General features: G+C 43.1%; 6 protein-coding genes and 3 long non-coding RNA genes across 11 annotated transcripts; 4 read left to right on the top strand and 5 right to left on the bottom strand.

Annotated features, from left to right (window-relative positions):
- Positions 1-40,639: 40,639 nt before the first annotated feature.
- LOC148541989 (WASH complex subunit 2-like) lies at positions 40,640-119,186 on the bottom strand. 2 transcript variants are annotated; one of them, XM_088475751.1, is made up of 30 exons: positions 118,842-119,186; positions 118,284-118,448; positions 116,682-116,747; positions 113,990-114,163; positions 111,361-111,454; positions 107,948-108,018; positions 100,969-101,016; positions 99,672-99,764; positions 98,760-98,847; positions 98,023-98,085; positions 97,383-97,495; positions 97,187-97,256; positions 97,001-97,060; positions 91,135-91,290; positions 90,417-90,541; positions 89,140-89,232; positions 84,391-84,495; positions 82,332-82,454; positions 74,839-74,993; positions 66,465-66,573; positions 66,009-66,155; positions 60,231-60,401; positions 55,552-55,683; positions 55,178-55,279; positions 48,611-48,694; positions 45,560-45,622; positions 45,050-45,253; positions 42,892-43,488; positions 42,092-42,272; positions 40,640-41,721 (listed from the first exon to the last, which is right to left on the bottom strand). In XM_088475751.1, the coding sequence occupies exons 1-30, from the start codon at positions 118,950-118,952 to the stop codon at positions 41,582-41,584; spliced, it is 3,903 nt and encodes a 1,300-aa protein (XP_088331877.1). In that variant the 5' UTR covers positions 118,953-119,186; the 3' UTR covers positions 40,640-41,581. The 2 variants fall into 2 exon arrangements, with proteins under 2 accessions (XP_088331877.1, XP_088331878.1); XM_088475752.1 differs by lacking the exon at positions 45,560-45,622.
- Positions 119,187-137,272: 18,086 nt separating this feature from the next.
- On the bottom strand, positions 137,273-143,465 carry LOC148541988 (uncharacterized). The gene is made up of 4 exons (XR_015878513.1): positions 143,324-143,465; positions 142,515-142,599; positions 142,071-142,128; positions 137,273-137,392 (listed from the first exon to the last, which is right to left on the bottom strand). It is a non-coding gene; the product is annotated as an uncharacterized LOC148541988 (long non-coding RNA).
- Positions 143,466-146,521: 3,056 nt separating this feature from the next.
- LOC148541987 (uncharacterized) lies at positions 146,522-148,496 on the bottom strand. Its single transcript, XM_088476730.1, has 4 exons — positions 148,374-148,496; positions 147,428-147,511; positions 146,897-146,984; positions 146,522-146,586 (listed from the first exon to the last, which is right to left on the bottom strand). The coding sequence occupies exons 1-4, from the start codon at positions 148,494-148,496 to the stop codon at positions 146,522-146,524; spliced, it is 360 nt and encodes a 119-aa protein (XP_088332856.1).
- Positions 148,497-150,041: 1,545 nt separating this feature from the next.
- On the bottom strand, positions 150,042-152,737 carry LOC148541986 (uncharacterized). Its single transcript, XR_015878512.1, has 3 exons — positions 152,678-152,737; positions 150,859-151,002; positions 150,042-150,103 (listed from the first exon to the last, which is right to left on the bottom strand). It is a non-coding gene; the product is annotated as an uncharacterized LOC148541986 (long non-coding RNA).
- A 30,205-nt stretch (positions 152,738-182,942) lies between these two features.
- LOC148541985 (beta-microseminoprotein A1-like) lies at positions 182,943-223,105 on the top strand. Its single transcript, XM_088476727.1, has 5 exons — positions 182,943-182,957; positions 184,823-184,931; positions 211,117-211,222; positions 222,901-222,975; positions 223,060-223,105. Exons 1-4 carry the CDS (start codon positions 182,955-182,957, stop codon positions 222,950-222,952), a joined length of 270 nt encoding a protein of 89 aa, XP_088332853.1. The 5' UTR covers positions 182,943-182,954; the 3' UTR covers positions 222,953-222,975; positions 223,060-223,105.
- A 55,082-nt stretch (positions 223,106-278,187) lies between these two features.
- Positions 278,188-327,506, top strand: LOC148541984 (beta-microseminoprotein-like). The gene is made up of 4 exons (XM_088475750.1): positions 278,188-278,245; positions 300,447-300,540; positions 312,224-312,329; positions 327,264-327,506. The coding sequence occupies exons 1-4, from the start codon at positions 278,240-278,242 to the stop codon at positions 327,391-327,393; spliced, it is 336 nt and encodes a 111-aa protein (XP_088331876.1). The 5' UTR covers positions 278,188-278,239; the 3' UTR covers positions 327,394-327,506.
- A 14,699-nt stretch (positions 327,507-342,205) lies between these two features.
- Positions 342,206-442,352, top strand: LOC148541982 (beta-microseminoprotein-like). Of its 2 annotated transcripts, none has more exons than XM_088475747.1 (4): positions 342,206-342,229; positions 428,131-428,239; positions 440,765-440,870; positions 442,105-442,352. In XM_088475747.1, the coding sequence occupies exons 1-4, from the start codon at positions 342,224-342,226 to the stop codon at positions 442,232-442,234; spliced, it is 351 nt and encodes a 116-aa protein (XP_088331873.1). In that variant the 5' UTR covers positions 342,206-342,223; the 3' UTR covers positions 442,235-442,352. The 2 variants fall into 2 exon arrangements, with proteins under 2 accessions (XP_088331873.1, XP_088331872.1); XM_088475746.1 differs by lacking the exon at positions 342,206-342,229 and adding an exon at positions 419,653-419,692.
- Positions 342,207-523,539, top strand: LOC148541981 (beta-microseminoprotein-like). The gene is made up of 4 exons (XM_088475748.1): positions 342,207-342,229; positions 488,348-488,459; positions 518,743-518,848; positions 523,311-523,539. The coding sequence occupies exons 1-4, from the start codon at positions 342,224-342,226 to the stop codon at positions 523,438-523,440; spliced, it is 354 nt and encodes a 117-aa protein (XP_088331874.1). The 5' UTR covers positions 342,207-342,223; the 3' UTR covers positions 523,441-523,539.
- LOC148541983 (uncharacterized) lies at positions 407,664-437,937 on the bottom strand. Its single transcript, XR_015878875.1, has 5 exons — positions 437,638-437,937; positions 423,976-424,159; positions 418,341-418,512; positions 413,025-413,197; positions 407,664-407,885 (listed from the first exon to the last, which is right to left on the bottom strand). It is a non-coding gene; the product is annotated as an uncharacterized LOC148541983 (long non-coding RNA).
- Positions 523,540-528,418: the final 4,879 nt, after the last annotated feature.

The following is a 528,418-nucleotide window of genomic DNA, read 5'->3' as shown; positions in this document are numbered from 1 at the left end:
TAATTTGATATGGGCCCTATCTGTCTGTGTGTGTTAGAGAAAGGTGCTCCCTGCCCATCAGCCGCGAAAGCGGGTGCAACGAAAGCCTGTCATGGAGGACCTCTCACTGCGCAGTCATTCCGCGCAGCAGTGAGCACTGTGCGGGCGGGATGGCATCGCGGCGGTCGCCACCGTGCCTCCATTGGTTACGTCCCGGGGCAAAGGCTGAGCCAGCCGGAAGAGCCGGCGCTGCCCGGACCAATAATTATGGGGTTTTACACTGGGCATGGGATCTCCACCTCTTCTCCAGCGGCACACCTGAACACCGCTCGCAGCACACTAGTGTGCCGCGGCACAGCGGTTGAAAACCGCTGGTCTAAGGATAGACTGGCTTCTGAATTAGAGGTCATATTTCTCCCAATTTAATTTATTACGCCTTTTAAATATTTTGGAGTGTTCAAAATATTGTTCTTCATCACTAGTAATGGAAGAAATTTGCTGAACAACTGCTAAAGATGATCTAGCACCAATTTATAGAAACATTTGTGGTTAGACCAAGCCATGAAAAATTGGGGTTAGGTTAGGGGCTCCCAGGGGGGATTTAGGGTTAGGCAGCAGGGAAGGGGGGGTTAGGATTAGGCACTTAGAGGGGGGTTAGGCACCCCTAAGGGAGGGTTAGGGGGCAGAATTAGGTTAGTTCGTACTTACCTTAGGATGATAGGGATTTCCTCCTCTGTCGGGCTGCAGCTGTCAGGATTTGAACCGCCGGCCAGGGGCGGATTGGGATGGAAAACCAGCCCGGAAATTTCTGTCTGCAGCCCTATACTCCCTCCTCATAGGGCTTGATACTGTGATTCTGAGTTGGACGCAGTCACAGTCTTCCTTGCATCTATTGATGCAGTTGCATCTGTGACTTGATGCTAATGCCACTACAATGCCCTTTCCTGGTGAACATCCATGCATCTGAATGTGCAAGGACTGAGACACCCACTGTCAGTGTGCACAGTTACTGCAATCATGCTTTGTGCATCTTTAGACACCAACATCAGTTGCACCAGTGAAATGTGCACCAACTACACTAGGTCCAGATTATCCAAGTATGGCGTCCAATGTGAGCAATTCAGCGTCTCTACATGAAACCACTTTCCGCAACACTACTGTGTCACTCCACTAACACGCACATCAATATATCTACATCTGATTAGCCAATCCTGTGTAACCAAACAGGAGCGGCCAACACATTTCTGATGCACTTTGTGAGTGAGTCCGAATCTGTACTGAACATCTATACAAACACCACTGGGATGTATGCGCGGTACAACTCAGACAACAAACACTACTCCGCAATTCACTAACATGTTTGGACACCGTAGATCACATGACTGTGCATTATTCCTCCACTAACGCAGTTTCCTATATAACAGCACTACTTCGAAAAGTCACAGCACCATCTGTAAACAAATCCAACTGTAAACACTAGCATCACTCTCAGGTGGCGATTCAATTCTGAGCAATATTGAATAGCCCCGGGAAGGCGTTCCCAGAACTATTTAATTGACTGAGCTCTTAAGTCCGACTAGAACCACTTAAGTCGGAAAATGTTGGTTACCGTGCCTTAAGCTGGGTGACTAAAGTGACAGTCCGCGATGCTGCTAGCGCCACGCTAGGTCGGAAAATAGCATCGCAGCCGACACTTTAGAAATCCTCTCAGTGTGCGCGGTCAATTGAATAGCTCAGGGACCTCCTTACCGGGCTATTCAACATCACGCTGGATTGAATCGCCCCCACTGAAACACAACTGACAAAATAACAGCACATCACCACCTCAATAACAGACATACTGTACACATTTCAGAAAAAGTTTATCTATTTTAGTCACTTACACTGTTTGCCAGTTAAAGGGACCTGTGTGGGGAGAGGGGATTGGGGGTGCCGTGGATGGGATGAGGGAAGTGTTTGGAGCTGTGAGGTGAAGGCAGGAATGGGGACCTCTGTGGGGGAGGGGAGGTCTGGGATGCCACAGAGAGGGGTAGGGGAAGTGTTTGGAGCTTCGAATAGAGCAGGAAAGGGGACCTGTGTTGGAGGGGGGGGGGCCTCAGATGGGGGGGGAAGTGTTTGAAGTTGTGAAGAGAACAGTAAGAGGGACCTGTGTGGGAGAGAGGGGGGGGTCGGGGGTGCTGAGTATGGGGTCAGGGAGGTGTTAGGAGCTGTGAAGAGAGCAGCAAGGGGGACCTGTGTGTGGGAGAGGGGGGTTATGGATGGGGTGGGGGAAGTGTTTAGAGCCGCGAAGAGAACAGGAAAGGTGACCTGTGGGGGAGGGTGTTCTGCAGAACGGGTGGGGGAAGTGTTTGGAGCTGTGAAGAGAGCAGTAAGGGGGAACTGTGTGGGAGAGAGGGGGGTCGGGGGTGCTGTGGAGGGGGGTCAGGGAGATGTTTGGAGCTGTCAAGAGAGCAGGAAGGGGGTACTATGTGGGAGAGGGGGGGTCATGGATGGGGTGAGGGAAGTGTTAGGAGCTGTGAGGATGATAAGAACTGCAAGGGGGACCTGTGTGATGGGGGGGAGAGTCGGGGTACCGTGGATGGGGTATGGGAAGTGTTTGGAGCTTTGAAGAGAGCAGGAAAAGGGACCTGTGGGGGATGGGGGGGTTGGGTGTGCTGCAGATGGGTTGGGGGAAGTGTTTGGAGCGGTGAAGAAAGCAGTAAGGAGGACCTCTGTGGGAAGGGGGGGTCGGGTGTTCTGCAGATGGGGTGGGGGAAGTGTTTGGAGCTGTGAAGAGAGCAGCAAGAGGGACCTGTATGTGGGAGAGGGGGGGTTATGGATGGGGTGGGAGAAATGTTTAGAGCTGTGAAGAGAGCAGGAAAGGGGACCTGTGGGGGAGGGTGTGCTGCAGAAGGGGTGGGGGAAGTGTTTGGAGCTGTGAAGAGAGCAGTAAGGGGGAACTGTGTGGGAGGGGGTGCTGTGGTAGGGGTGGGGGAAGTGTTTGGAGCTGTGAAGAAAGCAGTAAGGGGGACCTCTGTGGGAGGGGGGGGTCGGGTGTTCTGCAGATGGGATGGGGGAAGTGTTTGGAGCTGTGTGGAGAGCACTGGAAAGGGGACCTGAGGGGGGGGGGGTCGGATGTGCCACGGATGGGGTGGGGAAAGTGTTTGGAGCTGTGCAAGGTAGGGAGAGAGAAAGGACAGGGTGTTGTTGCACATATTCACTATATTGCTTCCTACCTTCTCTCTTCTGTTCTAGGCTGCGCTGCTGTGCAGGCTGCTTGGATTTGCAGATGCAGATTGCACTGTGAGCAACAGCAGAACCTGAAATGGCCACGGAAAAGCTGGAGGCGGAGCTGTCAGTGGTGCCTGACTGGGCTCCGCAAAGGCTAATGGAATGAGCGGCTGGGCATGTGCAGCAGCTCCCCCGTCAGCCATGTTTCTTTATTTACACTCAAGCTGTAATGCAGCCTGATCAGAGCGCGGCAGCTGGACTGGGAGCTGGGGACCGTCAGCCGTCGGGAGGGGTGTGTAAAGGGTGGCAAAGGGATCAGTCCAGCTGGAAACGGCCCGCCGTCCCGGTGGCCCAATCCGCCCCGTAAATCATACCAATTCCTCTCATAGAAGGAGCTTCTGTTGAGAAATTATATTCACCTGGGTATCTTAAGAGCCAATGTAAAGATTGAACCTTGGTATCCTGGATACATTTTCACAGTAAACTCTGCTACCATGACTAGAAGAGACCTACTGTACACCCAAACAGTATAGACAGTGAGAAGGATGAGGACAGAAAGGCAGAAATAACATTGGCAGGACACCAAGGTCTGCTTCCTACTACAGATGAAGGAAAGAAGGATAAAGCAGATAACTTGCCCAGCACCTGCCAGAGAAAGACAAGCACAGGGGATGAATGAAAAGCCAAGGACACTCATTTTTGACCCTTGGGCAGCAGCTAGAAAGTTTTAGAGAGGCCTCTTCCTGTTCTGAGCAAAAAGGAAATGAGTTGAGCTTTGCAAGCCTCCCAGTGTTACAGGAAAGTGCAGATCACATAGGTCACTAATGGAAACAATGAGCAGAGTCTGCATTTATACAGTACAGGTAGGAGGTGGCATCAGTCCATTTCCTCATTATCAGTCTGGAACACCAGATTCATGAATGATAAGAATCACTGAAATATGAAAAGAAGAACCATGCTCAGAAATATGAAGCATAAAATACAAACACGAAGGGCACAGACAGCATTCCACACACACTACTGTTACCTCTAGTTCTCTCTAGAAAACACACACTGTTAGCGTTCCATGGAGGACAGAGTTTGCAAAACACTGGCCTATAAGAAACCAGACAGTCATTCTATAGGGTTAGGCTGAGGGGAGGAGGGTTCAGGTACTTACCTAGTTGGGTCGGGATGCCGCTGTTGGTATTGTGACCGCCGAACGTATATATAACAATATATAAAAGATTCTCCAACTTTTGACGCCGCCCCTTTAAGTAGCAGAAAAAAAGACCACAAAATAAGTCACCAACTCATATATACATAAATATAAACAAATACGATCTTACAATTCTGCGCTGTGAGTGCTCCTGAAATACTTGAAGTCTCAGATGTTCATCAAGTTAACAGTCCGAACATATAGAAAAAACATTAAAACAGAAAAGACAGATGTAGTAATGCTGTCCAAATTCAATAATTCACACCCTTGGTGCAGATGAATAATAGGGGGTGTGAGGGAAGTCCAAATCCAAGTAGATCTTTATAGTATCCAAGTTCCCATGCAAAGGCACCCCAAAACATAAATGGTGTATCAAAGACTGGTGCTTACATGTATGCTTACTTTAGATAAATGTAGTAAATGCATATAGCGGTTTCTTTATTGGCCAACTTCTCATTTGTCTGGCTGAATGATCTCAGACAGTGATATATGGAACCCAAGAAATCCAAAACAAACGTAAAATCACAAATGATGGCTGTAACCATCTATTTATTAGAATATAAAATGAATGTGAATCACACACATACCCTAAATGGATCCCAAAATAGAACTACTGGGGAAGATGGAGCCCGGGTATATCACAAAGCAGGCAATGTGGATCACATAGGATATGTGGGTTTGGATAAAAAGACACTTTATCAACGCGTTTCAACGCTCTGCGGCGTCTTTTTCAAGATAAGTGTCCAATAAAACACATATATATACAGGGCAGCACAGACGGTGTAATGGTTAGCGTTACTGCCTCACAGCACTGAGGTCATGGGTTCAATTCCCACCACGGCCCTACCTGTGCGGAGTTTGTATATTCTCCCTGTGCTTGCGTGGGTTTCCTCCGGGTACTCCGGTTTCCTCCCACAGTCCAAAAATATACTGGTAGATTAATTGGCTCCCAACACAAATTAGCCCTAGTGTGTATGTGTGTGCGCTTGTGATAGGGAATATAGATTGTAAGCTCCACTGGGGCAGGGACTGATGTGAATGGACAAATATTCTCTGTAAAGCGCTGCGGAATATGTGTGCGCTATATAAATAACTGGTAGTAATAATAGTAAGTAATATATATATATAACAGTCTATATTCTTCTTTTAACATGAGCAAAGTAGATGGAGATTACAGATGGCTCTTTCTGATGTTTACCCCTGTATTAGATTAGACTGCAGTAGATATGTTACACTTTGTACTGCTGGCACATTAAGGGCTCATTCACATATGTGCTGGGAAAATGGATAGACCGATTGAAAATGAATGTGCTCTTTAGTTATTCCTTTTTAACACATTTTCAGCTCACTGTGCTTCCACAAATACACTCTGTTGTACTGCCAGTGTGTGCTAATACATGAGGAAAAGCTTATGCCACATGCCCAAATTTTAAAAGTGTGTTAACATTTTGCAACACTGGAAAGAAACTCATATGTAAACACACTGTGCTTTTGTGAGCATTCTACAGTGTGCTATTGCCTGGTGGTATGTTAACATGCTATATCATAGGATATCAACATACCACCAGGCAATAGCACCCAGTATAATACTCAATTTGCCTAGAGGAGACCGTGTGAGTCAGTGGGTAGAGGGAGACACTAGGGCAGTGTTGGCTAACCTTGACACTCCAGCTGTTGTGGAACTATATATCCCAGCATGCCCTGCCACAGTTTTAGCATGCCCTAATAGCAAAACTGTAGCAGTGCATGCTGGGTTATGTAGTTCCATAACAGCTGGAGTGTCAATGTTAGCCAACACTGCACTAGTGGATATATTTACTAAAGGTCGATTCTAATCGATTAACATCAATGTTGGGTTTCAGGGAATTAATCACACATTTACTAACACTTAAAACCAATGTAAAAAATTGTGTTAGTAAATGCATGATTTGGCTCCTGAAACAACATCAAAATTGATCAATTTAGGTTGATTTTTAATCGATTAAATTCGACCTTTAGTAAATTTACCCTGAGGTCTGCCCCAACGACTTTGAAATATAGGGTCTGATTCACTACCAATCGCAACTGCGATTACGCATGCAATCGGCTGATGGTTGCGCACTGCGCATTGTCGAAGCCGGATAATTGGCTGAGACAAAATCGGTTTAAAGTTAAATCTGCACAACGCCATTTTGCAAATGGCAATGTGATGCCATTTTGTGACTGGCCGCCCAGCGCCATTTTAGTGAATCTCGCCCATTATAAGTACATACGGCGATGCTATTATTTAGCGTTGTGCGATTCCCACGCAATAGAAAGATGTTAAAAGTCCTCATCATATAAATACAGACCGTCACTAAAACATATAACATGATCAACCCTGCAAAACACGTACCATGGTGTACTTCACAAACATGTAGTCGCACAACGCTAACTAGCGTCCTTTTTCAATACCCCACTACTTACACACTGCACACTTACATAAAAAAGTTCCCTAGCATTAAAGTGTAATATTCAAGGTTTATTCAGTATTAGTAATGTTGTGAAATATAAGGTTTAGCACATGGTAAGCAGACTGTGTTTGGTGTTGTTCTGATCCACTGTGTCTTTGCAGATTTCCGGTACCATCGGTGAGAAGATAGCAACATGTGTCTGCAAACTATGGACCATAGAGTGTTAAACATTAAAATGTACTCTGTAATGTAGCCAGCTTAGATTAATTATCCAGCGGGAAACAGGACACAAAGAGCTGTTGGAGGCTAGATTGTGTCCATACGAATTGACCTATGAACTGTACTGTAACAGAAGAACCAGGAAGAAGAAACAATGGAATCATGCCAAACTGTTCTATTGTATTGCCTATCTCTGCTAGAGTATATATGTGGGCTCTCTAAACCTGGATGCCAGTCTGCTTGCTTTGCTGTTGACGGAGGTTTCTACTTTGATGCCGGGATCTGGATCCAGAGCGCTTACATATGTAACGACTGTACCTTGGGTCTGTATAATTTCTTTGCGCTAATTTAGATCACAGCGTGTAACTGTTTTTCTATTGAATAATAACTTTTTGTGCTTTGGAACCACAATCAAAGTCTGAAAGCAATTATTTCTTGTGCGACTCATAACGCTAAATAGCGACAATTTTAGAAGGTATAGGTAGGTAGGAATCGATAGTTGGGAGCGCGCAGTGTGAGTCACGCCACCGGTCACTCGGTAACACTCGGTCAGCGATCTCTCAGCAAAAGGGTGGAGGCGCCATAGCAGGAAAGAATGCATTGTGCCTTCGAAAATCTGCTACCACTTTGTTGCTGAGAGTCCGCTACCCGTTATTATTTTGGCTTAAGGAGCGCTGATTAGAATCCAGGGACAAGGGAGGAAAAAGTTTTCCTTCATTGATAGAATTTTATGTTAAAAAGGGGAAGTCGCACAATAGCGTAAGGGTAATAATACGTTTTGTGTAGTAGTCGCATTATTGTGTATATGACTAGTCGTACAATAGCGTATACGTATTTCCTGTATTGCTGCCACGTGTTTTAAACAAAGCCGTCGAGATTACACGGTGATATTGATAGATAACGTTGTTGTAAGCATCTTGATCAGTGTTGCCATAATCTGGGAAAACGTGTATTTTTCTGCGCAGGAAAAGGGTGTGTAACAGTGAATATTTGTTGGTAGGGGTAACATGTTCCCTAGTTAAGGGTATCGTAGGACCCTTAAGTGCTAGGCGCCAGGTGTCGGCCTAGTGGCACGGTAGTAGATACCGCAGTCTATACACATAAGTAGGTGTAGTTGTTGTCTTTGTTGTAGTTTCGGCTCTCAGTGGGATTGCAGTATTCAGCGATCATTTAGGGTTATTTGAGCACTGTAATTGAACCGCACAGTTGTATAAAATTGTGATTGTGAACTGAGTAGAGGGTGGATGAAATCACTGAAAAGGGTAAGCATTCCAATAACACATGCTAGCAGTTGAAAGGTAGTAAAAAAGGGATTAGGTGCATGGAAGCAGCCTGGTTATTCTTCCATAGGTGTGTGGGCGCATCCTGTTAATATCATCCGCAGGTAAGTGAAAGTATCTTGACGCTCTTTCACCGGTCTAAATCTCTATTGAAAAGCTTAGGGTCCTCCCGAGATGGGAGCCAAGCAAACGGTAGAAATGTTAGATGATGTGCTGCTGTTGGAAGCGCCGATTGGGTTGGCACGGCATATTATGCATACTAGGTACGGTGTTTATGCAAATAGGTACTGTGATGTATGGTTTAAAATTACGAAGAAGAGTTTTAGACCTTTCCCCAGAATTGGTAGCTTTGATAAGGAGGTATTGAACAATGTCCAAGATAGCATCTGTATGGTGCGCTCTTGAATGAAAAAGGTAAAATATAACGAGTGTTTAAAGTTGTGGCAGCATGAGGGGGATGCGTGGCTTAAAGGTGTGAACGCGACGCAAACTAACGTCACGAGCACGTTACAGACGCAGCGCACGCAGCGCTAACCTACGGTGCGTGTGCGCCGCAAAATAGCACACATGTGCAGCAAAGTAATGTTGCTGAAGGTATTGCCAGTGGTTCACGCGCACCACCACCGCTCTGTACGGATGGGGGTGGAGGTACAGTCGTTGTAAAAACCCATAAAAATTTAACAAGTAACTTGTACCCTCTCTTGAGTAATCACAAAGAAAATGTTTATGATGCGGATGATGAACCAGTTATGTCTGCCATTTCCCATGCTGTACACATGTTAGATGCTCCATCACAACAAGCACGAGTGGTGGCCCCATCTTCATCAGTGATAGTACAGGAAGTGTTAACATCCACTGCACCCGTAGAGGAATTTGTTAACCCTATACGTAGCAGTAGTAGACTCAATCCCCAGCCAGGTAACAAGGTCAAAAGTAGCAGTGTGGATGGTATCCATCCCATCCGGACAATAACTGTTCCAAATGGGAATGCAGATGCGAACGGTGTAGTGCCCACAAGGGAGTAGCAATGCATTGTCCTTGGACAAGAGCTGAGATAAATTCCATAATGAATGATTTCCCTGACCCTAAAAAGGAATTAGCGAAATGCCAAAGATTTTTGAAAAATTTGGGTAATGCTCACGAGCCAACCAATAAAGATTGGCGAGTGGTGTTAAGGGTTTGTCTTCCACACAATACTGACGTGAAAAAGTTTATCATGGATTGCGCATTGGATGGAGATGATCCCTTAACAGACGAGGGTAACCAAGGTAACATTACCAGCATATTAACTCAATTGGGTGTATATTTTCCAGCAGTAGTTAACTGGAGTAAAATTTTCACCATAAAACAAAAAGAGTGAATCTGCAGAGGATTACTGTAACCGACCTCTGCAGGCTATCACCCAGTACACTGGGATAGAGGATATTAAAGATAGCACTTATCACAGGGGAATGATCATCATTATACTTATGGATGGTCTAAAAGACAATCTAAAGACCCGAGTTCAGACCTCACTACCTGGCTGGAGAGGAGTTACTGTAGACACACTCATGGAATCCGCTATTGAACATAATAAAAATATCCTCAAAAAGAGAGAGACTCAGAGCGAGAAACTAATGGCTGTTAGTATTCAAGCTCTAGAAGGAATGACTGTAACATCACAGCCACCAGACATACATGCACCTGCACAACTACACGTCCTCACCAATCCTGCACCACCACAAACACAGCCCTACCCCACTTATCACACACAGCCACAAAACCCATACTATCCACAGCCACCATACTACTTTCCCTACCGCTCAACCCTTTCGCCCACCCCACCTACGAAGGTGCTTTAATTGCAACCAAGTGGGACATGTAAGTAGGAACTGTAAGGTGAAGAAGGTAGGACCCCCTAACCAGGGAGTACCTGGATATCCACATAAGGGATATACACAGAGTACAGGATTTTCCAACAGTCACCAGCTCCAATCGTGGCCTTAAATGCTGTATTGGAGAGTGAGAGTCAACGCTAGGGGTCAGGTCATACCTGTAGTCTACAGATAGGTTAACGGGAAGTACTAGGGAAGAACTGGTGATGATGGTTGATGTAGCTGGTACTAAATATCCTTTTCTTGTAGACACAGGGGTGACCAGATCAGTGATAAAATCTCCAGCTAATTTACAGGTGACCAGCGAGACAGTATCAGCAATGGGTGTAACGGGTAAAGTGCAACATTATCCTTTAACCAAATCCACATATGTCACTATCGGGCCATTGCATACCAGGCATTCTATCCTCCTGGCAACAGCGGCTCCTACTAACCTACTGGAAAGGGATTTGTTATATAAGATGGGATGTGTCATATATTGTACCCCTGATGGTATATTTCTAGATATCCCAGAGAGAGTTTTTACAATCTTTTCAACCTGTCAATGGATCTGTTCATATACAATATGTGGACGATTTATTGTTATGTTCTGATTCGTTTATGTCATGTTTAAATGATACCAAACTTTTATTGCTCCATCTCTCGCAAACAGGACACAAGGTTGCTAAGGACAAACTACAGCCATGAGAGTCCAGGGTTAAATACTTGGGACAATGCCTAACCCAGGGGTTATGACATCTGACAAATGACAGAATCCAAGCCATACAGACCATGACACTGCCGCAGAATCAACAGCAAATTTGTACCTTCTTGGGAATGTGTGGATACTGCAGAATGTGGATCCCTGGTTTTTCTACTTTGGCCTTGCCATTACAGGACTTAGGGCCTGATTCAGAGCTGGACGCTCTGACAGAGCGCTCGCTCTGAATCAGGCAGGGCATTTTTTTTTTCAGAACGGCTTCCTGGCCCCTTGCATAGCTGTGGGTGACCAGCGAGCGGCCATGATGATGGTCACGATAGTCAAGAACATCGCGACCATCGGGCTTGCGACGAGACCCTTGTGGTAGGGTCTCGATGCTGCAAGCCCCAGAGAACTTTTGGCTCTAACAGAGCTGAAAACTCTCCCACTGACATCACTTGTGATGTCAGTGGGGCTGGCCCCAGACGGTAGGCGTTCCCATGGGAACACCTCCGTCTGGGCAGCCACGCCCCTGGCCTGCCCGCCAAAGGGGGCATGCTGTCACTCAACATCGACAGCACGCCCCCTTTGGTACGAGACCTGTTGCGACAGAGTGCCCGTCGCTATCCGTGTCTCGCGCATGCGCACGATGGAGCCGGCTCCGTCGTGCGCATGCGCACTGGCCTACCATTGACCCAGTTGCGAGCGCACAGCGCTCGCAACTGGGTCTGAATCAGGCCCTTAGTCTCTTCCTCAAAGCCTGATCATGTCATACAGAGTAATCAGAGCAGAGTCACACAGAGTAATCAGAGCAGGCTTATGAAAAACCTTTTGATTTATATTGTACGGAAGCTGATGGTTGTGCAGCAGGTGTCCTCACACAAAAACATGGTGATGCCAGTAGGCCCGTAGCATACTACAGTGCACAATTGGACACTGTGGCAAGATCACTCCCAACGTGTTTAAGAAGTGTAGCAGCAACTGCTCTATTGGTCAGTAAGAGTGAGGATGTGGATTTAGGCCATGATATGATTTTCTATACTCCCCATGCTGTATCTGCTTTGCTAAACTCTGCCCAGACCAGACATGTCTCCTCAGCTAGGTTCACAAAATGGGAACTGGTCCTAATAGCACCTGCAAACATCACCATCATAAGGTGCAGTACATTAAACCCAGCTACGTATTTACCATATGTGCAACATGATGCACAAAGGGTGGAAAGAGGTGAGTCGCTGGCGAAAGGTGAGTTCTGCAGGTATATTGATGCACATGATTATATGGAATATCTGAATCAAATCTTTACTGCAAGACCTGACATACGGTATACACCTTTAGAAAATTTTACACGGATGGGAGTTGTCATAGACAAACTGACACCGGAGAGTTATGTACAGGTTATGCTGTAGTAAATGATGAGGACATTATAGAAGCCGAACCTTTAGGCCCACCACACTCGGCCCAAGTGGCGGAACTGGTGGCACTAAAGAGAGCGTGTGAATTAGCGGAAGGTAAATCTGCTAATATCTACACGACTCTAGGTACGCCTTTGGGGTAGTACACGATTTCGGCGCTCTATGGCATCTGAGAAAATTTATAACAGCAGCAGGCACACCAATTGCAGATTCCAGACTTATAAAAGGACTACTGACAGCAATCCAATTGCCTAAGACAGTGGCGGTAATTAAGTTTAAAGCCCATACATGTGACGATGATCCGGTGTCACTGGGCAACAACAGGGCAGACGAAGCTGCAAATTGGGCAGCAGGGTTTAAAATGAATGTACCAACTGAACAAAGGATGACTTTTCAAACGATTGACATGCTGAAATTAATTGAGATGCAAAATTTGTGTTCCATCCAGGAAAAGGCAGTCTGGAGGTCCAAGGGATGTGGGCAAGAGTCTTCTGGACTCTGGCGAGATGGACAAGGTAAGCCAGTGGCTCCCAAGGCGTACTACCCAAGCCTTGCTGAGGCAGCGCACGGTCTGACTCACTTGGGAAAGCAAGGTATGTGCAAATTGGTGAGAGCATACTGGTGTGCACCGGAAAAGAGAGCAATGTCCTGTCTGACCTGCTTGAGGAAAAACATTGGGAAAACGATCCCTACCGAACCATCCCACATTCCTCCGACCGACGGACCTTTTCAGGTAATACAAATTGATTTCATCCAATTACCACCCTGCAGGAATCTCAAGTATGTATTAGTGTGCACTGATGTGTTTTCTAATTGGGTTGAGGCATACCCAGCTGCCACTAATACTGCTGCGTTTACTGCCAAGAAAATTGTTCAGGAGTTTGTATGCAGATACGGTATCCCTAAAATTATTGAGAGTGATAGGGGTACTCATTTCACAGGTGATGTTTTCCAAAATATGTATAAACTGATGGGTATTAATACTCAACTTCATACCCCCTACCGACCACAAGCCAGTGCCAAGGTGGAGAGGATGAATGGGACTATTAAAAACAAATTAAGTAAAATCATGTCAGAAACTGGACTGGGTTGGCCAGAAGCACTACCACTTGTCCTTCATAGTATCAGGACAACTCCTAGACCCCCTCTCAATCTGTCCCCCTTTGAAATACTGTTCGGTAGACAACCTCATTTGATTATAAATCCGCAGGAAGAATTGAAAAGTAACAACGAGGTAACTGTAAGGTATCTTATAACAATGAGTAAACAAATAAAACAGCAACAGCAGAAACTGAAATTGTTGTCATATGATATGCCTGAAACAAACTGCCATGATGTTGAACCTGGAGAATTTGTTATGATCAGAAATTTCTTGCGTTCAGGTTGTTTGACTGATCGATGGGAAGGTCCGTATCAGGTGTTCCTGATGAGTACAACTTCATTGAAGGTGGCGGAGAGAGATACCTGGGTCCATTCCACTCACTGTAAGAAGGTCAACCAACCGGTGGAGAAACAAGGCGGAATCGAGACAGATAACGTAGACCTGTCTGTTCCGGGAAGGTTAAAGGTTACAGTGAGATACCTGAGCTAAAGAAATTTGTAGATCCTTGTTTTCAGCAATGGATTGGTCTGCTGTGGTTATCTTTGTGTTTTCTCCCAGAGTCCTCATTATCTTCGGTTGTTTCGGGATCTCTGGTTTCTGTGACGGAGGACAGAGGATGGAGAGGGGAGCTGATGGTGATGGCGATATCAATGAAATGGAGTCAGGAGGAGTGCTAAACCTACTGGGCGAGTATCTGACTAAACCCAGTACAGTAATTGTTAAGAGATCTGCTATTCTGGATACTCGGAGACAGTGTGAAGGTCTATCGTCTGAGGATTATTGTATGTGTGAGTTCTGTGGGTCCGTAGTCAATGACAGATGCATCAACCAGTGCTAACCTAAGTATAACCAGTATTGGGGTGGGTATCCTTTAGAGGATCATACTATGGTGGGCAAAATTCTAAACCAAACCGACTGTTGGGTGTGCTCTCACGTGCCCCAAGGACAGCATAATGTAGAATTAGTGCCATTTCCATTAAATGTCTCTGAAATTTTAGACTCACAAAGAGGGCATGCACTGGATGGAAAATTTCTTAAGACCAAACCACCCCATTTTAAATTCCACCAGTACCAGGCAGATAAAACACTCTTATGTTTAAACATCACCAACTCCAATGAACCAGGAAGTTGGGAGGTGACTGGGAACAACCAGACAATGACTTTTTCACTGAGAGCTGACCATGAGCCTATGAAATATTGACAGTTACGCACAATCAGGTTGGGTGGAAGACACTTCCGGTATAAATATACACTAAGTAACACCAAAGAAATGGTTGGTAGGGTACCAGAAGGGTACTGTGCCAATATATTACAACCAGAAACTTGTATGAGTCAAATGGGAGAACCTGAAATAGGATCACTTGCTTGGGAAATGTGTGTGATGATAATGATGTTTACTATTCCTTATGTTCTCCCAGATAATGTATATCTTATATGTGGAAGGAAAGCGTATAAGTGGCTCTCTCCGAGTTCCGAAGGTTTGTGTTATCTGGGAAGAGTAGTTCCAGATGTTATGACTCTTACACATGGTGAAATGCTTGATATTCATAAAGACACACCATCACCATATCTTCACACACAGTATGAACACAGAGACAAAAGAAATATGATACCTGGTGACATACATAAAGCCACACAGTTAATTAGTGAGACAACTGGCTTTCAAGTTTTGGTAGCATTGGATCCCACCAGGATCGCTCGGGGTACACTAAATTTTAGATATATCCAAGATCTTGCTAAATTAATAGATAATATCACCGAGATGTATGACGACACATTCAGATATACAGGTAGGGAGTTGCAAGCGTACAAGAAAGAACTGGTGCAACACAGATTAGTCTTAAATTATTTAACAGCTGTCACTGGAGGGTATTGCGTAACTTTGGCCACCCAATTTGGAGTAAAGTATTGCAATTACATTACAAATGATACCAGCGATCCCAAGGAGGTGATAGACCGGAAGATGGATGAAATTCTGCAGCTGAATGGGAATTTCAGAAGAACCATAATGCTTCAGTGGCTGAAGTAGAAGAGAAGGTAGAGGAATGGGTTTCATGGTTGAACCCACTGAAATGGTTCTCAGGTCTAGGAGAGTGGGTCCAGGAAATGATTGCGAGTATAGGTAAACTCCTGATCCTTATATTGGTTGTCATCTTAGTAATTGGCATTTGTGTCAGGTGTGTTCCTACTGTGTTGAAATGTGGAAAATGTAAAGATAAGGCAAGCCGAAAGAATGAAATTATGATGGTGGTCAGTGGTAACAATATGAATACTGAGGTAAATGTAGGACTGCATTACAACCCTGAACTAGAAGGTACCATCATATGATGTATAAGATTTAGACAATGCATGAAATGTATTATTAAAATGTTATTTGAAAAAAAACACAAAAAAAACATCTTAAATAATGTAAGTCCCTATCCCCTTCAAAATTTCCTTTATAGGATTGGTGCATCCCCACATCTTTCCCATGATCTCCCAAGGTCCGCGGTGTGCGTATAAGGGTAGTTTTATGTCCCTCTTAGAGACACATTATTGATGGTTTAAGAACCACCTTGTGCCATCCCATAATATAACATTAAATAATATGTCATAATGTAAGCCTAAAATTTTATTTTAAAATCAGAGTATGATAGCGTGTTGTTTGCTATCAAAGGGTGGACTGTCGAAGCCGAATAATTGGCTGAGACAGAATCAGTTTAAAATTAAATCTGCACGACGCCATTTTGCGAATGGCAATGAGACGCCGTTTTGCGACTGGCCGCCCAGCGCCATTTTAGTGACTCTCGCCCATTATAAGTATATACGGCGATGCTAATATTTAGCGTCGTGCGATTCCCACACAATAGAAAGATGTTAAAAGTCCTCATCATATAAATACAGACCATCACTAAAACATATAACATGATCAACCCTGCAAAACACGTACCATGGTGTACTCCACAAACACGTAGTCGCACAACGCTAACTAGCATCTTTTCTCAATACCCCAATACTTACACACTTACATAAAAAAGGTTCCCTAGCATTAAAGTGTAATATTCAAGGTTTATTCAGTATTAGTAATGTTGTGAAATAAATGTTATTTGATATCTAAAGTTTAGTACATGGTAAGCAGACCGTGTTTAGTGTTGTTCTGATCCACTGTGTCTCTGCAGATTTCCGGTACCATCAGTGAGAAGAACGCAACATGTGTCTGCAAACTATGGACCATAGAGTGTTAAACATTAAAATGTACTCTGTAATGTAGCCAGCTTAGATTTATTATGCAGCAGGAAACAGGACACAAAGAGCTGTTGGAGGCTGGATTGTGTCCATACGAATTGACCTATGAACTGTACTGTAACAGAAGAACCAATGGAATCATGCCAAACTGTTCTATTGTATTGCCTATCTCTGCTAGAGTATATATGTGGGCTCTCTAAACCTGGATCCTGGATGCCAGTCTGCTAACTTTGCTGTTGACGGAGGTTTCTACTTTGATGCTGGGATCTGGATCCAGAGCGCTTGTGTATGTAACGACTGTGCCTTGGGTCTCTATAATTTATTTGCGCTAATTGTATTTAGATCACAGCGTGTAACTATCTGTTTTTCTATTGAATAATAACTTTTTGTGCTTTGGAACCACAATCAAAGTCTGAAAGCATTTATTTCATGTGCGACTCATAACGCTAAATAGCGACAATTTTAGAAGGAATCGATATGTAGGAATCGATAGCATGCATCGCAGTGCGTGTGTGCGAACCGTGACTGCGATCACAGTGACTACGCAGACCCATTGCAGAGTGATTGACAGGAAGTGCCGTTTGGGGGGTGGTCGGGGAAACGCACGTGTGCCAGTGCGTTTGAATGCCGTTGCATGTGCATGCATAAATTATCCACTGTGATGCCTTACGCAGCTTGAGGACTCATAGCGTGCGACGAAGTTAGCAATTTCTGAGTAAGGCCAGAGCTTGTACAAGTGTGCGTGAGGCTGCGATGGTACTCGATGTTACCGATGCTTTCGCTAAACATTACGAATGTGTGTTAGGTAAAATGGGCGACCTTATGTTGTGCTGCGGCGGCATAACGATCGCAATGGATTAGCATACTATCACAGTTGAACTGCGTGCGTAATCACTATTGTAATCGCAGTTACGATCTGTGGTAAACGAGGGCCATAATCCCTTGGTGTCAAAGAACCCTCACCCACCCAACCATTGGACCCACACTAGACATTGGACGCTAAGAAGTAGTGGGTAGACTCCATTTAAAATAATGTGCTTCTAATAAAATAACCACATCTCACACAATATAGACTATTTATAAAAATAATTATGCAGGATCTATTTTTTTTTAATGACTGCATGGTAATTAACATCTGTGTGGCACTCTCTGACTTTAATAAGTGTCTGAGTGTAAGGATTTCTCACGCTTCCTATGTAATATTGTGTTTTATATTCAGGAATTTATCTTATGCCTGACACCAGACGAGCGTTTGATATGTAAATGTTAAATAACTTTGAAAACATACGACTGTCATTGCATCGTATTCTTTTTTTGCTTTCTGTATATGGTGGGTTCTAATGTTACCTCAATTAGGAACTGCAGCCAGTCACACAAAATGTTCTATAGAATTCCATTAGCGGACAATATTTGGTTCCTTTGATGACAACATGCATTTTACAGATCTACAGACAGTGATTTGGGCACAAAGAAGGAACAACATGTTTGGATATAGGTTTCTAAAATGACAAATCTTTGTGTGAGGTAATTAAAACCCAACATAACGTTCTGACAAGATGGTACAGGTGCGCAGATATCATACACAAATACATTCCTAGTGTCACCTCTCTGTTGGAGAGATAATATATATAATTTGGAATAAAATACCAGTCTCTCTAATTGTTCCTTTCTGGTCTAAAATAATGAACCCAGACAGTGGGTGGTTCAGTGCCAAATGGCCTTGGGTTCTGGCAGCTTTCACACTCTCGAATGCCGCTCACTACGAACAAATGACAAAATTGCTACTCTAACATATAAACAATACAGCTAGAGTGCTTGTGCCTGTTCGCTGGCGCTCGCACACTTCCACCATCAATAGATGAATGTGGCAGTTAATGGAATGTGTGGCAATGGATAAAAGTTTTCTCTCAATCACAGACAGAGTTCTCAACAACTTGGTTGAGTGGTTAGAATTCATAAAACCGTAAGGCTACACAACAGTAATGCTGGGTACGCACTTAGACAACGGATTAGTCAGCAGTCCGAAGCGCTGTCAAAACGGTCGACTGGTAAGCTATACACACTTTCCAATCGGCTGCTCGATATGTCTGGGCTGGCATTACAACTGGACGGGCATTTAAATGTGTCCGCCCAATTGAGATGTCAGTGTCGGTGAAACATGCAGCAAGTGTACGGGTGTTCAGCAGGTCGTTGTCTGAGCAGGGCATGTCATATACCAAATGAAAGGTATTGGTCCATGGATTAGCAGAAACATATTTGCATTATAATTGGTTGCTTCGTTTCGGAGTTATGTGGGAAAACATCTGCTCGCCATTTACAATGCATCATCATTGTGCTCTGGAAAATGTGACAGTTGGTGAACTCTCCCTTTGCACCTGCTGGGTTGTCTGGAAACTGTGACAGTTATTTGCAGCCACATATATCATCACGTCTTGCAGGGACCTAAAGCACTGACTGCTGTTATTTCATTATTCACTTCTCCACGCTTTGTTTAAACCAAACATACCCAGAGGCCGGCCTCAAGCACGCACTTCAAAAATCTTACAGTCAAGAATATTCTTGTCACAACCAACGTATATACAAGATCAACTGATATGCCACTTGCATTGGACATGACATTCGCCACAGTACTACTCTTTGGGTCCTATGGAAGTGCAATGTATTAACGGTGGTGCTATACACTTCTAGGCAGAGGAGATTAATGGACATTTTTCAGACTGCTATCACGATTTGGTTGTTCCACCATATTTAGCAGAACTCTATGACAAATACTCTCAAATTACAGACTCATTATCTTCATAATATCCTCAGTAACTAATATCGATAATATCCTCCATAACTAATGTAGTTAACCACTGGGTTTACCTAGTGCAACCTTAACAGTGTATGATTTCCATATCCAACTGAAGCACAGGTGTGTTAATTGACAAATAATAGATCTATAGGTGGTACAAATTATTCCTGAGGATACCTAGAAAACACACACTGTTAGCATTCGTCTTCTGATGAAACCGTTAGATCGTGAGAACGGAGAAACGCGTTAAGGGACTCTAATCAGGAATTCCAATACCACTTTACTGCTCCGGATATTGCTGGAGATGTCGCTGATGCAATTAAGGATAACTGTTTTGGAACGTGAGTGGCTTTCTCCCTCCCCCACACTCTGGCTATTAAAGTGTCACTCTTACCAGACTTTCTTACTATTACTTCAAGTGGCTACCTTATTCAACCTAATGGGCAGTGTTACACACTGACCAAAGGAATTGGAGATTATTGTGGGAGGACTGTGTACCCTGTGTACCAGGAATGCAGGATTACCTGCTGGACTCAACTCTTCTCAAGAGCCGCCCTGGGCTTGTTTTGTGCAAGCATTAAGTACCCTGATGGGTCGGCTTGCTGCACCTCCAGTGTCCCCATAATTGGGGTATGCTCCGCAGGTTGCTATGCCATCTTCTTCACAGGGGACTCCCTGACAGCTGGTTGTGGCTCATAATATGCCTTTACAACCTACCCCCTACTAGGTTGTCACCTGAACCTGTCTGGGTTAATACTCTCTCCAACACGGTGCAAAACCTGATGGAGATTTTACAGGGTGAGTTTTTCCTGCGTCCAGCTAGGAAGGAAGTGCTGTCTTCTCAGTCCACTTACTATAATGATGACGTGTCGACTGATGATGGGGAAATTCAGGACTTATCTGATTCAGAGCTCCCTCAAAAAGAGGCAGAGCCCAAGTTTAAAATTTATGTGCACGGCCTCATTTGCGTGGTCCGTGTGGCCATGGATATTGGGGATGAGGATTCCCCGGCAGCCAAATCCAAACATGCTTTCTTTAAAGAAGTTAAAAGTTCAGCGACAGCTTTTCCTCTGTCAGATCAGCTGGTTGAACATTTGAAAGAGGCTTGGAAAACTCCAAGCAGGAGGTTTCAACCGCAGAAACGGTTGGAGGCCACTTATCAGTTTGAGGAGAAGTATTTCTCTAAATGGGAAGCTCCTCCTCAGGTGGATTCTCATATTACGCACCTTGTCAAAAGTGCGACCCTTCCTATGCCGTCCATGTCATCATTAAAAGATGTTATGGACAGAAAGGCGGAGGTGTGCCTAAAGTCGGTGATAGCGGCCCAGGAGCGTCCCCACCCTTAAGGAGACTGCTTTGGGACATCCACAAGGTCTCCTGTGGAGCCCTATGGACCCTGCAGTAGAAAACAAGAGATATGGTAAGACCTTACCTTTGTTATTTCTACGAAGTCCATAGGGATCCACAGGACTGCAGATGGGCTGTGTTCTGGTCACCGGTTTTTCCAACTCCTTCTGTATGTGAGAATGTGATACTTGTGTGTTCCTGAGTTTCTTCCTTCTCTCTCCTCCTCCGGCCATTGACTTTTTACGTAACTGAGGTGCCTTGGCCTGGGGGCGGGGTATAGGAGAGGGGCCCGATGCATCCTGGGAGCACAGACATAACTATTTAAGGTGCCCGACAACTGCGTCATCAACCTATGCCCCAAGGTCTCCTGTGGATCCCTATGGACTTCGTAGAAATAGAGAAACTCTCTATTATTATTTTAGCATTGCGCCTGATTTAGATTTTTAGGATCTGTTTGTTTAGCTGTGTTTTCAATATCTAGCTGAAGCACAGGTGTGTTAATTGACGAACAATAGATATATAGGTGGTACTAATTATTCCTGAGGATACCTAGAAAACGAACACTGTTAACGTTCCATGAGGACAGAGTTTGCCAAACACTGGCCTGTAAGAAACCAGTCAGTCATTCATTCTATCTTCAATTTGGAGGTTAGGTAAAATAATTGAAATTTCATTGACAGTGGACAGATCCTGACGGCAAGTGTTAGGGGGAGGGTTATGCTGCAGGGCGGGGGGGAGGTTAGGGTTAGGCTGCAGAGTGGGGTGAGGGTTAGGCTGCGGGGGGGTTAAGGTTTGCCTGCAGGGAAGGTAAGGGGTTAGGGTACTTACCTAGTTGGGTCGGGATGCCGCTGATGGTATTGTGACTGCTGGCATCCTGTACCCAACCATTTGAGGAGGGTAGGGTACCAAGTTATAGACAGTAATATGTTGCATTACCAAGAGATGCCACCCTCTGACTTGGTATACCCAGCTTTCTTTTCAATATTCTGTGATTTACAGAAATAGTTTTCAATACAGGGAGTAGAGAAACTGTAAAATATAAATAAAATATACAGCTCTAGGCACCTAAACAGCGGGTCTTCAGGATATCCTTAGATGGGCCAATCGGCTAATGGAGATGTCATGTTTTAAAATTTTCAGTGAAAAAATGCATACCTGTCAGTTAAGGTAAAAAAAAAAAAACCCCCACAGAGAATGACCTCACCAAGGCGCCAGCGTGACTCCAAAACTTCTTGCTAATATAGTGTTGAATGTCTGATACTGAAAAATTGGTTGCTGCTGCTAAGTATAAGGAGCTGACCTTATGTGACAAATTCAACGGAAAAGATAAAAACGGAAGAAGCGCTAACCAACAATTAGTATCCCATTTTTAATCAATGTAAAACATATATTTTTACAATTTTTGTTAAATGCAATAAACATAAAAAGAGTTTCAGCCGATTCTAATGGATAAAATTAACATGAGTACTTAACACAATAATTGAGGCACCAATAGACAATGATACATTCTTTCTCCCATTCAAATAATCAATTCTGAGACCAATGAGTGAAGAAAATCTGCCACAATTCTTGGAAATATGGAAGTCCTCCAATGACTAGAGTGATAAAAAAAAAACCCCTTAATATAGAAAAATAGTATGTGTGCGCACAATTGATATTATTTGTAGAAACTTCTCATGAAGGATAATTTTGTGCAGTTTCCTTTTCCTTAATGAGGTCTTGCAGCGCTGTGTTTGTAACAATGCGGTTACAATTAAGAAACAAGACACCTATAATGTTTCAAACTGCTGGCAACAGAACTATTAGTGTGATTTGCTCCTCCTGCAGCTAACTTTCAGGCCGCAGTCTCTGTAATGAACACTGATGTGGATAAGGGTTCTCAGTGTAAAGAGATTCACCTTAACATAAACAGTTCCAAGCCTTCATGACCGGACCAGCACAAAGATGTATATAAAGTAAATCATTTGGCAGCTAATGACAATGTTCAGTGTGTCCTCCGTACGCGGCTGAAATCCACTGCAGTGTGGAAAAAAACATCAATTACGGCTAGGACCTGGCAATGTGTGTGCTGCTTATCGCTACCTTTCACGGGACCTCTGGAGGTCTATAGTGCTGCGGATGATTAGTCCGGTTATACTCCACTGCCGGTAAGTGATATGCACCAAAAGTCACGCTGCCGCAGTCCAGAAGGCTGTTGCCAGTTCAGATGGGAGAGGGCAGTATTGCGGGTTGACGCGTTTCTCAGCCACAGACCAGGGGCTGTTTCCTTATGTTAAGGTGAATCTCTTTACACTGAGAACCCTTATCCAAATCAGGGTTCATTACAGAGACTGCGGCCTGAAAGTTAGCTGCAGGAGGAACAAATCACACTAATAGTTCTGTTACCAGCAGTTTGAAACATTATAGGTGTCTTGTTTCTTAATTGTAACCGCATTGTTACAAACACAGCGCTGCAAGACCTCATTTGTAATTATATGACCCAGAGTGGGTGCTACTATTATGTAGCAATAATTATTTTGGGGTGAGCGTTTGGGAGTTGGGCCCCCGGAGTTGTTCTGGCTGGACCTTTTTCAGGGCATCACCACTTAATTCACATAGATATTTTTTATCACTTTTCTAATTGTTTATTATTTATCTCATTTTAATTCTCTCTCATTTCATTAACACTTAGTGTAGTGTAAAGATAAATCAATATCACCTTTTTTCCCCTTTTCATGTGATGCCCTGGGGATGGTCCTTGGCTGGAATTTTTTGAACGTGAACCCCTTAATGTTAGGGATGCCAGTAGAGAGGAGCCTTGACAATGGCCTTGCGCTTATTTATATATTTGCAAACGTATGTAACTAATACCTCTGAATCTCTATTATCATGTACGATTCAAGTATTTTTTGTTGATTTTGCTGCAGTGTGCTGGAGGGCAAATTCCTTTTTTTCTGTGTTCAAAGCAACAGCTATGCCTAACTTAGTGCTGTGATCAACAGGTGAATATAATTAGGCATGGTTCTTAATGTGCAAAAGTCTATGATAAAAAATAAACTCCAGATTCAATGCAAAGACTTAGTTGACATCAGTCCCCAATTTATAAGGATACCCCTAGGTTTTAATATGTTTCCTTTCTCCTGTTAATACAGGCCAGATGCACATTACCAAATAGGTTTCTTTGATATGGTGGTATTCTGACTGTACGGTCTCCTAGGTACAGTGTAACCTACAGTCAGGTGCATAAATATTGGGACATTGACAGAATTTTCATATTTTGGCCTCTATTCACCACCACAATGGCTTTGAAATGAAACAAACAAGATGTGCTTTAACTGCAGACTTTCAGATTTAATTTGAGGGTAATTACATCCAAATCAGGTGAACGGTGTAGGAATTACAACGGTTTATATATGTGCCTCCCACTTTTTAAGGGGCCAAAAGTAATGGGACAAACTAAACAATCCTAAATCTAACTTTCACTTTTTAATACTTTGTTGCAAATCCTTTGCAGGCAATTACAGCCTGAACTCTGGAACGCATAGACATCACCAGACGCTGGGTTTCATCCCTGGTGATGCTCTGCCAGGCCTCTATTGCAAATGTCTTCAGTTCCTACTTGCTCTTGGGGCATTTTCCCTTCAGTTTTGTCTTCATCAAGTGAAATGCATGCTCAATTGAATTCAGGTCAGGGGATTGACTTGGCCATTGCATAACTTTCCACTTTCTAGTTAAAAAACTCTTTGGTTGCTTTTGCAGTATGCTTCGGATCATTGTCCATCTGCACTGTGAAGCGCCGTCCAATGATTTTCGAAGCATTTGACTGAATATGAGCATATAATATTGCCCGAAACACTTCAGAATTCATTCTGCTGCTTTTGTCAGCAGTCACATCATCAATAAATACAAGGGAACCAGTTCCATTGGCAGCCATACATGCCCACGCCATGACACTACCACCATGCTTCACTGATGAGGTGGTATGTTTTGGATCATGAGCAGTTCCTTTCCTTCTCCATACTCTTCTCTTCCCATCACTCTGGTACAAGTTGATCTTTGTCTCATCTGTCCATAGGATGTTGTTCCAGAACTGTAATGGCTTTTTTAGATGTTGTTTGGCAAACTCTAATCTGGTCTTCCTGTTTTTGAGGCTCACCAATGGTTTAAATCTTGTGGTGAACCCTCTATATTCACTCTTGTGAAGTCTTCTCTTGATTGTTGACTTTGACACATATACACCTACCTCCTGGAGAGTGTTCTTGATTTGGCCAACTGTTGTGAAGGGGTTTTTCTTCACCGGGGAAATGATTCTTCTGTCATCCACCACAGTTGTTTTCCGTGGTCTTCCGGGTCTTTTGGATGTTGCCGAGCTCTCCGATGCGTTCTTTCTTTTTAAGAATGTTCCAAACAGTTGATTTGGCCACACCTAATGTTTTTGCTATCTCTCTGATGGGTTTGTTTTGATTTTTCAGCCTAATGATGGCTTGCTTCACTGATAGTGACAGCTCTTTGGATCTCATATTGAGAGTCGACAACAACTGATTCCAAATGCAAATGTCACACCTAGAATCAACTCCAGACCTTTTACCTACTTAATTGATAATGAAATAACGAGGGAATAGCCCACACCTGTCCATGAAATAGCTTTTGAGTTGATAGTCCCATTACTTTAGGCTCCTGAAAAAGTGGGAGGCACATATAGAAACCGTTGTAATTCCTACACCGTTCACCTGATTTGGATGTAATTACCCTCAACTTAAATCTGAAAGCAGTTAAAGCACATCTTGTTTGTTTCATTTCAAAGCCATTGTGGTGGTGAATAGAGGCCAAAATATGAAAATTCTGTCAATGTCCCAATATTTATGCACCTAACTGTATATCTTGGATAAGAATATTGGTAAAACTGCACAGCAGGACATCCATTGTTCTCTATGATGGGCTACATTAAGTGTATTTGCTGGTAGTACAGTCTGTATGGATAAATGCACTGTATGGTATGGCACCATAACATTTTTCCGGTGGATGTAACTGTATTTGTCAATGTACACTATGGACAATTCTTGTCCTACATGCAATTCTCAATGTTCACATTCTGCATGTAAGGAAACCCATGGATCATCTCCTTTATTCTGTATGCTGGATAATAAGAGTTATGGCATAACATATCTTTGTTAACTTTTTTTCTTTGAGGTTCATAGGGTTCACAGGAATTACCTTGGGGTATGTGGTTGGAGTGATCCAGGCACCAAACAGTTACAAACTTTAGCTCCCAGGATTCACTGAGTCCTCCTTCATATATACCCCACCCCAGGCTACAGGCATTCAGTTTGTTACCAAGCCCAAGGCAGGAGAAGGAAAGAGGAGAAGGAAGGACAATTGTACCACAGAAACACTCTCTCTAAGAAGAGGGAATCATTTAAATACAAAAGAAAAAGATTACCCAATAACACCAGGTGCATTGAGGTGGGTGCCCTGTGGACCTTGAAAAAAATGAGTTAACAAAGGTATGTTATACCATAACTCTTATTTTCTTCTTCGGGGTCCATAGGGTCCACAGGAATTACCTTTTGGATGTCCCAAAGCAGTTCCCTTAAGGGTAGGGATGCTCCTGTTTAGTAGAAAGGAGAATCTGACGCCCAAAGGAAGCATCCTGAGAGGCAAATGTATCAAATGCGTAAAATTTGAGAAAAGTGTGGACGGAAGACCACGTGGCTGCCTTGCACAATTGTTCAGCAGAGGGACCATGACGAATCGCTCTCGACGGTCCCGCAGATCAAGTAGAATGTGCTGTCACTGTGTTTGGAACAGAGAGATCAGCTTGTGTGTAAGCTTGAGAAATAGTCATACGAAGCCACCGAGCCAAATTCTGTTTGTTAGCTGGCCAGCCTCGCTTATGACAGCCATACAACACAAAAAAAAGAGAATCCGATTTCCTAATGGAGTTGGTACGATCCACTTAGATACGTAGGGCGCGTACAACATAACATAGAAGCTTCACCTATAGAGGCCTGAAGACTTGAAGGCTGGAACTACAAATACTTCATTTACATGAAAGCAGGATACAACCTTAAGAAGGTAACCCACCCTGGTACGAAGAACAGCTCTATCCTGGTGAAAAATCAAAACGGGAGAACGACAAAAAAAGCTGCCAAATCAGAGGAGAGGCAGAGGAGATAGCAAGAAGAAAAACAACTGTCTTCGCTGTCAACCACCTAAAGCCTACCGATTTCAGGGGTTCAAATGGGGGAGCCTGTAGAGCCCTGAGAACCAAAGACAACTCCCACGGAGCTACTTGAGGGTCAAAGGGAGGCTGAACCCTCAGAACACCCCGAAAAAATGTCCTAAAATCAGGCAGCGGGTGGCCAGGCGGTGAGACCGAGGTCTAACCCAGCCTGGAGAAAGGTAAGTACTCAGGAGACCCTAAAAACTATAGGGTTATATTTTCTATGTTTACACCATTAAAAATAGAAGGCCAAACTCTGTAATAGATGCTGGCAGAGGAAGACTTTCATGCCGTAAGCATTGTCTGAATCACAGAGCTAGAAAAAAACCTTTGGCTCTTAAGATAGAAGAGAGATGAGGAAGGTCCGGATGCAGGCAGGGACCCTGTGTTAACAGGTCCGGCCTTAGAGCAAGAGGCCATGGAGTGTCTATGGAGAGACTCTGAAGGTCGGTGAACCAATGATGTCTGGACCAAGCAGGGGCTATCAGTATTACTGCGCTGCCCTCCTGCTTGAATTTCTCGATGACCCTTGGGAGGAGGGAGATCGGAGGAAAGAGATACGCTAGCTTGAAGTCCTACTTGACTGCTAGAGCATCCCCAAAATCGGCTGAGGGATCTCTGCTGTGCCGCCCTCCCTGAAAGGTGTGACAACCAGTTACTGCGCCCCATCCGCGGAGGCTGGCATCGGTAGTGAGGAGCACCCAATCTGGAATCCAGAAGGGACGACCCCTGTTCCGATGAGCTGTCTGCAGTCACTATGAGAGGGAGAGCCGAACTTCTGGCGAGATAAGGATTGTTCAAGATCTTACCAGATGATACTGACCGTCCCACCGAGACAGACTCCAACGCTGCAGGGGCCTAGAATGGAACCAGGCATATACCACCATGTTCGAAGGTGGATACCATGGACCCCAAGACCTGCATTGCTCAGTGAACAGAAACTCTTTGATTGCGGAGCCATTTGCGCAACCGCAATTGTAACGCAGCAATCTTATCCCCCTGGTAGAAAGATCCTTTATTCCAAGGAATCCTAGTAGCGCCTCCAGATGTACCATCTGTTGTTTTGAAGAAAGAGAAGACTTTTTCAATTGACTATCCAGCCGTGCTCCTGTAGGCAGACAATGGCCAGCTGGAGATGACATTGTAAAATCTTCGGAGACTGCCAATAACCGGGAGGTCGCCAAGTATGGCAGTATCCCGACTCCTTCTGAGAAGAGTAGCCATTATCTAGGTAAACACCCGAGGGGCTGACAAACAGCAAAACTCAGAAACCCCTGGCAATAGGTACATGCAGATATACATTCTGTATGCCCAGGGCCATGAAATCCCCAGGTTCCATTGCCAGCATAATTGACCGTAGGGTCTACATACGGAACTTGGGCACATGGACAAACCTGTTGAGAGATTTCCGATTCAGAATAGAGCGACGAGACTCACCTAGCTTCTTAATCAAACACCAATGTGAGTAATAACTCCTTTCCTTGTTAACCAAAGGAACCGGGATTATCACCCCTGAATTTAGAAGCTTGAATGGTCTACTAGAGAGCAAAGGCCTAGATAGAATCTGATAGGGGGGGTTGTGTAAACAACTTTCTGGGAAGTAACCCTTTAGGAAGGTGTCACATAAAAATCCCCAGAAGGGAGGGAAATTTCCCACATAAAGCACTCTCCCTGTGGGAAAGGGAAAACAGACACTAGTCTTTTTGGAATCTGGAACAGTTTATCTGGAGTGTTCCATGCTTCCCCCATAAACTCAGTGAGCTGTACAGATTGAGGCAATCCAGCCTAAATCACCTTCTGGTTACTGAACACCAGATTTATTAGGTTTTTAGGAGCCGGTACTTCATCTTCTATAATGAGGATTGAATCAACCGCCCCAGCTAGAGAGGAACATCCACTGAGGAATGACGCTCCTCTTCTTGGAGATAGGCCCAGAGGGAGAAACGTGTGTATATACAGCCTCCTCAGATTAGATCTATATCAGACTCTGAAAGAAAGGTGGATTTAGAGGATGGTGCAGTCCATGTATATGCTTAAATGGCTGACGCCTTATTCACCTGTAACATCTGCAGATAGGTAGATGCTAAAAGCCAGATTCTGAACTGGGTGGACATAACCTTCCATCCAGGAGGGATGTATGAGAAGAGGAAACATAGCAGGCTGTAATCACTGTGGCAGTGTGGGGGCTGATAAGCGGTCCACTAACTGCATCACAACCTGAGACCAGGGGAGCATTCAAGGTGACCCCTGAGCAGGTGCTGGAAAGTTTGACTGTTGTGGTGTAGAACAATCAACATACAGTCCATCCTGTATGAAAACCTGAGAGGCCTACTGCACAGGGTTTACATGAAACCAGTCCAGGGACAACAGTCTCCTAATTCCCTTGTCCTGAGACCTGGGGAATACTTGCAAGTAACTCACAACAATTGTAGGTTTAACAATGCCAAGTGACCCCCCTTCACAGAAAAAAGACGTGAAGCACTCCCTAACCCCTTACACCGGCAATTTGGGGGTTAGGAAGAAACAAAAAGAAAAAACTTTTGCAACAGTAGCAGAAATCACAAAATCTTTGCAAAAGGGCATTAAAATAAATTACCTAAACACATCAGTTTGGTAAGATCTACATGCGTATAACCATATTTGCAAAAGGGTATTAAAATCAACTACCTAAACACATCAGTCTGGTAGAATCTACCTGCCTATAACATATTTGCAAATGGGCACTAAATCGTGGTCATATTGTTAGGATATAAGTGCAATGCTTACAAATATACTTACAAAATAGGCACCGAATCACAAGCAACAAAAGTTGGTAGGATTCCAGTGCTATATACTTCCTAGGAAAAACTTATACTCCGAGAGAGCCCAAATCTCCCCTCAGCCAGCACTCAACTGCAGCTGAATGTCCCTAATTAATTAGGAGAGAGGGGGATGGGCAGCCCAGTCTTCACAAGTATATGTGAAGTACAATTTAACTCCTACACACCTGCAGCTGGGGTTAACTGGAGCACTTCCCTTATAAAGGCAACAATGTAATGTGACCACCTTCACAAATATCTAGTAAATGTGAAGTCCAGTTATAACGGACAGTTTTTTCAGAAAAATAAAGGCAGGATAACACAGCAAAACTCAATGCATTTAAGCTTATATATTTGCAATAGGCTTCTGAAGAAGTCCTTAAAGGACGAAACGCGTTGAGGCCAGCTGACCCAGGCTCTCTGGTGTTTTGGATACATATCTATGAGGACTGGGTACCTTTCTAAAAGATAAGCACAACTTTCTACCTTTTGTATGTTTTATGTGATGTCTCCCTTTACCGTGTAACCCAATAAAACAACCCTATGTTCAAATATACGGACGAGGGATCATCTGTATTTAGCTCTCATATACTGATCATATACGCTCCATAGAGGGATGGAAAGAGGGCACTAGGAATTACGTGGTGGATGACATACTACAGGCTATTAAATTAGCACTATCTGGTACGCAGCCTCTATATATAATTATACTACTACTAATTAAAAAAAAAAAAATACTACACTATACTTTCGCTTTCTTAGGAGCCCGTTTAAGCTCTTTATAAGGTGATCCAGCAGACGACATCCCACTTAACCCTTCCAGTGTGGACCATTTATCCTCTGGATTCACAGAAAAGCCTAAAAGATTTTCTTTTTGGTACGCACAATTATTTTCATGAGCACGAGCTACCACTATTTTAAATACTACACGATTAGGCGCATGTCTTCTTAAACATACATATATATATATATATATATAAAGATCCAGATTTCAACCAACATATAGATGTACAACACCAGTAACAATCTTACCTGTACATAATTCAGGGATACATAATAAAATACATGAATTTATAACTACATTAAAAATTAATGAGTTAGCTTATTTTATGGAGTCATTAAAGAAACAGGGCTATTTCATATCCCTCGTTATGACCATGTGGTACCAGTGTATTGAGTTCATGAATCCAAAACATCTCTCTCTGAAAGAGGCTGAAGTTGGCTTCTTATTCGACCAGCTTCTTATTCATTTCTTATTCACTTCTTATTCATTTCTTATTCAAGCTCCAGCTTCTTATTCAGAAAATGTTACATTAAAACATTTAAATAAAGTTAGATCACTAAACTAACACTATGTAAACAAAGAATTGTGTCCCTTACACAGTTTACAATTATTATTTTCCTGGCACAATAAGGATTTGGGCATGAATAGGGCAATAAAGCGGGCACAGGCACCACATTTTGTCATTTTGAATAAGAAGCTGTAGTTGTACAGGAGTTAACTAGCTTCGGTCATCAAATATTACACTTGAAATCCACAGAGGGTGGTCTGGTACATATGACCCACTTGTCATTTGCCTTGACCAACAAGGATTTTGGCATGAATAGGGCAGTAAAGCGGGCACAGGCACCACATTTTGTCATTTTGAATAAGAAGCTGTAGTTGTGCAGGGGTTAACTAGCTTCGGTCATCAAATGTTACACTTGAAATCCACAGAGGGTGGTCTGGTACATATGACCCACTTGTCATTTGCCTTGACCAACAAGGATTTTGGCATGAATAGGGCAGTAATGTGGGCACAGGCACCAGATTTCTTAAGTTTGAATAATTACCTGTTGTTTTACATGGGTTAAATAGCCTTGGTCAACAAATTTGACAATTGGGGTAAATTAGTAAAAGCCCCAAACCTCTGAGCATGGTCTGGTATTGGAATACAGGAAACAGAATCTGTGTGGGGTTCACCTTTTATTCCGATAACCAGCCCTAGGCTGGTTATAGGGAGAAAGGGGCCAACACTATAGCAGGGAGACACACTTAGGACCTCATTCAGAGGCGCTTGCTCTGAATCAGGGCGGTGGCTTTTTTATTTTATCCCGGCCTCCTGGCCGCTAGCTAAGCTGTGGGTGACCTCCCACAGCTTTTGCGATCGGCCATGTGATGGTCGCGATTATCGCGACCAACGGGCTTGCGATGGGTCCCTTGTGATAGGGTCTCGTCTGCCGCTAGCCCCAGTGAGCTTCCTGCGCAAATAGAGCAGGATGCTCACTACTGACATCACAAGTGATGTCAGTAGGGCCGCCCAGAAATGGCAGGCGTTCCTTTAGGAACGCCTCCGTTTGACCAGCCACCCCCCCCCCACCTACAAAATGGGGCGAGCTGTCGATCAACATCGACAGCCGGCCCCTTTGTAGCGAGCCCCGGAGCGAGTGAATTTCTCACTCGCTACAGGGGCTTGCGCACAAGCGCGGCATGTGCAGTGCCCCATCGACCCGCTTCCCAGCGCATAGCGCTTGCAAGCAGGTCTGAATGAGGTCCTTAGCATGGTGTCCTCCTGCCATCACATTAACCAGCCCCAAACTGTTCAGCACATTTCTGGAATCTCTCGGAAAGCTGGCACACCGGCAGTGGCGTAATAAGGGGGTGCGTGTGAGCAGGCCTGCCAAGAGCCATGGCGGCCCCGTTTAATAGGGGACATGGCCTAATCATGGGAGGTGTGGCCACATCCCCTTCCCGAAAAAAAAAAATCTTTGCAGCACCGCTTCGCTGGGGAGGGGGCGCTCTGAGACCCCTCAGCCCTGCTCAAAGCCAGGGGGGGATGCGATCAGTGTGATCGCTCCCCCCCACAGGCATTGGAGACTGCAGTCTCCCACTGTGCGCTGGGCTGCTGTGAGGGAGGGGGGGGCCGCCCTAGACCCGGGCCCACGCCGGGCCCCTCAGGAAGCCCGGGCCCGGGTAAACTGAAGCCGCCCCCCCCCTCTCGGCGCCCCTGCGTGTGGAGCACCTTGCCCTGGGTACCAACTGACAGACCCGGCAGAGACGGGAGCTGATGGCCAGGGCGATGTCCAGGGCTCAATGGCGTAACTAGGGCAGGGCCACTGCGGCCAATGACACCCCCAGCACTGCAGGCCACGGTACTGGCCCGTCCTAGTTAGCCAGTGTAGTGCCGACCACAGTGAGGAGCTCATTCAGAGTCGGTCACTGCTGGCGGCCGCTCGATCTGCATGTGGGCGTTTTGTTTTTTTTTTATCTCCGGGAGCTCGCAAAGCTGTGGGTGACCACCCACAGCTTGTGCGAGTGGGCTGGAGACAGTCGCAATTATCGCGACCATCGGGCTTGCGACGAGACACTGGGGTAGGGTCTAGCTGCCGCAAGCCCGAGTGGACTTCCTGTTCTAATAGAGCAGGAAGTCCAGTACTGACATCACTAGTGATGTCAGTAACCCCTCCTACAAACGCCAGGCTTTCCTAAGGGAACGCCTGCGTTTGTCCGCTCACCCCCCTACCCGCCCACAAAACGGAGCGAGCTGTCAATCAACATCGACTGCCGCCCCGCCTTGTTGCGAGCCCCGAAGCAACTGACCTCAACGGGGCTCGTGCATACGCCTGCCGGATGCGGCGTATGCGCACACATCGGGCTGTGCGCTCGCGAGCAGCTCTGAATGAGCTCCTGAGAGCGATCAGCATTACACATTTACTCAGGACCGGCGCTAGGCTTCCCTGTGCCCAGCACTGTCCTGTGCTGCACAGCCGCACCCCTTCTCTCCCCGAGCGCTTACCTAATAGCGCCAGGCGAAGGGTGGGAGGTGGGCTTAGGCTAGCCCATAGAGCCGCCAGTGCATTTACAGCAGCCAATGAGAGTCAGACAGACTCTCATTGTCTGCTGCTGCGCCCACTGCAAGAGCCGGGCTGGAGCTCACTAATGAGCTCTGCCTTCCGGCTCCTGTAGTGGGTTATGTAGAGTGCGCCAGCCCGGGAGGACTGCAGTTGTGCGGACGGCGGCGTGAGCAGAAGCAGGAGCAGGGATTCAGGTAAGTGGTATTTTTTTTTCTACTTGTGTGTTTGTCTAATGGGGGCACTGCATCGGGGGGGGGAGGTGACCTCTACTAGGGACTACTACTGAGGGAGGTAACTACTATTGGGGGCACTTTCCCTGGGGATTTGTGATATCTTCTTAGAACGCACAGTTCTTTGCTCTACTGGGGACTACTACTGGGGGCACTACTGGGGCACTGCATCGGGGGACCACTACTTGAGGGCACTGCATGGGGGGGGACCGCTACTGGGGGCACTGAATAGGGAGGATCACTACAGAGGGCACTGTATAAGGGGTACTGGATAGGGGGATCACTACTGGGGGCCTGCATAAGTGGGACCACTACTGCGATCTGCATAAGGGGGACCACTATTGGGGGCACTGTATAAGAGGAACTAATGAGGGGCTGTATAAAGGGGACCACTACTAGGGGTACTCTATAAGGGGCACTACTAAGGGCCTGCATAAGAGGGATCACTACTGGGGACATTGCATACTGGGGGTACTGTATAAGGGGCACTACTGGGGGCCTGCATAAGGGGACCACTACTGGGGGCACTGCATAGGGGGGACTGTATAAGGGGCACTGCATTAAGGTGCATATGGAATGGAAAGGAATGTTCAGAGTGACGAGATAGGGATGTGTGTCATGTTGACATGGCCCATTTTTAAGTGTCCACGACCATTTTTTTGGTGCACGCACATAGCGGGGGGCTCCATTTTTAAATTTGTCCTGGGCTCCATATACCCTAGTTACGCCACTGCCAGTGGTGTGACCAAGTGCTTGATCCCAGCACCTTAGTCCTGCAGTCCGGTGAGATGTATCCCCAGCAGGACACATAAGTGTCCTGTGCTGGGACAGTATGTCTGTTTTCAGTGCTGGTCAAGGACAAGCAGCGGCTGACATGTGGCGCCGGCTGCTAGCTGAGTGCAGGTCATGTACCGCTGGCCATTGAAGAGGGGTGACAATTTGAATTTGAGCCAATCACAGTGGTGACAATTTTGACAATCTGAGCCAATCACGCCGTGCACCGGTAGCCAATAGAAATCGTCCACAGTGAGCCAATCGTTGTAAGCCGTGTCATGGCTGGCTACGCCCGTGGCATCTAACGTCAGATGTCTCTGGGAGGAAGAGTCAGTTTGGCGGAAATGGGTGAAGAGCTCCAGCAGCCGTGGAAGAGTCCAGAAGACACCGGGCTTAAAAGAGAAGATCTTCAGCGGCTGCAGAAGACGCCAGGAGACACCGGGCTCAACAGAGAAGAGCTTCGGCAGCGCCGCTACTGGCCAGAATGGGCCAGCGACAGAAGAATGCGGCTGAGGACTGGAGAGTACTGCAGTAGTTGGGAAGTAAAAGAGCGAATGAAGCTCTTCACTGCAGCCTCTCCCACCGGACAGGTAGACTCTCTTTGAGGCCTTACCATCATTAACCCCTCCCTAGACCACCAGGTTGTTAGGCAGTAGGCACGTAGGGGTCATCGGGCCTTAAGCCTGTGGCACAAATAGGTGGGCATTAGGCCCGTGCTCCTAAGGCTATAATTGACCCTGGGCAATAGGCCCAGGTCACATAAATAAGCGAGGTGCCAACTTCTCATCTTGCCCTGGGCGCCAAACACCATAGTTATGCCCCTGGACCTTGGTCACTGCTACCTTGGTGAAGACTGCTGTGGCAGTGGGAGTTTGCCAGCTCAAGGTGAAGACTACAGGAAGCACTGAGATCGTGGGAGTTGGCCCACCTCGGGTGAAGAACACATAGTAGTTGTGGATGAACTAGGGTTAGTTCAGCCAAAGACTACTGGACTAGTAAATCTAATTGCATTTTATTTTCATTCAGTTGCACGCTATTTTAATTGTCAGGCATTAGGCCCGTGGCCACTGTGGGCGTTAAGCCCTAATCAGCAGTGACGACCTTTGTTAGGCGTACAATAAGCCTGAGCCAGAGAGGGCACTAGTCCCACAAGGTATAAGGGGTATTAGGCCCTATAGGGTTCATTTGGGATCCACATTATTAACCCATTGTTAGGTGGGCAATAGGCAATACATAGTGTCAGTGATCCCCTAGAAGGCAGGCACTAGACCTGAGGCAGCAGAGGATCATTAAGCCCTGTAGTACTGTTGTTCTGATTTGATAAGAATGTATTATGGTTTGTAACCTTGTTACCTCGTCATCTCAGCTACTGCAATCAGACCTCCATTAAAAGGTAGGCTGCAGTAAGGTACCTGTTTGTGATTATTGTAATGCTTTGTAACTGCATTATTCCATTGTCCTGTAACAATTATTACATTTTTGGTGTAGATGCACATTGTTGGGGAGCATAGGGGTAGTATGGTGATATGGAGTGCACTACATCCAGCCTGTATTGCTGTTGGCAGGATGCTGGTGTATGTATGAGTAGTCAGGTTGCTGTGTGTGGTCAGAGGCATCACCCACCTTGGTGTCACCTGGTGCGGACGCTCTGAGTCGTCCTGCGCACCGTAGGCGTGCGCTCCCGGAAGGGGCGTGGCTTTGCATGAAGGGCCGTGACCTCACCCGTGAAGCCCCACACCTTATGTGAGCCGATCCTGCAGCTGCTGGGGCAACCCACAGTCTCTCCCTGCCTCTCTCCGCGTCATGACATCACGGTGACACCATCCAATGGGGTGACACCAAAATAGCAGAGCAGCTCTGCTATTTTGGTGTCACCCCCTTCGGATGGTGTCACCCAGTGCGGCCCGCACACCCCTTGTGACGCCAGTCTGTGTGGTTCACACTAAAGAAATACTGTAAGTCAGTATAGTGAAGCCGTGTAGGTGGCTGTTATTTTGTATTTATGTGCAAGTACCGAGATCCGGACCATTTGAACATTGCCCAAATTAATTATGCCAAAATCCTTGTTGGTCAAGGCAAATGACAAGTGGGTGATATGTACCTGACCACCCTCTGTGGGTTTCAAGTGTAACATTTGATGACCGAAGCTAGTTAACCCCTGCACAACTACAGCTTCTCATTCAAAATGACAAAATGTGGTGCCTGTGCCCGCTTTAATGCCCTATTCATGCCAAAATCCTTGTTGGTCAAGGCAAATGACAAGTGGGTCATATGTACCAGACCACCCTCTGTGGGTTTCAAGTGTAACATTTGATGACCGAAGCTAGTTAACCCCTGCACAACTACAGCTTCTTATTCAAAATGACAAAATGTGGTGCCTGTGCCCGCTTTACTGCCCTATTCATGCCAAAATCCTTGTTGGTCAAGGCAAATGACAAGTGGATCATATGTACCTGACCACCCTCTGTGGGTTTCAAGTGTAACATTTGATGACCGAAGCTAGTTAACCCCTGCACAACTACAGCTTCTTATTCAAAATGAGATAATCTGGTGCCTGTGCCCGCTTTAATGCCCTATTCATGCCAAAATCCTTGTTGGTTAAGGCAAATGACAAGTGGGTCATATGTACCTGACCACCCGCTGTGGGTTTCAAGTGTAACATTTGATGACCGAAGCTAGTTAACCCCTGCACAACTACAGTTTCTTATTCAAAATGACAAAATGTGGTGCCTGTGCCCGCTTTAATGCCCTATTCATGCCAAAATCCTTGTTGGTCAAGGCAAATGAAAAGTGGGTGATATGTACCTGACCACCCTCTGTGGGTTTCAAGTGTAACATTTGATGACCGAAGCTAGTTAACCCCTGCACAACTACAGCTTCTTATTCAAAATGACAAAATGTGGTGCCTGTGCCCGCTTTACTGCCCTATTCATGCCAAAATCCTTGTTGGTCAAGGCAAATGACAAGTGGATCATATGTACCTGACCACCCTCTGTGGGTTTCAAGTGTAACATTTGATGACCGAAGCTAGTTAACCCCTGCACAACTACAGCTTCTTATTCAAAATGAGATAATCTGGTGCCTGTGCCCGCTTTAATGCCCTATTCATGCCAAAATCCTTGTTGGTTAAGGCAAATGACAAGTGGGTCATATGTACCTGACCACCCGCTGTGGGTTTCAAGTGTAACATTTGATGACCGAAGCTAGTTAACCCCTGCACAACTACAGCTTCTTATTCAAAATGACAAAATATGGTGCCTGTGCCCGCTTTAATGCCCTTTTCATGCCCAAATCCTTATTGTGCCAAGAAAATAATAATTGTAAACTGTGTAAGGGACACAATTCTTTGTTTGCATAGTGTTAGTTTAGTGATCTAACTTTATTTAAATATTTTAATGTAACATTTTCTGAATAAGAAGCTGGAAAATTAATAAGAAGTGAATAAGAAGCTGGAGCTTGAATAAGAAGTGAATAAGAAGTGAATAAGAAGTGAATAAGAAATGAATAAGAAGTGAATAAGAAATGAATAAGAAGTGAATAAGAAGTGAATAAGAAGTGAATAAGAAATTAATAAGAAGCTGGCCGAATAAGAAGCCAACTTCAGCCTCGTTCTCTCTGAGCCAATAGTTTAATTAAATCACCTCCTCTTGGGCCCAAGGTTATATGTTCTATCACTTTCTATGGCTTTCAACTTTATTCTTGATATTACGCAGATGTTCTTGGATCCTTAGCTTAAGAAGTCTCTTAGTTTTCCTAATGTATTTTCATTTACATTCGCATTTAATCATATATATCACAGAGATAGTCATACAATTGGTGAATTCTTTCAATTTATATTCCTTAGTCTGGTCAGAATTGGTGAAGGTTCTTCTAATAGGATTCACATACTTGCACACATTATAGTGTCCACATTTGTAGGAACCAACACATTTAGGCATGATTTGTTTCGGTGTGTTTCAATCGGCTAGGAGCCAGGATTTCCTTCAAACACCACTGCAGGTCTATCTGGCAAGATCTCGCTCAAAACTGGGTCCATCTTTAAAATACCTTGAGATATTTTATATATATATATATATATATTTTTTTTTTAATAACATTTTAATGTATTTTTATACAGTTTTATGTGAATTTTTAACATTAATGGTTTTATTATTGATTTGTACTGTAGTCCCCTTCCCCCTACTTTTTTATCCTAGTCTGAAAGATTTGGCGTTGTGTTGGGTCCCCTAGACTCCTGAAAGTACTGTACTCGGGCAAGTGCAATCAATACTAAAAGAATCCTCTTCTTAATTGTTTATATAGGAGATTGAGCTCTAACAAAATGGCGTCTGGAGCTACTATAAGGACTCCAAGAGAATGGAGTCAATTACACGTGGGCTAGCAGGCAGTCCTAAGCTAGTGTAGGGGATCCCTTAGTTGGAGTTGTCTTGATCACCTCTGCCAGCAGCCACGAACCGGAAGTGATGTACACTTCCGGGAAAGGTTGTGGTTACAAATGGTTTTTTTTTTGGAGGGGGGCACCTGAGCGGGCGCACACTTCCGGTTTCGGGTGCCCGTGCACCGTAAGTGATGTTTTTGGCGCAAAAAACGGCCAAATCTTGGCGGACATACAGGTATAAAAAGCCCCCTGTAAATTTATCATGTAAGATCCCTGAGGAAGCCCTGTTAAAGGTAAAACGCGTTGGGTAAGCTACACCAACTTTACAAACCATCCAGACCTACCTTAAAGGGACTTATACGGACTTTAATTAGATGTACCTGGAGGTACTACTACTGGAACTGACCACTGCAACCTATAAGATAAGCTACGTTCTCATGTTTGTTTTTGTGTGGGACATGTATATTTGTGTATATTTAAAACCATATACTTATAAAAACATACCACACTATGGAAGCAAATTTTTCTGCTCCAAAAAGGTTGTAGCTATCTGGTCAGCTATTCCCTGGGTGAAATCTGGCTGAAGGTTAAGTGCTGTGGAAACCAGTCGTGTATGATCTGAGGATTGGTTCCTTATATGCTTAATATACAAGCATATTCATGGTACGTGCATATGAATATATTTGCATCTAATTTAAGTTAACACTAACCACTACACTATATGGTGCTTGTCCTTGTCCCCCTTATATATATATATATCTATCTATATCAACTACGAACAGCACAAGGGCCAAGTAGGATATCGAGCTCTGTATAACCTGGCCACCTAAGGATAGGTATACAGGGAGGCTGACCAAACCTCCTGAGATTCGCAGTCACCAAGAGCACCTGAGAGTGGTCATCAAATATACAGGTAGGCAGTGAGGAGCAACCCAACGCGGGAAAACTCATCTCTGGACCAGCCTCTGAGATCAGGGAGGGGCCGCCGGGGAGAGTCTACCTCCTCTAGGCTGTATGGATCCACCGGGCACACTGGCTATACATGGCAGCTGCCTTTTTCCCCGGCTGCCAGAATTCCATGCCCTGATGGTCTAGTGGGGGCAGCAGTCTACCCTAGTTCCTCTCCACTGCTGGAGGTACGGACTGCCACGTGGCTCCCTGCCGTCAGCGGCCAGTGGGGAACCACCTTACCTGCATCCCCGATGTCTCTGGCTGCAGTCCTGGGCCCAACGCTCACTCCGCTGACGCCCGACAAAATCACCAGTTCTCTCACTGGTGTTGTGGCACCAGTGGGGGTAGAAGGAGCAGAAGCACGGTCGTCCATCCGGACGCCTAGTGCTGCTTACTCATAGGCAAAAAAAATAAAAACTTGCTTGGAACTGCCGAAGCAGTCCTTTGTTCATAAGGTGCACTCCTGCGCACCAAACAAAACACTGAATGCTTGTAGCCAGGGCGGGGTATATATGGAGGAGGACACAGTGCATCCTGGGAGCTAAAGCTTGTAACTGTTTGGTGCCTGGATCACTCCAACCACATAACCCAAAGTAATTCCTGTGAACCCTATGGACTCCGAAGAAGAAATATTTTTTATAGCATTATACAGTATATCTGGCTCGCCACTAAGAGTTGAAAAATGAATACTTCCCTCCCCAGCAAAGAAGTTTGACAGCACTGGTTTAGAACAAAGTTTTATAATGTATATTTGTTAGACATACAGTACAGTTAGAATTTACAATATATGCTCTACAAATTTATTTTAGTATGTTGGAAACATAGATAATGTCAACACTGCCCATGTAATCTTTGATTATGCAAGCAGCTTTGGATATTAATATAACATATTCAAAGATATTGCAAAGGTATCCATATGTTTTTTTTAGGGTTGTAACTTAAAAAAGTTTAAAGTTCTTGCTAATCTCATTCCTTCCATACCAACTGCTGCAGGCCCACCATACTCCCTTATTAGTAGAGTCCCAAGTACTGTACCACAGAGAACCATAGAATATTCTAACTTTTACAAAAGATTATGTATGCTGGTATAATGACAGTATTATCCAGGTTATGTTGACACTTCTGTTTCTAACTTGATCCATAAATGATACATACATAGATACTTCATAGTTTTCTAATCTCCAGAGCAATTTACAAAAAGTAGCATAGAGGATGCAATCACTATTTTCTGCTGTGAGAATACATCAGAAACATGTAAACTGCACTTGATGGTGTAAACTCTAGTGGCCTCACTACCTGCCACAATATCACTATTGTATCTAGCTCTAATGTCAGTGCAACTGAAGCAAACTGAGGAGAGTGCAAAGGGAAGAGGAATGTCTCCAAGAAGAGATGAATCTGTATTGGCCAGCACTGGGGTACCCCGTTTTACAGCACTTATCCTAAAGATATGAGATCAACAGGCTTACCAAGTATGAACGTTTGGCACAGACATATAAGTGCTGTATAAAACTAAAACATTTAAACTTGTCCTCCTTTCTTAACAAATTGTAAGTAAAATATTGACTAGTAAAATGCTTTTTATGTGAAGCAGTAACATGACATTGTGCAAATACCCTCTCTCTCTCGCTCTCTCTCTCTTTCTCTCTCAAGACTGTTGATTTCATTTACCAAAGACATTTAAGGGATCATCAAATGCAGTGGAAACATTGGCATCCGATTTTGTTTCAGATATTGGCTGACTTGACTTCGTTTTTGGTTTCGTCTTCTTTACGTTGGTAACTGATGTTGAAAATATATCATCTGCATGGGGATAAAGGCAGTGAGTCACTTATATAGCAATGAAATCCTTCACAAAGGAAGCAGCCACTACATTAGTTCAGCTTACATGGCAGCGCTTGCTGACAGCTAAGTCATACTATTGAGTGCTCACAGCGTAACATGGGTAAGCTGAGACAGAGCCCACCTAACATACGCTATCCTCAATGGGGCTGTCTCTATAGTGCTTTTATTGGCTGAGCAGAGAACCTTATTCTACAACGAAGATCATACAGGAATTATTCTGTCTCTGTGCTTGGCTGTTAGCTCACAGCAGGATATATAGAACAGTCCCATCCTCAGCATTTTGCGTGGGTATTAATGTAGCATGCATGCTAAGAATGACCATACATACCCATGTCATCATCAAATATGGACTTGGGCTCCACCCTCTTTTTTGACTTTTTCTCCTTAGGTTTGTGTGTGAGATCAGCAAAAATGTCCATATTATCGTCAAACAGATTAGCTTCTGATGCTGCCTTCTTCTCTTTTGGTTTCTTCACTGGTTTGATGGCTTCAGCTGCAAATATGTCATCCTTAAAAGATAAAAAGTATTATTAGTATCACTAGTAACTTATTCCAAACTATTCTGATGCTAGCTGCTTTAGGACCCTTGCCCACTGCTATTGAAATGATTGTAATGATGGCCTGTTTTGCAAAGTATGTGAAAATAAAACCCATTCCATTCTGTCTGTACCCACATGCATTCATTCTTGCCTTCACCTGCGCTTGTATTGTGCACTTATGGATACGGCCTGCTCTATTTCACTGCATTCAAAGCATACTATGGCACCTGTGTACATACCCACAAGTGGTTAAGAGTAGTAGTTACACAAGTTATACATTAAGATGTTAGCTGCCCCCCCCCCTCAAATCTGTATTTATTAGTAGAGCTTTTTACTTAATTTCTACATGTAGTGGTAGATTTACTAAAGCTTCTAAAAATAAAAAAGTAGGTGTTGTCCATAGCCACCATTACTCTATTGCATTCTAGAAAATGCCTCAACATCCCAGCACAGAAACAATGCCTCTGTATATACCATCAAAATAATGGTGGTTGGAATAGTTGCACTGATGAGGGCCCAAACAAAGACAGTAAATATCGTAGATGCCTCTTCTCCAGACACAGGCAAAAATAAAAAATACAACACCTACCTCAAATATATCACTGGTTGTGGGCTTATTATCTTTTGGTGGAACTTGCAGACCATCCACCTTCCTCTGAGGTTTCTGATTCCCAAACAGATCATCTTCAGGTTCATTGTCTATTATAGTGGTGGGCTGGAGTGCCTTTTTGTCTTTGATGGACTTAAAGGGATCATCAGTACCACCATCATCAATCGCCACAGTTGGGGACTTCTTTCCCTGATCCATGACAGACTTTTTGGTAAACTCATTCACAAGAGGCTCTTCTTCCTGTTGTCTGGAGACAACTGGGTTAAGCAATGAAGTTTTAGCAAAGAGATCAGAACCAAATAAGTCATTTACATCAGGTGTCAGAGGATTTACGGCAACTTTGGTGGTTGCTCTGGAATGTACATCGTTCTCTGAAAGGGACAGCTTCATGGTAGGGGTCTTTTCATTTCTATCCGGCCAGTTTAGTTCACCAAATCCGGCTTTGGAGTTTGCATCTGGTGTGGGCAATATTGGCGATGACTCACTAAGGTCTTCAGGCTCTCCAGAGTCTTGAGAGGCGAGTTTCCTGCCCAGTCGTGTAGGAGGTCTTCTTTTGCCACCAACTTTGACACGAGACTAGTGAGTAAAAAAAGATGCAGATTACAAGGCTCAAAATAATGTGGGCAATAACAAAAGCACATAGTGGGAAAGGAAATAAAGGAAACATATAGCATCTATCCAATTCAGTTTATACTCAAACAATAAGTTAAACCTATATTAATAGTTTGGCTATATCTTCTCACCCTGCAAAATGTGAAATCTACAATATTCTCCCATTTGTAGCGAGAATGGAGTTTTTGCTACTTAGCAATTCTGAAGCAGGAAACTAATGACACAAGTACAACAAAAGGTAAAACACAATGATGATGCTATTTGATACTACTGAATGCTGAGATATATGCAAGGTTGAAAAGCTGACACAGAACCTCCAGCTCTGATGTATTAAAAACAGATTGTTTTCCTCGGGTTTGGAATGCAATCCCGGCAGTCAGGATGATGCAGGTCAGAATACAGACAGCGGCATCCCGACAGTCACAATCCCGACATCCATAAGAAAACCAGGTAAGTCAAACCCTTACCCCTACTCCTCCCTCCCTGGTGCCTAACCCTAACACCCCCCTAGTGCCTAAACCTAACCTCCCCCTCCCTGCACCCTATACCTAACCCTCCCCTAATGCCTAACCCCCTTCGGGACATAGGCTGTCGGGATTTCGGCGCCGGCATCCCGGACGCCGGGATGCTGACTACATCTTTTACTCATATACAACTAAAGTAGCAGTAATGTCCAGCAATAGACACCAGTATGTCATCAGTACTACAAGTGCCCAGTAATAGGTCTGTAGCAGCAAAATCCAATATACCAGTAGTAGCATTAGTGGCCTTAATAATCCACCAGTAGTGCTAGTAAAGTTGACCGGTACTATACCTGTGTCACATTAGTAAGTCTCCAGCAGTAGTATTGCCCAGCAATTCCACCACAAGAATGAGTGTCCAATAGGAGTAATAAATACTTTTACACCGGTAGCTGCAGTGTCCAGCAATAAGTCATTAGTAGTGGCGGTGCCTGGCAGCTGTACAGTGGTATACGGCATAAGGGTCAGGAGTGACAAGAGGGTTATGCCTAGGCTTACCATACTATCCCTTTAACCTGGGACACTCAGGAATTACACAGGATAATGGGCTGATTAAAACCAGTAGAAATGTACATTTGGAGTCAGCCAGCCAAAGAACCTGTCAGGAGTGTACCGGTTTACAGGGATAGTATGGTAATCCCGGCTTTGCTATCAGCTTCCAGTTGTTCACAATTCGCAGCAAGAAGTCAATGGTATTACAAATGGAGCAAGACAATTTTGCACTATTATAGGCTCTCTTCCACTCCCAGACATCCCACATTTAAGAAAATGCTACTAATAGGCCACAAGGTTGGTTATGTATCATTGCCCTGTGACTTCAACAATGTCATCTAAAAGATCATTATAGTGTCATTATATACAAGAAAATGCAGACTATCAATTCACTATGTACCAAAACATTCACTACTGCACTTCATATCGATTCATTCTCATTCGATTCATATCGATTCATTGGTTCAGTCCACCAAATAGCTGCATGGACTGTGTTTAGGATCCTGAAATACCTTATTAGCACTGTAAAGTGTATAAACTTGAGCTGTTGTCTCAAAGTTCGCTGCCTCCATGCTTTTGCTGACCGGATCAGGGCTGCAGGAGGATTCTGCAACTGATGGTGCTGGTGAGTCTGTCTCTAAAGCAATAGATCTTGCACCTGACAGCTTGGGAACTGCACCTGGTAACAGTGCTGCTGGGTTAATGAGCAAATCTGCCTGCAATGAAACAGCATCTGCATTAGTTTCTGGTGATAACCTTTGCTGCAGATGGAGTTTTTAGCGTTTGTAGGTCCTGCAGTATTAAAAAACAGTAAAAGGATATCATAGGGAATGCTGTATTGGTAAGAGAATAAGCCACATGCACTGCCCAAGGTCAGTCCAGCCCAGTGTCAGGGATTCACTAGTGAGAGAGAAATTAAACTGCAAAAAATTTAGTTCCCAGAGATGCAGAGGACAAATCTTGGAGCAAGAGCAGAAGGATATAGGAGGCTATAATTATCTAGTAAAGGGTTCTATAGTTACTTGTAGTTTTCCAATCCGAATGGAAGGACTTTTTGTTTTAATTGGTGCCGGAACTGTGGGTTTCTGTTCAACATAAAAGTGGAAGAAAACAGCAGCATCTTTAGTAACATTTTTGTGACCAATTATTTTAACAATGGCACAAGCAAAGAAAATACGTGAATACTGTTCACTTTCTTCATGGTATGGCACTTTATAGTGTACACCATTCTAAAACTCTATAGGACACCAGCCATTTGCCCCCAGAAAAAAAACTAAAATGTTTTGTAGCATGAATTCAAGGTCCTGGAAATATTCCTTATAGATTCTGGTCCCTGGGATCCCTCTGTGATCTTCTACTACTCCCTGTCCTCATTAATCTTCTCTCCACACTTCTTGCCTAGCACCCCATATATTTGTATTAATCACTATCCTTATTCCTCTATCAAACTCAAATACTATTGATAACACTCCATTCTATCCTCCACATTAACTTTTATACAAAAATTATGGGGTCAATTTACTAAGCTCGATTATGTTTTTTGGGGGAGGGACGAGGATTTCCATCAATTTTGCAATTTGGAGATTTACTTAAGGCAAATCAGACGACAAATTGCTAAAAAACAAAACCTTGGACTTAGACAGCAACAGACCATCGGAGCAAACATTGATCACTTTAAATAGATGACAATAGAAACCACGGATTTGCTAACCGTGGGGTTCCTGAACCCGACAGAAGCCACAGAAACATCACTGCTCAATAGTAAAAAAAAATAAATACAAAAAAAAGCCTGCCTGTGAGTGGCGTGTTTGGCAGTAGCGCTGTGTGTCTTCCTGCTATATGGTTAACCCACCCCTAACACTCCACCCTTCCCAACTGGTTCAGCCAGGTGCTCGTGTTTGGAAAACAGGGGGAACCTCATGCCGTTTTTCCCCAACATTTTCCAATAGACCAGGCTTGACCAACCTGTGGCTCTCCAGCTTTTGTGAAACGACAAGTACCAGCATTCTTTACCATCTGATTGGTGGGAGGGTATACTGGGAATTGCAGCTTCACAACAGCTGGAGAACCACAGGTTGGCTAGGCCTGCAATAGATGCTCAAATATGTTGGTTAGTTAATCCTGTATTTTTGGGCAGCAATCCGCCGGCAATGTCCAATGTACTGTAATAGAAGGCACTTACGAATCTTAGTAAATTAACCACTATGTCTTAGTTCTTTGTTTTACCTTCATCATATGAACTTCTTCTACTCCCTGTCTTTTTCAATTATCCCCTACCTATATAAACACACACTTTTCCAGATTGCTTTAATTCAAAAACAGGTATAATCGCTTGACTCTAATTATAAACTGTTGTTTCAACTTTGTTTTGTCCTGTTTGGACATTCCTGGTCTATATAGCTCATGAGTAAGGTATCATTGCATCACAGACACAACTCTCACAGAAGACTCACATTCTTGGGAACTAGGGGTATTACCCCAAATAGAATAAAGGTGGCCATACACGGCACAATATAGGTGCTATATCGTGCCGTGTATGGGCACGATATCATACCTGATATCGTGCTGCGCGCTCCCGCGGGGTCATACATCGCATCTCCAGGTCTTCCTGCAAAACCATCTGACCTGGGATGCGATGTACGATTCCATTCAAATGGTGGAGGGGGGAGCCGGCATATTGTGCTCTTTGCGGAGACTGCACGAATGCCGGCAGTGACAGCATGATCCGTCTGCTGACGGATCGGCAGTCACACTACACGGTGCATCGCACCGTGTATGGCCAGCATTACAGTGTCATAGACACGATCTATAGTGGATTTTTAAACACATTTTATAAGTGTTCCTATGAGCGCTGGAAAGTACTTTTCCTTTTACAGAGTACCTAATAAAGTGACAACTGAGTGTACAGTATATATGCACAATGTTCAGTCGTTTAGAGATAATTCTTGTTTTCGGCCATACCTTTCCTCCATGGCTATCTGTACAGCTCTGGTCACTCAGAAATTATTATTAAGGTACTGTATCTCCGATAGCTGCAGTCACAATTGACAAAGTATGCTTTTATCACACATTGCAGGTAACGGAGCTATTTATGGATCAGATTTAGTGAATTGGAATGTTTTACAAAAAATATGGTGGCGAGCAGTGTAATCAGATCTGTTCAGTCTTCTGTAGCGATTCCACATTGTACCCTTCACTCTCTTCTAGTGCATCTGTTTATTTGTATACAAGATACCATTATCATCATTTGATTGAAGCAGTCAGTAGATGGATTAAATGTAATGATCACATAGGCTACTCAACCTTGCCAATAGAGGATATGTCACAGGCTAATTATGTAAATTCTAAGCTATTTATAGTGCACTTTTATACAATCATCTCCAAACAAAAATAAAAGGGCAGGAGAATCCTTAGTGAGGATATGTTATAATGAATAATGGAAAGTATAACATTTGGTGATTTATAAGTTTTAAAAAAACAAACAAACACGTTTATATCTTGTGATATTTTGTTTTCATTTATCCAAATGATTGAGTCACAAAAAGTTTTGTTATCATCTTGTTAAAATCAGTACATTTATAAGAATGTCAAATAAAAACCTGTTCTTTACAGAGGGGCAATTAGCGAGTACACCTGTTGAAGGGGTAGCACCATAAATTATTCTACCAGTATATCATTTACAGTCTAGCATTAATATTCAATTTGCGGTTTTAAATTAATTTGTTGCCAACAAACTACTTGTGCTATACAGGGAACCACCACTTTACACAAAGCACTATTAACAAGACTATTTAACAAGACTTTTTTTTTTTTAAATAAAAAGTTATGTAGAGATATGAACATCTACCTCTAGGGGGGAATTCAATTAGGTGCGATTATCTCACACCAGCAAGTAAGTTCGGCTATATGTCGCACTTAAGGTACACAGATTTTTGTTTGAGCCCGGCGCAAGTCCAAGTTGCTAGGGGAGTAAGTTGCTGTAACGCCAATGTATAAACGCTGGCAACAGAACTTGCCCCCCCCCCCCTTTGTGTGCGGGGGCGAGTTAATTGAATCCCCCCTAATGTCTTTACCTCTTTTGCAACAGGCAATCTGTCAGATTCTTTAGCGGTTTCCAAACTCTCTTTTTTGATAACTGGTTTCTTTTCTTGCACTTTCTAAAGTAAGAAAACAAAGTCATGTCTGGAAATAAAATTTTCTATGTACCTTTTAAATTGTAAATCCTGCTGAGCAACAACCTTATTTTCTGCACGTAGAAAAGGAAAGTTATGGGAAAACTTACCTTCGTTAACGCTCTTTCTTCGAAGTCCATAGGGTCCACAAGAAGACATTGGGGTGTAGGTGGGACCTGGAAGACCGGACACCAACAGCAAAGCTTTTCAATCCCAGGAAGCTCCGGTCCTTCCCCCTACACCCCGCCCACAGCCTGAGGGTACTTCAGTTTTGTTAACAAGCCCAAGGCAGGAGCAGGACAGGAGAGAAGGAGGACTGGTCCACTGAGGAATCACACTCTCACGCAGAGAATGAAACAAGTGACCAAGAGGAGAAGCCCATAGAAGCCAGGTGCGTCAGGGCGGGTGCCCTGTGGACCCTATGGACTTCGAAGAAAGAGAGTTAACAAAGGTAAGTTTTACCATAATTCTCCTTTTCTTCTTCAGGTCCATAGGGCTCCAGAGGGAGACATTGTGTCCCAAAGCAGTTGTTCAAGGGCGGGAACGCTCCTGAGCTGATAGGAGAACCCTACGCCCGAAGGAAGCATTCTGAGAGGCAAATGTATCAAAGGCAAAAAAAAGCCTAAGAAAGGTGTGTACAGAAGACCAGGTGGCCGCGTTGCATAGTTGTTCAGCTGAGGCGCCATGCCGGGCTGCCCACGAGGGAACCACAGAGCGAGTAGAATGAGCAGAGACTGTAGTCGGCACAGGAAGGCCAGTCTGCGTGTAAGCCTGTGAGATAGTCATGAAAATCCATCTGGCAAGAGTCTGTTTGTTAGCTGGCCACCCCTTCTTATGGAGTCCATATAGGACAAAGAGGGAGTCTGATTTCCTGATGGAAGCAGTACGGTCCACATAGATCTTCAGAGCACGGACCACATCCAAAGAGGCCTCACCTGCCGAAAGGCCTGGTGAATTAAAGGCCAGAACTACAATTTCGTCATTCAGGTGGATGCGAGAAACCACCTTGGGAATTAAGCCTAGGCATGTTCGAAGAACAGCCCTGTCCTGATGAAATATTAAAAGGGGGGAGTGACAGGAAAGTGCCCCTAAATCAGATACCCTACGAGCAATCGCTATAGCCAGAAGAAACAGTCTTCGCAGTGAGCCATTTGACATCCACTGATCCCAGGAGTTCAAATGGAGGTTCCTGATGTGCTTTGAGCACCACTGACAAATCCCTTGGAGCCACAGAAGGTACAAAGGGTGGTTGTATATGTAGAACACCTAGCAGAAAGGTGTGAACATCTGGTATAGGAGCAATTCTGCTCTGAAACCAGATAGACAAAGCAGGGACCTGTACTTTGAGACATGCTAGGCGGAGGCCTAGGTCTAGTCCAGCCTGAAGAAAGGCAAGAATTTGAGAAACTTTAAAGACTTGAGGGTCATAGTTTCTTGGAGCACACCATTGGAAATATGTATCCCATATTCTGTGGTAAATCCTGGCTGAGGCCGGTTTACGTGATCTGAGCATGGTCTGGACCACAGAGCTGGAGAAACCCTTAGCCGTTAGGAGGGATGTCTCAAGAGCCACGCCAGGTCCGGATGTAGACATGGACCCTGAGACAACAGGTCTAAGAGGAACATCTATGGAGAGCCTTTGAAGATCGGAGTTCCAATGACGTCTGGGCCAAGCTGGAGCTATTAACAGGACTGTGCCCCCCACCTGTCTGAACTTCAGAAGCACTTCAGGAAGCAGGGATATTGGAGGGAAGAGATATGCCAACCGGAAGTTCCATTTTAATGACAAGGCATCCATGAAGGCTGCGTCGGGGTCCTTTGTTCTGGCTCCATAAACTGGAAGTTTGTGGTTGTGTCTTGAGGCCATGAAATCCACTTCTGGAAGACCCCATTTGTCCACCAGAAACTGAAAAAGACTTCTGGATGTAGAGACCATTCTCCTGCGTGCACGTCCCAATTGAGAATCCCCGGGATGAATGCTGTGGAGATGGCTGGGAGATTGTGTATGGCCCATGTGAGAATGCAGGACACTTCTGTCATTGCTGACTGACTTTGAGTGCCCCCTTGGTGATTGATGTAGGCCACAGGCATGGCGTTGTCAGACTGTACTTGTACTGGTCTGTTTTTCAGAATGTTCTGAGCCAGAGTGAGAGCTCTGTAGATGGCTCGAAGTTCCAGGATATTGATTGGTAGCACTGCCTCGGCCCTGGAAGGAGTGTTGGCCAGTTACTGCGCCCCACCCTCTGAGGCTTGCGTCTGTGGTGTGGAGAGCCCAGTCCGGGATCCAAAAGGGACAACCCTTGTTCAAACAGGAAGTCTGTAGCCACCAGGCTAGGGACAAGCGAACCTCTGGGGGAAGGCTCATCGCCTGGGATCTGAGCAGATGGGGTAGCCTGTTCTACCTGGAGAGGGTCAGGTGTTGTAGTGGCCTAGAGTGAAAATGGGTGAATTCCACCATGTCGAAGGTGGACACCAATGATCCCAAGGCCTGCATTGCAGAGTGAATTGACACTCGGCGATTGTGGAGCAGTCTACGTAGCCTGTGCTGCAGTGCTGAAATCTTGTCCGTTGTTAGGAAGATTCTCTGAACTCGAGAGTCCAGGAGGGCTCCCAAATGTACCATCCTTTGAGAGGGTGTCAGGGAAGACTTTTTCCAGATGATCAGCCAACCGTGCATTTGTAGAAAGGCAATGGTTACCTGCAGATGGCGGTGAAGATTCTCTGGGGAGCTGGCCAACAGCAAGAGATCGTCCAGGTATGGGAGCAGTCTGATCCCTTGACGACGAAGAGAAGCTGCCATAACTGCCATGATCTTGGTAAAGACCCGAGGGGCCGTTGAGAGGCCAAACGGCAGTGTCTAAAATTGGTAATGTTGCTGCAGTGTAGCAAACCAGAGATATTGTTTATGAGAAGGCGCCATAGGTACATGTAGGTAAGCATCCTGAATGTCTAGGAATACCATAGAATCTCCAGGCTCCATAGCTAGGATAATAGAACAGAGATTTCCATACGAGACCTGGACACCCTGATAAAGACTAGAGACTAGAGATAGAGGATAGGCCGCTGAGACCCACTGGGTTTTTGAACTAAGAAAAAGGGTAGAATAATAGTCCTTGCCCCGTTGTGAGGAGGGGACCCGAATTATTACTCTTGAATTCAGTAAGGACTGAATGGCTTTTTGGAGCAGCAGGACCATGGTTGAGTCCCATCTATGTCCTATGCAAAAGAACTGTTGGGGGGGTTGCCTCAGGAAGAAGAGGGCGTATCTGTGGGAGACCACTTCCCTTACCCAGGCATCTGACGTGGTTTGATGACAAACTTGGGTGAATTGAAGAAGTCGGCCTTCCACCCAGGGAGAGGCCCGCACAGTCAGGCTGTAGGCTTGTCCTCAGGCTTGGCACGTGGACGACTTCTTGTTTGGCCCTAGGCTTGGAGGCCTTGGCTGAGGTCAGTTGTGTAAAGGACTGACCCTTGGCTTTGCCTTGAGGGCGAAAGGACGACGTCCGCGGCTTTGTATTATATGCAGAATGCAGGAACGCCATCTTGTTAGCCGACAAAGTAGTCACAATTTTATCCAATTCTGGAAAAAATAGGATGTCTTCTGCATAAGGCAGAAACTCTAAAGCCCATTTTGATTCGGAATCTGCTTTCCAGGAACGCAGTCAAAAGGAAACGTCGGGCCACTACCGAAGTGGCAGATATCCTATAGGCCAGCAGAACCATATCCATAGCTGCTTCATCTATCTCTAATGTGAGATATATAGGACAGCTGTTCCCTCAAAGCTTCAGGGGGAAAAGTCTCTTCTAGCGCCTCTGCCCAACTCTCAATAGCTTTCGGCACCCAGGCTGTAGCCCTAGCAGGACGAGTAATAGTTCCTGTAAGAGAGTATATAGATTTATGATAAGCTTCTATACATCTATCTGTAGTCAATTTCAAGGAGGCTGCAGTATGAATGGGTAAGGTGGCATTTTTAACCAGACATGTTACATGGGAATCCACTGTTGGGGGAACTTCCCATTTAGTGCAATCAGTAGCTGGAAGCAGGTAAAAGGAACTGAACCATTTTGAAATTTGAAACCTTTACCGAGCATATTCCAAGTTTTACTCATGTGATCAGATAGCTGGTCAGAGTGAGGGAACTCTGGTAAAACAACCTTTTGTCGCTTAAAAAGTGTTTTATCTTAGGAGCAGATTCAACCTCTTCTATTTGTAGAATAGTTTTAACAGCTCTCACAAGAGCAGGTATATTTAGTTTAGAGGGTGGCTCCTCTTTTCCTGAGTGCAGAGTGAGAGAGATCTGCATTTTCTGCCTCTCCAGAGGATATCTCAGAATTAGATAACTGTGTGGATTGAAATATATCAGAATACCATTAGTAGCAGGACTTACAAGACACCAGAGTAGCAGGAGCAGCATCAGGCTGCTTGTTATTCTTTCTTCTGCCAGCCACAATAATAATAGAATACACAGTATGATACAGTGCAATGAACACCTTGCAGTATGTGTAATATGGCACAAAGTAGTGTGCCATGGTATAGAAGAAAAATAAGGGAGAGGTCACATACAAACACAGGAAAAAAAAACATTACATGTCTGCAATGGGCACTAAATTTGACTACACAGACCACCATGGCTGGTAGGATATAGCGCTGTATAACCTGGCCCGTAGGAGAGGTATACAGGGAGACTGGACCCAGCGCTTCCCGGAGACTTGCTTGCCTAAAATGGCTGTGGCGCTTCTTTGAGGGGGCGGAGGGTGAGGGAGAAGCAGCTCAGGGATGCCAAGACCGCAGTGGAAAGGTGCCCTGAGCTGGAGGAGGGGCTGCAGGGAGAGCGCCTTATCCTCTGGCTGACGTTAACCACCGGGTTTCCCTGGCCTTTAAAATATGCCTCTGCGCTAGTAACGTTATGCCCTGGTGGTCTAGTGTAGTGGGCAAAGCCTTGTCTGTCTCCTGAGACCGGACGCAAAACTGCACTAAGATGCGGATCTCCGCAAACTGGATTCCGCCTTACCTGTGCCTTGGATTCCGGGCTGCAGTCCAGGGTCCAGGAAGCCTTCCAGCTAGTCCCCTTCGGAGCCCCGCCGAAGTACCTAGCACAGGCTTGGTGTCACAGAGCCGCAGAGGGGTGATGGGGCGGCAGCACAGACGTCCGGAGGACAATCTGGTGTTGCTCGTCCATTTGTAAAAAAAATAAAAGTAAATAAAAGCATAAAGGTAAATTTGGGCTGCTTAATGCAGCCCACTGTTATAATGGTGGTCCAGCTCCTGCCGGATACAAACGAAACTGAAGTTCCCTCAGGCTGTGGGCGGGATATAGGGGGAAGGATCGGAGCATCCTGGGATTGAAAAGCTTTTCTGTTTGTGTCCAGTCCTCCAGGTCCCACCTACACCCCAATGTCTCCCTGTGGAGACCTATGGACCCTTGAGAAGAAATGTTTTATACTGTATAACTTTATGCTGTAGAGCATTGCTTAACATGTAGCATCGGTATTAAAAACTTACTATTGATCAGTATTTTTTTGTAATTAAATGATGCATTATTAGGTAATGGAATTACTGTAAAAGCGAAAGTAGTATTAAATGATTATTTTTTGTAAATCCTTAACAGGTGGCAAATATTTATGCATACTGCTGCACATTACAGATAGATTTGATGTTACCCATAGTAATCAATCTAGAATTGTTATTTTTCTAGTGCAGTTTATAAATTGAAAGTAAGCATCTGATTTGCTTCTATGGGCAACCATCATTTTCATTTACATCAGCTTTCCGAAAGGTCATCTAGCAGTTCATCAACTAAACAGATCCTAGGAATATTAAAAAAAGAAGATTTTAAAATTCTATCTAACCAAGTTAGAAAAATTATAATAAATCATTAAATCTCAATACAACTTTTCATTGCTCCAAAAAAAAAGTGTAAAGTAAGTCTATAAAGCTCTCAACACTAACAGAAGTATCCTAAACGCAGTATTTCATGTAAATAAAGTATGCCAACCACGTAGCAGAATTGGCAGTAATATAAGCCGTAATATAGACAGTTGGCCGGATACTGTAGCTATGTAATAAATACGGTAGGAAGGTCAGTGTGTAGGTTTATCTCCCATCCGCTGAAAACCAAAAAGCCGTTTACTGCCTGAAAACACCTAAACCTAAAGCAGAAGTCTTATTTTATTAGTAGCTAATGAGTAAGTATTAAACACATGGTTTTACAGAAAAGCTTCATTTACACCAAGATTGTGCAGAGTAATTGACCTTTTTACTACTTTATGTTGGATTCTTTTATTTTTTTTTTTTTTTACAAAAGTATAGTGTCCCAAATACAGAACTTCATTATCAGGGCTGACTTTTCACATCTTACCTACAGAAGGTTAGACTATTGCATATACTAAAGTTTCTCAGTGAATTTATTTTACCCTGGATGTTCCCCAGTATATGAAGTTTACATGTTACTATAGCTATATACATACCGGAGGCTTTTTGGGTTTAGCCGCAGAGAAGAGATCATCGTCCGCATCATCCCCGAACAATCCTAATCCAGCCGATTGCTTAGTATTGCTGGGTATCTCAGACTAAAGCACAGTACAGACAAGTAAACATCAGACTGGGAGCACAGCAGAGAAACAGAAAGATACTGGCAAATGTTACATTCTGCAGCTGGCCATTATGAGACGCATGCAATTGACATTTTGAACAGACAATGCTTAACTCCATTAGTGAAGTATTTGTATAAACATATAAACTTATTAGATAAATCTGACACACTGCACTTTTAAGTTGAATATCCTTTTATTTGTTAATTCATGTAAAATATTTCCAAAGCATTGAGAAGAAAATAACTTACTGATTTTTTACTAGTGCTGGCAAACAGATCTACATCTGGATCGTTATCCTTCTGTAATTCCTGACTGAAGAGAAGTTCCTCATCTTGGAACACACCAGTGCTCTTTCTGTGTGCTGTCTTCTCCAAAGAGTCCTAGCAAGATAACGAAATAAAGTGGTTACTTAATACTAAAGATCTTTCCCACTTTCTTCGGCTTGCAAGACCTCATATTGCCTCATGCTGGTATATTGGCCTGCACTCGGGAACGCTCTTCATTTTCTCATTCATCCAATATGGAGGGACACTGCTCACCATGGGATGTTAAAAAGCCACCCCGAGGGGAGGGTATGTTCAACCAGACAACCAGCATGAAAAACAATCCGTCTGAAACTAACATCCATGGATGCCAACACCGAAAATAAAAATGGTGGTAAATATTTATTTTTTAACAGTTTCTTATATAGCACAACATATTCCATTGCGCTTAACAATTGTAAACATTAATAGAACAAAACTGGGTAATAATAGACAGATATATAGGTAGGAAGGCCCTGCTCACAAGCTTACAATCTATAGGAGGTAAACATATGGACAGAGTACCAGTCTGCCACTGGCACAACTACTCTCAAGAAAAAAACCATGACTTGCAGAAGAAGAAAAAACCAAGGAACACGTGGACAATAGACACCAAAGGACTACCCACATGATGCATAGACAAAATATGAATAATCAAACAACCACAAAGCTCGCACTACCACCAAGAGACATTCACAACCCTGGCAAACAGAGGAACTGGATTGCTGAAAATGCAGCAAGACAAGGCGCTCGACACCACCGTAGAAGAAATACAGTTGGGAACCCTAAAAAACCTCATCAGTGAATTAACAGGAGCAAAAAACCAACCATCAGCCAACACACAGAATGCCTAAGCAAACAGTGTATTTCCCCGACTGAAAAAGCTCCAAAAGGAGGCAACCGATTCGAGAAGCTAGAACCCTCCAAACAGTAGTCAGAACAAACACAGACTACAGTCTCAAAAACAACGAGCCAGAAAGAAATTGGCCGCAAGCAGACCACTGCTAAAACCAATCCAAGGAAACGGAGGAGAACCAGTCATGGGTCAGACGGACTCACCCCAAAGAGAGAAAACTCCAATCCCTAGTAAAGAGCCAACAGGGTGTGCCTTATAAAATCAAGGTTGCAAAGTGGAACAAGTATGCAGAGAAGCTGCAAGATAGACGGCTCTGAGGTGGCCCATTGGAGAAATGGACATCTCAACAGAGATCAACCCTGACACTCCCGAAAGGCCGCCTAGATGCCTCGATGGTAAAGAGGTTCCAGGGCCCTCATGTCAAAACCCATATATCCCCTGGAAACACAAAATGAGCACAGGAGAAGCAAAGCAGGTTCAGTCGCCAAAGAAGCATGTAGCAAAAACTCCTTCACAGTCCTTAGATCCTGACACAAATAAGAGGGCGTGACATGCAGCGGCCTTACAACTGCCAAATCAGATCCACTACGCAGGAGGTAGAGCACAACTGAAGAAGTATTGCGGAACAAGAGCCACCACTGAGGAACTGGATTGCTCAGTACAGAATCCTGACCTCACCCCCCACCCCCAACAAAGGAGGAAAAGTCCCAAACAAAGATTCAGAAATGACAACCTTGGTATATCTGTCTAGACCTGGGGAAAAGAGCTAAGCACCTGTTGCCATGGAACAATGGTCCCCTAAGGACGATAATAGCAAACATTCCAAGTTACAGTTGGAACAATATGGACATGGCTCAAACCAGTCCACAGTAAGACAGGCCACTCTGAAAATCAGCAATTTCCTGTCCAACTCTAGTGCTTCCCCAGTTCCAGAAACTGGATAGGTGCTGTAAACCTTGAGACACCATCCCAGGGGCACTAAGAAAAGCCAGAGGAAGAAACATCGCTGTGACTCAAAGTTCAGCCCTATACAAAGCTACTCCTCCTGCCCCAAGGCAGAGACAGTTGGAGGAGTAGAACCCTCTGACGCAAGGCTGAGACAGGAAAAACACTGACCTGTCAGAAAACAAAGTGGGTTAAACCTCAGGTCATCTGAACCCAGGGGCTTGTAGGTCCTCCGCATACAACAATCTCGATCAAACCCAAATAGACTCAAAGAAAATGAAAAGACGACCCAACTATGCCAGACCTCCCATTGCGGATTCGAAAACCTCAGCTCTTCCAGCAAAGGAGAGAATGTCACAAGTAAAAAAAACGTCCAACAGGCGGAAGAGACTGTCCAAACTTTAGGGCTTCTAAAAGGGATCCCTAAATGTATTTACTTGGAAACTGCAGGGGCAGGATTGCTGGGAAAACTTACTGTTCCCCTTGCGTAAGAGAGGCAATATTGTTAAAGACACCGCTAGGGAAGCGTGGCAAAAAACTCCCCATTCACCTGGATAAGTTATTGTACTGACCATTGCTGCAGCAGGCTGAGAAGGTCCCCCAACGAGTTTGTTGAGATAAAATTGGTCACACCTAATTGTGGCCATCAGGTTCCCTGCAGGTAGTGGAGAATTCACACCTGCATAGAACAAAGGTAAATTCACAATTAGAGAAAGGCCATGGCATCATAAGACTGCATTACCTGTTAAAAACATCTCTCTAATGGACAGAACTCTAATCAAGACGAATGGCTAGAAGGGATATCACAGGCCCTACTACTCAGGTACTTTACAACTTTTGCAAGCGAGCGCACCCAGAATGGAAAAAAAAAGGACTAGTGATCCCATTGTTGTATACCGGTGTGACACAAATAAAGCGTACATTAAAGCCACACCAGACTAAACCGATTCTAAACCCTTTCTGTTTGGAATACTCATGGGGTTTGTAGAAACCTATAATATAAATATGAAGTATAGCACACAAGAGACGGATAACACAAAGATTGTAGGATGGCCGTGCACATTGTTCTCTCATACATAATATATCTAAAATTTGTTATGATCCTCTGTAGAGGACAAGTGAGTACATGGTGACCCATAACAGACAAAGTAGACATCAGACATAGTATCCAGGTAGGCTAACTGGACGAATCTCCCAATGTCAGCTACTTGTTCTAAATAGGACACTGGACAAAGTATGCAGCGGTACCTTGTACTCAGTGAGTCCGTGTGTCGGCAGGCTAAGCCACAGCAGTACAGCCAAGGGGAAAGAAAAGGAGACGCAGTCTGCCGTCTATAACTGCACAGTTACTCCTCCTGAGTTATAAGATGTTACACTTACGCAGGATACCACAGAGATAAGTACAATAGTTAAGTGCACCTGGTCATGTCCTCTATATAGGAATAACACAGTCAGTCTGAATTATACATACATCTACACAGATGCATATAAAACTCATGTAAATTAGAAAGACATACCTACATACACACATAAAGGGGTTTTGGTATGAAAGATAAACAGGAATTAGATAGACAGTCAACGTTTTGTCCCTGTCAACCTGTCTAACATCTGTAATCTAGACATTGTCTATCTAATTACCGTCTATCTATGGACTGGAACCCATCTAAACGTGCTAACACGCTAGAGCCTGACTCTCAAAACTGAGCTCTGTCAGTCTGCATGTTCAAAGGCATCAGCATATAGACTAATTAAAAGTAACAGAAGAAACCAGTGTAACCTGATCCCTGAGAGTTACCACTTTAGCTGTGATTCAGGAGTCAAGTTATATAGAGGACTTGTATGCAGCAGGGAAAGTACTGTAAATGAAAATAATGGTACTGCGAGTATCTGGTGTAAATCCATAAACAGGTTCTGGTATGCAGAGTACACTGCAATAACACAGACAGGGACTGGTATGCATAGTACACTGCAATAACAGACAGGGACTGGCATGCAGAGTACACTGCATTAACACAGACAGGGACTGGCAATGCATGCAGAGTAATAAGATACAGCAGGGAAACCAGCACAATTTATAGTAATACCAAGGTATATTTAGCTACCTGTGGGGGCTCACAATGGATCATCTTCCCCCTCCATTGCAGCTGTTCAGCACAGGTAGGAAAGGATGCTGTCACCCGGCAGGGGTTTCAGGTCATGCAGCTAGCTCCTATCTAGTCTCTCTCTATCCTCCCAGCAAAAATACCACCTTGAACTTCCCTTTAATAGGGAAAGTACTTGGTGTAGACCCTTCCGGGGATGCTTGTCAGCACGTGTACTCGTCCTCTAAGAAGTGCGGAGACACAGGAAACTCCTGGCAAAAGTTGGCGTCAGCCATATTAGGCCTCTGAAAGGGTGACCGAGTTGGCCAGCTGCAGGTCCAGGCTGTCTTCCGAGTGGAGGCCCAAGCAGGTTAACTGGGATAGTGAATGGAGCTCACTCCCTGGCAGGTCCAGCTGTTCTGCAGAGTAGTGGACGGAAACCCCCTTCCTGCACTGCTCAGCTTCCTCCCAAAAAGTTGGACTGTCCGACAAAATCAGGATGGTTGGGAGGTATGCTTAAAATCAGGGGTTGCGTTGTGGGAGGAGCTTCAGTCATAAAGTGATAGTTTAAGTGCCAGATTCTTTTGTGTGCCTTCCAGTAACTCGTGGGGTGTAGTGTCCCCCAGATTGGATGAGAAAAAAACTAAAAAAATTTACATAGCCGATGTAAAATGCTTTCCTTTTATAAACTACCTTTCCACCAGCACACATGCAGACATGACCAATCTCTGTCACGCACTTACCTCTACAGAATCCTTTGGTGTAATTTTAGTTGGAAACTGATCTTCCATATTGTTTTCTTCATCCCCAAAGAGACTCAGAACATTTTTACTCTTGGTCTTTGTGTGTTTAACAGCTAGTGGAGAGGCTGCAAATAGGTCATCAACTGGTTCTTGCAGAGAAACTGGTTTGATCTATTTAGTGAAAGGGAGAAACACAAAATTCTTTAAAATTTTAAAATAGATCAAAGTGCTCAGTGACTTATTAAACCTCAATAGTTCCTGGTACAAAAGGCCTGAACGTACACATTCGACATAAAATAGCTAAGGACTGTACAAGATATGAAGATGACTGGCCATGCTTCCTAATTAGAATACTCTGCTCCTAATTTCTAATATGGGGGTCCCACCCTTTAAGGGGATATTGTACAGTAGATAGAAAAAAGTGGCGCTAAGTACTGTCTCTGCTTGTTCCTTTCTTTCAGTGACCAATCGTACAGGGAAATAGTATTGCTGAAATAACAAAAGATATCTAAAAAGAGTAACTCTCTTAAAAATATACTTTTATTCAAGTAAAACATGAATTGACATACACTGATATAATTCTATCTATGTTAAAAAGTAACCATATATAGCACTATTTGTAAGACACCAAGTTTATACAGAATATGTAACATATATATAAATACACAATGTAGCTAATAAAGAATAAGAGGATTTTTGGGTACTTACCATTGAATCCTTTTCTCTGAATCAGCTGGGGGACACTGGACCATGGGGTTGTAACTGGGACTGCAAGGAGCTGGCACTTAATTAACTCTATAACTTTAACTCTAAGCTCCTCCCCTCTGCAAACCCATGACTCCAGTACAACTTCAAAAGTGCCTGGTAAGGAGAAGCAGTAGCCCAGTGAAACTGTTATGATCAAACATAAAAACAGAACCACTGGGACCAACCGGTGAAAAAAAAACAAAAAAAAACCCCACACAAAACACAACTGAGCGTGAGGGAGGGAACGCAGTATCCCCCAGCATGATTCAGAGAAAAGGATTCAACGGTAAGTACCCAAAAATCCTCTTTTCTCTATCATCGAAGCTGGGGGACCATGGGACGTTCAACAGCCGCCCCCAGGGGAGGGAACGCTCAGGCCGCCTGACCGGAGAACTGTACGCCTAAAGTGGGCGTCACCGGAGGCAAAAACAGAACACTTGTAAAACTGAGCAAAAGTGTGGACAGAGGACCAAGTAGCTGCGCGACAGACCTGTTCGACCGAGGCTCCATGGTGCGCTGCCCCTTGAGGTCGCCACTGCCCTTGTAGAATGAGCCGCCACCCTGGCAGGCATTTGGTATGATTTACCGCCGGCCGCAAATCCAGGCAGCGGCAGCCCGACAGTAGGAGGAAATCCCGGTCGTCCTAAAGGTAAGTATAAACTAACCTAATTCTACCCCCTAACCCTTAGGGGTGCCTAACCCTAACCTCCCCCCCCTGTGCCTAACTCTAATCCCTCCAAGTGCCTAAACCTAACCCCCCCTTCCCCACCGCCTAAACCCAAGTCCCCCGGGGGGGTGCCTAACCCTAACTAACCCCCCCTTCCCCTAACCTCCCGGGAGGGTGCCTAACCCCAAGTCTCCCCGGGAGCCCTAAACTTATCCCTTCCCCCCTGCAGCTGTCAGCGCTCGGCATCCCTTCGATCGGGATGCCAGGTGCTGGTCTCCCGGCGTCGGTAAAATGACAGGCGTCTGGATTTAGACGCCCGTCATTTAACCCTCGACGGGATTAAGTAGTCGGAAAACCAGCGGTCAGCATTGCGTCCACCGGCTTCCCGAACGTATTTCCCTGGCAGATGCCGGTTGCCCTGCATCAGAATAGGCCCGAGAAATGACTGATAGGATCCAACATGCGATGGTATGCTTCGTAGTAGGCCAACCACGTTTCTGAGTGTCGTAGAGAACCAGTAGGGAATCCATACGACGGAGGGCCAAAGTCCTGATCCACAGGGCCCGGACGACGTCCAACAGAGCCAGATCTTCCCGGTCCCGGGAAATCACCGATGGGCCCAACACAGAAAATACAACGTCCTGGTTTAAGTAGAAAGCCGAAACAACCTTCGGTTGGAACGAAGGTACTGTTCGGAGCACTGCCCGATCATCATGAAAAGTAGGAACGGCGGTTTGCAAGACAAAGCTCCCAACTCAGAGACTCGCCGCACTGAGGCAATGGACATAAGGATAACCAACTTCCAGAAAGTCCACCGAGTCCAAAGGCTCAAAAGGAGCCTGCTTCAGGAGCGGAAAGGACCAGGTTCAGATCCCATGGAGCCACCGGCGGCTGAAATGGAGGTTGAACCCGCAACACTCGGGCCAGACGCCGCTGAAAATAAATTGACAGAGCCGAAATCTGAACCTTTAAGGAGTGAAGCCGCAAGCCGGCTTCCAGACTTCCCTGAAGGAAAGCCAAAAACCTTGGCAGTCGAAACGGGGATGTGTGAACCTCGACGTTCACACCACAAGATATAGGTCTTCCAGGCCCTGTGATAGTTGTGTGCCGAAACCGGTTTCCGCGCCCGCAACATAGTACAGACTACAGAAGGGGAAAAACCCTTAGCCTTTAAGAGTTCGGTCTCAAAAGCCAGGCAGTTAAAGCTAACCGAGGAAGGTCCTCGTGCTAAAATGGACCCTGCAGGAGCAGATCCGGCCGCTGCGGAAAACGCCAACCTGGACCCACGGCCAGCTTGAGAACGGTGGCGTACCACGACCTGTGTGGCCAGTTCGGAGCCACAAGGATCACTGGAACGTGTGGCTCCCTGATCCGCCGGAGTATCCGGGGTAACATGGGAATCAGAGGAAAGAGATATGCCAGCCGAAACCGCCACGGAACGGTCATGGCATCCACTGCGAAGGCCAGTGGGTCCCTGGACCTCGCACAAAAATTGGGGCACCTTGCAGTTGTGCCAAGATGCCATCAGGTCCACCTCCAGAAGACCCCACCTCCGCTCAAACAGCTGGAAGACCTCCGGATGCAGAGACCACTCCCCCGGGCAGGAAGGTGATTCTGCTGAGGAAGTCCACCTCCCAATTCTCCATTCTTGGATTAAACACTGCAGAGAGTGCCAGAACAAAGTCCTCTGTCCAAGTGAGAATGAGGGCCACCTCCGCCATTGCTGCCGCACTCTTGGTGCTGCCCTGATGATTCACATACGCCACAGCTGTGACATTGCCCGACTGGATTCGCACCGGTCTGCCAGCCAGGAACAACTGTGCTTCCAACAGAGCCAGATAGATGGCCTGGAGCTTCAGCACATTGATCGGCAGGGCAGTTTCCGATGAAGACGACCCTGAAAATGACTGTTCAACGTCACAGCTTCCCAACCGAAGAGACTTGCGTCTGTGGTCACAATTACCTACAGATGTGTCCTTATACATCTTTGCTGCAGTCACGCTAATAAGCTCTTCACGGCGTGCCAGGTCCCATGAGACTCTGCTAGCGGATTTTCTTGCAGAAAATGTGTCTAAGTAACACACCGGCAGACTGCGCTGATTATTAGAAATGTGACACTTGTATATCTGTGTGCAGCTGAATCTCTGAATCTGTATACGAAGTGCTACAATGTAGCGGCTGCAGCTTTTTTCATTCCAAGTTCCGTTGTGGTTCATATACAGACTCAGTCACACACAGATATACAAGTGTCGCATATCAAATTAATCAGCACTGTCTGCATCACATTGCAACTTAGACATATTTTCGGCACAAAAAGAAATGCTCAACGCTAGCAGAGTAGCACAGGATCTGGCGGCTCACTCACGCTAGGCAAGTCACACTGCGTGGCGTATTGAGGCTAGGAGTATGAGGACACATCTGTATTGTGTTAATCATTTAACACACCTGTGCTCCAGATAGATGATCTGGAAAACATTCACTGTTTGGTTCCATGAGGACCGGGTATGAGAAACACTGCTCTAGGTGAAACACATGTGAATGGTAGTGGTGACTGAGAAGTCAATAGCTCATCAAGGGCTGGCTTCTATTCTATTTTTTATCTTCACTTCTGTACACTGCTATAGTGACAAAAATGTATAGCAATTTCAACTTTTAATTTTGGAAACTGACTGCTTGAGTAGAACAGAAATGGCTTATTAGTAGCTATTTTAGAACAAAATTGTACCCACCTTATAAAAATGACACAAAAGGAAACCTTACCACCACCTAACGTTCACTTGCTGTGATGCTTCCACAGATATGGCTATTTCTGTAATCCAAAAGCCCCAGTCTGGTAGCACAAATACAGCTTGTGAAATAAGATGGCCACAAGCTGTACCTGCTGTAAAGGGGCCTCCCAGCGTTGTGCGCGCAGTGAAGGGGCCTGCTAGCGGAGTGTGTGGGGGCGCCCAGCGGTGTGCGCGCAGTGAAGGGGCCTGCTAGCGGAGTGTGTGGGGGCGCCCAGCGGTGTGCGCGCAGAGAAGGGGTCTGCTAGCGGAGTGTGCCCGCGGTGAAGGGGCCGCCCAGCCGTGTGCCCGCGGTGAAGGGGCCGCCCAGCCGTGTGCCCGCGGTGAAGGGGCCGCCCAGCCGTGTGCCCGCGGTGAAGGGGCCGCCCAGCCGTGTGCCCGCGGTGAAGGGGCCGCCCAGCCGTGTGCCCGCGGTGAAGGGGCCGCCCAGCCGTGTGCCCGCGGTGAAGGGGCCGCCCAGCCGTGTGCCCGCGGTGAAGGGGCCGCCCAGCCGTGTGCCCGCGGTGAAGGGGCCGCCCAGCCGTGTGCCCGCGGTGAAGGGGCCGCCCAGCCGTGTGCGCACAGTGAAGGGGCCGCCCAGCCGTGTGCCCGCGGTGAAGGGGCCGCCCAGCCGTGTGCCCGCGGTGAAGGGGCCGCCCAGCCGTGTGCGCACAGTGAAGGGGCCGCCCAGCCGTGTGCGCACAGTGAAGGAGTCCTTCAAGATGTGCCGAGTAGGAGCACAACTGAACTTGTTTTGCAGTTCAGTAATGAGATTTAATTTAGTGGCGCAAGATTACTGTAATAAGCTAAAAAGAGGGTGGAGAGGGCGCATTTCCACTGGTGTTCACTGCCATGACCGGCCATTGCTAGACAATTCCCATGCATAGTGCACTGTTTAAAATTATATAAACAGATAATATATATACTACTCATCATTTTAATGTACAGCTACACTAGCTTGTACGTAAAAAGGATTTTATAAACATTACCATCCTTCTCACACAGAGTCCTGGAAGCTGCTACAGATGTGTCCTCCTATTTCTAGCCTCAATACGCTACGCAGCGCAAGATGCCTGGCATGAGTGAGCCGCCAGGTCCTGTGCAACTTTGCCAGCATCGGATGTCTCTTTTTACTGCAAATGTATCTTAGTCGCAAATCAATGTGACTAGGACACTTCTATATCTGTGCGCGACTCAGTGTGTAAACGGTACTTGGCGTGGGAAATAGCCGCATCCGCTGAATCACAGCACTTCGTATACAGATTCAGAGACTTGGTCGGACACATATACAAGTGTCACATATCAAATTAATCAGCACAGTCCTGGTGCGTTCTAGATTTTATTTTCCACATTTAACACTGAGGCAGAGGGAGAAGTGTGAACGGGCCAATTACAAGCCTCAGTCACTCAGCCACAACTGACGATTGGTGCTCCCTGACCCCCCCCCTTCTCTACACTTGTTTTCAGCCAGGTCTGTAGGAAAGGAGGGACCCATGGAGACACTGCGGGCTTTGGCTAGGGGAACTCTTTTACATAGGTGGTAATGCAGCTTTAGTTACCAGTATATTTAGGTTTTGCACAGTACTGTTTGTACTTTACCGTATTTTCTTTTTTAGGAACAGCAGGTGGAGATTTATCCTGTGAGGCATGTACTGGTGCTTTACTCTCAGGTTTTGAATTTCCATCATCAAACAAGGACACATTTTCGTTTTCTACTTTAGTAGGAACGGATGTATTTGATGGATTCTATTGCAAGAAAGTAAATAGATTCTATACTAAGATCGGCAATGTTTAAAAATATAATATAATTTCACAACATAGCACCAATCAAAACAATTATAAATTAGTAATACATAACCGGCCACAATACGCCATACTTGCCCTGTAACCACAGTGGGCATAGTGTCAAACCTGATCACTCAGTATGTGATAAGCGATAGACTGTATAAATCAAGTCCAGTTCTATTGCTGAGCCCAATAACATTACACCAATCTAGGCACTTCATTAGCTGAAGGTGTTATATAAAATTCCCATTATCCCCCTGTGACACTTACCAAAGGCTGACCCACTGATGGAGTTGGGGTTACTCCTGACGCAAAGAAAGGTTCTTCACCGTTTACATCTTCCTCAAACAATAGAGAAACTCGATGATGCTTCTTCGGACTGGAAACAGAATATAAAATGTTACTTAAACCATACTTTACCCAGGTGTGGTAAATTTGCATTATTTGAAATGGACAACCAATACCATAATGCTGGATTACATTTTTATTTTCTCCATTTTTAAAATGGACACCCCTTATTAACATTCGCATGCCAATGATTGTTCGCTCCATTGGCAAGATTAGTTCAAATCTATTCGTAGCCTTAATTTCAGAATAAGGACTCAAAAGTTACAGATTTCATGTGGCAAAAAATAGGATTTTTGGTCAATTTACGGTTGAATCCTTTTCTCTCACGCAGGCTGGGAACACTGCGATCCCTCCCTCACATTCAGTAGTGCGAAGGTTTTGGTTATTGACCATCTTTTTCCTACTGGATTGTTTGTTCTAACAGTTTCACGGGGTTCCTGCTACTCCTCTCCGGACTCTTTTAAAGAAGTACTGGAATTTTGGGATTGCAGGGGGGAGGAGTTTAGGATTTAAAGGTACAGTTACATTAAGTGCCAGCTCCAGCCCCAACCTACAATCCCATCGTCCAGTGTTCTCCAGTCTGCTTAAGAGAAAAGGATTCAATGGAAAGTTGCCCAAACATCCTATTTTCTCTTGAAGCAAAGCCGGGGAACACTGGACAATGGGACGTGCAAAAGCCCAGGGCCGGATTAAAGGGGGGGCGACAGGGGCGATCGTCCCTGGGCCCCCACACCTGAAGGGCCCCCACACCTCAAGGGGTTAAAGTGAACCGGAGGAGACTGAACCAGTTCCACCTCCTCCGGCCAACCTAACCCCGGGGCCACAGGGAGGCACCATTTGCCAGACAACCGCTGATTATAACCAGCAGGCGCCCGGCTCACTCCCCGCCGCGGCAGCCGGAGCCGGAGACTGGACTGGAGGGCTCCAGGCTCCGATGCACTATGGGAGAGACGTCAACGTCTCTCCCATGGTGCAGAGCAGCAGCCGAGCATTACTACTGGGGGCATTACTCGGGGAGGGGGAGCATTACTACTGGGGGCATTTATACAGAGGGTACTACTACAGGGGGTATAACTACTGGGGCCACTACCACAGGGGCCATGACTACTGGGGGCACAACTACAGGGGTATTACTACTGAGGGTATTTAGACAGGGGGCATTACTATTGGGCACACACAGGGGGCATGACTACTGGGGGCATTACTATTGGAGGCACAACTACATTGGTATTACTACTGGGGGTATTTATACAGAGGGCATTACTATTTGGGACACTACCACAGGGGGCATTACTACTTGGAGCATAACTACTGGGGGCACTACTAATGGGAGAATTGCATAGGGGGCACTACTATTGGGTGCACTGCATAAAAGGGCACCACTACTGTGGGTACTAACACTACTGAGGTTCCCATTGCGCATACCCCCAATTTATCACATTTAATAAGGGCCCCCACATGTTTGTTGCCCAGGGGCCCCCACAGACCTTAATCCGGCCCTGCAAAAGCCGCTCCCAGGGGAGGGAACGCTCAGGCTGCCTGACTGGAGAACTGTATGCCCAAAGTGGGTGCCGTCAGAGGCAAAAAACCTGAAACCGCGAAACAAAAAATTTTTGCAAAAAAAGTAGCTACCTACAAGGACTGCATGGCAGCCCATCCAAAACATTCCATACTCCTCAGGTACTTAAAAAAAAGCACTGTAATTGTGCGACTGCAGGGGGGAGGAGCTTAGGATTTAAAGTAACAGCTACTTTAAGTGCCAGCTCCAGTCACAACCTACAATCCCCATTGTCCAGTGTTCTCCAGCCTTGCTGCAAGAGAAAATATGAGATATGGTAAGAACTTACCTTGGGGTATAGGTGTGACGTCAGTCATCGGGCACCATAGAGTTAAGCTTTCAGCCTCCCAGGATGCACTAGGGTCCCCCTCCTATATCCCGCCCCCGAGCCAAGGCACCTCAGTTAGTTACCAAGCCATAGGCCGGAGGAGGAGAAGCAAGAGAGAGAAAGAAGATCTGGATACACACAAGAATCACACTCTCACCAGAGGGAGACGGAAAAACCGGTGACCAGAACAAAGCCCATCTGCAGCACAGGTGCGACAGGGCGGGAGTCCTGTGGAACCCTATGGACTTCGTAGAAACAGAGATAACAAAGGTAAGTTCTTACCATATCTCATATTTTCTACTTCAGGGTCCATAGGGTATCCACAGGATACCTTGGGGATGTCCCAAAGCAGTATCCTTTAAGGGTGGGGACGCTCCTGTGCTGAAAGGAGAATCCGCCGCCCGAAGGAAGCATCCTGAGAGGCGAAGGTGTCAAACCTGTAATACCTCACGAAGGTATGGACAGAGGACCACGTAGCAGCCTTGCAGATCTGGACTGCAGAGGCACCACGTCGAGCTGCCCACGAAGGACCCACAGACCTAGTGGAATGAGCCTTCAAAGAAGGAGGAACAGGCAGACTTTCAAGAAGATAAGCTTCAGAAATAGCCATACGGATCCAGGCTGCCAAAGTTTGCTTTGAAGCAGGCCAACCCTTTTTACGGAAGCCATAGAGGACAAACAAGGCGTCCGACTTCCTAAACGAAGAAGTGCAGTCAACATAAGTCCTTAAGGCCCGCACAACATCCAAAGTGGCCTCACCCACTGAAAGACCAGGTGAGTTAAAGGCCGGAACAACAATTTCCTCGTTAACATGAAACTGGGAAACAACTTTGGGAAGAAATTCAGGCCGAGTGCGGAGCACTGCCCTGTTCCCATGAAAAATCAAGAAAGTGGGTCTACAAGAGAGAGCCCCTAAATCAGAAACACGTCTGGCCGAAGCTATGGCCAGAAGGAAAACAGTCTTAGCTGTTAGCCCAATGGTTCAAACGGCGGTCCCTGGAGAGCCCTCAGGACCACAGCCAAATCCCAAGGTGCCACAGGTGGAACAAAGGGCGGCTGAATGCGGAGAACACCTTGCATAAAGGTGCGCACATCCGGGATTGTAGCAATCCTACGGTGAAACCAGACAGACAGGGCCGAAACCTGTACCTTCAAAGAGGCAAGGCGAAGCCCATGATCTAGTCCCACTTGTAGGAAGGCAAGTATCCTAGACAGACGAAACTCCCGCAGTGCATAACCTCTCGGTCGACACCATTGGAAGAACGTATGCCACACGCGATGGTATATCCTCACGGACGACAGTTTCCGAGCTCGCAACATGGTACGCACCACAGAGCTGGAAAACCCCCTGGACCCCAACATGGCTGTCTCAACAGCCACGCCGTCAAAGACAGCCGAGCCAGGTCCGGGTGAAGACAAGGACCCTGCGATAGAAGGTCTGGTCGTAGCGGCAACCGCAGAGGACTGTCCACGGACAGACCCTGAAGGACTGAGAACCAGTGCCGTCTGGGCCACGCGGGAGCTATCAACAGGAGCGTCCCTCCTTCCTGTTTGAATTTCCGAATTACCCGTGGAAGAAGGGAAACCGGAGGAAACAGGTATGCGAACCGGAACGTCCACTGGACGGACAGAGCATCCACCAGAGACGCCTCTTCGTCTCTTGTGCGAGACCCGTACACCGGCAACTTGTTGTTGTGCCGGGACGCCATGAGGTCGATCTCTGGAAGACCCCACCTGTCCACCAGCAGTTGAAAAACGTCCGGGTGCAGGGACCATTCCCCCGGCCGTCCTGGCGACTTAGAAAGTCCGCCTCCCAATTTAGCATTCCCGGGATGAAGACCGCTGATATGGCCGGAAGATTGCGCTCCGCCCATACCAGGATCCGAGACACCTCTACGAGAGCCGCCCGACTTCGGGTTCCTCCTTGCCTGTTTATGTAGGCCACGGTGGTAGCGTTGTCCGACTGGACCTGCACCGGACGACCCTGGAGAACCCGATGTGCCTGCTGGAGAGCATTGAAGACCACACGGAGTTCCAAGATATTTATTGGAAGTGCCGCTTCTGCCGGTGTCCACCTGCCCTGGAACAAGTGTGGACCCGAAACTGCTCCCCAGCCCCGAAGACTGGCGTCCGTAGTCAACAGGACCCAATTTGGTACCCAGAACGGACGTCCCTTGCTGAGATGGGTCGTCTGCAACCACCAGGCAAGGGACAGGCGAACCTCCGGGGTGAGCACTATCGTCTGGGACTTCAGAGACTGAGGCAGCCCGTTCCACTTGGACAGGATCAGGTGCTGCAGAGGTCTGGAGTGAAACTGGGCATATTCCACCATGTCGAACACCGACACCATGGAACCCAGTAACCTCATCGCCGAGTGTAGAGACACCCGGCGGCTATGCAGACAACTGCGCACCCTCGACTGTAAAGCAGAGATCTTTTCCTCCGTCACAAAGATCCTTTGCTGTCCCGAGTCCAATAAGGTTCCGAGGTGCAGAATCCGCCGAGACGGGATTAGAGTGGACTTCTGCCAGTTGATTAACCAGCCGTGCCGTTGCAGCAGCGCAATGGCCAGGTCCAAGTGGCGTAGAAGGAGCTCTGGAGATCCTGCCACTAATAACAGGTCGTCCAAGTACGTCAACACGCGGACTCCCTGCAGCCGCAGAGAAGCCGCCATGACCGCCATCACCTTGGTGAACACACGCGGTGCTGTCGCCAGGCCAAAAGGTAACGCCCGAAACTGAAAATGGTCGCTGCGGATTGCAAACCTGAGGAACTGTTGATGGCGCAAAAGAATAGGGACATGCAGGTAAGCGTCCTGTATGTCCAATGACACCATGTAGTCCCCAGGTTCCAGCGCCAGAATGATGGACCGTAGGGTCTCCATCCGAAACTTCGGCACCCGCAAAGACTTGTTGAGAGCCTTGAGGTTGAGAATCGGACGATACGACCCATTGGGTTTCTGCACAAAAAAAAGATTTGAATAGAAACCCTGGCCCCTCTGGGAGAATGGAACAGGCACTATAACTCCAGCCTGGAGCATAGTGTGCAAGACCTTCCACAGCTCCGTGGCCTTGTTCCGGTCTGATGGTAGACCCGTGGTGAAGAATCGAGCCGGGGGTCTGTGCCGGAACGAGAGGGCGTACCCATGGGAGACCACCTCGAGAACCCAAGTGTCTATCGTGGTGACCGACCAACACCGGGCGAACTGCAGCAGGCGGCCTCCCACTTTGGGATCCCCCAACGGGAGGCCCGGACCGTCAGGCCGCAGGCTTGTCATCAGGCTTAGGGGCCGGACGTCTGATACTCCATGCCTGCTTCCGGGGCTTGGCCGATTTTTTGGGACCAGCCTGTCGGGGAAAAGACTGTGGTTTGGGCCTGCCCTGGGCCCTATAAGACCGAAAGGACGATGGTCCTGAACCAGAAGGAGCCGCGGCCGACAGGAGACATGCCGATTTGGCTGCCGCCAGCGTGGCCACAATCTTGTCCAGATCTGGACCGAAGAGAACTTCTCCGTTAAAGGGCAACGCCTCCAAACCCTTTTTGGAGTCAGCGTCCGCCTTCCAGGATCGCAACCACAAGGTGCGACGAGCAGCCACCGCTGCTGAAGAAATTCGAGACACCAGTGTACTAATGTCTAAGGCCGCCTCGTTGATATAAGTGGCCGAATCACGGAGATTGCCTCCAATGAATCCGCCCAGCGCTCCATCGCTCTGGCAACCCAGCAAATGGCCATAGCCGGCCGCCCTGCCCCCCCCCCCGCAAGGGAATAAGCGGACTTCAGGCAGATCTCCACCTTGCGGTCCGTAGCATCCTTAAGGGAGGACATGGAAGGCATTGGCAATGTGGCACTACGAACAAGACGTGTCACATGAGAATCCACCTGTGAAGGGGATCCCACTTAGCAAAATAATTATCCGCAAACGTATAAGCCACTGCCAGGCGCCTCTGCGGCTGGTATCGCTTGCCAGGCTGTTTCCACGCCTCCTCTAAATGGTCCATTAACTGACCCGAAAGAGGAAAGACTGTGGCGTCACCCTTCACATCCTTAAAAAAGGCATACTTGGAATTAGCAGCTGGGGGAACTTCGTCCTCAATCACCAAGGCTGTGCGGACTGCCCGGATAAGTCCAGGAATATATACCTTGGACCTAGCGTCAGCGTCCTTAGTATGGAGAGGTTCCCGATCGTAAGGATCCAGAATCTCCCCATCATCAGACGTCCTTTCGTCATCCTCATAAGGAGCCGACAGAGACGCCACAGGCCGTTTATGTGGCCGCATCACAGTCTCCCCCTGCAACACATCCGACAAGTGCTGTACAGAACTCGTCAGGGAGTTAACCCACGCCGGCTCCTGAGAAACCGGGAAAGGGGAAATAGGGAGACTGCAGGGTACCACCAATTGTCTTGGGAAACCCTGCATGGGTGACGACACCACTGACTGCTGGGACAAACCCATCTGTGTAAACGCGGGCTGCGGAGCTAACTGGCCCACTAAGGTTGTAAGCGCCTGAGCGAAACAAGCCCAGGGCGGCTCCTGTACCGGTGCTGTAACCGTAATAGGCCGCGCCATCGACAAACACTGCCGGCAGATGCCCTCCGCGCTACCCTCCCCCTCCGCTAAAGGTACTTTACATGTAGCACACTGTAGCCGGAGAGGAAAATCACTTTCAGACATGATGGTACTAAGTATGTGACCCCTCTCACCAATTGTATTTTAAAGAGGTGAGAGACCACCCTGTAGCACCACACCGCAAGGGCTTAGCAGAAAGAACAGGGACAGTAATAAAGCTGACAGTCAGAATAGAAGATACAGGCAGGAGCGCTAGCACAGTCCCATACAATGCAAAGAAAATCAATTCCTGCACTAACCAGCGCTGATCGCTCAACTTTGCAGACACAGGGTCTGGTAGGACACAGCGCTGCATACACAGACCTGACCACAAGCGGAGGAGAGGTATGCGGGGGGACCCAGACCAAGAGGCTTCCTTCCAGGGATCCAGCAGCGTTCACCATGCGTTCAGGAAGATGGCCGCCGAGGAGCAGAGAGGAGGCTGGCCTGGGGGAGGAGCGCTGCCACAGGGCCAGTCGGCAGTGTGCAGAGAGGGCTGTGTGCAGCGGGGAGGCGCCGGCTGTGAGACAGGGAAGGCGCGCTCCCCTGGCATGCATTTAACCCCTGGGACGCCGCAGCGCTACCGCTCTGCTGCGGTCCGCTGTCCCAGGGGGGTAGTGGAAGCGCAGGTTCTTACCTGGCTCCACGCTGCAGCCAGTCCCCAGGGAGCCCCCTGCCTGGGGACTCTGGACCATGTAACAGCGGGGACCCACCGTGGGACCCCGCTGCTTACCTTGCTGTCCCCCTTGAATCCGGCCATGGTCCGGAACATCTGGGGTCACCGCTAGCTGTGACCCCAGATGCTCACCAGCATCCCCGGATCGGTACCGGCGTTCTGGGTGTAGGGAAGACAGCATGGACGTCAGGACTGACTGTCCATGCTGTACAACCAGATGTGCAGCCACAGCTGCATGAAGAAAAGCTTCAGGGGCTCTTCTTAGCCCCCACTCCAACAGGTGCACCCGACTCCGGCCGGGCACCAAACTAAACTGAGGTGCCTTGGCTCGGGGGCGGGGTATAGGAGCGGGACCCTAGTGCATCCTGGGAGGCTGAAAGCTTAACTCTATGGTGCCCGATGACTGACGTCACACCTATACCCCAAGGTATCCTGTGGATACCCTATGGACCCTGAACTGGAAACAGGTGTTTCTAGAAAATGCTGGTGCGCACTGAAACCCTATAGGGTAATGATAAAAAAAAATAACTTCAGTTTTGACTGGGGTTTGGCTTTCACAACACTCAGCAGGCCCCCCTATATACTGCATGTGCCCATCACTGTCTACTGCATGTTTCTGCAGATAATAGGATATTGATGCCCAACACTTTACCAGCCTGAAAAGAGAGAGGAGAGTACAGGCCTGTGTGCCTTGCTCCTGCTGACATGGTCATTTGTCAGACAAGTGGTGTGTTATTCACTGAGGGAGCATGTAGGAACCAGCAAGATGTGCAGGATGTCAAGGGACCTGCTGAGCGATATTATCCCCAAAACAGTAATGATCCTCTACGGCTGCTGTCAGTCAAGTGATCAAAACCACACAAGGGGGCTTATGTAATAGGATGCGACTTGCAGCTGCTGCGAGAACTCTTGCGAGTCTTCCTGTATTTTTAAAGCGCCAATCATTTTAAAGGTAAAACCAGCATGGTGGCTGTAAGTCGCACCCTATTACATAAGCCCCCAAGACTTCACAGGAGAAAGGAAAAAAAACACAACACTTAATAGTTCCATTGATAATTCCATCAAAGTTTGTTGCACATGTTCCTCCTACTGTTTTGATTATGTAGTAAAAGAACTAAAGCTTTACCTGTCTTTTGTAATTGCAAAAAGGTCATCGTCGCCATTTCTAAATAAGCCGGATTTCTTCTCACTCCTTTCCTCCTTGTTGGGCTTAGGCGGAATAGCTGCAACTTTCTTACTTTTCTCAACTGGTTTTATGTTGTTAGAAACATTGATAAGATCCTGCAGGATGGAAAGGACACAAAATAACACTCTGGAATTCGCTTAGGCACTGTGTTGCGTTCCCAGTTGCAGCTGAAGTTTAGATCAATGGCTGGTCTTAAGTTTTTCACCACAAAAAAAGAAAACAGGATTTTGGTACTTACCGATAAATCCCTTTCTCCGATTCCACAGGGGACACTGGAGTTCAAGACAGTGGGGTATAGATGGTGGTAGAGCAGAGCCTGGCACTTTAAATAATTCTGAAGTGTGACTGGCTCCTCCCCCTCTATGCCCCATCAGCCCCAGTTTTAAGAACTGAGCCCGAGAGGAGACGGTAGACAACAGGAAAATGAGGAGAAGGAGAAGACCACAGAACGGAACAATACCGACTGAAGGAGAACAGAGGAACCCACTGCAGGGAACACATGCAGTCACACAACTAGATAAGGACCCAACAAAACGGCAGGAACGCAGCGCTGGGCGGGCGTCCAGTGTCCCCTGTGGAATCAGAGAAAGGGATTTATCGGTAAGTACCAAAATCCTGTTTTCTCCTTCATCCACTAGGGGACACTGGAGTTCAAGACAGTGGGGACGTCCCAAAGCCAACCTCCCGGGTGGGAAGCGCGGAGAACTTGCCGACCTTTCGGCCAACCGAAACAGGGACAGCCCAAGACTGGAGGCATGTCGTAGAGCCAGGAGACAATCAGAGCTCCTTGCTGAACAGTCACAGACATTCCACAACTTACAGCGTAAATTCAATGGAATACGGCTAGAGAGTAGTCGCAGATGAGAAGCATCAGAACACCGTAAGCTCAGCCAAAAACAGACCAAGCAAGACCGCTGGGAGCAGAAAACCCCAACTAGAATCCATAGAATGGCAGTAACATGAGAACAAAACTCGAGAAAACCGTACCAGCGACAACTACAGGAAGCTGCAACAGTCTCAGACAGCAGAATCCCAGCACTGCGGGACATCAATCATAAAGATAAAAGTATAATGATACCAATATACAGAGACAGAGCTGAACCTGTCCACAGACTCCTAACAAAGCAAACAAGGAGGCAAGAGTCACGACCTAACAGTCGCCCTGAACTATTCTCGAGGTCCAACTACTAAAGGGTTGGTAACCAGTGGAAGGTTTAGACCATAGAAGTTGTCAACGAGTGGCGATCCCACTGGGCATGAGGCGGATACGAGAGGATTGAGACTACAATTCCTTCCAGTGGGTCAGACGGCAGTACCACCCCTCCTGTCAAACAGCAGACAACTTCCTACATGATGGTAGAGTGTAATCAGTACCAACTACTGGCCTGAATATAGTATGAAAACACCCAGGATACCCTTAGCAGAAAAAGAGCACGGATGCCACCTCCACCCAGGGAGAGTTACCAATATAGGGAAGTATCCCATCCACAAGGCTAAAGCACTAGGACAACTATGAAGGTACCCTTCAGGTACCGGTCAGTGTGCTGAATTTATCAACATATACTGAACAGGAAACAAACCAGGTAGCCTGTATGGAACATAGAGACTGTCACACTTTAGATGCGCTTCAGTCCATAAACCCAACAGATTCCAGTAGAATAGAGTCACAAATCTCAATGTTAAAACTATGCACCTACACACCAGGAAAGCTCTAAAGTGTACAGCCAACTGAGTTAAAAGAACTGAAGGCTGCTAGGACAGCAGCTAGGGTGCGTAAGAGAGAATAACAGCTATGTCAGGATGCATCTTCCGAGGCATTAGTGGGGTAAGCCCGCTTACCTGTGAGCGACCAGAAGCCCTCTGGACGCTATGTAGAATGTCACTGACCTTATTCATCTCACAGCAACCCACCACGTCAGGTACAGAGAGTAGCCTCAGTGGGCAAAGATCAATGCTCTACAGCACGGACTTCAGTCTGGAGATGCTGCAGAAGAAAATACTGTAGAAACTAGCAAATTGTTAGTGGAGACAAGAAGGCCGTACAACAGGACACTATACCTGAGCCTGTTCCATTAGGGATATGTATCCATATAGAGATTACACATACCCCAAAAACGGTCTGCTAGTGTATCCTTACATTAACACTTATAATGGTGAAGTGTGTATTACGCCCACAATCTGATACAACCCAGGCCAGACCCTGCCTATATCGGCGGGTGGCCCTAGGCCTCATGTAATTTAACTAAATAAGCCATGAGGATGGAATAGATCCTGGATTCTCTATGTACTGATAGGAAATGTACCCAAGGGACCTTCAGATACCCATTTTATTGAGATATGCGACAAGACAATAATATAAAGTACCAGAATCGATACTGGGAAAGGTACCTGTACATAGACATAGAATGCGTTAATTATCCCAAGTAAGAAGAGATATATATATATATATATATATGTAGTGATAACGCCAGTCAGGGCCAAAAACAGATTTCTCCAATTATTAGGAAAATTCATACAAGGAATGGGAATATATCAGTATATATACACATACACACACATAAACATAGCTGCATGAAAAGGCAAACTCTTTGAAAGGAAGAGTTAGTACCGACATAGTAAGCCACTTGTCAAACTCCTGCACCAGGAGATCAGCACGCTACATACATATACATATATATATACACACACACATATATCCCGCACCAGGAGATCAGCATGCTATATCTATACATACACACACTGCATTCCTAGTGTCTTACAAGTTGGTTACTAGAGTGTAGTCATAATTAATAGGTCCCCCAAATGGACGCCGTAGATATAGACTGATGGAAACAGGACTATAACCCGAGGCGGGTGTAAGTACATATCCTTATATACATGTGTGGACATACAGGAAGGCCCCAGGACATGTATAGAGTCCATACTAGAAGCAATGCCGTAGGAGCCTGTGACTATCCTATGTAAGCTGCAGAACATGACTCTAGTCTAGTCTATAGAGCCACCATATAATATGTATGGATATAACAGACAGCTTCTGGTAAACCCTGGCAGCTTTCCAGACGTCGAATAATATGTACCTTAATGATTGTGGAAGTATAGGCATACCTACACATATCCATAATTATATACATATACACACACACACCACCCAATCCCTAGGGAGAGATGGTGTAAGCGGAGTTATAGAACAAACTACCGGATCAGGAGAGTCCAGCCTCTCATCGCAGCATCCTCTTTAAATATGCTAGGCATCAGACATAAAACTGAGAACAACACATCCTACCCCTGCTTTAATGGTAAGGATAAGAAGCAATATATATATATATATAAATACATACATACATAAATCCCCACATGCCTACGCGTACCTACATACAAGATTAGTAGGTGACGATATAATTTGAAAAATATAACATAGGCAATAGTTAGAGCCATGGAAGGAACTGAGCCCCAGGTCTTAACGCAGGGTTTAGTATAAAATACAAGTATATACATACATGTGGCTTACCTCCACGCAGGGAGACTGCTCATGTGCCGCGCGTGGCCGTCATTCTGCTACGGCGTTGGGGCAGGAAATGTTGGCAACGTACTATCCCAGACTGATTGCGATCCTGGGACCCTTCCGTTACCGGTGTACTCGCCTTATCAGGTGTGCCCTTCTGGCTCCAGGTGATGGAAATCAAAAGATGACCTCAGTGATGCGAGACAGCAACGCCAACCACTACAACGGCCATATGTTACTACTTCGTGTTGTGTGTGCTGCCGAAGGGAATAAATAAGATATAAATCCATATAGATGCACAGATGCATACCTTCTAAGGTAAGCACCGAAGGCTGTTGAGATTTAACATATGTGCAGCCACATATATGCATGAGAAGAGTACGGCTCATTCTTAAGGTGAGCCAATGTGAGGCATAAGCCTGGGGATGGGACGCACCCTTGTGCTAACCTTGAGTTAAAGATATGCAATAACCATAATTTCTGGCAGCAGCCAGAACAGTGGCCCCGACTATGCATACTATACACATTTAGGCAGAGTGATCTCTGGCAGCTATAGATGCAAGAAACACACTGCATTATTCTGTTACACATCAAGCATATTTGCCCCAGATGTTCAATGTAATAAGCCTGCCGCACCTGGTATACCCAGGCGGTCTCCCATCCAAGTACTAACCAGGCCTGGCGCTGCTTAGCGTCCAAGATCAGACGAGATTGGGCGTGTGGCCGTAGGCGCTGATAGATATGTGGTGGGCAAAGTGGCATGGACACAACCTCTATATTAGGCTGTGGCATGTTCCTCCCTGTGCGTCATTTTTTTTTATTTTTTATATATATAACATTAAACCAGTACACTGCCCAGTTCCGTAGGGGAACTACCGACGTGCAATATAACAGAGATGAGGCAGAGCCAGAATCTATATAAAGTCTGCAGGTTAAATTACAAACTCCACAGTTGTGCCATTAAACCTAATAAGACCAGGTGCTGTAGGTTTAAGTTAAGAAAAAAACGGGAGAGGCCATATGCAAGCACAGGGAGAACATACAAACTCCAAACAGCTAGGGCCGTACTGGGAATAAAACCCACAACCCTGTTAAGGGTTGCACCCCCCACACAACTCCAGAGTGAGGATGCAGGAGATGCTGGCAATAAGCCCCGGCTCCTTTTAAGGCAGGTGCATATGCTATTTTATAATACTCGCTGGTTGTAATGGCGGCATCTGTGCACGCCAGCATGGACTAGACTCCGCCCCTTATCAATAAGCGGGCGGGGCGCAAACAATGGCTGGTATAGCAGGCATAATGCGAGTGGGGGAGCGGGAATGTAATAGCCCGCGCCGGTGCGTCTTCATACAGGCACCGGCGCCGCAACCAGCAGCAGAGCGCTGTGAATAACAGCCTCGCTCTCCGGCGGCTGTGTGCAGAAGCCAGTGCAAGTGCTTCTACCAGCACCAGGGCGGCAGGGAACAGCCGCGCTGAGCAGCTCCCTAAGCCCCGCCATACGGCCAATTGTAGCCAGCGCCGGTGCAATCTTCATACAAGCACCGGCGCCGCAACCAGCAGCAGAGCGCTGTGAATAACAGCCTCACTCTCCGGCGGCTGTGTGCAGAAGCCAGCGCCAGTGCTCCTACAAGCATCAGCGCGGCAGGGAACAGCCGCGCTGCTGCGCAATGTAGACTCCCTTATGGGAGTAGCGGGACGCGGCAGGCTCCCTCCCCATGGGGATAGAGCAGAGGGAGGATTCGGCTCTCGTGAGAGCAGCAGACAAACAGAGCGCTGTCAGCTCTATTAAGTCAGACAGCGCTCAGTCGTGCAGGGATATCAGGGCTCGCTGCTAGGCAGCAACATTACAGACTGTCTGAACAGTCTCCCTGTACATGTATCCGCGCTCTATGCGCGGTAGCTCCGCCCCTTGTAATAACGCTAGCGGCGTTATAACAGGATTCCAGGAGGGGTTATACTACAGTGTATACCACATGAGCCTGGGAGGGGGCAGAGGGGCCGCAGATTAAACTCTGTTCCCCATAAGGGGAACAGAGCTATACTTACCACTGCTGGCATCAGGGCTGCGGCTAGGCATTCGGAAGCACGGACACAGCCTCTATATTAAGCTGTGGCGTGTCCTCCCTGAGCTACTGCCAGGGTGCCTGGGACTCCGACACGCACTCTTTTTTAGTGGTGGCGGGTCTCCTGATGCCTCCATGTAGCAGGCTGACAGACGCAGTACTCTGTCAGCCTGTCCTCAATGCTTTGTGAAAGCTAGAAATTAAAATAAAGTTGAAATAAAAGAAAAAATACTAAGTGTGGGCTGGAGCTCAGCCCTATGTGACCGGCTCTCTCGGGCACATTCTAAAAACTGGGGCTGATGGGGCATAGAGGGGGAGGAGCCAGTCACACTTCAGAATTATTTAAAGTGCCAGGCTCTGCTCTACCACCGTCTATACCCCACTGTCTTGAACTCCAGTGTCCCCTAGTGGATGAAGGAGAAAAACCCATTAACACAATCTATACACCTCATGTATATACTGTATGTGCGAGTTTGTTTAATGTGGACAATGTCATGATATGCCTTACAGTAGTGACACGAGACAAAGTGTTTTTATTTGAGAATTTGCTTATAAATAGGATATACACACTCACTGTGATAAACTGGGGTAACTTAGCTCGGTAGCTGCTCAGTGGTGCTGTATCTAGGTGCATAATAAGGGTCCACATGCAACTTCCAGGGTAAATGAAACAAATTCTGTTTTACTGTCAGCATATAGAAACAAAATAATAAATGCCAAAGCCCCCATGCAGGGCACTACCTCACTTCTTGGCCCCTCTCTATAATGGTCAGCTAGTCTGCACACATAATAGAGTCTCAGTCTTTATAGTCCTTTCTCTCAGAGGTTGAGACACTGGGCTCCTGGCCTGGCTTGCTTGCCACAACTTCACAAAACACAGTCAGATTTTGTAGTCCTCCCTGTCACCTACAGGTCTGGACACGGCCTCCAGTCATCCCACTAGTCTGGCTTAGCACACGGGCTCTATAGCTGCCACAGTCCCACTTGGACTCTCCACAGGCAGCCTGACTGGCTTCCACAACCCCACCTGGGCTGTATACACATTTGTCTGCCTCAGTCTTTCTTGGACTGACTGCAATGGGCAGCCATTAGGTGTGGTCACACCTCCTTTTTCTAACCTGTGCATGCGGATCCCTCCAGCCCTACACAGAATCCATGGCTCACTATCGCCACCTAGCTTCATCTTGCCAAAACACACAGAAACACACATTTTTAGAGATATAAAAAGAATCAGACACACAACAGACACTAAGCAGAACTTGAGCATTGGTGCTGTGGAATTCACATCAATATAAAAGATCTGTCCTGCTACTTCTTTGCCGGCGTTACGACATGCATTCCGCGGCAAGTCGCAAGTCATGCTTCTTCTAATGGGTGCGAACCATGGAAATGCATGGTGCGAATGATGCCATAGCCTGGAGTACTGCATCGCTGCAATGCCAGCGCACGTTTGCCTCATCGGCGGCAAAGATGTAGCAGGACACCTCTGTACTGATCACAGGATAAAGTACAGGCTGCTATATAAGCAGGCCAGATTCCCCCTCCCCATTGTCCCCTGTAATCTGGCTGCTGTCACTAAGGTTTTGGAAAGCTTACTATATGACCATAGCTACGAGTTAAGAGATAGAGGCTGAAAAAGGCAATTCATTTAGAAGCAATAAACAGAAGACTTAAAGGTCTTTTCCCTAAATATCAATATCAGGCTAAATGTAATCATTTTACAGTGTGCCTCATTTGATAACTGAATTATGTCAGATGTTAGAGATTTTTCTGAATACAAAACATGCTTTGAAGCTGACTCCAATAGATCACCACCTGTTGCCTCTGCATTGGAGACTGCACCCATCTAATACCCCAATAAATATTACCTCCTCGTCACTGCTACATTGGGCTGATTTTTGAGATTTTGCTGCTGCAGGTGTTACAGACTGCTGAACTGATTTTGCAGAAGTAGGCAATGGCTTCTTCTCGGGTACAACGCCAAATAAATCCTAAAAAATAGTAAGTTGGATAATTGCCCTGAATTTTATGCAGGGAAACTTTACCCACATATTGCTTATTTTACAGAAAAGAAAACTAACACGGCTGCTTTGTTTTAAGCATCATTAATATCTTCATTAACTGAAAAAATTGCTAGAATGACTTTCTATTACAATACCAGCTCTAGGCTGGGCTAGCTAGCATTCAGAGAAACATGAAGGTAGGAGTCTCACAACCAAAATAAAACTAGGGGTCAGAAGAAGCTCTATGGCGCATGGTGCCTCCTACCCAATTTTAGCCAGTTCCCGAGCAAGGCAGGCAAGCTGGCATTCTTTTCAGTCAACTTGCTGTAACGAACACCAAAAACAGGTGGCGCTATAAACAAATTCATACCATAACATCAAAAACGTTTAATGAAAAATAAGAATAATGGTATTAACTCCCGGGAGCACAATAAATAAAAAAACACAATAATAATTACATGAGTGGTAAATACAATATTAATCCATATAGCTATATAGAACTTAAAGTATAAAAATAAAACAGAAACAGCTCTGTCCAAGTCAATTGACAATCACTCATTAACTACTGTTAATTGACTTGGACTGAGGTGTTTGTGTGTTTTCATTCTGTATTTAGATACTGTACAACTATATGGATTAATATTGTATGTACCTCAAGTAATTATTAGTGTTTTTTTATATTGTCTCCCGGGAATTGTTATTAATAACATTATTATAATTTTTCAGTAAATGTTTTTCATGTATGATATTGTGGTTTGAGGTTATGTTTATAGCACCACCTGTCTTTTGGTGTTTGTTTACTGTTAGAGGACTGGCATTCCTCTCTAATGCAGATGTTAAACTTATATTACAGCTTTTGTGGACTTTTTACTGAGTGGTGGCAGAATTAATCTTTGTTTGTGAACTTGAAGTTGGGTAGTTATTTTTAGTATAAATGATTTAAAAAAAAACATAAAAAAAAGTTGTAAAAATGACCAACTGCCCACATAACATAACATAACGTAACGTAACATAACATGTTTTACCTCTAATGGTGGGTACACACTGGGCGATATTACTGAGCGACTGCACGATTACGACATCGTAATCGTGCAGTCGCTCAGTAATCGTGCACAAATCGTGCACTTTTATGTCGGAAACGACCAGTGATGCACACTCCCGCTGGTCGTTTCCGACATTGTCCATCGCCTGAACATGCAGAACAACCTGACGACCTCGTCAGGTTGCTGCATGTTGGGGAATGGGGGAGAGAGCCTGGCGCTGAACGATATCGTTAATGATATCGTTCAGGTGGTGTGCTCAATGTCATGAACGACATTGAGCACAGCCTGCCGAGGACACACTACACGATATCACTCAGGGAGCATATTGTCTAGTGTGTACCCACCATAAGACCACGTTTAGCAGCACAAGCTGCTGCGCAGTACTGGCAAATGCACCATTCAAAAAAACTATTCTCCAGGAGGAGACAATAAAACGCAATGGTCACTGCTGTGAAAGGTGACAGGAAAACAACAGGTGGCTACATCTATAGCACCAAACAGTCTAATAAAAAGCAAATATCTAATGGGAAATGAAGTGGGATTGCTTATTCTATGACCACTGGGTTTATATTAAAAATAATTTTGAGTGACAGTGTTTTCTTATCTTAAGGTTAAGTTGCTATCAACTGTACATTGGTCTGGAGTCTCTTGTGATCATGAACAGTAAACCATACAGGAATTAAAACTGTGAATCATTTAAATGGTAAAAAAACAAAAACATTCTTGTTGCTTAACTTCTATAACGCTGCTCTAATGGAGTTGTTAAACGAATTGAGATAGGCAGACGGTAGATGAGGCTTAAGACATTCATAGTGGGGTAATGGAAGTAATAAGAGCAATATTAACAATAATATACACACCTATACAACAAACACACTTACTTCATCTTCATCATCAAATAGAGACAGAGATTTACTGGTCTTGGACGTCGGCAACATTGTTGTTTTAGACTTGCCGACACTTTGACTTGGCAAAAATAAATCTGTCTAAGAGACAAAAAATAATTTTTTTTTTTATATTATATGTAGCAATTACTCTACAGGTCATTGTACATGGGAACCTCACACAACGGCACAATTCTAAACTATATAATGATTAGTCCGACTACCAGTTGATCCACGTGTGTGGTCAAACTGGCCATAGATCATTTAAGTCGTTTTATCTGGAGTTCGGGTATATAGACCAGAGGTAAGCAACCAGATGCTGTGGAAACACACATACCAGCATGCCTTGACATAGTATTAGCATGTCCTAACAGCAACACTGTGGCAGGACATGTTGGGATTTGCAGTCTCACAGTAGCTGGAGTGCCATAGGCTGCCTACCCCTGAAATAGACAGTGGGGTTATGTCACCATTAAGAGCACTGGGACAACAACTGACTCTTCAGCTATTCTATAAGACTCTTAGCATATGCTCAATTTACCCCTAACCCAGAATGGAGAAAAGGAAAAAAAAAAACAGAAAACAAGTATTCATGCGTGGTCTGGATTTTGTCACCTTATAGTTTCATAGAAAAGGATTTAATGGTAAACGCAGAGAATCATCTTTACTCCTTTAGCAGAGTGGAGTAGAAAAGAAGCAAAGAAAAAGGGCCTTCTTCCCATAGATAGTCTGTCACAGAGATGGCTACATCCACATTATATAAATCCAAAAAAGATATTCAGGAATGACCAGATTGGCTCCCCTGGAGGCTTGGACTGGGCTGTCACCACAACACAAAACCTTTGGAAAAAGCCAATTTTGACTCCCAAAATGCACTGTGTGACCTGTTCTATGAGTGGAAGATAGAGATATGGATGTAGCACAGGTGGAACTGTGTGTAAGAGGCTGACTTTACAGAACAGATTGTGATCATCTCTATATACATTCAGTACCAAAGTGCTGTGCATGGGGAGGTCTGAGGGGAGAATTTAAACTTGAACATAAAACTAGGGACAACTCTAGTGTGTTGCTAATTTACCCAAGAAGTTTCAAGGCCTGGATGGTGCACTTGAGATGTTGAAGGGTCAATTACTTGGAAAGTGTTTCATCAGTTTATAATAAACGTAAGAGAGAATCATGATTCCCTGGTAATGTAGAAGCAACACTGTGGAAATCATGATATTGGTGCAAGCCCATGGAGCAAATGTACACATGGTAAAGGTTGCAGTGAAGCTCATGATATTGGAAGTAATTCCCTTTAATGCAAACCAAAGGAATAGTTACGAGACTTCCCGGATGGGTTTAAATTGATATGGGTTTAGTCTCATGGACTGGACTGAAAAGATGCCACCTTGAATGATTACGATAGAAAGAACTTGCTGAGGGCTTTCAAGTGCAGTATATGACAGAAGGAACTCCATATTTGTAGCACTGGAAGATCACAGGTGATTACTGAAAAAGGCCTGGTCTGCGCACTATGAGACAATGGGAACATGTGACAGAAAGAACATATTCAGAGGAATCTCTAAGAATTGTATCCAGAATCCCTGAGTGACTAAGTTGAGAAACCAAGTGTAAGTAGTCAGACTTTGGCCCTGCTCTCATTAAAGTATTTCTGGGTTGTGAAGTAACCCTAGCATCAGAGTGGGACTTTGCAGGTTGGTTCCAAGATTATTATTAATACCATTATTATTATTATTTACCATTACTTAAGGATGAATTTAGATAAAAAAATGTGTTTATAAAGCCGTTGTGTGGAAAGTAGGATTCATTTTAACTTACAGTATGCTTGATGATCCTTTCCAATGCAAGCTCACATAAGAACATCAAAAAAGTGAAGGGAAGACGAGAACTTTTTGGATATGTTGTCTATTGATCAAAACTTGGTGCACTGGAGTCTGGCGGCCAATAGCTGTCGGGCACTAGGACCCGGCATGATCTCAGACATGCACTTTTTGCACATGTGCGGCTCACCTGCCGCGTCTTTCTCTATGCCGCATGGAGGAGCAGGAAGAGAAGCATGCAGGTGGCACCTCTGTTTGTAGGTTGCCTCTGCTACTCAAATTGTTGCCAGAGGATGGGCCTACCATGGACTCTTTGGTGATACTGCACAGATTGCCTAAAGATTCTCAATCTTCTGTGAACAATCTAAGGCTGTCTTAAGCTGGGTACACACTAGACAATATTTTGGATGATTTGACGATTTCCGATTTCAAATCGTCCAGTGTGTATGCACGATTAGCGTTCCCGCTAGGCTGTTTTAGCTGGGTGCCGCGCCTAACCCTATTTCTGAAGGGCAGAAAGCACCCTGCCCTCCAGCGCGGCGCCCCGATGAAACAGCCTGCAGGTTCTATCCTCCACTCGTGGGCCAAAGTGTCCCGCGGGTGGGGAAAACGGCAGAGCAGCGGTGAATGCATCCATTCACAGTGACCGCAGTGCTTGGGGGCTGCCAGACACGTCCATAAGTGCCAGGCACATCCCCAAGAGTGACGAAAAGGGGACGAGCCATAAAGATACGCCCCCTTTTAATTGGCCACACCCCCTTTTCAGCCACGCACGCGCAAAAGTGCCCTTGCTCTAGGTCCGGCTCCCTGCCTGCCGCCAGACCTAGAGTGAACATTACACTATCGCACGCTCCCGTGAGCCGTTTGTTGTGTCTTTTGGTTGGCCATACATGCTGCTCAATCTGAGGATGTCGTTAACGATTTTTACCACATCGTGCTGTGTGTAAGCTCTACCGAACGATAAACGATGTGTGGTTCAGAACTGCCCGATGTTGACGTCAGCTCAGTCCCTCCCCAGACGCTCCCTGTTCCTCCATTTTGTGGCTGGATCGTGTCCTGTGCGAATCGTGAGTGGCAGCAGAGGATGATGATTTTTGTTGTGCAGTCTTGCCCCTAACTGAACTTCTGTCTGGTATGTATAGTGATGTGCATGCCTGGTCCTCTGTAGCAAAGAGCTAAAATGGTCACTGCTTTTTATCACCTCTAGAAAGAGACACACACCATTATTATAACTTTGCTGAAATCTTGAAGATGGTCGTCAGGTGTTTAGAAAGCAAACGATATATCATTAATGATGCACGATATGTCATTCCGACGTTTGTAAGATTGCACAGTGTGTATGCACTATATCGTTTGTCCGGGAGTTCAAGGGAAAATCGTTGACGATATCGCATAAATTTGCACATCGTCTAATGTGTACCCAGCTTTATATCAAGGATGGATTCTGTACATCCCATGCCATCTGGGAGGCATAAAAAAGCGAGCCAAAGATTAAAGCTATAGAACAAATCCTCTTGGGTTCTGACATTTTGCCAGCAGTGTTTCTCAAAGAGCGCAACCCCCCTCCCCCTGTGATAAACAGAGCTTCAACTCGTGTCAGCAACAGTTAAAAGAGAAAAGGCATTAGAAATACAATTCTATGTAGATAGGGTTGATAGCCGAACAGAGGCCCTGATTCAGAGCCGGATGCTCTGACAGCGCCGTCCTTCTCTTTTTTTAGAGCGGCCTCCTGGCCGCTCACATAGCTGTGGGTGACCACCCACAGCTATAGCGAGTGGCCAAAAAGATGGTCGTGATGGTCAAGACCATCGGGCTTGCGACGAGACCCTTGTGGTAGGGTCTCGTTGCTGCAAGCCCAAGAGTGCTTTTGGCTCTGACAGAGCCAAAAGCACTCCCACTGACATCACTTGTGATGTCAGTGGGGCCGGCCTCAGACGGCAGGCATTCCCTGGTAGTGCCCCCAGTATTAATCCCCCCCTGGTACTGCCCCAGTATTAATCCCCCCCTGGTACTGCCCCAGTAGTAATCCCTCACCTGGTACTGCCTCCAGTAGTAATATTCCCCCTCTGGAAGTGCCCCCAGTAGCAATATCCCCCCCTGGTAGTGCCCCCAGTATTAATCCCCCCCTGGTAGTGCCCCCAGTAGTAATCCCCCCCATGGCAGTGCCCCCAGTACTAGCCCCCCCCAGTAGAGAGAGATGTAATAAAAAAAAAAAAAAAAAACACTTACCTGAAACCCCGCTCCTGGTCCCGATGCTGCTACCAGCTCCTCCGGCCGCTTTGCATTATGGGAGAGACGTCGTCATGACAACGTCTCTCCCATTACCCACTGCGGGAGCCGGAAGATGGCTCCCGCAGTGGGAGCAGCAGCAGCCGGTGAGAGTCTGATAGACTCTCATCGGCTGCTGATTACAACAAACACACAGCTGCCGTTGCCGGCGGCTGTGTGTTTTGCAGTGTGTAGAGCGGACCGAACTCAGTCCGGTCAGCGCTACACATGCGGTGCAGCTGTGTCACAGAGACACAGTCTGCACCGCGGCCCGCATGGTACGCTACTCAGCTGTGCACCATGCGGGCATGATTCGAGTATAAGTCGAGGGGGGGCTTTTTCTGCACAAGAAATGTGCTGAAAAACTCGGCTTATACTCGAGTATATACGGTATATATATATATATATATATATATATATATATATATATATATATATATATATATATATTTTTTATTTTATTTTTTACAAAATAAGGCAAAAGTGATCTAACATCTGCATTGAATCAACTGCTACCGTCAACATGTTTTTCAAATCAGAAATAAGGAGTAAAAAAATATTCGACAAAGGGAAGTATTCTTTCACAATGGCAAGTTCGGTGCTGGCCTATAATATGGTCCAGCGCAGAATAGATCAGACCTTTCCATGGACATACCTCCGAATCCTCTTCATCAGAGAAGAGACCTCTAATTTGTTTTTTGGCCGAAGGTTCAGGCAATGTAGCTTTTTCTGTAGGCAATTGTACAGTCTTGAAAAAAAGTACAAATATTATATTTAAGGTTTGTGAAATACAGCACATTAGCACAATAAAAAAAAACAAATATCATACATTCTGTAAAAGGTGTAATAAAGGTATTATGTGCATGCATTCAAATCTCTGTGTGGTGGTTTTCTGATGTGCATTCAGTAAGATTATGCGGATAGATACTCCAGAATAAAAATTGAATAATGCTTATAAAAACTTGTTGCTACAACAGCTTGCCAACTATTCTGATATCTGCAGGACAGTCCCTATCCTAAAGGAATATCCAGGACTTTTGTCCCAACTGTGGGGAATTTAGAGAAGCGTGTCCCATTCTTAGTAGGTGTTCTGAAGAGAGCAGTTAGGGAGGACTGAGCCGCACATCCACTAGACGATAAAGTGGACAATTTGAATGATATCATTATTGTTCATCATCCGTAATATCGTCCAGTGGACATGCCGTCAACAATCAGCGATGCGCGCTCCCGCTGGTCGTTGACGACATCTTTCATCGCCCGTACTTGCAGGGCAACCTGGCGATAGTCAAGTTATGCAAGTACAGGGATGAGGGAGGGTGTCGTTACTGAACGATATCGTGAATGATATCGTTCAGTGTGGGTGCTCAATGTCGTTAATGACATTGAGAACATCACTGCCCGGGAAACACTAGACGATATCGCTCATGGAGCATATTGTCTAGTGGATATGCGGCTTTAGACATACTTCACACTGCAACTGCCATCCTTTCCAGAGCGTTCCTGTAGGGTGGAGTTAGTGGTCAGCTCAATTACCATGCAGGATTAAAGGCGCACAATTGCACTGCAAATTAAAAAGTTACCTTTGTTGCATCTGCATTCCAAACTAGCCTATGTTGTCTCACACAGACTGAACCTCAATAGACATCAGTGACTGTTCACATCTATTTAACAACTACATATGAGGAAACTACATTCATTGCAAATTGTGTTACAGAAAAACATGGCAGCAATATTAATGTGTTTAAAGAGACAAAGGAAGCACTTGCAGGACAGAATAGTATTAAGAATTTGTATTAATTGCCTTTATAAAGCATGCCATAATGCAACCTTATAGTCCTTCTTTAAGAGTGGAATACCTCTAACTAAAGATCTCAGTGCAAAGTGTGCCTTACTTATAATAAAGACAGACAATAAACTCTTGTACACCCGCACCTTTTTATCCAGGGTTGTTGGTTTAGGTGCCTCTGACTCTTTTGATTTTTTAATTGTTGTAGAATTGCGTTCATTAAATAAGTCCTCATCATCAGCAAACAGATCAGAGGCTTCCTTGGCTTTCCCTGAAAGAAGGAAATCACCTGCATAGACTGGTAATAGTACAGGTCATGCATAAACTCTACTGAACAATTGACTAAACCAACACTGACACATTGTAAAACAGAACAAGATAACAATAAGCTTTAACTGAACATAACAAATTTGTGCTGAAGATAGACACTACCTAGAAGTTGCTGTAGATAAGAGATCTACTCATGAAATATACAGTAGGCTATGTAAATGCATTAACAAAACTTGAACTGTCATTAAGTCTCATTTATGACCATACAAAAATTAAGGGCAAATGCTGTTCTGTGACATTGTACACCATTATTTGCCCAAATACACCTGTTTCTATAGGTAAACCCTTGAATTTTTGAGCTAAAAAGGTAGGTCATAGAATTCTACTCAGTTTGACGGGAGAAGCGCAGGTGCAGATTAAGCATGGGCCTGCACCCACTTTGGTAACCACTTGTAAAGAAAAGAACTTGTTTTGCAGGATGATTTTTTTTGTTTTACTAAAATAAAAGGGTAGAGGAGGCACATTTATAGAGTACAGGACCTTCCACCACCCCTAGAAGTTGAGCTATATATCATACAATGCAATGTTGAATACCTGCAGGCTGTGCTGTAGCTGATCCACTAAAGATCTCCTCGTCATCATCAAATAGACCTGTGTTATTTGGAGGCTTTGGAGCTGCATCTGTAGGAGTAGGGAGTTTTCTTTTTTCCTTGTCTGCCAGCACTGAGGAGTTGATCACATCCTCTGCACCTGTACAAAACACAGTACTGATGTAGGCAAATAAATGACTAATTAGAGTAAAGCACAAAAGGGGCATAAGTTTCACCTAAAAAAAAAAAAAGCAGATTTTAACCAATATGTGGAATTCTAGTTACGTTCAAGAGGTGTCGCGGTCTGCAAATCCTACATATATGCCAGCTTTATGACAGAACCACATCACAGACCAATACACTTGAGTTGCAATTATATAATAATTAACTTCCCTTATATGCAACAAATATATTTGCTATTCAACATATTTTTACCTTAGAATCGCCTTTCTAATAGAGCAGAAACAACTCATGTATTGTGTATGTAACAACAAAATTATTTTAAACACATCTACAGAAGCACATTCTGTGCCAGAGCAATGAAAAAAGTGCCAATCAGTGTCGCTAGACAGGGCAATGGTCATTCTCCTGTACTCACACCTAACTCCTGACCACTGCAAATTATTTCTCTTTTCCAGGCATATTGCCTTCTTTCTCCAGGTCTGCGTGTGTACACAATTGGGTAAATCCATCCTCATTGGAGACAAGCGGAATTACAAGATGTCAAAAATCTTAACAGGCGCATATAAGTGTTTACACACTGCTCTAGGCATGCATAATGATTTCACACAATTTCTGCTCTGCTAACCGATTTATTACTTGTTCGGCATGAGCTATACAAGATATTGTGCTGTCATTTTCATTAAATATTACGGCTATCAATATTAGGTTCATTTAATTACAATATTTATAGCATGGGAAACAAAAACCCATAATTCAGTGATAAACAAATACACTTCAGTCTCAATAGGTTTTTAAACTAATAGTAGGGGCAAGTGTATTCAACATGTGCCCTCCACTACACATCCCAGCATACCCATGCCACAGTTTTAACATGCCCTATTAGCAGAAATGTGGCAGGGCATGCTGGAATGTGCAGTACCACAGCATCTGGATGGCCGCATTTGAATACGCCTGTAGTACGGTGCTGCTATACCCCATAATCACTGAAAAACACCTCTTTGCATTATTCTTCTCCTGGTTACTCTTATATTCCTACAGTTCCCACAAATAGGCACAACAAAATTATTATTAGGTAGTTCTCTCAAACATACATTTGAAAGAAATGTGTATACTGCATATAAGATCAGACACTGATATGGTATCAGGACAAAAGTCATGAATTCTAGATTAAAGAAAAAAAAAAAAAGGTAACTTATAAAACCATGCCTCATGGGTACAATGTACAACTTCACATATGCAAGTGGAATCTTGGTGACGTTATTGTCACCTTCCTGCCACAAATGTTCATAACAATTTAAATATCAACTATTACTCCTTTGCTTGTGAAGTGATAGGGTGAAGCCTCATGGATATTAATTAGTTCAGCCCACATAATGGATGCCTTCACTGAAGAAGTCAATCACAATTAATGTAAAGCCCCGTACACACTGGACAATGTTTTTTATGGAGCCATGTTGGATGTGGCGGGCCCGGCAGGGATGCCAGCAACGGTGAACGACGGCTCGGGGGGTGGGGGCGGCATGTCATCGCTAGCGATATCCCCAGATTGGACTGCATGTACAGACGACTGTTGGCATCGTTAACAACCCGCTGGAGCGCGCATCGTTCGTTGATAAGTGCATACACACTGGACGATTTGAACAATATATCGTTCAAAGATAACGTATTCTTCCGTATCGTTCAAATAAATCGGCCAGCGTGTACGGGGCTTCAGCCAATGTATTCAATTCCACGAAGTAACAGTCTAAAAACAATTTCTCATTTTAGGCTAACACATAACTAACACATCATAAATGTCACATATTATATAAAAGTTTCCATTGAAAAAGTATTAATCTAGACCAATTCATCTCAAATTAAATCCTCGAATCTACCAATAACTTAGATATTCACAACCTTTCATCTCTGCAAACATTTAACCCTTAGTAACAGTGCACTCACTAATAACAGAGCACTGTTCAGAAGAACTTTCAGATCTAAGAAAATCCACAGAATGGCTAAGAGAATATGTCACTATACCGAAGCCAAGGCTTGAAGACTAGTGTAAAAAGAGGATTTTTGGGTACTTACAGTTGAATCCTTCTCTCTGATTCAAGCTGGGGGACATTGGACCATGGGGTTGTAGATGGGACTGCAGGAGCTGGCACTTAACTAAACTAAACCTGTAGCTTTAACCCCAAGCTCTTCCCCTCTGTAACCCCATCATGCCAGTACAACTTCAAAAGTGTGAAGTAACCCAGTAAAACTGTAATATCACAAAACAAAACCGCAGGGCCCAAAACGGTCAAAAGCATAACACCACATTACTGAGTGTGAGGGAGGGACCGCAGTGTCCCCCAGCATGAATCATAGAAATTTATTCAACGGTAAGTACCCAAAAATCCTCCTTTCTTCTATGCTGGGGGACACTGAACCATGGGACGTTCAACAGCCACCCCCATGGGAGGGAATGCTCAGGCTGCCTGACCAGAGAACTGTACACCCAGAGTGGGTGTCGCTGGAGGCAAAAACCATGAACTAGTAAAAAAAAACAACAACAACGTGTGGATAGAAGACCAGGTAGCTGTGCGGCAGACCTGTTCAACCGAGGCCCCATGGCGGTTTTGGGGTACAACATTGCGGGAACCCTCGTGCAGCCTTAAGACAGTCCCCTAATGGTAAACTGTGTCAAAAAAAGTTAAAAAATATTCGGGACACCCCAAAAAAATTGTTGTTTAATTTTAGGGGTAAAAAAAAAAAATAAAAAAATAGGGGAACAAATTGCCAAACTATCTAAATTAATTCAGGTCGGGTCCCCATGTATGCGGCAGGTGTTTTCTTCACTGCGGGGACAAGCGGCAGGTGCAATTTTGCAGATTTTTAAAAATTACTTTAGGGACTTTCAAAAATGCTTACCCCCATTTTCATGTACCCCAAATTTGATAGATTTTTTTTTGGGGGGGGGGGAAATTACTATTCCTAAGTGCTATTCTTTACCACTTCTTCATAGCCGCAAAATTGCACCTTGCGTGGCTATTACAAACCCTGACTTCCTTCAGCAGGCAAAAATGGGGGTACCCATAGTGATCCCCCATGTCTGGACATCTTTAGTGGGTCCCAGGCATATTTTCCTGAAAATTCCCGTTTTTTTTCGTAAATGGGGTGAAGGGTCATTTAAAAAAAAAAACAGGGAAAATTTTTCAATTACCTATAGCAGGTGAAAAAAAAAGTGCAGATTTGGGGTTTTGGGGTGCAGGCTTAAAAAAAATAGCCTGCACCTTTGGGAATGCCGCCTTAAGACGAAATGTGCAAAAAAAAAAAATCTGGGTTAAAAAAATAAAAACCACTTCTAAAATAGACATATTGGGGTATATTTACTAAGGTGAGGGTTTTTAGAAGTGGTTTTGTTGCCCATAGCAACCAATCAGATTCTAGTTATTACCTTCTAGAAGGTGCTAGATAAATGTTAAGTAGAATCTGATTGGTTGCTATGGGCAACAAAACCACTTCTAAAAACCCGCACCTTAGTAAATATACCCATAAAATCCACACGGGTTCCCTTATATGCAGCACGTGTTTTTTTCATTGCACAGAGTAGCGGCAGGTGCATTTTTGCAGAATTTTTTAAAAATTAGTTTAGGGACTTAAAAATATGCTAGTACCCATTTTCAAGTACCCCAAATTTGATGGGACCACTTTTAAAAACGAAAAAAAAAAGAAGCTAAGTGCTCTTCTGCATCACTTCTTCAAAGTCGGGAAAAAAACCACCTGCCGCAACTATTTAAAAACCCAACTTTCTTCTTCAGGTAAAAACGGGGGTACCCATAGTGATCCCCCAGGTCTGGACATCTTTAGGGGGGTCCTACAATTATTTCCCAAAAATTCCCATATTTTTTCACTGATCCAAGTTTCGCCTGTTCCCGTTTTCGCCTACTTTGGAAATGAATACAGGGAATAGCGCGCACGCGATACTTTCCGCCTGGAAAACAGGCGAAGGAAACAAACAGAGAACTGTGCTATTGCCATGGAATATAAGTAATGGAGGCTTACATAAAGGTCCACAGAATCCAAAAGGCTCAAAGGGGGAACATTTGGATACAGCGTCCGTATAGCGGGTGCGAAGCCAGATCCCGAGACGGGCGTAGCAGAAACCCTTGAGGCCATCTGAGTGCCATCCTGGACGGCCTCACACACATATTCAGACACCACGAGAAGCTGTTCCGCTAAGTCCAGTAAAGCATCTCTGGACAAGTCACCCTAAAGTCCAGCAACGAGTTTGTCGGCCCATGTCTCCATGCGGGCAGCCACCCACACTGAAGCTAGCAAAGGGCGAATGACGACTCAGGACCCAATAAAAATGGGCTTAAGGCAACCATACAATTTCTTATCCAGCTGATCCTTAAAGTTAGCCGAACCCTGAACCAGGAGAGCAGTGTGTTTAGCTAAACATGCTACTGCCGCATCAACCTTGGAAGGTTGCTCCCAATTGGTGACATGGTTTGGCAGAAGAGAGTAAAGCGACAGAAACATGTGAGGAAGAGAGAATTTCTTATCCGGGGCCTGCCATGCCTCCTCGACGAGATCAGAGAGGTCCGAAGAAGCAGGGAAATAACAATCCTCTAGCGCCTATGCTGGAACGGTCCCACCGCTTGTGTCTAGGTATCCAGATCCAGGCAGTCCATATGCTGCCGTACCGCAATAATCAGGTCTTACACACCTTGACCCAAGGAGGGCTCTAGATCCTCACACACACCGGGTTAACAGTCTCCTTCCCGGATTCCGGATCGTCTACCGGACCCCTGAAAGAAGGAACCATTCCAAATAAGAGGAAACCTTCTCAAATCCCGCTGCTGTGTGGTACAAAGCCACAGTGGGTCAGGCCCTGGCTGGGGGATCACCGCACCCACAGCCAGCAACCCAGTACCCTGTATGGCAGAAACAGGCGTTTCAGCCACTCGAGCTTGTTCCTCCCACTGAAGCGCCATAAGCTTCACCAAGTCGGAGAGGGACAACCCATAGCTTGTGCCCACGCCGGTTCGTCTGGGGCGGACAAAGTGCTTTCCGATGCCTGTGCACAGTGTCCTGGAGTCCAAATGTCTACACGGTAATTTCACATTACACTGGGCACATGTAAAAAAAACAATGCCATAGTAGTACTTTGTCTTGACAGACTTCAGTTTGTCCATCATTGCCTCAATGCGGTCACAGTGGACACAGGCAGACAGTTAAGTAAACAGGTCACTGAGAGCTGCACACCAAACGCTTAGGCAAAAAAATGAGAGCGAGAATACTTAACCTTCCTGGATAGGCCAGTAGCCGCAGAGGAGGAGCTGAAGGAAAACACGCCCCTGTTAACCCTTCAAGCCTGCAGAGATAGAATCCTCCACACCTTGTGCAAGTTGCAGATGCCTGTCTCAGCATCCTACATCCCCCCCTTATCCCCCACCCCCCCCGCTCTGTGCATCCACTCTCCTTTGCCGAAGTGTTACTTCCTCCCCTGAAGTTCCATCTACAACCCCAAGGTACAATGTCCACAGGCATATAAGAAAGAGAAAAAAAACATACCAAATAACTGAGAACTAGGCTAACCTACCTATCAGTGAGAAGTCAGTTTTCACTTTTAAATGTGTATTTACAAAGATTGTTCAAAAAATAATATTTTGTATTTTGTGATCCATACAACACAGAATATGAGGTTACTTCATTACCTAGGAAAAGGGAAACCCCTCCGTACGGTGGCTTCTTTTTCACATCTGATGGCAATGTTTCTGGGAGCATAAGAAGAAACATGTTCGGGTCAGATGTACTGCAGTACACTGATGAAGGTGCCAGGAAATTTTAATGAATGGAACACCACTAGTTTTATGTACATCCATAAGAACAGATATTTGTACCTGGTTTTGGAGCAGAAGCTGGATTTGGGGGTTTGTGTTCCTTGTTATGAACATCAGAGAAAAGGTAACCCTGCGGACAAATTAAATATAAATATAAATATATATATATATATATATATATATATAAGAAATAGGTTTCAAGCACTTGTCAGAAATTATATCCAGTGGGATATCACATGCACACAAATATACCAACCTCCTCATCGTCATCATCAAAAAGTCCCTTTCCGCCACTGAAGAGACCTCCTTTATTGCCAAAGAAATCTTCATCTGTAAGTTTGGGTGGTTTAAAAATATCATCTTCTTCATCTTCAAAAAGAAAAGACGCAAAGTTAAGGTAGAAACACACAAAAGGGTCCAATCAATCAGTAGCAGGGGGGGCAAGTTGCCATTGCAACGGCACCTCCACTCGCCCCCATCGTGGCCCGATCTCACCACGGATTGCAGATTTTTGTATGACTGGAGCTATTGTAAATGTGGCATATAGCCACGCGGACTTGAGGGGCGAATCTAATTGAATCGAGCCAAAAGTGTCTTGACTACTGGAGGCATCTCCTTTGTAACTGAAATAAGGGTTATTAATATTTGCTTTATTATAATAATTTTAAATAAAGTAATCAAATAAGAGTTAGAAAAACTAAGAAACAAAACTAAGGTATAGATCCAGGTACAGAGAAAAGTAAACTAAGGTGGGATGCAAGTACTTATTCCAGATCAGACGCTAGACTTGTGCATACACATTCTCAGATGTACGAACGTTATAGCATATTATCGCATAGTATACATATATTAGAGAGATTATTATGATAGCTATCTTACTACAGAGACAAGCCTACCATCAGAGGGAAGTTTTCTAGCTTCTTTCTTCTCTTTCTTGTTTTTGATTTCTGAAGATATGGCTGAAATGGAAATCAACATTAGAAAATGATCTTTGGTGCAGTGCTAACTAAAACAGGTACAGATGTGTCCACACACCTATCCTCAAATGGGGCTATTCGGCACCCCACAGACCTTGCGCCAAGTGTCCCACCAGAGACTTTCACAAAATGGGACTTATTCACATCACTAATGCGACAAATGTACAATACAGGGATAGCCTGAATACAGACGCTGGCATGTCACATAGATTAGAGTCTGTGTCGCACACGGAAACTAGGTAAAAAGACAGAGATCAGATACCAGCGAGCCATGGCACGAACATGCGGCTGTACCAATTCCTTCTCAACAAAAATAGTAATCCTTAGTGCCTAGTACATGATTACTAATATGTATGTTGTGATGATGCAGAATCCAGGAAAAAGTAGGTAATGCTATGGTGGAAGTCGTGCCAAGCATCTCGCGCCATATGGTGCAAAAACGCTACGTAAATATCTAGCATGGCCGTCATTCTCCTATTATATTTGTATCCATTACAGAACCAATAGAAAGAATGAGGAGGTCTTATTTGCTCCTTCACCTGATGCCATTCAAGCAGCATTTAGTTTTCACCAGTAAATGATTTTTTGACTTACATTATTGAACAAGATCAGAACTGGTAGATGGGAATTAGAATAGGAATTGAACAGATACTTACATGACTGATCGATCTCCTGCCTTTTTGGAACTTCCACCTGTATACGGGCTGCCAATTCATCAGCAAATGATTTTGTCCTGGTCTTTGTCTGAAGGCAATAATCAATAAATATCAATCAGTACTATGTATTTATATTGTGCTCCTGTGTGACTGCAAGGAGATTTCTGGCATCGCCGCCATGCTGCTAATAGGTCAATCTTCTATTACACAGGTTCTCAAACTCGGTCCTCAGGACCCCAAACAGTGCATGTTTTCCAGGTCTCCTTACAGAATCACAAGTGATATAATTAGCTCCACTTTTAAAATGTGTCAGTGAGTATTGAATACACCTGTGCACCAGCTGGGTGACCTGGAAGATGTGAACTGTGTGGGGTCCTGAGGACAGAGTTTGAGAACCACTTTCTATTACATAGCTGCTCTTTCAGGGGAACTTACAGCCCTGCGATAAGCTCCATTATTGGAGAGAATAAATACTACAGCAGTCACTTCTAAGCAGCTAACAATGGGCAGCGGTTGCTATTCTGCAATGCATACTGCCCCACTCCTTGAGCTGTACCGCAATGTATTCTACATTGAAATATAATAAAAATATATAAAAGGACATGAGAGCCAGATTCTGGGGCTGGTCATCCTGCACCCTCAGCATATTGCTATGGTCCCCATTCTGTACCGCAGGGGGCACATATACATGTTAAACATAGACATACTTGTGTGATGTGGGGGATTATCTCAATATACATTAGTAACATATCATCCATACACTCTGATAAAACATTACCCCTACTTGGAACATTTTGTTTATAAGTATTAGTTTAAATACTTGCTTGCAAGCTAGCACTATTATTAATTAAAAAAAAACACACAAGAAACTGAAGATAAAACATTTTGAGAAATGTCACAATCAGATCTTACAGATTTATCATTTTCCTCCTCCTCCTCCTCTTTATCGGAATCACCAAACAGGTCTGAGCCATTATCCTCATCCTCATCACTCAGGGCTGTGTGCTGGTGAAAGGCATAGAACTGATTAAGTATTAGGTTACAGGATACTGCTGGGCTAAGGGGACACGACAAAAAATAGGTACAATGGGACAACGTCAACCCATTACAGGTTCTCAAAGATCCAAAATAAAAAAATGTCCTCCATCCCACAATTCACCCTGGCAAGAGGCCAAGTGCATAAATGATCACACAGAATATGAGGGCACCACTCTCTCCATTTTGTCTATTTTCCTGACTAGTAAAGAGCCGCAGATAGGCAGAGGGATAGAAAGGAGGTCTTTGGTGGATAGACTCTCCTCCATCAACTGTACTTGAATGCAAATACGTTAGAGACAAAGGAGGAGTCTCTCTAGCACCAGCCTTCTTAAATATAGCCACATTTTCCGCACTAATTAATGTTTGTGAGAGAAGAGGATGGCAGAGGGGAACGTGCATTGCCAACATATACCATTTAGCATTCTATTGGGCGATTCAATTCCACACAAGTGCTGGCGAAATAACTTTGGGCAGCTTCACGTGATATATGCCAAGGACTGCAAGCACAGATCAGCCTACCGTAATTGTGCTTACAAGCACAGCGCGAGCTGCCAGTGGCAGCCTGTGAGTAATTGGAACACCGCTTAGGTGTGCGACAAAGCAATACCTCTCCTGGGTATATAGATTTTACTTTGGAACAACCTTAAAAGATATTTTCAATAGATAAAAGCCACTTGTCACCGGACCACGCTAGCATCTAAAATGTAATTTGGTTTACAGTTAACAATGTTCAAATCATTAGACAAAGTGGATATCCATATTAAACAGAAGAGCATGACTATAATATTCCTAATGGTATACACGTAATATTGTGAGAGGATATGTATTTAAGTAAACTAGAAGCTATAAACATTTTTTATATATAAAATACCATTGCTTTTCAATAACAAACAAATTTCTGTGTCAGTCACCAAGACGTAACCAATGTGTGACTGAGTTTGATCATTTAATATTGTAATAACAAGCGAAGGGACACATTCTGACAATGGAGTTCTAGGAGACTCCTCATAAAAGTAGAAAGATACACGGGGCTGCTGGAAAGTTTTGAGATCATGCTTCTAAAGTGTTGTTAAAACAGGGAATTACAAGGGTTTGACATTTTTTTAATAGGAGTTTTTAATGCCAATGTGTGAAAGAACTAAAACAGTAATAAGATTGAGAGGTTTCTCACCAATTTCTTCTCATCCTCTGAATTGTTGCCAAAATCTTCTTCAGAGTCCTGTTGTAGAAAATTATTAACAGTTTATTATAAAACATTTACATAGTATGCACATATTACACAGCACTTTACAATGAATATTTAGTCATTCAAATTCGCTCCATAAGACTATCCCCTAGACTGCACAGATTCAAATGGGCAGTGAAGACCCACCTGTTCATAAAAGGAGATTTTTGTTCTTAACTATAAAAATCCTTTTCTTCGAATCCATAGGGGACACATTCTGAACCATGGTATAGGCTGGTGAGCTGGAGTCTGGGCACCAATGAGTTCTCTTTTACAGCAGCCCAGGGTCCCCCTCCCCTATACCCCATCCCCAGGCAACCAGTTAAGTTAACAAGCCAAAGGCAAGGAGAAAGGTGAAGTAAGGATGGCAAACACACAGTTCAAACAGACACAGAGGCGGAGAAGAGGTGAACCAACAACAGAGCAAATCAACCCGCATGCTATGTGCATCAGGGTGGTCGCCCTGTGTCCCACATGGATTTGAAGAAAAGGATTTTACTGGTAAGATCAAAAATCTCCTTTTCTCTTCTCATGGGGATACAGGCTGAACCATGAGATGTCCCAAAGCAGACCCCCTAAGGGAGGGGACACTCCAGAGCTGTGCTAAGAACCCTTCACCGAAAAACTGCATCAAAGGAAATTAAGACATCAAAGGAATAAAACCATGTGGCAGCTTTACAAAGTTCCCACTGACCGGATGGAATGAGCCCTTACTAAAGGCAGGGGCAGGAAGGTCCGCTGTAAAATAAGCCTGATGGATAGTCAAGCAGAGCTACAGTATCTGGCCAAAGTCTGTTTAGTAGCCGGCCAGCCCAGTTTGTTAAAGTCATACAGAACAAAGAGTCAGATTTACAGAAGTCTCTTGTCCTGTGAACATAAATCCAAGGAGGCCTCTTCCGGCGATGAAGGAAGGGACCACAATCTCCTGATTGATGTAAAATCTGGATACCAAATTGTGGTGGTAGCCCATGAGTGTTCGAAGTACAGCCCGATCCGAGTGAAAAACAAGAAATGGAGAGTGACAAGACAAAGTGCTCAAGTCCGAAACCCTCCAATCCGTTGCTATGGCCAGAAGGAAGACAGTTTTCCACGTAGGACAACGAATGTCCACGGTGTCCAAGGGCTCAAAGGGAGATGACTGAGGAGCCCTAAGAACCAAAGAGTATGTCAAGCAACAGCACAATCTACCACTGGAAGAGAACAGAAAGGGACAGAACCTGTACTTTTCATGAGGAGAGGCGGAGGCTCAAATCCAGTCCAGTCTGTAAAAAAGCCAGGACTTACAACAGGCAGAAGGATCTGGGGTTGAAGTCTTGAGCCGAACACCAGTCCACGTTTGTCCTCCAAACTCTGATAAATTCTGGCCGAGTAAGATTTTCTGGCATGAAGCATGGTACAAAAGATGGACTGTGAGAACCCCTAAGCTCTCAGGACGGATGTCTTAAGAACCACCTGTTAGGTGTTGGTTTTGTTGTGGGCCCGGGGTGGTAATAGGAGCAGACACTGAAGCAGATTTAAATGTAAACGTAGACTTTTTAATGAGTGGCTTAACAGACATGAATGTGGCAAAACAGAAAGTCCTGGTTTAGCACTAAAGTGCACTTGGGAACTGTAGTGATGCAATGGGAAAAAGTCCAGGCAGTGACAACAGAAGGCAGTCCAGTATTCCAGGTTTTGTGAGGCTGAAATGAATTGCAGGCTGGAGAGAAAATGTCCAGGGGAAATGTAAGTGGAGGCAGGGTGCAGGGTACCAGCTGACACAGGTACTCAGGCAAGGGAGAGGCAATAGGAGGAGGCAGTGGAAGTCCAGCAGGGTAAGGAGCAGGTTAGGTGAGCTGGGCAGAGATCCATCAGGCAGGCGAACAAGCTCAGGAACTCTCTTAGCTAGTGCTGAGAAACACGTTGCACTGGTAATGATAGGAAGTTCTGCTCCCTTAAAAACCCAGTGCCGCACTGTGACAGGCTAGAGAGAGCATGTGACACACCAGGATAGGGCAACTAGGTCACATGTCCGGAGGCAAGATGGTGGCGCCTATGCCAGAACGGAAGCACCACCAGGCCTAACCAGACCAAAGTGACAGTATGCCCACACAGGACTACGTGCACCCAATGCACCCCACCAAACACCAGCGCCACCGCCAGACGCCCCTCGCCATAGCATCATCACAGGTATTACCCGTCGTCCCCTATGCCGGGAAACCCTGGTCATGACACCACCCTGTCAAAGCGAGCCGGTACTTGTCCAGCTGGAAGCACTGGCCCTGAGACAGAAGAAGATCTGGTTGGGGAGGAAGATGCAGTGGAACTTTGATGGAGAGACCCAAGCTCTGTGCAGCCAATCCGTAGCCACAAGGATTACTGTACTGCCTTTCAACTTCAATTTGTGCAAGACCCGCAGAATCGAGATTGGCGGGAAGGTCCACCGAACCCTCAGAGTGTCCACCAGAAGAGCTCCCGGATCCCTGGTGCGAGAGCAGTATCTCGGCAGTTAGAGGTAGTGAAGAGACGCCATCATGTCAATGTCTGGTAGACCCCAGCAGATGTTTGGGTGTAGGGACCACTCACCATAGTTAACATATTGAGGGATTGTCACCCTGCACAGTCTGATGACAAGTCACCGCCCCCAAAGACTTGGTTCGGTGGTGAGCACGACGAGACAGAGACAGAGAGACAGAGAGAGAGACAGAGAGAGAGACAGAGAGAGAGACAGAGAGACAGAGAGAGAGAGAGAGAGAGAGAGAGAGAGAGAGAGACAGAGACAGAGACAGAGACAGAGAGAGAGACAGAGAGAGAGAGAGAGATGCAGATAAGACTTATTCCACTGGGTCAGAATCTCCATCTGCAAAGAACAGGAGTGAAGCTGGACATACTCCACCCTGTCAAAGGTGGAGACTAGACAGTCCAGGATCTGCATGCAAAAGTAAATTGGTGGGAAGATATACATGAGTGGGAAGGTCCACCGAACCCTCAGAGTGTCCACCAGAAGAGCTCCCGGATCCCTGGTGCGAGAGCAGTACTCTCGATGGTGATCTAAAAATGAGCAAACCTTGGTCTGTAAGGACCGAAGCTTGTCCAAGATATGGAACACCTGCTGAACCCTGAAAACTCATAAGGCTCCCAAATGTGGTGTCTTCTGAGAGGAGAGTGAAGGTGGATTTTTCGCCAGTTGACGATCCACCTGTGAGACTGAAGGAGGTCCGTGAGATGGAGGGGATCCCCGAGGACATCCGGTGACTGAATCTTTACAAGTAGGTCATCCAGATAAGGCAGGAATGGACTCCTCTGCATTGAAGATGTCCTGCCATGACTTTCCTGAAAACATGAGGAGCCGTGGAAAGTTCAAATAGCAATGTCTGAAACTGGAAGTGTTCCTCCAGTAAAGCAAACCTGAGGAAGCGCTGATGACTGACCCAGACGGGAATATGCAAATAGGCATCCTGGATATCTAAGGGTGCCATGAAGTGCCCAAATTCCAGAGCCAGAATGACGAAGCAAAGCGACTCCATACAGAACTTTGGAACATGACGGTACCTGTTGAGTGACTTCAGGTGGAGGATGGGCCTGAAGAAGATGTCTAGCTTCTGAACCAGGAAAAGGTTGGTATAGAAGCTCGTTCCACTCTAAGACGGGGGAACTGGGATGAGGACCCTGGATGCCAGAAGGGAGCAGATGGACTCCTGCAGTGCTCCTACTTTTCCTGGATCTACTGGAAGTTTTGTAGAAAAGTATTGGGCAGGATGACTCTCCCGAAAGGTTAGGGCATAGCCTTGGGAAACTACACCCATGACCCTGGTGTCAGTCACAGTCACCATCCATTCATTGGAGAAAAACAAAAGCCTGGCCTCCCATACTGTGATTTCCCAGGCGAAGGCCCGCTTAGTCATGTGGCCGGTTTATCAGCTGGCTTCGTGGTAGGGCGTCTGGTAGACCAGGTCTGTTTACCTCTGGACTTTGAGCCCCTGGATAAGACTGTTCCTTGGCTTACCCCTGCAGACAAAAGGAGTGAAAAATAGACATTTGCAACATAGGGGCTGCTGCAGAAGGAAGAAAAGCCATTTTGGACATGGCTACTGTAGCCACAATCTTATCCAATTCAGGATCAAAAAGGACCCGAAAAAGTAAGAGCCTCAAGGAACTTTTCAGAATCTGCATTTTCACGCCAGGTACGAAGCCAGAGAGCTCTCCTGGCTACCACAGCAGAAGCAGACACTTTATAGGTTACGATACTTGTGTCAATAGCAGCCTCCCTAAGATAGGAGCCTGCCTCCCTGATATTCTCCTCTAGAGACAAAAACTCCGCTCTGTGGGTATCAGAACCGAGGTTGTCCTCCAAGGCATCTGCCTAGTGTCCGATGGCCTTAACCCAAGTGGACGCGAGTGCAGGGTGTGCAATAACACCTGCATAAGAATAGCTTCTTATCTAATCGCAACTGGGAGCAGGTAAAAGGCAGCAATGCACTTAGATACCTGGACACGCCTGTTAGGGTGGTCCTCAGGTTGATCAGCAGAAGGGAACTCAGCAGAAAACCTCCTTCTTCTGACGCTTAAATACCTCAACATCCGAGGTACTGCCAGCGGTCTCCCTCACCGGCGGTGGCAGCGGCGGTGTGTGCAGCTCCCTGCAGGGAACCAACTTACCTGTCCATCTTCTACCCCCCTATTGTGTGCTGGAGGTCACTGACCCATTCACCAGTGCTGCGGCCGCTGGTGCTGAAGATCGTCTGAGCAGCAGTGAGGGCGCCTTTGGTGCTGATTCACTGCCTGCTCAAGTACTGTAAATGTAAAATAAAAGATAAAATAAAGAAACTACGAAGAAGCTGCTTAAAAGCAGCCTCTGTAAAAACAGTGCCCTTTTCCATGAGGCACCAAACGGAAACTGGCTCCCTGCGGCTGGAGGCAGGGTATAGGGGAGAAGGATCCTGGGCTGCTGAAAAAGAAACTAACTGCTTGGTGCCTATACCATGGTTCAGCCTGTGTCCCCCATGTATGAGAAAAAAAAAGCATACCGGCCAACCATCTCACCGCGTGGTTAAAACGCATCCTCTTTCTTCCACCTTCTTTCCCACTCTTGCTTCTAGCCCTCAGCTCCCTTGTGTTCTCTATTTGTCTCCCCCTCCCTTTAGAATGTAAGCTCGTATGAGCGGTGTAATGGTTAGCGTTACTGCCTCACAGCACTGAGGTCATGGGTTAAATTCCCACTACGGCCCTAACTGTGTGGAGTTTGTATATTCTCCCTGTGCTTGCGTGGGTTTCCTCCGGGCACTCCGGTTTCCTCCCACACTCCAAAAATATACAGCTAGATTTATTTATTTATTAAAGGTTTCGTATATAACGCAGAAAATTCCGTCGCGCTTTACAATTTGAATCAACATTAACATTACACTGGGTTGTAAAAGACATACATACATACATACATAAAAGACATACATAAGGGTAAGAGGGCTCCCCACAAAATTGACCATAGTGTGTATGTTTGCAAGCATGTGGTAGGGAATATAGATTGTAAGCTCCACTGGGGCAAGGACAGATGGGAATGACCAAATATTCTCTGTAAAGCGCTGCGGAATATGTGTGCGCTATATAAATAACTGGCAATAAATAAATGAGCAGGGCCCTCCTCCTCCCTCACCTTCGTCTACTCCTGCTCACCAAGTAGACTCTTTATTTCCTCTATGGGCTCTCAGCCACTTCTTCATCTATGGTCCTCACCTCCTTCAGTGGTTCTAAACTTGTTAACTGTGCTCAAGCCTATGGGTACAGCATTTTGCTTGCATCTAATATTTACAACCCCCCTCCCCTTCTCCCCCTTATGCACCAGAAGCTATGTGGAGAGATGTAGTACTCTTAATTTTTATACCGTTTTCTGTATTTTACCAGGTTGTTGTCTCCTCTCTATACTGCACTGCGGGCCACTTGTGATACCCTATCTAGTCTAATATTATTAATAAGAGTTATATCAGCAGCCCCTACTCCCATGTATCTTACAATCTATATTCCCTACTACATAGACACAAAGTACACAATAGGGTTATTTTTTGTTAGAAACCAGTGTGCGACAGACGTTGGAGTAAACTGGATTGCCATGGGTAAATCCATGAAAATACAGAGAGAACATACAAACTCAACACAGCCAGAGCCTTGGTCAGGAATTTAACTCCTGACTGCTGAAAGGCAGTAATGCTAACCACTATGTCACTGTGCTGTCCATTTAATTACAAAGACATCTCTAGATAGTTATACATAATAATATAATACAAATAAACACTACATTAAAAAGAAACTTCAAGATTTGATTTTCCCTCTTTCAGAGCTGAGGAATCGCTAGCGAGCTACACACTGAACACTCCCCTATCCTCCTTTTTCAAGGGCCAGGCTCCTTCACCACTGTCTATTCCTCAGCGTAATGCTCCAGTCTCCCCCAGTGGATGAAGGAGAAACATAGAATTACAGTAACTGGTTATTAATAAACAACCATTTACACATTCCAAATAAAAGTGAACTCTTAAATTTGTTACTGCATAAAAGGAGAGAAACAGAAAATTGTGAAAGAAAAGTAAAAAAAAAAAAAAAAAAAAAAAAAGAAATAAAATGTACATGCTTTAAATAAAACTATCAACGGAGTTCTATTTGTATAATGCCGAACCCAATCATATTTATTTTGGAACAGCATATTAAACACAACATTATTATCATGAGCAAAAACACTGAGACATGGCTTAAACGAAAGGAAATACAATAACAATGGCATACAATTCCTGCCTTTCCTGTGATTATTTACTAAACAAAAATTATGTAACTCAACTACAAAAACAAAATCAAGAAAATCTTGAAACAATGCATTTTTATTATAAATCATATTCCTCTGTGTTCTGTTACACAGGAAAGTAAATAGTATAGTTAAACAGAGACCAAAAATCAATTGTACCTCATCATTATCTTTTTCGTCTTCTTCCTGGCTGTCAATCGCACTTCCTCGGTCATTATCTACAGACCCTTCTGTTGGAAACGGAATGTGTACATGAACACCCACAAGTACAACTGCTGCAGAAATGCAAAGCTTACTAGACTGATATGGCAATAACCATAGGACAACTAATGAAAACTAATAGCTTTGTCAAAAAGAAAAAAAAAGAAAACCTATTTTGATTTCAATGTACAGCTCTTTACAAATACTGTTCACTGACACTTTTTGAGGCCACCCCTGAAGTAAGCATCATCAGAAATCACAATATGTACAGTAGCTGCAAAACCATATATTACTGCACAAATATTAGAGATTGATAAATACTGCAGCAATATGACTTGCTATCATCAGGTTATTCACGAGCATTGTCTGATCAAGTCAGATGTCTCACTCTCTGGTAGTACCTGGTATTAAAAAGATCTCATAGGCATTGTGTATTTATTTTATAAAAGGCACAAACGACATCACTATCCAAATAGCCACACGGATGATTTTCCAAAGCTGTGCTCTTTCATCCAAGATATCATCACTAGTTTTTCTAAAAACCTTGGATATTGCTAGTTTTTGAAATTACACCATTCTGGGATTATGGATGTTAATCAATCACCATTGAGGCCCATATTCAATTAGATGCGAAAAGCCGAGATCCGCGAAAAAGAATCGCTGATTGTGACTTTTCACCTGCCGGAAAAGTTTTGCCGTATTCAATTCCATCCACTTTTTGAATACGCGAAAACGTAATGTAATAGACGAAAACGATTCACCTCTGAATATGTGGTGCAAAGAAGCGCAAAATCACTATTTTGGGGTGCAAAGGTGGGGAAACCACTTAGCACCCTTCGGACAGCCCCCCAAAGGATAACTGCGTCCAAAAATTCCAGGGAAAAAGTGAGGAACACCCAAAAAAGCACTTTGAAAAAGGGGGCGAAAAAGTGTAAAGTGGGGGTACAAACTTAAAAACTAGCTAAATAGACTTTTGGGGGTGTCTGCCAGTATGGGTGAGGTGTTTTTTGGACTGCAAGTGCTTGCTACAGGTGTGTTTTTTTTATCTTTACTTTAGCGACTTTAAACCATGCATGCACCCATTTTCGAGTACCCCAAATTGACAGGACTACTTATTTTAACAAAAAAAAACAAAAAACTGCTTAATGCTATTCTTCACCACTTGTGCAAAGACGCTAATTAGAAGAAATTGACAAACCTTAATTACCCCAAAAACCTTTATTAGGGCTATTCGGGGCATGTACATGATCCCCAATGTTAGTGCATCTTTTAGGGGGTGTCAGGCTGATTTTCCCAATTCTAACAGAATTTTTCGCCTGGTTTGCATTCGCTGGGTTGCATTTTCGCATGTTTTGGAATTGATTACGGCGAATAGTGGGGACGCGTACAATAAGTTTCTGCGGCTAAAATGCGCGATATAGGCGAAAATGTAGTTGCGAAGCTAATTGAATATGGGCCTAAGTGTAATGCAAATATAAACTTGTGTTCCAGGCTGATAATTGTAGAAGATAAAGGAATCTACCTGGACTGGTTGAATGTACACAGAGCCTGTTTAACCCGTCAGCATGTCTGCTTAACTGTATAGAAAAGGCCAAAAGCCCCAATGTATAATTGTATTACATCTTCACTACCTTTGTTTGTATGCAACAGCTCCTAATAACTACTACTAAAGGTTATTGCCCTTAGTAGTATAGTAGTCTGTACCTGCTCTATTCACATGACTTATAAATAAGAGCAAACACATTAAACATTCCCAGGCTGTGTTGAGGCCAACGTACTAAGGCAAGGTCGCCACTCAGTAGTCCTAATCCAAAGTAAGCAAAGTTAGATAGATCACACAGACAAAAAGTATATAGGTGCTTGTCAAGAAAAATAAGACAATTTATTACAAGATATAAACGAAATAATATATACACAATAAGAATAAAAAATGAAAAAAAATCTGATGTGAATGGATAAAAAAAACATATACTAAGACCATGTATAGAAATGCATAAGTAAAATAAGAATTTAATAATGTATATAAGATAACACATACTATCTCTAATGGATCACAAATAGGCTGAAAAGACCAATACACGTCGCTATAGATTCCAGAATCAATATTCATTTTTCTATTTTTGAGGAAAATCAACTGATCTCCACCAAACCAATATCCCTATAACTGACGGGGTCCTATGTGTGATTTGGAATTACAAAAATCATTGTGAGAAACGCTCACATTATCAACATCGGCACTAGATTCGTATGCATCTACTACTCATCTGTTTTTTGTCTTTTTTGGGACATTATATTGTCTAAATTAAACATCAATTAAGTTTGTGATACATATCACTTCAGCTGGATATCATATTGTGACAAAAAAATTTTTTTTCCTAATAACAGCACTATGAGTTTGCGGTGCAGTTGAAAATATTGTATGTATTTATCAGCAAAATAGTTTGTATATTTTTCATTTGCTCTATACCACTACATCCATCAGTGGTTGGAATTTCCATATTGGAAACAGCGTGTTTTAGTTTTTTAACACGATTAAGCAATTTGTTACATTGAACTTTTTAAGTTTGATACAATCTACAGTACTAAGCTATTTTGCAATATTGATTTTGGAATCTATAGCGACGTGTATTGGTCTTTTCAGCCTATTTGTGATCCATTAGAGATAGTATGTGTTATCATATATACATTATTAAATTGTGATTTTACTTATGTATTTCTATACATGGTCTTAGCATATGTTTTTTATCCAATCACATCAGATTTTTTAAATTTTTTATTTTTCTTATTGTGTATATATCATTTTGTTTATATCTTGTAATAAATTGTCTTATTTTTCTTGACAAGCGCCTATATACTTTTTGTCTGTATGCTCTATATTCTATGGGAATCTAGCTCTCTTTCCCACTGTATTAAGGCTGCTTTCAAAAAGATAGCAATAACACAGATTACGATTGTCAATTACAACACACCCTCATCACAGGTTAGCACCCTACTTATTAGTGTCTTAGATAGATCATGTCAGAGTGACAAGAAAAGCGATGATGTAGAAGTTACATGCATCACCCAAAAGCAGATAAAGGTGACGGCAAAGCACCCTGGAGGTGGCAGCTACTATTATCCTGCAGCTAGTGGTACCATGTGGGTGTGCAGCTGAAACTTACATGTGTTGGGTGCACAGTTTGACAAAGCAGCGCTAGTAGGAGAGGGCCAACAATGGCCTGTTACTGATGGTAAGTGAAAGCCCAAACAAACAATTTGTTAAACCCCAGCAATGAGAATTACACAACAAGAACAAACATGCAGCATCTGTAATAAAAGTATTATAACGGAATGTACATCTCACAGGTCACTTGTAGCAATAACAAAACTACCTTCACTTGATATGTCCCCAAGGCCCACATCCTCTTGCTGCATGAATAACTGAGAGCCAATTAGATAAGGCAGAGGTCGGTCTATATAAAGATCCTGAAAATAAATAGGTGGTCAATGCATTACTTATATAAAGCCAATGGTTTCAAAAGCACAAGATACTTTATATTCAGATAATGCTGCTCATCTGCCACTAAGGTCTCCAATGTGTTATTGTGACGTTACCACTGTGGTCACAGTACTGTAACAGACAGCTGCTCACAGATCGAGAAGATTTATTAGGGGGAATTAAATTCAACGCGATGTTGAAGACCCGTGGGAGGGAGCTCCCGCAGCTATTCAATACACCACGCTGTTTGGGCGCGCTAAGGATTTCTTCTCGCACCCCCCTGGGGATGCGAGGAGAAATCCGACCAAAGTGCAGTTTTTCTGCTTAGTGCGGCGCTAACAGACGCGCACCCCGCACTTTGTTCAGAGAATGCCGGTTAACTCACCTTAACACCCTTGTTAAGGCACGATAACCGTCATTCTCCAACACCACAGCGCACTGAATTGAATAGCTCCGGGAGCTTGCTCCCAGCGCTATTCAATTCGCATTGAATTGAATCGCCCCCATTGATTCCTAATAGCAAATGCATATTTTGCCAACAAAACAAATAAGTAGAAACAAGGGTGCATACATAACCTAGGGTGCATATGGTACTGGTGCTGTCTCTGCAATCGTTGCAGCTTTGCATATAAACACACAATAGTAGCTTTTTTATTTCTTTAAATGTATACGAGACGTGATGGGACACATTTGCGGCTAATTCTGAACCCCGCCTTTTGGGTATAGGTAGCTGTAAGAACAGCATTGTTTACAGTGCATCTGGAAAGTATTCACAGCGCTTCACTTTTTCCACGTTTTGTTATGTTACAGCCTTATTCCAAAATGGAATAAATTAATTTTTGTCCTCAAAATTCTACACACAATACCCCATAATGACAACGTGTAAGAAGTTTGAGATTTTTGTAAATTTAAAAAAAAAAAAAAAAAAAACACTAAGAAATCACATGTACATAAGTATTCACGCACTTTGCCATGAAGCTCAAAATTTAGCTCAGGTGCATCCTGTTTCCACTGATCATCTTTGAAATGTTCCTACATCTTAATGGAGTCCACCTGTGGTAAATTCAGTTGATTGGACATGATTTTGAAAGGCATACACCTGTCTATATAAGGTCCAACACTTGACAGTGCATGTCAGAGCACAAACCAAGGATGAAGTCCAAGGAATTGCCTGTAGACCTCTGAGACAGGACTGTCTCGAGGCACAAATCTGGGGAAGGGTACAGAAAAATATCTGCTGCTTTGAAGTTCGGAACCACCAGAACTCTTCCTTGAGTTGGCCAGCCGTCTAAAGTGAGCGATCGGGGGAGAAGGGTCCAAGTCAGGGAGGTGACCAAGAACCCAGTGGTCACTCTGACAGAGCTACAGCATTCCTCTGTGGAGAGAGGAGAACCTTCCAGAAGGACAACCATCTCTGCAGCAATCCACCAATCAGGCCTGTATGGTAGAGTGGCCAGACGGAAGCCACTCCTTAATAAAAAGCACATGGCAGCCCACCTGGAGTTTGCCAAAATGCATCTGAAGGACTTTCTGGTCTGATGAGACAAAGATTGAACTCTTTGGCCAGGCTTTTTGTAGGTAGCCAGGCATTTTGTAGGTAGCAAACCAGGCACCGCTTATCACCAGGCCAATACCATCCCTACAGTGAAGCAGGGTGGGAGACTAGTCAGGATAGATGGAAAGATGAATACAGCAATGTACAGAGACAACCTGGATGAAAACCTGCTCAAGAGCGCTCTTGACCTCAGACTGGGGCGACGGTTCATCTTCCAGCAGGACAACGACCCTAAGCACACAGCCAAGATATCAAAGGAGTGGCTTCAGGATAACTCTGTGAATGTCCTTGAGTGGCCCAGTCAGAGCCCAGACTTGAATCCAATTGAACATCTCTGCAGAGATCTGAAAATGGCTGTGCATCGACGCTTCCCATCCAACCTGATGGAGCTTGAGAGGTGCTGCAAGGAGGAATGGGCGAAACTGCACAAAGATAGGTGTGCCAAGCTTGTGGCATCATATTCAAAAAGACTTGAGGCTGTAATTGCTGCCAAAAGTGCATCAACAAAGTATTGAGCAAAGGCTGTGAATACTTATGTACATGTGATTTCTTAGTTGTCTTTTTTTTTTTTTTATTACATTTGCAAAAATCTCTTTACACATGTCATTATGGGGTATTGTGTGTAGAATTTTGAGGACAAAAATGAATTTATTCCATTTTGGAATAAGGCTGTAACATAACAAAAGGTGGAAAAAGTGAAGCGTTGTGAATAATTTCCGAATGCACTGTATGAGTGAGTGCTTTTGCAACAAACCCAAAATTTTATGTAACAGTTTTAAGTGACATCCTACAAAAAAATAGATAGACATATCTATCTCTCATGTGTGTATCATACGTATATATAAATTTTTGTCTTTCTTTCATGATGTGCCCCATTTTAGTGCTATGTGCTTTTATTCCAACCTGTCACAGATTAAGCTGTTTACAGAATTACAACACCCACTAAGCATTAAAGCCTTCCATTTACCTTTGGCTCCAGAATAAGTTCAACTCTTTCATTCACTTCTTCCTCTTCAGAATCGGAGTTTCCTGCCTTGATATCAAGTTGTTCAAATGCAGTTTCCAGTACTTGCAATCCATAATTAACAGCCTCCTGGATCTTTGGAATTAATTCTGCTTCCTTTTGCTCTCTGGTTTTCTCCTTTAAAATGATAAGAATTAATAAATAAATAAATAATAGTTCAAGGTTATCTTAGTGGCAGCACTGGAAATTAACTATATACACAGTATTACAGAACTATATAAATACAGAAATTTTTCTTTCATATCAGACGGGGGATTACTGCCTGATTACAAGAGTGGGGGTCTGCATTACTGTGCCACTTCCCCAGGGCAGAAGGTCATATTCTGTTATCTCTGTTAATGGTCAAACATACACAAATTTTTTATTGTTACAATTTTGATTGTGGTAGCTCTGGAATCGACGAACTATAAAATGTATGGGAAATAGGACAGACAGCATAGTTCCCATTTTAAATCTAAACAGGTCTACTAAGAGTTCATTGTGATGCAATATATGCATGCAAAAACTAAACTAGATTTAATGCAAATTTAAAATGTGTTTCCCTGTGATTAAGCTCTTTGTTTGTCCAAAATAGTAGAGCAATTTCCAGATAGTGCATATGAACAGATGGTGAAAATTACACCCAATGTACAGAACAAGAGATGATATGGTGTACATAAAAATACAGAATGAAGACAGATAATTTCTCCAGTGTCCCCCTAGTAGATGACAAAAGAAATAGCACTGGGTACTTATTCATGCCGCTACTTAAAAGTATATGAACCATACAGTAAATACAACTGCCAGTATAAAACCTAATAGCTACACTCCAAGGCAATATTCCAGTGGATTATACGAGGGTGGTTCAATAAACAAGGTAACAAGAACATTCAATGCGTAAATTTATTCAACTCATACATATACGTATAATCAATAGTATGGCCTTGGTACATATATTTTTTCCACATAGTCCTATTCTTGTCTAAGCATTTGTTCCAATGGTACACCAAGGCATCTATCCCGGCATAGAAGAAATCAGTGTCAAGTACTTTAAGCAAGGACATGACGGCTTGCTGAACTACACTGTAAAAAGTGAAAAGCCTTCCACCCAGGCGCTTCTTCAATGGTTCAAAGAGATGGAAATCACTTGATGCCAGGTCAGAGCTGTAGGGAGGATCTGATCATCTAGTACCTCCCAATGGCAGCGCTGTAAAACTCTAGTTTGGGTGTGGCCTGGAGTTATCGTACAGCAATACGAATTGCCCTCCACAACCGGCTCAATATGTCACAATAGTGGACAGCATTCACAGTATCTCCCTTGGTGAGGAAATCAATAAAACAAAAACTTGTGGTCCCAAAACACAGTTGCCATGACCTTCTTTGCTGATGGAGTTGTTTTGAATTTCTTAAAGGTGGGGACGATGCTTGTTTCCGTGTCATGGATGCTCGCTTTATTTCCGGTATCACATGATGCACCCACGTTTCATCGCCTATAATAGTACACTGCAGGAACTGCACTCCCTCCTCATGGTACACCGTCAAGTACACGAGAGACAATCCCATCCTATTAGTTTTATGAACTTCTGTGAGTTGCATCAGTACCCAGCGTGAACACTTTTTCCTGCACCCCAGTTGCTCATGAACAATGTTGTGCACAGTACCCACTGAGATGTTCAGTTCGTCAGCAAAATCACTAATACCTCTTTCCACCAAAAACCCGGGTCCGACCTGGGTTTTCAGACATGGTTCCAACCCAGGTCAGACCCAGTTTACACAGCACCATCGATCTGGGTTATTCTCAGGTCAGCCCCGTTCACAATGAACTTGGGTCTGCCCTGCTAAACTTGTGAAGTCATAAAAAGTGGGAGGTGACTGCTCCACAACCACCAATCAGCTCATTTTAGGCATGACCTCTGTCGGATAACCCGGGTTGCGCGTTTACACTGCACCATTACCCAGGTCCATCCTGGTAGCTACCTGGGTTCGACCCTGGTAGCTACCTGGGATGGATTGCCGGGTCACTTGACCTGGGTTATTTTTCAGGGACCCTTTTACACTGAGCTGCAACATGGGTAGACCCAGCAATAACCCAGGTTTTTGCTCTGGTGTAAAAGGGGTATAACTCAAATGCATCTGTCCTCCTAAATCAGTCTTTCGATGGGGCCCAAATAGTCATCTGTGGTGGATGTGCTTGGCCGGCAGGATCATTGCTCATCTTTAAGGTCTGTCCTGCTATTATCGAAGGCAGCGGACCAAACCCAAACATGTTTTCATGACATGACGTTATTACTGTACACCTCGGCAAGTTGATGAGTTTCAGCTGCTGATGTGCCTTATAGATGCAGATATCTGATCGCACTACCCACCTCAGTATTTGACCATGTTTCCTCCATCCCCTTCATCTTACAACTGATGCTCGGAGAGTATGGCTGATATGAGGCTCAGTCTAATGGCCGTGAGGGGAAGTGGTGGTCTACCTGCTCTGGCCTAGCAGGAAATTAGAATGAAACAGAGAACATTACACACGTGAGAGGTCTTGTTACGTTACTTACTGAACCACCCTTGTAAATTCTGTTCAGGTGGGACAAGGTTATCTTAATGAACAAGCACTATTTGGGATGGAGTTCTTTAATGACTAATTGAAGATAAAACCAACCTGTTCAGGTTTTTCTCCCGAGTCTGACTTTACCATATGTTCTTCAACTTCTTCATCATATACTCTCTTTAAACAAAATAATGAAAAACACATAATTAAATATTCAGCAAAATTCAAATACCAGCTGTACAGACAAATAAACAGTGATGATTGCACTACTAAATGATGAGCATCCACAGTTCTTTGTACATGTAATTAATATGGTTGGATCACCCCAATCTATACAATTTTAAAAGGGGTGTGTTCCTTCTTCATATGACTGAGTAACTGGTGTGGTTCTCCAGCACTTATTACTATTTTTCTCTAGCTTCCTTTAGCATTCTCTTTTCGACCATGTGTTTATAATATCTAGGCAGAAGTTAAATCTGGTGCATCCAATGCATTCAATTGGGGTTCTGCATGTTGTCCAGTGTTAGAAAGCAGTACAGAGGACTTTGCTTGCAATGTAAACGGTATATTAGTACTCTTATTTATTTTTTTCCTCAGTCTTTGTACTTTTCCTATCTTTGAAATGGTGTTACAAATTCTAAATACAGGATTTGTCTTGCCTTAGAATGCCATTATTTTTGGCTCTAGTCCAGTATGTGCTATAATCCAGTTACTTGTTTTACATGGTACTATTGTACATCCACTTAGATTTTAACTCAATCTGCTAAAAATGTACAAAATACATTTTAGGCAAATCATAGTAAATTTGAATAAAAAATAAAGTTTGAAATAAACCACAAAGGATTTGCAAATTAAAATAGGTGAATATATTCCCGGAAAAAAAATATACAAAATGTAAACTAAACTAGCAAAATAAAATAAAAAAATCCTCCACAATTATGTTTATAATGAATTGGACTATTAGAAACAAAAGTTATCCACTCTGACTAATGTAGAAACCGTTGTTATAACAAAAGGAATTCACTATATGATGATATGTATTAACAATTTGTCACCTACTATTATGAGGTAGTATGGCTAAGTAGGTCCTTACCGTATATTAAACTTTAATACACATTAATATTTTAACCATGGACATGATTTAGCACTGCTGATTGCAGATTCCCAAATTCCGGGAACAGGACCTGTTCTGCGTGATCTCCCACAGGCCCCCTCACGTATGCCTCTGCCTGATTGACAGCCAGATGCGTTTATGGGGCAGGGACGGTCTGCATTCCTGGACACAGGAGCGTGTCATCCCTCATTTGCCGGGATAAGCAAGGACAGGATCTGCGTCCATGGACGCAGATTCCTTGCCTCACATTCCTGCCAGTCTGCGTAAGCTGAGGTTTATTCAGCTGGCTGGCGCCGTCCAACATCAATGGTCGCAACTCTGGGATCGCAGATGCAGCAGGAGGTGTCGCACATTTTCTGCAACATTTACATTTTAGCAAGAATGGAATTGTTCTGTGTGCAGCTTTGCAATTTCATCCTCGGCTGAATCAGGCCCCATGTATAGCGATTTAATAAAAGCACCAACATATCTTTAAAGCTAATATATACAATCTTCACTAGACCTACTAAAACATGTTAAAACTTGCTTTCTGACTAAAGATTGTATTACATTACTAATAATTAATTCACTAGATAAATAAAAAAAAAAAGTATAGTTACATTTTCAATAAACTGGGTATTGGATAACATGAGAAAATCATTGAAGATATTGTGCAGCCGACACTCAGTTGTTTTTGCTTCGCGAACCAGTCCATCCAGTTGTTTTTCGATATCATGGGTCCTTGATATGGTCTGGTGGGAGAACTCTCTGAGAAAATTAAGGAGCTAAAAGAAACAAAAAAATAAAAATGTGGTTATTCAAGTTGACTCTATTGTGTCCCAAAGACTAAAATAAGTAAAATCATTTCACCCTTTTCTATCCTAAAATGTACGTGTCAGGAATAGAGAGCTCACAAGAAGCATACGTCAGCAAATATTAGAAATTCCATAAAGACGTAATTTATTAGATTTACTAACATTTATGTATATAGTGGCAGCATATTCTGTAGCACTTTACAAATGGCATGATAAGGAATTGCCACATAAGGATTAGTTTTCCTGTAATCTACTTCCTCAGTGCGAACCATTTCTGACTTAACCATCCATTTGGTTCATCATCTTTTTATATATACCAGAAAGCAGCACAGCCACAGGCAAACACACAGTCAGCACACTCACCCCAGCATCGGCCCCAAGAGACCAGCTCTGGCTGCTTCTCCTGATCTCCTCCAGGGACCAGGGTCTCTCCCACACTGGCTCCTCTGCCGATGAGCTCACAGGGCCGTTCATGGCTGAGCACCAGGAACACCGCTGTCTATTAGTCGCCCTTGAGCCAGCTAACGCAGCAGACAGGCTGAGCAGGGACAGGTCGGGGCTGAGAACGTTAAACGCCAAGTGGGAAAGCGGATTCAGGGCATCTCCGGTTGCTGTTTTAGATTGACACAGGCGCCATGTTGGAGCTCAGATCAGGTGACACGTCATGTGATGTGAGCGACATGATCCGAGGAAGTCCGTGACCGTCCAGTTAAGCTGAGCACTGTGTACACTGTCATATGCAGCAAGGAGGGGTTATTCTTCTCTTGTTACTGAGAGCTGCCAGCTGAGCAGTGTGTATATAGGAAGATTGTCATATGCAGCAAGGAGGGGTGATTCGTTTCTTATTACTGAGAGCTGCCAGCTGAGCATTATTTTCGCCACCACCCCAGGGTCTTCTCCATACCCCGTGCAGAGTTGCATCCTCCTAGCATTATTCTGAACACCATAGAAAGCTTGTTGCATGCCAAGTACACTGCGCTAATTTAGTAAGCCTGTACAGCACAAGTAATATATGCAAAGTATTGTATACCCATTCTTGATGCTTGTTGTATGGGGGGAGGAGATGGTAACTTGTGTAGTACGGAAACATATACAGAGTGAGGCTCATGTAGTGTTGGACATACAGTCAGTGCATAAATATTGGGACATTGACAGAATTTTCATATTTTGGCCTCTATTCACCACCACAATGGCTTTGAAATGAAACAAACAAGATGTGCTTTAACTGCAGACTTTCAGATTTAATTTGAGGGTAATTACATCCAAATCAGATGAACGGTGTAGGAATTACAACGGTTTCTATATGTGCCTCCCACTTTTTAAGGGGCCAAAAGTATTGGGACAAACTAAACAATCCTAAATCTAACTTTCACTTTTTAATACTTTGTTGCAAATCCTTTGCAGGCAATTACAGCCTGAAGCCTGGAACGCATAGACATCACCAGACGCTGGGTTTCATCCCTGGTGATGCTCTGCCAGGCCTCTACTGCAAATGTCTTCAGTTCCTGCTTGTTCTTGGGGCATTTTCCCTTCAGTTTTGTCTTCATCAAGTGAAATGCATGCTCAACCGGATTCAGGTCAGGGGATTGACTTGGCCATTGCATAACATTCCACTTTTTAGCCTTAACAAACTCTTTGGCTGCTTTTGCAGTATGCTTCGGATCATTGTCCATCTGCACTGTGAAGCGCCGTCCAATGAGTTCTGAAGCATTTGACTGAATGTGAGCATATAATATTGCCCGAAACACTTCAGAATTCACTCTGCTGCTTTTGTCAGCAGTCACATCATCAATAAATACGAGGGAACCAGTTCCATTGGCAGCCATACATGCCCACGCCATGACACTACCACCACCATGCTTCACTGATGAGGTGGTATGTTTTGGATCATGAGCAGTTCCTTTCCTACTCCATATTCTTCTCTTCCCATCACTCTGGTACAATTCAATCTTTGTCTCATCTGTCCATAGGATGTTGTTCCAGAACTGTAAGGGCTTTTTTAGATGTTGTTTGGCAAACTCTAATCTGGTCTTCCTGTTTTTGAGGCTCACCAATGATTTACATCTTGTGATGAACCCTCTATATTCAGTCTTGTGAAGTCTTCTCTTGATTGTTGACTTTGACACATATACACTTACCTCCTGGAGAGTGTTCTTGATGTGGCCAACTGTTGTGAAGGGGTTTTTCTTCACCAGGGAAATAATTCTTCTGTCATCCACCACAGTTGTTTTCCGTGGTCTTCCAGGTCTTTTGGTGTTGCTGAGATCTCCGATGCGTTCTTTCTTTTTAAGAATGTTCCAAACAGTTGATTTGGCCACACCTAATGTTTTTGCTATCCCTCTGATGGGTTTGTTTTGATTTTTCAACCTAATGATGGCTTGCTTCACTGATAGTGACAGCTCTTTGGATCTCATATTGAGAGTCGACAGCAACTGATTCCAAAATGCAAATGTCACACCTAGAATCAACTCCAGACCTTTTACCTGCTTAATTGATAATGAAATTAACGAGGGAATAGCCCACACCTGTCCATGAAATAGCTTTTGAGTTGATAGTCCCATTACTTTTGGCCCCTTAAAAAGTGGGAGGCACATATAGAAACCGTTGTAATTCCTACACCGTTCACCTGATTTGGATGTAATTACCCTCAAATTAAATCAGAAAGTCTGCAGTTAAAGCACATCTTGTTTGTTTCATTTCAAAGCCATTGTGGTGGTGAATAGAGGCCAAAATATGAAAATTCTGTCAATGTCCCAATATTTATGCACCTGACTGTACATCTATTGTGTTGAGTCAGATACACATTTTCATACCGCATCTGCCTACCATAAAAGAGCATTTATCCATTGAAAATGACTGCTGTGTGTATTTATTACCGAGCAATATTTTGAACTTACCACTCGGTATAATTGAAACTCTCCAGGGTACAGTGTCTGCAATGTTTCGCTGATGAGCGCTAGGTCCCAGCTTACCCCCCTTCCTCCAGCACCAGCAAGCGCCCCAACACCCCCCTCCCCCTCTACAGTGCATGGAAACTACTTCCACCCTTCTGCATCAGCCGCCAGTCTCCTCTCCCCCTACCTACCACCTTGTCGAAGTCAAATAATTGAGTATGATCGTTTGCAGTTATTATCTGACGATCTAGTCGTCTGTTGTCTGATAAAGGGTAAATTGGACGCTATTTTGCGTCAGCGCAATCCAATGTGCACAACTGCGAACCCACCACACACACTGATTCACATAATGCACACACATTGACTTGTAGACTTACACATAGACACTCGTATGGTTAACCACATGCGTACACATAGACACCCACGTGCATCCTCACATACATACGAACACTTCCTGCACCAAAGCACAGACGCACATATGCGAACGCATATGTATATAATGGTTCCTATTTACAATAAGTTAATAAAGAGAGTTATTAAAGGTCTTTTTAACAAGTAATTATGATGTAATATGTACTTAAATAAGATCTATGGTTTAGAACATAGTAGACATGTTATGTTTGGTATTATATTAAATCACTGTTCATTTGCAGATCTCTGGTTCTATCGGCAAGGAGATCGCATCATGCGTCCGCAAGTTACGAACTATAGAGAGTTATTGGTTAACATGTTAACATTTTGTATGTACTGTCTGTAGCCAGTTTAACCAGTTCTTCGGTGAGAACCTACACAAAGCAACTGTTGGAGAACTAGGACAAACCCCTGATGACACCATATGAACTAACCAATGACCAGGAGCAAGGACCAATGGCATTATGCCAGCTTGTCTCTATTGTTCTATCTGTGACCTTTAAGGTATATAGGCTAGTGCTCGGGACACCATAAGGGAGTAATTTTCCCTTCTTTTCACAGGCTTCAGGATTGATGACTGAGAACTGGATCCAGAGCGTTAGCATATGTATTGGCTGTACCTTGTATTTTACTTGCTTTTTGCGCTAATTGTTTAGATCACAGCGCGTTATACTTTTTTTGCAAAATATAACTTTTTGTGGTTTGGAACCACAATTGGATTGGAAAGCAATTATTTAAATTTAGCAACTTGCAGCGCTAAATATCAATTAAGGGGCATCCATAACCCGCAGCAGCCAGCGGCCGCCTCCCCCCCGCATTGGCTGGCAGTCTCCTCTCTTTCTTCCTACCACCCACAGCAGCAGTAGCAGCCAGTGCCCCCTCCCACATCAGGCAGCAATCTAATCTCCCCCGGCCAGCGAAGAAAATACACGGTGCATGCGCCAAGTTCAGCAAAAAAAACTCAACAACTTAATTCACCGGCGCTGCTTGTGTAAGTAAAACAGCGCTGCAGAGTTTATTTACACTAGCGCTCGCCGACAACAGCATCATTAATAAATACAAGTTAAAAATCGCAGCAAGCAAAAACGTTAAATATCATTCCACTTAAAACCTGTACATAAATGGAGCCCTTTGGATCCTGTTGTAGTTTTCAGCCTGCAAATTGCAGGATAGTAAATATTGTGGTTTAAATCTTAAACCCTCATCTAATTTATAGTGGTTGTCACACCACACAATAAACTGCAGCCTAGTAAATGAATCCCTTGGTCTACTAAATGCCATTTTCAGTGACTTGACCAGCATGAAGGAGCCTCATGTACAGTATGGGTGGAAAGCTGAGATGTCATTGCTCTGTGTACATCATGACATCACCATGTGTACAGGGGCATAACCGAAACTTTGAGGGCCCCATAGCAACATCTTGAAGGTTCCCCCACCCCAATGCTCCAAAAGAGACATCTCTTTCCACATCAGTTGTTCACTTTATGCCCCATAGTAATAGTGGCATCATGAGATAAGCGGGGGTTGCGGGCCGCACCCGGGTGTCACCCTCGGAGGGGGTGACACCAAAATGCCGGCTTCTCTGCAGTGACAGGAGCCGGGTGTTGCAGAGTGACGTTCTCCTGCAGTACCCGGCTCCTGTCATAGAAGATGAGCCAACAGTGCAGACTGCCCAGTCTCCAGGGCCAGCCCAGCATCTCCGGTGATGCTGGGCTGGCCCCAGAGTAATGTTATCGGGATCCCATGCAAAGCCACGCCCCCTTTGTTTAGGCCACATACCCTCCTGGGTATCCAGAGTGTGCACCTGCTATCACCAGACCTGGTGACGCCTCTGCATAGTAATGTCCAAGTTCATTTTATGCCCCATAGTAGTGCCCTATTTTATTTTATGCCCCATAGTAGTGCCCTATTTTAATTTTTGCCAGATCATTTATTATTAAGATAAAATAGATAATTGAAGCGCTATCTGTATAGTTAAAAAATCCATATATTTATTCACATATACAGTACATATATAAAAACATTGCACCAGACCAAATCTATGATGCCTGAATGACTCACATCTAAATGTAATTTGAACTGCTGAAAAGGTGCTCTAGCTAAAATAAAGTGCTTATTCACTTCCAGTAAATGGCTAGCACAGCATATGCAAAGGAAAATAATGAATCCACATATATTTTTCTGCCCACCAGTTTATTAACTGTATTGATGATGGTTCTAGATGTGTTCAGTGGGCACTTAATTTTCAAGTTAGTTGTTTATGAGAGGTTTTAATATATTGGTGGTTAGATTATTTTATCATTGGCATCCTCAGATACGTAGCGACCTTCTCTTTATACAATGTTGAGAAGTACAATTCAGGTGTATTTTCTTTTAACTATTAAAATAAGTAATTTTTATTTTTATTAATCTGTATTTTTGTTTTTATATTTATTTTCATTTTTATTTGTATATATCTATATATAATTTTATATTTATGTATTTTATAGTTGGTAAGGGGGCATTATGTAGGAAACATCTTTTACGATCATATCAGCTAGTTTATGTAGGTAAACTAGATTATGTAGGAAATATCTTTTACGATCATATCAGCTAGTTCTTTTAATGAGTTTCTAGCTGGTGTTTACACCAGCCTCCCAGTAAGGTAATTGTAATTTAAATTAAATTGAAGGTGTAATAAATGGCAAATAAATGAATAAATGGTTATTAAAATCAAATATAAAAATATTAACCCCTAGTAGTGAAACTGGCTGTCCAGATGGGGATATGTTCTATAGCTATATGGCTATTTAGTATGGGTTGGACACAAACAAAGAACTGTCTGTGGCACTAGAATCCAATTACCTTGGTAACTTATGTAATGAATATACGTAACAGAGTCTATAGCTCTATGCTGAGAGATGGTAATCAAATCACTGTGATAAGGCACAGCTGATCCTGATAAGAGCAAGTCACTATATAAAAGTGAGTGGCACAGGGGTGGAACACTGCTCATATCCTGAGGAAGCCGCTGAATATTTTGGAGGCGGAGAAACGCATTGAGGTCGTGGCGGTGGTCTGCAGTTAGTGTGATCACACTGCATATACCAGTCACCCCTGCCGAATGCCAGCAAATAGCGCTATCGCTCTGGAGGACTATAGAAATGGACTCTATTACACAAGTGCCTGGAAGATCGAGCAACATATGTGAGTACACCACATTGTTGCCAGACTGATTTAATTGATGTGATATCTGCCCTCCTAGTACAAATACTTTGGAGGTTCAAGTATAAGCGCATTATCCTTATTAAACTGGATACAAACATACCATCCAATCTCTTTCAGCTATATTATTGCTGGAACACCGGAAGCTTCATATTGTATTGATTTAACTCTTTGAGTGGATTACCAAAACACCATTCAAGTCCCATCAACTTGATTTAAAGATCCAATGCTGGAAATATCTTAAAAAATCGTTCTTCTTGTGTCACAGTCCAGAGACTGCCATTTTTGTGTTGACATTATTGCTTGCTATGCACATTTGTTGCTACTATATTAGAAATATTCTCTGTGTGGTTAGTGTTGAAAAACAGGCTATTGTTTTTAGATTTCTTTACATTGTTTCTAAATGACATCTGACATCTTTACATTGTTTCTAAATGACATCTGACAATGATCACATTTTGCAATGTGATCAGGGCATGCAGTACCGCCCATGATCGCATTGCAAAATGCGATCATAATGGCCGGATGTATGACAGGCTCCGAAAGGAGCCCGTTCCTGCGATGTGGCCGGAGTGCATTCAGGGCTGCTGCGCATGCACATAGTGTCCCCAGTACATATTATGCCACACAGTGTCCCCAGTTCATGTAATGCCACATTGTTCTACCCCCAGTTTATATTATGCCACATTATTTACTACAGCCCCAGCTCACTCTATAAAGGCAGTAATCAAGGAGAAGCCTATTGTATAACAGTGTTGAGCTCACTGATTAGCTCAGCTGTGTCTGTGAGGGTAAAATGAGAGCATGAGAGATGGATGATATCAGTGTGGAGCATGACTGAGAGGGAGAGATAGCAATCACCACCTATATGAGCTCTGATAAGTTCCTCTTATCAGGTTGGACAATGGGTCAATTGCTTAGAGCGCAATTCCAGGAATTTGTTCGACAACTATATGACCTGTATCCAGGGCCACCTAAAACTCTAGGCCCCATTGCAATGGCACCCCCTGGGTCCACTATAGCTACACCCAGGAGTGCCTATAAAGGAGAGGTGGAAATTGGTTTGGAGGAAATCCTCACCTATGGAAGGAGGACAATGGATTAGGGATCATGTTATCCAGCAATATCTCTCCTCTAAGTACAACATATAATGACATATAAATGCTAGTGACAGATGTGGCAGGATGCGCTAACTCTGCCACCCTGTTTGCGAAGTGAAAGGTGGTTTTACTGAATGCTCTGGGGGTTCCTCTTACCATAAGTAACCGGCTATTATGGACCACTCCTACTTCTGATCAGCAGGCAATTGATACTCACAGGAATGCAGCATATAATAGGCATTGTGCAGGACTTTTGGGAACAGTAGTTTTTATAACTCAGTAGTAATACCTAAAAGAGCTGCTATTAATGAGAAAAAGGTTACACAAAACTTTGTACACACAGATTGGCAGTGTGTAATCGTTCCCCTGTCCCTTTAACTAGTCACGGCTGACTCACTAATCTTGCATGTGTACCAGCCTGGACCTATTCACACAATTTTATTTAGAGTGGCAGAATGTTTTTTTTCCCCTGTGTATGCACTACCAGGGTAAGGGGGACTTAGTGTACCCTCAATCTGCCATTATGCCCCTCTCTGCATGCAGCATAGGAACTTAGGTATGACAGTGTGTAGCCACAGCCCCTCAAGTGGCCAGGCTCTCCCAGTACCTGAGCCCACCCCATGTCCATGGCTGCCGAGAGCTCTTTCGGGCCCCAGTCCTGGGAGGTGTGGCCAAATCCATCGGCCCCTCCCAATAAAAGCTTAGGAAACTATTTTGAGCAGCTCCAAGAGAGGAGGGGGGACATCAGTGTGATCGCCCCCACCAACCACTGGCCGTACCTGTACAGTAACGCAGCTGTGCTGCTATACAGACATGGCTGGTGGTTGTGGGCAGAGCAGTGGGGGCGGTCGCTGACCCAGGCCCCGCCAGGCCCCGCCAACCAGCCTGAGCCCGGGTAAGTAGTACCTACTCCCTCCCGCTCTGCACATTATGATGCTGATTCTGAGTTGGGATCAAATCACACAAAATACAAAGCAACTCTGGGATCACACCTGCGGCCAGCATATCACCAGTTGTAATAAGATAGCGCTAAGACATCATTTAACATTAACAGTGTCATTTCAAACATTATACTGGCAAGAGCAGTTGCCAAACAGGTTTATTCTCTTTTGTCAATCTGGCACCCTACTCTCACTACATAGGCATTGAACAGGCGAAAAGTATAATTAGAAGTATCAGATTGGGCTGGGAAGGAAATGTGGCTGGTTCTGTATGTGCAGCAGAATAAACTTTGGGCAACATGATGCCCCTTAAAGTCTCAAAAATAATTCCTGTTAGACAAGAGTCAATTGGACATGACATTCAGAGGGGCAGGACAGCCTCTAGGACAGCACATGACATTGGGAGTACAAAGCAAAATAGGACTCAATAAACTGGGAATGATGGTGGAAAGTGTCAGAGGCACAATCTACCTAACTCTCTGCATGTAGTTGGGGCGGCAGAAGGTGGGGCCTGGAAAGAGTCCTTTTTAAGAGTTTCAGTGGTTTTCATCTGATATCCAACCTGCTGGAGAAATCAGGTCTCTACTGAGGATAGGCTCTAGGGAGAGACAGGGTACTAGCAGGAGGAGAAGCAACAGTCTGCTGCTGGGATTAGCTGGAGGCACAAATATAAAAGCTATTGCAGCAGACTCACCTTGGCTTCAATATATGTAGGATTATTTGAGTCTTTGAAATTATACATGTTCCTTTGGAGACTTGAAAACTACACGTGTTCCTTTGGATGTTGTATTTGAAGATTTTTTAGAGTCACTGGAGATTCAGTTTCTTCCTGTGGGATTATAGCCTTCCCTTTTTTTGTGTGAATATGAGTGGTTGTCTTTTAAAGTAAAAGAAACCAGCATATTAATTCAGTGTGGAGCAACAGTAACTTTATTGAGATCTGATTGTAATATTACAATATGGTGAAAAGTTCATAATATCATCTAAAGAAATATTGGACATTTAAAATTCAAGCTCTGTGGGACTAACACATTGTGATTTTCTTCTGTTATTACCCAGTTTATTAATGCACTCACGCATTCTTAATTATTAGATTTTCTGTATTTAATGATTTCTAAAAGATCCCCAACCAAGTTTAATTCTGAAACATTCTCTTTGTAAGATTGTGTTACAAATACTGGTTCCCAAATAAGTACCTTCAACTCCTGTACCGTCTTGTTAATACATATGATGTTGTCGTGATCATACCTTGGATACCTCGTTAATTTTAAACGTAGGGAACCTGTGACATTATAAGGTTCAAGTGTGTGAGTTCCACATAGTGAGTGAAATGTTGTTTGATTTGAGTGCAATGAGATAAACATTAACACAACATTCCCTGAATGACATGGTGACTACATACTCAACAATCAACCTTATTGTTCTTTCTATAAGCTCATGATAAGTGTCCAGGGAAGAAGTGTCAGCTTGTATAGAGGTTCTGTCTTGGCACCATTGTATACACCTATTCTCTGAATTTAAACCACAGAATTTACATATACACCTTGGTATTATGAGGCAAACCTCCACACCTTTTCCTTACTGTAATGGCTCTACTTTTCCAATATTTCACCAGATACATCTTATACCCAGTGCCAATATGAGTTCTTATTTACCTGTATTTTGTTACTTTTATATATTTCTTTTTTTAAACCTATTAATTATTTTTATATATGGGCTATTAAGAATTTTTTTTTACCTTGGTCTTTTGACCATCCTCTGATCCTTACTTATACCTGGGGGTATCAGTGGTAAATAAGTGTGCGCATCTTTTATAGCTCTTAATATAATTAATACCGTATCCCTTACAATCATGGATTTCAAGTGGAGTCTTCCACTATGACCCCGGCAGTACCCCTAGTATAACTCTCCACACCGTCCTCGTCAGCCACCATTCCTTGACAGCTCTCATTCACTAGAAAAAATAAAAAATTTAAAAATGCAACAAAAATAACTGCCTCAATTAATGGATACACAGAGACTTGATCACCAATAGCCATCTTTCCTTTTCTTTGTCCACAATCCGCAGAACACTACTAATAATGTCCCCGATTCTGTGAACCTTATCTTGGTCTGAACTGTGGCTCTGATCAGGCCCATCATCAAATAAGTTTATTAGATTTAAATCACAGTCAATGTCTTTATCTGCGTCTTCTCTGGCTTTAACTGACCTCACCACCGGGTCAAAAACCTTCTTGCAGTGAGATGCGTGAATCCAATTGTCCTTTTCAGCCACATCGAGGTTGTTAGCAGAACCTGGAACGGGCCTTGCTATCGATCTATGCGACAACCAGAACATAAGAAATTTCTCACCATTACATGGCTGGACTCCATGACAAGGTCCCTCTGGGAGTCTCTTCATAAGCTTTCCTTGCTTTTCTTGTAAAGTCTTCAGATGCTGTGAGAATTGTATAACATAGTCCGTAGTTAAATCATATGACAAGTCTGTTGCTGGACTTACAATAAGGATAGGCAGTTTTCCAAAAAGTAGCCCATAAGGCACAGATTAAGTGGCTGTTTTGGAGTGGCGTGAATGCTATACAAAACCAGAGGTAAAGGCCCCAGCCAACTCATGGCAGTCCCCACACCTAACTAGCTAACCTTGTACTTAATGTTAATGTTTACACATTCAATTTTGTTTTTTATATACCCATATATTGACACATTGCTTGGAATACCTTCCCTGTAAAATGTGTACCTCTGTCTCCTTTAACAACACATGGGATACTATATCTGGACACAAATTCCTGCACAATTTCTTTGCTGTGACTGATGCTGCACATGATGAAAGATTTCTGTGACAACATCTGGGTCACTTCATCAGGAAACTGGGAAGTACTCACAAACAATAATTGGTCAGATAAATGCAAGGTATCCAGGACACATTGAACCTGTTAATGATAGTCAGTTTTCCGTTTCACCAAACCAATTCCTTCACCATCTTCAAACAACCATTACCATCCAGGTGCTTCACGCGCCCTTCTCCCTATACTCTGCAGCCCTCTTGCAGGCTACAATCAACCTCTCACCTTCAAATCACTAGTTCATACCCTCCATATCACTTACAGGAACTCTCTTCAATCCCATACAAATACAGTACCTTGCAAAAGTATTCACCCCCCCCCCTTGGCTTTTTACCTTTTTTGTTACATTACAACCTGTCATTTATTTTTTTTATCTGAATTTAATGTGATGGATCTGCACAAAATAGCCTAATTTGGAGAAGTGAAATGAGAAAAATACATATAAAAAAGAATCTTTATAAATAAAATTGTGAAAATTGGCATGTGCATATGTAATCACCCCCTTTGCTATGAAGCACCTTAAAGGTTCTGGTGCAACCAATTACCTTCAGAAGTCACATAATTAGCGAAATTAAGTCCACCTGTGTGAAATCTAAGTGTCACATGATCTGTCAGTATAAACACACCTTTTCTGAAATCCCCAGTTGCTGCAACACCACTAAGCAAGAGGCATCACACCATGAAGACCAAGGAGCTCTCCAAACAAGTCAGGGACAAAGTTGTTGAGAAGTACAATTCTGGGTTGGGTTATAAAAAAATATCCAAATCTTTGATGATCCCCCGGAGCACCATCAAATCCATCATCATCAAATGGAAAGAACATCGTACCATAAAAATATGCCAAGAGAGGGCCGCCCACCAAAACTCACAGACCGGGCAAGGAGGGCATTAATCAGAGAGGCAGCACAGAGACCAAAGGTAACTCTGAAGGAGCTGCAGAGTTCCACAGCAGAGACTGGTGTATCTGTGCATGTGACCACAATAAGCCATACACTCCATAGAGCTGGGCTTTATGGAAGGGAATTGGTATGATTTACCGCCGGACCCCTGGCCGGTGGTTCAAATCTCAACAGCGGCAGCCCGACAAGGATGGAAATCCTGATTGTCCCACTAACCTAATTCTACCCCCTAACCTTCCCCTCAAGTGCCTATCCCTAATACCCCCTCTAAGTGCCTAAACCTAACCCCCTCTTCCCTGCCGCCTAAACCTAAATCCCCTGGGGGGGTGCCTAACTTTAACCCTTCCTCCCCCTAGCCTAACCCTAACCTCCCTGGAGCTCTAAATCTAACCCCCTCCCTGCGGCTATCGGCACCCGGCATCACTTCGATCGGGATGCCGGGCTCCCAGCATCGGTAAAATGACAGGCGTCTAGATTTAGATGCCTGTCATTTAACCATCGCCGGGATTAAGCAGTCGGGAAGCTAGCTGTCGGGATTAGGTCCACCGGCTTCCCGACTGCATACCTTATGGAAGAGTGGCCAGAAAAAAGCCATTACTTAGTGATAAAAATAAGAAGACACTATTTGAGTTTGCCAAAAGGCATGTGGCCGACTCCCTAAATATATGGAGGAAGGTGCTCTGGTCAGATGAGACTAAAATTAAACTTTTTGGCCAATAAAGGAAAACACTATGTCTGGCGCAAACCCAACACATCCCATCACCCCAAGAACACCATCCCCACAGTGAAACATGGTGGTGGCAGCATCATGCTGTGGGGATGTTTTTCAGCAGCAGGGACTGAGATACTGATTCGAGTTGAGGGAAAGATGTATAGTGCTAAATACAGGGATAATCTTGAGCAAAACCTGTTTCAGTCTGACTGTGATTTGAGACTGGGATGGAGGTTCACCTTCCAGCAGGACAATGACCCGAAGCATACTGCTAAAGCAACACTCGAGTGGTTTAAGGGGAAACATTTAAATGTGTTGGAATGGCCTAATCAAAGCCCAGATCTCAATCCAATTGAGAATCTGTGGTCAGACTTGAAGATTGCTGTTCACAAGCGGAAACCATCAAACATGAAGGAGCTGGAACAGTTTTGCCTTGAGGAATGGGCAAAAATCCCGGGGGCAAGATGTGGCAAGCTCATAGAGACTTATCCAAAGCGACTTGCAGCTGTAATTGCAGCAAAAGATGGCTCGACAAAGTACTGACTTTAGGGGGGTGAATAGTTATGCATACTGAAGTTTTCTGTTATGTTGTCCTAAATGTTGTTTGATACACAATATAAAAAAAACACAACTTCACAATTGTAGGCATGTTATGTGAATGAAATGATGCACACCCTCAAACAATCCATTTTAATTCCAGGTTGTGAGGCATCAAAACATGAAAAATGCAAAGGGGGTGAATACTTTTGCAAGGCACTGTACTTAGACAATGCTGCCCTTTAAAAAACAAGAGATTAACTCTTTTTTTTCTTTTACCAAGATTGTGACACGTCTGTCAAAATAAAACCCTAAAAATAACTACCCTATTTGTGTTATCTGTTTTTTCATTATCAAACACCTCTCATGTACAATCTGACCTCGTTAACAGATTTGTACCTATACTGTGCTTATCTGCCCTTCGTTATCAGATTTAGCACTTTCACATCAATATTATCTGGTTATCAGATATCTGCAGATTGATTTTACATTATCTAGCCACGTGGACTTCTCTACTTTGGCTATAATATTACCCCTGCAACTTCCACATAAACAGATTCACATCTATCTACACACACCTTTCAGAAAAGACAATAAAGATAATCCCAAAAAACACTTATGTCACCAATGCCTATTCCCTCAACCCCTAAACATGTATCTGACAAATAACAAATCTTAAACAATATATCAAATTCAGGAATAAACACCTCAATTTTACAATATATCATAACACATCAGCATAAACTGATCTATGTTAATCAAACTGCTAACTCTAACACAGCAAAATACACAATTAAAACACATCTACTTTAACCACCTATTCAGGGTTTTTTTTTATTAATAATTTCAGATATTAATATCTCAACAAAAAGAATAATGCAAAGACAATCATTTAACTTGCAAATTTAAAGACTGCCAATATTTTACTCTTTAACATATTTCAGTGCACAGGAAGAAAAAAAAAACCACAGCAGATAACATTTACTTTCCTTATCTACTCGGCACACTGCCCAGACTGAGAAGGAGGGGAGAATCTTCTGCTCCCAGCGCCATTTTGTAACCGGCTGAAAGTCTACACTTATTATCAAACTATTAAAATAATGGGGAAAAAACTTCTAACAAGATTAAATAAATCCAACACACTCATTTAATACAGCACAGTTAACTTACCACCAAATCAGAGACTGAGGGAGGAAAAGGGGAAGAAAAAAACAATACTGCACGTTTAATTAATTTATGGAGTAAAACAACTGCCCGTGCAGACTCTCTCCCTCACTCAACGACCCACAGCAGGCATCAACTGGTGTATCTCACTGCTGGGCTTCCAAAATTGATAACGCGATGTGTTCTAGATTTATTTATAAACCTTACTTGTTATAAGAAGAAATGAAATAATTCACACCAATACAGATTCTAAAATAAATGACAATGCTTTTACTTAAAGACAGCATAATTCTACATGTATTTTTGCCAATGCAGCGTTATAACAAAAAACACTTAGGTTATATTAGCAGCAGTAGGGAATATTTGTGAAATAAATTTGTGACACCCAGTGCAGCATACCAGTCAGCCAATTTCATACATATGTACGGCAACCGCACCCAGCACCCCCAGACCCTCATTGTGTGCTCCCTCTCTCTTTTGTCCTCTGAATCCATCCCCAACTGCCCTCCCCCTCTGTCCCTGGTCAATACTATATACTGTCATCTGTCCATACCCTCAATACATTCAAAATGGCAAATATTAATTAAATTAATATTCATATGTGCTAGACACTAATTGGTTATATATCCTAACCATAGTATAATGTTACCTTCATGTTCTGTTCCCATGTAGCTTCTAGTTCCTGCTACTTGTAGGCCAAGGCTATCTTGATTAGCCCTCTTTATTTATAAAATCTGAGACTGGCTGTCTGCTAGTTTGCCCAAAGATACCTTTGGATAAAATATTAAATAAAATGCAACAGGGACTCATTTATTTACTTTAGAGAGGAAAGGGTAGGCCTTAATCCCCTCCAGGGCTGAGACCATTTGACAAATGCGACCCAGCTGCACCTCACACAACTATACTAATACTGAATATTATCTTAAACATTTTTTATATATTCTACATTGCAATATAGGGAAAAATAAATGAACATAAACATGCATATATTCGTGAATTGCTGAAGGAATATGTACGACCTCATATTCCTGCGTTATCAATAGGAGGCACAGTTTTTGGGTGATGACAAGGGGGTAGTCGGAGAAACACAGGTGTGCCAGTGCGTTTCCACGCCATTGCAGAGGCATGCATAAATTAGCCACTGCGATGCCATACGTAGTGCGAGGTCTCATAGCGCGTGTGGTTTTTAGCAATTCCCGAGTAAGGTCAGGGCTTGTGCAAGTGTGCATGAGACTGTGATAGTACTCGATTGTAAAAATGGTTTAGCTATACTGCAAAACATTACGGATGTGTGTATGGTAAAGTGGGCGTCCTTATGTTGTGCTGAGTTTGCATTGTGATCACAATGGATTAGCTTGCTATCTCAGTTGAACTGCGTGTGTACGCAGTATTGCGATCTGTAGTGAATCAGGCTCACTGTTAGACAGAAGGTGGGGGATAAAATATACCTGGATCTGCAGGGCTATTTTTGGTACAGGCAAACGCATAAGACAAAATCCCATCCTACAATGCGTATGCATATGGTAGTATAACAAAAGAAACACATATTAGCAAAAAGGATGGACGGTTCTGTCCTTCTGATCTCACAAACAACATACATGTTAAATAAATGACAGATAAATAAATTATAATTTTGTAATACTAATGGAAAATTAGGGCTCGGTTAATAGAGCTAGAGCCAAGGAGATGGTTACAAATAAAGGAAGCTGGTGAGTGCGCTTTAATGACACTTTGCATGACACTGAAAGGAACATGCCTGCCTTAAAAACATGACACATGTAATTTTCACGAAAGAATACAATACAGTAATATTCGCTGTGCCAGATGGGTCAAGAATGATCTTTGGGATGTAGGCAACAGAGCACAATTTGTTCAAGTTTCTGTATGTATCTCCTATATCTGCTGCCGCACATGTGTGGTCTGTAGACCATATATGCACAGAAGTCCTGGCACAGGAATGACCGCTGAGTTGGTCACTTCACTCGGAGCCCCTGTACCTACGGGTGCTCTTTAATACACTCGGCCGGTATGATCGCTTACTGCAATGCGATCATCAGCACTAATATTGCGCCCAGATCACACTGAGCTGATCATTGATAAATGGGCACCTTAGACATCTAATGATGAGTTTCTCCAGAGGTCTCCTTTTTTTTTCTTTCTCTTCCGATTGTTAACTTAAGGGAAGTAAAAAGCAAAAACGTTCATAGGGTAATAACATAGCAGTGATTCCCAAACGCCTCCATTACAGTCCAGATTTTAAGGATATACATGCTTGAACCCAGATGGTTTAATCAAATTGACTGCTGTACTAATTAAGTCACCTATAATTAAACATGGATATCCTTAAAACCTGCACTGTAATGGCAGAGTTTGGGAACCTCTGACTTAAGCGGATTTAAGAGTTCACTCTGTGTTCCACACTCACACCCAGTGAGAGGCCTCTCTTAAGTAATAGTGCTGGAAAGAGGTGCATCAGCTCCCATATCTGTTTAGGATAAACATTACAATAGATGCACCTTTAATATAAAAGAAATAGCACCGTATGGTAATGCCCATACATTGGATTCTTGGTTTCAAGCGTATCTCAATTGATTCTTTCACACTTTCCCATATGGGATGTCTGATATAAACATAAACACGTATATAGCGTGATACCAGCTTTAAAAGGCAAAATATATCTTTATTAGATGTACTCACATAAAAACAAATCAGTACAGTATATACATATAACAGTGACAGCCACCTACCAGAGAGAGCATATCATGTCACATAACATGTCACGCCCCACAGGGTATTTAGGGCCTGATTCAGAGTTGTATACTAAGCCGATGTTTTTGCAGTTGAGCGATCAGTAAACCGCGCACGCTTCTGAGTCACACTGCGCATGCATCACAGACCATCACCATAGTCTCCCGCAGCAACTATTTATTTGCAGTGTGACTGACAGTAGCACCCCCTCAATCAACAGTGATTGACAAGCCGGCAGTACCCCCCTTCTGGCGCAGCTGCAGAGCAGCCATGAATTCAAAAGTTGCAGCAGCCGTTGCTCCTGGTAGCCGTGGCTGCTGCTGTGTCCTGATAACTGTGGTCAGCAGTGATCGGGAAGCCGGCATCACCCCCCCCACACCCACGGCGGCTGCAAGGCAACCGTTAACCTCCATGGAAGCAGGATCCGCTGCTGCTGGAACTAAACCGCAGCTACTGCTGTGTCCAGCTGGCGGCACCCCACCTCCTCCTTCTGGCTGTTGCTGTGTCCCGATCACTGTGGCCAGTACCTGACAGTGTGGGGGCAGTGTCCTGGCAGGATGAATTTAATAACTAAAAAAATAATGTCAAATTTAGTGTTGAACAGTCTGCATGATATGTGTCTTGTTGAAACTTTCTCCCACATCTTCCTCCTCATCTTTGTGTGATTTCCCCCAGGTGCCTTGTTTCCTCCCACAGGTTGCGTACGCGATCTCAGCACATGCAATGCCGACATTCAGAATCCTGGTGCTGAAATCCTTTAACCCTAACCCACCTTTCCTGCAGCTTAACCCTAACTCCTCCCTCCCGAAGTCGAACATCAACACTTCCAACCACCGCAGCCTAACCATCTCCCCCGTAGCCTAACCCCAACTCTACCCCCCTAGAGCCTATGCCTTACCCTCCCATTAGTACATAACCCTAAACCTAACCCTGATTTTGACTCCTGTTGAGATTCCTGTGCCGGGATTCTGAGCAGTGGCAATGTGTGCTCCAGGATGTTGCCTAAATTCCCCTCCCACAGTCCAAAACCTACTATACTGTATATTAGTGAGTTTGTGGGATGGGAAATGTAGACCGTATGATCCCCAGGGCTTAAGCACGTCTTGCTGTAAGGGAAAGGAAGCTTGCTGGTGAAGACCTCAAGTTCTAATGGTCTTATTATCTCTCTACTGCTACTGCTCTAACATAAACATTATACGATCTAATAATAATGTTACAAAAGAAATACAATAAAATAAGGATACAATAAAATTCAATTATGAAATGTAATGAATTGAAACCACTAATATCACCAATGATGTTTATTTAATTGGTAAGATGTTATTTGATAAGTGGCCGATGGTGTTATTGGACAATGCAGCAAGGTGACTGCCTCAGCCCAAGCGGATCTTTTCATCACCTTCTATGGGCACATTCCAGATGGATGACAGTACGTGCGCTACAGCGAGCTGTAGTCTTGATCTAAAGAGAGTTCAATTAAAGTTTCAGATCATCAATTCATAGGAAGAATTAAACATTTATGTTTTAACAATAGTGAGAATACTCTAAATATAACAGCAATGACAGGAAAATTTTAACCAGAATACAATTTCCCAAAGACTTCTAATGAAAAGTATGTAATGACAAAGTGTAAGTAATCAGAGTTGTCATGTAAAAAAACTAGTCATTTTTATCCCAATTTTTAATTTGCAATCCAATGGGATTGTGTTATACAGTACATGGAATCCACAGGAAAATATTTTTAATTTGTCATCCAATGGGATCTTCTTAATTTTTAAGGCAAATACATTTTAAATATTTTTATCTACAGGAAAATCTTTTTAATTGGCAGTCACATTGATTTTTTTCTTCTTGTAATGTATAGGAACTCTTCATAATGTGTAATCCGCAAGAAATAAAGAAAAAATGCTATGAGGCGCCATTCCGGTCAATTCATTTTCTATTGATTTCAATAGAGTATCTATGTGTAGCACAGAGCTCCATTGCAAGAAATGGGCCACTGGAATGTCCATTGACAGAAATGGGAAAAATACAGCATAATGTTGGTATAACCAATAGCATATTGTTAGGTTCTGGTTTTGTTGTGGACCCGGGGTGGTAATAGGAGCAGAGACTGGAGCAGGTTTAAAAGTAAACATGGAGTTTTTAATGAGTGGCTTAACAGACATGAATGTGGCAAAACAGAAAGTCCGGGTTTAGCACTAAAGTGCAACTGGAGAACTGTAGTGATGCAATAGGAAAAAGTCCAGGTAGTGGTAACAGAAGGCAGTCCAGTATTCCAGATTTTGTGAGGCTGAAGTGAATTGCAGGCTGAAGTGAATTGCAGGCTGAAGTGAAAATGTTCAGAGGAAATGTAAGTGGAGGCAGGGTAACAGCTGACACAGGTACTCAGGCAAGGGAGAGGCAATAGGAGGAGGCAGGGGATTCCAGCAGTGTATGGAGCAGGTCAGGTAAAGCAGGCTTAGGCAGAGATCCAACAGGCAGGTGGACAAGCTCAGGAACTCTCAGCATGCGCTGAGAAACACGTTGCACTGGCAATGAAAGGAAGCTCTGCACTCCCTTAAATACCCAGTGACAGGCTAGAGAGAGCATGTTACACACCAGGATAGGGCAACTAGGTCACATGTCTGGAGGCAAGATGGCGGTGCCCATGCCAGAATGGAACGGAAGCACCACTAGTCCTAACCAGAGTGACAGTATGCCCACACAGGACTATGCGCAGCCAATGCACCCCACCAGACACCAGTGCCACCGCCAGATATCCCTCGCCATAGCATCCTCACAGGTATTACTCGTCATCCCCTATGCCGGGAAACCCTGGTCGTGACACATATACAGATACAGGGTCAAAGGATATCTACCCAGCGTCTTGTCTTATTGTCCCACCCCACCCCCACTGATGAAACCTGAATAAAGTGTAGTCGATAAATTAATAACCCATCTTTGCAGCTTGTTTAATGCACAGACAATTACACTGGATATCTACTATACACTAGCCATCAGATTATGTGACTGTTTTATACAACACATACCTAATTGAGTATCTGCATTCTATATTAGCCACCAGATTGTGGTCTTCTTAGTATACTAACCACCAGATCGGGGTCTGCTTAGTATACTGGCCTCCAGATTGGGGTCTGCTTAGCATACTGGCCACCAGATTGGGGTCTGCTTAGTATACTAACCACCAGATTGGGGTCTGCTTAGTATACTGGACACCAGTTTGGGGTCTGCTTAGTATACTGGTCACCAGATTGGGGTCTGCTTAGTGTACTGGCCACCAGATTGGGGTCTGCTTAGTATACTGGCCACTAGATTGGGGTCTGCTTAGTATACTGGCCACCAGATTGGGGTCTGCTTAGTATACTGGCCACCAGATTGGGGTCTGCTTAGTATACTGGCCACCAGATTGGATTCCTTATACATGCAGATAATCTCCACCTTGGGATATCTTGTTTGGACACAGGATTTTTTCCCAAATTGAGAATAAGTGAGCTCATCACTTCATCTGGAGGTTCTCCTGAGTATTTGGGACACTGTCCCTAATAGATCTTGCTCTATAAAACTGTCTTTTAAACCCCATGGAGTGGCTAAGTGTGGATATGGTGTATTCATCTACATATTATATAACTATTCCTGTGTGTAATGAAGAATGGTTATTGATATACTAAGATCTAATTATATATGGAAAAATTAAGATCCGCAATATATATGTGACTGAGAACTTTTAAATGAAGGGGTGCTGCATAGTACTGACCAGAATGTACTCTTTTAGTATAGTAGCTAAAAGGACGGAAGGCCCTGCTAAAGAGAGCTTACATTCAACAGGGAACAGATTGAAGTAGTGGCACAAAGGGGTGACATGAAGAGGGTAAGGATTTGGGGAGGAGGTGGGAAGGGTAACTACTCTGATATCCTCAAGGGCAGTATTAATTAAATAGAAATAAAAGAGCATATTTTACTACAAGCATAGCTTCATTCTAAAACATTATAATGAATGACTAGATATATTATTGGAATGTATCAGTTTTTCCAGTTTTATTTGGAGGTTTTCATGCTTATGTTCACATTTCTTAGTTTTATATATGTAGCTTATCTAATGGTCCTGTCCACTACTGGACACAATAAATGTAATCTGACAATTATAATTTCATTTACAACTATAATGGACTATGGACCTCATTCAGAGCCGGACGCTATTTGCGCTCGCTCGTTCAGAAAAATGGGCCGGATATTTAAATAGAGCGCTCGCTCTTTGCGGTCTGTTGACGCCTCTATGTCTGAGCGAGTGAATGAAATATGCGCTCGCTATTTTGTAAAGACGCCGCCTGGCCGTTCGCATCATACGTCATCTCCACTATTTATTAGATTAATCGAGTGCATCGAAAGGCTGAACTGCTCGCAGTGCTTGTGGTTGGATTTTCCTACCACAATCATGCGAACAGTTCAGGCTAAGAGACAACTAAGTGACGTGGCCGATGACGCTGCTATGTTAATTATGCACTCCCAATAAACGCCCGTTTTGACCGTTTGGCACGCCTTTAAGTAAAATGTAATATGATAGTTACTGAAATGCAAAGATTAGTATATGAATGGGATCCATAACTAGATATTATGGCAAAGCTGTAACTAGACATTGTGGTGCCCTGAGCGAAAAGGAGCATCGGTGCCCCCCCATCATATTTTGATATTACTGTTAGTTTGCAACACTGGAGGGGCCATGACAAATGGTACTGTACCAGTCTGGTCCTGGGGCTCTTGGCTGTTAATATTGTTTTCCCCATTTTGTGTATTTAAATGCTGGAAGGTAAGTACATAGGGCCTGATTCAGCTTGGATCGCAGTTGAAAATACGCATGCAATCATCCGATTGATGCGTTCTGTGCATGTGCGAGCTGTACACTGTGATCAGGACTGCAATCGCAGAGGCTACACAGACCCATTGCAGAGTGATTGACAGGAAGTGCCGTTTGTGGGTGGTGATGGGGGGGTCGGGGAAATGCAGGCGTGCCAGTGCATTTGCACGCTGTTTCAGGGGCATGCATAAATTAGTCACTGCGAAGCCATATGCAGCCTGAGGCCTCATAGCATGCGTGGCTATCAGCAATTCCTGAGTAAGGTCAGGGCTTGTGCAAGTGTGTGTATGGGTCCGGTGGTACTCGTTTTTGTACCAATGGTTTTGCTATTGCTGAGTATTATGGTTGTGTGTATGGTAAAGTGGGCATCTTTATGTAGTGCCGAGTTTGCATTGCGATCATGGTGGATTAGCTTGTTATCGCAGTTGAACTGCGTGCATACACAGTATTGCGATCTGTAGTGAATCAGGCCCATAGATGGAAGAACACAATTATTATTCTCTGTAGGACACCATTCCCTGATAGTAGAGGCTGGCAGTGGTGTGCTTACATCAGATTACTGACATGAAATCTGTTGTGTAGATGAAAAATATCCCCATGGTGTAAAGTAATATAGTATAATATATGTGGTTCCAGTGAGTCCCTGAAACTGCTGCATACATAATTTACATTTTTGATATTATCTTTACTATCGTTAAAATGGTTTAACTGTCAGTATGAGGGTACTTTGATATTTGTAACCTATTTACCTGCTGTGACTGTGCACTGGAGTCCAGTGTGTCAAAGTGGCACTCACACTGGGCCCTTCTATGTAGGATACTGGTGCCGGACCTGTCACGCTGCCTGCTGCTGCCACCATCTCCTACACGCCCATGTTCCAACTTCCAGCAAACAGCTTCTCTTGGAACTGTGGGAGCTGAGGAGAGACGTCATGACATCTCTCCTGTCACTGCAGACGGGTCAGGAGGCGGAGCAACCAGAGAGTGACGGACAGGGCTGCAGCTACAGTAATGTAGCCAGGTGCACTGCTACTAATACATAGCAGCGGGCGCCCAGTGGCATATAGAGATTGTGTCGGGCAGCTGGTTCCACCCTCAGGGCATGTTGCACCCTAGTTATGGCCCTGTTATGGTATATGATGAACATTTAAATAGAACTAGCTAAAAATATTTCATAATAATCTATTCTTATCTAGAAATAACACTATTTTTCATTATGTTCAATTTTTATCCATAATTCCCATTGTAACATATTGTTCATGTGTTATCAGCGCAAAGTACTTACGTGCATCTCATAAGAACAATATCCCTGGAACTGAGCCTGTTGTCCTTCCAGTCCGGCCCTATGGAAAATAATACAGAAATAATACAGTTACTATTGTGTCTGGTATATGTTGTGCATCAGTTATTCAATGGATTATAGTTTGTAAGTATAAACCACTACTTGTTCCTATTGTTCCCAGGTCAGTCCCTTCTTTTGCCTAATCTGTATTCCAGTCCTATGCAGTATACACCTCTCCATTACAGCATACCTCAAGGCAGCCTTTTTTATATATATATTGCACAGCTGTAAAGACCAGCATATGTACACACGTCCCAACTGTCCCAGCATGGTAACTTGCGGAGTAACTACAATTTGTATTGATGCGATAAGCTGTGATGCAGATTGTTAGTCCAAAACTATGATAAACAGATCCCTTAAACTTTTAATTACATGGTACAAGAATACCTGGGGGACGAGTCTCAGCTGAACATTGGTTGCTCTGGCGCCTTCAGGGATCTTGTGTGCCAGACTCAAGATTGTGCGCCTTCACCTGCAGGAGGAAAGGTGACAGCAGAGAGTTAGTTACTGGGCACCGGCACACTCAGAGAAAACAGGGAGACAGAAGATTATGGATGGGTAACCTACGTGTCCTCACACAGACATGTAATACCACAGGTGTAGCTTTTATGGCTGATTGAGCCTGTAGTAGATATTTTTAACATATTTTAATTGGTAGCTGAATTTCAGTATTATATTATATATAATTGGAATACATTTGTTGTACTAGTTTTATCTGGAGGTTTTTCATGGCTTTGTTCACATTTCTTAGTATTTTATATTTAGCTTATCTTATTGGCCATGATTCAATTCAGCGCACTGTTAAGTCAGATAATAGCGGTTCTTGCGACTTAACATGGGTGTTTTGTCACGAGAACCGGCATTCTCCGACTAAAGTGCCGGCTGCAAGGCTGTTAGCGCACTTATGTCGGGTTTCTCCTCGCACCCCAGGAGCATGCGAGAAAAAATCCTTTAGTCGGGCCAAACATCAGGCTGAATTGATTAGCTCTGGTAGCTCCCTCCGGGGGCTATTCATCATCACTTTGATTTAAATAGCGGCCATGGACTTGTTCACTACCAATTATTTTTATTTCATTTACAACATATAAGCTGTAAATGTCAGTGTAATAAGCATTACATTGTATGACAAAGAAATATCTAAATACTAGAACAAAAGGAAAAGGTAAGTAAACCACAATGACACTGAAATCACTTACCTCAGGTATTGCCATGTGTTTTCTTGGCCTAGAGACCATGGCCTCATGTACTGCCAGGTGTTTTCTTGGCCTAGGGACCACGGCCTCAGGTACTGCCAGATGTTTTCTTGGCATAGGGACCACAGGGTGCAGTATATGCAGCAAAGCTCTAAAAAAAGAAAACAGACACATTTGCACCTAAAGGACTAGATGAGAATGTAACAATAGCTAAGATTAGTATTATTCTACATATTATGGTGTATTATGATTAACATTTATATAGTTATAGCTAAAAAATACTTCATCACAATCTATTCTTATCTATAAATGACACTAATTTTCATAATTTTACATTTCTATCCATAAATCACATTATTACTTATTGTTCATGTGATATCTGCACAAAGTACTTACTCAGAGCATCTCATAGGACCAGTGTTACTGGAACTGGGGGCTTTGTCCTTATGGGCTGGCTCTATGGAAAATAATATAGAAATAGTACAGTTACTATGTCTGGTATACTGTATGTTATGCATCAGTTAGTCAATGGAATATAGTTTGGAAGCGTAAACCCCAATTTGTTCCTATTGTTCCTGGGTCAGTTGCTTCCTTTGCCTAATCTGTAACTGTAAAGACCAGCATATGTACATACAGTACCTCCTAACCACCCAGCATTATAACTTGTGGTGTAACTACAATCTGTATTGCTACGATAAGTGGTGATGCAGATTGTTAATGCACAACTATGATAAACCGTCTCCTCAATCTTTTCATTCCAAGAAACAAGAATACCTGGAGGACGAGGGTCTTTCAGCTGCACTTTGTCTTCACTTGTTGCCTCAGGGATTTTGTGGGGGGCACAAACACGGTTCCTCTCCACCTGCAGGAGGAAGGGTAAAGAGCAGAAAGTAAGTTATTTGGCACTGGCACACTCAGAGAAAACAGGGAGACAAGATATTATGGATGGGTAACCTACGTGTCCTAATACTGGGGCCTATTCATCAACCGATAAATGGCCCAGTAACCATACGAAAATGCTAGTTTCCATATATTTAGGTTACCGGGCTATTCATCATCAGGGGTCCCAAATGGACCACCTGATATTCAGCAAACTCCAAAAACTGAAAGTTTTAGAGTTTGCTTCTGAGAACAAGTGCCATCTTTCAGTTTACGGAGTTTGCTGAATACCAAGGGGATCCTATCGGACCCCTGATGATGAATGGGCCAGTAACTTAAATATGCGGAGTGTTTCCGCATGGTTACCGGGCCATGTATCATTTGATGAATAGGCCCCTTAAACTTTTAATTACATGGTACAAGAATACCTGGGGGACAAGTCTCAGCTGAACATTGATTTTCCTGGCACCCTCAGGGATCTTGTGGGCCAGACTCAGATGGTGCGCCTTCACCTGCAGGAGGAAGGGTGACAGCAGAGAGTTAGTTACTGGGCACCGGCACACTCAGAGAAAATAGGGAGACAGAAGATTATGGATCGGTAACATACGTGTCCTCACACAGATATGTAATACCACAGGTGTAGCTTTTATGACTGCTTGAGCCTACAGTAGATATTTCTAACAAATTTCTAACATATTTTAATTGGTAGCTGAATTTATAATAGAATTTAAGTATTTAATTCTACAATATTTCAATGGATGACTAGGTATATTATATATAGAGCTGTATTCAATTAGATTCGCCCGGCGATACTTTTTCGCCTCCCGGACTTTCCGCCTACTTCGCCTGTTTTGTAGACGGAAAAGTATTACGTGCGTCCCCGCATATGCCCATATTCAATTTGAAAGTAGGCGAAAACGGCACCCGGTGAAACTGAAACAGGCGAAAAGTGCTGTCAGATTTGGGGAAATCAGCCTGACACCCCCCAAAAGATGCACAGATATGGAGGATCACTATGGGTACCCCCGAATAGCCCTGCTGAAGGTATTTGGGCTTTTTAAATTAGCTCAATAGGTGCCGTTTACGTTTTTGGTTAAGTGGTGAAGAATAGTATTTAGCAATTTTTTTTGGACAAAAAGAAGTATTCCCATCAAATTTGGGGTACTTGAAAATGGGGTGAAGCATATTTAAAAGTTGCTAATTTGAAGTTAAAATTATTGTGAAAAATCCACCTGCTGTATGCACCTGCAATCTTAAAAACACCTGGGGCATACTTGGAGTCTATTTCACTAGTTTTTAACTTTTTTATTTTTGCCCCCTTTTTCAAAGTCATTTTTTGGGGTGTCCTTAAGTGTTTTTTTTTTTAATTTTTTGACACAGTTTACCTTTGGGGGACTGTCTGAAGGCTGGTGCGGGTGACATGGGTGTTTAGTCGCGAGAACCGACATTCTTCGACTAAAGTGCAGGCCGCAAGGCTGTTAGCGCACTTTTGTCGGTTTTCTTCTCGCACCCCAGGAGGGTGTGAGAAGAAATCCTTTAGTGGGGCCAAACATCAGGCTGAATTGAAAAGCTCTGGGAGCTTCCTCCCAGGGCTATTCATCATCACTTTGAATTGAATTGCGGCCATGGAATTGTCCACTACCAATTTTTTTTATTTAATTTACAATTATAATGGACTACATTTTTGTAAGATCATTTGAATTATAATAAACCTAAGTTTCCTTTCTCATATTGTGTATACATTGTGACACTTGTGGAGTAATATAAGATGTAAATGTCAGTGTAATAAGCATTACATTGTATAACAAAGAGATATAAATACTATGACATAAAGGAAAAGGTAAGTAACCATAATAACACTGAAAGCACTTACCTCAGGAATTGCTAGGTGTTTTCTTGGCATAGGGACCATGGCCTCAGGTACTGCCAGGTATTTTTTTGGCATATGGACCAAGGCCTCAGTTATTGCCAGATGTTCTTTTGGCATAGGGACCACGGGCTTAGGTGTTGCCAGGTCTTTTCTTGGCATAGGAACCACGGATGACAATTTAGGCAGCAAAGCACTAAAAAGAGAAAACAGACACATTTACACCTAAAGGACTCCAAGAGAATGTAACAATAGTTATGGTTAGTATAATATAATAATGTACCTATAGCTACATATTATGGTGTATTATGATTAACATTTATATAGTAATAGCTAAAAAAATACTTCTTAACAATCTATTCTTATCTATAAATGACACTAATTTTCATAATTTTACATTTCTATACATAAATCACATTGTTACTTATTGTTCATGTGATGTCTGCACAAAGTACTTACTCGGAGCATCTCATAGGACTAGTGTTACTGGAACTGGGTGCTTTGTCCTTATGGGCTGGCTCTGTGGAAAAGAATATAGAAATAGTACAGTTACTACTATGTCTGGTATATGTTTTGCTTCAGTTAGTCAATGTATTTTAGTTTGGAAGCGTAAACCCCAATTTGTTCATATTGTTCCTGGGGCAGTTGCTTCCTTTGCCTAATTTGTAACTATAAAGACCAGCATATGTACATACCTCCTAACCACCCAGCATGGTAACTTGTCGTGTAACAACAATCTGTATTGCTGTGATAAGTGGTGATGCAGATTTTTAGTGCACTCCTATGATAAACCAACTCCTCAATCTTTTCATTACAAGAAACAAGAATACCTGGAGGACGAGGGTCTTTCACCTGCACTTTGTCTTCACTTGGTGCCTCAGGGATTTTGTGGGGGGCAGATACATGGTTCCTCTCCACCTGTCGGAGGAAGGGTAAACAGCAGAGAGTTAGTTACAGGGCACCGGCACACACAGAGAAAACAGGAAGACAAGAGATTATGGATGGGTAACCTACATGTCCTCACACTGGGGCCTATTCATCAACCAATAAATGGCCCAGTAACTATGCGGAAATGCTAGTTTCTAGATATTTAGGCTATTCATAATCAGGGGTCCCAAATGGACCACCTGATATTCAGCAAACTCCGAAAACTGAAAGTTTTTAGAGTTTGCTTCCGAGAACAAGTGCCATCTTTCAGTTTTCGGAGTTTGCTGAATACCAAGGGGATCCTATTGGGCCCCTGATGATGAATGGCCTGGTAACTTAAATATGCAGAAACTAGCGTTTCCGCATGGTTACCGGGCCATGTATCATTTGACGAATAGGTCCCTTAAACTTTTAATTACATGGTACAAGAATACCTGGGGGACAAGTCTCAGCTGAACATTGATTTTCCTGGCACCCTCAGGGAGCTTGTGGGCCAGACTCAGATGGTGCGCCTTCACCTGCAGGAGGAAGGGTGACAGCAGAGAGTTAGTTACTGGGCACCGGCAGACTCAGAGAAAATAGGGAGACAGAAGATTATGGATCGGTAACCTACGTGTCCTCACTCAGATATGTAATACCACAGGTGTAGCTTTTATGACTGATTGAGCCTGTAGTAGATATTCTAACATATTTTAATTAGCAGTTGAATTTCTAATAGAATTTCAGTATTTAATTATATAATACTACAATAGATTACTAGATATATTATATATAATTGGAATAAATTAGTTGTACTAGTTTTATCTGGAGGTTTTTCATGCCTTTGTTCACTTTTCTTAGTTTTATATATTTAGCTTATCTTATTGGCCGCGATTCAATTCAGCGTGCTGTTAAGTTGGAGAATGACAGTTCTCGCGACTTAACATGGGTGTTTAGTCGCGAGAGCCGGGATTCTCCGACTAAAGTGCCGGCCGCAAGGCTGTTAGCGCACTTTTGTTAGATTTCTCCTCGCACCCCCAGGAGGGTGCGAGAAGAAATCCTTTAGTCATGCCAAACATCAGGCTGAATTGAAAAGCTCTGGCAGCTCTCTCCCGGGGCTATTCATCATCGAATTGAATTGCGGCCGTGGAATTGTCCACTACCAATTATTTTTATTTAATTTACAATTATAATGGACTATGTTTTTGCAATATCATTTGTATCACAAGAAACCTATTTTTTCTTTCTCATATTGTTTATAAATTGTGACACTTGTGGAGTAATACTGTATAAGATGTAAATGTCAGTGTAATAAGCATTACATTGTATGACAAAGAGTTATATAAATACTAGAACATAAAAGAAAAGGTAAGTAACCACAATGACACTGAAAGCACTTACCTCAGGTATTGCCAGGTGTTTACTTGGCATATGGACCACGGCCTCAGGTACCGACAGTTGTTTTCTTGGCATATGGATCAAGGCCTCAGGTACTGCCAGGTGTTTTTTTGGCATAGGGACCATGGCCTCAGGTATTACCAGGTCTTTTCTTGGCATAGGAACCACGGATGACAATTTAGGCAACAAAGCCCTAAAAAGAGAAAACAGACACATTTGCACCTAAAGGACTCCAAGAGAATGTAACAATAGTTATGGTTAGTATAATATAATAATATACCTATAGCTACATACTATGGTGTATTATGATTAACATTTATATAGTAATAGCTAAAAAATACTTCTTAATCTATTCTTATCTATAAATGACACTAATTTTCATAATTTTACATTTCTATTCATAATTCACATTGTTACTTATTGTTCATGTGATATCTGCACAAAATACTTACTCTGAGCTTCTCATAGGACCAATGTTACTGGAACTGGGGGCTTTGTCCTTATGGTCCTTATGGGCTGGCTCTGTGGAAAAGAATACAGAAATAGTACAGTAACTACTATGTCTGGTATATATTTTGATTCAGTTAGTCAATGGATTATAGTTTGGAAGTGTAAACCCCAATTTGTTCCTATTGTTCCTGGGTCAGTTGCTTCCTTTGCCTAATCTGTAACTGTAAAGACCAGCATATGTACACACCACCCAACCACCCAGCATGGTAACTAGTGGTGTAACTACAATTTGTATTGCTGCGATAAGTGGTGATGCAGATTGTTAGTGCACTCCTATGATAAACTGACTTCTTAATCTTTTCATTATAAGATACAAAAATACCTGGAGGACGAGGGTCTTTCAGCTGCACTTTGTCTTCTCTTGTAGCCTTAGGGATTTTGTGGGGGGCATAAACACGGTTCCTCTCCACCTGCAGGATGAAAAGTAAACACCAGAGAGTTATGCTGGGTATACACCGGCCGATCAATTGATCGGCCAATATATCTGCTGGCCATCGGCCGTGTCATTCACAGACATATCGCATTGGCTGTGCTGCAAAGCCGATGGACAGATATATCTGCAGTCATATCTGTCCATTGGCAAGTGTGTACAGACCGCCCGTATACACACAGCGGCAGCCGTGGGGAGGGGGGTGGCCGCGACCTGCCTCCCTGCCAGCTGGACCAGTGGCTGCTGGATAGATGATGGCTGTTCCGTGTGTATGCACGACCATCATCTAAATATATATCTTCAGATCACTCGATCTGCAGATATATCTTTCAGGTGTGTACCCACCTTTAGTTACTGGGCACCGGCACACTCAGAGAAAACAGGGAGACAGGAGATTATGGATGGGTAACCAACGTGTCCTCACAGACATGTAATACCACAGGTGTAGGTTTTATGACTGATTGAGCCTGTAGTAGATATGTTTAACATATTTTAATTGGCAGCTGAATTTTCAATAGAAAGTAAAAGATCACATTCCAACAAATCTTTTAATAAAACTGATTTTGAATGATCATAATGTTTGTTTTATTTAATAATAAATTCCTTGTTCCACCACAGTTATACCCAGTAACATAGATAAATATGCAGATACCCCTTGGGGGCTGCTCACCAGTGTTTTGATGTGCTTGGCCTTGCTCCCGTAGGTGAGTGTGCTGCGAGAGTCTGCATAGGCAGCATCCGCAGGACTGATGTGTGTGATCATCACCATTCTGCTCCTGCCACTCAGTGCGCCCTGTGATAGATAAAGCTCTGGTTATAGGAGAGATCACTGAGGAATCCTTACACAGTGCATTGTGCAGTTTAAAGATCTACTACTATTGTTTTATACTATGTTTGTGAGAAACAAATGATTGCACAAATTACTAATATCATGGTTGATTGCAGCTATTATCTGAGATAAAACAACGTAACATTGTGACACTAGAGTGTGCCCGGAGTCTACTGCGCATGCGTAAATCACCAGGAAAATGGCGTGTCAGCTATTTTCTTGGTGACTTCCTATTGCACATGCGCAAAACAACGGGAAAATGGGTGCTACTCCGTGGGACTTAGGAGTGGTAAGTATAAAAAAAAAGTATAGGTGCGGGGTGTGCTATGCGGGCCCCCCCTAAACCGCACACCCTGTACCCATTATAAATAAGCCCCTGGGTGTATCTATAATGGGTGCAGGGTATATGGTGCACATGTCCAGTGGTTTCAAACCGCACACCCTGCACCCATAACTTATACTTAACACTCTGCCAATGCTGCTCTAATCACCCAATGTAGTCACCGGGAAAATTACATGAGTGCCATATTTCCAAATTTGTGCACATGCCCAGTTGAGAAAGCTCAGTACCAGAGTATAATTAGTGCATGTGCCTGTAAGAGAAGGGGGAGGCCTGCATGGAGACTGTACACGGGGCCCTTCTCTCTTATCACTGTCCCTGACATCAGGTATAGTTGTATTTTCATATGTGTGTAGGAAATCTCATAGCAATAACATACCTTTAGCAGCCAGGTCAATTTGCTGTCCCGATAATTGATATGGCTGCCCGGTCTCTTGCGTAGCGCCATAATGCAGTTCCTTAGGGCCAGAAGGGAGCGGTTTATATAGCCACTTTCTTTGAAGGTTTGGCCAGTGTTCTTAGTCTGATATAGAAACAGAAAAGATGAGAACACATCTGACTTCAATCACAGTGTGGATGTGGTACAAACATGATAAAACTAATTACACAATTTACTCCATTTGTATCCTAAGACAGTGACTCCCATTCACCTCTGTTACAGTTAGTGATATTGACCGAAATGCTTTTCTTACTGCATGTAATTTAACCTAAGCTACTAAAGAAAAAATGTAATTCCATTATTAGTATCATTAATTTGATACTGGTTTATGTTATTAATTTAAAAATGACTTTAATCAAAATGTTATATCATTTGTTATGAGTAAGGTCTCAGTGGGTGGGGGTTACTGAAATAAATGTATGTACCCAAGGGGTGGTGGCTGGTCATAGATTGGGAATCACTGCTCTAAGGGGAGAAAGGCCACGCTTAGGGAGTACTACAAACACAAGATAAAAGAGCTACAGTATAAACATGAAAGGCTCTGTTATAACTCCTTCACTACAAAAAGATGCAAAAATAAATGACAATGTTCATAAGAGCTTTAATCAAAGAAAAGAGCTTACATTACATGTCACCTCAGAATACAGGACAAGGACTACCCTAGGATTACTTAGCTCTCTGATAATTATACGGACAATATGGATTGTCATTTACATTGCACAGTGCAAGAGCAGCTTTGGTCTCGTCATGTGCGAGCATGGTGATAACTAGCTATGGACCACCAGTGACACCCAACGGCCTTTGCTCCTGGCTAGCAAGGTGCCTGGAACCCTGCTGCCAGGATTGCTACTGCAGCACCCACGGAGCATCCTGCGGACACTCCAGATGGGCACCTTGCACAGTATATGCAGCCCATCGGGCGTTCAAAGGACACCCAGCCAGTGCTGCACTTATTGGAGCTGCCAACCACAGCCTCTCTGCATGACATACTTATGTCATACAGTATATGCATCATCATGACATGGTGTGCTCAGGCGGCGGGGGTGGCCCAGGGTGCAATTATGCCCTATTACGGCTCTGTTATTCGAGTGCACCTAGATTTCCATCAAGGTTTAACTCTACCAAGCAAGGTGGTGGCAATTGCAGAGGAGTGGAAGAATATACAAGTGAAGGGGAGAAGTTAGAAGGAGTGATATATGTATGGTGTTGGTGCACCACTGCTCCTCATCGTACAGAACAGAACTGGAACAAAATCTTACACAGTGCACATCTGGTGATTGTTCTCTAGTTTGCAGAGGCGTTCCCTTAGAGCAGATAGTAGGCACACACCCAGGTGTGCTCTGGGTAGACTATCTATGTTCACTGGTGCAACACCAAAGCATTTAGCATAGTACAGCTTTAGTAACCTTCTATATTCCTGAAAATACATTGTATGTTCCTCTTTGTGATTGTGTTGGTTCTCTCTGGTAGCTCTGATTTTTTTCAAAATCATACTGGCAGGTGACTTGGCTGCTGGCCAAAAATTGGATCCCTGTATGTGAGTGTATATGTGCGTGCATGTGTGTGTGTTAGAGTATATATACTGTAAGCTGCACTGGGCCAGGGACTAGTGTAACAGACAAATATTCTCTCTGTAGAGTAGACAGTGATAAAGCATGAACACTGCAGAAGGATACTAAACTCTTACGATATTTACCTCTTTGGCATTGCAGGGGGAAATACAAAGGAATTATAATGATATGTAAAATACAAATGATACCTGGCATGCTCGCTCCGATCCCGCCAGGTCTACCATGTACAGCCGGCCCGTGCACACTCCATCACTGCTAGTCTGCTTTACGGTGACTTGTACAACCGCATCGGAGCGGGATGAGTTCTTATTGGCAGCTGTGGCTGCCTTAGAGCGGCGCTTATTCCCTTTCATCAGTAATGCGATGGCCTGAAAAAGAGAGAGGAATATAGATGCACCAACACTCTTGTGGTTACACAAAACAAAGCATGAAGTTACACTTGCCCATGTGTTATAGCTACAGCAGGGTCACTACACCAGCGATCACATAGTCATGGGCTCCGCTTATTCATTCACACAATAATAGGTTCTTTATAGACAGCAAACCTGTTTGTATTAGTCTGTACTTATATAACTTATTGTCATTTGTATCCCCCTTGTTCATTGCTGCAGAACCCTTGTGGTGCCTCATAAATAAAAGATGATAATATAGACAGGGATGACTAGTGGTGAAGCATGGATGCTGCATAAGGGTAGCACAGACTAATAGTCACCTCTTCAGGACTGCTGGGGAAGAACTCTGCAATCCCTTCTATCTTGGTGTTGCCGTTGGGATCCTCTCTAAGGTTTAAACATCCAGAGGACGGTCTTAGCAGATCCCGAATGGTTTCATTGTAGACCTGAAAATGTAATGAAGGAATAATCACTCTCTGCAAAACAAGGAATAATCACTGTCTGGAGGAGAAGCACGACAAATGTGTAATTCACATTTACTCTATGGAAAGGGCTTGTGCTACTTGTGGTTCTCCAGATGCTGTATATCATGAAGAAAGGTTTTCTGGGGAATGTACACATAGGACAGGGGCTCATCTTAGCTTTCAGTTCTGCACCAGTCCCCATGAATTTTAAGAAAAGCAGAGTAGGGGGTCTCAGTTGCCCCCTCAAACTTTGTTATGGGATCTGGTAATTGCTAGTTATGCCCAATTACATGCTATTACAGGTTATTATATGTAGGGGGATCACTTACAGTTGGCCGCATATGTGCGCGGAATGTACATAAGGAGGACACATAAAAAGCTTATTTCATGCAGTTTTTTGGGCCAGAATCATCTCAAGATGCATCCATCTGAAATACAGCATTTGCTGCAGGTGTAATAAGTGTGTATAGTGCACAATAACACAGAGATGGTGTAGAGATGTGGATTGATAGTGTTATTAGTATATTATTAAGTAGTGTTATCTTATTTTTACACAATAAATAAATGCTTAAGTGGCATGCTCCATATAGTGTACACAGATACAGTGATTGCAGATAAATTTAATTATTTTAAATACTCTCTCCTTCTACCTATTCCCATCTTATCCACTCCTCAATCTCTCCCTCTCATTCTTAAACAACCTACACTTGATCCTAGCACTCTCTCCAACTACCGACTCATCTATCTCCCTTTTTCCCCAAACTCCTTGAGCGTATTGTTTACAACTGCATAACCACCCTCCAAGGTTCTGTTCTTGGACCTTTCCTATTCTCCCTCTATAAATCCTCTTTATGTGAGCTCGTCAGCTCTTTTGGCCTCCAATATGATCTCTATGCTAATGATAGTCAGATCTACCTCTCCTCCCCTGACCTCCCCCCTCTCTCCTCAATCATATCTATAACTGTCTCTCTGCTATCCCTTCCTGGATGTCCCAGCAATTCTTAAACTTAATATGTCTAAAACTGAACTGATCATCTTCCCACCCTCCCTCATAACCTTACTACCTATAATTTAATTATCTATTATGCCATTTCCATCTCAAAAATATCTCCAGGATCAGACCCAATCTCACCCTGGATGCTACTAAGACCCTCATCCACTCACTGGTCATCTCCAGATTGGACTACTGTAACCTTCTTTCTGGCCTCCCTGACTACTGTCTCTCTCCTCTCCAATCTGTCCTCAATGCATCTGCCCAGCTCATCTTCCTCTCCAAATGTACTACATCTGCCTCCCCTCTCCTACAAGCCCTTCCCTTTGAGAACCCAATTCAAGCTCCTCACACTCACTTACAAAGCCATCACCCAATCCTCTCCCAGTTACATCTCTGACCTCAATTCCCTTCACACTCCAGTCTGTCCTCTTTGCTCCACTAATGAATGCTGCTTCTAATGCTGACTGATTACTTCTTCCCATGACTGCCTCCAGGATTTGCACATGTTGCTCCCTACCTCTGGATTTCTCTACCTCTCCCTGTCAGACTCTTCACCTCTCTACAAAACTTCAAACGGGCTCTCAAAACGCACATCTTCATCAAAGCCTTCCATCTCTCATCCTAACACTCTGTCCCATGCTCTCTGTCTATCCCATCTGTCTGCCCCTACCATTTATAATATAAGCTTCCACGAGCAGGGCCCTCTTCCCCAGGTGCTTTTCCTTCCCTTACTATTATTTACAGCACCTAACTCTTGACTTCTGCAACCATGCTACTTATTTCAGTGTTATGACCGCTGTTGTAGCAATATTTATATACAATGTAGTTGTCCAGCATTGTCTTATACTGTAAGTCACTGTTTTCTTGTCTGCTCAATTGTTTATGTACTTTGTTAGGCGCTGTGAAACCCTTGTGGCTCCATAAATATAAAGGATAATAATAATAATAATACAAACAACTGTTGTTACCTCATTCAAAACTGAAGTGAGATGATTGTGTCCTGCAGTAGTCCTAGTGGTATCAATTAAGTGACTCCATATAACATAGCCGGGATTCTAATGAATCTACTACTATCAGCTGATGGGGTAGATACACAATCAGCCAATCAGAGGACAGCGCTGCTAACAGTTATCATCACTCTGTGTAGTTGCATCCGGCCCTCCAGAACTGGCAATAGACACATAACCCAAAATCTGCCTTTGCGCCATGTCTAATTGTGCTACAATTTACTTGGCCTATGTATGCTCGCCTCTGCCTGTGCAGTATGTAAATGCATATCTTATGCAAACCCCCAGAGTTCCATCCACCTCTAAATAAGATACATAGAATATAAACCAAGCACATATTCCTCACATATTTACCTCAGCATAGGACACTGAAACAGAGAATTTATTCTGCTCTCTCTGCACCTCGATGGTCTTATATAGGTCTTTCAGAGTGCGAAATATCACTCCAGGCTCATGGCCATTGCCCATCATAGTAAAGGTCTTCCCAGTGCCTGTGATACATATAAAGGTGTTCAGCATACACTCGCTTACGTTACAAGAAAGAATGGCAGATATGTAATTATACAATGTGTCATGTCAGTAATGAACAGTGACAGACATCATGAGACTAAACCAATATTCATCAGGATGCTGCTCATCAGTTCACTCAGGGATGTCAGCGCTTGTTAGTGAATGGATAGACTGTGCACTATTGTATATTTGTTCTGCCCATAAAATTCTGCCTCCACATTGGGTGATGGGTGCATCTATTCCCTGGTCAGTAAGAGTTAGGAGCAGTGGTAACCACAGCCTAGCACAAGCTGACAATGTAACCGGTAACTGGAAACATCACTTAAGATGCTATATAAAAATCTAATATATGCACATTTGGGAGCTTTTATTAAACACAAAACAACATTGTGACAAAGTTATGTGATTGAATACAATTTTACCTGTACAGCTATAGTGTAATATATTGTTACACTATAGACCAAATCTATAACAATATTTTGGTAAATGAGATTTACCTTCTAACTACCACTCTTGTCACCATTCTCATGCTATTACCATGCCCCAAATAGAAGAGCTATCCTTAAGAACTATGACTTGTGCCCTTATTGGATGTTTTCAGTTCAAATGTTCATCTATTATCCTGTATCTGTCATCACTAGACTGAGGATTCAGTGCTCAGACCCGGATTGTGCCATATACCTAATGCCTCACTTTCTGGAACCACCTGGATAATTGCACACCCCGTGTATATCAGGGTAAGGGGAAAGGGGAAAAAACCACTGCACTAGCACAAATATTATCAAAAATTATTAACACAGAGACCCCATTGATTATGTTACTAATTTTAAGTTTGGGGGTGCTGCCAAGGACAAGAGCAGAAATCTATTACACAAATTCCTCGAAAGGAGAAAGATAGTCCTATATAGGCGCACAAAGAGTAATTCGTATAAAATAAAACATAACCTTTATTGAGATTTCTTAAAAAACCTTGTTATAGTGAAATATCAATAAAATAAAGAATATTAAGATATTGTGAGAACAGTAACTTGAAAATGTGAATAAAATAAGCTGACACTTAAGGGCAACTGCTATCCTATAAATAAAATTTATCGTAATGTATATTGAGTATTAATGACTCTTTTATTGTTAGTGTATATGTTGATGGTTAAAAAAAGAGAGAGAACACATAAATATATAGGAAAACCCAGCCGTGCTGGACCTAAGTAAATTTGAGTATTGGCCTGCTTAGGCTATCTTTGTTCAGCACATCCCGCACTGTATATACACATAAACGTATGATTTATTAAGTCCTTGTTTATTTGGATCATTACTTATTGGTTATGTGTATAATAATAGTTAGTTAGCAGATCGTTCCTTCCTTCCATACAGAAAGGTCTTTCCGTTCTGATCCCAATAAGTTTTATATATCAGCCTACTCAAAATATTAACTTGTGCACATCACAAACTGTGTGTTGCCCTTCATGAATGAAATACCTTGTTCCTATTCATTTTGAAACATTTGTTTCTAATCACGGACACAGTGAATCATACAATAGAAGGACTGGGAGATTTGTTGTCAAATTGACCCGTGTTCACTCAAATATATAAAGATTGTTGAATGTCACAGTATATTATAATATATTATATATTTAAAGTGTCCCTCTCATCTCAGATCACCCCTCCATACGTATTTAAAAAAGAGGACATCTATTTATTATCCGATCCATGATTGGTATATCGGCCCAAGACCAGGATATTAGACTTACTTGGTTTGCTGTTAATGATCTAAATAATAATTAGCAAGAACAGCAACCGTATTAGATGTATCGTCCCTGCAAGTGGCAATTTAATTTCCAATATACCCGAGCGTGCTGTAGCCGCGTCCCGGGTATAGGTTGGTTGCCTGCCTAAGATCTAATTACAGGGCTTAATAAGTCAGCTTATCTTGCTTATTAATGGTTTAAATAGTATGTATTAGTAGTCAACCACATTAGCGGGCAGTATCTTTAATCAAAAGAGTGTGTCGGGCATACAGAGACTTGCTTACTCAAGTAACTTGGTTCATAGTTAATAAATTAAATAGCAAAATGACACAGGACAGCTACCACAATTATCATATTATCCCCATATGTAACAGATTAATTCCCTATGTATTTAAGCGTGCTATAGCCGTATCCCGGGTATAGGTTAGTTATCAGTCCAAAATCATATTATGAGGCTTGGTAATCCAGTTTAACTTGCTGTTGGTAGTTTTGATAATGTATATTGATAGTCGGCCACACTAACAGGCCGCGTCCTATATTAACATATTATCCCCATAAGTAGCAGGTCAAATTTCTGTATACTCGAACATGCCGGACCGATCTCCACACTGACAAGCAGCGTCCTATTTTGGCATATTATCCCCACAGGTAGCAGGTTAAATTCCTGTCTACCCGAGCATGCCGGAGCCGCGTCCTGATTATAGGCTGAAAGTATATTCAGCTAAACATCAACAACATATACACAATTAACAATACATTTAGAAAATTTTAAGGAGCAGCGCCCTCTTGGTCAGCATTCGAAACGCCGATGTACGTTTCACTGACAGGCTTTATCAAGGCTAACCCGAGCTCAATATCCAGCTGGGTTAAGTAGATGTATAGCATCCAATGGCATTGTTCTTTCCAATCACGTGGTATGATCCCTCGTCGGGACACCATCTAATGCAAAACGTATATAGTTTTAAAATGATAGAATAGATAATATTTACTTGATTCAGTTATCATATTTAGCGAGCCAGTTAATACTTTTCAATCAACTTGTAAAATTATACTCATGTCACTATAAAATAGTATCGGTAATCAAATAAAGAGTAGAATAGCTCTTATAGCTATGACAAGGTAATTAAGATACCAATTATGACCTAAATAAATTAAATAAATATATACCCGGCATGACTGAACTAAAATTAATATTGGTAGAGTTGTGTAATATGATTACTATGAATAATAGATAAATGTATACAGTGATGAATGAATCATAGTGAATTTAAAATATATCGATATATAATATAATGTGAATCAGCATATATAAATATGTATAACATATATAAAGATATAATACAGAAATAATTAAAACTAAACATTAGTGAAAACTTACCAAAAAATAATAATATATATTAATAATGTACTAAATTCAATTATTACAATTAAATAGACTCCTTATCTTATTAACTTGTCACCAAAATAACATATGATAACAAAATTTATTGATAATTTATAATTCTATCTATTTACATAATAGTGATCAAAAATTTGTCAATAATAAGTTACTTTGTTGATCTAATATTCATTAAATAAAAGGTGAAAAATCAATTAGTACATAACAAACTCTTTGTGTAAAAGTGATAAATAAAAATTCTTTAAAGTGAATCTACCCTGTAATAAATAAACAAAAAATATTGATAGTGTGAAAAAAACATTAATTAAGTGAATCTTATAATATATGATAAGTATAATATATATAAGGTGATAATGTGAAAAAATATTAATTAAGTGAATCTTTTGATATAAAATAAAAATAATATTTATTGTGATTATGTGTGTATTATTACAATGCAGTGTATCGTGAATTAAATTAATATGTAAAAAAATAAAAAAATAATAAAATAATAAAATATTTGTTATATCTTAGTAGTGCTTCATGTCAGATTATAATTATAAACCATTATTAAATCTTATGGGTATTCATATCTCCAAATAATATATAATATAATAGATAATCATAAATGGCAATCTCATTCCACTCTCTACTGTAGCTAATATAGGATCTTAAAAAACTGGTTCACCAAAATGGGGGGCCCACATAGTACATTGCCTACACATGATGAAGACATTGCCTATAATTATTGAGGATAGGTAAATAATAAAAATTATAGATTGATCTATAATCTATCATTATACAGTCTATAAGGGATACTCCACATTTTAGATATTCACATGGTGGAATTTACAAAGTGTCATAGATTGTACCTAACAATTAATTGAGTTCATAAGAAAGACGAGTAGCTGTTGTTCTCATTCAAACCTTTTGGGGAGATACAATCTATGAGAAAAATCATCTTAGTTTCTGCTCTCAATAACTGTTTATCAATGTCACCACCTCTTATTCCCAATGTTACATGTTGTAATCCAATGGCCTTAAGTCCCAAGGGACAGCCTCCATGATACTTTAAGAAATGACTGGCCACTGATGTCAAAATTTTGAACTTGGCTGTATCTTTTCTAGCATTAATAATGCTATTGACGTGTTCCAATATCCGTACTTTTAATGGTCGAATTGTCTTGCCCACGTATTTTTTGCCACATGGGCACTCAAGTTGATATATCACACCCATGGTGGTACAGCAGATGTAGCTATCAATGGTCCATCTTTTACCAAATTTGTCAAAAAAATATTCATTAGGTGACATGTATTTACATGCCTTACAACATCCACACCGGTATGACCCTTTTCTCCAAATTTTAGTTCGCTTAGAGGTATCAAAATGACTTTTAACTAAAATATCCTTTAAATTCCGAGCTCTTCTCCAGCTGGTTTGTACTTTTTCAGGCAAAACAGCTTTCAGATCTTCATCTGTTTGAAGAATCCCCCAATGTTTCTGTAGAATAGTGTTAATTTGGTGCCAATTTTTATTGAAGGTACCAACATATCTGACTGGTTCCTCTAAATTCAATTTCTTCTTTTTAATAAGTAATGATTCACGTGGGTAAGTCCTGACGTTCTGAACCGCTGATCTTATTTTATTCTTACTGTATCCTCTTTTATTCAATCGTTCACATAATTGGTGTTCTCGTGTTAGAAAAGTATCTCTATTGGAGCAATTTCTCTTAGTTCATAACAGTTCCCCTTTGGGGATTCCTCTAATCGTTGCTGGTAAATGTGAACTAGTGGAATACAGGATACTATTAGTGGCGGTCTCCTTCCTATATATATCTGTTGTTATCCGTCCATCTTCCTCAATAATAATGGTTAGATCCAGAAAATTAATTTTGGTTCTACTCATTTCCCCCACTAGTTTCAGGTTCAGATCATTGTGATTCAAAATCAAGATAAATTCCTTCAGTAGTTCTTGTTCTCCATCCCACAGGACAAGGATGTCGTCTATATATCGTAAATATAACAATATATGTTTGGTGTATTTTTCATGTTCATCATTGAATACTCGTTCTCGTTCCCACCAACCCATATACAGGTTGGCGTAGGTGGGGGCACAGGCTGTTCCCATTGCCGTGCCCCTCACCTGCAGATAGAACTGTTCTTCACAAACAAAATAAATTTTGGTAAGAATAAATTCTAAAAGTAAAATCAGGAAATCATTAAATTCCTTGTGTGTTTCCATATCAAGGAAATATTTGACTGCCATAATGCTCTTTGCATGATCGATACTGGTATAAAGGTTTTGAACGTCATACGTTGCAAGCCATGTACCCTGATCCACAGTTAGATCTTGTAATCTAGTTAGGACATCCATTGTGTCTCTGGTATACGACGGTAATGCTAATACATGATGTCGTAAGTATTGGTCTACAAAAATACTGGCTTTTTCAGATAAACTGCCCATACCAGAGACAATTGGTCTGCCAGGTGGAGTTTTTTCATCCTTGTGTATCTTAGGTAGTAAGTACAATGTCGCGACCTTAGGTTTGTCCATTTTCAGAAAATCAAATTCTTTCTTCTCAATGATTCCTTCATTATACGCTTTGATCACCAATTTGTTATATGATGTTAAATAACTGTTGGTAGGATTAAATATTAATCGCTTATAACAGTTTTGGTCTGCAAGTTGTTTGTGAAGTTCATCTACATACATACATGTAGGCCACAGAACGATGTTTCCCCCCTTGTCCAAGGGTTTGATGACAATATCTGACCAAGTCGAGATTTGCTGTAGGGCAAGTCTTTCACCCATAGTTAAGTTGTCTGTCTGAATCTGTCTTTTATGATTCTGGTGATAATATAAATTATCTAAATCCTTGGAGACTAGATCAAAAAATACTTTCACTGAGGGAGAGATTTTAAAATCCGGAAAAAATTTTGATTTATTCTTGATTTTGGTTGCGTCATATGGGAGTTGTTTAGGGGGTTTAAATTCATCCTCTCCTGATTCCAATTCCTTCAAGATGCTTAGGGCTTGGAGATCTTCATCATCAAATGTAGTAAGGGAAGTAACATTACCAATACCTGGTATACAATCTCGTGACTTCTCTTGATTGCAAAAAAATTTCTTTAAAAGAATTTTCCGTGTGAACAAGTGTAAATCCTTCTCACACTCAAATCTGTCCAATTGATGTTGTGGTGAAAAGGAGAGTCCCTTACTCAATAAGGATATTTGATCTTGAGTTAGAATTTTATCCGTTAGATTAATAATTCTTAATACTTCCTCAGTCATCTTCTGTTCCTCCTCTGTTCCCTTGGTTCTTCTCTCCACCCCCTTACTTCTCTTTTTCTTCTCGCTCCCCTTCCCCCTCCTAATCTTGGGTCTTCTATATAACCATGATCTTTGACCATTGGTAGAGTCTGTCCTAAAAAATCTCTACTCTGGTCTCTTCCACTATTTCGTGCATCCTCACCCTCTGAAGAATCAATTTCTGATGTAGAGTAATTAAAGATATTGGAACTTTTGGTACGTTGCGGATAAACTTTCCATCTATACACTGTATTTTGAGCAAAGTCATTTCTATCCCTCTGAAGTTTCCTTCTTTTTCTCTCTATGATACCTTGTTCAAACTCTTCAATTTCTTTTTTATATTTGATATACGTTTGTTGGAATTTGTCTATTGATTCAAATTTCTTGAGCGTTTCGCCCAATGTAGTTATATCCCTAGTATATTGGTTAAGAAGGATTTCATCATGTTTTATAAGGACCTTGATAAGATCCATTGAACACTGTGTAAGAGTATTTTCCCATTCCTTTTTAAGATCTCCATTTGCCAATTCAAAGGTTGGGAAAATTTTTGGCCTAAGGCCTCTCGGTGTTATATTATTTTTGATATAATTATCAAACATTGACCTATTCCACCAGGTCTTACTTTGTTTCATCAAGATCTGTTTTAGAAGAAAGAGATCATTTGACCAATCTTTACTTGATGGGTCAATTCCTCCAAAATCCCCTCCGAAAACTGAATCTAGGTTATTTGTTAATTTGTCTCGTCTATCTTCCAAATCTTTGGTTAAATTGAACGATGCCATATCACTGCTATAGTACAATCAGGTATAATATATTGTACAGTGTATATTATTAAAGACAAGCTTTAGGCTGTGCCAGTAGAAAGGAAAGCCAAAAAGATTTCGGCATGTCACATAATGTATATCAGGGTAAGGGGAAAGGGGAAAAAACCACTGCACTAGCACAAATATTATCAAAAATTATTAACACAGAGACCCCATTGATAATGTTACTAATTTTAAGTTTGGGGGTGCTGCCAAGGACAAGAGCAGAAATCTATTACACAAATTCCTCGAAAGGAGAAAGATAGTCCTATATAGGCGCACAAAGAGTAATTCGTATAAAATAAAACATAACCTTTATTGAGATTTCTTAAAAAACCTTGTTATAGTGAAATATCAATAAAATAAAGAATATTAAGATATTGTGAGAACAGTAACTTGAAAATGTGAATAAAATAAGCTGACACTTAAGGGCAACTGCTATCCTATAAATAAAATTTATCGTAATGTATATTGAGTATTAATGACTCTTTTATTGTTAGTGTATATGTTGATGGTTAAAAAAAGAGAGAGAACACATAAATATATAGGAAAACCCAGCCGTGCTGGACCTAAGTAAATTTGAGTATTGGCCTGCTTAGGCTATCTTTGTTCAGCACATCCCGCACTGTATATACACATAAACGTATGATTTATTAAGTCCTTGTTTATTTGGATCATTACTTATTGGTTATGTGTATAATAATAGTTAGTTAGCAGATCGTTCCTTCCTTCCATACAGAAAGGTCTTTCCGTTCTGATCCCAATAAGTTTTATATATCAGCCTACTCAAAATATTAACTTGTGCACATCACAAACTGTGTGTTGCCCTTCATGAATGAAATACCTTGTTCCTATTCATTTTGAAACATTTGTTTCTAATCACGGACACAGTGAATCATACAATAGAAGGACTGGGAGATTTGTTGTCAAATTGACCCGTGTTCACTCAAATATATAAAGATTGTTGAATGTCACAGTATATTATAATATATTATATATTTAAAGTGTCCCTCTCATCTCAGATCACCCCTCCATACGTATTTAAAAAAGAGGACATCTATTTATTATCTGATCCATGATTGGTATATCGGCCCAAGACCAGGATATTAGACTTACTTGGTTTGCTGTTAATGATCTAAATAATAATTAGCAAGAACAGCAACCGTATTAGATGTATCGTCCCTGCAAGTGGCAATTTAATTTCCAATATACCCGAGCGTGCTGTAGCTGCGTCCCGGGTATAGGTTGGTTGCCTTCCTAAGATCTAATTACAGGGCTTAATAAGTCAGCTTATCTTGCTTATTAATGGTTTAAATAGTATGTATTAGTAGTCAACCACATTAGCGGGCAGTATCTTTAATCAAAAGAGTGTGTCGGGCATACAGAGACTTGCTTACTCAAGTAACTTGGTTCATAGTTAATAAATTAAATAGCAAAATGACACAGGACAGCTACCACAATTATCATATTATCCCCATATGTAACAGATTAATTCCCTATGTATTTAAGCGTGCTATAGCCGTATCCCGGGTATAGGTTAGTTATCAGTCCAAAATCATAATATGAGGCTTGGTAATCCAGTTTAACTTGCTGTTGGTAGTTTTGATAATGTATATTGATAGTCGGCCACACTAACAGGCCGCGTCCTATATTAACATATTATCCCCCTAAGTAGCAGGTCAAATTTCTGTATACTCGAACATGCCGGACCGATCTCCACACTGACAAGCAGCGTCCTATTTTGGCATATTATCCCCACAGGTAGCAGGTTAAATTCCTGTCTACCCGAGCATGCCGGAGCCGCGTCCTGATTATAGGCTGAAAGTATATTCAGCTAAACATCAACAACATATACACAATTAACAATACATTTTGAAAATTTTAAGGAGCAGCGCCCTCTTGGTCAGCATTCGAAACGCCGACGTACGTTTCACTGACAGGCTTTATCAAGGCTAACCCGAGCTCAATATCCAGCTGGGTTAAGTAGATGTATAGCATCCAATGGCATCGTTCTTTCCAATCACGTGGTATGATCCCTCGTCGGGACACCATCTAATGCAAAACGTATATAGTTTTAAAATGATAGAATAGATAATATTTACTTGATTCAGTTATCATATTTAGCGAGCCAGTTAATACTTTTCAATCAACTTGTAAAATTATACTCATGTCACTATAAAATAGTATCGGTAATCAAATAAACAGTAGAATAGCTCTTATAGCTATGACAAGGTAATTAAGATACCAATTATGACCTAAATAAATTAAATAAATATATACCCGGCATGACTGAACTAAAATTAATATTGGTAGAGTTGTGTAATATGATTACTATGAATAATAGATAAATGTATACAGTGATGAATGAATCATAGTGAATTTAAAATATATCGATATATAATATAATGTGAATCAGCATATATAAATATGTATAACATATATAAAGATATAATACAGAAATAATTAAAACTAAACATTAGTGAAAACTTACCAAAAAATAATAATATATATTAATAATGTACTAAATTCAATTATTACAATTAAATAGACTCCTTATCTTATTAACTTGTCACCAAAATAACATATGATAACAAAATTTATTGATAATTTATAATTCTACCTATTTACATAATAGTGATCAAAAATTTGTCAATAATAAGTTACTTTGTTGATCTAATATTCATTAAATAAAAGGTGAAAAATCAATTAGTACATAACAAACTCTTTGTGTAAAAGTGATAAATAAAAATTCTTTAAAGTGAATCTACCCTGTAATAAATAAACAAAAAATATTGATAGTGTGAAAAAAACATTAATTAAGTGAATCTTATAATATATGATAAGTATAATATATATAAGGTGATAATGTGAAAAAATATTAATTAAGTGAATCTTTTGATATAAAATAAAAATAATATTTATTGTGATTATGTGTGTATTATTACAATGCAGTGTATCGTGAATTAAATTAATATGTAAAAAAATAAAAAAGATCTCCAAGCCCTAAGCATCTTGAAGGAATTGGAATCAGGAGAGGATGAATTTAAACCCCCTAAACAACTCCCATATGACGCAACCAAAATCAAGAATAAATCAAAATTTTTTCCGGATTTTAAAATCTCTCCCTCAGTGAAAGTATTTTTTGATCTAGTCTCCAAGGATTTAGATAATTTATATTATCACCAGAATCATAAAAGACAGATTCAGACAGACAACTTAACTATGGGTGAAAGACTTGCCCTACAGCAAATTTCGACTTGGTCAGATATTGTCATCAAACCCTCGGACAAGGGGGGAAACATTGTTCTGTGGCCTACATGTATGTATGTAGATGAACTTCACAAACAACTTGCAGACCAAAACTGTTATAAGCGATTAATATTTAATCCTACCAACAGTTATTTAACTTCATATAACAAATTGGTGACCAAAGCGTATAATGAAGGAATCATTGAGAAGAAAGAATTCGATTTTCTGAAAATGGACAAACCTAAGGTCGCGACATTGTACTTACTACCTAAGATACACAAGGATGAAAAAACTCCACCTGGCAGACCAATTGTCTCTGGTATGGGCAGTTTATCTGAAAAAGCCAGTATTTTTGTAGACCAATACTTACGACATCATGTATTAGCATTACCGTCGTATACCAGAGACACAATGGATGTCCTAACTAGATTACAAGATCTAACTGTGGATCAGGGTACATGGCTTGCAACGTATGACGTTCAAAACCTTTATACCAGTATCGATCATGCAAAGGGCATTATGGCAGTCAAATATTTCCTTGATATGGAAACACACAAGGAATTTAATGATTTCCTGATTTTACTTTTAGAATTTATTCTTACCAAAAATTATTTTGTTTGTGAAGAACAGTTCTATCTGCAGGTGAGGGGCACGGCAATGGGAACAGCCTGTGCCCCCACCTACGCCAACCTGTATATGGGTTGGTGGGAACGAGAACGAGTATTCAATGATGAACATGAAAAATACACCAAACATATATTGTTATATTTACGATATATAGACGACATCCTTGTCCTGTGGGATGGAGAACAAGAACTACTGAAGGAATTTATCTTGATTTTGAATCACAATGATCTGAACCTGAAACTAGTGGGGGAAATGAGTAGAACCAAAATTAATTTTCTGGATCTAACCATTATTATTGAGGAAGATGGACGGATAACAACAGATATATATAGGAAGGAGACCACCACTAATAGTATCCTGTATTCCACTAGTTCACATTTACCAGCAACGATTAGAGGAATCCCCAAAGGGGAACTGTTACGAACTAAGAGAAATTGCTCCAATAGAGATACTTTTCTAACACGAGAACGCCAATTATGTGAACGATTAAATAAAAGAGGATACAGTAAGAATAAAATAAGATCAGCGGTTCAGAACGTCAGGACTTACCCACGTGAATCATTACTTATTAAAAAGAAGAAATTGAATTTAGAGGAACCAGTCAGATTTGTTGGTACCTTCAATAAAAATTGGCACCAAATTAACACTATTCTACAGAAACATTGGGGGATTCTTCAAACAGATGAAGATCTGAAAGCTGTTTTGCCTGAAAAAGTACAAACCAGCTGGAGAAGAGCTTGGAATTTAAAGGATATTTTAGTTAAAAGTCATTTTGATACCTCTAAGCGAACTAAAATTTGGAGAAAAGGGTCATACCGGTGTGGATGTTGTAAGGCATGTAAATACATGTCACCTAATGAATATTTTTTTGACAAATTTTGTAAAAGATGGACCATTGATAGCTACATCTGCTGTACCACCATGGGTGTGATATATCAACTTGAGTGCCCATGTGGCAAAAAATACGTGGGCAAGACAATTCGACCATTAAAAGTACGGATATTGGAACACGTCAATAGCATTATTAATGCTAGAAAAGATACAGCCAAGTTCAAAATTTTGACATCAGTGGCCAGTCATTTCTTAAAGTATCATGGAGGCTGTCCCTTGGGACTTAAGGCCATTGGATTACAACATGTAACATTGGGAATAAGAGGTGGTGACATTGATAAACAGTTATTGAGAGCAGAAACTAAGATGATTTTTCTCATAGATTGTATCTCCCCAAAAGGTTTGAATGAGAACAACAGCTACTCGTCTTTCTTATGAACTCAATTAATTGTTAGGTACAATCTATGACACTTTGTAAATTCCACCATGTGAATATCTAAAATGTGGAGTATCCCTTATAGACTGTATAATGATAGATTATAGATCAATCTATAATTTTTATTATTTACCTATCCTCAATAATTATAGGCAATGTCTTCATCATGTGTAGGCAATGTACTATGTGGGCCCCCCATTTTGGTGAACCAGTTTTTTAAGATCCTATATTAGCTACAGTAGAGAGTGGAATGAGATTGCCATTTATGATTATCGATTATATTATATATTATTTGGAGATATGAATACCCATAAGATTTAATAATGGTTTATAATTATAATCTGACATGAAGCACTACTAAGATATAACAAATATTTTATTATTTTATTATTTTTTTATTTTTTTACATATTAATTTAATTCACGATACACTGCATTGTAATAATACACACATAATCACAATAAATATTATTTTTATTTTATATCAAAAGATTCACTTAATTAATATTTTTTCACATTATCACCTTATATATATTATACTTATCATATATTATAAGATTCACTTAATTAATGTTTTTTTCACACTATCAATATTTTTTGTTTATTTATTACAGGGTAGATTCACTTTAAAGAATTTTTATTTATCACTTTTACACAAAGAGTTTGTTATGTACTAATTGATTTTTCACCTTTTATTTAATGAATATTAGATCAACAAAGTAACTTATTATTGACAAATTTTTGATCACTATTATGTAAATAGATAGAATTATAAATTATCAATAAATTTTGTTATCATATGTTATTTTGGTGACAAGTTAATAAGATAAGGAGTCTATTTAATTGTAATAATTGAATTTAGTACATTATTAATATATATTATTATTTTTTGGTAAGTTTTCACTAATGTTTAGTTTTAATTATTTCTGTATTATATCTTTATATATGTTATACATATTTATATATGCTGATTCACATTATATTATATATCGATATATTTTAAATTCACTATGATTCATTCATCACTGTATACATTTATCTATTATTCATAGTAATCATATTACACAACTCTACCAATATTAATTTTAGTTCAGTCATGCCGGGTATATATTTATTTAATTTATTTAGGTCATAATTGGTATCTTAATTACCTTGTCATAGCTATAAGAGCTATTCTACTCTTTATTTGATTACCGATACTATTTTATAGTGACATGAGTATAATTTTACAAGTTGATTGAAAAGTATTAACTGGCTCGCTAAATATGATAACTGAATCAAGTAAATATTATCTATTCTATCATTTTAAAACTATATACGTTTTGCATTAGATGGTGTCCCGACGAGGGATCATACCACGTGATTGGAAAGAACGATGCCATTGGATGCTATACATCTACTTAACCCAGCTGGATATTGAGCTCGGGTTAGCCTTGATAAAGCCTGTCAGTGAAACGTACGTCGGCGTTTCGAATGCTGACCAAGAGGGCGCTGCTCCTTAAAATTTTCAAAATGTATTGTTAATTGTGTATATGTTGTTGATGTTTAGCTGAATATACTTTCAGCCTATAATCAGGACGCGGCTCCGGCATGCTCGGGTAGACAGGAATTTAACCTGCTACCTGTGGGGATAATATGCCAAAATAGGACGCTGCTTGTCAGTGTGGAGATCGGTCCGGCATGTTCGAGTATACAGAAATTTGACCTGCTACTTACGGGGATAATATGTTAATATAGGACGCGGCCTGTTAGTGTGGCCGACTATCAATATACATTATCAAAACTACCAACAGCAAGTTAAACTGGATTACCAAGCCTCATAATATGATTTTGGACTGATAACTAACCTATACCCGGGATACGGCTATAGCACGCTTAAATACATAGGGAATTAATCTGTTACATATGGGGATAATATGATAATTGTGGTAGCTGTCCTGTGTCATTTTGCTATTTAATTTATTAACTATGAACCAAGTTACTTGAGTAAGCAAGTCTCTGTATGCCCGACACACTCTTTTGATTAAAGATACTGCCCGCTAATGTGGTTGACTACTAATACATACTATTTAAACCATTAATAAGCAAGATAAGCTGACTTATTAAACCCTGTAATTAGATCTTAGGCAGGCAACCAACCTATACCCGGGACGCGGCTACAGCACGCTCGGGTATATTGGAAATTAAATTGCCACTTGCAGGGACGATACATCTAATACGGTTGCTGTTCTTGCTAATTATTATTTAGATCATTAACAGCAAACCAAGTAAGTCTAATATCCTGGTCTTGGGCCGATATACCAATCATGGATCGGATAATAAATAGATGTCCTCTTTTTTAAATACGTATGGAGGGGTGATCTGAGATGAGAGGGACACTTTAAATATATAATATATTATAATATACTGTGACATTCAACAATCTTTATATATTTGAGTGAACACGGGTCAATTTGACAACAAATCTCCCAGTCCTTCTATTGTATGATTCACTGTGTCCGTGATTAGAAACAAATGTTTCAAAATGAATAGGAACAAGGTATTTCATTCATGAAGGGCAACACACAGTTTGTGATGTGCACAAGTTAATATTTTGAGTAGGCTGATATATAAAACTTATTGGGATCAGAACGGAAAGACCTTTCTGTATGGAAGGAAGGAACGATCTGCTAACTAACTATTATTATACACATAACCAATAAGTAATGATCCAAATAAACAAGGACTTAATAAATCATACGTTTATGTGTATATACAGTGCGGGATGTGCTGAACAAAGATAGCCTAAGCAGGCCAATACTCAAATTTACTTAGGTCCAGCACGGCTGGGTTTTCCTATATATTTATGTGTTCACTCTCTTTTTTTAACCATCAACATATACACTAACAATAAAAGAGTCATTAATACTCAATATACGTTACGATAAATTTTATATATAGGATAGCAGTTGCCCTTAAGTGTCAGCTTATTTTATTCACATTTTCAAGTTACTGTTCTCACAATATCTTAATATTCTTTATTTTATTGATATTTCACTATAACAAGGTTTTTTAAGAAATCTCAATAAAGGTTATGTTTTATTTTATACGAATTACTCTTTGTGCGCCTATATAGGACTATCTTTCTCCTTTCGAGGAATTTGTGTAATTGCACACCCCGTAAGGAAACTACTAGCTCACAATTACTAACAATACAGATGGTCCACGTGTTTTACCACCACTCATTCCATCAGCTCACTACTTTTACACATCCAATATAAACAAGTAGACTTATGTATTAATAACATTAATATTACCTGTTGGGCCATACGCAAAGATAGCAGCACTGTACCCCGAGATGATATCATCCACTAAGTTCTTCATTGTGAACTGATAGACATGCTCCTGAAATGAGACACATTTATTGATGCTACATAAGCAATCATGAAAATAATGTAAAAATATGCCCTATACTAAATAAGCAGAAATGACAGCTGTACAAGCATTACTGGCTGATGCTACATTCACATATGATGATAAATTCTCATGCGCTATTTTACTCCCTTACAAGATGCAGTATGAGCAGCGCTGCTATGTGTATAATGGGTATAGGGTGCACATGGGCACCTGAATCCAGAGGGGCCCACACCGCAGTCCATACACCCATTGTATGTACTTACCATGCAGCTGCCTCAAAACAAATCTACCTTGTGGTGCCATTTTCCCAGAGATATACAGTATGCCTGCACAATAGGCTCTGGCACAATACCAGAGACTGCACCTCGCGTATAGTGGTTTGGGGGGGACCCGTTCAGAGACTGCACACAGGAACCCTCCTCTCAAAAGATGTCCCTGAGTACTGTATTATATATACTATTAACTTTTATTCTTTGTAAATAGTTCAGGATTACAATCACCTGGGTAGCTGCTTGATCAAACACCACATTAAAGGTGAACGTCCTCTCCCTGGTCCTGCAGCAACAGATGGTCGAGTGCCGTGGATTGAGCCTGTCGTTTATTTAAATTTTGTGGTCACACTTGCTAGGGCACCCTGTTTTTCAAATGTAAGACAAACTTTTTTCTTTTTCCAGGTGCTTATTAACTGATAGCCCTGGGTGCGGTCCTGTCTCTTTAAGGCAGGACCCAATTTCATGTTTAAATTGTATGCAAGCTTGAGGCCAAGATGGCAGATCAAGTTCATTTGTCTGAGAATCAGTGTAGGGACTGGCTAGATGGGAATGACCGTGAAGCGGTGGCCAGCTTAACAAATTATTGCAATATTTTGGAACCAACATTCCCTATGTTCAAAGGAGTTGCAGTTTGAAAAGCATGTGAGTGCCGAGTTTGTGTGATATTTTTTATGTAGATGGTGTGGTCACATACCAAGGGCACCCCAGATGGTCGAGTGCCGTGGATTGAGCCTGTTGTGTGTGTGTATATATATATATATATATATATATATATTTATTTATTTAATGTGAAAAATCAAATAAATAAATGTGCTATAAAGTAAAATTGAAACAAATAAATCTAAGAATAATGTGTTGGTAAGAAACAATTTTATAATTGTGTTTAATGTTAAACTAATTCATTTGTTTAAACTAAAATAATGTTATTAGCATTTTCTTACCTGCGGCCCGAGCTGGTGTATAATGCATCGGGCGCTGCTCTTAGTCTCTGTCCTATTAAATGGACGGATGCGCAGAGCGACCTGTGAAATAATGAAACAGACATAAGAACAATGCAGGATTTTTAATGCCAAAGGTAATCTCCCTATAGTGGCAAAAACCACTAATATAAAACAAACCAAACAGTGATATAGATGCACTTCCCCTTGTATAACAGCATTTCACAATATTTTTGCTTTTATTTTAAATAATTTGAAATCAGAACATTGACATAAATATTAAAAAGTGTTCAAAGCTACTAAGCAAGACACATTAATACTCAATAATAAATAGTATTAATACAGAGAAAATGGGAGTTTTGAAAACTAATGTATCTAACGTTGAACCTATATTAAATCATATAACAGTGACCTATTATCATTACCCATCAGTAATACAGTGAGTCCATGGCTCTATAAGAGATACTTACAGTCATTTGATGGTCCTTAGGATGGTTATTTTCCGCCTTCTTCATCGTAAAATCATTTTATCCACTCAGAAATGAGAAGAAAAATATCTGTACTGTCACTAGTCCAGCAATATCAGATATGACACAGGAGGCATCCAGCTGCCTTATTATACCCATCACACCTCATCTCACGCATCATCAGCTGCCACTATGACATCACTAAGTGCCCTGGCAGGGGAGCACTGCTATGTATCTCAGTCAGGGCATTGGGGGTTAATAGTAAATAAAATGTGATGACTACATGTCAGTAAATCAAAACACATATTTGGGATGAGCAGAAATGTAATCATTACACACAGCAGTGATGTGTATTATCTGTGCGCTGTGTGATACATTCAGGCCCATACTATGCATCTGTATACCTCCCAACATGACCCTCTCCAGGAGGGACACAATGCTCTGGTCCTGGACTTACCTGGTAATTTATGATTGGTGGGGCTGCGGTACAGTCCAAAATTCAAATAGGGGAGTCACACCAACTGCCAGTGAGTCCCAGCCAGTGATGTTTGGCAGTGTGTGAAATGACAGTTGGTGTGTCTCCCCTATTTGACTTTTGAACTGCGCTGCAGCCCCACCTCTTACCAGGGAAGTCCAGGACAAGAGCGTTGTGTCCCTCCTGGAGAGGGTCATGTTGGGAGGTATGTAGTAGTGGTGTAACTAGGGTATTTGGCTAAGATGGGTAAGATGAAATGTGTCCCCCACCCTGCTAAAAAGTGGGCGTGACTACATGACACAATGGGGCGTGACCACTGAAAAAGGGGGCATGTCAACATGACAGGCCACCGTTTCTCATCACTCTGGGAACATTCCTTTCCATTCCATATGCACCTTAATGCCCCAGTAGTAGGGTCCCTTGTGCAATGTCCCTAGTAGTAGGGCCACTTATGCAGGGCCGGCAACAGAAATCTTGGGGCCCGTTACACAGATATCTCTGGGTGGCTGGACAAATGGAGGAGTTCCTGAAGGAAAGCCTGTCGTTTGTGGGCGGCCCTACTAACATCACCAGTGATGTCAGTAGTGAACTTCCTGCTCTATTAGAGCAGGAAGTTCATTGGGGCTTGCGGTGGACGAGACCCTACCACAAGGGTGTCGTCGCAAGCCCGATGGTCGCGATAATCGCGACCATCACCAGGCTATCTGCTAAAGCTGTAGGTGGTCACCCACAGCTTAGCGAGCGGCCTGGAGGCCGGTGAAAAATAAAAACCAGCCCGCCCTGATTCAGAGTGAGCGCTCGCAAATAGGGCCTGATTCAGACGCTGTGCACGCGCAACCGAGTCGATGGTGGCCCAGAGCGCATGCGCATGATAGAGCCGGCTCTGGAGTGAGATGGGCAATCCATCGCTCCGGGTCTCGCACCAAAGGGGGCGTGCTGTCAATGTTGAGTGACAGCACGCCCCCTTTGGTCAGCGGGCCTCGGGGGTGGCTGCCCAGATGGAGGAGTTCCCATGAGAACGCCTACCATCTGGGGGCGGCCCCACTGACATCACAAGTGATGTCAGTGGGAGAGCTTTCGGCTCTGTTAGAGCCGAAAGCTCTCTGGGGCTTGCGACCACGAGACCCTACCGCAAGGGTCTTGTCGCAAGCCCGATGGTCGCGATGGTCTTGACCATCGCGACCATCATCCTGGCCGCTCGCATTAGCTGTGGGTAGCAACCCACAGCAATGCGAGCGGCCAGGAGGCCGCTCCATAAAAAAAAAAAGATGCCCTGATCCAGAGCGAGCGCTCTGTCAGGGCGTCCGGCTCTGAATCAGGACCTTAGTTCGATGCACGCAATGAGAGTGCAACAACAGTATTTACATTTTTTTTTAAAACAAGGAAATTTTATTGGGCAAGACCAAAAGGATTACAGAATACCAAACAGTATACAAAGCAAGTAATGCGTGGAGGCATAGACAAATCTTACTTAATTACAAAAGCAAATGGACAGTAATAATATATGAAGTTTTGAGAAAAATCTATCATGATGGCATAACATAATTATACATTAATGTATACACAGTATGTAAATATTTTGATTAAAATAAAAGACTGTCACCGACCCCACCTAATGAAGCACTATTTTCTTATAATTCTAAATTTCATAGATTTGATGAACTGTACGTAACGAGAAATATTTCTTCAGGGCCCATATTATATTGAGATGGCCATTCATGAGTGTTTCAGGAACAGTAACAAAGATAAAGATTTCATACATAATAGTCTTACAGGTATACTGAGAATGGAAAAACACCCAAACAACAACCTTCATAGATCTCAAACTATAATAGCTTGGGCTAATGCGGTGTATCATCCATTGCAGTTATCTTTTTTAATAACAATTAAGGACAAAAATAGATATTGTTCTGTACAATATTTAAGATTTTTGAGAGTTCCAACACCTGCAGTTTGCATCCTTGATCCATGTATCTTCCCTTGGATGTTAGATGTCATTAGGTTTCTACATTACATTAAAGGGTCAACAACATCAACCACTTCTATCAATGTATTTTTATCTTTACAGTTACAGTATGGTTTGTGACCTGTCTTCTCTTCTCATTGTCACATTCAGGTCTCATGTATGAAGGTAGCCGTGATTGGAAAGAGTGAAGAAGTAGAAAAATAGTAACCTATAGTATTACACATTATACATTTTATCCAACTTGTCCTCATTACTAACTGGTGAGTTATTAATAATTACATTTGTCCTTTTTTTTCCCAGCTTCTGCATGCATATTTTCTGATGTTCCTCTACAATTTTGAATGCATCATGATCTGGGGTATTCCTTCTTGTTTAAGGACTATTTTGTGGTATTTCTTCAATCTTACTAAACTGGATTATTATTACATTTTCTACAGCATTACACAGATCTCTGCCTGTTTTCTTTACCCTTCACACTGAAAGTCAATAACCAGACTCTTTTCTTTCAGCCCCTTGTTATTTGAGTGACAGGACTGTTATTTGTAACGCTTTTGGTAAATATGAACGTGAGACGGCCAGATGGGAAACAGTCGGGAAGCCGATGGACGGAATACCGACCCCCGGATTCCTGACTCTATAATCCCGGCAAGGGTTAAATTGCAGGCATCGAAATCCCGACGCCTGTCATTTTCCCTACGCTGGGAGCCCGACACCCGGCTTACCGATCGAAGGTAAGCCGGGCGATGGGCGCGGACAGTCGCGCGAGGGGGAGGGTTACGTTTAGGGTTCCCGGGGGGGACTTAGGGTTAGGCACCCCCCGGGAGGTTAGGTTTAGGCTAGGGGAAGGGGGGGTTAGGGTTATGCACCCCCGGGGGGAGATTAGGGTTAGGCACCCCACCGGGGGACTTAGGTTTAGGCGGTGGGGAAGGGGGGGTTAGGTTTAGGCACTTAGAGGGAGGATTAGGGTTAGGCACTTATGGGGGAGGTTAGGATTAGGCACTCCTAAGGGAGGGTTAGGGTTAGGGGGTAGCATAGGTTAGAGAATACTTGGGGACGATCAGGATTTTCACTGATGCCGGGATGCCGCTGTCGGGATTTGAATCCGACCAGATACCCTAATTTCATTACCATCTCTCCAGCTCCTACTGCCAGCCAAGTATAGATTTTGCTAGATGTCACTTCATGAAGATGCAAATAAACATGTATTAGGTGACAATCATAAGTCTTAACAATGCCTGAAGGTCATAGCTTACTACAACTCTTGCTTGGGCTTAGCACTTACATGTTTCAAACATGTAAATGTCTTATTTGGGTTTAGTTGTCATTTAGTTTGCACATACAACTTTTATAAGCTTGTTTTACAGCATGGAAATCTGAAAGCTATAGATAAAAGTAAGGCAATAATCCTCCTGAATGAGCCAATAGATAATCACTTACTTAAAATTAATATCAATGATTGCTGCTTCTGATTACGAAAGGAGGGATCTCAACAACCCCAATAAGTGAAACAAGCAATATAAAAAGTTCAAAAGCAATGTCATATACAAAAATGTATTATCACATAAAAAATACAAAACATTTATATTACACGGACGGTATATCTGGACAATTTCATAAAATAAATGTATAACTACATAAAACTGTATCCAAAAAACATTGCAATAATAAAAACTTTAGTATAACATTGTCAAGGACCTGAGATATACTGTTATCACTGCATCAATACACAAATAATCACTGCATCAACACAAATAATACTTCTTAAGGAAATATTGCCAAGACAGCGGAGAAGGTTGTTAGGCCAATCTTCAGGCCAAAACTAGTACAAGATGCTGGCACAGAGCATAGGGTGACCATAGGCAAAACTGGGGCGTGGTCTGGGGGTGCACCAGACCACCCATTAGCCCTATTCAACTATATTAGATGAAGGCAGCAGTGCCTATTTCAGCCAGGTTGCCTGCTGCCTCCAGGCATGATGAAACAGCGCCGCCCACGAGCCAATCACAGCTAGCGGAAGGGCAGCCAATCAGGAGCGGCAATTTCTGATTGGCTGCCGTTTCGGAACCTGTGATTGGCTCGCGGCCGGCACCATGTTAGAAATGCTGTCGGCGCAATCGGCAGCCGTTGGAACTCGGCAGTAACCTGACTGCCTTCTCCCATAACACGCAGCAGCCGGCACCCAGCAGAAGACACACTTTCTGGAGAAGGCCCTAGGTACAGCGGGAAGATCGGGACAGGGTTGAGGATTTAAGGCTGAAGCTGCAACAAGACTAGCATTTGGTGTTATACTATGTGTGGCTCACTAAAACGAAGATTCTTGCTACTTTATGGCACACAGCAGGGGCAGGCAAAAGCTATTGCTGAGGAAATAGGCCAACAGGTAGATAAACGCAGATTTGTTGCTGACATTTTCTGACTGAAAGATCGATATAGTTGATGACCCGACACATTGGAATGATTAACAGCGATATCGTTCTGTGTGTATGCATGATATCATACATATTGCGCTGCCATGGGGTCGTCTGTCGCTTCGCCTGTTCAAAAGATCTGGCGAATTGTCTGACGATCCCATGCAGCGCTATTGGGGGCGGCATATTGGGCAGTAGGGCACAGCATCGCCCCATGTGTAGGGACAGCCCAATATGTCGGCCCATCGGTTCGTCCGTCGCATCGGTGGGTACACACTGTACCGTGTGTACCCACCTTTACACCAAAGTCCCGTGTCTGACCCAGGATTTGGAACACGTTTCCAACCTGGATCAGACCCGGTACTGGCTCCTTTTACACAGCGGCACAGACTCGGATTATGCCCGGGTAGGCACCGTTCACACCGGAACTGTGTTTGCAGTGACCCGGCTCTTCCAGCGCAGGTAAGCAGCGCTTCTTTCTATCGCCCCCCTCCCTCCGCAGTGGTCCAACGGCAGGGAGGGTGGGTGGGGAGCGCTGCTCCATGTTGGTCGAGCCAACCCTGGTTGCAGCGGAAGCTTGCAGATGAAGGACCACCCCCGTGATAGCTCTAGACAGTGAATAGATGGTGTAATGGTTGGGCAGCACAGACGGTGTAATGGTTAGCATTACTGCCTCACAACACTGAGGTCGTGGGTTTGATTCCCACTACGGCCCTAACTGTGTGGAGTTTCTATATTCTCTCTGTGCTTGCGTGGGTTTCCTCCGGGTACGGTTTGCTCACACACTCCAAAAATATATTGGATCCCAACAAAATTAACCATAGCGTGTGTGCATGTCATAGGGAGTATAGATTGTAACCTCCACTGGGGCAGGGACTGATGTAAATGGCCAAATTTTCTCTGTAAAGCGCTGCGGAATACGTATGTGCTATATAAATAACTGGTAATAAAAATCATGTCAACCGGTTAAAACCATTGGTGGAGAAAGCATTTTTACAGAGTCTTCCGCCATGAAGGTTCTCCTCCACCATTAGAAGTGTACGAAAACCATTGGGTACCTAATCATATTGGTGAATAAGTGTTCAGTTTGTGTTCATCTTTTCTAAGTTACTGTAGCAATAGAATAATATTTCTGTATATCTCTGTATAATACACATATATGCAAAGTTGCTAATGGAAAATGTATATGTGCATGATTCTAGTATGTACCCTATATTTTTGTGTGTTAAATTGTGATATATGTTTTTTAGAAAAATATTGCAGCATTTACAGATGCATCCGTGTGTTTTGTACGTCAAGATGTATACAGACTATCAAATTTATGTGTATACACATTTGTATTTAGATCAGTGATATTGATTCTACACTGTTCCAGGAAGGCTTCAGGATGGGAGCCCTTCTCCAGCAAGCCAACAAATCTCATGGTTTTTCTGCATAAACGGGTCTCCATATCAGATCATTCCTCTGGGCAGCAACCATCTGAGTCCCCAACTCTGTGATTTGGACATTAATAGGGGACTGAGCATCCTCGAAAGTGGAGATGCGGGTTTCTTCCTCAGCCACCTGTTATCTTTTCACAATTGCCCACAGCATCAAGCACCTAGTGTAGGATATCCCTAGGTTGTGTAGGTATGCATTTATCAGATGAGGTTGAGGAAGGTTGCATGGCTGCTCCGTGGGACTCCACACCGAAAAAAGAGCAGCGGTAGATGATGAACAGCCAAATATGTCCAATTTACAGTACCAGCAGCAGAGACCTGATAAGATTTCCCCATAGTGATAAATAAATCAAATGGAGAGAGATAAGTCATACTGATTGGGCCAAAATAGAGAGGTATTGTAATCAGAAAATATAGTTAAGCAACACAGGAGAAAGGAGAGGGAGTAACTGTCCAAATGCCACAGATTCAATGGTATTAAAAGTGCCAAGACACTGTCTGCAGAGGGAGAGAGGAGCCACTGCAATGATACTGTATGTATCCAGCAAGAAGGCACAGTAAATGGTATCACCCGAGATAACTGGTAAAGATGTGGTAGATGCCCAGGGCAATCCGCAATACTGGGAGCACTGTATAAGGGGCACTACTACAGGGGGCACTGCATAAAGGGCAAGCTCCCAGTTTTCAGTGGCCACGCCCACTTTTTGGCGCACACCTTCGGCGCATGCACATACTTGAGGGGGGCTCCACTTGTTAACTTGCCCCGGGTTCCAAATACCCTAGTTACGTCACTGCTTATGAGCAGTGCAGGAGATGTTCCTATAGAGGTGTGATTAAGATGCCAAAAATATAGCCACAACCGCTGTCCCCAAGGCCGGCAACAAAAATCTCGGGGCTCGGTACACTGATGTCTCTGGGGGCCCCATATTTTCACCACCACCCCTGATCCTGCACATCCTCCCTTGCATGTGTGATATGTGATGCATGATAATGTTAACTGAAAAATATGCCATCCTTTAAATAAAGTAAAAATACACTATGACTTACCACACTGTCCCTGTCACTAACGATACAGGCTGTAGTTCTTTTCTGCCAGCTCTTGCAAGGTCTTCTTGATGACAGTGCTGTGGATGCCTCAGGGGTAGGAAGGATGGTATCTGCAGCCAGCCATCCTCAGACCTCAGCCTCTCATCACCTTCCTCAAATTCAGCCTCTCATTACTATCCTCAGCCCAGAATCCCTCGTCACCTTTCTCCCTCCCCAGCCCCCATCACCTTTCTCCTTCCCCAGCCCCTTCTCTTCATCACCTTCTTCTACCACCTTCACCTTCCTTCATCCCCAGCCCCAATCACTTTCCTCTGCTCCCAGTCCCTTTCACCTTCTACCCCCAGCCCCATCACCCCCGTCATCTTCCTCTGTCCCCTTCACCTTCCTCCATCCACAGCCCCCATTACCTTCCTCTGCCCTTTCACCTTCCTCCATCCCCAGCCCCATCACATTCTACCCCCAGCCCCCATCACCTTCCTTTGCACCCAGCCCCTATCATCTTCTGCCCCCAGCCCCATCACCTTCCTCTGCACCCAGCCCCTATCACCTTCTGCCGCCAGCCCCATTACCTTCCTCTGCCCCCAGATCCCATCACCTTCATCTTCCTCTGCCCCCTTCACCTTCCCCAGGCACCATCACCTTCCTCTGCATCAAGCCCCCGTAACCTTTTGCCTTAAGCTCCTATCACCTTCCTATGCCCCCTTCACCTTCCATCCCCAGACCCCATTACCTTCCTGTGCCCCCAACCACTGTTCCTTATCCTCTATATTCTAGCGGCAGCCTCAACTCCTGACCACTGCAGCAGCTCAGCCCTCCTGATGGGCAGGTAAAAGCTGCAGCGACGTGCCCTATGACCTCACGCAGCCAGCGTTGCAGACTTAAATGTCATGCCCGGCCTGGGCCGCAGCTAAGCCACCTGGAACAGTCCAGGACTGCACTGGGCCAGGCTACAAGGGAGGTGGGGCTGGGTGGCAGCTATGTGTGCGGATGAAGCTGAAACAGTGAGTCCGCCATCCACGGCCCCGTTTTGTGCCCGTCTGAACCTCGAGCCCCCTCTGGACCTCGAGTCCTGGTATGGTTGTCCCCTTAGTCCCCCTTGTCGCTGGGCCTGGCCTGCATGTTCACTTTTGTACATAGCCAGGGTAGTTTAGTTAAACATTAAAAAGTTCATCACGATGCAGACTAATAATAACTGCACTGCCACAATTATTAATAAATAGTCCCCATAAACTTTTAAAATTCAGTGCATACTACCACAGACGTAGTAACACAATCCAAATGAATAGACCAAATCTATGATGATGCACAGTGCAAAACCCTTTCGTTTTGTACCTGTGTGTTTACATCATCAACCCTGCGCACATCTTGGCTCAAATATAATATGAATATGTAACAAATAAAGAGCGCTTGTGAATAAACATGTATGAATGTAACGCAATACCTGTAAAAAAAAAAAAAAAGGGATTAGTAAAAGATGTTTAAAACCCTTTTTTAATTTTAGGAAAGTCCATAATTGACATCAGGGTTCCGATAACATGCCTTTTTTTTTTTTTTTTTACAGGTATTGCGTTACATTCATACATGTTTATTCACAAGCGCTCTTTATTTGTTACATATTGAAATTATTTTATTAGGAGCTGCTTTCAAAATAACATCCATAGCGCAGAATATATATTTTTTTATCAAATATAATATGACTAGTCTTGCACTGTAATCCTATGGAAATATAGGTGCACGGTCAAAGAAGGGTCTGTGCTGCTCAGACAGTTTGAGCTTTGATTATAATGCTGTATATTTCTTTTCAGCCTTAAAGAAACTTTCAGTTTTCAAAACAAAATTGATGGGCTCCTATAGTGTGCAGTCACCTCTTGTGCTCCGTTGGATACGTCACATAAGGAGGATGATAAACAAGCCGTACTTGTACTTGTTCTCAATCACCAAATAAATCTGCATACTGAGTGATGGATCACAAATGCAAAGACACTAAATTAATTTTGCTAATGCTAATCTATGTTTGCTAGCACTTTAGCAGTCATTCTGTTTATTTTTGTTACTAAAAGATTAACTATAGTGGAGCAGGAATTTATTTCTGCATTTAATACGGATGAATCACAGGAAACAAACACTTAAAAATTCAGCAACACACCCATTCTGTATTTACAGACATGTCCTGCTAAAAGTATTTTCATAAGAAAAAAGTATATACAATATACCCGGAAGTACTATTGCTGAATCCATAATACAGCCAAATATAAATAGCTCAAAGAAATTCTCATTATAGTCTGTTTCAGATACTGAGATACCAGCTTAAGATGGTATGTTCCAAATATTAATGGTACTTACACGTTAGCATTTTACAATATATCAGAAAACATGAACTCCACATGTAACTTTCCATCACAATAATCTGTGCTTATTTACATTTTAAGGGGCTTTTGTAACAAAGCTTTTTTGCCATAAAATACTGTTTAATTTTTTTTGTGTTTTAATCACATTTTGATTTTTTTTTGCAGATGTATTGTATGTGTTATCGCATTTTTATTGCATTATTTCCAAATCTTTGTTGTGTTATTTGTCTGCATTAGTAATAGCGCAGAACAGTTCCAGAACCATAGAAATTAATTGCATTGTATTATTTTTCATATGTATCAAAATCTTACTTCTGACTTTTTTTTGCCTCATGGATTCTGTAATTATTGTCATGATCTGAAGGAGAAATATGGAAATGGAGCTCTTGGACTGAGATTGTTGTGCCACGATTAAGGTCCGAAACGTCGGCTTTATTTGTTGTACTGAGACACTTTATGGATTAATAAAATGCATGTTTAAGCTGCATTAGGACTGGTGAGTGCCCTGCTTTTTGTATATATAAAAGCAAAGAGGCGGCACTAGGGGCTGAGAAAACAGTGAACCCTACAACAGGGTCATTTATTGAGTCGACGTTTAGGGGAATGCATCCCTTTCCTCAGGACACCATTGATGTCCTGAGGAAGGGGACACGTTCCCTGAAATGTCGACTTAATAAATGACACTAATGTTCACTGTTTTCACAGACCCAGAGTGCTGCCTCTTTGCTTTTCTAAATATTGAGGGTGCCGGCCCCCTAAGATGGCACCTGGGAAAAGTACTGTATAGTTGGCATAGAGTGCCGGGACCTGATATATATATATATATATATATATATATATATTTATTTATTTAATAGAGTGAAGGTACTGATCACAGCGCTATCCACAAATTAGGTTATATGATCCCAGAGATATTAGCTCTGTATAGACGATTGCACTTTCCAACACTATATTCCCAATTCAAGCGGTGGCTGCTCATAGTTTCCCAGATGAGAACTTTGCTGTATGGTCCTCAGTATTTCTTGAAAAAATAAAAGGTGGAAACAAGCGCCAAATAGTGTAATCACGTTTAACAGGTTCACGGTCACGCACTACATATATATATTATGCGTACCGTATTGCCCTTTCCAATAGGCTTATAGTATGTGGTCTTTTTTGGGAAGTCACCTCTGGTCCCCCACAACAGTCAGCGTGATTAGAGTCACAGATTCTCACCAGGCCCAGTCTTATCACTGGGTCAGTTTGCTTCTATTTTGTCTGCTGTTCTGTTGTGTGCTCTGCTCTTCCTGTTTGAGTGATTCAGCTTGCTCAATTACATTTTTCAATATATATATATATATATATATATATATATATATATATATATATATATAAATATATAATATATATATACATACATACAGGGAGTACTGGACACTTTAACTATACCAATACTGTCAAGCATAGCTCATGCGCAGTAATCACATTGTTGTGGCATTTGCCTAAAGCAGAGGCAATAAAAAAATGTGATAAAAATACAAACAATACTGGAAATAATTGCAAAACGTATAGGTTATCGCATTTTCATTTAAACCAGCTCCACATTGATACATATGTGGAAAAAAAAATCAAATTCAGAGACACAATAACAGGTATTAAAATTTGAATATTACATGTATCTTTTGTGAATAATGATACATAAATCTTAGATTTACTGCTTAATTGATTATTAACCTATTGCTCTTACTGATACAAATGTTAAGCACAAATCTAAACAACTTTTTGTTTTTAATCATAAAATATTTTGGTGCGGTAACATAAAATGTCACTTTTTGTATTTGTGCAACATATAGAAGTATATTCTGGCTGCTGTATTTGCTGCTAGTGTCTTTCTGGGTGTGTGCGATGCAGCCTGCTTTCAACATCCTCCTGCAATGTTAAAAGAGGGCGAAACATTGAAGGGTAAGTAATGAATTTGTTCATTTTATGAATAATCTACTGTTGAATGAGTGACAAACACCTCACTTTTGCTAGTATTTTGTTTTTTGCAGCTTAATTGTGATTTTACAATGTAAAACATTTAATTAGATCTTACAACATATAGACAGGGCCGTAACTAGGGTAGTGCGACTAGTGCCATGGCACAGGTCACCGCAGGGCAGGGGGCGCTATTTGGGCCTGTCAATTTTCCTGTTTCTTATCATTCTCACTTGTAGCTTCCTCTTCTTTTATCCTCAGCATCTCTTGGCCTCTCCTATCTCTTACCCTGGCCCTTCCCCATGAGACCTGGCCCTTTTTCAGGTGCAGAATCTCATGACCCTATTAAAAAATTGGGGGGGGGAGGCAATGCTCTCTTTGGCACAGGGCACCAAAAAGTCTAGTTACAGCTCTGCATATTGAAGTATATATGTAGATGTTTCAACACACAGATTGCAATTTCTTCACAAGTGAATGCTACTGTAGCTACTGCTCTCTTTTATCAGTTGTATAGTGTATCCAACTGATATGTTCTTTTAGTAGTAGTGTTTTTTCCTTGTAAAATAAAATTTATCATGAATAGAAAAGAGTGTTCCCCACAGTGTCGGCTTTATGGGGTGTGTTTATTAATCACTACTATTTGTCACCGCTAAATCACATTCAGTGTTGACACATCGCAATAATAAAGATTGCTTATATTTTTCAAATTAGCACTTGCCATGGAAGTCCTGCGCAATCTTACCTCTCTGACGGTGCAATTTCTCCATCCAGTGGCAATATGGTGGTCAACCATCGATGGTTTGCACCACTCGATGGCCACCACTGCTGGGGTGCATGGCGGTCCACGGGCTAATCAAATTAGGGGTTGAAGCTTAGCAGGTTGTCAGTGGGCGGGGCTAAGCTCCATGCCGACGTGGGAGAGAGGGGGAACTATTGGGTCCTAGTCTGTCATTGATAGCAGAGAACCATTGGATCTCTGCCATCAATTGCAAAATCATCAACCATCAGTAGTTAACCATCGTTGGTCGATGGTCATCCCTTCCACTGGGTACTTGAAGGTTAATTGGCTTCTGACAAAAATTAACACTAGTGTGTGTGTACATGTGGTAGAGAATAGGGATCACCATCGATGGTAACATTGTTAGTATGCAACCATCAGTATGAAACCATCAATGGTTTAGCCCACTGATGGTCAGCCCTAATCTATTAGTCATCCCTGCTCTATTGGGCAGCATCCCAATCAGATTTTGTGGAGAGTCTTCGCGGGTAGTGTTGGTGGCGGAACTATGCTTTGTGTCCCGGTGCAATCTAGGGGAAAAAACATCACAGGGCTCTGTGCCATCAATGGCGGGGAACCATTGGATCTCCGCCATCAATGGCAACACCATCGATGCTTTGTAATCATCAATGGTCGATGACCATCCCTAGTAGGGAATATAGGGCCTGATTCAGACCCACTCGCGAGCGGCTGTCCACTCGCAAGTGGGTCGATGTTATGGACTGAGCATGCGCACGACGGAGGGAGCTCCGTCGTGCGCATGCGCCAGACGCGACGAGCGAAGGAAAGTCCTTCGCTCGTTGTGTCCGATCAAAGGGGGTGTGCTGTCAATGTTGATTGACAGCACGCCCCCTTTGGTGGGCGTGCCGGGGGCGTGCCTCCCGGACGGGGGCGTTCCCATGGGAACGCCTCCCGTCAAAAGCCGGCCCACTGACATCACTAGTGATGTCAGTGGGAGTGATTTTGGCTCTGATAGAGCCAAAATCACTCCGGAGCTTGCGGTTGAAAACCTCAACCGCAGGCTCCGGCTCGCAATTTTGATGGTCGCGATGGTCACGACCATCGCGGCCATCACAATGCACGCTCGTATAGCCTGTGGGTGGTGACCCACAGCTATACGAGCGTCCAGGAGGACGCTCCATTTTCATGGAGCCCGGCCCTCATTCAGAGCGTGCGCTCTGCTCAGAGCGTACGGCTCTGAATGAGGGCCATAGACTTTAAGCTCCACTGGCACAGAGTCTGAAGTGAATGGACAAAAATTATCTGTAAGGCACTGCAGAATATATGAATAGGAGCAGTGTGTGTGTGTGTGTGTCTGTCTGTCTATCTATCTATCGATTTATATATATATATATATACTGTATATATATATATATAGAAGAGAGCTAGCCACACACACTAAAGTACATAATACCAGGAGTGCATGGCACATAAATGTGTAGATACAAGCAAAAGAGGAGCCAGCACATCCAAAATAATGCATAAAATACGAATTTATATCAAAAGAGATATTCAATATTGGTGCATAAAGTGCATAATCAGCATGTGATCAGCATGTGATGACAAGTGTCCAAAGAGGCATAATGACATAATCCACATCATCCATAGAAATACTCATCGTAACTGTCAGAGTGGTCAAAAAGGTATACATGTCATCCTCAATGGCTACAATCCTTGGTCCGTCCGACAGCTGTTTTGGTGCTTATCACCACACCTTCCTCATGGACTTAGGGGGTCATTCAGACCTGCTCGCGAACGGCAGTACGCTCGCAAGCGGGTCGATGTTCCCCACTGCGAATGCGCACGACGGAGGGAGCTCCGTCGTGCGCATGCGCGAGACCCGGCGAGCGACGGGCTCACCATCGCTCCAGGTCTCGCACCAAAGGGGGCGTGCTGTCGATGTTGATTGACAGCACGCCCCCTTTGGTGGGCGTGCCGGGGGCGTGGCTGCCAGACGGAGGCGTTCCCATGGGAACGCCTACCGTCTGAGGCCGGCCCCACTGACATCACTAGTGATGTCAGTGGGAGTGATTTTGGCTCTGATAGAGCCAAAATCACTCCAGGGCTTGTGGCAGGGAGACCCTACCGCAGGGTCTCCCTCGCAAGTCAGATGGTCGCGATAGTCAAGACCATTGCGACCATCATCATGGACGTTCGCTATAGCTGTGGGTGGTCACCCACAGCTATGCGAGCGTCCAGGAGGACGCTCCATTTTCATGGAGGAGGGCCCTGATTCAGAGCGAGCGCTCTGGTCAGAGCGTTCAGCTCTAAATCAGGCCCTTAGTGAGGAAAACTAGGACAACCTTATTTCTAGCTACATCCAGTAGACACGTTACACTCACCTGCATCAGGACATCATCAGCAAATGGGACCCGGCTTTACAAAACCGGAAATGGTGTCACATCACCATCCGGCAAGCCGATGCACATACGTCACGTTGCTGTGGTAACAGGAGCCGGAATTGTCGGAGTTAGTGTCCCAGTAACCAGGCAACACAGTCGCCGGGCACAAGGAGCATAAACAAACTCCAAAAGCAGGAAGTACATATCGGGTTTAACACAGATGGATGCAGCTACAGAAAGTGCTCCCTTAACAAAAAAATTCAACACACAATTAATAATATAAAAATATAAACATTATGTGAGAATACCCAATATACATATCCAAAAAAGAAAAAAACATCCAAAAAAATTGAAAGACTGGTCATCAAGATCGATTCATAAATGACATTTAAGATAAATGAATGGCATTTCATGTATATAATAGATGGCATTTCAAATATTATAAGTAGCAGTTTAGATACTGTCGCTCGTTGAGTCCGCTGGGAACATCTGTATTCAATCGCTCAATCCAAAAACAAACTGTTTGCAGAAGTAATCTATTGTGATCACCACCAAGTCTAATGAGAGGGATGCAGTCAATGGGCATACAGCAGAAATCATTAATTGTATGTTTGTATAGCGCAAAGTGTCTAGCAACGGGTGGGGTATTTGAATCAACTGTTACCATGGCTTTTTTAATAGAGGAGCGATGTAGTGCAATACGTTCATTTAGCGACCGTATGGTCTTACCTACATAGAAGAGGTTGCACGGACATCTGATAAGATAAACGACAAAACGGCTGTCACAATCCAAATGATGTATGTCATATTTAACGCCATTCTTCGGATTAGTAAAAAATTCAGAGGCAGAGGCAGAGGCAGAGGAATTGATAATTGACACACCCATGACACTTATATACTCCATTTTTCACTTGTAACCAGCTTCTGGTCTTTATAGGCCCAATGTCCGATTTAGCAATCACATCTCTCAAATTGCTGCTCCTCTTATAACAAAACAAAGGACTTTCTTGACAAAAAGGACCAACAGATTAGCCAGTTTGTACAACGTGCCAATGACGTAATACGGTATTACGTATGTGTTTTGATGCAATAGAGCAGTGGTTCTCAAACTCGGTCCTCAGGACCCCACACAGGTCACATTTTGCAGGTCACCCAGCAGGTGCACAGGTGTAATCATTACTCACTGAAACATTTTAAAAGGTCCACAGGTGGAGCTAATTATTTCACTTGATTCAGTGTGGAGACATGGAAAACATGCACTGTTTGGGGTCCTGAGGACTGAGTTTGAGAACCTGTGCAATAGAGTATGTAGAAGAAAAGATCATCTGATCTGTAACATTAGTTCTCTCTTTAGTGCATAGTGCATCTGCACGATTGATGGACATAAATTTGGCAATAGCGTCATCAATTTCCCGTTCAGGGTAGCCTCTTGATACAAATCTTTTGCCCATAGTTTGTAAAGCCTGTGGTAAAACAGTAGGATACCGTATTACGTCATTGGCACATTGTACAAACTGATGAATCTGTTGGTCCTTTTTGTCAAGAAAGTCCTTTGTTTTGTTATAAGATGAGCAGCAATTAGAGAGATGTGATTGCTAAATCGGACATTGGGCCTATAAAGACCTGGATTCAAGCGAAAAATTGAGTATATAAGTGTCATCGGTGTGTCAATTGTCAATTCCTCTGTCTCTGTGATTGTTTTACTGATCCAAAGAATGGCGTTAAATATGACATACATCATCATTTGGATTGTGACAGCCATATTGTCGTTTATTTTATCAGATGTCCGTGCAACCTACTCTATGTAGGTAAGACCATACGGTCGCTAAAAGAATGTATTGCAGTACATCGCTCCTCTATTAAAAAAGCCATGGCAACAGTTGATTCAAATACCCCACCCATTGCTAGACACTTTGCGCTATACAAACATACAATTAAGGATTTCTGCTGTATGCCCATTGACTGTATCCCCCCTCATAGACATGGTGGTGATCACAATAGATTACTTTTCCAAAAAGAATGTTTTTGGATTGACTGATTGAATACCGTTGTTCCCAGCGGACTCAACGAGCGACAGTATCTAAACTGCTACTTATAATATTTGAAATGCCATCTATTATATACATGAAATGCTATTCATTTATCTTAAATGTCATTTGAATCGATCTTGATGACCAGTCTTTCACTATTTTCTATGTCTTACATTTATAATTTTTTTGGATATGTTTTTTTCTTTTTTGGATACGTATATTGGGTATTTCCTATATAGGTATAAATACATACCATCAAGTGTAAGGAGATAGTACATATAAAACTAACTCAGTATATAAAAAACAATATCTGTTTAAAAGACAAGACAATTCATAAAACATACAAAACGGGGATTCGGGATTAGGTACAAAAAAAATGAGCTATATAAATAGGTAAAGCAGCTTATCTGAGGTAGCAGCTTAATAGTTCATGTGGCAGGTGTAGCAACAGCAGGCTCCAACGCGTTTCGTCAGTTCAAGACTTCATCAAGGGAAGAGGTTAAACCACACTTGTGTATTATTTGCAAATTTTTGCACTGTCACTTTATCTTTTTATTCATTATATACATATATATGTTTTTATGTGGTTTTCATTCACACAATTTATAGTTACAATCAACTAGCCGGTCGCTCTATAATTAATATCCATGTACAACTATCTTTGATGTTAGTAAACTTACCATTACTAACTACTTATTAACAGAGAGCTGACTCCTATATTTGATAGGCTAGTGGGCAGTTGTTGAAGTTTTTTTAACTGTTTGAAAGTAAAGGGGTACATTAATTATTGGTGCTTGTCCTACCTATTTTCCTTTCTATATATATATATATATAAATATATATATATATATATATATATATATATATATACACAATGCAACTCCCATATGGCACTCCTCCGGACTTTTCAAATCAGCCAACAAGTGTTTATTAAGCCGGCGTTTCAGGCCTTTTCATCTTGGTGTGAATAACAAAAAAAGTGAAAGTGCTTACCTTAAATAAGATACTCTAACCAATGGGAAAGGTATACTTCCCCTTCAGTAGCCATACCTGGAAGTGACATGGACTGAGGGCGAAAGTGCAGTTTCCTGCCCACACAGTCCACCAAAAAAAGAAAGTTGGCCCATCGCAGGCATGCTACGCTCACCACGCTTCGAGCTCGATGGCTTGCTACGCTCGCCACAAGGTTATATTCCCCCTCTGTGCCCACGTGGATGGTAGGGAATGACATTGGACACTGGCTGATGATGTCAGGATGCAGAAATTGAAGGGGATATATCCAGTTCCCTTGGAAATGAGGGTGCCGTGTCCGTCCTCCCACCTCCGTGCGAGTACGTCACATCCTCAAACAGCGCATAGCTATCGAAAGGGATTGTGTAACTAAGGACGCCCAGCGACTGAGCCCGATAGCAACCAAATAGATACATCCCAGCACGCCGGCTAGATGGGAGAAGGCATAAACAAGTAAAACATACATGTAGTAAAAAATACATTTATTAAAATATAAAATACAAAAAAGTGCAGTGCACTATATATTACAAGGTGCTGGTCCCTACATTGTACATGGGAATATTCAAAGAAATATGCATAATTCAAAACTACTTATACAGGTAAGTCAGAAGCAGCTATGCAGATCAGGTACAGTATCTCCTGTGATCCCTTACTAACATATGTTGCTCAGAAATTAACTAATTCATATAAGACAAACATACAGCACTGCTTTCACAACTACTAATGAAACTGTAATTAGATGGAAGGGGTCTTCCCCTGGGTTGAAATACCTGCAGGGTATTTCAATCCATAGTATGAAGGAATACAAAGAGTCACATTATAAACAGGCTGACCACGCAGCTTTATCACTTAATCCCTTAGGGTGTACAGTATGTAATAAGGAAAGCCATTAAACTCACTAACGTGTATTATCGTGTTACCATATAATACCTTCTTAAATACAATGTAACTTATCTTCTATAAGACACAGACAACAGTGTTGGCATTTAAATATTTTGTCAAATTTATTTTTGACAAGTCATTACATTTTTAGACTATAAGTTAATACTAATAATGGTGACGGCACAAAAGAACGCACAGAACAATAACAACCAAACGGCTCCATACAAACACACAGACAAGCCAAACATTGGTGACCAACTCTCCTTTAACTTCAACCACCGGTCCAGGTGGTATAGCCATTTCCCGTCCAGGACAATTGGCTGTCGCCTTACTCCACTTCAATGAGAGCGCACCCACTAAGCCTACCTATTAACATAAACTAACTCCAAGTGTTGTTCTTTTCCACCCAACCAAACAGCTCAAACAAAGACACACACAAGCCAAGCATTGGTGATCAACTCTCTTTTACCTTCAACCACCGGTCCAGGTGGTATAGCTATTTCCGTCCAGGACAATTGGCTGTCGCCTTACTCCACTTTAATGAGAGCGCACCCACTAAGCCTAATTATTAACATAATGTAACTCCCAGTGTCATTCTTTTTCGCAACCAACAAAGCAACCATCATACATTCAACAAACGAAAAACAAAAACAGGGAGGGAAGGTGGGAAAAAACTGTAACAAAGAGGCAGATTTGCATACATCACTCCATTAAATACTCTTAGACAACTCCCCATGAAACATTCATTGGCTTCATAAGACCAGCTAAACTTCAAGGGGCAATATCCAACACGTTATTAAACTGGCAACACTCAAAACACTCGTGGTTTAATGTACCTTAGGCTTAAATTGACAGCCTTCGGTCTTACTAAACTCACTAACGTGTATTATTGTGTTACCATATAATACCTTCTTAAATACAATGTAACTTATCTTCTAAAATAAAAACACAGGCAACAGTGTTGGCATTTAAATATTTTGTCAAATTTATTTTTGACAAGTCATTACATTTTTTAGACTATAAGTTAATACTAATAATGGTGACAGCACAAAAGAACGCACAGAACAATAACAACCAAACGGCTCCATACAAACACACACACACACAAGCCAAGCATTGGTGATCAACTCTCCTTTAACTTCAACCACCGGTCCAGGTGGTATAGCTATTTCCCGTCCAGGACAATTGGCTGTCGCCTTACTCCACTTCAATGAGAGCGCACCCACTAAGCCTACTTATTAACATAAACTAACTCCAAGTGTCGTTCTTTCCCACCAAGCGAGGCCTAAACCGATGCGCCGCCACCATAACTCAACCCTGTAACAAGACCCCCTTAATCAGCAAAAAATCAGGCAATCCTGCAGGACTAAAATGCATGCCGTCCACATGAAACAAGTATGCATAGCAAAATGTAAAAAACACAAGCTCCACTATACCACCACCATTCTCCACTATACCACCATCATTCTCCAACATGTATCTCACCACTACAGTATTTTACCTTCCTCCTAGCCACCTCCAACTGCACCAGAACCAACATTCCTCCACACACTCCTGCGGACAATGAAAGAACACACAACTGGCAGGAAAGCAGGGCATCTGTTATCTATCAAATGGATCTAATGACAATAGAGCACAAATACAATGCAGTTTGCTGACTTAAATCATTCCCAATGATGGGTAGACAGGAAAAATTGTCTGCAATTGATGCACAGAATTAATTATAACTTTGATTAGTCTTGAAAATATGTATAGAAATTATACAGTCCGTGAAATATTAAAAGAAATTAAAGTGTTATATAGGTAAGAAAACATGTAATTAAACTAGTGTCTCGGCACAAAACCGGTGTTTCCAATATTTTTCTGAAATATATGGTAGTATCCTGAATATCTATATATTATCATTCATTAAAACTATTACAATAAATAGTTATTCAAACTAGGGATCTTTCTTCGTGTTTTGGATCTGGATTGGTTTTGCCAAAACCACCCTTCCGTGTTTTGGGTTCTGGGTTTTGTGTTTTGGATGTGTATTTTTTTGGAAAAAAAAGCATAAAACAGCTAAAATCACAGAATTTGTGGGTTTTTCTGCTCCTATGCTATTATTAACCTAAATAACCTTAATTTCCACTCATTTCCAGTCTATTCTGAAAACCTCAAACCTCACAATAGTGTTTTTATTTCCAAAAGGTTGCACCGAGGTAGCTGGATGACTATGCTAAGCGACACGAGTGGGCGGCACAAACACGTGGCCCATCTAGGAGTGACACTGCAGTGGCAGACAGGATGGCAGTTTGAAAAACTAGGCCCCAAACAGTACATAATGCAAAGAAAAAAAAGAGGTGCAAGATGGAATTGTCCTTGGGCCCTCCCAGCCACCCTATGTTGTATAAACAGGACAGGCACACTTTAACAAACCAATCATTTCAGCACCAGGGTCTGCCACATGACTGTGGCTGAAATGATTGGTTTGTTTGGGCCCCCACAATACAAGCTGGCAATTAATCTGTCCCTGCACAAACTGGCTCTACGGAGGCAAGATGTCCTCATCCTCCTCATCCACCGATTCCTCACCCTCTTCAGTGTTGTGTACATCCTCATCCTCACAGAGTATTAATTCATCCCCGCTGGAATCCACCACCACAGGTCCCTCTGTATGTTCTGGAGGCTGGTCTCCCTGGAAGAGTTGATAATTCATTTCTATGAACATCATCTTCTCCACATTTTGTGGAAGCAACCTCCTACGCCTTTCGCTGACAAGGTTCCCGGCTGCACTAAACACTCTTTCAGAGTACACACTGGAGAGGGGGCAACTCAGGTAAAATAGAGCCAGTTTGTACAGGGGCCTCCAAATTGCCTTTTTTTTCCTGCCAGTACAGGTACAGACTGTCTGACATGCCTACTTGGAAGCTGTCACCGATATATTCCTCCACCATTCTGTCAATGGTGACAGTATCATATGCAGTGACAGTAGACATGTCAGAAATTGTTGCCAGGTCCTTCAGTCCGGACCAGATGTCCAAACTTGGTCCTGCCTGCCCTGCATCACTGCCAGCGGGTTGCTTAGGATACCTAAGTTTTTTCCTGGCAGCACCAGTTGCGGGAGAAAATGAAGTAGGAGCTGTTGACGTGTCACGTTCCGCTTCAGCTGACAGTGTTTTCACCAGCAGGTCTTTGCACCTCTGCGGGCTTGTGTCAGCTGGAAAGAGAGACACCACATAGGCCTTAAACCTAGGATCGAGCACGGTGGACAAAATGTAATGGTCTGATATCAACAGATTGACCACCCTAGAATCCTGGCAAAGCGAATTAAGGGCTTCATCCACAAGTCCCACGTGCCGAGCGAAATCACTCCATCTTAGCTCCTCCTTCACTTTCTCCAGCTGCTTCTGCAAAAGCCTGATTGAGGGAATGACCTGACTCAAGCTGGCAGTGTCTGAACTGACTTCATGTGTGGCAATTTCAAAGGGCTGGAGAACCTTGCACAACACGGAAATCATTCTCCACTGTGCTTGAGCCAGTGGCATACCCCCTCCTTTGCCTATGTCATAGGTGGATGTATAGGCTTGAATGGCCTTTTGCTGCTCCTCCATCCTCTGAAGCATATAGAGGGTTGAGTTCCACCATGTCACAACCTCTTGCTTCAGGTGATGGCGGGGCAGATTCAAGAGTGTTTGCTGGCGCTCCAGTCTATGGCACGCAGTCGCTGAATGGCGAAAGTGGTCAGAAATTTTTTGGGCCACCCTGCACGCTCCTGTCGCTTTTCAGAAAATTCTGCACCACCAAATTTATTGTGTGAGCAAAACATGGGACGTGCTGGAATTTGCACAGATGTAATGCCCGCACAATATTGGTGGCGTTGTCAGATATCACAAATCCCCAGGAGAGTCTAAGTGGGGTAAGCTTTACATATAGTACATATGGCAAGACAGTTTTTGTCCTGATTTGGATAGAAATATTGCCAGACCAAAGAGGTGGAATGTTTGGTCTTCTGCCCAGGCATGACCGTGATGGGCTTTTTCATCCCACGGACAACAACTGTCTCCCCCGGAGCCTGATTTAAACAAACCACATCACCATCAGAATCCTCCTCGCCAACTTCCTCCTTGGCGCCAACTACACCAGTATCCTCATTTTGTTGTACTTCAACAGTGACATCTTCAATTTGCATATCAGCAAGTGGACTGTGGGTGCTTCTTTCAGCACTTGCAGAGGGCGTGCAAATGGTGGAAAGAGCCTCCTCTTCCCGTCCAGTGCTGGGAAGGTCAGGCATCGCAACCGCCACTACACTTGGACTCTCCTTGGGGATTTGTGATATCTTCTTAGAACGCACAGTTCTTCTCTGTGCTTTTGCCAGCTTAACTCATTTGATTTTTTTAGCGGGATGAGGGCTTCCATCGGCATGTGAAGCTGAACCGCTAGTCATGAACATAGGGAAAGACCTTAGCCGTTCCTGCCACTCCGTTTCTTAAATGGCATATTGGCAAGTTTACTTTTCTCCTCAGATGATTTAAATGTTTTTTTTAAGGTCATTTTCATGAACTTTGTCATTTGGGATTGTATATGCCCTCTACTATGACATTGGGCATTGGCCTTGGCAGACAACATTGATGGCATGTTATCGTCTATGTCATGACTAGTGGCAGCAGCTTCAGCACTAGGAGGAAGTGGTTCTTGATCTTTCCCTATTTTATTTTTATCGGAGAAAGTTTGGTCCTCCATTTATGTTATATTGATATATATGTGCGTCTAAGGCACACACAAACACAGAAAATATTTTTTTATTTCTGTTGGAGACTAGTGCACTTTGTGGGTTACATCACCCTTTAAGAAATGAGCCAGCCGGCTCTTTACTTATGGGACACAGGCGCACGCTTGGCGCTGCTCCTTTGTTGATGCACGTGCAGCTACAGTGCACACAATTCACAAAGACAGAAAAAAAAGAATTTTTTATTTTTTGTGGCACACACTTTGAGGGTTACACCACCCTTTAACAGACAGACGGATGCTTGGCGCTGCTGCTTTGAGGATGCACGTACAGTGCAGACAATTCACAAACACAGAAGAAAATGTTTTATTTTTGTTGGAGTGCACTTTGGGGGTTACACCACCCTTTAACAGACAGATGCACACTTGGCGCTGCTGCTTTGAGGATGCACGTACAGTGCAGACAATTCACAAACACAGAAAAAAATGTTTTATTTTTGTTGGAGTGTACTTTGGGGGTTACACCATCCTTTAAAAGACAGACGCACGCTTGGCATTTTTGTTGGAGTGCACTTTGGGGGTTACACCACTCTTAAACGGTCAAGCCAGCCGGCCCTTTACTTATGACACAGGCTTGACGCTACTTTGTTGATGCACGTGCGGCCACAGTGCACACAATTCACAAACACAGAAAATAATTTTTTATTTTTTTTGGAGTGCACTTTGGGGGTTACCTCACCCTTTAATGGTCAAGCCAGCAAGCCCTTTACTTATGACACAGGCGTACACTTGGCGCTACTTTGTTGATGCACGTACGGCCACAGTGCACACACTTCACAAACACAGAAAATAATTTTTTATTTGCTTTGGAGTGCACTTTGGGGGTTACAGCACCCTTTAACGGTCAAGCCAGCCAGCCCTTTACTTATGACACAGGCGTACGCTTGGCGCTACTTTGTTGATGCACGTGCGGCAACAGTGCACACCATTCACAAACACGGAAAATAATTTTTTATTTTGTTTGGAGTGCACTTTGGGGGTTACAGCACCCTTTAATGGTCAAGCCAGCCGGCCCTTGATTTATGACACAGGCGCACGCTTGGCGCTACTTTGTTGATGCACGTGCGGCTACTGCGCACACAATTCACAAACACAGAAGAAAAATAAAAAATTTTTTTGGAGTGCACTTTGGGGGAGCACCCCTGATGCACATATCACCCCCTGGACAACACTACAGCACCCCTCTAGGACTACAGCCTTTATGGAACACTGCACAACACAGTCCAGCCAGCCCCTATAGACTTCGGAGTGGACACAGCCCCTATGGACAACTGACTGCACAACACAGGCCCAGCCAGCCCCTATGACAGCAGCACAATGCAGGCTTGTGTCAGCCAGAAAGAGAGACACCACATAGGCCTTGAACCTAGGATCGAGCACGGTGGCCAAAATGTAATGGTCTGATATCAACAGATTGACCACCCTGGAATCCTGGCAAAGCGAATTAAGGGCTTCATCCACAAGTCCCACGTGCCGAGCGAAATCGCTCCATCTTAGCTCCTCCTTCACTTTCTCCAGCTGCTTCTGCAAAAGCCTGATGAGGGGAATGACCTGACTCAAGCTGGCAGTGTCTGAACTGACTTCATGTGTGGCAATTTCAAAGGGTTGGAGAACCTTGCACAACATGGAAATCATTCTCCACTGTGCTTGAGCCAGGTGCATACCCCCTCCTTTGCCTATGTCATAGGTGGATGTATAGGCTTGAATGGCCTTTTGCTGCTCCTCCATCCTCTGAAGCATATAGAGGGTTGAGTTCCACCACGTCACAACCTCTTGCTTCAGGTGATGGCGGGGCAGATTCAAGAGTGTTTGCTGGTGCTCCAGTCTGTGGCACGCAGTCACTGAATGGCGAAAGTGGGCAGAAATTTTTCGGGCCACCCAAAGCGTCCCCTGCACGCCCCTGTCGCTTTTCAGAAAATTCTGCACCACCAAATTTATTGTGTGAGGAAAACATGGGATGTGCTGGAATTTGCACAGATGTAATGCCTGCACAATATTGGTGGCGTTGTCAGATATCAAAAATCCCCAGGAGAGTCTAAGTGGGGTAAGCTTTACATATAGTACATATGGCAAGACAGTTTTTGTCCTGATTTGGATAGAAATATTGCCAGACCAAAGAGGTGGAATGTTTGGTCTTCTGCCCAGGCATGACCGTGATGGGCTTTTTCATCCCACGGACAACAACTGTCTCCCCCGGAGCCTGATTTAAACAAACCACATCACCATCAGAATCCTCCTCGCCAACTTCCTCCTCGGCGCCAGCTACACCAGTATCCTCATTTTGTTGTACTTCAACAGTGACATCTTCAACTTGCATATCAGCAAGTGGACTGTGGGTGCTCCTTTCAGCACTTGCAGAGGGCGTGCAAATGGTGGAAAGAGCTACCTCCGCTACTTTGTTGATGCACCTGCTGCAACAGTGCACACAATTCACAAACACGGAAAATAGCACCCTTTAACAGTCAAGCCAGCCGGCCCTTTACTTATGACACAGGCGTACGCTTGGCGCTACTTTGTTGATGCACGTGCAGCTACTGTGCACACAATTCACAAACACGGAAAATCATTTTTTATTTTGTTTTGAATGCACTTTGGGGGTAACAGCACCCTTTAACGGTCAAGCCAGCCGGCCCTTTACTTATGACACAGGCGTACGCTTGGCGCTACTTTGTTGATGCACGTGCGGCTACTGTGCACACAATTCACAAACACGAAAAAAAAAATATATTTTTTGGAGTGCACTTTGGGGGTTACAGCACCCTTTAACGGACAATAAAAGCCAGCCCTTTACTTATGGGACACAGGCGCATGCTTGGCGCTACTTTGTTGATGCACGTGCAGCCACAATGCACACAATTCACAAACACAGAAAATAATTTTTTATTTTGTTTGGAGTGCACTTTGGGGGTTATTGCACCCTTTAACGGTCAAGGCAGCCGGCCCTTTACTTATGACACAGACGCACACTTGGCGTTACTTTGTTGATGCACGTGCAGCTACTGCGCACAAAATTCACAAACAAAAAAAAACATTTTTTTATTTTTTTTGGAGTGCACTTTGGGGGTTACAGCACTCTTTAACGGTCAAGCCAGCCGGCCCTTTACTTATGACACAGGCGCACGCTTGGCGCTACTTTGTTGATGCACGTGCGGCCACAGTGCACACAATTCACAAACACAGAAAATAATATTTTATTTTGTTTGGAGTGCACTTTGGGGGTTACAGCACCCTTTAACGGTCATGCCAGCCAGCCCTTTACTTATGACACAGGCGTACACTTGGCGCTACTTTGTTGATGCACGTGCGGCCACAGTGCACACACTTCACAAACACAAAAAAATATTTATTTTGTTTGGAATGCACTTTGGGGGTAACAACACCCTTTAACGGTCAAGCCAGCTGTCCCTTTACTTATGACACAGGCATACGCTTGGCGCTACTTTGTTGATGCACGTGCGGCTACTGTGCACACAATTCACAAACACAAAAAAATATATATATTTTTTGGAGTGCACTTTGGGGGTTACAGCACCCTTTAACGGACAATAAAAGCCGGCACTTTACTTATGGGACACAGGCGCATGCTTGGCGCTACTTTGTTGATGCACGTGCAGCCACAGTGCAGACAATTCACAAACACAGAAAATAATTTTTTATTTTGTTTGGAGTGCACTTTGGGGGTTACAGCACCCTTTAATGGTCAAGCCAGCTGGCCCTTTACTTGTGACACAGACGCACACTTGGCGTTACTTTGTTGATGCACGTGCAGCTACTGCGCACACAATTCACAAACACAAAAAAAACCATTTTTTTTTTTTTTTGGAGTGCACTTTGGGGGTTACAGCACCCTTTAATGGTCAAGCCAGCCGGCCCTTGATTTATGACACAGGCGCACGCTTGACGCTACTTTGTTGATGCACGTGCGGCTACTGCGCACACAATTCACAAACACAGAAGAAAAAAAATTTTTTTTTGGAGTGTACTTTGGGGGAGCACCCCTGATGCACATGTCACCCCCTGGACAACACTACAGCACCCCTCTAGGACTACAGCCTTTATGGAACACTGCACAACACAGTCCAACCAGCCCCTATAGACTTCGGAGTGGACACAGCCCCTATGGACAACTGACTGCACAACACAGGCCCAGCCAGCCCCTATGACAGCAGCACAACACAGCCCAGCCAGCCCCTATGGACAACAGCAGCAAAACACAGCCCAGTCAGCCCCTATGGACTGAGTGGACACAGCCCCTATGGACAAACAGCAGCACAACACAGCCCAGCCAGCCCTAGCTCCCACCCTCCCTCTTCACTGTCCACAACCGGAGTGAGAAATGGCGCCGACGCAGGGACCTTTTATAGAATCCAAAACCCGCGAGATCCGGAATGCGGAATGATGACGTTTTGCCTCGATTTCAGATCCGAGTCAGGCGGGAAAAGTCGAGCCTGACTCGGATACGACTCGGATCGGGGGGCTCGGGAGGGTTCGGATTTCAGAAATCCGAACCTGCTCATCCCTAATTTAAACCAAATGCCACTCTGTCAGTATTATTTCAAACATAATTATAACACAGCTTTGAATGGCGTTCATATGTACACATAGCATAACCTAAGTGGGTATGGTTATTCCAGGACAGATGCAGCACCTTAGATTACAGAAAGAAAAAACAAAAACAAAGCAGTCGAACCACAGACACACCATACCGACAAGACATGGAAACGTAACAAAGACAGGGGAAGGGGGAGGGGAACAACGCAGCTAACCAGACTTGAGGCAAAAAACGAAAAGCTCCCGGAGTAAACTAACCATCACGCCATATCATATAATTCAGAAGCCAATTGGGCCCCCTGGGGAAAATGAAAAATTCCTCATAGACTCCCGTAGTAGGTTGGCGAGTGGTTAGGCCTCCGGTGAGCTACGTTGGAGCAAAAATAGCTAAACCCGGACAAATATAATGTCGGAACGCAGCAGAACGCCACCAACCAAGGGATTGGATATCCCCGTCGGATAAGCCAGCAGAAGCCGCAGATGAAGCAGCACTTATTCCAAATGAGTGAGTACCGAACTTGCCCGGCTTGAGCTCTGAAAAACCAAAACAACGCTGCAACAACATAACAAAAACTGTTATTTCGTAACCGGGGATACCTCCTTGTGTATCAACCATGTCCCATCCCATCGACATGCATCTGCTCAAAAGTGCGAGCCAGCACCACCGGACATACTGCAGGAATGGGATATGGTTGAAGTGAAGTCAGCGCCTTGTACCAGCCTGGTCCACACTGGTGCGCTGTATAAGGTCTAGCATTGCTTCCAGGCATATAAATTAAGGCCCTGATTCAGAGCTGGACGCTATTTGCGCTCGCTCGTTCATTAAAAAGGGGTGGCTATTCAAAACTTGCGGTCGTAATTTTGAAAAATACGCCCCCTGGCCGCTCGCACCATACGTCATGTCCGCTATTTAATAGATTAATCGAGTACATCGAACAGCGTATGAACTGCTCGCTATTCTTGTGGTTGGTTTTTCCTACCACAATCTTGCGAGCAGTTCTGACTATAAATCAGCCAAGTGACGTGGTTAATGAAGCTCCTGTATTAATTATGCACACCCATAAAACGCCCGTTTTGACCTTTAAGCACGCCTGCGTTCTGATTTCCACTCCCCGTTTTCAAGCACCTTCCCCTGTTACCACCCACATACGCCTCCTCCTGTCACTCAAAATAGCAGGCATTCGCTATTTAGCGAAGAAACGATTTTCGGCCGCACTGACTGGTTCGCGCATGCGTATTAAAATCCATACGCATGCGCAGATGTGCGAACATCGCTCATAACGAACGAGCGGCCGCTTACGAGCGGCTCTGAATCAGGGCCTAAGTCCCCAATAGTGAGTGGTGGGTCAGCCCTTTTAAAGGGGGCAACTAATTTGCAGACCCAGAAAAACACTACATGAAGCGTCATGGCAAAAACCTAATTGAAACAGCAAGCATACAAAGCTGAAAAATAAAACAAACTGAAGGGACTGCGGCCAGCAAGGAAAGCAGTCAACATGGACATATCAATGGAACACCTGCAGTCAATCGCCTTAGGGGTCGACCTGGACCAACCCCTGCAGGCCCCCAAAATTATGAAGGACCTGAAAGGGCCGGGCCGTCATACAACGCAGAGAAAATAGACACGCCTGCCAAATTAAGCCGTACTACAGTGAGCAAGCGCCCTTGCAAATACAGATCCCAAATAAATGTCAGCATGACTCTGCAAGCTCTTACGTGCCTGAGCCACCGAAAAACAGAGAAACGCTCCCATTCCAGCCAACTCACCTACTAACAGCGCAAAGTCCTGTGGCAATGGCCTTCAAAGCTAATTCCTAAAATGCCGGCATGCTGAACTGCCAAACATAAGGAGGACACGGGTCACCGGCCAAAACGGCCTGAGGGGCTAAATACTTGAACTGCAACAGGGTATACGCAATCCCAAACTGTATACCAGGCACATGACTGGCAACATAATGGACATTAAGCAGAAGGCAACCAGAACAATTAATTCTAGCAAACGAACAACCGGAAGAGAGGATGAACTCTGAGGTGAAGCGCATGCAATGCGCCTAGGTTGTCGCAAAAATCATACTCACGTTATCCAAGCGGTCCCCCTAGAGTTCTAAAGCAACCAGAATGGGGCACAGCTAAAGCAACAGCATGTTCTTAGTGAGGCCCTATGCAACCCATGTGAACGGCCAAAGTGAAGCGCACCACAGACCGTTAAGCCAAAAAGCAATCGCAACAGCAGCGTCAGTGAAATTGGAGCTGAGTGCTACTGCAGGAGTACTCAGCCACTTCCCTATGGGGATATAGCTGAAGGGCGGGTTTCAGGGTAGCACCCCGCAAATATAATGAAAAAACCTGCCTTCTAATTATGATAGGAGCAATAGGTCGCCTCACCCGACACCCAAGCCCCAACCCCCCGGCGCAATAAGCACTGGCCAACAAATGGGCCCAGCTGCATCTGAACATGAGGAGGCAATGGGGAAGCAGCAACTGCTGATGACTGATCAATTGATGACCCAGGCGCGGAAGACTGAGATGCTAGCAAAGGGGTCAAAAAACGCTGGCCCGAGATGACAGCGTATGGAGGGCAGCAATAGCAGCAGCTGGGTCAGAGGGTGGGTGGGGGGGTGTGCCACAGATCCATCCGGCGTGGGTGTAACAAACCAGGGGAGTGGCAAAGGTGGGTACAGAGGAGCATGAAATGGACAGAGTTCCGGAATGCATGGGGCGCTACCTAGTATGACGGCCGCCTGTTTTAGCTTGGTTAGTTTGCACTATACCCTAAATAAGTTACGGATATTTTAGGAGACCTGAAATAATGGTGGTAGACAGAACATAATTAGTAGTACTCACATTAATATAGGTGCAATGTATATTTGCGAAGTAGGAGCATAGCTGAGAATGGAGCTTCCCCTCCAGTGATAGCTGCTTGGGGCAGTAATTGCAGTACTAAGCTGTGCACCCTGTGGGATCTCACTCTAGCACATGTATTCTGTAAATTTTAGTTAAGTGCTCAGAATATATCATACAATCTCCTCTATTGACTGATAACAATGATTCAAAGTAGATAAAAATTAGATCCTATGTGCTATACATAAATAAAGCAGTGCCAAAACAGCTACCACTTACTGTCATCTAGTGCATCACTAAGCATTCTATTCCCGCAATGGGATCTCAATGCCCAGCATAAAAACTGCCACTGTGCTGGGTTTCTCTTCACTCTAGTATTCCCCTGCAGGCTTGCCATACCCCACTAGCACAGAACAGTATAGCACCCTGGATTGGCGGAGCCAGGACTGCCTAGCACTATACATGGGAGACTACATAACTGCTGGTGTAACAGCAGGGGAGTTGGCACCCTGGACCCGAGTACCCACAGCAGCTGATGCACTTGCCGCTGCTGCGGTAGTGGAGAGCCCCACCGCTATAACTGGACCCGTACGCGACCTCTTCGCTATAAAAGAGGGGAGGAGGGGAGGGCTGTCTGCTTTCCCCTTTGGACAATCCTAACAGCCCTTGTTGTAAAGGAACAGGGCTCAGTGGAAAATGCAGAATCTCTACAGAGGGGTTTACAAATGCTTGATTTGTACATTTACCAGTAAAAGAGCATAATCAGCACTTAAAACAGCTATGACCGACATCATACGAATGTACGGAATGAAATCATTGTGGCCTATACAGGACAAGCAGACACAGTAAGCAAATATATGCAGAAGTCGAGCCATCCTGACTGAGCTGAATCTTTTTTCTCATATGTGGGCTCCATTACAGATTATTTGAGCAGGTTGGGGAATCTGGGGGAGGGCAGAAAATTAAACCGGGTACTGTCCTGGACATAGATGTACAGATTGGACTCCTTATGTACTGGATAGTGTATTATTCAGTATTAATAATCAATCCTATAGACGCTCTATCTCAGTGCACCCCTAACAGTGCATGTTTTCCAGATCACCTAGTCTGTTCACAACTATATTCATTACTGTCTTCCATCTCTAACTACTGGCTGACAATTTTAAAAGCTCAACAGGGACTGTAGTGCTAGTTATTTAATTTGTGACACTGAAGGGATCCAAATTTGGATGGCCCCTTATAAACTGGGGCACTAATAGGGAATCTCTGATACCTGGGAGGGCTGCCTGCCAAGCCTAGAGTAGACAGCAGCAGCCCTCCAATATAAAAATGGCAGCCGCACTAGGGGCAAAGCCACGCCCCTTTCGCGGCCCCAATCGTGGGCATGCAACCCGACCGTTCACCGGGCCGACTAGCGGGGCAGACACCGCTGCCCGCCGCTGGCAAACCACTCAGAAGCGGAGTCAGCGGCAACATGCCTTGCCGCGCTCCGCCTGACGGCAAGGTCGCGGCCACCGCTTCCGGGCACCCCATGTAGAGGCAGGATCGTCCGCCTCCGTACTAAAAGCTAAAGGGGCAGGGGCCGTCAGCCGCGGTCATAGCTGCGGCCCTGCCCTATTACGCAAGCGCAGCCTCAGGCCCAGACCGCGATAAGCCTGCTCGGGAGGGGGTGGGGGGTATGCTGGTGCAGCAGCACAGGAGCCTGCACTATATATATATATATATATATATATATTTATATATAGCCCGGCAACACCTGCGGGCATTGGAAACAGAGGAGCGATAGGGGGGACATTATGAAGGGCAAGAGATAGAGACAAGGAAGGAGTCACAGTGGGAAAGAATACAAGGTAAGTATGAAAGAATAAGGGAATAGAATTAATGTATATGGGAAGAGAACAAAAGAATAGCAGGAGGGAAGAGAACAGGAGAAAGATAAAAGCAAAAGGAGATTTATACAGGAGATTTAAGTGACAAAGTGTACTTCTCTGTCCTGGAAAAAAACTGTAACAAAGAGGCAGATTTTCATACATAACTCCATTAAATACTCTTAGACCACTCCCCATGAAACATTCATTGGCTGCATAAGACCAGCTAAACTTAAAGGGGCAATATCCAACACTTTATTAAACTGGCAACACTCAAAACACTCGTGGTTTAATGTCCCTTAGGCTTAAATTGACAGCCTTCGGTCTTACTTAGATTCAAAGCGAAGAAGTTTTTTTAGCTTGATCTCCCCCTAAAGTGAGCTGGGGTACGTGATCAATAATCTTCTAGCGTAGACTAGATAGTTGATGGTCAGCAGCTTTAAAAAGCCTCGCCACCTGCTGGTCTGAGTCTCTGTCTTGTAATGCCAATTTCATAGAGGAAAGATGGGTGGCCATGTGTTCCTTAAACATTCAGTTATCTGTCCTCCTGTCGTGCTTTTTGATGTTGGATTCTTTCATAACCACCACTGCATCTTTGCAAATTAATCAAATACATTTCCCTTTGTGTTCATAGTCTCATTCTTTAAAATGGCATCATCAGGGGCGTAACTAGGTATTTGAAGGCCCCATAGCAAAAGTTTGTAAGGGCCCCAATGGTGAAAAATGTATATAACACATGTAACTTTGATAAGGAAGATGGGTTCCCTCAGCTCTGGGCCCCATAGCAGCTGTACCCCTTACACCTATGGTAGTTACACCCACAGCTGCACCCCTTGCACCTATGGTAGTTACACCCGCAGCTGCACCCCTTGCACCTATGGTAGTTACACCTGCAGCTGCACCCCTTACACCTATGGTAGTTACACCTGCAGCTGCACCCCTTGCACCTATGGTAGTTACACCCGCAGCTGCACCCCTTGCACCTATGGTAGCTACGGCAAAGATTCCTGGACTGCACACCCTGAATATATGTATAATGGGAGTTGCTACCTGATGAGACTAATTGCAGGCACAGAAACAGATAAATCTCAGGTGCACAACTCCAAATTATTGATAATATATAAATGCAATAAAATTTTGCAATCAATAGAGGTTTTTAGTATAATCATGGCCAAGGTTATGGGCCTACCCACCATATCCAGGTAACCTCTTTAGGGTAGGTCCCTAACATACTAGGGTTCAAATCCAGAGCGCAGGACCCCCCCAAACTGGCCCAGCTAAGCTGCCCCAGGGCACCGCCATAGTAAGAGAAGTGCAGTGTAAAGAGATAGTTAAGAGCAGCCTATGGTAGTTACACCTGCAGCTGCACCCCTTACACCTATGGTAATTACACCGGCAGCTGCACCCCTTACACCTATGGTAGTTACACCTAAAGCTGCACCCCTTACACCTATGGTAGATACACCTGCAGCTGCACCCCTTACACCTATGGTAGTTACACCTGCAGCTGCACCCCTTACACCTATGGTAGTTACACCTGCAGCTGCACCCCTTACACCTATGGTAGTTACACCTGCAGCTGCACCCCTTACACCTATGGTAGTTACACCTGCAGCTGTACCCCTTACACCTATGGTAGATACACCTGCAGCTGCACCCCTTACACCTATGGTAGTTACACCTGCAGCTGCACCCCTTACACCTATGGTAGTTACACCTGCAGCTGTACCCCTTACACCTATGGTAGATACACCTGCAGCTGCACCCCTTACACCTATGGTAGTTACACCTGCAGCTGCACCCCTTACACCTATGGTAGTTACACCTGCAGCTGCACCCCTTACACCTATGGTAATTACACTGGCAGCTGCATCCCTTACACCTATGGTAGTTATACCTGCAGCTGCACCCCTTACACCTATGGTAATTACACCGGCAGCTGCACCCCTTACACCTATGGTAGTTACACCTGCAGCTGCACCCCTTACACCTATGGTAGATACATCTGCAGCTGCACCCCTTACACCTATGGTAGTTACACCTGCAGCTGCACCCCTTACACCTATGGTAGTTACACCTGCAGCTGCACCCCTTACACCTATGGTAGATACACCTGCAGCTGCACCCCTTACACCTATGGTAGTTACACCTGCAGCTGCACCCCTTACACGTATGGTAGATACACCTGCAGCTGCACCCCTTACACCTATGGTAGTTACACCTGCAGCTGCACCCCTTACACCTATGGTAGTTACACCTGCAGCTGCACCCCTTACACCTATGGTAGATACACCCATGGGCTTCATGCTTTGTCAACTTTTCTGCACTTGTTTTGCTGCTGCCATTGTGCATTAAGTTGATCAATCACAGTTAAATTAAAAATTAAAAATACAAATTACAGCACGTAAAATACAGTGATATTATTTCTATATTTAATATATATTGGGCTGTGTTCATAAATCAGCAATTTTCAACCTTTTGCAACTGAAGACACACTGTACTAAATGCTAATATTGGCACAGATGTACTAAATGCTAATATTGGCAAGACACACTACTAGATGCTAATACTGGCAAGGCCCTCTGTACTAGATGCTAATATTGGCAAGACACTACTAAATGCTAATATTGGCACAGATGTACTAGATGCTAATATTAGCAAGGCACATCATCATTTTTTTTTCAGTAGAGATTTTTTAATATAAAGAAATCAATATTAGGATTGTGCCCCTAGTTCACCTTATGCCACATCATATTGCCCCAGTACGCCTTATCCCACTTTGTATTGCCCCAGTACACATTATGCCCCCCCCTGCCCCAAGTAGAAAACCAGTGATCAGGTTTTACATCTTTACGCACAGATTTCTCCTAGTTGTCAGAATTGATAGGAGAGTGGGCAGCAGGAAGGACAGGTTGGGCATTAGGGAAATAAGAGTTGGCAGCATGGATGAGAGAGTGAGGAGCAGAGCTAGCAGTAGGGAGAGGAGAATGGGCAGAGGGAACTGAGGAGCTCATTGAGACCCGCTCGCTAAAATGCAAACACTCCTGCTGCCGATGGTATGCATTGTGCGCATGCGTATGCATCGCAATGCACGTGCGCATACCTTAGCGAAAGTTCACAATGCGTTCGCTCGCTGCGCATACACAGCCCAGCAGAGTGAGTGATAGGGGAAGCCGTTTGTAGGTGGTATCAGGGGCTGGCCATTAAAAACGGGCGAGTGGAGGTGCAAACGCAGGCGTGCCTGAGCATCTCAATGGCGTTTTAGAGGTGTGCATAATTAAAAGACAGCATCAAAGTACCAGGGTTGCCTACCTTTAACATTCTCTTCCCAGGAGAAGCCCGGGTAAGAGATGCAGCAGGGGGCTGACGGGGGCGGGGATTGATGATTCGCGTCATGCAGAATCACAGCTTAAGCCCCGCCCCCTTCACGGAGACCCGCGATTGCCACGGGTATTCTCCTAATTCTGCCCACTTCACTAGGAAGTGGGCAGAATGCGGGAGAAATGCCTACCCTTCCGGGGGTGCGGGGGGTTACCCGAAAAATCGGGAGCCTCCCGCGAAAACCGGGAGGGTAGGCATGTATGCATAGTACACATCACCTGGCTTGTTTTTACACTGAAGTGCTTGCAGTGCTTGCGGCAGTGTATGGTCAACCTCAAGCGCATCCGATGTTACCCGATGGTTGCATACACTTCCTGGACATGACGTGCACAAGTGGGCATCTTAAGACAGGCTGGTGGTTACCTGCATACACTATGTGATCGCTCTGTAAGGAATACTGGGCGTGCTAATGCATTGCTGTGCGATTGCACTGCCTACGCAATTTGAATACACATCGTTCAAACGATAGCATCTAGTGAGCGGCTCTGAATCAGCTCCTGAGGCCTTATGTGTCACGCAGTACTGATATCTGTCTGGCTGTAAAGCTGTCTGGTTTATGGCTCTGCAATGACATGTTTGCCTGTCTGTCACCCATGTCACTACCAGACATGTCCCCCCTTAGGCCCCATTATTAACCCCTCCCAAGTGCTTGCCTATTGGTGGGCAGGCCACTCTGACGTTCAAACTGCATTGCAGTTAGGACCTGATTTAGACCTGTTCGCTAGCAAGCGATCGCTCGTTGCTGGCGATGTTTGCTAATGTGCACATGCGTATATTTCGCAGTGCACGTGCGCAAACTAGTACGAGTGATCGGGATGCGCTCACTCGCCCTGCAAAGACAGCCCAGTGGAATGAGTGACAGGAGAGGCCGTTTGTGGGTGGTAACAGGGGCTGGCCACTAGAAACGGGGGAGTGAATGTACGAACACTGGTGTGCCTTTGTGTTTCCACGCCGTTTCAGAGGTGTGCATAATTAACAGGCAGCGTCATTGTACATGTCACCTGCTTGTATTTCACACTGAAGGGATTGCAGTGCTTGCGGCCAGATATAGTCAACCTTAAGCGCTGCGAGCACAACCGATGGTGCTCAATGTACCAATGTTTTCATGCACTTCCTGGAGATGACATACGCAAGTGAATGGCTGGTGGGTGTCTGCTTACTCAAAGTGATCGCTCACCAAGGCATAGTGGGCGTGCTAATGTCTTGCCGAGTGATAGGCTGCCTCGCTGGGCGTGCGCTGGATTTCCATACGCTGGGAGCGAGCGGCCGCATCTTGCGAGCAGGTCTGAATCAGGCCCTTAGTGCGCTAGATTGCAGCAGGTGGCAGACCGTGTTGGTTTAGATGCCCCTGGTGTAATATATATTCCACCCACTGCTGAAAAACTGTATATTAGACACTATATATCTGCCTTATCTCAGTAATACTGAGATGAAGCCCAGTTAAATTATGTTATATTTTAACACAATAACTATCAAATAAATATCAGGTTTTGTCTATAATAAATTGCAGTTTTAAATCTTGATGCCAAAGCGTTAAAATCTTGGTACTTTACAAATCTGGCAGGCTATTAAATTAAATTCAATTCTACTTTAGATCTTATTCAAGGAGGGACCATTTTTACCCTTAATATGCCAACTCTTGTAAAAAAAATAACAGGAATATCTGTTTTCACCATTTACATTGTACTTATTTCATAAGAATCATTTACCATTTTCCAGGTTGTCTTTATGAAGGAAATTTACAGGAACTTAACACTAAATGGTCGACAAGTAATTGTCTTAATTGCTGGTGTTCCCATTATGGATCAATACAATGCTGCACGAAGTAAGTTGTTGTGACAAGTCCTCATTATAGCGAAATGTCAATGTGTTTAGAATGATAAATCATCACTATCCTCTAAGAAATATTGTACTGTAACTAAACCAGTGGTGGCCAATCTGTAATACTTCATGGGCTTTACATGCAGTCCACAACCCCTATAAAGCACCACATAATACACTTTGTACATGTTTATATAAGAATGTTTGCCCACATTGGCTATATGCAGAGTTGGGTGTAAGAGCATTTCCTGTCCTTCATTTGCCGACCAAGTCGCATGTAATATTTATGACTCCATGTGCAATGGTATCTGATATGGGGGTGGGAGTATATTTGTATTTGTGTCTTTTGTCACAACCAGAGATGTTTTAGAATTAAACAATAAGTTTATTAATAATAATGAGCAACCTCCTAACAATATTAGCACTACCTATTATAGGATGTGGAAACTAAGGGCCTGATTCAGAGTTGTACACTATGCATAAAGGAGGTGTCTGCAGGAGGCATCTAAGGACATAAGACGCCTCCTGCTGGCATCGCAGATCTAAGTGCTGCATCTGAAGATGCAGCATCAGATCACCATCATGACCATTGGCCATCTGAGTAAGCCTAAAGATACTGAGATTGGCCACCTCATCTGCCTAGCCGAGGCCAGTAAATCTGCGTCAGAAGACGGAGACCCTGTGCTCGGCATGCCCAGAAAACTGGCACAACCCGCTCCCATTTTTAGGAACACTGGCCAGTGTCGCCCCTCCCCGTCTCCAAATGGCCACAGCCTGTCAATACGGCTGTGGCTTAGGGGGCACTGTGTGCGATGACGCGGGACCCGTTTTGCACATGCACAAAACATTGGGTTTGCGTACAAGTCTGAATCAGGTCCAAAATCAGTAACGGTATTCATGAGAACCTACCGCAAGGCAGGATAAACTTAGCTCCTATACTGACCAAGTCACTGCTCCTATAGTAGGTTATTGGTGAGGCGTATGTAACACCTTAGGTGGTTACCTACAATTTATAATACATTGAAATGAGGGGATGCAAAAGAAGATGTAATTGGTATAGTTAGGTTTCCCTGATCAGCGAAAATGATAATTTAATGTAAATATTAAATTTAGCATGAATTAACTTATATAGGGGTCTATTTACTAAGCAGTGTTAGGAGACAGAGTGAAAAGTGATAAGAAAGTGATAAGGTGCCAGCCAATCAGCTCCCAACTGTCATTTTTCAAACACAGCCTGTGAGATGACAGTTGGGAGCTGATTGGCTGGCATTAGTTCCCCTTATTCAGTGCCCCCAGTAGTGGTCCCCCTTATGCAGTGCCCCATGTAGTGGCCCCCCCTATGAAGTGCCCCCAGTAGTGGTCCCCCTTATGCAGTGTCCCTTATATAGTGCCCCCAGTAGCTGTCCCCCTAATGCAGTGCCCCCAGTAGTGGTACCCCCTTATGCAGTGCACTTTATATAGTGCCCCCTGCAGTGATCCCCCCTATCTAGCGCCCCTTATACAGTGCCCCCTGTGGTGGTCCTCCCTATTTAGTGCCCCCAGTAGTGGTCCCCCAGTGCAGTGCATACCGACCAACAAATGTCAATATGCTAACCCTATCGGGATGTTGGGGTCTGGATTCTGACCACCAGGATCCCAACTGCCGACATCCCATAACCAACTTGTGTATACACACTGGCCGACGGGCACACAATATATCTGCTGATTAATTGAACAGTCGATATGTCGGCCAGTGTGTACCCAGCTTTAGTGTTTATATGCAGATGCCAAAAGCTATATATATATATATATATATATATATATATATTCTCTACCGTTCAAAAGTTTGGGGTCACCCAGACAATTTCGTGTTTTACATGAAAACTGACTTTTATTTATCAAATTAGTTGCAAAATGAATAGAACATATAGTCAAGACATTGGCAAGGTTAGAAATAATGAATTTTATTTGAAATAATATTTTTGTCCTTCAAACTTTGCTTTCCTCAAAGAATGCTACTTTTGCAGCAATTACAGCATTGCAGACGTTTGGCCTTCTAGCTGTTAATTTGTTGAGGTAATCTGAAGAAATTTTACCCCACGCTTCCTGAAGCACCTCCCACAAGTTGGATTGGCTTGATGGGCACTTCTTGCGTACCATACGGTCAAGCTGCTCTCACAACAGCTCAATGGGGTTGAGATCTGGTGACTGCTCTGGCCACTCCATTACAGACAGATTACCAACTGCCTGCTTTATTCCTAAATAGTTCTTGCATAATTTGGAAGTGTGCTTTGGGTCATTGTCCTGTTGGAGGAGGAAATTGGCTGCAATCAAGCGCTGTCCACAGGGCATGGCATTGCAAGATGGAGTGATAGCCTTCCTCATTCAAAATCCCTTTTACCTTGTACAAATCTCCCACTTTACCAGCACCAAAGCAGCCCCAGACTATCACATTACCTCCACCATGCTTTCACAGATGGCGTCAGGCACTCTTAAAGCATCCAAACACCTCTAACTTCGATTCGTCTGTCCATAACACTTTTTTCCAATCTTCCTCTGTCCAATGTATGTGTTCTTTTGCCCATATTAATCTTTTCCTTTTATTGGCCAGTCTCAGATATGGCTTTTTCTTTGCCACTCTGCCTAGAAGGCCAGCATCCCGGAGTTGCCTCTTCACTGTAGACGTTGACACTGGCGTTTTGCGGGTACCATTTAATGAAGCTGCCAGTTGAGGACTTGTGAGGCATCTATTTCTCAAACTAGAGACTCTAATGTACTTGTCTTCTTACACAGTTGTGCACCGGGGCCTCCCACTTCTCTTTCTACTCTGGTTAGAGCCTGTTTGTGCTGTTCTCTGAAGGGAGTAGTACACACCGATGTAGGAAATGTTCAGTTTCTTGGCAACTTCTTGCATTGAATAGCCTTCATTTCTAAGAACAAGAATAGACTGTCGAGTTTCAATGAAAGTTCTCTTTTTCTGGCCATTTGCAGTGTATAATTGAACCCATAAATGTGATGCTCAAGAAACTCAACTAGCTCAAAGAAAGGCCAGTTTAATAGCTTCTCTAACAAGCAATCCCATTTTAAACTGTGCTAACATAATTGCACAAGGGTTTTCAAGGGTTTTCTAATTATCCATTCAAGGGTTTTCTAATCATCCTACTTGACTTGAAAAAACTGCAATTAAATGCACTGAAACGTTGCATTCATAAGCAGTTTTGTTTGTCGTTTTTCTGAATTCGTCCGGAATGCTTTCATATGGAGTGTATATGACAGCAGACATGTGATTCTGGGCTAACTGTGGAGGGCATCCGGCAAAGGTTACGATGTTTTCCTGTGAGTGGCGTATTGTGGACTATTTTTTTTAATTTATTTTGTAAACAAAAAAGTGTTAAACAAATCAAAATATGTTTTATATTTTAGATTCCTCAAAGTAGCCCCCTTTTGCTTGGATGACAGCTTTGCACACTCTTGGCATTCTCTCAATTATCTGCATGAGGTAGTCTCCTGGAATGGTTTTTCAACAGTCTTGAAGGAGTTCCCAGAGGTGCTGAGCACATGTTGGCTGCTTTTCCTTCACTCTGCGGTCCAACTCATCCCAAACTAGCTCAAATGGATTTAGGTAGGGTGATTGTGGAGGCCAGGTCATCTGATGCAGCACTCCATCACTTTCCTTCTTGGTCAAGTAGCCCTTATATAGCCTGGAGGTGTGTTTGGGGTCATTGTCTTGTTGAAATACAAATGATAGTCCCAGTAAGCGCAAACCAGATGGGATGGCATGGCGCTGCAGAATGCTGTGGTAGCCATGCTGGTTAAGTGTGCCTTGAATTTTGAATAAATCACCAACAGTGTCACCAGCAAAGCACCCCCACACCATCACACCTCCTCCTCCATGCTTCACAGTGGGAACCACACATGCAGAAACCATCCACTCACCTTCTCTGCATCTCACAAAGAAACTGCAGTTGGAACCAAAAAACTGAAATTTGGACTCATCAGACCAAAGTACAGATTTCCACTGGTCTAATGTCCATTCCTTGTGTTTCTTGACCCAAACAATTCTATTCTTCTTGTTGTTCATCCTCAGTAGTGGCTTCTTCGCAGCAATACGACCATGAAGGCTGATTCACGCAGTCTCCTCTGAACAGTTGATGTTGAGATTTGTCTGCTACTTGAACTCTGTGAAGACTTTATGTGGTCTCTAATCTGAGGTGCTGTTAAATAGCAGATTCTGAGGCTGGTAACTCTAATGACCTTATCATCTGCAGCAGAGGTTACTCTTGGTCTTACTTTCCTGGGGCGGTCCTCATGAATGAGAGCCAGTTTCATCATAGTGTTTGATGGTTTTTGCAACTGCACTTGAGGATACATTCGAAGTTCTTGAAATTTTCCGTATCGACTGACCTTCATGTCTTAAAGTAATGATGGACTGTCGTTTCTCTTTACTGAGTTGAGTGGTTGGTGCCATAATATGGATTACAACAGTAGTCAAATAGTGGTGTTCACTGTGTACTAACCCTACTGACCAGGGCACTGCAGCACAGCCCAGAAGTCAGAATGGTCCCAGCGATTCCCACTCCAGCCTGGCTGACCAGAGACCACCAAACAAGAGTGAGTCTCATGGTAAGTTAGCTTAGGCTGAGAAGGGGGGCAGCGCTAGGGCACTTACTAGGCAGAGAAGAGTGCAGGCTATATATATGGGATGTAGTCGGCATCCCAGTGTGTGGGATGCAGACAGTCTGAATACCGGTGCCAAAATCCTGACAGGTCGGGTTCCCAGCACCAGTATCCTGACCACCGGCATCCCAAAGGTGAGTATTGGGCTGTTACGGAGAGATTAGGGTTAGGTAGCAGGGTTAGGGTGTGGCAGGGAGGGTTAGGATTAGGGTGCGAAGAGGGGAAGGTTAGGTTTTGTCACTAGAGGGGAGGTTAGGTTTAGGCACTGGGGAGGGGTCATTAGGTTTAGGGTGCGGGGAGGGGGAGGTTAGGCTTAGGCACTAGTGGGGTAGGTTAGGGTTAGGCACTGGGGAGGGAGGGTTAGGGTAGGGGTTAGGGGGAAACTTATCGTTAGCTCTTATGGGTGTCCGGATTCTGGCTGTCGGGATTTCATACCCAACCCATATATATATATATATATATATAATGGATGTGTATGTGTATATATGTATATACTAGGGATGTGCAGGCTCGGTTCTACTCGGTTCCGTTCGGTTCTTTTTACCGGATCTTATTGGGTTTCAGCTGTCACGAGTTTTGGATAGCCAATAAGGTTCGGTAAAAAGAACCGAACGGAACCGAGTAGAACCGAGCCTGCACATCCCTAGTATATACAGTAGACATCAAAACTATGAAAGAACACATAGAATTATGTTGTAAACAACAAAGTGTTAAATAAATCAAAATATGTTTTATATTTTAGATTCCTCAAAGTAGCCACCTTTTGCTTTGATGACAGCTTTGCACACTCTTGGCATTCTCTCAATCAGCTTCATGAGGTAGTCTCCTGGAATGGTTTTGAATTAACAGGTGTAACTTGTCAAGAGTCAATCTGTGGTTTACTTGCCTTCTTAATGTGTTTGAGACCATCAGTTGTGTTGTGTGGTGGATGGGCGCTTGACAACGGGCGACAAATACGGAGGCGGAGCCATGAAATGTCACATTGCTCCGCAAAGGACCATGGGAGGAGTTGCCATGGCTGGGCATGTTCAGAATGCCTTCCTGCGGCCAGGTCATCTTCCTTATCACCTGTAGCCAGGATGAGCTTTTGTGAACAAGCTCATTCAGACCTGTCTCTGGCTGTCACCTGTCAGTCTGACTACTGTGCTGCATCTGTGAAATACAACATGTTGGATTTCCCTGAAATGCCAATCCCGATTGAAATATTATTCAGATTGGCAAATCTTAACAAGAAGAATTTCCCCAATTCCCCGATGGATTGGTGATCATCGATGGCCGCCAATGGGCATTTCTGACCAGCAGATCAGCGTTTCCAGTCAGAACGGGGAATAGGGAAAATGGCTGTCTAATGTATAGGGCTGTTTAGCCTTATCTACAGTATCTACTACCTAATATTTATCTAGGAAAATGACAAAACCCATAATGAGGCATGAGGCTCTGCAGGTGCGAGACACGTGGGGGTAAATTTATTAAGAATCATGTCTGGTCTGAGATTGCCCAAGTTTAAACACGCACACCTTCGCAGGAACATGGGTGACCTTTGACAGCTAAAACACTCAAAATATACCAAGATTCATGTTTTGCTGAATTGTATTTTTCGATAGTGTATGTGATCGTGTTTCATACCCATGTTCCCTGTAGCCCAACACTCCGGAACATGGTTCTAAAAATATGGGGAAAAAATGGAGTGGGGTTCCCCATATTTTTAAAACTAGCACCGGGTTCAAACTAATCGGCATGTTATGCCACAACCGGGGACCCTTTCACCGGGTCCTCTGGCCAAAGCATTAACACCCCAAACTAGTCAGGCCAGGCTGGGGATCCCAGGGTAGGTATATCTTCACCGACCCCACTTCTGCCGGGAATCTGCTCTTTGATCTTTACTCGGTAGGCCGCAGCCTATTTAATCCTTTTTACAATGGCTGCTGCCCTCCAAGACATCCAGCGTTATCTTTTTCTGCCTTCTGTCTTCAGGCACTCTTCACTGTCTGGCCAATGGACTACACTTGCACACCATCGCGCTGGCCCATATGAGTTAGTGCTGAGGGGAGTGGTGATATGCAGAGAGCTGTGATTGGCTCACCACAGCTATCCCTGGTAGGCCACTGGTGCACAAACTGAGATTGGCTTACAGCTGGCACCAAATTTGAAATATTGTGCTGTGATTGGCAGTGCCTGAATCCTTACAGATTCAGGCCCGTTGCAATTGCATAGTTGGGGCAGCAGTGGAAATCCACTGCCATTGTACCTCCACAGCCGCTGCTGAACTCTTCTGTTGTGGGGGAAGAGCACTGAATCCTACAAGATCCAGGTCCACTACCCTGCCTTCTTTTTGCCACTGTCTCCCTCTGGATCACAGTCTGCCACAATGCCCGAAGCCTCCTCCAAGTCCCTACACCCCAACCCCCAGGTGTGGAGGGTGAGGGTGCACAGTAGCAGGGCCAGTGACCGCATAGTACACTGATGCTGCTACAAGTATATGCTATTTATATAATTTTGTAATTAATTCAGTTTCATGTTTTTTTGTTTGTTAGTTGGCAAATATCTTCCACAGGTCTCAAGGTAAAGTTGCCAAATCTTACATAGCTATTTAGTATCGAAAAAGTAAGCTATTACCACACAGCGACAATATGACAAAGCCACAGAGTGACATATCTTTTATATATAAAATTCATTGGTTTGTTTGTTTATTTGTTTGCCAGTTTGGTTATACATTTGGACACTCCTGCACCGATTGGGATGAGACCAACGCGAAGTGGTCAGTTGTATCCTCACTAGGACAGAACTTTGACCATGGGAACGTGTTCTGGGCCTAACACTTAATGGATTTGGATGAAAACTTTACAGTGGGGTGCAATTGGTCTGGGATAACTAATGGAGTGGTTGGGGTTCCGGTCGGACCTCACGGAGAAGTGCTCCGGGCAGAGCTTTGACCCAGAGAGCCTGTTCTGGGCCTTCCACTGGATGGATTGGACGACATCACGTAATAAAACTTAATAACTTGAAGATTTAAACCTGGGCAACGCCAGGTACTTCAGATAGTATTTATTAAAAGCAAATACACTAAAATCAAGGGGAACATTGTTCTCTATGGTAATCAACAAAGTTGCCATTGAACATCTTTAAATTAGCTATTACTTCCTGGCATAGAGCATTTCGGAAAGTATAGTTTATTGAGAATAGTAATTTAGCTTAGTACTGTTAGTCCATATATTGGCACCCGAATAATAAACTAAACCTTGCAATGCAACATTTATTTAAGTGAATTAAGAACTGAAAGCCTTGCACTAACATGATGTTGAGATTTCTGACCAACTGCAAGATAACCCACTTCTATGGTCCACACGCAAACTGTGGCATATCTTAAAACACAAGCATAAATTAAATTCCCGTAAATCACTATTTTCACCTTTTCTGGGTAATCCAGAATCTCAACATGGCATAGCATCATTCCCATTTACCAAATTACAGAGGGAAGGCTTGAGAACAGTTGATACCTTATTAGATAGATATGCTAAACGATCCCTAACTTATTCTCAAGCAATAGAGAAGTTCTCTACCTTCTGCTCTTACCGATTGGCATACATGTAAGCTAAATATTATGTTATGCAACCACCAAATGGTTTTCCAATATTGATTGATATAACCCTCTGGATGGGATGCTCCTATTTCCCCCGCCTCTTAGTCATGCAATCTCTATTCACTGTTCCTTTTTGAGGATGCAAATTGATCACCCTCGAGTAAGCACTGGCATGAGCCGGTAGACACTAGATATTCCATCTTTATCCTGTGATACTTTAACGAGTATGCCCACCTACTCTAGGAAGCTGCTCCTGGCGACTCAATACCAAGAGATGATTTTAAATATATTTCACAAGGCATATTTTTCTCCTCACAGACAGTTCAATTCGACATTGCAATCATGTCCATGTTGCGATTCCCCATTGATCCATATAATTATTTTTGGAAATGCCCCCTCCTTAGAATTTTTTGGCTGCAAGTTCCTAAATTCGATCATTTGATGAATTATCTTCCTCTTACTAATGAGTGGGCATTATTTGGAATATTACCAGGAGACCAGAGGGTGACAAAGTGTTGTAAAAAATTAATATTGATAATCAGTGCACTGGCCAGCAAACAATTTAGCAAACTTGGATAAGTTTTAAACCTCCTACATTAAAGTTGTTTCAGGAGATATACATGTGTTTTTAATTTGGATTGGCTAGAAACCACTCTGGAAAAAGAAACCCATGTTTCCACATTTTTTGAGACCTGGGAGATCTATATCTCCACCTTGCCAAGTGATTTTTTAAAAGCACATCCATGCGTCACTTAAAATACACAATAGTATAACCTCCAAGTATTATCTAATGACCCTCCGATCATCTTGGTTTCTTAAAAGAATCTATCGGAATCCTTTCCTCTAACAACTATTTTGATTGTCTATAATTTTATTGATGTTTTGCTGGGTTCTCGGTCGTGCCCATTGACTACTACCCCCGTTTTTTGTAGCTTGGTCACATATGTGAATAACACACCCGACGGTCTTCTTGGCAGAGGTGCCTGGCCGGCTTCACTACAAGGAAATAGGAGACAGTTTAGGAGCGCACTCCTCTCCAACACACCTGCCTCGCTTAGGGCTGTCTCCGGTTATATAAAACATATTTCACCTCAGTCTGACAGACATTTTATCTGCCAGTGTTTGCTCAGCATATGTTAGAACTAGGCTGTATGTTACCTAGTTACCAGGAAACAAGGCAATTACTCTACTGCTTTTCACTTGTGAGCTGAAGCTTTAGGGTTCCTCCAGTTTAAAAGACAGATTCAGAGATTTACATAAATCTGATATTTACCTACATTTCTGATGTTTAATGATCTGCACATGCACAGGAGCCGCACTGCGATTGGGCAGATTTGGTTCTGCGATGTCGGTCTCAGTGCCCCAAAAGCCGCAGCATAACTGACATTCTGCTGGCATTTGGGGACAATGACAGGGAGAGTTCCCGAAAACAGGGGCATGTTGGCCCCCTTTGCTGGGCACGCCAAAGCCAGTGGACGAAGCTTCACTGGCCTGGCAGCGTGATATTCCCGGACATTCTGAGTAACATGAGGGTTGATCTGATGCTGCATCTTTGGATGCAGCAGCGAATCGGAGAAGCTGGCAGCAGGTGTCTTTTTACTTAAGACGCCTCCTGAGGCTTTTGTATAGTTTTTCACAGCTGCTGTGTACAAAGACGCAGAGGCAGCTAAATTAATCGAAATCTCTGAATCAGGCCCTGAGTTCACTGTCAGTGATAAATTAAACTGATGCGATTTTACCCTGCTCTCAGATAAGTCTGTCTTGTCTTATTGTGTTTTGTCTTAGGCTTGCCATTGGATTTTGCTTGTTGCTGTGACCTTTTGTTATTGTCTCTTCTCACATCTCTTTTAAGTTTACTGTTTATTGTTTAACATCTACTGTATCTAGCCACCTTATTATATCTGTTATAGATTCCCTGGTGCTGTGCATATGGCTATTTATCTGCATTCTGGGTGGCATGTAATGCATACACATCTGCATACACTATGATCAGTATGCATATGCCATTCTATGGAAGTATTCTGAGCCAGACGAAGCTTTGTGTCTAAAATGACCCAGTAGTTCCATCTCCAGAGTAGTCATCACTCTCATTGGCATTTACATGTAGCCTATGCTGAGTGCAGTAGATATGGCATACACACAGCATACGCACAAATAATGGTGAGTACATCTTGCAACATGCCCACAATCTTCCGTGCATGAGCCAAGTTGCTACCTTAACAAAATGGCAATTTCCCATACAGCAAGAAAGGTTCCACATTTATCCAACTCAGAATTGCTCTTTCAAATACAAATATGCTTATGCATGTGGGTGCAAACATTTGCTCGACTCATCGGCATTTAGAGCTATGTGCAACTCAGGGGCGTTTCTAGAGAGGAGGGGGCCCGTGTGCAGTCTCCGACATGGGCCCCCTCCTCTCTGTCCGGTGACCGGCAGTGCACTGGGCTGTGCGCGGCCAGCGCCGAAGTTATAGACTCTGGGCACTAGAGTGTGCCATGGGTGCAGGGTGTACCCTGCACCCATTATAGATACGCCATTGGTGCAACTCTGAACCTTGCCCTCTGTGCATTTCCTTACTGGGAAATTATGTCTCAATATTTTTTGTTATACCTTGTCTTGTTATACCATACCTTGTGGTAACAGGATAAGCTTTCACTGCCCTTTCTGAAGTCTGGGATTATCTGAGTACAGGTAAGCTTGTCATGCTTTATGGGAAAAGCCACTGCTATTAGTCCTGGTTTGGAAAGCTTATCCCATATGAAAATACTGGGCCTGATTCAGAGCCGGTCGCTATTTGCGCTCGCTCGTCCAGAAAATAGGGGTGGCTATTCAAATGAACCGTTCGCTGTTTGCGGTCTGTTCACGCCTCTAGGTCTGAACGAGCGAACAAAACTTGCGGTCGTTTTTTGGGAAACTACGCCCCCTGTCCGCTCGCATCCTACGTCATGTCCGCTATTTATTAGATTAATCGAGTACATCGAACAGGGTATGAGCTGCTCGCTATTCTTGTGGTTGGTTTTTGCTACCACAATTTTGCGAGCAGTTCTGGCTATAAAATAACCCAGTGACGTGGTCAATGACGCTGCTGTTTTAAATATGCACACCCATAAAACGCCCGTTTTGACCTTTAAGCACGCCTGCGATCGGATCTCCACTCCCCGTTTTCAAGCACCTTCCCCTGTTACCACCCACATACACCTCATGCTGTCACTCAAATTAGCAGGCATTCGCTATTTTGCGAGCACATGAATTTCGGCCGCACTGACTGGTTCGCGAATGCGTATAATGATCCGTACGCATGCGCAGTTGGGCAAACATCGCTCGGAGCGAACGAGCTGCCACTTACGAGTGGCTCTAAATCAGGCCCACTGTTCTATCATTCATCTTTTCTTTAAAGTTACACTATGGTTTGTGATCTTTCTTCTCTTCTCATTTTCATGTTCAGCTATAAGTGCGAGAAGCCGGCACAGAGTACAGAAAGTGAAGAATATGAATAAGAGGAAATATAAAAAGACTTATGGTATTACACATTATACATTTTATTCTCCTTTTTCACATGATTAACTGATGGATTATTAATAGTTCCATTTGTGCTTTTTTCCAGCTTCTTCCATGTATATTGTGCGACATAGTCATGGTCTACAGTTTTGAATGCATCAATATGAGTATTCTTTCTTCTTCAAGGACCATTTAGCGGTATTTCTTCAACCTTCCAAAATTGGGTTATTAAATTTTCAACAGCATTATACCGTTCTCTGCCTGTTTTTTTCCTTCTCACTAAATAGATAAGTAGACACTTTTCTGATATCCCTTTGTTATTTGGGTTACCAGATTGTTATCTGTCAAACTTTTGGTAAATATCAGCGTGGGCCAGCTGAAGCCCCTGATTTCCTGGTTAACATCTGTCCAGGACGCACTGTCAGCCAAGTATAGATTTTGTTAGATGTCACTTCATGAAGCTGGCAATAACTTATATTAGCGATAAATGCAGACCCCTGTGTTTTTTTAGTTCTAAATAAACATAGTGTTTGGGTTTCTTTAAAAATTTATAAAATCATATTATTTCAGCCTATTTCCAGTCATTTTTGACCACCTCACAGCTCACAATATTGTTTTCATCAATACTGACCAAAGGTTACAGCTAAGTGACGGAGAAATAGCACAAACAAATGGCAGTTTAAAAAGAATATAGTACATCTATGAAATATAATGGCAACATGATTATTATTATTATTATCATTTATTTATATGGTGCCACAAATGTTCCGCAGCGCCTTACAAAGTACATAAACAAGTTGTAGACAAGTGACTTACAGAACAATACAATACAATACAGGACCAGGACATGGATAATATATATTGCTACATTAGCGACCATAACACACAGATAAGCAACAGAGCATAAGCAACCAAGTGTTAGGTGCCCTAGTGGTGAGTAAGAAGTAGATGAAACTAAAGTAGGGAGAAGCACAAGAGGGTAGAGGGCCCTGCTCGTAAGAGCTTACATTCTAAAAATGATGAGTTTAATGAGCTATATGACCCTATAGAATGTATTGATTAATCAAAACATTGTTTACTATAAGGAAAAGTAAAGACACCCACACACGGTACGATATTTTAAACAATATTGCCATTTTTGATGGATTGGAACGACAAATTGTTTAAAAAGTGCTGTGTGTAGGCATAACAATGCTGATGCGTGCTCCCGCTGTCGTTGATCGTGGTTGGTGATTTCTTCAACATGCTGAAAGATCACGACCTGTCTTTCAGCAATTTGCCACACATCGTTCCATGTGTACGCACGATGAACAATGTCATGGACGACACAGATGCACACACAGATCAGTGTGATCCGTGCAGCAAGCACCTGTGATAAAAAACACAGAATCAGTGAGATCAGTCCGTGCATCTGTGTTAAAAAAAATTAATAAAAGTGTAAAAGGCGTGCCTCCCCCTCCAAAGCTCAACCAGCACCGGGCTTTTCACAGCTGGTTGTGCTAAGTACAGGGGACAAATGATGTAGGGGTCCCCTGTATTTAGCACAACCAGCACTGGGCTCTGAGCCACTCCTGGTTTTAGAAATACAGGGGACAAAAAGCGTAGGGGTTTCCTGCATTATCCATAACCAGTAGCAAACATTTTCTAGCAGGGGAGTAATGCCACAGCCAGGGGAACCCTTTCACCAGGTCACCCAGCCAAAGCATTACCCCTGAATGCTAGTCAGCCCAGGCAGGGGATCCTTGGGAAGCTGGGGACCCTCCTAATAAAGGGGTCACCCTCTCCAGGGCACCTCAGGCCTGGGCTGATAACACAGGGCTATCCACGGCACCCCTAGAGCGATAGGTGCTGGGTTCATTTGTGTAAATGTGGTGTAAAAATAGATAATAAAATATTGTCTTTTGCAGGTGAACTACAGGTCCCATCAAGCCTCCCCCGCATGCTGGTACTTGGAGAACTACAGGTCCCAGCATGCGGGTCATTATAGGCCTGCTGGTACCTGTAGTTCCACTGCAAAATAAATATTAGAACAAACACGATACACACATGCCGTGAAGTACAAGTTTATTAACACATACATGCACACTCACTATCTCACATACTCACCTAGTATCCCTGTAGCCATTCACATCCACTTCTCCAAGTAGATAATCTACGAGTACTTGTAAAAGAAATTCCATACTCACCTCCTCCTATGCGTGGATCATATCATCTTCTTTGCATGTAGGCATCCATGGGCAAGGCAAAACAAAAAAGGGAAAACAACCGGACCAGCGAGCATTAGTACCCTCCTCTAAGAACAGTACTACCCGAATGACGGCTCAGCCGAGGGATGTCGCTATAGAAATCCCGGTGCTGAGATTTCATTGGCTTCCAGAGGCGAGCCTTCCGCCTCTCAGCCAATGAGCGGTTCCCACCATTGAAGTCAATGGTGAGAACCGCAAAGGTAACCTTAAGTAACCTCGCGGTTCTCACCATTGACTTCAATGGTGGGAACCGCTCATTGGTTGAGAGGCGGAAGGCTCACCTCTCTCAGCCAATGACTGCTCAGCACTGGGATTTCTATAGTGAAATCCTGCCACTGAGCCGTCATTCGGTTAGTACCATCCCTAGAGGACTAATGTCCGATGGTCCGGGTTTTTTCTAATCTTTTTTGTTTTGCAAAGAGAGTGATCCACGCATATGAGGAGGTGAGTATGGAATTTTTTTTTCAGGTACACGTGGATTATCTACTTGGAGAAGTGGATGTGAATGACTACAGGGATATTAGGTGAGTATGAGTGATTGTGAATGTGTGAGTGCATGTATGTTTTAATAAACTTGTACTTTCATGGCGTGTGTGTACTGTTTTTATTGTAATATTTATTTTGCAGTTGAACTACAGGTAACAGCGGGCCCATAATGCCCTGCATGCTGGTACTTGTGGTTCCCCAAGTAATAGCATGCGGGGGAGGCTTGCTGGGACCAGTAGTTCTACTGCAAAGGACAATATTTGTAACCCTTTCAATTACACTCCACTCCACTATCAACCCAGCACACACCGCTCCAGGGGTCCCGAGGATAGCCCTGGGCTATCAGCCCACAATTGGGGTGCCCTGGAGAGGGTGACCCCTGGGCTGACTAGTGGTCAGGGGTAATGCTTTGGCTGGGGCACCTAGTGAAAGGGTTCTCCCTGGCTAGAAAAATGTTGGTGCTGGATATGGATAATATAGCGGACCCCTACACTTTTTGTCCCCTGTATTTTGGAAACCAGAGCTGGCTCTGAATGCCCAGTGCTGGTTGTGCTAGATACAGAAGACCCCTACATCATTTGTCCCCTGTATTTTCACAACCAGTACTGGGTCTCAAAAAGCCTGGGGCTGGTTGTGCTTCGGGGGACATGCCATTTTTTTATATTTACGCTTTCATTCAATTTTATTAAACAGATGCACGGATGGGTTGTTCTAATCCGCCCATGCATCTGTGTCTTATTTATTTTTTTACACACAGATGCATGCATCACGGATCTCCCTGATCCATGTATGCATCTATCTGCTATCATAAATGATCTAATGAATATGGAAATCATTCGATTGTGCACAATAGATTTTGTGAGACATCATCCAGCTTTTGCTGCACATCGTGTCCTGGAGTGCCAGGGATCTGCTGGGGAGAATTGCTCACGATATCGCATTGTTGAGCACATTGTACTGTGTGTAGGCACCTTAAATCTGAAACATGGAACAAAAAATGTAAACACCAAGTTTCCAAATGTGAGTTTTCAAAGGCAAACAGAATCCAAACTTCAAAACACAGGGCCTGATTCAGAGCCGCTCGTAAGCGGCCGCTCGCTCGCTCCGAGTGATGTTCGCACATCTGCGCATGCATATGGGTCGTAATGCGCATGTGCCAAACAGTCAGTGCGGTCGGAAATTGTGTGCTCGCAAAATAGCGAGTGCCTGCTAATTTGAGTGACAGGATGAGGCGTTTGTGGGTGGTAACTGGGGAAGGTGCTTGAAAACGGGGAGTGGAGATTTGAACGCAGGCGTGCCAAACGGTCAAAACGGGCATTTTAAGGGTGTGCATAATTAACAAAGCAGCGTCATCGACCACGTCACTTGGTTGTCTTTTAGTCTGAACTGCTCGCATGATTGCGGTAGGAAAATGCTACCACAAGAATAGCGAGCAGTTCATACGCCTTTCGAAGTACTCGATTAATCAAATAAATAGCGGAGATGACGTATGATGCGAGCGGCCAAGGGGCGTCTTTACAAAATAGCGAGTGCATGTTTCGGACGCTCGCTCAGACATAGAGGCGTCAACAGACTGCAAAGAGCGAGCGCTCAATTTAAGTAGCCAGCCCCTTTTTCTGAACGAGCGAGCGCAAATAGCGTCTGGCTCTGAATGAGGTCCACAGACCTCAGGCCAGTACAGGTAATTACTGCTGGAGTAAAGAAAACCAGATCACTATCAAACTAACTCCAAACAGCAAATCACAGGACCGAGACCATTACAGATCAATGGAGATGGTGTAACAGTCTTTACTTCAATACAGCAAGGTGGGCAAAGCCCATAATATAAAGTGGTGAATGATGGAATTTTCCTTGGGTCCTCCCACCCACCCTTATGTTGTGTATTAAAAAGGACTTGCACAGTTTAACAAACCAAGCACTTCATCATCAGGGACTGCCACTTTTGTGGCTGAAATGCTTGGTTTGTTTGGGCCCCTACAAAAGAAAATATTTTGGTGATTTGGATTAACCAAGCTATGTATGGGCTTAAGTCTAAAGGGGGGTATCCACTAGGTAAGTTTAGCAAGCGATTGCACGATAACAACATCGTTATCGTGCAATCACTTGCAAATCACGCATGCATCGGGCATGTTTTGGTTGGAAGCAACCAGTGATGCGCGCGCACGCTGGTCGCTTCTGACATCTATCATCGCCCATACATCCTGGTCAACCTGATGATCCCGTCAGGTTCAGCATGTGCGGGGATGATGGATGTGCCTGGACTGAATGAGTGAACGTTCAGTCTAGGCACATCACTAGATATACAAACAAGGGCACGATTGCAATGTAGTTATCGTACTCTCGTTTATATACCTAGTAGTGGATACACGCCTTTACAGTGTTAATCACCCTCTAAATTGAAGATGTCATAATCCACATCATCACCCTCATTACTGTTAATACCGTTATCAGACAATGGGCCTGATTCAGCTTGTATTGTAGTTGCTAATACGCATGCAATCACCTGATAGTTGCATTCTGCGCATGCGTATTCATCGCAGTGCACGTGCGTGAACCAGCCACAGTGATCGGGACTGAAGTTAGCAATTTCCGAGTAAGGTCATGGCTTGTGCAAGTGTGCGTGAGGGTCCAATGGTACTCGATTGTACCAATGGTTTTGCTGTTCTGATAAGTATTATGGATGCATGTAAGGTGAAGTGGGCATCCTTAGGTAATGCTGTGAGGGCACAGCGATCGCAATGGATTAGCATACTTTCGCAGTGGAACTACGTGTGTATTAGCAAATTCATTAGCAGTTGTGTTTCTTGCTGAATCAGGCCCAATATTAGCTCATCCCTACTGGAATCCACAGTTACAGTCTCTGTTTGTACTTGGCAACAAAGATATTCCTCATAGAATTTGTAGTTAATTTTGATGAACATCTTCTTTGGAAGTAGCCTTCTAAGCTGATTCCACACAAGGTTCCCAGCTGTACTAAACACTCTTTCCGAGTGCACACTAGAAGGTGGGTAGCTTAAGTACACCATAGCTAGTTTGTACAAAGGGCTCCAAATTGCCTTTTTTTCCTCTCAGTATTGAAAGGGACCGTGTGACATGCTAACTCGTACATTATCATTAAAGTAATCTTGCACCATTCTATTGATGCTCACTGTGTCAGATTGAGTCTTGGTAGAGATGTCAATATATGTGGGCTTTTCTTTTAAACCTGACAAGATGTCATAATGTTTCACTTTGGTGTTGACTCGTGATCCTATAAGGGTGTCTTGAAAAAGGTCAGTTTTTTCCTGGCAGTAGTATTTGCAAGAGAAACTGAAGCAGTAGACATATTTCAATTGAGTTGACAACTTTCTCGCAGGGAGCTCTTTGCATCTCTTCAGATCTGTGTCAGTTGGAAAGAAATACATCACAAAGGGCTTAAACCTAGGATTAAGCATGGTTGCCAAAATATAACAATCCAATTGGAAGATATTGCAAACTGTTTTGTCCCGGCGGAGCGAATAAAGAACATGATCTACAAGTCCAACATACTTAGCGGAATCGCTTAGTTTCATCTCTTCCTTCAGCTACTGGTATGACCTGACTAGCAGTGTTTGAACTCACTTCATAGGTTACAATTTAAAATGGTTTCAGAAGCTTGCATAAAATCAAGAGTATACTTCAGTGTGCTGCAGTAAGGTAAAATGTCCCTGCTCTTTCTGTATCATGGACTGAAGGGTACATCTAATGGCTTGTTGCTGTTCCTTCAGTCGCTGAAGCACACCCTTGCAGCTGCTGCAATGTTCTACATTTGGTTGCTGAATGCCGAGAATGCCCAGAAATGTTATGGGCCACAGCAGGCATCTCCTGCATCGACCTGTCATTTTTAAAGAAATTCTGAACCACCAAGTTTATTGTGTGTGTAAAACATGGTATGTGTTAAATGTCACCCAGTCATAAAGCTTGTGCAATGTTAGGTATGTTATCAGAAATGACAAATCCTGAGTAGAGTCTTAGCAAAACCATTTTGCTATCACTTCAATCAGTTGATTGACACTGTATGCTTCTTAGTGAAGCCAGTGATTCAGAGAGTAGGCTGCCTGTGAATGAGGTGGCTTGGTATGTTAGATACTGCTGCTAAAGGTGATACACTCATACATTGGACTGTCACAGTTATGTAATCTTTAGTTTGACCAGTACCACTTATCCACATATCTGTAGTTAAGTGTATTGATGGTACAATGGAATTTTCTAGTCCACAAATAACTTTTTGTGTAACGTCTTGGTACAAGTGAGGAATTGCTGTTCTAGAAAATATAATCAAGATGGAATCTGGTAGCATGGATAAATGAGATGCATTGATGGCAGATATTGGACACAGATCTAATGCTAACATAGCTAACATAGCTATCATTGCTTCAGTGATCCACCCATGCAACAGAATGGCGGCTGTCATACTTGGTTCTTCTTGCAAATGCTTGTTTCCCAGACATTTGTTGCTTAAAACTACGAGTCTTCTTGGTCCCTTTCTGCGATTATTCACCTCCAGCAGCAGCAGAAACCCTAGCGTGCAAGGATTTGTCTTCAGAATCGTGGACTGCATTAGGGGAGTCAGTTTGCCTTTGCAATTTGGATACGGGAGGAATGCAATCACTAAAAAAGTTGATGTTGAAAGTGATTGGAGATTGCATGTGCTGGTATCTATCCATGGTGCTGGTAGCTGATGCTGGAATGCTAGTTATTGTATAGGACTATATAGATTTTGATAAGCAACTTGAATAAATGTGCTGCATATGATGTAACAGGGAGCAGGTGTCTAGATAGCTAATCACCTGCTACTTATTTTGGCACTACAAATGGCACGGATACCTTGAAAAATGTTGTCAGGATTTGGGAATAAATATTTCCATATGAAAGTTGTGTCTTTCTTGGTCTTTTGCCCATATATGATAATGCTTCCATTAGGGGCTGACTTACTTTGACACAAAAAACATGATTTTACTGAATTTTTATCAATTTGTTCTTGGTCAACACATTCATCATCAACAGTCTCATTAGTGTCAGATACACCAATATCCCCCTCATCCTGTTGCACATTTACAACTTCCAAAGTAGCATCCTCAATTTCTGTCTAAGCCATCATAATCATCATCACTTTTACTACTACTCATCCTACATTTGCAGAGGGTCCAGAAATGGTGGAAGGAGGCTTCTCTGGGATTACAGTGTCAGAATCAGAAATGTCAGACTCACACATATAATTCGTGATCACTCTTAGTGGCATATTCAATTGGGGGCAAGGATAGCAAAAATCCCGCACCTGCGAGGTTTTTCTTGCAGGTGCAGGATTTTTCCTATTCAATTAGGTGCGTGTTTTTTTACTATTTTGAGCGCCGAGAGGTTTTTTTTTCTCGCACCTCCAGAGCAAGTCTGATATTTCCTAAAAGCGTTAATTTTAGCAAAAATCAGTGGGACTTGCTCTGGGACCCCGGTGGAACCCCCCTGAGAACTAATTAAGCAATTGAAAGTCTCCAATTAGCTTAATTAGTCCTTAATTACTTACCTTCTGCAGCGTGTTCTTGTGCATCCAGCGTTAGGTCTGCAGCAGCGGTAAGCATGCAGTGTGTGTCAGTGTTTGTTAGTGTTTGTAAATGTGTATGAGTAAGTGTGTGTGTATGATTGACCACTGGTGCTACCCCCAAGTGTATGTATGCCCCCCGTAATGGGTGCTGGGAGAACTACATCTCCCAGCAGCCCTTGTGCCTCCCTGCAGCCCCTGGGGCCTACCAGCAGCCCCCGGGACTCCCAGCAGCCCCTCCCCAGTGAGAAGATGGAGGGGAGCCCACCGGGAGCCGCGAAGACCACCATAGACCCCGAGGAAGGTAAATGTAATTTTTTCTTATATTTTTTTTATGCTGCGCACTATTTTTTAAATATCGGGAGTGCTCATATGCACAGTAATCCAAAATTGGGCGTGAGGTTTTTTCCTTGTTAAACCTTGTGCTCAATTGAATATGCCTCTTAGAGTCTCCTCAGGAATCTGTGAAAGTTGGTGAACACACAATTTATGCTTCGGCCTTAGTGTTCTTTTTGTGCACTGATTTGCCATTTTTAGAGGTGACACATCTAGACTAGAGATGTGTGCAGACCACCGTGTTTTAGTTTTTGTTCTATTTCATTATTGGGTTTTGTTTTTGTCAAAACCACCTCCAAGCATTTTGGGTTTGGATCTGGATTTAACAAAAAAAAGCTAAAATCATGTAATTTGGGTTTATTTTTGTTCCTACAGTATTATTAACCTTGATAACATTAATTTTTATTGGCCAAAGGCTACAGCGAGCTGAGTAAACTAAGTGACAGAGCAGCGGCACAAACACATGACAGTTTAAAAAAGAATATAGCATATCTAGGAAACATAGAGGCACTGCAGTGACAGACAGGATGGCAGTTTATTATAAACTATAAAATGAGATAGGATGTTTTCATTAATCAAGAACTACTGTAGATCAGAGGCTGGAGGTAGAGTACTATTTAGTGGAAGCCAGTTAAAGGATTGATTGATTTATTGATTAGTGTTAATGATTTAACTATAAAAAAAAGCAAAGCAGAGATATGGAAACCATTGTTACAAAACAAGCATCCAAAATCCCAATGAGATTGATTCATCAGAATTTATGATCTAGTCAAATTGAATCATTATTATATGGTTTGATGATATTAGTCTGTATATGCTGAGCAGCTGCAGGAAATGGGGCCTATATGCCTGAAAGAGAAGCTGGTGATGGATGGCATTGCAGGATACAAAAGAACTTTAATGCCCCAGTTAAGTACAGTAACATACAGTACACTGCCTGTCAAACACACACAATCTTGGCAAAGCCCATAATGAAAAGTGGTGCACAATTGAATTTTCCTTGGGCCGTCCCACCCCTATGTTGTATATTAAATAGGACATGCACAGTTTAAAAAACTAAGCACTACAGCAACAGGGACTGCCACTATTGTGGCCAAAGTGCTTGGTTTGTTTGGGGCCCCTTGAAACAAGTTACCAATGGGCTTAAGGCAGCTAATGGTTTTGTTAATCATCTACAGTTGGAAGATGTCATTATCATCCTCATCATTACCCTCATCAGTGTTAATATCATCATCACACAATATTAGCTCATCTCCACTAGAATCCATCATTGCAGAAGTCTCAGTACTTTGATGCAATTTACAGCAAAAGTCTTCCTCAAAGAATTTGTAGTTCATTTTTATGAACATCAGTTTTTCCAAATTATTAGGAAGTAGCTTCCTATGCTGATCATTCACAAGATTCCTGGTTCTTTCTGAGTACACAATGGAGGGTGTACAGCTTTAGAAAAGCAAAACTAGTTTGTACAAGGGGCTCCAAATTGCCTTTTTTTACTCTCAGTATTCAAAGGGACTTTGCGACATGCTAATTTGTACATTGCCCTTAAAATAATTCTCCACCATTCTCCTCATGTGTTTGCAATTTAAAATTTTTTGGCAGTAAATTTTAGTTTTATTATTAGAGTTGATGTTTTCTTTATAACATTGTAAAATATTGTTTAGATTTCAGGTGTCCTTTCTTAAACTTTCTTTCCCCTTGACCACTGGCTTTAGTATACTGTATGTTGAATTACTATCATGACTGGCAGCAGCTGCAGCACTAGTACTGGATTGCTGCTCCTGCTTTTCTATCGATTGAGCCATATTGACTCACACCGCTCCTAGTAATAGTTGTGTTGTTATTTTTTGAACACAGTGTCCTGAACACACAACAGTGTTTTTTTTTTACAAAATTCCTGAACCCATAACACAGTGCCTCACAGCACTTCTAGTAATGGCACCCTAGTGACATTATTTTTGCAGTGCCTGAACACGCAACAGTGTTTTATTTAAATTTTTGAATTTTTTCAACATAGTGCCTGAACACAAAACACATTGTTTTTAACACAGTGCCTAGCCCTGACCAAACAAAAAATAGTGCCTCACAGTGCTCCTATGGTGTTTTTTTTTATAATACAGTGCCCATTATGGTGTTTTTTAGTGCCTGAAAGTGAACACACAACACAGTGCCTGGACCTGAACATAGCACATTGCCTCACAGTGCTCGTATGGCAAAGCTCCTTTGCACAGTGTACCTAATGGCATTTTTTTAGTTCCTGGCCCTGAACACACAACACAGTATTTCACAGTGCTGCAGCCCACAGTGCATCTATGGCATTTTTTTAAATGACACAGTGCTCCTAATGGCATTTTTTAGTGCCTCGCCCTGAACACAGACACAACACAGTGCCTCACTGTGCTGAATCCCACAGTCCACAGTGCATCACAGTGCTCCAATGGCATTTTTTTTATGACACAGTCCCTGATTCAGAGCTGGACGCTCTGACAGAGCGCTCACTCTGAATCAGGGCCGGCCTTCTGAATTTAAGAGCGGCCTCCTGGCCGCTCGCATAGCTGTGGGTAACCACCCACAGCTATAGCGAGCGGCCAAAATGATGGTCGCGATGGTCAAGACCATCACGATCATCGGGCTTGCGACGAGAACCTTGTGGTAGGGTCTCATTGCCGCAAGCCCTGGAGTGCTTTTGGCTCTATCAGAGCCAAAAGCACTCCCACTGAAATCACTTGTGATGTCAGTGGGGCCGGCCCCAGACGGTAGGCGTTCCCAAAGACGCCTCCGTCTGGGCAGCAACACCCCCGGCACGCCCACCAAAGGGGGCATGCTGTCGATGGTGAATGACTCATAACGATGGCTTGGCCGTCGTTATTCGGGTCTCGTGCATGCGCACGACGGAACCGCCTCCGTCGTGCGCATGCGCACTTGGCCAACATCGACCCGCTTGCGAGCGGGTCTGAATCAGGCCCACAGTGCCCTAGTCCTAATGGTGTTGTTAGAGTCTGCGTTTGTTGTGGACCCGGGGTGGAAATAGGAGTAAACAGCTGAACAGGTTTTAACTGAAAAGTCCAGTAATAACAAACTAATAACTGTAGCAGGAGTAAACTGTAGTGGGTGGTTATAAATAAATGTCCAGCACGGTGACAGAGACGAATAAAGTGAATCCAGATAGGCTGTAAAGGTGAAATGGAAATCCGGGTATGCAGAGTAATGGCTTGAGAGGGATATCCGGAAATGCTATGATGTTGGCTGACCAGGAATGGGTTAACTGTGGAGACAGGTTCAGGCAGGAGTGGGTCTAGTGGAAGGTGCAGGGTGATCTCTAGCAGAGTGCAAGGCAAGGCAGAGTGGTGCAGGTTGCAGGGAGCTGAAGGCAGACAAGGAGCTAGGGCAAGCACCGGAACACAGGTCTCAGGTACAGGAGCGCAAGAACTGTCTCTCACAGCTGCCGCTGTGAAACACGTTGCACTGGCAACTACAGGGTGCTCAAAACACCCTTAAGTACCCAGCAACAGAACGTGATAGGCCAGAGAGAGCAGGTGACCCACAGACGATTGGCCTGCTATGTCACATGGCCAAAGACAACATGGTGGCGCCCAGACAGCCGTGACGCGGAGACACCACTAGTCTTACCCCTGTCAGGACGGCCCAACGCTGGCAGACCTCTGCATACATGCAATGCCAACCTCCACACGCCAGGTACCCTGCCAGAAGGACCGCGGCACAGCGCCCTCACGGGTAAGGCCCGCAAACCTCCACGCCGCAAAACCAGGGTCGTGACAGGTGTTTTTTAGACCATGTCTCTGAACACAGACACAACACACTGCCTCACAGTGCTGCAGCCCACAGTCTACACCCTTTCCCTCCAGTCTCCTGTGTGAAATGATGAAGGATCAACTTTTTTTTGCAATCCAAAATTTGAGAGATCCAGCACCGGGAAAATGACATTTTGCCTGTTTTTTGGATTCAATGCTGGAGGGAAGACCTGAGCTGGGGTTTAGTTCAACTTGGAACACCTACAGTCAGGTGCAGAAATATTGGGATATTGACAGAATTTAATATTTTGGCCTCTATTCACAACCACAATGGCTTTGAAATGAAACAAACAAGATGTGCTTTAACTGCAGACTTTCAGATTTAATTTGAGGATAATTACATCCAAATCAGGGGAACGGTGTAGGAATTTACAACGGTTTCTATATGTGCCTCACACTTTTTAAGCCATTGTGGTGGTGAATAGAGGCCAAAATATGAAAATTCTGTCAATGTCCCAATATTTATGCACCTGACTGTATATTTGGGTGTGTCAGTATTCCAGGAAAACTGAACTGCACATCTGTATCCTAGACTCAGGGGGCTCTATTTACTACAATCCGCATATTGAATGCGGATTGTAGTGTGATATTACCGAGTGAATTCGCATTGCGAATTCAGGCAATATCACAGGGATTTACTATAAAGAGATTACGATAAAGCTCTGTCCCTGCGGATCCCATCCGCACTCTAGTCGCGGTATTTTCGGAAAAAATACCGCGACTAAGAGCCCGCGCATGCGCCGACCGACCACCGCTACTACCCCCCCACGACACTAAGCCCCGCCCCCCGGCCCTAAGGAGGGAGCTCCGTCGTGCGCATGCGCCAGACGCGACGAGCGAAGGATTTTCCTTCGCTCGTTGTGTCTGATCAAAGGGGGCGTGCTGTCGATGTTGATTGACAGCACGCCCCCTTTGGTGGGCGTGCCGGGGGTGTGCCTGCCAGACGGAGGCGTTCCCAAGGGAACGCCTACCGTCAGAAGCCGGCCCCACTGACATCACTAGTGATGTCAGTGGGAGTGATTTTGGCTCTGATAGAGCCAAAATCACTCCAGGGCTTGTGGTCGAAAAACCCGACCACAGGCTTCTGGTCGCACTGGCGATGGTCGCGATGGTCAAGACCATCGCGACCATCATCCTGCACGCTCGTATGTGCTGTGGGTGGTGACCCACAGCTATACGAGCGTCCAGGAGGACGCTCCATTTTTATGGGGGACGGCCCTCATTCAGAGCGAGCGCTCTGCTCAGAGCGTCCGGCTCTGAATGAGGGCCATTGTTTAGATTTGGAGTGCCCTTTCTACCAACTTCTTCTTAGCAATTGAGCTTTTTTAAAAGTAGATGTTGAAGAAGTACCCTGATTGCCAGCACTAGTACTGGGAATGCTCCAGTTCATCTATAGACTGATTGATTTACATTAGGACAGGAGTAAAGCTACTGTGCTTGAACTAACTGACACCACACCAAGTGAATGTACAATGAGGAACTGTTAACTTTACTATGCAGTTTTATTAAAATACTTGAGTATTTTTTTTAAAGCAGAAAAAATTTCTTCTTTCAGCTATTTCAGCTATTTTTATTTTGGGATGCAACTAACATGGCTAAATAGTAAGTACAATAATATACACTGCCCCTCAAGCACAGACAATATTCTCTTAAAATATCTAAATTGAATTAAAAGATGAGATGTTTTCTTTTAAAACCAGATAATGTTAGACAAAAGCTGAATAGGATTGAGGATATTCAAGATTACTGGTTTTTACTGATTGGGTGTTGTTTGATGACAGCCTTGTTGCTGGGTAATTTACATAGTGATGGTTTAAATTCAGCTGGTTTTATGTGCCAATGATAAAGCTTGGGGGAGTGGTTGAAGAAGGTTATATATGGTATTGTCTGCATGTGATCAGCCTCTTTGCAGGATTTTCGTAACCCACCATCCCACCCGTTAATTTGTTGTGTATATTAACCTTGTTTATTTCCCCAATTTAGGGGAGGCACAGCAGACGGGAGTACACTACAGCTCAGTGGCTTTATGTGGCGCAAGATAACTTTGTGGGGGCACTTGCCATCGATGACCATGGCGAATTTGCCCTGCTCCATGCGAGGGGACCCGGGCGCTTTTTGTGTGGAATCACAGTTCTGCCTCTGCACCTAATGCACATGATATATACCCTTCAATTGTTTACACAGTGTGTGCAGCTTAAACTCTCAAACACAAGCAGGAGGAGCCTTTGCAGATTGCTAGCTCTAGTATCTGTCTCTAGGAAGTGGTAATGGGGTCCCGGGATCTGGAGTGTGCAACATTATGTCATCATTGCACAATACGACAAATTAACTCATTAACCGTGTGTTCAGAGGTGGATTTAGACCTCATGGGGCACTAGCCAAGATACCAGTTTGCCCCCCCAAAACAATCCATAGCACTATATTCTATCTAATACCTTAACACAAACTCCTAAACTAAAACTAATACCATAACCCAAACCCTTAAACTAACCCTAATACACTATCCATAATATGCTAACCCTAACCCCTAAACCAAACTGCTACACCAACCCTAATACGCTATCCCTAATATCCAAAATTAACCCTAATACCCAAACCACAACACCAACTATAATACCCTAACCATAATACCATAGCACAAACCCCTACACTAACCCTAATACCCTAACACAAACCGCTGCACCAACTCTAATATCTTATCCATAATACCTTAACCCAAACGCCGAAACTAAACCAAATACCCTATATACGAAACAGAGGCATAAAATCTTTGCGCCAATTATGTTCAAACATTGATAACTGTGTTCTTTTAGTTCTGAATGTTCTTCCTCCAAATGTCTCTACTTGAACCAATCATACTCAGCTAAATAAAGTGTCACCCTTCTAGAGTGTGACAACAAAATGCCAACTCCTCTGCAATGACAGAGGCCGGGTGCTGCAGTGTGACACTATCCTGCAGTACTCGGCTTCTGTCACTGAGCCAGCAGCTCAGACAGAGTCTCCAGGGGCAGCCCACACCCCCCCAGAGTAAAGTAATCAGGGGATTCTCGTGTGACCACGCCCAATTAGTGATGTCACCAGAGCTCCCGCTAAGCCACACGACCTTTTTAGCCACATGGAGGTGTATATTGATTGCACTGTGTGAAGACCAGGGCTGCGAGGGGTCAGGGACAGCGGCACTTACCTGTCCGGACACTCTGGCAGGGTCCTTCTGGCTGGGGTGCAGGCACATGGAGGTCCGTGCTGCATGCTACAGGGTTCTGGAGGCATAGTGTCCTGGCTGCTGGTGTGAGTAATACACACCTTGGCAGTGCTGCAGCACAACATGGGTGCCGCCATCTTAGATGGGGTCAGGTGACTCCTTTCGTCTAATCCAGGCTGAGCATTCCAGGAGTCCTAGCAACCAATCCTGCACTTTCTCTGAGTATTTAAGGGCTGATCTGCAGTTCTTTCATTGCCAGTGCAACGTTATTCCCAGACTAGCTGGGTGCTAGTTCTCTGAGCTCCTTGCCTTACCTTGCTCCTGCTGAGTCTCACATATATGCTATTGCTCCAGGTTCCAGGCTCCTAGACACTCTGCATTCCAGTGGTGCTACTCCCTACTACCACCCCTAGAGAGAGCCCTGCTTAAAAGCCATTCTGACAGTCTGTGCTCCTCCTGAACTTTCCAGTGACCTGTTGTGTATATCCACAGTCCATTCCTGGTGTATCTCTCCATCAGCATCACTTCTCTGTCAGTGGGCCATCCATGAGCAACACACATTTCAGACCTGTGTCCTTTCAATACCAGATGCCTGCCCTTACAACCTATCCTGGATCCACCCCGGGTTCATCCGCACAAGTACTTAATCCTCCTGTGACACACTGGGTGTCATTGACACTGGTGCCACCACTGCTGCAGCATGCCAGCTGAATGCTGTTGAGAGGGATGTGCTGCCGCTAAGAAGGGTCTACCTTATGGTGAGAGATGCCCGGCTGTGCTGTCTGCTGCAGGCGTTGACATCAGGTGAGTCACGGAAAGATGACCGATGCCAGCAGAGGGACATCGCTGCTGCACTGTACCTCAGGCTCAGTCTCACTCACCCTCTTCACTCTCCTCTTGGTGCGTCACGTGGTGCTTGCACTCCTATAATGGTTTCTTTAGGACATGTTCAATGGTCCGAGATCACAGGAAAACCATGTAAATGAACAGAAACAAACTCCTCATGGTGAAGATGGTTTCAAAAGCAACTTTAATATATGTCATATATTATTAAAAACAGGGATGGGTAAAGATTACTTCATACCAGATGATGATCAGCAGATCAACATAACCATATGTAGCATCAGAGCCCGGGTACTTCTAGAACTGAAAAAGGTTCTGGATCAAGAGGTCTGTTACACCTCCGAAATGTTTCCACACAAGATGTGTCTTTTTTCCACTTCACCAACTCTAATACATTAACTACAGGTATAACACACAGTAGTGCTCCTTATACATGTTACGCCACAAGGTAGTGCTCCTTATATACACTTTACGCGACACAGTAGTGCTCCTTATACACGTTATGCCCCTTAAACATTATGTCCACATAGTAGGGGTGAGCGGGTTCGGATTTCTGAAATCCGAACCCCCCCGAGCCCCCCCGATCCGAGTCTGATCCGAGTCAGGCTCGACTTTTCCCGCCTGACTCGGATCTGAAATCGAGGCAAAACGTCATCATCCCGCCTTCCGAGTCTCGCGGGTTTTGGATCCTATATAAGGTACCCGCGTCGGCGCCATTTTCTCACTCGGCTGTGGACAGTGAAGAGGGAGGGTGGGAGTTAGGGCTGTGTAGTGTAGTGTAGTGTAGTGCTGCTGTTGTCCACTACTTCAAAGTCCATAGGGGCTGGCTGTGTTGTGCTGTGCTGCTGTTGTTAATAGGGGCTGTGTCCACTACTTCAAAGTCCATGGGGCTGGCTGGACTGTGTTGTGCAGTCAGTTCTCCATAGGGGCTGTGTCCACTCCAAAGTCCTGTGCAGTGTCCCAGTCCTAAAGGAGTGCTGCAGTGTTGTCCAGGGGGTGCTCTGTCCATCAGGGGTGCTCCCCCCAAGTGCTAAAAAAATAATATATTTTCTGTGTTTGTGAATTGTGTGCGCAGTAGCCGCACGTGCATCAACAAAGTAGTGCCAAGCGTGCGCCTGTGTCATAAGTAAAGGGCCGGCTGGCTTGACCGTTAAAGGGTGCTGTAACCCCCGAAAGTACACTCCAGTCCAAACCAAAAAAAAATTATTTTCTGTGTTTGTGAATTGTGTGCGCGGTAGCCGCACGTGCATCAACAAAGTAGTGCCAAGCGTGCGCCTGTGTCATAAGTAAAGGGCCGGCTGGCTTGACCGTTAAGGGTGCTGTAACCCCCGAAAGTACACTCCAGTCCAAACCAAAAAAAAAATTATTTTCTGTGTTTGTGAATTGTGTGCGCAGTAGCCGCACGTGCATCAACAAAGTAGTGCCAAGCATGCGCCTGTGTCATAAGTAAAGGGCCGGCTGGCTTGACCGTTAAGGGTGCTGTAACCCCCGAAAGTACACTCCAGTCCAAACCAAAAAAAAAATTATTTTCTGTGTTTGTGAATTGTGTGCGCAGTAGCCGCACGTGCATCAACAAAGTAGTGCCAAGCGTGCGCCTGTGTCATAAGTAAAGGGCCGGCTGGCTTGACCGTTAAGGGTGCTGTAACCCCCGAAAGTACACTCCAGTCCAAACCAAAAAAAAAATTATTTTCTGTGTTTGTGAATTGTGTGCACTGTGGCTGCACGTGCATCAACAAAGGAGCAGCGCCAAGCGTGCGCCTGTGTCCCATAAATAAAGAGCCGGCTGGCTCATTTCTTAAAGGGTGGTGTAACCCACAAAGTGCACTACTCTCCAGCAAAAATAAAATAATATTTTCTGTGTTTGTGTGCGCTTTAGCCGCACGTATATATATCAATATAACATAAATGGAGGACCAAACTTTCTCCGATAAAAATAAAATAGGGAAAGATCAAGAACCACTTCCTCCTAGTGCTGTTGCTGCTGCTGGGAGTTGTTCATCATCCCAGAGAGGAAGTAGGAACATCACTACTTTTACTAAACAATTGACCCTCCAACAGTCCCTAGCGATGAGGATGAAGTACGACAGCAGTCATCCTGAAGCAAAATGTATAACTGAGGCCTTGACTGCTATGTTGGTGTTAGACGTGCGTCCGGTATCCGACATTAGTGCAGTGGGATTTAGACAATTGATGGAGGTAGTGTGTCCTCGGTTCCAAATCCCGTCTAGATTCCACCTGCATCCTCAAAGCAGCAGCGACAAGCGTGCGTCTGTCTGTTAAAGGGTGGTGACACCCTCAAAGTGTGCTACACAAACAATTAAAATATTGTTCTTTTTTTTTCTGTCTTTGTGAATTGTGTGGGCTGTAGCCGCACCTGCATCCTTAAAGCAGCAGCGACAAGCGTGCGTCTGTCTGTTAAAGGGTGGTGACACCCTCAAAGTGTGCTACACAAACAATTAAAATATTGTTCTTTTTTCTGTCTTTGTGAATTGTGTGGGCTGTAGCCGCACCTGCATCCTTAAAGCAGCAGCGACAAGCGTGCGTCTGTCTGTTAAAGGGTGGTGACACCCTCAAAGTGTTCTACACAAACAATTAAAATATTGTTCTTTTTTTTTGGTCTTTGTGAAATGTGTGGGCTGTAGCCGCACCTGCATCCTTAAAGCAGCAGCGACAAGCGTGCGTCTGTCTGTTAAAGGGTGGTGACACCCTCAAAGTGTTCTACACAAACAATTAAAATATTGTTCTTTTTTTTTGGTCTTTGTGAAATGTGTGGGCTGTAGCCGCACCTGCATCCTTAAAGCAGCAGCGACAAGCGTGCATCTGTCTGTTAAAGGGTGGTGACACCCTCAAAGTGTTCTACACAAACAATTAAAATATTGTTCTTTTTTTTTCGGTCTTTGTGAAATGTGTGGGCTGTAGCCGCACCTGCATCCTTAAAGCAGCAGCGACAAGTGTGCGTCTGTCTGTTAAAGGGTGGTGTAACTCTCAAAGTGTTCCAAAAAATAAAAAACTATTTTTTTAATGTGTTTGTGACTTGTGTGCGATGTAGCCACACTTGCATCCTCAAAGCAGCAGCGACAAGCGTGCGTCTGTCTGTTAAAGGGTGGTGACACCCTCAAAGTGTGCTACACAAACAATTAAAATATTGTTCTTTTTTTTTCTGTCTATGTGAATTGTGTGGGCTGTAGCCGCACCTGCATCCTTAAAGCAGCAGCGACAAGCGTGCGTCTGTCTGTTAAAGGGTGGTGACACCTCAAAGTGTTCTACACAAACAATTAAAATATTGTTCTTTTTTTTCGGTCTTTGTGAAATGTGTGGGCTGTAGCCGCACCTGCATCCTTAAAGCAGCAGCGACAAGCGTGCGTCTGTCTGTTAAAGGGTGGTGACACCTCAAAGTGTTCTACACAAACAATTAAAATATTCTTCTTCTTTTTTCTGTCTTTGTGAATTGTGTGGGCTGTAGCCGCACTTGCATCCTCAAAGCAGCAGCGACAAGCGTGCGTCTGTCTGTTAAAGGGTGGTGTAACCCTCAAAGTGTGCTCCACAAACAATAAAAATATTCTTTTTTTTTTTCTGTCTTTGTGAATTGTGTGGGCTGTAGCCGCACTTGAATCCTCAAAGCAGCAGCGACAAGCGTGCGTCTGTCTGTTAAAGGATTACATCGGTGACAGCATCCAAGTAGGCATGTCAGACAGTCCGTACCTGTACTGGCAGGAAAAAGAAGCAATTTGGAGGTCCCTGTACAAACTGGCTCTATTTTACCTGAGTTGCCCCCCCTCCAGTGTGTACTCCGAAAGAGTGTTTAGTGCAGCCGGGAACCTTGTCAGCGAAAGGCGTAGGAGGTTGCTTCCACAAAATGTGGAGAAGATGATGTTCATAAAATGAATTAGCAACTCTTCCAGGGAGACCAGCCTCCAGACCGTACAGAGGGACCTGTGGTTCCAGCAGGGACGAATTAATACTCTGTGAGGATGAGGATGTACACACTGAAGAGGGTGAGGAATCGGTGGATGAGGAGGATGAGGATGACATCTTGCCTCCGTAGAGCCAGTTTGTGCAGGGACAGATAAATTGCCAGCTTGTTTTGTGGGGGCCCAAACGAACCAATCATTTCAGCCACAGTTGTGTGGCAGACCCTGGCGCTGAAATGATTGGTTTGTTAAAGTGTGCATGTCCTGTTTATACAACATAAGGGTGGGTGGGAGGGCCCAAGGACAATTCCATCTTGCACCTCTTTTTTTTCTTTGCATTATGTACAGTTTGGGGCCTAGTTTTTCAATGCCATCCTGTCTGCCACTGCAGTTTCACGCCTAGATGGGTCACGTGTTTGTGCCGCCCACTTGTGTCGCTTAGCATAGTCATCCAGCTACCTCGGTGCAACCTTTTGGACATAAAAACACTATTGTGAGGTGTGAGGTATTCAGAATAGACTGGAAATGAGTGGAAATTAAGGTTATTGAGGTTAATAATAGCATAGGAGCAGAAAAACCTACAAATTCTGTGATTTTAGCTGTTTTTATGCTTTTTTTCAAAAAAATACAGATCCAAAACACAAAACCCAGAACCCAAAACACGCAAGGGTGGTTTTGGCAAAACCAATCCAGATCCAAAACACGAAGAAAGATCCAGATCCAAAACCAAAACACAAAACACGAAAAGTGGCCGGTGCACACCCCTACCACATAGTAGTATAATCATGGTTGCCTACCCTCCTGATTTTATCGGGAGGCTCCCGATGTTTAATGAAGCCTCCCGCTGCCCCGCAAAGTGTGAATTAACTCCCGGTTTCTTCAAAACACCGGATTGCGCATGCGCGAATCCGGAATGCTGGGGCGGGGTCTGCGGGGGGACGTCACGTCGCGTGACGCCATGTTATTGAAGCCGGCCACCACGGGGTAGTGGGTAGTGGTGGCCGGCTTGTCAGCAGTGCACACATAGTGTGCTTGTCCGCGGCTTCATCAGTGACCCCCGGTGGAGGTAACAGCAGTGCTGCAGTGATCGGGTGTCGGGCAAAAAGTCAGTGGTGTGTGGTGACCTTCACTCCCTCCACGGTGGTCGGCTCCAAAGTAAGGCAACTGCATCATATATATAATATATAGTCCATGGTGGCTGGGTGCTGAGTGCCACAGGCATACAGAACTGCACTCTGGAAGTGCACTCACTGACAGCCAATAAATGGATGGCTGTCAGTGAGTGTCCTTTCAGAGTGCAGTTCTGTATGCCTGTGACCTGATGTGTGTGTGTCAACATCAACAACTATATCTAGAAACCTCTATCTTAAAATATAAATCACAGTTGCATTGTGCCAGGTTAAGTCCAGTAATGTTTTAATATAACATTCCCACTAAGCTATCACTAAGAATTTACATGCATGTAGTTTGTGGAGAGTGCACTGTCAGTGAGTACACTTTCAGGTGCCTATTCATCACCAAATGTAAGGAAACTGCGTCATATATATATAAATTTCTAGTCCATGGTGGCTGGGTGCTGAGCATCACAGGCATGTATCCTAGATACATTCACACACACATATATATATATATATATATATATATATATACATTCTGCTACCACCTACAATCTCCCTGAAACTAGTTTTCAAAAGTAGGCAAGTATGAGTATAATAGCTAATACTGTATTTCCATCTCACATATTGCTAAGAGACACATTGCATACAGTATATGCTTATTTTCAACCATAAAGTAGAGTAATTAATAACAAACAAATCATCTTATCATTTACAGAATATGGAGTTTCCCCACATGCATGTACATATAATGACATAAGTGATCTATGCGGCATATAAAGCATTGCCAAACTGTACATGTAATTATTATGTTTCATACAAATACTTGGCACAGTGTAACTATCACATGGATGGGCGGCATATATTGTACAAGGTAAGGGTGATGGCAGATTGCTCCACTTAAAGTGAGGGGCTGTAGGAGGCAGGCTGGGAATCTCAGCACTAGGCTGGGGACAAGGAGGAGGAGGGGGGTATCAGTGCAGCAGCCTACGTCGTCACCTGACAGCAGACTCAGATGGCCCTTGCAGAGCAGGGAGCCAACACTACCCAAGTCACTCCTGTGGGGCTGGCGATGCTACAGTGCAAAAGCATCACAATCGGGTGTGGGATGCACCCGAGTGTCACCCTTCAAGAGAGTGACAACAAAATGCCAACTCCTCTGCAATGACAGGAGCCGGGTGCTGCAGTGTGACACTATCTTGCAGTACTCGGCTTCTGTCACTGAGCCAGCAGCTCAGACAGAGTCTCCAGGGGCAGCTCACATTCCCCCAAAGCCACGCCACCTTTTTAGTCACAGGGAGGTGTATATTGATTGCACTGGGTGCCGCCACTGCTGCAGCGTGCCAGCTGAATGCTGTTGAGAGGGATGTACTGCCGCTAAGAGGGGTCTACCTTCAAGTGAGAGATGCCTGGCTGTGCTGCCTGCTGCAGGCACTGACAGCGGAAGAGTCACGGAAAGATGACCGATGCCAGCAGTGGGAGATTGCTGCTGCACTGTACCTCAGGCTCCGTCTCACTTACCCTATTTACTCTCTTCTTGGTGCGTCCCGGCTCCCCGCACTGTGAGTGTGACATCATGATGGGTCACACGTACAAGACACAGGATGCAGGAGTGCGCTGGAGCTGGAACCTGGATGCTGTCTAATCACTGACTCAGCCAGCCCAGCGCTCTGACATTTCACAACACCGCCGTGCCCTAAGCGGCCGCTTGGGTTGCCTTGCAGTAAATCCGCTTCTGGGTGTGATACATTAAAATTGTGTTGTGCCAGGCATCAATGCTTGCTACATCAGCATACTCGCTTTACCCGTATAGGAAACCACTGTTACACTGGTATTGTAAGGTTTTTTACTTTCAGCACAGAATTAATAACTTACTTTTTGTAATTGAATAACCCCAAGGGTCATTTTAGAACTGCACATAATAATGTCTATTACTTTGTGCAAAGTGTCTATTTGTGTATCTGATACGGGTACTTGTCATGGTGCTGCCTATTTCATAATCTTTGGAACTGCTCCAAAGGGGATGTACTTGCTTTGGGCGCCTCCAGCAGAAAATGCGCATGATGGAGACAATAAAAGTGAAACTTTAAAACATTTGCCTGGATCTCAATTGCAAACATCAATGCAGCCGAGCAATTTTATACTGTGCGTATGCAGGATAGTGCATACATGCGATTGCAATGCGATCACATTGCGATGGCTCACGCAATGGGGAGGAGACGGGAAGGTGGCCCTAGAAACGCAAGTTCGCCATTTAGTGGGATTTCATAATTTAGCCAGTGCGATCACATCCGCAGCACAAGAGCGAGCTGTCTACATGTGCAGACACTCGCAAAATTAGAGCCAGGTCAGACTAGCTGCAAGCGGTCGATGGTGGCCGATGTTCCCGATATGTACGCTGGTCTGCGCGTTCACTCACAGAATAGAAGGCAGCAGTGGGCATTTTTAGGGACGTATAAAGTTATGGCTGCATCTGCATATATTAGCAGCTGCTTTCCGTCAGGATTCGCAGATGCATTTGCAATTGCGATATAAGCTGAATCACATCCACTGTCTTTATTAATTTCAATATTTACAGTTTCTTCTAAAATATTGCTATGTTTGACTTAATTCAGTTCTAAAAGTGAAATAAATGGAGTGGGTTTGGGTGGGCACTAAGGACCTGATTCAGACCCGCTCGCTAGGCTGTGTTCACACGCAGCCGGATGATTTTTACTATCTGCGCATGCATATGCATCGCAGTGCGCATGCCCGAGTGAGTCTTAGCGATCGGGAAGCGGTCGCTCGTGGTATACAGACTGCCCGCTACTTTGAGTGACAGATTTGTGGGTGGTGACAGGAGAAGGTCTTTGTAAACGGGGGAGTGGATGTGCGAATGCAGGCGTGCCTGTGCGTTCTAATGGCGTTTTATGGGTTTACATAATTAGCATGGAAGCGTCATTGTACATGTGACATCACCTGGTTGTATTTCACACTGCAGTGATCGCAATACTTGCAGCGTGGTAGGGTCAACCTCAAGGGCTGCGAGCAGCTCTGATGGCTCACGATGTTACTGATAAAGTATACACTTCCTGGAGATGACGTGTGCTGCGAAGGGAAGGGGCGTCTTTAGACAGGCATGCGATTGCTCTGCCGTCGCTCGCTAAGACATAGTGGTCGTCCTCTTACCTGGCCGTGCGATCGCTAACTATGCATATATTAGCAGCTGAGCGTCTGCGTGCGAATGCATCTAGCGTGCGGGTCTGAATCAGGTCCTAAGATTGTCTGTACTACATGTGTCACTTTTGTGTGCTTAAATGTTTCTATAACAATGTGCATAAAAGATTTTTCCCCATAGAAGTGCACTGCAAAGTACAAAATACATTCCATTAAAGTATTGGGCAAAACCCGAATTCTGTCACCAGTCTCAAAATGCTACCAAACAATAACATGCAATGTTACTAGATGACAGTTCCTGAGCTATTTTCGTTACAGACACCACACAGTAAAAATGTTGAGATGTGCAAGAAAATATTCTGGCAACAATAACAATAACAGCAAATTCATTGGATAGACTGTTCATTTTACTGTAAACAGCAATTTCTCAATAATGAGAAATGTCGCAATAAGTTCTGCAACTGAAAAACATATCCCACATGGCTAAGTTCCAACTAAATGTTGTACAAAACAATTCTGCATTACTTGGAAGTGAAAGTGTTGCTATTACACACATACAGCAAACCACCTACACACAGGTGCTAAGAAAAACAACAGTTATTAAATGGTTAGGAAAACCTTGTACTTTATCCTCATTTTTAATATGGCACTCAGACCATGGGCCTGATTCAGAGATGTATGCAAACCCAATGGAGAAGGGGACAGACTAGGGAGAAGGTAAGTATGTAGCATGAATGCAGGTTAGTCTGAGTGTGCATGAGTGAGTGTATGTTTGATAAAATATTACAACCTTTGGTGTGTGCGTCTTGACTTTTTTAAAGTATTTCTTTTGCAGGTGAACTAGAGGTATCAGCGGGCTCTTAAAGCCCTGAATGCTGGTACAAGTACCAGCATGCAGGGGAGGCTTACTGGGACCTCTAGTTCTCCGGTAAAGGACACACTATCAACTCAGCCTCCAATGCCCAGGGATAGCCCCAGCCTGGGGTTCCCTGGAGAGGGGTGGTCATCTCCTACCCAGAGATCCCGGCTTTGGCCGGGGGACCCCGTGAAGCAGGTCCCACGACTGCGGAATTACACCCCCATTAGAAATAGGCCAGTGCTGGTTGTGAATAATATGGGAGACACCTACTCATTTTGTCCCCCAGTATTTCCACAACCAGGACCTGCTCATTGAGTTTGGTTGTTGAAAATACAGGGGACCCCTACATCTTTTTTTAATACTTTAATAACTTTTACATTGTCAAAGACTAATTTACATAATTCCATATTTACATATGCTTTATGCTGTATAATGAAGCAGTACATGAGATATAATAGGGCATTTGTACGTCAATTTTGTTTCTCTGTCCAAACTCACATTTAAATGGAAATTAGTGTGTGTCTTTAAGGCCGCTCCCAAGGAAAACTGTTTATCTAACACAGTGAACAAGAGTATGCCCATATATGTATCCTTGTGTTGAGAACAACACTCAGACTAAATAAGGGGATGCAGCAAGCAATGAGTATCTCTTGGATACAGGGACATTAAAAACACATAGTAAGTTAGTGGCCTCCAAACTGCCACTTAACCAGCACAAAGATATTAAGGGGTAAATTTAATTTACTAAAGTGAGAGGTTTTACAAGTGCATTTTAGAAGTGATGTTGCCCATAGCAACCAATCAGATTCTACTTAACATAATTTACCTAGCACTTTCTAAAAGATAATAGATAGAATCTTATTATTTGCTATGGTCAAGCAATATCACTTCTAAAACTCACTTGTAAAAACTCTCACTTTAGTAAATTAAATTTACCCCTAAAGGCCTTACGTTGTGTCTTTCTTGAGAATCCTGCATCTGCTTCTGCGGCTAGGAGTGGATTTTCATCCCAGAAGGGGACCAGGAAGAGTGCTTTCCAAAAACAATTGACTGTTAAATAATCCTTTGCAAACCTTCTGAATAAGCATTTCCCAACCTGTACAGGAATGTTAATTAGTGGCCTTCAGTTAAAACTGCCGTTGTACCCACTGTCCACTTAACCGGAGCAGATATTGTGGACAAGCGGGACAAAGCAGCAAATAGAACATTTAAGATTTAAGGTTTGAGGGGTCTACTTACTAAGCAGTGTTAGGAGACAGAGTGAAAAGTGATAAGGTGCCAGCCAATCAGCTCCTGACTGCCATCTCACAGACTGTGTTTGAAAAATGACAGTTGGGAGCTGATTGGCTGGCACCTTATCACTTTTCACTCTGTCTCCTAACACTGCTTAGTAAATAGACCTCTAAATCTTGCATTGTGTCTTTCTTGAGAATTCTTGAGTGCCATACCTGCAGCTGGGAGTGGATTTTCATCCCAGAAGGGATGAATACATTGTTTTTTCTTCCCAACGGACACAGATCTGAAGAGATGTAAATAACTACTGACATGAAAAAGAGGCAATTTGGAGGCACTTACACAAAACTGCCTTTTCTTTACTTGAACTGCCCACCTCCCAGTGTGTACTCAGAAACAGTTTTCAGCACAGCCGGGAATCTTGTCAGTGATTGGCCAGAGACTACTTCCCCAAAATGTGGAAAAGATGATGTCCATCAAAATGAACAACAAATTCTATTAGAAAGACCTTTACTGTCAATTGCGTGCAAAAATTACAGAGGCACCTGTAATGGTGGATTCCAGCAGGGACAGATGAATATTGTGTGAAGAGGATGATGTTTACATCACCCCAGATTATACCATCACCCAAGCCTATATCGTCATCCCATCCTGTGTTGTGTATAAATTACAGCTGCGCTCCCTGTTAGATTCATTGTTCACTTCAGTGGATGTGAGCTCCATTTTAGTCCATACCATCACCACACTTCCTACACATCTTCTGACCTGGGCTGTAAGAGGAGCAGCTGCACTCTGGAATACGGTTGCATGGAGTTGCCCCTCTGACTCACTGAAATTCAGGTAGAGGGGCCATGGGTAGGGAGTAGGGACACTATAATCAGAGAATGCAGTTTTAGCTGCTTTATTCCATTTTTTAAACCATATCCTCTATTTTCACCTTTGAAAATGTTTATGCAAATCTCAGCAGAGGCATTTTGTGATGCCATGGCTAACGTGCACACACACACAAAAATCCACCCCAGATTGATTGATTGATTGAATACATTTTTTTGGGCACTTGGGAGGGAGAGCACCCGAATGAGGCACCAGCCTCTTGATAAACGACACAGGCAGCACCCCTGTGCTAGTACGTTGTTGATAAATATGGCTAACGCCCACACACACACAAAAAAAACAGATTGATTGATTGAATTAATTTTTTGGGGCACTTGGGAGGGAGAGCACTCGAACGAGGCAGCAGTCTCTTGATAAATGACACAGGCAGCACCCCTGTGCAGCTACGTTACTGATAAAAGTGGGTAACGCGCATATACACACAGAACAAAAAAAAATAATTTTCACACTGGGGAAGGGGGGGGGAGAAGCACCCCTGAACGAGCAGTAGCCCCTTGATAAATGACACAGGCAGCACCCCTGCGCACCTACGTTGCTGTTAAGTGTGGCTAACGCACACATGCATACACATACAAAAAAGTTTTTATATTTTTTACACTGGGGGTGAAGAGCACCCCTGAAAGAGGCAGGAGCCCCTTGATAAATGACACAGACAGCACCCCCGCGACCTACTGTACGTTGCTAAGTGTGGCTAATGTGCACACACAGAAAAAAAAATATTTTTTTTTTCACACTGAGAGTGAAGAGCACCCCTGATAGACAGAGCACCCCCTGAGCAACACAGCAGCTCAGCCAGCCAGCCCCTATGGAAAACAGCCAGCCAGCCAGCCAGCCCCTATGTACAGGACAACAGCCAGGCAGCCCCTATATGGATAACAGCCAGCCAGCCCCTATGGACAGCAGCCAGCCAGCCCTTATGGAGTGGACAGGACAACATCCAGCCCCTATATGGACAACAGCCAGCCCCGCCCCCTATGGGCATTAAGCAGCCAGCCTCTGAGTGACAGTAGCCAGCCCCAGTATGCACAGTAACTGCACAGCACAGCGTTCACATTCACAGCCCCCTCCCTCTTCACTCTCCACAGCCGAATGAAAATGGCAGCGATCGCGGGACCTTTTATACAATCCAAAACCCGCGAGAATGAAAATGGTGGCGATCGTGGGACCTTTTATACAATCCAAAACCCGCAAGAATCCGACAGTGGGATGATGACATTTTGCCTCGTTTTGAGATCCAAGTCAGGCAGGAAAACCCGAGCCAACTTGGATCTGCCTTGTATCTCCTAAGTTCGGGTGGGTTCGTATCTCTGAAATCCGAAGCCGCTCATCTCTACTCCATGCTAACTTTTATACTATATGTAATAATTTATACAGCTCCGAGCTAAGTTTTTTTACTCTATGTAATAATTTATACAGCTCCGTGCTAACTTTTATACTATATGTAATCATTTGTACAACTACGAGCTAACTTTTATACTATATGTAATAATTTATACAGCTCCGTGCTAACTTTTATATTATCTGTAATAATTTATACAACTACGAGCTAACTTTTATACTTTCAGTAATAATTTATACAGCTCTGTGCTAACTTTTATACTATCTGTAATCATTTATACAACTACGAGCTAACTTTTATACTATATGTAATAATTTATACAGCTCCGTGCTAACTTTTATATTATCTGTAATAATTTATACAACTACGAGCTAACTTTTATACTTTCAGTAATAATTTATACAGCTCTGTGCTAACTTTTATACTATCTGTAATCATTTATACAACTACGAGCTAACTTTTATACTATATGTAATAATTTATACAGCTCCGTGCTAACTTTTATACTATCTGTAATAATTTATACAGCTCTGAACTAACCTTTATACTATCTATAATAATTTATACAACTCTGAGCTGATTTTTACTATCTGTAATAATTTATACAAATCTGTGCTAACTTTTATACTTTCAGTAATAATTTATACAGCTCCGAACTAACTTTTATACTCTATGTAATCATTTATTAGAGATGTGTGCCAACCCCCGTGTTTTAGTTTTGGTTTTGGATCTGTATCTCCTTCGTGTTTTGGATCTGGATTTGGTTTTGCCAAAACTGCCTTGCATGTTTTGGTTTTGGATCTGTATTTTGTTCTGAAAAATCATAAAAACAGCTGAAATCGCATAATTTGGGCCTGATTTTGTTCCTACAGTATTAGTAACCTCAATAACAATCATTTCCAGTCAGTTTTTGACCACCTCACAGCTCACAATATTGATTTCATCCAGTTATCTAAGCGACAGCAGTGGGAGTCACAAACATGTGGCAGTTCAGCTTCGACCATGGCACATCTAGTAAACAGAGTGGCACTGCAGTGGCATACAGTATGGCAGTTTAATAAACTATACAACCCCATAGAAAGAAACCAATAATGTTTGAAGGCAGGCACAGGAAGGAAGGATGATTAGTTTGTATTAGGGGTGTGCACCGGTCACTTTTCGTGTTTTGTGTTTTGGTTTTGGATCTGGATCTTTCTTCGTGTTTTGGATCTGGATTGGTTTTGCCAAAACCACCCTTCCGTGTTTTGGGTTCTGGGTTTTGTGTTTTGGATCTGTATTTTTTTAAAAAAAAGCATAAAAACAGCTAAAATGACAGAATTTGTAGGTTTTTCTGCCCCTATGCTATTATTAACCTCAATAACCTTAATTTCCACTCATTTCCAGTCTATTCTGAACACCTCACACCTCACAATAGTGTTTTTATGTCCAAAAGGTTGCACCGAGGTAGCTGGATGACTATGCTAAGCGACACGAGTGGGCGGCACAAACACGTGACCCATCTAGGCGTGATACTGCAGTGGCAGACAGGATGGCAGTTTGAAAAACTAGGCCCCAAACTGTACATAGTGCAAAGAAAAAAAAGAGGTGCAAGATGGAATTGTCCTTGGGCCCTCCCACCCACCCTTATGTTGTATAAACAGGACATGCACACTTTAACAAACCAATCATTTCAGCGCCAGGGTTTGCCACACAACTGTGGCTGAAATGATTGGTTCGTTTGGGCCCCCACAAAACAAGCTGGCAATTAATGTGTCCCTGCACAAACTGGCTCTACGGAGGCAAGATGTCATCCTCATCCTCCTCATCCACCGATTCCTCACCCTCTTCAGTGTGTACATCCTCATCCTCACAAAGTATTAACTCGTCCCCACTTGAATCCACCACCACAGGTCCCTCTGTACCTTCTGGAGGCTGGTCTCCCTGGAAGAGCTGATAATTCATTTTGATGAACATCATCTTCTCCACATTCTGTGAAAGCAACCTCCTACGCCTTTCGCTGACAAGGTTCCCGGCTGCACTAAACACTCTTTCGGAGTACACACTGGAGGGGGGGCAACTCAGGTAAAATAGAGACAGTTTGTACAGGGGCCTCCAAATTGCCTCTTTTTCCTGCCAGTACAGGTATGGACTGTCTGACATGCCTACTTGGATGCTGTCACCGATGTAATCCTCCACCATTCTGTCAATGGTGACAGTATCATATGCAGTGACAGTAGACATGTCAGAAATTGTTGCCAGGTCCTTCAGTCCGGACCAGATGTCCAAACTTGGTCCTGCCTGCCATGCATCACCGCCAGCGGGTTGCTTAGGATACCTAAGTTTTTTCCTGGCAGCCCAAGTTGCGGGAGAAAATGAAGAAGGAGCTGTTGACGTGTCACGTTCCGCTTCAGCTGACAGTGTGTTCACCAGCAGGTCTTTGCACCTCTGCAGGCTTGTGTCGGCTGGAAAGAGAGACACCACATAGGCTTTAAACCTAGGATCGAGCACGGTGGCCAAAATGTAGTGGTCTGATTTCAACAGATTGACCACCCTGGAATCCTGGCAAAGCGAATGAAGGGCTTCATCCACAAATCCCACATGCCAAACAGAATCGCTCCGTCTTAGCTCCTCCTTCACTTTCTCCAGCTGCTTCTGCAAAAGCCTGATGAGGGGAATGACCTGACTCAAGCTGGCAGTGTCTGAACTGACTTCACGTGTGGCAAGTTCGAAGGGCTGGAGAACCTTGCACAACACGGAAATCATTCTCCACTGCGCTTGAGTCAGGTGCATACCCCCTCCTTTGCCTATGTCATAGGTGGATATATAGGCTTGAATGGCCTTTTGCTGCTCCTCCATCCTCTGAAGCATATAGAGGGTTGAGTTCCACCGCGTCACAACCTCTTGCTTCAGGTGATGGCGGGGCAGGTTCAAGAGTGTTTGCTGGTGCTCCAGTCTTCGGCACGCAGTCGCTGAATGGCGAAAGTGGCCTGAAATTTTTCGGGCCACCCAAAGCGTCTCCTGCACGCCCCTATCGCTTTTCTGAAAATTCTGCACCACCAAGTTTATTGTGTGAGCAAAACATGGGACGTGCTGGAATTTACCCAGATGTAATGCCCGCACAATATTGGTGGCATTGTCAGATATCACAAATCCCCAGGAGAGTCTAAGTGGGGTAAGCCACTGGGCGATGATTTCCCTCAGTTTCTCTAAGAGGTTGTCGGCGGTGTGCCTCTTACTGAAACCGGTGATACACAGCGTAGCCTGCCTTGGAACGTGCTGGCGTTTCTGAGATGCTGCGACTGGTGACGCTGCTGCTGTTGCTGCGTAAGGTGATACATCTACCCAGTGGGCTGTCACAGTCATATAGTCCTTAGTCTGCCCTGTTCCACTTGTCCACATGTCCATGGTTAAGTGGACATTGGGTACAACGGCATTTTTCAGGACACTGAGGACACTTTTTCTGACGTTTCTGTACAGTCTCGGTATCGCCTGCCTAGTGAAGTGGAATCTAGACGGGATTTGGAACCGGGGACACACCACCTCCAGCAATAGTCTAAATCCCACTGCACTAATGGCGGATACCGGACGCACGTCTAACACCAACATAGCAGTTAAGGCCTCAGTTATACGTTTTGCTTCAGGATGACTGCTGTCGTACTTCATCCTCCTCGCTAAGGACTGTTGGAGGGTCAATTGTTTAGTAAAAGTAGTGGTGTTCCTACTTCCTCTCTGGGATGATGAACGACTCCCAGCAGCAGCAACAGCAGCAGCGGCAGCAGGAGGCGTAGCAATGCAGGATCCTCCGGAGGAATCTGGGATAGGAGAGTCAGTCATGCCAGTGACATGGCCTGCAGGACTACTTCCGATCCTGACTAAGGAGGAAATTGACGAGGAGGGAGTTGACGGTGTGGTTTGCAGGCGCTTGGATACAACAGGACAACGGGATTTAGGTGTCCCTGGACTGCTTACGGTCTTAGCCAAAGTTTCTGAACTTGACAGTAACTTATTATGAACACGCTGCAGGTGCCGTATAAGGGAGGATGTTCCTAGGTGGTTAACGTCCCTACCCCTACTTATTCCACCTTTACATAAGGTACATATGGCAAGACAGTTGTTGTCCGGATTTGGATAGAAATATTGCCAGACCAAAGAGGTGGAATGTTTGGTCTTCTGCCCAGGCATGACCGTGATGGGCTTTTTCATCCCACGGACAACAACTGTCACCCCCGGAGCCTGATTTAACAAACCACATCACCATCAGCATCCTCCTCGCCAACTTCCTCCTCAGCGCCAGCTACACCAGTATCCTCATCCTGTTGTACTTCAACAGTGACATCTTCAATTTGCATATCAGCAAGTGGACTGTGGGTGCTCCTTTCAGCACTTGCAGGGGGCGTGCAAATGGTGGAAAGAGCCACCTCTTCCCGTCCAGTGCTGGGAAGGTCAGGCATCGCAACCACCACCACACTTGGACTCTCCTTGGGGATTTGTGATATCTTCTTAGAAAGCACAGTTCTTCGCTGTGCTTTTGCCAGCTTAACTCTTTTGATTTTTTTAGTGGGAGGAGGGCTTCCATCGTCATGTGAAGCTGAACCACTAGTCATGAACATACTAGGGATCGACCTTAGCCTCTGTGTCGTAAATGGCATATTGGCAAGTTTACGTTTCTCTTCAGCTGATTTAAATGTTTTTTTCAAGGTCATTTTCCTGAACTTTGTCATTTGGGATTGTATGTGCCCTCTATTATGACATTGGGGATCGCCCTTGGCAGACGACGTTGATGGCATGTTATCGTCTATGTCATGACTAGTGGCAGCAGCTTCAGCACTAGGAGGAAGTGGTTCTTGATCTTTCTCTATTTTATTTTTATTGGAGAAAGTTTGGTCCTCCATTTATGTTATATCGATTTGATATATACGTGCGGGTAAACACAGAAAAGATTTTTTTATTTTTGCTGGAGAGTAGTGCACTTTGTGGGTTACACCAGCCTTTAAGAAATGAGCCAGCCGGCTCTTTACTTATGGGACACAGGCGCACGCTTGGCACTGCTCCTTTGTTGATGCACGTGCGGCTACTGCGCACACAATTCACAAACACAGAAAATATATATTTTTTTGGTTTGGAGTGTACTTTGGGGGTTACAGCACCCTTTAACGGTCAAGCCAGCCTGCCCTTTACTTATGACACAGGCGCACGCTTGGCACTACTTTGTTGATGCACGTGCGGCTACTGCGCACACAATTCACAAACACAGAAAATAATTTTTTGGGGGTTTGGAGGACTGGAGTGTACTTTGGGGGTTACAGCACCCTTTAACGGTCAAGCCAGCCGGCCCTTTACTTATGACACAGGCGCACGCTTGGCACTACTTTGTTGATGCACGTGCGGCTACTGCGCACACAATTCACAAACACAGAAAATAATTTTTTGTTTGGTTTGGACTGGAGTGTACTTTGGGGGTTACAGCACCCTTTAACGGTCAAGCCAGCCGGCCCTTTACTTATGACACAGGCGCACGCTTGGCACTACTTTGTTGATGCACGTGCGGCTACTGCGCACACAATTCACAAACACAGAAAATAATTTTTTTTTTGGTTTGGAGGACTGGAGTGTACTTTGGGGGTTACAGCACCCTTTAACGGTCAAGCCATCCGACCCTTTACTTATGACACAGGCGCACGCTTGGCACTACTTTGTTGATGCACGTGCGGCTACTGCGCACACAATTCACAAACACAGAAAATAATTTTTTTTTTGGTTTGGACTGGAGTGTACTTTGGGGGTTACAGCACCCTTTAACGGTCAAGCCAGCCGGCCCTTTACTTATGACACAGGCGCACGCTTGGCACTACTTTGTTGATGCACGTGTGGCTACTGCGCACACAATTCACAAACACAGAAAATTATTTTTTTTTTGGTTTGGACTGGAGTGTACTTTGGGGGTTACAGCACCCTTTAATGGTCAAGCCAGCCGGCCCTTTACTTATGACACAGGCGCACGCTTGGCACTACTTGGTTGATGCACGTGCGGCTACTGCGCACACAATTCACAAACACAGAAAATAATTTTTTTTTTTGTTTGGACTGGAGTGTACTTTGGGGGTTACAGCACCCTTTAACGGTCAAGCCAGCCGGCCCTTTACTTATGACACAGGCGCACACTTGGCACTACTTTGTTGATGCACGTGCGGCTACTGCGCACACAATTCACAAACACAGAAAATATATTATTTTTTTAGCACTTGGGGGGAGCATCCCTGATGGACAGAGCACCCCCTGGTCAACACCACATCACCCCTTTAGGACTGGGACACTGCACAGGACTTTGGAGTGGACACAGCCCCTATGGAGAACTGACTGCACAACACAGTCCAGCCAGCCCCTATGGACTTTGAAGTAGTGGACACAGCCCCTATTAACAACAGCAGCACAGCACAACACAGCCAGCCCCTATGGACTTTGAAGTAGTGGACAACAGCAGCACTACACTACACTACACAGCCCAGCCAGCCCTAACTCCCACCCTCCCTCTTCACTGTCCACAGCCGAGTGAGAAAATGGCGCCGACACGGGTACCTTATATAGGATCCAAAACCCGCGAGACTCGGAAGGCGGGATGATGACGTTTTGCCTCGATTTCAGATCCGAGTCAGGCGGGAAAAGTCGAGCCTGACTCGGATCGGACTCGGATCGGGGGGGCTCGGGGGGGTTCGGATTTCAGAAATCCGAACCCGCTCACGCCTAGTTTGTATAGTATTTAATTTTTTGATTCTGAAGAAAATTTATGAGGGAGGATCAATGTAGGATCAAGTTCTTCAGTTACTGAAAACCATCTTTGATCTGGAAAAGATTTGCTATTCAAGCGTGGAGAGTTTGTCAGAAGATATTATGCAGTGTTTGCACCATCGCACAGAGGGCCTGGTTCAGCAAGAAATGCACAGGAGAGAACGCACACACTTGGCCGATGTATATGTACTGCGCATGTGTATGCATCGCACTGCGTGTGCGCGAACTAGCCAGTGCGATCAGCTAAGCGTACGCAGACTACACACAGCGTGTACGCAGACTCCTTCCGATGGTGATTGACAGGAAGTGCCGTTTGTGGGTGGTGACGGGGGGAGGTGAGTAAACGTAGGTGCGCCCGTGCAGTGAGACGCCGTTTTAGGGGCGTCCATAAGTAAACCAGTGTGACGACGGACACAGTGATGAGACTGTGCACAAAGTTACCAAAATCCTGCGCCAGGTCTGGTTAACCACTATTATGCAAATGTGGTTGATGGTACTCGATGTTACCGATGTTTACATTATCTTGTGTACTGATCAGGCTTTGAGTATAGGGAGATGTGTGGCTTCATATAGGGCTGGGCATCTGCATGTTGTGCTGCGGTCTCCATGTGTATGCATTGATTAGCAAATTCTCGCAGCGGCTGGCTGAATCAGGCCCAGAGATGCTTGGGGTTCATATGGGAGCAGGCTCCCTGAAGCCCACTTGTCCAATCCTATGTGAACCAAACACCTAAAACCTGATCATTTGAGTGACATCTACAGAGCACCTGTTGCTAATACACAATGAGGGCAACCATTTTGTGCCACATACTGACTGATTATTGATTCAGCCCATACATGCTGTATATTTTTTATACATATAATAGAAATGTGGTGGCCTTGCTTGTGGAGGTGCTAAATAAAGTAGTACACACTGTAAACAGATGTTTACTTTGTGCTCAGGGAGGTTGTTAGGACTAAGAGGTAAATTTACTAAAGTGAGAGTTTTTAGAAGTGAGTTTTAAAAGTGATGTTGCCCATAGCAACCAATCAGATTCTAGTGATTATCTTCCAGAAGGTGCTAGTTACATGTTAAGTAGAATCTGATTGGTTGCTATGGGCAACATCACTTTTAAAACTCACTTCTAAAAACTCTCACTTTAGTAAATTTACCCCTAAGACTTGCTGTTTACATCAGAGGAAAGCAGCCTGTGGGCCTGATTCAGAGCCGCTCATTAGCGGCTGCTCGTTCGCTCCGAGCGATGTTCGCACATCTGCGCATGCGTATGAACCGTAATGCGCATGCGCCAACCAGTCAGTGCAGTCAGAAATTGTGTGTTCGCAAAATAGCGAATGCCTGCTAATTTGAGTGACAGGATGAGGCGTTTGTGGGTGGTAACAGGGGAAGGTGCTTGAAAACGGGGGAGTGGAGATCCAAATGCAGGCGTGCCAAACGGTCAAAACGGGCGTTTTAAGGGTGTGCATCATTAACAAAGCAGCGTCATTGGCCACGTCACTTGGTTGTCTTTTAGCCTGAACTGCTCGCATGATTGCGGTAGGAAAATGCTACCATAAGAATAGCGAGCAGTTCATACGCCTTTCGATGTACTCGATTAATCTAATAAATAGCGGAAATGACGTATGGTGCGAGCGGCCAGGGGGCGTTTTTTTTCTAAATAGCGGCCGCATGTTTTGTTCGCTCGTTCAGACATAGAGGCGTCAACATACCGCAAAGAGAGAGCGGTTAATTTAAATATCCGGCCCCTTTATCGGAGCGAGCGTCCGCAAATAGCGTCCGGCTCTGAATCAGGCCCCGTGTCTCTCTGGTTAAACTACAACTCCCAACTAAAAAAAATAGGTAAATTTTAAAATCTACCATGTTTTGCTCACTCAATTTACTTGGTGGTTCAGAGTTTTTTTTTTAAATGAAAGGGACATGCAGGAGATGCTGTCTGTATCCATAACAATTTCTGGACATTTTTGTGATTCATCAACCACATGTAGAACATTTCAGCAGCTATGGCAGTGCAATTTCCAACATGGCACATCTAGGAAACAAGAGTGGCACTGTAGTGGCAGACAGGATGGCAGTTTAATGAACTATAAAAATGTTTGTCGTCTACACAAAAAGACAGTCATCAATGCTCCAAGCAGCTCATAATGCAAAGAAAAGAGGCGCAAGATGGAATTGTCCTTGGGCTCTCCCACCCACCGTTATGTTGTATACTGTATATCAAACAGGACATGCACAGTTTAACAAACCAATCACTTCAGCAACAAGGACTGACACTTGTGGCTGCATGATTGGTTGTTTGGGCCCCCACAAAACAATCCACTGTACCAATGGGCAACGAACATTGCTGGCAATGATCTTTACCTACACAAACTGGGTCTACAGACACAAGGGGGTAAATTTACTAAAGGTCTATTTGCTGCTTGATTTGAGGAGTGATTTAGCACTTCTCAAATAGACTCAAATCGAATGCAGTGAAACCGTTTTTTCACTGCATTTACTATGATTCGATTTGTTTTGCGATTTGTAAAACAAATTTGATTTGAGTCGGTTTTGAAGAGTGATTTGCAGTTCAATTTGGCATGTTCATGTCCAAATCAAACAGCAAATCACCCTTCAAAACGAACTGCAAATCCCCGACACACGAACTCCTTCATGCTTTCACTTTCAGCATGAGCAGTTCATTCTCACACAGATACCTTACATGCAGACATCAGTGAGATGCCTGCATGTATCTGCCTGTAAAAAGTGTGTAAAGAGTTAAAATAAAATAAAAAAAAAAACGTGAGGTCACCCCCCAAAACAGAACCAGCCCCGGACTGCTGAAACCCAGTTCTGGTTGACTAAGTACAGGGAAAAAATTATGTAGGGTCTCCCTGTACTCAGTACAACCAGCACTGGGCTATGGCAGGGCCGCAACTAGGGGGGGGGGCTAGGGGTGCACATGCACCGGGTGCTTGACTTGAGGGGGAGCTAGACAGGCTGCCGAGTGGGGCCCGGATGGCTGCAGGCATAGGGGGAGCCACGCGGGCCTCCCGTGTCATTTCTGGCTTTTTTTTTTTAAGTAGAGCTACAGCAACACTGCTGTTATTTACGTCAGGTCAGATTTGATAGAGACGGCGGCGGGCACTAGGACCCGCCGCCAACCTGGCCTCAAGTGTCCCAGGGCTGAGGAAAGAGCAGCAGCACCGGCCGGTAAGCGTAACAGGTACACAGGGAAGTGGGACAGCAGCCAGTCGGGTATGGCAGGCCGAGCATAGCTGGCAGCGGTGGGGGCTAATGATATTGACATGGTGTGCTCGGGCCTAATAGTATCCTGTGCAGGACCCCCTGCGTCTCTCCATACCCAGGCCCACCTGTAGCCCTCATTCCCCAGCCCCAGTGTGTCTCAGCCTCATCCCTCAGACCCAGTGTGTCTCAGCCCCATTCCCCCAGACCCAGTGTGTCTCAACCCCATTCCCTCAGACTCAGTGTGTGGTTCCACAGACACATTCCTTCCAGCATGTGTTTGTCTCAATCCCATTCCCCAGCCCCAGTGTGTGCTTGCCTCATTCCCCCCAACCCCAGTGTGTCAGCCTCATTCCCCCCAGCCTCAGTGTGTCTCAGCTTTTGTGTCAGCCTCATTCCCCCCAGCACCAGTGTGTGTCTCAGCCCCAGTGTGTCGGCCTCATTCCTCCTAGCCCCAGTGTGTATCTCAGCCCCATTCCCCCCAGACCCAGTGTGTTTCTCTGCCCCAGTGTGCCCTAGCCCCAGTGTGTGTATCAACCTCATTCCCACCAGCCCCTCTGGTCTCAGCAGCCCTTGTGTGGCCCAGCCCCAATGTGTGTCAGTGTCTCATTCCACCAGCCTCTCTCAAACTTGCAAACCCCCCCGCCCATCACCCCCTGTGCAGCCGCCATTTACTTGCAGCTCCTCTGCCTGCTGCATGTCGGGCGCATGGCGCCGTATCACTGTGTTCTGGAGGTGAGGAGCCGGGCCGCAGAGGGGCTGCATGGAGGCGGAGCCATCAGTGATGACTGACAGGCTCCATACCCCAAAGGCATGTGGGAGGAGCTGCTGTGGCTGTGCAGCAGCTCCCCCATCAGCCTTTTTTCTTTTTCATCAGCAGCGTTTGCGCATGTGCTGCTGAATTTGCAGAGCTGCCCGATCGGAGCTGAGCTCCGATCGCGGCAGCTGTGGGGAGGACAAGTGCTGGGTGGCCACCGGCCACTATGGGGACCGGCCAAATGGGAACTAGCACGGTTTCCCTTCGGCCCAATCCGCCCCTGCCTAAGAGCCGAGGCTGAAGTAAAGTCAAGTGACTCGGAATGGAAAGGTGGCCTGAGGAGTCATCAGTCACAGGGCTGGAACTGGTCCTGGAGCTCCTAAGCCATTAGGGAGCAGTGGTGGTTTGAGCCTAGCCAACCTGCTGTGAGAGGCAGTGACTGACTACCAGGCAGTAGGCAGGTACAATTGCTGGAGGCTGGATTGTTTAAGAACTGATTGACAGCTGCATGCATTCATTTGGAAGCAGGAGCTCCTTAAAGTATAAAGTAAAGGTGAGCAGAGTTATAGCAAGTGTATAGCCCTTGTAATCCCTTGATAGGTTAATATAGAGGAACGTGCTAGGCTAATACCAGGATTATATTGCTCTAACAGGGGAATGGAAGCATAATCACTAGCAGGGCCGGATTATGGGCGGAGCGAACAGGGCTGTCGACCCAGAGCCCCCACACAGAGAGGACCCTCACACAAATTTAGTGTAGTGCGGACCGCTACAAACACACTGCTGCCGGGTACCAGCAGTGGTGTGTTTGTTGTTACTACAAACACACCGCTGCCGAAACCCCGCGGCAGTGTGTTTGTTTTGGCAGCCAATGACTCTCATGGGCTGTTGCACCCACGTAGGGAATCGGGCTGGAGCTCACTCATGAGCTCCACCTTCCGGCTCCCGCAGTGGGTGATGGGAGAGATGTCACGAATTTGGTAAAACAAGAAGAAGTCCTAATAGAAGCGTGGGATTGTATTAATAAGAAAACTCATACTGCCGTTGTGAAGGTTGATGTTACTGCCTCATTGGACCAACTGAACAAAAACATTAGGGGAATTTGCTAAAAGGCTAGAGAGATCAGAGATTCAGCGGGAGGAGGAGCAGCTGTGGGTTAGCCCATCTCGATATTCTTATATACAGAGTGGACAAGGTCGAAGTAGAGATGTATGAAATCAAGATTGCGTTAGATGGGGATGATCTGGACATAAGGCTTTTGAGTGCTGACAGAGACTGAATGCTCCATTAGCTTCGTCTGAAACATCATTTGGAAATTCCAAGAGGTTGGAAAACAAGAGAGGGAGACCAGTGAACCCCGCTCTGGTCCCCTAGACAACTATATGTGTTTAATGGGGAGTGCCCGGTGGAGTCATAACTTTCCAGAAGGTCTAATGGGACCAGCTCCTTTAGTGTATGCAACAATAAATGGGAAGGAATGTGTAGCCCTACTTGATAGTGGATGTCAGGTGACCATTGTATTTGAGAATTGGTATCGATAAAATCTGGCCAAAATTCCAATCTCTCCCCTGGCTGGGTTGGTGGTGTGGGGACTCAGTATGCAAAGTTACCCATATCTTGGTTACATTGCCATTTTGTTGAGTTTCTCAAGGAAAGTTGCAGGAACGGATATGCCATTTCATACTTCGGCCTTAATTTGTCCGGAATCGTTGGAAGAAATAAGGGATGCCTCAATTATTGTGGGGACCAACACTAATATATTCAGAGCTTTGGTTAAATGGTGTCAGAGAATTGAGGGGTAATTGGAGACTCAATCTATGATGTCTTCATCTTTGAATTTATGTGTTCATACTTAAATTCACAAGGAGGAAAGCATTGTGCCATTAAGTTTGACTGGAGATGATTTTCAACAGTGTTTTAACGGCAGTGATATAACGTTAGACAATAGGTACAAGCTAATTTCTGACATTTAGGAATGGAAAGCTGTTTTTTCTATTCACGAATGGGATATAGGTCATGCAATAGGGATGGAACATAAAATTCAATTAAAGGACGATACTCCCTTTAGAGAGCGTTCCCGACGTTTTGGCTCCTGCAGATATGGAAGACATGTAGCAACATTTGCGTAACCTTTTGGAACATAATGTCATAATTGAACCTGGTAGTCCATATGCTTCACCTATAATGGTCACTAGAAAGAAAAATGGGGCTATTCAGATGTGCATAGATTATCGCGCTTTAAAGAACTATTCGGGATCAGTACACCATTCCTCAAATTGATTGAAATATTGGACTGTCAATGGTTCTCAGTTTTAGACTTAAAGAACGAGTTCTATCAAATTCCAATGAGCAAATGCCGAAAAGACTGCTTTTATTTGTCCTTGAAGGTTTTTTCCAGTATGAGGGTATGTCACAGGGTTTGTCTGTGGCCCCCACTACATTCCAGCGGAGCATGGACCAAAACTATGGGAGATGTGAATATCCATGAAAACACTTTGGAACACAATACGCAGTTATTGATGGTCTTAGACAGGTTGTTAAAGCATGGTTGGAAGTTGTCTTTAGATAAATGCAAATTTTGCCAGACTTCTGTTAAATACATTGGCCATATTTTTAGCCGTGATGGAGTTTCTATCAATCCAGACAAGATATCCGCAGTAGTTGATTGGCTATGACCACAAAAAATGTACATATTTAAGATCCTTCTTTGGTTTCTGCAGGTATTATCACAGATTTGTGCCAAATTTTTCTAGGGTGACTAAAGCTTTGACCGATTTGACTAAAGGGTATCCACCTGCTAATTGTAGTGTTCCCTCATCCAGGAAAATTTACTCCGATAAGCCTTACTTTAAGCTTAATAAAGACTTTGGTGATCGTTGGACTACTCACTGTGAACAGGATATCATGGCTTGAAAGGAAACAGTCCACTTTTTTCGTATGCCAATCTAGCTTTACCATGTGTTGCATGTTGATGCTTCTTTTGAAGGTTTGGGAGGAGTGCTTTATCAGCAAAACCAAGAGAGACTACAACCGGTGTACTTTATTAGTCGTGGGTTAAGTGTCAGTGAGAAGAATTACCCTGTACATTAATTGGAGTTTTTGGCATTAAAATGGGTGGTGGTGAACAAGCTACACGATTATTTGTACAGAGTTTCATTTAAGGTTCACACTCATAACAACCCCTTGATGTATATTCAAACCACAGCCAAGCTGGATGCTACAGGGCATAGATGGATGGCCTCTTTGGCCCTATATGATTTTCGTATCAAATATCGACCAGGAAAATTCAACACTGATGCTGATGCATTACCACGCAGACCCAATATACCATGCCATTCTCTCGAGTAAGAATGGATTGAAGTTCTGGCATCCGATGTACGGAGTTTATGTCGAATTGGCAAGGTGAGTTTATCATCATATGTGAGCTCTGTTGCTGCGCTGGGACTGACAGATAGTGCTCTTCCATTGGCTTTCTGCTGGCTTTCTAATTTAGAGATGGGGGATTTGCAGAGGTAAAGTTGAAGTCAAATTGCTTTGGATCAAATTAATGATCCTTATAATATGGAGGTAACCCCTATCATCTGCACAGTTAAAAGTTGCTAAGGCTAAACTGTTTGATAAACAATATAAATGGTTGCTATTATATAATAACATACTATACTGACAAGTGCCAACAAAAAATGGTCAGACTAAGCGGCAATTAGTTGTTCCAGAGAAATATCAAACCATAGTACTGAAATCCTTTCATGATGATCATGGACATAAAACATTTGGTTTAATATCTGACTGTTTTTTTGGTCTCTAATGGAGAGTGACACTGCAGAATATTGTCAGACTTGTGGAAATTGTATTTTAAGAAAAACCCTGCCTACCTGTTCAGCATCTATGATGAATATGTCTAGTAGTGGGCCTTTAGATTTGGTTTGTATAGATTTCCTCTCATTGGAAGGGAACTCAGGACAGGATAGCAATGTACTAGTGATTACAGACCAATTTACTAGGTATGCACAAGCTTTTTTCACCAAGGATCAATGGGCTGCCACTGTGGCTACGACCTTATGGGTTCCCAGCGTGATAACATTCCGACCAGGGGAGGGATTTCGAAAGTCAGATTATTAAGGATTTGTGTCAAATCCTTAATTTGAAGATCTGAAGATCTTCCTAAAGAATATCTGAAGATCTGCCTAAAGTCATACATGCATTTATATCATCACGCCTAGACTACTGCAACGCCCTCTACCTTGGTCTCCCAGCAAAAGAATTACACCGCTTGCAGATGGTACAAAACACAGCTGCCAGGCTATTAACCAACCAGCCCTGTTCCAGCCACATAACACCCATCCTCTACTCCCTTCACTGGCTGCCTGTCAGATGGCGAATTGCTTTCAAGATTGGATTAATAACTTACAAAGCCCTTCGTGACCATGGCCCAGGGTACCTGAAGCAGCTTCTGATTCCCTACTGTCCCACTCGATTACTGCGATCCATTGACGAAGGACTATTAACAGTACCTAGAATCTCACGGAATTCGACTGGGGGTTGAGCTTTCAGTTTTGTAGCTCCAACCTTATGGAACTCACTTCCCCGCACAGTTCGAGAGGCCTCTACTCTAGAATCCTTCAAAAATAGACTCAAGACTCACCTATTCACCCAAGCATTTCACTAATGTCCCTTTGTTTAAGCTTATTTTGTATTTTGTACTGTAAATGTAAAGCACTTTGAGTCCTTTAGGAGAAAAGTGCTATATAAATAAAATTATTATTAATTTTTATTATTAATTATGTGGTATCAAAAAATCAAGGACTACCCCATACCATCCATATGGGGCTCCTCAACCTGAATGATTTAATTATACCCAATATGTTGGGCACCTTGGATCCATGTAAAAAAATTAATTGGAGCAGACATATTTGTCACCTGGTTCATGCTTATAACTGAATGAGAAATGAATCCACCAAGGTACTCCCCTTATTTTTTAATGTTTGGGCATGAAGCCTGTCTTCCAATTGATGTTTATTTGGGATTATCTCAGAAAAAGCATTATCGTTCTCACACAAAATATATGGAACAATTTAGACATGAGTTGAAGGAAGCATATATTCCGGCTGAGGAAGCTGCCAAATAATTGGGCGAATGAAACAAAATTTGGTATGACAGAAAAGTAAGGGAGCATATTTTGGTTCCAGGTGAGAAAATACTGATACAATTGTTGGGCCTACCTAAATGAAAGAAAATAGCCAACCGTTGGAATCAGAACCTTATGAGGTGGTGGAAAAACTTCCAGGAATTACATCATATAAAGTAAAACCTGAAGGGACTGAGGGGCCGGTAAAAACTTATCATCAGAATTTGGGTCATCTAATGAGATTCTTTAACGAAGGACAAAGTCATGAGGAGGAAGATTCTAGTCAAGGATAATAGTAGTGACAGGCCTCGTAATCACTCCTTGCGTCTTTGTTTTCAACCTGGACTATTACCTTCTTTGCAACCACAACTTGATGATGTAGACTCTTCAGATGATCTGGCTAATGAGCATGGATTTTTCTACTATGATGTTGAGGAAATCCCATTAGTTAATGCAATGGACAAGCAGGAAGTTTTGGATGTATTTTCTCCAGAGTTAATTAACAAAACCATCCCAGTGTCTCAGATTGCCAAACAAGACATGAGGGTTTAGTGAGGTAGAAGAATGGTTGCCTTCTAAAGATAGAAACTGTAATGAGCAGAGGGAGTCTGAGTTAGGATTATCAGAGATAACTGGGGAAAGAGTTTAATCTAGGGTAAGACCCTAAAGGAACATACGCCCCCCCCTATCATTCTCACATATGATCATTTAGGTACTCCAACAGATAAATTTAGGGTGGTTAATTCTAATATAGTTTATTCTTGGCCTTATTTTGGGTATGATGTACTGCATGGATATGGTGTACCTGAACCATGTTTAGTTTAATTAGGATGTAACGGTATAGATATTTTGTTAGATTGGTGCTTTGTCATCTGAATACATATTTAGGCTAGGGGCCAAGGCACCAGGGGGAGAATGAAGCACCCTGATTAGTTATTACTAAAAAAAAACAAAAAAACCCAACAATTTGCTATACTATACACTATTCTAGGCTGTATATTATTGATATGTTACTGTAAATTAACATTATTAGTGTATTGTGATCATAAATTAGTAGTCTCACAGGGTATAAATAAAACCCCGCTGCAGTGGCCGTTAGCTTCCCGATCCCCCTCCAGTGCTGACTGACCATTTTCTCTGTGCTGCATAGAAGGGGTGTGTAATGGCGGTGGCTGGGAGACAGGATCAGTGCAGCCCATGTGGGCTGATATATCCAGTACATAGTGTGGTAGTCTGGACGATGAGCAGTGGCAGCGCAGCAGACGGTCCCCTAAGAGACAGGGCTGAAGTATAGTTAGATGACTCGGAATGGAGGAGGTGGCCTGAGGAGTCATCAGTCACAGGGCTGGAACTGGTCCTGGAGCTCCTAAGCCATTAGGGAGAAGTGGTGGTTTGAGCCTAGCCAATCTGTTGTGAGAGGCAGTGACCGAATACCAGGCAGAAGGCAGGTACGATTGCCGGATGCTGGGTTGTTTAAGAATTGATTGACTGCATGCATTCATTAGGAGTAGGAGCTTCTTAAAGTGGAAGGGATGAGCAGAGTTATAGCAAGTGTATTGCCCTTGTAATCCCTTGATAGGGTAATATAGAGGAACATTGCAAGGCTACTGCCAGGATTATTTGGTCTAAGAGGGGAATGGAAGCATAATCACTACTAATCATACTCTTCAGGCAAAAAGGAAATTTTGATATAACAGTTTCAGCTTGCACAGCTTATACCAGAAAGGCATAGTCCTGTACAGTATCTGTTAGAGGAGGGGGGAGAAAGGAACATTGGCAGATAGCTAAGCTACAGAGTTGAAAAAAAAGATATACAAATGGGCGCCAAACACTCTATTTATATATTCATAACTTGATGCTGCTCCCTTGTGAGGGGTAGTCTGCCCCTCTAATGGGTATATGGAAAAACAAAAGAAAGAGGCAGGGAGCGCACACAAGTTATGAACAACGATTCTCAATAGTCGTGTCTCCACTAATATATACACTGTGGTAATGAGGAAACAATTCAATCAAGCCAATGGTAATTGTATAAACATTGGTTAATTATAAATGCATAAAATAATTATTGGATAAAATCATAATTCCCTAATATAAAATGGTCACACATATAAGCTTATATGAAAAAGAGGGGGGGTGATGATGTAAAAAATTTTTTTAGATAAAATTGAAAAAGTAAAAAAAAAAAAAAAAAGGATATTAATAAACAGTTGAATGTCTCTCAAATGAGTAATTCGGAAACAAAAGTAAAAAGAGTCTTATTTGGCATAGCACAAATTACCTATATACCCTTTGTTGAAAATCCAATGTATTATGTCCAATAAAACTTTTATAACTAACATATAGTTAGTAATTGTGCTAAGAGCACCAATATGTAATTTTCCCTCCTCTTCAATCGGAATAGCCTGCTCCAGGGGTTTGCAACCATCCAGTATTGGTCTTTAATTTAATTTATTTATTTCGGAAGCAGGTTTATAATGTATTTTTAGACTGCTGCAGCAACCAAAAACGGACTTTAGTATGTTTGGAACCTGCGGCTGTGTCTGCTCCTTAGCATGCCGTCTCACCATTTAACATACCTGCATAGTCTACACATGTGATGGGGACTGGTGAGGATATTTTCAAATGTAATCGGCAGCCGCCTCGATCTGTGTCCAGTAGGTAAGTTTCTCACCAGTGAATGGGTATGCTTCGCAGCGTATTTGGAGCAGCTTGTACTGAGCGGTATAGTGATTGCCGGCAACCGGGCTAATTTTCTCCGCTCTGTTGCCGCAATACTGACCGTGATCCAGGGGAATAAAACAAACAGCTCCTCAGCACCTGACGCGTTTCTCGACCTCACTAGCTGGTTGTTTCTTCAGAGGAAAAAGGCATGAGTCTTTCCTAAGCTACAGAGTTGTATTTTATGGAAGGCATTTCCTAGTCCAAAATTAGTTGCATACCCACCAACCATTCCCTGGGGATATGAGTCATCTGGCATCCCTCTGTCTATTTGAATAGAACTGACTAAATATTTTTTCTTGGCAGTTCATTATTGCTTATATGGAGGAAAGTTAATGACATTGCCAAAGATATTACAGGAAGCTAAGGATACTATTTACAGAAATATTAAATTGACACTGATACACCTTTCAGACATACAGCAAAAACCTGGGTTTTTGGTCGTGAACGTGCATCAACCCAGGTTTTTGCTATGTGTGAACAGAAACGACCCAGGTCGAAGTTCTGGGTCCATGACCCTGCTTTATACCAGGGTTTTTCCCGGGTGTAACCCAGGTAGCCTCTAGTGTGAATGCATCCAACCCAGGTTTTTAGACCTGGGTTTTTAGAAAACCTTCTCATTGGCAGTTCCATGCACCTGCTGATGACATCAACTGCAGTCACCCAGACCACATGACTGGGGAGCAATTTAATTTAAGTGTGTATTATTTTTTGCTTAACTTTTTTTATTTGAATATGTTGTCTTTGTATAGACCACAACTTTCTAGAGGCTATATTCATAATTTCTTATATTGTAATGTAAACATTTGTTGGGATTCAATTTATTTACGCTAAGAATGCAAATTTTTATATTATGTCATTACTGTGAAAAAAAAAAAAATGTATCCCCTTTAAATCCACACCAAATTCCAGGGCAGATCCAGGTTTAGTGTGAACGTATCTGACCCTGGAGTTTCCCGGGTCTCAGGTGTAGTGTGAAAGGGGGTTTATTGACATACCGAGATTCCCGGGAATTTGGCCTGCCTCGGCCCCAGGTAACTGACCCTCCAATCGACCAGGGAATTTCCCAGGACTTAAGTCCTGAGAAATTACCCTGCTTATGTCTGAATGGTGCTACCTGGTAATTTCCCGGGTAGAAGCTGTAGTGTAAAAGGGGGGTCTCAACCAAATACCTGGGAATTTGCACAGGAGAAATTCCAGGGTCTGAGTAGGAAATTTCCCGGGTCGTATGTCTGAAAGGGGTATAAGGGGTATCACTATGCTTGGTGGCCATATGAAGAGCAGCTTGTAAATGTTGCTACATTACTAACAACCTCTTTGGATTTACACATATCAGTAACTTTTTATAAAGGAGTTATAGCGAAAATATTCATTAAATGAAAAAAGAATAAAGAATTCACAGCACAGGAGAATACCAGCTGTTTACATTCAGTAGATAGCGACCATTTGTGGATATTATATTCCCAGGAGTAAGGTCACATTATTTATAGAGGTTCAATATTGTGCACTGTTTAATTAATTTATTTTACTCTATGGCATATAAGGAGATAGATTTTATTTTTACAATTTTTATGGACAAATTTGAGTGAGTAATAGACATAACTTTTCATATCTATCTTTCTGTGATGCTGAGTGACCTCTGCAACAGTAAAGTTTGTTATAGTAGTAAATTACAACCTTATATGGTAATAATATATTATATTAATTTACTACAGTATTGGATGCCTAGAAATGTGTTAACTATTTGAATGAGAAAAAAACTCTTTCTGTCAGTAATATATGTTGTGTTAGGTGTGGAGATTCTAAGGAATTTACAAAGTTTTACTTTGAAAGATAAATAAAACCAGCAAAACCTGTATGTTCATTTACCTGTTGTTTTGGAATCAGAGAATGTGAGAGTAGAGTCTATAGAAAACCAAATAAGAAATTTGCAAATACAGAAATAAATAATAAAGCAACACTCACACTATTCTTTGGTAACTGAGATTTGGGGCCTCAATCAGAGGCGGTCGTAGGATGCAAGCGGTCGTTCTGAAACAGGGCGACCAATTGCATCCAGAAATGCCGCCTCCATGTCGGTCGTTAGGCTGTGGGTTAACACCCACAGTTCTAACGACCGACAAGGGTGATAGTCGCGATGGTCAAGACCTCCGTTTGACCAGGCCCGCCCCCGGCCCGCCCAGCAAACGGGGCGAGCTGTCACTCAACATCGACAGCTCGCCCTGTCTGCAACGAGACCCCTAACGACGGATCACCCGTCGTTAGCTGGGTCTCGTGCATGCGCACGACGGAGCCGGCTCCGTCGTGCGCATGTGCTGTGGGGCAACATCGAGTCGGTCATGAGCGTTCAGCGCTCACGACCGACTCTGAATGAGCTCCTTGGTCTTCCCAAGCAGGCCTAGGTTACATAACAATTGAGGCACTGAGGAGGCCGTTTCTGTTCCTCAACAGTTCCGTGACTAAAGGCCCCCATACATCAGAGATTGATTGCAGCAATCGTGCAATTTGCAATCGATTGTGTATAAAAATCTTTCCCTTTTTCAATCGATTGCAGATTGCAGAATTCCCACAATCGATTGAAAAAGGGAAAGCTTTTTATACACAATCGATTGCAAATTGCACAATTGCTGCAATCAATCTCTGATGTATGGGGGCCTTAACTGTGGGAAATCATGGACCGCGGAGCTCATCCTCTGTCCTGATTGGAGACAAGAAGCAGCTGCGGACGAGGAATGAAAGAAACCTGTGGATACGGTAAGTGTCACACTGATTTATTTAAGTATAAGCAGCTAGTGTAGCACATGTTTTGTACTTTTGCAAAGTAAGAGCCCTCAATACAGACTGTTGTAATAATAACAGTCTGTATTGAGACTAATTATTATTATTTTTTTTAATGAACTAGCAGGGACAGTGGTAAGGCAAACGCTGCCCCTGTGAGTTACTTCCCAAGTAATTTGGAGGTTTCCTCCGGGGGAATCTGACATTGCATATGCACACAGTGGGGCCCATTTATTATTGATCGCATTTTCAATGCGATCTGGGCACGATATTACCATCCATGATCGCATTGAAAAATTAAATCATATCACCTGAATGTACCATCCGGCACATGCAGGGACACGGGCTCTGAAAGGTACCTCTCTCTATGCGATGTGCCTGCAGTGGTCCCGGGGCTGTTGTGCATGTGCAGTCCCACTGACTGAACATGCATGATCGCCATTGTGGGGGGAGGGTTCCGGAGTAACCCTCTCCCAGCTAATTATGAAAAGTGTAGTCAGTCATGTAGTCAGATGGCATTAGCTGCGGGTGCCAATATCCGGATTGCATTGCATTCCGGAATTTGTTAAATCTGGCAGCATCACATGGGGGAAGCGGCTGCCTGTGGAAATGGAGGGATCGCGGCAGGTATCGGAGATGCCTGCTGCTGTCTCTCCTTCATACATCTAGTGGAAACCTAATATTGTAGTTAACCTCCGAAAACAGGTGGTGGCGGGGGTAAATAAGGGCAGTAGAGTGAAGCTTTGCCTAGGGCACCTAGAACCTAGCACCGGCCCTGGTCCCAACCAATCAAGTTTTCAATTCATCAACATCGCTCCCAACTGATCAAGTTCATCAATTCATTAATATTGGACTCATATCAATTAAGTTCTTCATTTCTTCAACATCAGTCTCACACCGATCAAGTTCATCAATTCTTCAACATCCGATTCAAATCTTCAACATTGATGTCAAACCTATCCAGCTCTCAATCCAGCATCACTGGTGTCAATCCAATTCTGCTAATTCATATAGTATTAACATCTCCAGTTCTCATTCCAGCCTGCTTCCATTCTTGTTCTCGCCTTCGGGCCCATCATCCTCTGCAGCTCCATTACCTCCTCACAGCAATACATGAGGAAATCCTGGCTCAAGCCAACTAAGTTTATTCACAACTCCCAAGTCTTCTCTTCAGCCTCCCACGCTTGTTCCAGCACAAACCAATCCTCAGACGTGACAATAGCTTGGAAAGCTTGGCTGCAGTTTCTAGAGGTGAACCCAGGTAAAACCAGCAGAGAGGCTCTCTCAGATTACATCTGGGGGAATTCAAGCTCAGGCCATTATAAGACATCCATGGCAGGAGCACTTGCAGGTATTTCCTTTTTTCTGAACTTAATAGGCTGAAATATGTCACTAAAGGACTTATTATTTCAAAGGCCCTGAAGGGCTGGGGCAGATGCCAAACTGTAAAGGAAGATGTAAGAAGGCCTACTGACCCACAAAGGTAAGCATGATATGGACGACCTCTAGGGTTGCTAGCAGCCCCTTCAAAATATCACTTTTACAGGTGAATTTTTCCTTCATCTACTTCAGGGTCTTTTGAATAGGAGAACTAGTGGCGTTTTCCAGGACATAAACAATCACAGGTATGCTATGCCCTAATGTGCTGAACAGGGAATCTGGGGTGCTATGCAAAATTCACTGATCTAAAATGGATCAGATGGGTAGAGGCCAGTGAATTTCCATGCCACATCATGAGAATAAGTTTATATGCCAATTCCGGCTGGCGACCCATTATGTATCTGTAAAGCAATCATGCAGGTCTCCCTGGTTAACGCACCACAATTGGGCTCCACTAACCAAATTTAAATTCTTAGCTGTGCTCAAAAAATGCATTTCTGATTTAGAGTTAGGAGCCATATCCTATAAAGTGAAAAGTTAATGTCGATTAACTTTTCTCACACTTTCAAGTTATTTGTCTATAGGCGCTCCCGTTTTTCACACAATCCTATTACTAAAGATGCAATGCGGCATTCGCCTAAGAACGGGCAATGGTGTAACCTGGGGACAGTACAGCAGAATTAAGAAAGAAATGCTATCCAATTAAAAGCATTTCCTCCACAAAGCAAAACAGGGGTTAAAGCATGAGACCCACTGATTCCACATAAAGTGCAGAATCAATGGGTTTTCTCAGCACCTTAATCCCCCACGTGGTACCTTTTCTCGCGGACTTTCCACCTCTAGTAAATGACACTGGCGTTAAACCTATTAATTGAATTGTCAGCCGCGGGTAATTAGTTGCGGGGTAAACCCTGCATCTAATTGGATTGCCCCCTACAGTTCAAATTACACTGAAGGTGGCGTTACTGCATATTGCTTCTTCTATATTTAAGAATAATAGTGGATTATTTTTCTTTGCTTAACTTCACAATGACCCAAATACCAGTTTCATAGCATATTGTATAAGATTAATTCCTAGGGTATGCAATCGAGAAGCCGGCTGACGTAAGCCCAACAGCCGGCTTCCCGGCTGCTTTATACCGGCGAGGGTTAATTGACAGGCGTCTAATTCTAGACGCCTGTCATTTTACCGACGCCGGGAGACCGGTGCCCGGCATCCGATCGAAGTGATGCCGGGCGCCGCTGCGGACAGCCGCGGGGGGGGGGGGGGTGAGGGTTAGGTTTAGGGCTCCCGGGGGGGACTTAGGGTTAGGCATCCCCTTGAGAGTTATGATTAGGCTAGGGGGAGGTTAGGGTTAGGCACCCTCGGGGGGGTCTTAGGGTTATGCATCCCCCTGTGAGACTTATGTTTAGGCGGCGGGTAAGGGGGGGTTAGGTTTAGGCACTTAGAGGGGGGATTAGGGTTAGGCACCCTGGGGAAGGTAGGGTTAGGCACCTCTAAGGAGGGTTAGGGGGATTAGGTTAGTTCATACTTACCTGCGGACGATCAGGATTTTCAGCCGTTTTCGGCCAGCCGCTATCGGGATTTGAACCGCCGGACTTGTGTCCGGTGGTAATTCATATGTATTCCATTCCTAGAGCCCAGAAGTAACTGAAAATAATTACTATTAAATTTGTATTTGTAAAGACAAAAATCTAGGTCCACATCTTGTTTGTAGCGGTACCTTCAAATCTTTTAAATATTTAGTTTTGTGTGTATTTCCTTTCTGTGACATTGATCAGAATGACATCTTTATAGTGTCCCCACTGCCTGTATCTATACTGTACCTTAGTGACAGGCAGCTTTCTTGTGGCCAAAAAGTAGAAAATGTTATTGCAAAATACATTGTACAACTACTGGAATATGCACTATACTTACTGACATTTGGATGATCCACTCCGGAAGAAGCCTGGAGAAGAGATGCAGCTGAGCACTTAGAGGGCGGGGCCAGGCTCTCTATGTCATTAGGAGCGTTGCTGTCACGGCAAAATGCAGTGCTTTATGTGTTAGCGAGTAGAGGGTGGGACTGAAATGACTCGATTTGTGTCATTTTAGCTCCACCCCTCCCTAGGGACCTGCGATTCCAGGCAATTATCTCCTTATCCTGTCCACTTCACTAGGAATTGAGCAGGTTACGGGAGTTCCACCCACTCTTCTGGGGGTGTGGGGGACTACCAATGAAATCGTAAGTCTCACATCATTTCTGGTAGAGTAGGTAATAGAGTAGGTGATATGCACCTAGGAGTTGATCCTATTTGGTGTGAGGGGGCAAGATTCCTCTTTGTATGAGAGTGGAAACGCCGGCAACAGCACAACAATTCACTCCCCTCATGGCCCAATCTCGTCCTGACTTGTATATAGTTGCACTTACTCATGCTAATAAGACTGAACCCTTAGCTGGGATGTACTAAGGAAAAATGTGGTAAAAACCCTGTTTTCGGGGGTTTTACCATATTTCCATATGTACTAAGCCCCAGCCGCCCTTTTATCGGTGCCGAGGGTAACACCAGAAAAACCTGGCTTTACCCTATAGAAGCCTATGGACTTCTTACCGCACTCCACTCCCGGCGATTCGCCAGGCGCCTCGCTGGCCCCCACTCACCTGCCCTCCATGGTCGCCGGCCGTGCTCCTCCTGGGTCCTCCGCCTCCTCCTAATCTTCTTCAGGGTGCAGGGAGGAGGAGGAGGAGCCCGGAGCTTCCTGCACAGGTGACCAGCAGGAAGCTCCCGGGGGTCAGAAGGGGCGGGGGGTCCCACGCAGACCCCATCACTCGGCATTGGCTGCTTCACAAAGGGCAGCTCTTATCGCAAGCGCTGTCCTTTGTGATACTAATTGCAAATGTTAGTACATATGTGATTAGTAAGGTTGCGGTGACTGGCGGAATGGTCACCGCAACCTTAGTACATCCCGGCCTTATGGTGCGTACACACTGGGCGATTAGGAAAGACTGCACGATTACGACATAGTAATCATTCAGTCATTCCTGATCCCCTGTAGTGCCTACACTGAACAATCAGTCGTTCAGTGTAGGCACCCGCCATCATTTCAGAACATGGCCAATCTGTCGTTATCGACAGATTGGGCTACATGTTCAGGCGACGGACAATGTCGGGAATGACCAGCGGGAGCGCGCATCGCTGGTTGTTCCTGTCATTATAGTGCACAATCTGTGCACGATTACTGAGCGATTGCACGATTATGATGTCGTAATCGTGCAATCGCTCAGTAAATCGCCTAGTGTGTATGCACCTTTAGAGTTAAAACAAAACAACCCCGCAGACAACATTTATTCAAAAGAAAAGTAATAGTTTAACCAGCACAGAATGCTAGGAATGGTCGGACATGTACAAATCTCAGTGGTATGAAAACAATAACAAGATACGGTCAGGTCATGCAGGCTTCAGTGACATCACCAAAACATCTGTCTTTCTTTAGAAAGTGCTATTGCTCAATATTTATCTCACCAGAGTATAAATAACATTCCAAGCTCCGGATATTCAATATCTGCAGAAAACCTCCCATGATGGTAAGTTCTTCTTTCTAAGTACTGACAGTTACATTTCACTTGTTATTAAATCTTTACATATGCAATGTTACAGTAGCAACTAGTAAGTAGTTAGAGCAGTACTAGATAAATGATAAGTAAAATCTGATTGGTTGCTACGGGCAACATCTTCACTTTTGTAAACCTACACTTTAGTAAATATCCTCCTAGGGGTAAGGTCTATGTATTATATCTAGATAGTAAATAGATGACATTGCAATAAACATTTGAAGAAAAAGCAGGACAGTGCGATACATTTAGGAGACGCCTTTGGGCAGAGGTATGGTACTACATTAGATTTAACTGGCACCGAATTTGGGCTGTCATTACTTTTGAAATGATGCAGAAATTTACAATTATGATGGTGCCCAGTTCAAGTGATAACATTAGCAGTTAATTCACTCTACACAGTGTTCATGAATTACTAACATAAGCACTGCTCCATGAAAATTCCTTAAGCTACATACATATGTAAAGATTTTCTGTCCAACCATCCAACTAGTTGATTGGTTGGAATGAAAATCTGGTAAGGTATGGGAGTAACTGATGATCAGCAATTTGCTCCTAAATGCCAGAAAACAGATGAAAATGGTCGTTCAGACAAGTTTGTTAAATGTTTGATCTAAACAATTTGTTCAAACAACAGTTTTTGTCCATTTTCCGGCGTTTGGGAGCAAATTGCTGATTGTGATTTGCTTTCATACCTTACCAGATTTTCATTCTAACCAATCAACTAGTTGGATGTTTGGACAGAAAATCTTTACGTGTGTATGCAGCTTATGAATAATTAAAAAAAAAAACAGAGAGACTACCAGTGAAGTGAGACACATTTGCTGTAAAATACATGAAATGTACAAAGAAGAGGGCACAGTTTCCTTGTTTATTTCAGTATAAAACAATACAATGTCTCATTCTGTGTCTCTGGCTGTGATACTACAGTAGTAATAATTTGATCTCAGACACCAATTGCTATGGTATTTGGAGTTTCATTGCAGATAAGTGAAATAATTTACACACTTAAATATCTCTTAAATATATATTTTTGTATTAATGAGTTATAAGAATTTTCACTCAAATAATGGGCCTGATTCAGCGATGTACGCACTGCTGATATTTACTCAGTTGAGCGATTATTAGTGAACTATGTATGCATCTAAGTCTCACTGTGCATATGTCCAGGTACATTACCGTAATCATTTGCAGAGGCTTTTACTTGCAATGTGATTGACAGACAGTATGCGTTTGGGTGGGGTAACGGGTAGTGGCGGCAAAAACGCATGCGTGTCGCGACCGTTATTGGGGCATGTCACAGCCTCCATCTGTGATCCCATACTCAATAAAAATGTCTCTGGCGTCTCAGTTCCTGCTGCCACTCTAAGTAGCCATAGGCACAGGCATCTTTATAATGGGTGCAAGGTGTGCTGGGCACACAGGCCCCTGGGTCCAGGGGGGCCCACACCGCACACCCTGCACCTATAGGTAACTATACTTACCTCTCCACTGATTCTCGAAGTACTGCTCCACAGCACCAGATCGGCGCTGCAGAGCAGCAAACACTCACTGGGAAAATGGCGGCTGACATTTTCCCTGTGATCTGCGCATGCGTAGATATGATGTCCCGGGAAAGTAGGCGCGGGTGCCATTTTCAAAGAGACCCACGCATGCGTAGTAGATTCTGGCATGAAGCCAGAATCTACATCACTTAGTGCAGCTAAGCCGCCGACAGAGAGGAGGGGGCGCAAACGGAGGCTGCGCACGGGCCCCCTCCTCTTTTAAAATGCCCCTGGCCATAGGGTTACTCAGAACTGGGATAATTGAATGCTCTGTGACCAATGCTGCTTCTCTGTGCGCAGATGCTTGGATTTGCAATGCCGGAGGTGGGCGTCTCAATACATTCCTCGGTGTCTGAGACATTTGCATGTTATTGCACAGTAGCTGCATACGGGATTGAGCTGCGATGGCATTAGCGTCATTAGATTTCTGTATCAGGCCCAATATTTGGAATTGTTACATGAGTAATATCACAAGTGATCTGCTTATCTTTAGACAATATAAAAGGTGAAAAGGGAAGCTCTTCCGCAAAGAATAACAATAATTACTTACATTTCCTATCACAGACACTATCAAAATTAATATTAATACAATGACAATTGGGAGGTGCACCCAGGAATATATATGATGATGATGATAATATATGTGTTATAGATAGGGATGCTGTGTTAGTAGATTATGTCATGTTAATATAAGTCACTGCCTAAAGTACTACTGTGTTATCCAAATATTGCTGCCGTTACTATTTATATTAGGAGATCAATAAAGATTAATATGATATTTACTATTTTTATACTACAATACTATTTACCTAATTATTATGGTGTTTAGAACAATCAATCTATTTACAGGATAGATTAATATTCCAAGTATTGCCAATATATTAATTACTGGTATCACACTATTATTTAAGTGCAGGGATAGAAGGGGTTAACTACTGAGTGTTCGTTATATACCTGACGATCCCGACTTACTCTTAAGGTGCATACACACTAGACGATATGCTCCCTGAGCGATATCGTCTAGTGTGTCTCCGGCAGGCTGTGCTCAATGTCGTTCATGACATTGAACACAGCCGCTGAATGATATCATTAGCGATATCGTTCAGCCCGGGCTCTCTCACCCATTCCCTGACATGCAGCAACCTGACGAGGTCGTCAGGTTGGCCTGCATGTCAGCGCGATGAACGATGATGACGAACGACCCGCGGGAACGCGCGTCGTCGTCATCGTTCATCTTTTTTGTGTTAAAAATGAACGATAAAGTGGACGACTGAACGATAACGATATCGTTATCGTTCAGTCGTCCACTTTAATTGCCCAGTGTGTACGCACCATTACTACATTACATTATACTAAATGCGATTCTAACCAATGAGAACACAGAGAGTTGCAGCCGATAGGCTGGAAATCCTTTCAATCATTTCTGCATAGTTCCACTTCATTAACTGAAGCTTTAACCAATAGGAGCGCTGATAGACATAGCTGATTGGTGGAGAGTCCTGCCAATATACTTAGGATAATGCTGATTGGACAGCGATGAGGATATAGTTTTCCTACAGCCTGATGGACGGGTTGTTCCTATGATTAAGCATACTAGCGAAATGCACGTCAGGAGACACGTGGTGCACGCTGCATAGTGTGTACTATGTATGTGTTTGTTTTTATATGTGTCATACCAATGTAAAATCTATATGTATATGAAGGGTGTCTGTTAGACGCTGGCACTTAGAGAGCAGAACTCTGGGCTCCAACATAGGCTATGCACATTAACGTGGACAATTGTTACAATGTGTCAATAAACTTAGCAACATAATTATTATATGGCTGGTGCACCAGTTATGCCTGCATAACCATCTAGAGATAGGCTCAATACCTATACTGATATGTTTAGTTCTCTTGATAATTGAATATTTATGAGAAGAACATTATTCAGTGCCTACAATCATATTTCAGTAGTAGGCACACTACATAACCAAGTCTGTACAGCAAATGATGCTAGTCTGCCTAGGTTATTATTTATTTAATGGACATGGATGATTAGTGCAATCAGTATCCATTATACTATCAGTAGTGCCTTTCTGTATTGGATTTAGTCCTCCACCCATTATGAGAGATTAACAATAATTGCCCAGTTAAGCACGTAATATAGTCTATTTTTGCAAATACACTAATTAGCTTATCTACGCACTATAGAGGAGAACCATTATTATTAGGTTCACAGGGGCATTCAGCATTATTTATCAGTGTATTTCTGTACCCAGAAACGCTGTGCTGCTGAGACATCTATCGTATCAAATCCATCAGCGTCTAATCATTTCTATCAGCAATTGTTGTCTAAGAATTTATGTACACCTACCACTTCTTAGAAGTGTATCTAATATGTGTCACAGTGCTCTGTGTATTATAAACACATTTACTGATGCTGGCTTGTATAGCAGCAAACACTGTGTCTAATACCTCTTTTCCACCAAAAACCCAGGTCCGACCTGGGTTTTTGGACATGGTTCCAACCCTGGTCAGACCCAGGTCAGACCCATTTACACTGCAGCTTGGGATCTGGGTTACTCCCAGGTCAGCCCTGTTCACACTGAACTCAGGTCTGCCCTGCTAAACCTGTGAGGTCATAAAAAGTGGGAGGTGAATGGCCCACAACCACCTATCAGCTCATTTTAGGCATGACCCAGGTCAGATAACCCGGGTTGAACCGTTTACACTGCACCATTATCCAGGTCCATCCTGGGTCCAACCCTGGTAGCTACCTCGGTTGGATTGCTGGGTCACTTGACCTGGGTTATTTTTCAGGGACCCTTTTACACTGAGCTGGGACCCGGGTAGACCCAGCAAAAACCCAGGTTTTTGCTCTGGTGTAAAAGGGGTATAATATGAACAACTAATTGAGGACTCAACCAGTAATCACATATACCAGAATCTAATTTGGTTGGTACATGTAATGGATATTTTTTAAGTGATTTGGATTTATTATCTACTTTTGGGATATAAAGCAATTCCCCATAATTGTTCATATTAACACTGCATGTGGTATGTGTGTACAAGCTATCAAGTGAGAGATGATAACTGATGGATAAATAAATATCCCGATTATGTGCTTTTGGTGGTGAGATTTACAATACAATTAATAAGGGCTATCGGTATTTGGTGAGCCTCTCAATAAATCCTTGATGTATATTATCTGCATATAGAAATTAAATTGGCAACATATGTCCCTGGTCTACAGACACCCGTGAGTTATGAATAACATGACAATGTTATTAGTTAACAAATGAGAGTAGATGTGAAATTGTGAATGACACAAAAATAATTTTTATAATATATGTTTTGTGTTTACTATAAAATATAAATTTAAACATAATATCTCGCTAATTCATTTTAAGGACCTATTAAAGTTTATATTTTAGATTAATCAGTGCTATTGTATTGCTGTTAGTGGATTTATAAATATTATGAAATTCATCATAACATTTATTTGTTTTGCGAGTGCCCCAATATAGGAATACTTTTTTCTTTTGTGTTTTCGAACATAATAAAAGGTGCCTGATCCCAACAAGTAGAAGCAGGTGACAAATAATTTTCCTCTTTGATGCACACAGATTTATCTTGACCACCGCGATGCAAAAATACTGTATATCCTGGAAGTTAACCAATTTACTAATTATTTCCCCATTCTTTGTTAATAACAATGTCATCTTTCTGCTAGCACCAGTTCAGGTTAAATAACGTTTCTGGGGAACCCTCTTTTTTTCTGAATTCCCCATTTAAGCATTACCACTAAATCATCTCAAACCAGCAATCAATACTCATTACATGCACTCTACGTTAGAATGCTACTGGTGGAGCAGTAAAGCTACACCTTACCGTGATTAGACGCATTAACGTAACAGCAAATTTAGATTGACCTAGCACAGTCCACCAAGTTCAGGGTACTGACCACAGTTTGCCACCAGCACACATCCCAGGGTTAACAGATATGAGCATATACCTTAAGGGTGGGCACACACCTAAACGACCGGCAATCGTGCCGATGTCCAGGGTGATTTCCCTTCACCCTGGACATTGCATGATTGCCGGTACACACTGCACGATTTAATGAACGACAGTACGATTACTTGTTCCATCCTTCATTAATATGTATGGCGCCGCATGCGATATCATGTGATTGGCTGTGCAGCACATCCAATCACACGATAACGCATGTGACCAGCGGGAGCGCGCAATAGTGCATACACACTAGGCAATATACACGATTTGTTGCGCCGATACGCCAAATTGTGCCGATATCATCCCGGTGTGTATGCACCCTAACTTTGCATGCATTGCATAGCAGATGTCAGCTGGCTGGAAAGAACATACACTAACAAAATCAGATAACAGTTCCTTAAACCTCAGTGTAAGTAAATAGCACAGTGAATAGCAATAAATTCAAAACAGAAGCTATCCTTTCTTTGGGAGCATTGTGGTGAGATTTAGCCTTATGTGAAAGTCCAATAGGAAATTTTATCATAGACATTTAGGGGTATATTTACTAAAGTGCGGGTTTACAAAAGTGGAGTTGTTGCCCATAGCAACCAATCAGGTTCTACTTATCATTTATCTAGTACCTTCTAAAAATGATAACTAGAATCTGATTGGTTGCTATGGGCAACATCTTCACTTTTGTAAAGTGTGCTGCAAATAAAATAACTAGCAGTCCTTTTGAGGCATCCTATGCAAGTTCAGTAGCAGACGGGAGCATAACATGCAATTTATGGTGGATAAAACCAACCAGCGGTCCTTTTGCTGACATCACAGGAAAATTCACCATTAACTTTAAGCAGGAAAACATAATTTATACTATAAACAGCAGATAGTAATTTCTTACAAGCACAGGCTTTTCGCTCAGAGTGACAAGTAGCCTTCCTTTTAAAAACAGCATAGGGAGGGCAAAGCATTCAGTCTATAGAGGGCAGGTAGCATTCTCCTACAGGTATCCTTGGGAACTTCAACATACAAGGGCAAACATACTTGGAAGCATTAGCATCCTTAGAGGCAAGAGCACTTGGCAGCAGATGTCCCACCTTCCGGGGCAGCCAACACTGAGTAGGGGCCCCACTAAAAGGTAAATGTACTCTCCTTCTCCCACTACAACTAAAGAAGGGGTTTCACAGTTGATCTCACCGACCACAATAGCCTATGTCCTTCATCCTCGCAGCACTAAATTCCCTGGTGAATGGGGTACTCTGCAAGGGGCCATCCTGTCTAGGTCTTCTCCAGCTGCGGCTCCCTGACAGTCAGAACAGAACATGCAGGAACTAGTAGTGTCCACCACCCATAGAGGGGGTTTAGACAATATGCTCCACAGTTGATTCTCTGGTTGTTCTCCAGACCCAGGCCCTTGTATAATCTGCCAGACATCATCCCTGCAGACTGCACCCACTACTGATCCCTGAATTCCCGGTCTACAGCTGCTGGAACACAGTAGGTGCCATCCTCCAAGTCCCCTGCCGGCTCAAACAAGCCCTTCCCTGGGCTACATGGCTGATGCTGCTGCACAACTCTCTCCCATCTGTGTACTTTACACTGGGATGCTGATTGTATTCACCCAACTCAGCACCACCTCCACTAGCAGACTACTTCCTATAGTCCCACTTCCCCAGGAAGCAAGGGACCCTATTCAGACTTCAGCCCTACATGTCCCTCAATCAGCAGGGACACAAGAAGCTGCTGGGGCCCTTATTAAAGTCTTCTCCCCTGTGACTGATGTAGCTGACACAGGCTGACTGAAGAGAACACTGAAAGTTCACAGAAGCCATGTTTCATTGACAGAGCTGCTCTGTGCCTCAGCTTAGCCTTGTAAATAAACAGTGGTACCCCAGATTTTAGGGTACCACACATGGATACGAAGGGCAGGGTGCCCTGCAGTGTGCCAGTGCCAGGCAGCTTGCTCTCATCATTTCTCCCTATAGACTGTGACTTTGTATAGACTATAGATGCATCTAGCACACTTTGCATTGTACGTGTACACACAGGACAGGATGTTTTAAGCAGCAAAATGTGGTCAAACCTCCAAAAACTGCAGTTTTCTGAGGTTTTCCACCATATATATGATTGCTCATGTACTAAAAATAGCCCGCAGCAGATGTCGGGGATACTGTACTACTGTATATGCTGCAGACGTGTGGCCATAGAATTCTATGTGGCTGCGATGTGCCCTTATGCATCAAGCTCCAGAAAGCAAAACTTTCTGGAGCTTGAGTGCGATGGGCAATGCCATCGATAGATATCGTTGCCTATAGAAGCGTAAGGGGTCCACTCTGCAGAAATCCTTGGAGCATATGGTAATGGACAGTTATAAAACCCGGAAGTTATAACAGTGCATGGGAGAGCTATTATCAGGACAGCTGTCCCTGGTGTAGGTAACCATGCATACAGCATTAATAAACTCCCTGTATGCATGGCCAGAAGGGACGGGATGTAAAAGATACACCCTGTCTACAGTGGCTACATAACCATAAATATCATATATATCAGCTTCTTCTCTGTGAGTGTAACAAAAAGGAATAAGAAATATAGAAATTTGAATAAACCATGTGACCACCAAACAAACAAACAGCACATCTGTAAAGGGGAGGAATTGGGACCAAAAAGGGGAGGTGCCAGGACAGGTAAGAGGAGGAGTCAGGATGGCTGCTCTTAACTATCTCTTTTACACTGCACTTTTCTTACTATGGCGGTGCCCTGGGGCAGCTTAGCTGTGCTAGTTTGGGGGTGTCCTGCACTCTGGATTTGAACCCTAGTATGTTAGGGACCTACCCTAAAGAGGTTACCTGGATATGGTGGGTAGGCCCATAACCTTGGCCATGATTATGCTAAAAACCTCTATTGATTGCAAAATTTTATTGCATTTATATATTATTAGTAATTTGGAGTTGTGCACCTGAGATTTGTATGTTTCTGTGCCTGCAATTAGTCTCATCAGGTAGCACCTCCCATTATATATACTCAAGGTGTGCAGTCAAGGAACCTTTCCAATATAAGTAACTTTTACCCCTACCCTTCTCTAACCGTGCCTAACCCTAACCTCCCCCCTAGTGCTTAAACCTAACCTCCCCCTCACTGCACCGTAAGCCGAACACTCCCTCCCTAGTGACTAAACCTAACCTCCCTCTACCCACATCCTAAACCTAACCCTCTCCCCTAGTGCCTAACCCCAACCCTCCCTAATGCCTAACCATAACCTCCCCCTAATGCCCAATACTTACCTTCGGGATACCAGAGGTCAAGATTCTGGTGCCGGGATCCCGAAGCTGTCGGGATTTTGGCGCCAGTATTTCGGCTGTTGGCATCCCGCCGACAGGGATTCTGACTACATCCCGTATTTGCACCCCTTGTATTGCAACATGGTTTGTCGAGGTGCAAGTTACTCGTTTGCTTTGCCCCCCAACTCTGCATCAGCCTCATTATCTACGCAATTACCACATTTCTGATAAATAAAACTTTTATAATTAAAAAGAGCAGATAAGTTACCATTTTATAAGGCAAATGTGAAGAGAGATTTTAGTTATATTACTAGCTAAAGTGCTGTAGCCAGCATTGCCAGGGTTTAAATCTTCAAGTTATTAAGTTTTATTAATCTCTCCAAGTTCCTTGACAACTTTGCTTCCTGGCTCCCTCACTTTCTCTCCTCAGACCTTCCCTCCATTATCCTAGGTGACTTCAATATTCCAATTGATATCGCCACAGAATCCTCTGCCTCCAAACTCCTCTCCCTCACATCGTCTCTCCCAATGGACCTCTTCACCCTCCCATGTGAGTGGCCATGTGCTTGATCTGGTCTTCACTCACCATTGTGATATTTCTGACCACCTCAATTCCCCATTCCCCCTCTCTGACCATCACCTTCTCTCTTTTAACCTGTCCCTCTCTCCTTCCCCTCCTCTACCTCCAAAAGCCTCCATTACTAAGCGTAACATTGACGCTATCGACACAGGTTCCTTTTCTTCCCTGCTTGACTCACTTCTCTCCCCTATCCTCTCTCTCCTGCCCTGAAAAAGCCACTTCCCTATACAATGTCTCCCTTACTTTTGCTCTGGACTCTGTTGCTCCGGCGATCACTACTCACACTCGCAGATCTACTCCTCAACCCTGGCATTCCAAATGCACCAGATACCTGCAAAAATGTTCTCGAACTGCCGAGCGACAGTGGAGAAGATCACACTCTAAGACAGATTTTCTCCTTTTCAAATTTATACTCTCATCTTATAGTGCTGCGCTCTCCCTCTCTAAACAGTCATACTTTAAGAACCTCATCTCCTCTCAGTCCTCTGATCCCCAGCGTCTCTTCACCACTTTCAACTCCCTCCTTCGCCCACCCCCTCCTCGTCTCCCCTCCTTTCTCACTGCCCTTGACTTTGCTACCTACTTTACATCTAAAATTGATTCCATACGTCAGGACATCATATTCAACCAGTCCCCCAGCTCTCCACCTCCTCCTTTCCCAAATCACCCCTCCCCATCAACTTTACCAACTCTAAAATCCTTCTCCCCTGTATCTGGAGAGGAAGTCATGGCCCTCATCCGGTCCTCCCCCCCTTCCACCTCCCCCCTTGATCCTATCCGCTCCAGCCTCCTCCGCTTCCTCTCTCTCTCTGCCTGCTCCCATCTTGCCCACCTCATTAACCTCTCCCTCTCATCAGGCACGGTTCCTTCTGCATTCAAGCATGTCCTTGTCTCCCCCTTTCTTAAAAAATCTACCCTTGATCCTAACCTTCTTTCTAACTACCGACCCATCTCTCTCCTCCCCTTTGCCTCCAAACTGCTTGAGTGGATTGTCTACAACCGCCTTACCAATTTTCTTTCCTCCCACTCCCTCCTTGACCCTTTTCAGTCTGGCTTCCATTCTCTCCACTCCACTGAAACTGCCCTCACAAAAGTCAGCAACGACCTCCTTGCTGCCAAATCCCAAGGCCACTACTCTCTTCTCATTCTCCTTGATCTATCTGCTGCTTTTGACACTGTGGACCAACCTCTCCTGCTGAATATCCTTCACTCCCTTGGTCTATGTGAAACTGCCCTCTCCTGTCTGTCATCCTACCTTTCTGACCAATCTTTCTCAGTTTCCTCTCATGACTCATTTCCCCCCCACAGCCTCTTACAGTAAGTGTTCCCCAAGGTTCTGTTCTATTCTCCCTCTATACTTCCTCTCTAGGTGAACTCATCAGCTCTTTTGACCTCCATTATCATCTCTATGCTGATGATACTCAAATCTACCTTTCCTCCCCTGATCTCTCCCCCTCTCTTCTGACATATCTCCAACTGTCTCTCTGCTATCTCTTCTTGGATGTCCCAGCAATTTCTTAAACTTAATATGTCTAAGACAGAGCTGATCATCTTCCCACCCTCCCACATCACCTCACTTCCCACTATTTCTTTATCAATTGATGGAATAACTATCTCATCTAGTCCCAAAGTGCGCTGTCTTGGAGTTATCCTGGACTCATCCCTCTCCTTCAAACCACATATCCAGAACCTTTCACAGTCCTGTCGTTTCCATCTCAAAAATATTTCTAAGATCAGACCCTATCTCACCCAGGATGCTACTAAAACACTCATACACTCACTGATCATCTCCAGATTGGACTATTGTAACATCCTCCTATCTGGCCTCCCCAAATCCCATCTCTCTCCTCTCCAGTCTATCCTTAATGCTGCTGCACGGCTTATCTTCCTCTCCAAATGCTCTACATCTGCCTCCCCTCTACTACAAGCACTCCACTGGCTCCCCTTCCCTTTTAGAACCCAATTTAAGGTTCTCACGCTCGCTCACAAAGCCCTCACCCAATCTTCTCCCATATACATCTCTGATCTCATCTCCCTTCACGCTCCTCTCTGCCCTCTTCATTCAACTAATGAACACTGCCTTTCATGCCAGCTGATTACTTCCTCCCACTCCCACCTCCAAGATTTTGCCCGCACTGCTCCCCACCTCTGGAACTCTCTCCCACTCCCCATCAGACTCTCCACCTCTTTGCAATCCTTCAAGAGCCAGTACTTCATCAAAGCCTTCCAGCTATCATTCTAACTCCTAGCTACATGCTCCTTCCTCCCCATTTACCCCATCTGTGTCAACCCAGTTTGTCTTCCCCCACCTTTTTAGAATGTAAGCTCTCACGAGCAGGGCCATCTACCCTCTTGTGCTTCTCCTTATTATAGTGTAATTTACTTCTTACTCACCACTAGGGCACCTAACACTTGGTTGCTTATGCTCTGTTACTTATCTTGGTGATATGGTCGCTAATGTAGCAATATATAGTATCCATGTCCTGTATTGTATTGTTCTGTAAGTCACTTGTCTACAATTTGTTTATGTACTTTGTAAGGCGCTGTGGAACACTTTTGGTGCCATATAAATAAATGATAATAATAATAATTATGTCAGTGGTTCCCAAACTTTTTCGAATCACAGTACCATTTTTTCCATGGCACCTGTGGGCCAAAAGTTTCTTATTGAGAAATTCAGCAAACATTAAAGTAAGTCAATTGTGCTTATATGTTCACACGGGATGCAGTCAGGATACCGGCGGGAGCTATTCCGCCCGACAAAATCCCGACACTGACATCCCAACATGTGACTAAAGATAGGCGTCAAAATCCCGACACCTATCATTAGCCCCACTACAAATTCCCGACACCTGGCATACCAAATGAAGGTAAGCCGGGTGTCTTACCATTTAGTTGTGGGGGGGAAGGATTAGGTTTAGGGACCCCGAGGGGGACTTAGGGTCAGACCCCCCCGGAGGGTTAGGGTAGGGGATGGGGGTTAGGGTTAAGCACCACTAGGGAGGGTTAGGGTTAGGCTCCCCCCCTGGGAGGGTTAGGTTTAGGGTGCTGGGATGTAGGGTTAGCTTTAGGCACTAATGGGGGGAGGTTAGGGTTAGGCACCCCCTTGGAGGGTTAGGTTTATTGTGCGGGGAGGGAGGGTTAGATTTTGGCACTAAAATGGGGAGGTTAGGGTTAGGCACTAGGGGGGAGGTTAGGGTTAGGCACCACTAAGGGAGGGTTAGGGTTAGGGTAGGGAGAGGAGAGGGTTAGGGTACTTACCTGCTGCAGTCGGGATTTTGATCCGTCAGCTAAACAGCCGCCGGCATTAGATACCGATTCCGTCCACACGATACTAGGCAGCGCAGCACCAAGGCAGCCGTCTATGGCACCATCATCTCCCTTCATCCACCTTCATCTATGATAACAAATCACCCTCCGACGCTGTTATGACACAGAAAATGGCAGATGAACTGAATAATTTTTCTCTAGGGTTGAAAAGTCTGATCCTGTTCTGTGTACCAGTTCTGATCATACTGTCCCATTAAGGGAATACCTTTCAAGTTCCTTACCTGGGCCAGAAAGGGTTGCACCTGTGTTGCAGGTCAGACAAGAGGAGGTGGCTAAACTGTTCAGAGGGTTGAGATCCAGGAAGTTACCTGGTCTGGACGGTGTATCTACTTCCATTTTGAAAACCTGTGCTGAACAGTTTACCCCCATTTTTTTACAAAGATCTTAAACAGCTATTTGGAATTGTGTGTGGTCCCTTCTTGCTTTAAGTGCTCCACAATTGTTGTGGTACCTAAGAAATCTACTATTGCAGGCCTGAATGACTACAGACCGATTGCATTAATGTCTGTGGTCATGAAAACATTTGAACGCTTGGTGTTGAACCATCTGAAGGCAGCAGTTACCCTCTTGGACTTCTTGCAATTTGCCTACTGGGAAAATAGATTGGTGGAGGATGCAGTCAATATGGGAATGCACTACATTTTACAACATCTTGGTCTGCTAGGTACCTATGTGACGGTCCTGTTCAGTTCGGTGTTTAATACAATCGACTTCAGTTCGGTGTTTAATACAATCATTCCAGGGACATTGTATACTAAATTGGTTGATTTGGGAGTTCCAGTGCAGTAGCGCACTCGGGGGGGTTCTGATTACCCAGAAACTAAAAACAGATCAAATTTTTAGAGACGGAGACAGCCTTGTCTCTGTCTCTGCAATAGCCGCAGGCCACCCACCAGGATCAAAGCTGCCTGGGCACTGCTTTACAGTCCTCCTAGATGGACCGTGGGAGAAGAAGGCTCACCCAGCAGCCCTGCACCCAGAAGAAGGAGCACAGCAGAGCAGAGGTGGACACCCTAATTGCGACTGTGCCACCTCTCTATGGGGAAGCAGTGGAGTACCTCTCGGAAGGTGCACTTCACCTTGGATGTCATAGGCACTGTTTAATGATTGGTTGCACCTGGGCATCATCATCCAAAGGGGGTGTTCTAAAATGACACCCCAGCGTAGTGACAGACAGCGTGTACAGGCAGCAAGGGCAGCTAAGGCAGCAAATTCAAAAGTGCAGTGTGTTCCTGTGACTGATGCAGTAGCACAGGCAGCCTGCGTTCCTTACCCTTCACTGCTCCAGGGTCCCGTACAGCCTGGCAAGCTGATTCGTCAATGCTTGGATGCAGGAAGTAAGTCATTTGTACAGAGAGGTATGTGACAGGGTATGTATGCTGCATGCTGTGTGTGACAGGGTGTGTGTGCTGCTGCTGTGTGTGACAGGGTGTGTGTGCTGCTGTGTATGACAGTGTATGTGCTGCTGCTGTGTGTGACAGGGTGTGTGCTGCTGTGTATGACAGTATATGTGCTGCTGCTGCTGCTGTGTGTGTGCTGCTATGTATGACAATGTATGTGCTGCTGCTGTATGTGATAGGGTGTGTGTGCATGCTGCTGTGTATGACAGTATATGTGCTGCTGCTGTGTGTGTGTGCTGCTGTGTATGACAATGTATATGCTGCTGCTGTGTGTGACAGGGTGTGTGTGTGGTGCTGTGTATGACAGTGTATGTGCTGCTGCTGTGTGTGATAGAGTGTGTTCTGCTGCTGTATGTGACAGGGAAAGGAATGAATGGGAAATATAATTGCTTTGTTGTTTACGTGCTGTAATACCCTCCTGCCTGGAGTCCAAGATAGCCACTCTCTCTGTTTATGTGCTGCTGGGGTTACTCTATATATATATATATATATATATAAATATATATATATATATAAAATATATGTTTATTTATTTATATAATATATTTAATTGTTTATATATATATATGTATTTGTGTGTTTTTTTTTTAAATCAACCGTTTGGAAACTCCCCTTTAAAATTCCTGCATTTGCCCCTTCAGTATCTACTTGTACATGAATCATAGATTTTTTGGTGGACAGGAGGCAGTGTGTTTACTTCAAGTGTACGAAAGATCAGCATGGGGTCACCTCAGGGCTGTGTTCTTTCCCCCTTACTTGCTCTTTGTACACAAATGACTGCATCTCTAGTGACCCATCAGTGAAAATATTGAAATTTGCCGATGACACTACGATTATCGGTTTGATCAGTGATTGAGTTAAATTCACTTAAAACTGGAGATGTGCACTGACCCCCGTGTTTTGGTTTTGGTTTTGGATCTGGATTGGTTTTGCCAAAACCTCACCTCCGTGTTTTGTTTTTTCGGTTTTGGATCTGGATTTTTTTTAAAAAAATCTTAAAAACAGCTAAAATCACATAAAATTGTCCTTTTCTTGTTCCTACAGTATTATTAACCTCAATAACATTAATTTCCACTCATTTCCAGTCAATTTTGATCACCTCACAGCTCACGATATTGATATTTTACATCTAGTTTAGGCCCAAAATTTGAACCAAGATAGCTGGCTGACTATGCTAAGCTGCAGCAGTGGGTGGCACAAATACATGGCAGTTCAACGTCAAACATGGCACATCAGGAAACACTTTTATTATTCAAGAGAGGCCCGAGGGAGTTGGAGTATGTATGTAGTTGAAGGTAGGGCAGGGACAGGAAGGGTTGATTGGTAGTAAATTTAATTTAGTTTTTTGATTCCAAAGAAAATTTATGAGGGAGAAGGGGAGGGGAGGAGGCTTTTACAAAAAAATGTGATACATTTACATCAGTCTTTGCCACAGAAGAATCCTTGAGCATGGCTGCTGCTGCTGGGAGTTGATTTTCTTATCCCAGAAGGGGACCAGGAAGAGTGTTTCCAAAAAAAAAAATAAACAACTGACTTAAATAATCCTTTGCAAACCTTCTATAAATGCATTTCCCAACCTGTACAGGGATATAAAAAAATATAGCACAAGCACAGATATGTGGACAAGCAAAAGATCTATAAATTAAGGGCAGGGGTAGCCAACCCTGGTTCTTGAGAGCTACCAAAAGTGCATGTTTTCCAGGTCTCCCCACAGAATCACAACTATAATAATTAACTCCACCTGTGGATCTTTCTAAATGTTTTGGTGAGTAATGAATACACCTGTGCACCAGCTAGGTCATCTGGAAAACGTGAGCTCTCGAGGACTGAGGTTGGCTACCCTTGATTTAAGGCCTTATGTTGTGTCTTTCTTGAGAATCCTGCGCCTGCTTCTGTGGCTAGGAGAGGATTTTCATCCCAGAAGGGAACCATGAAGCATGCTTCCAAACAAAACAATTGACTTAAATGATCCTTTGCAAACCTTCTGTAAAGGCATTTTCCAACCTGTACAGGGACATTAAAAAAAACAGATTTAGTTAGTGGCCTTCAAACTGCCATTGTTCCCACTGTCCACTTAACCATATCAGATATGTGAACAAGCGGAATTAAATGCAACATTAAATACAACATTTCAGATTTAAGGTTTAAGTCTTACATTGTGTCTTTCTTGGGAATTCTTTCTTGAGCGCCATGCCTGCTTGCTGGGAGTGGATTTTTTTCATCCCAGAAAGGGGACCAGGAACAGGAAGTGTGCTTTACAAAAATAGATAAACAACTGCCTTATATAATCCTTTGCAAACCTTCTGTTCTGTAAAGGAATTCCCCAACCTGTACAGGGACATTAAAAAAAACAGAGTTATTTAGTGGCCTTCAAATTGCCGTGGTTCCCACTGTCCACTTCTTAGATATGTGAACAAGTGAAACAGAGCATTAAATGCAACATTTCATTTTAAGGCTTAAGTTTTACGTTGTGTCTGGAGATTATTTAGAAAGCAGAAAAAGAGCTCCACCACAAGTGGCAGATGACTAAACTCACACACAAATGTTTAATAGAAATAGATACACCACCAGATCAGATGTTTACCCTGGAGGTTCTGTCTGATTCATCATGGTGCCCCCAAGACCAAGATTGTGCAAATTCTGACAAAAGAGAGACTGACACCGTGGCTAAACATAAGAGTCACCTTTTGGATGTGAATTGTCTCATTTGCATGGGGAAAACCCAACCCTCAGATGAGATGGATCTCAGCCAGTGGACAACATTGAAATCACCATTAAAAAGTCACAATGGAAGACTACAGTGTGGAGAATCTTTCTTCACAGTCAAGAGAGGCCTCAGAGAACATGAAAAAAGATGCTCTAGGTGCTGAACTTCAAGGGATTTCTCCATCATGTTCTGCAGTGTGGAAAGGTTTCATCCACATGTTTTCTATAAAGTAGTTCTAAGTTATAGCCTTCAAAGTGTCTGGCTATAAAACCCACCTTTGCCAGGAATTACCAAAGATTATCACAAGCAAAGGATTCATCTGTCCAGAATCTGTCTTGGAATTCATGGATCGTATCTGGCCTGAATGCACTAAGACATCCAGTGATTCTGTGTTCTGTAGCCGACTTTATTCCTACCCAAATCGCAAACTGAAATACGGAATAGTGAGCACAGACAATATGGAGGCCTTTGTTATTTCGCTGCCTGCATGCCAACCAATACCTCCCAGACTACACCCACTGGGGGGACCAGGTCTTGATAATGACCATCCCCATCTGTTGCTAGGCCTTCTTCTTCCAAACCATCCTTCCTGTCCAAAAATGGTGAGCAGGGTACAGAAAGAGGAGCTAGATGTCCCCGATTACATTTTTTTCATCTATAATAGATGATGTGGAGAGAGAAGAGCTTCAGATGTTGGAACAGGGGCTCCCACCTATTTGGCTTCCCTCCAGAGAACAGAGCTCTGATCCTCAGGAAGTGTCTATGCCTGAGCTGATAGGTAGTCTCTGTCTGTTGGTAAACACCCTTCAGAAGATGGCAACCCCAAATAACAACAACTATAATAAATAATGTGTCCACTGATAACCAGACTGAACCCTTAACAGCAACATACCCCATATGGCCAATTCATAACATGACACCCAGTTTGCAGCCTCCTCTTCCTTATGACACTAATCCAGTCACCGTAGTTGATTAATCAGCCATGTGTGGTCTACCCAATTTTTGGCCTTCTACATTCTAACATCATAATAACACACTATAACACACTAGACTTATAATCTTTGCTTTTATTTATGTTTTTGAATCAAACAGTTTTAGAATTTAGGACATCCACTCTATATAGGTTTGTAAATAAATATAGGCTTTAGTTTTTTAGAGTATATAACTTTATAAGCTGTTAGGATAACATTTCTACTATGTTTAAGATTAAAAAAAAAACTTTTTGTAACCCAATAACTTTAAAAAAAAGTTTTCATTGCAATATTCATGCAGCCCCTTGACAGACAGCAGCACAGCACCCCTGCACCGCTACGCCGATGACATTGACAGCCAGTTGTGGCTGACCCGCACACAAAAAAAATTGTTTATTTATTTTTTGAGCAGCAGCACCTCGACAGACAGCAGCACAGCACCCCTGTGCACCTATGTCGATGACAGGTGTGGCTAACACGCCACATAAAAAAAGTGTTTATGTATTTATTTTTTTAACACTGGCATGAACCCCTGAAAAGAGGCAGCAGCCCCTTAACAGACAGCAGCACAGCACCCCTGCACTGATGAAGTGTGGCTAAGTTAACACTAATATTTATTTATTTTTTCAAACTGGGGGTGGGTGAAGAGCACCCCCTGGACAACACAGCACTACAGTCAGCCAGTCCCTATGGACAGGATAAGTACAACAACCAGCTCCTATGGACAGGACAATGACAGCCAGCTAGCCCCTATTGGCAGGACAACGATAGCCAGCCAGCCCCTATGGACACGACAACAGCCAGCCAGCCAGCCAGCCCCTCTATAGACAACAGCCAGCCAGTAACAAGTATTAAGTATTGACAATAACAACAGCACAGCACAGCTCCCAGCTCCCTCTCTCTTCACTCTCCACAGCCGGAATGAAAAATGGCGTCAAATCGCGAATGATGATGTTTTGCCTCGTTTTCAGATCCGAGTCAGGCGGGAAAACTCGAGTCAACTCGTATCTACCTTGGATCCCCAAAGTTCGGGTGGGTCCGATGATTGTTGAATTTAGGAAGCACTCGGTCGTAGTGTCTCCACTTACCATGGCCGATCACGTTGTAACTGAATCCTTTAAATTTTTGGGTTCAAAAATCTCGAAAGATCTGAAGTGGGTGTACAACATCAATGTAATTGTAAAGAAGGTGCAGTAGAGGTTGTATTTTTTGCAGCAGCTTAGAAAATTCAGTGTCCCGCTGAATGATGATTGTATTATATTTAGCAATAATTGAGTCTGTGTTATGCTCTTTGATTATTGTGTGGTTTGGCTCAGCTACTGAACAAGAAAAGGGCCAGGCTTCAAATAGTAGTTAGGACAGTGGAGAGGATAATAGGGGCTGAATTCCCCCCTGTGCTGGAGTTCAGGAAGCGGGCTAGGAATATTGTAGGAGATCTGTCTCATCCTGGTCATGGTATCTTTCAATTGTTACCGTCAGGTAGGCGATACAGAGCGCAGACTGTAAAGACATCTAGGCATTTAAATAGTTTCTTTCCTCGTGCAGTTTTTTGTTAAATATTTGAGTGTAGGAAAGTCGAATATGTATTTATTAGCATTTTTAAATTAGGATGTTTTATAATTAGAGAAGAATTTATGTTTATTTATGTATTATCTATGTATTGAAACTGCATGGTAAATGGATGTATTTCACATGTTTTGTTTTTTTGTGTACATACTTAGCTTGCAGTGAATCAGAGTTAACTTCCTTGTGTATGGTTGTGTCACGACCAGGGTTTCTCGGCATGGTGGTCGGCGGGTGTTACCTGTGAGGATGCTGTGACGGGGGGCATCTGGCGGTGGTGCTGGTGCCTGGCGGGGAGCATTGGCTGTGCGTGGACCTGTTTGGGCATATTGTCACTCTGTGCTGGGTAGGCCTGGCGGTGCTTCCATTCCGCTCCGGCATGGGTGCCACCATCTTGCTTTCAGCTATGTGACCTAGTAGGCCAATCCTGGCGTGTCACATGCTCACTCTCTGATGGCTTAGCACTGGGTATTTAGGGGAGTTCAGAGCTACCTTGCATTGCCAGTGCAACGTGTTTCTCAGCGCTAGCTGAGAGAGAGTTCCTGAGCTTGTCCACCTGCCTGTTGGATCTCTGCCTAAAGCCTGCTTTACCTGACCTGCTCCATACACTGCTGGAATCCCCTGCCTCCTCCTATTGCCTCTCCCTTGCCTGAGTACCTGTGTCAGCTGTTACCCTGCACCCTGCCTCCACTTGCTAATCCCCTGGACATTATCAATCCACTTTAGCCTGCAATTCACTTCAGTCTGCAAATCACTACAGCCTGCAATTCACTTCAAACCTGCAATTCATTACAGCCTCACAAGACCCGGATTACTGGGCTGCTCCTATCTGCCACTACCTGGACTTTTACTTATTGCTTCACCTCAATTTGCACTTTAGTGCCATCCCTGGACTTTATTTTCTCCCATTGTTCATGTCTGCCAAACCACTCATTAAAAGTTCCACGTTTTGTTTTAAATCTGCTTCTGTGTTTGCTCCAATCACCACCCCGGGCCCACAACAAAACCAGAACATCACAGATTGTACACTTGTCCAATAAAGTTGATTCTGATGTCACCCTTAAGTTCAGTTATGTGGTGGTTAACAGGGCTGTGCTTCTATTTGTCCACATATTTTTTGATTGACAGTCATTAGCAATGATTTTAAAGGATAATGGGAGACCTGCGCTACACTACTGCTGGTTCTTATGTATGGTTTGGTGCTTGCAGCTAATCTCAGTTTGGGCACCCAACCCAATTGTTGAACGTCTTATTAGGTAGTGGAGATCAGTGTTACACTTGCTTGTGAGCGGGTATATATGTGCTGTATAGTATTGATATGAGAGGGATTCTAGTCTGGTCGTGTGCACTAGTGTCCCTTTGCACTATGCACTAGTGCACTATGTACCACCTTTGATAAGAGGGGGCGATCGTAACAAACTTTTACTGCAGAAGGAGTGTCGCTGGATATATGATCTCCATACAATTTCACCTGGTGGATTAAATGAAGAACTTAATTTGAACTGCTTTTTATAACTAATTTCCATATATTCTGACATGCCTTTTTCCTATGCATCTTCGGGATTTCCTTGGATGTTTTTTGTTGTTATTGTGTAATCTGTGTGTGTTTGTCCTTGTAGCACCTTTATAGCCAGTCCTGAACTCATAGGCATCAATACAATACACTTATGGTAATTTAATACTGATATTATGTATCTAGATATAGCACAGTACAACCGGAATACTATTTCCGGTTGTTGAAACGCAAGCTCCGGTGGAACGCACGCGTCACTTCCGGCTTCTCGTTGGACGCGTGGTTCCACTCTCCGGAGGTTCCAGGTGAGAAGATCATGAACAGGTGAGAGTTGTTGATTGATGCAGTTTGCTTTCAGGTGCAGGTCGTCAGGGTGCTATAAGACATGAGGCCTTAGTGTATGTGGCAGTGCCCTTGGAAGAAGGTACCGGAGGGTACCGAAACAGCTGTCGGGCCGGGCCACACGTCATTGCTACAACGATGGTTCAACTAACGATGAGTATCATCCTGGAATTGCATTACTTGACTGCATGTCACTTTTTTTGGCTTATATGAACAGAAGTTTGTAGCTATTGGGCTGTGTACCTTTTGATGGTTTTTATGGATTAAAACTATTTTTTGCAAATGAAAAAGGTGTGCCGGTCGTCTGGTGTTCTGGACTTTTGAGACTAATAATATTTATGATCTGGCACCCTATGATCTTTTTATAAAACAGTAAGAGTGTGCAGGATTTGCTGATCTTTATATATATACATATATATATATATATATATATAGTAGATTTAAGGAACTACACTGTAAAGCAAGGCTTTGGTAATGTGAATGGAGCACATATATTTTAGGAAATGTATCAGTATAATGTGATGAATACCTCATTCAAATATTGTCAGGTTTAGGATTTTCATATATTTTTTAAATTTTACATTTTGTATATCATGTTAAAAGATTCAAAAATTCTAAAATATTTTTTGGCGACATAATTGCAATTGGACAAATTATTCATGTGCACATACACAGACAACCTAAGAAAGATGCAAGGAGGAAGCTAAAAGATTACTATCCAAACACTAAATATATGAAGGTTTAAAAACAGATCCAACTGGATTCTACAAAAGGAATTTAGGCTTGATTTACAAAGCAGTAGCTTTTGTATGCCGCTACCTCCTGGCAGGTTGCAGGGGACAATATAAAATGGTCCACGTTGTCAGTGTAAAAAAATATATGAGGTTCACAGTCAAATGAAATGATGTATAGTCTCAGAATTATGCCTTTTTTGTAGTTTAATAACTTATTCCAGGTTGTTCAAATTTCAGAAATATCTTGTGGCACTTGTGTTTGGTGCTGGAACCCTGGTGACTCTGTGCACAGCAGCATGCTTCTTTGTGCCACGTAAATCGGGAATAACTGGTAAGCAGCCTCGAAAGATGACAAATAAATGGGTAAATGTTTGTGACTAGTTATTTCTAAATTTTAGTGAAATATGATTCTAAAAAAAGCATAGCTTATGTAATAATTAAATGTAAAAAATGATATTATGCTCTTAGTTTGACTAAATGTTTATGTAATGAGGACCTGATTTAGAGACAGTCGCACTGCCAATGTCATCGCAAATAGCAATTTTTTCTCTATTGCGCATGGGTATAAGTAGGGGTGAGTGGGTTCGGATTTCTGAAATCTGAACCCCCCCGAGCCCCCCCGATCCGAGGCCGATCCGAGTCAGGCTCGACTTTTCCCCGCCTGACTCGGATCTGAAATCGAGGCAAAGCGTCATCATCCCGCCTTCCGGGTCTCGCGGGTTTTGGATCCTATATAAGGTACCCGCGTCGGCGCCATTTTCTCACTCGGCTGTGGACAGTGAAGAGGGAGGGTGGGAGTTAGGGCTGGCTGGGCTGTGTAGTGTAGTGTAGTGTAGTGTTGTGCTGTGCTGTGCTGCGCTGTGCTGCTGTTGTCCATAGGGGCTGTGTCCACTACTTCAAAGTCCATAGGGGCTGGCTGGACTGTGTTGTGCAGTCAGTTGTCCATAGGGGCTGTGTCCACTCCAAAGTCCTGTGCAGTGTCCCAGTCCTAAAGGGGTGCTGTAGTGTTGTCCAGGGGGTGCTCTGTCCATCAGGGGTGCTCCCCCCAAGTGCAAAAAAAAAATATATTTTTTCTGTGTTTGTGAATTGTGTGCACTGTGGCTGCACGTGCATCAACAAAGGAGCAGCGCCAAGCGTGTGCCTGTGTCCCATAAGTAAAAGGCCGGCTGGCTTGTTCATTAAAGGGTGCTGTAACCCCCAAAGGGCACTCCAAACAAAATAAAAATATATATTTTTTTGTGTTTGTGAATTGTGTGCGCAGTAGCCGCATGTGCATCAACAAAGTAGTGCCGAGCGTGCGCCTGTGTCCCATAAATAAAGGGCCGGCTAGATTGACCGCTAAAGGGTGCTGTAACCCCCAAAGGGCATTCCAAACAAAATAAATTTTTTTTTCTGTGTTTGTGAATTATGTGCACTGTGGCTGCACGTGCATCAACAAAGGAGCAGCGCCAAGCGTGCGCCTGTGTCCCATAAGTAAAAGGCCGGCTGGCTTGTTCGTTAAAGGGTGCTCTAACCCTCAAAGGGCACTCCAAACAAAATAAAAAAATATATTTTTTTGTGTTTGTGAATTGTGTGCGCAGTAGCTGCACGTGCATCAACAAAGTAGTGCCAAGCGTGCGCCTGTGTCACATAAATAAAGGGCTGGCTGGATTGACCGCTAAAGGGTGCTGTAACCCCCAAAGGGCACTCCAAACAAAATAAAAAAATATATTTCTGTGTTTGTGAATTGTGTGCACTGTGGCCGCACGTGCATCAACAAAGTAGTGTCAAGCGTGCGCCTGTGTCCCATAAATAAAGGGCCGGCTGGATTGACCGCTAAAGGGTGCTGTAACCCTCAAAGGGCACTCCAAACAAGATAAAAAAATATATTTCTGTGTTTGTGAATTGTGTGCACTGTGGCCGCACGTGCATCAACAAAGTAGTGCCAAGCGTGCGCCTGTGTCCCATAAATAAAGGGCCGGCTGGATTGACCGCTAAAGGGTGCTGTAACCCCCAAAGGGCACTCCAAACAAAATAAAAAAATATTTTCTGTGTTTGTGAATTGTGTGGGCTGTAGCTGCACGTGCATCAACAAAGGAGCAGCGCCAAGCGTGCGCCTGTGTCCCAAGAGTAAAGGGCCGGCTGGCTCATTTCTTAAAGGGTGTTGTAATCCACAAAGTGCACTACTCTCCAGCAAAAATAAAAAAATATTTTCTGTGTTTGTGTGCGCCTTAGCCGCACGTATATATATCAAATCAATATAACATAAATGGAGGATCAAACTTTCTCCGATAAAAATAAAATAGGGAAAGATCAAGAACCACTTCCTCCTAGTGCTGAAGCTGCTGCCACTAGTCATGACATAGACGATAACATGCCATCAACGTCGTCTGCCAAGGCCGATGCCCAATGTCATAGTAGAGGGCACATACAATCCTAAATGACAAAGTTCAGGAAAATGACCTTAAAAAAAACATTTAAATCATCTGAAGAGAAACGTAAACTTGCCAATATGCCATTTACGACACGGAGTGGCAAGGAACGGCTAAGGTCTTTCCCTATGTTCATGACTAGTGGTTCAGCTGCACATGACGATGGAAGCCCTCCTCCTGCTAAAAAAATCAATCGAGTTAAGCTGGCAAAAGCACAGCGAAGAACTGTGTGTTCTAAGAAGATATCACAAATCCCCAAGGAGAGTCCAAGTGTGGTGGCGGTTGCGATGCCTGACCTTCCCAGCACTGGACGGGAAGAGGTGGCTCTTTCCACCATATGCACGCCCCCTGCAAGTGCTGAAACGAGCACCCACAGTCCACTTGCTGATATGCAAATTGAAGATGTCACTGTTGAAGTACAACAGGATGAGGATACTCATAATACCAAGGACAATTCCATCTTGCACCTCTTTTTTTTCTTTGCAGTATGTACTGTTTCGGGCCTAGTTTTTCAAACTGTCATCCTGTCTGCCACTGCAGTGTCACTCCTAGATGGGCCACGTGTTTGTGCTGCTCACTCGTGTCGCTTAGCATAGTCATCCAGCTACCTTGGTGCAACCTTTTGGCCATAAAAACAATATTGTGAGGTGTGAGGTGTTCAGAATAGACTGGAAATGAAGGTTATTGAGGTTAATAATTGCATAGGAGCATAAAAACCCATAAATTCTGTGATTTTAGCTGTTTTTATGCTTTTTTAAAAAAGAAATACAGATCCAAAACACAAAACCCAGAACCCAAAATACGGAAGGGTGGTTTTGGCAAAACCAATCCAGATCCAAAACACGAAGAAAGATCCAGATCCAAAACCAAAACACAAAACACGAAAAGTGGCCGGTGCACACCCCTAGGTATAAGTCACTGCGCATGCGCCACAATGGTCCTGCAATGGAGGCGCAGTGAAAATTTATACGCAAGGTGATTGACAGGCAGGGACCTGATTGTGGGTGACAAGATGGGGTGTGGTGACTCAAACGCAGGCACGTTGCAACCATTTGTGGGGAATGCCTGTGACTGTGATCCTGTACACATTTGCGAAGGCACCAGCGTCTCAGTTCCGCCAACAATTCTGAGTGACCACAGGGTTACTTGGAAGTTCGATGATCGTCCGATATGCAATTGATGTTTGCGTCTTTGTATGCAAGCAGTGGATCTGAGAGGCCCCTGGTTGGCATTTCAATACAAGTCCTGACAACTGCATCATTTACATATTTTTGTACAGTCGCTGCGACAGCATCTGTGTCCATCTCTGAACCAGGCCCTGATTTCATATAGTCTGTATTAGTATAAAATGGAAATTTTATTTACCATTATCCTTTTTCCCATAAGTTACCTTTGTCATTTTATTTTATATTAACATATTACATTGAAGCCGAATTGTTTATTTGCCTAACTTAAAACAATATATAATACTAAAAACAAAGGTTTAATATAAAATTATTTTTGTGCACAGCAAGACAGTATTTACCAACCATCATTTTACATGTAGAGTAGAACAAACACACAAACTTATACTTTGTATATACTGTATATATATATATATATATATATATATATATATATATATATATAATTACTGTATTCTGTTCCTGGATGGCACTCTTATGCAAAATATAAGAGTAGTGCACCTGGTGCCCTCCAGTTACCTCTCTGACAGGAGAGAAATACATTCATAATTTATCCAGCGGCACTAATGACAACTTTGCAAATCAAGACCAAGGGGTCAATCCAATTAGGTGAAAATTGCAAGTAGCGAGTTTGTTTCATGAAACTCACAGACTTCGCACGAATGCGCGCTCCCGAGAATTCTCCAATCCAATTAAATATGCCGACTTGCGGTACTCGCAGCTGAAGTTTGCGAATTGACTGCCAAATGAGATGTGAGAGAAGTCATTGGGAAACGCAGGGGGGGTTCTGGTTGCCTGGAAACCCCCCTCCACAGGCCACACCATGTCCGCAATAGAAATAGTAATACTGTATAGAATTTTATTAGTGCTGCACTTTTTTCTCAGTTTCACAAATTGAATAATTAGCACCACCTGTGGATTTTTTTGTGTCCGCCAGTAATAAATACACCTGTGCAACAGCTAGGAGAGCTAGAAAACATGCACGGTTAGGTGAGCACTGCTATAGACAATGCAATATGTAAATATATGTCCAGGTGAGTGCTAAGTTTTTTTGCCCGGACTAGCTCCAATGCTCTGGAATGGTGCCCACATCTGAAAAAAACCCATTAATCTCAGGCAGGATGGCCCTACTGCCACATATAATGGCTTACTGTGATCGCTGGTCTTGTATATGCTGGAATTATGTCAAACAATGCACTTTGTATAACGCATATCAAAGCTGGTTAAGTGATAATATTGCCCTCTTCATGGTCTGGCCAAACTCGCTCTAAAATCAAGCATTTGGAAACCCACAGGGCTGCAACTAGGGTAGGGGGCTAGGGGTGCGTGTGCACTAAGTGACAGATGTGAGGGGGTGAAGGGGCCTGCAGTCAGTGTCTAGCCAGGTACTATAATGAGTCAGACTGACTCATAATAGCACTGGCGTCGCAGGATCGGCACACATAAGGGGCGTTGCTTCTCGGGTCATGGTCACGCCCCCTTCAGCGAAGCCACACCCCTTTCGGGAGTTCCTGCTTTGCCAAGGCGCGGTCAGGACTGTGAAGTACCCTGCACCACCACCATGGTAGCCAGTGAAGAGCCTCCCTGACCCCTGCCTGCCAGACCATCCCAGCCCTGCAGATCACATCACAGCCCAGCTCTGCCTCTTAATGCAAGTAGTAAATTAAATATTCTTATTTTTCTGTGTGTGTGCATATATATATATATATATATTTATATATATACTGTATATATATATATATATATATATATACGTATATTGTATATATACACACACACATATATAATATATATATATATATATAAATACACACACGCATATATATATGTATATATATATGTATATATATATATATATATATATATATATAAGCGTGTGTATGTAAGTATGTACAGTATGTGTATATATACGCAGGTTGAGTCTCCCATATCCACAGTGCTTGGGACCAGAGGTATTTTGGATATCGGAATATTCCATGTTTTGGAATATTTGTATGATATCAAGAAATATCTTGGGAATGGGACCCAAATTTAAACACAGAATGCATATATGTATTATATACACCTTATACACACAGCCCGCAGGTAATTTTATACAATATTTTCAGTCATTTTGTTGCTCAAACAAAGGCCCTGATTCAGACCCACTCGCGAGCGGCTGTCCACTCGCAAGTGGGTCGATGTTCTGCACTGAGCATGCGCACGACGGAGGGAGCTCCGTCGTGCGCATGCGCCAGATGCGACGAGCGAAGGACTTTCCTTCGCTCGTTGTGTCTGATCAAAGGGGGCGTGCTGTCGATGTTGATTGACAGCACGCCCCCTTTGGTGGGCGTGCCGGGGGCGTGCCTCCCTGACGGGGCGTTTCTAAGGGAACGCCTCCCGTCAGAAGCCGGCCCACTGACATCACTAGTGATGTCAGTGGGAGTGATTTTGGCTCTGATAGAGCCAAAATTACTTCGGGCCTTGCGGTTGAAAACCTCAACCGCAGGCTCCGGCTCGCAGTTTCGATGGTCGCGATGGTCAAGACCATCGCGGCCATCAAACTGCACGCTCGTATAGGCTGTGGGTGGTGACCCACAGCTATACGAGCCTCCAGGAGGACGCTCCATAGTTATGGAGGCCGGCCCTCATTCAGAGCGTGCGCTCTGTTCAGAGCGTACGGCTCTGAATGAGGGCCAAAGTTTGTGTACATACATGAAATTCATTTATGTTTCATATACACATTATAAACACAGCCTGAAGGTAATTTTAAACAATATTTTTAATAATTTTGTGCTATAAACAAGGTTTGTGTACATTGAACCATCAAAAAGCAAAGGTTTTATTACGTGTCAGTCATGCTTCTAAAATTCTGTATTTCGGAATATTTGGATATGGGAGACTCAACCTGTATATATATACAGTATGTGTGTGTGTGTGTTTTTGTATATGTAAAATATATATACAGTATATATATATATATATATATATATATATATATATATATATACACAGTCAGGTCCATAAATATTGGGACATTGACAGAATTTTCATATTTTGGCCTCTATTCACCACCACAATGGCTTTGAAATGAAACAAACAAGATGTGATTTAACTGCAGACTTTCAGATTTAATTTGAGGGTAATTACATCCAAATCAGGTGAACGGTGTAGGAATTACAACTGTTTCTATTTGTGCCTCCCACTTTTTAAGGGGCCAAAAGTAATGGGACAAACTAAACAATCCTAAATCTAACTTTCACTTTTTAATACTTTGTTGCAAATCCTTTGCAGGCACTTACAGCCTGAAGTCTGGAACGCATAGACATCACCAGACGCTGGGTTTCATCCCTGGTGATGCACTGCCAGGCCTCTACTGCAAATGTCTTCAGTTCCTGCTTGTTCTTGGGGCATTTTCCCTTCAGTTTTGTCTTCATCAAGTGAAATGCATGCTCAATCGGATTCAGGTCAGGGAATTGACTTGGCCATTGCATAACATTCCACTTTTTAGCCTTAAAAAAACTCTTTGGTTGCTTTTGCAGTATGCTTCGGGTCATTGTCCATCTGCACTGTGAAGCGCCGTCCAATAAGTTCTGAAGCATTTGACTGAATATGAGCATATAATATTGCCCAAAACACTTCAGAATTCATTCTGCTGCTTTTGTCAGCAGTCACATCATCAATAAATACAAGGGAACCAGTTCCACTGGCAGCCATACATGCCCACGCCATGACATTACCACCACCATGCTTCAATGATGAGGTGGTATGTTTTGGATCATGAGCATTTCCTTTCCTTCTCCATACTCTTCTCTTCCCATCACTCTGGTACAAGTTGATCTTTGTCTCATCTGTCCATAGGGTGTTGTTCCAGAACTGTAATGGCTTTTTTAGATGTTGTTTGGCAAACTCTAATCTGGTCTTCCTGTTTTTGAGGCTCACCAATGGTTTACATCTTGTGGTGAACCCTCTATATTCACTCTTGTGAAGTCTTCTCTTGATTGTTGACTTTGACACATATGCATCTACCTCCTGGAGAGTGTTCTTGATTTGGCCAACTGTTGTGAAGGGGTTTTTCTTCACCAGGGAAATAATTATTTTGTCATCCACCACAGTTGTTTTCCGTGGTCTTCCGTGTCTTTTGGTGTTGCTGAGCTCTCCGGTGCATTCTTTCTTTTTAAGAATGTTCCAAACAGTTGATTTGGCCACACCTAATGTTTTTGCTATCTCTCTGATGGGTTTGTTTTGATTTTTCAGCCTAATGATGGCTTGCTTCACTGATAGTGACAGCTCTTTGGATCTCATATTGAGAGTTGACAGCAACTGATTCCCAAATGCAAATGTCACACCTAGAATCAACTCCAGACCTTTTACCTGCTTAATTGATAATGAAATAACAAGGGAATAGCCCACATCTGTCCATCAAATAGCTTTTGAGTTGATAGTCCCATTACTTTGGCCCCTTAAAAAGTGGGAGGCACATATTGAAACTATTGTAATTCCTACACCGTTCACCCGATTTGGATGTAATTACCCTCAAATTAAATATGAAAATCTGCAGTTAAATCACATCTTGTTTGTTTCATTTCAAAACCATTGTGGTGGTGAATAGAGGCCAAAATCTGAAAATTCTGTCAATGTCCCAATATTTATGGACCTGACTGTATATATATATATATTACATACCTTCTTTTTGGACATTGTACCACCTGCAGGCCAAAGTCGCGCATGTGCCCATCATCCGCATTGTGATGGGGGGCTGCCCCACAGCTCCTGCAGCTCTGGCCAAGACCCCAGCATGATGAGAACAGAGACATGGGGCCTGATTCAGCAAGGGTCGCAATTGCAAAGCTGTACGCGGGCAGCTTTGCATTTGTGATCCTTGTCAATATGGTGATGCAGCAGGAGGCATCACGCCTCCTGTGCTTTACTTATCCAAGCTGCGTTGTCCAATGCAGCATCGGATAAACTACGTAACATCGGCAGGCTAAGGTGACCAATGGGGCCGCAGGTTAGAGGAAGAGGCCAGGAAATCTCCATCTGCCGACAGAGATCCTTGGCTCTTCCCTACCCCCCCAACGACGGCGACACACCTCCGTTTTGGGTAACGGAGGCTGTCACCACCCCCTCCCCGCCCCCAAAAAGCAGCAGACTGTCAATCACTGACAGTCTGCTGTCATTTTACGAGCGGGCTTGCATACCTGTTCTACACATGCGCAGAACAGGTCATGCACCTGCATAGATTCCCGAACACTGATGAATCAGGCCCATGATGTGCAGCCCCTGCCCCAAAATGTGCTCACGAGGGGGCGGGGCTGCGCATAAGAGAGACATGTGCTAAATTACTGCCTTGCACCGGGTAACAAAGCGTCTAGTTTCGGCCCTGGAAATCCCCCTCTAGAAATCCTGCGTTTGCCACTGGAAATGCATGAAAAAGTGGTTAGACCATCCTGGACTCCCCAAAATTTTAAATTTTGTTAGCAGGACCGTATAGAAAGCTGTTTGTGGGCATTAGGAAGCTACTGTAGGTTTTTAAATGTGTCAAATGGCTGAATTGTTCTTTTAAAAAAAAAGAAAAACAATGATAAAAAGCAAACTTTTTTCGTTTAATCTCAAACAAATGAAACTAAACATGCAGAAAAAGTAGGAAAAAAGGTGATTTTGGGGTACTTTGAGGGCACTTTGAAAATTGTAAAACAATTATAAAAAACAATTATTTTTAAATTAAAAAATATTGTAATTAAATTTGGAGTGCCTAAACTATCGAAAAAGTTGATTTTGGGTAATTTGTGGACAATTTTTTTTCTTACCCCAAGACATGACATGTAATTATTGCACTTATTAAGCTAATTGGAAACTTACAATTGCCTAATTAGTCATTAGGGGTTCAGCACAGTGTCCCAACATTTTAACGTTAAAATAAAAATTTTCCTTTCCATCTCTCAATCTCAGGGAGGTGTGAATGGAAAAATGCGAATTCAGTCTGACTGGTTCAATGCGTGTTGCTAATTGGATTGCAAAATGAATTCGCTATTCAAATTCGAACAGAAAATAGCAACTCACAAGTTGCAATTCGCACACCTAATTGGATTGACCCCCAAAACTCCCGCAGTTGCTTTGGACAAGCTAAAGCTTACCACAGCCTGACCGGGTTCTGGCAGCTTGCGAGGCCAGGAAATCTACATCCATCGTCGAAGTAGACCCTGGCCTCATCCCTCCCGGCAAATGGGGGCAACATGCCCTCATTTCCAGGGATGGTGACCAGTCACACCCCTGCCCCCCCCAAATGCCGTATGTCAATCATGCTGTGGCTTGGGAGGGTGTGGATTACAAGATCTACAGTAAACAGGTTGACAATGTCCATGTAGACACCAACTTGTAAACAGGAAATAGGTCGACAGGTACAAAAGATTGACATGGATAAAGATCGACTGCTACAAAAGGTCGACATGTTCAAAAGGTTGACATTGGAATGGTCGACACAAAAACTAGGGTGTAAATAGGCATTTGAAGGCCCCTTAGCAACAGTTGGTAAGGGCCCTATGTACCACCCAACGGTGAAAAATGTATATAACACATGTAACTTTCACAAGGTAGATTTGGAACCTAAGCTCTGGTCTCCATAGCAGCTGCACCCCATGCACCTATGGTAGTTACACCCTTGTATATGACCCAATATAATGTGTTGAATAATCAAGAATTAATAGCCTAAAATTAAAAGCCTAATAGAAAGTATAATGTATTACCAACACACTTCTCCAAAGACTCTAATTTAGATGGTAGCAGCAAAATAGTTCAAATAAAATTAAAACATGTGTGGGGTCCCCCCCCATATCAATAACCAGCCTGGGACCTCAGAACCTGGTTTTGTATTGGAAAATAGGGGGAAAGAATGGCATTGGTTTCCCCCTATTTTCCTTTAATTAGCACCAGACTGAAGTAGCCGGGGAACTAATGCCATAGCAGGGGAACATACAGCGTAGTTCCCTTGCCATCACATCAACCAGCCCCAAACTAGTCAGCCCATGTTTGAAATTTCATGGAAAAGTGGGTATCCCAAAAACAAAATGGGTTTAGGCCCCTCTCGACTAAATACCAGCTATACCTCGCATCCCTGTTGGTTAATAGTAAAATAATAGTTTATAATATTGTTCTGTATAGGTGGGCTACAGGTCCAAGCAAGCCTGTCCTGGCATGATGGCACTTGTGGAACAAGCAAAAACAACCACTTTATTACTTACAAACTGAAGCGGTCACATCCTCTTCGATCCATGTATTTTTTTTCCTCCCTTCTTTCTTCACATAGTCAATTGGCATCACTTTTTTTTTTTTTTCATATTTCACTTTTGTGGTATTTTTATTATTTGTGATGTCAGCAGATAGAGTCACTATTTTAATATATTAATAAAATTGAGTTTTATTCAATTTCTCTCATTGAGAAGGGCCTTTATGGAATTTTTCTTCCTGGGCTGGAATCTATCCATCCCAAACCTTCTTAGTAAATATACTATGCCAGAAGCACCTCACGACCAATGTGACTAAGTACTTGCATATTAAATTATTATTTCTTTAAACTAAGGTCAGTGGGGAAACAGTCTGGAAGCCGATGGACGGCCGGCTTCCCGACTGTATAATCCCGGCAAGTATTAAATGACAGGTGTCGAAATCCCGACGCCTATCATTTTCCCTACGCCGGGAGCCCGACACCCGGCTTACCAATCGAAGGTAAGCCGGGCAACAGGCGCGGACAACCATGGGGGGGAGGGTTAGGTTTAGGGTTCCCGGGGGGGACTTAGGGTTAGGCACCCCCCTGGAGGTTAAGTTTAGGCTAGGGGAAGGGGGGGTTAGGCTTAGGCACCCCCGGGGGGAGGTTAGGGTTAGGCACCTCCCCTGGGAACTTAGGTTTAGGTAGCGGGGAAGGGGTGGGTTAGGTTTAGGCACTTAGGGGGAGGTTAGGGTTAGGCACCCCTAAAGGAGGGTTAAGGTTAGGGGGTAGCATAGGTTAGAGAAAACTTACCTGGGGACGGTCGGGATTTTCAGTGCTGCCGAGATGCAGCTGTCGGGATTTGAACCGCCGGCCGTGCGGCCGGCGGTAAATCATATTGAATTTGGTCAGTGATTAAATATTTACTTCTGCTTTGTGCGGTTTCCATTTTTTCTTCTGACCATAAGGTTACTCAGGTGGTCGATTAGTGAAGTATCTGCAACCACCTCTGCGTGTTTGTACGCACTTGCTTGGATATGAGGTGGGAGTCTCAATACATTTCCAGGCAGCTACAGCATTAGCATATTTTCGCACAGCAGCTGTGTGTGGGATCGCAGTGGAGAATGCATTTGCGTATATCTCTGAATCAGGCCCATTCTGCTAAATAATCACATAAGGCATTTGCATATGGGAGATATTTCCATGTTGTTGTAAATATATTTCATTTGATTCCAGGATGTTTCTATGATGGAAACGTATATGAACTTGGACATGAATGGAGAACAGAGGACTGCACGGATTGTACCTGCAATATGAATGGGGAAATACAATGTTGTGCTGCGTAAGATAAATCTTTCAATATTTTTACAGAATTAGATATTCTTGTGAATATGTTTTGAGGTCTATGCAGAACATTATGTCAACAAAGAATTACATATATTCAAAAATAGATTATTATTATTATTATTATTATTATTATTATTATCATCCTTTATTTATGTGGCGCCACAAGTGTTCCGCAGCGCCTTACAAAGTACATAGACAAATAAGTGAACAAGCATCAAGTGACTTACAGTATAATACAATGCAGGACAAGGACAATCTTTATATACATTGCTGCATTAGTTTTCATAATACTCAATGAAGCAACAGGCCATAAGCAACCAGGTGTTAGGTGCCTTAGTGAGGAGTAGCTGACAGTATAAGTAAGGAGAAGAGGGTAGAGAGCCCAGCTCACGAGAACTTACATTCAGACAAACAAGTGTGACACAGATGAGGTAGACAGGGTGAAAGGAACATGTAGCAGCGGGCAGTGGCGTAAGTTCATCCCAGACGCCCGGAGGCAAGTTATAATTTGGTGTCCCCCCTGTCACAGCCACTGACACTGTAATGTAGCAATTTGCATGCAGACAGGCTATAGATAGACAAAGGCAGCAGCTGATGGTCTGACATAGAGCTCTCCAACTAGTGTATGGTGGCTTCTCAGGTAGCGGGAAGGGGTGCCATGTATTGGGCAGCCGTCACGATACACTCCGGGTACATAGTTATAGTACATGTGGACAATGGAGGAGGTGCCCCTTCAGAGCTGGAGCCCGGCGGCAGGCGCCTCCATTGTCTCCCATAGTTCTGCCCCTGGCAGCGGGTTAGAATGAGAGCTGGTAGGCTTTGATGAAGTAGTAAATCTTGAGAGCCCATTTAAAGATTTGTAGAGAGGTGGAGAGTCTGATGGGAAGAGAGACAAAGTTCCAGAGGTAGGGAGCAGCACGGGCAAAATATTGGAAGCGGAAGTGGAAGGAAGTAATCAATTGGCAGGAGAGGCGACATGCATTTGTTGAGCGAAGAAAGTTGATGAGAGTATGAAGGGAGATGAGGTCAGAGATGTAAATGGGAAAGGAATGGGTGAGGGCTTTGTAAGTAAATGTAAGTACCTTGAATTGAGATCTGAAGGGGAAAGGGAGCCAGTGTAGGTCAGATAGAAGGATGTTACAGTAGTTCAATCTGGAGATGACCAGTGAGTGTATGAGGGTTTTAGTAGTATCCTGGGTGAGAAAGGGTCTAATCTTGGAAATATATTTGAGATGAAAATGGCAGAACAGTGAGAGGTGCTGAATTATATAGTTATATAATTATATTATATATATTATATATGCTGAATATGAGTTAGGAGAGAGGGAGAGAGGTCAGGGGAGGAAAGGTAGATCTGAGTATCATCAGCATAGAGCTGATATTGGAGGTCAAAGGAGCTGATGAGTTCACCTAGGTAGGGCATATAGAGGGAGAATAGGAGAGGTCCAAGAACAGAACCTTGGGGAACACCTACTGTAAGTGAAAGTGAAGGGGAAGAGTAGTCATGAGAGGTCACAGAGAAGAAATGATCAGAGAGGTAGGAGGACAGCCAGGAGAGGGCAGTGCCATGTAGACCAAGTGAGCGAAGGAGTTGCAGGGGGAGAGAGTGGTCCACAGTGACAAAAGCAGCAGAGAGATCAATAGATTATCATTTGTAATTAAGTATTTCTTTAACTTAATATTTTGGTGATACAGAGGAGATATATCAAACCTTAGACAGAGATAAATGGGTCTATTTATTAAGACTCCACATACTGTGGCATTAATGCCACTCCTGCTTCGCCTGCTATTGCTGCTAAGCAGGAGCTGGCTACTGCGGATATTACTAATAACACAGATCTGCGAAATGTAAGGTATTGAAAGCTTTTTTAATAATACTTTTAAATTCTTAATTATTCTCCTGTGTACATCAAGAAATAGTATATACAAAAAAATTACCACATCACATTTACTTATAATGGGGTTACATACATTTTTAAGAAAAAACAAGAAGTATAATTGTTTTTGACATATTTATTGTGAAATACGAAGAAGTGTAGATGATATCACTGTGTTTTTGTCTTAATTACATAATAAAATAACAATAAAATTAAACAATAATAGAAAAAAACCATAATTATTGAAAAAAAAAATCATTTTTTTTGTCTTCAAACTTCGTTTTGTCGCTTTTTGCTTATAAGCTTTTTCTGTGTCATCTCTGTGTATCATCCAGCAGTAGTCAGCCATCATGCTGACGTCCCAAGGACCCTGGTATCTTCTTTCTACGTCTTGATGGAACCGTTCACCCTGTTCTTCACTGTGGTGTAGTGTAGTGTGAGTGTGTGTAGTGTGTACTGTGTGTGTGTGTGTGTTTTAGAGGTGGGTTAGGGTTAGGCACCCCTAAAAGAGGGTTAGGGGCACTTGCCTAAATTAGCAATCGGGATCTTCACCCCTGCCGGGATTCCGCTGTCGGGATTAGAGCCGTCAGCCAGATACTGATTCCCTCACAGCTCCCCTCCATCCCACTGAGGAGGGGCGGGGCTGCTTGATGACTCCTCCGTACTCTCAGTGATCTGAGGAGTCTTAAGTAACAGCCAGTACTTCAAATAAATTTAGACTCCTTAGATCACTAACAGCCAGTACTTCAACTTAATTCAGACTCTTTGGATCAATGGCTGAGAGATCACTTCATCCTTCTTTTATAGCATTCCAGGAACTCAACCCCCGAGGCAGGCAGAGAGCGTTTTGATGTTGGCATGATGGGGAATGAATGTGCAAGACCACGGACAGCCTTTGACAGGAATATTTTTTTCTGTTCTCCAGCAGATCTTGGATCCTGTGGGCCTATTTATTGCAGCTCCATCTGCCCCATTGTTAATCCGGCCCTGTATATATATATATATATATTGTGGTCGAAGTGGGAATTTTGAAGTTAGGGTATGGAAAAACTATGGCGCATGCCGGGAAAGGGGGTGTAATCACTCACAAGGGGCCATGTCCTTAAGATGCGCCCCTTTTTTCATCAGTGTAGTGTACCAATCATGGTTGGTGTGGAGAAATCCCCTATTGAGGGGATAGAAGCTGAGGTCCCTGGATGAGAGAGAAACTGTAGGTGTGGGGTCTGGATATATGACCTCCTCATCCACAATACGAAACGTTGATGAGACCTGTCCAATGACAGTCTCAATAACAATCCCAAATGTTGATGACCTGTCCAATGACAATACCAAATGTTGACGAGACCTGTTTAACCAACTGGGAGGTGTTCACCAGTGACCCCTCCAAGTGGGATATGGATTTGTGCTGCATCCAGCTGGCAGATCGTGGCCCTTTGGACAGGTGTCTGGTACTGTGGGAATAGAGGCAAACTAACTATTGGCCCTGGGTGTACACTTCATCAAGAAGTACAGAGGACTGATGCTCGTATAAGTATGTGGTGGGTATTTGAGGCAGTGTTGAACCATGGGTTGGCACCAGCAGCTTTTACACTGGAGGAGTGGTGTAGGACACACAACTGTGTCAGCGGATGGTGGAACAGCGCACACTGGTGAAATGTATTGATGCACTGTTGCGCATGGAGTTGACACTTGTATCGCACACATGCAAGGTGTTATGACGCACTGTTGCACAAGGAGGTGGCACCTGTATCGCACACAGGCAAGGTCTTAGGACACACTGTTGCACAAGGAGGTGGTACTTGTATTGCACACAGACAAGGTGTTATGACGCATTGTTGCACAAGGAGATGGCACTTGTATCACACACATATATGTATACAAAACAGAAAAACTTTTGCTATCGGCGCTAACAAGAATATACTGCAAATTTATGTGTGTGCAGCAAATAAAACAAAGGGGATTTTGTCATGATTTGATCAAAGCATTTAAGCCTGCAGCCCAGCATCAAGGGACCCCATTTTTCTGCAGGTCCCTAACACTAGCATATATGCCTAGCACATCATTACATTGCAGTTAAATGTACTCACCTCCTAGATACAGAGGGACACATCTATACAGGGGCTGGCTGTTAGCCACACCCAACTAGGCTTTTTATAGCCTTAATTGAAAGCTGCCATGATAGCACAAGGCAAAATTTTGAAACAAAACAGAAAAGAAATATGCCCGCGCTCGGTTTTACCCATATCATACATGGTACCAGCAGCATGGCACTATTAATGCCATATATGTATACAAAACAGAAAAACTTTTGCTATCGGCACTAACAAGAATATACTGCAAATTTATGTGTGTGCAGCAAATAAAACAAAGGGGATTTTGTCATGATTTGATCAAAGCATTTAAGCCTGCAGCCCAGCATCAAGGGACCCCATTTTTCTGCAGGTCCCTAACACTAGCATATATGCCTAGCACATCATTACATTGCAGTTAAATGTACTCACCTCCTAGATACAGAGGGACACATCTATACAGGGGCTGGCTGTTATCTAGGAGGTGAGTACATTTAACTGCACATAAATTTGCACACACACATAAATTTGCAGTATATTCTTGTTAGCGCCGATAGCAAAAGTTTTTCTGTTTTGTATACATATATGGCATTAATAGTGCCATGCTGCTGGTACCATGTATGATATGGGTAAAACCGAGCGCGGGCATATTTCTTTTCTGTTTTGTTTCAAAATTTTGCCTTGTGCTATCATGGCAGCTTTCAATTAAGGCTATAAAAAGTCTAGTTGGGTGTGGCTAGCAGCCAGCCCCTGTATAGATGTGTCCCTCTGTATCTAGGAGGTGAGTACATTTAACTGCAATGTAATGATGTGCTAGGCATATATGCTAGTGTTAGGGACCTGCAGAAAAATGGGGTCCCTTGATGCTGGGCTGCAGGCTTAAATGCTTTGATCAAATCATGACAAAATCCCCTTTGTTTTATTTGCTGCACACACATAAATTTGCAGTATATTCTTGTTAGCGCCGATAGCAAAAGTTTTTCTAAAATGTTTAGACACTCTGTTGCAATAGGAGTTGGAACTGGATTCACAAGGAGATCGCGTAGTGAAACTGGAACGGGTTATCAGCAATACACAGGGTAGCAACAACGTTTCACAGGCGGACAGCGTCCTTCTGTCCGGAGACTTCCTTTATACCCTAAGGTAGCAGATCATTGGTGGACAGCGTCAGCTTACCACTACCATGCTACCATTGGGTAAAAGGGTAGTCAGGTGATGTGAACTGTCATGGCCGCGACCATGACGATGACAGCAGTGACCAAGGCATGGCGCAGCACATGGAAGTCCACATGGCTCTAAGTATAGTGCTCAGTGTGTCACCCACCCAAGGGATCAGGGGAAGCTGGCGCTGTGGTGAGTAAGGGCCGATCCTAGGCCGCAACCTGACAGTACCACAACGTAGTACCCCTTATACACATTATGCTATACAATAGTAATGCCCCTTATGCAATTCCCACAGTAATATTGTTACCTATACATTGCTCTCAGTAGTATTGTCCCCTATACAATGCTCACAGCAGTAGTACTCCTTATACAATGCCCACAGTAGTAGTGCTCCATGCAATGCCCACAGTAGTAGTGCATCCTGTACAATGCCCATAGTAGTGCCCCCTATGAAATGCACACAGTAGTAGTAACCCTATGCAATACCGACAGTAGTAGTGCCCGTTATAGAATGCCTACAGTAGTAGTGCCCCTTATACAATGCGCACAGTAGTTGTGCACCTTATGCAATGCCCATAGTAGTAATGCCCCTTATAGGATGCCCATAGTCAGGACCGTATTAAGAGGGGGCAACAGGGGCTGTTGTCCCGGGGCCCCCACACACAAAGGGGCCCCCAAAACTAGAGCCCCCTATGCAATGCCCACAGTAGTATTGCCCCTTATAGAATGCCCACAGTAGTAGTGGCTCTTATACAATGCCCACAGTAGTAGTGCCCCCTATACAAAGCACACAGTAGTTGTGCCCCTTATGCAATGCCCATAGTAGTAGTGCCCCTTATAGAATGCCCACAGTGAGGACCAGAAAAAGAGGGGGCGACAGGGGCTGTCGTCCCGGGGCCCCCACACACAGAGGGGCCCCCAAAACTAGAGCAAGCAGGGGGCGTTTCTGAGTGTCTAGAAACTTCCACTGATGGACAAATTCCCCCTTCTACCATTGCTGAAATGGGGTGGAGCCAACATGACAAGCCCCACCCCATATGACCCGGAAACCGTGGCATTATGGTGCAAGGGGGCGGGGCCTAATGAAGTGAGCAGCAGGTGCATAGAATGTAAGTGTATGTGTTTTATTGTTTATATATGTGTGTGTATGTGTTTATGTGTATATATGTGTATATGTGCGCTGACCCCCGTGTTTTGGTGTTGTTTTCGGTTTTGGATCTGTATCTCCTTCATGTTTTGGATCTGGATCTGGTTTTGCTAAACCACCCTTGTGTGTTTTGGTTTTGGATCTGGATCTTTTTTTTTTAAATGATAAAAACTGGTAAAACCACATAATTTGGGCCTGTTTTTGTTCCTACAGTATTATTAACCTTAATAACATTTATTCTCAGTCATTTGCAGTCAATTTTGACCACCTCACAACTCACTATATTGATTTTTTTCATCTAGGTTAGGCCTAGGGCCAAAATGTTGCATCCAGCTAGCTGGCTGACTAAACTAAGCAACAGCAGTGGGCGGCACTAACATGTGGCCATTTTTAAAAAATGAAAGGGGCATACAGGAGATGCTGAGTGTGGCCATTACAAATTCTGGACATTCATAAACAATCAAATTCGAAATGTCAGGCAGCAATGCCCCAAACAATACATAATGCAGAGAAAAGAGGTGCAAGATGGAATAGTCCTTGGGCCCTCCCACCGACCCTTATGTTGTATATGAAACAGGACATTCACAGTTTAACAAACCAATCATTTCAGTGACAGGGACTGCCAATTGTGGCTGAAATGATTGGTTTGTTTGAACCCCCATAAAACAAGCTGCCAATGTGCATTGGACATGAAAATGATCCCATACACAAACTGGTTTTACATTAGAACATCAGATGTCGTCATCAGCTTTATCAGTGTGCACATCCATCCTCTTCTTCACACAATATTAATTCGTCCCCGCTGGAATCCACCATAGGCGCCTCTGTAATTTTTTGATGTAATTGTTGGTAGAGTTCTTCCTCGTGGAATTTGTAATTCATTTTCATGACATCACAACATCTTTTCCACATTTTGAGGAAGAAAACTCCTACGCTGATCACTGACAAGGTTTCCAGCTGCACTGAAAACTCTTTCAGAGTACACACTGGAGGGTGGGTAACTTAAGTAATGCAATGCCAGTTTGTGTATGGGCCTCCAAATTGCCTCTTTTTCCTGCCAGTACTGAAAGGGACATACCTATTTGGATGTTATCCCTAAAATAGACATCCACCATTCTGTGCATGGTGACCGTATCAGACATAGTCACGGTAGACATGTCACTATTAGTAGAAAGTTCTCTCAGGCCCGACCAGATGTAATTTTTTGGTGACTGATCTGCATGATCAGCAGGGATTCTGTAGGGAGAATGTAGTTTTTTTCTGGCAGCCGCAGAAACTGAAGGAGGAGATGATGGCGTGTCACGTGCCGCTTCAGCTGACAATTTTTTTACCAACAGCTCTTTGCATCTTTTCAGATTTTTGTCCATTGGAAAAGACACAAGATATGACTTAAACCTAGGATCAAGTATGGTCGCCAAAATATATTGATGTGATTTCAAGAGATTGACGACCCTTGGATCCTTGCGATGCGAATCGAGGGCTTGATCCACCAGTCCGACATACTTAGTGGAATTGCTCCGTTTCAGCTCCTCCTTCATTTTCTCCAGCTGTTTTTGCAAAAGTCTGATGAGGGGAATGACCTGACTCAAGCTGGCAGTGTCTGAACTAACTTAACGTGTGGCAAGTTCAACTGGTTTGAACCTTGCACAATACGGAAATTATTCTCCACTGCATTTGAGTAAGGTGCATTCCCGCTCCATGGCCTATGTCATAGGCCATTGTGTATCCCTGGATGGCCTTTTGCTGCTCCTCTTTCCGCTGAAGCATATAGAGGGTAGAATTCCACCTAGTTACTACCTCTTGCTTCAGCTGATGGCAAGGAAAATTCAACAGTATCTGCTGGTCATGCAATCTTCGACAAGCAGTTGCCGAATGTCTAAAATGCACGCCCCTGTAATTTTTAAAAAAATGTTGCACCACCAAATTAATTGTGTGAGTAAAACATGGGACGTGTTGGAATTCGCTCAGATGTAATGCTCTCACAATATTGCTGTCAGAAATCACAAATCCCGAGGAGAGTAGAAGTTGGGTACACCATTTTGCAATGATTTCCCTGAGTTTTTCTGAGAGGTTCTCAGTGGTATGCCTCTTAGTGAAACCAGTTATACAAAGAGTAGCCTGCCTCTGAATCAGCTGGCATTTGGTAGATGCTGCTGTTGCTGTTGTAGGCAATATACCTACCCAGTGGGCTGTCACAGTCATGTAATCTTTAGTTTGCCCTGTCCCATTTGTCCACATATCAGTGGTCAAGTGGACAGTGGGTACAACGGCATTTCAGAGGACATTAATAAGGTTTTTTTTAATGTCCTTGTACAGACTGGGAATTGCTGTTATAGCAAAGTGGAAACTAGAAGGGATCTGGTAGCGGGAACACAGGACCTCAGTTAACTCTCTAAAACCCACTGTATTAATGGCAGATACTGGAAGTACATCTAATACCAGCATAGCTGTTATGGCGTCAGTAATCCGTTGTGCAATTGGATGGCTGCTGTCATACTTGTTTGCCCTTGCAAAGGAATGTTTGACAGTTAATTGTTTAGTTACAGTACTACAAGTAGTCATCCTCCTGATCCCCTTCTGGGATGAAGATTCACTCACAGCAACAGCAGCAGCAGTAGCAGCAACAGGCGTAGTCATCAAGGATCCTTCTGAGGAATCACGGATAAGAGAGGAGTCAATCGTGCTTATAACATTAGATGCAGCAGGACTACTTCCTATGACGAATGAGGATGTTGATGATGCAGATGTTGGTGGTGGACATCATAGGCACTTGGATTCCACAGAGAGAGCAAGTAGGTGACACTGGACTGATTGTTACGTTTTTAGTTTTGGAACTTGGCGGCATACACTTTGGAATTTGATGAATGCGCTCCAAGTGATGTAACAAGGAGGAGGTTCCTAGATGGTTAAGGTCCTTACCTCTACTCACTCTTGCTTGGCATCGGTTACAGATGGCTTGACAATTGTTGTCCTGATTTGGGTGGAAATAATTCCACACGTGAGAAGTGGATTTTTTTGTTTTTTGCCCCGGCATGATAACATCAATGGGCTTTTTCATACCATGGGCAACAACTGTTGCCTGACTTACACAAAAAACATCCTCGGCATCAACATCCTCATCATCAACATCCTTATCATCAACATCCTCATCATCCTTAGCGGCAACTACCGAAATATCCTCCTCATCCTCCATGTGCAATTCCACATAAGCATCCTCGATGACTACATCAGCAATATGTTGACTGCCCTTCCCCACAATTACAGAGGGCACACAAATGTTGGAAGGAGGATCCTCAAGTACACTATTTGAAAGGTCTGGCTCACATGGCAATTGCGGACACACTTGCACTCTCCTCGGGGATTTGTGATTTTGATTTCTTGGAGCACACAGTTGGTTCTTCTGGAGCTGTCTTACTCGTCTTCTTCTTAACAACTTTAATTTTTTTTATAGTACCACCACTACTGCAACAAGCAGAAGGGCTATCATCACTAGAACCACCAGTCATAGATAAAGGCCAAGGCCTTATCCTTTGCTTGCCACTTCGTGTAGTGAATGTCATATTGCCATTTTTTTGTTTATCTAAAGCCAGCTTGGCTTTATATATTTTTTTCTTTAATACAGTAAAAGAAGTGACTTTTCCATGTCCATGGCCTAACTTAAGCCCTGGATCATCGGCCTTCATAGAGGACGAGGACGTTGACGGCCTTGCATCATCATCATGACTGCTGCCGGCAGCTACAATATGTGGTTCTTGTTCTCCTGCCATGTGACTGCCCTCCATATTCACTGCGGTCTTGCAGCAGTGTCACCAAGTAAGCAACAATAGTGTAGCCAAGCTGCGTCTAATGCACCCGCACACACAGAAAAAAAAATACACTTTTTATTATTTTTTTTATTTTATTTTTTTTGTCCTGCTGCAGTCTGATAATAAGTGCGGATAATGCACATGCACACACAGAAAAAAAAATTCACTTTTTATAATTTTTTTTTGTCCAGAACTTGGGGCCCAGAGCACCCCTGACCGAGGCAGCAGCAATTGATGACACAGGCAGCACTAGGTTGCTGTCTGATAATAAGTGCGGCTAATGTACACGCACACACAGAAAAAAAAAACACTTTTTATTATTAATTATTTTCTTTTTGTCCAGAACTTGGGGCCCGGAGCACTCCTGACCAAGGCAGCAGCGATTGATGACACAGCCAGCACTAGGTTGCTGTCTGATAATAAATGTGGGTAACACACACACACACACATAGAAAAAAAATACACTTATTATTTTTTTATTTTTGTCCAGACCCTGAGGCCCAGAGCTCACCTGACTGAGGTAGCAGCGATTGACGACACAGTCAGCACTAGGTTGCTGCAGTCTGATAATAAGTGTGGATTTCACTCACACACACACACACACACACACAGAAAAAAATACACTTTTTATTATTATTTTAGTTTTTGTCCAGAACTTGTAGCCCGGAGCACCCTTGACTGAGGCAGCAGCGATTGACAACACAGGCAGCACTAGGTTGCTGTCTAATAATAAGTGCGGCTAATGCACATGCACACACAGAAAAAAAATACACTTTTTATTATTTTTTTCTTTTCTGTTTTGTCAGGCCCTAGGTTGCTGTCTGACAACACTGTACAACAAATTAATACTTTTAATTTGTTTCCTTTCAAAAAATATTCATACATTACTAATTTGAGGTCAAGAAAAACTAAAATGATTTCAGAATGTTTTTACTAGCTCTATTTTTTGAGCTACACTACTTGCACTATACTCTATGTACATTAGTAATATAATCATAGTGAAAAACTATTTAAAATAATCTGATATTTTCTTGATAGAAAATAAATAACAGTTGTTTTAATTCAATCAATCACAAATAAAAACACAACACGAAACAAACATACAGCATAGGAAAGTACTATCTAATATAGTGGCCTATTCATGGGGGTGCTTTCTCTTTGCTTGTCGCTTGTTCTCCTCTTCTGGGGCATCTCTTATCACTGTCCAACAGTAGTGATTCACCTACCCTGATATCTTTGTTCCATTGCTGAAATGTATTGGTGGAATCGCTCACTATGCTTGTCACTCAGGGCCTGATTCAGAGCCGGACGCTCTTTCAGAGCGCTCGCTCTGAATCAGTGCCCTCCTTCTCTTTTTTTAGAGCAGCCTCCTGGCCGCTCGCATAGCTGTGGGTGACCACCCACAGCTATAGCAAGTGGCCAAAACGATGGTCGCGATGGTCAAGACCATCGCGACCATCGGGCTTGCGACGAGACCCTTGTGGTAGGGTCTCATCTGCCGCAAGCCCTGGAGTGCTTTTGGCTCTATCAGAGCACTGTGTGCAGGGTTTGTGTTACAGCGCAAAACATGCGCTGTGTGTGTTTCTATTTATAATTGCAACTGTATATATATATATGTGTGCACGCATTGTGGATACCCATGTGATCGTTTAAGTGTATATATACATACCAATATATATATATATATATATATATATATATATATATATATAGCATGTAGAAAGCGGACGGCACTCGTGGAGACTCAATGCAAAAATAACGATGAAGCAACTGTGCTGGAGGTCAACGTTTCAGTGTATTATCACTTTTATCAAGACATACAGAGAACAAACAATATAACATACCTTAAATACTATTCACCCAGTGTGTCAGCATCGTGCGGCTCGATCCCAGTGGGAGTCCCCTGACGTCACATGCGGCGCCTCAGCACTGACGTCACCGTTATCCCTAGGGGGGCGTGTCCGCATACAAGTGCACCCATCACCAAGACAACCTAAGTAAATAATGAACATAGAATAGCGGAGCATGTACTAGCGGTCTACAGACACAAACTGTCACAGATAAAACTGAGCTATGTGCAACCACATAATGTAAACCTGCTGGAAAAAATGTATGAGTAGAAACCAATTGGGTAGTACGTGCAAATCTAGAAAAAACACGAGTAGGAATTCATTTCATTAAGGCCTAAAGGTTTGAGAGTCTGCAAGATGTGTATCCATCTGGACTCATGCTGTAAAAGGGTACGTCCCCTATCACCCCCTCTGCTATGGGGCGGAATCCAATCTATAATTTTGCAACGTAACGTTGCCAGCCCATGTTTAAAATCCCTAAAATGTTTGGCGACCAGTTGATCCATGGGTCTGTCTTCCAAGGCTGTTTTAATGCTCGAGCGATGGAGAGCCATACGCTCCTTCAACTGACGAGTAGTTTTACCTACATAGAGGAGCCCGCATGGGCACCTTATGTAGTAAACAACATAACGGCTAGTGCAGGTGACTGCATGACGTATATAAAATTTTTTACCCGAACGGGGATGCAGGAATACATTGCCCATTTCCAAATGGCTACTGGTAATGCATCCTGTACATCTATAATTACCCCGGTTTCCTAGTAAGGAAATGTGCAGGCATCGCATCAGTATGCTGTGAGACATCATTGTGTACCACATAATCCTTAATGTTACGGCCTCTTTTAAAGGCAGGTACAATTCTGGCATTTTTCAACATATCCAATGAAGATTGCTGGTAAGATTCTCTCCATTCTGTCCACTTCACTAGGAATACCCCTACATCGCCATCAATGGGCTATATCTCGGAACTCAGAGCTAACTGAGAGTTTTAAAGTTATGATTATATGTAAGGATGCATTGTGTGTCTACATTCAGCGTAAAACGTGCACTGTGTGCAGGGTTTGTGTTACAGCGCAAAACATGCGCTGTGTGTGTTTCTATTTATAATTGCAACTGTATATATATATCATCATCTTGCACGGACGAACATCATCATTCCTGGACTTTTATCCAGGAATGATGATGTTCGTCCATGCAAGATGACGTTTTGCCTCTTTCTGAGTTCCGTTTTTTTGGAGGGAAAAATCCGAACTCCACGTGCAAACTCGAACCTATCCGAGCCTGCACATCCCTACTATATATATATATATATATATATATACACAAATACATACATAACTTCAAACGGTAATATTACTTCTGTCTGAACTAAAAAAATTACAGACAATGGAGTTTGTCCTGTTCAGAGGTTGAGCAAGCTTTGGCAAGAAGTCTGATAACTTTAACAAAAGGTTTTCCTATGTTTATTCAGAATACAATTGTCAGTCCCTCTTAACCACATCAGTATGGGACACAAGGCTTACAATTTCTAACAATAGATAAACGTCTGACAATTATTTCTAAATCACATTCAGAACACTCTCTCTCTGTTTATATCAGTGTCTGTGTTATACTTCAATTGCCACAGACATACTGTTTCTATATGCGAAGTAAACAATCACAGTATCTTTGTATATTCCAATTACTAGTCCCAGACATGTCCACAAGACTTGTTTGTCAGCACTGAATATTTAAAGTCTTTAAATATATGTGTATTCCTAATTATTTGTCACAAACATGTCCACAAGACTTTGTCTGTCTTCACTGATATATGTGTATTATTAATAAATGTACGTATTGTTTTTGTAAGGACTTTTAACAGTGTTCTATTGCGTAGGAAACGCACAACGCTAAATAATAACATAGCGCCGTATACTGTGTAGGATTCGCAAAATGGCGCTGAGTAGCCATTCGCAAAATGGTGTCGTGCAGATTTTGATTTTAACAGATTCTGTCTTAGCCAACCATCCGGCTTCAATAACAGTGCCCACATACTGCATTGTGTAAGAGGCAATACTACTTTGGGCACTTTCACATTATTTATTTATTACCTGTTATTTATATAGCGCACACATATTCCGTAGCGTTGTACAGATAGTTTCTTACCAGTCATATCTGTCCCTGCCCCAGTGGAGCTTACAATCTATATTCCCTATCACATGCTCACTAAAGGTCGACATGTAAGAAGGTCGACAGGTACAAATGGTCAACAGGGTCTAAAGGTCAACATGAAAATGGTCGACACAAAAATGGTTGACACATTTGTGTTTCCTAACCCTAATCTTCCCCCCTAACTCTATCCCTCCACTTGGTGCCTAACCCCAACCCTCCCTCCTGGTGCCTAACCCTAACCGTCGGGGTAGGTGCCTGACCCAAACCATCCCTTCTAGTTCCTAACACTCCGGTAAGTGCCTAACCCTAACCCTCCCCCCTGGTGCTGAACCCTAACCGTCGGAGTAAGTGCCTAACATTAACCATCAGGGTAAGTGCCTAACCCTTAAAAATCATGTCAACCTTTTGACCCTGTCGACCATTTGTGCATGTCGATCTTCTTACACATCGACCTTAAGTGTTTCGACCTTTTGTCCCCGTCGACCTATTGACTGTCTAACATCTGGTGTCAATCTAGACATTGTCTACCTTTTTACTGTAGATCTTTAGACTGGATCTTGGCAAGTGGTGGGGTCTCTCTCAGAGCATAAGGAGAATTGTTCCAGTAAATTTCAAACAGGCCTATGGAATGGTCATCATATAGCAATACACGACTTCTATTTCCACATCTGAGCAGAGTCATTAGTAACCAAAATGGAAGAAATCTAGACAACCATATGTGATCCTGTGATAAATATAACAGAGAGAAGACAGAGAAAGAGATTATGTATAACAGACCCTAAAGGACTAACATTTTATATATCTTAACGTATTTTACTACTTTGTAATGTTCTCTGTGTAAATATATATTTTTTCATTTTATTTAGTTATGGTAAACCAGTTGGCTATGACAGAAGGAACTGTAGGTTTGTCTTTAACAAAAAGACTTGTTCCTACGACCTGGTACTACATAAGGATCCAACAAGGAAGTGTGAAGAGTTTGGCATGGTGGGATAAACATGATGTCTACACTATACATCTCCACCTCATCTGTAGTGATGACTTCAAATGTGGTTTAACTTGTAACAAATGATCTATTATACAAATAAAAATTCTGCAAACATTTCAAATCTGTCGGAATGTCTCATTCATAGAGGTAACAGAATTGTGGCCCAATTTAATATTCTGTGATTTGCGGGAGCTGGTACCACTCCGGTGAGATAGTCACTAGATTTAAAGTATCAATTAGTATAAAGGCAAAACCAAACTGGCTTTCACTTCTAATTTATTGCTGCTTAAATCAAATGACTGTCTTGCTGGAATCGCACAGACTCATGCAAATCACAAGATATTGCTCTTGGCCCTTAAAATGTACCTTTAGCTATGAGAAATTAAAATATTTGAAGATTGCAAACCTGGAAGGGTTGGGGTGTGAGAGCCATCATCTCTACTATGCGAGCCCCAGATTCATGCACAATGTGCAATATCACATGTGCAATTACTGTAACAAGTATTGGGTGGTAACGTTGCTGAGCTATTTTACAGAGCAGTGGGATGAATTCCATTGTACAATCAGACTTTTTTTTTTAATCACAGACTATGATGGTAAATGTTGATGGTAAACACCCATTGTATTTCAAGTATCGTAATGTTCATTAAGCAATCTCCTGACATTACCGTATCAATAATGGCTACAGGGCCAGTTCTAGATCAAGTGGAGCTCAGGGTGAGGATTTCCTTTGGTGCCCCCCCCCCCCCTTCACACACTCACTGGGATCTGAATGATTGTTGTACTAATGAGGTGAGGACCTATAATAAAAAAAATATAGACCAACAATCCATAAAGATAGAAATCATAGCAGGTATCAACACCATTACTCACCAGATAAAAGGAAGGAAGAGACTGAGAGATATGAGAATATTTATACTAATAGTAATAACAATCCAAATAATAATACTTCTACCATGAAACCCTCCCAGGATGATAGAAGATTTCCAACTGATAGAGGTTATACATGTAATGCAAATAGGAATTATACATATACCGGTAATGCTAGACCAAAATAAGAGGATAGAAATAAACAACTAGTCAAGGTATTCTCTTGGTATGTCCCTATTTTAGGAGAGGGCTTTCAGGAAAACAACTCTCACACTCTTCAAACAGACACCCCGAAAAGAAGAAGGGATCCAAGTATAGAGCTATCAGAGGAGGATCTAAAGAACAAAAAAAGAAGAGACCAAAGCAATTAACCAGGTTAGGTATATATAATCTCTCTTCTAGAAGTCCACAGGTATTTCTAGGTATTTACGACCTCATTCAGAGCTGCTCACAAAATGCGAGCGCTCGCTCTGAATGAGGGCGGACGCTTCTCTGTAAAGAGCCAGCCTCCTGGCCGTTCGCTAAGCTGTGGGTGACCACTCACATGATTAGCGAGCGGCCAGGTTGATGGTCAAGACCATTGCGACCATCGGGGCTTGCGATGAGACCCTTGTGGTAGGGTATCGTCTGCCGCAAGCCCCAGAGAGCTTTCAGCTCTAATAGAGCCAGAAGCTCACCACTGACATCACGAGTGATGTCAGTGGTGCTGCCCCCAAATGACAGACGTTCCTTTGGGAACACCTCCATTTGGCCAGCCACCCCCTCACCCCACCTACAAAACAGGGTGAGCTGTCGATCACCATCGACAGCCGCCCCTTTTGTAGTGAGCCCCGGAGCGAGATAATTTTTCTCTCGCTTTGGGGCTTGCGCACGTGCAGTGCCGCTGCTGCGCGTGTGCAGGGCCTCAACATCGACCCGCTTGCGAGTGCTCAGCGCTTGCGAGCGGGTCTGAATGAGACCCTTAGTCTATTAAACAAGGGCATAAAATTTTTCCACCTCCTAAGCCCCGTATTTTTTTACATTTACAGTATTTGTAGAACATAACAGATATATTAGGACCCTTACAAGGAAAAGATATTTTGTGTCCAAAACTTTAAAAGGAGAATGGGACAGTGTTTGTACTGAAGGATACAGAAAAAGAGGGAATAGATGTAGTGGAAACTCTGCTATTGGAGAATGAAGAAAACAAAGATACAGAATATTTGATACAATTGCACATAATGACAAGTTCAAGAAGTTCAAAATACCTTGTAAGACTTTAACACTCTCTGTGAAAAAGAGAATAACGGGTACATTTTCTAAGAATCGAGATTGATCGAGACAAGGCCGTAACTAGGGTAGTGTAACCTGTGCCATGGCACAGGGCACCGCAGGGCAGGGGGCACTGTTTGGGCCTGTCAATTTTCCTGTTTATTATCATTACCAATTGTAAGTTCCTTTTTTTAATCCCCAACATCTCCTGGCACCCCAAGGAGTACCCCTATCTCTTCTATGGCCCTTCCCTATGAAGCCATGGCCCTTTTTCAGGTACACTATCTTATGTAAAAAATATGGTAGTTGCTCAATCAGCTTAATATACTACAGGTGCTTGTAAAGGGCGGGGTTTACACTGAACACAGAAAAAAAGAAAATTGCCCTCCAGCACACTGCAGATAAATCAAAAATACTTGAATCCTACATGATAATAGAAATTCAGAGGTATTGGTTTACATACATTTGCAAATATATGAATAAATGCTGGGCCATCGTCAAGGCTCCTCTATACCAGCGTCCCTAAAATTAAGGGGTTCACATCCGAGAAGCAAGGCACCCCAAAAAATTCCAGCCAAGGACCACCCTCAGGGCATCACACGAAAAGGGGAAAAAAGGTGATAGTGAAGTGTTAAAGGATAGGTGTGTAAAGATAAATCAATAAGTGTTAATGAGATGTAAAAGACTTAAAATGACATAAATAATACACAAACGCATAGAAAAGTGAAAAATATTCTATGTGAATTAAGTGGTGATGCCATGAGCAAGGTCCAGCCAGAACAATCCCGGGGGCCCCACTCCCAAACGCTCACCCCAAAATAATTATTGCTACATAATAGTAGCACCCACTCTGGGTCATATAATAACAAATAGATGTACTGCATGATAACAGTACATGTATGAGCTGAGAGCTAACTTACCTTGGAGGTACCCCAAAAAACCTCCACATGGCACTATAAGGATCAGCACCTCCTCCTAATGCTGACTCCTTTCATGCCTCCAAACTGCAAGCAAAAAATATGGTAGTTGCTCAATCAGCTTAATATACTACAGGTGCTTGTAAAGGGCGGGGTTTACACTGAACACAGAAAAAAGAAAATTGCCCTCCAGCACACTGCAGATAAATCAAAAATACTTGAATCCTACATGATAATAGAAATTCAGAGGTATTGGTTTACATACATTTGCAAATATATAAATAAGCGCTGGGCCGTCGTCAAGGCTCCTCTATACCAGCGTCCCTAAAATTAAGGGGTTCACGTCCGAGAAGCAAGGCACCCCAAAAAATTCCAGCCAAGGACCACCCCCAGGGCATCACACGAAAAGGGGAAAAAAGGTGATAGTGAAGTGAAGTCTCACTATCTTATGTCCCTATAATAATAATGGGAGGGTGGGACACCAATGCTCTCTCTGACACAGAGCATCAAAAAGTCTAGTTACAGCTCTGGATCGAGATGTCAATCTTGGGTGATGTAAGAGTTGATTTTCAACTGGCAAAGGTAAAGTCTGGTTAGATAGAGACAGATTTCTCTCTTCTCACTCGTAACACTTGGGGGAGATAGCTAACTCGAATCAACTCACCATCGGGCAAATTGGAAGTATACATCTCTCAAATTTACCAAGAATTGGGATGACAAGCTCAGGTGAGATGACCGCAAACTCTCTGCCCAAATCACTTTTCTTACATTCCACCTCCTGAGCTGCGAGTTAGCCTGAAACATACACAAATCTTGTGATTTGTGTATGCTTCTGCCTTGAATTAGTTAAAAGTGGGTTAAATTATTAGGAAAAAAAATGACGTGAGGTCCCACCCCCCAAAAGCCTAACCAGCCCCGGACTTGTCAGCCTGTCCTGGTACCTAAAATGACGGGGAACAAAATGAGTAGGGTTCCACTGTAACTTAGGTACCAGCCTCATGCTGCAGGGCCAGTCCTGGTTTTAAATATAGGGGAAAAAAATTGCGTATGGGTCCCCCTATATTTAAAACCAGCACCCAAAATGACCAGGGTGTAATACCACAGCCCGGAGATTCTATTATCGGGTCTCCAGAGCCAAAGCATTATCACCCCAAGCCACTCAGGTCAAGCCAGGGATCTCAGGGGAAGTGAGAACCCCCAAAAGAAGGGGTTCCCCCTCTACTGAGCACCTCAGGCTTGGTCTGAAGCCCGGGGCTCTTCCCCGCACCTCTGGAGCGGTGGGTATGTGGGTAATAAAGTGTAATATAGATGGAAACTATTATATATTACAGTGGAACTGATTGTCTTCGGCTCCTGACAGTTCCCACATGGGCTGACTTGCCCACATGGGTACTGTCAGGAGCTAGAGCCATGTACAAAAAACAAAGAGCCAAGAAGGGCTTGTTATTGGGGCACACTTAAATCAAATTTTGTAAAATATAACCTTTATTAATACTTATTAAAAGACTGCAGATCTCCTCATTTTAACAGAATAAATGGATACGGCAAAATAAATATTCAAAATAATTCTGGGTAATCTATGTGGAGATGATGTGGAGGCTATATGTATATTGGAGGAACTCCAACAGACCTGTACCCAGATTTATGATACACCTAGCTTAACTAGACCTGTTTGCAAGAAAAAATAAAATGTCTTTCCCCAGGAGAACATCAGTCCTGAGATTAAAATCTTCCAGGAATTAGTATCAAAAGATCTGGACATACTTGATAAAAAAAAGAGATTTAAGAAGTATAGAAATGGCAATCATTCTAGATCAGAAATGAAAATACTTAAAGAGATTCAAGAATGGAAGGAAGTGATCATTAAAACTTCTGACAAAGGAGGAAATATAGTCATCTGGCCTATTGAGAAGTATCTTAAGGAAACAACATTTCAATTAAATGATGGGAGTTGCTATAAGAATACCCTATTAATCCAACAGAGAACTTCACTGCACTCTTCAATAGAATGATAGATCAGTCTCTGAAAGAGGGTGTAATCCTCAAACAGGAATACGAATATTTGAAGACCAGTAACCCAAGAGTCCCCACTTTCTATCTGCTCCCCAAAGTGCACAAGAATATGCAGGAACCCCCGGGCCGACCTATAGTTTTGGGCATAGGGGGACTATTTGAAAAGACCAGTAGATTTTTGGATCTCCACCTACATCAACATGTCCTGGGTTTACCCTCATATTCACAAGATTCAGCAGATATCTTACAAAAACTACATGACATAAGATTGGAAAAACAACATTTTCTGGTCACATTGGACATACAGTCCCTTTACACATGTATCAATCATGAGTTCAGAATTCAAGCTGTACAATATTTTCTACAAATGGAGGAACCTTGCCCTTTTCACCAATTTCTATTGGACTTACTCAGATTTGTTCTGACACATAATTATTTCACCTTCATTGACTGCTTCTACCTGCAAAAGAGGGGGACAGCAATGGGGACGACATGTGCCCCCACCTATGCCAACCTCTTTTTGGGCAGGTGGGAGCGGGAAATAGTCTTTGGTGTGAGACCACGGATCGACATACACAATATGTCATAGGATGGTGGCGCTACATCAATGACATCTTGATGATATGGGAAGGAGATGAGAACTCACTTCTATGCTTTATCAACAGCCTCAACTCAAATTCTATTATATTATATTATATGTGAAATTGACTCACCATTACAGTCAAACTTGGGTACCATTCCTGGACTTGAAAATCTACAGAAAAGAGGAAGGCTCATTACATACGGAACTTTTTCAGAAGGATACTTCAACTAATAGCCCCCTACACCAAACAAGTGCACACTTTCCACCCAGGGTAGAGACTCTGCCTAATGGTGAGTTCCTTTATTTGAAATGTAACTGCTCGGAGATACAAGTCTGCAAAGAAAAAAATATAGAACTTACTCAAAGACTACTAGAAAGGGGCTACAGTAAAAGGAGCATTAAGAAAGCCCAGAAAAGTATCTCACTCACTTCAAGGGAATCTCTTATCTTTTCGGAGGACCCACGGAAGAAATCTAAAACCAAATTAGAAGAGATAAGATTCTTTGGAAGTTTTTGCAGAGAATGGAGGGAAATCCAAGGCATAATTCAGAAACAGTGGCCTATCTTACATCTAGATGAGGACCTATCTATGACACTAGGTAATAAGGTCGCCATGGGATGGCGCAGATCAATGAACTTAAAAGATATCCTAGTGAGTAGCCACTTCATTAGATATCCAACAAAAGAGAAATTGACAAAATGATCATTTCCATGTGGGTAGTGTAAGGCATGCCAATATATGGCAAAATGTGATCAAATAGTGGATAAATATGGTCAATTAATCCAATTGAAGGATTTCATTAATTGCGATACAGCAGGAGTCATCTACTGCATACTGTGCAGTTGCGACATGAGATATGTTGGCATGACCTCTAGACCACTTAAACAAAGAGCCCTAGAACATGCAGGAAATATTAGAAAAGCTCCATCTGATCTGACTAAGTTTAAAAAACTAACATCTGTGGCACGCCATTTTTATACTCATCATAAAGGGAATCATAAAGGTCTACGTATCTTTAGACTAGAAAAAGTCAAGCTAGGTATTCCAGGAGGAGATATGACACATGAATTGATGAGGAGAGAGAGTGAGTGGACATTTAAGTTGGGTGCTCTCGCTCCAAAAGGCATGAACGAATACATCAACTATAGTGTATTTTTGTAGAAAAATTAAGAGGTTAACATCTGCCCTTTAGAGTGAACAGTGATTGTGCAATAACATGATACTCAATTTTTGAGTTTTAATAATTTGAGTTTTGTCCCCAATAACATATGGTGTCTAAGTATTAATAAAGGTTATATTTTATTAAATTTGATTTAAGAGTTCCCCAATAACAAGCCGTTCTTGGCTCTTTGTTTTTTGTACATGTTATACTTTGGGCTTTGGGAACACCCCCAACAACATGCTATGTTATAATTTCTAAATATAAAATGAAATATGGTTGGGTGTAGATAAATGTCGTGATAATATATGGTTCTGTGCGGGACCAAAACCTCCCCCGTTTTTTCAGGAGAAAGAGCCAATCAGCGGCCGCTCTACATTTAGTGGTTGCTGATTAGCAGGCAGCTCCTAACTGTTCTCACTGTTCAGTAAGGAGCTGGTTAGAGGGCTATGTGGTCACACACATACACCGCTAAATGTAAGTTGTTGTTTTTTTGGCAAAGACCCCCCTGGATGCTACAGAGACCAGCGCGAGGATGGAGGTGAGTATAGTATCTCTTTTGCAGGCCATGCACATGGAGTCTACTTGGAGAAGAGGACAGAAACATCTGGTAGAAGGTAAGTATGTGTGATTGATGTATGTCTGTAATAAATCTTTTACTAACTACGGTGTGTGTGTTATTTAACTATTTATTTTACAGTGGGGATACGGGTGTCGGATGCCTGCTGGCATTTGTAGTTCCACAAGTGCCAAAGGGCAGGCATGCTTGCACTTGTAGTTCCACTGTAAAATACAATAGTTTCCATCTATTCAGACCAAGCCTTGGGTGCTCGGGTGAGGGGGCTCTTCTTGGGGGGTCCCCACTTCCCCTGAGATCCCCGGCTTGGCCTGACTGACTTTGGGTGAGAATACTTTGGCCCTGGGGATCTGGTAATAGGGTCTCCTGGCTGTGGCATTACACGCCGGTTGTTTTGGGTCCGGTGCTGGATTTAAATATAGGGGGACTCCTACGCAATTTTTTCCCCTATATATTTAAAACCAGGACTGGCCCTGCAGCCTGGTGCTGGTACCTAAATTATGGTGGAACTCTACTCATTTTGTTCCCTATAATTTTAGGAACCAGGACTGGTGGCATGTCCGGGGCTGGTTATGCTTTTGTGGGGGGGGGCCTACACCATTTTTTTATACAATTAACTTTTTTTTTATAGGTACAACAAAAGCAGCTTACACATATCTCACTGATATGTGCAGGTTGCTTGCTAGGGAGAGTTGTGCAGAGAGAAATCACTGCAATCTCGGGTGAGATAACTCTCTCGAGCTTGCTTTAATATCACCTGAGAAACTCGACCTACAGTACATCACTATCAGCAAACTTGTTTAGCCTCAAATCTCCTGTTGGTAAATTTGAGAGATAAAAAGTGATTAAAGAACCCGAGTTCAGGTGATCTGGAGCAAAATGAATCTCTTTGCAAATCGGGAACATCTCGGATCTTAGTAAATTTACCCCTAAGAATTATAAAATACTCTCATAAACTCAATATCAGAGAAAGGAGAACTACTTTATAAAAGAATTGTCTAGTGATTCCTCCATAATACTCCTCCATTATACTCAAACCAGCTGACAAGACAGAATGATTTCAGCAAGCCTACATCCACAGAAGATCTGTTAGTTATCCAAGATGTTTGGAACAACCTCCCTGCTGAGTTCCTTCAAAAACTGTGTGCAAGTGTACCTAGAAGAAATGACGCTGTTTTAGAGGCAAAGGGTGGTCACTCCGAATATAGGTTTGATTTAGATTTCTCTTTTGTTCATTCACTTTGCATTTTGTTAACTGATAAAAATAAACTTTTAACACTATTTTAGAAAGCATTCATACTTTGCACATTTGCTAATTTTTTCCATGCCTGCCTAAATCTTTAGCTCAGTATTGTACATGTATCCCTTGATTCACCACTGGGACTTCCCATAAAGACTGCAATTGGGTCACTGACTATTAATTAATCACACTTTGTTGACTTTTTTCTTCAACAATATGCAGCCTCCCTTAAGTACCTTATAAAGGATACCACCTCCTTTTATAGAAAAAAAATATATATACATAAACGTATAAATAATACATAATAAATCTTCTTAGTTGGGAGTTCATTATTTTATGTATAAACACAACTAAAAGTCAGGTATCTTCAAACCATATTAAATATGTTTGACCTACAAACATCCACATAACAATTTCAGTAATTTTATCTTAGAGAATCATATGCTGGTCAATTATTAAATTACAACTATTGATTCTTATATATTGGAAATTTGGTTAGCTCTAGGCTCTAATCATATTTATAATTTCTAATGGGCAGTTATAACAAAGGTTTATATTCATGTTAAATAAAACAGTGGTAATCAACAAATTCTATAGTCTCCATATTTCTTATTTGTACTTAGATATTTGATTTTTATATAATATATTCTCTATTCTCCGAACCTCATACATATAATTCAGTACGGAATTCAAAGATCTTACATACTTAAATGTGCCCGTCTCTTTGTAGTCGGTAAAGTTCCAATCCAGTTTTTAATCCTCCATTGAAAGAATGTTTCCTTATGTAGCTATGTGATCCACACGTAAGATCCTTTTGCCCTTTTGTGTGTGATATTCTGTTCCCCGGGAGACTACCCCAGTTGCCGCTATATTGTAGCACTTTATATACAGATTCATAGACGCATTGCGACTTAGCCGCATTTTCTGCAAAAACTCCCCAAAAAATATGCTCGGCGCTAGCAGAGTCTCACAGGACCTGACGCACCAAGAGGGGCTTTTTGGCATGACTGCCACAAAGGTGTGTAAGGACTGTATTTATGATATATTGAGTTTCAAAAGATGTATATATGTATCATGACCAAAGTGGTAACATTTGGGTCACAAAATAACCAGTGGGTTAATTAGATGTATAGGCTTTTATTGGCTGTCAGAACTTCCAGAGATGTGCCAAAGAAAAGTGGTAGAAAAGAGCTAAGTATTTAAAGGTTTCTGACTACTACTGTCTCCGTTTGATGGAGCATTGGATGAGCGAGTCAGCGCATCGGCTGAGCAAGGTAAGTGTAGATGTTAGAAAAAGCACTGCAAGTGCTGTCAGCTAAGCTTGCCGTATGATGCCCTGATGAAGCCACAGCACAGGGCAGACACAGGAAGGTCCATGGTGAGAGTGCAGGAAAAAAAGAAAAGTACCATGTGTGCACACAGAAGAGTGGAATAACCTGGATTGGCGTGGTGTGTACGGAATTCCCTCGATCGCTATAAGAGTCTCCTGTGTGCGCATTTCACCAATGGGTCTTGTTCACTGGATGGCTCGAGTGAAGAATCCTTGCGCACTAGGTCTGCTGCTACTGCTGGGGGAGAACAGCACAGCAGATCACTTAAGCCATGCTGGCTATGTTAGCATTAGATCTGTATCCAATATCTGTTATCAATGGGCCAAATTCAATTCACTGCGAAGGTGAATAGCCGCGGGAGGGAGCTCCCACAGCTATTCAATTCACTACGCTTTTTGGGTGGGCTAAAGGATATCTTCTCGCACCCCCCTGGGGCTGTGAGGAGAAATCCAACAAAAGTGCCTGGCACATAGCTGTTTTCCTGCTTAGTGCAGCGCTAGCAGCCGCGCACCCTGCACTTTAGTCAGAGATTGCTGGTTATCATGCCTAAACACCCAGGTTAAGCAGCGAGAACTGGTATTGTCTGATTTAACCTATTCCTAATGAGGCAAACAGCATGGTGTATTGAAAGGAATTATAAATCAGGTTTTAGACAATTAGTTGAAGTAATGGGTCCCCTCTAGCAAATTCCATCTCAATTCCATTTTACCAGAACAGCTAGTATACTCACCTGTACCAGGGAATTAAAAAAGTTATTCTTGGCCTAGCTAGCAAATGCCTTTGTAATGGCTATCCACTTAACTACAGATATTTGGACAAGTAGTACTGGTCAAACTAAAGAGTACATTACTGTGACAGCCTACTGGGTGTGTGTAACACCTTCAGCAGCAGTATCATTCACAGGCAGGCTACTCTTTGTATCACTGGCTTCACTAAGAGGCATACCACTGTCAATCTATTGAAAAAAATCCAGTAATGTGATAGCAAAATGGCTTACCCCACTAAGACTCTCCTCAGGATTTCTCATGTCAGATGATGCAAGTAATATTATACGAGCATTACAACTAAGTGATTTTCAATGCATACAATATTTTGCACACACAATAAACTTGGTGATTCAGAATTTCTTAAAAATAACAGGTGTGTTCAGGAGATCCTGACTGTGGTCTGAAAAATTTCAGAAGACTTTAGGCATTCAGCAACCGCATGTAAAAGATTGCAACTACTGCAAGAACAGTTCCTTTTTCCATGCTACCAACTGAAGAAAGAGGTAGTAACCAGGTGGAATTCCACTCCTATTTGCTTTAGCAGCTGGAGGAACAGCAACAAGCCATCTAAACATACACAGCAAGCCATGACATAGGGAGAGAGGAGCAACATATCAATCTCCAGCACAGTGGATAATACTCTCTGCTTTATGCAAGCTACTAAAACCATTTGAAATTGTAACTAATGAAGTGAGTTCAGACACTGCCAGCCTGAGTCAGGTCATACCCTTAAAAAACTATTGGAAAAAGCTGAAGGAGGAGATAAAATTAAGCAATTCTGCTAAGTATGTTGGAGTTGTAGATCACTTCACTTCCCCAGGACCAAAGGGTATGTAGCATCTTGCAATTGGATCACTACATTTTGGCAACAATGCTTGTTCATAGGTTTAAGTAATATGTAATTACTTTTTTTCCAACTGACACAGATCTTAAGAGATGTAAAGAGCACCTTGTGAGCAAGTTGTCAGCTTGGCAGTGGCACATTGCATGATGATGCCTTCTGCTTCAGTTTTTCCTTCCAAATGTTGCTGCCAGGAAAAACTGACCTATTCCAAGAGAAACACTGGTGATACACCAAAGTGAAACAACATTATGACTTCTGGTCAGGTGTAAAATAATTGCCCACACCTGTTGACACCTCTATCATGACCCAATCTGATAGATTAAACATCAATAGAATGGTGGATAATAATTTTAATGACAATGTACAAATTAGCCCTGTCATACAGTCCCATTTGAATATTGAGAGGAAAAAATGCAATTTGGAGCCCTTTGTACAAACTAGTTTTGCTATATTTAAGCTGCACACCCTCCAGTGTGTACTCAGAGTGTTTTGTCCAGCTAGGAACCTTGTGAGTGATTGGGCGATTGGTGTAAGAGGCTACTTCCAAAAAATGTAGATAAACTGATGTTCATAATTATGAACTACAAATTTTATGAGGAAGACATTTTACACCAATTACAACAAAGTACAAAAACTTCTATAGTGGTGGATTCCAGTAGGGATGAGCTAATATTGTGTGATGATATTAACACTGATGCGGGTGATTATGAGGATGATAATGACATCTTCCAACTGTGATGATGATTAACAACACTGTTAGCTGTATTAATTTCATTGGTAGCTTGGTTTATAGAGGCCCAAACAAACTAAGAACTTCAGCCACAAAAGTCGCAATTACCTCTCGTTGAAGTTTGTTAATCTATGCATGTCCTTTTTACAACATAAGGGTGCGTGGGAGAGCGAAAGGACAGTTCCATTGTGCACCGCTTTTCATTATGGGATTTTCCCACATTGCTTTATTGGTGTAATTACTACTAGCCTGTTACTCCATCTCCATTTACTGTATCTGTACTGGCCTGAGGGCTGTGATTTGTTGTTTGGAGAAGTCTGTTGGTAATATACATTATTTTGTCTTCTATTAGGATTTTACTTTTAGGCTTTTAGTTCTTGATTAATACACCAAAGAAGAGAAAAAGCATTGTCCTGTTTGGCGCAATAATTAATAAAATGTAACATTTATTAAATACAACATATTTTAATTGTATTTAATAAAGGTTAAATTTTATTAATTAGTGCTTCAAACAGGACAACGCTTTTTCTCTTCTTTGGCATATTAGGTCTTACAGTTGTTAAAAGGCTGCACCCCCTTTAAATATACACAAGAATTTGTGGTGAACACTGAGGGACCAATCTAGTTGGTATAATACTAACAGTGTTGGACTTGTGCAAGGATCCATTATACCCATTTTCCTTTTTCAATGAATCTTGAACCTGAGGTCTTGATTAATTAAAACATTCTATAGTGTTGTATAGTTTATTAAACGCCCATCCTACTGTATATGCCACTGCTGTGCCACTATATTTAATAGATATTCCTTATTCTTTTAACCTGCCATGTGCTTGAGGTGCTGCTCCTTCATTTACACCCTGTGCATGCACAGTTTTTTAATAATCAGAAAACTGTATGAAGAATCAAACTACAGTCAGGACCTTAGACGTCCCTAGATGCATGTGCAGTTAAAAAAAAATCACTGACAATTTTTACGAATATCAGCAATGCATCCTATTTAGAATCAGGCCCAGTTTGTTCATTTGTTATGTATAGGGTATTTCAGGGTTCACTATAGCAATATAATCTATAACAGGTAGCACTAGTGAAAAAATAAGTCACACCAGACACAATTAAAAATCAATTATACTGTTATATATAAAAAATGTTATATTAGTGGCTTCTAAAATAATTTTCCTTACTAATGTTTTAGGTTTAATTTTCCACCTGTCAGCATCTGAGACCAAGCTTTATCTTTTAAATACTAAAAAGGCTTCTGCTCCCTAGGTAAAATCTGCCACTGCTGTTATGCCAGTTATATGATACATAAATACAGTAGTTGTCAAACAAGCAGCCTTAATTGATAAACTAGATAAGGAGGTTGAAGTAGCCATGGATTGAGGTAACATTTTTCCTTTGCCATCATGTGCATTAAAGTATTAACTTATTTCATGCTCCATCACGTTATTTGGTGGAGAAAACTAAAATGTAGGTACTGTAAGTATGGCTCATTTTTTGGAAAAAAATGCAGTTTCTCCAAGGGATATATTTACTAAAGTGAGAGTTTTTAGAAGTGGAGATGTTGCCCATAGCAACCAATCACATTCTACTTAACATTTAACTCGCACCTTCTAGAATTTAATAGCTAAAATCTGATTGGTTGCTATGGGTAACATCTCCACTTCTAAACACTCTCACTTTAGTAAATTTACCCCCTAGAGTTTGTTACACTGTAGGTGATACCACTGCATATTGCTTTTTACAATTGTGAGAATAATAGTTTATTTTCCTTGCTTAACTTCACAATGATTATTGTAAGTAATAAGGTTAAAATTATTTAGCTTGCCAAAGCTAAATTCCAGATCTACAGTGTAGGATGTTTTATAATATTAATTACTTGAGCCTGGAAGTAACAATATAACTACTTCTTATTTACTATTAGTAATGACAAAAATTTAGGTCCACATTGTATTTGTAGTGGTCCCTTCAAATCCTAAATGTATTGTATTGTACGGATTTCTTTTTTGTAATACTAGTCACAAGGACATCTTTATAGTGTCCCCACTGCCTGTATGCATACTGTACCTTAGTGCCAGGCAGCTTTGTTGTCGCCAAAAAGTAGAAAATATTATTGCAAAATAAATTGTACAACTATTGGAATATACACTTAGGTGTTGCTCCTATTAGGTGCGAGGGGGCAAGTTGCCCACTTTATCTCTCTCCAAGTCTTGATATATCTCCCCCATAGTCACACTTACTCATGCTGTGAACTGATTCAAGGATAATAGGATTGAACACCTACAGCTAAAACAAAACAAACCAACAAACAACATTTATCAGAAAGAAAAGTTTTAGTTTAACCAGCATAGGATGCTAGGAATGGTCGGAAATGTGCAAATCTCAGGGTATAAAAGTATTAACAACACGTGTTCAGGTCATGCAGGCTGCAGTGACATCACCAAAACATCTGTCTTTCTTTAGAAAGTGCTATTGCTCACCATTTACAGTATTTCACCGGAGTATAAATACTGTAACATTCCAGGCTCCAGATATTCAGTATTTCCAGAAAACATCCCATGATGGTAAGTTCTTCTTTCAAAGTACTGACAGTTACATTTCACTTGTTATTAAATCTTTACATATGCAATGGTACTGTATAGTAGCAACTAGTATGTACAGTAGTTAGACCAGTAAAAATGAATGTAATATAAAAATGATCATCTCTGTCAATTGACAAAGCACTCACATCTTAGTGCATAGATATGGTACTACATTAGATTTGACTGGCACCAAAATAGGTCTAAAATTACTGAAATGATGCAGAAACTTGCAAAAACACATGTTGGTGCCCTGTTCAAACAATAACATTACCAGTTAATTCACTTACGAAGTGTTTGAGAAAATTTGTAAGAACAATTAAAAAAAGGGGAAACCACTAGTTTAGTGGTGAGATAAATCTGCTGTAAAATACATGAAATGTACTAAGATGAGGGCACAGTTTCCTTGTTTAATTCAGTATAAAACAATACAATGTATCATCCTGTGTCTCTGTCTGTGATACTTATTACAAATTTGATTTTGGTCACCAATTGCTATGGTACAGTATGTGGAGTTTCATTGCAGATGAATGAAATGATTTACAAATGTAAACATCTCTTAAGTACACAGTATATTTTTGTATTATTGAGTTATAAGAGATTTCACTAAAAATAGAACTATTGGTACAATATTTGGAATTGTTATGCAATTAAAATAAAAAATAATCTGCTTATTAATTTTTGCAGATTTTGTCTGCCACATTTAAAAGAGCAATAATATTTTATGGAAAATAAACTTGATTTTGCATTTACTATTATTACCCTTTTAGATATGGCAGACAAAATCGGCAAAAAATCACGAGGTTCTGAAAATCATTGCTTAGTAAATATACCCCTAATAATATTATCAAAGTACCTGATCCCTATTTGATGCAGACAGATTTATCTAGACCACTGTGATGCAAAAACACTGTATATCCTGAATGTTAGCCAACTTACAAATTATTTCTCTGATCTTTGCTAGTAACAATGCCTTCTTCCTGCTAAAATAACTTCAATTTACCAAGTTCAAAGACTATTTCTGTAGAATGGTACAGCTAAACTTTGTGTAAGAGCCTGAAAGTCAATGAAAATGAGTTTGAAAGAGTGATATACATTTGCAACACTCTCTGTAAAACTTAATGTAGGGACTTAAATGGGCCTATTTATCTTTGCAGAAGTGAAGCTGTCAGTGTAAACTTGCCATTGAGATCAGCAGCAAACACGCAGGACAGGGCAGTTGTTTATTGGAGCAGTTATCCCAGCATGAATACATTTAATAAACTGTCCCGTAATATCATTCCTTACTGGTGCAAAATGTGACAATAATGAATTGTACTTTTCAGAGCCCCACATGCAGATCTCCTCTGACTCCCTCAACCCCCATAAAGTGATGCAGTGGTCTGGGACCATAGCCATCACTGCTGGAATCGCGCCCCATGAGAACGACTCTCTAGGGGCTCATGCACCTAAAGTCAAGGTGCATAACTATGTTACCCTCCAAGCACAAATATGCTGATCTCTGCGTGTGCAGATGGTGTATACTGCTTGGAGCCTATGGAGGCTCCAGGTGCAGGAGAGAGATCTTTCTGTCTCTCTCTCTCTCGCAGTCCCTGGCTGTCTCTGGAAGCTGATACTATGCGCATGTGCAGTGTCAGCTTCCCCCGGAGAACTACTTCTACAATTTGATATTTTCATTAAAAATGGATAGATAATAATCGCGGCAGTTCCACTATTATTAGGACATAGATCCCTAAGTCCATTATCAGGTGTTCCCAGGGCCGGCTTTACCATTAGGCAGCTGCCTAGCATGCCGGAATCTGGGGGGCACCACTGAGTCTGCCTATCACAACATTAAGGATGTCTCTGAGAGAGGCATCCTTCTTGTACTTAGGGCCGTATTCAATTAGCAGCGATATTATCGCACCCGCGATATTATCACATCAGTGATAATTTTTCGCTGATTTTTTATGTAAAAATGGAGAAAACTTTTCTTTTCTTAAAAAAGGGGGAAAAGGTGCAATATCCCTATTTTTGTGTAAAAATGTGGGGATTTCTTACAGGACCCTTTGGACAGCCCCCCCTAATGATACTTTAGCAAAAAAATTTTTTCGTACAGAGTGATCTCTAAACAGTGACTGCTTTACATCACCAAACATGCAAGTTTTGCTAAGTGACTGCAATTCTGGAACATACTGATCAAACCCAGCTCCTATCTCAGAGCCGGCCATAGGCATAGACATTCTAAGCAAATGCCTAGGGCATCAGGAATGCCTAGGGGCATTCCATGGCTCTGCAGTCATCATCCCGCCGCTACCGCATTCGGAGCACAGCTCCGTTCGGGTAGCGCCGTAGTCATACTGTCAGGTGACAGACTGACAGCCACAGACAGGTCAGAATGAGCATCTGAATAGAAGCTCATTCTGGCTAAAGGGGACAAGGAAGATGGCCGTGGCCGTAGGAGGGCATACTGCGCATGCCCAGCTGCGGCCACTCCTCCCATGGGCCTTTTTGTAGCCGTGAGTGACTGTCAACTCACGGCTACGCCTCCGTATTTACCACCCGCCACCAAGCGCACACGCCGCACATCGGACCAGGACACTGCGCAGCACTGCAATGCAGCACAGCCTGAGCCCCGAAGCCATCAGTGTGATCTCTCCCCCCCCACAGGCATAGGAGACTGCTGTGGCTGCTGCTCAGCAGCCACAGCAGTCTCCCACTGCAGCTCAGCACACTCTGTGTGCTGGGCTGCTGTGAGGGAGGAGGGGGCGGTGTTGTACCCAGGCCTCCGCCGGGCCCCTCAGGAAGCCCGGACCCGGGTAATTTGTACCCGATGCCCTCCCCCCCTCTCTGCGCCCCTGAGCACATCCTCCCCTATCACATGGAGGAAAATGGATGCCTTATTTTATCTTCCTCATTATCTGCCCCACATGCAGTAAGGTAAATATTAAACCTTTGCTTAAATCTTCAGTTTTTAGTCAAGCTACCAGATATTTGCATGTCTGTTGGAGGAAACAGCTTATTTATGGTTACTCAACATCTAATGTGACAAGAGCACGTGTCCGATTTCTCACTCACTGGGTATCACAGCTTTTCAGGCTTTCGCATCTCCCTGCACACTTTGGGCCTGATTCAGAGCCGGACGCAATTAGAGCTCGCTCGTTCAGAAAAAGGGGGCGGCTATTCAAATGAACCGTTCGCTCTTTGCGGTCTGTTCATGTCTGAACGAGCAAACAAAACCTGCGGCCGCTATTTTGTAAAAAACGCCCCCTGGCCACTCGCATCATACGTCATGTTCGCTATTTAATAGATTAATCGAGTACATCGAACAGCGTATGAACTGCTCGCTATTCTTGTGGCTGGTTTTTCCTACTGCAATCTTGCGAGCAGTTCTGGCTATAAAATAACCAAGTGACGTGGTCGATGATGCTGCTGTTATAATTATGCACACCCTAAAAACGCCCGTTTTGACCTTTAAGCACGCCTGCGTTCGGATCTCCACTTCCCGTTTTCAAGCACCTTCCCCTGTTACCACCCACAAACGCCTCATCCTGTCACTCAAATTAGCAGGCACTCGCTATATAGCGAACAAATGATTTCTGCCCGCACTGACTGGTTCGCGCATGCGTATTAAAATCCGTACGCATGCGCAGATGTGAAAACATCGCTCCGAACGAGCGAACGGCCGCTTACGAGCGGCTCTGAATCAGGCCCTTTCAGCACTAGGGGGTATATTTACTAAAGGTCTATTTTAATCTATTTAAAATCGAACAAAATCGATTAACATCGATGTTGTGTTTCTGAAGCTAAATCACACATTTACTAATATTTAAAAAACTAAATAAAAAATTGTCTGTTAGTAAATGTGTGACTAAGCCCCAGAAACCCAACATCGATTTTAATCGATTTTGATTGATTTTTAATTGATTAAAATTGACTTTTAGTAAATATACCCCTAGAAGTCCATCTAGACCTCTCCTGACACCATGTTTTGCTTGTATTTCTATTAAAAAGAACACTGTAGTATGGGTAATAACCAGTGCTTCTTGATTTAGCCATTACAAACTATACGTATACACATCCTGGGCCTGATTCATTAAGTATCGCAACTGCAACAGTGTACGCAGATCGGTCAATGGTGCGTACTGCGCATGCATAGCAGTACGCATGCGAGAGGTAGCATTGCAATTGCTTTGCAATCACACATGCAGAAAGCCATCACAGAGTGAGTGACAGGAGGTCAGCGTTTGGGGTGGTGACAGGGGAGTGGTCAGAGAAGTGCGCCGTTGCATGAGCATGCATAAATTAGCCCCTGCGACGGCATAAACAGCTTGAGTACTCACTGCGTGTTACGAGGTTAGCAATATCTGAGTAAGATCAGACCTGCTGTAATTTTGCTTGAGGGGCCGATGTTACTCGATGTTACTGATGTATACACTGGACTGCAAGGTATTACGGATGTGAGGTAGTAGTGGATGGTGGTGGGCGTGGCTATGCTGGCTGTGCAGCGGCTTTGAAATTGCAATCATTAGCATATTTTTGCAGCAGACCTGCATGTGTAATCGCAGCCGTGATTGCAATAGCAATCCGTAATGAATCAGGCCCACTGTACACAGGATTGCACCCACTTCCAATCATTCCCCTTGGTCCTAGGGACCAGCACTGAAGATTCAGGCTATCACATAAGTAAGGGAATGTCTACAAATATTAAGCATATATCTAAAGCAATACCATCACAGACTGCAACAATTATATCCCCACAAATAGCAGCCATAACAGAAATAGGATCAAAGGGATACCGGGAGAAAAATTTAAGTGGATAAGCAGAAATTGTTCTTGCACAGCAGGCTTTCAAGATCAATCCTCCAAAATGAAACAAACATTTATCAAAAAGAAAAATGAGAAACCGTAAATAGATGAAGCCTTAAGGTGCGTACACACACTAGACAATATTTTGCACGATTCACCTGATATCAACGAATTAGAAAGACAAATCATGCATAATATGTGAAAATCGGGAGTGGCCACTCACGATAACGATGCCGATGCGCGTACCGGCGGGTCGTATGTCATATCTTCAGATCTTGCCTCCAGCAGCCAAGATCTGCCAATCTTGTACACGAGGCACTGGAAATCGTTAAGGACGCACGATAGATCGTTGCTCAGATTGGACACTTTTTAGCACCATATCGTGTCCTGCAGTGCCGAGGAGAATTCAAGGGAAATCGTTCACGGTATCGCATCGTGAGCACATCGTCTAGTGCGTAGGCTCCTTTAGAATTGTCAAGAAATATTGAAAGGAAACATCTATTAAAATACATAGTAACATAACCAATAAGAACTGCTACACTAACATTCAAGAAAGTAACCAATGCTGGCTAGATAACTGATTTGTTATATTACTTTTAAATATAACTTTATATCATATATTTGCTAAATAAACACTCATTTATTTATTCCAAATTGTATCCCACTCATATATCACTATATACTGAGAGTAACCTTTTATATTTAACATTCTGGTGGCATTATTTCCTCTTCCCCAGCACAGTATCACCAGTAGGGAGCGCTAATGTACAAACTAAAAACCTCCCTCCACTGACAACAACATCTGCAGGAAATATTAACCCCATGTAAACATCAACATTTATTACGCTTCCATATCAGCCATAGTATAAACAATTACTCCAGATAATTTGTTTATTGTTATATATGTAATCCATGCCAACTCAACAGAGCATCTACTTTGGTCTACCTTTTTCTCCAAGAGCTCAGTGGCTCTCATGGGCTCCTCCCAGTAAACAAACTTTCCATGTTAAATACAACAAGAGTACATTAGCATCACAATATCTCTGTCTGCAATGAATGGTGCTGGGACAAGATGATAGATTGAGGCTAAAGCTGGGTACACACTAGATGATGTGGGTACGATGGCAGATGCGACGGCACAATAGCAGTAGCAGGGCATGGTCTAGTAAGCAGATTGGTTTTCAGAAAGCTTTTAAGGATTTGGAGACTGGGGACAAATGTGATCTGACATGGCGGGACATTCTATAAGTTGAATAGTGGCACTGGAGAAGTCTTGTAGGTGGGAGTGAGTTGAGGATATAAGGAGCAAACTTATGGATTTGCAGACTGGTGCATTGGATGTGGATTGGCAACAGGAAGACCCATCTTGTCAAAGCATTTCAACAGATTAAAATGGTAATAGGTGGATGAGGGGACTGCCAATAAGAGGATGATGCAATAGTAGAGGCAGGAAATGATGAACAAAAGGATAAGAAGTTTGGGTGCATCTTGGGTAAGATAAGGGCATAGTATAGCAATATTTGGATGGTAGAGGCAACAGGACCTTGAGAGTGGCTGTGAGGGAAAAAACAGAAGACAGAGTGAAGTGTGACACAGAAGTAACAGGTTTGGGAGATAGAGGATATTGGGCCTGATTCAGAGCCGCACGCTAGATGCGATCGCTCACACAATGTGTATGCAGATTGCGTAGGCAGTGCTATCGCACAGCAATGCATTAGCACACCTAGTATTTCTTACAGAGCGATCACATAGTGTATGTAGACACTCACCAGCCTGTTTTAAGACACCCACTTGTGCACGTCATGTCCAGGAAATGTATGCAACCATCAGTACATCGTGTAACATCAGATGCTATCGCAGCTCTTGAGGTTGACCATACCCTGCCGCAAGCACTGCGAGCACTTCCGTGTGAATACAAGCCCGGTGACGTGTACTATGATACTGTCTTATAATTATGCACACCTCTAAAACGCCGTTGAAATGCTCAGGCACGCCTGCGTTTGCACCTTCACTCCCCCATTTTTAATGGGCAGCCCCTGTTATTACCTACAAACAGCTTCCCCTGTCACTCACTCTGCTGGGCTGTGTATCCGCAACGAGCGAATGCATTGTGAACTTTCGCTAAGGTATGCGCATGCGCACAATGCATACACACTGCATACCCAGGGCCGGATTAAGGCTATGGGGGGCCCGGGGCACATCAGACAGGGGGCCCTATTACAGAGGTAGGCAGATGAATTCTCTCTCTCTCACTCTCTCCCTATATAAAATATGTATTTTGTTACCATATAATGTTTGTGTGTGTGTGTGGATGTATGTTCTGCCGTAGATGCTCCCAGATGGTATTACTATAATCCTCACCCCACATAGCGAGCCTGATTCCAAGGTGGGTGCAGCTATGGTTACCGACGGGGGACGCATATTGGAATTGCATGGAGATCTATGCAATTTCAATAGGTGTTCCTGGAAGGGGACTTAAATGGCGATCAGGGCCGGATTAACAATGGGGCGGGTGGAGCTACAGCTCCAGGCCTCCCATTGAAAATAGGCCCACACAGACTGCAGTGCAGGCAGGAAAAAAAAAAAGTGTTTTTTTTTTCCTGTCAACACGAGGATCAACAGGCCAGGCCAAAGCCCCGCCCACCCTCGGCCCGCTTAAGCCCCGCCCACCTCTGAAGCCCCGCCCCATTATACCGAGGCTATGCCCCCTGAACCGTTCTACTACAAAGCAGTGTCAAGTACCTAGTTGAGGAGGGAAGGAAGCACAGCCTAGTATGTCAGGATTAACTCAGGTCAGTGTAATGTCTGGCCAGGCTCTGTCTGTCTCTCTCTCTCATGTCTGTCTCTCTGTCTATCTATCTCATGTCTGTCTGTCTCATGTCTGTCTATCTATCTCATGTCTGCCTGTCTCATGTCTGCCTATCTCATGTCTGTCTATCTCATGTCTGTCTCATGTCTGCCTATCTCATGTCTGTCTATCTATCTCATGTCTGTCTCATGTCTGCCTATCTCATGTCTGTCTATCTATCTCATGTTTGTCTATCTCTCATGTCTGTCTGTCTCATGTCTGTCTATCTATCTCATGTCTGTCTGTCTCATGTCTATCTATCTATCTATCTATCTATCTATCTATCTCATGTCTGTCTGTCTATCATTCATGTCATGTCATGTCTGTCTATCTACAGTATCTCATGTCTGTCTGTCTATCATTCATGTCATGTCTGTCTGTCTATCATTCATGTCATGTCATGTCTGTCTGTCTATCTACAGTATCTCATGTCTGTCTATCTACAGTATCTCATGTCTGTCTGTCTGTCTGTCTGTCTATCTATCTATATCATGTCTGTCTGTCTCAAGTCTGTTTGTCTGTCTGTCTGTCTATCTATCTCATGTCTGTCTGTCTATCTATCATGTCTATCTATCAATCAAATTAGGTGGGTATAAGAGCATATGTGTATATGTGTGTGTATATATATATATATATATATATATATACACACACAAGCACAGAAGTACATGCATATATATGCGTGTGTGTATACATACAGTACATATACACACACACATACTGTATATACAGTATATACAGTATATATATATATATACAAATGTACGTGTGTATATATATATATATATATATATATATATATATATACACTTACATTATATATATATATACACACACACACATACTGTATATACAGTATGTGTGTGAACATGTACTGTATGTATACACACACACGTGTGTGTATATATATATATATATATATACATACACTTACATTATATATATATATATATATATATACACACATACTGTATATACAGTATGTGTGTGTATATGTACTGTATGTATACACACACACGTGTGTGTATTTATATATATATATATATATATACACACACTTACATTATATATATATATATATATATATATATATACACACACATACTGTATATACAGTATGTGTGTGTATATGTACTGTATGTATACACACACATGTGTGTGTATATATATATATATATATATATATATGCACGTACATGTGTGCTTGTGTATGTATATGTATATATATATATATATATATATATATATATATAGTGTGGGTATATATATTAGGGGTGTGCACCGGCCACTTTTCGTGTTTTGTGTTTTGGTTTTGGATCTGGATCTTTCTTCGTGTTTTGGATCTGGATTGGTTTTGCCAAAACCACCCTTCCGTGTTTTGGGTTCTGGGTTTTGTGTTTTGGATCTGTATTTTTTTGAAAAAAAGCATAAAAACAGCTAAAATCACAGAATTTGTAGGTTTTTCTGCTCCTATGCTATTATTAACCTCAATAACCTTAATTTCCACTCATTTCCAGTCTATTCTGAATACCTCACACCTCACAATAGTGTTTTTATGTCCAAAAGGTTGCACCGAGGTAGCTGGATGACTATGCTAAGCGACACGAGTGGGCGGCACAAACACGTGACCCATCTAGGCGTGAAACTGCAGTGGTCGACAGGATGGCATTGAAAAACTAGGCCCCAAACTGTACATAATGCAAAGAAAAAAAAGAGGTGCTAGATGGAATTGTCCTTGGGACCTCCCACCCACCCTTATGTTGTATAAACAGGACATGCACACTTTAACAAACCAATCATTTCAGCGCCAGGGTCTGCCACACAACTGTGGCTGAAATGATTGGTTCGTTTGGGCCCCCACAAAACAAGCTGGCAATTAATCTGTCCCTGCACAAACTGGCTCTACGGAGGCAAGATGTCATCCTCATCCTCCTCATCCACCGATTCCTCACCCTCTTCAGTGTGTACATCCTCATCCTCACAGAGTATTAATTCGTCCCTGCTGGAACCACAGGTCCCTCTGTACGTTCTGGAGGCTGGTCTCCCTGGAAGAGTTGATAATTCATTTTATGAACATCATCTTCTCCACATTTTGTGGAAGCAGCCTCCTACGCCTTTCGCTGACAAGGTTCCCGGCTGCACTAAACACTCTTTCGGAGTACACACTGGAGGGGGGGCAACTCAGGTAAAATAGAGCCAGTTTGTACAGGGACCTCCAAATTGCTTCTTTTTCCAGCCAGTACAGGTACGGACTGTCTGACATGCCTACTTGGATGCTGTCACCGATGTAATCCTTTAACAGACAGACGCACGCTTGTCACTGCTGCTTTGAGGATTCAAGTGCGGCTACAGCCCACACAATTCACAAAGACAGAAAAAAAAAAAGAATATTTTTATTGTTTGTGGAGCACACTTTGAGGGTTACACCACCCTTTAACAGACAGACGCATGCTTGTCGCTGCTGCTTTGAGGATGCAAGTGTGGCTACAGCCCACACAATTCACAAAGACAGAAAAAAGAAGAAGAATATTTTTATTGTTTGTGTAGCACACTTTGAGGGTGTCACCACCCTTTAACAGACAGACGCATGCTTGTTGCTGCTGCTTTAAGGATGCAGGTGCGGCTACAGCCCACACAATTCACAAAGATAGAAAAAAGAAGAATATTTTTATTGTTTGTGTAGCACACTTTGAGGGTGTCACCACCCTTTAACAGACAGACGCACGCTTGTCGCTGCTGCTTTGAGGATGCAAGTGCGGCTACAGCCCACACAATTCACAAAGACAGAAAAAAGAAGAAGAATATTTTTATTGCTTGTGTAGCACACTTTGAGGGTGTCACCACCATTTAACAGACAGACGCACGCTTGTCGCTGCTGCTTTAAGGATGCAGGTGCGGCTACAGCCCACACAATTCACAAAGACAGAAAAAAGAAGAATATTTTTATTGTTTGTGTAGCACACTTTGAGGGTGTCACCACCCTTTAACAGACAGACGCACGCTTGTCGCTGCTGCTTTGAGGATGCAAGTGCGGCTACATCGCACACAAGTCACAATCACATTAAAAAAATAGTTTTTTATTTTTTGGAGCACTTTGAGAGTTACACCACCCTTTAACAGACAGACGCACGCTTGTCGCTGCTGCTTTAAGGATGCAGGTGTGGCTACAGCCCACACATTTCACAAAGACCGAAAAAAAAGAACAATATTTAAATTGTTTGTGTAGAACACTTTGAGGGTGTCACCTCCCTTTAACAGACAGACGCACGCTTGTCGCTGCTGCTTTAAGGATGCAGGTGCGGCTACAGCCCACACAATTCACATAGACAGAAAAAAGAAGAAGAATATTTTTATTGTTTGTGTAGCACACTTTGAGGGTGTCACCACCCTTTAACAGACAGACGCACGCTTGTCGCTGCTGCTTTAAGGATGCAGGTGCGGCTACAGCCCACACATTTCACAAAGACCGAAAAAAAAGAACAATATTTTAATTGTATGTGTAGCACACTTTGAGGGTGTCACCACCCTTTAACAGACAGACGCACGCTTGTCGCTGCTGCTTTAAGGATGCAGGTGCAGCTACAGCCCACACAATTCACAAAGACAGAAAAAAGAACAATATTTTAATTGTTTGTGTAGCACACTTTGAGGGTGTCACCACCCTTTAACAGACAGATGCACGCTTGTCGCTGCTGCTTTAAGGATGCAGGTGCAGCTACAGCCCACACAATTCACAAAGACAGAAAAAAGAAGAATATTTTTATTGTTTGTGTAGCACACTTTGAGGGTGTCACCACCCTTTAACAGACAGACGCACGCTTGTCGCTGCTGCTTTGAGGATGCAAGTGCGGCTACATCGCACACATTTCACAAAGACCGAAAAAAAAGAACAATATTTTAATTGTTTGTGTAGCACACTTTGAGGGTGTCACCACCCTTTAACAGACAGACGCACGCTTGTCGCTGCTGCTTTAAGGATGCAGGTGCGGCTACAGCCCACACATTTCTCAAAGACTGAAAAAAAAAGAACAATATTTAAATTTTTTGTGTAGAACACTTTGAGGGTGTCACCACCCTTTAACAGACAGATGCACGCTTGTCGCTGCTGCTTTGAGGATGCAAGTGCGGCTACATCGCACACAAGTCACAAACACATTAAAAAAATAGTTTTTTATTTTTTGGAGCACTTTGAGAGTTACTCCACCCTTTAACAGACAGACGCACGCTTGTCGCTGCTGCTTTAAGGATGCAGGTGCGGCTACAGCCCACACATTTCACAAAGAGCGAAAAAAAAGAACAATATTTTAATTGTTTGTGTAGCACACTGTGAGGGTGTCACCACCCTTTAACAGACAGACGCACGCTTGTCGCTGCTGCTTTAAGGATGCAGGTGCGGCTACAGCCCACACAATTCACAAAGACAGAAAAAAGAAGAAGAATATTTTTATTGTTTGTGTAGCACACTTTGAGGGTGTCACCACCCTTTAACAGACAGACGCACGCTTGTCGCTGCTGCTTTGAGGATGCAGGTGGAATCTAGATGGGATTTGGAACCGAGGACACACTACCTCCATCAATTGTCTAAATCCCACTGCACTAATGTCGGATACCGGACGCACGTCTAACACCAACATAGCAGTCAAGGCCTCAGTTATACGTTTTGCTTCAGGATGACTGCTGTCGTACTTCATCCTCATCGCTAGGGACTGTTGGAGGGTCAATTGTTTAGTAAAAGTAGTGATGTTCCTACTTCCTCTCTGGGATGATGAACAACTCCCAGCAGCAGCAACAGCACTAGGAGGAAGTGGTTCTTGATCTTTCGCTATTTTATTTTTATCGGAGAAAGTTTGGTCCTCCATTTTTGTTATATTGATATATATACGTGCGCCTAAAGCGCACACAAACACAGAAAATATTTTTTTATTTTTGCTGGAGAGTAGTGCACTTTGTGGGTTACACCAACCTTTAAGAAATGAGCCAGCCGGCTCTTTACTTATGGGACACAGGCGCACGCTTGGCGCTGCTCCTTTGTTGATGCACGTGCAGCCACAGTGCACACAAGTCACAAACACAGAAAATATATATTTTTTTGGTTTGGAGTGTACTTTGGGGGTTACAGAACCCTTTAACGGTCAAGCCAGCCGGCCCTTTACTTATGACACAGGCGCACGCTTGGCACTACTTTGTTGATGCACGTGCGGCTACTGCGCACACAATTCACAAACACAGAAAATAATTTTTTTTTTGGTTTGGACTGGAGTGTACTTTCAGGGGTTACAGCACCCTTTAACAGTCTAGCCAGCCGGCCCTTTACTTATGACACAGGCGCACGCTTGGCACTACTTTGTTGATGCACGTGCGGCTACTGCGCACACAATTCACAAACACAGAAAATAATTTTTTTTTTGGTTTGGACTGGAGTGTACTTTGGGGGTTAGAGCACCCTTTAACGGTCAAGCCAGCTGGCCCTTTACTTATGACACAGGCGCACGCTTGGCACTACTTTGTTGATGCACGTGCGGCTACTGCGCACACAATTCACAAACACAGAAAATAATTTTTTTTTTGGTTTGGACTGGAGTGTACTTTCGGGGGTTACAGCACCCTTTAACGGTCTAGCCAGCCGGCCCTTTACTTATGACACAGGCGCACGCTTGGCACTACTTTGTTGATGCACGTGGGCTACTGTGCACACAATTCACAAACACAGAAAATAATTTTTTTTTTGGTTTGGAATGGAGTGTACTTTGGGGGTTACAGCACCCTTTAACGGTCAAGCCAGCCGGCCCTTTACTTATGACACAGGCGCACGCTTGGCACTACTTTGTTGATGCACGTGCGGCTACTGCGCACACAATTCACAAACACAGAAAATAATTTTTTTTGGGGTTTGGACTGGACTGTACTTTTGGGGGTTACAGCACCCTTTAACGGTCAAGCCAGCCGGCCCTTTACTTATGACACAGGCGCACGCTTGGCACTACTTTGTTGATGCACGTGCGGCTACTGCGCACACAATTCACAAACACAGAAAATAATTTTTTTTTTGGTTTGGACTGGAGTGTACTTTCGGGGGTTACAGCACCCTTTAACGGTCAAGCCAGCCGGCCCTTTACTTATGACACAGGCGCACGCTTGGCACTACTTTGTTGATGCACGTGCGGCTACTGCGCACACAATTCACAAACACAGAAAATAATTTTTTTTTTGGTTTGGACTGGAGTGTACTTTCGGGGGTTACAGCACCCTTTAACGGTCAAGCCAGCCGGCCCTTTACTTATGACACAGGCGCACTCTTGGCACTACTTTGTTGATGCACGTGCGGCTACTGCGCACACAATTCACAAACACAGAAAATAATTTTTTTTTTGGTTTGGACTGGAGTGTACTTTGGGGGTTACAGCACCCTTTAACGGTCAAGCCAGCCGGCCCTTTACTTATGACACAGGTGCACGCTTGGCACTACTTTGTTGATGCACATGCAGCTACTGCGCACACAATTCACAAACACAGAAAATATTTTTTTTTTTGGTTTGGACTGGAGTGTACTTTGGGGGTTACAGCACCCTTTAACGGTCAAGCCAGCCGGCCCTTTACTTATGACACAGGCGCACGCTTGGCACTACTTTGTTGATGCACGTGCGGCTACTGCGCACACAATTCACAAACACAGAAAATAATTTTTTTTTGGTTTGGACTGGAGTGTACTTTCGGGGGTTACAGCACCCTTAACGGTCAAGCCAGCCGGCCCTTTACTTATGACACAGGCGCACGCTTGGCACTACTTTGTTGATGCACGTGCGGCTACTGCGCACACAATTCACAAACACAGAAAATAATTTTTTTTTTGGTTTGGACTGGAGTGTACTTTCGGGGGTTACAGCACCCTTAACGGTCATGCCAGCCGGCCCTTTACTTATGACACAGGCGCACGCTTGGCACTACTTTGTTGATGCACGTGCGGCTACTGCGCACACAATTCACAAACACAGAAAATAATTTTTTTTTTGGTTTGGACTGGAGTGTACTTTCGGGGGTTACAGCACCCTTAACTGTCAAGCCAGCCGGCCCTTTACTTATGACACAGGCGCACGCTTGGCACTACTTTGTTGATGCACGTGCGGCTACTGCGCACACAATTCACAAACACAGAAAATAATTTTTTTTTTGGTTTGGACTGGAGTGTACTTTCGGGGGTTACAGCACCCTTTAACGGTCAAGCCAGCCGGCCCTTTACTTATGACACAGGCGCACGCTTGGCACTACTTTGTTGATGCACGTGCGGCTACTGCGCACACAATTCACAAACACAGAAAATATATTATTTTTTTGCACTTGGGGGGAGCACCCCTGATGGACAGAGCACCCCCTGGACAACACTACAGCACCCCTTTAGGACTGGGACACTGCACAGGACTTTGGAGTGGACACAGCCCCTATGGAGAACTGACTGCACAACACAGTCCAGCCAGCCCCTATGGACTTTGAAGTAGTGGACACAGCCCCTATTAACAACAGCAGCACAGCACAACACAGCCAGCCCCTATGGACTTTGAAGTAGTGGACAACAGCAGCACTACACTACACTACACTACACAGCCCTAACTCCCACCCTCCCTCTTCACTGTCCACAGCCGAGTGAGAAAATGGCGCCGACGCGGGTACCTTATATAGGATCCAAAACCCGCGAGACTCGGAAGGCGGGATGATGACGTTTTGCCTCGATTTCAGATCCGAGTCAGGCGGGAAAAGTCGAGCCTGATTCGGATCGGACTCGGATCGGGGGGGCTCGGGGGGGTTCGGATTTCAGAAATCCGAACCCGCTCACCCCTAATATATATATATATATATATATATAGTGTGCATATACACGTGTGTACATATATACATACGTGTGTGTGTGTGTATATATATATATACGTACACACACACATATATATGTATATATATATATATATATGTATATATACATACACACATACAAGTGTATATTAGGGGTGTGCACCGGCCACTTTTCGTGTTTTGTGTTTTGGTTTTGGATCTGGATCTTTCTTCGTGTTTTGGATCTGGATTGGTTTTGCCAAAACCACCCTTCGGTGTTTTGGGTTCTGGGTTTTGTGTTTTGGATCTGTATTTTATTGAAAAAAAGCATAAAAAGAGCTAAAATCACATAATTTGTAGGTTTTTCTGCTCCTATGCTATTATTAACCTCAATAACCTTAATTTCCACTCATTTCCAGTCTATTCTTAACACCTCACACCTCACAATAGTGTTTTTATGTCCAAAAGGTTGCACCAAGGTAGCTGGATGACTATGCTAAGCGACACGAGTGGGCGACACAAACACGTGACCCATCTAGGTGTGAAACTGCAGTGGCAGACAGGATGGCAGTTTGAAAAACTAGGCACCAAACTGTACATAATGCAAAGAAAAAAAGAGGTGCAAGATGGAATTGTCCTTGGGCCCTCCCACCCACCCTTATGTTGTATGAACAGGACATGCACACTTTAACAAACCAATCATTTCAGTGCCAGGGTCTGCCACACAACTGTGGCTGAAATGATTGGTTCGTTTGGGCCCCCACAAAACAAGCTGGCAATTAATCTGTCCCTGCACAAACTGGCTCTACGGAGGCAAGATGTCATCCTCATCCTCCTCATCCACCGATTCCTCACCCTCTTCAGTGTGTACATCCTCATCCTCACAGAGTATTAATTCGTCCCTGCTGGAACCACAGGTCCCTCTGTACGTTCTGGAGGCTGGTCTCCCTGGAAGAGTTGATAATTCATTTTATGAACATCATCTTCTCCACATTTTGTGGAAGCAACCTCCTACGCCTTTCGCTGACAAGGTTCCCGGCTGCACTAAACACTCTTTCGGAGTACACACTGGATGGGGGGCAACTCAGGTAAAATAGAGCCAGTTTGTACAGGGACCTCCAAATTGCTTCTTTTTCCTGCCAGTACAGGTACGGACTGTCTGACATGCCTACTTGGATGCTGTCACCGATGTAATCCTTTAACAGACAGACGCACGTTTGTCGCTGCTGCTTCGAGGATGCAAGTGCGGCTACAGCCCACACAATTCACAAAGACAGAAAAAAAAAAAGAATATTTTTATTGTTTGTGGAGCGCACTTTGAGTGTTACACCACCCTTTAACAGACAGACGCACGCTTGTCGCTGCTGCTTTGAGGATGCAAGTGCGGCTACAGACCACACAATTCACAAAGACAGAAAAAAGAAGAAGAATATTTTTATTGTTTGTGTAGCACACTTTGAGGGTGTCACCACCCTTTAACAGACAGACGCACGCATGTCGCTGCTGCTTTAAGGATGCAGGTGCGGCTACAGCCCACACAATTCACAAAGACAGAAAAAAGAAGAATATTTTTATTGTTTGTGTAGCACACTTTGAGGGTGTCACCACCCTTTAACAGACAGACGCACGCTTGTCGCTGCTGCTTTGAGGATGCAAGTGCGGCTACATCGCACACAAGTCACAAACACATTAAAAAAATAGTTTTTTATTGTTTGGAGCACTTTGAGAGTTACACCACCCTTTAACAGACAGACGCACGCTTGTCGCTGCTGCTTTAAGGATGCAGGTGCGGCTACAGCCCACACATTTCACAAAGACCGAAAAAAAAAGAACAATATTTTAATTGTTTGTGTAGCACACTTTGAGGGTGTCACCACCCTTTAACAGACAGACGCACGCTTGTCGCTGCTGCTTTAAGGATGCAGGTGCGGCTACAGCCCACACAATTCACAAAGATAGAAAAAAGAAGAATATTTTTATTGTTTGTGTAGCACACTTTGAGGGTGTCACCACCCTTTAACAGACAGACGCACGCTTGTCGCTGCTGCTTTGAGGATGCAAGTGCGGCTACATCGCACACAAGTCACAAACACATTAAAAAAATAGTTTTTTATTTTTTGGAGCACTTTGAGAGTTACACCACCCTTTAACAGACAGACGCACGCTTGTCGCTGCTGCTTTAAGGATGCAGGTGCGGCTACAGCCCACACATTTCACAAAGACCGGAAAAAAAAGAACAATATTTTAATTGTTTGTGTAGCACACTTTGAGGGTGTCACCACCCTTTAACAGACAGACGCACGCTTGTCGCTGCTGCTTTGAGGATGCAGGTGGAATCTAGACGGGATTTGGAACCGATGACACACTACCTCCATCAATTGTCTAAATCCCACTGCACTAATGGCGGATACCGGACGCACGTCTAACACCAACATAGCAGTCAAGGCCTCAGTTATACGTTTTGCTTCAGGATGACTGCTGTCGTACTTCATCCTCATCGCTAGGGACTATTGGAGGGTCAATTGTTTAGTAAAAGTAGTGATGTTCCTACTTCCTCTCTGGGATGATGAACAACTCCCAGCAGCAGCAACAGCACTAGGAGGAAGTGGTTCTTGATCTTTCCCTATTTTATTTTTATCGGAGAAAGTTTGGTCCTCCATTTATGTTATATTGATATATACGTGCGGCTAAAGCGCACACAAACACAGAAAATATTTTTTTATTTTTGCTGGAGAGTAGTGCACTTTGTGGGTTACACCACCCTTTAAGAAATGAGCCAGCTGGCTCTTTACTTATGGGACACAGGCGCACGCTTGGCGCTGCTCCTTTGTTGATGCACGTGCAGCCACAGTGCACACAAGTCACAAACACAGAAAATATATATTTTTTTTGTTTTGGAGTGTACTTTGGAGGTTACAGAACCCTTTAACGGTCAAGCCAGCCGGCCCTTTACTTATGACACAGGCGCACGCTTGGCACTACTTTGTTGATGCACGTGCGGCTACTGCGCACACAATTCACAAACACAGAAAATAATTTTTTTTTTGGTTTGGACTGGAGTGTACTTTGGGGGTTACAGCACCCTTTAACTTTCAAGCCAGCCGGCCCTTTACTTATGACACAGGCGCACGCTTGGCACTACTTTGTTGATGCACGTGCGGCTACTGCGCACACAATTCACAAACACAGAAAATAATTTTTTTTTTGGTTTGGACTGGAGTGTACTTTGGGGGTTACAGCACCCTTTAATGGTCAAGCCAGCCGGCCCTTTACTTATGACACAGGCGCACGCTTGGCACTACTTTGTTGATGCACGTGCGGCTACTGCGCACACAATTCACAAACACAGAAAATAATTTTTTTTTTGGTTTGGACTGGAGTGTACTTTCGGGGGTTACAGCACCCTTAACGGTCAAGCCAGCCGGCCCTTTACTTATGACACAGGCGCACGCTTGGCACTACTTTGTTGATGCACGTGCGGCTACTGCGCACACAATTCACAAACACAGAAAATATATTTTTTTTTGGTTTGGACTGGAGTGTACTTTGGGGGTTACAGCACCCTTTAACGGTCAAGCCAGCCGGCCCTTTACTTATGACACAGGCGCACGCTTGGCACTACTTTGTTGATGCACGTGCGGCTACTGTGCACACAATTCACAAACACAGAAAATATATTATTTTTTTAGCACTTGGGGGGAGCACCCCTGATGGACAGAGCACCCCCTGGACAACACTACAGCACCCCTTTAGGACTGGGACACTGCACAGGACTTTGGAGTGGACACAGCCCCTATGGAGAACTGACTGCACAACACAGTCCAGCCAGCCCCTATGGACTTTGAAGTAGTGGACACAGCCCCTATTAACAACAGCAGCACAGCACAACACAGCCAGCCCCTATGGACTTTGAAGTAGTGGACAACAGCAGCACTACACTACACTACACTACACAGCCCTAACTCCCACCCTCCCTCTTTACTGTCCACAGCCGAGTGAGAAAATGGCGCTGACGCGGGTACCTCATATAGGATCCAAAACCTGCGAGACTCGGAAGGCGGGATGATGACGTTTTGCCTCGATTTCAGATCCGAGTCAGGCGGGAAAAGTCGAGCCTGACTCGGATCGGACTCGGATCGGGGGGGCTCGGGGGGGTTCGGATTTCAGAAATCCGAACCCGCTCACCCCTAGTGTATATACATATATGCACGTACTTGCGTGTATGTTTATGTGTGTATTTATATATGCACGTACGTGTGTATGTGTGTGAGTGTATATATATATATATATATATACACATATATATATATATATATACATATGTATATGTGTGTGTGTGTACTATGTATGTATATATACATACACACACGTTGGTAAATAGGGATGGTACAGGAGCTTCAGGCACATTTAAGGGGATTGAAGCAGGTGAGGAATGATGTGTAAATATTCATCATGTTGATAGAATGTCAACATGGTCATAATGTTGAAGTTGTCCGTGTTGACATTCATGTGGACAGTGTTGGAATGTCGACATATCATCCCTATTGGCCCAGTCCTCACTGACCTGCTCTTGATGGCTGCAGTGACTCCAGCAAGGCTTCCGGGTCCCAGCGGTCATGACCTCTGTGGCTCCAGTCTTCCATTGAGTATCCCCCCTAACCCTAATGCCTACCCCTAACTTATAGTGCCTTTCCCTAACCTCCTCCCCCCGCAGTCTAACTGTAACCTCCCCCTAGTGCCTAACCCTATTCTCCTCCCCCTGTAGCCTAACTCTAACCTTCCCCTAGTGCCTAACCCCCCATGTAGCCTAACCCTAATGTTGACATTTGCATCACTGTCAACATATCACACCACACCTGCTTCGGTCCCCTTAAGTGTGCCTGAAGCCGCTGTACCATCACAATTTATGTGTGTATGTGGGTGTGTATGTATTAGTGATGAGCGGTTCGGATTCCTCCGAATCCGAACCGCTCCGAACAGGTGGAATCCGAGTCCACCCGAACGCAAGTTCGGGTGTTCCCGCCTGATTCGGATTCCACCTCGAGGCCGAACATTACCCGTCCGGCGTCGGATTCTCGCGAGACCCGGGTGACGTTCGGCCTCTATAAAAGGCGCGGCGCCCTACAGTCGGAGCCATTTCGCGTGTCACGTGGTTAGTGAGTGTAGAGTAGACTTAGTGCGTGCACTGTGCTAGACTGCTAGTGTTAGATTAGACTGCAGGCTAGAGTTAGATAGAGTAGGCAGTGTTCTTGCCGCTGGAATTATTAATTACATATATTATAAAAAAATAACATCTGTCCCCAGTGTGTGTGCTCCATGACTGGACATAATAAGCCCACTGTGTGTACTTTATTATACAAGCTACGTGACACGGTATAGCCCACTGAGTGTATTATACAAGCTCTGTGACTGGGCATAAGCCCACTGAGTGTATACAAGCTCCGTGACAGCCTGGGCATAGCCCACTGAGTGTATTATACAAGCTCCGTGACAGGGCATAGCCCACTGAGTGTATTATACAAGCTCCATGAAAGGGCATAGCCCACTGTGTGTATTATACAAGCTCCGTGACAGGGTATAAGCCCACTGAGTTTTATACAAGCTCCGTGACAGGGCATAGCCCACTGAGTGTATTATACAAGCTCCGTGACAGGGCATAGCCCACTGTGTCTATTATACAAGCTCCGTGACAGGGCATAAGCCCACTGAGTGAATTATACAAGCTCTGTGACAGGGCATAAGCCCACTGAGTATTATACAAGCTCCGTGACAGGGCATAAGCCCACTGAGTGTATACAAGCTCCGTGACCTTACTGGGCATAGCCCACTGTGTGTATACAAGCTTTGTGACAGGGCATAAGGCCACTGTGTGTGTATACAAGCTCCGTGACTTTACTGGGCATAAGCCCACTGTGTGTATACAAGCTCCGTGACTGCTTGGGCCTTAGCCCACTGTATACAAAGCTCTGTGACTCTGTGGGCCTTAGCCCAATGTATACAAGCACTGTGACTTCTTGGGCATAAGCTCTCTGTGTATACAAACTCAGTGACTCCTTGGGCCTTAGTCCTCTGTGTATACAAGCACCATGAGTCCTTGGGCAGTAGCCATCTGTGAATAAATGAAAAGCACCGTGACTCCTTTGGGCAGTAGCTCTCTGTGTATAAAAGCACTGTAACTCTGCATGTCCTTTTTAATATCCAACATAAGGGTGGGTGGGAGGGCACCAAAGACAATCCATCTAGCACTACCTTTCATTTCTGCCACTGCTGTGTGGCATAGTTTCATATATGTGCTTTAAACTGTGGTGTCTGTGCCACTGCGCCACTGCTCTGACGCTTGGTAACCAGTCAGCTCACTGCAACCCTTAGCCAATAATGGTGAAAACAATAATTTAAGCTGTGAGGTGGTCTAAATTGACTGTAAATGACTGGAAATTAATGTTATTGAGGAAAATAACACTCTAGGAAGAAAAAAAAGCCCAATTTATGTCATTTTAGATTTTTTTGCCAATTTTGGCAAAAAATCCAAATCCAAATCCAAAGCCAGTCACCGCAGTTTGGCAAATCCAAATCCAAAGCCGGACGACGAATTAGAACCAAATCCAAATCCTGCAAAAATGGTCCGGCGCACATCCCTAGTATGTATGTACACACCCACATACACATATATATAGCAGTCAAATGGACGGCACTCTGGACGGCTTGTATAAAACACACTAAAACTCAGTTTAAGTTATCAATGCTTCAGAACTTGTATTCATTCTTTCATCAGGATTACTGAAAGGACGAATACAAGTTCTGAAATGTTGATAACTTAAATGGATTTTAATTGTTTTATACAAGCCGTCCAGAGTGCCGCCCATTCGACTGCTACATGTCTCCCTTCACAGGCAGAGGTAATTAAGAGGACACCAGATGCCAGAGCACTATCCTTTGCACGAGAGTGCTGGTCTACACATGCACAGTCAGCGGCATAGCAGGGCTAACTCCTGCACCGTGCCGCTTAAGTGTGTAACGTCATGCCATTGCGTAGAGGTACTGAGGCTGCCGGCACCTGAAAATGCAGCACTGCTTGGAGCGTCCATGGAGAACACTGCACTGGCCACACCCCTATGTAAACCACAACCACACCGCACTGGTCATGACCCCACATTACCAGTCACACTGCTACGGCACTTGTCACACCCCCTTCAGCGGCATACAATAGGCCCATCAAAAATTTCAGCTCCAGGCCCATGTGGACATTAATCTGGCACTGATGGCGATGGGCGTGTTGGTGTCAGACGCAGTTCCACTGGCACCGCCGCAGACATTCTAAGCAACCATAAGGTTGCTCTAATGTCTGATAGTGCAGTTGATGTTCGATTGATGGTGCGTCTTCATGTGCGCATCGGCGGATTTGTTTTGTGGCCGGTGGGTGTCTCAATAAGATGCCTACCGACCGCGGCATTAGCATCAAGATGCTGTAGTGGCTGCGACTTCGTTGCAGCTGCTACTGCAGATCCATCCACCTCTGAATCAGGCCAAGTATTGCTACACCTCCACCCCATCACCCAGATGGCAATAATATACCATAAATAATATTACTGCACCCCCACCACCCAGAAGGCAGTAATATCCCCCCATAATATTACTGCACCACCACCCAGATGCCAGTAATATACCCCCCATAATATATCTGCACTCCCACCCCACCACCCAGATGGTAGTAATATACTCCCCACAGGGCTGGCCCTAGCCCAAATTTTTTAGTAAGCGAGTATATTTTTTGGCGCCCCCCCTATGCAGTGCCCCTTTTACAGTGCCCCCGGTAGTGGTCCCCCCTGTGCAGTGCCCCTTCTGCCCCCAGTAGTATTCCCCTTATATAGTGCCCCCAGTAGTTGTCCTCCTATGCAGTGGCCCCAGTAGTGGTACCCCCTATGCAGTGCCCCTTTTACAGTGACCCCGGTAGTGGTCCCCCCTGTGCAGTACCCCTTGTGCCACCAGTAGTATTCCCCTTATATAGTGCCCCAGTAGTATTCCCCATATATAGGGCCCAAGCAGTACTCCCCCCCTATGCAGTGCCCCCAGTAGTGGTACCCCCTATTCAGTGCCCTTTATATAGTGCCCCCAGTAGTGGTTCCCCCCTTGTAGTGCCCCTAGTAGTAGTCCCCCCTCTTGTAGTGCCCCCAGTAGTAATCCCTCCCTTGTAGTGCCCCCAGTAGTAATCCCCCCTTGTAGTGCCCCCAGTAGTATTCCCCCCCCTTGTAGTGCCCCCAGTAGTATTCCATCCCTGTAGTGCCCCCAGTAGTATTCCCCCCTGTAGTGCCCCCAGTAGTAATCCCCCCATGTAGTACCCCCAATAGTATTCCCCCCCTTGTAGTGCCCCCAGTAGTATTCCCTCCCTGTAGTGCCCCCAGTAGTATTCCCCCCCTGTAGTGCCTCCAGTAGTATTCCCCCCCAGTAATCCCCCCCTTGTAGTGCCCCCAGTAGTATTCCCCCCTGTAGTGCCCCCTATAGTAATCTCCCCTTGTTGTGCCCCCATTAGTAGCCCCCATTGTAGTGCCCCCAGCAGTAGCCCCCCACTGTAGTGCTCCCAGTAGTAGCCCTCCTTTGTAGTGCCCCCAGTAGTAGTCCCCCCCTTGTAGTGCCCCCGGCAGTAGCCCCCCTTTGTGGTGCCCCCAGTAGTAATCCCCCCTTGTGGTGCCCCCAGTAGTAATCTCCCCTTGTGCTGCCCCCAGTAGTAATCCCCCCTTGTGGTGCCCCCAGTAGTAATCTCCCCTTGTGCTGCCCCCAGTAGTAATCCCCCCTTGTGGTGCCCCCAGTGGTAATCCCCCCTTGTGCTGCCCCCAGTAGTAATCCCCCCTTGTGGTGCCCCCAGTAGTAATCCACCTTCCCCCCCGCAGTAGAAACATAATAAAAATAAAAAAAAAAACACTTACCTGAAACCCGCTCCTGCTCCTGGTCCCGCCGCTGATATCAGATCCTCCGTCCGCCACTTTGCATTATGGGAGTGACGTCACGTCATGACGTCACTCCCATTACCCACTGCGGGAGCCGGAAGATGTCCGGCTCTGGCAGTGGGAGCAGCAGCCGATGAGAGTCTGTCTGACTCTCATCAGCTGCTAAAGCAAACACACAGCTGCCGGAGACGGCGGCTGTGTGTTTGTGTTGTGTAGCGCTGACCGAACTCCGTCCGGTCAGCGCTACACACGTGGTGCAGCTGTGTCACAGAGACACAGTCTGCACCACGGCCCGCATGGTACGCAGCTGAGGCGCCCTTCACTATGTGGCGCCTTACGCAGCTGAGTACCATGCGTAACGGGATAACCGACCCTGACTCCCCATAATATTAATATACCCCCATCCCCTTAACAGTATCCCCACAGATAACATTAATGCACCCAACTCCCAGACTGTATTAGCATACATGATACAACTTCTCATCCATTGTACTTACCTCAGCAGGAAGATCATGTGTCCTGGTTTCAGCAGACTGTCACTGCAGAGCTCGGAGGAGGAGAGAGACAGGCTGCCCTACACAGACAGGGGACTCGAGGGAGAGAAGAAGACTGGGTGGTGGGTGGAGACGAAGGCTAAACACAGGGTAGAGTGGGGAAAATGGGCGGGGCTTAATGGAGGCAAAGGGGCGGAGTCTCAGCCAGGAGGCCTCAGACGAGAAAGAGGCTTGCTTACTTCAGCGCACTCACAGCCCTGCAGTGCACACTGCATAGTTTACTGCATACAGGGCATAGAGTACTGCTCAACACAGAGCAGCAGCAGTGCTGGACCCGACCACAAAGTTTTCTACAGGTCCAGGAGGCCCCTTCTGAGAGGGGGGCCTGGGGTTACTTGCCCCCTTTGCCCCCCCATAATCCGGCTCTGTGCATACCATCGGCAGCAGCGAGAGTATGCATCTTAGCGAGCATGTCTGAATCAGGCCCAGGGGCTGGCTGGCAACTTTTAGCCTTGGGGGACAAATGCATGCAGACGGCCCTGGCAGAGGAGTAGCGTGTAGCTAGGGTGCCTGAAGAATGTTCGTGCTACAGCGCTTCCCCCCCCTCAAGTGTTCCAGGGAGGCGGCAGGTACATATGGGATTAATGTAAAGTAAAAATAAAGATTAGGGGCAGCCCCTTGTTGTAGTGCCCATATGCAGTGCCCCCCTGTGCCCCAGGAGAGGACCCCCTTATGCATGCCTCCAGTAGTGCCCCCAGTAGTGATCCCCCTATGCAGTGCTCCTTATACAGTGCCCCAGTAGTGGTCCCCCCTGTGCAGTGTCCCTTGTGCCCCGAGTAGTAAGCCCCTTATATAGTGCCCCCAATAGTGGTACCCCCTATGCAGTGCCCCTTATATAGTGCCCCCAGTAGTAAGCCCCTTATATAGTGCCCCCAATAGTGTTACCCCCTATGCAGTGCCCCTTATATAGTGCCCCCAGTAGCAGTCCACCCCCCATGCAGTGCCCCCAATAGTGGTAACCCTTATGCAGTGCCCCTTAAATAGTGGCTCCAGTTGTGGTCTCCCCCCTATGCAGTACCCCCAGTATTGCCCTTTATATAGAGCCCGATGCAGTGCCACCAGTAGTAGTCCCCTCCCCTTGTAGTGCCCCTAGTAATAGTCCCCGCCTTGTAGTGCCCCCAGTAGTCGTAGCCCCCCCTTTGAGGTGCCCCCAGTAGTAGTAGTCCCACGTAGTAGTAGTCCCCCCCTTGTAGTGCCCCCAGTAGTAGTAGTCCCCCCCTTGTAGTGCCCCCAGTAGTGGTCTCCCCCTTGTAGTGCCAGCACCCCCCCCAGTAGACACACGTAATAAAAAAAAAAAAACCCACTTACCTAAATCCCCGCTCCCGCCGCCGCCATCCGCTCCTCCGTCTGTCCTCCCGGGCCGGGCCACTCTGCATTATGGGAGAGATGCCATATGACGTCATGACGCCTCTCCCATTACCCACTGTGGGAGCCGGAAGATGGAGCGGCTCCTGCAGTGGGCGCAGCAGTAGCTAATTAGAGTCTGACAGACTCTCATTGGCTGCTGATCAAAACAAACACACAGCTGCCGGAGCCCGGCAGCTGTGTGTTAGTCAGTGTAGCGCTGACCAGGCTGCACGCGCGGTGCAGCCTGTGTAACAGAGACTGGCACCCTGGCCCAGCCCGCCACTGATCAGGCCCATTGTGCTGTAGGTGATGGTGACTGAGATTTGAGGGGAGATGGTGACTATGACAAGAGGGATGATGCTAAGCTCTGTTTGTGACATGATGAGCTTTAAGTAGCATTGGGATATCAACATGGAGACAGCTAATTAATCATACAAACAGCATTCTGGTGAACTGTATATAATACAGAGAGCATTTTAGTGACCAGAATACAACAGAGTGCATATGAGCAACCATAACAAGCTCTATATGGAGATATTCCTATTCCCAGGACCACTATACAGTGCTGAACACACCACTTGAGGGAGCTATAAAATCATCAACCCTTACTAGCTTTTTATCCAGTCCAGTTGCTCTGGTACCTTCCCTTCCTCCATTAAACATACCCTTCTCTCCACCATACTCATAACATTTCTCTTGACCTTGCTTTTCTGTACAATTACTGGCCTATCTACCACTTTTGCTTAAGCTTTCGAGTAGGGTGTTTACAACCATCTCTCCTCCTATCCGTCCTTGACCCACTTCATTCTCTCTATCACTCTCTCCTCACCATGGAAGTAACTTCCACAAAATTAATTATCGATCTTCTCACTGCTAAGTCTACGGGTCACATCTGTTTTTTTCTGTATAAACCTTTCTACTGTCTTTGATACTATTGACCACGTTCTTGCTTTGCAAATCCTACATTCCTGCCCTGTATGGGTTTACTTTCTACTTCACCAACTGCTCCTTCTCTGTATATAATCCTGACTTAGCTTCCCCTCTTCCCTTACTTCTACACCTCCTCCCTTAGTGATATTATCAGCTCCTTTAGTCTCCAATATCACTTGTATGCTGACAACACCCAAATTCATCTATCCTCCCCTGACTTCTCCCCTTCCTCCTGTCTTGTGTTTTGAGATGTCTTTCAGACATGTTTTCCTGGATGTCACAGTGCTTTTTGAAACTCAATATGTATAAAACTGAAATCATTGTTTTCCTTCCCTTATGAGATCCCTCTCCTCCGCTCCTGTCCATTTCCACTGAAGGCAATACGCACTTTTCTTTCTTTCAAATCCACTGCCTGGAAGTCATGCTTCACTCCCCATATTAAGAGTCTCTGGCACTCCTACAAGTATCTCTGCAAAAACCTCCAGGATCCAATCATTACCAACTTGATAGCAACCAAAACTCTCATGCAAGCACTCATTATCTCCTGTCTTGATTAATGTAATCTCCTTCTCACCGGCATTTCCAAGTCCCACCTTACAATCTATCCTACAAACTTCTGACCATTTATTATTATCTCTCACTGCTCTGCTGTTACTCAGCTGACCTTCTCTGCCAATTGTTACACTGTCTGCCTCTAAAAGAATCAGGTTCAATCTCCTCACCATGAAGTACAAAGCACTTAGCTCATCTATTCCTCTCCTCCCTCCATCACCAACTTAATTTCTACTTGCACCCTCTCCTGACCCCTCACTACCACGCTGATTACCTCTTCACACTCCTACCTCTAGGATTTTGCCAGTTCTGCTCCTGTCCTGTGGAACACATTGCCTTATCCGATTATATTAGTCACTAGTCTCCAAGGCATCAAACTTTCTGTCAAAATCACCTACAGTTTTCATATAAGCCTATCAATCTTACTAACTTCTCTGCCTTTGTTACCATCTCTATTCTAGTGTCACCCTATTTGTGTCTGTCCCTTCCCTCTACAATGTAAGCTCTCATGAGCAATACCCTCTTTCCTTGTGTTTTCCTTCCAACCACTGCACTCTGTCTCACCAGCCCTATTTCTCGAGTCCATACGCCTGAGTTACTTTTTATTGATGCTCACTATCTTGTTAATAGTTGGACCTGCCATACTGTGCTCTGTTTTACTCTGTCAATTTGTTGCTGTTTGGTCATTGTATAACTTTGCATTGTGAAATGATGTATTATTTATTGCCGTTTATGTATTATTTAATACGGTCAAACACCGGAAAGTCAGAAAACTATTTTGGTGTACAGTATTTCATATATGGTTATATAACACCCTGATTTCAAGGAATCCACCTAATAAAGAAAATCAAAAGTTTTTGATTAAAGCATTGCTTAATACGATCATTGTAGCTGATCCAATTTGTAATATGGACGAGAACATAAAACAATGATGTACTCTATAGCATTCTGTGATAATTTGTGAATCCATTAAAAACAATTTTTCGTAGATAATATGAAATTTGTGCTTCTCAGAAATGACTAATGTTCCCATTATAATCCCCAATGGGAGGTACACCACTGAGTCAGGCAACTGCATGAACTTAAAATATAAATATTGCTATTGAAAGGTATCCTTGGAAATGTCCCTCCCAAAATAGCGGATAGTATTAAAATGAAAAGTTCTACATAAAAATGCTAGATGGGAATCATAGAGAGACTAATAGATAGGTCCTACCTAAAATGGCACATGAGCGTTACATAGAATCAAACTAATTATTGTTAATCATGTACAGTGTCGGTGTTGCCCATATATTGGACATACCTAACTACTAATGTATCATAGTTATATAATTTAATCAGGGCTATAGAGAGCCGGGCCAGGTCCCGTAACTCTTGGGTACGTGGCCTAATCATGGAAGATGTGGCCCTTAGGGAAAAAAAATAACTATTTGCAGAGCTGAGGCAGGGGGCGCTGGGAGCCCCTCAGCCAGAGTAAAATTCAGAAGGGGTGCGATCAATGTGATTGCTCCCCCCAACCCCCACACAGGCAGAGGAGAGGGGACTGTAGCTGCTGTCCCCCTGGTTCCAATGCAGCCCAGCACACAGCAGCGTGTGATGGGCTGCTGACAGGTATAGAGGGAGGGGGGCGGCCTCCAACAAGCCCAGGTTATTAGTTCCCGCTCCTTCCCCTTTCTGCGCCCCTAAATTTAATTTTAATGACCGAATATGGGTAGATATTATAAACACATAAAATTAACTACTATTTATACTGTACATATATAAATGTATTTATACATGTGTCTATGTATTTTATTAATATATTGAGCTAAAGATCTATTATGGGAAGGAGTTAATACTATACTTTTTTATACTCTCAGCCACTATACATAGATATAGAGAGTCCAATAAACTTTTAAATTGCTTTATTTAACAGCAATAAACAGTCTTCATATGGAAAATGAGCAACTCCAACTAGATGCAATGGCAATAGGGGGTCTATTTACTAAGCAGTGTTAGGAGACAGAGTGAAAAGTGATAAGGTGCCAGCCAATCAGCTCCCAACTGTCATCTCGCAGGCTGTGTTTGAAAAATGACAGTTGGGAGCTGATTGGCTGGCACCTTATCACTTTTCACTCTGTCTCCTAACACTGCTTAGTAAATAGACCCCTAAGTTTTACAGCCCTTGGTCTTTATCAGTCTTATCATATTTTATTCAGTAATTCCACAAACATATGACTGTCCCAGAGTCAGCTGAAAAGATGTATAGTCTCGGAATCATGTTTTTTGTAGATTGATAACGCATTCTGGTTTTGTTCCTTCTTACACAAATTTTAGAAATATCTTGTGGCGCTTGTGTTTGGTGCTGGAACTCTGGTGACTCTGGGCCTGATTCAGAGCCGGAGTCAGGGCATTTTTTTTTTTTGTGCGTCCTCCTGGACGCTCACATAGCTGTTACCACCCACAGCTTATGCGAGCATCCATGATGATGGACGCGATGGTCAAGACCATCGCGACCATCGGGCTTGCGACGAGACCCTTGCGGTAGGGTCTCGTATGCCGCAAGCCCTGGAGTGCTTTTGGCTCTATCAGAGCCAAAAGCACTCCCACTGACATCACTAGTGATGTCAGTGGGGCCGGACCCAGATGGTAGGCGTTCCCATGGGAACGCCTCCGTGTGGGCAGCCACGCCCCTGGCACGCCCACCAAAGTGGGCGTGCTGTCAATCACCATTGACAGCACACCCCCTTTGGTGCGAGACCCTTAACGACGGCTTGGCCATCGTTATTTGGGTCTCGCGCATGCGCACGACGGAGCAGCCTCTGTCGTGCGCATGTGCACTTGGGCAACATCGACCCGCTTGCGAGCGCTCAGCGCTCGCGAGTGGGTCTGAATCAGGCCCTCTGTGCACAGCCAGTTGCTTCTTCATACCACATTAACCGGGAATAACTGGTAAGCAGCCTAGAAAGACATATGGCAAATAAATGGGTAAATTACTACAGAAAAATGTTTGTGACCAGTTATTTCTACATTTTAGTGAAATATTATGCTTTTTTGAATAATTAAATTTAAAGAATTATATTATGCTCTCAGATTTTTTTTTCTATTTCGAATGTGCCATGATGATCCTTTGATGGCGGTCACAGTGAGGATTTATTTGCAAAGTGATTGACAGACAGAGACAATTTGTGGGTAGCAACGTGGGGTGAAGGGTGACTCAAATGCAGACGTGTCTCAGCCATCAACTGCATTACCGTACGCAGTTGTGAAGACTCCTGCATCTGAGTCAATGGTGTAAATTCATCCCAGACGCAAGTTACAATTTGGTGCCCCCTATCACAGCCACTGACATTTTAATGTTGGACGTGTCACACTGATATAAGCTGAGGAGCAGCGACACCAATGAGTAAGGACAGGCTATAGATAGATGGAGGCGAAAGCTGATGGTCTGACATGGAGCTCTCCACTAGTGAATGGTGGTTTCTCAGGTGCCAGGAAGAGGTGCCATGCATTGGGCGGCTGTGACGGTACACTCCGGGTACATAGTTACAGACCTAAGTGGGGTGAATATGTTGCTGACAATGGAGGAGGTACCCCTTCAGAGCTGGAGTCCGGCGGCAGGCGCCTCCATTGTCTCCCATAGTTCTGCCCCTGATCTGAGTTCCGACAGCAATTCCATAGGGTTATTGAGAAGTTCGATGATTGTCCGATGTGCGACAATCACGTATTTGGACACAAGTGGCGTATCTGAGACGCCTCAGGTGTGTGTCTCAGTAGAAGCCCTGGAGCACAGCCACTGCGCACGGAATTGCAGCAGCGACATCATTTGTATCCATCTCTGAATCAGGCTCAGTTTCCATATACTCTTTATTAGGTGTATCCTTTTTTCCTTATATTGACTCTCATAAGATACACATTTAAGTTATATGTTTAACAACGTAATCCTATTTTGATAAATTACATTCATGCACAGCAAATATTGGGACCATATTTTGCCCAAATAACTCAACTTTTCAGGCTGTTACAGGACCCTAAATAAATTTGTATTAGAAAACTGCACTTATAGTCAATCATACAGTACATTTCATTTTGATTGGTTGCAAAGTTAGCAAATAACTCCCTATTTATGTTATGAGGGGGTTGGGTACAGTAGTTGGGATGCCAGCAGTAAGAATACCAACAGTGTCATCCCGACAAACTCCTGACCCAATTAGGTAAGTGTCCTAACCCTAACCCTCACCCTAACCATAACCCACCTTTCCCGCAGCCTAAACCCACCCCCCTGCAGCCTAACGTTAACCCTCCCCCACATAGTCTTAGCCTAACCCTCCACCTCACAGCCTAAACTTAACCCTCCCCCTAGTACCCAACTCTAACCAATAACCCTAAACCTAACCCTCTCTCTAACCCTAATACTTAGCATTGGGATGCCAGCGGTCGGCATTCTGGTGCTGGTATTCCTACTACTGTCGGGATTCCTGCCCCATTTTTCTGGGCGCCAGCATCCCTACCGCCGGGATGGTAACTACATTACTTAAAATGTAATGGCTTCAATAAACTGTGTGACATCCTCACTTGAAAGAGAGTAGAGTTAGGTGATAGACGAGGACACTGCAACATCTCTGATCCCTACACACTCAGGAGCACCATTTATTTTATTTGTTTATTAACAATTACTTATATAGCGCCAGCATTTCCCATTGCACTTTCAGTAATACTGTAGATCAGTAAAAAACAAAACTGGGTTATAATAACAGACAAAGAGGAAAGAGGGCCCTGCTAGCAAGCTTTCTATCTATAGGAAAATAGGCATCGATACACAAGGATAAGGACAATTTGAATAGGGCAATGTTTTACAGATTGTGGGATGTTAGCGAACAATAAATATTTAATAAAAATGTAAGTGAGATGTTTTAATTGACACAATTCCGTTTTGCTGGTTGATACATGTAACTAAAAGAAAATAGACTGTTACCACCTGAGCCAAAGGAAAATTACACATTACCTGCCAAATACATTATATGAACAAAAGTATTTGGCCACACCTGTTAATTATTGAATTGAGGTGTTTCAATCAGACCCATTGGCACAGGAGTATAAAATCAAGCACCTAGCCATGCAGTCTCCATTTGCAAACATTTGTGATACAAAATGGTTCGTTGAGAGAACTTCAACAATTAAACACATTTTACAACTGTCAGCAATTTGCATATATGAGACATTTCCATATTGTTGTTAATACAGTATATTTTATTTGATTCTAGGATATTCCCTTAAAGGAAATGTATATACACTTGGACATGAATGGAAAACAGATGATTGCTTTGCATGTACCTGCCATATGAATGGGGAATTACAATGTTGCACTGCATAAGATAAATCTTTCAATATTTGTATTACAGAATTAGATACTCTTGTTTTTCTTTGCTCACAACTCTGAAACAGCCTCATTATTTACAAACAGATTCAGTAACAATCTATTACAGTGTAATGTGACATGTTTGCAATAGCATTCATTATTTCTATCATCAACAAACTGAATCCAAGCATAGACGTTTGCAATCACCTGCAAATGAGGTCACACTTAGAATGATAATGGAGGGCATGTAATATGCAAAATATATTTTAAACCCCTAGGCAGGGTCAGTTTAGAAACATTTTACAGGACAGTTGGGAGTTAATGCTTATTTGTTACTAGGTAGGTGTGCCAGCCAATAGTGTACATTATATTGTTGTTAGGGATGGAGTTGGGTCTGAAAAGTGCTGATTCTGCCCCTTTCGATGCGTATTCTCCTCCCTCCCTTCACCAAATGTTCCTATATTGGCTTTTTATGGCGGAGAAAGTACGGCAGTCCCAGCGGCCATCTTGCAGCGCTCCCCTTCAATACACCGGATAGGCTTATTTTACCCTACTGGACTCAGTGGCACAGTCTTTCTGGCAAGCCTGGGAGTGTATTGGCACTAAAGATGTGCCCCAATCCCCGTATTTTGGTTTTGGATCTGTATCTCCTTTGTGTTTTGGATCTGGATTTGGTTTTGCCAAAACCATCCTTGCGTGTCTTGCTTTGGTTTTGGATCTGTATTTTTTTTTAAAAATCATAAAAACAGACAAAATCACATAATTTGGGCCTGTTGTTGTTCCTACAGTAATGTTAACCTCAATAACATTTATTTCCAGTCATTTTCAGTCAATTTTGACCACCTCACAGCTTGCAATATTGATTTCATACAGTTTAGGCCAAAAGGTTGCATTGAGCTAGCTGGCTGAATAAGCTAAGTGACAGCAGTGGGTGGCACTAACATGTGGCAGTTCAGCTCCAACATGGCACAGGGTGGCACTGCAGTGGTAGACAGGATGGCAGTTTAATAAACTATACAACCCCATAGGAAGTTTAAAAAGCAAGAATGTTTTAAATCAAGAACTAGGTCAGAGGCCCTGGGGAGTTGGAATATGTTTATGGACTAAAGACAGGGAAAAAATGGAAGTATTGATTAGTTTTTAATTTATTTATTTTAATGTTTTGATTCTTAACAAAATTTATGAGGGAAGAATGTAGGATCAAGTTCTGCAGTTCCTTAAAGACATCTTTGATATGGAGGAGGTTTTTTATAGAGTACATCTAATAGAAAGGAGGTGGCCTTGCTTGTGGAGGTGCTACTAGTACACACTGTAAACATACATTTACTTTGTGCTCAGAGAGGTTGTTAGGGATAATGGGACCAAGACTTGCTGTTTACATCAGAGGAAAGCAGTCTGTATCTCTCTGTCTGAACTACAACTCCTAGCATCCGTGCTGTTTGTCGTGTCTACTGGAAGTTGTTTGTCAACAACATGTGGCGTGCCTCAGGTTGCCTCAGCCTTCTTTACGCACTGTATGTAACATGTAAATATGTATGTATGTGATCAATATAAACAACTAATTTTTGTATTAAACATATTTGCACTTTATTGCACACATCCTGGCAGGAAGATGTTCTGTGCTGCTGCACAAATTTCTGGTCTCTCGCATGTCACCTATCATCTACATTATCTAGTTATTCCACTTAGAGTCACCTACATGCAAAGGAGGCAGGTGTTTATTGAGCTGAACCATTATTTATAATACCAGCCTATCAATTCACCAGGGTCCTGGGGCAACCGGTTGGGGTTGGTGGGGGTAACAATTAAAAAAACTGGGTGAATTTGAAAATCTACCATGTTTTGCCCACGCCATCAACTTGGTGGTTCAGAATTTTATTTTAAAATGAAAAGGGCATACCAGGGGATGCTGTCTGTGGCCATAACAATTTTTGGCCATTTTTGCGATGCATCCTCCACATGTAGAAGATTTCAGAGGCTGTGGCAGTGTGACTTCCAACATGGCACATCAGGGAACAAATGTTTCATTTATCAAGAGGCCTTAGGGAGATGGAGTATGTATGTAGTTGACACACCTCACTGGATGTGAACAAGCCTTTGTGAAGGTGAAACGTATGTCATCTGAGGTCATATGATCAGGAAGGCTGGGCACCCTGCCATCTGATGTACACACGGGATTTGCCCTGCACTTCATCGCTGCCCGATCAGTGACCAGTAGCAGAGACTGCCCGCCCTCCACAGACACATTCCTGTAAAGCCGCTCTGGTCTACACGTGCTGCGCTGACAGCAGGAACTAGGATTCCCTCACACTATCATTAGTGACCAATTAGTGACTGGCAGCAGAGACTGCCTGCCCTTCACAGACACATTCCTGTGCAGGTGCTCTGGCCTACACGTGCTGCGCTGACAGCTGGAACTAGGATTCCCCCATACGTAAGTACTCTACTGGGTTATTATACTTACTCGCGCAGGTCTCACAGATACCAGCCGTAGAGCTGGGACTAATAAGGCATTTAACACAGTACAGCTTACTAAAGGAGCAGGATTTTTTACATGCACAATAAGTATCATAGCAAACAAGATACATACATATATATATATATATATATACATACATACATATATGCATGTTTGATGTTTACTACCCATTTGGGAGAGTGAGAAATATCTTTCTTTGGGCTTACTATTTCTCTTTATTTACTGCTTAGAATATTAATGTAATTCAAGATTAACTCTGAGTCTTGGTTTGCCAAACGGACAATTTGTAGTCCTCTTAGAGCATATCCAAGGTCCTCTCTCCTGTTTGTGATTTCACCTTATCAAGTTAACTTATCTACTGTACCGTACATCTCCTTTCGCACTCTCTCATCAGCTGACCGGCTCTGTATGTCCTGCAATGTTTTTTAATATCAGGATAGCCAGGGTTTGTGCACACTGACATCAGAAGTGCCCATACCCCTTCCTTCCCACCAGCTGCCAATCCCAATCTCTCATCCCATGTCCTCTGTCCTTTCAAGACGTGGTGACAGCAGAAGTGGGGGAGACAGATCCTGGGTCCCTTTTGTCTCACAATCTAACTGTCGCTTTGACAAGTCACACTGTCACAAATCTGGTTTATGCAACTTACCACTGATTTGTTTTTTTTGTTACAAGTGTTCAATACTATTACTGACATTGCAATATCTAACCTGCCAATTCTTATAGGTGACAATCTATCCCAAATGTCTCAATGTCTAGGAAGGGGATGTATAATATTTATTTTTAACAACATAGTTATCTGATTACTGTGTTTCAGGAAGTATAATTATATTATTAAATCACATGCAAGGAGCTTTATAATCAATTAATCAACTGATACTGTTTTGGTGACGCTATCTATCTAATTTACCTTAATTGGATACAAATCATTGGTATGCGTTACCTTACCTATGTATTTCCTCACTTGCATTATGATATGACAGGTTCTTTTTCTTAACATAACCCTGTATGCCTAGGGTTAATTGGAGCGGTAAAATACTGTACTTCCAATGTGTGTATGCCGTCTTTTTAGGAGGGTTTTTCTGCTATATAGTATAAGAAATTATTGTATATATCTATATATCAAATTGGTACCTAACGGATCTAATTGTTTGGTCCTTCACATATCGTGATTACACAGATTCATTTACTCATTATCGAGTGTACAAACATTCTTTAGGCAGGTACTGTCAGAATACCACTAATGGATTAATCCTTTGCTTCTTAATATTCGCCTTCATTCAGACTTACTTATGAATGTATGCTTTTTAATATTTCAATATACATATTGAGTGCCCCCCAAAAAGAGTCTTCTTTTCTTAACACTTATATACATTTGAAAATCTACCATGTTTTGCCCACGCCATCAACTTGGTGGTTCAGAATTTTAACATTAACATGGCAGATGAATAATTAAGGAGCTCTGCTGCAGCTGACATTTACTGCTGCCCTCCTACATCCCAGGGCCCGTGGAGCCGCTTCCTGCTCATCCATGCCACCTCCTGCGCATTGGAGTACCCCGTTGAGTGCCCTCTATCGTGCTCTGGGCTGCTCCTTACCCTTGAATGGGGCTCAGATCCTTCTGATGTCGCCATCTTGGATCCAACTGGATGGCATCTGAAGATCCCCACCAGCCACAGCAGTTCTCCTGGAGGTCCCACTGACACTCCACTGCCAGCCTTCCCCGGGGAGGTAGATACCACAGGTGCCATCTTGGATTTGGAGCCTGCTTGAGTATTACACTGCTGGCTCCCTACAAGCCAGCCCCTGCTATTTTACCCTGCTGAAGCCTCGGTTAGAAGCTGCTGGATGGTGGTAAACACCAAACATGCCTGTGCTCCCCTAACAAGTGTGTTTTGTGCTCTGAGAACTCTGCTTCATATATGGTCACAGCTCTGTATACAGGGGCTTTCAGTTATAGGCAGGATTACATCCTCTGCAGAAGTGCTTCTAGTTTCAATTACATATCTGGACGTCTTGCATGTTTTTCCCTGCTTATCCACTGTAAAGCATTACTGAGCTGTCCAGCACTACTGCAATGCTGACACCTAGGGGTAAATTTACTAAGAAGGGAGTTTTATTAAGAAGTGATGTTGCCCTTAGCAACCAATAAGATTCTACTTCTCACTTATCTAGCACATTCTAGAATATAATACCTGGAACCTGGTTGCTATGGGCAACATCACTTCTTAATAGAACTTCCATCTTAGTAAATTTACCCCCTAGTGGTAGATCTAAGTTACTCTTTCTGCTCCTATAAATTGCACCATGCCAAGCTATTTGCAGAATAATGACTCTGTCACCCTGACTGCTCCTGTCAATTATGTTTTTGTGACCTTCACTGTCATATGTAACTCCCGCATTTCTGCCCCATTCAACTTCGATTGCCATAGTACTAGCCTCAACTTTTGTATTTCACCTGTTTGAGAAGCTATAAAATGTCCCCAAAGAAAATCAAGCCAGATAACTCAGCTCTGCCAGTACAGTTTTTCGGTTCCCCATCCTCCTCTCATAGTTAGGGCTGCTCACATAAATCACCTCCTGTTGCTTCGGATTCCAAAGCTTTGCCTCCACCTTCACAACATGCTGATTCCCCCTCATTGGAAGAACCAGTCTCATTAGATGATCCTGTGACCCTTCGTTCTATCCATCTCCTGCTGTCCTCTGTTTAATTGGAAATTACTTCAGAACTGTGGTCCTCAATTAAAGAACTATGCTCTGATATTTGTGAGATTTGTTCCCGTACTGACCATTTCAAAATAGTCCTCAACCACTCTTTGAATGGTCACTGTAATCAGATGGAGTCACGGTAGAGGTCTCATTAATTGTAGGCAATTCTTTTAGACCCAACCAAATGTCATCTATATCACCAGTGGGTCTTTGGTAAAGTTTAGTTTTTTCTTGGCAGCCAAATTTGCTTGAGAAACTGAAGGAGGAGCCATCACTACATCACGTGCTGCTTGAGCTGACAATATGTTTACCAACAGCTCTTTGCATCTCTTCAGATCTATGTCCGTTGGGAAGAAAGACACAACATATGACTTAAACCTAGGATCGAGTACAGTCACCAAAATGAATTGATCTGATTAGAAGGTCCTAACAACCCTTGGTTCCTGGCAAAGCAAATAAAGGACTGGATCTACAAATCTGACATACTTAGCAGAATCACTTAGTTTCAGCTCCTCCTTCAGTTTCTGAAGCTGCTTTTCCAACAATCTAATTAGGTGACTTACCTGACTCAAGCTAGCAGTGTCTGAACTCACTTCACAGGTGACAACTTGATTCTTCCAGCATCAAGTTGTTGGTGCAATAACAAAAAGTAAAAGTATTTTCCACTGAGCTTGAGTAAGGTACATTCCTCCTCCTCTTCCTATGTCATAGTTTGTTGTGTAGCTTTGGATGGGTTTTGCTGTTCTTCCATCCACTGAAGCATATAAAGGGTGGAGTTCCACCTTGTAACTACCTCTTACTTCAGCTGGTGGCAGGGCAAATTCAACATTTCTTGCAGGTGCTGCAATCTTCTATATGCACCAGCTGAATGGCGAAAATGTGCAGAAATTTTTCAGGCCACAGACAGCATCTCCTGCATGCCCCTGTCATTTTTTAAAAAATGTTGTACCACCAAGTTAATTGTGTAAGCAAAACATGGGACATGTTGGAATTCACCTAGCTCTAATGCTCTCACAATATTGGTGGCATTGTTTGAAATCACAAATCCCGAGGAGAGTTCAAGTGGGTTAAGCCATATTGCAATGACTTCCCTGAGTTTTTCTAAAAGGTTGTCAGCAGTTATGCCTCTTAGTGAAACTGGTGATACACAGAGTAGCCTGCCCCTGAATGAGCTGCTGTTTCTTAGATGCTGCTGCTGTTAGTGCCACTGAAGGCAATACACCCACCCAGTGGTCTATTAAAGTCATGTAATCTTGCGTTTGCCCTGTTCTGGTTGTTCACATATCTGTGTTTAAGTGGACAGTGGGTACAACACAATACTTTTATGAATATTACACTGCAGTATGAGAATGACCTACAGTGTCACATTCTTTTTATGAGTGGTACACATGGCAGCGTCACAATATTTCTATGAATATTACACTGCGGTACGAATGGCAGTGTCACAATATTCTTGTGAATATTACACTGCGGTATGAATGACCTACAGCACCACAATACTTTTATGAATATTATACTGCAGTATGAATGACCTACAGCGTCACAATACTTTTATGAATATTACACTGCGGTACAGATGGCAGTGTCACAATATTTTTATGAATATTATACAGTGGTACGGAAGGCAGAATCACAATATTTCTATAAATATTACATTGCGGTATGAATGGCCTACAGCATCACCATACTTGTATGAATATTACACAGCGGTACAGATGGCAGTGTCACAATATTTTTATGAATGTTACACTGCAGTATAGATGGCAGTGTCACAATATTTTTATGAATATTACACTGCAGTATGGATGACCTCCAGCATCACAATACTTATATGAATATTACACTGCGGTAGGGATGGCAGCATCACAATATTTTTATGAATATTATACTGTGGTATGGATGGCAGCATCACAATATTTTTATGAATATTACACTGCGGTTCAGATGGCAGCATCACATTTTTATGAATATTACACTATGGTATGGATAGCAGCGAAGCAATATTTTTATGAATATTATACTGTATTATAGATGGCAGTATCACAATATTTTTATGAATATTACATTACGGTTTTGATGGCAGCATCACGGTATTTTTATGAATATTACATAATGGTACAGATGACAGCGTCTTTTACAGTCAGACACAAAGCCCCCCTGGAGTGGATGGAGCACAGTACACCCCTGGATGGGGACAGAGCACAGTCACAGCAGTGCACACCCCTGTAGCGGACAACAGCCCCTGGACACACAACCCCCCCTGGAGTGGGTGGAGCACAGCACCCCCCTGGATGGGGACAGAACACAGAGCACTCCTGCTTTGGACAACAACCCCCTGACAGTGGACACACAGTCACCCCCTCTACAGTGGACACACAGCTGCCCCCTGGACACACCAACCCCCTGGAGCAGACAGAGTACAGCACAGCACAACTGTACAGCCTGGGACTCAGCAACGAAATGGCACCAATCACTGTGGGGAGGGACTTATATACAATCCAAAACCCGTGAGAATCCGACGGCAGGAGGATGACGTTTTGCCTTGTTTTGGATTCCGCGTTAGGCAGGAAAACCCCAGCTGACTCGGATTCTACTCGGACCTCCTATGTTCGGGTTGTCCGGTTTCGGAGAACCAGAGTAGTTCATCTCTAATTGTCACAGGAGTCAGAAACCTGAAAGCTATTGTACATTTCAATTTGCATTAGTCAAGTGGTTATTGATTAACTGGCCGTCCTTTCCTTCTCCACCATATTTTATGTGATTTAATAAAAAGCTGAAACTTTTTCAACGCCACATGCAGATGTGTCCTCAGGACCCCTCATACTTCTAGCCTCAATACACCACCAGTGCGACTTGCCTGGCAATGAGTGAGGATCCATGCTACTCTGCTTGTGTCAGGTGGTCTAAGCCGCAATGTGATGAGACTAGGACACAACAGCAGACTGTGCTGATTAATTTGGTATATGAGCCACAACGGAACTTGGAATGAAAAAAGCTGCAGCTGCTACATTGTAGCAATTCATATACAAATTGAGACTCAGTCGCACACAGATATACAAGTGTTGCATATAAAATTAATCGGCACAGTCAGCTGGTGCATGCTAGTCACATTGCATTGTAATTAAAGAAAGACACCTGGCTCTAGTAGAGTCTCACGTGACCTGCCATGCCGAGAAGGGCTTTTTAGCATGACTGCAGCAATGATGTGTTAGGTCACATCTGTATGGTTGTCCATGTTTTCATTTTAGATAAGTTTATTTTATGTTATATTGTTGAACTGCACTACAAGGGTTTCAAGCTGACATCTGCCGCCAGGGCGTTTAAATATTAAGCAAACACCCTTTTATATCCCCTACAGAATCATCAAACAGCAAATCATGATATAAACAAGGACACTCCTGAAAATCAAACAGTGCCAACAATACATGCCAACATCACATTATCCACATCAAGAAAAGAATAAAGTTATAAAAGAAAAGAAAAAGGTCAACAGGAATGCCATGGACAGATTTAGAAAGTTAAAATATTGTGGGCCTGTTTCAGCTTAGATTCATGCACCACGTCTCACCATAACTCCTACACACTCCACGCACCAGGCACCGCCCCATCACATCCAGACATCTGATGGGGCAGTGGGGAATCCAGGGGATTTGTTTAACTTCATGGGGCAGTAGAAGACTCTACAGTGATACTGGAGTCTCCGCAGAATGGGAGAGGGTAGCCAACTTGGATCCATAGCAACCCCTCTTCCCATACAACTTGATACCAATAAGTAGTTGTCCCAGCACTTATTTTCAAGTAGTTATAACTTAACAAGTGTATAACAGTTGAATACTAAAAGAGATTACGTTGAGTAGCACTTCAAAGTACAGTGAAGACAAGGAAACAGGATACACCAAACAGAAAATGTAAATAACAGGTATTCAGAATGCAGCAGGGCCATAGGATAGGCACACATAGGGGGAGCTGTATCACACCTTCAAGAGAGAAAAAAATGGAAAAGTTGTCCTTAGCACCTAAGCTTCTAGCGATCATTTATCTAGCACAGTCTATAAAATAACAATTAGAAGCTGATTGGTTACTATGTGCAACTTCTTTACATTATCTCTCTCTAGGGCTGTCCCTGACAAATTTGGTGCCCACTCCCACCTGTAAATAGATGGCACATTAAACTAGTGTCACACCAACATCTTACTCTTCACACACCTATGCAGCCACAGTGACATGGGCCTAGTGCAGATAATTAATTCTACCTTCTTATGAGCCGAGCACTCTTTCCTATGGGCCTAGTTCCTGCCTAGCCATAGGCCTAGCTCCCACCTAATGCCCAACTGCACGACACGGACCTAACACTTGCCAACATAGTGGTCTAGGGTGGTAATGAGAAAAGGGTGTCCCACAGGGAGACGAGAGGCTGCTGAAGGGACACAGGGAGGTGAGTTGCTGGAAGGGTGGGGCATAATGTGTAAGGGGCATTACTGTGTGGAATATTATGTCAGGGGCACTACTATTGTGTGGAAAAATTTGTTATATGGAGCACTACTACTATGTGGCATAATCTGTAAGGTACATTACTGTGTGGCATAAAGTATAAGAGGCACTTCTACTGTGTGGCATAATGGGTATAAGGGATATACTTTATAGCATTACCTGAATGAGCTCTGTGTGGCATAACATGAATGGGCTCTGTGTGGGGGCAAATGTATATATTTTTTTTACCTCTGAGGTACCTTGCCATGTGGCCCACAAAGTTCTAGTTACGCCCTTGCATGCATATACATGGGGCTGACTGATATAAAGTATATGGTCACTTTAAAAAGGAGCAAATCTGGATTAATATGAACTTGCATGAGTCATAAAATTTGACACTTGCTCACACTATAACGTTAAAAAGGATACTTTTATAGCTTTCACACAGGATTTTGGCAGACTGTTAATTTCCACTTGAGAAACAAAAAAGGTTTAGATTCCTGCTCTAAACCAGTCACCTTATATTTTTTATTTCAATTTGTAAAGTGACATTTAGGAGTATTTGGAAATATTGTTGTATTTCTGTTGGTTATTATGACTCCAATCCTGTCAGTAAGAAAGAAGTGCCACTTTTATCTGATCAATGTAAAGAAGAAATAAGAAAAAATGAAAGGACCCCTCTTCTACATACAGTAATAATAAGCCATCGTGAGGATTCATTAGAACATAACTTTTATTAGTTTTAATCCTTAAAATGTTAGCCTAGACAGCAAAATATAAAATATAGAAGTGATTGTAGAAAAGAATATGTGAAATAAAATAATAATTTAAAACAAAGAATCCACTTGTATTTCAAACCTTTATTATCTCCAACAGATAATTATGGGCCTGATTCACTACTGTACACAACTGGGAATGCAACAGCGATTATGCACGTTCAACTGTGATAGTATGATAGTATGCTAATCCAATCCCTTGCAGCATAACATAAGGATGCCCACTTTACTTACCACCATCGGTACAATTGAGAACCATCGCAGCCTCATGCACACTTGCACAAGCCCTGACCTTACTCAGAAATTGCTAACAGCCACGCACTCTATCAGGCCTCTTGCTGCGTAGGCCATTGCAGTGTATCATTTATGCTCGCCCCTGCAGCGGCGATGAAACGCACTGGCACACCTACGTTTACCCGACTACTCCCCTTGTTACCACCCACAAACGGCACTTCCTGTCAATCACTCTGGGTCTGCGCAGTCATTGCGATCGCAGTTCCGATCGCCATGGCTAGTTCATGCACTGCGCTGCATATGCATGTGCAGTACACAATAATCATCCGATTGGGTGCGTAATCGCAGTTGCGTACTGTAGTGAATCAGGCCCTATGTCTGTAACCTTTATTTCTTAAGGAATATATTATTTTATTCATATGTGTGTTGAGGTCTCAATATTTCTGGCAACCTTACCACAATCTTTACCTTATCAGTTTCTGTCAGAATATTAATGGTATATCGTTGGTATAGTTCCTACATACAACTGTAGCAGATTATTCACTTTGTTACCCTTTAGTATAACAGTGTATTTCTCTCTTGCTACAGTGGTAAAATATTCCAAAATTTGTTACATTAATTAATACTGTGTATCAGATGTTGGCTACTAGTACCTGTATGAATCTGACTAGATTCCAAAGTCTACAAATACTGTAGTTGCATAAACTGAGGTACTGTAGTTATAATTACATTTATTAAGCTGAGTTTTCCCAGCAAGGATTTTGAATTCACTCAAGAGCTATAAATATGTATTATGGTTGCATTGTTTAAGTTGCTAATTTACAGCACAACAAAATATTCATACTGTATAGTCTTCTCGATGTGTTTTCTGCTCCATGTGCATATAATTATTTGTGAATCTTAATAATAACATAGAAGTACTGTATATTACAGCAAGATGTATCCTTATTGCCTTTATATACAGTAGGCACACAGGACCTTATTCAGACCCGCTCACAAGCACTGAGGAGCTCATTCAGAGTCAGTCGCGAGTGCTGAGCGTTCGCAAACCGACTCGATGTTGGTCCACAGGGCATGCGCACAACGGAGGCTGCTCCGTCGTACGCATGCGCGAGCCCCCGCTAATGACGGATCACCCGTCGTTAGCAGGCTCAAAGCAGATGGAGCGAGCTGTCGATGTTGATTGACAGCACGCTCCGTTTGCTGGGCGGGCCGGGGGCGTGCCCGGCCAAACAGAGGCGTTCCTTTCGGAACGCTTGCCGTTTTGCAGGAAGCTCCCTGGGGCTTAAGGTTGACGAGACCCTACCCTAGGGTCTCGTCGTAAGCCCCGATGGTCGCGATGGTCTTGCCCATCGTGACCATCTCCCTTAGCGGTCGTTAGAGCTGTGGGTGTTAACCCACAGCCTAACGACCGACATGGAGGCGGCCGTTCAGGAAGCAAGCGGCCGCCCTGTTTCTGAGCGACCGCTTGCATCCTACGACCGCCTCTGAATGAGGCCCTGAGTGCTCGCAAGCGGGTCGATGTTTAGGCCCTGCGCACGTGCAGCAGCCGCACTGCGCGTGCGCAAGCCCCGGAGCGAGAGAGAAATTCTCTCGCTCCGGGGCTCACTACCAACGGATGTTGATCGACAGCTCGCCCCATTTAGTAGGCGCGGAGGGGGGGTGGTTTCACAAACGGAGGCGTTCCTTAAGGAACGCATGCCGTTTTGTGGGCGCCACACTGACATCAGCAGTGATGTCAGTGGGGAGCTTCCTGCTCGATCAGAGCAGGAAGCTCCCTGGGGCTAGCGGTTGCTGAGACACAACCTTAGGGTCTCGTCGCAATCCCCGATGGTCGCGATGGTCTTGACCATCGCGACCATCAACCTGGTCGGTCGCTAAAGCTGTGGGTGGTAACCCACAGCTTAGCTAGCGACCAGGAGGCCGGACTCCAAAATACAAGCGGCCGCCCACATTCAGAGTGACCGCTCGCATTTTGCGAGCGCCTCTGAATGAGGACCACAGTGTGCTGTGAATATATTACAGTTTTATCTTCTCAGTCACATGGGTTTATTATGCCAGTAGTTCCCTGATATTACATTCATTATGAGAGTCACTTAATTAGCTGTTTAATACATACGCAATGTGACTTAAGTAGATTCATCTTATGCTAACGATACTTGCTTTTCCAGCTATTGTTGTAAGTGATTCGGATAATCCTATTATATATTTGTGTTCTTAATCAATATCGCAGTTTGTTAGGTTTAGTATTGCCATAAAGTTCAATAAACTGTTTGTTGTTCATAGTTTAGTCTAGTGCCCGGTACTCTCTTATTATTATGCAGCACATCCAAGTACCAATGTCTACTGCTATGATATTAATCACTTTATATTGTGTGCTGAGGTACCAATGTTTACATACAGTGTTATATGGATGTATGATAATTATATCACATTAAATTGACTTGTTGTATTATGTATCTTTCTTTGTTTTTAATCTAAATCAGTAGTGATATTATTCATATAGTATAGCCACAGTTTGATTTACATTTCACATCTACTGCTGGATTCCAAAACAGACCAGCGGTTATTTACAACATCATGGGCTCTATTCATGTAGCAGTGAAAAATCCTTTATCAGTGATAAACACTAGTTTGCAGGAATATATGATCTGCAAACTTTCTTTGTTCTAGGGAATAGGATTGCCACCTAGCAACATCTGGTGGGTTAGGTGCAAGCCTCCCTACGAGCACAGAGAAGGTTAAGTGAAAGAACTCTTTCACTTACCTTCTCCACAGCCAGGGAGGAGCGGGGCACAGGAGACATGCGGGTCGCAGGTGATGGGTGCCGATGAATGCGTGTGCACGCCGGACACGGGCGCACGCACGTTGGGCCCGTGCGCGCGCTCAGTATAAAAAGCTGAGCCACGCCCCCCCTGCTAGATTTTACGCAAGCTTACAGACGGTATTCCCAACTAGAACAAGAGAGAGGTAGGGAAGGGTGAAATCACCTTAATTCCTGTAACCTAAGTACAAAGGAGACAGGAGACTATGTTGATGCAGAAAGAAATATGATTACTAGAAACCAGAAAACTGTAGTATAAGGTAATCAGGAAAGCAACTGGGAATGGTGGAAGAATGCCTTGAAACTGGAACATAGTCTTAAACTCCTGTGAACTTGCGGTGACTGTAGAAGATAAGGAGTAAAGCTACTTATGACACTTAGGTAGCTGTGACTGCTGCTGCTTCTTCTGGACCTTTGGAGCACCTGCCCAATAGATAGCCAGCTGCATGGTATAAGGTGTGTCAGATGACTGATTGAACAGGGCAAGAAGTTTAATGGCCAAGTGGATTTCTTTGGGGCTGCAGAGTTGAGCGAGTGAGATCAGATGTCAGTATGCCCAGCACATCTTGCTGCGATATCCAGTTCGCAGAGGAGAGGGTTTTTGATTTGGTACCACAGGAGGGGTGAGTGTACATGAATGACTACTTATCTTACGTATTTTTAAAAATTGAACAATCTTTATGAATAGACACCCAAGTACACATACGAATGCTGCAGAACCTGTCAGTCTAATACAGACCCTCCAATATGACCATTAGGTACAAAATGCTCTGCTTCTGGACTTCCACCTTAATTTATGATTGCAGACACCTGTGCTGAAACATATGTTTCATCAATTATCTAGTTCAACACAGGTGATTGCAATCATACATTAGGTGGGAAGTCCAGAAGCAGAGTGTTTTGTACCTAATGGAATGGGTCATGTTGGAGGGTAGGCTAATATCTCCTTCCCCCATCCCACATTGTGCTCCCTTTCCCCAATCACATACCTCACTGCACTCCTCTACCCCCTTCTCTTCTCCTCCTGGACCCTCATCACAACACCTACCGCCTCACTGGACTGTGTCAGACTCGTATTTCTTTGTCGACCGGGGTCTGAGAAAAGTCTGTAAGGGTGTCTGGAGGTGTGTAGGGAAAGCTGGCAGGCCTGAGGAGACCTCCTGGCATGAGGCATGAAAACTTCCCTGACCGGGAATCGAACCTGGGTCTCGGCGGAGAGATGCCAGATCGTACCCACTAGACCACCAGGGACTTCGGTGTTGGAGACAGGTTGGTATGTATAGCAGAGAAGAGTGTAGCAGTAGATTGACCAGGCTGGTACTGGGTTGTTAATGTAGATAACATGTAATAACACTCTTCTTACTTGTATCTGTAAACCGGAATGCTGGAGTGGCAGATCTTGGCAATGTATTTACCATGCTCGAACTGAGTTGTCACTGTAGTCTAGGATCCAGGAGCACTCAGGTGGTAGCAGGACTGGATGCAGACCGATCACCGGAATGGGTAGTGGATAGTGATACAAGGAATGGCACCAATGGAGTTGGAACCAGCAGAAACTCACTGTGCAGCATGGATGGTATATACACATGTGTGGTACTGGTTCAGGTAACTGGAACAGGCTGACATTGTACTGGCAATTAGGTAGAGTCAGCAGCTGGGATATATACCCTTGGGATACCTGGGGTAGGCTGAACAGAGCCAGAACTGTAGCATAGGCTCTGATGTTGTCTGAGGCCTAGCAGGCCAGGAAATACTGCAGCCTGTATGACCAGGATGTGACAGAGAGTGCTGGCAGAATCGGCAAGTGACTCGGTGACAGGGGAAACAGACCCGAGTTATGACAGAGTGCACTTTACTTACTTCCATACAACTCACCAGCTAGAAATGTGTCCCCAGGATGCTGCTGAGCCTGCTGCTGGGTTGGACTGGAGAGGCTGAGTACTAGGGTGTAGGCGGTGCTGCCTATTAACTACTCGGATTTCTCAACCAGTGATCTGGGTAGACTGATGTAACAGACAGTAGGATTTCTCTGGCAGTAATCTGGGTAGACTGAAGTAACAGACAGTTCAACTTACTACAGACACCTCAGATCACAACAGACCCGAGTTATGACAGAGTGCACTTGACTTACTTCCATACAACTCACCAGCTAGAAATGTGTCCCCAGGATGCTGCTGAGCCTGCTGCTGGGTTGGACTGGAGAGGCTGAGTACTAGGGTGTAGGCGGTGCTGCCTATTAACTACTCGGATTTCTCAACCAGTGATCTGGGTAGACTGATGTAACAGACAGTAGGATTTCTCAGGCAGTAATCTGGGTAGACTGAAGTAACAGACAGTTCAACTTACTACAGACACCTCAGATCACTGGCTGAGAGATCTGAGGAGTTATCAGACAGCAACCCCGCTCCCAACCAAGTGCTATGCCTTTCCAGGTAGGTCTTTCCACCAGGGGCATCAAAACTTAGTTCAGATTAAAAAGTCTGATGTAGGACTGGTTCTGTGCATGTGCTCTCCGCCCCAGCTCTGTGGAGGTTAGGTTGTCTTAAGCAATTACCTAGGTTGCCTATGCACCGGGCCAGCCTTGTCTTTCTCTAAAGTTTTTAAACATCTCCCCATAATCTTGAACAAGGTAGATGCGCACCCAAGTTTAACCAATGCTCTTCTTGGCAGTATAGAGTAGTGACAAGCTAAGTAAAGCAAACCGTAAATTCAACATGTTGACAGTATGCAGACTGAAGTACCAGAATCAGGCCAGTTAGGTTGTAGCAGTGTAGAGCAGTTGATATGATGGTTTAGCATCATATCAACTGCTGAAGTGGGCAAACTAGCAGTAGTGAGAAATAGGATAGCCAAGGTTATAGCGCAGGATACCATGGATCAGACAGAATACAAACAGCATAGTGGCAGTAGCACAGAAGCGCTAGCGTGTAAACGCTATAACCAGCAAGGTCTATTTGAAACAGGTGGCTATTAAAAGAGGCTGATAAAGATTACCTTAAGGTAAAGGCCAACCTCCTAGATCACATAAATGACATGTGACTGCAATTGTCTTAGAGAAACAAGACAAAATAACTACCAGAATAAAACCAGTAATAAGAACCACAATACATGCAAAGATGAGCAGTTATACGTTATTCTTAAAAACCATAAGTTATAAATTATTTCTATTTACTCTTGAATGGTTCCATGCAGGAGTAAAACTAAATTTACCTTGTAGTTCAAATAATGGAATCAGGGGTCAACGTTATCTGCTTTCGGGAAGTGCTTCCATATAGATGCTTTGCACAAACATTTGCAGATCAAGGAAGAAAATTTATGTGCAGGCAAAAACAAATATTCATCATTGTCCAGCCTACTTTCACTTTTGGACTTTCCACTTAATTACAACATTTACATTTTTCACTTAAAATAATGATTGTTGGTGTCGCACATATGTCGTTTTAAGTGGTGACAGTAAGGTGGAACTGCATTCAATTTATACGTTACAATTGTTCATTGTAATATATCAGATAATATGCCCTTGTGGCTTATTTATTTAGATAGTTCTGATAGAGTGCAGATAAAGAAACTATATATGTCTATGTACTCACTTATGGTTTAATATGCATATGTACTATGTTTTAATATTATCCTATCGGTTTTGAGAAATAAAAATATAGGTATCGCCACCTTTATTGATGACCCTGTTGCAGTGCTGAGTGCATTTTATTCAGGTTAATGTGTGTCCATATGATCTTTTATATACAGTATGTGTGTGTTTTTGTTTATCATGATCTCCTTGGTGATGTGAGCTGAGCACTATTGTATAGCAGTGATGATGTAATTTTGTATGCGCCCCCTGGTTAGGTGGTGAGCCCCACCATGGGAGGTGTTCACTTGTAACATGATGTCTGTATTTAAAGTATGTCACTTTGTTTGTATGTTAACCTGAAGACAGTGTCGCCACGATATAGGCACTGAAACGTTGCTGATTGTCTAACTTTGGAATATACACTTCTCACAAGTCCTATGAGTGCTGCATCTTACCGATAATTGTCTTACCGATAAGCACTCCATCAGCCGAGACTAAGTATCTAATTTTTACATGCGGGCACCAAGGTATACTATTTGATACCTGGGAGAGCTGGATGTATTGATTTGTATATATATATATATATATATATATATATATATATATATATATATATATAGATAGCTGGCACTCCTGTGCAAATAGAGAAATACTTGTGTCTGGTGCCCTCCAGTTACCTCTCCTTAGCAGGTGAGGATATGTACATGCAGAGATGGCAGCACTCACGACGACTAATAAAACAGTCAAGTAGCCCGTTGTTGTATCAATGTTTCAGGGACTTTAATGGCCCTTTCATCAGCATAAAGAAAAAGATAAAAACAAACACCCTGGGTGTGGTCCTGTCTCTTTAAGGCAGGACCCAGTTTCATGTTTAAAGTGTATGCAAACTTGAGGCCAAGATGGCAGATCAAGTTCATTTATCTGAGAATCAGTGTAGGGACTGGCTAGATGGGAATGACCGTGAAGCGGTGGCCAGCTTAACAAATTATTGCAATATTTTGGAACCAACATTCCCTATGTTCAAAGGAGTTGCAGTTTGAAAAGCATGTGAGTGCCGAGTTTGTATGATATTTTATATATATATATATATATATATTTTATATACATACACACCTACCTATACAAATGCCCAGCCTGTCCCTGAAGGAGAACAGAACACTGCTCAAAACTGATATCAGTAAAGGGACAGTTAGTCAAGATTTAGAAAAGAAAAGGGGTTGGGGGCATGGTTCTGCATAGCATATGGGGGGTGATTCAGAGACGGCTGCAGTTACAGTAGCGTCTGCGACTTTTGTCACAGCTGCTACTGCGTCTTTATTTTAATGCTGCGGCCAATGGGCAATCTATTGAGACACCCACCAGCAGCAACATGAATACGCCGATATGCGAACAATAATGCACTATCAGTGGACCAACAGCCTCGCCAAAAGATATTGCACCTGCCTATAATCAGCGCAACTGCCTCTATAGATCCAGTCACCAACACGTCCCCGTCTGTTACCCACCCTCCCAGTTACCACTCAGAAAAGCCTACCGAAATTGCATGGATCTCCATGCAATTTAATTGGTACGTATGCGCAGTGATCCTTGAATACACACACAGAGGGAAAACAATGAATGCTTTTGCACGATACTCTTCCTGCGTCCGACTCCGTCACCCCCATAGTGTGCAGATACAATATAATTGGTGGGAACCCCACATTTGTTAGATAGAACTAATTTACTTTAATAAAGGTATATATTTTTTTTATATTTAATCTAAAGGTTTAATTTTATTGACCATTTAAAACATTTTTCCCGTGAATTTTTGGGTAGGGGCCCCAGTGCATTGCTTTGCCCAGGGCCCACACTGCTGTTAAGACAGCCCTGCCTCTGACATCATCAACATGTGACAAACCCATCACCATAACAACAGTACAAACACAGACATACGGAAACCTAAAGGGTAAAAAATAGTGCATTAAGCAAATGTTTAAGGACTATGAAAAAAGTAGAATCGCAACTCTGCAATGTAACATTATGTCACAGTTGCTTTATTATTGCTTCAGTATATATGAACGGTCACTCTGTATAGTATTGACCTGTGTATCATAGCCATAAAACATGCACTAAGAGCAAGAAGGTGACTTTAAACAGCGATCACTCAGATCCACATAGCTCCCCATAGTGGTTATAAAAAACACTGTAACCCTAACTGCTCATTCAAGCCTTTAGGGGCAAGTGTATCAAGTACAAATATCCATTTGGATTCCAATTTTAGTAGCTGATGGGAACGATCTCCCCCTCTTAAATTCCTGGGCACATGATCAATGATCCTGTATCCAATAGATGCTAAATTATGTCTGGCCTCTAAAAAATGTTTGGCCACCGGCTGGTCACTATGCCCCCTCTCCAAAGCTAGTCTAATGACACTCCGATAGAGAGCCATCCGCTCTTTAAACATCCTGTCAATTTTCCCGACATAGTTCTTACTGCAAGGACATGTTATTACATAGATGGCGAATTTAGTAGTACAGGTCAAAAAATGTCTGATGGGATAAATCTTACCGGTTAGGGGGTGATGAAAACATGTGCCACTAATCAAATATCTGCATGTAATGCAGTTTACACATTTAAAACAACCCTGTTTTTTAACACCCAGAAAGTTGCTTACAGGATTGAGTGTGCTCGAAGTGACATCCGACTTGACAAGTATGTCTTTAAGATTTCTACCCCTTTTGTAGCATAGCATAATTTTCTTATTATTTAAACTCAAAAGACTTTTGTCGCTGGATATGATGGGCCACAAACGTGCAGTATGACGTTTAATGTTGATACTTTCAGGGTTAAATTGATTAACCCAATTAATCCGGTTATCAATATGTTTCTTTGGGGTAGATTTTAGTAATTGCTCACGCGTCAACCTTAGTGCCTTTTCTTTTTGTTTCAGGAGGTCACATAATTTGTAACCCCTCTGCAAGAACTTGGTTAACATTGAATCTAATTGGGGTTCTATTTCCTTACTATCGCTGGTGATTCTGCAAACTCACAGAAACTGCGAGTAAATAAGCCCCTGTTTAAGGCCATATGGATGGAAACTTTTTGAATGTAGCAAATTATTCCTATCCGGTAATTTTGTAAATAAAGAAGTCTTAATCTTTGTACCATTCTTTTGAATCGTTACATCTAAGTAATTAATTGACTGGCATTGATGTTCAAAAGTGAACTTGATTGGATGTTCACTACTATTATGTATTATTAATAAGTCACAAAATTTATCTAACGGACCGTCCCAAAATATCGAAAGATCGTTTATGTATCTTAAGTACAAAAACAGATGTTGACTAATGTCATTACTTGCATAAAACAATTTTTTTTCTACCGCAAACATATAACAGTTTGCGAACGATGGTGCCACCGATGGCACATCCAGCTAATTGGAGGTTATAATTACCATCAAAATACAAATAGTTTTGCGTGAGAGTTAGTTCCAATAGGGTAATAAACAGATCAATATCGTGTCCCCAGTATTTGGGATTTTTGGTTAAAAGTTGTCTCACAGCTGCCAAACCACTCTGGTGGGGGATACTCGTGTACAAGCTCTTCACATCCACTGTACACAGAAGAAGGGACTCAGGTAGTTCTGGTAGGTCATGCAAAATCCATAATAACATTGTTGTGTCTTTAAGAAAAACTTTCTCATGTTGAACACAAGGTTGCAACAGACTGTCGAAATAAATGGAGATCGGTTGATATAAGGAGCCTTTGGCTGATATAATCGGTCTCCCTGGTGGTTTAATAAGCGACTTGTGAACTTTTGGAACTGTATATAACAGCGATGTAATTGGAAAATCCAAAGTCATGGCTCTTTGTAATTCAGAGCTTAATCTTCCCTTCATCACTGCTTGTGTTAGAATTCCATCCAGTTCTTTTTTGAAAACAGATGTGGGATCATTCCCAAGTGTCTTGTAAGTTCTCAAGTCTGAAAGCTGATTATATATCTCCTCTTTGTAATCCGTAACATTCTGTACTGTAATCGATCCCCCCTTATCGGATGGTCTCTGTAGCTACTCAAATCCCTAAGGGCTTGTTGGTCTGATCTATTCAAATTGGAATAATGGTATTCACTTTTTTCACTGAGTACTGAATTTTTTAAGAGTCTTGAAAAAGTTTTGATAGAATGATTATTTGAAATGGGGTCAAATTTTAAACCTGGTTGTATTGCCTTAAGTTTCTGTGGTACTGGTTCCTCTACTGCACAGGTTCTCAAACCCGGTCCTCAGGACCCCAAACAGTGCATATTTTCCAGGTCTCCTCAGAATCACAAGTGAAATAATTAGCTCCACCTGTGGATCTTTTAAAATGTGTCAGTGAGTAATGATTACACCTGTGCTCCTGCTGAGTGACCTGGAAAACGTGACCTGTGTGGGGTCCTGAGGACCGAGTTTGAGAACCACTGCTCTACTGGAATAGTAAATACTGGTGTTTCATTTTTGAAAAAGTCTTTTATATTAAGAGACCTCTCTAACTTGTAGTTTTCTATCTGCCACTGGAATTGATCAAAAAAGGTGGTCGGAACAAAAGATAAACCCAGGTTCAAGATTTTCAATTTTCCTTCTGTGAGTGTTCTATCTGATAGGTTGAAAACTAGGTTCTCGGTGCAAGAGGTGGTTTCTTGCCTTTTCCTCTCCCTTTGGTTTTGTTTGCCTCGCTGCGTGCAGGTTCTCTTGATCCAGAGGCAAGGGCCCTGGTTGCCATGCCTAAAGGGAAAGTATTATCCTGTAAGGTAGTTGGTAAGCGCTCCGGTTCACTCGCTGTGCTGTTGGACTCTCCTGAAGTGTCTGTTTCTTTTTGCTTCTGTGTTCTTTTTGGCCTAAAGATCCGTCGTGGTTGTTGGGCCCCTGTAAGCCATGAGTATACATATTGTTTTTCATAATAATAGTTGACTTTCTCCAGTTTAGATTTTTAAATTTAATCAACTCATGTGTATACTGGTCAATTTGTTTCTCCAGTTTTTCAAGCCATTGATTGGAAGTATCCTTAACTAGGGTTTCTTTATGGCAAGTTTCAAATGACGAAATATGTTCTCTGGTTATTTGTAGCTCCCTGGTAGCCTCCTCTATAACCAATAGAATGAGGTCCAGGGAGCACTTGTTCAAAATCGCCAGACATTTTTTGCAAAATAGGACATTATTTCTGCCAATCGTGGGTACATTTTTGACCCTAAAGCCCCTAGGATTTTTTTCAGACTTGAAATAGTCCGACAGCGTGATGCCGTGGTAAAGATAGTCCACCTCATGTTTCTTTAATTTAATTTAATTACTAAATATATCCTCACAGGTAACTTCCTCCTTATCTGTAAACTGTTCCTTAAACAAAATCAATGCAGCCTCCACATCGGAAAAACTAAATGTGTTGCCAACCTGTAGTTGGATCCCTGGTGTTGTATCATCTGCCATTTCCATATGGAAGAACCAATAAATCCACTTGAATTGGACAGGTACGCTGGTAGTAGCTTCTTGCAGCCTTTCGGTTAGATCCAGATCACTGGATCAATCCTCAGCCCTAGCAGGGCTTTTTAACAAGACACCTCAAACATAAATTTTCTCAGTCCTGATAGTGTGTTTAAGTACACATAAAATGTTGCTGGGTGCCTCGCTGGTATACTGCTGTGACGGGATGACAGAGTGTACCAAATATATGTATATAGATAGCTGCCACTCCTGTGCAAATAGAGAAATACTTGCGTCCGGTGCCCTCCAGTTACCTTTCCTTAGCAGGAGAGGATATGTACATACAGAGATGGCGGCACTCACGACGACTAATAAAACAGTCAAGTAGCCCGTTGTTGTATCAACATTTCAGGGACTTTAATGGCCCTTTCATCAGCATAAAGAAAAAGATAAAAACAAACACATCTTACCTGAAATGCACTGCACCACGAGTGAGCAAATGCCGGGAGCCCGTCGCAGACGCGGCTTGCCTCTGACATCATCAACATGTGACAAACCCATCACCAACCATCAACGACAGTACAAACACAGACATATGGAAACCTAAAGGGTAAAAAATAGTGCATTAAGCAAATGTTTAAGGACTATGAAAAAAGTAGAACTGCAACTCTGCAATTTAACATTATGTCACAGTTGCTTTAATATTGCTTCAGTATATATGAACGGTCACTCTATACAGTATTGACCTGTGTATCATAAAACATGCACTAAGAGCAAGAAGGTGACTTTAAACAGCGATCACTCAGATCCACTTAGCTCCCCTTAGTGGTCATAAAAAACACTGTAACCCTAACTATGCAATAACATGTCCTTGCAGTAAGAACTATGGCCCTCATTCAGAGCCGTACGCTCTGAGCAGAGCGCACGCTCTGAATGAGGGCCGCCCTCCATAATTATGGAGCGTCCTCCTGGACGCTCGTATAGCTGTGGGTCACCACCCACAGCCTATACGAGCGTGCAGTTTGATGGCCGCGATGGTCTTGACCATCGCGACCATCGAAACTGCGTGCAAAAGCCTGCGGTTGAGTTTTTCAACCGCAAGGCCCGGAGTGATTTTGGCTCTATCAGAGCCAAAATATCACTCCCACTAACATTACTAGTGATGTCAATGGGCCGGCCGCTGACGGTAGGCGTTCCCTTGGGAACACCCCCGTCAGGGAGGCACGCCCCCGGCACGCCCCGGCACGCCCACCCAAGGGGGCGTGCTGTCAATCAACATCGACAGCACGCCCCCTTTGATCAGACACAACGAGTGAAGGAAAGTCCTTCGCTCGTCGCGTCTGGTGCATGCGCACGACGGAGCTCCCGCCGTCGTGCACATGCGCAGTGCACAACATCGACCCACTTGCGAGCGGACAGCCGCTTGCGAGTGGGTCTGAATCAGGCCCTATGTTGGGAAAACCGACAGGATGTTTAAAGAGCGGATGGCTCTCCATCGTAGTGTCATTAGACTAGCTTTGGAGAGGGGGCATAGTGACCAGCCGGTGGCCAAACATTTTTTAGAGGCCAGGCACAATTTAGCATCTATTAGATACAGGATCATTGATCATGTGCCCAGAAATTTAAGAGGGGGAGATTGTTCCTGTCAGCTACTAAAATTGTAATCCAAATGGGCAGTGCACAACATCGACCCACTTGCGAGCGGACAGCCGCTTGCGAGTGGGTCTGAATCAGGCCCTATGTTGGGAAAACCGACAGGATGTTTAAAGAGCGGATGGCTCTCCATCGTAGTGTCATTAGACTAGCTTTGGAGAGGGGGCATAGTGACCAGCCGGTGGCCAAACATTTTTTAGAGGCCAGGCACAATTTAGCATCTATTAGATACAGGATCATTGATCATGTGCCCAGAAATTTAAGAGGGGGAGATTGTTCCTGTCAGCTACTAAAATTGGAATCCAAATGGATATTTGTACTCGATACACTTGCCCCTAAAGGCTTGAATGAGCAGTTAGGGTTACAGTGTTTTTTATAACCACTATGGGGAGCTATGTGGATCTGAGTGACCACTGTTTAAAGTCACCTTCTTGCTCTTAGTGCATGTTTTATGGCTATGATACACAGGTCAATACTATATAGAGTGACCGTTCATATATACTGAAGCAATATTAAAGCAACTGTGACATAATGTTAAATTGCAGAGTTGCGGTACTACTTTTTTCATAGTCCTTAAACATTTGCTTAATGCACAATTTTTTACCCTTTAGGTTTCCATATGTCTGTGTTTGTACTGTTGTTATGGTGATGGGTTTGTCACATGTTGATGATGTCAGAGGCAAGCCGCATCTGCGACGGGCTCACGGGATTTGCTCACTCGTGGTGCAGTGCATTTAAGGTAAGATGTGTTTGTTTTATCTTTTTCTATATCCTGATGAAAGGGCCATTAAAGTCCCTGAAACGATACAACAACGGGCTACTTGACTGTTTTATTAGTCGTCGTGAGTGCCGCCATCTCTGTATATATATATATATATATATATATATATATATATATAGAAAAATGCCCTTATTTTGTGCTAAGATATGTGCCGCACCTCAAAGAAGAACCCCTGTTAGTGGGAACCAATTCTAGACAACAAAGAAATAAAAATATGAGGGCGCAAATCACAACAAAATTTCAAACATTAATAGAATAGGAAAAATGTTGGACGTATGGAATTTTTTTTTGTGTAATCCACACCAATGGAAATGTCCAATATAGGGCCTGATTCAGACCCACTCGCGAGCGGCTGTCCGCTCGCAAGTGGGTCGATGTTCTGGACTGAGCATGCGCACGACGGAGGGAGCTCCGTCGTGCGCATGCGCCAGACGCGACGAGCGAAGGAAAGTCCTTCGCTCGTTGTGTCTGATCAAAGGGGGCGTGCTGTCGATGTTGATTGACAGCACGCCCCCTTTGGTAGGCGTGCCGGGGGCGTGCCTCCCTGACGGGGGCGTTCCCACGGGAACGCCTCCCGTCAGAAGCCGGCCCACTGACATCACTAGTGATGTCAGTGGGAGTGATTTTGGCTCTGATAGAGCCAAAATCATTCCGGAGCTTGCGGTTGAAAACCTCAACCGCAGGCTCCGGCTCGCAGTTTCGATGGTCGCGATGGTCACGACCATCGCGGCCATCAAAATGCACGCTCGTATAGCCTGTGGGTGGTGACCCACAGCTATACGAGCGTCCAGGAGGACGCTCCATTTTCATGGAGGCCGGACCTCATTCAGAGCGTGCGCTCTGCTCAGAGCGTACGGCTCTGAATGAGGGCCATAGTCTCTATTAAGAAATTTTCAAATGACAGTCCACAGTCCACTTTTCTTCTTTATCACACTGGACCAGCTTCACGTGGCTTCAATTGGACTTTTCTAAAAAAGACCCACTCACCAAGAAAGACACCCAAGACAGATTGGCCCAAAGGCCCACTGTTAGATCTTTGAAAATATTGTATTTATTAAAAATTCTTGTCTAATAGACATATAGATAAAACCAAAATTTATTATATAAAAAATGCTTACACAGTTCCTTCAATATTCAATATAGAAGACAATATGGAATCTGTTATTATCCCTCAAGGGCCAGATTTTCAAAATGGGCAGGTTTCACCCTGCTGATAGTAGTTCACAACCCAACGCATTTCGTCTGTTACGACTTCATCAGGGGCATATATATATCTTCAATTGAAGGTAAACATAATAAATATAAAAAGGGTGTACAGAAACAATGGTGTGGGGTCTAAATTCTCAAAATATTAATGATATCGTACATACCAAATATACAAACTCCAGCAGAAATTTGCAAAGTATTTTCCTTAAGGTTGTCCTTGAAATGGACCTATATATAAAATTATATTTCATGTTGTAAAAAATGTCAATCTTACTTCCTAACAATAAGTTACACCTTTAAAGGTTATACACAGAAATATTGTACATACCAAATTAGAATATAAATCCAGAGTAAATAAAGTACAATGCTGTCCTCTAGGATGGACCTATATATTAGAAAATTTCTGTCAATCAATACAGTTTATAGGGATATTCCACATGATTTATATCAATACAATTTCTCGGTTTATTCCACATAAAATCCATATAATTTATATCAATAAATATACCTCCATTTATAGAGGTTACCATATATCATATTTAAAACATCAATCAGCCTAATGAAATTGATAATAAACTTGGTCATATATATATACCAGTATATACCTGCATACATATACACCAATATTACATCCATGTCAATAATTTATATATCACCATTAACAATACTAGAAAAATGACAAGATACAGAATGTACATGACATAAATACAGCCTTTACTTAACCAGGATTATACTGGAAAGATTTAATAGGAATCAATATACTCACTAATTGATTTGAAGGAGTTCCACAGACTGTGATGTGCTCTGATCCCTGGATCAAGCTATAATGAAAGATGTGATCTAACCCTCTTTATATCCTCAAATGGGACTGATGTCACTTCCTGTCAACCATTCTGGGGAAAGTTACTATTAATCAATAAAACCTCCCTTTTAAACCTCATAGAAGTGTCCTCAATAACTTTTACAGCTTGCTAATAGTTAGAATGACAAATGCCTTTGAAATTCCTATAGATATAATGATTCTCCCCCATAGAAAATCTTTAATTGCAATATTAACTTAAAAACGCCTGGAAATCGGCATTTCCGGGTTCGTTGCCCGGCAACAAATACATGTCAAATGACACAAAGGCTACGGGTTAATTCCCCAGCTATAAACTTGTATCCACAATTTCCACCTCTTATAGATTTGCTATAAATAAACTTACACTCCGGCTATTTGCGGGAGCTTTAGCTGCCTAAGTGTTCACACCGATATCACAATGCTTGTGCTCCAACAGCCTTGCGTTCCATCGCCCATCTTTAACTCACTACCAATGCATTCCAGCGGCCATCTTAAGCTTCTTCCTAGTGCATTCCAGGAGCCATCTTACATTTACGTCTGATGTCCTGATTATTACCTGGACATCTAATAAGCTTGCGTTCCAGCAGCCATCTAAAGCCTGCGTTCCAACTGTCTCAATGCCCCAAAATAGGCAACATAATGGCTTACACATATACTTAGAGTCTTCAGCAATCATCACCTAATTAAAGACATATCAGTAGGAATTAATATAATAAAACTACACCGTCCCCTTTTATATAAAGTGACCTAACAATCTTATTCCCATAGATTATATACCTCATAAACCAATATTAGCTATAATGGTGCTCATATATAATAAGAATTCCAATTAAAATGGTGCTTATATACAATTAGAATTCCAATTCACCTATATATAGTGATACTGAAAATAACCAATAACTTTAAAATATTTGAAAAGTATATATAAAAACCTATACTTATATAAATACGTATCTATACTTATATCAATTAAAATGTATTATGTATAACTCAACTCATATAAACGAAATAATATATATTCACCCCCTCTTAAATTAATATATTGATAATCCCTTACAGATCCAGAATATTTCCAATACATTCACTGGTTTTACAAGTGATGATTCATTCATTTAATTCCTATAAGAAAGACACTACATCTATATTTTCATTAAGCCCATTCAGGGCTAGAGAATTTAAAGAGAATTTAAAGTATATATCCAAAATGTTTCTCTCTTTGAGAGCAAAAGATCCCTACTCTCGCCTCTCAGATCACATTTCACATGTTCTAAAATAGTGAAAGAAAAATCTTTGACATTGGACTTATGGAATTCAGTAAAATGGCGCAGACTATGTTTTTTCAGCTGTTTTATATGTTGCGCATATGTTCTTGAATGGAAAGCTTCATACGCCTTTTTGTTTTACCAACATAATCCATATTACAGCTACATTTGATTTTATAAACTACATAGTCTATATTACAAGTAACAATTCCCTTCAGGGAGTACATAGTTTTGTCCTCAAATTCTCAACTAAAACTCTTTTTCTCCATAAATTTGCAGCATATGCAATGATTACAGGGATAACACCCATTTCTCTTTGTCAAAAAATATCCACTGATGTTACTTATTCCTTCAGAAATATCTGATTTTAATGGTTTAAGCCTACCAGGAGCTAAAATACTTTTCAAATTTTTAGCTCTCCGATAGATCAAATTAGGTTTAAGAGGTAAATTCGGACCCAATATAGGATCTCTAAGAAGGATGCCCCAATGACATTCTAATGATTTTTTAATCAGATGACTTTCTTTATTAAATTGAGTAACAAATGGCCTACTAGTCTAATTTTTTATATTAGCTAATGACACTGCATCTTTAGTTTTTTCCACTAAGAGTTCTCCTCTATCTTTAACTGAGGCTTTAAATCTAGCCTCCTCTATTTTAACTATATCATAGTCTCTCTCTATAAACCGATCTCTTAGTAGGGCTGACTGTGTCCAAAAATCCTCTATGGTACTGCAGTGTTTCCTAATTCGAAGAAACTGTGCAAATGGCACATTATTCAACCATACTGGATAGTGACAGCTTCCAGATGGAATGAAACAGTTTGCGTCAACATCTTTAAAAAATGTAAATGTTTTAATAATTTCATTGAGTCTACCTTCTAACACTAAATCCAAATAGTCTATCTTAGAACTATCATATGTATTAGTGAATCTAAAATTGAAATCATTTGTATGAATATGGAACATGAAATCCTCAATTTTGCAACTATCACCTCTCCAGATCAAAATTAGATCATCTATGTATAGTTTATAAAACTCAATATTACTTGATTTGAAGGGAGAGTTGTGAATGAAAATTTCTTCCCATTCACCCATCAACAGATTGGCATATGATGGGGCAAATTTAGTCCCCATCGCAGTGCCCTGTTTTTGGAGAAAAAAGATACCTTCAAACTCAGAAAAAAGATATCTCAGCTGGTGATTTATCAGGATCCGCCATTAGTACTTTCCTAACAGCCTCCAATCCTTTAATGTGAGAAATTGATGAATAAGTTCAAGTTTAAATTGAAGATCGTTCACGTGCCTTTTAAACTCTTTGCTATTTTCAAATTTTTTTACAGCTATATTTGGCGTGGAAAATACATAGTCTTCCATGCCATTTTACTGAATTCTATAAGTCCAATGTCAAAGATTTTTCTTTCACTATTTTAGAACATGTGAAATGTGATCCGAGAGGCGAGAGTAGGGATCTTTTGCTCTCAAAGAGAGAAACATTTTGGATATATACTTTAAATTCTCTAGCCCCGAATGGGCTTAATGAAAATATAGATTTAGCTTCTTTCTTATAGGTATTAAATGAATGAATCATCACTTGTAAAACCAGTGAATGTATTGGAAATATTCTGGATCTGTAAGGGATTATCAATATATTAATTTAAGAGGGGGTGAATATATATTATTTAGTTTATATGAGTTGAGTTATACATAATACATTTTAATTGATATAAGTATAGATACGTATTTATATAAGTATATGTTTATATATATACTTTTAAAATTTTTTAAGGTTATTGGTTATTTTCAGTATCACTATATATAGGTGAATTGGAATTCTAATTGTATATAAGCACCATTTTAATTTGAATTCTTATTATATATGAGCACCATTATAGCTAATATTGGTTTATGAGGTATATAATCTATGGGAATATGATTGTTAGGTCACTTTATATAAAAGGGGACGGTGTAGTTTTATTATATTAATTCCTACTGATATGTCTTTAATTAGGTGATGATTGCTGAAGACTCTAAGTATATGTGTAAGCCATTATGTTGCCTATTTTGGGGCATTGAGACAGTTGGAACGCAGGCTTTAGATGGCTGCTGGAACGCAAGCTTATTAGATGTCCGGGTAATAATCAGGACATCAGACGTAAATGTAAGATGGCTGCTGGAACGCACTAGGAAGAAGCCTAAGATGGCCGCTGGAATGCATTGGTAGTTAGTTAAAGATGGCCGGTGGAACGCAAGGCTGTTGGAGTGCAAGCATTGTGATATCGGTGTGAACACTTAAGCAGCTAAAGCTCCCGCGAATATTCTGAGTGTAAGTTTATTTATAGCAAATCTATAAGAGGTGGAAATTGTGGATACAAGTTTATAGCTGGGGAATTAACCCGTAGCCTTTGTGTCATTTGACATATATTTGTTGCCGGGCAACAATTAAAGATTTTCTATGGGGGAGAATCATTATATCTATAGGAATTTCAAAGGCATTTGTCATTCTAACTATTAGGAAGCTGTAAAAGTTATTGAGGACACTTTTATGAGGTTTAAAAGGGAGGTTTTATTGATTAATAGTAACTTTCCCCAGAATGATTGACAGAAAGTGACATCAGTCCCATTTGAGGATATAAAGAGAATTAGATCACACCTTTCATTATAGCTTGATCCAGGGATCAGAGCACATCAAAGTCTGTGGAGCTCCTTCAAATCAACTAGTGACTATATTGATTCCTATTAAATCTTTCCAGTATAATCCTGGTTAAGTAAAGGCTGTATTTATGTCATGTACATTCTGTATCTTGTAATTTTTCTAGTATTGTTAATGGTGATATATAAATTATTGACATGGATGTAATATTGGTGTATATGTATGCAGGTATATACTGGTATATATTTATATATATATATGACCAAGTTTATTATCAATTTCATTAGGCTGATTGATGTTTTAAATATGATATATTGTAGCCTCTATCAATGGAGGTATAATTATTGATATAAATTATAAGGATTTTATGTGGAATAACTCGAGAAATTGTATTGATATAAATCATGTGGAATATCCCTATAAACTGTATTGATTGACAGAAATTTTCTAATATATAGGTCCATCCTAGAGGACAGCATTGTACTTTATTTACTCTGGATTTATATTCTAATTTGATATGTACAATATTTCTGTGTATAACCTTTAAAGATGTAACTTATTGTTAGGAAGTAAGATTGACATTTTTTTACAATATGAAATGTAATTTTATATATAGGTCCATTTCAAGGACAACCTTAAGGATAATACTTTGCAAATTTCTGCTGGAATTTGTATATTTGGCATGTACGATATCATTAATATTATGAGAATTTAGACCCCACACCATTGTTTCTGTACACCCTTTTTATATTTATTATGTTTACCTTCAATTGACGATATATATATGCCCCTGATGAAGTCGTAACAGACGAAACGCGTTGGGTTGTGAACTACTATCAGCAGGGTGAAACCTGCCCATTTTGAAAATCTGGCCCTTGAGGGATAATAACAGATTCCATATTGTCTTCTATATTGAATATTGAAGGAACTGTGTAAGCATTTTTTATATAATAAATTTTGGTTTTATCTATATGTCTATTAGACAAGAATTTTTAATAAATACAATATTTTCAAAGATCTAACAGTGGGCCTTTGGGCCAATCTGTCTTGGGTGTCTTTCTTGGTGAGTGGGTCTCTTTTAGAAAAGTCCAATTGAAGCCACGTGAAGCTGGTCCAGTGTAATAAAGAAGAAAAGTGGACTGTGGACTGTCATTTGAAAATTTCTTAATAGAGACTATATTGGATATTTCCATTGGTGTGGATTACACAAACATTTTTTCCATATGTCTGAAATTTTTCCTATTCTATTAATGTTTGAAATTTTGTTGTGAATTGCGCCCTCATATTTTTATTTCTTTGATATATATATATATATATATATATATAATTCCAATGCGGCGGGACTCTACTTAATGAAGACAACTGGAAACAGGGATATCACCGACGTTTCAGATCTGTTTATTGCTCCATCATCAAGGTCAAAGTGTATAATACAAATGAACACATATAAATACTTACACACAACCACGTGTGGTCCACTCCACCCGGCGTCCGGTATCGGGTCGCCCTGGGGTGATGTCATACCACCTGACCACGATGCCGGCACCTACTGATGATGCACCAACACTGGAGGTGAGAGGAATGCCCACCAGCAGCATCCAAGTTGCCCCGGACAACATGCAGCATGGGACCTATAACAAAACACAGACAAAAAACCTGACATATATATATAAGCGGACTGCATATCATGACACATTCTATATAAGCCAGCTGTTGGCATATAGTGTATTAATACACAAAACCAATTAAATGTATGAGAAGGAAGATAGAAAAACATCTCATACAACACACTGGGAGTACCAGTAGTCAGACTCTTATGGCTAGTATGCTAAATGTATTAGTTAACAAGAAAAATATAAATATAGCAATAGCAACTAATTGAGACACATTGCCTTTGTGTATCAATCATGTAAATATACTGGACTGATATTGCATCTCAATATACCAAGCCCAAAAAGTACAACAAAACAAAATATAACAAAGGCAGTTTAGAGAGACCAGCAAAACTCCACACCCTAGCACAAAAACAAAGGCAATCTTAATCTAATTAAACCTGCTACTAGATAACATTTAGACACCACATATAGCGTATAGGTCGATCAATTATAAAAAGCAGTGCCATCCCAGATTCTCATTAAGTCCACTGGGCGCCAGTGAGTCTAATTTAAAGAGCTACCGAGATTCACATTGCAATAGTCTCCGTTATCTATCACCTCCATGGGGAGATGGTGGAATATAATCAATGATCATATAATGTAATGTGGATAAATTATGTTTTTTATGTCCCCGATATGCTGGCACTCACACAGATAAGAAGCAAAAAATTCCAGCCAAGGACCACCCCCAGGGCATCACACGAAAAGGGGAAAAAAGGTGATAGTGAAGTGTTAAAGGATAGGTGTGTAAAGATAAATCAATAAGTGTTAATGAGATGTAAAAGAATTAAAATGACAAATAATACACAAACGAATAGAAAAGTGAAAAAATATTCTATGTGAATTAAGTGGTGATGCCATGAGCAAGGTCCAGCCAGAACAATCCCGGGGGCCCCACTCCCAAACGCTCACCCCAAAATAATTATTGCTACATAATAGTAGCACCCACTCTGGGTCATATAATAACAAATTGATGTACTGCATGATAACAGTACATGTATGAGCTGAGAGCTAACTTACCTTGGAGGTACCCCAAAAAACCTCCACATGGCACTATAAGGATCAGTACCTCCTCCTAATGCTGAATCCTTTCATGCCTCCAAACTGCAAGCAAAAAATATGGTAGTTGCTCAATCAGCTTAATATACTACAGGTGCATGTAAAGGGCGGGGTTTACACTGAACACAGAAAAAAGAAAATTGCCCTCCAGCACACTGCAGATAAATCAAAAATACTTGAATCCTACATAATAATAGAAATTCAGAGGTATTGGTTTACATACATTTGCAAATATATGAATAAGCGCTGGGCCGTCGTCAAGGCTCCTCTATACCAGCGTCCCTAAAATTAAGGGGTTCACGTCCGAGAAGCAAGGCACCCCAATAAATTCCAGCCAAGGACCACCCCCAGGGCATCACACAAAAAGGGGAAAAAAGGTGATAGTGAAGTGTTAAAGGATAGGTGTGTAAAGATAAATCAATAAGTGTTAATGAGATGTAAAAGAATTAAAATGACATAAATAATACACAAACGAATAGAAAAGTGAAAAAATATTCTATGTGAATTAAGTGGTGATGCCATGAGCAAGGTCCAGCCAGAACAATCCCGGGGGCCCCACTCCCAAACGCTCACCCCAAAATAATTATTGCTACATAATAGTAGCACCCACTCTGGGTCATATAATAACAAATTGATGTACTGCATGATAACAGTACATGTATGAGCTAATTGCCCTCCAGCACACTGCAGATAAATCAAAAATACTTGAATCCTACATAATAATAGAAATTCAGAGGTAGCAAAATAATTATTGCTACATAATAGTAGCGCCCACTCTGGGTCATATAATAACAAATTGATGTACTGCATGATAACAGTACATGTATGAGCTGAGAGCTAACTTACCTTGGAGGGACCCCAAAAAACCTCCACATGGCACTATAAGATTCAGCACCTCCTCCTAATGCTGACTCCTTTCATGCCTCCAAACTGCAAGCAAAAAATATGGTAGTTGCTCAATCAGCTTAATATACTACAGGTGCTTGTAAAGGGCGGGGTTTACACTGAACACAGAAAAAAGAAAATTGCCCTCCAGCACAACAGATTGGCATATGATGGGGCAAATTTTGTCCCCATCGCAGTGCCCTGTTTTTGGAGAAAAAAGATACCTTCAAACTAAAAAAAAAAGATATCTCAGCTGGTGATTTATCAGGATCCGCCATTAGTACTTTCCTAACAGCCTCGAATCCTTTAATGTGAGGAATTGATGAATAAGTTCAAGTTTAAATTGAAGATCGTTCACGTGCCTTTTAAACTCTTTGCTATTTTCAAATTTTTTTACAGCTATATTTGGCGTGGAAAATACATAGTCTTCCACACCATTTTACTGAATTCTATAAGTCCAATGTCAAAGATTTTTCTTTCACTATTTTAGAACATGTGAAATGTGATCCGAGAGGCGAGAGTAGGGATCTTTTGCTCTCAAAGAGAGAAACATTTTGGATATATACTTTAAATTCTCTAGCCCCGAATGGGCTTAATGAAAATATAGATTTAGCTTCTTTCTTATAGGTATTAAATGAATGAATCATCACTTGTAAAACCAGTGAATGTATTGGAAATATTCTGGATCTGTAAGGGATTATCAATATATTAATTTAAGAGGGGGTGAATATATATTATTTCATTTATATGAGTTGAGTTATACATAATACATTTTAATTGACATAAGTATAGATACATATTTATATAAGTATAGGTTTATATATATACTTTTCAAATTTTTTAAGGTTATTGGTTATTTTCAGTATCACTATATATAGGTGAATTGGAATTCTAATTGTATATAAGCACCATTTTAATTGGAATTCTTATTATATATGAGCACCATTATAGCTAATATTGGTTTATGAGGTATATAATCTATGGGAATATGATTGTTAGGTCACTTTATATAAAAGGGGACGGTGTAGTTTTATTATATTAATTCCTACTGATATGTCTTTAATTAGGTGATGATTGCTGAAGACTCTAAGTATATGTGTAAGCCATTATGTTGCCTATTTTGGGGCATTGAGACAGTTGGAATGCAGGCTTTAGATGGCTGCTGGAACGCAAGCTTATTAGATGTCCGGGTAATAATCAGGACATCAGACGTAAATGTAAGATGGCTGCTGGAACGCACTAGGAAGAAGCCTAAGATGGCCGCTGGAATGCATTGGTAGTTAGTTAAAGATGGCCGGTGGAACGCAAGGCTGTTGGAGTGCAAGCATTGTGATATCGGTGTGAACACTTAAGCAGCTAAAGCTCCCGCGAATATTCTGAGTGTAAGTTTATTTATAGCAAATCTATAAGAGGTGGAAATTGTGGATACAAGTTTATAGCTGGGGAATTAACCCGTAGCCTTTGTGTCATTTGACATATATTTGTTGCCGGGCAACAATTAAAGATTTTCTATGGGGGAGAATCATTATATCTATAGGAATTTCAAAGGAATTTGTCATTCTAACTATTAGGAAGCTGTAAAAGTTATTGAGGACACTTTTATGAGGTTTAAAAGGGAGGTTTTATTGATTAATAGTAACTTTCCCCAGAATGATTGACAGAAAGTGACATCAGTCCCATTTGAGGATATAAAGAGAATTAGATCACACCTTTCATTATAGCTTGATCCAGGGATCAGAGCACATCAAAGTCTGTGGAGCTCCTTCAAATCAACTAGTGACTATATTGATTCCTATTAAATCTTTCCAGTATAATCCTGGTTAAGTAAAGGCTGTATTTATGTCATGTACATTCTGTATCTTGTAATTTTTCTAGTATTGTTAATGGTGATATATAAATTATTGACATGGATGTAATATTGGTGTATATGTATGCAGGTATATACTGGTATATATATATATATATATATATATATGACCAAGTTTATTATCAATTTCATTAGGCTGATTGATGTTTTAAATATGATATATTGTAGCCTCTATCAATGGAGGTATAATTATTGATATAAATTATAAGGATTTTATGTGGAATAACTCGAGAAATTGTATTGATATAAATCATGTGGAATATCCCTATAAACTGTATTGATTGACAGAAATTTTCTAATATATAGGTCCATCCTAGAGAACAGCATTGTACTTTATTTACTCTGGATTTATATTCTAATTTGATATGTACAATATTTCTGTGTATAACCTTTAAAGATGTAACTTATTGTTAGGAAGTAAGATTGACATTTTTTTACAATATGAAATGTAATTTTATATATAGGTCCATTTCAAGGACAACCTTAAGGATAATACTTTGCAAATTTCTGCTGGAATTTGTATATTTGGCATGTACGATATCATTAATATTATGAGAATTTAGACCCCACACCATTGTTTCTGTACACCCTTTTTATATATTTATTATGTTTACCTTCAATTGAAGATATATATATATGCCCCTGATGAAGTCGTAACAGACGAAACGCGTTGGGTTGTGAACTACTATCAGCAGGGTGAAACCTGCCCATTTTGAAAATCTGGCCCTTGAGGGATAATAACAGATTCCATATTGTCTTCTATATTGAATATTGAAGGAACTGTGTAAGCATTTTTTATATAATAAATTTTGGTTTTATCTATATGTCTATTAGACAAGAATTTTTAATAAATACAATATTTTCAAAGATCTAACAGTGGGCCTTTGGGCCAATCTGTCTTGGGTGTCTTTCTTGGTGAGTGGGTCTCTTTTAGAAAAGTCCAATTGAAGCCACGTGAAGCTGGTCCAGTGTAATAAAGAAGAAAAGTGGACTGTGGACTGTCATTTGAAAATTTCTTAATAGAGACTATATTGGATATTTCCATTGGTGTGGATTACACAAACATTTTTTCCATATGTCCGACATTTTTCCTATTCTATTAATGTTTGAAATTTTGTTGTGAATTGCGCCCTCATATTTTTATTTCTTTGATATATATATATATATATATAATTCCAATGCGGCGGGACTCTACTTAATGAAGACAACTGGAAACAGGGATATCACCGACGTTTCAGATCTGTTTATTGCTCCATCATCAAGGTCAAAGTGTATAATACAAATGAACACATATAAATACTTACACACAACCACGTGTGGTCCACTCCACCTGGCGTCCGGTATCAGGTCGCCCTGGGGTGACGTCATACCACCTGACCACGATGCCGGCACCTACTGATGATGCACCAACACTGGAGGTGAGAGGAATGCCCACCAGCAGCGTCCAAGTTGCCCCGGACAACATGCAGCATGGGACCTATAACAAAACACAGACAAAAAACCTGACATATATATATAAGCGGACTGCATATCATGACACATTCTATATAAGCCAGCTGTTGGCATATAGTGTATTAATACACAAAACCAATTAAATGTATGAGAAGGAAGATAGAAAAACATCTCATACAACACACTGGGAGTACCAGTAGTCAGACTCTTATGGCTAGTATGCTAAACGTATTAGTTAACAAGAAAAATATAAATATAGCAATAGCAACTAATTGAGACACATTGCCTTTGTGTATCAATCATGTAAATATACTGGACTGATATTGCATCTCAATATACCAAGCCCAAAAAGTACAACAAAACAAAATATAACAAAGGCAGTTTAGAGAGACCAGCAAAACTCCACACCCTAGCACAAAAACAAAGGCAATCTTAATCTAATTAAACCTGCTACTAGATAACATTTAGACACCACATATAGCGTATAGGTCGATCAATTATAAAAAGCAGTGCCATCCCAGATTCTCATTAAGTCCACTGGGCGCCAGTGAGTCTAATTTAAAGAGCTACCGAGATTCACATTGCAATAGTCTCCGTTATCTATCACCTCCATGGGGAGATGGTGGAATATAATCAATGATCATATAATGTAATGTGGATAAATTATGTTTTTTATGTCCCCGATATGCTGGCACTCACACAGATAAGAAGCAAAAAATTCCAGCCAAGGACCACCCCCAGGGCATCACACGAAAAGGGGAAAAAAGGTGATAGTGAAGTGTTAAAGGATAGGTGTGTAAAGATAAATCAATAAGTGTTAATGAGATGTAAAAGAATTAAAATGACAAATAATACACAAACGAATAGAAAAGTGAAAAAATATTCTATGTGAATTAAGTGGTGATGCCATGAGCAAGGTCCAGCCAGAACAATCCCGGGGGCCCCACTCCCAAACGCTCACCCCAAAATAATTATTGCTACATAATAGTAGCACCCACTCTGGGTCATATAATAACAAATTGATGTACTGCATGATAACAGTACATGTATGAGCTGAGAGCTAACTTACCTTGGAGGTACCCCAAAAAACCTCCACATGGCACTATAAGGATCAGTACCTCCTCCTAATGCTGAATCCTTTCATGCCTCCAAATTGCAAGCAAAAAATATGGTAGTTGCTCAATCAGCTTAATATACTACAGGTGCATGTAAAGGGCGGGGTTTACACTGAACACAGAAAAAAGAAAATTGCCCTCCAGCACACTGCAGATAAATCAAAAATACTTGAATCCTACATAATAATAGAAATTCAGAGGTATTGGTTTACATACATTTGCAAATATATGAATAAGCGCTGGGCCGTCGTCAAGGCTCCTCTATACCAGCGTCCCTAAAATTAAGGGGTTCACGTCCGAGAAGCAAGGCACCCCAATAAATTCCAGCCAAGGACCACCCCCAGGGCATCACACAAAAAGGGGAAAAAAGGTGATAGTGAAGTGTTAAAGGATAGGTGTGTAAAGATAAATCAATAAGTGTTAATGAGATGTAAAAGAATTAAAATGACATAAATAATACACAAACGAATAGAAAAGTGAAAAAATATTCTATGTGAATTAAGTGGTGATGCCATGAGCAAGGTCCAGCCAGAACAATCCCGGGGGCCCCACTCCCAAACGCTCACCCCAAAATAATTATTGCTACATAATAGTAGCACCCACTCTGGGTCATATAATAACAAATTGATGTACTGCATGATAACAGTACATGTATGAGCTAATTGCCCTCCAGCACACTGCAGATAAATCAAAAATACTTGAATCCTACATAATAATAGAAATTCAGAGGTAGCAAAATAATTATTGCTACATAATAGTAGCGCCCACTCTGGGTCATATAATAACAAATTGATGTACTGCATGATAACAGTACATGTATGAGCTGAGAGCTAACTTACCTTGGAGGGACCCCAAAAAACCTCCACATGGCACTATAAGATTCAGCACCTCCTCCTAATGCTGACTCCTTTCATGCCTCCAAACTGCAAGCAAAAAATATGGTAGTTGCTCAATCAGCTTAATATACTACAGGTGCTTGTAAAGGGCGGGGTTTACACTGAACACAGAAAAAAGAAAATTGCCCTCCAGCACAACAGATTGGCATATGATGGGGCAAATTTTGTCCCCATCGCAGTGCCCTGTTTTTGGAGAAAAAAGATACCTTCAAACTAAAAAAAAAAGATATCTCAGCTGGTGATTTATCAGGATCCGCCATTAGTACTTTCCTAACAGCCTCGAATCCTTTAATGTGAGGAATTGATGAATAAGTTCAAGTTTAAATTGAAGATCGTTCACGTGCCTTTTAAACTCTTTGCTATTTTCAAATTTTTTTACAGCTATATTTGGCGTGGAAAATACATAGTCTTCCACACCATTTTACTGAATTCTATAAGTCCAATGTCAAAGATTTTTCTTTCACTATTTTAGAACATGTGAAATGTGATCCGAGAGGCGAGAGTAGGGATCTTTTGCTCTCAAAGAGAGAAACATTTTGGATATATACTTTAAATTCTCTAGCCCCGAATGGGCTTAATGAAAATATAGATTTAGCTTCTTTCTTATAGGTATTAAATGAATGAATCATCACTTGTAAAACCAGTGAATGTATTGGAAATATTCTGGATCTGTAAGGGATTATCAATATATTAATTTAAGAGGGGGTGAATATATATTATTTCATTTATATGAGTTGAGTTATACATAATACATTTTAATTGACATAAGTATAGATACATATTTATATAAGTATAGGTTTATATATATACTTTTCAAATTTTTTAAGGTTATTGGTTATTTTCAGTATCACTATATATAGGTGAATTGGAATTCTAATTGTATATAAGCACCATTTTAATTTGAATTCTTATTATATATGAGCACCATTATAGCTAATATTGGTTTATGAGGTATATAATCTATGGGAATATGATTGTTAGGTCACTTTATATAAAAGGGGACGGTGTAGTTTTATTATATTAATTCCTACTGATATGTCTTTAATTAGGTGATGATTGCTGAAGACTCTAAGTATATGTGTAAGCCATTATGTTGCCTATTTTGGGGCATTGAGACAGTTGGAACGCAGGCTTTAGATGGCTGCTGGAACGCAAGCTTATTAGATGTCCGGGTAATAATCAGGACATCAGACGTAAATGTAAGATGGCTGCTGGAACGCACTAGGAAGAAACCTAAGATGGCCGCTGGAATGCATTGGTAGTTAGTTAAAGATGGACGATGGAATGCAAGGCTGTTGGAGTGCAAGCATTGTGATATCGGTGTGAACACTTAGGCAGCTAAAGCTCCCGCGAATATCCTGAGTGTAAGTTTATTTATAGCAAATCTATAAGAGGTGGAAATTGTGGATACAAGTTTATAGCCGGGGAATTAACCCATAGCCTTTGTGTCATTTGACATATATTTGTTGCCGGGCAACAATTAAAGATTTTCTATGGGGGAGAATCATTATATCTATAGGAATTTCAAAGGCATTTGTCATTCTAACTATTAGGAAGCTGTAAAAGTTATTGAGGACACTTTTATGAGGTTTAAAAGGGAGGTTTTATTGATTAATAGTAACTTTCCCCAGAATGATTGACAGGAAGTGACATCAGTCCCATTTGAGGATATAAAGAGGGTTAGATCACACCTTTCATTATAGCTTGATCCAGGGATCAGAGCACATCAAAGTCTTTGGAGCTCCTTTAAATCAACTAGTGACTATATTGATTCCTATTAAATCTTTCCAGTATAATCCTGGTTAAGTAAAGGCTGTATTTATGTCATGTACATTCTGTATCTTGTAATTTTTCTAGTATTGTTAATGGTGATATATAAATTATTGACATGGATGTAATATTGGTGTATATGTATGCAGGTATATACTGGTATATATATATATATATATATATATATATATATATATAACCAAGTTTATTATCAATTTCATTAGGCTGATTGATGTTTTAAATATGATATATTGTAGCCTCTATCAATGGAGGTATAATTATTGATATAAATTATAAGGATTTTATGTGGAATAACTCGAGAAATTGTATTGATATAAATCATGTGGAATATCCCTATAAACTGTATTGATTGACAGAAATTTTCTAATATATAGGTCCATCCTAGAGAACAGTATTGTACTTTATTTACTCTGGACTTATATTCTAATTTGGTATGTACAATATTTCTGTGTATAACCTTTAAAGGTGTAACTTATTGTTAGGAAGTAAGATTGAAATTTTTTTACAATATGAAATGTAATTTTATATATAGGTCCATTTCAAGGACAACCTTAAGGATAATACTTTGCAAATTTCCGCTGGAGTTTGTATATTTAGCATGTACGATATCATTAATATTATGAGAATTTAGACCTCACACCATTGTTTCTGTACACCCTTTTTATATTTATTATGTTTACCTTCAATTGAAGATATATATATATGCCCCTGATGAAGTCGTAACAGACGAAACGCGTTGGGTTGTGAACTACTATCAGCAGGGTGAAACCTGCCCATTTTGAAAATCTGGCCCTTGAGGGATAATAACAGATTCCATATTGTCTTCTATATTGAATATTGAAGGAACTGTGTAAGCATTTTTTATATAATAAATTTTGGTTTTATCTATATGTCTATTAGACAAGAATTTTTAATAAATACAATATTTTCAAAGATCTAACAGTGGGCCTTTGGGCCAATCTGTCTTGGGTGTCTTTCTTGGTGAGTGGGTCTTTTTTTAGAAAAGTCCAATTGAAGCCACGTGAAGCTGGTCCAGTGTAATAAAGAAGAAAAGTGGACTGTGGACTGTCATTTGAAAATTTCTTAATAGAGACTATATTGGACATTTCCATTGGTGTGGATTACACAAACATTTTTTCCATATGTCCGACATTTTTCCTATTCTATTAATGTTTAAAATTTTGTTGTGAATTGCGCCCTCATATTTTTATTTCTTTGATATATATATATATATAATTCCAATGCGGCGGACTCTACTTAATGAAGACAACTGGAAACAGGGATATCACCAACGTTTCAGATCTGTTTATTGCTCCATCATCAAGGTCAAAGTGTATAATACAAATGAACACATATAAATACTTACACACAACCACGTGTGATCCACTCCACCCGGCGTCCGGTATCGGGTCGCCCTGGGGTGACGTCATACCACCTGACCACCATGCCGGCACCTACTGATGATGCACCAACACTGGAGGTGAGAGGAACGCCCACCAGCAGCGTCCAAGTTGCCCGGACAACACGCAGCATGGGACCTATAACAAAACAGAGACAAAAAACCTGACATATATATATAAGCGGACTGCATATCATGACACATTCTATATAAGCCAGCTGTTGGCATATAGTGTATTAATACACAAACCAATTAAATGTATGAGAAGGAAGATAGAAAAACATCTCATACAACACACTGGGAGTACCAGTAGTCAGACTCTTATGGCTAGTATGCTAAACTTATTAGTTAACAAGAAAAATATAAATATAGCAATAGCAACTAATTGAGACACATTGCCTTTGTGTATCAATCATGTAAATATACCGGACTGATATTGCATCTCAATATACCAAGCCCAAAAAGTACAACAAAACAAAATATAACAAAGGCAGTTTAGAGAGACCAGCAAAACTCCACACCCTAGCACAAAAACAAAGGCAATCTTAATCTAATTAAACCTGCTACTAGATAACATTTAGCATATAGGTCGATCAATTATAAAAAGCAGTGCCATCCCAGATTCTCATTAAGTCCACTGGGCGCCAGTGAGTCTAATCTAAAGATCTACCGAGATTCACATTGCAATAGTCTCCGTGATCTATCACCTCCATGGGGATATGGTGGAATATAATCAATGATCATATAATGTAATGTGGATAAATTATGTTTTTTATGTCCCCGATATGCTTGCACTCACACAGATAAGAAGCATAACACTCCGGTGCCAATCCTTAAAACATAATAGATCCCAGCAAAGAGAGGCGGCACTCAGAGATTATTATAGAGAAAAATGTATATTAGGTATACATAGAGGCAATGTTTCGAGGTGTAACCCTCTTTCTCAAGCCTACACCATTGCAATACAGACAAAAATGATGTATTGCAAAGGTGTAGGCTTGAGAAAGAGGGTTACACCTCGAAACGTTGCCTCTATGTATACCTAATATACTTTATGCTATATAATAATCTCTGAGTGCCGCCTCTCTTTGCTATCAGGCACATACTATTGAAATGTCTTTGGTCAGAAAAGTACATAGAAGGAGTTAACAGTAAATCATAGCATTGAATTGTCTTGCAAGTATGTTGCAGTGGTCAACATTTGCTTTGAATTTAGAAATTGCATTGCTCAATATTGACAAATAGTGGGCTCCACAGTACTTAAATAACAACTTTCCAGGGACATTATGTTCAGTCTCTGCAGAGAACAATCCACGATGGTAAGTTTATTTTGCTTGGCAACAGTACAACATATTAGAATTAATAGACACATTTGAGTTTACTTTATTAAATGTTTTCATACAATATTATAGTATGGCATGTTAAATAAACCAGCAACTTTATAATTAATGTAACAATATCACACAAAATAATTAAATCATTACAAATATTATTGAATTAAATATGTGGTAACACATGATGTATCCAAAACATTCTTAGTTTTATAATTCTGAAATAGAACAAGCGACAAAATATAATTACTATATAATTACTAATATATCACTATATTTATACAGTGTACATACTGTAATATTATTATTATTATTACTATTACTAATATAATTATATTTTATTTATGTAGCATGTAATAATTGTGAATATCTAACATGTGCTGCCCTGTGACTAGATCAGACAAATTCCTTCATCAGATTTATTTATATATAAGTGGGGATTGAATACAAGTGTAGAAAAGTTTTTTACGTCTGCTGAAAGATGTATAAAGACACACTCACGATGAAGAGGGCACAGCTTCCTTATTTAAATCAACATGAAAACCGCTGAAGCTGTGTCTCTGACATCTACTTGTAAATAAGTAACTTGGGGGTCTATGTACTAAGCCTAGGAGAAAGATAATCTAAACTGATATAAAGTACCAACCAATCAGCTCCTAATCGTCACTTTAAATGCAGTTTGAAAAGTGACAGGAGCTGATTGGTTGGTACTCTATCTCCGTCCACTTTTGCTCCTTCCAAGGCTTAGTACATCTACCCCTTGATGTCTGTCACTAACTTCTCTGTATCTGGATTATTATTACAGATAAGCACAATAATTTTTTTCCTTTACAAGTTTCAAATATTTTTGGTATTAATGAATTGTTACAGATTTGTAAATCAATTTGCCAAAATAGAGTCATTGTCCCAATATTCCCATTTACCTCTAATTATAAGTAAAGTCACCATGATTCTAACACAGTGGTTCTCAAACTCGGTCCTCAGGACCCCACACAGGTCACGTTTTCCAGGGCACCCAGCAGGTGCACAGGTGTATTCATTACTCACTGACACATTTTAAAAGATCCACAGGTGGAGCTAATTATTTCACTTGTGATTCTGAGGAAACCTGGAAAACATGTACTGGTTGGGGTCCTGAGGAACGAGTTTGAGAACCTGTGTTCTAACAAGTAGTAGTAGAACAGAGAAAATGATTCACAGTTGGTGCTGGAAGGTTTATGTGTAGACCATTGCGAAGTAAAAATAGCCCCTGAAAATTCAGCAGTTGGACCTAGCTGTCCCCAATCTTTGCTGGTTGTAGTTTTCATTTCTCACCTGTTTAATGTTCAAACTACTGCAAACATTAAGCTAAAATTTAACTTGCCAAGCCTAAAGACGAGGTGTTCTTTTCTTTTTGTTTTATAACTATACTATACTTTATCACAAATAGTTACATTACAGTTACATTACAGCAATAAAGAAGCATAAGATAACTGTTGCCATGTTTTTACAATGGGTATAAGCATGCTCACAATATCATAAAACCATAATATCAGTAGTCAAGTAAATAACCAAGATAACAAACATTGGGGGGAATTCAAATCAATGTGCTATTGAATAGCGACAGGAGGGACTCCCGAAGCTATTCAATACACTGCGCTAAGGATTTCTTCTCGCAACCCCCTGCCTGGGGATGCGAAGAGAAATCCGTCCAGAGTGCCGGGAGTGCGGCTGTTCTTCTACACAGCGCAGCGCTAACAGCCGCACGCCCGGCACTTTGGTCAGAGAATGCCGGTCACCGCGCCTTAACACCCTTGTTAAGGCGCGATTACTGGCATTCTCTGACCACACAGCGCACTGAATTGAATAGCTTCGGGAGCTCGCTCCTGGCGCTATTCATTTCGCATTGAATTGAATCGCCCTAAATTAAACCGTAAAGCACATGGGTTGGTCATTTGCATATTATCCAAAGTAATTGCAAAATTAATTTACATTATGCTGCATAAAAAAAATCTGTACAGAATAAAACATTCTCAGTTTTATCATAATTAAAGAGATACAGGAGTGTCCTCTACCAGTAATCTAGTCTCGTACCGGGGACTGTGTCCAAGGAAAATGTGCATGTAACGAAGCTGAAAGATAGGCTAGGTCTGTTTCTCTTTATGCTGTAATGGGTGCATCCAGTCCATTTGGGACACCTTATACATTTCTTTTCAAAAGAAAACAGATTGTTGGAGATTGATCCTCAATCCACATTTGCATTATATGATTTCTAGCAACAGCAGAAATGATACGTAATGTTTCCTACTTGTCTTAGGACCTGATACAAAGATAGATGGTATTGCACAGCCACAGGGAAGAAGCTGTGCAATACTTTCCAACTAAAATGCAAATGCAGCAGGAGGTCTATGTAGGAAATAGACGTCTTCTCCATTCACACCCGATCCGAGTGCAGCATCCATAGACACTGTCTAGGACCAAAATTGTGACCATCATGACCATCGGTTGCATTGGTTGCTGCTTTGGTCAGGCTGTCTAAGCCGGGCAGCCTGGTTCAACAAGTCTGCAACCGATGATGCAGACCCTGGGCTCGGCACACATCCAAAACCGCTTTGGAGTAAGTCCTGCACCTCCGCAGACCCCAAACAATCGGTTTTGCGTAAAGAGTGGTGATTACCCTCCAGGGCCGGATTAAGGGGGAGCGACAGGGGCGGTCGTCCCTGGGCCCCCATACATGGAGGGGACCCCACTAGCAGTGGTGCGCTGTCTGCACCTGCCGCTAGTGTCCCTCCCGCTAGTGTAGTGTAGACCGCAATGAGCGCGGTCCACACTACACAGTGGCAGCTGTGTGTTTGTTACAGGCAGCAGCCTATGAGAGTCAGACAGACTCTCATTGGCTGTCGCACAACGGAGGGAGCCGGCTGGAGCTCACTCATGAGCTCCACCTTACGGCTCACCCCGCAGCGTGTGATGATGGCAGAGACGTCATAACACTGACGTCTCTCCCATAGTGCAGGAGAAGAGGCGGGACTCGGACTGCGGCGGTCACATCAGGAACGGTGATTCAGGTAAGTTGTGATTTCTTTTTTTTGAGTGTTTGCATAAGGGGCACTGCTTAGGGGGGGCAGCTACAGAGGGGGGCTGCTACAGGGTGCACTGCATAGGGGGGCACTACAAAGGGCACTGCATAGGGGGGTGCTACAGAGGGCACTGCATAGGGGGGGTGCTAGAGATGGCACTGCATAGGGGAGGTTGCTACAGGGGGCACTGCATAGGGGGGGTGCTTCATGGGGGCACTGGGGGGGTGCTACTAGGGTCAGTGTATAGGAGGGACTGCTACTGGGGGCACTGTATAGGGGGGACTACTACTGGGGGCAATGCATAGGTGGGGACTACTACTGGGGGCACTATATAAAGGGCCCTGCATAGGGGGGACCACTTCTGGGTCTAGGGCACTATATAAGGGGCACTACTGGGGGCACTGTATAGGGGTACCACTACTGGGGGCATTATATAAGGGGCACTGCATAGGGGAGGACCACTACTGGGTCTGAGGCACTATATAAGGACCACTATTGGGGGCATTATATAAGGGGCACTGCATAGGGGGACCACTATTGGGGGAACTGCATAAGAGGCATTACTACAGGTGACACTGCATAGGGGGGGCTACTACAGTGGGCACTGCATAGGCGGGACCATTACTGGGGGCACTGCGTAAGGGGAACTACTACAGTGGGCATTGCAAGAGGGGCATTACTACTGAGGTAAATACAAAGAAAAAATTTTTTCCTAGGGTGACAAGAAACGGTGGTATATAGGGGCCCTCACAAGTGTGTTGCCCAGGGGCCCCCACAGACCTTAATCTGGCCCTGTTACCCTCAACACTGCATATTAAGAAGACTGAGGAACATAACTCACTAGATGCTTGGAAACAAACTGCTGAACTTGCCTTCAAAATAGCTTAATATATGGGAAAGTAACAAAGATTCATGCACAGCCTTATATTTTACATTACATGTACATGACTCAGGCAATCCAATTAGACATTGTCATTGTGGTGACAAATTATGATATGTACTATGAAGCATTTCCCTGTAAAATGGTCACAGAACAGAAGATTTTAAAATTTATATCCAAATTGATATCTGGATAAACTCCTAAATTTATATATATATATATATATATATATATATATATATATATATATATATATTAATATATATTAAATTTATTCTGGTTCACAGAAGTATATATTTAGGAAAAATACAATACGATGCTCATTAACCTACCATTTTACTCTCACTGTCACTCCTAATAGGGAGACAGCACTGCACACATGGGTAAATTACACACAGTAAGTAACCTCAACTTTCTGTCCTGCCCCTCACAGTCTTGGAACATTCACAACTTTTCACAGTGCTGCAAGGTGCATCTGCCCGAATAAGAAGCAGTGTTGACAGTGGAGGTTCTTTTCTAGAAAAAATAAAACAATGCATGCTTCTTTGAATTGGTCATTACACACATAGAAAGTTGCAAGAACTTTTGGCTGAATATCCACCTGGAGAGATTGGTGACCTTCTCTTATACACTATAACAGCTGATGTGAGCCTGCTCAACCCAGCATTTGTCAGAATCCTTACTTATCTAAAGTAAAGACACAGGAGACTTAAATGGTGGTGAAAAAGGGATGAATTTTAATTAGGAATAGGTATAAAGTATGGTAGCAAAGAAAGAACAGTGAGACGCCAAAAGCTATCTGCAACCACAACATAAAAATTGGACAAGATAGGGCTAACTGCCAGCGTGTCGGCAATAACTCCAAGCTTAGATGAGGGTCAATTACCAGTTCATCACTATCAACTAAGGTTTTTAATGGGGGCCAACTTCCAGCCCATTGCCAATTACTCAGGGTTTAAATGGGGGCCAATTACCAGTCCATTGCCAACATCTCAGGGCTTAGATGGGGGCCAATTGCTAGTCCATTGCCAACAACTCAAGGTTTATATGGGTGCCAATTGCCAGCCTATCACCATTGAAGCCAACTGCTAGCCCATCACCATTCTCCTCTCCCAATAACACAAATAAGCCCATCTGTATTTGTGGTGCTGCTAAGCCCTGTAAGGTAAAACTCAGCCTATGCCATGTATTGGTAGGGAGAACACCTTGGGGCTGCAGCACAGTCTAAATTAAAATAGGGGAGCCACACCAACTGCCCTTTTAAATGCTGCTAATCATCGATGGCTGGGACTCACTGGCAGTTGGTGTTGCTCCCCTATTTGAATTTTGGACTGCGCTGAGCCCCACCTGTGGAGTCGCCACTGATTGCTACCATTCTCTCCTGCAGTCACAATAAAGCGAACCACTAAAATAAGGTTTAAGGGAAGGGATTTCCCAAGAAAAGAGAGGTAGAAACTAACTACATAACCAGATAAAACCTACACCACACATCTCCACCTGAAACAAAACACCACAACACAAATGCTTAAAAATGCCTTGTTTAAAAAATCTAATGGCCAATAGACTGCTACTCCACAGATTCCCTGTTAGAGCAGGATCTGAACAACACATACAACCAAATTATCAAAGATGGAACCTACATTTTTGTACTTGTCTTCAATTAGAGCATACTATATTACTGACCATCCATAAGGTATATAATCACAAGCAGTGGCAGATTTGACCTACTTTGACTGCCTGTGGCTTCCCATTGGAAGTGCTTCTGCCAGTCACACACAGGACAGGCAGCCTCAGGGTGTTTTCTTCCTCTGGGACAGCCAGCACAGGCTGCGATTAGCAGAGAGCATGCTTCCAGTGGTCCCTACCCAGCTTCTAGAGGCTGCAGCCAATGCAATTCCTAGCAGCCACAGTTATGCATATGCAAGGTGCCACCACCGCATATGCGCATTCGCCAGTCCCGCCTTCCAGAACCATTGTGCAGGCACCGGGACATGGCCAACTGGCGATGGACTGCAGTGTCTCCTCCTCTCCCAGGTCAGAACACCGGCTGCTCCCCTCATCTAAGAGGGTAGGAGCCACTTCTCATCACAAATATACTGTTCTGAAGAAAGTTTGGAGGTTAATACTAAAGCTCGGTACACACCTGGCCGATCATCCGATATAGATTGATCGCACCAACGATTGTATAGGTATGTATGCCATCCCATTGCTCCTGGCATTAGCCAATAAATGGGTATGGGAGATTGCATCTTATGAGCTGTTTAATATTTGTTGGCCTGACCTCCAGAACCCATAGAAGCAAATTATTATTTATCATGTATCTGTGCCATCCTTGGTAAATGAATGCCATTATGTCTGAATTTGATAAGAATATTAACATCCAAACCATATAAATGGAAACTGAAAGTGACAAAATGCTCCAAGAATTCTATTTGTATTATTGTATATTATATAGGTACCTAACATGTTCACTAATTATAGGTTACAATATTGATCTCTGTGTTATATTTCGATCCATCAAATGCTTTAGGTATTGTATTTTGATCACTAGAATAGTCTATTTATTGTGTTATGGTCACTAGAATACTTTTTGTATGATATATTGGTCACTAGAATAGTCTCTATCTTCACTGAATTGATATTGATAATATCATCCCATAATTAAATACATATGTAATTGAAACACCTATTTTCAATGCCTGTGTATTTTTTTAACCTAAGGGCCTGATTCAGAGATCAGAGACGTCACTGGGTCCTAGTGCACACTCTTAATTCCTCTAATTTCCCTCTTAATTGAAAGGGGGTGTGGCTAACCACACAGGGGAGTGGCCTCACAGAGACTCCCGATAGAGTCACTCTGGGGTAGTGCCCATTATTCCCAGAGATGCTGGGCTGTCCCTGGAAATTGTGTCTGCCTGCACTGCCTCCTCTGTGACAGGAGCCGAGTGCTGCAGGAGAATGTCACACTGCAGCACCCACCTCCTGTCACTGAGGAGGAGCTAGCATTTTGGTATCACCCCCTCCAAGAGTGACATCCGCTATGGCCTGCACACTGCCATCCAGTGCATGCATAGAGACACCCACTGAAAGCATCTCACATCCACTGCTCACGCACAAAACCATAAATAATCAGAAAAATGTAATGCAGTTCAGGCGGCCATCAGCCTTCTGAGTAAGTCTAACATGCCTCAGACACAGTATGTCTCCAGACATGCTCTCCTGCTGCGGGCAAAGACGCAGTGGCGAATTTATGCATGCCCTGAAGCCCTGTAATCATTGGGTCATGATACACCTGCATTTGCCTAACCACCCCCCTTACCTCCCCCTGACTACATGTCACTCATTTTGTAAGTGATCCCTCTGTGCGAGCGCAATCACAATTCAATAGCTGCGTTTGCACAGTGTAGCTTACAAACATGCGCAATGGCAAACAATCGCTTAGTCTGTGTAAATGTTGCCAATGCGTCCATCTCTGTATCAGCCCCTAAGGCAAAGATCTATCAAAGGTAGAAATTACCACTGTGAAAATGTACTTGCAAAACCTACAGCTTCTCTGGGTTTTAAGGGCCTGATTCAGACCCGTTCACTAGGATGCCTTCGGACACAGCCGTCAGCAGCCTGAATATGCAAATGCCGCGATCGCTAGCAAGACATTAGCATGCCCACTATGTCTTGCCATGCGATCGCGATATGTATTTAGATGCCGACCAGTCTGACAAAAGACGCCTACTTTCCCTTCGTAACATACGTAATCTCCAGGAGGTGTATTAAACAATCAGTAACATCGAGTAACATCGGAATCATACGCAGCACTTGTGGCTGACCATACCCTACCGCAAGCACTGCCAGTGTTGCAGTGTGTAATTCAGCCATGTGACGTGTATTATGACGCTCCGTCTTAATTATGCACACCCCTGAAATGGCGTTAAGTCGCTCAGACACGCATGCGTTCGCACCACCACACCCCCGTTACCATCGATCAACCTCTGTCACCACCCACAATCAGCTCGTCCTGTCACTCGAGCTAGTGGAGCATCTGTGTACAGGGTACGAACGCTTCCCGATCGCATGGACTAGTTCGCCCACGTGCACTGCGTCTTACACACATGCGCAGATTGCAAACATCGGCAGGCTACGTGCGAACGCAGCCTAGCGAACGGGTCTGAATCAGGCCCAAAGAGCAATGCTTTTAAATTTTAAGCTTAAACACACCAAGAAGATGAATGTGTGAAACCAGATACTCCAATAAACTTTCTTTATCTAGCGGCATTAAACCATGTTTGTATGGCAAATGTAAAACTCCAAATTGAACCATTCGCATACTTTCTTGTGACCCTGAGATTTTATAATTCTAATCACATTCCTTATACTGTAATTCTACAAAACATTTTTTCCAAAACTGAGGTCTCACAATGTGCAGTCATTAAAATTATATATTTCTTAAAATTAGATAACAAAGTCCTATTTTGTTATTACATGAATTTCAGAAATATCTTGTGGCGGTTGTGTTTGGTGCTGGAGTCCTTCTCGCTGTATGCAATGCTGCCTGCATGATACAGATGCCTGAACTGCGAGAAGACGGTCAGGGTCCAGAGGGTAAGTCATTATACATTGGTAATGGCAAATAAATGAGAATAAGTAAGCAAAATTATAGCTAAAAGTGTATGCAACCATTTATTGAATTATTTAATACAAATTAAAAATGTCTCCTTTGCCATGAATGGTAAGTTTATCACAAAGAAGGATCCATGGTCAGTCCAAGCACTGTTGAAGCAAGAACCAGGAACTCCCTCAGCTGTTGTCTTCTGCTCTGAGGGGTATATTTACTAAAGTGCGTTATTTTAGAAGTGGAGATGTTGACCATAGCAACCAATCAGATTCTACTTAACATGTATCTAGCACCTCTAGAAGATAATAGCTAGAATCTGATTGGTTGCTATGGGCAACATCTCAACTTCTATAAACCTGCACTTTAGTAAATATACCCCTAAGCCTGAGTTTTGCAATATACTTATGTGCTAATTATGTCTTAGATACATACATATGTTGTAATAAGGATGCCGAGGAAGAGGTGGCTACAGATGACCTATTCCTAGGATTGTTTATGGGTTCAAGATGGAGCACCCCCTCCCTTCCCCAACCAGGCATGCACAATCTTCTATTTGAGCCTTTTTCCAGGCTAGCACAATCATGCCCCCTTGCTTGGCTACCCCCACCCCTCTATCTACTATACCACCCTGTCCTCACAGTGTACCACTGTTTTTACTAGTCTTGTGGTAACCTGCTATTACTGATGGTGAGTGCCAACTGCGCGCCAGTTGTAGCAGAGTAATCACTACCACCACCAGGCTACATCAGTGGCACATGGAACTACTTACTTCTGGTTAGTGTGTGTAGCTCTTTACTGACACACTTTCCAGTGCTAGTCTATTCTTAGAAAGGAAGAATCCCCACTGGACATGCAGTCAAAAGATTGTGGTGAATAAGGTAACCTACAGTACCTGGTTTCAGATCAGATGCTAATTTGCAAGGGATTTCCTGTATGTCGTACACAAACATGCTTTAGTCACCCGATCTAAGAAGTTATTTCTTTGTGGGAAGGTAGATTCACTCACATGGTTTTTTATAGTAGTACACATTTATCGCCACCTGTTTATCTGCATACAGTGGGCCAAATGTAATAGGGTGTCAGTTTTAGTAACAGTACAAACTCGCACTTTCTCGCACTTTTAAAAAGTGCGAGTTTGTACTGAAACTAGCAAATTCAATAGCCTGCGAACTTTTCAGCTCGCGGCTGCTGCATTTGCGAGTTTAGGCGAGTTTAGGACTATGTAAACTGACACCTTTAATGCGAGTAGCATTAAAAGGTGCGAGTTCTAGAGAAGCCATCACAGATCAGTGAGATCCGTGATGGCTTCTGTGTGTGTTTAAAAAAAAAAACGTGCACCCCCTCCCCAAAAGCATAAATAGCCCCGGGCTTTATAAAGCCTGTTCTGGTTCTAAAAATACAGGGGCCAAAATGCGTAGGTTGCCCCTGTATATTAAGAACCAGCTTTGTTGAGCTGGTCCTGGTTCTGGAAAATCAGTGGATAAAACAAGTAGGGGTCCCTGAAAATTCCAGAACCAGCACCGAACTCTTTCTAGCGGGGGAATAATGCCACAGCCAGGGAAAACCTTTCACCGGTTTCCCCGGCCAAAGCATTATCCCTGACCGCTAGTCAGTCCAGGCCGGGGATCCCCGGAGAGTTGGGTACCCCCCCAATAAAGGGGTACCCCTCTCCAGGGCACCCCAGGCCTAGACTGATAGCCCAGGGCTATCCCCGGCACCCTATGCCCGTGGGTACCGGGTTGATAGTGTTAGTGTAAAGTGTAAAAATAAAGTTTCCATATTGTCTTTAGTTGTAGAACCACAAGTACCAGCAAGCCTCCCCTACATGCTGGTATTTGGAGAACCACAAATACCAGCATGCGGGGCATTACGGGCCCGCTGGCACTTGTAGTTCCACAACTAAAGAAATACGTAAATAAACAAACATACACCGTGAATGTAAAATTTTAATAAAACATACATGCACACTCACACTCACACATACTCACCTAGTATCCGAAGTAATCCATAGGGGTGCACCTGAAAAAAAAAATCCATACTTACCTCTCTGCGTCGATCACGTCCACTGGCAATCCAGGGGTTAAAATAAAAAACCGCAAATACCCGATCCATGCCGGACACAGCAAAGGTATGTGTGTACACATACCTTTGCTCCGCGTAAATGACCGGGGCACACGTGTGCCCCGTCAGTGAAGGGGCAGCCAGCCAATGATACAATGTCGAGACATTGTATCAGTGATGTTACCACAAGATTAACCTCAATTAATCTTGCGGCTACGATGTAGCGGTTCCCACCATAGACTTCAATGGGGATTTCTCACCATAGGAGTCTATGGGAGACACAGGCTGGCCGCATTCAGCTAATCAGGGAGCTGCTCCGACCGAGATGCTCCCTGATTGGCTGGCGGCCTCTTCAATGATGGGGCAAACATTTATGCGGAGCAAAGGTATGTGTACACACATACCTTTGCTGTGTCCGGCATGGATCGGGTTTTTGCATTTATTTATTTTAACCCCTGGATTGCCAGTGGACGTGATCGACGCATAGGAGAGGTGAGTATGGATTTTTTTTTTCAGGTGCACCCCTATGGATTACTTCGGATACTAGGTGAGTATGTGTGAGTGTGAGTGTGCATGTATGTTTTATTAAAATTTTACATTCACGGTGTATGTTTGTTTATTTACGTATTTCTTTAGTTGTGGAACTACAAGTGCCAGCGGGCCCGTAATGCTCCGCATGCTGGTATTTGTGGCTCTGCAAATACCAGCATGCAGGGGAGGCTTGCTGGTACTTGTGGTTCTACAACTAAAGACAATATGGAAACTTTATTTTTACACTTTACACTAACACTATCAACCCGGCCCCCACGGGCATAGGGTGCCGGGGATAGCCCCGGGCTATCAGTCTAGGCCTGGGGTGCCCTGCAGAAGGGGGCCCCTTTATTGGGGGGGTCCTCAACTCCCCAGGGATCCCCGGCCTGGACTGACTAGCGGTCGTGGATAATGCTTTGGCCGGGGAAACCGGTGAAATGTTTTCCCTGGCTGTGGCATTATCCCCCCGCTAGAAAGAGTTCGGTGCTGGTTCTGGAATTTTCAGGGGACCCCTACTCGTTTTGTCCCCTGATTTTCCAGAACCAGGACCAGCTCAACAAAGCCCTGTGCTGGTTCTTAATATACAGGGGCCCCCTACGCATTTTGGCCCCTGTATTTTTAGAACCAGAACAGGCTTTATAAAGCCCGGGGCTGGTTATGCTTTTGGGGAGGGGGTGCACGTCATTTTTTTTAATTTAAAAACATTTTACATAAGTACACACTGAAACATTTACATATCTCAAGGATATGTGCATGTTTCTGTATTAATCTGACCTGCTCAGGCTGTACTCGCTAGCCTGAAGCAGGTCTATTATTTGGGGACTTTTGGTAATCTTTTTTTTGCGAGTCTGAATCAGACACTCTATTACATTGGGCGAGTTGATTGTTTTCAATGTGAAAACATCTGGATGCGAGTTTGAGAATGGAGAGTTTTAGTAACTCTGAAAAATGTGAGTTTTAGTGAACAGACACCCTATTACATTGGAGAGTTGTGAAAAATTGCGAGTTTAGCACCAAACTCGCAATTTACCAAAACAGACACCCTATTACATTTGGCCCAGTATGTTCTATCTGACATTTTTTTTCTGTCATATCATTACATTGATGCTAAATTGCTTGTGCATCTTTTTCTGATCTTTCTGTAGCTGGTTAAAGTCTCTGTTTCCCCTACATTTCAAAGCTCAATACAATTTCAGGGAAGGTCCTAACAGTCATCAGTCACTTTTGTCCTAAGGACTGTTAGGACCTTCCCTGTTTTACCATTAAAGTCAATGCTCATTGTGATATTTATGAGCAAACACATTCTTAAGAACAGCCAGGGAATTGTCTTCTGCTGTTTCATCCATCTATATGGACGAAACTGGTTGGGTATTGAGTGCCATTGTCCATGTGCTAACTGAGTGGATCCTGCCTCGAGCTCACACCCATAAGGGTGCCTGCAGGAATCAGTACTGTCTCCCTTATTAGCAACATTAGAGTCTCTGACACCATCTTTTATGCTGTAAGCAAATTTTAAAGCTGTTATAAAATTTTATCAAGAATAAATTATTATTGATATTCACGTTTGACTTTGGGAGATCCCCTACTGAGGGGATGAAAGCTGAAATCCTGGGTTGAGGGAGAAATCGGAGGTGTGGATGAGGAGATATAAGATCTCCTCATCCATGAATATCGGATGTTGACGAGTCCTGAGCAAGGCTGGGGAATCTAACCTGCTGGGAGGTGTTCTCCAGTGACCCCCTCCAAGCAGGATATGGGTTTAAGCTGCACCCAGCAAGCAGGTCGCGGTTCCTTGGTCAGGTATGTGATACCCACAGGAATAGAGAAAATACAACAATGGCCCAAGAGGAATACTTCAGGAAGAAGTACAGCTGCACCAGGAGTTGGTGTTTGTAGTTGTACACAGATGATGGATTTTAGACACACTGCTACACCAAGAGGTGGCACTAGTAATTGCACACAGGCACTGTGTCTTTGACGCACTGCTGCGCCAAGGAGTGGTACTTGTATAGCACACAAGCAAGGAATTCTGACTCACTGTAGCACAAGTAGATTGCACTTGTATGGCACACAGGCAATGTGTTTTTACGCACTTTTGCACAAGGAGATGGCACATAGAGACTCAAGGGTATCACGATACAGGAACCTGGAACGAGATGACGGCAAGTATACACAAGGTAGCGACAATGTTGCACAGGCAACTTGCTGCTGTCCGGAGACTGGTTTTATACCCTGCGGTAGCAGATCATTGGTAGACAGCGTCAGCTGACCATCGCCATGCTATCATTAGGTAAAGGGTAGTCAGGTGATGCAGACTGTCATGGCTGCATCCATGATGGCGACCACAGTAACCAAGGCACGGCACAGGTCATGGATGTCCACATGGCTCTAGGTATAATGCTCAGTGCATAACTCGCCGCCGCACCTGGCGTCTGACTACCCGAAGGATCAGGGGAAGCCAGCGCTGGGGTGAGTAACGGCCGATCCTAAGCCACAACCTGACGGTACCCTCCCCTTTCAGGGTGGACTCTGGACACCCACAAGGCTTCTCAGGAAATCTTCTGTGGAATGCTCGAACCAAAAGAGGAGCAAGAACATCCGAAACCTTGTTTCAAGTACATTCTTCAGGTCCGTACCCCTTCCAATTGATAAGATACTGCAGACAACAAGCTCGATGCTGGGAATCGAGGATCCTTTCAACCTCAAACTCAACTCCCTGAAGACTTTGAACTTGAGGAGTCTTGGGAGGAGAACACTGAAATCAATTAAGAACCAGTGGACGTAACAAGGAAACATGAAAAGTATTAAAGATTATCAACTGTGGAAGGAGCTCCAATTTATAAACCACAGGATTGATGACTTTCAGGATGCGGTATGGTCCAATGAAGCGAGAAGCAAACTTCATACTAGGACCCTTCAGACAAATGTTCTTCAATGAAAGCCACACCCTGTCTCCGACCTTCAGAAAAGGAACAGCAAGACGTTTCCGGTCTGCAAATATTTTGTAGCTACTAGAAGCTTTTTCAAAGAGCAATGAATTTTCTTCCATAATGTTGAGAAAGAAACAACAAGACTTGCAACCGCAGGAACCTCCATTGGTGGTAATTATTGGAAGTCAGGTACTCATGGGTGTTTGCTGTATACTGCAAAGAATGGAGTGGTATTAGAAGAGGAATGGTACCTGAAGTTGTGAGCAAACTCTGCCTAGGGTAAAAAATGTATCCAATTGTCTTGTGAAGAAGACACATAAGGGCATATTCAATTGTGTGCGAGAATAGCAAAAAACCCGCACCTGTGAGGTTTTTCGTGCAGGTGTGGGTTTTTTGCTATTCTATTAGGTGCGTGGTTTTTTTAAAAACACGCATCGGGAAGAAGGCCGGTTAACGGGATGAAGTGGGCCATTTCTGAAAACCGATCAACTACCACCCAAATTGTGTTGTGTCCCTTTGAAGGTGGTAACTCACAAATAAAGTCCATTGAAATGTGGGTCCAAGGGGCATCTAGCACAGGTAGAGGTTGCAGGGGACCAACGACTTTGTTACTGCTGGATTTATGTTGGGCATTTATGTTGGGATTTATGTTTTGGAACCAATGGGTTTGTTCAGCAGTGGTTGGTCGAGACCTATTGACCTGCATAATATCTTTTCTACTGGTAGTAGGAGACGATGGACGAACATCCATGGATAGTCGATCTTGGAAACGGTCCCCTCGACCCCTGCTGGCCAGATGTTCCCTGTGCCATAGGTCAATTTTTATGCATAGCGAGACTACCTCAGCGAAGGACTCTGGGAGGTCCCAAGAGGCTAGCTCATCATTCATCTTTTTGGAAAGCCCATGAAGGTAAGTTGCCTTAAGGGTCTCCTGATTCCACTTTAATTCGGAGGAAATGGTTTGGAATTGAACCACATACTGCACCACAGTACGGGTTCCCTGACGGACTCGAAGGAGATCAGAAGAAGCTGAAGCAGTATGACCAGGCTCATCAAAAATTATTTTGAAGATAGAAATGAATGTGTTATAGTTGGATACTAGCAGATCCGCTCGTTCCCACAGTGGAAAAACCCAGTCCAAGGCAGTTCTAGGCAACAGGGAAATAATGTACGCCACCTTCAACCTAGGCATAGGGAAGTTCTGTGGCAGACATTCGAATTTAATTTTGCACTGGTTGATGAAACCCCGGCATTGTCGAGGGTTACCATCAAAGTGTCCAGGAGATGCCAGCTGAAGACAAGACTTTGAGCCACCAGAAACCAGAGGTTGAACTGGAGGATTAGACAGTGCAACCGCAGCAGGAGGGGGAAGGAGCATAGCTAGTGTCACCTGTATAGACAGTAATTGTCCGGAGACTTCTTGCAGGTATTCATCCACTTGATGTTGAGCTGCCTCCTGATTATCCATGCACAAGGCAAGGTCTTGTAATGCCCCCGCTGCCTGTGAACCATTAGCTTCCATTGGGCCTGTGAAAACTGTCATGTTTGACTTTGGGAGATCCCCTACTGAGGGGGTGAAAGCTGAGGTCCCAGGATGAGGGTATATAAGATCTTCTCATCCACGAATATCTGATGTTGACGAGACCTGACCAAGGGTGCGGAATCTAACCTGTTGGGAGGTGTTCTCCAGTGACCCCTCCAAGCGGGATATGGGTTTAAGCTGCACCCAGGAGCGGTCCCTTGGTCAGGTATCCGATACCCACGGGAATAGAGAAAATACAACAATGGTACACAGATGATGAATTTTAGATGCACTGTTGCACCAGGAGGTGGCACTAGTAACTGCACACAGGCACTGTGTCTTTGATGAACTGCTGTGCCAAGAGGTGGGTTTTGTAACTGCATGCAGGCAAGGTGTTTGGATGCACTGTTGCACGAGGAGAAGGTACTTGTATGGCACAAAGGCAAGGTGTTCTGACGCACTGTTGCACAAGGAGATGGTACATAGAGACTCAAGGGTATCACTATACGAGAACCTGGAACGAGGTGACGACAAGTATACGCAAGGTAGCAACAATGTTGCATAGGTAACTTTCTGCTGTCCAGAGACTGACTTTATACCCTGTGGTAGCAGATTATTGGTGGACAGTGTCAGTTGACCACTGCCATGCTACCATTGGGTAAAGGGTAGTCAGGTGATGCAGACTGTCATGGCTGCATCCATGATGGCGACCACAGTAACCAAGGCATGGCACAGCTCATGGATGTCCACATGGCTCTAGGTATAATGCTCAGTGCATCACTCGCCACAGCACCTGGCGTCTGACCACCCAAGGGATCAGGGGAAGCCTGCGCTGGGGTGAGTAACGGCCTGCGCTAGGCCGCAACCTGACAGGCTGCCCATTGGGCCCTTATATTTGGCTGAAATGGTAAAGGTTTATACTTTAAGATTGTATGGGCTGCACCAACCCCCACTATTGGGATCCCAAAGAGGTCTCAAACCAAATTAACCTGTTTTGAACCACCCCAGACTGGACACTGTTTCAAAAGAACACTTTTATTCATCATTTGAATTTTTACATGTATAGTTATGATACATTATATGGTATAGTGTATATATATATATATATATATATATATATATAAAATCTATGCTGAGGGGGCTGGGCTGTCATTGATGCAATTTCCTAAAATCACATCATTTTTGGTTCCACCTCCTTCACGTAGACCCAAGAATCACAGCATTGCAGTTGCGACAGGGAGGTGATCCGATCAAGGGCCATCCACTGTAGAGCTGTTTTTGTCAGAGGAAACACTCGGTCCATCAAGGGAGGTTTCTGTTACTCAGAAAATGCTTTCTGGATTATCAGAAATGCCCCTGCATGTGCCACTGTAATAATATATGAGCATGAGAAGCCATAATCACAGATATGGTTTCTTATATAAAATAATCCTATCTTGATGAACTTTCTTTAAAACCAGCTAAGCTTACGGTTTTCAAAATTGTACACTGATATTATATTTGTTTGTGAGTAGTCAGGAGCTAGGCAGTACAGGATATGCCGGCAGCCCATGTTAGGTGGTGCAACAGGAATCTGGCAAAGAAGGCATGTTATGCTGTTAGAAAACTGGCATCAAGATTGGTGACATTATATAATTGCTTCCCTACAGAAAGTGTCTATTCATTAAAGCTCAGTCTCACAACGTGATAAGCTTGGATGAAATGCTGGTATGCACATAAAATCCAGTCAGCAGCTACTCAACATCTGGGATTGGCATATTCTACTGCGTAGTTATCATACCAACAAGCAGCCATGGGACCCACTCTGCATGAGCACCAACTATCCAGTTTCTGTCCAAACTGGCCACTCTCATGTGTGGCTACAGAACAGATGCTTTTGCCGGACAACAGCACAGGCATGTGAGTGACCAGCAATACCGCTCGATACCTATCACCGTATGTAGTCAGGCTTCCATCCAACCCCGGCTGTAGTGGAACCAAAGGACACGGTTGCAAGTGAGCTTAACATTATAAGGGTTATATGTGTACTGAGATCTATTACTGATATGCTGCTTTATAATCTGCACAATTGCTTAAGCTACAAACCACAGCAACATGGTCTGCGTGCAGCACACTGAGACAGTGTGTCTCATACCCTCCCACAGGCTCCCTGCATCTCTCCTGCCCCTAGTGCACCCCAGACCTTGAACAATAATTATAATAACATTCCATACTGTCCAGGGAGGGACTATTACTTGGGTTCTTACCTAAAAAGAAGATGTTACTTTCCCAGCAGAAACTGTTTAGGCCCCTGAGCAGCAGCACTTCCTCTCACCCCCTGAGAGGGACGCTCCCCACTCACCACACAGCAGCGCTCTTATCATTCTCCCTCCGGACTCTGCTAGTGCTACTTCTTCACCTCCAGCTGCCAGAACGGGGCTGTCACTGACTCCCCCTCCTCATGTTTGTCTGTGTAACCGGGAGGGCTGCTCACTTCACCTCTAGTTGGTATCCTCCTCTATGGGAGGCAGCAAGGCATCTCTGCTGTGCGGACAGTCTCTCTCCAGTGCTCTACAGTCTGGGCAATGACAGAGGTACAAGAAGGAGGGGGCGCTGGTGAAGAGACTGCAAGAGACAGAGCCTCATCACTTGCACAATGGTGAGGCTCTGTCAGGGGATTAGACAGACTGCCACCTGATTACCCTTCCTTGTGCCAAAAAGCTAATCAAGCAGCAGTCTGTCTAATTCCCTGACTCACGGAAACTGATTTGCACCATGCCCCAGTTAGCTTTAGCCATGCCTCTGTAATACGAGGCCACACTCATTTTGTGCGAGCGCACTTGCAGACGTTGATGCAATACTTCAGGGACACAGGCACACACACACACACACACTTTAAAAAATAAATTTCTGCCAGTGATTGAATAAGTAACTAGCTGCTATAAATACGTATAAGAGCCAGAATATGTGTGAAAAGCTCTTGTCGTTTGAGTAATAAAATTGTGTTCCTAATATAAGGACATGTATGCTAAAACATACAACAAGGAAAAAAAGATAAAAACTAACAGCAATTAAAGGCTATTATTCACAAGTGATTGGGCACCCCAACATTTTACCTGGTTTGCCATGGGTCCACTAGTTGTAATGCATATTCTGAGAAGTATAGAGATGTTTTCGATAACTCTGTGTTCCCTATATTGTGGCTTTTCTATGGAAAGAACAAATGTTTTTTATCAGGACGACAATGCCACCTGTCATGTTTCCAGAGAGATGCTTAACTAATATACAGAAAACTTGGTAACCCGGATGGACTAGACAGCTTAGAGTCCAGATCCTCTGGGAAGAATTGGAGCGACGGGTGCATTCTAGGCTGACTCGACCTTCTTCAGTGTCACAGTTGGTCACTGTACTTAAGGCGGAATGGTAAAACATACCACCTTCAGTTGTCCAGGAACTTGTGGACAGTTTGCCAAGAAGAGTGTTTGCAGTAATCACTGCACGTGGTAGCCCTACAAAGTACAGACCTCAATAAAATCTTGTTGGTCTATTTGCTATCAGTGTCCAATCACCTTTGTCCAGGGGCACTGAGAAGGGGGAGAGGGTACTAATTACCCGGGCCTAGTCTAGTTGGAGAGTCCCAGTGGGGGCCCAGGTCTGATGCCACCCCCCTCCTATGTGGGTGCTATCACACTGATCACACCCACACCCCTGGATTTGCGCCGGGCTGAGGGACGCTCAGTGACCCCCCCAGCACTGCAAACTGTTTTTTTTCTAAGGGGGTGTGGCCACACCTCCCACAATTAGGCTATGCCCCCTTCCCCTTGGGCTCAGGCTGGCTCTCTATGGCTCTGCTTTTGTCTTCATAGTGTATGTTGTGACAGTGTCGAACTTAATCTACAACAAAATGCAGTTTATTGTATGCTGCAAAACTGTATCTGAGTCAGGATACTATATATGGAAGGTTTTAATCACTATCTAGAGCGGGTTAACTAAGACTATGTATGCTCCTAACAGCTTATAGAAGAAGTTAACAATTGTATTAGATTGGATTCCAGCTGCAGACAGTAGGTGTCATTAATGTACAAATTCTGACAAAGATATTTCCCTTATTGAAGCAGGTATGTAAGGGTTATGTGCCTGATAATGGACACTCTTTGAGAATGCTTCTGGGCGGAGCGAAATGCGTCAGTATATACCTGGTTCAATTGTGACTATCATGCTAATGTCGACTTACTGATATTTTTACTCCGGTGATGGTATTTCTAATTGGGCCTTGGCAACACATCTTGGACTGTTACACTTTGACATGCAGAGGCAGGCTATGGAGGTAACACCTAGCCAATATTTCTATTGTGCCGCTGAACCGGGATCACTGACCTCATGAGCACATAGCAACAAAAGCTGGGGCTATTTTCACCGGCAAGGACTGTGAGTATAATCTGGTCGGAAAAGACTGCTTTGGGATCCTACATAGGAAGCACAGCCAGCGGAATGTCTTCCAAATCCCTGATAATATTAGGAGACAAGAGACTTGTTCACAGCAGGTGCCCCAAAAGTTCATATCAGCTCATTCACGTGTACTCACAGAGACTTTGATATTGTTTATTGAGATCATATCACTAAATGAGTGAACACAGTGAGGAGCGTTACATCTCATAAACGGAATTTACTTAATAACCAATGGGGTGAGCAGTTCTAACGGGTGCCTAGCACATTCTTTTGCTGCAGAAACTAGTCACAAACAGTACTTCCCTTCAGTACTAAAGCAAATTATATAGGATAAAAGTAGTGACTTGTCAGGTGCGCACAGTGCTAATTCAAAAGGAACAATAGTTACAGTACTTCCCAAATGATTTCCTGTCGATGTCCCGTATGTAGTGATCAATTCTCAATGATGTAGTTTTCATTAACATGGAAAATATACAAATCGTCCATATATAGTGTATTAAAGTTAAAAACTACAAATTTATTCACAATATTTGAAAATAAAAAAATATAAAATGGATGAATATATTCTCTGTGTTACAGCATGTACATAGAAATACAAACGTTCAATGCAAACACAGAATCTTAAAGCAAATAATTCACATATGAGTGTTGTTACTCCTTATTCCAATGAAATATGGGGAATTACCAGAAGTCCCAAAACTTCGGGCTCGTAGTTTTTATAGGTGGAGGTCTCCGGATGGCCTCTCCCTTTTAAATCCTGATTAGGGAACTTTCTTCCGCAATCCCACTAGGATTAATAGTCCTGTCACAGCTTACCACCAACGCGTTTCGGGAGTTCCTGCTCCCTTCCTCAAGGCAATGTCACATTGCCTTGAGGAAGGGAGCAGGAACTCCCGAAGTGCGTTGGTGGTAAATTAGCGCCTAAATACCTGTACATGTTTTTAACCTATATCAACTTTCAACCACATGTTACAAATGTCATGGTTGTGTGCGTGTGAATGGTTTCTGTAGTTTTGTTAATATATTTAATTTGTTTCCAGGATGTTTATTTGAAGAACAATTATATGAACTTGGCAGCTCATGGAGATCAGAGAGTTGTATGGATTGTAGCTGTGATTCAAGTGGAGAATTAAACTGTTGCTCTGCGTAAGATGAATAGTTTCATATTTCTTTTTAATTTGTATTTCATTTATACAAGGTTTAGAAAATTATAAAAATAGCATCCATAAAAAAAGAATTAATTGTAACACATTGAAAAAAATTGAACATAAAAAGGTGAGGGGGTATATGGATAAAGGGGGCTTAGGGAAGTGGTTGGACCTAAGTCCCTCGTCCCTGTTCCCAAATTTCAGAGTGCTACTAAGGAGGACAGAGTAGAGTACTTAAATGACTGTATTCTTGCATAATATATATTTGGACTCTATGCAGTGCATGCTATGAACAAGGTAGCTTTTGTAATTAAGAATTTAATTGATTTTAACCTTTTATCTGTAAAAGTTCAATGAAATGCAATACCATCAAGCAATCTAAAAGTAAACAAATACAATTGTCATACCTCTCAATATTCTTAGCTGAGAAATCATTGTACTGTAGACCACACCCCATACACTACTCAACCAACCACACTGACAATTTGACTTGAATTAACCCACAAATAAATAACCTCTTCCCTTATTTAGTATGGAAATGTAAAATAAGGACATGTGAGAGATATGCATGCTAAAGTGTGAAAAACCGAGCAGTGTTAACACGGATACTCTGAATCCAGTGATTTAATTTTTTTCCTCTTTTAAAGGTAGTTATTTAGGACATACAAGTACAACCTAACCTGCAATTTCTAGGGATGTGCAGGTTCGGATTAGTTCGAATTTTCCCACAAAATTCAGTTTTTTCCCGCCAAAAATCGGGTCTCAAAAAGAGGCAAAACGTCATCTTTCATGGACAGACATCATCATATCTGGACAAAAGTCTATGAAAGATAATGTTTATCCATGAAAGATGACGTTTTGCCTCTTTCTGAGACCCGATTTTGGCGGGAAAAATCTGAATTTGGTGGGAAAATCTGAACTAATCCGAGTCTGCACATCCCTAGTAATTTCATCTGTGCTCTACTTTTGCCCTATAAGCATACATATGCACACACTTATTTTGGATTTTGTACTGTTTGTCCACTGTCAAGCACCTGAACACATGACACATTTCATTGTTGCACTCCCGCAAGTTTCTCAGAGGTGAAATGGCATTTCAGCTCTAAGAAAGTTGCTGGAGTAATGGAGGGAAGAGAGAGAAAGAGCCTATGTATACAAGTCCCTACATTATATATTTCTTTATTGCTTTGTAATGTTCTCTAAAGAAATACTGTATTTTTTGTTTTATTTAGTATTGCTAAACCAGTCAGATATGACCGGAAAACGTGTAAGTTCGTCTTTAACAAAGAGACCTGTTCCTACGACCTGGTACCGAATAAGGATCCAACAAAGCAGTGCAAAGGGTATTCCAAGGTGGGATAAATACATTGTGTACAAAAGCCACCTCCAGACTCATCTGATTTGTGAAGACACCAGATGTGGTTTATCTTATCCGAATGGTCTATAATATAAATAAAAAAGTATCTGCAAACATTAAAAACTGTCAGATTGTCTTATTCATAAAGGAACAGAATAAATATTTATCTCCATCAACTATGAGAAGTTATATATGATTAATTAACCCCTGAGCTTCTACCAATATGCCCCGAATATGACCCCCTAAGCACAACCATCAGATTACTTTATTATTGGTGTTTTAAAAGTAAGTTTTTATTTTAATATTTTGTATTTATAGCATGCCATACATGTACAAGATTGCAATTCACATAGTTGCTCAACAAATTTAGATTGGGTTTGGAAATACAGATCGGCATTCAGAATGTTGCCAAACAGAAGGAGGACCCCAGTATGTTGAACCCAAAATGCCGGCGTGGTATTACTGCGCTATAAAGCATCATTACCGACTTTAAACATGATGGAAAACATGCTTTACAGTGCAGTACTGGTGTGCTGGCATGTCGAGTTTGACATACTGCTGTCCTCCTTCTGCTTGTATATTAAGTGTTGATAAGCAAACTGCATCCTATTTAGAATATATTAGACCAAGTCAGATGAATCTGTGGTCGCTGCAACCTACTTACTAGCTCTTACTAATATGAGCAATCACCCGTGTATGCCAAACATCTATACATCTGCTTATGGAATCCCATCCCATACACTGTTTTCCCATCAGCAGCCGAAACTTTCATCATTGTTATATCGACATGCACAGGGGCGGATTGGGATGGAAAACCAGCGTGGGAAATTTCTGGAAGCAGCCCTCATGGGGGCGGGTCTATTGAGGGGGTGGGTCTGTTGAGGAGGTGGGGTCTGTGGAGGAGGGCAGGATACTCTCTCCTCTTAGGGCCTGGGGGGCTTTTGCAAGCCACTGAGGGGAGCAGGATCGGCAACAGAAATCTTGTGAATGATAAACTTTTTGGGGTCCCACATCCCTTTGAACTAGGTACAGGTCTGTCAGTTTGGAAGTCTTTTTTCTTACCTATATTGTGGTTTCTCTGCAATGGGGTTAACCTCTGAAGAATTTGAGCCTCTCTGGGCAGCGTCCTCAACCAGTATTCACTCTTCATGTAGATCACACTGTCCGGAAGATGCCTGTTTATGTAGAAATATAACCAATGTCATCATTATAACCATATAATGTATTGTTACAGAAGATTTTGTGCAGGGCAAAATGTGAATTTCCCTGATCAAACAATTTCTGTGTTTTTTCAAGCCCCAGTATTACTCCAGACCCCCTTATGTCTCTCCATCCTCAGGCCCCATGTGGTTCTCCAGGGTCCCTGTGCCTCTCCATCTCCAGGCCTCCATGTCTCTCTCCAGGACCCCCTGCATCTCTCCAGGCCAACTTGTAGCTCTCAACCTCACTCCCCCAGCCCCAGTGTGTCTCGCCCTATTCCCCCAGACCCAGTGTGTCTCTCAATCCCATTCCCTCAGACCCAGTGTGTCTCTCATCCTCAATCCCCCAGCATGTCTCAGCCTCTTTCCTCAGACCCAGTGTGTCTCTCATCCTCATTCCACCAGGGTGTCTCAGCCTCATTCCTCAGACCCAGTGTGCCTCAGCCCCATTCCCTCAGACCCAGTGTGTCTCTCATCCTCATGGTCCCAGTGTGCCTCAGCCTCATTCCTCAGACCCAGTGTGTGTCTCTCAGACCCATTCCCCCAGCCTGTGTTTGTCTCAACCCCATTCCCCAGCCCCAGTGTGTGTCTCAGCCCCAGTGTGTCAGCCTCATTCCCCCCAGCACCAGTGTGTGTCTCAGCCCCGGTGTGTCTCAACCCCATTCCCCAGCCCCAGTTTGTCTCAGCCCCAGTGTGTCAGCCTCATTCATCCTAACCCCAGTGTGTATCTCAGCCCCATTCCCCCCAGACCCAGTGTGTGTCTCAGCCCCAGTGTGCCCTAGCCTCATTCCTCCTAGCCCCAGTGTATCAGTTCCAGTGTGGCCTAGCCCCAGTGTATCAGTTCCAGTATGCACTAGCCCCAGTGTATCAGTTCCAGTGTGCCCTAGCCTCATTCCACCAGCTCCAGTATTTCTCTCAAACTTGCAAACCCACCCCCCTATCCCCCCCCGTACAGCCACCGCCGCCGCCACGTACTTGCAGCTCCATCCTATGCCCTTTGCTTGTCTTGGCCATGTGGCACAGCGTCACTGTGTCCTGGAGGTGAGGAGATGGGCCGGGCCGCAGAGGGGCTGCACAGAGGCGGAGCCATCAGTGATGACTGACAGGCTCCGCAAAGGCTTGTGGGAGGAGCGGCAGCAGCTCCCCTGTCAGCCTTTTTTCTTTTTCCATCAGCAGTGTTTGCGTTTGCGCATGCGCTGCTGAAGTTGCAGAGCTGCCCTCTAATCGCGGCAGTGGGGTGCTGGGTGGGCACCGGCTACTATGGGGACCGGCCCAGCGGGAACCAGCCCGGTTTCCTGGTGGCCCAATCCGCCCCTGGACATGCATCCACTCCATGCTGGGTACAAAAGATCTGTGGAAATAGGCATCCCATCGCCATCTGTACACTATTGAAGCTAGCTTACACACCCACGACACTCCTCCAGTTCCGTAAGTCCCCATGGTAGTTGCCCAGTTACTGCCCAGAAATGCTCATTTCACGGAAAAAGTGGTCCTATCGTCTATGCGCACCTGCATTCTCCATCCATGTGCACATGCCTGATTCTGCGCATAAACCTTAACTGATTACTTTATGACAGCCCATGTGCATTATGCTACAATCCACTAGAGGTATCCGCAAGCCCACTTGCATCCAACTCAGAATCAGGCATTAAAGAGCAACTTATACAGTTAGAAAAGCTAAAAAGTTATTTTATTTTTCAATTTATATGAAAGGTGAAAGATAAGAAGATAAGTGGAAGGAGGAGACAGATTTCACTGGAACTAAAGGGGAAATGGGGAATGAGGAAATTATTAAGTAACAAACCACCCAAGTTTTGTGTAAGTTTGTTAGTGTCATTAACTCTTAGTATATTCCATTAACACAACAAACTAAGGGGAATATTTATTAACGAGTGATATTCTTTTTCTCACTCATTACTAATCTTAAATTTAGCTCCAACCAATCAGCTCCTAACGTTCATGTGTTTGAAAAATGACAGTTAGGAGCTGATTGGTTGGAGCACCATTTAAGATTAGTAGCGAGTGATAACAAGAATATCGCTTGTTGATAAATATGCGCCCAAATGTGAGAGATCATTATGTTATAGTAAGGAGAGTCTGGATCTTTTCAATCTCTCATTATTTAAGACTGTGCAGCATTGCACATATGTTGCACCAATATATTGTTTGGTTTACTGAGTGTTTTAATAGGTTGACTGTCACGTCTGAGGGTTGGTTTTGGGTTGGAACAGGCATGGGAGACTGAAGAGGAGATTTGAGAGGCGTGGACTTAGGTGGTTTGACCAGGACCTCCTCATGTATAGATGTGAGGAGGTAGAGATATAGCAGAGAATGATGGGCCCAAAGGCGAGAACAAGAATGGAATGTCTTTATTGAACAGCAGGTTGGAATGGAACTGAATACATACTACTAAATGAATGAGCAGAATCGGATTGGGGATGATGATGCTGGATTGAGAGCTGGATAGGTTTGAGAACGATGTTGATGATTTGAAGAACTTGATGGAATTGAATTTGATGTTGAAGAATTGATGAACTTGATCGGTTTGAGACCGATGTTGAAGAATTGAAGAACTTAATTGATATGAGTCCAATATAAATGAATTGATGAACATGATTGGTTGGGACCGATGTTGACGAATTGAAGAACTTAATTGGTAAGAGTCAGATGTTGGAAGCATCGGATGAGCCCGATGGTTGGAGGTATCAGCTGGAACTGATGGTTGCTGTAAGAACAAGTCTCAGTGGTAAAACCAGACTGGTGAGCAAAATGGTATAGGAGACTTGTATACCAGATCTAGGAACTGGATATAATGGATTGGGACCATTCAGCTAAAGAGTAACTTGGAGCTCAGCACTGAGCTGTAGCTTCAGCAAGTAGTGATGTTGTACTGGCACAGAGGCCAGTCAGGAAATGGAATTCATAGGGGAGGATCCCTAGGGATTGGATGCTGCGATCAGCTGGTCTGGGAGCAGCACTTCAGGAGTCAGGAGTCCAACATGGCTGCACCCATGTTGTTCTGGTGGGAACTCTGGCGTGCAGTTTGTATACCATCGTGCTGGGAGCAATGTGCAGTGTGAGCGTAATTCTGAGCTATCTGGGAGTGAGGCATAGCACAATTGAATCTCAACTCTAGCCCAGACAGGCACCGGAGAGGTAAAAAGGTGGTTTTAAGTGTTCAGGGTGTGACATTGACAAAGTAGAAAGATGAGAGGGTCAACAATAATCTTGGATCAAGTAAAATGTTGGTGGCATTCTCGCCAAACATGCATTAGTTTACCAACATTAGACCTGGTGTGATAGATCTTTGGTAGTTTAGAGGGAACCATCTTGTATATATCTTACAGTTATTTTATTTCAAGGATGTATTTATGGATGACTTGGCAATTCATTGTCTGGTGAGAAACCATCCTAAATCCCTTTCCCAGGTTGATTTAGACATTTCAAGTTGATACGTTGTGGGGGATAAGATGGTAGGATAGAACAGGGAAATGGTTCCCCAACTGCCTACTGAATATACAGTAGACATTTTTTTGGAGCAATAATTTGGCCTTGAATGAATCCCTTGACCTGTTGGTATTAAAAATGAATAGTTTATCACAGAAATCATCTATTCATGCCACATGGAGATTCAGTTTGGTACATCTTAGTGGCAAAAATATATTGGGTCATTACTTTTTTTTTACATCAATGAATTGTATTGGCGTTTAGAAAACAAATATGGGGAAAGTGATACAGAACAAAGAATAGGAAGTATGGAAGAGTTGGGAACCACAGTTCACACATAAGGATAAACATAGCACATAAAGAAACACATACACAAATAATAAACACTAGAAAACCAACAGGCATCATAAAGGAGATAAAATCCATGTATAACATTGGCACCACAATAGAGATCATTCAGTGGATGTAGAGGGAAGAGCCAAAGGTAAGTCAGCTCCCTCTCTGTCTATCAAAAACTTGTGCCACTGAAACCATTTAAGTAATGGAGATGAAGCTGAGGTTAAATATGAGATTCCCAACTTCTCCATCTCAAAGGCAAATTAGAACTTGTGGGTATGATTCTACCAAGAGAAGGTGGGGAGCATTCTTCCGAATTTGAGCTATGGCATTTTGTTTGCGACTAAGATATTTCTTAGCACATAACGATCTTGTTTTGGGAATCCAGAGAATAATTGTGTTAAAGTGCAATTAAAGCCAGGGGCTGTAAGCTGCGTTCTAAAACTTTAGAAATTACAGGTGTGTCCATGCTCATCCTTGCTGTAGTCGCAGCAAACAGGCAACCTACAGTAGTTGCGGCATGAAAATAGCATGATTTGGTGTGGTAAGGCACAAGAGGATCCACAGCATGCAATACACAACTTCACCACTGGGTGGCGATTGCTCCACTAATAAAAACTACTGAGCTGAATAATACAGCAGTGGATGGACATGGCACTACAGAATACAATAGTAAGCCCTGACAGGCGGGCCAATCATGCACAGTACTGCACAGTGTAAACAATCTTTTAATACACTGTAGTAATATTACACGGCAGGCTATTTTATTAAAGACTGCACGTGCGATTACTTGTGCCATGTACATTGTTCTGCAAGTGCCTAGCAGCAATTATGGCAATGATGTGCGGCACTCACACAGTGCTGACATGCCTTACAAATGAATAGTGGGGGTGAGGGGTGCTCTATGAAATCAACACTCAACTAAAATTCTCAGCAAAAAGGTCTGTTTAAATTAGACACTGGGCCAAATGTAATAGGGTGAGAGTTTAGAAAATGTCAGAGTTTAGCAGTAAACTCTCACATTGGTTGAATTTTATCTTCAAAATGGGAAAACATCTGGATGAAATTTTAAATCGTGAGAGTTTTAGGGGTAAATTTACTAAGGTTCGAGATAAGTCGAGATGACCATCTCAGGTGATTTATTGATTTTTTCCCTGCTTGCAAATTTACTAAAGGCAAAGTCGGGTGAGTTAGAGAGAGATTTCTCTCATCTCACTCGTAAAACTCGGGTGAGATAGCAATCTCGAATCTTATCACCATCAGGCCAAATCGGAAGTAGTTTTCATCAAAAACATACATCTCTCAAATTTACCAAAAATCAGGATGACAAGCTCCAGTGAGATAGGAGCAAACTCTCTGTCAAAATCACTTTTCAAACTCTCAACCCCCTGAGCTGCGAGATGGTCAGAAACATACACAAATCATTGTGATTTGTGTATGTTTCTTTCTGTAAATGTTGAAAATAGGGATAATATGAAAAAAAAAATGATGTGAGGTCCCCCCCCCCAAGAGATTAACCAGCCCCGGGCTTGCCAGCCTGTCCTGGTTCTTAATTTACAGGGAAAAAAATGTGTAGGGCTCCACTGTAAATTACGAACCAGCAACAGGAAGCAGGGACAGAGCTAGTTTTAAATATACAGAGAAAAAAAATGACGTGAGGTTCCCCATATATTTAAAACCAGCCCTGGACCCTTTCTAATGGGGGACTGATGCCACAGCCAGGGGTGCTCTTTCACCGGGCCCCCCAGCCGCAGCATCAGCCCTGACCGTTAGTAAGCCTAGGCCAGGAATCCCTGGGGAGTTGGTGACTTCCCCAATAAAGGGGTCACCCTCTCCAGTGCACCCCTGGCCTAGGCTGATAGCCCGGGGCTATCCCCGCCACCCCTGGGTGGTGGGTGGCGGGTTGATATTGTTAGGAGTAGTGTAATAATAAAATTTTTCATCATTGTCTTTACAGTGGAAATACAGGTCCCAGCAAGCCTCCCCCGCATGCTGGTATTTGGAGAACCACAAGTACCAGCATGCGGGGCATTAAGGGCCCACTGGTCCCTGTACTGGTCCACCCACAAACGGCACTTCCTGTCAATCAATATCGTAAGGGTATGCATACACACTGCATGTAATCTGCGTACCCTTACCTGATTGCACTAGCTAGTTCGCACATGGCCATCACACATACACATGACACAAAAGCCCATCGCTGGCAGCGGTAAGCTGCCAGCAACAGAGCGGAGGATTCCGCTGAGGAGGGGAATGTCACTGGACCTCACTGGAGGGGTAAGTAATGTTAAATACCAGTGGCATTTACATGGGTATTACTGCAATTCTAAATTAAGTATGCCAGTTGTACCAAGTCCTTTGTCTATATTTAATTTGGAAACTCTGTTGATACAAAACAATGTAAATAATAAATGTACAGTTAATAAACTTGTAACAAAGGGAGCTTCCTTGTCTTTTTTGACAATCACATTTCAGAATGAACTTATTTGTGCCAAATACAATGCAGTCTGATGCTTTTATTCAAGTTAAAGGTAACAGAACTGTATAACTATATCTTACACATTGCTAGTAATAGTGGTTTCTTTAAGTTACTGTACTGAATTTGTAAACAGCTATTGTAAACACTAAGCTATAAAAAAGAATGAACTTTACCTTGCATAAACCAAAGACCACAAAGTAAACAAAAAAATACAAGTAGGGACTGAAATACTGTAACATTTTACAGTTTATTTGTAGCAGTTTCTGCTAATTTTCAAAATATGTTAATTTACATATTTTCTATGTACAGTATGACATTTTTGGTTTCCCTCTAAAACATTCCTGCCCGTTGTACATATACATTAGTTGTAAAAGTTTGTTCTGGCCAAACTTTTACGTGGGCTAAATCTGTAGATCACACACTCCTGAGTGCAGTACTATACTTTGGGAGTTGTACAAGAATCGATTTAATTGTTTCCAAGTCTCACAGTGCATATGTTATCTTTAATGAGGGAGTGAGGACTTGTTTAAGAACCTAGATATGAAAAAAAAAACAGTTTAGCTTTCACTAGTTAAAGAAAATCTATAGTTCATATTGATTACGTCTTACAAATTATTAAGGTCTACATTAAATACCTTTAATATTGGTTATTGATAATGCTTACAGTAGCCACATATGCATTTTACACAATTAGCTACAATTGCTAATTTAGGGTCTGATTCAAAGTGTGACACTCTTTAAGAGCGCTCGCTCTGAATCAGGGCGGTTTTTTTTTGTTTGTTTGCGGCCTCCTGGCCACTCGCTAAGCTGTGGGTGACCACCCACAGCTTTTGCGAGTGGCCAGGTGATGGTCAAGATGGTCGCGACCATCGGGGCTTGCGACAAGACCTCTGTGGTAGGGTCTCATCCATCGCAAGCCCCAGAGAGCTTCCTGCTCTAGCAGAGCAGGAAGCTCTCCACTGACATCACCAGTGATGTCAGTGGTGCCTCCCACAAACGGCAGGTGTTCCTTTGGGAACGCCTCCATTTGTGTAGCCACCCCCCTCCCCGCCTACAAAACGGGGCGAGCTGTCGATCAACAGCCACCCCTTTCGTAGTGAGTCTCGAAGCGAGAGAATTTCTCTCTCACTCCGGGGCTTGCACATGCGTGTGCCGCGCGTGCGCAGTACCCCACCATCGACCCGCTTGTTCACGAGTGGGTCTGAATCAGGCCCTTTGTGCCTTATGACTTTTGTTAACTTCAGTATATGTCTTAGGGTGTACTCTCATTTTTGCACTGCCATTTTTACCTTCTCTTAATATTATTATACTGTAAGTTATTTTTTTATGCTATTATTTCTCAATGTACAGTGCTGCATAATATATTGGAATTTTATAAATAAGAGATAATGTAAAATGTTAAACTAAAGCAAAAACTTTAAAATTATTAGGCTCAAAAGCATATATACAACTTAACTGGACATCTTTTTTAATATTGATAGTTGAAATGTGTCAAGGTCAAGAAAGTACAAATATTAGTGACATTGCTACCCAAGTGTGATGCTGTGGTCAACATTTGCTTTGAATCATTAGAAAAGGCATTGCTCAATATTGGCCAATCATGGATTTCACAGAGCTAAAATAACACATCCAAAGTTCATTTTGTTTAGTATCTGCAGGGAACATTCCACAATGGTAAGTTCATTCTGACTCTTGTAAATAGTATTAACATACTAAAATTGACAAATCTTAACTAAATAAATAACAAATGTATCAATATTCTACAAAAGCTGTCAACAATTGCATAGATCAATGACTTGCCCCTATGGATAAATCCCTGGGGGATTTCTATTGAATGCAATGTGCTGCCTGGTCACTGTGGTGATGGCCAGCTGTGCACATATCGGGCAGTTATGATAGTTTTCCCAACTTTTCCCTCTGAGCTGGATTGGTTTGAGAACGATGTTGATGATTTGAAGAACTTGATGGAATTGAATTTGATGTTGAAGAATTGATGAACTTGATCAGTTTGAGACCGATGTTGAAGAATTGATGAACTTGATCGGTTTGAGACCGATGTTGAAGAATTGAAGAACTTAATTGATATGAGTCCAATATAAATGAATTGATGAACATGATTGGTTGGGACCGATGTTGACGAATTGAAGAACTTAATTGGTAAGAGTCAGATGTTTTAAGCATCGGATGAGCCCGATGGTTGGAGGTATCAGCTGGAACCGATGGTTGCTGTAAGAACAAGACTCAGTGGTAAATCCAGACTGGTGAGCAAGATGGTATAGGAGACTTGTATACCAGATCTAGGAACTGGATATAATGGATTGGGACCATTCAGCTAAAGAGTAACTTGGAGCTCAGCACTGAGCTGTAACTTCAGCAAGAAGTGATGTTGTACTGGCACAGAGGCCAGTCAGGAAATGGAATTCATAGGGAAGGATCCCTAGGGATTGGATGCTGCGATCATCTGGTCTGGGAGCAGCACTTCAGGAGTCAGGAGTCCAACATGGCTGCACCCATGTTGTTCTGGTGGGAACTCTGGCGTGCAGTTTGTATACCATCGTGCTGGGAGCAATGTGCAGTGTGAGCGTAACTCTGAGCTATCTGGGAGTGAGGCATAGCACAATTGAATCTCAACTCTAGCCCAGACAGGCACCGGAGAGGTAAAAAGGTGGTTTTAAGTGTTCAGGGTGTGACATTGACAAAGTAGAAAGATGAGAGGGTCAACAATAATCTTGGATCAAGTAAAATGTTGGTGGCATTCCCACCAAACATGCATTAGTTTACCAACATTAGACCTGGTGTGATAGATCTTTGGTAGTTTAGAGGGAACCATCTTGTATATATCTTACAGTTATTTTATTTCAAGGATGTATTTATGGATGACTTGGCAATTCATTGTCTGGTGAGAAACCATCCTAAATCCCTTTCCCAGGTTGATTTAGACATTTCAAGTTGATACGTTGTGGGGGATAAGATGGTAGGATAGAACAGGGAAATGGTTCCCCAACTGCCTACTGAATATACAGCAGACATTTTTTTGGAGCAATAATTTGGCCTTGAATGAATCCCTTGACCTGTTGGTATTAAAAATGAATAGTTTATCACAGAAATCAACTATTCATGCCACATGGAGATTCAGTTTGGTACATCTTAGTGGCAAAAATATATTGGGTCATTACTTTATTTTACATCAATGAATTGTATTGGCGTTTAGAAAACAAATATGGGGAAAGTGATACAGAACAAAGAATAGGGAAGTATGGAAGAGTTGGGAACCACAGTTCACACATAAGGATAAACATAGCACATAAAGAAACACATACACAAATAATAAACACTAGAAAACCAACAGGCATCATAAAGGAGATAAAATCCATGTATAACATTGGCACCACAATAGAGATCATTCAGTGGATGTAGAGGGAAGAGCCAAAGGTAAGTCAGCTCCCTCTCTGTCTATCAAAAACTTGTGCCACTGAAACCATTTAAGTAATGGAGATGAAGCTGAGGTTAAATATGAGATTCCCAACTTCTCCATCTCAAAGGCAAATTAGAACTTGGCTATGATTCTACCAAGAGAAGGTGGGGAGCATTCTTCCGAATTTGAGCTATGGCATTTTGTTTGCGACTAAGATATTTCTTAGCACATAACGATCTTGTTTTGGGAATCCAGAGAATAATTGTGTTAAAGTGCAATTAAAGCCAGGGGCTGTAAGCTGCATTCTAAAACTTTAGAAATTACAGGTGTGTCCACGCTCATCCTTGCTGTAGTCACAGCAAACAGGCAACCTACAGTAGTTGCGGCATGAAAATAGCATGGCTTGGTGTGGTAAGGCACAAGAGGATCCACAGCATGCAATACACAACTTCACCACTGGGTGGCGATTGCTCCACTAATAAAAACTACTGAGCTGAATAATACAGCAGTGGATGGACATGGCACTACAGAATACAATAGTAAGCCCTGACAGGCGGGCCAATCATACACAGTACTGCACAGTATAAGCAATCTTTTAATACACTGTAGTAATATTACACGGCAGGTTATTTTATTAAAGACTGCACGTGCGATTACTTGTGCCATGCACATTGTTCTGCAAGCGCCTAGCAGCAATTATGGCAATGATGTGCGGCACTCACACAGTGCTGACATGCCTTACAAATGAATAGTGGGGGTGAGGGGTGCTCTATGAAATCAACACTCAACTAAAATTCTCAGCAAAAAGGTCTGTTTAAATTAGACACTGGGCCAAATGTAATAGGGTGAGAGTTTAGAAAATGTCAGAGTTTAGCAGTAAACTCTCACATTGGTTGAATTTTATCTTCAAAATGGGAAAACATCTGGATGAAATTTTAAATCGTGAGAGTTTTAGGGGTAAATTTACTAAGTTTCGAGATAAGTCGAGATGACCATCTCAGGTGATTTATTGATTTTTTCCCTGCTTGCAAATTTACTAAAGGCAAAGTCGGGTGAGTTAGAGAGAGATTTCTCTCATCTCACTCGTAAAACTCGGGTGAGATAGCAATCTCGAATCTTATCACCATCAGGCCAAATCGGAAGTAGTTTTCATCAAAAACATACATCTCTCAAATTTACCAAAAATCAGGATGACAAGTTCAGGTGAGATAGGAGCAAACTCTCTGCCAAAATCACTTTTCAAACTCTCAACCCCCTGAGCTGCGAGATGGTCAGAAACATACACAAATCATTGTGATTTGTGTATGTTTCTTTCTGTAAATGTTGAAAATAGGGATAATATGAAAAAAAAAATGATGTGAGGTCCCCCCCCCCAAGAGATTAACCAGCCCCGGGCTTGCCAGCCTGTCCTGGTTCTTAATTTACAGGGAAAAAAATGTGTAGGGCTCCACTGTAAATTACGAACCAGCAACAGGAAGCAGGGACAGAGCTAGTTTTAAATATACAGAGAAAAAAAATTACGTGAGGTGCCCCATATATTTAAAACCTGGACCCTTTCTAATGGGGGACTGATGCCACAGCCAGGGGTGCTCTTTCACCGGGCCCCCCAGCCGCAGCATCAGCCCTGACCGTTAGTCAGCCTAGGCAAGGAATCCCTGGGGAGTTGGTGACTTCCCCAATAAATGGGGTCAACCTCTCCAGTGCACCCCTGGCCTAGGCTGATAGCCCGGGGCTATCCCCGCCACCCCTGGGTGGTGGGTGGCGGGTTGATATTGTTAGGAGTAGTGTAATAATTAGATTTTTCATCATTGTCTTTACAGTGAAAATACAGGTCCCAGCAAGCCTCCCCCGCATGCTGGTATTTGGAGAACCACAAGTACCAGCATGCGGGGCATTAAGGGCCCACTGGTCCCTGTACTGGTCCACCCACAAACGGCACTTCCTGTCAATCAATATCGTAAGGGTATGCGTACACACTGCATGTAATCTGCGTACCCTTACCTGATTGCACTAGCTAGTTCGCACATGCGCAGTGTGATGCAATAGCATGCGCAGTGCAAAACCATCGGCTGAGTGCGTGCGCTCTCTCACTTGCGTTCCTTGCTGAATCAAGCCCCCAGTCCTGACAAAAATGTGCAAAACATTGAAACGTTGACCACTGAGACATCCTGTGTACTTTTTCTTTGAATCCTCTGAGTGCCACTATCCACTGCATTTCCGGTCGCTCTACTCGAGGGCTGCGAAGAGACTTGAGGTATAATACTGGCGGTGTCTCAATGTAGATGGTTATAGTCACTCCAAAGTGTATCGGCCGCTAGGCCATCCTCAGGGAATACAGTTTGCGCCATCTTTAGTGTGGTGTCTTCTTATAGGGACTTGGGTGCGGTGCCACCTTTGTTGTGGTATAAGCATATTTCTCTCACATTTGTTGGAATTCTGGGTATTCTGTGTGGGGGCCATCTTTGTAGTGGTCAATTCTGTGCTATTGCCATGTTTCATGATGGCAATGTGTCTCCTAAATGACTTTAATTGACACTATTTCAATAACTTCTGTTATATACATTATTTTGATTCTGTTTATATATGCCAATCTAAATCATAATATTATGTTGGTCAATGTCAACCATGTGTTATAAGTATCATCCTGAAATTCTGACTTTTTGTTATCAGAATCCCTCATTCTATCAATGTTATCAGGCGGTCTGGGTTGTTAGTTCGTAATTACTGCTTTAATTTAGTTGTCTGCATTTAGTCCACACGGGTTTAAGGGTTTTCAGGGTGAAAATCCATTTTAGTTCATCTTGGTTCAACACCTTTTCAAAGTCTCCCCCCTCCAGTTGTTTTCATTTAGGGAAATCCCTAGGAATTTGAGTCCCTGTGGATTCTGATTATGTTTCTCCTTAAAGGGTAGTGAAAGGTTATGGGTGTCTAATCCTTTCCTCGCATTACGAATGTGTTCCGAGATTCTCACTTTTAGTTTGCGTGTGATCCTACCTACGTAATGTAGTCCACAGGGGCATTCAATCAAGTAAACCACCCCTGTGCTGTTGCAGCTGATGTGTTGTTTAATCTTGTAGTTTATGTTGGTGGAAGTGGATCCAAATTGTTCTATCCTTTTGGTTGTGCTATTCCCAATCTTGCAGTTTTGGCAAGTACCACCATAGTAAAATTATTGGTATGATGTAATGTGGTTTGAACCAATTTGTCCATTTTAATGTGTTTCTTCACTAGTCTTTGTTTCAGTTCTTGGGCCTTCCTGTATATTATCTTGGGGTTGTCTGGCAATATGTCTGCTATGATCTCATCTATGGGGTAAATTTACTAAAATTCGAGTTTGGTCAAGATATCAATCACGGGTGTGTTTGGCCATTTTTTACCACTCGCAAATTTACTAAAGGCAATTTGTTTCCACATACATCTCTTCCCCGGTAAATTATGGAGCCTGGGTGGTTTCCATCATTTGCCGGGCAGGCAGCCAGTCAGAGGCTGCTCTAGAGTAAGCAACCGCTGATTGCCTGTAAGCCACATGGCTGTCAATCAACCCCCATGCCATTTTTTCCCAGTATTTTTAAAACCAGGACCGGCTCACAGAGCCCAGTGCTGGTTCACAAAATATGGGGGAACCCTACACATTTTGTCCCACATATTTTTAAAACGAGGACTGGTCCCAGAGCTGGTTATGTTTTTTTGGGGGGAACCTCACGTAGTTTTTCTCTACTTTTTAATATTTTTTTTTACACAAAATACACCATGCAGCCTCCACTTATCTCACTGATATGTGCAGGCCTCCTGTTCAGGTGATTTTAGCTGCGGCCAGACAAAGGGCTTTCGGGGAGAAACACGATCACATACACCATTGAAAAACATGATTCAGCAAAACACGATTCTTGGTAAATTTGAGAGTTTGCTCTGGAAAAACTCATGTGTGTTCATGGGAACCTGATTGAATTTCATCTCCCCCAAATTCAATTCTTAATAAATTTACTTATCTATAGTAACTATAAAATGCCCCAGTACCCCATAGTTTAAGGAATAAAAAATATATACAGTATGTTTTTTTGTATTTCAAGTTGTATTTGACTTTACCTATTTTTACGCTGAGTCTGGCAAAAAAAATTCACACTACAAAGTGCTGTGCATAAGACTACATATAGTAAATAGAGAATACACTATCACTCTGCAATTTAAGATAAAAAATATTTCACCGTTTACCAATTTGCCAGGATGTTCATATGATGCTTAGATCATCTGGCAACCAGTTTTATGGCAGAAATGATTGGAGAGGCAAGAAAGAGATGCGTGGTTGAGTAAAGCATTATGTTTATTTTTAATATCATTTATTATATAATTAAAATGGTACCCTCATATTAAGTTATTTTGCCTTTACAGGAGATAGTGGATATCCTTGTCACCCATGGCTCCCGACTCCCAAATTGCAACTCGACACAGAGGTTAAGTGTGCATACAGTGACACACATACGGACACCAGACACATCACTGAATGGGCCTTTGGCCTCTCAGAGGTCCACTTTAGGTGCATTGATTGGTCAGTGGGAGTCCTTATGTATGCACCAGATATTGTATGTTAAGTAATCGATCTAAGTGTGGTGTTTCACAACATCATCATAAAAGGCAGGGAGCCATGGGATTAACCAGCCATTGAGCAAGAGGATGAGGTAGTTGTGGCCAGATCATCAGATTTGCCACAGTATAGGGAGTTTTGGCTATAGTTTATGTGTTGGACACATATTTTTTATAAGCTGTATTCATTTTTAATTATCTTTGTCATGAACATTGCAGTTCAAATTCTCACACTCCAAAACTTAAAATTTAAGGCAACATTTGTTGGGGTTGGGTACGTGATCCCGGCGCACAGAATGCTGGTGGTTGGAATCCCAGTTCCGTTCTTCCCAGTTCTCAATGTTTGAAATACCAACACCTGCAGGACAGTAATTTAACCCCTCCCCTAACCCTACACCTATCCCAACTTTCTCTCAGCCCTAACCCTCCCCCCCACAGCCTATCTCTAACCCTCCAAACAGCCTAACCGTACTTACACCCATTGTAAGAACAATAATTTACTCCTCCTTTAAACATATTGGTCGCACTAATCAAACTATGTATGAAAATGGTGCAATGAAGCAAACATAGGCATGATATCACTATGTGCAATGTGCCCTTCATAGTTTTTCCTAAATTTCTCCCCCTGAAAAAATCTTTAAGCATACAGTATACACAGCATTCTTCACGCTCTGCATACAGTCACTGGACCATCTTGTATAGTACCTAACCCATGAATCCATCCACGAATGCAAAAGTAAGATTTGATTTTGTGAGACAAGATAAGAGGAGTCTGCCCATCCATGGGCCAGATGTACTAAGCTATGAAAAGTGATAAACTGGAGAGTGATAAACCACCAGCCAATCAGCTCCCAACTGTCATTTTTCAAACACTGCCTGTAACATGACAGTTGGGAATTGAGTGGCTGGTCATTTATCACTCTCCAGTTTATCACTTTTCAGAGCTTAGTACATATCCCCTGGAGTAGTTTCAGACTTAGAACATACTAAGTACTGTATTATCTACAGTACATAAAGCTGCTAGACTTTTACACCATCTAGAGGTTGGCAGTAACAGGGCCCCATTTATCAATAACATAACCCCTTTAGAGCGGGCTAAAAGGGTTATATGTCCTCCTTTCAGTATTTAACAAACAGCAGTATTCTATGATTACGGCTGTTTGTCACTGTATCCCTTATGCCATCTATAGACGGCAAGAGTGTGTGCTGGGAGCTGTGTTATTCCCCCTCATATGTCACTGTACTGTTCCCTCTCCCCTATATAATAATAATCCCACATATCAGTGTGTGCTGGGAGCTGTGTTATTCCCCCTCATATGTCACTGTACTGTTCCCTCTCCCCTATATAATAATAATCCCGCATATCAGTGTGTGCTGGGAGCTGTGTTATTCCTCCTCTTATGTCACTGTATTGTTCCCTCTTCACTATATAATAATAATCCCACATATCAGTGTGTGCTGGGAGCTGTGTTATTCCCCCTCTTATGTCACTGTACTGTTCCCTCTCCCCTATATAATAATAATCCCACTTATCAGTGTGTGCTGGGAGCTGTGTTATTCCCCCTCATATGTCACTGTACTGTTCCCTCTCCCCTATATAATAATAATCCCACATATCAGTGTGTGCTGGGAGCTGTGTTATTCCCCCTCTTATGTCACTGTACTGTTCCCTCTCCAAGTTCCAGGTTTTGCTGTGTCCACGCCGGGTGAAAGTAGCATCATGTGCATAGTGGCCATCACACATACACATGACACAACAGCCCATCGCTGGCAGCGGTAAACTGCCAGCAACAGAGTGGAGGATTCCGCTGAGGAGGGGAATGTCACTGGACCTCACTGGAGGGGTAAGTAATGTTAAATACCAGTGGCATTTACATGGGTATTACTGCAATTCTAAATTAAGTATGCCAGTTGTACCAAGTCCTTTGTCTATATTTAATTTGGAAACTCTGTTGATACAAAACAATGTAAATAATAAATGTAAAGTTAATAAACTTGTAACAAAGGGAGCTTCCTTGTCTTTTTTGACAATCACATTTCAGAATGAACTTATTTGTGCCAAATACAATGCAGTCTGATGCTTTTATTCAAGTTAAAGGTAACACAACTGTATAACTATATCTTACACATTGCTAGTAATAGTGGTTTCCTTAAGTTACTGTACTGAATTTGTAAACAGCTATTGTAAACACTAAGCTATAAAAAAGAATGAACTTTACCTTGCATAAACCAAAGACCACAAAGTAAACAAAAAAAATACAAGTAGGGACTGAAATACTGTAACATTTTACAGTTTATTTGTAGCAGTTTCTGCTAATTTTCAAAATATGTTATGTTACATATTTTCTATGTACAGTATGACATTTTTGGTTTCCCTCTAAAACATTCCTGCCCGTTGTACATATACATTAGTTGTAAAAGTTTGTTCTGGCCAAACTTTTACGTGGGCTAAATCTTTAGATCACACACTCCTGAGTGCAGTACTATACTTTGGGAGTTGTACAAGAATCGATTTAATTGTTTCCAAGTCTCACAGTACATATGTTATCTTTAATGAGGGAGCGAGGACTTGTTTATGAACCAAGATATGAAAAAAAAACAGTTTAGCTTTCACTAGTTAAAGAAAATCTATAGTTCATATTGATTACGTCTTACAAATTATTAAGGTCTACATTAAATACCTTTAATATTGGTTATTGATAATGCTTACAGTAGCCACATATGCATTTTACACAATTAGCTACAATTGCTAATTTAGGGTCTGATTCAGAGTGTGACACTCTTTAAGAGCGCTCGCTCTGAATCAGGGCGTTTTTTTTTTGTTTGTTGCGGCCTCCTGGCCACTCGTTAAGCTGTGGGTGACCACCCACAGCTTTTGCGAATGGCCAGGTGATGGTCAAGATGGTCGCGACCATCGGGGCTTGCGACAAGACCTCTGTGGTAGGGTCTCATCCATCGCAAGCCCCAGAGAGCTTCCTGCTCTAACAGAGCAGGAAGCTCTCCACTGACATCACCAGTGATGTCAGTGGTGCCTCCCACAAACGGCAGGTGTTCCTTCGGGAACGCCTCCATTTGTGTAGCCACCCCCCTCCCTGCCTACAAAACGGGGCGAGCTGTCGATCAACATCAACAGCCACCCCTTTTGTAGTGAGTCTCGAAGCGAGAGAATTTCTCTCTCACTCCGGGGCTTGCACATGCGTGTGCTGCGCGTGCGCAGTACCCCACCATCGACCCGCTTGTGAACGCTATGCGCTCACGAGTGGGTCTGAATCAGGCCCTTAGTGCCTTATGACTTTTGTTAACTTCAGTATATGTCTTAGGGTGTACTCTCATTTTTGCACTGCCATTTTTACCTTCTCTTCATATTATTATACTGTAAGTTATTTTTTTATGCTATTATTTCTCAATGTACAGTGCTGCATAATATATTGGAATTTTATAAATAAGAGATAATGTAAAATGTTAAACGTAAGCAAAAACGTTAAAATTATTAGGCTCAAAAGCATATATACAATTTAACTGGACATCTTTTTTAATATTGATAGTTGAAATGTGTCAAGGTCAAGAAAGTACAAATATTAGTGACATTGCTTCCCAAGTGTGATGCTGTGGTCAACATTTGCTTTGAATCATTAGAAAAGGCATTGCTCAATATTGGCCAATCATGGATTTCACAGAGCTAAAATAACACATCCAAAGTTCATTTTGTTTAGTATCTGCAGGGAACATTCCACAATGGTAAGTTCATTCTGACTCTTGTAAATAGTATTAACATACTAAAATTGACAAATCTTAACTAAATAAATAACAAATGTATCAATATTCTACAAAAGCTTTCAACAATTGCATAGATCAATGACTTGCCCCCTATGGATAAATCCCTGGGGGATTTCTATTGAATGCAATGTGCTGCCTGGTCACTGTGGTGATGGCCAGCTGTGCACATATTGGGCAGTTATGATAGTTTTCCCAACTTTTCCCTCTGAGCTGGATTGGTTTGAGAACGATGTTGATGATTTGAAGAACTTGATAGAATTGAATTTGATGTTGAAGAATTGATGAACTTGATCGGTTTGAGACCGATGTTGAAGAATTGATGAACTTGATCGGTTTGAGACCGATGTTGAAGAATTGAAGAACTTAATTGATATGAGTCCAATATAAATGAATTGATGAACATGATTGGTTGGGACCGATGTTGACGAATTGAAGAACTTAATTGGTAAGAGTCAGATGTTGGAAGCATCGGATGAGCCCGATGGTTGGAGGTATCAGCTGGAACTGATGGTTGCTGTAAGAACAAGTCTCAGTGGTAAAACCAGACTGGTGAGCAAAATGGTATAGGAGACTTGTATACCAGATCTAGGAACTGGATATAATGGATTGGGACCATTCAGCTAAAGAGTAACTTGGAGCTCAGCACTGAGCTGTAGCTTCAGCAAGTAGTGATGTTGTACTGGCACAGAGGCCAGTCAGGAAATGGAATTCATAGGGGAGGATCCCTAGGGATTGGATGCTGCGATCAGCTGGTCTGGGAGCAGCACTTCAGGAGTCAGGAGTCCAACATGGCTGCACCCATGTTGTTCTGGTGGGAACTCTGGCGTGCAGTTTGTATACCATCGTGCTGGGAGCAATGTGCAGTGTGAGCGTAACTCTGAGCTATCTGGGAGTGAGGCATAGCACAATTGAATCTCAACTCTAGCCCGGACAGGCACCGGAGAGGTAAAAAGGTGGTTTTAAGTGTTCAGGGTGTGACATTGACAAAGTAGAAAGATTAGCGGGTCAACAATAATCTTGGATCAAGTAAAATGTTGGTGGCATTCCCACCAAACATGCATTAGTTTACCAACATTAGACCTGGTGTGATAGATCTTTGGTAGTTTAGAGGGAACCATCTTGTATATACCTTACAGTTATTTTATTTCAAGGATGTATTTATGGATGACTTGGCAATTCATTGTCTGGTGAGAAACCATCCTAAATCCCTTTCCCAGGTTGATTTAGACATTTCAAGTGGATACGTTGTGGGGGATAAGATGGTAGGATAGAACAGGGAAATGGTTCCCCAACTGCCTACTGAATATACAGCAGACATTTTTTTGGAGCAATAATTTGGCCTTGAATGAATCCCTTGACCTGTTGGTATTAAAAATGAATAGTTTATCACAGAAATCAACTATTCATGCCACATGGAGATTCAGTTTGGTACATCTTAGTGGCAAAAATATATTGGGTCATTACTTTATTTTACATCAATGAATTGTATTGGCGTTTAGAAAACAAATATGGGGAAAGTGATACAGAACAAAGAATAGGGAAGTATGGAAGAGTTGGGAACCACAGTTCACACATAAGGATAAACATAGCACATAAAGAAACACATACACAAATAATAAACACTAGAAAACCAACAGGCATCATAAAGGAGAAAAAATCCATGTATAACATTGGCACCACAATAGAGATCATTCAGTGGATGTAGAGGGAAGAGCCAAAGGTAAGGCAGCTCCCTCTCTGCCTATCAAAAACTTGTGCCACTGAAACCATTTAAGTAATGGAGATGAAGCTGAGGTTAAATATGAGATTCCCAACTTCTCCATCTCAAAGGCAAATTAGAACTTGGCTATGATTCTACCAAGAGAAGGTGGGGAGCATTCTTCCGAATTTGAGCTATGGCATTTTGTTTGCGACTAAGATATTTCTTAGCACATAATGATCTTGTTTTGGGAATCCAGAGAATAATTGTGTTAAAGTGCAATTAAAGCCAGGGGCTGTAAGCTGCATTCTAAAACTTTAGAAATTACAGGTGTGTCCACGCTCATCCTTGCTGTAGTCGCAGCAAACAGGCAACCTACAGTAGTTGCGGCATGAAAATAGCATGATTTGGTGTGGTAAGGCACAAGAGGATCCACGGTATGCAATACACAGCTTCACCACTAGGTGGCGATTGCTCCACTAATAAAAACTACTGAGCTGAATAATACAGTAGTGGATGGACATGGCACTAAAGAATACAATAGTAAGCCCTGACAGGCGGGCCAATCATGCACAGTACTGCACAGTGTAAACAATCTTTTAATACACTGTAGTAATATTACACGGCAGGTTATTTTATTAAAGACTGCACGTGCGATTACTTGTGCCATGCACATTGTTCTGCAAGTGCCTAGCAGCAATTATGGCAATGATGTGCGGCACTCACACAGTGCTGACATGCCTTACAAATGAATAGTGGGGGTGAGGGGTGCTCTATGAAATCAACACTCAACTAAAATTCTCAGCAAAAAGGTCTGTTTAAATTAGACACTGGGCCAAAGGTAATAGGGTGAGAGTTTAGAAAATGTCAGAGTTTAGCAGTAAACTCTCACATTGGTTGAATTTTATCTTCAAAATGGGAAAACATCTGGATGAAATTTTAAATCGTGAGAGTTTTAGGGGTAAATTTACTAAGGTTCGAGATAAGTCGAGATGACCATCTCAGGTGATTTATTGATTTTTTCCCTGCTTGCAAATTTACTAAAGGCAAAGTCGGGTGAGTTAGAGAGAGATTTCTCTCATCTCACTCGTAAAACTCGGGTGAGATAGCAATCTCGAATCTTATCACCATCAGGCCAAATCGGAAGTAGTTTTCATCAAAAACATACATCTCTCAAATTTACCAAAAATCAGGATGACAAGTTCAGGTGAGATAGGAGCAAACTCTCTGTCAAAATCACTTTTCAATCTTTCAACCCCCTGAGCTGCGAGATGGTCAGAAACATACACAAATCATTGTGATTTGTGTATGTTTCTTTCTGTAAATGTTGAAAATAGGGATAATATGAAAAAAAAAATGATGTGAGGTCCCCCCCCCCAAGAGATTAACCAGCCCCGGGCTTGCCAGCCTGTCCTGGTTCTTAATTTACAGGGAAAAAAATGTGTAGGGCTCCACTGTAAATTACGAACCAGCAACAGGAAGCAGGGACAGAGCTAGTTTTAAATATACAGAGAAAAAAAATGACGTGAGGTTCCCCATATATTTAAAACCAGCCCTGGACCCTTTCTAATGGGGGACTGATGCCACAGCCAGGGGTGCTCTTTCACCGGGCCCCCCAGCCGCAGCATCAGCCCTGACCGTTAGTAAGCCTAGGCCAGGAATCCCTGGGGAGTTGGTGACTTCCCCAATAAAGGGGTCACCCTCTCCAGTGCACCCCTGGCCTAGACTGATAGCCCGGGGCTATCCCCGCCACCCCTGGGTGGTGGGTGGCGGGTTGATATTGTTAGGAGTAGTGTAATAATTAGATTTTTCATCATTGTCTTTACAGTGGAAATACAGGTCCCAGCAAGCCTCCCCCGCATGCTGGTATTTGGAGAACCACAAGTACCAGCATGCGGGGCATTAAGGGCCCACTGGTCCCTGTACTGGTCCACCCACAAATGGCACTTCCTGTCAATCAATATCGTAAGGGTATGCGTACACACTGCATGTAATCTGCGTACCCTTACCTGATTGCACTAGCTAGTTCGCACATGCGCAGTGTGATGCAATAGCATGCGCAGTGCAAAACCATCGGCCGAGTGCGTGCGCTCTCTCACTTGTGTTCCTTGCTGAATCAAGCCCCCAGTCCTGACAAAAATGTGCAAAACATTGAAACGTTGACCACTGAGACATCCTGTGTACTTTTTCTTTGAATCCTCTGAGTGCCACTATCCACTGCATTTCCGGTCGCTCTACTCGCGGGCTGCGAAGAGACTTGTGGTATAATACTGGCGGTGTTTCAATGTAGATGGTTATAGTCACTCCAAAGTGTATCGGCCGCTAGGCCATCCTCAGGGAATACAGTTTGCGCCATCTTTAGTGTGGTGTCTTCTTATAGGGACTTGGGTGCGGTGCCACCTTTGTTGTGGTATAAGCATATTTCTCTCACATTTGTTGGAATTCTGGGTATTCTGTGTGGGGGCCATCTTTGTAGTGGTCAATTCTGTGCTATTGCCATGTTTGATGATGGCAATGTGTCTCCTAAATGACTTTAATTGACACTATTTCAATAACTTCTGTTATATACATTATTTTGATTCTGTTTATATATGCCAATCTAAATCATAATATTATGTTGGTCAATGTCAACCATGTGTTATAAGTATCATCCTGAAATTCTGACTTTTTGTTATCAGAATCCCTCATTCTATCAATGTTATCAGGCGGTCTGGGTTGTTAGTTCCTAATTACTGCTTTAATTTAGTTGTCTGCATTTAGGCCCTGATTCAGAGCCGTACGCTCTGAGCAGAGCGCACGCTCTGAATCAGGGCCGTCCTCCATAAATATGGAGCGTCCCCATGGACGCTCGTATAGCTGTGGGTCACCACCCACAGCCTATACGAGCATGCAGTTTGATGGCCGCGATGGTCTTGACCATAGCGACCATCGAAACTGCGTAGGAAAGCCTGCTCTATCAGAGCCAAAATCACTCCCACTGACATCACTAGTGATGTCAGTGGGCCGGCTTTTGACGGGAGGCGTTCCCTTGGGAACGCCCCCGTCAGGGAGGCACGCCCCCGGCATGCCCAGCAAAGGGGGCCTGCTGTCAGTCACCATCGACAGCACGCCCCCATTGAAGAGACACAACGAGCGAAGGGAAATCCTTCGCTCGTTGCGTCTGGCGCATGCGCACGACGGAGCTCCCTCCGTCGTGCGCATGCTCAGTTCATACCATCAACCCACTTGCGAGCGGACAGCCGCTTGCGAGAGGGTCTGAATCAGGCCCTTAGTCCACACGGGTTTAAGGGTTTTCAGGGTGAAAATCCATTTTAGTTCATCTTGGTTCAACACCTTTTCAAAGTCTCCCCCCCTCCAGTTCTTTTCATTTAGGGAAATCCCTAGGAATTTGAGTCCCTGTGGATTCTGATTATGTTTCTCCTTAAAGTGTAGTGAAAGGTTATGGGTGTCTAATCCTTTCCTCGCATTACGAATGTGTTCCGAGATTCTCACTTTTAGTTTGCATGTGATCCTACCTATGTAATGTAGTTCACAGGGGCATTCAATCAAGTAAACAACCCCTGTGCTGTTGCAGCTGATGTGTTGTTTAATCTTGTAGTTTATGTTGGTGGAAGTGGATCCAAATTGTTCTATCCTTTTGGTTGTGCTATTCCCAATCTTGCAGTTTTGGCAAGTACCACCATAGTAAAATTATTGGTATGATGTAATGTGGTTTGAACCAATTTGTCCATTTTAATGTGTTTCTTCACTAGTCTTTGTTTCAGTTCTTGGGCCTTCCTGTATATTATCTTGGGGTTGTCTGGCAATATGTCTGCTATGATCTCATCTATGGGGTAAATTTACTAAAATTCGAGTTTGGTCAAGATATCAATCACGGGTGTGTTTGGCCATTTTTTACCACTCGCAAATTTACTAAAGGCAATTTGTTTCCACATACATCTCTTCCCCGGTAAATTATGGAGCCTGGGTGGTTTCCTTCATTTGCCGGGCCGGCAGCCAATCAGAGGCTGCTCTAGAGTAAACAACCGCTGATTGCCTGTAAGCCACATGGCTGTCAATCAACCCCCATGCCATTTTTTCCCAGTATTTTTAAAACCAGGACCGGCTCACAGAGCCCAGTGCTGGTTCACAAAATATGGGGGAACCCTACACATTTTGTCCCACATATTTTTAAAACGAGGACTGGTTCCCAGAGCTGGTTATGTTTTTTTGGGGGGAACCTCACGTAGTTTTTCTCTACTTTTAAATTTTTTTTTTTACACAAAATACATCATGCAGCCTGCACTTATCTCACTGATATGTGCAGGCTTCCTGTTCAGGTGATTTTAGCTGCGGCCAGACAAAGGGCTCTCGGGGAGAAACACGATCACATACACCATTGAAAAACATGATTCAGCAAAGCATGATTCTTGGTAAATTTGAGAGTTTGCTCTGGAAAAACTCATGTGTGTTCATGGGAACCTGATTGAATTTCATCTCCCCCAAACTCAATTCTTAATAAATTTACTTATCTATAGTAACTATAAAATGCCCCATTACCCCATAGTTTAAGGAATAAAAAATATATACAGTATGTTTTTTTGTATTTCAAGTTGTATTTGACTTTACCTATTTTTACGCTGAGTCTGGCAAAAAAAATTCACACTACAAAGTGCTGTGCATAAGACTACATATAGTAAATAGAGAATACACTATCACTCTGCAATTTATGATAAAAAATATTTCACCGTTTACCAATTTGCCAGGATGTTCATATGATGCTTAGATCATCTGGCAACCAGTTTTATGGCAGAAATGATTGGAGAGGCAAGAAAGAGATGCGTGGTTGAGTAAAGCATTATGTTTATTTTTAATATCATTTATTATATAATTAAAATGGTACCCTCATATTTAGTTATTTTGCCTTTACAGGAGATAGTGGATATCCTTGTCACCCATGGCTCCCGACTCCCAAATTGCAACTCGGCACAGAGGCTAAGTGTGCATACAGTGACACACAAACGGACACTAGACACATCACTGAATGGGCCTTTGGCATCTCAGAGGTCCACTTTAGGTGCATTGATTGGTCAGTGGGAGTCCTTATGTATGCACCAGATATTGTATGTTAAGTAATCGATCTGTGTGTGGTGTTTCACAACATCATCATAAAAGGCAGGGAGCCATGGGATTAACCAGCCATTGAGCAGGAGGATGAGGTAGTTGTGGCCAGATCATCAGATTTGCCACAGTATAGGGAGTTTTGGCTATAGTTTATGTGTTGGACACATATTTTTTATAAGCTGTATTCATTTTTAATTATCTTTGTCATGAACATTGCAGTTCAAATTCTCACACTCCAAAACTTAAAATTTAAGGCAACATTTGTTGGGGTTGGGTAAGTGATCCCGGCGCACAGAATGCTGGTGGTTGGAATCCCAGTTCCGTTCTTCCCAGTTCTCAATGTTTGAAATACCAACACCTGCAGGACAGTAATTTAACCCCTCCCCTAACCCTACACCTATCCCAACTTTCTCTCAGCCCTAACCCTCCCCCCCACAGCCTATCTCTAACCCTCCAAACAGCCTAACCGTACTTACACCCATTGTAAGAACAATAATTTACTCCTCCTTTAAACATATTGGTCGCACTAATCAAACTATGTATGAAAATGGTGCAATGAAGCAAACATAGGCATGATATCACTGTGTTCAATGTGCCCTTCATAGTTTTTCCTAAATTTCTCCCACTGAAAAAATCTTTAAGCATACAGTATACACAGCATTCTTCACGCTCTGCATACAGTCACTGGACCATCATGTATAGTACCTAACCCATGAATCCATCCACGAATGCAAAAGTAAGATTTGATTTTGTGAGACAAGATAAGTGGAGTCTGCCCATCCATGGGCCAGATGTACTAAGCTATGAAAAGTGATAAACTGGAGAGTGATAAACCACCAGCCAATCAGCTCCCAACTGTCATTTTTCAAACACTGCCTGTAACATGACAGTTGGGAATTGAGTGGCTGGTCATTTATCACTCTCCAGTTTATCACTTTTCAGAGCTTAGTACATCTCCCCCAAGCTTTGGAGTAGTTTCAGACTTAGAACATACTAAGTACTGTATTATCTACAGTACATAAAGCTGCTAGACTTTTACACCATCTAGAGGTTGGCAGTAACAGGGCCCCATTTATCAATAACATAACCCCTTTAGTGCGGGCTAAAAGGGTTATATGTCCTCCTTTCAGTATTTAACAAACAGCAGTATTCTATGATTACGGCTGTTTGTCACTGTATCCCTTATGCCATCTATAGACGGCATGAGTGTGTGCTGGGAGCTGTGTTATTCCCCCTCATATGTCACTGTACTGTTCCCTCTCCCCTATATAATAATAATCCCACATATCAGTGTGTGCTGGGAGCTGTGTTATTCCCCCTCATATGTCACTGTACTGTTCCCTCTCCCCTATATAATAATAATCCCGCATATCAGTGTGTGCTGGGAGCTGTGTTATTCCACCTCTTATGTCACTGTACTGTTCCCTCTCCCCTATATAATAATAATCCCACATATCAGTGTGTGCTGGGAGCTGTGTTATTCCCCCTCATATGTCACTGTGCTGTTCCCTCTCCCCTATATAATAATAATCCCACATATCAGTGTGTGCTGGGAGCTGTGTTATTCCCCCTCTTATGTCACTGTACAGTTCCCTCTCCAAGTTCCAGGCTTTACTGTGTCCACGCCGGGTGAAAGTAGCATCATGTGCATGTGCATAGTGGCCATCACACATACACATGACACAAAAGCCCATCGCTGGCAGCGGTTAGCTGCCAGCAACAGAGCGGAGGATTCCGCTGAGGAGGGGAATGTCACTGGACCTCACTGGAGGGGTAAGTAATGTTAAATACCAGTGGCATTTACATGGGTATTACTGCAATTCTAAATTAAGTATGCCAGTTGTATCAAGTCCTTTGTCTATATTTAATTTGGAAACTCTGTTGATACAAAACAATGTAAATAATAAATGTAAAGTTAATAAACTTGTAACAAAGGGAGCTTCCTTGTCTTTTTTGACAATCACATTTCAGAATGAACTTATTTGTGCCAAATACAATGCAGTCTGATGCTTTTATTCAAGTTAAAGGTAACACAACTGTATAACTATATCTTACACATTGCTAGTAATAGTGGTTTCTTTAAGTTACTGTACTGAATTTGTAAACAGCTATTGTAAACACTAAGCTATAAAAAAGAATGAACTTTACCTTGCATAAACCAAAGACCACAAAGTAAACAAAAAAAATACAAGTAGGGACTGAAATACTGTAACATTTTACAGTTTATTTGTAGCAGTTTCTGCTAATTTTCAAAATATGTTATGTTACATATTTTCTATGTACAGTATGACATTTTTGGTTTCCCTCTAAAACATTCCTGCCCGTTGTACATATACATTAGTTGTAAAAGTTTGTTCTGGCCAAACTTTTACGTGGGCTAAATCTGTAGATCACATACTCCTGAGTGCTGTACTATACTTTGGGAGTTGTACAAGAATCGATTTAATTGTTTCCAAGTCTCACAGTACATATGTTATCTTTAATGAGGGAGCGAGGACTTGTTTATGAACCTAGATATGAAAAAAAAACAGTTTAGCTTTCACTAGTTAAAGAAAATCTATAGTTCATATTGATTACGTCTTACAAATTATTAAGGTCTACATTAAATACCTTTAATATTGGTTATTGATAATGCTTACAGTAGCCACATATGCATTTTACACAATTAGCTACAATTGCTAATTTAGGGTCTGATTCAGAGTGTGACACTCTTTAAGAGCGCTCGCTCTGAATCAGGACGTTTTTGTTTTGTTTGTTGCGGCGTCCTGGCCACTCGCTAAGCTGTGGGTGACCACCCACAGCTTTTGCGAGTGGCCAGGTGATGGTCAAGATGGTCGCGACCATCGGGGCTTGCGACAAGACCTCTGTGGTAGGGTCTCATCCATCGCAAGCCCCAGAGAGATTCCTGCTCTAAGAGCAGGAAGCTCTCCACTGACATCACCAGTGATGTCAGTGGTGCCTCCCACAAACGGCAGGTGTTCCTTCGGGAACGCCTCCATTTGTGTAGCCACCCCCCTCCCCACCTACAAAACGGGGCGAGCTGTCGATCAACATCAACAGCCACCCCTTTTGTAGTGAGTCTCGAAGCGAGAGAATTTCTCTCTCGCTCCGGGGCTTGCACATGCGTGTGCCGCGCGTGCGCAGTACCCCACCATGGACCCGCTTGTGAGCGCTATGCGCTCACGAGTGGGTCTGAATCAGGCCCTTAGTGCCTTATGACTTTTGTTAACTTCAGTATATGTCTTAGACTGTACTCTCATTTTTGCACTGCCATTTTTACCTTCTCTTCATATTATTATACTGTAAGTTATTTTTTTATGCTATTATTTCTGAATGTACAGTGCTGCATAATATATTGTAATTTTATAAATAAGAGATAATGTAAAATGTTAAACGTAAGCAAAAACGTTAAAATTATTAGGCTCAAAAGCATATATACAACTTAACTGGACATCTTTTTTAATATTGATAGTTGAAATGTGTCAAGGTCAAGAAAGTACAAATATTAGTGACATTGCTTCCCAAGTGTGATGCTGTGGTCAACATTTGCTTTGAATCATTAGAAAAGGCATTGCTCAATATTTGCCAATCATGGATTTCACAAAGCTAAAATAACACATCCAAAGTTCATTTTGTTTAGTATCTGCAGGGAACATTCCACAATGGTAAGTTCATTCTGACTCTTGTAAATAGTATTAACATACTAAAATTGACAAATCTTAACTAAATAAATAACAAATGTATCAATATTCTACAAAAGCTTTCAACAATTGCATAGATCAATGACTTGCCCCCTATGGATAAATCCCTGGGGGATTTCTATTGAATGCAATGTGCTGCCTGGTCACTGTGGTGATGGCCAGCTGTGCACATATCGGGCAGTTATGATAGTTTTCCCAACTTTTCCCTCGCACCCCAAAACTTGCAATGCTGGTGACGTGATGTGCTGTTCTGGAATGGCACATTGCGTCCAACATGTTCAATTGTCTGTAACCAGAACATTGTCAGTTTTAGAGTTATGAAGTAGAAAAAAACAGCAAATGGTAATTACCACCATACATATCACTATATGGATATAGCCTATGGGCCTGATTATAAAGTGGATGTTGTGGTGATGCGGCATGCAAATGGCTAATGTTTTATCCTTATAAAAGGGGTTATCTTTTTTTTTAGTAATGTATTTCCACCTTTTTTACTGTTTCCCCTATAACAAAGAGCACAGGTGTGCTGGATGTCTTAAGGAAATGCCATTAAATACAAAGCTTACTGTGTGATATAGCAGGCTACATTTGTACATTGTTAAATATAACGCGCACTGTATAATCTAGTCACGTGATTAATTACAATGACCGTTAATACCTTTTATAAGAATTACACAGAGGTTGTTATATTTAATTACTATATGTGATTCACCCTAGCAATATTCGTTTAATTTTCCAGAATGCTCATTATTCATTCATTTTTATTCAAACAATATCTTCAAACAACCTTAAATTATAATACCACCATCTGCTGTTCTCTATTTATAACAATCATTTTGAATTATTTAATATCAAAAACTATAAATCCCTTTTCTGCAGGGAAATGAAACTGGAAATGTCAGTAACAATTATTGAGTGATACAAAATAGCAACATTATGTAACTTATGTTGTAACTATTGGGAAGAAAAACTCTGAAACTTATTTTAGCACTACTCACTGTTCCAATAATGGATACAGTTTGCTACTAATTTATTGCCACATCATTCTCTTGGTATGTTGTGATGAAAAGAAGAGAAGGAAAGACCATATATTTTATTTATACATAATAAAAGTTATATTTTGATTGTATTTAACTAAGAGTGCCCCAGCAACTAGCCCTACTTTTTTTCTTCTTGTGTGTATATATTGTGATGAATATAGCAATTTTATCATCTACAAACTGCCATTGTCTCATGGGATTATACAAACCTTGCATCTGAACCTAACCTGCTAATTATCCCAGTACAGAACCAAGATACACTGATATATGATTTTGAGGATAGTTTATTATGTTAACAAGTACATTTTGATATCTATGTAATTGATTATCACTGAGGTATTATAAAACCTAATTTAACTAGGAAACCATAAAAAATATTTTACAAGTTTATATATATAAAAAATACCTCTTCTACTCATGCTTAGAAACATACTTGGTGCTAACAATACAGAGATTAGAGCAAAATAATAACACATACTGTAAGCGAATTAGGGGCCTGATTCAGAGCTGTACACTCTGACCAGAGCGCTCGCTCTGAATCAGGGCCCTCCTCCCTGAAAATGGAGCGGCCTCCTGGCCGCTCGCATAGCTGTGGGTGACCACCCACAGCATATGCGAGCGTCCATGATGATGGTCACGATCTTCAAGACCATCGTGACCATCGGGCTTGCGACGGAGACCCTGCGGTAGAGTCTCGCTGCCGCAAGCCCTGGAGTGATTTTGGCTCTATCAGAGCCAAAATCACTCCCGCTGACATCACTAGTGATGTCAGTGGGGCCGGCTTCAGACGGTAGGCGTTCCCATGGGAACGCCTCCGTCTGGCAGGCATGCCCCCGGCACGCCCACCAAAGGGGGCGTGCTGTCAATCAACATCGACCGCACGCCGCCTTTGGTGCGAGACCCGGAACGATGGAGAGCCCGTCGCTCGCCGGGTCTCACGCATGCGCACGACGGAGCTCCCTCCGTCGTGCGCATGCGCAGTGGGGGAACATCGACCTGCTTGCGAGCGTCCTGCCGCTCACGAGCGGGTCTGAATGACCCCCTAGGTTTTAATCCACTATCTTTATATCTTTATACAACTATACTTTCTGTTTTTATTTTGCTAATTTTCTCAAATGTGGCATATTACAAATAATGTAGGAGTATAAGAAATATTGAATTTTACTGGCATGACTGAAATAGTGAAACCTTTGATTTTTGATGCTACAATTTACACAAACTTTGTCTAAGGCACAAATTATTAAAAATTATTTATAAAATTACCTTCAGGCTGTGTGTATAATGTGTATATGAAACATAAGTGAATTTAATTTCTGTCAGAAAGCTGCTTTAGATACCTTGGGCCCTGGTCATGTAGGGCTTTAAAGGTAAGGCTCCATCTTACAGGCAGCCAGTAAAGGGAGTAGAGCATGGGCCAGAACAGGGCTGGTTGGTTAATAGCCTGGCAGCTGCATTTTGTGTCAGCTGCATGAGAGAGACCCAGGTAGAGGCCATTAAGTACTTGATTGTGGCTATGTTCCTCAGATGAAAGAATGAAGATTTGGTTGTGGCTGATACCTGATGTTTGTGTGTCAAGTCACTATCCCGGACCACACCAAGATTCCACACATGTTCAGTGGTTTGCAGTTCTGAGCCCCCAAGTGTAAGTCCTGTTGGTTGGCTATGCTGCGGTCTTGTCCTCTGACCTATCATAAGGACCTCTGTTTTATCAGGATTCAGTCGCAGCCATCTGGCACTCATCCACTCCTGGAACTCAGCTAGGCAGCCATTTAGGGTTGTTATTGGGTTCTCAGTACTCAGAGAACCAGTATAGTTGTGTATAATCAGAAGTGACCTCTCTTTCTACCCAGTGCTTCCCACTTAATTTATGTAACTCAGTGACATGAGTTATCTAAATGAGATTCAGCTACTTTAACATGGATATACAATTGGGGCGAGGTTTAGCGATGTAAAAACTTTGTACCCAATTTTGGATTATGCGGGAATGCAAGTTCCCGATACCTGCAGAATCCTATATAAAAAAAGTGGTCACTGGGTTTTCAACTCTGAAAACCCTGTGCCGTGTAAAAACAAAATACACTTACCTGCCCAGAGGTCATAGGTGGTCTCCGCAGCTCCCGGTGGCCTCTCTATCTTGTCACTGGGGAGTGGGTTGCTGGGAGTCCTGGGGGCTGCTGAGAGGCTCCAGGGGCTGATGGGAGGAGCAAGGGGTGCTGGCAGATGTAGTTCTCCCACCACCAATTACAGGGAGGAGGGGAACACACACTGCGGGTCACACACACCAGTGGGGGTCACTAACACACAATCAGGGCCAGATTAAGATCTATGGGGGCCTGTGCAACAAACATGTCGGGGCACCTATTAAATGTGGACAAACTGGGGGTATGCACAATGTGGACCTTATGCAGAGCCCACAGTAGTGGTGCCCCTTATGCAGTGCCCCCAGAGGTGTCAGTACCCACAGTGGTAGTGCCCCATATGCAGAGCCCACAGTAGTGGTGCCTTTTATGCAGTGCACCCGATAGTAGTGCCCCCAGGAGTGGTGTCCCTTATGCAGCGCCCCCTCTGAAATACCCCCCTTAGTAGTGCCCCCTGTAGTCATGCCCCTGTAGTCGTCCCCTGTGGTAGTGCCCCCAATAGCAATGCCCCCTGTATAAATGCCCACAGTAGTAATGCCCCTGTAATAATGCCCCCAATAGTAATGCCCCAAGTAGTAGTTCCCCCCCAGTAGTACCCTCCAGTAGTAATGCCCCCTGTGGTAGTGTCCCCTGTGGTAGTGCCCCCAATAGTAATGCCCCAGTAGTATTGCCTTCTGTATAAATGCCCCCCGAGTAATGCCCCCAGTAGCAGTAATAAAGTCGCTTGCACACACAAAAAAAAAACCTAATGCTTACCTTAAGCCCCGCTCCCACGTCCAGTGCCATCCGGTCCGCTCGGCTGCTCCTCTGCACTATGGGAGAGATGTCATGACGTCTCTCCCATAGTCCACTGTTGGACCAGGAAGCCGGAGCTCACGAGTGAGCTCCTGCCTCCGGCTCCGGCTGCCACTGCAGGGAAGGAGCCGTGCACTCGCTGGTAACAAAATCTCATCGGGAGCCTGGTAAATGGATCCTCCCTGCGGCGCCAGCTGAGGTGGCCCGGAGGAGGCGGAACTGATTCCGTCTCCTCAGGCCCACTTTAATCCCGGTGGGTGTGGGGGCCCTTTAGGTGTGGGCCTAATCTGGCAAGGTGACGACCGCCCCATTGCCCCCCCATTAATTTGGCCCTGCACACACTCACTACACACTTACAAACACTTACACACAATGACCATACTCACCACTGCTGCAGGAGACGGGTCACGACGCTCGCGGAAGAAGACAGCTCTGCGGAAGGTGAGTAATTAAGGACTATCTAAGCTTCCAATTGCTTAATTAGTCCTCAAGGGGGGGGGGTGCGCCGGGGTCTTAGAGCAAGTCCCGTAGATTTTTCCTAAAATTAATGATTTTAGGAGAAATCAGACTTGTTCTGGAGGTGCCAGGAAAAAACCTCCCGGCGCTCAAAATCGAAAAAAACCCTGCACCTGATTGATTAGCAAAAATCCTGCACCTGCTGGAAAAACCCCGCAGGTGCAGGATTTTTGCTATTCTCATCCCCAATTGAATATGCCCCTATCATTTATTATTACATTTTAAAAGAGATACATACATCTGTCTCTCTATTATTATTCTGAACTGTAGAATATCCAAAATACAATCATTATTATTCAACAATTACAATTATGTTATGTGGATAATATTAGTATAAATACATTGGATTGTTATCAAACAAGGGATTTTTATAGTCTTCAGTGCATGAAACTGCCTCAACAGTTTACTTTATATTTTTGTGCATTTAAAGCAATCTTTGCTACACGTGTAACAAGTGCAGGATAGCCATATACAGAAGCCGATTGGATATTGTCATACAGTACTTTAAAGATCCAAAATTTTGTTCCTGATACTTCATATTTTCAGCCTTGCTATTTGCTAAGTGTAATATATGTGACAATATTTACTACTTATGCTAATTACTAATATCCCTACATTACATGTTACCATTGATATAGGGAATGCATCCTAATCCGATATATTAAATATCTCAAAAATAAACTATTATATGAAAAGAAGTGAATAAATTCATATCACTCCTTATGCGCTAGTAAACATAGTACATTTGGAGAGGAATGTGAGCCAGGCAGCAGCATTGAGGACAAATTGGAGTGGACAGAGGTGGGAGACAGGGAGGCGAGTTAACAGTAGGTTACAGTAGTACAGTCTAGAGATTACCAGTGAGCAGGGGCGGGCTGGGCTGAGGGGCCCATGAAGATACACAGTGGGTGGGGGTTGCTGAGACCATGGAGATACACATGGGGTGGGGGTTGCTGATACCCATGGAGATATACAGGGGGGATCTGAGAACATGGCTTTACACAGGGGGTTGAAACCATAGAAACACACTGTGGGGGAGCTGAGGCCATGGAAAGATACAGGGGAGTGGGGGGAGCTGAGGGATGACATGGAGAGACACAGGGTGGGAGCTGAGGCCATTGAAAGTAACAGGAGGGAGTTGGAGAGACAAGGTGGGATGAGACAGCTGGAGTAATGTGGGGGTGAAGGGCTGGAGATATTCCACAATTTTTAAGATTAGCAGCAAAAGGCTGGGGGACAATAATCTTCATTAACACACCAGTTCTATAAAAACCCATATTACCTCTGTTGTATGATAATGACATTGGTTATATTCCTACGCAAACAGCTGCCTCCAGGACCTTGTGAATACCAACGGATGTTCGGTCTGCCCAGGGAGGATCAATTTCTTCTGGGGTTCCCCGCTGCTGAGAAACCACGATGTGGTAAAAAAAAGTCTCAAGTTGACTGTTCTGTACCTAGGAGGGGGGGGGTGTGTGTGTGTACAAGGCTCTAAGATTTCTATTGCCATCTCCGCATAGATTCCACATTGATGGGGGCAGGGAGCTGCTTTGAGGTGGTAAAAAATATATGGAGGGGCCTATGCTCACTGGTTCGTGGATATAAGGGCTGCAAATGTGTACTCCTAGTGGGTTCACTTTCCTCTCCTATAATTGGAAAGTTTGTATAATATTGAGTACTCACTTTTGGGCGCTCAACCCGATAACCTATCTTCAATAGATATAACACATGAAAAAAACACAACCAAAGAAACATATACAGTAGTGTAGTATATCTGACAATATAAATTCAAAACACTCTTGTGCTGAAGAAAGGTGTTTCTTAGACCCCACAAACCATTCAAGACAGATAAGATGCAGGGGAGAAAGAATCCCTTCCCTATGGGTTTTCTCCTACTAAAGGTAATTGTATAGTATCTCGAGCAGTATCACAAGGTCTTTCAACATCAGATGGACCACTGGATAAAACATGGCATGTTCTTTTACTTTCCCCAAATCAATATGAGAACAAAACAAGAGAAAATAGCACAATATGTAATAACTACTTTTTTGTAAATTACATAATGCACTCACATAAAACAAAATTATAAAAGCATATCATGTAGGAATCACAGCAGGGTCATGCGGTTCAAGATGGTTCACCTACCTGCCAGATATAGATGTTTGAAAAACATTTTAGAATGGTAATGAGGTGCTCCGGAAGGATGTTCCCCAAAAGTCCTCCTGAACGTCCTGGCAGATGGTGAATAGGGCAATTACCAAGATTTTTTTATGGCAGCCCTGGTCACAGGGAGCAAGCTCCAGCAGACTGTTGGCCTTGTAGGTAAGTGCTGCCTGGGTGGGAGGGGGAAACACCAAATGTGGAATAGGGTTGGGGAGCACAGTGGGGGATGGGAGAGCTTAAGGTGGGATGGGGGATGGGAGAGCACAGTGAGGGATGGGAGAGCACAGTGTGGGATGAGGGATTGGAAAGCACAGTGGGGGATGGGAGAGCACAGGGTGGGATGGGGATGGCAGAGCACTGTGGGTATGAGAGAGCACAATGTGGGATGGGGATGGGAGAGCAGTGTGGGATGGGGATCGGAGAGCACAGTGCGGGATGGGGGAATGGGAGGACAAAATGGGGAATAGGAGATCACATTATGGGATAAGGTATGAGGGAGTATAGTGTTAGATGGAGGGAGCACAGTGGGATATGGAAGCACAGTGTGGGATGGGGAGCTTATGTGTGTGAGAAAAAAATACTATATATATATATATATATATATATCATATACTGTATATATATATATATATATATATATATATATATATATATAAAATAAAAATGATTTATATGCAAAGGAGAAAATTGCAGCCCCATGCTGCTTAGGTTAAGTCCGTTGAGAATCAAGTAGCCGGTGGAGTAAAGTCAGCCCTCAGAGGCAAGAGAGGATCCAGCGCATGGCGAGCTGAGGAGTGGCACTGACTCCTGTGGGGAAGGGCCGGCACAGAGTATAACCATCCAAGAAGTGGTACAAAGAAAAGGGAGTGTATACTAGAGGAATGGTCATAGCACTCTGAAATATGGACTTGTTATTAGAAATTCTACCCTACAGATCATTGATATCATTGATATATGTATTTTGTTGACTGCTTAGTATTGAGACTATACCCCAACTAGGGGAGCGCAGAAACCCATTATTATATATATACAGCAGTGGTTGATGTTTTCGACTTTGGGTAATAGCCCTTAAGAGTAATCACAGTTGGTGCAAAAAAGGTATATGTAGACCACTGCAAAGTAAAATTATGTCCTGAAAATTGGTCAGTTCATTTTAGTTGTTCCCAGTCTCTGCTAGTTGCAATTTGTTTGTTTTTTACTTTTTTCATGTTTAAACAGTTACTAGAAACACTAAGCTAAAAATTAACTATACCTGGCAAAACCCAAAGAACACAGTTGTTTTTATATAACTGAATGTTGTAACGAATGTTTGCATTGCAGCATTGAATAATTAATAGGAAACTGCAGTTTGTGCTTAATATAGCCTTGCATGCAAAATCATAAACCATAATATCAATATTCAAAAAATAAAAAAGACAAATAATAAAACCATGAAACACTTGGGGGTTTTACGAAGTCCCTTCTAGTCGTGTTTATGCCCGATATATAAAAGGGCAGAGCTTTTACAAGCAAGACACGGCTAGTAAAATCACTGCTATTTTAAATATCAAGCATAAACACTAACAGAAGTGTCAGGTTTTACAACCCGACACTTTGTAAATAAACTCCATGGAGCTGTCACCTATATACACTACAAAGATATTACAAAATTGATATACATCATTCCTTATAATAATAATTTATATAGAATGAAGGAAAATGAGCAGAGATTAGTGGCTCTTGGATTATTCACAGTTGGTGCAAAAAAGGAATATGTACAGTAGACCACTGCAAAGTAAACTTATGTCTTGAAAATTGGACGGTTCAACTCAGTGGTCCCCCGTCTCTGCTAGTTGTAATTTGTTTTTTATTTGATTAATGTTCAAACAGTTACTGGAAACACTAAGCTAAAAATTAACTTTAACTTGCATAACCCAAAGACCATAGTTTTTTTTTATTTGAGATAATTGAATGTTGTAACAAATGAAGAATCAATAGGAAACGGCTTAGTGTACTTAATATAATCACGCATGCAAGATCATAAAACCATAATATCAATAAGCAAAAAAGTAAAAAGACAATAAATAATAAAACCAGGAAATCTATGGAATGGTCACCTGTATTTACTGCAATGGGGTTGGGTATGGGATACCGACGTTCGAGATCCCGGCAGTCAAATTCCCGATTCTGGCATCCCAACGTGGTTAGGATACTGACACCTCTTGGTAGGTATCCTAACTCTTCTCCTACCCCTAATCCTAACCCTCCGACCCCGATGCCTATCCCTAACTTCCCGCCTAGTGCCTAAACCTGACCTCCCCCTCCCCGCACCCTAAACCTAACCCTTTCTCCCTAGTGTCTAACCCTAAACCCACCAATAGTGCCTATTATAGACAGGTCATCTACCAGCCACCTAGTCTCACACCTGAAACTGTTTCTAGGGCATACTTGTCTACCCTTCCGAAATGGCTGGGATGCTCCCGGCACTCCCAGCTACCTGGAAAAGACAGCAAGTCTCCAGCACCCCCTCTAGATGCCCACATCCCCTGCCAGCTGCTTACAACTCCCAGCAGCCGTGTACTTACAGAGCACAAGTGAGCGATCCGGGAGGGGGATGGGGACAGCGAAATTTGTGTTGAGACGCGATATTATAGCCGACTGACATGGAAATAAAGTAGCTGAATGAAAGCCTTGGTTTGTTTCTTTTATGCAGGGATATGTACATCCAGTGCATTTGGAACACATATTACTGTTTTTCTTTTGAATAGAAGAGATTGTTAATTGAGCATCAATCCAGATATGTATTATACTACATACTAAAAACAGCAAAAAATAATCAGTAATATTTCCTAATATACTTAGGCCCTGAATCAGGGCCGTCCTTCCTAATTTTAGAGTGGCCTCCTGGCCGCTCGTATAGCTGTGGGTGACCACCCACAGCTATAGCGAGCAGACAGGAAGATGGTCGCGATGGTCTAGACCATCGCAACCATCGGGCTTGCGACGAGACCCTTGTGGTAGGGTCTCATTGCCGCAAACCCTGGAGTGCTTTTGGGTCTATCAGAGCCAAAGTACTCCCACTGACATCACGTGTGATGTCAGTGAGGCCGGCCCCTGATGGTAGGTGTTCCGTCTGGCCAGCCACGCCCCGGCACGCCTACCAAAGGGGGCGTGCTGTCACTCACCATCGACAGCACGCCCCCTTTGTAGCGAGACCCATAGCGACGGCTTGCCGGATACGTAAGTACTATAAAAGTGGCCGGAGATTAGAAGATTTTAAGAATTGTATTCAAAGGTACAGTTTATGCAGATAAAATTACCAATAAAATAATACATTTGCCATCCTCTGATGGTGCAGGGTAGAACATATTTAGGGACCGGTGCAGAACTGTACATACAGTAAGATGGCTGTTATTGATGCCACATTGCATGCATAGAAATATATGCATATTTTCCCTATATGCAGAGTTGTACGCATGTTTGCAAGTGGACTGTCCCCAGTGGCGTCACAAGGAGGGTGCTGTCCATACCCAGGTGTCACCCGCTGAGAGGTAACACCAAGGTGCAGATGCCCCCTCAGTGACAGGAGCCGAGTGCTGCAATAGGTGCAGCACTTGGCTCCTGACACTGGGGGAACCGACTGGCACTCCACACGGGGACCTCCTGCCCCCCAAGTAATAGGTATGGGGGATCGGGCCGCGTGGTCAAGCCCCATTATCGGCGGCAAGCACAGTGTGACACCCCGCACCGGGGAGGGATGCCACTGACTATCCATATCAGTACATTTGGTTTAATACCCATCATCATCATCGATATGCACTTGCACTATGCCTATCCTTGGTGCAAAAGATACATCTGAAAACAGGCATATTTACCATTTCAGTCTGCAATGTTATCAGGAAGAAATATGTTCAGTGATATTACAAGACTCACAAATCAGGATTAGATATGTTAAGGCATATCAACAAAATTTTGTATTGCATACTTATATTTTATAATATTTTAAGTACTTTTAGGAGAGGTACCCAACTGAAGATTTAAGGCCATATTCAATTTGAGGTGAAAAGTCTGCTAGATGATGTCATTTTTCGCCGATGTAATTTTCGTCTATTTCAATTTTCCCCGTATTCAATTTCAAAGACATTTCTCCGGTGCGAAAAGTCTTTGTTAAAAAATGGGGATACCTTTTCTCCATGTAATGCATGGCGAAAAAAAGTGCAGAATTGGGGTTTAGGGGTGCAGGCTTAAATAAATAGGCTGCACCCCTGGAAATGTCCCCTAAAAGTAATGTGTGTCAAATAAAAAAAGAAAAAGAAACAGGACACCCCAAAAAATGAACTTTAATTTTGGGGCTGATTCCAGAAGGGTTCCCAAGTATGCGGCAGGTGTTTTCTTCATTGCGGGTGGTAGCGGCAGGTGCATTTTTGAAGAATATTGAAAAAAACATTTTAGGGACTTAATAATATGCTTGCACCCATTTTCATGTACCCCAAATTTGATGGGCATAGTTATTTTTCCCCCCAAAAATTGCTAAATGCTATTCTTCATCTGTTCTTCACACGCGCATTTATGCACCTGCCGTGGCTATTTAAAAACCCGACTTCCCTTCAGCAGGCCAAATCGAGGGGTACCCATAATGATCCCCCTTGTCAGGACATCTTTAGGGGGGTGCCAGGATGATTTCCCAAAAATTGACAGGACTTTTCGCCTGTTCCAGTTTTGCCGGGTGCCGTTTCCGTGTCTTTACAAATTGAATATGGGGATAAGCGGGGATGCGCACAATACTTTTCCACCTACAAAACACGCGAAGGAGGCGAAAAGTCCAGCAGGCAAAATAATCCTGACTTTTCGCCTCAAATTGAATACGGGCCTTAGATTAAAATTAAATATAATAATAGTCACCTGTAGTGTGGCAATGAGAAGCAGGGGCGTATCTATAATGGATGCAGGGTGTGCGGGGAACACGGGCCCCTGTGTCAAGTGGGCCCCGCACCGCACACCCTGCACCCATAATATTACTTACCTCTCCGGAGTCGCACATCGACGTGGGGGTCCGGCGCTGTAAAACAACGGGAAAATGGCCGCGGTGGCCATTTTCCCAGCTGTTGCACATGCGCAGTACAAGGAAAATGGCCACCGCGGTCATTTTCCCGGTGACCTGTGCATTCATTATAGACTCTGGGCACACTCTAGTGCCCAGAGTCTATAACTCCGGCTCTGGCCGCGCACAGCTCAGTGCGCTGCCGGCCGCCGGGCGGAGAGGAGGGGGCCTTTGTCAGAAACTGCACACGGGTCCCCTCCTCTCTAGAAATGCCCCTGACGAGAAGAATAACCCATGTCACTCTTACAGACAATGGGGATGTGCGTGCAGCAGTGGGACGTTGTGTGACACCAAACAGTGAGGAACTTTAGCCTGTTTTGAGCATTAGAGGGCCACCTTTCCTGTCTATTCCCATGCTGCCCACCCAGTAATGAGAGCCACTAAATGGTGAGAGCACTGCTATGCAGCGCTGCTCCCAGTAGTCCCAATCAAGTGCCTACTGTGATGTCAAATGGCACGGCCTCCATTGTCAGTGCACCTGCTCCTGATGCTTCTCCCATGCTGTGCTCTTATTTATTTACATCTTCCAACTTTACTCTCCTGCAGAGTTTACTTAGTTGCATACAATGGTAGTACTTGTACCTGGCATAAGGGTAGTGTCACGGCACTAGGGGTTTGTTGATTCAGGTCGGGGCCCATTGGACTAGCTGTATATGCTGAAGTGTGAATGAAGCTGGATGGTTAATTATGCTATTCCTCATGCAGGCCACTAGGGAGGATTAGTGCTGCAGAGTGATTAGCAGAACAGATATTGAGAACAGTTGCAGGCTAGCAGGATAGCCTGTGACTGTACCAGTAAGTAGGATATCTCGGAGCAGACTGCAATTATTTTGGAACTGCGTGCCAGGAGCACAACTGAAGCAGGCTGCAGGAAACACTGGAACTGAGTGCTGGAGCACTAATGGAGCAGGCTTCAGTGAAATGCAGCAAAGCAATACTGGAGCATGTTTGATGGATTATACTGGAAAGAAATGATAAGAAGCAATTACTGGAGCGGTGTGCTGGAACACACTGAGGCAGAATGCTTGTGGAGAAAATACTGGAGTAGGTTTGCTGGATAGCACTTGAACAAATAATTGCTTATTATGGCAGGGAGACCCCATGCTGTGTGTCTCCCTGATATAGTGTCAGCCCCCCCGGATGATTCAACCTGGTGCTGGTTACCCAATTCCATTAGAACTGTACATTTACCTCTTGGTCTTAATTTATTCAAGCAGCAATAACAAGAGATCGTACTCTGGGTCTCATTCAGACCCACTCGCGAGCGGAGGGAGCTCCGTCGTGCGCATGCACGAGACCCGGCGAGCGACGGGGATGCCGTCGCTCCAGGTCTCACACCAAAGGGGGCGTGCTGTCGCTGGTGAGTGACAGCAAGCCCCATTTGGTGGGCGTGCCGGGGGCGTGGCTGCCCAGATGGAGGCCAGATGGAGACGCCTACCGTCTGGGTCCGACCCCACTGACATCACTAGTGATGTCAGTGGGAGTGATTTTGGCTCTGATAGAGTCCCTGATGAGACCCTACCGCAAGGGTCTCGTCGCAAGCCCAATGGTCGCGATGGTCTTGACCATCACGACCATCTTTTTGACAGCTCGCATAAGCTGTGGGTGGTAACCCACAGCTATGCGAGCGTCCAAAAGGCCGCTACAAAGGGGGCGTGCTGTCGAAGGTGAGTGACAGCACGCCCCCTTTGGTGGGCGTGCCGGTGGCATGGCTGGCCAGACGGAGGCGTACCGTCTGGGGCCGGCCCCACTGACATCACAAGTGATGTCAGCGGGAGTAGTTCTAGCTCTGATAGACCCAAAAGCACCACAAGGGTCTCGTCGCAAGCCCGATGGTCGTGATGGTCAAGACCATCGCGACCATCTTTTTGGCCGCTCGAATAAGCTGTGGGTGGTAACCCACAGCTATGCGAGCGTCCAAAAGGCCGCTCCAATATTAGGTAGGAGGGCCTTGATTCAGAGCGAGTGCTCTGGTCAGAGCGTCCGGCTCTGAATCAGGCCCTCTGACCCAGGTGACAGTCAGGTGCACTTGACAAACACTCAGGTCCGAATTTAATTGATAGGAGAATCTTTTCTTGGAGCCCTGAGTCAATGCCTATCATAGCCTACGTGTCACAAGGGACATGACATTATCCCAGGGAGTGTTAACATTTTAACTGAACTACTGTATCTATTGTAATTTCAAAATTCATATACAGTAATTGAGGTCTTTCAGTCCTTTAATGCAGCAAAACAATATTTCAAGACTCATCGCAACAAACATGTAACTATGCATAAATAAGTAAATAGAATGTAAGTTCTCATGAGCAGGGACCTCTTCCCTCATGTGCTTCTCTTTACACTTTCTTCTACTCTTTACTCCCCATTAGGGCACCTAATACCCCTTTTACACCAGAGCAAAAACATGGGTTTTTGCTGGGTCTACCTGGGTCCCAGCTCAGTGTAAAAGGGTCCCTGAAAAATAACCCAGGTCAAGTGATCCAGCAATCCAACCCAGGTAGCTACCAGGGTTGGACCCAGGATGGACCTGGGTAATGGTGCAGTGTAAACGGTTCAACCCGGGTTATCTGACCTGGGTCATGCCTAAAATGAGCTGATTGGTGGTTGTGGACCATTCACCTCCCACTTTTTATGACCTCACAGGTTTAGCAGGCCAGACCTGAGTTCAGTGTGAACAGGGCTGACCTGGGAGTAACCCAGATCGAAGCTGCAGTGTAAATGCGTCTGACCAGGGTTGGAACCATGTCCAAAAACCCAGGTCGGACCTGGGTTTTTGGTGGAAAAGAGGTATTACATGGGACTGCCAACTCCAAGCAGCTTATTGTGAGTGCTTTAATCACTATTTCAGCAATGTATATAAGTCGTGTCCTTGTCCTGCACTGTAATGTACTGTAAGTTACTTGTTTCTTGTTCACCTATTAGTTCTATGTACTATGTAAGGCACTGCGGAACACTTGTGGCACCATATAAATAAAGGATAATAATAATGATAATAATAATAATAATAATAATAATAATAATAATAAATAAATATAAATGTAGTATAATTATGTCAAGTGGGATCACAGAATTAATTACAGTCACTGAATTGATATATAAGTCCATTATAAAAGTAATTCCTCTTAACATTTGTAACTCAAGCACCTTTTGGTTTTGTAGCTGTTTTAACATATTGATATAAAGATCAATCATTACAAAGTACATAACCAAATAAGTGAACAAGAATCCAGTGACAGTACAATACAGTGCAGGACAAATACATGGTTTATACATATTGCACATTCAAAATGACCAGCAGGAAGTCAGCAATCAAGTGTTAGGTTCCCTTGTGGAGAGAAAGGAGTGGATGAAAGTATAAGAGGAAGCACATGAGGGAAGATGGCCCTGCTTGTGTAAGCTTACATTATAAAGGGGAGGGGCAGACAAACAGGAGTGACACTGATGGGGTAGACAGGGAGAAAAGAGCATGTAGTGAGTTAAGATGAGAACTGAAAAGCCATGATGAAGTGGTGGGTCTTGAGAGCCGTTTGCAAATTTGTAGACAGGTGGAGAGTCTGATAGGGAAAGGGAAAGAGTTCCATAGGTAGGAAGCAGCAAGGGCAAAATCTTGGAGGAAGGAGGGTAGGAAATAATCAGTTGGCAGAAGAGACGGTACGCATTTGTTGAGCAAAGTGGAGGGGCGTGAGTTTGGAGGGAGATGAGGTCAGAAATGTAAATTGGAGAGAATAGGGTGAGGACATTGTAGGTGAGTATAAGAACTTTGAATTGGGTTCTGAAAGGGAAGGGGAGCCAGTGTCGGGCTTGAAGGAGAGGGGAGGAAGAGGTTTGGAGAGGAAGATGAGACAAGCAGCAGCATTGAGGACAGATTGAAGTGAAGAGAGGTGGGAGTCGGGGAGGTCAGATAGGAGGAGGTTACAGTAGTCCAATCTGGATAATTGGAGTAGTCCAATTAATGGGAATTTTCAGTATTACCCTCTCCTAACACTGTGTCAGCAACAAATGCTGGGTACGCACTGACAGATATATTGGCCGATCAATTGATCGGCCAATATATTGTGTGTGCTTCGGCCAATGTGTAAAAGTTATATGTCCATGAATTCAGTTGTTCACAGACATATCACTTTGGCTGTCCTGCACAGCCATTGGCAGATATTATTGCTCATCATGCGTGTATATACAGGAGGTTCAGCCACCCGCCCGTACACTCAGATTCCACGGGGAGGGGGCGTGACACAACCCCCGGACAGCGGTATCGGCAACCAGATGACAAATGATGGTTGTTCAGTGTGAATGAACAACCATCATCTGCAGATATATCTGTTAGGTGTGTTAGCCGGTCTGCAGATATATCTGTTAGGTGTGTTAGCCGATCTGCAGATATATCTGTTAGGTGTGTTAGCCGATCTGCAGATATATCTGTTAGGTGTGTACCCAGCTTAAGTGTAGATGAGGGAAGTAATGTACACTAACCGTGCTTTATATAGCAGCAAGAAAATAATTCATATGTAAAAACCCAACTTGTCACACATGGAGCAGAGGATGTTTAATTCTTGTTACAGTTATTATACATTAATTGCACAAAGATGATGTTCCAAAACTGTGGTCAGGTGCAGTCATTAAAATTATTATTGTTCTTAAATGAATTTCAGAAATATCTTGTGGCGTTTATGTTTGGGTCTATAACCCTTCTGGCTGTATGTAATGCATATTGCTTCCAAACGGAAACTAAAGAGGTGAAAATCGGTCAGGATCCTCCAAAGGGTAAGACAGAATTCATTAACAATTAACAAAATTTTGCTGAAAAGTGTGAACATTACGGGTCAAATGTAATCGGGTGAGAATTTACAATATGTGAGAGTTTAGCAGTAAGCTCTCACACTTTTTAAACTCAACCAATGTAATTGAGTCCGAGAACATGCAAACTCACATTTTTTTAGACTCAAATAACCCTCGCGATTTAAACTCTCATCCAGATGTTTTCCCATTTTGAAGACACAACTCGAGCAGTGTGAGAGTTTACTGCTAAACTCTCACGTTTTCTAAACTCTCACCCTATTGTCACGACCCTGTCTGGTTTTTACCTTTTGCCTGTTGACTTTCCACTGCCAGCTGGCTCCATGGATCTGTGTGTGATTGCCTGGAGGATCTGCTCTGGTCATGCTGGCTGCTACACTTCTCTGTGTGCATTCCATTCCACACTGATTGTCCACCTGAGCCTCCTCTGTCTGTGAGCATTGCTAGCCCTGATTGGAGTCAAAGGTGTGGTTCTGATTCTCAGTGCTGTAGAGATGAATACTCCCTCTGCATGTTGTGCCTTCCACCACTCAGATGCTACTGCCAGACCACCTGTCCGTATCCACCAATTGCTGCCAGACCCAGAGTATATATTTCCTCCCCTGATAGCATTCTGGGCCTGAACATCTTGTCTTCCCGTGGTGTCTGGTTCATGCTGTTTCTACGTACAAGTGTATCCCTGACTCCTGCTGACAGCAACTCCTGGTGCAATCCAGATAACCTGCTACAGCAACCCCTGGTGCAATCCAGAAAACCTGCTACAGCAACCACTGGTGCAATCCAGAAAACCTGCTAAAGCAATACCTGGCAATCCAGAAAACCTGCATCAGCTAATAGTGAGTTCGTGTGCTCCTGACCTTATTCCTGTGCTCTGCTAGCCCTACTCCTGGTTGGTCCCTGGCCCTGCAAACCTGCATCTTGCTTCCTGCTGTGGATCAACTCCTGCTCCTTTTACCTACCCACTCCCTCCCTGAACCTAAATCCCAAACCTACCCATTCCTTCCTGAAACCTGTTATTCCCAACTATCCAATCCAGCCTGCACCTGAGTTCCAACCTTGTCACAGCATTTCCAGATCACCCTGTTTAACCCTCGTCTCAGCATTATCTGATTTCCCTTCAGCCATTGTCACTTTATTCCAGTCCAGAGTCAAGTTCCTGTCATATCAGTTCTATCCACGTTGTTCCAGTCCAGAGTCAAGTTCCAAGCTCATTAGTTCAGTCCACGTTGTTCCAGTCCAGAGTCAAGTTCTAAGCTCATTAGTTCAGTCCACGTTGTTCTAGTCCAGAGTCAAGTTCCTAGTTCATCAGTTCAACTCAACAAGTCCTCCTGCCGGTCCCAGTCCGGTTCCTCCAAATTCCTGTTATTTATCATCAAAGGCAGTTTTCACTGCTAAACAAATCTTGCAAATAGAGCTATCCACCTCATCTGTAGTTCTAGTCATGCCGGTCTCCATTGAATCCTGCTCATCACCTGAGATAGGTAACTCACAGACACCATTCGTGACACCTATTACATTTGACCCTACATATCTAAATTTTAGTGATTTATAATATATAATGTTTATTAAATAACAAAGTAAAATTGCTTCCTGTTATAGCATAATATTAATTTTATTGCATGTTTCTGTGCTCATTTTGTCTTTGTCAATCCTGTCACAACTAGAGATGAGCGGGTTCGGATCTCTGAACCCACCCGAATTTAGCAGTTCCGAGTCGGATCCAAGCAGGCTTGGGGTTTCCTGCCTGACTCGTATCTCAAAACTGAGGCAAAACCATAGTCGGAAATGTCACTGTTTGTGAGCATATGTCTCTATGATCAATGTAGTATATAGGGACCACACGGCGGACGCCATTTCACTCTGGCTGTGGAGACTGAACAGGGAGGGTGGGTAGTGTAGGGCTGGGAGAGGTGCTCGTGCTCCTGTGCTGTGCTGTCTGCTGTGTCCTGGGCAGGTGCTGCTGATCCATTCTGGGCTGGTGCTGTGCTGTCTGCTGTGTCCATCTGGGCTGGTGCAGATACTTCTGGGCTGGTGCTGCGTCCATCTGGGCCCAAGTTCTGGACTCCAAAAAAAAAAAAATATATATATTGTCAAAAAAAAACAATAAAAGTGTATTTTTGTGTAATCTTTTTCTGTGTGTGTGCGTGTTAGGTTTAACCGCACAGGATCCAGCCAGCAACGCAAGTTGCAACCTAGTGCTGCCCGACTGCAGTCGTCATCAATCAGTGCTCTGGGCCCAAGTTCTGGAGCTGAAAAAAAATAAAAATAAATTGTCTTCTTTTGTGTCATCTTTTTCTGTGTGTGTGTGCGCGTGTTAGGCTTAACCGCACAAGATCCAGCCAGCAACGCAAGTTGCAACCTAGTTCTGCCCAACTCCAATCGGTGCTCTGGTCCCAAGTTCTGGAGCTGAAAAAAAATAAAAATAAATTGTGTATTTTTGTGTAATCTTTTTCTGTGTGTGTGTGTGTGCGGGTGAGGCTTAACTGCACAAGATACAGCCAGCAACGCAAGCTGCAACCTAGTGCTGCCTGACTCCAGTCATCATCAATCGGTACTCTGGGCCCAAGGTCTGGACCTGTAAAAAAAAAAAAATACTAAAAGTGTCTTTTTTTGTGTAATCTTTTTCTGTGTGTGTGTGCGTGTTACGCTTAACAGCACAAGATCCAGCCAGCAATGCTAGTTGCAACCTAGTGCTGCCCGACTCCAGTCATCATCAATCGGTGCTCTGGGCCCAAGTTCTGAAGCTGAAAAAAAATAAATATAAATTGTCTTTTTTTTTTATCTTTGTCTGTGTGTGCGTGTTAGGCTTAACCGCACAAGACCCAGCCAGCAACCCAAGTTGCAACCTAGTTTTGCCCGAATCCAGTCGTCATCAATCGGTGCTCTGGGCCCAAGGTCTGGACCTGTAAAAAGAAATACTAAAAGAGTGTTTTTTTGTGTAATCTTTTTCTGTGTGTGTGTGTGTGTTAAGCTTAACCGCACAAGATCCAGCCAGCAATGTAAGTTGCAACCTAGTGCTGTCCGACTCCAGTCATCATCAATCGGTGCTCTGGGCCCAAGGTCTGGACCTGTAAAAAAAAATACTAAAATTGTCTTTTTTTGTGTAATCTTTTTCTGTGTGTGTGTGCGTGTTAGGCTTAACCGTACAAGATCCAGCCAGCCACGCAAGTTGCAACCTAGTGCTTCCAGACTCCAGTCGTCATCAATCGGTGCTCTGGGCCCAAGTTCTGGAGCTGAAAAAAAATAAAAATAAATTGTCTTTTTTTAATCTTTGTCTGTGTGTGTGTGTGTTAGGCTTAACCGCACAAGATACAGCCAGCAACGCAAGTTGCAACCTAGTGCTGCCAGACTCCAGTCATCATCGATCGGAGCTCTGGGCCCAAGTTCTGGACCTGAAAAAAAAAAAAGAAAATTTTTTTTGTCTAATATATGTCTGTGCACTCACGACTGCACATGTGTGAATTTTGTAACCGCACCTTGGCTACAGTATTTATGCTTGTGATACTGCTTCAAGACCACAGAAAATATGGAGGGCTGTCACATGACAGGAGAGCCAGTTCAAGAACCACATGTTGTAGCTGTCGCCAGCAATGCAAGGCCGTCAACTTCCTCATCCTCTATGAAGGCCCATGCCCCAGGGCTTAAGTCACGCTAACGATATGATAAAGCAAGTTTTACTGAAGTTAATAAAAAAATATTGAAAGGAAATTTGCCTTTAGATAAACAAAAAATTGGCAATATGCCATTCACTACACAAAGTGGCAAGGAAAGGATAAGACCTTGGCCTTTCTTTATGAAGACTGCTGATTCAGATAGGTCTTCTGCTCGTAGTACTAGTGGTGGTGGTCCAATTAAAAATGTGAAAGTTGTTAAGACAGTGCAAGTGTGTCCACCATTGCCATGTGTGAGCCAGACCTAAATACTAGTTTACTGGAGGATCCTCCAAGTTCCAACATTTGTGTGCCCTCTGTAAATGTGGGGAAGGGCAGTCAACATCTTGCAGATGTAGTCATCGAGGATGCTCCTGTGGAATTTCACATGGAGGAGGGGGATATTTTGGAGCTGAAGGCGATAAAGGATGATGAGGATGTTGATGATGTAGATGTTGGTGATGAGGATGTTGATGCCGAGGATGTCCTTTGTATACGTAAGGCAACAGCTGTTGCCCATAGTTTGAAAAAGCCAAAGCCCATTGTTGTCATGCCGGAACAAAAGACAAAACAATCTACTTCTCACGTGTGGAATTATTTCCACCCCGATCCGGACAACAGTTGTCAAGGCATATGTGACCATTGCCAAGCAAGAGTGAGTAGAGGGAGGGACCTAAACCACCTAGGAACCTCCTCCTTGTTATGTCACTTGGAGCGCATTCATCAAATATCAAAGTGTATGTCGCCAAGTTCCAAAATTCAGAACGTAACAAGTCCAGTGTCACCTACCTGCTCCCTCTCTGTGAGAACCAAGCACCTTCAATCTCCAACACCAACACCTGCATCATCAACATCCTCATTCATCATCGGGAGTATTCCTGCTACCTCCAATGTTGGTATTTGAAGCATGATTGACTCCTCTCCTATCCGTGATTCCTTAGAAGGATGCTTGATGACTACGCCTGTTGCTGTTGCTGTGAGTGGATCTTTATCCTACAAGTGGACCAGGAGGAAGACTACTTGTAGCGTATCCTCCAAAAAACAATTAACTGTTAAACAATCGTTTGCAAGGGCAAACAAGTATGACAGCAATCACCCATTTGCACAGCAGATTACTGACGCCATAACAGCTATGCTGGTATTAGATGTGCGTCCAGTATCCGCTATTACTGCAGTGGGTTTTCAACAGTTAATTAAGGTCCTGTGTCCTCACTACCAGATCCCTTCTAGATTCCACTTAGCTAGAACAGCAATTCCAAGTCTGTAAAAGGACATTAAAAAAAACCTTATTGATTTCCACAGAAATGCCATTGTACCCACTGTCCACTTGACCACTGATATGTGGACAAGTGGGACAGGGCAAACTAAGGATTACATGACTGTGACAGTCTACTGGGAAGGTGTATTGCCTACAACAGCAACAGCAGCAGTAACATTTACCAAAAGACAGCTGATACAGGGGCAGGCTATTCTTTGTATAACTGGTTTTCACTAAGAGGCATACCGCTGAGAACCTTTTAGAAAAACTCAGGGAAATCATTGCTAAATGGCTTACCCCACTTGGACTCTCCTCGGGACAATTTATAATGTAAAGCCAGTTTGTGTATGGCTCATTTTCATTTCCATGTCCAATGCACATTGGCAGCTTGTTTTATGGGAGTCCAAACAAACCAATCATTTTAGCCACAATTGGCAGTCCTTGTCGCTAAAATGATTAGTTTGTTAGTCCTGTTTCGTATACAACATAAGGGTGAGTGGGAGGGCCCAAGGACTATTCCAACTTGCACCTTTTTCCTTTCCATTATGTGCTGGTTGGGGCATTGCTGTCTGACATTTTATGTTATGGTTGGTTTAGGAACCAATTAATTATTTTTAAATTAATTTATTATCAATTTTACAGCCAGGGGCTACAACAATTAATTTCTTTTCATTCTTTATTCAGCCAGGGGCTGCACCCAATGAATTGTTTTTTAAATTAATTTATTATCAATTTTACAGCCATGGGCTGCACCAATGAATTGTTTTTTAATTAATTATCAATTTTACAGCCAGGGGCTGCACCAACTATCAACTATGAATTCTTCAATCCTCAAGGGCATCCCAATCATCATCTTTGCACAGTCCTCAACTGTATTAATAATGATATCAATCAGTTTTGAGTCAGCAAGCTGGATGCAACCTTTTGGCCCTATAACTAGATGAAAAAAATCAATATTGTGAGCTGTGAGGTGGTCAAAATTGACTGGAAATTAGTGGAAATAAATGTTATTGAGGTTATTAATACTTTAGGAACAAAAAAGGCCCATTTTATGTGATTTTAGCTGTTTTTATTTTTTAAGAAAAAATCCAGATCCATAACCAAAACACGAAAACAAAACACGGAGGTGAGGTTTTGGCAAAACCAATCCAGATCCAAAACCAGGGGAGATCCAGATCCAAAACCAAAACCAAAACACGGGGATTGGCGCACATCTCTAGTCACAACATGTACATATTGTGACAGGATTGACTGTGCCGCTACCCTATCCTCACTGTTTACCATTGTTTACAATTCATCTCACTGATTTGTTTTGTGGAAACCTGCCCTTACTGACCAAATTTACCTTTGTTAATCAACCAGTGAATGCTTACTGACTGCAATTGCCAGGTATGCACCAGTTGTGGAAGAAGTCACTGCCACCACCAAGCTCCTCCAATGGCACCTGCAACCACTTACTTCTGTGTGTTTTGTATAGCTGCTGCAGTATCTATTGGCAGTTTTCTCCTGGTCACTTACTTAGGATTGGGACTGCTGGGTAGAGGCAGAGCAGTGGCTCACGGAATGGGAAAAGTCTTTATTGAGGGAATAGGAGGTGGTTATTAGACACGAGGTGACAGTTATGTCACACTTCTGGGATCTTGTTGACTCTGATCAGGAACCCTAGGGCTGGCTTCCTTGATTGGTGAGTGGATGAAGATGGTAGGCTTTAGGAGACTTCACCTCAAGCAGACTGATAACTAGAAGAATGGACAAGGATCAGAATGCAGAGCAGGAATGGGAGGCCTGGAAACACCGGAGGCTGATGACTAAGTTAGGTACATTTAGTGCTAGGGTCAGAGGTCTGGGTCAAGTACTGGGAACAGAGAGCCCTTAACGACTATCTATGGCGGACAGCCAGCAAAATATATGGGCTACAGCAGACAACTGGAGAAAGAGGACTTGTTTTTAGAAGCTATAGTGGACAGCTAGAGGCAGATGATGTCCTTACAAGCTGGAAGCAGATAACTTAGTCCAAACAGACTATGGCAGACAGCCGGGACAAATGCTGGAACAGTTGCTGAGGCAAAATGGAAGAAGCCAGGGTAAAATGTCTCTTTAGAGAAGTTTTTCTGGCACTGGTTGTAGTGCAGATCCAGGTTTAAACAAGTGAGCAGCACCAAGATGACGGCGCCCCTGCACCATAGTCATCGGAGCCGTGAGGAGAAAGACAATGACCCTGAGAACAGAACAAGGCATACAACCTCCTCATAGGCACCACTTAAATAGGATGGACTGGGACAGCACACAGGAAATACCGCCCCCAATGAGTGACAAGGTATATCTAAAAGGGCAAGATGATGAGTATTTTTAAATAATATTTGAGATGTATGGAGGGGTATTTGTATTCTAAATTACACAAGACAGCCAGAAAGCAGATTAGAGTGAAAGTGTTTATCTGTACATCGTAGAATTACAGCAGATATTAGGTGTCGTGCATTATCTTGTAGAAATCATGGTATTTATACTCATATATAGCCCATAAAAGGACTGTTACACATTACACATTACTGTATTGTCTCTAGTTTTCTAGTACACATGTGTATTTCAATCACACCAATATTATACAATAATGGGGTTGGTATAAGGGGGTAGCTCTAGCCACGGAGAATATTGTATTATCTAAGTTTGGTATTTAAACAGAATGTGTGGCAATTATTAACTTTTATTTAAAAAGCTCCACAAAGTGTAAGCTGACATTGAAAAGATAAGAGTTGAACTGAGATAGGACATAGTCATGTAAGGTCGATGGAGTGTAGAGGGTGGAGGAAAGGGTGGTAGACAGTGTGGAAGGCAGAAGATACATCAAGGTGGAGGAGAGAGAGATGTGACCCTTGGATTTGACCATAAGAAGGTTATTGGTGACCTTGGTGAGGACAGATTAAGTGGTGGGATGGTATGGAAGCCGGATTGAAGATGGTGGAGTGGTGAGTGGAAAGTTGTTGCCAGGACTCTGCGGGCAAAGAAGTAAAAAGGTGTGCAATAAATCTGTGCTTCCTATTTCCACATGTAAACCAATAACCAGATAAGTAAATCAATACACTAGGAGAGAACCAATAAAAAGTGAACAAACACCACAACAAATGATAAGTTCACATTACATATAGTCCAGTTAAGGACTCTGCAGGTGGGCAGTGCCAGCTCGTGGGCATTACCTGTTCAAGAGCTGGTGATGCGGTGATGTGGCGAACAGAGATCCAGTGTGAGTCTGTGGAGGATGGCGGGGGTCTCAGCTGTAGCGTCTGGGGGCTCAGACCAGAGGCTGAGGGTCTGGAGTTAGTTTGGCTGTGTCTCCATGTGGCCGGCATTCCTGCGTGTCTGTGGCTGTGGGCACCACCATGTTGGAGACCATCAGCTGACTGCCTGGGATCCAATGGGCAGCCAGAGGGAACTCTAGGACCAATCAGCATGCTGCTGCACCTATAAAGCAGGTTGGACCTAAGGAAGGGTGCCAGTGCAACAAGTCACTAATCCTAGTTAGCAGCTTGTTACTGTACTACTTAAAGTGGTCTCAGTGTGGTCCGTGTACTCTGAGTTTCTCCTAGCCTGGTGTGGTGTCCTGTCAATGCTCAGTTAGAGATTCCAGTTCTCTTTGGTCAGCACTGGGTTCTTGTGTCATTCCCTGCAGCCTTCAACCCAGCACACCCCATTGTCAGGGCTCAGCCGGGGACCGGTGCCCGCTTACCGCTCCGCCGGCTTCCCCTCTCATCCTGGGTGGTCGGTCGGCCTGCGCGACGGCGGGGGAGAAGCTGAGTATTCTCCACACATGCTGTGGCTTCCTGGAGGGCTGGTGTCCGGCATCGCAAATCCGGACATGGGCGCCGCCATGACAGTCGGCCCATGTGACTGGATCCTTCTCCCTGATAGGCCCATTTTCAGCTGATGCTGTGCACCTGTCTAAGGGTTCCCCTGGGTATAAAACTGTTCCACAGGTTATGGGAAATTGCCTGAACAACGGTTGTCTCCTAGCCTGCTTTAGTGAGCTCCCGGTCCAGGTTCCTATTCACCCGTACAGCAGCAGTATTACCACCTTTACCTGTGTGCCTATACGTCTCTGGTGAATACCCGTGCAGCAGTGTTACCACCTTTACCTGTGTGCCTATATGTCTCTGGTGAATACCCGTGCAGCAGTGTTACCACCTTTACCTGTGTACCTATACGTCTCCAGTGAACATCCGTGCTACAACGTATACCACCTCTACCCATGTGCCTTCTATCTCTGGTGACATCTCAAGTAACCGTGAGTTGCTTCCCACTTGAAATCCTTACTGACATTTGATCCTCGTGTCAAGGTGTATTCTATACAGTGTTTTAAGGGACTGTTTGGTGCCTAAGCAGGCATAACCTCGCTGGGCCACGGGTGTAGTGTCTCTATCCCTGCAGGGCTTGGGTACCTGGTCAAAGGACCGCGACCTGCTCACGGGGTGCAGCTAAGCCCATATCCCATTTGTGGGTGTCACTGGCGAACACCATCCTGTGGGTTAGACTCCGCACCTTTGCCCAGGTCTCGCCAACACTCAAGACCTGTGGATGAGGAGAATGTACATCCAGGCCCCTCGTCTCCGCTTCCTTCCCCAACTTAGGCCCACCACATCCTCTTCTCCAGTCTCAGACGTGACAGTTTGTTCAGGCCCAATGGAGGCTGCAGGATCCCAAGGTACTGGGTCACTACAAGAGTTGACCTCTCAGATGAACAACCAGGAGGCGCAACAACAACAAGTGGCTCAGTATTTACAGGAGCTCTCGAGGCAACTGGTTTCGATTCAAATCACGTTGGTTTCTATGCTCCCGGTTCCCCCGCCTGCAGTCCCTGTACCTTCTCCATCAGTCCCTCCACCGGTGGTTCCTACTCCCAAACCCCGACTACAGCTAGCCACTCCAGAAAGGTTTGATGGCGATCCCAGGCGGTGCCGCGGATTCATCAACCAAAGTGAAATCCAATTCGAATGTCTTCCCAGAACTTTCCCATATCTCGGGAAAGCATATGTGATTTCATTATTAACAGGAGCAGCGTTAGACTGGGTCTCCCCTTTATGGGAACAGGCCGACCCCATCGTATCTACCTACGAGGAATTTGTTTCCGCATTTAAGAGAATTTTTGACGAGCCAGGCTGTTCTGCATCTGCATCTTCTGACCTTCTCCGAGTGCGTCAGGGCACACGGTCCATGGGGCAGTATGTAGTCCAATTTCAGACCCTGGCATCAGAATTAAAATGGAACGAGGAAGCTCTTAAAGCGTCCTTCCTTCATGGACTCTCTGAGAGGATGAAGGATGAGCTTGCCTCCAGAGATTTGCCAGAATCTTTCGCTGACGTTATCTCTCTTTGTATCAAAATTGACCTTCGCCACTGGGAAAGATGGGCTAGTAGGGGAAGAGGTGAACGTCTACCAGTCCGTTCTTCTGCTGTTAATCCGCCTATACCCACCCTAGCTAGTGAAGAGGAATCGATGCAGGTCAACAGAACCAAACTCACCCCGGCAGAGCGCAATAGACGCTTCCAAAATAAATTGTGTATCTATTGCGCTGCACCTAACCACATTCTGAAAAATTGTCCTTTAATTGCGGGAAATGCGAAACCCTGACTGAAGTAGGGAACATTCAGTTGGGGGTTATTCTCAAGCCATCCCAATTATCTGAGAGTCTTTTAGTAGTATCGCTTTCCCATAAGTCCAGGACAAGAAAGGTTCACGCCTTAATTGATTCTGGAGCCGCTGGCAATTTTATTGCAGAGAAATTGATTCACACCTTGGGTGTTCCAGTCGTTTCCCTACCTAATAAATTGTTACTGTCTGGTCTAGATGGTAAAACTCTGGTGGGGCTACTAATTTCTTCGCTCTCTCATCCTGTGTCTGTTCAAATTGGGTGCCTACATCATGAAATGCTGGAATTTTTTGTGTTACCCGAATCCTCCTATGAGCTGGTATTGGGGCTGCCCTGGTTGAGAAAACACAATCCTGTCTTCGACTGGGATACTATGCAAATCCTATCCTGGGGTTCACAGTGTTTCCAAAATTGTTTGACCAAGGTCGTTCCAGTATGTAACCAAGCGATGGTTTCCAACCCGGCTAAGAAGTCCCTCTGACCAGAGTCTTCTAAACATTCCCCCCAGTCGGGGTTGCCCGAGGCTTATCAAGACTTTGCTGATGTATTTTGTGAACAAGCCACAGATAAACTTCCTCCGCATCGACCTTGGGATTGTGCTATCGATTTGCTTCCCGGAAAAAGTCCTCCACGTGGCCGTGTTTACCTTTTGTCCGTGCCTGAGACCGCGGTCATGGAAGAATACATTAAGGAAAACCTTGCTAAAGGATTCATTCGGCCTTCTTCTTCTCCTGCAGGGGCAGGTTTCTTTTTTGTAGGGAAAAAGGATGGTGGACTCCGCCCCTGCATAGACTATTGAGGATTAAATCAAATCACCATAAAGAATCGGTACCCTCTACCTTTAATTTCAGAACTTTTTGACAAGGTTCAAGGGGCTCAGGTTTTCACAAAGCTGGATATACGTGGTGCGTATAATCTAATTCGAATTAAAACTGGGGACGAGTGGAAGACCGCGTTCAATACCAGAGACGGACACTTCGAGTACCTCATAATGCCCTTCGGTCTTTGCAATGCACCAGCTATTTTTCAAGGTTACGTCAACGAGATCTTCCGGGATATTCTTCATAAATTTGTTGTGGTTTATCTCGATGACATCTTAATCTTTTTCAGAGATTTACAGAGCCATCGTCTTCATGTACGGGAGGTGTTGTTCCGCCTTCGCACTCATCACCTCTTTGGGAAACTTTCCAAATGTATGTTTGACCAAACTTCAGTACCTTTTTTAGGCCACATTATCTCTGGGGGGAGTCTCCAGATGGATCCTGATAAACTAAAAGCAATCTCTGAGTGGCCCCTGCCTACTTCTTTAAAAGGTACTCAACATTTCCTAGGATTCGCAAACTATTATAGGAGGTTTATTCCACACTTTTCTACGCTGGTAGCACCCATTACCTCCCTCACAAGGAAAGGAGCCAATCCTTCTAAATGGTCTGTTCCAGCAGTACAAGCCTTTCAAAACCTAAAAGGTGCCTTTTCTCGAGCTCCCATTGTCTGTCAGCCTCAAATAGACAAACCATTCATTGTGGAGGTGGACGCATCCTCTGTTGGAGTAGGCGCGGTATTATCTCAGTCTGCTGAAGATGGGAAGATGCATCCCTGTGGATTTTTCTCCCATAAATTTTCCCCTGCGGAGAGGAATTATATTATAGGCGACCAAGAACTTTTAGCCATGCGCTTAGCCTTAGAGGAATGGCGGTATCTTCTTGAAGGGGCCAAATTTCCTGTCACGATTATTACAGACCATAAGAATCTGATCTATCTGCAAACTGCACACCGGTTGAATGCCAGGCAGGCACGATGGTCACTTTTTTTTTCTAGGTTTGATTTAAAACTCCAGTTTCGTCCTGGTGTGTTGAACAAGAAAGCCGATGCATTATCTCGCTCTTTTATGACTAACTTGGAGGAGGAGGAGTGTTCTCAAGTTCGTTCCATTTTTGACCCAATTGTATTTGCTCCTACTCAAGTAGTGTCCTTGCCACCTGGGAAAATTTTGTACCTCCTAATTTACGTAAAAAATTGCTGGTTTGGGCTCATGCATCCTTGTTCGCAGGTCACACTGGAATCACCAAAACCTACCAGTTCTTACTTCGATCTTACTTGTGGCCGACCATGAAGAAGGATGTCACGGAGTTTGTCCGCTCCTGTATCAAATGCGCCCAACATAAAACTCCGCGTAGACAGATGGTTGGTCCTCTTCGTCCCTTGTCTATCCCAACTGCTCCATGGACCCACATCTCAATGGATTTTATTTCTGAATTACCTCGGTGCAAAGGGCATAACACGGTATGGGTGGTCGTGGATCGCTTTTCTAAAATGGCACACTTTATCCCGCTCGTTGGCCTTCCTTCTGCTCCTCAATTAGCAAAAATTTTTATTCGAGACATCTTCAGATTACACGGTCTCCCCAAGGAAATAGTCTCTGATCGAGGTGTTCAATTTACAGCTAAATTCTGGAGAGCCCTGTGTAATACCTGTGAAATCAAACTGAACTTTTCCTCAGCCTACCACCCACAGTCGAATGGTCAAATGGAAAGGGTCAATCAAGAGCTGGAGACCTTCATTAGGCTCTTTGTGTCATCTTCCCAGGATGATTGGGTGGACCTTCTGCCATGGGCAGAGTTTTCTCATAATTTTAAATTCCATTCTTCCTCTAAATCCACTCCTTTTTTTACGGTTTTTGGTAGACATCCACGAGTTCCAGATTTCCAGAAGCTTCCATCTATAGATGTTCCGGCTGTGAATCAAGAGATTCAATCCTTTTCAGTTTTATGGAATAAAATTCACCTATCTCTAAAGCAATCTTCTAGGAATTACAAGAAATTTGCGGACAGAAGACGTTTGTCTGTTCCACTGTTGAGAGTCGGGGACAGGGTCTGGTTATCTTCCAAAAATATTCGCTTAAAAGTCCCGTCCATGAAACTTGCTCCACGTTTTATTGGTCCATATCGTATCCTTAAGATAATCAGTCCAGTAACTTATAAATTGGAACTTCCTCCTCAAATGAAGATTTCAAATACTTTTCACATTTCTCTCTTACGACCCCTGGTGCTCAATCGTTTTCAGAATTGTTCCCCTAAATTGCCTCAAGTCAAGACATTACAAGGCACTGAATTTGAGGTGGAGAAGATCTTGGATTCCCGGCACAGATTCAACACCCTTCAATATCTCATCGATTGGAAGGGCTACGGCCCCGAGGAAAGGGCCTGGATCAGAGCCTCTGATGTACACGCTCCGCGACTAATCCAGAGTTTTAATAGGAGATTTCCAGATAAGCCTGATGGGTGTTCAGTGCCCACCCTTAAAGGAGGGGGTACTGTCAGGGCTCAGCCGGGGATCGGCGCCCGCTTACCGCACTGCCGGCTTCCCCTCTCATCCTGGGTGGTCGGTTGGCCTGCGCGATGGCGGGGAAGAAGCTGAGTATTCTCCCCGCATGCTGTGGCTTCCTGGAGGGCTGGTGTCCGGCATCGCAAATCCGGACATGGGCGCCACCATGACAGTCGGCCCATGTGACTGGATCCTTCTCCCTGATAGGCCCATTTTCAGCTGATGCTGTGCACCTGTCTAAGGGTTCCCCTGGGTATAAAACTGTTCCACAGGTTATGGGAAATTGCCTGAACAACGGTTGTCTCCTAGCGTGCTTTAGTGAGTTCCCGGTCCAGGTTCCTATTCACCCGTACAGCAGCAGTTTTACCACCTTTACCTGTGTGCCTATACGTCTCTGGTGAATACCCGTGCAGCAGTGTTACCACCTTTACCTGTGTGCCTATACGTCTCTGGTGAATACCCGTGCAGCAGTGTTACCACCTTTACCTGTGTGCCTATACGTCTCTTGTGAATACCCGTGCAGCAGTGTTACCACCTTTACCTGTGTGCCTATACGTCTCGGGTGAATACCCGTGCAGCAGTGTTACCACCTTTACCTGTGTGCCTATACGTCTCTGGTGAATACCCGTGCAGCAGTGTTACCATCCCCACCTGTGTGCCTTACGTCTCCAGTGAACATCCGTGCTACAACATATACCACCTCTACCCATGTGCCTTCTATCTCTGGTGACATCTCAAGTAACCGTGAGTTGCTTCCCACTTGAAATCCTTACTGACATTTGATCCTCGTGTCAAGGTGTATTCTATACAGTGTTTTAAGGGACTGTTTGGTGCCTAAGCAGGCATAACCTCGCTGGGCCACGGGTGTAGTGTCTCTATCCCTGCAGGGCTTGGGTACCTGGTCAAAGGACCGCGACCTGCTCACGGGGTGCAGCTAAGCCCATAATCCAATTGGGGGGGTCACTGGCGAACACCATCCTGTGGGTTAGACTCCGCACCTTTGCCCAGGTCTCGCCAACACTCAAGACCTGTGGATGAGGAGAACGTACATCCAGGCCCCTCGTCTCCGCTTCCTTTCCCAACTTAGGCCCACCACATCCTCTTCTCCAGTCTCAGACGTGACACCCATATAGCTGGTACTGCTTCGCAACCCAGCACACCCTGTATAGCTGATACTGCTCTGCAACCCAGCACTCCATGTATAGCTGGTTTCTTCTCCACAACCCAGCACCTCCTGTATTGTAGGTACTGCTCCGCACCCCAGCACACCCTGTATAGCTGGTACTGCTCCACATCCCAGTATTCCCAAGTATCAATACTCACCTCATCACAATTCTTCTTGGACTTCTTCTGGTACATTCCTCAGTAACTGGTACTGTATTTTTCATCAAGATCTTCCCATACTTCTCCCAAGCCTAACTAATTCATGAGAAGGAACTACATCCGTCCACCACGTCTTCTCTCATCCACTAAAGTCACTTTCCCAGCTGTTCTAGACTTGTCTGAGACTGAAACCCAGCCGGATTTGACATGTGTAAGGTGAGTCAGAGATAGACAATCCTCTCAAGGAGTTGGATTATTACCAATCAATGATGGCCACCTTTTTCTTTGCCAGCAAACTGGCACTGTTGAGTCATGTGACTTCTACCCAATGTCCATATGTGCTTCAGCTGTTCAGTCAGAGTTCTCTAACGGCTTCCAGACAGGATCACACTATAGCAGTGGTTTGGGGATCCCTCCTTAACAGTGGCAGATTGCTGGATCCTTGTAGATGAATAGGTAACAAGTGCTGAATGTTATTTAATGTGCTCTTGTTGGTGCACTTTTTCATATTTTAACAGCAAGTTACTTAATTTATGTACATACAATGAGTGCTGTTACACAAGATTATACTGTTACAAGTAGCAACATTGCTTATCCCTATATAAGTACTAAGTGCTGTCCTTAACTTTCAGATAATAATAATGTATAGGTGCAACATTACATATCAATGCTAAATAAATGAGAAAACATACTGTAGTCCCACAATTCAATTCCATATATGGGCGAAGTCCTTCTGGAAACTCCAAATCTTTATGAGAAATTCTCTCTCCTCCTGGTCATAAACCCACAATGGTTGGTCACATTACCTCAAAAAGAGAGGAAATAAACAAATACACCAATAGTGCATTATCATAAGATTTATAAAAGTGCTTACAAATCTGCACCATAAATTTTCAATGTCATAAAAACATAACATACATAAAATCCTATTTAGGGAGTAAGCTAAATCTATTACTCCAAAGTGACTGGAATAAGATCCAGTATCAGCATTTTTCCACTTCACTCTCTCCCTGCAAGTGTTACGGGGGTGGCAAATCGCACTGATAGCCACCCCCCTTAGATCTGCCGGCCAAGTGGGAACATTTGCCCAACTCCCAGCCTGCAGCACCACTTCACGGTGCCACACATTTTACTTTTTTTAAAAAAAATAGGGAGGGGGTGTAGCCATGCCTCCTTGATTGGGCCATGTACTCTCCCAGTACCCAGGACTGTCGCTGCTTTTGTTGACCCTGTCCCTGTGAATTACACTTGGTATACATCAGGATATTTTCATTCAAAATTAAAATAGTTTTTATGAAACTGACTATTAATATTGGGATTCTAATACATAGGCACCTTAATGTAAATAATTACTTATTGCCAGACTACCAGAACCTACAGTACAGAAGTCTCTGTGATTGGTTCATCATTGTACCAATTTGCACTCCTATTGGACACTAAATCAAAATAATGTGGTCAAGGCAGCATCATTTGCCTTCTGAGTTTAGACCAGATGCCCAACATGGATATATTGCTCTGCTCAGCCTGAGAATTGTGTAGTGTGTGTGCAGCACCAGGGCCCAATGGTCGGTCTAACACTGATCAGGTCAGTTCCCATTGTTTTGTTGTCATTCATTCAGACGGTGCAGTTTGTATGAACCTTGCCAGATGTCTGCTAATTATTTAGCATTCCCTTACAGAGACCAGATGATTTGGAATAGAAAGGATCGTTTGGAACGAAATGTTTATTGGGTAGTTATTGGGTAGTATGGTTTAACAAATAATGGGTGCCAGAATTGTGAGGTTCCAATTTTTACAGGTTAAGTCTCCCATATCCAAATATGCAAAAATATTGCATTTATTTTACCATGGCTGAAAAGTAAAACCTTTGCTTTTGTATGGTTCAAGTACAGAAACTTTGTTTAAGGCACACAATTATTAAAAATATAGTATAAAATTACCTGCAGGCTGTGAGTATAAGGTGTATATAAAACATAAATGCATTCTGTGTTAAGATTTGGGTCCCATTCCCAAGATATTTCGTTATATTATGCAAATATTCCAAAATACGGAAAAATCTGATAACCAAAATACCTCTGGTCCCAAGCATTTTGGATATGGGAGACTCAACCTTTATCAAAATTATTAAGGTGTGATCACACTTTTTTTTGGCAACTCTATATAAGGCAGCCATGGCACAGTTTGGTGGTGATTCATTTTTACTTTTTGATTATTGGGTAGTGTGTATGGTATATATCAGCCATTTTGGGATTATTTTGGCTGGTCTGAATCGATCTAGTCATTAGCATCATTGAGCAAAATCTTATAATGTGTACCCAGCTGTACTGAAGCATGCTGTAGGCACTGGATGTAGTCAACAGGCACTAGGATCTGGCGCCCAAGATGGCTGCCTCACCTTTTACATGCTCCTGAACATCTCCATAAAACAGCTTAAATTCTACAAAAGTGACATCAGAAGCACAAGAAATATCTAAGGACTTACCTTTAACTGGTACTGCACTACATGGACATCTTTCCAAAATCAACGGATTGCATCCCTGCACTGAGATTCACATTGGATTGGATTGAAACCTCTGCCCTCTCCAACAGAACCCAGACTGGCATTACCTCTGCAGTGGACACCCCAGAGCAAGGTACTGTGGAATACAAATTATCTTTGGCTCCAGCTCCCCCCTAAGACATCATTCACCTCTGTTCTCTGCTCAGCAAATAACTCTGATTTCTTGCACTAATAATCTAAAATACAGTATCCCCAGTCTCTGAAATCTGGAAGTCTGGTCATTTTAAAACACAGGATCCCATTTTTTTTCCCCCTGGAGACATGTTATCTTTACCCTTGCACAGAATATCTACTTCAAAAGGAGTCTCACACTGGGATTTTCACACCTATACAATAGGAATGGCTTCTAACACCTTTCCACAAGCCTGCTTTGCCCTGGAATACTTTGTGTAACTAAATCATCAACTGAAAAGACAAGTTAGTTTATTTAGATACTCCTTATTCAAAATATACCTTTTGTACAAGAGAGAAGCAACTGGACATAGCAATGGCCAAATTATATTAGTCTGCTCATGAATCCCATTATAACTTCTGGATCATACACAGAGATGAGAAAACAGAAAAATAAAAACTACTTGATCTTCTCTCATCATCAAATGCAATTCATGCTCTCTCATCAATGACCCAATGTATTTTTACACCTCCAGCTTTATGCTTTCACTCCACCCACCATGAGCAGCATTTCCTATTGATCCAGCACAGGCTTCCATTCTTAAATCCCTTGGCATTTTCAAAAAAACTCAACGGGGCAGTCGTGGGAAGCGAGGACAAAAATCTCTTATCCGCTGTAACCACGTAAGTTCCTTACCTTCAGGTTCACCAGTCTCATATAGGAGACAAATAGAAGTGGTACCTATCAAACGGCCCTGTGCTTGGAAGAACAGATCATTACACTCCCGCTCTGTGACTGACATCCCCAGAGCTCCCACACTCAATATAAAGAAAACTACAGGCACTCCGGTATGCCCAATCAGGTCCGTCCTTTGTAATGCCAGATCTATAAGAAACAAGACTGCCACAATTGCTGACCTTATTGAATCTGCAGATCTTGCCTGTATTACAGAGACTTGGCTAGATGAAAATGCAGCACCTATCTTGGAAGCTGCAGTTCCAACAAATTATTCTGTCATTCACAACCCAAGACTTAACCGCAGGGGAGGGGGAGTGGCCATCTGCTTTAGAAAAGCACTTAAACTTAGGGTCCACCCAACGGAAATGACTTACTCATTTGAGTGCATCACTGCTCGGAGTTCTACAGAATTAGGATTCAGAGTACTTCTCATTTACCGCCCCCCTGGAGATGGAAAGATATTTCTACAAGAATTTGCAGATATTGTTGCTGGACTAGTTCTGGAGCATCAAAGATGGCTGATCCTTGGGGATTTCAATGCATGGGTTGATGATGAGCTCTCACACCTTGGCCAAGATCTCCTGTGCACAATGAATGATCTGGGCCTCACACAAGTCATCCCTTCGGCTACTCATATAAGTGGTCACACTCTTGATCTTGTCTTCCAGATTAGATTAGATGTCTCTGACCTAAATATAAACCCAGTCACGTGGTCAGACCACCACTCAATCCACTTCTCAGTTGCAACCCCTCAAAATAGAACTTTACCCATGGAGTTGACAAGGTATCGTCCAAGGAGGGGCATGACTCCCCAGGCTCTTGCAGCAAACCTGGATCTTTCTGCGGTAATGGGGGCCTGTGAAGATCCTTGTTCCCTTGTCCATTACTATAACAGGGATGTGACAACTGCAATGGATACAATTGCCCCTGTGCGTATACGACCCCTCATACCACACCGTCAAGCCCCTTGGTTTGACAATAGTGTTAGTGAACTTAAGAAAAGGGGGCGTAGACTTGAAAGACGATGGAGGAAGACGAACCTGGTAGAGGACAAATTAACACTAATCAAACATATAAGAGAATATCAATCAACAATCACCCATAAAAAAACAGAGTTCCTTTCAAATTAAATCAAGACAGCAAACAATAGGCCGGCTCAGCTTTTCCGTACAGTGGAGATGCTTTGCAAACCAGCATACCTGCAGCATGACGAAACCTCTCCCAGTCAAGATGGAATGAGTTTGCAAAATTCTTTGCAGATAAAGTATCCTCCATCCGGGCTGGAATCCCCACAGTGCCATCAAAGGAGTGCCAAATTACCGAGCCTGCCAAGGTAAGCCAAATGTCTCCATGGAACAGCTTTGACATAATGGATGCAAAAGACATTGCTAAAATTATCAGAATGTTGCGACCACCACCTGTGATCTGGACCCTGCCTCAACCAAGCTTCTCATAGGGTGTATAGACATTATTGGCCATGTAATTGCAAAAATAGTTCAATGCTCTTTGCAAACAGCCATTTTTCCAGAACCACTAAAGGAAGCAATTGTTAGACCACTTCTTAAAAAACCTAATTTGGACCCCGACTGCATGACCAACTATAGACCAGTATCAAACCTTCCTTTTCTAGGAAAGATCATTGAGAAAGTGGTGGCAATGCAACTGGAAACCCACCTGTCTACCCATGATATTTACGATCCATTCCAGTCAGGATTCAGGAGAAGACATAGCACTGAAACAGCCCTGGTATGTGTGCTTAATGATCTTCTGATGGGAAGAGACAGAGGTGATTGTTCAATCTTAATCCTTCTGGATCTCTCATCAGCATTTGATACTGCGGACCATGGGATTCTAATTGAGCGCCTGAAAAATTTCTGTGGACTAGATGGCACAGTCCTTAGATGGTTCAAATCATTTCTCACTGGCAGGTCACAGAGAGTTTCTTCTGGAATAAACTCTTCATCACCAGTGTCACTTCCATGCGGTGTCCCACAGGGTTCTATACTATCTCCCATGCTTTTTGCAGTATACATGCTGCCACTGGGTGCAATAATCAGACGTCATGGCCTGGTTTACCACTGCTATGCAGATGATACACAACTATACCTGTCCTTTGCTCCAGGTATACAAATGACCAAATAACAACCCTAAATGGCTGCCTAGCTGAGCTTCAGGAGTGGATGAGTGCCAGTTGGCTGCGACTGAACCCTGATAAAACAGAGGTTCTTATGATAGGTCACAGGACAGGGCTACAGCATAGCCAACCAACAGGACTTACGCTTGGGGGTTCAGAATTACAAAACACTAAACATGTGCGGAATCTTGGTGTTGTCCTGGATAGTGGCTTGACACTTAAACATCAGGTATCAGCCACAATCAAATCCTCATTCTTTCATCTGAGGAACATAGCCAGAATCAAGCACTTAATTCCCTCAGAAGATCTGCCTAAAGTCATACATGCATTTATATCATCACGCCTAGACTACTGCAACGCCCTCTACCTCGGTCTCCCAGCAAAAGAATTACACCACTTGCAGATGGTGCAAAACGCAGCTGCCAGGCTATTAACCAACCAGCCCCGTTCCAGCCACATAATACCCATTCTCTACTCCCTTCACTGGCTGCCTGTCAGATGGCGAATTGCTTTCAAGATTGGATTAATAACTTACAAAGCCCTTCATGACCATGGCCCAGGTTACCTGAAGCAGCTTCTGATTCCCTACTGTCCCACTCGATTACTGCGATCCGTTGATGAAGGACTATTAACAGTACCTAGAATCTCACGGAATTTGTCTGGGGGTCGAGCTTTAAGTTTTGTGGCTCCAACCTTATGGAACTCACTTCCCCGCACAGTTCGAGAGGCATCCACTCTAGAATCCTTCAAAAATAGACTCAAGACTCACCTATTCACCCAAGCATTTCACTAATTTCCCTTGTTTAAGCTTGTTTTGTATTTTGTACTGTAAATGTAAAGCACTTTGAGTCCTTTAGGAGAAAAGCGCTATATAAATAAAATTATTATTATTATTATTAATATCCTGCCTGACAAAATCCCGGCGGACATAATCCCAACGTCAAAATTCCGATACCCATAATTTCAACGGACAGAATACAGACAATCACAATACCGACATGGACAAAATACTAACACATGAAAATCCTGACACGTTGAAAATTCCGGCACAGTTAAAATACCAACAATGGAAAATCAAATCCCGACAATCAAAATCCCAACATACTGTATCAAAGTCCTGGCAAGGACAAAAAGCCAACACATGAAAATCCCAGCAAGGAGAAAACCCTGACATTCAAAATCCAGACACATCTAAATCCTGACAATGTATTTATAGTACACTCCATATGGGTGGCAGAGACGAAGGCACATCATCAGGTAATATGGAGATCCTTATATGTGTCCTTCTAAGCTTGTTTTTTAAAATCTGCTGTTTTGACTGGGACTGCATACTTTCTATCCGAAGGCTGCAAGCTTTGCTTACTCATAGCAATGACATTATATTGAATTCATATCACCAGTGACTGTGTTTACAATTAACTGGAGACTACGGACCTCATTCAGAGTCGGTCGTAGCGGCCGCAAGGTCGTACGCCACCGATGTTCGCTAAACTGCGCATGCGTAAAGTTCGCAATGCGCGTGCACAAACTAGCTGCTACGATCAGAAATTTCTCTCTCCTTGAACACAGCCAGGTCGGTAGTTTGAGTGACAGATTGAGGCATTTGTGGGTGGTAACAGGGGAAGGTGCTTGAAAACGGGGGAGTGGAGATCCTAATTATGCGAACAGCGTTTTATGGGAGTGCATAATTAACAAAGTAGCGTCATGGCACATGTGACATGGGAGGTTTTTACACTGACATGATCGTAGAGCTTAAGAGAGGGTATGGTCAACCTTAAGCTCTACAACAAGTTCCGATGGTTCCTGATGGTCTTGATTAATCCTTATATGCCCGGAGATGACGTGTAATGCATACGAGTAGGGGGCGCATTTTTTTGTCTTCCGGCCGCTTCCTCTCCTTGGTCGGCCAGCTACCGATCCGATCTTAGGGACGCAACTTGCGAGTGCATCATTTGCATATCCGGCCCCTTTTCCCGTACTACCATGCGGCCGCAACAACGACTCTGAATGAGGTCCTACATGCTTTGCTCGCTAACATTATTTGTGACACACATGCTATTTGTGACTGGTCCCATATACCATTGGAGACCACACGCTTTGCTTATTAACAACATCTGCCATTACGCTGGACTTTTAACATCTGCATAAATCAAAGGTTTGTTGGTCAATGTATTACTCCAATAGGTCATTTTTGTTTGATAATTTGCTCCATTGAATCTGTCTTGGTGATTTATTATTTTGCATTTATTCTTAAATATTTTCGGCCCAATGGCCTGGTATGTTTTTTAATTGTTTATTCCATATGCTGATTATGCATTTTTATATGACTCTTTTTCCTATTTATCATTAGTTTTTTATTAAAACAATATCTTCTATACCTAGCGCTCCCTTTCCTCTCTCTCATTCAAAATCCAGACACATCAAAATCCTGACAATGTATTTATAGTACACTTAATATGAGTGGCCATTGTGACACAATAGAAAAAAATATACACAAATACCTACAAATGTGTCCTCATAAAATTTAAGGGGCATTCTAAGAGAAACATTGCCATTTCATATGGTAAAATGCAGCCCTCTGTCTGTTTTTGGACAGCACCGCAACCACTGTGGCCATATTCTGAGAAAGTTAAAAGGAAGACTCTGTGCTAGCCAGGCTTTGATCGAGGAGACAATGTTCAGACCAATTATGCATTGATTGTGGAATGGTCAAATCCACCAGTGGACTTGAGTATTGCTCAGATGTGCAAAGTGGACATCGCAGAGTTTGCTCAGTCTGACGCATGCTATTGCATAAGGGGAATGCTTAAACTGGCATTTGCATATTTTTGCACATGCAAATCTGTAAGAAATCTGATCCGTGCATGAATCTGATCCGTGCACTCACAGGTGGATAGTTCTTTCACATGCCTTCTTGTAGCAGTCATTTTTGCCACAATACTGGCTCAACTTCTAGAGCTGTCATCCATGCCAATCAGCAAAGGATGCACCCAGACTTTAAAATGAGAGCAACTCCAATGCCAGAGCACCACAACAAAGCATTATCCCTTATATAGATTTGGTTTAAATTCCTGAAGTAATCAGGATTGTTCTCCCGAATCTCGGAGAGCAAGGGCATATGAGACATGGAGTCTCTCTGCAGCAGCCACTCTTTGGTTCAGCAGGCCCTCTCCACTCTCCTCCTCTTGCGACCTTTCTGAATATCAGGAAGTGATGCCACAATGACCGCATAGGTAGCCAGCGATAACTATCCATACTTTGTAAGCCAAAAAAACACTGTGTGGAACAAACTAGAGTAGTAAGCTATGCTTTCAGCAGGATAACCTAACCTCAGCAAATACAGAGCAATACTGCACAGCTAAAATGGCGTTTTTCCTATTTCCTTTTTTACAGCACAGCCCACTGTACACTGTACAGCCCATTATTCTAATTTCCAGGGGATCCTATGGAAGGTTGTTCTAGTGTGTATGGTAGCAACGATAAATCGCATACGATCATACGATTCACCAAATCGTCAAATCGTATGCGAAATTGGACAGTGTGTACGCTCAATTTAGGAAGTTCTGCCTTCAAGGGAAATTGGATATGAAATCGGAACGATTGCAAGTCATTCAGGTGTGTACCCAGCCTTAGTGTAGGTACAAACTGCACACCTACTGTAAGCAAATGTATCAAAGAATTTGTATTTTAAATAAAGTGCTCACAGAAGACTGCACTGGATAATATAATTCACATCAGGGAAATATAAACAATAATGAAAAATATTTGGCAAGCCACACTTAGGTTCCATTGGTCAAAATGCAATGCCTGTTCCCAGACAGACAATGTCAGGATACTAGTGTATACAATTATGTTCAGTGGCCAACAGCAGATAGACATATGCAGTGCTCAAAGTGTGTCAGTATACAATGGTACTGTTTACTGGCACTTCAAGCACATGAGCTGTCTGCCACAACATCTGGTGCAGGGCCGCGTGCTGCTCCACAAGCCACCCGCTGCCTGCTGGAAGATCTGGTGCCGGGCCGCCAGTGTCGGTCTGTGAGCCAATTGGAGCTCACGGACCAGCAGTCAATCAAGAGCCACGCCAGTGGTGGGTCCTGATTGGCTGCTGGTCTGTGAGCTCCAATTGATTCGTGGACAGCACCAGACTTGCAATGACAGCGGCATGGTGGCGCTGTTTATCCATGTATGCCTGCTGGGCAGGGTATCACATACATGACACTGAGGCTGATGGAGGGACACAAAGGGAGAGGTAAGAGGCTGCAGGTGGGGGGGGGGGCTTATTGTGGGAATAAGGTTATAATGGGAATTACTATGTGGCATAATGTGTAAGGGGCATTCTTACTGGGTGGCATAATTTGTACTACAAATCACTTATAAGAGGCATTAAGGTGTGGCATCATTTGTAAAGGGCATTATTGCATGGCATAATGTGTTAGGGGCTTTAATGTGTGGCATAATGTGTTTGTTGCAAAATGGGTATAAGGGGCATTGTGGTGTGGCATGATGTATTATAAGGGGCACTACTACTTCATGGCATACTGTGTTATAAGCGGCACTACTATTGTGTGGAATAATGTGATAATGTATATAAGGGGTACTACAGTGTGGTTCACTACACTGATGAAAAGGGGGCATGTGTTAAGGTAATGCCCCCTTTTGAGTGGCCACTCCCCATTTTCCCAATGCATAAGTACAACCTTAGACTTTCCACACCCCCACTTCAAACTGGTAAGATCACAAGAGGATAGCCAGATGTCCTGATATGGAACACAAATGGTTATTCAGACATACAGTATGTCATGTCAGTAAATGAGTGAATAGTTGAAGTCACAAGGTGCATGAGCAAGAGTAAAACAACCAGAATACTCAAGTAGAATATCAATTAGAAAGTGCCTGTTTGTAGGTCCTGACATGAACAGAATCTGAGATGGATTTATCAGAGGGAATAATGGCCCTCTTGGACAGGCTCAAGTGGAAGGTCAAGTTCCATCATAAAAGGTGATCTGGAGTTGATTGGAAGTGAACATAAAGAAGCATTCCTATCACACACACTCCATCTGTCAGCCATGCATTGAACAAAACCATGTGTCACCCAGATGTCAATGAGCATAAACAAAAGTAATGTTAGCAGAGATTAAACAAAGCTTCCGGGCATTGTTCTCTTGCAACAGCAGTTGGGAGCTAGCAGGAATCATAATCCACAGCCAGTCAGGTCAGCCAAGTCTATCAGACCATCTTTTAAGATCCATTCAGTTCCCTTACTGCTGGGTGATGTGTTTCAAGTGGGACCCTCCTCTCTGGTACAATCTGTTGGTGGACCTTTTCTCCTTCGGTGTTTCCAGGATTTGTACTTGTTCACTAAGACCCCAGGAGCCTGAAACAGCGCACACCATACCAAGAGTGATGAAGTAGCACTGCGCTGTTGAGCGGACAAGCAAGACGCTCACTGACACAGGGGACCAGCCGGACGGAGCGGAGAACAGAAGTTTAAAGGTAGGCAGATATAGGGAAAGATAGAGTACCTGATCTGTTTACACTGATTGCTGCATAGCCGGTATTACATAGGAACCCTCTGTCACAAACGTGTACGGACATTTTAAATGTATCAAAAGAGCTTTAAACATTGCTACTAAATAGCATTTTTCCACAGGTTTTGCGTTTGCACATTGAAAAAACATTTCTGTACAAGCGCTCCGTTTTTATTCATTTATATTGTACTATTTATGTGGAGCAGCTATTTAATGATAATACAAAGCGTGGATTTATATTGTTTTTCATATTCGGTATCAGATAGGGACAAATGGTACTGGTATCGGATAGGGACAGATGGTGCTGGTATTGGATAGGGACCGGTAGAGACAGTACTTCCGCAACAGCAACAAGGGAGAAGTATGGAGCCTGGATACGTAGCACAGGAGTGAGACGTGTTGTTCAAAGCATTGACTGCTAGTCAGTGGAATCCTTATATCACCCCTGACCTGTCCTGATTGGCTAACAGTATCAGGTGTCTGCTGCAAAGAATCCATTTCGAGGAAGGATACTCCACAAGGAGTGAAGCAAAGGATCACATGATCGCCACTGACACAGGGACTGGAGGATCACCGGTCAGCTGACCGCAGGTGTCATGGCAGGGCACAGGCCCGGAGGTGGCGAGCATGCTTGTGGGGTTACAGCAGTCAGTAGAAGATGGGGTACACTGCGGACAGCAGCACGGAGCAGGAACCGGAGAGCTAGCCTGAATAGATGACCTGCGTAGGCTCGCATACCAGCATGAAGGTGAGATATGCAGAGCTGTAATTCGATTCCTGACATCCCAATTTATATAAATCAAGTTGTACATCCTATACATCAAATCATGGTTTGGCTCCAAAAAGATTGTACACTATTTGATGGTTTCACTCCAGGAACATAGAGTAATTTATGTTTTTATTCATGCCCCTGGGGCTTATACTATCCATGAGAAAAATCCATTTTGCTCCTCACCTCAATAGTTCACATACCAGATTTCCTCCTCTGAGATCTAATTGTACTTTTCTATTCCAAATGTTTTAAGGTCTTTACTCTCTCACCCATGATGTTGTAAGAAGTACCTAGCAACACTGGTGAGAGTTTTCATTCTTTCTGTATCCCTTCCCGCATTTTTTATATTATAGGCAAGTTCCAACAGTCTCGTCTTTAATTGGCGCTTTGTCATCCCTACATACAACTTCTGACAGAGCCCAATTACTGGATAAGAGAGAATATATAGCAGTGATAGAGACCTCCAATAAATGGAGAAATAATATCTGGAGTGGATACTTAAAACTCCTAAATACAGTAGGTCTCCTCAATAGATCTTATGACTGGAAGGTCTATTAGAGGAACTCTAAAGAAGAGGCGGATTTGACAGGATAACAGTTCCATATATTTAGGTGACAATGTATGTAATCAAAATATCACTCTATTTAGAGGTTGGAAGGTACAGATATCAATGGTCTGCACTGTGGAAGGCGATACTCCTAGTTAGATATACATTATAAGGTACAAAAAGCATCTAACTGGTTAACATGATTAGAGGTTAAACCAGATTATTATTACACTACTATCACATGTACTGATATGAATATAGGAGCAATTATATATTGCTCTAAAGTGCTAAATATCTAACTTTGACTCACACACAACAGAACACTATTAAGTGTAAAAATAAGAGGCATTGTAACTGAGCACGATTGCGCATTTTAAATTGTATTCTTTGTATTTTTTTGTATATAATTTTTTTCTTTATATTTGTTTATTTTGCTGTGTTTTAATTAACCACTTATGTGGATATTAATGAGATATTAAATGTTATGTTTTAACTACAATTTATTGCGAAACAATGTGCACTCATGGGATTGTTTGTTTCTTCTATGTACTGTTGATTACAGTCAGAGATTTGTGGCCCTCCCTGCCTGACTGCAGGTCTGGACACGACTTCCTGGTCTCCCACTGGCCTGTATTGTCACATTGGGCTCTTTGCCTGCCTCAGACCTCCTTGGACTGACTCCACATGCAGCCTAACTTTTCTGCCTCAGTCCTCCCTGAACTGACTCCACTAGGCAGTGCTTAGGTGTGGTCACACTTCTTTTCTCTACCCTGTTTGGGGGGATCCCTCCAGTCCCACACAGAGTTCATGGTTCACTATCGCCAACTAGCTTCATCTTGCCACAAGAGGTATAGGATTCTTGGAGAGTGGCCATCTGCACTCACTTTGTTTATGAGGCAAATAATAAAGATAAAAACTCTATTGGACTGCCAGTATCGCTGCAGTTTAAAGGAACCCACTAAGTGGTTCATGGTCCATAATCACTGTGAATGTTTGTCCATAGAGTTAGGACTGGAGCTTCTTCCATTTCATTGGTGGCATATGCCATTTCTCAAATCAGGAGTTCCCAAGAGATAAGTGGTATAATATATTCCTGCAGATTGACTGCTCATTGACTCAATTCTGCTCCACTCTCTGAAGTATTGGTCAGCAATATAAATCACCTTTGGAAGTCTGGAGCTACTCCTGTTTATTGGTACATAATATTTGTATACACAGGCGTCCCTAAAGTACTTTACATGTTGGGTTATACACCAGAAAATACTAAGCTTATTTACCGGATACCTAGGTCACCTCCAACAAGGACACAAGTGCACAGTACTGTAAAGTGTTTTTAAAATGTAATGTTAGGCACCTCATTGTACACTGTGAACAGAGCCACACCCATCTGTTATATGTAATTTGTTGTGTTGAAAGAATTACTGTTTGCATGAGGAGAGGTCTCTTCTCAGGACAAACCATAGGAGAAATTAACTGTACATGTAAAAGTAAAATCAGCATACTATACTGTATAACAAATACAAAGATCCCCGCTAATAGGGTCCATAACGGAATGCAATAGGAATGGAGCCTTTAAAAATAACCAGATTAATGTCAAAATAGCTTCTCTATTATGGTCGTTGTTCTCTTGAAACTGGGTCAGTCCTTCATTTGATCTAGAGGAGACTTCCTGAATGTGTTTTGGTATTTCTTTACCTTTTTCAGATCTGGAGTCACACACAAAAACTATTTAAACATATTTAAATGCAGACAAATGTCAAATTGCCTCCCACTGGAACATTACTTAGTCCCCTTCTATGCCAGCTAATATCAATGTTATCTGGTTGTCCTATTGCATTGAATGCATTACTTCTACTTTACATGTTACCCTGGAGCACCTGGGGAAAGTTTGGATGCCTTGGACTTCACACTTAGAGGCAGAACCTCCTCTGGCTACTATGTCATTTTTATATTTTTGTTAACCTTTTCTCTGTTCTTCACTAGTTACAGTGAATGTCCATCTACTCTGCCCCTCCCTTGTTGGTTATTTTCACAAAATATTATTGTCCATTTTGTTGTTTATTGTCTAACTGCTCTGATGCTGTAATATCTGAAATTTCTCTTGCTATCTTCTAATATATTCTGATACTATTTTTGTAAATAGTATCTTCTGTTTTTATTTATTGCTGACAATTCTTGTTGTATTTCTTTTTCATAATAACAGTAATATAAACATTTAAAAAAAAAAAAAAACACCAAGACAAATAAATAAAAAACAACTCCACAGACAGTATGGCAGAGTAAGCTCATCCTGTCAAAGTTGGCATAGTACTTGTGCCATTTGAGCCTAATTATAATTACACTTTACCTGCAACAACTCCCTATCGTGATTTGGTGCAAAATAATCCATGATCTTATTTCACCCACACAATGGTCAGACCCACACAAGTCACATACACTTTGCCATAACCAGATCCATTTTGGTTCCCTTTGCTGACATGCTACTTTCACCAGTTGGCAAATTTGGTGCATGATAAAACGGCACTAAGCATAAACGCACTGTTCTGACTGATGATGAGATTATATGGAAATCCAAACACATTGCAAATAATCAGAAATTAGTTTGTTTCATGAATTGGTTCCTTATTGTTGTTAATACAATATATTTCATTTGTTTCCAGGATGTTTATATGAAGGGCAATTACATGAACCCGGCAGTGCATGGAGAACAAAGAGTTGTTTGGACTGCCATTGTTATTCGCATGGAGGATTGAGCTGTTGCTCTGCGTAAGATTAATCATTCCGTATTTTAGTTACTGCATTAGAAATTGTTATATAATATATTTGGCCTCTATGCAGTGCATGTTATGAACAAAACACCCTTTGTAATTAAGGACTCAAATGGCTGGAGTTTTTTTTTGTCTGTAAAGGCCAAGCGATGATGTAATATCATAAAGCAATATAAGAGTAAACAATCCAGTACACTTGTCATACCTCCCATTATATTATTCCCAGTATTTATTTATTACCAGTTATTTAAATAGCGCACACATTTTCTGCAGCTCTTTACAGAGAATATTTGGCTAGTATAATCTTGACACTTCAGTCCACACACCTTATTAAAACAGGCCCCACCCATTGTCCAACCAACCACACAGCCAATTAGGCTTGACTTCACCTACAAATCAATATCCTCCACCCTTATTTGCTATACAATTGAGAATCAGGACAAGTGAAAGTTATGCACACTAAAGTATGAAAAGCTGAATAGTGCTAACACTGACAAACTGAATCCAGTGATTTTATTTTTCTTATCATATTGGGGGTACCTAAGCTATTTAACTGACTCGGTCACATGGGATGCGATTGCAGCCACCTGGGCCTTTAATGACACAATTGCATCAGGGTACGTCTCCCAGCTGTGAGTGAGGAAATCATGTGCAGAATGGATTACCTACTGGTGCTCTGGCTCCCTGGCAGTGAAGTCACTCACTCTGTGACTGCTGACATCACCACTGAAATGAAACCTCACAATGTCATGTAAATGGCACTCAGGGGTGCATGTGCTGAGTACAAATGTATGAGGAGGGGAAATTAATTGCCCCCATGACTCAAACACATAGATCATCTGCAGCAGGGGGACTGATGATCAGTGGCTTAACTAGGGCAGGTGGTCCGGGGCTTGTGCCCTGGGCGCCGTGGGATCGGCGGCGCCCAGGGAGGGGGGGGGTGGGTCAGCGAGGGGGTGCCGCTGGCCACGGTACAGGTCCGCTGGTAAAGTCAATGTAGTGTGGACCACAGTGAGTCAGTGCATAAGGGGCACTGCTACAGTGGGCATTGAAAGAGAGGCACTACTACTGGGGGCATTAAGGTGCATATGGAATGGAAAGGAATGTTCCCAGAGTGACGAGAAAGGGGTGTGTGGCATGTTGACACGCCACATTTTTCAGTGACCACTTGTGCCACGTGACCTTGCCCACTTTTCGGTGTGCGCACATAGGGGGGAGGGGTCTCCAATTTTCATCTTCTTGCCCTGGGCTCCAACTACCATAGTTATGCCACTGCTGATGATCAGTCATTCCTGAGACACATTCCGCTGAGCTCAGCAATATGTGGAAGGGGATGTAGTCTAGAAGCCGACGGTCTAAATGCCGACCGCCGGCTTCCAGACTCTCTAATCCCGGAGTGGTTCTAATGACAGGCATCGAAAACTCGACGCCTGATATTAACCATATGCCGGAAGACCGATGCCTGGCATACCGAACGAAGGTAAGCCGGGCGCCGTGCGCAGACAGTCATGGGGGGGGTTAGGGCTCCCGGGGGGACAGGGTTAGGCACCCCCACCGGGAGGGTTAGGTTTAGGCTAGGGGAAGGGAGGTTAGGGTTAGGCACCCCCAGGGGAGGTTAGGGTTAGGCACCCCCCCGGGGGACTTAGGTTTAGGCAGCGGAGAAGGGGGGGTTAGGTTTAGACACTTAGAGGGAAGATTAAGGTTAGGCACTTTCGGGGGGAGGTTAGGGTTAGGCACCCCTAAGGTAGGATTAGGGTTAGGGGGTAGAATTAGGTTAGCAATACTTACCTTAGATATGATCAGGATCTTCACCCTTGCCGGGCTGCTGCTGTCGGCAGGTGGTAATACTTACTGCCCCCTGTGGAAGGGTTGAGTTCCACATGGGGTGGGTCAGTGGGTAATGCCATGGATGGAAGGGAAGGGTTGGCTGGTTGTGTAATAACCCACATACAGTAAGAATTAGTAGCACTGGAGGGGGATATTATACATTTAAATTAATAAAATATTTAAATAAAAAAAAATTAATTGAAAAAAGATACATTTGTGAACAATTTTTAGGGACAAAAAAAAGTTAAGTGGGTAAAACATACAAGTGCAACCTGATCTCAGTTTCCATTTTTGCACTATTTTTATTCTGTAAGCATACTGCTTCAAGCATATAGTCTCAATGCTCACTATTTTTCCATCCACAATTGCAACTGTCATCAATAGAATCAACACTTACACCTACCACATGTTGGGTGCAAAAGATCCATCATAAACAAGCTTCACTTTATCATATGCACGTTTAAGAATAGCAAAGAACTCTGGCTACATACCCACGACACTCCCACAAATGGGTCTTGCATGGATACACAAGGTTGACATCCAGAAATGCTCATTTCACAGAAAGGTACAACCGGACGAGCATAGAGCCAACGTCAAAACAGTATGCACATGTATGTATGGCGGTGCTTCTGTTCTGTTTGCTAAGCATAGCTTTTGAATTTGCTTGCAGCTCAGAATCTGTGCCTTACTTTAAAATGTATACCCTATAAGATGGGTTTGTGATTGCTTTGTGAGTTATACTTGTATGTAACCTATGTGACCTATGTGGAAAAGATCTGGCTACATACCCACGACACTCCCACAAATGGGTCTTGCATGGATACACAAGGTTGACATCCAGAAATGCTCATTTCACAGAAAGGTACAACCGGACGCGCATAGAGCCAACGTCAAAACAGTATGCACATGTATGTATGGCGGTGCTTCTGTTCTGTTTGCTAAGCATAGCTTTTGAATTTGCTTGCAGCTCAGAATCTGTGCCTTACTTTAAAATGTATACCCTATAAGATGGGTTTGTGATTGCTTTGTGAGTTATACTTGTATGTAACCTATGTGACCTATGTGGAAAAGATCTGGGCTCTGTCTAATCCCATGTTCTTAAGGAACACAACGTTACTGTGTATCAATTATGTATCAACTATGTGTGAAGACTGTTAAGGTTTAATCCTTTAATTACTTTTTGCTCACTATGCATGGCTGTTTGTCAAACAATTCATCTGTACCCAATCACTTATTCATTTACAGTGCCATAACAGGGCACTCCAGCTCAGCACACTTGCAGTCAGGACAGCAAGCTTGCAGAGCCCCCAGCCCTGTGCCCTGGGTGGAAGCATCAATCGCCTCAGCTTTGATATGACCTTGTTCCTTTCCACTTGGTATATAACTTTATTCCTCTGTGGAAGGACATAGACAATCCAGCCTATTTGTGAATTTATAAAGCTTCATGAATCCTGGAAATCCAATAGCATGTCTCCAATCTGTGCAACCAGAATCAGTTTTACTATTTTAAATATCAGACTCAAAAATGGACCTCATTCCAATAGCAATTTTGTTCTGTGCTAAGCTAAAACATATCCCTACCTAATTACATACATATCACTCTCTAATGTGCCCACTCTTCATCTAAATGTTGAATGCCAAAAAACAACATTGGTGTTCAACAATCATGTAGTAAAGCATGCTAAATAAATTTTTCTGTTACTCATCCACTATGGGGCCTATTCAGACCCGGATGCTAAGCTGCGATTGCTCGTATCCTAAAGGGGTCAGGTATGCAAATTCCACGATCGCACTGTCTGGCGTAAGGATGCCCTCTATGTCTTAGAGAGCGTCGGCAGAGTGAGCGCAAGCCGATGTAAAGACACCCACTTTTCTTTTCTTTCTTAGCACATGTCATCTCCTGGAAGTGTATTATTAATCAGTAACATCGAGAGCCATCAGAGCTGCACGCAACGCTTGAGGTAGACCCTACCCTGTCGTAAGCACTGCGATCACTGTGGACTGAAATACAACCAAGTGACGTGTACAATGACACCTCCGTGCTAATTATGGATGAACATTAAACGCCATTTTGAGACCCAGACATGCCTGAGTTCGCACCACCACTCCCCCGTTCACAAGCACCTTCCCCTGTTACCACCCACAAACGGCGCTATCTGTCACTCAAATTAGCGCTCAGTCTGTGTACAACGAGCGCACGCTTCCTGATCTCAATGACTGGCTTGCGCACGCGCACTGAGATGCATGCGCAGACAGGCGACAATTGCTTAGCGTCCGGGTCTGAATTGGCCCCTATGTGCATAACCACAAATGTACCCAGTAAATGTTACGTCTTGTCACATTTGCTATATTCTTGAGCCCAACATTGCATTCTGAACAGAGTGCACATGGAGAATAGTGGCAGTGAATTTTATACAGTCCCATGGACTGTAAATCATAAGGCAGCACACCACTTCTGTCTCCACATCTTAAGATATGTACCGCCATGCATGCTCCAGGCACAATACAATGCAAGGAAGACTGAGAAAGAGCTTTTGTATAACAGTTTCTATTGGAGTAACATTTTATAATTCTTTATGAATTTTCTCTGCTTTGTAATGTTCTGTCTGTAAATATTGTTTTATTTTAATTAGTTATGGCAGACCAGTCAGCTACGACAGGAAGAAGTGTAAGTTTGTCTTTAACAAAAAGACCTGCTCCTATGACCTGGTACCTAATAAGGATCCAACAAAGAAGTGTGAAGAGTATATGATGGTGGGATAAACATGCTATCTACAATATCCATCTCCAGTCTCATCTGTAGTGAAGGCTCCAAATATATTGTACAATATGGTATATATTATAAATAAAAATACAGTATCTGCAAACAATCTATATGGAACTCTATTAACTATGAGTTGTTACATATTTAGCTCCTGTGCACTTTACCAATATGCATTGACCATCATCACCTTGCACTACCATCTGTGTTATTAGAGACTGATGCAGAGTTGAACATACACCTGTTGCTATACTGTATAGTGTATCTTGCAAATTTTTGCACTGCACATGCTCCGGAATGGTGTTCACGTAAGTACGGGGGATACTGAGTTGTATGCATGTTTAGTGCATTTGCACTTCAGACTGTAGAGGCCTAACAGGGCTGTAATGGGTCTTTCTCACATAGTGTTTCAGGTGGGTTTAACAATGTGATCCTGATGGGTGGATTCCCAGAAAAGATACTTCAACAAAAAAATTTAATTTAAAAGTGTAAATTTATTATAATACTTAGCTACAGCTGTTGATCAATTTAGTATATGTGCAATACAGCAATCACATGAGCCCTTTTCTCACCATCTAGAGACTGGATTACATTCAGAACATCCTAGCAGACAATGTTGTTCCAGGAATAATGCTAATTTTACACTGACAAATTAGAGCTTATATAAGATGCTCTCTGAGAGAAAAACTCATGAATATGCAATTTTACAGATGTAAAGGTCATCTTAGAAATATACATAAATACTAATAGACAGTAGGAGGCACCACTGTTGCTTCAAATATGAGTGTTGGAAATAACATATATTTATAATGTACACATGGATTAAGAAACAAAGTAAAACAATACCGACCTATGTGTAATGTCTATCTGGTCATATAACCAGTGATCTTTGTTATTTTTTGGAAAAACACACCTCTATGTCAAAAATACCTTAAAATTAGTGTATATATATTAGGGATGAAAGGGTTCGGATTTCCGAAATCTAACCCCCCGATCCGAGTACAGATCCGAGCCGCCTCAGGGTTTCCTGTCTGGCTCGGATCTGAAATCGAGGCAAAACATCATCATCCCACTGTTGGATTCTCACAGGTTTTGGATTCTATAAAAGGTCCCGCGATCGCCACCATTTTTCATTACGGCTGTGGAGTGTGCACAGGGAGGGAGCTGGGATTTGTTGGTTGCTGCTGACGCTGACCATACAGTAGGTGCAGGCTGGCTACTGTTCTCCAGTGCTGTGCTGCTGTCTGTCAAGGGCTGCTGTGGAGTGTGCACAGGGAGGGAGCTGGGATTTGTTGGTTGCTGCTGACGCTGACCATACAGTAGGTGCAGGCTGGCTACTGTTGTCTAGTGCTGTGCTGCTGTCTGTCAAGGGCTGCTGCCCCGAAAAAAACAAAAACAAAACACACATGTCACTGTCATCAGCGTAGCTGCACAGGGGTCCTGTGCTGCTGTCTGTCAAGAGTCACACATATATATATATATATATATATATATAAAAAGCATCTGTCACTGTCATTGGCGTAGCTGTCACTGTCATCGGCGTAGCTGTCACTGTCATCGGCATAGCTGCACAGAAAAAGAAAAACACCTGTCACTGTCATCGGCGTAGCTGTCACTGTCATCGGCATAGCTGCAAAGAAAAACACCTGTCACTGTCATCGGCGTAGCTGTCACTGTCATCGGCGTAGCTTTCACTGTCACCGGCGTAGCTGTTGCTGTTACTGTCATCGGCGTAGCTTTCACTTTCACCGGCGTAGCTGTTGCTGTCACTGTCATTGGCATAGCTGTTGTCACTGACATCGGCGTAGCTGTCACTGTCACTAGCATAGCGGTCACTGTCACTGTCATCGGCATAGCTGCACAGTAAAAAAAAAACACCTGTCACTGTCATCGGTGTAGCTGTCACTGTCATCAGCATAGCTGTCACTATCATCAGTGTAGCTGTCACTGTCATCAGCATAGCTGTCACTATCATCAGTGTAGCTGTCACTGTCACTGTCATCGGCGTAGCTGTCACTGTCATCAGCATAGCTGTCACTATCATCAGTGTAGCTGTCACTGTCACTGTCATCGGCGTAGCTGTCACTGTCATCAGCATAGCTGTCACTATCATCAGTGTAGCTGTCACTGTCACTGTCATCGGCGTAGCTGTCACTGTCATCAGCATAGCTGTCACTATCATCAGTGTAGCTGTCACTGTCACTGTCATCGGCGTAGCTGTCACTGTCACTGGCGTAGCTGTCACTGTCATCAACATAGCTGTCACTGGCATAGCTGTCGCTGTCACTGTCATCAGCATAGCTGTCACTGTCATCGGTGTAGCTGTCACTGCCACTGTCAATGGCATATCTGCGCAGAAAAAAAAACACCTGTCACTGTCATCGGCGTAGCTGTCACTGTCACTGGCGTAGCTGTCGCTGTCACTGTCATCGGCATAGCTTTCACTGTCACTGTCATCGGCGTAGCTGTGCAAAAAAAACCCACCTGTCATTGTCATCTGTTTAGCTCCGCAAGGGTGCTGTGCTGCTGTCTGTAAAGGGCTGCTACCCCGAAAAAAAATATTTTTACGGAGGTGATTCACTTCATAAAAATAATGAAGGACAAAAAACTGGAGGATAAAATAGGGAAAGATCAAGAGCCACTTCCTCCTAGTGCTGAACTGCTGCCACTAGTCATGACATAGACGACGAAATGCCATCAATGTCGTCTGCCAAGGCCGATGCCCAATGTCAAAGTAGAGGGCATGTAAAATCCAAAAAGCCAAAGTTCAGTAAAACGACCTTAAAAAATACATTTAAATAGCCTGAGGAGAAATGTAAACTTGCCAATATGCCTTTTTCGACACAGAGTGGCAAGGAATGGCTTCCCTATGTTCATGACTAGTGGTTTAGTTTCACATGATGATGGAAGCCCTCCTCCTCCCGCTAGAAAAATGAAACGAGTTAAGCTGGCAAAAGCACAGCAAAGAACTGTGTTTTCTAAGATATCACAAATCCCCAAGGAGAGTCCAAGTGTGGCGGCGGTTGCGATGCCTGACCTTACCAACACTGGACAGGAAGAGGTGGCTCCTTCCACCATTTGCACGCCCTCTGCAAGTGCTGGAAGGAGCATCCACAGTCCAGTTGCTGATATTCAAATTGAAGATGTCACTGTTGAAGTACAACAGGATGAGGATATTGTTGTAGCCGACGCAGAGGAGGATCCTGTTGGTGATGTGGTTTGTTTAAATCTGGCAGCAAGGGAAAGAGTTGTTGTCTGTGGGATAAAAAAGCCCACCACGGTCATGCCTTGGCAGAAGACCAAACATTCCACCTCTTTGGTTTGGAAATATTTCTTTCCAAATCCGGACAACAACTGTCTTGCCAAATGTTGCGTATGAAAAGGTGTAATAAGTAGGGGTAGGGACGTTAACCACCTAGGAACATCTTCCCTTATACGTCACCTGCAGCACATTCATAAAACGTTACTGCCAAGTTCAGAAACTGTGGCTAAGACTGTAAGCAGTCCAGGGACACCTAAATCCCTTTGTCCTGTTGTATCCAAGCGCCTGCAAACCACACTGTCAACTCCCTCCTCGTCAATTTCCTCCTTAGTCAGGATCGGAATATAGTCCTGCAGGCCACGGGCATGACTGACTCCTCTCCTATCCGGGATTCCTCCGGAGGATCCTGCATTGCTATGCCTACTGCTGCCACTGCTGCTGTTGCTGCTGGGAGTTGTTCATCATCCCAGAGAGAAAGTTGGAACACCACTGCTTCTTTTACTAAGCAATTGACCCTCCAACAGTCCTTAGCGAGGAGAATGAAGTACGACAGCAGTCATCCTGTTGCAAAGTGGATAACTGAGGCCTTGACAGCTATGTTAGTGCGTCCGGTATCTGCCTTTAGTTGAGTGGGATTTAGACAAGTGATGAGGTAGTGTGTCCCCGGTACCAAATCCCGTCTAGATTCCACTTCACTAGGCAGGTGATACCAAAAATGTACAGAGATGTCAGAAAAAGTGTCCTCAGTGTCCCAAAAAATGCGGTTGTACCCAATGTCCACTTAACCACAGACATGCTGACAAGTGGCAAGTGGAACAGGGCAGACTAAGGACTATATGACTGTGACAGCCCACTGGGTAGATGTATCGCCTTAAGCAGCAACAACAGCAGCGTCACCAGTAGCAGCATCTCAGAAACACCAGCTCGTTCCTAGGCAGGCTACGCTGTGTATCACCGGTTTCAGTAAGAGGCACACCGCGAACAACCTCTTAGAGAAACTGAGGGAAATCATCGCTCTATGGCTTACCCCACTTAGACTCTACTGGGGATTTGTGATATCTGACAAAGCCACCAATATTGTGCGGGCATTACATCTGGGCAAATTCCAGCACGTCCCATGTTTTGCTCACTCAATAAATTTGGTGGTGCAGAATTTTTTGAAAAATGACAGGGGGTGCAGGAGACGCTTTGGGTGGCCCAAAAAATTTCAGGCTACTTTCGCCATTCAGCGACTGCGTGCCGAAGACTGGAGTGCCAGCAAACACCCTTGAACCTGCCTTGCCATCACCTGAAGCAAGAGGTTGTAACACAGTGGAACTCAACCCTCTATATGCTTCAGAGGATGGAGGAGCAGCAAAAAGCTATTCAAGCCTATACATCCACCTATGACATTGGCAAAGGAGGGGGTATGCACCTGACTCAAGCGCAGTGGAGAATGATTTCCGTGTTGTGCAAGGTTCTCTAGCCCTTCGAACTTGCCACACGTGAAGTCAGTTCAGACACTGCCAGCTTGAGTCAGGTCATTCCCCTTATCAGGCTTTTGCAGAAGCAGCTGGAGAAAGTGAAGGCGGAGCTAAGACGGAGCGATTCCGCTCGGTTTGTGGGTTGCAATCAGACCACTACATTTTGGCCACCCTGCTTGATCCTACGTTTAAAGCCTACGTGGTGTCTCTCTTTTCGGCGGACACAAGCCTGCAGAGGTGCAAAGACCTGCTGGT

The sequence above is a fragment of the Taudactylus pleione genome, unplaced genomic scaffold (assembly GCF_031769625.1).
Source record: "Taudactylus pleione unplaced genomic scaffold, aTauple2 ptg000016l, whole genome shotgun sequence".
Lineage (NCBI taxonomy): Eukaryota > Metazoa > Chordata > Amphibia > Anura > Myobatrachidae > Taudactylus > Taudactylus pleione.
This window is presented reverse-complemented; position numbering and strand designations above follow the sequence as displayed.

What these genes read in the sequence shown, in the direction of transcription:
- LOC148541985 (XM_088476727.1), top strand. An exon ending in AGAGGGCGAAACATTGAAGG is followed by an intron (nt 184,932 to 211,116) that starts GTAAGTAATGAA and finishes ACCATTTTCCAG; the next exon opens with GTTGTCTTTATGAAGGAAAT. An exon ending in TCAATACAATGCTGCACGAA is followed by an intron (nt 211,223 to 222,900) that starts GTAAGTTGTTGT and finishes TTTCATGTTCAG; the next exon opens with CTATAAGTGCGAGAAGCCGG.
- LOC148541981 (XM_088475748.1), top strand. An exon ending in CGGTCAGGATCCTCCAAAGG is followed by an intron (nt 488,460 to 518,742) that starts GTAAGACAGAAT and finishes ATTTGTTTCCAG; the next exon opens with GATGTTTATATGAAGGGCAA. An exon ending in GGATTGAGCTGTTGCTCTGC is followed by an intron (nt 518,849 to 523,310) that starts GTAAGATTAATC and finishes TATTTTAATTAG; the next exon opens with TTATGGCAGACCAGTCAGCT.
- LOC148541982 (XM_088475746.1), top strand. Translation starts at nt 419,660, where the DNA reads ATGTTCAGTCTCTGCAGAGAACAATCCACGATG. An exon ending in GCAGAGAACAATCCACGATG is followed by an intron (nt 419,693 to 428,130) that starts GTAAGTTTATTT and finishes CATGAATTTCAG; the next exon opens with AAATATCTTGTGGCGGTTGT. An exon ending in AGACGGTCAGGGTCCAGAGG is followed by an intron (nt 428,240 to 440,764) that starts GTAAGTCATTAT and finishes ATTTGTTTCCAG; the next exon opens with GATGTTTATTTGAAGAACAA.
- LOC148541984 (XM_088475750.1), top strand. An exon ending in ACGTAAATCGGGAATAACTG is followed by an intron (nt 300,541 to 312,223) that starts GTAAGCAGCCTC and finishes ATTTGATTCCAG; the next exon opens with GATGTTTCTATGATGGAAAC. An exon ending in GAAATACAATGTTGTGCTGC is followed by an intron (nt 312,330 to 327,263) that starts GTAAGATAAATC and finishes CATTTTATTTAG; the next exon opens with TTATGGTAAACCAGTTGGCT.
- LOC148541987 (XM_088476730.1), bottom strand. Translation starts at nt 148,496, where the DNA reads ATGGTCCCTATGCCAAAAAAACACCTGGCAGTACCTGAGGCCTTGATC. An exon ending in AACACCTGGCAATACCTGAG is followed by an intron (nt 147,512 to 148,373) that starts GTAAGTGCTTTC and finishes TTCCTCCTGCAG; the next exon opens with GTGAAGGCGCACCATCTGAG. An exon ending in GAAAGACCCTCGTCCTCCAG is followed by an intron (nt 146,587 to 146,896) that starts GTATTCTTGTTT and finishes TCTTTTCCACAG; the next exon opens with AGCCAGCCCATAAGGACAAA.
- LOC148541989 (XM_088475751.1), bottom strand. Translation starts at nt 118,952, where the DNA reads ATGAACGGCCCTGTGAGCTCATCGGCAGAGGAGCCAGTGTGGGAGAGA. An exon ending in CAACAACCCTGGATAAAAAG is followed by an intron (nt 89,233 to 90,416) that starts GTGCGGGTGTAC and finishes CTTTTTTTCAAG; the next exon opens with ACTGTACAATTGCCTACAGA. An exon ending in CAACCAGTGATATATTTGAG is followed by an intron (nt 42,273 to 42,891) that starts GTAGGTGTTGTA and finishes TTATCTTTTAAG; the next exon opens with GATGACATATTTGCAGCTGA.